Raw genomic sequence first — 531,382 nt, forward strand, 5'->3', positions numbered from 1 at the left:
CTCATAGCGTAGTGGTTGGTAAAGAAACTTTATATGATTTCAATTTTCTTAAATTTATCGAGGCTAGATTTGTGACTCAACGTATGCTCTATCCTGGAGAATGGTCCATGAGCACTTGAGATGAAAATGTTTTCTGTTGTTTTTGGATGGAATGTCCTATAAATATCAATTAAGTCCATCTTGTTTAATGTGTCATTTAAAGCTTGTGTTTCCTTATTTATTTTCATTTTGGATGAGCTGTCCATTGGTGAAAGCAGGGAGTTAAAGTCCCCCTACTATGATTGTGTTACTGTTGATTTCCCCTTTTATGGCTGTTAGCATTTGCCTTATGTATTGAGGTACTCCCATGTGGGGTGCATAAATATTTACAATTGTTATATCTTCTTCTTGGGCTGATCCCTTGATCATAATGTAGTGTCCTTCTTTGTCTCTTGTAATAGTCTTTATTTTAAAGTCTATTTTGTCTGATATGAGAATTGCTACTCCAGCTTTCTTTTGATTTCCATTTGCATGGAATATCTTTTTCCATCCCTCTCACTTTCAGTTTGTATGTGTCCCTAGGTCTGAAGTGGGTCTCTTGTAGACAGCATATATACAGTCTTGTTTTTGTATCCATTCAGTCAGTCTATGTCTTTTGGTTGGAGTATTTAATCCATTTACATTTAAGGTAATTATCAATATGTAGGTTCCTATTACCATTTTCTTAATTTGTTTGGGTTTGTTATTGTAGGTCTTTTCCTTCTCTTGTGTTTCTTGCCTAGAGAAGTTCCTTTAGCATTTGTTGTAAAGCTGGTTTGGTGGTGCTGAATTGTCTTAGTTGTTGCTTGTCTGTAAAGCTTTTAATTTCTCCGCCAAATCTGAATGAGATCCTTGCTGGGTATAGTAATCTTGGTTGTAGGTTTTTCCCCTTCATCACTGTAACTATGTCCTGCCTCTCCATTCTGCCTTGCAGAATTTCTGCCGAAAGATCAGCTGTTAACCTCATGGGGATTCCCTTGTATGTTATTTGTTGTTTTTCCCTTGCTGTTTGTAATATTTTTTCTCTCTACTTAATTTTTGATAGTTTGATTAATCTGTGTCTTGGTGTGTTTCCCCTTGGGTTTATCCTGTATGGGACTCTCTGTGCTTCCTGGACTTGATTGACTATTTTATTTCCCATATTAGGGAAGTTTTCAACTATAATCTCTTCAAATATTTTCTCAGTCACTTTTTCTTTCTCTTCTTCTTCTGGGACCCCTATAATTCAAATGTTGGTGCATTTAATGTTGTCCCAGAAGTCTCTGAGACTGTCCTCAATTCTTTCATTCTTTTTTCTTTATTCTGCTCTGCAATAGTTATTTCCACTATTTTATCTTCCAGGTCACTTATCCATTCTCCTGCCTCAGTTATTCTGATATTGATTCCTTCTAGAGATTTTTAAATTTCATTTATTGTTGTTCATCACTGTTTGTTTGCTCTTTACTTCTTCTAGGTCCTTGTTAAATGCTTCTTGTATTTTCTCCATTGTTTTTCCAAAATTTTGGATCATCTTTACTACCATTACTCTGAATTCTTTTTCAGATAGACTGACTATTTCTTCTTCATTTGTTTGGTCTGGTGGGTTTTAACCTTGTTCCTTCATCTGATGTGTTTCTCTGTCTTCTCATTTTGCTTAACTTACTCTGTTTGGTGTCTCCTTTTTACAGCATGCAGGTTCGTAGTTCCCATTGTTTTTGGTGTCTGCCTCCAGTGGGTAAGGTTGGTTCACTGGGTTCTGTAGGCTTCCTGGTGGAGTTGACTTGTTCCTGTGTTCTGGTGGATGAGGCTCGATCTTTTATTTCTGGTGTGCAGGACCATGTCTGGTGGTGTGTTTTGGGTTGTCTGTGACCTTGTTTTTATTTTAGACAGCCTCTTTGCTAATGAGTGGCATTGTGTTCCTGTCTTCCTAGTTGTTTGGCATAGGGTGTCCAGTAGTGTAGTTTGCTGGTCTTTCAGTGGAGCTGGGTCTAATCGTTGAGATTGAGATCTCTGGGAGAGCTTTAGCTGTTTGATATTACATGGAGCCAGGAGATCTCTCATGGACCAATGTCCTGAACTCAGCTCTCCTACTTCAGAGGCACAGGCCTAACACCTGGCTGGAGCACCAAGATCCTGTCAGCCACATGGCTCAGTAGAAAAGGGAGAAGGAAGGAAGGAAGGAAGGAAGGAAGGAAGGAAGGAAAGAAGGAAGGAAGGAAGGAAGGAAGGAAGGAAGGAAGGAGGGAGGGAGGGAGGGAGGGAGGGAGGGAGGGAAGGAAGGAAGGAAGGAAGGAAGGAAGGAAGGAAGGAAGGAAGGAAGGAAGGAAGGAAGGGAATAAAATTTTTTTAAAGTTATTAAAATAAAAAAATTATTAAAAATAAAAAAGTAAAAAGTCATAGAAAAAAGAAAGAGAGCAACTGAACCAATAAACAAATCCACCAATGACAACATGTGCTAAAAACTATACAAAAAAAAAAACGCAAAAAATAATGTACAGAACTCTAGGACAGATGGTAAAAGCAAAGCTATACAGACAAAATCACACAAAGAAGCATTCACATACACAGTCATAAAAAGAGAAAAAGGAAATAAATATATATATCTATATATAAAAGAAAAAAAGGAAGAGAGCAACCAAATCATTAAACAAATCTAACAATGATAATAAACTGTAAATACTAAGCTAAGATAATCATAAAACCAGCAACAAATTTGATGCAGAAAGCAAACCCCAGTCTGCAGTTGCTCCCAAAGTCCACTGCCTCATTTTGGGATGATTCATTATCTATTCAGGTATTCCACTGATATAGGGTACATCAAGTTGATTGTGGAGATTTAATCCGTTGCTCCTGAGTCTTCTGGGAGAAATTTCCCTTTATCTTCTTTGTTTGTACAGCTCCCGGGGTTCAGGTTTGGGTTTGGTCCCGCCTCTGTGTGTACGTTGCCTGAAGGTGTCTGTTCTTCACTCAGACAGGACGGGGTTAAAATAGCAGCTGATTCGGGGGCTCTGGCTCACTCAGGCCGGGGGGAGGGAGGGGTACAGATGCTGGGTGAGCCTGCAGCAGCAGAGGCCAGCATGACATTGCAATAGCCTGAGGCACATTGCTTGTTCTCCCAGGGAAGTTGTCCCTGGATCACAGGACCCTGGCAGTGGCGGGCTGCACAGGCTCCTGGGAGGGGAGGTGTGGAGAGTGACCTGTGCTTGCACACAGGCTTCTTGATGGCTTCAGCAGCAGCCTTAGCATCTCATGCCAGTCTCTGGGGTCCGTGCTGATAGCTGCGGCTCACGCCTGTCTCTGGAGCTCGTTAGGCGGTGCTCTGAATCCCCTCTCCTCTCCTCGCACAGCCCAAAACAATGGTCTCTTGCCTCTTAGGCAGTTCCAGACTTTTTCCTGGACTTCCTCCCAGCTAGCTGTGGCGCAGTAGCCCCCTTCCGGCTGCGCAGCCAACCCCAGTGCTCTCCTTGGGATCTGACCTCCGAGGCTCGAGCCTCAGCTCCCAACCCCGACCCGTCCTGGAGGGTGAGCAGACAAGCCTCTCGGGCTGGTGAGTGCTGTTCGGCACCGATCCTCTGTGCGGGAATCTCTCTGCTTTGTCTTCTGCACCCCTGTTACTGTGCTCTCCTCCATGGCTCCAAAGCTTCCCCCCGTTCCACCCCCGTCTCCACCAGTGAAGGGGCTTCCTAGTGTGTGGAAGCTTTTCCTCCTTCACAGCTCCCTCCCAGAGGTGCAGGTCCTGTCCCTATTCTTTTGACTCTGTTTTTTCTTTTTTCTTTTGCCCTACCGAGGTACGTGGGGAGTTTCTTGCCTTTTGGGAAGTCTGAGGTCTTCTGCCAGCATTCAGTAGGTGTTCTGAAGGAGGTGTTCCACATGTAGATGTATTTCTGATGTATTTGTGGGGAGGAAGGTGATCTCCACTTCTTACTCCTCTGTCATCTTGAAGGTCTCTTTGGATGTAGTTTTTTGATGATGGCCTTTTTGACCTGTGTGAGGTGATACCTCATTGTGGTTTTGATTTTCATTTCTCTAATGATTAGTGATGTTGAGTATCATTTCATGTGTTTGTTGGCAATCTGTATGTCTCTTTAGAGAAATGTCTATTTAGGTCTTCCACCCATTTTTGGATTGGGTTGTTTGCTTTTTTGATATTGAGCTGCATGAGCTGCTTGTAAATTTTGGAGATTAATCCTTTGTCAGTTGCTTCATTTGCAAATATTTTCTCCCATTCTGAGGGTTTTCCTTTCATCTTGTTTATGGTTTCCTTTGCTGTGCAATAGCTTTTAAGTTTCATTAGGTTTGAGGGGGAAGGGTAAGTTGGGATGAAGTGAGAGAGTAGCATTGACATATATGCACCACCAAATGTAAAATAGATAGCTAGTGGGAAGCAGCCACATAGCACAGGGAGATCATCTCGGTGCTTTGTGACCACCTAGAGGGGTGGGATAGGGAGGGTGGGAGGGAGGTGCAAGAGGGAAGGGATATGTGGATATATATACACATATAGTTGATTCACTTATTTATACAGCAGAAACTAACACAACATTGTAAAGCAATTATGCTCCAATAAAGATGTTAAAAAAAAGAATTTAGGAGCCACAGGTTGTTTAAGTAGTGTGAGAAATCAGCAATTCTGGAATCACAATAGCTGTGTGACATTAGATAAGCACTCATTTAAATATCCTAATTTCTTAAAAACAGACAAAATTGTACCAATATTCCCTACATATTACTTCACTGTTCAAGTTGGCAATGACTTACCACTCCACTGAATATCAGAGTCCTTGAGTTATCCTTGGTTAATGCATATCTTAATACTGTCCCTGTGGCTTAAGCAGGTTCCACTTCATTCTCTGCTTTTCTTATTACACATTTCATGTCCTCCAATAAAGTCAAAGCTCTCTGAGGCCCAATTCACTTTTTTCTAACAGCACTGCTATTCCTAAAATGTTCATCCTATTATCACAGATGCTTTCCTTATACAAGTACCATTAGATTTTCCTAAGGCAAGCTATACGTATTACATAGTGACACCCCTAACTTTCCTTTCATGGGCCCATTTAGAAAATTGGTGCATTAGTTAAGGTATGGATGTTTCATACTGTCACCTAGTGGTGATTACTTGCTCACCAATAGCTTAGTTTTGGCAGAACTGCCATTGTTATACACCTGCTTGTATAATTATTTGAACAATCTAGTCAACCAATTTTTGTTGAATGGCTAGTAGATGTCAAATTATTTTCCAGGCATTAGAACTACAGTAGAAAAAGAATATTTAAAAAACCCCAAAATAAAATCATTGCCTTTGTGGAGCTTATATGCTATTCAAATTTGTTCTGTTTTCTAAATAAAAATGAGAAAAAATAGAAAAATTTAAAAATCTTTAATAATATGAGACATGTATGATACATATTTTATATAATTGAAACTCATTAGGTGCTAAAAGTGGAAATTTTTATTTTACTTATTTATTGAATTACAGTTCATTTACAATGTTGTGTTAATTTCTGCTCTACAGCAAAGTAACTCAGTTATACACATATATACATTCTCTTTTATATTCTTTTCCATTACGGTTTATCCCAGGATATTGAATATAGTTCCCTGTGCTATATGGTAGGAACTTGTTGTTTATAAAAAGTCAAAAATTTTAGACCTGGTTTGATCCTTACTGGGCTGAAGATGTTCAACTATGTTAAATAGCAGTACAAAATTTTGGAAGTATAAAACTGCCTAGGTGTGAAACATTAAGCTCTTTACAATATGTTTTTCTAAAATGTACTGAACACAAATACTCTAGACTATAAATTATTTTCCACAGAGGTATGTGTTAGCAATACTGAAATTATTTTATGTGTATTCTGGGACTAAGAAAATAATTATATTTTGAATAATGAAAGCCAAATTTCTTTTTTTTTTTCATGGAAAGTAGTTATAAATTAGGAAGGCAGTATAGTTAGAATGAAGCATGTGGTATTAGATTTGGAAGTGTGGGGATCAGTATTAAATATGATTTGATATGTAGATAGAGAAATAGACATAGATGCATTTAAGTGTATATACTCCCTCCATTGAAAGTACCTAGAAGCAAAGATAACTTAGTAGGAATGAGCACAACTTATATTCAGGTCTTAGTTTCTAAATGTCATCCTTTAATGAACTAGTGCTTTCAGAGAAATACTGAATCCAGGGCTGGGCTGGGGAAAGTACAAAATGAGCCTGAAATAATGTGTGATGTCAGAGAGTATTCAAGTGCTCAAAAGATAATGACAGCATGTTGAAAGGATACTGCAGCCAACTTGTAGTTCCCAGTGGCTGCATCTGGGTCAACTTGAGCAACAAATGAAATAGAGATAGCAATGGAGAATAATCCACAGAATAAAGTAAATTTGTATGAGCTATACAGATATAAATATATAATTGAATACAAAAAGGAAAGGATGTAAGGGACAGCGCTTCATTACAGTAGAACTCCAATTAACAAATAAAGAAGAAATGATGGAGTTTTTTTTTTTTTTTTAAATCGCCATTTGGTGAATAACACAGTAATAATTATTGTAGGCAAGAATCGTGAGTCCTAAAATTAATGGGAAAAGTATGAGAAACAGAATATTTTCATAATTTCAAAGTATTTCCCCCACTACAATACTTATTATTTATTTATTTTTGGCTGCGTTGGGTCTTCATTGCTGTGCACGGGCTTTCTCTAGTTGCGGTGAGCAGGGACTACTCTTCGTTGTGGTGCATGGGCTCCTCATTGAGATGGCTTCTCTTTTTTTTTTTTTTTTTTTTTTTTTTTTGCGGTATGCGGGCCTCTCACTGTTGTGGCCTCTCCCGTTGCGGAGCACAGGCTCCGGACGCACAGGCTCAGCGGCCATAGCTCACGGGCTTAGTTGCTCCGCGGCACGTGGGATCTTCCCGGACCAGGGCACGAACCCGTGTCTCCTGCATCGGCAGGCGGATTCTTAACCACTGCGCCACCAGGGAAGCCCGAGATGGCTTCTCTTGTTGCAGAGCACAGGCTCTAGGCATGTGGGCTTCAGTAGTCGTGGCATGCGGACTCAGTAGTTGTGGCTTGAGGGCTTTAGAGCACAGGCTTAGTAGTTGTGGCACACGGGCTTAGTTGCTCTGTGGCATCTTCCTGGACCAGGGCTCAAACCCGTGTCCCCTGCATTAACAGGCGGATTTGTAACCACTGAACGGCCAAGGAAGTCCTCCCCATACAACACTTATTAATTATAAAGGGAAAAAGTAGTAACTACATGAATAAACCTGGTAGACATCACCTTAACCAAATGATCAAAGATAAGGTACCAGTAACAACATCTTGTTACAAAGCACTAAGAAGGGCATAGTATCATTTTAATGGTATTCTTGTCAGAAATGAATACCTTGAATTTAGTTACAATAAAATATCAGACAAGCCTAAATTGAAGTATATAGACAAAATAACTGGCTGACCTACATGCTTCAAAAGTTTCAAGGTCCTGAAAAACAAAGAAACAAAGAACTGTCCAAGATTAGAGGAGATTAAGGAGACATGGCAACTAAATGCAATGTACAATCCTAGTTAGAGCTTGGATTTGTAAAAGGATATTAATGGGACAACTGGTGAAATCTGACTAAGGTTTGCAGATTATTTAATAATATTTTCAATTTCCCAGATATGAATCTTTGCACTATGGTTATGTAAGTGTTAACTGTTGGAGTAGTTGGATGAAGGGTATATTGAAATTCTTTGTATTATTTTTACAAGTATAAAATTATTTTGCAATGAAAAGCTTAAAATTAAAATACTTTAATCAAAAATATATTTTCTTATAAAATGGAATCTTCCCTTCCAATCACAAGAAGACATAAAATTTGTAAATTTGACAGTCTATTTTCATACATCCAAACCTTGTATGATTCTAGGAACTCATTTTGCAACTGCTTGAGATAATCTCCAGAGTAATAGAATCATTAATAGTGACTAATTGAGTTTTTTACAACAGGTACAAAGCTAACAGACAATACAATTAGAATATTATAACTATATTCCACTTACAAGTGCAAATATAACTTAGTGTTGATCAGTGATTTTCAAACCTGAGATAGCATGAGAAACATCTGGAGGGCTTGTTAAAATGAAGAGTCTGGCTCCAGCCTCTTGAGTTTCTGATTCAGTAGGTCTGGGGTGGGGTTTAAGGATCTGCATTTCTAACAAGTTTCCAGGTGAGGCTGAGCCTGCTCTCCCTGGGATCACAACAAACACTGGTCTAGAAAATAATTTGAAATTGTAGGATTAGTGTATCACTACGTTTCCATTGTTTCTAGTGTATATAAATATGAAGACCAATTAAAAGGCTTGTTTTAACTACATTTTAACCCAGTCATTAATCTAGAATATAAATATTGCAAAACTACAAACTAGTTCATGGCAACCTTGAAATCCTAATGGCCAATGTAATGAGATTAGTAGCTGGGACCTTTGGGAAATGTTTGTCTTGTGAGTGAAACCTTTGTGAGTGAAATGACTGTTTTATCAAAGTTGCCTCAGAGAGATCCCCAGCCTCTTCCATCATGTGAGGACACAATGAGAAGGTGCTAGCTCTGGACCCGAAGGAGTGTGTGACCTTGCTGGCATCTTGATCTCAGACTTCTCAGCCTACAGAACTGTGAGAAATAGAGACTTGTTGCTTATAAGTTACCCAGTGTGTAGTATTCTGTTACAGCTGCAGAGAGACGGAAACTCTAAGAAAGATACACAGGAAATGATAGAAATCAAAAATACTGTACCAAAAATGAAGAAAGTCTTTTTTGGGTCAACAGTAGATTAGACGTGTCAAGGAAAGAATCTCTGAGCTGAAGGTATGTCAATAGAATAAACAAACCACAGATCCGGGAAGAAGGAAGCTCAGAGAACAAATACAACAAGCTAACGAAAACACTCATACACAGCTAAGCATATCATATTCAAACTGCAGAAAACCAAAGACAAAGAAAACATCTTGAAAGAAGACAGATATATGCCTGTTACTCTATAGATAAGCCACACCTTATCTATAGAGTAACAGGCATAAGAATTATAGTAAACATCTTGTCAAAAATAAAACAAGCAAGAAATAGAGGAATAAAACTTTTAAAGTGTTAAAAGAAGAAATAAATCTACCAACCTAGAATTCTATATCCAGCAAAATTGTCAATCAAAAGTAAAGGAGAGGGCTTCCCTGGTGGCGCAGTGGTTGAGAGTCTGCCTGCCGATGCAGGAGACACGGGTTCGTGCCCTGGTCCGGGAAGATCCCACATGCCGCGGAGCAACTAAGCCTGTGAACCATGGCCGCTAGGCCTGCACGTCCGGAGCCTGTGCTCCGCAGCGGGAGAGGCCACAACAGTGAGAGGCCCGCATACCGCAAAAAAAAAAAAAAAAAAAAAAGTAAAGGAGAAAGGCTTTCTCAAATCAACAAAAACTGAGGGAATTCGTCACTAATAGACATTCCTTTCAAGGAATGTCAGAAACTCAGCTCGCCATAAAGAGTGTTGGAGAAGGAATAAATGAAGGTAAAATGAAATATTTTCTTTGTTTTCTTTTTAATTGATCTAAAAGATAACCATTGTTTAAAGCAACATGGAATCATAAAATATTAAAATTAAAGAGGACAGAAAAAGAAATGGGGGAAGAAACAAAAAACAATGCAATGAGTAGAAAACAAAAACATCGTAGGTATTCATCTGACTATATCATTAATCACTTTAAATGTGAATGTCTAAATTCACAATAAAAAGACAGAAATTGTCACAATGGATAGGAAAACAAGACCCAACTTATGTTGTCTACAAGAAACCCACTTTAAATATAAAGGCTCAGATAGATTAAAAGTAAAGGAATTAAGAAAGATACACCATTCTAACACCAATCAAAAGAAAGCTGGAGTACTAATATTGATTTTAGACAAAGCACACAACAATGTAAGGAAAATTATAAGGGATAAAGAGGGGAGTTACATAATGATAATGGAGTGAGTTCCCCAAGAACACATAACAAACACTAATGCTATGCAGCTGACAGCAGAGTCTCCAAATACATGAGACTAAACCTGAGAGAACTGAAGAAAAAATAGACAAAAGTACTATTACTGTTTCATACTTCAACATCCCTCTCTAAGTAATGGACAGACCAGGCATAAATCACTAAAGATATAGATGCCCTGCACAGCACCATCAATCATCTGGATCTAAGTGACATTTTTCAAACACTCTATCCAATAGCAGCAGAATTCACATTCTTCACAAGCTCATATGGAACATTTACCAACATGGATCATAAAACACACCTCACAAAGTTAAAAACTATAGAAATCATACAAAGTATGTCCTGAGACCACATGAAATTAAATTAGAAATCAATAACAGGAAGCTAGCTGGAATGGAAAGATTCATGTTAAGTTAATTGTGTAAAGTGTAAGGTCTGTGTCTAGGTTCATGTTTATGTATATGGATATCCAATTGTTCCAGCACTGTCTTGAAAAGACCACCTTTCTCCATTGAATTGTCTTTGCAACTTTGCAAAAATCAGTTGATTATATTTTGTTTGGATCTATTTCTGGGCTCTTTGTTTTGTTTCATTGATCTATGTGTATATTCTTTCACCAATGGCATGCATGCTGACTTGATTATTGTAGTTTTACAATAAGTCTTGAAATCAGAAAATGTAAGTCCTCCAACTTTGTTCTTCTTCAACATTATATGATTTATTGTAGTCTGTTTGACTTTCCACATAAATTTTAGAATCAGTTTGTTCATATCTATAAAACAACTTGTGGAGATCTTGATTGAAATTGTATAGACTCTATAGATCAAGTTGAAAGGAATTGACATTTTAATATTAAGTCTTCCAATCCATGAACATGGGATATCATTCCATTTTTTAATATCTACTTTGATTGATTTCATCAGAGTTGTGTAGTTTTCCATGTATAGATCTTGTATATATTTTGTTAGAGTTATACACAAGTACTTTTATTTTGGTGCTATCTTTCTGCTTTTCTAATTTCTAATTTAATACTTCTGCAGTTTGTTCAGAAACAGCTCTAAATATCTCATGGATTGTGAACCACGAAACTGTTTCAAAGGCAGGGGATTCCCCCAAATCCAAACTGATGATTCTGTGTATCAAGATCCAGACTATGTTCAATGGAGTGATAGTGCAGGACAAGGATGAAAGGAACAGGGACTGACTGATGTACTACTTTTGGATGTGATTGTTATATGTATCTCTTAGACTGAAAATAACTTTTTTTACCCACCTATTCAGATGGGAAAATTATGCATTAACAATCTCAGGGTACAGACACTGTGGCATACATTTGAAAGTGCCTCTTATTGTCATTGCTTTAATAAACATAAAAGCTTTTAGAGAAGTTTTTCTTTTCCTTTGGGGACTCACTATACCTCATCAATAATCTCTGCATTAAGTGATTGAGATACAGGCTTTGCTTTTCATTCTGCAAAGGCTTGAAGCAGACCTCAATTAAAAATACCACAAAGCAGCAAGGAGATGGGTATTTTCCAGTGAGAGGCTTAAAAAAGGCAAGTTTGATTCTGACTCAGGCACTGACCTTGCATCATGGTGCCTTGGAATGACCTTTCTTTACCCAGAAGAGAGCTGTTTTAGAATAGATCATAGACACAATATTGATTTTCATGTTTACTGATTGCTCAGATTTTCCATCTTGAGCCATTGGCAGCTCTGGCAATTAGATCCTGTATCCCTTTGACATACCCCATCTTTTGTTGTTGATGTTTGTTTGTTTTGTACTTTCTGACACTACAAGATGCTCAAGGATCATCTTTTTTTATTTCCTGCCCCAGTCCAATAATCAGTCATTTCCCTAAGGAGCCCTAGTAGCTTCTATTTTAAAAGGGTATTAAAAACCAAGATGTTTTAGGTATGTTCACTGATACTGGGGTGTTGTTATTCTAGGCCCTCTCAGATAATGGAGCAAAGAAATATATATTTGTATATTATATATAAATATATATACTAATTTATATATCTACATATACATAAATGTTTCCATGTGTAAACATCTGTATCTGTATTAAGTCAAACTGGAGTTCATACTGATGTCTCCAACTCTAATCCAACTAATCTTAACTATAGGTCATTTTAGCCTTCTCCCTTTGTTATCTGTAAACTCCCACTCCCCAACAGTGGGAGACGTGGCTTCAACCACCTGACATACATTTGCTTAACTTTTCAACTATACATGTACAGAAGTATCAGAATTGTAAACTTGCACTTTCAATACATTTATCACCTGAACAAATTGCTTTTTGCCTTTAGTTTTCATAAGTTTCACTCATTTCCAAGTTTACTCAGGTCAGTATCTCTTTCCCCTTAATGAGACTGTATTCATACGTTTGTAACAGATTGTTTTGTCATCTTCTGAATTCCATTCTGGGACCTCATGACCTCCAAAATGATTTAAAATTTGCATACATTAAGGTTCGTTCTTTGTGTGGTAAAGTTCTATGGGTTTTGACAAATGTATAGTGTCTTGTATCCACTATTGTACCATCACAGTGAATAGTTTCACTGACATAAAAGTTTCCCTGTCCTTCATTTATTCAAACCATCCCCAACCCAAACATCAAGAAATCCCCAAACACTCTATAGTTTTGCCTGTTCTAGAATATCATATAATTAGGAAGAGACAGTGCACAATCTTTCCAGACTGACTTTCGCTTAGCAGTATGCTAAGTTTGAGACTAATCTGTCTTTTTATTTATTTCTCTTTTTATTTCTGAACAATATTCCATTGTATGGATGTTCATTTATAAAATGAAATGCTAGTTCATCTATTTTATTTCTGAACAGTTTTCCATTGTATAGATGTACTATGGTTTGTTTACCCAACCACCTATTGAAGGACTCTTGGTTGCTTCCAGTTTTGGGGTGATAAAGCTGGTTTAAACATTCACAAGTAGTTTTTTGTGCGGACATAGATTTTTAAATCAGTTGGGTAGAAACTTAAGATTGCAACTGCTGGATTACATGGCAAACCTATGTTTTGCTTTATAAGAAACTGTCAAACTGTCTTTCAAATTGTTGTACCATTTTGAAACCCTACCAGCAATGAATGAGTGTTCCTCTTGCTCCTCATCTTTGCTAGCATTTGGTGTTGTCAGATTTTTTTTTAATTTAGTCATTCTAATAGGTGTATAGTGAAGTCTTAATGAAAAATTATGTTGAGCATCTTTTCATATGTGTATTTGTCATGTTTACCTTCTTGGGTAAGATATACATGTAGAGTTTTGGTCCATTTTAAAAATTGGATTATCTTCTTATTGTTGAGTTTTAAGAATTCTTTGTATACTTTGAATACAAGAACTTCATCAGATGTATGTTTTGCAAATATTTTCTCTCAGTTTGTGGCTTGTTTCCTCATTCTCTTAACAGTGTTTTTCACAGAGCAGAAGTTTTTATTTTTAATAAAATCCAAATTACATTTTTCTTTCATGGATTGTATCTTTGGTGTTTTATCTAAAAACTCATTGCCAAACTGAAGGTCAAATTGATATTTTCCTATGTTTTTTTTCTAGAAGCTTCATAGTTTTAGATATTACATAAATTTCTGTGATATTTTTGAGTTAATTTTTATGTGAGGTGTAAAATCTGTGTCTAGGTTATTTTTTTCCCTCACATATGAATGTCTAATTGTTTCAGCACCATGTGTGGAAAAGAATATATTTTCTCAACTAAATGGCCTTTCCTCTTTTGTCAGTATATTTGCTTGGGTGCATTTCTGGGGGTGGGTCTATTCTGCTCAATTGATCTACGTGTTCTATTCTTTAAGCCAATATGCAATGTCTTGATTACTGTGGCTTTATGCTAAGTATTGACATTGGGTCTTGTGTTTCCTACATCTTTGTTCTCCTTCTTCATTATACTGCTGGCTATTTTAGGTCTTTTGCCTTCTTGAACGTACTTTAAAAATCAATTTGTTAATTTCTACAAAATGACTCAGAATTTTCTCTTTTTCTGCATATAGATCTTGTATATATATTTTAGAGGTATACCTAAGTATTTCATAAGTTTTTGACATTATTATAAATGGCATTTAAAAAATTTCATATTAGAAGTGTTCAGTGATACCTTGTAGGCACAGTTGACTTTTGAGTATTGATGTTGTATCTTGCAGTCTTGCTATAATTTCTTATTTGTTCTAGGAGTTTTGGTTTGCAGATTATTTATAGTTTTCTACATAGACAATCATGCCATCCATTGAAAAGTTAGTTTTATTTCTTCCTTCCCAATTTGTGTACCTTATGTTTTCTTTTCCTTTTTCAAAATATCTTAATTGCACTAGCTAGGACTTATAATACAATGTTGAATAGGAGTGGTGAGATGGGACACTCTTGCCTGGTCTTAAAACTTAGAGAAATTTTTCACCATTAAGTGTGATGTCAGCTTTAGGAGGCTTGTAGATGTTCTTTATCAAGATGAGAAATTTCCATTTATTCCAAGTTTTTATAGTGAATGTGTGTTGGATTTTTGTCAATTGTTCTATCTGTGTCAATTGATATGGACATATGATTTTTCTTCTTCAGCCTCTTGATGTGGTGGATAACTACGACTGACTTGCAAATGTTGAGTCAACCTTCTATATCTGGAATAAATCCCACTTGGTCAGGGTGTATTTTTATTATATATTGTTGTATGTGATTTGCTAACATTGTGTTGAGAATATTTACATCCATGTTTATGAGAGATACTAGTTTACAGTTTTTCTTTCCTGAAATGTCTTTATCTAGTTTTGGTATTAAGGTAGTGATGGTCTCATAGAATAAGTTTGGAACTGTTCCCTCTGCTTCTAGTTTCTTAGAAGAGATTGTAGATTTGGATTACTTCTTCTTTAAATGGTAGATTTACCAGTGAAACCGTCTGGGCCTGATGCTTTCTCTTTTGGAAGGTTGTTAATTATTGATTCAATTTCTTTAATAGATATAGGTCTATTTAGATTATCCATTTTTCCTTGTGTGAGTGTTGGTGGTTTTTGTCTTTCAAGGAATTGGTCCATTTTAACTAAGCTATCAAATGTGTGGACATAGGGTTGTTCATAGTAATTCCTTATTATCTTTTTAATGTCCATGTGATAAGTAGTAAGCACCTCTCTTTTCTGAATTAGGTAATTTGTGTCTTCTCTCTATTTTTCTTGGTTAGTCTGCTAGAGGTGTATTGCTTTTATTGCATTTTCTAAAGAAACAGCTTTTGATTTTGTTGATTTTCTCTGTTCTCCTATTTTTAATTTCATTTCAACTGTAACTATTTTATTATGTCCTTTCTTCTTGTTGTTTTGGCTTAATTGGCTCTTCTTTCTTTGTTTTCTAAGGTGAAAGGTAGGCTACTCCCTTTAGATTTTTCTTCTTTTCTAAAATATGTATTTAATGTTATAATTTTACTCTATACACTACTTTTGCTGCATCCCATAAATTTTGATAAAGTGTATTTTCATGTTCATTAAATTAAAATAAACATTTTTTTCTCCCAAGCATTTTTTCTTTAACTCATGTGTTATTTATAAGTACTTCATTAAATCTCCAAAATTTGGGGATTTTTCCAGCTATCTTTCTGTTATTGATTTCTAATTTAACTCCCTATGGTCTGCGGACATACTTTGTATAACTTCTATCCTTATAAACTTATAAGATTTTTTTTGTTTGGCCCAGAATGTGGTATACTTTGATAACTGTTCCATGTAAACTTGAGAAGAAAGTGCATTCCACTGCTGTTAGATGGAGTGTTCTATAAATGTCACTTAGGTCAAGGTGATTGATAATTCTGTTCAGGTCATCTATATCTTCACTGACTTTATGCCTGCATTATCTATCAATACTGGCAGTGAGATGTTGAAGTCTTACCTGTTGTAGTGGATTTATTTCTCCTTGCAATTCTATCAGTTTTTGCCTGACATATTTTGATGTTAGGTGCATGTGCATTAAGAATTGTTATATGTAATCAGAAAACTGATCACTTTATCATACTATATGCATCTCTTTATACCTGATGATTTTTATTATTCCAAAGTCTGTTTCTTTGAATTTAGTATAGATCAGCTTTTTTCCCCCATTATGTTAACATGGTATATATTTCTCCATTCCTTTGCTTTTAATCTATATGAATTCTTATATTTAAACTTAGTTTCTTTTTTTATAACCATTTAAAAAATTGAAGCATATTTAATTTACAATGTTGTGGTATTTTCAGGTGTATAGCAGAGTGATTCAGTTACATATATGTATATTTACATATATATATAGTTCTTTTTCAGATTCTTTTCCATTATAGGTTATTACAAGATATTGAATATATTTCCCTGTGTTATACAGTAGGTCCTTGTTGTTTATCTATTTTATATATAGTAGTGTGTATATGTTCAACCCAGACTCCTAATTTTCCTCCCCCTGCATCCTGCTATCCTCTTTGGTAACCAGAAATTTATTTTCTATGTCTGTGTAAACTCAGTTTCTTCTAAGCCAATGCAGTTGGGTCTTATTTTGTTACCCACTGTGACAATCTTTGTCTTTTTATTGGCATATTTAGACCATTCACATTTAAAGTGATTATATAATATGACTGAATTAATATCTATAATGTATCTTTTAAAATTTGTATTTGTTTATTTTTCTCCCCTATTTCTTTGTCTCCTCTGGTTTCAGTTAAGCATTTTCTATGATTCCATTTTACTTCCTCTCTTGGCATATCAATTATACATTAAAAATATTGTAGTGGAGCTTCAAGATGGTGGAAGAGTAAGATGTGGAGATCATCTTCCTCCCCACAAATACATCAGAAATACATCTACATGTGGAACAACCCGTACAGAACACCTACTGAACGCTGGCAGAAGACCTCAGACATCCCAAAGGGCAAGAAACTCCTCACGTACCTGGGTAGGACAAAAGAAAAAAAAAAAAAAAAGACAAAGGAATAGGGACAGGACTTGTGCCAGTGGGAGGGAACTGTGAAGGAGGAAAGGTTTCCACATACTAGAAGTCCCTTTGCAGACGGAGACTGCGGGTGGCAGAGGTGGGAAGCTTCGGAGCCACAGAGGAGAGCGCAGTAACAGGGTGCAGAGGGCAAAGCGGAGAGATTTCCACACAGAGGACCAGTGCCGACCAACACTCACCAGCCCGAGAGGCTTGTCTGCTCACCGGCAGGATGGACGGGGGCTGGGAGCTGAGGCTTGGGCTTCGGAGGAGGTCGGATCCCAGGGGGAGGACTGGGGTTGATGGCATGAACATAGCCTGAAGGGATTAGTGCACCATGGCTAGCTGGGAGGGAGTCCGGGAAAAAGTCTGGAGCTGCTGAGAGACAAGAGACTTTTTCTTTCCTCTTTGTTTCCTTGTGCTCGAGGAGAGGGTATTAAGAGCACCACTTAAAGGAGCTCCAGAGACAGGTGCAAGCTGCAGCTATCAGCTCGGACCCCAGACACAGGCATGGGACACTAAGGCTGCTGCTGCAGCCACCAAGAAGCCTGTGTGCAGTCACAGGTCACTATCCACACCTCCCCTCCCAGGAGCCTGTGCAGCCTACCACTGCCAGGGTCCCGGGATCCAGGGACAACTTCCCGGGGAGAACGCATGGCATGCCTCAGGCTGGTGCAACGTCATGCTGGCCTCTGCCGCCACAGGCTCGCCCTGCACCGGTACCCCTTGCTCCTGCGTCCTGAATGAGCCAGAGCCCCCGAATCAGCTGCTCCTTTAAGCCCGTCCTGTCTGAGCGAAGAGCAGATGCTCTCAAGACACCTAAACGCAGAGGCAGGTCCAAATCCGAAGCTGAATCCAGGGAGCTGTGCGAACAAAGAGAAAGGAAAATTTCTCCCAGCAGCCTCAGGAGCAGCGGATTAAATCTACACAGTCAACTTGATGTACCCTGCATCTGTGGAATACCTGAATAGACAACGAAACATCCCAAATTGAGGAGGTGGACTTTGGGATCAATGATATATATATATATATATATATTTTTCCTTTTTCTCTTTTTGTGAGTGTGTATTTGTATGCTTCTTTGTGTGATTTTGTCTGTATAGCTTTGCTTTTACTATTTGTCCTAGGGTTCTATCTGTCTTTTTTTTTTTTTTACTTAAAATTTTTTTTCTTAATAAGTATTTTTTATTTTTTGTTCTAATAACATTATTTTATTTTATTTTATTTTATCTCCTTCTTTCTTTCTTTTTTTCTCCCTTTTATTCTGAGCCGTGTGGAGGACAGGCTCTTGGTGCCCCAGCCGGGCATCACGGCTGTACCACTGAGGTGGGAGAGCCAAGTTCAGGACACTGGTCCACAAGAGAGCTCCCAGCTCCACATAATATCAAATGGCAAAAATCCCCCAGAGATCTCCATGTCAACGCCAAGACCCAGCTCCACTCAACGACCAGCAAGCTACAGTGCACAACAAACTATGCCAAACAACTAGCAAGACAGGAACACAACCCCATCCATTAGCACAGAGGCTGCCTAAAATCATAAAAAGGCCATAGACACCCCAAAACATACCACCAGACGTGGACCTGCCCACCAGAAAGACAAGATCCAGCCTCATCCACAAGAACACAGGCACTAGTCCCCTCCACCAGGAAGCCTACAACCCACTGAACCAACCTTAGCCACTGGGGACAGACACCAAAAACAATGGAAAATACAAACCTGCAACCTATGAAAAGGAAACCCCAAACACAGTAAGTTAAGCAAAATGAGAAGAGAGAGAAACACACAGCAGATGAAGTAGCAAGGCAAAAAGCCACCAGACCTAACAAAGGAAGAGGAAATAGGCAGTCTACCTGAAAAAGAATTCAGAATAATGATAGTAAAGATAATCCAAAATCTTGGAAATAGAATGGAGAAAATACAAGAAACATTTAAAAAGGACCTAGAAGAAAAAAAGAGTAAACAAACAGAGACGAACAACACAAAAAATGAAATAAAAATTCTCTAGAAGGAATCAAGAGCAGAATAACTGAGGCAGAAGAATAGATAAGTGACCTAGAAGATAAAATAGTGGAAATAACTACTGCAGAGCAGAATAAAGAAAAAAGAATGAAAAGAATTGAGGACAGTCTCAGAGACCTCTGGGACAACATTCAAAACATCAACATTCAAATTACAGAGGTCCCAGAAGAAGAAGAGAAAAAGAAAGGGACTGAGAAAATATTGGAAGAGACTATAGTTGAAAACTTCCCTAATATGGGAAAGGAAATAGTTAATCAAGTCCAGGAAGCACAGAGAGTCCCATACAGGATAAATCCAAGGAGAAACACACCAAGACACATATGAATCAAACTATCAAAAATTAAATACAAAGAACAAATATTAAAAGCATCAAGGGAAAAACAACAAGTAACACATAAGGGAACCCCCAAAAGGTTAACAGCTGAACTTTCAGCAGAAACTCTGCAAGCCAGAAGGGAGTGGCAGGACATATTTAAAGTGATGAAGGAAAAAAACCTACAACCAAGATTACTCTAACCAGCAAGGATCTCATTCGGATTTGGTGAAGAAATTAAAAGCTTTACAGACAAACAAAAGCTAAGAGAATTCAGCACCACCAAACAAGGTTTACAACAAATGCTAAAGGAATGTCTCTAGGCAGGAAACACAAGAGAAGGAAAAGACCTACAATAACAAATCCAAAACAATTAAGAAAATGGTAATAGAAACCTACATATCGATAACTACCTTAAATGTAAATGGATTAAGTGCTCCAACCAAAAGACATAGACTGGCTGAATGGATACAAAAACAAGACCGTATATATGCTGTCTACAAGAGGCACACTTCAGACCTAGGGATATATACAGACTGAAAGTGAGGGGATGGAAAAAGATATTCCATGAAAATGGAAATCAAAAGAAAGTTGGGAGTAGCAATTCTCATATCAGACAAAATAGACCTTAAAACAAAGACTGTTACAAGAGACAAAGAAGGACACTACCTAATGATCAAGAAAGAGATGAATCCAAGAAGAAGACATAACAGTTGTAAATATTTATGTACCCAACATAAGAGCATCTCAATACATAAGGCAAATACTAACAGCCATAAAAGGGGAAATCAACAGTAACACATTCATAGTAGGGGACTTTAACACCCCACTTTCACCAATGGACAGATCATCCAAAATGAACGTAAGTAAGGAAACACAAGCTTTAAATGATACATTAAACAAGATGGACTTAATTGATAGTTATAGGACATTCCATCCAAAAACAACAGAATACACATTCTTCTCAAGTGCTCATGGAACATTCTCCAGGATAGATCATATCTTGGGTCACAAATCAAGCCTTGATAAATTTAAGAAAAGTGAAATCATATCAAGTATCTTTTCCAACACAATGCTATGAGACTAGGTATCAATTACAGGAAAAAATCTGTAAGAAATACAAACACATGGAGGCTAAACAGCACACTACTTAATAATCAAGAGATCACTGAAGAAATCAAAGAGGAAATCAAAAAATACTACCTAGAAACAAATGACAATCAAACCACAATGACCAAAAACCTATGGGATGCAGCAAAAACAGTTCTAAGAGGGAAGTTTATAGCTATACAAGCCTACCTTAAGAAACAAGAAACATCTCAAATAAACAACCTAACCTTACACCTAAAGCAATTAGAGAAAGAAAAACAAACAAACAAAAAAACCCAAAATTAGCAGAAGGAAAGCAATCATAAAGATCAGATCAGAAATAAATGAAAATGAAATGAAGGAAACGATAGCAAAGATAAATAAAACTAAAAGCTGGTTCTTTGAGAAGATAAACAAAATTGATAAACCATTAGCCAGACCTGTCAAGAAAAAAACGGAAGAAGACTCAAATCAATAGAATTAGAAATGAAAAAGGAGAAGTAACAACTGACACTGCAGAAATACAAAGCATCGTGAGAGATTAATACAAGCAACTCTATGCCAATAAAATGGACAATGTGGAAGAAATGGACAAATTCTTAGAAATGCACAACCTTCCAAGACTGAACCAGGAAGAAATAGAAAATATGAAGAGACAAATCACAAGCACTGAAACTGAAACTGTGATTAAAAATCTTCCAACAAACAAAAGCCCAGGACCAGAGGGCTTCACAGGCAAATTCTATCAAACATTTAGAGAAGAGCTAAAACCTATCCTTCTCAAACTCTTCCAAAATATAGCAGAGGGAGAAACACTCCCAAACTCACTTTACGAGGCCACCATAACTCTGATACCAAAACCAGACAAAGATGTCACAAAGAAAGAAAACTACAGGCCAATATCACTGATCAACATAGATGCAAAAATCCTCAACAAAATACTAGCAAACAGAATTCAACAGCACATTAAAATGATCATACATTACGATCAAGTGGGGTTTATCCCAGGAATGCAAGGATTCTTCAGTATACTCAAATCAATCAATGTGATACACCATATTAACAAACTGAAGGAGAAAAACTGTATGATCATCTCAATAGATGCAGAGAAAGCTTTTGACAAAATTCAACAGCCATATATGATAAAAACCCTCCAGAAAGTAGGCGTAGAGGGAACTTTCCTCAACATAACAAAGGCCATATATGACAAACCCACAGGCAGCATCATTCTCAATGGTGAAAAACTGAAACCATTTCCACTAAGATCAGGAACAAGACAAGCTTGTCCACTGTCACCACTATTATTCAACATAGTTTTGGAAGTCCCAGCCATGGCAATCAGAGAAGAAAAAGAAATAAAAGGAATCCAAATTGGAAAAGAAGAAGTAAAACTGTCACTGTTTGTACTTGACATGATACTATACATAGAGAATCCTAAAAATGCCACCAGAAAACTACTAGAGCCAATCAATGAAATTGGTAAAGTTGCAGGATACAAAAGTAATGCACAGAAATCTCTTGCATTCCTATACACTAATGATGAAAAATCTGAAAGAGAAATTAAGGAAACACTCCCTTTTACCATTGCAACAAGAAGAATAAAATACCTAGGAATAAACCTACCTAGGGAGACAAAAGACCTATATGCAGAAAAGCATAAGACACTGATGAAAGAAATTAAAGATGATATCAACAGATGGAGAGATATACCATGTTCTTGGATTGGGAGAATCAATATTGTGAAAATGACTATACTACCCAAAGCAATCTACTGATTCAATGCAATCACTATCAAATTACCAATAACATTTTTTAGGGAACTAGAACAAAAAATCTTAAAATTTGTATGGAGACACAAAAGACCCTGAATAGCCAATGTGGTCTTGAGGGGAAAAAATGGAGCTGGAGAAATCAGACACCCTGACTTCAGACTATACTACAAAGCTATAGTGATGAAGACAATATGGTACTGGCACAAAAACAGAAACATAGATCAATGGAACAAGATAGAAAGCCCAGAGATAAACCCATGCACCTATGGTCAACTAATCTATGACAAAGGAGGCAAGGATATACAATGGAGAAGACAGTCTCTTCAATAAATGGTGCTGGGTAAACTGGACAGCTACATGTAAAAGAATGAAATTAGAACATTCCCTAACACCATGCACAAAAATAAACTCAAAATGGATTCAAGACCTAAATGTAAGACAGGACACTATAAAACTCTTATAGGAAAACATAGGAAGAACACTCTTTGACATAAATCACAGCAAGATCTTTTTTTGATCCACCTCCTAGAGTAATGGAAATAAAACAAAAAATAAACAAATGGAACCTAATGAAAGTTCAAAGCTTTTGCACAGCAAAGCAAACCATAAACAGGACAAAAAGTCTACCCTCAGAACTGGAGAAAATATTTGCAAACAAATCAATGGACAAAGGATTAATCTCCAAAATATATAAACAGCTCAATATTAAAGAAACAAACAACCCAATCCAAAAATGGGCAGAAGACCTAAATAGGACATTTCTCCAAAGAAGACATACAGATGGCCAAGAAGCACATGAAAAGCTGCTCAACATCACTAATTATTAGAGAAATGCAAATCAAAACTACAATGAGGTATCACTTCACACCAGTCAGAATGGGCATCATCAGAAAATCTACAAACAACAAATGCTGGAGAGGGTGTGGAGAAAAGGGAACCCTCTTGCACTGTTGGTGGGAATGTAAATGGATACAGCCACTATGGAGAACAGTATGGAGGTTCCTTATAAAACTAAAAACAGAGCTACCATATGACCCAACAATCCCACTACTGGGCATATACCCTGAGAAAACCATAATTCAAAAAGAGTCATGTACCAAAATGTTCATTGCAGCTCTATTTACAATAGCCAGGACTTTGAAACAACCGAAGTGTCCATCAACAGATGAATGGATAAAGAAGATGTGGCACATATATACAATGGAATATTACTCAGCCATAAAAAGGAACAAACTGAGTTATTTTTAGTGAGGTGGATGGACCTAGAGACTGTCGTACAGAGTGAAGTAAGTCAGAAAGAGAAAAACAATACCATACACTAACACATATATGGAATCTAAAAAAAGAAAATGGTCAGAAGAACCTAGAGGCAAGACAGGAATAAAGATGCAGTCCTACTAGATAATGGACTTGAAGATACGGGTAGGGGGAAGGGTAAGCTGGGACAAAGTGAGAGAGTGGCATGTACATATATAAACTACCAAACATAAAATAGATAGCTAGTCGGAAGCAGCTGCATAGCACAGGGAGATAAGCTCCGTGCTTTGTGACCACCTAGAGGGTGGGAGGGAGGGAGATGCAAGAGGGAAGAGATATGGGGACATATGTATATGTATAACTGATTCACTTTGTTATAAATCAGAAACTGACACACCATTATAAAGCAATTATACTCTAATAAAGATGTTAAAAAATATTGTTAGTGATTGGCCTACAGAGTTTGCATGTTTATTGCTTTTTAAAAGTAAACTTCTTAATTAAAGATTAACATACATGGGGAAAAGTGTACTAATAACAAGTATATAACGCAATGTATTTTCTCAAAGTGAACCACCAGTATAATTAGCACATAGTTCAGGAAACAGTATGTTACTACCATTTTAAAAACCCTCTTAGTGTCCCCCACCAGTTACTACAATCAAAGTAAACAGTTTGTCTGTTTTTGAATAAAATCTTTGGGAATTTATTTTTTGTTCTTGTTGCTTATGCTGGCTTTTATAGATGATGGTTGGTTTTCTTATTTTTGGACATTTCAAGTTGTATGCTCGTATTTGGTTGTTCTTAATCTTAGACAAACCTGATTACTCAAATTGTGGATGTTTTCCTCTACAGAGAATTTGTATTTACTTTTACTCTGAGCCAGGTGACAAGGCCAACTTCATAACTATTGTACTATCCTTCGAGTGTCTCTGGCTTTATATAGGATTTTCAGGAACAGCTCCAGCACTATGCTGCTGATCTAATGTTCAGTCTTTTTATCATAATGTTGATATTAACGTTGCTCATAAGATCATCTAGCCTCTTGGGTGTGTTGACTGCTCACTGATCAGTTTTCAATGGACATTTTTGTGGGAGGGGAGAGCGAGATACTTTCCTCACATCCTGTGAGCCCAGTCATGCAATCAAAACTACTTATTTTGCATCCTTGAGTTGTTTTCTTGAAAAAGGGCTCTTAGTGTCTCTAGTCAGCCACAGCACTGGAATCAGAAATACACATTAATTTCATTCATAAAATGTATAAATCAATACTATGCCTTTACCTTAATGGGTATTAGTAAAAAGTGAGCCAACATTATCACTGTATGTTTCTTAATTAACTGATTGATACTTTAAAGTTACAGTTTTTTGCTATTTTAGAAAGTACTGGTCATATAAATATTTGGAAACAGTTAAAAAATGTGTAAGGCATGAAATCATATTACTTGGGATTAGTAAATTTAATACTCCAACAAAATGATATGCTCAGATGATTTTATTTGAGTCAAAGAGATCTTGAGATTTCAGGAGTATTGCTGTTTCAAAATTCAGGTATAATTGTTTTTCTACAAGAAGACATGTATGCATAAATATGCTTAGAAACATAGCTGTCTTTGTAAACCATTCTCTACCACTGACCCTCAAGAAGCTGTTTCATCTTCCCCTTGTATGTTGGGGCTTATTTCAATCATCACACCCAATTACAAATTAATGGCTAAAATGACTCTTAAAGGTTTGATTGGCTCACACTTCATTGTACCTAGTGAGGTTGTTCTTGATAAATTATGTTTTATGATATGTTAAGCAACTTGTATCTCATGCACACATGTGTAAAACTCTGCCTTGAAGATTAGTTCAATCTAAAATTTACAATTCATTAAGATAAATGGAAGTGTCTCACCCCCATAGTGGTGTTCTGCTTTTCCAAGCTATCAAGATGACCAAAGCAGACAGTTCAAAATTGAATTGCCTAAGAAGTATTTTTGCATATAAATGAACACTTCATGTTTTAAAAGTTAACTCTCATTTTCAAAACTCAATACAAACTAGAAGAAGAACTTAAATTTTTGGAGCTTCTAAATGGTTACTCTGCTTTTTGATCAAGAATTTTAATTAAAGAGTTTTCTAAAGACTTGGGAGATGTTCATTTTAGAAGAAAAGAGACAAGAGAAATCTAAAACTTATTTTCTGCCTTGCTTTTCAATGCCTGTTGGAATAGTCCCAGGAAAACAAGGGGTAGTTTTCCCTTCAACTTCTTTTTTTCCCCCCCAAAGGACAGTATTTTTGCATTGTTACAGCTATTTTGCAGATTCTGATATTAGAACTCAGATGTCTTCCATGTGAAAATTATTTCTAGAGTCTGTGGTTTTAGCCAAGAAATATCCGTGTCCGTTCTTGTCACTTTTAGCCTGCAAGTTAAACAAATGTCCTACAATTATTAATAATATACTGTAAATAAGATATGAGGGTTAGGTGATGGTGGTAAGATATTAATTGGTTCATTCAATAGAAATAGGAGTGAAAACTGGAAACGCGGAAAAGTATAATATGGGAGTTGGGCAGCGGTGTGTTGTTGCCTCTTCCCTGAAGAGTTGTTACTTTCCATGACAAAATAACTGTTCTAAAAATAATGCAGAAATTCTATAATCGTGCTGTCCACTGAGTTTAAGATGATATGCAGATTACTGTTTTAAGCCATATATTTTGGAAGAAAAGATAAGCCATATGGCTACTGGAAATAAAGCAATATTTGGGGCCAGAAAAAAATGTATTTTCTTCTCTGTTACAAGGGACATGAACACCAGACTTAGTGTTGGACTTCATCATAGTTCTGACAGCTAGATGAAAATGTCAGGTGGATAAATGTTGAATGAATCCATATGTGGCTGTTAAAATGCAGGGATTGGCTGTGCCATGGACTTGTTTATACAGAGATGTTAAAGGTAGGAACTGAAGAGAAATTCAGCAAATCCACTAGACTTGTCAAATCTAGTTTGTTCTTAGTTTGCACACAAGTATATATGGAAATTAACTGCTGACCAATGTATCAAATTTAATGGTGATCACACCAAACAAACATAAATGTCAATCAACTTGGGGCCAAGCAAAAAACATTAAATTTCTAATCTTTTTTCTTTCGGTTAGAAAATGGAATAAAGATACTGATACTATAGCTTATGAATTAAAAAATAAAACAACAGTGTTTTGGTGTGTCTTAGTAATGACAGCCCTAAAGATCAGAGCAATATTTAAACTTTCTAAAAATCATTTTTTTTTCTGAACCAAAAGATAGCTATAGCATACTAAAGATAGCTCTTTTCAAAATTATTTGGAAGAGGAGTCATCAGAATGGAAGTCAACTAATAAAATCAGACTTGTGACACTTTTTATGTAGTCTCAAATTTCCCTATTGGCACAATATGTACCTTTCTGCTTTAACTTTGTTTATTGTTTCATTTTGAAAAGTTGCCATGCTGTACGGTAATCAAGTTGCTGACTGAGTTCGCCATTTGCTTCCTTTACAGATTCCTTTTCCATGGAGGAGTTATTTATAGATGGTTAAACATCTGGATGCATAATGATGTTTAGAACTTCCAGGTTTCAAAGTAGCAAGGACCATCTATCACACTCTCTGGTCTGGCTAAAGGGCTCGAATTCTCTTACTGACTTTACTCTGTAGACAAAAAAGCTTTATTTGATCCCTTCAATGACAGATTTGCTCATAGGCCATCTTCAAAGTGTAGATTCCTATTTTAGCATGCCTCTGTGTCCTGATCTAATGTAGAACAGGTCTAACCAAAGTTTTCAATCTTTAAAAATTTTCTTTCTTTGTTTATTTTGAAGTCAAATTTTATTTATTTTTATTTTTTGACTTTATTTTTTTAATTTAATTTTTATTTAATGAAAGATACTTTAAATTCTATAGTGCTTTACAATTTTCAAAAGTTTCACATACATGATTTCATATAATCCTATAATAACCCTTCCCGCCCAATATTGCCTCTCCCCATTCTGTCTCCCCACTGGTGCCCACCAGTTTGTTCTCTATATGTGTGAATCTGCTTCATTTTTGTTTTATTCATTAGTTTGTTATATTTTTTAGATTTCACATATAAGTGATATCATACAGTATTTGTCTTTCCTTTTTAAAATTTAAATGATTGGGAATCCCCTGGCAGTCCAATGGTTAGGACTCTGCACTTCCACTGCAGGAGGCCTGGGTTTGATCCCTGGTTGGGAACTAAGATCCTGCAAGCCATACAGTGAGGCAAAAAACTAAACTAAAAAAAAAAAAATTTAGATGATTTTAGGGCCATGTAAATTTTGGAACTCACTAACAGTTTAGGTCCAGCCAAGGATTGATTCAAATTGCTTTGCTATTTTTCTCAGGCTTTCCCATCATCAGAGTCACACCAATGGGAAGCTAACTTTTGCTGTTCAGTCAGTACATGACATTCCATTTTAGCCCTAGGGTATCAGTTTATACAAAATCAGTATCAAAAGATAGTCTTTCCCTTTAGGGGGATGGAGGAATGTGAATAGAGGTGATGTCTTTCATTCCCATGGCTTTAAATTTCCTGTATTTATATCTCCAGCCCAGACTTTTCTCTGTCGTTCAAGCTTCTATATTCAAATTCCTACATGAACAACTCTTTCCATATTTCAAATTTAACTTTTCTGAAATTAAATTTTTCTTCCTGCCTCTCCACCCCAACCTACTTCTGCTTCTACCTCAGCCTCCAACTCCCAATCTGTTCCTCTCTCAAACCCCCCTCTCTAAGTCAGTGTCCTCACTAGCCATACTACTAAAGCCAGAAGCCATCTGGTCATCCTTGACTCATTCTTTTCTCTCACCTGCCACATGCAATCCATCAGCAAGCCTTCTGCTATCTTTAAAACATATATTCAATCCTTCACTTCTCTCCCTGTACCTCGACCATCACCTTTTTAATCCATTAGTATAATATTTCACCTAAACTACTACAACTACAGCAAGTTTCCTAATTGGCCATGCTTTCCTCCTCCTAATCCTTTCTTTTCAAAGTGGCCAGTGAAACTTCTAAAAATGCATCTCATGTCACATACTTCTCCTGCTTTAAATACTTGATTGATTTTCCACTGGACCAATAATACAATGCAAATTCCTTATCATGGTGACCAGTGCCCTATAGGATATGGCAGCAAAAGACAACTCAGACCTCATAGCCTACCTCTCCCTCTGAAGCTCAATAAGCTCCAGTTACACTGGTCTTCTTTCTAGTCCTCAAACATGCCAAGAAGTCTTGCCTTTGTGCTGTGCCTGTAGTTCCCCTCCTTGGCTTTTTGACTGGTTGACTTCTTTGCATCCATCAGGTCTCACGATAAGTGTTACCTACCCAGATATATCTTCCCTGAGTCACCAAGTCCCTCTAACTCTGCCACTGTTTTCTATTATAGCACAATTTTTTTCCCTCCTGGCACTTACCCCAAGGGCTAATTATTCATTTCTTTGCTTGTTATGTTTTCCTTAAATAATTTAAGTTCCATTAGATGATGGCCATATATATACATCAGTCTTGTTGACTACTTTAACTCTAGGGCCTATCAGAGAAATTGGTGCTCTGTAAATACTTGTTGAATGAAAGTATAATTATATGGATGGATGAATGAAGGCTTGTTTATTCTTTGAATCTTTATTTTATGATTACGGATTATATGTTGTTTGCACTGTAACATTTTGCTGATGAATATGTAGTGTTGCATGACTATTTGTGATGGATATTAAAATGCAAGATTTTCCAGATTTTTTAAATGTCATATGCAAACTGACCATGAGGTTGGAAGAAATTTTACTTCCATAATAAAATCATGTTGATTGTGTTTCAAAATTTGGATTATCCTTCATTAAAAAATAATATATATTTTAATATATATTACAATTTGATATAATAATTTCTGACTTCCTCTCCCTATAAATGGCATGCAGAACCCTGGGCCAGGGCTTAGTGATTGGTGTTCAGATATAGGGGTGAAGAGTCACTTTTTTGGAGAGAGATGCTCTGTAGAGAATCAATTCTGAATAAAGTGTCTTGGGGGAAATGCCAATTCAATTCCAGACAGCCTGTTCAATGAATAATTTAGCTGAAGGAAAGGCTCAGTATGACCCTCTAGGTAGAGCTGGGAAGAACTTCTAGAGAAATTAAAAGTAAAGGAGAGAAATGAATCCAGAGTGAGTTGCTGAAGCAGATTTTAGATATTTCAAGTGCTTATGCTTTTATGTAGATAAGATATGGTAAAAGATGTTGACCCAGCCCACCAATTAATAATGAGTACAAGTACAGGACAGAGCACACTGGAGACCAGAGAATCCACAGGGCTCTGAGAAACTTGGCTCTCAAAGTCCTAGAACTCTCTTTTCCTTTAGTCCAATGTGAAAACTCTTTCTGTAGTTAAAATTTACCTCTTCCTTCTAAAAGGAATGTGTCTTACATGATCTCTTTCAATTTTGTAGGTTTTTTTTTTTTTTTTTTTTGCTTATATACAAAATCTAGTTAATATGACTAGGGGTTGATGACATATTTGTTTGTATTCTGTGAATCCTTTATGTCTCAAGGGTTCTAATTTCCATACACTGGCGTGTCAAGTATAATCATAAATAGAATGAACACGTGTATGTGGTCAGCCCCTATGATTTCCTTAAGTGGGGCCCAACTTCATCCAAACAACACCCAGCAAAAGGCAACAGGAATGGCCAAGAATTATGCCTGCCTGCTTCTTCCTTCCTTCCCTTCCTCGTTTTTCCTTCCTTCCCTTCCTCGTTTTTTCTTCCTTTAGTAATTAACTAACTCAGTATATATTTATTAAGTACTTACTGTGTGCATTGTTCATTGTGCTGGAGTTACTTGGAAAACAAGAAAATGTAAACTCTCAAGAGTCTTCCAAGCAAGATTCTATTTGAATAATAATACATACTTACATGAAAATATAAATATATAGTACGAGGAGCAGTGCAGTTCTTGTGATCTAAAACCATGTTTTCCAAACTATAGTTGCCAGTCATCCTTTGCTGGATCATAAAATAAATTTATTGAGTTAGGACAGTACTTTACCAAATAAAATAAATAAATAGGAGAAAAATGGCAAATAGTGTGTATTGCATGTAATAAAAAAATACTTATTTCATAAAATTTTTGGAGGACAGATGTATGTCTGCACTCTATGCCAAAGTAAAATATGTGTCTTACTATGAGACAAGGTTAAAAAAATGTTTGAAAGACACTATCCAGAGGAGTTTAGAGAGGCAGATTACTTTAACTTGAGTAAGTCAAGGAAGGAAGTCTTTCTGGTTCTGAAGTTACTTGAATGAGGCTTAGAGGAGGTGGGGTGATTTTTCAAATGAAAGAGCTACCAAAACGAATTCTAAAATTACGAATTCAGCTATAACCATAAGAGAAAGTAAACTCTATAGAACCAGCTTAATCTTGAATGAATGGCCACCCTGTGACCAACTATACTTCCAGAATCTCCTAGGTAACCTATGACCAATATACCAGAAAATCTAGATCTCTTGACTTGAAATCATCCTCCGTCTCTGGTATCACCAGGGAAACTTTCTTTTAAGAGAGTTTTTCCTGTGAGGTACACCACATTTAGAAGGGTGATGGAAAATACTATTCTGTCCAATTGCTTGTTCCAAATATTTATTTAAGATATTGAAAAAATTTTTTTTAATGTGAAAAGCCTAAAGATAAATACCCAATTCAATAAACTGAAAGTGATCCTTCCCTTATATGTGATCCACTTGTGACTTCTATTGGCCGGTGGATTCTCTGAGCTCTACCGGTTTAATATTTCTTGGGCAAAAAGAATTCAAGGACTCAGGACAACTGATTTATTTTAGCATTTTCTTTTTGATACAAAAGAAGGGAATAAAAAGAATAAAAGCAGTCAAGGTAGCCTCTAGAGGAGGAGCTGTCGTTGTAGCAATCTTGCAAGTTAATGAGAATTCACCCGGGACTCTCGAGCCCCCCAGAGAGGGGAGAGAGGAGGAGATGGGGAGGGGGGTGGATAAAAACTCTTCCTTTGCAGCTGGCCCTCTCCCTCATTTGTTGCTCCAATAAGCAGTAATTAGGTCCTGAGCTAATGGTGTCAGCTGATCTGCTGTTTTTAGGCTAGACCCAGAGGAATCTCCATGGAAACCCTGCTGGAGTCGTCCCCCCACCTGGATGCTGAGTGCTCCTTTCCGCCACCTGGCTGCCGCTGGGCCCGCTGCTACCTCCTCCTGACTCTAACCTGCAGCCTGCAGCATGCGCACTGCCCCCGGGATCCCTAAATGGGACAATTCTGTCCGTGACGTCAGCGCCCAGCCGTCTCCACAGAAACTTTTGTCCCATTGGCCAATCAGAGAGCTTGGAAGGGGCCGGGGAAGGGGGGGCGGGAGGAGAGGGGAGTGGGAGGGGTGGGGGTGAGGGGAGAGGCGAGAGGTTTAGTGTGTGGAGCTGCTCGCGCTCCGCCTGGGCTGTCAGTCCCGGCTCCAGCCGCCGCGAGACCTTACCGGAGACGCGCTCACACACGGCGCACCCCCTGCACACCGCACGCCCTCGCTCCTTGGCTCACACACACGCACACACTAAGCCTGGCCGAGCAGGAGCCACTGACCATTTTGCAAGTGCCGGGACCCGCTGCGGCGCACTGGGTACAAACACTCCACGTTCCCAGTCGGGGCTTTCGTCTTGGAGACCACGACGAGGGGCGAAGGTGGGCTAGAACGCGGACCCGGCGCTGAGCACAGGTCGGGCCGCCTTGCTGGCAGAGCCGCCTCTCGGGACGGGCGCGGGCCTCCGCAGAGAGTAGAATAAAGAGGAGCGGCCGCAATCGCAGCGCGAGGAGGATGGGAACTCTCCTATTCCAAGCTCTGTAACAAACGGATGGAAATCCTGAATGGAGGAACCGCTGATTTCATTTGCTTGAGAAATCGTCCGGAGGAACTCATATTTGGCTACTCTGAGCTGTGGAGGGGGTGTCCATGACGTGGCAGGGGGAAAATAGACATCCGAAACCTCCCGTGTGAACTGCAAACTGTAACCAAGCAATGGGAAAATGATACCTCGCTATATTGTAATTTCATGCAAAGGGTTTTAAGCATCTGCATCATAAACTTACTTCTATGCCTTGTACCCTGTTCGCCAGAGACCAGAGGAGTCCTGTCTGGGGACCCCATCATTATCCAGGAGACCCGCCGCCAGCGGCCTGCCTTCGTTTACCCACATCCCCCTGGAACGGATATCTGTTTGGGGTACCACAGGCTATCCTATAGAACTATGGCCAAATCTTCGTGAATGCTTTGCTAATTCTGGGACTTAACTCCTGGAACCTACCTCCGGGACTGGAATTTAGCCTAAATGCATCTGAAGAAATGACATTTTATGCAGCTTTAAAAATACCTTAAAAATTTCCTGTGTAGCAGGATTTGATAGGTTTAACAACATGACAGGTAAGAACTTTCTTTCTAGTCCCTGAACGCCCCACTCAGGGGAGGCCGAAGCGGAACAGGACCCTGGAAGAAGAAGAGCCCGGGGACCCGGCTGCCCTTCGGGCTCTCAGGCGCTCGGCCGGGCAGCTGCTTTTGAGAGAGGCGCAGCCCTAGCTCTTGGACCGTGGGGCCGGAGGCTGGGGAAGCTGCTGGGGCGCGCGCGGGGAGGCGGCTCTGCGCTCCACTTGCCTGCCCCGGACACAGCCCCGGGCGAGGCGTCGAGGGACCACCCCAAGTCAATAGTGGGTTTTTAATAAACCAAGGAATGGGATTTTAATTATTCAAAACCCAGCTCCTCCGGGCCAGATGCTGTTAGGATGGTCCTGCTCCTACGGTATTAAAGAGACCTATCACTAAGAGGACGAGAAAAGCGTCCAAGACATCCGTCGCAATTACGAACGAACCAGAGACTTGGTAGCACAGGGCATTGATCGCTGGTGCCCAACCGACCCTCCTCCCCTCTCCCCTTTCCTCCCCCCACCCCGACCCGAGGCAGGATCTGGCGGCGGCCGGGACCTCGCGTCCCTACATCGTGGCGGGAGCTGCATTTTTCATGAGCCCGGGGTGAACAGGTGCGAAGTGCGCTGGGAGCATCCGGCCGGCGGCCGGGAGCAGGGAACATGGAGAGTGAGCGCGACATGTACCGCCAGTTCCAGGACTGGTGCCTCAGGACTTACGGGGACTCAGGCAAGACCAAGACGGTGACCCGTAAAAAATACGAGCGGATCGTCCAGCTCCTCAACGGCTGCGAGTCGAGCTCCACGGACAACGCCAAATTTAAATTCTGGGTCAAGTCGAAGGGTTTCCAGCTGGGCCAGCCGGACGAGGTCCGCGGGGGCGGCGGCGGCGCAAAGCAAGTGCTCTACGTGCCGGTCAAGACCACGGTGAGTGACTCGCCTTCCTCTGTTATTCGTCTGCCCGAGCAGCCCGGCGCGGGGGGAGGGGGGCGAGAAAGGGGGAGCCGTGAGCCACCGTTTGCTCGTTTCCCCCCACCCTTCTCAGCCCCCTCCCCAAGTCGTCCCCAGTCGCGTGAGCCAGGCGCGCTTCCCCCAACGTGGAGTCTTTGTGGTCCTTTATTTTAAAGCGGCAGCGCACCTTCAGAGCGCGCAGCCCTCCTGGCCTCCGGGCTCTCGGACCCGCTGCTGGAGCTTCCATCCCCTGGTCGGGCGGCGTCCCGCGTCCTCGGGCTGGGCCATTGTCCCACGTCCTTCGCTGGGAGCCTGGCGCGTGTCCCGCCTTCGCCACCGCTCATAAAGGCCACGCTGGAACCCCAGACGCACGCTCTGATAATAGACGATTCTGATCGATAATCTACAGTGTCTCCTTATTGGCACAAAGCCCAAACGTGGCGCTGGTCGTGGATGTGGGGTTTTCCCCCGGACACTATCAGGTTTTATTGTTAGACCTCCGCTATTGGGAGACACCGGGCTGTCCGATCGCCTTGATCACTCCCGGAGATCTTACCACGACTATTTAAATTGTAGATAAGGTCCTGGAGATTCTTCCTCCTATTCCCCCCATTCCCTTCCTCACTTCCCCCTTTCGCAAATAAAGCCGCAGCTACATGATGAACAACAAAGCGAGATGGGTTTGGGCGCAATCAAGTGGTGTACGTATTTGTTCCTTATTCTGGGATGGCTCTAGTCTCATGGCCACAAAGCTCTAAGCCCAGGCGCTGGCATTGAGAGCTCAGTATACCTCAGCCTACTAGGCAGAAGCCTGTGAGGTTGGGGAGCGGCGGCAGCGTCGATTTCCTTTTTAAGGAGATGGGGAACTGTGGGCTACAAGTAGGATTACAGATCAGATCCGTAAGACCTCTTTCTTCATCATGCTAGGTGGGTACTCGTCTGGAGTAGGGGTGGGGGAGGGTATCTGGCATCCTGTACATTTTTGCCTCGCTTTCGGGTTTCTTGAGCATTTGCTCCTTTTCCTCCCTTCCTTACTGGCCACTGTTTCTCGTGCAGTATTCCTGGAGGATGCTAGAAACGAGATGCCTTGAAAGCTATTCTTCTCTATCAAACGGAGGTATTATTCAATTGGAAATATGTGCATGAAAGGTTTTTCAAAGGGTTATTTGGAGGACTCTTTTATGTTTGGAAAGCAGTTTATGGTTTCTTGAGATTAATTAGGGGTAGTTGTTTGAAGGGAGTATATTTCTCTTGAAATTTATATGGAAAATGGGACATGGATATAAAGGTGAATTGGAAATACACATAAAAGTTCTGATGTTTTTTAAAAAAATGTACCATTGTTGGAAGGTCTCTAGAAGGTCGATCTATAAATGCAGCCTTCTCTTTTAACATGTGGCATTGCTAAAGACAATGGTGAGATTGCTTTACTAAGTAATGAGCATGGATGAACTGAGGTTTATTTACATCTGGATGAGCCAGAAGTCTGTCACAGAGAATGAAGTGCTTTGATTCATTTGTATTGGGAGTAACATGAAGAACCTGATTTTAAAAAATAACTTGTTAGACAAAGTAAATTAGAATTCACAGAATGTGAATATATTTTCCTTTGGGCAATACGGGGCTAATTGATAAATAAAATAATCATTTAAGATATACTTAACCTGAATATTATTTAATGATTCTATGTCTTTTCTTTCTAAATTGCTAGCTTGGGAGTTTGTTTTTCTTTTTCTTTTTATGTTACACTTAGGCACCTCTGTTTACGTGTCAGATAGCTTCACTTGTGTATTGCTCCAGTGAGTTTATACTTGCATGGATTTGGTTACATCCACTGTACGTATAAACAGGTGTGCTTTTTAAAAACATTAATTCAAAATTCTAACATAAATTCTGTAATGGTTGTAGAGGCGCTAAGATAAACATGGATGCCAGTAATTCAAACCAGCATTCACATGCTCAGATACCATATTTTCATTGAAAAATTAATACAGAGTTGTTAAAGAATTGCTGCTATGACATCTAATATAGAATAACAACTCCAGGGTTAATAATAAAGTAACACGTGTGTCTCTTTTCAGTAAGGATTCCATGTAGTTAGGGGAGAAAATGTAATCCTTCAGGTGATGTTCTTGGATAATGGTTTCCCGTGTAGTATTTAAGAGCTCTGATCTTCATTCAGACCCGTTTCGAAATGTTGCAGATGTTTTTAATTCATGAACTCTCCTATTGCTGTTTATGAAATTTTTATGCTGCTCCTGACATAGAATTATAGGCTCCTCCTTCTCTGAGAGGCAGCCAATCATCAATTCAATGAGTTAAAAAATAAAGATCCCCTTTTATCATGTGTTTCCCCACATCTCAAAATATTTCTTCCTTAAAAATATGTTGATTTTTCATTATGATAACAGGAGTGCAGTCACCAGAAAGACAAAGAATATCTTTTTCTTTTCACTCCAAGGCATATATCGGTTGAAAGAAAGTACTGTATTTGAATGGTATTTTCAAGTAGACTAAGAATCATGCTAGCTTTTCAAGGCTTGAAGGTTCACGGCTGGCTTTGCTGTTATTGAGAGAGATTTGCGCCTGGTGTTGCATTAACCCACTGTTGCCGGTAATTAGACATCATTACTACTGCAAAAAGGGAACGAGAGAAGTGGAGAGGACAGGCTGGGGCTAATTAACTCCTTGTATTTAATGAAAGCAAGGGAGACTGATAGCAACTGGGAGGTCGGACTAGAAGAGAGCAGACATACCACACAGACTTAACTGAAACAGGACTATCTTTCAGTCTGAAAGAAGCTTGGTTCTACCTCTTGTTTTTCCAAAATAACATATGTAGCTTTGCAAATACTTTCCCCCCGAAGCCTAAATTTAACTGATGATAAAATCAAGCAAATGACAACTGACTTAAAAATGTGGAATATTGGAGAAGATAAACATGCCCTTTAATATTTGTCCTGGCCATGCCTAAAACTGAGGAGACATATCTGTCACTGTTTAGATTACTGTGTGGCTGAGGAGATACTGTTTGGTCACCAAGCAACAACATCCTGCAACTCAGCCATTTTAGATCTGGAGTGGGAATGTGTGTGTGCGCGTGTGCGCGTACACACACACATATGTAAGGTTTGTTGAGCATTGCATCTAAGTTCTTTTCTACGCTACCACTATTATTTTTATGTTCCTTCGTTAAAGGTGTGAGAAATTTAGAAGTATGAAATTATGAATAACTTAAAAACAGTTCTGAAAAAGAGATAGCAAATGCCTGACATTGATTAGGAAAAAAATGTTTAATCAGTGACCATTTAAAATTAGCATTACTATGGTTACTCTATTTTTATGTCTTTGATAGTTCTAGTTTCGTTTGTTTTTAGAAGTTTTGCACCCTCATTGACATTTTGTTTTCTGGCAACATTAGTTGAAACATCACATTTAAAATGTAAATCACCAGAGCACATTCTACCACTTGATATTAGGAAAGGTAAACTTAGAAAAGAACCAGAAATTTCATTGCAACTGTTCATTAGTAATATTATTAATGTGTTAACGTGTATTTTTTAAAAACTTGACTGCATTGTATAAAACATTAGGAAATTCAGTAAACTCACATTTCTATTTTTTTTCAGTCTTATGCAAACAAGGTAATGAATATCCAAACTGTAAAATCAAATAATGTGAGCAATGCTTTTCTTGACCTGTATTTGTAGGAACAGACACTTTGGCTTAATTTTTTTTTTTTTACCATTCATGTGTATTTTTTCCCTTTATTTATTCCACTAGAAAACATAAATGAATCTTTCATGCAGAAAAGAAAATGCATTCTCTCTAGTTATGTCATTTTAAAATGATGATTTATTCAGTTCTGCAATCTGTAGCCTCAGATTTCATATTTTCTTGCTGTGTATACTACTAATTGATTATTGTACAGTGATTAGAATGAATATTCATGGGCTGGTTTGTAACCAGTTTCTGTTTTTTTAGTTCTCTGACTATGGTTTTTGGTTTTTTTTTTTTTTTTTTTATTTTGCCGTATGCGGGCCTCTCACTGTTGTGGCCTCTCCCGTTGCGGAGCACAGGCTCTGGACGCGCAGGCCTAGCGGCCATGGCTCACGGGCTTAGTTGCTCTGGGGCATGTGGGATCTTCCCGGACCAGGGCACGAACCCGTGTCTCCTGCATTGGCAGGCGGATTCTCAACCACTGCGCCACCAGGGAAGCCCCCTGGTTATTTTTTATACCATGTCAGAGTGAAGGAAATAGTACATAAGGAGTCTGTATACATTTCCACTTGGCCTAACCCCATGCCTGAGGCACACATCATATGTATTGGGCCTTGATCTGGAATTTGCTATAGAAATTCTAGAAAACAAAGCTGAGGGACATGCCAGCTATACATGATGATACTTTGTAACTCTGACACAGAGACAAATCATAATAGTAGTCACTGAGATATGAGCAATTTTTTGCTTATCTCTTAATACTTCCATACTAGTGGGAATTGCTATTGATGACCAATGCATTTTTTTCTTCATTTAAGTATTTTGGGACACTCTCTACCATAGGTCTCTGGGAGGGGGAGGGTTAAAGAGATCCCAAGTATGATTCTCAGCATTGTGATTTATAAGCTGACTTCAGTGGTTCCTTGTGAGTTGTTGGGAGGGATCAATCATCCATGGCAAGTCCCTAGCACAGCGCCTCCTTAAGGCTCTCAGGGAATGCGGGTACCTTTACTAGAGGCCAGTTGGCCGTGCGGATTAAGGGGCAAAGGGCTTGTAGAGATAACCCCCCTGAATTTTAGGAGGAAATCAGACCCTCTTATTATATGAGGACTATCCCACTCTTACTTCCTAAGATACCAGACCTTGACTTTTCCATTGGTTCTTCCTTGTCTTGCTAGTAACTATAGTGGAGGTGAGGGGCAAGACTCAGCAGTCATATATATTCCCTCTAGAAACGTCCTGAGTCAGCGGAGATTCTGCTTGACAAGATTTTAACTCTAGACTTTCTGCGTAGGATAAAGGAAAGATGAGGAAGGAAATCCAGGGATGTGGCAACAGAACTTCCAAAGTTTCCATCTCCATGTCAAGATCATAAAGATCTTTCACTAATAACTGTTGTATTTGCCAAGACTTTTTATATCTAACTGGGAAAATTAAAGTGAATCTAATGTGTTTTAGGTTATGTTTATTTTCATAGTCCTGGGATAACAAGATAAACTTCATGGATGGCATGGATGGCAGGAAACCTGGTATAGTGTGCAGGGTATAGATTTTAGAGCAAGATTTAAATCCTGGATTTGACATTTACTGAACCTGTTAATTAGGGGAAGTTTCTTAACTAAAGACACAGTTTCTTCTTTGTAAATGTACATAATATTACTTGCCTAATTAGTTTGGGATAAGAATTAATAATCATAATTCATACTTCCTAAACATATAACATATATAGCATATGCCTGGCATGTAGTAAATACTAAAAAAACAGAAGCTGTTCTAAGTATTACTAAAGCAAGAACACTATGATGTAATTATAATTTGTGTTCTGAAGTAAAAATCACACTGTAACAGAGTTAAAATACAAGACACATATATATGTATGTATTAGTGTATTTTTCACATATTTATTCTGCCTACTCCATTTTTAGAAAATAAAAATGACTTTGTCTTCTTAAAAGTGATACATTCTCATTATTTCAAAAATCTAAGGGAAAAGGAAAAAAATGCTAAAAATTCATGCTAATCTCCTGCCCAGATATAACCACCAATAACTAATTTTGAACATGATTATAGATGTCCCTCTAAACATGTATGCCAAAAGAAGATGAGACGTAATGATTGATAGTGATACTGTATATGGACCAGCAAAAGTAATTTTCTGAAACTAGTATGATAATTATATGCTAATTTAAGTAAGAAGAATAAAATATAATATTACCAAAATACAACAAAAGAAAAAGAAATACATGAAATTCAAAAAATTGCTAATAAAGGCTTCTTCACAGAGGTATTTATTCCTAAAATTAATAGAAAAGATTAAGAAAAACATTGAGAGTGAATTACATTTATTTTTTCAACTACAGACTTCAATTTTATACCACATAATTGACTTTCTCCAATGGTAGGTAAGAGACAAATATATTTTCACTTCTCACCTCCTTATTACTTACCTCCCTGTTTATAATTGATTACATTGATTATAATTGTTATATATCTGATTGTATTATATCAGTTATATTATCTAATTGTTTTTACTCTCAAGGTTTTTTATATTTATGTTATAGTATGTAATTTGCTTCTTACAATTATTGATATTTTTCTTTGCTGTACTTAAATGCTTATCATCCATTCTTTTACCTGGTTTTCTTTACTTCTAAGTTCTTTGATTCATCAGTTGATTTTAACTGTGATTCCTGATCATCTTTTTTTTTTTCCTAAAGAAGGGTTCCTGTGTTCTACTCTTTAAGGTTTTTATGCAATTGAAAATATTTGTCCTTTGTCTTTGTACCTAAAGAGCAACTTAGCTAGGTGTCATTTCTTCATTTCACTCTTTCCATCAGACATTATAGATATTGTGTTAGCTCTGTTAAAATCTAAGGCAAACCTGTTTTCCAGATTTCATGGATTGTTTACATAGGTATCCTTGAGATTAAATAATTTCACTAAGATATGTCTTGAATTCCTTTTCTCACTCTTTCTTTCTCCTGAGTAATGATACTCATGTCCATGGCTTCAGTTGTGTCACTGTTCTGGGGACTTACTGCACATCTTCTGGGGTTCAGATCTGTGTTTTGGGTTTTCTACTAGATGTTTCCATCAAGATATTCCAAAGCACCTAAAATTAAACAAATTCAAAAGTGAATTTTTCTTCTCTCCATTCCCCCATCCTAGGTCCTCCAAGCTGACCTCTTTAAAAAAGAAATCTTAAACAAGTTTTTTTCCATGGATGCCAACACAATTTGCTTACCTATCCAAGCCAAAAATTTGTGTGATATGCTTGATTTCTCCCTTTTCTTCCCTCCTTATAGTCAGTACTTGACAGTGTATTGTTGATTCTACCAACTTAATATCTCTTGAATTGACTGACCATATTCTTACCACACCATACCATGCAGTATGTCTATTGATGGATAATTTGGTAATTTTTCCAAAATCTGTTTTGAAGGAAGGGAATCCACAATGTGTAATACTTCACTGGTGCTCAGTTATTAATGGAATAAATGAAAATCACCTCCCAGCCCAATACCACAGATGGGAACTTCTTATTTACCACCACACAACTAGTTTCATAGCCATACTGGAAACTCTTTTTTTAAAATATTATAATTATTTTTTTAAATTGTGGTAAAAAACATATATATTTTCCATTTGTACATGTATAAGTGTATGGTACAATAGTATATGTACATTGTTGTGCAACAGATCTACAGAACTTTTTCTTCTTGTAAAACTGAAACTCTATACCCAATAAACAACAATTTCCCTTTTCCCCTTCCCTCCAGCCCCTGGTAACCACCATTCTACTTTCTGTTTCTGTGAATCTGACTACTTTTGATACCTCATATAAGTGGACCTACACAATGTTTGTCTTTTTGTGATTGATTATCTCACGTAGCATATTGTCCTCAATATTCATCCGCGTTAAAGTGTGTGACAGGATTTCCTTCCTTTTAAAGGCTGAATAATATGCTATTGTATGTATTTACCACATCTTGTTTATTCATCTGTGAATGGACATTGGGTTGCTTCCACCTTTGGCTGTTGAAAATCGTGCTGCTATGAAAATGGGTGTGTGAAGGGTGTCCCTTTAAGACCCTGCTTTCAATTCTTTTGGATGTATACCCACAAGTGGGATTGCTGGATCAAATAGTAGTTCTATTTTTAATTTTTTCAGGCACTTCCATACTGTTTTCCTTAACAGTTATACCATCTTATAGTCCCACCAACAGGGCACAAGAATGGGCTCTTTTTAAGGCTGAGAAACTAGTGACTTTGCTTGTCATCTAGAGCTCTTTAATGAGCATGTTTTTTCTTTAGGCAATAGCAAGTATTGAATGTAACATGATTAATAATAATGCTTTACATTTATCAAGTTCTTAATATATATTGGTTAAAGATTGGGCTAATACCTTTAAAAAATGTACCCTTTAATGTTCACAATAGTCCTACAGTATGAACACTTTTCATTACATACTTGAGAAAATTGTGGTTTAAGTTAACTTTCTAAAGTCACACAGCTTCTAAGTGTTAGAACTGGGATAAGAAACTGTTTCAGTGGGATTCCTAAGTCCTTGCTTTGGTCTCCAAACTTTTAAAATAATGCATTCCAATGATTTAAAAAATTAAATATTCCCCCAGTATGTGTATTTTTATAAATTACATATAGTTCTGTATCAATACTTAACAGATAACACATGTTCAAAAATATAAATATATAAGGCTGATATTAAATAGATATAAACATACATTTTAATATTTTTTCTTCATCTCAGTAGGTCATCTCTTGTGTTCTCTGGGGTGTGCGTATACCAATTTGGAGACAATTACCCTAATCCCTAGTACAGTGTTGCCTCACAGTAAATCATTTTGGTTAAGACCTACACTTCAGCTAAAATATCACCTCCTCTCTTACAGGGCAGGGTGCCTCTGTACTTAATCAACACAATATTAAAATAATTTCTTAGCCATTCAAATCCATGACATCCATAAAACAGTTATACACTTTTGTTGTTGGTTTGGTTGAGGTGAGAGTTTATTTCATCAAAGGCAAGTTGAGGAGATGGTACACAATCAAGAATAGCTGAAGTGAGGGTACAGTGGAAGATGAAGTTGGAAAAGTAGGCTGGGGCAAAATCATGGGAAACCTCTACTGCCATGTTAAAAAGTTTGACCTTCATTCTATAGGGAATGGCAGCTACCAAAAGTGTTGGAACAGGGATGTTATGATTTAGGTCTTATAGGTAGGTACTTGATGTCTCTCCTTGGTTTATGCTGCAGAATATAAATCAGATGAATAAAGAATAAAAGTTAAATAGTTTCTTTGGTTCAATATATTGTTTGAAATATTATAGTTATAAATAAATGTTATACAGGTATTGAAATCAAATTATCAAGCCATAAATCAATATAATACAATAGCTTGATATTGTATAATTGAATCATGCTGTACAAATTTCAGGCTTTATTAATTACAATAAAATGTTAAAAATAGGATTTGTGAAATATAAGAAAAAATAGATTTAAAGGCATTTAAAAGGAATATGGATCAAATTATCTTATAATAAACTGTTTTTTTTGTTTTTGGAGTTGAGGGGAAGTAATTTTTGACCTCTTAGTTGTTACTACATCCACAACTACAAAGATTTCCCAGAGAAATCCTTCTAAAAACCCAGGGGAGATCTACACAGAATACTTATTTAAGCACAGACCTATTCAAAGTAAAGTTACTGTTTCAAATATTGCTTAGAATATGGAGCTTTATACTTTAAGGCAGTATTCTAAATCTTCAAGTTGTTTCTTGCTCAGACTTCTGTGATTTTAACTCCACATGCCAGTCTCTGCCACTAAGCATCTTCCCTTCCCTACAATTTTTGTATATTGTGGTAGGCAGGATTCTAAGATAATTCCCAAATGACCCTCACACTTGTTTAATTCCCTTCCCTTTGAGTGTGGGTGGAACCTGTGGATATGATGAGCTATTTATTGCTCCCATGATTATGTTATGTTATATGGCACAGTTAGCTTGAAGAAAGGGGGCTCTTTCAGGTGGGTCTAACTTAATCACATTAACCTTTTAAAAGCAGAGTTTTTTCCCTGGCTTGTAGCAGAAGAAGTAGAGAGTTTCAAAGTTTGAGATGGATTCAATGTAAGGGAGGTTCTCTATTGCTGAGATGGAGGGGGCTATGTGGTTAAGAGCTGAGAGCAACCTCTAGGAGCTGAGAGCATGCTTTGCCAACAGCTAGCAAAACAATGGGGACCTAAGTCCTACAACCACAAGGAACGGATTCTGGCAACAATCAAAGGAAGCTTGGAAGTGGGTCTTTCCCTAGTTGGGCTTCCAAGTAAGAATGCAGCTGTCTGACATTTGATTTCAGCTTTAAGAGAACCTGAGCAGAAGACCCAGTTAAAATGTGCTGGATTTTGGACACACAGAAACTGTGAGATAATAAGTTTGTGAAGTTTTAAACCACCCAATGTGTGGTTATATAGCAAAAGAAAACTAATACATAATTTTTTGGTCTAAATTTTCCAAAAAGCATTTGTTCAGTTAAAACAACTTTTTAAAAAGCATATTTGACTAATATTATTTGTGGTTTAAGATACAACTGGGAATAATTTAAACGATATTCTTACCTAATGCCTAATGTGTTGCCATTTTAATAGTTTTTGATGAGATGGTCAATGATTTAGTGAAATATATAATTTCTAACAGATCACTTGAAATATTTAATGATTGATAACATTAGGAATATATATATTCCTAATAATATATATGTGTATGTATATATATACGTATATTATTTTGATTTTTCTCAATGTTTTTACTTAAAAACTTTAAATTTCATTATCTTCCATCATATATTCCATTATATTCCATTCTGTCTCCTAAATAGAATATGAGGTGGCTTACAGTTTTAGGTTTTTCATGAGAGGATAGAGATAGAGGAGTGAACATATCAAAAGACATTATTATGCACATAATTATATTAATGTATGTTTAAGTATTCTTGAATATATAGAGAAAATAACAAAATATAGCATCCATTATCATTGATTAGAAATAACTATTCTATAATTTTATTTTTTAATTATTATTTTGTTATAATATTATACCTTATAAAGAAGACCTGCCTAGTATTTGGGGAATATAATAAAGAAAATAATATTAATAGGTATATCTTCTTCTGTTAAGATATTAGCTGGAACTGGAAATTATTTTCCCCTCTCTATGTTGAGAAGAGAAAAATCTTTATTTTAATTTTTTTTCTTTTTTCTCTATCTGAGGTTTATTCAATAGTCTCTTATGTTCCACACTTCCTAATTTTAATCAAGTATTCATCTGTGCTAGTTATTCTCACAGTTACAGAGCTGTTAGAAACTGCAAGGTTGAGAAGGAGATTCAGAATATAAGTTCAGGAAGTTGGAAACTTCATTTTGGTAATAAGTAAGAATAACTTGTCTTACAGGCAGAGAGTGGGTGTTTTTGTTGTTAGTAGTTATTTTCCTTCCTTTTTAAAAGTTAAAATATGTTTTCAGAAAATATTACTTGAATATTTGGGTCTCATCAGTATATATAAAGATAGTAGTCATTGAGATAAGGTTGGCTAATAATTCTGAAATTATTGTTTTTCTTGGTTGGATGCCAGTGTGAGGGGGTACAGAGAGGATACTTATAGGTGAACATGGCTGCAGTTGCCAGATGGCTAGAGGGCTTTAGGGGTTTAATCTAGGAACATGGGGCAAAGGTAAGTGACATATATGAGGATCTAATGTCTAGCTTGGTCATAATAACACCATGCTCTAGCCAATTGACCTAACTAAATGCGATTTTCAAATCAAGGCTAGATGGCATTTTGCTTGAAAATATAATAAAAGATCTCTTAATAGAGCTTCACTAACTAGTGAATTAACCAAAAGTCTCTCTTCCCAGGGTGTGGACAGATTCATTCACAGTAGTCTACCCTGTAGTTACTTATACCTTGTGCACATAAAATTGAGTTGTGTGCATATTACTGGTTATCTTTTTCCCACATCCTTTTTAGTGAATTTCAATTATTATCATAATTGTGATTTAAATATTTCATAAACTGATGAATTGAGTGCATGAACTTAAATTCAGTGCTTTAGAAAGGCTCAAAATAAATGTTAATTGCTAAAAAAAAATTAGGAAAATTAGAGAAAAAAAGAAGAAAACTTAGGTTTCTGCACAGCCTAGATTACTTTACAAGTAATAACTAACTTCTCATTCTACTTTAAAGTAACTGAAACTAGAAGTCATAGACAATGCATTATTGGGGGGGCTTATACACTTGGAATGTCAATCAGTAGACCCATACTTAAAGAAGAGATCTTTGTCTTATCATAAGTTTAATAAATAATTATATATTAGCATGTATTAAATGAAAATTTGATATTGAAGTGTGTGTATATCATCTTCTCTGCCTTCTAACTTTAACTTATTTTTTTAGTTATCTATTTTATTTTTAAATTTTGCTTCACAATACTGTGTTAGTTTCTGTTGTACAGCAAAGTGAATCAGCCGTATGCATACCTATATCCCCATATCTTCTCCCTCTTGCGTCTCCCTCCCATCCTCTCTCTCCCACCCCCTCTAGGTCATGGCAAAGCACGGAGGTGATCTCCCTGTGCTATGCTGCTGCTTCCCACTAGCTATCTTTTTTTACGTTTGGTAGTGTATATATGTCGATGCTACTATCACTTCGCCCCAGCTTCCCCCTCCCCACCCAAGTCCTTAAGTTCATTCTCTATGTCTGCGTCTTTATTCTTGTCCTTCACTTAACTTTTTCTATGTTAAGTGGACAACTTCACAAAGGATAACAAGAGCTTTATGCACCCATATAGAAAGTTATAATAAGTGGTGTTTGGTCAGCCATGGAAATATGAGTTAAAGATACACATACTAGCTGGGCTGATAAAATAATATACTGTCATGATGACGAAGAACTTAGTGCTTCCTGAAGGTATAGCCCTATTATGGAAGAAACTGTTTCTATCCAGATGAGCCAAATGCCCTAACGTAGTCATGTGAGATTATTATGTCCTCTTTAAACCCATATTTAACAAGCTACCTTTTGATTATTTGGGTTCCCACATGACTTGACTAAAGAGAGAATGCACTGGTCAAACTGTTGCCAATGTTGGGAATATTTAAGTTGTATTTCTCAATATAAGTGAAGTAATTTTAGTTTTTATACTATAATCTCGTCAGTTTTCGTGGAGTTCAGAGCCTCTGTATCTAATCAACTTATATACACTGAGGAGATCTCCAGAAGAACATTGGAGAGCTGTTGAGATGGGAAGGGGAAAATGGGTACTAGAGAGGCAACAAAACGGGGTCCGTTATCGGACTCATTTAGAAATCTTCCTTCTAGGCAATCATTCTGTCTTATTTCCAGTTCCCTTGATATTCTGGTTGCTCTCTTCTGATTAAATTGCTTTCTAAAATATGGTACTTAGCATACTTTATAGGGTTATAGTAATACTTTAACATAACTTTGAATTGTGCTTTTTTCATTTAAAATTATTATTAAAATTTTCCCAATAGTCTTGATAATTATTTTTATGGCTTTACAAATACCTAATCAAGTATCTATACCATAACTATCTTTTGAAAACTTTATTTAATTAATTTGCCCATTTTTATTTGATTTGATTAAAAGAGCAACAGAAATTATAAATAGGCTATTTTTCATCTTCTGTAGTCTTTAAAATATATAGGACTCTTGACAGTAAAAATTATAACATTATCTTGTGGGGTTTTAAAATCTATGTAGATATGATACATATAAATATATATAATATACAAAGGATATTCTCTAACCCAAAGATTTAATTACAAATCAATAAGAGAAAGTTATCTGGTAATTCCCCAAGTATTTAGATTAGACAACATACTTTTAAGTAATCTATAGGCCAAAGAGGAAATCCCAAAGGAAATTAGATAATATTTTGAACAGAATGAAAATGGTAGTGCAGCATATCAAAATTTACAGGATGAATCTAAAGCAAGGCTTTGAGGAAAATTTATGGTGGTAAATGCTTATATTACAAAAGATGAAATGTCTCAAAATAATACTCTAAGCTTCCACCTAAGGAACTAGATAAAGAAGAGCAAATGAAACCCATTGAAAGCAGAAACTTAATTTTAGTTAATTCCTGATAATATCAGTAAGTCTAAAGTACCCCTCTGCCTGGGGTTCTGAGGAATGAGGACGGTTCATGTAGTTTCACAGCCTTAGAGTGAGAGGTAGCTGTGCCTTGTTTATCTTATGATGGTAACCGTATCTGCTGAGATGTACATTTCCTCATTCAATTTACTCCTGTCATGTAGATTGGTAATGTGGTTCACTTTGCTTCTGAATATAGGGAATATGCAAATACAGGACTTTCTTAGGTATTTTGTTGTCTTTTTTTTGAATTTTATTTATTTTTTTATACAACAGGCTCTTATTAGTTATCTATTTTATACATATTAGTGTATATATGTCAATCCCAACCTCCCAATTCATCCCACCACCACCCCCCAAACTGCTTTCCCCCATTTGTGTCCATATGTTTGTTCTCTACATCTGTGTCTCTCTTTCTGCTTGCAAACTGGTTCATCTGTACCATTTTTCTAGATTCCACATACAAGCGTTAATATATGATATTTGTTTTTCTCTTTTTGACTTGCTTCACTCTGTATGACAGTCTCTAGGTCCATGCATGTCTCTACCAATGACCCAATTTCATCCCTTTTTATGGCTGAGTAATATTCCATTGTATATATGTACCACATCTTCTTTATCCATTTGTCTATCGATGGGCATTTAGGTTGCTTCCATGACCTGGCTATTGTAAACAGTGCTGCAATGAACATTGGGGTGCATGTGTCTTTTTGAATTATGGTTTTCTCTGCGTATATGCCTGGTAGTGGGATTGCTGGATCATATGGTAATTCTATTTTTAGTTTTTAAGGAACCTCCATACTGTTCTCCATTGTGGCTGTATCAATTTACATTCCCACCAACAGGCAAGAGGGTTCCTGTTTCTCCATACCCTCTCCAACATTTGTTGTTTTGTAGATTTTCTGATGATGCCCATTCTAACCAGTGTGAGGTGATACCTAATTGTAGTTTTGATTTGCATTTCTCTAATAATTAGTGATGTTGAGAAGCTTTTCACGTGCTTCTTGGCATCTGTATGTCTTCTTTGGAGAAACATCTATTTACATCTTCTGCCCATTATTTTGATTGGGTTGTTTGTTTTTTTAATATTGAGCTGCATGAGTGTCTTTCTTGATATCATGGGATGAGTTCACCTACTCTCGGGAACTTGTGAGACTGTCTCATACTAATATGCATCGCATTTGGCTGTCTCTGTTCTGTTGCTCACAAACTATGTCAGATGCAGAAAAAAATTAAAAAACAAGCCACCCACCTATTATATTTGGCGTTTCAGGAATTCCCAAAGATCTGGGTTTAGCTTCTCAGAACTCTTAAGCTTAGACTTTAGGGAGGCATAGACAGCAGGGAACTTCTCAGGAACTCATGAATATGCAGCTTACATTTTCCTCTGTGTCTGTCTTCACCCACTGAGAGAATTATTATCTCACAGGAAGTGTGAAATTGTTTATTACTTTTTCAGCATTTATTCAGGTCTGTTTCTTATGGCATACATATTATGTGATGGGTCTCCAGGCTTTAGGTTTCTAAAGCTCCAAAGCTCAGGCTCTTGCAAGTCCAAGTAAACTTTTGAAACAGAAAATCTGAGACTTGAACGTTTTTAAACAATGTGTGTCATCATCACAACCTTTCCCCAGGGGAGTCACTATGAATAACCCTAACAACCCAATTTGGGGAAAGGAACAGGATACACATAGAAAGTCAAATGGAAGAAATCAGTTAACACTTCAAAAGTTCTAACATATGTTAAGTAAGGAGAGTAAATGATAGCTATTTCACATGGTTATTGTGATGATTAAATGAGTCAATACATATGATTCATGTGTCAGTTTCAGACAACCAAGAATTTAAATATTAATTTTTCCCTTTTTGTCATCATCATCTCCTCCTTTTCCCAATAAATACAATGCTGAAGTATCACCTATGCCTAGGGAGAATATAAAGGTGTCTTAGAGTTTATTAATTACATGAAACAATTCAGGAAAATAATATGCTTGAGGAGAAGCTCATGGCTCTAGACTAGAACACAAATGGCCAAGGGAAGGGTAGGGACTGATCTTTTCCTTCATCCATTCTTTCTCTTACCTATTCTCCAAGAGAGAGTTTGACCACAATACATTTTAAAAGTCTCCTCATATATACCAAATGATTACTTTGAAATATAGTATATATATTCAAAATTTTAAAAATCCAAGCATTAGGGAACCACAGAAAACTGAAATGAAAAGTAACTATAAAATACAAGTATTATAAAGAATTTTATTATAAAGATTGCTGTATGGACCAGTGGATTAAAAATGCTTATTGCAGACCACAAGAACTAATCACTGGCTGAGATTATTTTCAATAAAGTCTAGAACTCACTCTCAAGTGGTATAGATTCTCCTCTTGTTGCAGAGATCCTGAGAATGAGATCATATATGGGATTGTGGAGCAATAGGGTATTCTATTTGTGTATTATGTATGAACAGATGTAGGTTTTGTTGAGAGCCATTTTAGTTCTCAACAAATAACATTTGTATTGAGTTGGAACTGTACAGAGTGGAGTCAGATGAGGCAGGATGTAATGAGGAGAGGTATATCCTATCTATGCTGCCTTATTAACACTTGTCACACTGTGTTCATTTTTCAAAAAAGCAGAAGGTTTTTTTTTTTCTCTCATTCAAAAAAAGGTCTAAAGGTAGATAATCAAGGGATGATGTGGCAAAGTTCTGATGTCATAAGGATCAAGGCTCCTATTTTCCTATTTGCCATTTGTAATATAGCTTTCATCCTCACTTGTTGGAGTGGCTCTAGTTCTGGTAGACATGCTGCTTTCCAGGCAGAAAACTCTGTGTGTGTGTGTGTGTGTGTGTGTGTGTGTGTGTGTGTGAGAAACAGAGAGAGACACAGAGACAGAGAAAGGATATTGAGACTCCTCCAGCTCCCCAATCCTTCTTTTTTTTTGCCCTGTATTTAAAAAAATTTTTTTGAATTACTTTACTTATATTTTTATACAGCAGGTTCTTATTAGTCATCAATTTTATACACATCAGTGTATACATGTCAGTCTCAATCATCCAATTCATCACACCACCATCACCACACCCCCGCAGCTTTCCCCCCTTGGTGTCCATACGTTTGTTCTCTACAGTTCTGTCTCAACTTCTGCTCTGCAAACCGGTTCATCTGTACCATTTTTCTAGGTTCCACATACAAGTGTTAACATACAATATTTGTTTTTCTCTTTATGACTTACTTCACTCTGTATGACAGTCTCTAGATCCATCCATGTCTCTACAAATGACCCAATTTCATTCCTTTTTATGGCTGAGTAATATTACATTGTATATATGTACCATACCTTTTTTATCCATTCATCTGTTGATGGGCATTTAGGTTGCTCCCATGACCTGGCTATTGTAAATAGTGCTGCAGTGAACATTGGGGTGCATGTGTCTTTTTGAATTATGATTTTCTCTGCGTATATGCCCAGTAGTGGGATTGCTGGATCATATGGTAATTCTATTTTTAGTTTTTTAAGGAACCTCCATACTATTCTCCATAGTGTCTGTATCAATTAACATTCCCACCAACAGGCAAGAGGGTTCCCGTTTCTCCATACCCTCTCCAGCATTTGTTTGTAGATTTTCTGAGGATGCCCATTCTAACTGGTGTGAGGTGATACCTGATTGCAGTTTTGATTTGCATTTCTCTAATAATTAGTGATGTTGAGCAGCTTTTCATGTGCTTCTTGCCCACCTTTATGTCTTCTTTGAAGAAATGTCTATTTAGGTCTTCTGCCCATTTTTGGATTGGGTTGTTTGTTTCTTTAATATTGAGCTGCCTGAACTGTTTATATATTTTGGAGATTAATCCTTTGTCCATTGATTTGTTTGCAAATATTTTCTCCCATTCTGAGGGTAGTCTTTTCATCCTGTTTATGGTTTGCTTCGCTGTGCGAAAAGCTTTGAACTTTCATTAGGTCCCATTTGTTTGTTTTCGGTTTTATTTCCATTACTCTAGGAGGTGGATCAAAAAAGTTCTTGCTGTGGTTTATGTCAAAGGATGTTTTCCTGTAAGAGTTTTATAGTGTCCTCTCTTACATTTTAGGTCTCAAAACCATTTTGAGTTTATTTTTGTGCATGGTGTTAGGGAATGTTCTAATTTCATTCTTTTACATGTAGCTGTCCAGTTTACCCAGCACCATTTATTGAAGAGACTGGCTTTTCTCCACTGTATATCCTTGCCTCCTTTGTCATAGATTAGTTGACCATAGGTGCATGGGTTTATCTCTGGGCTTTCTATCTTGTTCCATTGATCTATGTTTCTGTTTTTGTGCCAGTACCATATTGTCTTCATTACTATAGCTATGTAGTGTAGTCTGAAGTCAGGGTGTCTGATTTCTCCAGCTCCATTTTTTCCCCTCAAGACTGCTTTGGCTATTCGGGGTCTTTTGTGTCTCCATACAAATTTTAAGATTTTTTGTTCTAGTTCCCTAAAAAATGTTATTGGTAATTTTATAGTGATTGCATTGAATCAGTAGATTGCTTTGGGTAGTATAGTCATTTTCACAATATTGATTCTTCCAATCCAAGAACATGGTATATCTCTCCATCTGTTGGTATCATCTTTAATTTCCTTCATCAATGTCTTATGGTTTTCTGCATATAGGTCTTTTGTCTCCCTAGGTAGGTTTATTCCTAGGTATTTTATTCTTCTTGTTGCAATGATAAAAGGGAGTGTTTCCTTAATTTCTCTTTCAGATTTTTCATCATTAGTGTATAGGAATGCAAGAGATTTCTGTGCGTTACTTTTGTATCCTGCAACTTTACCAATTTCATTGATTGGCTCTAGCAGTTTTCTGGTGGCATTTTTAGGATTCTCTATGTATAGTATCATGTCAAGTACAAACAGTGACAGTTTTACTTCTTCTTTTCCAATTTGGATTCCTTTTATTTCTTTTTCTTCTCTGATTGCCGTGGCTGGGACTTCCAAAACTATGTTGAATAATGGTGTTGAGAATGGACATCCTTGTCTTGTTCCTGATCTTAGAGGAAATGCTTTCAGTTTTTCACCATTGAGAAGGATATTTGATGTGGGTTTGTTGTCTATGGCCTTTATTATGTTAAGGTAGGTTCCCTCTATGCCCACTTTCTGGAGAGTTTTTATCATAAATGGGTGTTGAATTTTGTCAAAAGCTTTTTCTACGTCTATTGAGATGATCATATGGTTTTTCTCCTTCAGTTTGTTAATATGGTGTATCACATTGATTGATTTGCATATATTGAAGAATCCTTGCATCCCTGGGATAAATCCCACTTGATCATGGTGTATGATCCTTTTAATGTGCTGTTGGATTCTGTTTGCTAGTATTTTGTTGAGGATATTTGCATATATATTCATCAGTGATATTGGTCTGTAATTTTCTTTTTTTGTAGTATCTTTGTGTGGTTTTGGTATCAGGGTGATGGTGACCTCATAGAATGAGTTTGGGAGTGTTCCTTTCTCCACAGTTTTTTGGCAGAGTTTGAGAAGGATGGGTGTTAACTCTTCTCTAAATGTTTGATAGAATTCACCTGTGAAGCCATCTGTTCCTGGACTTGTGTTTGTTGGAAGATTTTTAATCACAGTTTCAATTTCATTACTTATGATCTGTTCATATTTTGTATTTCTTCCTGGTTCAGTCTTGGAAGTTTATTCCTTTCTAAGAATTTGTCCATTTCTTCCAGGTTGTCCATTTTATTGGCATAGAGTTGCTTGTAGTAGTCTCTTAGCATGCTTTGTATTTCTGCAGTTTCTGTTGTAACTTCTCCTTTTTCATTTCTAATTTTATTCATTTGAGTCCTCCAGCTCTTTTTCTTGATGAGTCTGGCTAATGATTTATCAGTTTTGTTTATCTTCTCAAAGAACCAGCTTTTAGTTTTATTGATCTTTGCTATTGTTTTCTTTGTTTCAATTTCATTTATTTCTGCTCTGATCTTTATGATTTCTTTCCTTCTGCTAACTTTGGGTTTGTTTGTTCTTGTTTCTCTAGTTCCATTAGGTGTAATGTTAGATTGTTTATTTGAGATTTTTCTTTTTCCTTGAGGTAGGCTTGTAGAGCTATACACTTCCCTCTTAGAACTGCTTTTGCTGCATCCCATAGGTTTTGGATCGTCATGTTTTCATTGTCATTTGTCACTAGGTATTTTGTGACTTCCTCTTTGATTTCTTCAGTGACCTTTGGTTATTTAGTAACGTATTGTTTCGCCTCCATGTGTTTGTGTTTTTTACGTTTTTTCCCCCTGTAATTCATTTCTAATCTTATAGTGTTGTGGTCAGAAAAGATGCTTGATATTATTTCAATTTTCTTAAATTTACCGAGACTTGATTTGTGACCCAAGATGTGATCTATCGTGGAGAATATTCTGTGCGCACTTGAGAATGAAGTGTAATCTGCTGTTTTTGGATGGAATGTCCTATAAATATCAATTAAATCTATATGGTCTGTTGTGTCATTTAAAGCTTGTGTTTTCTTATTAATTTTCATTTTGGATGATCTGTCCGTTGGTGTAAGTGAGGTGTTAAAGTTCCCCACTATTATTGTTTTACTGTCAATTTCCTTTTTTATAGCTGTTAGCAGTTGCCTTATCTATTGAGATGCTCCTATGTTGGGTGCATATATATTTATAATTTTTATATCTTTTTCTTGGATTGATCCCTTGATCATTATGTAGTGTCCTTCCTTGTCTCTTGTAAGATTCTTTATTTTAAAGTCTATTTTATGTGATATGAGTATTGCTACTCCAGCTTTCTTTTGATTTCCATCTGCATGGACTGTCTTTTTCCATCCGCTCACTTTCAGTCTGTATGTGTCCCTAGGTCTGAAGTGGGTCTCTTGTAGACAGCATATATATGGATCTTGTTTTTGTATCCATTCAGCAAGCCTGTATCTTTTGGTTGGAACATTTAATCCATTCACGTTTAAGGTAAATATTGATATGTTTGTTCCTATGGACATTTTCTTCATTGTTTTGTGTTTGTTTTTATAGGTCCTTTTCTTCTCTTTTGTTTCCCGCTTAGAGACGTTCCTTTAGCATTTGTTGTAGAGCTGATTTGGTGGTGCTGAATTCTCTTAGCTTTTGGTTGTCTGTAAAGCTTTTGATTTCTCCATTGAATCTGAAGGAGATCCTTGTCGGGTACAGTAATCTTGGTTGTAGGTTCTTCCCTTTCATCACTTTAAGTATATCATGCCACTCCCTTCTGGCTTGTAGCGTTTCTGCTGAGAAATCAGCTGTTAACCTTCTGGGAGTTCCCTTGTTTGTTATTTGTCCGTTTCCCTTGCTGCTTTCAATAATTTTTCTTTGTCTTTAATTTTTGCCATTTTGATTACTATGTGTCTCAGCATGTTTCTCCTTGGGTTTATCTTATATGGGACTCGCTGTGCTTCCTGGACTTGGGTGGCTATTTCCTTTCCCATGTTAGGGAAGTTTTTGACTATAATCTCCTCAGATATTTTCTCGGGTCCTTTCTCTCTCTCTTCTCCTTCTGGGACCCCTATAATGCAAATGTTGTTGGGTTTAATGTTCTCCCAGAGGTCTCTTAGGCTGTCTTCATTTCTTTTCATTCTTTTTTCTTTATTCGGTTTTGCAGCAGTGAATTCCACCATTCTGTCTTCCAGGTCACTTATCCGTTCTTCTGCCTCAGTTATTCTGCTCTTGATTCCTTCTAGTGTAGTTTTCGTTTCAGTTATTGTATTGTTCATCTCTGTTTGTTTGTTCTTTAATTCTTCTAGGTCTTTGTTAAACATTTCTTGCATCTTCTCCATCTTTGCCTCCATTCTTTTTCCGAGGTCCTGGATCATCTTCACTATCATTATTCTGAATTGTTTTTCTGGAAAGTTGTTGATCTCCACTTCATTTAGTTGTTTTTCTGCGGGTTTTATCTTGTTCCTTCATCTGGTACATGGCCCTCTGCCTTTTCATCTTGTCTATCTTTCTGTGAATGTGGTTTTTGTTCCACAGGCTGAAGGATTGTAGTTCTCCTTGCTTCTACTGTCTGCCTTTTAGTGGATGAGGCTATCTAAGCAGCTTGTGCAAGTTTCCTAATGGGAGGCACTGGTGGTGGGTAGATCTGACTATTGCTCTTGTGGGCAGAGCTCAGTAAAACTTTAATCCACTTGATTGCTGATGGGTGGGGCTGGGTACCCTCCTGTTGGTTGTTTGGCCTGAGGCAACCCAACACTGGAGCCTACCTGGGCTCTTTGGTGGGGCTAATGACAGACTCTTGGATGGCTCACGCCAAGGAGTACTTCTCAGAACTTCTGCTGCCAGTGTCCTTGTCCTCAAGGTTAGTCACAACCACCCCCTGTCTCTGCAGGAGACCCTCCAACACTAGCAGGTAGGTCTGGTACAGTCTCCCCTGGGGTCACTGCTCCTTCCCCTCGGTCCTGATGTGCACACTACTTTGTGTGTGTCCTCAGAGAGTGGAGTCTCTGTTTCCCCCAGTGCTGTTGAAGTCCTGCAGTCAAATCCAACTAGGCTTCAAAGTCTGATTCTCTAGGATTTTCTCCTCCCGTTGCTGGACCCCTAGGTTGGGAATCCTGATGTGGGGCTCAGAACCTTCACTCCAGTGGGTGGACTTCTGTGGTATAAGTGTTCTCCAGTCTGTGATTCACCCACCCAGCAGTTATTGGATTTGATTTTACTGTGCTTGTACCCCTCCTACTGTCTCATTGTGGCTTCTCCTTTGTCTTTGGATGTGGGGTATGTTTTTTGGTGAATTCCAGTGTCTTCCTGTCAATGATTGTCCAGCAGCTTGTTGTGATTCTAGTGCTCTCACAAGAGGGAGTGAGAGCATGTCCTTCTACTCAACCATCTTGGTTCCTCCCAATAAAGTCCCCTCTTTTTTTAATTGAAATTTTTATTGAGATCACTGTAGATTCATCTGTACTCACTTTTCACTAAAGGTTAACATTTTGCAAAACTATAGTGTAATATCATGACCAGTATAATTATATTGATATAATCCACTTGTCTTATTTAGATTTCCCCACTTTTACTTGTACTCGTATGTGTGTGTTTTGTTTGTGTGTTAAATTCCACACAATTTCGTTATGTGTCTGGGTTTGTGCATCCATTGCCATGCTCAAGATACTGAATAGTTCCAACAACACAAGGATACCTCCATCTACCCTTTCATAATCATACTTATATCTCTCCTGTCCCCTTTATCCCCCCATGACCCCTAACTGTAACTTTCCAATCATCAATCTATACTAAATTTGTAAAATTTACAGTTTCAAAATGAAACCATACATACAACATACCTTTGGAGATTCGCTTTTTTTTTTTTTTTCACTCAGTATAATTCCCTGGAGATTTATACAAATTCTTGTTTGTATCAATAGTTTGTATCTCTTTGTTGCTGAGTAGTACTCTACCTTATGGATGTTTAATCATTAATCTGTTGAAGGATATCTGCTCTGATTTCAGTTTGGAGCTGTTACACATAAAGCTGCTATGAATATTCATGTATAGGTTTTGTGTGAACGTAAGTTTTCATTTCTCTGGGATAAATGCCCAAGAGTGCAATCGATGTGTTGCAGATTAAGTGCATCTTTGGTTTGCAAAACTGCCAAACTTGGTTTCCAGAACGTCTGTACCATTTTACTTTCCTGCCAGCTGTGTGTGCATGATATAGTTTCCTGTTCTATCCATTTTTTAGTGTAATAGCAAAAATAACTTATACCAATAACAACATAAAGAAAGTCCTACTTTGAGCTGTTATCCAGTTTGTAGTTTATGTTTGAAGGTAACTATCACAAAGGCAGATAAGACCATAGAGAGGTATGATTGTAATATTTTCTCAATTTTTATTTTGTGAAAGTCATGGATGTTTACTGAGTTTATTCATCTCCAGTGTTAATATCTATTGCCTAGAAGGTTGGACTTCACTGCCTTTGAAAAGTTTCCTAGTAGTGCTTGTCTGTATAGTTAAAATTAGAAAAATTGACATGTTACCACCCAGCCAGTAACTATCTCCATAAAATGGGAGCTTTAGAAACAAATATGTTAATATTCATAGGCAATGAAAGGAAGGATTCGATTTTAATTCTAGGACAAAGATACTGAAGTGAATAATCTAGTTTACAGTAAATTTTGTAGACCTGTAATTTGTTAACTAATGATTTCAGTCTGATGGACTAAATGGACATACCAAAATTTATCTCTGAGCAGCAGCAATACTTACATTAATCTCAGTATCCCTAGAACTCTGTGTGGTATCTAATTCACAGTAAGTGCTTGATAAATATTTAATAGAAGAATGTAATTGTAGCAAAAGTGGGATTTTGACATTTTTTTAGGTCAATATAAGTTGAAATCAACTTTGTCAGTCCTAAGTCTGATTGGTTACTATACTCAGGGCAAATAGAGTTCAATAACGTGTTTACTTTAACTTTTTTAATGCTCTAAAAAATAAAATAAGCAAATACATTTATTGATAGGAAAAATATATATTTACAAATCTAGGTAATGAGCAAATTTTCCATATGGATTAAATGTGGATCTAGATAATAGGAGAGGTAGTTTATTTCTTGACTAGAACATCAGTGTAGAATGTTGGTATTTTTGTGGCACCAAATATAAAAATTTGCATTTATGATACAGATATACATATATATGTATATCTGCCTGATTATAATATCTCTATAATATATATATAATAGATTTAAATAGAAAATTTACAAGTATTTTTTAAAATGTAATTCAGACATTAAAAGAATTTTGAAAAATTCCAAGAGACTATTATTGAACTGAGAACCCCAGATAAAAGTTTTTGAACTAAGAAATTTATTCAATATAGATGTTAAAAAAAAAAAAGAAATTTATTGGAAGTGGCCCAATATTCACTTGGCTGGGCTAACAGAACTGTGAAAGAAACTGTGAGAGACATAATATTTTATGTCTAATGGAGAAAGGTTGCTGAGGAAAAGTATCAAACTATTGGGATTTATTTGTTATACTTTATATTACTGACTCTGTACAATCCTTAGATGTGGTTGTTTTGGTTTTCTGATTCTTGAGATATACGGTGCCTACTATTAACTCATGGTGGCAGCAGTGGTAGTGGTTAAGAACATGAACTCTAAAGACAGACAACTGCCTGGGTTTGATTTTCACTTCTATCACAAATTGGCTGTGTGACTTTTGGCAAATTACTTAATATTTCTGTGCCTCACTTTGTTCATCTATAAACCGAAGATAGTACTTACCTCATGGGTTTTTTTAATGAAAATTAAATGAGTTAATATTTGTAAAACACTAGAGCAATGCCTGAGGCATAGTACATGTCACAGAAGTAAAATTGCTAAGTAAAAATTGTGTATTTGGAAATGAAAATGCAGAAAGACAATAGAATATCATTTTCTTCTCTCTCTATTTGTGTGTGTGTGTTATGTGTTTGTCTGTGTGTCTATGTGTCTGTCTGTATTTTTCTTCTGTGTCTCTATTTCTCTTAATCTTTATAACAGAAAGCAACAACCCTATAAATAGGTTGAAAGTTAAAAGAAAAATATGTTATGAAAGTTAATTTTTTCAAGACAAAAATGGATATTTGCTTTTGATCAGAAGCTGATCTTCAGTTTTGAAATGTTCTCTAATCATAAGGCACTGTTCTGTTGGTTAGGACTACAAGACCATTCTGGAAAAAAACAAAAACAAAAAACAAAAAAAACAACCAACTCCTTTCCTTAGGGAATTCCTCTTTCCATATAGAACTATTACATTGAATATTTTCATTGAACTAGCCAATTTACTTATTCTGAAAACATTTTCAATTCCTTTCAACTGATCAGCTCTCCCATTTTAGCAGCTGACTTTTGCTACCACTGTGGCATGGCTTCAGTGTCTGACCTGAATGGATTACGGTCCTTTGTGTGCAATATATCAATATATTGCTTTTTTTTTTTAACTGTTTTTATTTTTTAAAACATATTTATTGGAGTATAACTGTTTTACAATAGTGTGTTAGTTTCTCCTTTACAACAAAGTGAATTAGCTATACATATACATATGTTCCCATATCTCTTCCCTCTTGCGTCACCCTCTCTCCCACCCTGCCTATCCCACCCCTCTAGGGGGTCACAATGCATGGAGGTGATCTCCCTGTGCTATGCGGCAGCTTCCCACCAGCTATCTAATTTACATTTGGTAGTGTATATATGTCCCTGCCACTCTCTCACATCGTCACAGCTTACCCTTCCCCCTCCCCATATCCTCAAGTCCATGCTCTAGTAGGTCTGTGTTTTATTCCCATCCTACCCCTAGTCTCTTCATGTCATTTTTTTCCCCATAGAGTCCATATATATGTGTTAGCATACGGTATTTGTTTTTCTCCTTCTGACTTACTTCACTCTGTATGACAGACTCCAGGTCTATCTACCTCATTACAAATAACTCAGTTTCATTTCTTTTTATGGCTGAGTAATATTCCATTGTATATATGTGCCACATCTTCTTTATCCATTCATCTGTTGATGCACACTTAGGTTGCTCCCATGTCCTCGCTATCATAAATAGAGCTGCAATGAACATTTTGGTACATGACTCTTTTTGAATTATGGTTTTCTCAGGGTATATGCCCAGTAGTGGGATTGCTGGGTCATATGTTACTTCTATTTTTAGTTCTTTAAGGAACCCCCATACTGTTCTCCATAGTGGCTGTATCAATTTACATTCCCACCAGCAGTGCAAGAGGGTTCCCTTTTCTCCACACCCTCTCCAGCATTTATTGTTTGTAGACTTTTTGATGATGGCCATTCTGACTGGTATGAGGTGATACCTCCCTGTAGTTTTGATTTGCATTTCTCTAATGATTAATGATGTTGAGCTTTCTTTCATGTGTTTGTTGGCAATCTGTATATCTTCTTTGGAGAACTGTCTATTTAGTTCTTCTGCCCATTTTTGGATTGGGTTGTTTGTTTTTTTGTTATTGAGCTGCATGAGTTGCTTATAAATTTTGGAGATTAATCCTTTGTCAGTTGCTTCATTTGCAAATATTTTCTCGCATTCTGAGGGTTGTCTTTTGGTCTTGTTTATGGTATCCTTTGCTGTGCAAAAGCTTTTAAGTTTCATTAGGTCCCATGTGTTTATTTGTGTTTTTATTTCCATTTCTCTAGGAGATGGGTCAAAAAGGATCTTGCTGTGATTTATGTCATAGAGTGTTCTGCCTATGTTTTCCTCTAAGAGTTTGATAGTGTCTGGCCTTACATTTAGGTCTTTAACCCATTTTGAGTTTATTTTTGTGTATGGTGTTAGGGAGTGTTCTAATTTCATACTTTTACATGTAGCTGTCCAGTTTTCCCAGCACCACTTATTGAAGAGGCTGTCTTTTCTCCACTGTATATTCTTGCCACCTTTATCAAAGATAAGGTGACCATATGTGTGTGGGTTTATCTCTGGGCTTTCTATCCTGTTCCATTGATCTATATTTCTGTTTTTGTGCCAGTACCATACTGTCTTGATTACTGTAGCCTTGTAGTATAGTCTGAAGTCAGGGAGCCTGATTCCTCCAGCTCCATTTTTCGTTCTCCAGATTGCTTTGGCTATTCAGGGTCTTTTGTGTTTCCATACAAATTGTGAAATTTTTTGTTCTAGTTCTATAAAAAATGCCAGTGGTAATTTGATAGGGATAGCATTGAATCTGTAGATTGCTTTGGGTAGTAGAGTCATTTTCACAATGTTGATTCTTCCAATCCAAGAACATGGTATATTTCTCCATCTATTTGTATCATCTTTAATTTCTTTCATCAGTGTCTTATACTTTTATGCATACAAGTCTTTTGTCTCCTGAGGTAGGTTTATTCCTAGATATTTTATTCTTTTTGTTGCAATGGTAAATGGGAGTGTTTTCTTAATTTCCCTCTCAGATTTTTCATCATTAGTGTATAAGAATGCCAGATATTTCTGTGCATTAATTTTGTATCCTGCAACTTGACCAAATTCATTGATGAGCTCTAGTAGTTTTCTGGTAGCATCCTTAGTATTCTCTATGTATAGTATCATGTCATCTGCAAACAGTGACAGCTTTACTTCTTCTTTTCCTATTTGGATTCCTTTTATTTCTTTTTCTTCTCTGATTGCTGTGGCTAGAACTTCCAAAACTATGTTGAATAAGAGTGGTGGGAGTCGGCAACCTTGTCTTGTTCCTGATCTTAGTGGAAATGGTTTCAGTTTTTCACCATTGAGAATGATGCTGGCTGTGGGTTTGCCATATATGGCCTTTATTATGTTGAAGAAAGTTCCCTCTATGCCTACTTTCTGCAGGGTTTTTATCATAAATGGGTGTTGAATTTTGTCAAAAGCTTTCTCTGCATCTATTGAGATGCTCATATGGTTTTTCTCCTTCAGTTTGTTGATATGGTGTATCATGTTCATTGATTTGCGTATATTGAAGAATCCTTGCATTCCTGGAATAAACCCCACTTGATCATGGTGTATGATCCTTTTAATGTGCTGTTGGATTCTGTTTGCTAGTATTTTGTTGAGGATTTTTGCATCTCTGTTCATCAGTGATATTGGCCTGTAGTTTTCTTTCTTTGTGACGTCTTTATCTGGTTTTGGTATCAGGGTGATGGTGGCCTCATAGAATGAGTTTGGGAGTGTTCCTCCCTCTGCTATCTTTTGGAAGAGTGTTAGCTCTTCTCTAAATGTTTGATACAATTCGCCTGTGAAGCCATCTGGTCCTGGGCTTTTGTTTGTTGGAAGATTTTTAATCACAGTTTCAATTTCAGTGCTTGTGATTGGTCTGTTCATATTTTCTATTTCTTCCTTGTTCAGTCTCGGCAGGTTGTGCATTTCTAAGAATTTGTCCATTTCTTCCAGGTTGTCCATTTATTGGCATACAGTTGCTTGTTGTAATCTCTAATAATCTTTTGTATTTCTGCAGTGTCAGTTGTTACATCTCCTTTTTCATTTCTAATTCTATTGATTTGAGTCTTCTCCCTTTATTCTTGATGAGTCTGGCTAATGGTTTATCAATTTTATTTATCTTCTCAAAGAACCAGCTTTTAGTTTTATTGATCTTTGCTATTGTTTCCTTCATTTCCTTTTCATTTATTTCTGATCTGATCTTTATGACTTCTTTCCTTCTGCTAAATTTTGGGTTTTTTCGTTCTTCTTTCTCTAATTGCTTTAGATGCAAAGTTAGGTTGTTTATTCGAGATGTTTCCTGTTTCTTAAGGTATGATTGTATTGCTATAAACTTCCCTCTTAGAACTGCTTTTGCTGTATCCCATAGGTTTTGGGTCGTTGTGTCTCCATTGTCATTTGTTTCTAAGTATTTTTTGATTTCCTCTTTGATTTCTTCAGTGATCACTTCATTATTAAGTGGTGTATTGTTTAGCCTCCATGTGTTTATATTTTGTACAGATCTTTTCCTGTAATTTATATCTAGTCTCATAGCGTTTTGGTCGGAAAAGATACTTGATATGATTTCAATTTTCTTAAATTTGCCAAAGCTAGATTTGCAACCCAATATATGATCTATCCTGGACAATGTTCCATGAGCACTTGAGAAAAATGTGTATTTTGTTGTTTTTGGATGGAATGTCCTATAAATATCAATTAAGTCCATCTTGTGTAATGTATCATTTAAAGCTTGTGTTTCCTTATTTATTTTCATTTTGGATGATCTGTCCATTGGTGAAAGTGGGGTGTTAAAGTCCCCTACCATGATTGTGTTACTGTCGATTTCCCCTTTTATGGCTGTTAGTATTTGCCTTATGTATTGAGGTGCTCCTATGTTGGGTGCATAAATATTTACAATTGTTATATCTTCTTCATGGATCAATCCCTTTATCATGATGTAGTGTCCTTCTTTGTCTCTTGTAATAGTTTTTATTTTAAAGTCTATTTTGTCTGATATGAGAATTGCTACTCCAGCTTTCTTCTGATTTCCATTTGCATGGAATATGTTTTTCCATCCCCTCACTTTCAGTCTGTAAGTGTCCCTATGTCTGAAGTGGGTCTCTTGTAGACAGCATATATATGGGTCTTGTTTTTGTATCCATTCAGCCAGTCTGTGTCTTTTGGTGGGAACATTTAATCCATTTACATTTAAGGTAATTATCAATATGTAGGTTCCTATTACCATTTACTTAATTGTTTCAGGTGGTTCCTGTAGGTCTATTCCTTCTCTTGTGTTTCTTGCCTAGAGAAGTTCCTTTAGCATTTGTTGTATAGCTGGTTTGGTGGTGCTGAACTCTCTCAGCTTTTGCTTGTTTGTAAAGGTTTTAATTTCTCCATCAAAACTGAATGAGATCCTTGCTGGTTAGAGTAATCTTGGTTGTAGGTTTTTTTCCTTCATCACTTTAAATATGTCCTGCCACTCCCTCCTGGCTTGTAGAGTTTCTGCTGAAAGATCAGATGTTAACCTTATGGGGATTTCCTTGTGTGTTATTTGTTGTTTTTCCCTTGCTGCTTTTAATATGTTTTCTTTCTTTGTATTTAATTTTTGACAATTTGATTATTATGTGTCTTGGCGTGTTTATCCTGTATGGGAGTCTGTGCTTCCTGGACTTGATTGACAGTTTCCTTTCCTATATTAGGGAAGTTTTCAACTATAATCTCTTCAAATATTTTCTCAGTCCCTTTCTTTTTCTCTTCTTCTTCTGGGACCCCTATAATTCGAATGTTGGTGCATTTAATGTTGTCCCAGAGGTCTCTGAGACTGTCCTCAGTTCTTTTCATTCTTTTTTCTTTCTTCTGCTCTGCAGTAGTTATTTCCACTATTTTATCTTCCAGGTCACTTATCCGTCCTTCTGCCTCAGTTATTCTGCTATTGATCCCATCTAGAGTATTTTTCATTTCATTTATTGTGTTGCTCATCATTGTTTGCTTCCTCTTTATTTCTTCTAGGTCTTTGTTAACTGTTTCTTACAATTTGTCTATTCTATTTCCAAGATTTTGAATCGTCTTTACTATCATTATTCTGAATTCTTTTTCAGGTAGACTGGCTATTACCTCTTTATTTGTTAGGTCTGGTGTGTTTTTATCTTGCTCCTTCATCTGCTGTGTGTTTTTCTGTCTTCTCATTTTGCTTATCTTACTGTGTTTGGGGTCTCCTTTTTGCAGGCTGCGGGTTTGTAGTTCCCGTTGTTTTTGGTGGCTGTCCCCAGTGGCTAAGGTTGGTTGAGTAGGTTTCCTCATTGAGGGGACTAGTGTCTGTGTTCTGGTGGATGAGGCTGGATCTTGTCTTTCTGGTGGGCAGGTCCACGTCTGGTGGTGTTTTTGGAGATGTTGGTAGCCTTATTATGATTTTAGGCAGCCTCTCTGCTAATGGATGGGGCTGTAGACCTGTCTTGCTCTTTGTTGGGGATGGGGTGTCTAGCACTGTTCGTTGCTGGTCCTTGAGTGAAGCTGGGTCTTGGTGTTGAGATGGAGATCTCTGGGAGATTTTCGCCATTTGATATTGTGTGGAGCTGGGAGGTCTCTTGTAGACCAGTGTCCTGAGGTTGGTTCTTCCACCTTAGAGACACAGCCCTAATGCCTGGCTGGAGTGCCAAGAGCCTTTAATCCACATGGCTCAAAATAAAAGGGAGAAAAAATAGAAAGGAAAGGAAAGGAAAGGAAGGAAGGAAGGAAGGAGGGAGGGAAGGAAGAAAGGAAAGGAGGAAGGAAGAAAGGAAGGGAGGAAGGAAGAAAGGAAGGAAGGAAGAAATGAAGGAAGGAAGCAAGAAAGGAAGGAAGGAAGGAGGAGAGGAAGAAAGGGAGGGAGGAAGAGAGGAAGGAAGGGAGGAAAGAAGGGAGGAAGGAAGAAAGGAGGGAAGGAGGGAAGGAAGGAAGGAAGAAAGGGAGAAAACAAAATAAAGTAGGATAAAGCATAGTTATTAAAATAAAAAAATAATTATTAAGAAGAAAAATTTCTTTTAAAAAAAAAACAAAAAAAAACGGGTCGGTCTAACCCTAGGAAAAATGGTGCAAGCAGAGTTATACAGACAAAATCTCACACAGCAGCACACACATACACACTCACAAAAAGAAAAATGGGGAAAATAATAGTATATCTTGCTCCCAAAGTCCACCTCCTCAACTTGGGATGATTCGTTGTCTATTCAGGTTTTCCACAGATGCAGGGCACTTCAAATTGATTGTGAAGCTTTAATCCTCTGCTTCTGAGGCTGCTGGGAGAGAACTCCCCCTCTCCTCTTTGTTCGCACAGCTCCTGGGGTTCAGCTTTGGACTTGGCCCCGCCTCTGCGTGTAGGTCGTCCGAGGTCCGTCTGTCCTACGCTCAGACAGGACGGGGTTAAAGGAGCAGCTGATTCGGGGGTTCTGGCACAGGCCAGGGGAGTGGGAGGGGCACGGATGTGAGGCGAACCTGTGGCGGCAGAGTCTGACGTGACGCTGCACCGGCCCGAGATGCACCGCACGTTCTCCCGGGGAAGCTCTCCCTGGATCCCGGGACCCCGGCAGTGGCGGGCTGCACGAGCTCCCGGGAGGGGCGGTGTGGAGAGTGACCTGTGCTCGCACACAGGCCTCTTGGTGGTGGCAACAGCAACCCTAGCGTCCCACACCCGTCTCTGCTGCCCGTGCCGACAGCCGTGGCTCGCACCCGTTTCTGTAGCTCCTTTACGCGGTTCCCTTAATCCCCTCTCCTCGCGCCCCCAATATATTGCTTTTGTAGAGAGGTTCCTGGAGATTTTTTAATTCCTGGATTAGTATATTAAAACTATTTTAAACATGAGACCAAAACAAATTTGCTAAATTTTTGTTTTGCCATATAAGGATATAAGAACATTAAGACAAAACAAAAACTCACCTATTATAACAACATTATGTGAAATAAAAACACTTTAACCTAACAACAAACCACAACAACAGAAACTAGGAAGGACAATTTGAGAATGAAGAACCGCTCTTTAAATGGAATAAGTTTAACCTAAGGAAAAACTCACTTAATTTTTACTTTATTATTTACCACGACGTGGTAAGAACCACATCATGGATTGATGCTAGAACTGGGACAACCACGTCTCTTTATGGGCACATATTTTGTGGGTTTGTTTCTAAAGATCTATTGGTTATGAAAGGAAAGCCAGTGATGTGCTGTTAAATCAATGTGACTGGTGGTCCAGTTTATAAAATGGTGAAAGCCATGACTCAGAATGAAATTTCTAAAGGGCTCTTTAGAAAGTAACCACAGTAACTTTTCAACTCTTATCTTTTCAACTCTTTTCAACCCCATCAACTCTTATTTATTTGCTTACTACTGCTATGGTAGTCAGTCGATGGTGCCAGGGGCTGAAAAACACCTTAACAGTTACTAGGATGAAAAGTGAAGAAAAAAAGTAGAAATTATAAAAGGAATGGTAAATGTAAACCCTTTCTTCTCTCAGTTTCAGAGGCTGCTGCTGTTATTGTTGGTATCCAGTTATGTGAGTAGGCCAGAAAGTGTCAGTGGACACCAGCCACCATTTTTACTGTATATTTACAGGAATCCTCCCCCTCCCTCTCCAAACTGCACCTGCTTCATGTGAAACAATATTTTAATATGAACAGTTAAATAAAAGTTTGGTATTTTTTGATTGTAGGAAGACTTTTTCTCTTCTCCTAGAATTAACTGACATTACTGATTTTTTTCTCTACCATATGCTATAATAAAGAACCTTCCAGAATATTCAGACCCATAATTAACCCATACCACTTATTTCTACCCTTGTGCATGATAACTAGAACTATAAATTTACAGGACTTTGGAGAATTCATCTTCTGGTGTTATATAAAATGTTTATATGGTGTTTATGGTTTGGTCTGGTTGAGAATGTAGTAAAAACTACATTTAATGCTGTGGATACAGAGATAAATAAGTCTAGAATTTTTTTCCCTTAAGGAGCTCATTTTTTGTGTGCATGCAGAGGTAAAGTTGAATAGGTTTCAAGTCCTTTTAAGGTCACTCTTGCTCTTCTTTTCATTTGAAGCTACCATCCTATTTTAACCAGATTCATCTACTTAAAGTACTAATTATGTTAAAGTTGGCACTTTAACGGCTGTCTGTGTGCCAGGAGATATGGTCCTGGGACCTTATATGTTAGAAAATTGGAATTAAGACTCCTAGTAAAGCAGAAACCATCAAAGAATTCCATTCTTAGTGAATCATAGACTAGGATATAACAAGGAAACATCTTTACTCAGATTTGGCTCTGGAAGGAAAGAAAACTTCTTAGGAGAATTTATAACCATAGACCTCCCCATGTATGTTGATCTGGGGTTCAAATATAACAGCAGTGTGGTCTTAGAAATCCCAAGGTAAGAAATTAACATAAGTGAATCAGAGTTGGCAGCACCTGAGGGTTACTGGCAGAAGCTGATGCATACTCTCTTTAGAATGATCTACTTTAATCACACACCTCTCAGGATTCCAAAAGATACAGCTCAACTGTACTTGAATTTGCCAAAATTACAAATTGCAAGCACTCATCACCAAGAGTCAGCAGAAATTGCAAAGAGAAGAATCATACCTCCTAGAATTGATATTAGAATTATTATGTATGACATATATGGGGAATATGTTTTATATGCCTTTCAAAATATAGACTCAAAATGTAAGAAAGAAATTAGATATTCATCCAAAATAGACAGGAAGATTTTCAAAAGAACCAGATACTTCTAAAAATGAAAAAATACCAAAATTTGTACTAGTTTTCTAGGGCTACCATAAAAAAGTAACAAAAACTGGGTGGCTTAAAACAACAGAAATATATTTTCTCACAGCTCTAGAGGGTAGAAGTCCAAAATAAAGGTGTTAGCAGGCTGGATTCCTTCTGAGGGCTGGGAGGGAGAATCACTCTTTTAGTTTCTGCTGGTTTACTGACAGTCTTTGGTGTTCATTGGCTGTGACCGTCTTCAGGTGGCGTTCTCTCAGTGTCAGTAGAGAAGTTAAACAGCAGATTAGACACAATTTAATATTGAATTTGTGAACTGAAAGATAAGCTTGGGTAATTTCTTTAGGTGTAATAGATGGACATGGTGATAGCAAATGAGGAAGAGGGATTAGGACACATGGAGAATAAAATGAGAAGGTCAGAAATTTAATTAGAGTTCCATAGGTAGAAGATAGAAGATAAAGGAGATGAGCTTTTTGAGTATATATTTTCTTAGAATTAGGATCTTTGAAAGAGATGAATCCACAAATTCAGGAAATATAGCAAATATTGAGCAGGACCAAAAAAGGAAATTCATAACTAGACACATAGTAGTGAAATATCAGAAAGCCATGGAAAAGGAGAAAAACGTTAAAAGCAGAAAGAAAGAAAAAAAACACTATTTAAGAACAATTAAGTAGGGCTTCCCTGGTGGCGCAGTGGTTGAGTCTGCCTGCCAATGCAGGGGACGTGGGTTCGTGCCCCGGTCCGGGAAGATCCCACATGCCGTGGAGAGGCTGGGCCCGTGAGCCATGGCCGCTGAGCCTGCGCGTCCGGAGCCTGTGCTCCGCAACGGGAGAGGCCACAACAGTGAGAGGCCCATGTACCAGAAAAAAAAAAAAAAAAAAAAAAAAGAACAATTAAGTAAACAGCTTATTTCTCAAGATCAGTAATGGAAACCAAATGACTTCAAAATGCTGAGAAGAAATAAGAAGATGTAATGAGACATTTTCCTATGAGAGACTACCATTAATACACTCTCACCAAAGAAATTTTAGAAGATACGTTTTGGGAAGAAGGAATACGGATATCTCAAAAGGAATGATCAGGATGTCAGAATAAATGGTGAACATAAAAATTAGAATACATGAGGGCATACTAAATATTATCATAAAATAATTGTTAATATGTGATACTGGGAAATAAAAAAGTGGTAGCAAAGTTCTGAACAAAAATAACATCTTAAATGGAAGATGACTTACGGAATTTAAAGCAATTTAAGCTTGTATTGAATAAAAGGAGAGCTGAAATATTGTTTAGGTTTGGACTTTATTAAATATGCATTTAAAACTTATAAATTTAATCATCTAAGAATAGAAAAAAATAATGTTCAACTTGTTAGAGAAAAAAAGTGAAATAAAAAGTAACTTCAGGGCTTCCCTGGTGGCATGGTGGTTGAGAATCCGCCTGCGGATGCAGGGGATGTGGGTTCGTGCCCTGGTCCGGGAAGATCCCACATGCCGCGGAGCGGCTGGGCCCGTGAGCCATGGCCTCTGAGCCTGTGCGTCCGGAGCCTGTGCTCCGCAACGGGAGAGGCCACAACAGTGAGAGGCCCGTGTACCACCAAAAAAAAAAAAAAAAAAGTATATTCTAAAAGTTGTATAAATGGAGGAAAAAAGAAATGTACGTAAAGGAGAAAGAAGAGCACAAAATAAACTCATACAATTCAATCTAAATATACCATTAAATACATTAAAATAAACTTTTTGATTAAAAAGGAAAAATGAGCACATTAGATAAAAATATAAATCCAGCTAATCTGGTCTTTAGAAGTGATGTATCAAATTATAAAGTTACAAATTAAAATTAAAAGATTTCAGTGGATATTAACACAGCAGGTGAATATATATTTATGGCAAACTAAATACAATTTCATTATTAGTAACAATATTATTATGGATAAGAAGAGTCATTCATAAACATAAAAAGAAAACATAATTATTAACTTTTATGCTACTAATAGTGTAACCTTTATTATATATAAAGAAAAATTTGACAGAATTACATGGAACAATAGACAAAGCCACCATGATAGTTAGAAGTATATCACATATCTCCCTTTTAATTTTTGTCTGATTTGATTATCCTTTTCTAAAGAAATACAAGATTTAATCCAACTGTAAATAAGCTTGGTCTAATAAGCATATATATTTAGCTTGTACCTAGCAGTTACAGCCTTCACATTGTTATCAAGAATATATAAATCATTTGTAAAAATTGGATATGCATTATACTATAAGAACAGGTGTTGATGAATTTCTAAGCCTCTGATTCATAATTCCATTTTGACTCAGGTTCAAAATTAAAAGTGAATTATTCAAAAATAGAATTAGCAATTTTAAGAACACACTTTTTTTTTTTTTTTTTTTCTTGCGGTACGCGGGCCTCTCACTGTTGTGGCCTCTCCCATTGCGGAGCACAGGCTCCGGACGCGCAGGCTCAGCAGCCATGGCTCATGGGCCCAGCCGCTCCGCGGCATGTGGGATCCTCCCAGACCGGGGCACGAACACGGGGCCCCTGCATCGGCAGGCAGACTCTCAACTACTGCGCCACCAGGGAAGCCCTAAAAGCACACTTTCAAATAACTCATGCATTGCAGAAAAATCAAAATGGAAATTAGAAAATATTTTAAACTAGGTGATAAAAATTATATCAGAAATTTAGTGATGCAGTCACGTTGGTATTTATCACTTTTAGTGCTCGTATTTATACAGAATGAGGAGGACTGAAAATCAATGAGATACCCTGTTAAATTTGAGAAGTTAAAAAAAATAAGTAATCCAGAGAAAGTAAATAATACAAGATTAGAAACTAATAAATCCCTTCAGAACGTTCAGATATTTTCCCACTGACTTCTGACTTGCCTGCTTTCTAATGAGAAATCCACAGTAGTCTAAGTTGTTATTATTCTGTATGGAATAATGTTTTTTTACTTAGTTGTTTCGAAGATGATCTTTTTATCTTTGGTTTACAGCAGTTTTACTATGATATGATTACCTGGGGTTTTCTTTGCAGTTTCTTTGGAGTCTAATGAGCTTATTGAGTCTTGTAAGTTTACATCTTCATCAAATTTGAGAAGGTTTTGCCCACTGTTTCTTCAAATGGATAGAACATTTGATATTTTCCCATAAAGCTTTGAAGCTGTGTTCATTTTTTGAATCCATTTCCTCTCTCTCTTCAGCTTAGGTGATTTCTGTAAATCTATATGTATTCACATTCTTAAACTGATGATGCTCTCACCCCACAAAGGCCTTTGCATACATTGTTTCCTGTGCCAGGAAATCGAACCACTCTCCCATAATCCCTTTCTGCCAGTTAACTCCTATACATTCTTCAGGTATCATCTCAGGCAATGCCTTTTTCAAACCTAAGATAGGTTTCTGTCTCATTAATGTTACTTCTTAGCACTTATCTCACTTTATGGTAATACATATGCTAGTATTGATTTTGGACGCACACAGCAGTAAGCAGCAACTTGCAGCAAATAGCAGCCAGCAGTAGCTGGAAGCAAGACTTCAGTTCCCACACCAGGAGTCCTAAATGCTAGACAGAGGCCAGCTGCTAGGACCTAAACCCCCAGTTCTTGCCTGCCTTGTCAAGAAAGAATTCAGGCATGGAGGCAGAAGGTAAAGAGAAAAGTAAAAAGTATATTGGAAAAGCGGAGTACATGGCAAAAGATGCATGGGCAAACTCAGAGAGAGAGTCGCACCTTTGGGAAGTTTAAATCCTTTATAAGGGGGCAATTTTCCAGGTCTTTGTCTCCCTTCTGGCCAATCATCTTGCTTTGTAACCCCTGGCTAATTTGTCTCAGGACCCTCCCCTTAGGTGCGCACACACCTCTCAGCCAAAATGGACCCCGATAGGAAGGCATCTGACAGAAGCAAGAGTCCCCTGGCCTGGCGTTGTTCCCTGACTTTTGAACCCCAAGGGGCCTTTCTGCACAGGTGTCCTGTCTCCCTTGCCCCAAGGAGAGGGGAAGTGGAAATCCCTTGATCCTTTACTCAGACAAGGTTTTGCCTCTCTTTGTTCCTGCCATGACTGTTATCTTAAATCATCCACAAGAGACAAAGCTTGGCTATTTACCCTGTCTCTGTCATTGCTTCCATTTTGGAGAGCAAACAGGAGGCTGATTTTAAATGTCTAACCTGAAGCCCGCCTATCTCCTGTCTCAGGAAATGCAAACAGGATGCTAGTTGCAAGTGTCCAGCTCAAAGCCCACTTTTTCCTGACCCATGAAATGTAAACATAAGGCCAGTTGTAAATGTCTAATCTGGAGCCCATCCATCTCCGGCCTCAGTATGATTAATTAATTAAAGCTTGTCATTTCCATGAGATAAGTTTCATGGAACAGGCAGAATCTAACTTTCTCCCCACTATTGTGTAGCCCCTGGCACAAAGCAAGCATACAGTAAATGTTGAATAAAAACATATGGCTTTGTTCTTTTAGAGTATTATCAGCCGTCATGCATGTGTTTAATGTAGACAAGTCAAATATTAATTTGTCCCTTTTTATAACCTCACCTTGCTGAACTATGAAATGAAGGTGTTAGATTAGATTTTACCTGTGGATCTGTTCAACTCTGAAATGCCATTTGTCATCTACCCTTGGTTTAAAAGGACGAACTTAGGAGAAACGGATAAAGATGATACTATTCAGGTTTCTTTACATTTTCTTAATTGTAAAGACTAAATTAAATGAAATAATATATTGACTATTACTGAAGCTTGCTTAATTCTTATATATGAGTTAGTGCTATTTTATATTGTTTTCTCTATCTGAGTAGTGGATCTGTACAAATTCATCATTACATCCTCCTCCCCACCTCCCGCCAAAACCCCCCAACCCAGGAAGTTATATATCTACTTAGCTATATCTACTTAATTATATTCTTAGCTATATCTACACTTTAAGTACATTTGAGAGACTGTGAGGGTAGCAGAAATCCGTCTCCAAAAGCTCTAGAAATATCTGCCTTGCAGTTTAACAAAACCATCTCAAAAAGTGCTATTGAAAATATCTAAAAAGTTATAAAAATGTGATTTTTTTACTATGTATAATTAAACAATAATTATTCAATTTAGAGGAAATACCCATTGTTGAATATTATTTAGTTTCTTGAACTTTTCAGTGTGACTTTTGTGCTTGGAGAAAGGCAAAAGTTCATGGAAAATAAGTTAAACTGTTGCAAGGAATGAGTCCCCTCCTGGTGGATTCTGTAAATGCCAAATAATCTTTCCATTGTATGGAAATTTGCAGCAGATTCGTCTGTTTTGCAGTTAACAGAGTGTGAAGAAATCGCCTCAGAAAGGTTTGCTTGAGTCCCCATCACTCCCGTTACCACCTGAATCACCTCCCCTCCACCCCTTGCCTGTGGAAAAATTGTCTTCCATGAAATCGGTCCCTGGTGCCAAAAAGTTTGGGGACTGCTGCTGTCTACAGTTTAAAATGCTGTGAATGTGTGTGGTTTCCAGTCTCAAATGGCTCTGATCAGCAATTTCCATAAGGTGTGAGATTTTCGTACTTTGATTAAAATGAAGAGATAGAGTCTTTTTAATATAGTTGACTAAGGATTTCTATGAGGGAAAATATGTGCACACATTTAAGCAACCATTTCCATGTAGCTTTAATATTTCATGAACCAGATACAATAGTACAAATAAGTTGCTCCGTGTCCTCAAGGAATATTGAAGGAAACAGTGTCTTCAGCATAGACATTTCAGAAGGGAATCTGTTATTTTAAAATTAATGCATTTTTCAAACATAAGAAAAAAGAAAAGGTTCATTCACATAATGATCCTTTTCATTTTGTCAGAAAATGAGATTTTACTACCTTTTGGGGGTCTTTATGAATATATCTATTCCCTGCAGTTATCTAACTATTTTTAGGTGAGAAACTTGCATAGAGATTAGCTTGCAGAGTAGAAAAATAAATTCTTTATATGCTGGAAGGGATTTTTAAAAAATAGGTTATTGATCCACTTTTGTACCTTATGCCAATATTATGTTACTTCACCTTACTTAAGCAATGCTGGTAAAGAATTCCAGACAAGGTGACTCTTATTAAGGTCTCAGATATCTTGACCATTGCTAATGGAAAATAAAATGCATACAACCACTTGTAAAACAGGCATAATTGGCCTCATTGCAATGGCAACATAAAAGCTAGTTTGGCACAGACAGGTACATATGAAGTTAAATAGCATTCTTTTTGGAAAAAACTCCCCCCCAAAAAACTAACATTTCTTTTACAAACACTGAGACTTCAAATAAAGGAAAACATGACTTTTATGATTTTAAAAGGTCACCATGTGTCAATACACATAAAATTTATACAAATTAAGTTTGGCCTTTTCATTATTTTGCATTAATAGAAACACCAAGATTTGCAACTTATGATTTTACTTAACTGCTTGGGTTTCTGTGTTAAGAGATATTAATTTTGCTATTTGTGACCCATCCTTGGGTTTTTCTTTTTATTAATTTCAACTTTGAGTGAGTGTAATTAGAAAGAGCATATATAGGATACCAATTGTCAGTAATAAAATCATAAAATGTAGATTTGATAAAAATGATACAGTCATGCTTTAGTGTTTCATGAAAACCATCTCAATAATTTCTGATGTGCCATTTTCAATTTTATTTATAAATGATTTAACACAAGGCTGTAATTATAAGATTCTGGTAAGTCATTTGAAAATCCTTCTCACTGTACACTTTCCATTAATTTGAATCAATTGCATTGGAGTCAGTTAAATATCTGTATGTTAAATATTAGCTCTTTAAAAGATACTTGCATTTAGGTGAGTTGTTTCTATATTAATTACATGCAAAAATGAACTATAACCCTATCATCCAAAAACTGCTGAAGATGAGAGAGCTGACATAGTAGCTCTTGAAAAATGAATAAGGGGAAACAAAATGTGTAACATCTTTTAATATTTGAATTTTGAATAAAGGCATTTAGCAATGCTGGGAATGGGTATTTTTCCACAAGTAACTTATAAGAGAAATACATGAGTCCAACACACATTTTTGTTGCTTTTATCTTCTCTTCTTCCTTTTTATTTTATTTATTTATTTTTTTAAGAGCTACAAACCTGTGACAGCTCTTTGTTTTTACAGATGCCAAGGAAGGCTTCTGTAATCCATGCAGGTAAAAATCCAGCCAAGATTTAAGAGTTTTAATTACAATCTGGATATAGTAGAGAGGTGGTGTCTTAGAACATCATAATAAACAACATCTCCCTTACACAGCTATTAATTGCAGGAGAAAAGTACACACACGGGTGCACGTATGTGTGTATGTGTGTCTCTGTTGTGGGGGAGAGGGAGAGAGAAAAAAAGTGGGATAGGTAGGTACATAGACGAATTTTGAACAACGTTGGGTAAATTAGACAAATCTAGAGATGTGGTAGACTTGCAGATAATTCTCCCAACCCCTGTCCCTCTCCTGGTCCTTCTCTGTTGGCAGAGCTGGCTTCCCCTTGTAGGCTTATATACTTGCTTTCCCAGCTTCCCCTGCAGCTAGGACATTGGAATATAAACTTGACCGTGCCAATGGAAATGGAAAGGGAAAGTCTTTTGTAAGGTGTCAGGAAAGGTAATTCTCCGCAAATAAAAAGAGATGAAAATCAGAAAACGCTCTTCTTTGGTGGTTGTGGCAGTGAGTGAACATGAAGTCTGGGATTTCTGAAGCCTTCTTGCAGTCATGAGAGAGATAGAGCTGATATGGGGAGGATAACAGAGGAGACCAATAAAAAGAATTTACTTGGGTGATGATAATACCTTCTTGACTTAGAACCAAATCTGAAACAACACTGCCTCTGGAAATTTTTGTGTACAAAATATTAGATGTATAAGTAATTTTAAGATGGTTAATCTGTTAATTACAGCACAATCAACTGACACAAGTGATCAATTCTTATCATATATATACACATATACATACATATAGATGTGCATAGGTATAAAAGTGTGCATAGATGTGTGTGTGTGTGTATATATATATATATATACCTACACACACATTTATGTCAGTATGTATATGTATATATATGTGTGTGGGTGTGCTTTTTCCTTCAGTATTATGTAACTCACTTTTCCAAACGTTTAGACAAATCAGAATGAAGAGAGTGCAACTTAATTACTGTTTTTCAATTGATAATATGTTCTAAAATGAGTAAGTAATTACAGTTGAGTGGAGATACACTCAAGTATTTATGGAATTTTTCTACTTTATCACATATGTCCAGGACTTCCTGAAACTGTGTGCCATCATTACATAGCCATCTTTAGCAAAACACAGCTAAAGCTGAGTTCTTGTTTCTGTGCTGTGATTTCAAGCTAAAGTATATTAGCTTATTTGAGGATTTTAAAAAACATGGGATGTTTATGACTCTCGGGCCCCAATGGACTTCTTTGGCTCTGTTAGCATATTTGTGTGATTGTGTGTGAAACAGTTTTGCATTGTGTACCAGACCTATGTATAATATACCATTTACACTTGTTTTAAAATACAAAATAGTTCCTATAATGTCCTGATCTGAATATATCATAGTACTTCTTTAGAGTATAAAATAAACATACAACTGTAATAAAATGCAAAATAACTTTAAAATCATTGTCAGAACATAGTTATATGTGTATTCAAATGAAAATATTATTTAAACTTTAAACTATCAAGACCTAAAATTCCATTACATATTTTTGTATATTAACACTATCTATGAACTCTTTCCTTGACCCATTCCAGCCAGTTTATGAGTATACACCATAAAGAGGATTAAAAGATTGTGACTCACTATAGACTGATAAATCCAATGAACAATTCAAAGCACACATTTAACTCATGGTGACTGGATAATTTTAACTTCATATATAAAGGACAGCACATTCATTCATACAAATATTAAGTATATACACTTAATAGAATATTACTGAATTTATAATTATTTGACAATTATTTATAGAAGAGCATTGGATGTATATCATATATATCACTTTCCAGTTGCATTGTATTTTAAGAGATTAATTTACATTCCAAACTTTTATTTGAATGTGATCTGTTACAGATGGCCTCCAGCCATCCTTATCAAGAGATAAGCATTCTCAGCTCTTGTAAACTATGGTGAATGACTATCAATCTGTTTTCCCTCTTTATATAGACTATAATTCCAGACGGAAGCCTGCTGTTTATAAATCTGAATTTCTGCCAAAACAGAGATGTTGAAATTCATTTGGATACTATCTGTATGCAGAGGAATATATATATATATATATATATATATATATATATATATATATATATATATATATAATTTTTTTTAACTTAAAAAAAATTCCAGTATATAGTTTGGATGGGAAACCTGATGAAGTCATAGCAAAAAGCAAAAAGATGGTTAAAAATGCATCTTCAAGTCCAAATGTCAAAATGAGTCTTCTAGATTCAACTGTCTCACAGCCATAAGGAAATTAAAATATACATATTTATTTTGCAAATGAAGAATAGAAATAAAGTAAATATTTTGAACTTGGTTTAAAGGGTCTTAACCTTATTCTTTTCAGATTTATTTATTCCTAAACTAAAATAACATTGATTTAAAATATACTGAATGGCATATGATCTTGAAATATTTTATTAGATATAGAGGAAAAAGCTGAAATGTATATCTTTACATTTGCTTTATCATTAACTTTACTGTAATCAACTTTATCATTAATAGAAACTGTTTGGTTTTGCTCACGGTGTGTTAACTTGTTCTAGAATAGTGCCCAGTATATAGTAAATAATAGATCTTTGCTGTATGAATTAACTTTGAATGTTAGGTTGCCATTACTAAAGGTTTTGGGAGGTCCTGGATAGGAGTTAACATATCGGAAGTATAGTTCATTTTGCCTTTAATCTCTCTCAGTCTATGCAAACAAGCAAAGCACCAAGAGTAGTACATTAAGGTCATGTACCTTGGACCTACAAATCTCTTTCATTACAAGAAAGAATATCATCTGTGAACAAATAATATACACATAAATAGTTGCAAATATAGAAAATTACTACAATTCTAGCAATGTCTAACTCTGGCCTTATATCTTAGACATCTGGGAGACTGCATTCATCCTTCTAATTAACTGAGACAATCCTTTTTAATTATTTTTATTCTTAACTAAAATCCTAGCATTTATTCATTAATTATTTTAAGGCATTATGTTACATTCAGTGGATGACAAAAAGATAAATAACTTTGGCTACCCTTAAGAAGTCCATAATTAAAATGGAGATATAATGTGTACAAAAATAGTTACAATACTCAACATCATCTGTTATTGAGGAATTGCAAATGAGAACAATAATGAGATACTACTACACACTCCTAGAATGGAATAAATCCAAAAACACTGACAGCACCAAATACCGACAAGTATATGGAACAACAGAAACTCTCATTCATTGTTGGTGGGAATGCAAAACAGCACAGCCACATTGGAAGACAGTTGGGCAGTTTCTTACAAAACTAAACATTCTCTTACCCTTCAACCCATCAATTGTAAACTTTGCTATTTACCCAAATTAGTTGAAAATTTATGTCCACACAAAAATCTGCACATGGATGTTTATAGCAGTTTATACATAATTTCCAGACTTGGAAGCCATCAAGCTATACTTCAGCAGGTGAATGGTAAATAAACTGTTGTACACCCTGACAATGGAATATTATTCATCTCTATAGAGAAATGAGCTGTCAAGCTATGAAATGACCTGGATGAACCTTAAATGCACAATCCTCAGTGAAAGAAGCCAAACTGAAAAAGCTACGTAATGTATGACTCCAGCAACATTCTGGAAAATGCAAAATTATGGAGACAATAAATGATGAGTGGTTTCTACAGGTTATAGAGGAGGGAGGGATGAATAGGTGGAGCACAGAAGATTCTTAGGGCATTGAAACTATTTTGTATTACACTCTAATGATAAGTATATGTCACTATACATTTGTCTAAACCCATGGCGTATACGACATCAAGAGTGAACCCTGATGTAAACTATGAAATCTGGGTGACAAAGTAGTTTCATCGACTGTACCAAATGTCCCACTCTGGTGGGCGATGTTGATAGTGGGTGAAGCTGTGCACGTGTGGGGTCAGGGAGTATATGGGAAATCTCTGTATCTTCCATGCAATTTTGCTGTGAACCTAAAACTGTTTTAAACTATAAAGTACTTAAAAAAATCTATATTACAAAAGCATGCAGTTTAGAAGCAAAATCCACGTGCTTTATAGAAGATAATTTTTTCCTGGTTAAGGAAAATTTTTCTGAAAAATGTTACCATGATGTATAGATAATATTTTATTAAGGGTAAGAGTTCAATATTGCTCACAGAGAGGAATGGCAAGGACAAACACTCTGGCAGTTGTAGTACTGGCAAGTGGCACATATAATTGACCCTTAACAATACGGGGATTTGGGGCACTTGACCCCATGCAACTGAAACTCTTTGACTCCCCCAGAACTTAACTATAGTAGCTTACTGTTGACTGGAGGTCTTACTGATAAAATAAGCAGTTGGTTAAGGCGTATTTTGTGTGTTATATGTATTGTATACTGTATTCTTACAATAAAGTAAGCTAGAGAAAAGAAAATGTTAAGAAAATCATAAGGAAGAGAAAACACACAGTACTGTATCATATTTATCCATAACCTAGGTTTATTTCCTCTGTTTATAAGATGAATCATCTATCAGTACCTATATCAGTATTATCCACAAGATACAAAACACTAGATGTTATACATATTACTAACAGTAGGCATCAAAAATGAAAAGATAATGTGAAAAAGAAATTGATATTTATTTACAGGTATACGATTCATGCATTGGTAATGAAGGGGCAGAACTATGATTTTTTTTTTTTTTTTTGTGGTACGCGTGCCTCTCACTGCTGTGGCCTCTCCCGCTGCGGAGCGCAGGCTCCGGACGCACAGACTCAGCGGCCATGGCTCACGGGCCCAGCTGCTGCGCGGCATGTGGGATCCTCCCGGACCGGGGCACAAACCCGCATCCCCTTGCACTGGCAGGCGGACTCCCAACCACTGCGCCACCAGGGAAGCCCACTATGATTGTTTTATGGTAGCCTAGTGTAATACATATGATTGTTTCACAGTAGCCTATCCTGTACACTAATGAATGAATCATTATCAATTTTTATGGCATACAATGTTTCAGTCATATTCATAATACAGTATTGGAAACATCATTACATTTTTAAAAATCCCTTACCTTTGGTGATCGGCTGTTATGAAGTTTCTCCAATTACAAGAGAGAAGCATACCATACGGTAATGTAATTCTTTGAAAGCAAAGTTATGAAACAGAAAACTAACACATTATTAACTTTATATTAAATGTCACTCACCTTATGTTTTTGTAAGGATAGGCTATCTGCTTCAATAAAAGTTTTGCACACTATGTTGTACATGTACATTTTTGCATATTTATTGAAAAATTCCACCTGTAAGTGGACCCACACAGTTCAAACCCGTGTTCAAGGGTCAACTGTAGTTTCATTGGACTGAAAAGTAGAGAACACAGTGGAATAATGAAAGCTAAGATTTGAAACATAGACTTGTATAATTTTAAAGTTAGCTAGAATGTTTGTTTGATATACTCATTTTTCATTCTATAGAGAAAGAAGGAGGCTTAGAATAGAATGTGTAATCCTACACATTACTACTTGTGTTATCCTAGGATAACACAGTTAGTAATGGATAAGTTCGTTCACTTAATTCCTAATCCAAATTTTTGTTATTTTATGCCTTGGCAACTATAGAAGATCCTTGAATGTTAAAATAGGAGTTTAGACTTTATTCAACTGGCTGTGTTTTTTGTTGTTGTTTTTGCTTTGTTATATTAGAGAGTGGCAAAATAGAACATGATCTTAAGATCTATATGGTGGAAGTGAGCAGAATGGATTATGGATGAAGTGGAAAGACTTAAACATGAAAAATGGTCATTTTGATAGAACAGACCTGAGTTACGGTAGTTGCAGTAGAACTGGAAAGAGGCTTGGTATGAATTTGGGTATCAATTAGGTATCAATAGTCATTGTGCCATAACAATCTTGAAGCCCTGATTGTGTAGAAGGGGCAGGACATGGATGCTGGGGTTGAACCATCAACTATTTTATTATGCAGCTTTGGATTGTATTAGCTCTTCAAATAAGTCTGTATTACAGTTGTAATTGAAACATAACTATAAATAAAATAAGCATGTTTTAAAAGGACAATAAGGCTTTAATATTGACAGTAGATATGGGAGAAAGAGGAAATAAAAAGCTGAGAAGGTGAGCCTGGATTACTAATGGAATAATGTGACAAGTGGCAGGGGGAAATGTGAGGCGCTTTTTATGTTATGTAGTACATAGCGATGAGTTTGTTTTGGAAATATTAAACTTGATGATTTTTACCACATAAGTGGAAATTTTCCAGCAGGGAAGTAGCAATAAGGGTTAGAAATTCAGAGAGGCCAAACTGGATTGAAAAGTCATGCTTACAGAAGTTGTCTCCTTGGAGTCGAAAGGATATTAAGACAAAGGAAGGGAAAGGACAAAATTTGAAATATACACATTTAAGGACCGTGACCTTTTATTAGGCATATATTAGTTCTCTGCTGGTCTAGGTGTGTGGTAGTCAAAGGAACGGGTGAAACTCTTTGCCTTCAGGTAGCTAACAGATAAGTGTTTCTCAAAGCAAAATCTTTGACCTACTTTATGACCTGGCTGAGTATCAAATGGTCCACAGGAAGTTTAGCTGTGCCAGAGGGGAAAAAGGATGAAATATTGCTTGAAATAGCTTTAATAAATATGAAATGCAGGATTAATTATGATATCATCATCAGATTACTTTCTCAATACATTCTCAATTACATTCTCCTTAATGGTTCATGACTATTATATCCTTGGTTGATCAGGTACCATGAGGGAAATATTGCTCACTTGGTCTTCGTTAACATTCGGTTAGCAAGGAGAAGGTCAGGTGCTTTCATGCTATCGTTTATATTTGTGAAATTTGCATATTATTTTATTGAGTTATATCCTGAATTCACAAAAGTGGACCAGGGAAATAAGATGATTTGTCAAAGTATGAGACTAATGTAACTCACAGTAAAGTAAACAGAAGAGAGAATAAGTGGATTTACAAGTGTATTATTTCCACCTAGCAGCCCAAAAAGAAGAGTTACATAGAAAATATGATGACGAACATCTGAAAATTGGATTTTGACTGTGTATCTACTTACCCTCTTTCCCTGGCACATTGGCAATAATGAAACTATCAAACAATGCTTGACATCATGAAAGTTTTCGCTTAAATTTCCAAAAAAGAAAGCATAGAGATCTCTTTGTAAAGCAGTCAAAACTGTCTTTCAGGGAAAGAGTAAAACAACACTTTTCATAATAAAATGGATCGTTTTTTGTCATGAAAGGCCAAAAATATTCTAAAAGTAAAGTGACATTTTTCAGAGCTGAAGATATCTTTGCCAAAACAAACATGCTTATTTCTGATAATGTTGTAAAGCTAGTTATAAGCCTATTTAACACAAAGGGGAAAATACTTTCTTTGATCAAAGGACTGCTGGTTGTCACATCATATTAGGCATACAGTGTAAAGTAAAAATTGCTATCATGTATATGTTCTAGATAGATAGATGATATTATAGGTCTTTTGAGGTAGAATAAGAGGAGGTCATGACAATTACCTTTATCTCCTTAGAGGAAGGAGATTGAGCCATGATTTGAGTGGCTTGATGATCTTAGGAAGGTAAATTGTATTTAAGGGTTATTCAAGAATTGATAGGTACAGACTATAAACCTACACTAAAAAGTTAAAGAAAATGTAAAACTACTTGGGCGTATTATAGGGAACTTCACTGAAAACAAGAAATTATCATGGAGCACAATTGAAGATAGTAGAGCTGGGCCTCATTGGAGCAAGAAAGCTTGTTTTTCTTCCCCTTTGTGGGATTGCCTGGTGGCTTGGAAATGCTTCCCACTGCATGACTGTTCCATTCTGCTCTCTAAAGATTACCTTTTTTAGAAAGTAAGACTTTGCTAGTTATCTTCTGTGTCTTCAGTTTGCACATGGCACCATGTTGGCTGCTCAGTCTTTTGTTTCAAGTTCGATTTGTTAGGAAGAAGGACTTTGGTCCAGTTAGGGGCAGTTATGTGGTAAGGGTTTAGAGGACATCCTTTGCAGATTATCAGTGGTTCTCTGTGAATTGGAGGTAAGCAATCAGACATATCTAATATAGACAAAAGATGAAAATGATAAAGGTGAGTGTCTGTGAGGACCACCTGAAATTCTTTTTCATAAAGGATGCTGTAAGGTGTGATTTAGTAACTTTCTAGAGTAAATGTAAAACACCAAAACCAAGAGAGAAAATTTGGGGACTGTTGGAAGGCTGCTAGCATTTCCACATGTCTTGTGAGTAGAGGCACTGACTGCCTTTGTTTGGAACTGTCTTCAAAGGATATTTGTAGAGTGAACAGGCTTGGACAAAATAGATAATGTCTCCCCTTGGGGAAAAGCGTGGGTTTGCTGACTGTTCAGTATAATAAACATGGTATCTTCCTCCAGGGTGAGGTCTAGGCTGACTTACTACCCATTATAAAAGATTCGGGTTCCCTGAGCTCAGGATTTCTTTTCTGTATGTATCCCACTATGTGTGCAGGTGACAACTGGCCTTTTTTCTTGTTTCTCTGTGAGTATTGTAACTTGGGGAACTGATGCAAGTGTTGATACTCTGGCTACTACTCTTCCTATAATGGCCAGTGGCCCTTTGTCACTAATGCAGGAGTCTTGTGTCTTCTGCCACCATCCATGAAACTGTGGCAGGCTGAATTAGCTTGTAAGTAGGGGAAAATCTCAGATCCTTCACAGTTCTTGACAGAATTATCCAGATTTTAAGATAGACATTGTGTTTTAATGGTTGCTTATGGGGGCCTAGGGTAAGGAGGCAAGTCAAACTGAAACGTGGACTGATAATTGGAAAGATAGGAGAGTGTGAGGTAACTGAAAGTCTTAACTAGGGACAAAATAGAGAGTGAGTGTAGTGAAAGAGTGGGTGACAGGAGAGTAAGAAAATTTTGAACCCCTAATTTGGGGTACTGTATAGGCTTCACAGAAGTTTCTACTTACTACCTTTGAATACTAACTTCTGGTTTCTCCAATTTCAAGTTCACCAATTTATTGCTTATATATCTTCTTCACTTCTTGATTTATACAAACACTTGATTTCTAGTGGTTTATTTTTGTAAGTTATTTGACAGTGAACAGTTTGATTGCTTCCAGGTATCCCATATGTAACCCATATGCCAACTAGAGATTCCCTTCTCCTAAGAGATTGGTTTGAGCCTCCCTCCATTATGAAATTTGAAAAGTCAAATGCTCTCCCACAAATATCTGTGAATTAATGAGGGGATTTTTATTTCCATGTCACCTTTGGATCTGAATCCTTGTCTCCTCAGATTTCTTGCTGTTTATTCTGTCCCTAGTGGCTCTTCCTTTATCATCAGACTGATGTCACTCAAACGTGGAACTCAGTCCCTTCCTTGAGTGGCACCTGCCCCACTCCATGTTCTCCGTCTTTGTTGTAGAGTTTACTATTATTTGGGGGAAGTATCATAGTAATTCAAGCAATTCTTATGTGTCAGTTATCCTCTTATAAGTGCTCTTCTATTCCTCTTTTGGTTACTTGCCCATCTTCTATCTTTTTTATTGACACATCTTTCTTAGAAACATAATTATAATGTGCTATTATATATAATATGTATGTACTGTGTATACTTAATATATAATTTGTATATTATAAGATTGTCATGGTAACAATAATAGTAACAGTGTAAATTATTTTCTTATTCATAACAATTCAGCACTTACTCAAATTAGCTCTGAATTTCTCTTTGCAGTTTGAAGAGCTCAGTTGAAACTTTAAATTCCTTGGCAGGGCTAATATGTTCAACGTTTAGAGAAAAATTACTTTTCTCTCCAGGCCTAGTATGTATATATAAGCTTATGTGCTTGTATATGAATTGAGATAGAGTTCCTTTGTGTGATTACAATTATTTCATACTTTTCATCTTTTACCAATTGCTTATTTTGTTTTTCTTCTAAGATATTATTTATTCATTTTTATTTGTATATTTTACTCACACAGAGTAACATTCTCTTTATGACATGCAGTTCTTTGGGTTTTGAAAAAGGCATAGAGTTATGCAACTGCCACCACAACCATAAAATAGAATGGTTCCATTACACCTGAAACGCCCTCATTCTTTCCCTTTTTAAACAACTCCTGTCCCCACCCCCCTACACCTGGCTACCGCTGGTCCATTCCCTGTCTCTGTAGTTTTGCCTTTTACATGATATCATATGAGTGGCATCACACGCCATGTGGACTTTTGGTTCTGGTGCTTTCATTTAGCAAAATGAAACTGAGACTTATCCATGGTGTGTGAATCAATACTTTGTTCCTTGAAATCTCTCAGTACTATTCCTTTGAGTGAATATACCATAATTTATCCATTTACTTTATTGAAGGACATCTGAGTGGTTTCCACTTTGGGTGATTATGAATAGAGTTTCTGTAAACATTTGCATACAGGTTTTGGTGTGAATATGTTTTTATCTCTTGGATAAGTATCTAGGAATGGGAATGCAATGTTATATGATAGATGTATGTTTACTTTTATAAGACATTGACAAACTGTTTTCCAAAGTGACAGTACCATTTGCATTCCTGCTAGCAAAGTACAGAGTGCTAGTTGCTCCACTCCTAACTAATACTTGATGTTGTCAGGATTTTTTTTGTTTTGTTATTCTAATAGCTATGTAGTAGTATCTCATTGTAGTTTTACTTTCCTTTGTCCTAATGAGTAGTGGTATTGAGCATCTTTTCCTATGTTTCCTTGCATCCACATATATTTTTTGATGAAGTGTTTGTTTAGATCATTACTCATTTATTTATTTTTTAATTTTTTAACATCTTTATTGGAGTATAATTGCTTTACACTGGTGTGTTAGTCGCTGCTTTATAACAAAGTGAATCAGCTATACATATACATATATTCCCATATCCTCTCCCTCTTGCATCTCCCTCCCACCCTCCCTATCTCACCCCTCTAGGTGGTCACAAAGCACCGAGCTGATCTCCCTGTGCTATGCGGCTGCTTCCCACTAGATATCTATTTTACATTTGGTAGTGTGTCCATGCCAGTCTCTCACTTTGTCCCAGCCTACCCTTCCCCTCCCCGTGTCCTCAAGTCCATTCTCTATGTCTGCGTCTTTATTCCTGTCCTGCCCCTAGGTTCTTCAGACCTTTTTTTTAGATTTCATATATATGCGTTAGCATATGGTATTTGTTTTTCTCTTTCTGACTTATTTCACTCTGTATGACAGTCTCTAGGTCCATCCACCTCGCTACAAATAACTCAAGTTCGTTTCTTTCTATGACTGAATAATATTCCATTGTATATATGTGTCACATCTTCTTTATCCATTCATCTGTCGATGGACACTTAGGTTGCTCATTACTCATTTATTAATTTGGGATATTTGTTTGCTTATTATTGAGTTTTTGAGAGTTGATTGTATATCCTAGATCCAAGTATTTTGTCAAAAATGTGATTTGCAAATATTTTCTCCCAGTCTGTGTCTTGTCTTTACACATTTTAAACCATATCTTTTACACAACAGGTGTTTTCTATTTTGGTATATCTAATTTATCAGTTTTCCTTCCATGGATCATATTTTGGTATCATGCTGAAGGACTCTGCTTAAACTAAGGTTGAACAGATATGCTCTTTTTTAAGACTTACTCTCTACCTCCATACATGCATAGCCTCCCACATAATCAGTATCACTCCCCAGTTTGTTCCTTAAAAAGATGTTTACCAGGGATGAACCTACATTGACATGTCATAATCGCCCAAGATCCATAATTTAACTTAAGAGTTGTACATTCTGTGGGTTTGGACAAACGTATAATGACAAATATCCATCATTATAATATCATGCAGAATATTTCCACTGCTCTATTCATCTCTCTCCCCCAACCCCTGACATTCACTGATCTTTTTATTGTGTACATAATTTTGCCTTTTCCAGAAAGTCATATGATTGGAATCATACAGTATGTAGCCTTTTCAGAATGGCTTCTTTCACTTAGTAATATGCATTTAAACTCCCTAACCCCTGCTGATGTCTTTTCATGGCTTGATAACTCATTCCTTTTTAGTGCTGAATGTATTTCATTGTCTGGTGTACCACAGTTTATTTATTCATTCACCTACTGAAGCACAGCTTGCTTGGTTCCAAGTTTTGGCAATTATGGACAAATCTACTATTAACATCCATGCACAGTGTTTTTGTGGGGGCATAATTTTTCACTCCTATGGGTACACATCAAGGAGTACTACTGCTGGATCATAGGTAAGAGTACGTTTAGTTTTGTAAGAAAAAGCCAAACTGTCTTCCAAGATGGCTGTACCATTTTGCATTCCTATAAGCAATGAATGAGGGTTTCTGTTGTTCCATATCCTTGCCAGCATTTGATGTTGTCATTGTTCTGATCTTGGCCACTCTAATAGGTGTAGAGTTGTATCTCATTGTTTCAGTTTGCATTTCCCTGATGACATACGATGCAGAGCATCTTTTCATACGCTTGTTTGCCATCAGTATATCTTCTTAGGTGAGGTGTCATGTTAAGGTATTGGCTCATGATTTACTCGAGTTGTTGGTTTTCTTATTGTTGAGTTTTAAGAGTTCTTTGTATATTTTGGATAATAGTCCTGTATCAGATGTGTCTTTTGCAAATCTTTTCTCTCAGTCTGTGGCTTATCTTATAATTCTCTTGATATTTTCTTTTGCAGAGCAGAAGTTTTAAATTTTAATCTAGCCCAGTTTATAAATTATTTACTTCATGGATTGTGCCAATGGTGGTGTATCTAAAAAGGCATCATCATACCAGAAGCCATCTAGGTTTTCTCCTATGTTTTTCTTCTAGGAATTTGATAGCTTTGCATTTTACATTTAGGTCTGTGATCAATTTTGAATTAATTTTTGTGAAGAGTGTATGATCTGTGTCTAGATTCATCATGTGAAAGTCTAATTGTTCCAGCACCATCTGTTAAAAAGACTGTCTGTTCTCCATTGTAGTACTTCTGCCCTTTTGCCAAAGATCAGGTAGGTATATTTATTGGGATGTATTTCTGGGCTCTATATTATGTTCCATTGTTCTGTTTGTTTGTTCTTTTACCAATAGCACAATGTTTTGATTACTTCAGCTTTATAGTAAGTCTTGAAATCAGGTGGTTTCATTCCTCCAACTTTGTTTTTCTCCTTCAATGTTGTGTTGGCTCTTCTCGGTCATTTGCCTCTTCCCACAAACTTTAAAAGTTTGTCACTATCCATAAAATAATTTGCTGGGATTTTGACTGGATGTGCCTTGAATCCATAGATTAAGTTGGGAAGAACTGACATCTTGACAATACTGAGTCTTCCTATCCAGGAACATAGAATATCTCTCCATTTACATAGTTCTTCTTTGATTTTATTCACCAGAGTTTTGTAGTTTTCCTTGGATAGATCATGTACATATTTTGTTAGGTTTACATCTAAGTATTTTATTTTTGGGTGCTAATGTAAATGATATTGTTTTTATTTCAAATCCACTTGTTCATTGCTAGTATATGGAAAATCAGTTGACTTTTGCATATTTAGCCTTTTATCCTGCACCCTTGTTATAACTGCTTATAAATCCCAGGAGTTTTTGTTGTTGTTGATTCTTTTAGATTTTCTACACAGATGATCATGTCATCTGTGAACAAAGACAGTTTTATGTCTTCCTTCCCAATCTGTATATCTTTCATTGCCTTTTATAGCATTAGCAAGGACTTCTGGTATAATGTTTAAAGGAGTGGTGAGGGGGGAAAATCCTTACCTTGTACTTGTTCTCAGTGGGAAAGCTTTGAGTTTCTCACCATTAAATATGACGTTAGCTGTAGTTTTTTTGTAAATAGTCTTTGTCACGTTGAGAAAGCTCCTCTCTATTAGTAGTTTACTGAAAGTTTTTACCATTAATGTGTACTGGTTTTTGTCAAAAGCTTTTTCTGCATCTATTGATATAATCGTGATTTTTTTTCTTTTTAAAAAATTTGTTGACATGATGGATTACATTAGTTGATTAACCAACCTTGCATACCTGGATCAAATTCTACCTAGTCATGGGATTCTCCTATGTTTTCTAGTAAAATATTTTATAGTTTTACATTTACATTTATTATATGATCCATTTTGAGTTAATAAAGTATGAGGGGTGGGTTAAATTTTGTGTGCTTTTCAGCTAATGGATGTCTATTGTTTTCTATCAAATTCATTTTATTAGGATTATAAGGTTAATTGAATTATTTAAAAATATGAGAAAGAGGAAGTTAAATATAAAAAATAACCCTTAATCCCACCACCCCAAAATTGTCACTGTTAAACATTTTGCTGTGTTGCTTTCCACACTTTATTCTTTCTGCACTCAGTTTACAATAAATTGGGGCAGATATGAAACCATTCACAAATGTATTTTTATATTGCTATTTTACTGATATAATTTATGTACCATAAAATTCAACCCTTTAACATGAACAATTTAGTGGTTTTAAGTATATTCACCAGGCTATGCAACCGTCACCACTACATAATTGCAGAATATATTCATCATCCTGAAAATAATTGCTCACATCCATTAGCATTCACTCATCATTTCTCCCTCCTCCTAGACCCTGAAAACTAATCAACTTAATTATCTCAATGGATTTGCCTACCTGGAAATTTTACATAAATGGAATGATACAATATGTGGCCTTTATGTCAGCCTTCTTCCACTTAGTGTAATGTTTTCAAAGTTCAACCATGTCATAGCATGAATTAGTACATCATTTCTTTTTATGTATGAGTAATATTCCATTGTATGGATATGCCAAATTTTGTTTATACATTCTTTAGTTGATTGATACTTTGAGTAGTTTCTACTTTTGGCTATCATGAATAATACTGCTATGAACATTTGTGTACAAATTTTTGTGTGGACATATTATTCAGTTCTCTTTGTTTTACACCCAGGAGGGGAATTCCTGGGTCATATGGTAACTCTAACTATTTTAGGAACTGCCAAGCTGTTTTCAAAATAGCTTTACCATTTAAATTCACACAGCAACGTTTGAGGTTTCCAAATTCTCCACATGTTAACCAACACTTGTTATTTTCCATTTTGAAGAATTATAGTCATCCTAGTGGATATGGAATAGTATCATCTTGTGGTTTGCATTTATCTAAATGACTAATCATGTTGAGCATCATTTCATGTGCTTATTGACCATTTATACAATATATCTTCTCTAGGGAAATGTCTATTCAAGTTCTTTGACCATTTAAAAAATTGTGTTGCCTGTTTATTGTAGAACTCTTAAGACTTCTTTATATATTCTGGAACTATATCCTTATCCAATATATTGTGAGCAAATATTTTCTTACACTCTGTGGTTTGGATTTTCACTTCTTTGATAGTGTTCTTTAACATGTAACATTTTTAGTTTTGATACAGTCCAAATTATCTCTCTTTTCTTTGGTTGATTATGCTGTAGGTGTCATATTAATAAACTGTCACCTAAAGCAGGGTGATAAAGATGTTTTCTTCTAAGAATATTATAATTTTAGCTCTAACATTTAGGTTATTGATTCATTTTGAGTTACATTTTGGATATGGTATGAGAGAGGCATCCAATTCAGTCTTTTGCACGTGCATATACAGTTGTCCTAGCACCATCTATCAAAAACTATTCTTTGCTTTATTGAATTGTCTTGGCACCCTTGTCAAAAACCATGTGACTATGGATGTATGATTTACTTATGAGTGCTCAATTCTACTCCATTGATCTATTTGTCTATCTTGATTATTGCACTTTTGTAGTATGTTTTGACATCAAGAAGAGTGACTTCTCTAACTTTCTTTTCTGTAGATGGGTTTAGTTTTTCTGAGTCTTGCATCTCCAATGAATTTTAGGATCAATTTGCCAATTTCTTTTTCTTTAACCTTTTATTTTTTTTGTTGAAGTATACTTGATGTACAATATTATATAAATTACAGGTGTACATTATAGTGATTAACACTTTTTCAAGGTTATAATCCATTTATAGTTATTATAAAATATTAGCTATATTCCCCATGTTGTACAAATATATCCTTGTAGCTTATTTTATACATAATAGTTTGTACCTCTTAAGAAAAGGAGTTGGAATTTTGATATAGATTGTGTTGAATCTGTAGATTAATTTGGGGAATATTGTTATCTTACCAATATTAAGTTTTCTAATCTTGGAACTTGGGATGTCTATTTATTTGTATGTTTTAAAATCAGGTTTATGAGGTAAATTGACATATAAAATTGTAAGATATTTAGAATGTACACTGTGGTGATTGGATATACATGGTGAGAGGATTCCTCCCATCTACATAATTAACACATTCGTCAGCTTTTTCTCTTTTTTTGGTGAAAAAATGTAAGTCCTATTCTCTTAGCAAATTTCAATGATATGGTACAGTGTCATCAACTGTAGTCACCATGTTTTGCATTAGATCTGCATATCTTATTCATATTATAGCTAAAAGTTTGTACCCTTTATGCAGCCTCCCTGGCAACCACTTTTCTACTCTCTGTTTCTATGATTTTTGACTTTCTTTTTAAATTCCAAATATGATACCATGAGGTTTTTGTCTTTTTCTGTATGGCTTATTTCACTTAGCATAATGCCCTCAAGGTCCATCAGTGTTGTTGCAAATTGTACTATTTCCTCCTTTCTCAGGGCTGAATAGTATTCCATTACATGTATTTATATGTGTGTATGTATATATATGTATGTGTGTGTATATATATATATATATATATATGCATATATATATATATAATCTCACCTTTATGTGTTCATCCATTGATGGACAAAGGTTGTTTGCATATCTTGGCTATTGTGAATAATACAGTGAACATAGGTGTTGAGTAAAAGGAGAAAAGGTTAGCAGTCCCCTCGACAAGGATGGAAGAGGGCTTGCACAGCAACAGGGATGCAGAGGGCAAAGCGGAGACATTCCTGGACAGAGGGTTGGTGCCAACCAGCACTCACAGCCTGAGAAGCTTGTCTGCTCACCCGCTGGGACGGGTGGGAGATGGGGGCTGAAGTTCTGGCTTCGGAAGTCAGATCCCAGGGAGAGGACTGGGGTTGGCTGCATGAACAGAGCCTGAAGGGGGCTAATGTGCCACAGCTAGCCAGGAGGGAGTCCAGAAAAAAGTCTGGAACTGCCAAAGAGGCAAGAGACCATTGTTTCAGGGTGCACAAGGAGAGGGGATTCAGAGTACCGCCTAGATGAGCTCCAGAGACTGGTGCGAGCTGCGGCTATCAGTGCAGCTGCCAGAGACAGGCATGAAATGCTAACACTGCTGCTACAGTCACCAAGTAGCCTGTGTGTGTAAGCACAGGTTACTATCCACAGCCCCCCTTCCAGGACCCTGTGCAGCCTGCCACTGCCAGGGTCCCATGATCCGGGGAAAACTTCCCCTGGAGAACACACGGCACACCTCAGGCTGTTGCAGTGTCATGCTGGCCTCTGCCACCTCAGGCTTGCTCCACATCCATATCCCTCCCTACCCCCAGTCTGAGTGAGCCAGAGCCCCCTGATCAGCTGCTGCTTTAACCCCATACTGTCTGAGCAAATAACACATGCCTTCAGGTGACCTACATGCAGAGGCAGGGCCAAATCCAAAGCTGAACCCCAGGACCTGTGCAAACAAAGAAGAGAAAGTGAAATTTCTCCCAGCAGCCTTAGGATCATTGGAAAAAATCTCCATCATCAACTAGATGTACCCTATATCAGTGGAATACCTGAATAGACATTGAATCGTCCCAAAATTGAGGTGGTGGACATTGGGAGCAACAGTAGACTTGGGGTTTGCTTTCTGCATCTAATTTCTTTCTGGTTTTATGTTTATCTTAGTTTAGTATTTAGAGTTGATTATCATTGGTAGATTTGTTTATTGATTTGGTGGCTCTCTTCCTTTTTCTCTTTTTGTGAGTATGTATGTGTATGCTTCTTTGTGTGATTTTGTCTGAATAGCTTTGCTTTTACCATTTGTCCTAGGGTTCTGTTTTTCTGTGTTTTTTTTAGTTTTGTTTTGGTTTGGAGTTTTTTTGGATAGTCTTTAGAACTTGTTATCATTGGTGGATTTGTTTTTTGGTTTGGTTGCTTTCTTACTTTTTTCTTTTCTTTTTATTACTTTTTAATTTTTTATTTTCAATAATTTTTTAATTTTTATTTTAATAACTTTATTTTATTTTATTTTTTTCTTTCTTTCTTTTTAACTCCCTTTTCTTCTGAGCCGTGGGGCTTACAAGGTCTTCGTGCTCCGGCTGGTGTCATGCCTGAGCCTCTGAGGTGAGAGAGCCAGGACATTGATCCACTGGAGACCTCCCAGCTCCACGAAATATCAAACAGTGAAAGCTCTCCCAGTGATCTCCATCTCAAAGTAAAACACAGCTCCACCTAATGACCAGCAAGGTACAGTGCTAGACACCCTCTTCCAAACAACTAACAAGAGAGGAACACAACCTCACCCATTAGCAGAGAGGCTGCCTAAAATAATAATGAAGTCACAGACACCCCAAAACACACCACTGAACGTAGTCCTGCCCATCAGAAAGACAAGATCCAGTCTCATCCACCAGAACACAGGCACAAGTCCCCTCCACCAGGAAGACTTCACAACTCACTGAACCAACCTTACCCACTGGGGACAGACACCAAAACAATGGAAACTACGAACCTGCAGCCTGTGAAAAGGAGACCCCAAACACAGTAAGGTAAGCAAAATGAGAAGACAGAGAAATACACAGCAGATGAAGGAGCAAGGTAAAAACCCGCCAGACCAAATAAATGAAGAGGAAATAGGCAGTCTACCTGAAAAAGAATTCAGAGGAATGATAGTAAAGGTAATCCAAAATCATGGAAATAGAATGGAGAAAATAAAAGAAACGTTTAACAAGGACCTAGAAGAACTAAAGAGCAAACTAACAATAATGAACAACACAATAAATGAAATTTAAAATTCTCTAGAGGGAATCAGTAGTAGAATAAGAGGAACAGATAAATGACCTGGAAGATAAAATAGTGGAAATAACTACTGCAAAGCAGAATAAAGAAAAGAGAATGAAATGATTTGAGGACAGTCTCAGAGACCTCTGGGACAACATTAAATGCACCAACATTCAAATTGTAGGGGTCCCAGAAGAAGAAGAGAAAAAGAAAGGGACTGAGAAAATATTTGAAGAGATTATAGTTGAAAAGTTCCCTAATACGGGAAAGGAAATACTCAATCAAGTCCAGGAAGTGTAGAGAGTCCCATACAGGATAAATCCAAGGAGAAACATGCCAGGACATATACTAATCAAACTATCAAAAATTAAATACAAAGAAAAAATATTAAAAGCAACAAGGAAAAACCAACAAATAACATAAAAGGGAATCCCCATAAGGTTAACAGCTGATCTTTCAGTAGAAACTCTGCAAGCCAAAAGGGAGTGGCACAATATATTTAAAGTGATGAAAGGGGAAAACCTACAGCCAAGATTACTTTACCCAGCAAGGATCTCATTCAGATTTGATGGGGAAATTAAAACCTTTACAGACAAGCAAAAGCTAAAAGAATTCAGCACCACCAAACCAACACTACAATAAATGCTAAGGGAACTTCTCTAGGCAGGAAATACAACAGAAGGAAAGACCTACAAGAGCAAACCCAAAACAATTAAGAAATGGTAATAGGAACATATATATCAAAAATTACCTTAAATATAAATAGATTAAATGCTCCAATCAAAAGATGCAGACTGGCTGAATGGATACAAAAACAAGACCCATATATATGCTGTCTACAAGAGACCCACTTCAGACCTAGTGACACATACAGATTGAAAATTGAGGGGATGGCAAAAGATATTCCATGCAAATGGAATTCAAAAAAATATGGAGAAGCAATTCTCGTATCAGACAAAATGAGCTTTAAAATAAACACTGTTACAAGAGACAATGAAGGACACTACATAATGATCAAGGGCTCAATCCAAGAAGAAGATATAATAAGTGTAAATATTTATGCACCCAACATAGGAGCACCTCAATACATAAGGCAAATGCTAAAAGCCATAAAAGGGGAAATCAACAGTAACACAGTCATAGTAGGGGACTTTAACACCCCATTTTTACCAATGGACAGATCATCCAAAATGAAACTAAATAAGAAACACAAACTTTAAATGATACATTAAACAAGATGGACTTAATTGATATTTATAGGACATTCCATCCAAAAACAACAGAATACACTTTCTTCTCAAGTGCTCATGGAATATTCTCCAGGAGAGATCATATCATGGGTCACAAATCAAGCCTTGGTAAAGTTAAGAAAATTGAAATCGTTTCAAGTATCTTTTCTGAGAACAACACTATGAGACCAGACATCAATTAGAGGAAAAAATCTGTAAAAAATACAAGCACATGGAGGCTAAACAATACACTACTAAATTACCAAGAGAGCACTGAAGAAATCAAAGGGGAAATAAAAAAAATACCTAGAAACAAATGACAATGAAAATACGATGACCCAAAACCTGTGGGATGCAGCAAAAGCAGGTCTAAGAGGGAAATTTATAGCAATACAGTCCTACCTCAAGAAACAAGAAACATCTCAAATAAACAACCTAATCTCACAGCTAAAGCAATTAGAGAAAGAAGAACAAAATAACCCCAGAATTAGAAGGAAAGAAATCATAAAGACCAGATTAGAAATAAATGAAAAAGAAATGAAAGAAACAATAGCAAAGATCAGTAAAACTAAAAGCTGGTTCTTTGAGAAGATAAACAAAATTAATAAACCATTAGCCAGACTCATCAAGAAAAAAAGGGAGACTACTCAAATCAATAGACTTTGAAATGAAACAGGAGAAGAAATACTCCCATTGCAGAAATACATAGTATTATGAGAGATTACTACAAGCAACTCTAGGCCAATAAAATGGAAAACCTAGAAGAAATGGACAAATTCTTAGAAAAGCACAACCTTCTGAGATTAACCAGGAAGAAATAGAAAATGTAAACTGAACAATCACAAGCACTGAAATTGAAACTGTGATTAAAAAGATTCCAACAAACAAAAGCCCAGGACCAGATGGCTTCAGAGGAGAATTTTGTCAAACATTTAGAGAACAGCTAACACCTATCCTTCTCAAACTCTTCCAAAATATAGCAGAGAAGGGAAGACTCCCAAACTCATTCTACAAGGCCACCATCACCCTGATACCAAAACCAAAGATGTCCCCAAAACGAAAACTACAGGCCAATATCACTGATGAACATAGATGCAAAAATCCTCAACAAAATACTAGCAAACAGAACCCAACAGCACATTAAAAGGATCATACACCATGAACAAGTGGGCTTTATCCCAGTAATGCAAGACTTCTTCAATATACGCAAATCAATCAATGTGATACACCATATTAACAAATTGAAGGAGAAGAACCATATGATCATATCAATAGATGCAGAAAAAGTTTTCGACAAAGTTCAACACCCATTTATGATGAACACCCTCACAAAAGTAGGCATAGAGGGAACTTACCTCAACATAATAAAGGCCATATATGACAAACCCACAGGCAACATCATTCTAAGTGGTGAAAAACTGAAACCATTTCCTGTAAGATCAGGAATAAGACTAGGTTGGCCACTCTCGGCAGTATTATTCAACATAGTTTTGGAAGTTTTAGCCACAGCAATCAGAGAAGAAAAACAATTAAAAGGAATCCAAATAGGAAAAGAAGAAGTAAAGCTGTCACTGTTTGCAGATGACATGATACTATACATAGAGAATCCTAAGGATTCTACCAGAAAACTACTAGAGCTCATCAATGAATTTGTTAAAGTAGCAGGATACAAAATTAATGCACAGAAATCTCTTGCATTCCTATACACTAATGGTGAAAAATCTGAAACTAGATATTAAGGGAACACTCCCATTTACCACTGAAACAAAAAGAATAAAATACCTAGGAATAAACCTACCTAAGGAGACAAAATACCTGCATGCAGAAAACAATAAGACACTGATGAAAGAAATTAAAGATGATACAAACTGATTGAGCGATATACCATGTTCTTGGATTGGAAGAATCAACATTGTGAAAATGAGTCTACTACCCAAATCAATCTACAGATTCAATGCAATCCCTATCAAACTACCACTGTCATTCTTCACAGAACTAGAATAAAAAATTTCACAATATTTATGGAAACAGAAAAGACCCCAAATAGCCAAAGCAATCTTGAGAAAGAAAAACAGAGCTGGAGGAATTAGGCTCCTGGACTTCAGACTATACTACAAAGCTACAGTAATCAAGACAGTGTGGTTCTGGCACTCTAACAGAAATATATATCAATGGCACAAGATAGAAAGCCAAAGATAAACCCACACACATATGGTCACCTTATCTTTGATAAAGGAGTCGAGAATATACAATGGCGAAAAGACAGCCTTTTCAATAAGTGGTGCTGGGAAATCTGGAAAGCTACATGTAAAAGAATTGAATTAGAACACTCCCTAACACCATACACAAAAATAAACTCCAAATGGACTAAAGACCTAAATGTAAGCCCAGACATGATAAAACTCTTAGAGGAAAACATAGGCAGAACACTCTATGACATAAATCACAGCAAGATCCTTTTTGACCCACATCCTAGAATAATGGAAATAAAAACAAAAATAAACCAATGCGACCTAATGAAACTTAAAAGCTCTTGCACAGTAAAGGAAACCATAAACAAGACAAGAAGATAACCCTCAGAATGTGAGAAAATATTTGCAAATGAAGCACTGACAAAGGATTAATCTGCAAAATATATAAGCAGCCCATGCAGCTCAATATTGAAAAAACAAACAATGCAATCCAAAAATGGGCAGAAGACCTAAATAGACATTTCTCCAAAGAAAATATACAGAGCACCAACAAACACATGTAAGGACACTCAACATCACTAATCATTAGAGAAATGCAAATCAATACTACATTGAGGTATCACCTCACACCTGTCAGAATGGCCATCATCAAAAAAATCTACAGACAGTAAATGCTGGAGAGGGTGTGGAGAAAAGGGAACACTCATGTACTATTGGTGGGAATATAAATTGATACAGCCACTATGGAGAACAGTATGGAGGTTCCTTAAAAAGCTAAAAATAGAACTACCATATGACCCAGCAATCCCCCTACTGGGCATATACCATGAGAAAACCGTAATTCAAAAAGAGTCATGTACCACAATGTTCATTGCAGCTCTGTTTACAATAGCCAGGACATGGAAGCAACCTAAGTGTCCATCAACAGATAAATGGATAAAGAAGATGTGGCACATATATACAATGGAATATTACTCAGCCATAAAAAGAAATGAAATTGAGCTATCTGTAGTGAGGTGGATGGACCTACAGTCTGTCATAGAGTGAAGTAAGTCAGAGAGAGAAAAACAAATACCGTATGCTAACACATATATATGGGGTCTAAAAGAAATGGTTCTGAAAAACCTAGGGGCGGGACAGGAATAAAGTGGCAGATGTAGAGAATGGACTTGAGGACACGGGGAGGGGAAGGGTAAGCTGGGATGAAGTGAGAAAGTGGTATGGACATATATACACTACCAAATGTAAAATAGATAGCTAGTGGGAAGCAGCCGCATAGCACAGGGAGATCAGCTTGGTTGTTTGTACCACCTAGAGGGGTGGGATAGGGAGCATGGGAGGGAGATGCATGAGGGAGGAGATATGGGGACATATGTATATGTACAGGTGATTCACTTTGTTATAAAGCAGAAACTAACACACCATTGTAAAGCAATTATACTCCAATAAAGATGTTTAAAAAAAAAATACAGTGAACATGGGAGTACAGATATCCCTTCAATATTTTGTTTTCATTTCCTTTGGATATATACCTAGGAAAAGTATTGCTAGATCATATGGTAGTTTGATTTTTAATTTTTTTGGAAATACCATATTGTTTTCCATAGTGCCCGCAGCCATTTACAGTTCCTTTTCTTTGTGTCCTTGTAAACACTTGTTATGGCTTTTCTTTTTGATGATAACCATTCTAACAGGTGTGAGGAGATTATCTCATTGTGGTTTTGACTTGCATTTCCCTGATGATTAGTGATGTTGAGCACCTTTGCATGTATTTGTTGGCCATTTGGATGTTTTCTTTGGAAAACTGTCTATTCAGTTCCTCTGCTCACTTTTTAATTGAACTTTTTTCCTTTTAAGTTTATAAGTTATTTTTCTGTTTTGGATATTAACCCCTTATCAGATATATGGTTTGCAGATATTTTCAACTAGTCCAGTAGGTTGCCCTTTCATTTTCTTGGTGGTTTTCTTTACCGTGCAGAAGGTTTTTAATTTGATATAGGCCTACCTGTTTACTTTTTCTTTTGTTGCCTTTGTTTTTGGTGTCAAATCCAAAAACTCATTACGAAGAGCACTGTCAAGGAGCTTACCACCTATGTTTCTTTTAGGTGTTTTATGGTTTCAGGTCTTACATTCAAGTGTTTAATCCATTTAGAGTTGATTTTTGGGTATCGTGTAAAATAGGGGTGTAAGTCTCCTTTATTTCAACAGTATTTTGAAATGTTCAGTGTTCAAGTAATTTCTTCTCAAAAATTTGTAAGTATTTTCCATGGTGTTGCAAAGGGAATTGTTTTAGTAATTTCATTTTCATATTTTTTATTGCTAGTGTATAAAACACAACTTTTATATATTGTTATTGTATCCTGCAACCTTGCTAAACTCACTTACTAATCCTATCAGTTTTTCAGTTGGTTTGTAAGGATATTCTCTATACATTAATTTTTATAGATCGAGTCAGCTTTACATTCCTGTGACTAACCCATGTGGTCATTGTGTATATAATTTTTTATATGCTGCTAAAATTAGCTTGCTATTATTTTGTTGGAGATTTTTGTATCTGTATTCATAAGGGATACTGATCTGTAATTTTGTTTTCCTGTGATGTCATTGCATGGTTTTGGTATCAGGGATACTGATCTTAGAGAATCAGTTGGGAAGTATTTCCTCTTTTTTTTTGGAGGAGTATATATAAAATGATGGTATTAATTCTTCTTTAAACATTTGGTAGAATTCATTAGTGAGGCTGTATGGTCCTGGGCCCATACCTGTTGTAACTTAAAAAAAAAATTGATATGCAATCTCTTTTTCTGTTCTGTATCTATTCAGATTTTCTACTTTTTCTTGAGTCGGTTTTGGTAGTTTGTGTTTTTCTAGTAATTTGTTCACATTCATCTATATTATCTATTTTTTTGTAAGCAGTTGTTCATAGTATCCCCTTGTAATCCTTTTTATGTAGGTTGGTAGCAGTGTTCCCTTTTTAATTCCTTATTTTAGTAATTTGAGTCTTCTTTCTTTTTGTAATTGGTTAGTCTAGCTAAAGATTTATCAGTGTTTTTGATATTTTCCATGAATGAATTTTTGGTTTGGTTTCATTGATTTTCTCTCTTGTTTTTCTACACTATTTCTGCATGTCTTGCATTTAGCTTGCTTTTGTTTTTCTAATTTCTTATGACAGAAAATTAGGTTGAGATCTTTTTAAAACTGTAGTAAATGCCTTTACCACTATAAATGGTATAAATTTAAATGGTATAAATTGTATAAATTTACTCCCTCAAAGCACTTCTTTTGCTGTATCCCCTAAATTTTGATATGGTTCTGTTTTCCTTCATCTCAAAGTATTTACTCAGTGGTTATTGAAGAGTGTGTTGTTTTATTTCTAACATTTTTTGAGTTTTCCAAATTTGTTATTGATTTCTAATTTCTTTATATCATGGTTGTAGAAACATATCTTGTATGATTTCAATCCTTTTGAATTTATTGAGACTTATTTTGGGGGCTAGTATATGGCCTATAGTGGAGAGTGTTGCATGTGTACTTGAGAAGAATATGTATTTCTGCTGTTGTTGGGCAGAGGGCTCTAAAGATGCCTGTTCGATTTAGTTCAGTGGTCCCCAACCTTTTTGGCACCAGGGACCAGTTTCATGGAAGACAATTTTTCCACAGACTGGCTGAGGGGGAACGGTTTGGGGATGATTAAAGGGCATTACATTTATTGTGCACTTTATTTCCATTATTATTACATTGTAATATATAATGAAATAATTATACAACTCACCATAATGCAGAATCAGTGGGAGCCCTGAGCTTGTTTTCCTGCAACTAGATGGTCCTCTCTGGGGGTGATGGGACACAGTGACACCCAAAGTGTGTTGCTTATGTCCAGTCTACTCTGTAAGATGCAGCTTGTCACTTGGCACTCACTGACAAAGTTTTGATATGAGTTTGCAAGCAATTGATTTACTATGGTCTCTGTGCAGAGACCATACATTAACTCTATGCTAATAATAATCTGTATTTGCAGCTGCTCCCCAGCCTAGCATCACCACCTCAGCTCCATCTCAGATCATCAGGCATTAGATTCTCATAAGGAGCATGCAAACTAGATCCCCAGCATGTGCAGTTCATAGTAAGGTTTGTGCTCCTATGAGAATCTAATGCCGCCACTGATCTTACAGGAGGTGGAGCTCAGGTGGTAATGAGAACGATGGGGAGCAGCTGTAAATACAGATGAAGCTTCGCTTGCTCACCTGCTGCTCACCTTCTGCTGTATGGCCTGGTTCCAGTACCAGTCCGTGGCCCCGGGGTTGGGGATTCCTGGTTTAGTTGGTTTATAATGTTGTTCAAGTTGTCTGTTTCTTTGCTGATCTTCTGTCTAGTTGTTTGATGCATTATTGAAAGATGAGTATTGAAATCTCCAACTATTATTTTTGAACCGTTACACCCTTTAATTCTGTCAGTTTTTTCTTCTTGTATTTTGTGGCTCTGTTCAGCATGTATATGTTAATGACTGTTATGTATTCTTAAAGGATTGTCAATTTTATCATTATAAAGTGTCATTCTTTGCCTCTAGTAATAATTTTTATCTTAAAGTCTGTTTGGTCTAACATTGATATAGCCTCTTCACCTCTCTTTTGGTTTCTGTTTGCATGGTATATCTTTTTCCATCCTTTCACCTTCTACATGTTTGTGCCTGAATATGAAGTATGTCTATTGCAGATGTCTTTTTGAATGATTCTGTTAATCCATTTTGCCAGTATCTGTCTATTAATTGTTGTATTTAATCCATTTACATTTAATGTAATTACTGATAAGGAGATAAGGAAGTACTTATTTCTGCTACATTGCTACTTGTTTTCTATATGTCATTTTTTTGTTTCTTAATTCCTTCTTTATTATTTTCATTTGTATTCAATACTTATTTGTACCATTTTAATTTTCTTTTTGTTTCCTTTACTATACATTTTTGAATTATTTTCTTAGTGGTTGCTGTGAGGATTACCATCAATTTCTTTCTTTTTAAAAAATTTCTTAATATATAGCAGTCTAGTTAGGATTTTTATCAGCATAATTTCAATAGCATACAAAAATTTGCTCAGAAATTCCTGAAACCAGTAAATTTCCCAGTACTTGCTAAGAGGCTATCTGTGTGTGTTAGGGTAAACCTTTGGCACTCAGCTGGGTAGCTGACAACTCTTTCCCAACCTTTACTTCCTGTGTGTGCAGAGCCTCAAGGTTAGCTAGAGGTGAGAATCTAGGTCCTTCTTAGACCCTCTCTGAGCATGCACACATTTCTATACATGTGTGTGTTCTTCTGGATTCCTTGGGAATATGTTGGAGTCTTTCAAAACCGTATGGACATCTCATTCCATAGTTTTTATTTTTAAGCTTTTGTTTAGTCTATTGCTTGACTCAGATGTTATTCACTGTCTTAGGCAGCTATGAAAGTAAAATATTTTCCTGTAATTGTTTTCCATAAATGCTCCTGAGGGGAGGGCTTTTCACATTAGGTAAGTTCCGAGTCATTCAACTTCAGACAGCCTGTTAAGTTGGGTCTCCCAGGGAACTACTAGACAGATAAAATAATGTGAACATTCTTTGGGACTAATGCTTCAAAAAAGTTGCAGTTCCATTCTCTTTCTTCTGGTGGCTACAAGGTTGCACTAATAATGTGGGCTGTTACTTATCAAAGCTACTGCAGAGCAACATATTAGGAGATGGAACTAGAGGAAGTTAAAACACTTGTTCAAGGGTCAGATATAAAATGCATTTCTTGTAAATAGCATACAGTGGGTCTTGCTTTTTTACTACAATGCCTGCCTTTCAGTTGAATGTTCATAAGAATATTTATATTTAATGTGGTTTGGGTTAAGTCTGTCATCTTGCTGTTTGCTTTCTATATATCCAGTCTGTTCTTTGTTCTTTCCCCCCTCTTCTCTGCATTTTTTGAATTAAATATTAGTAGTTTCTGTACAGTTTATAGTGTACATCTTTAAATAATGAAAGTCTGCCTTCAAGAATTATACAACATGTATAGTTCAGGAAGCCTATAATAGTACACTTTCAGTACACTCCCGACATTTATGCTATTAATATATATTAACAGTGTTTTTCCTATAGATATGTGATAAATCCTATAATACATTATTTTGTTCCAATATCAACGATCTTTAAAGATGTTTACATAATAAGAATAATATTCAAATATATTTACCCATGTGGTTACCATTCTAGTGCCTTTTATTCCTTTTATAGATCCATATTTCCATCTGGTGTCATTTCTTTCTGCCTGAAAGATATTTCTCCATGAAGGATATTAACATTTGTTATAGTATAGGTCTGTTAGCCAAATTCTTTTGGCTTTGTATGTCTGACAATATATCTTTTCCTCATTTGTAAAAGATACTGTGATTATTTATACATGTCTGTATATTTTAAATCTCATTCTTTGTTTTCTATTTACCTTGCTTTTCTTAATGTCCCTTTTCCATTACATTGACAGTTTAAATTAGTTTTTAATTCACATTTCCCATTTATAATTTGGAATTTATACACTAGATTTGTCTTAGTGCTTGCCATTTACATTCGAGATCATGCATAATTATTAAATTCTACATTTTGACCTTCCTGCTAGTCATTTTACTCTTACCGTATTTTCATGGATTACAATTGTTTTGTTTAGTCTTTTGAACTCCAGAATGTAGATAATATTATTGTTCTTCTTTTAGATAATTATTTCTTCTAAATATATATTATATATAACATATAAAGATTATCTTTATTTCATAAATCCAGTTGTTTTTAAGCTTATATCCAAATTCACTAGTTTCTTTCCATATTTCTTTTTCTAGTCAGTTGGTATTTTCCTCTGCAGGTGTTTTTTTCCCCCTAAAATTAGTGCTTTAGAAGTTCCTTTAGTTAGTCAGTGGTTGGTTATTTCTTAATTATCTAGCTGAAAATATTTTTATTTAAACATATTATTTTAACCCTTAAACTCTTTTTAAAAAGGTTATTTTATTTTCTATATTCCATTATACCTCCTGTTGAGAAATGTGCTGTCAGTCCTATTGTCCTCTCTGTAGATGATCTGTCTCTTTTTCTTGAAGGTCTCCACATTTTTTTCTTTATCATTCTGTGGTGTTCTACAGATTCACTACAATGTGTCTAGGAGGAGATTTCAAAATAGTTATGCTTTTTGTTATATATTTCTTAAAATTCTGAATTCATGACTTTTATCAGTGTGGAGAATTATTATCTTAAACTTAAAGAGGGAAAGAAGTTATGTAAAAATGAGTAGGAAGATTTAGAAAATAGTAAAAGAGGAAAAAAAAACAAATTTAGAAAGTAGGAACTCTAAGGTTTCAATAGAAATTTAGATAACATTGAAAAGAGAATTGATGAAGTGAAATCTGGATGTGCAGATATTTCCCCCAATGCAGTCATTGTTCATTCATTCCTTTCCCTCTAATTCCTTGCACTTAGAAATGTGCTTCATTTTCCTTACTTTGCCAGAATCCAAGGTTTCTTCTCTTCTTCCCCCCACTCTATCCAGTCCCAGAAGCTGTAGGTTCCTGGTATAGGCAATTGCTCCCAGAGAAAATTAAGCTTTAGTTTTCTGTTATAGCTTACTCCTCTGGTTTCATTTTGCCATTTCTTTTAAATTTTAATTTTTGGGTCCTTGAGGATTACCTGTACTTATGAATGAGCTCAATAATACATTTAAGATGCTTGTGTTCTCTCTCTCTTTCCTTATCTATCTATATATAATACTTAAATAAGCAGTCTCAGATTTTCATTTTAGAAAGATACTTTTGGCTACTCTGAGAAGAATGAATTGTAAGAATCAGAAATAAAACAAGTAGAACAAAGTAGTAAATTGAATAACTAATCCAAGCAAGAGATACAGGCAAGTATCAGCAGATTAGAGAACAGTTTAATATGGATTATGTGGGAGGTGCAAAAAGTCAAAGATGACTATTTTAAAGCTTAACAGAACTTTGTATATCAATTATTACATACCTTTTGGAGTAACAGCTTGATCATTATAAATTTATAAACTCTAGTTAATATTGTTCTATTTCTTTAGTGGACATTATTGCATTGATAGATGTTTATTATTAGCTCAAGTTCAAATGATATAACTGTGATAATGGGACTTTGGGGAAATGGATATAGACAAATTTTTGTGTAATCTATTTTCTGTAAAAGACAAACATCTTTCTATTCCTCCCTGCTTACCTATGACAGAATCTGTTTATTTACTTCAAATTCAGGTGGCACACCCTGTTGAAGTGAGAATTATAAGGTGGCTATTTTTATGTTGTGTCCTTTTATTGTTTTATTAATGCCTTTCTATCAAACATTTTATTTCCAACTTATAAATTTGTTGGTATCTACTGACCCAGATAAACTGTGATGTGATTATATTCTGATAGAGCTGTGGATAAAAACTGTCAGCTTTCCATTATGTGATACTTTGGGGGTTTGACAGTCTTGTAGTAAGGTTAATGGACATTTAAAATATAACAATTTCTTGTAATATAACATTGTTTACTGAGTAAGATGGACATTTACATACAAGTTTCTCTCTTTCTGTATTTGATTTTAAGAACCTGTGAAATGTTCCCAACTCTTAGAAAGACATATTTTATAAATTTTCATTCACTTGACTTTTTTTCTAGTACATAGTACAACCTAAAGATTTTAAACATTGAAAAAAAATACAACACTGTTAGTCACAACTAATAAATTAAAATAAACATATGATGTGCTTTTAAAAGTGTAGAGATTTATTAATATTAAATATATATTATGTTTATTATTATTAAATATTAAATTACTATCTGCTTATTATAGATTTCTTGAAAAGTAAAGAAAAATGAAAGAAAAAAACTACCGTTCTACTATCTAGAGACATCTGTTAACACAGATTACATATTGAATATATGATATATGTTTCTTTAAAATCATTTCTTAATATACTTTGCTTTTCCCAGCTTCCTCAGTTCTAGTATACACTAATATTAAATTGATCAGATAATTACTCATTTTGAAATCTTTAGTTAGCAGCTCTGTTTCAAGTTTTATATTGTAATGCCCCAGTACATATTGTACCCTGAGGAAGTGGAACAGTACTTGAATATGCAAACATTGACACCTAACTGAAGGCATGCCAGACCTGCTGAGAGCTTCTAATACCATGTGAAATAATAGTGGTGAGAGGTGAGGCTAACCTTTCCAAATGGCAAAAGAAGCAGTCCAGAAAGCTAAAACCTTTTCTTCTCATTTCCCATTCACTTAAACTTCACATTGTAACATGGGGTGCTCTGATCATGAGCCTCCTTCGGGATCCTGATAACATAAACCGAGGTATTAAACATCAGTCAGTATACATTCTATGACTTATAGAGAGATCTTTCTCCAATTGAAACATACATTTACTTTTAATCAATGTGGGCAAAAAAATTTTTTTTTTAAGGAACAAATCTGGCATTAAGAGCATGGATAATATCCTTAGGGAGATAGTAGAAACATTTCTGCCAGTAATATTTGAAATAGTTTGGCAGTTTGGAAGGCGATTAAAGGAAGATTGTCTTTATTAATTAACTTTATTAATTATTAATTACTAAATCGTCTTTTGAAATAACTGCCTTGTAAAGTTGAATATTTCAGTGCAAAGACAACAGGACATATCTGAGTTAACAATCAGATAACACTTCAATTTGCATTTTAAAGCTTATATCTAATCTCAGAACTTTAATTCAAAGATCCTTTACGTTTTGGTAGCCAAATTTATTTAGTATTCAATTATATATATATTTATAGCAAATTATGTATATATATAAAACAAATCACTTTCAAATTTCTTAAGCAAACTGTTAAACTTAATTCTATTTGATAAATACTTTTTGTTTTCTTACATATTTTCTCCAGTTAAATATAATCTTTTCTGTAAGTGCTAGGTAACAAACAATTATTTATCAATAAGCTGATTCATCAAGCATCTCCATAAATATTTGGAAAAATCAATGATAGTGTATTTTCAGCAACATAGGTATTGCTTATGATTTTATTAATTTCCAAATTTTGTGCATCTTATTAAAAAGATAATAAAAGCTTTATGAAAACTCCTGGTTATAGCAATAAAATATTAACTACTGCTCAAGAAGAGGACAGGTCTCTATTGTAAACTATAGAAAAACTGTCCTCAAAATGTCAACTAGAGAATGCAATGTAGTTTCTTTGGCTTTTTCTTTGTCTACATCCAAACAATAATTTCTTTGAAAATCGTGGTGCTTTCTGATGCATTTGAAAGAAAAGCAACAATGTCCGTTGACTTAGCTGCCAGAAGAGACACGCTTCTCCACCTGTGCTTGTTTTGATCCAGTAAATAAATACACAACTTATTTCTTTTAGGTTCTGAGCAAAATCAGTTTCTCTATGCAATACTGAATCATCCCTCAGGGGTGCCTCTCCTGGACACGATTTACCTGGCTGCGGGTGGTAGGACACTGCCTACAGAAACCCCCCCCCCCGCGTCCCTCTCCTATGGGAGATCTAGGCAGAGCGGAGCCACTGACCTTAGGGAAGCCTGGGGTCCTGCTGCCTTCTGCAGGGCTCCGAGGACCTCTACCCTTCGTTCCCCAAAGGCCAGGCAAGAGGAGAGAATAGGGAGAGGACTCGGTGTCCTAGTCCTTGGAGATAATCTTAAGTGGATGGAAAGGGCCGGCAGAGGGTATGGCTGAGCTTGCTGGGACCGGAGGGAATCCCGCTAAGAGAGCAGATGGCCAGCAGGGACTCCTCTATTTCCCTGGGAAGGCGGCCTCCTCCCTGCTTCCGTGTGGGAACGTGGCGATGGACTGGGTTGAGGAAAGCTTTTTTCTGGTCCTTGGACCTTTGGAAGATGACATCACAACCCCAGCATGACTGCGCCTCTGTCTCTGAGGAGTGAGGAGAGAGATGCCTTTCCAGGGCCAGGAGGTTGAGCTGCTACCCTGGCGGCTGCTGAGTCGGGGCCGGGGTCTCCAGCCTGCGTCGCCTTGTCCTCTGAGTGCTGAGTGCCCTGCGTGGCCCAGCCCTGCTAGGGAAGGACTCAGATCTCCTGTGAGCCCTCACACTCTGGGCGTGGGGGCGAAGAACGCAGAGCAGAAAGGGCCTTGGCCTTTCTCCCCCTATCGTTGCCAAGGCAACCGTGCAGTTGGCGGTGGACGCTAGGGAGGCTGGAGCGCGGATCCTCTTTGCTGAGCGTGCGCGTGGTTGGAGGACTAGCCGAAAGGCAGCTCGAGGTCGCGGACAGGGGGCGGGGCTGGCGAGGCGGAGGTTTGCCGGATGGAGGGCGCCTTTCTCACCTCCACCCCTCCAGTGTTGCCATGGAGACCGTCAGGGCACCCTCACCTGTACCCGCTGCTACAGCTGCTGCTGCCTAAGTAAAAGAAACAGACACCAGAGTCCTCTTTTGCCCCAACGGTCTCTACCAGGAACTCTAACCCAGCAGCTGCCAACTGCTAGCCTCCCACAAACAGGAAACAAGGGCAGACGTCCAAAATTCGCCCTGGGTTCCTTCCTCCATCATGTCTTTCTTTATTCAGCTTTCCACCCAGAATTTTATATCTCAGTGTCTTCCACAATAACCGGTCTGGAAGGATGAAAAAGCGGTTCCCTTGATACTTAACTGTGTCTGCCCTACACCTCTTCTTAACAGCTTATTTAGTTCCACAGAACACGTCCTGGGCCAAATCTAATTATCAACAGAAAGGGATTTAAAATTGTTTTTATTTTAAATTACCGCAGATATGTGAAATTTCTAGTTTTCATTTATAGGATATGGATAATATTTATAGGAATGCCTTTTTACTGAAATTAACCACTTTTTGACAAATGAGTGGAATAATTATGTGTCGGAATATGTATCATAAGAGAGAATGGACTGTTCAAAAGCCCCTTCCCTGTTTTTTTTTCCAGTTCTTTATGCCAGTCCAGTGCTAAAATCTCTCTTTTCTGGGCTCTATTCCATCCACATTTGAGATCAATTTTTGGCTTTGCAAGGGGGGTTATTTTAGCATGGGTCTGCCTTTGAAGTAGGGGGCGGGGGGTAAATTAAATTCTCTACAATACTTATACTCTGCTCAGGTTCAAAATTTAGTGCATGGTTGCATCTCTACTGACTACCAGCATGAATGCACTTAGCAAGAAGGACTCTCCCTGATTAGAGCAAGTTGACACATCTGTGATCTTGAATTGCCAGCCATACCCTGGCAGGCTCTATGAACTGCTGTTGGTCACAACCTCTTACCTCTCAAATTTCTTTCCTGTCTAATGTGTATATCATACAGCTTTCATTCTCTGAAAGCACCCTGGTAGCTTTTGCCACTGTTAATCATGAGTTTCCTTACATAGTTCTGCAGTTTTGAATAGACCAGCCTTTTCAACTGACTTTAATGGTATCTCTTTAGAAAATCCCAACAATGTAGGGTAACTATTTTTTTCCTAAAGCTGATAGGTGAGGTACTTAATAATTTCTTTTTGTCACACTTCCTGTGTCCCAGGGTTTACAAAGCCACTGAAAAGGATTTTTATAGAGTCCACGCCCTAGCTAAAGCTATGAATTGGAGACACTTTTGTCTTTGGTGTCCAAATCTGTTTGGTTGCAACCTCTTCCAAAGGGCACTAGAGTTTCCTAAACAATAAATCTGATTCCCCCCTTTCGTTTGTCATCCTACTTGACTTCTCCCAAGAATTTGACCCTCTTGATTTAACCTCTCATTTTCCTTGAAAATCTGTCCTGTCTTCTCCTGACACTTCTCTGACCTCTTTGAAGGCTCCTTCCTAGTCTTTTCCTTTCTCCTTTTCTTTTACTTGTAGGGCTTCTGCTTTAGCCATCCTGCATATTTTCCCAGGCCTTGCTATTGACATCCATAGCTGCATCTGCCCTATTATTCTCGTCTTCTAAATCTGTGTTATCTTGTGCAGACTTTTCTCTGAACCCTAGACCCCTATTTCTAACTACTTCATGGGCATTTCTACTTGTCTTCCCTATGGGCATCTCAAATTCAACCTGTCTCTCACTGAACTACGTTCCTCTCCACAACTTGCTTTTCCAGCTGTATTTTATATCTCCATGAGTGACCCTCCTATTCCCCCAGTCACCCAAGATAAGAACCATGAGAGCCATTTATTGATTCTTACATTTATCTGATCAGATTTCTTATTGGTATCTAGCAAGTGCCAGGCCAACACTGTCATGAAGCTTACTTAGTGGGAAAGACAGAGGGCTACACTTACAACTGAGTAATCAAATGACAGCTTTTGACAAAGTCTACTACATAAGTAAGTTGGGGTGCTGTATGACAAAGAATAAGGTGGGAGGAGCATGGGATGATCAAAGCAAAGTTCTGTGTGTTAAGTTGCAATGAAGGATGAGGAGAAGGTGAACATTTAAGTTGCTGGAGGAAGCACAGTCTAGGCAGAGAGCAGAGTGCATCACAGCGATCCGAGGTGGAGAAGCGCTTCTTGTGTTCAAGGAATTGGCATAAAAGCCAATGTTCATGTTGGGAAGGGAAGAGTGGGGCACAGTGAGAGTGAAAAGGGAGGCTGGGGACAGATTTCACAGGACTTTGTGGGCCCTGCTGAGGAGTTTGGATTTTATCTTATGTGCAGTGGGAAGGTGCTGAATGTTTTAAAGAAGAGTGGCATGAACTGTTTAATCATTTTAAAAGATGATTCTGGCTGTGGGGTGGAGAATGAATTGGAGGAGGTGACAGTTTGGAGGTGGAGAGGAAATTAAAGACTATGGAAGTGATCCAGATTAGTGACAGTGCGGGTGTGGGCATGGAAAGGGAGATAAGGGAACAAATACGAGGTATTTTCAGTGGTCTTTTGTATCACTCAGATTGGGTCTCAATCTCATTTCTGTCATTAGAGTGTACTGTGCCATTTGGGGCTTCCCACACCCAGGTCCTGACTACTGCCTCCTAAAAGAATAAGGCCTTATTCTTTGAAATCCTTAACTGTCAATGATCCTTACATGACAGCTGACAGGGAGAATTTAGGTAGATAAGAAAGAAAGATAATATATAGGAAAGCAGGTTCTAGAGTTAAGCTGCCTTGGCTCCTATCCAAGCTCCATGACTTACTAGCTGTGTCACTTTGGACAAATTGCTTAACCTTTCTGTTTCATCTTTTCCAGCTATACGACAGGAATCATAGTAATAATACTTATTTACAGGACTTCAGAGGGCTTAACTAATACATATAATACACAGTACATGGTAAATGCTCAGTAAGTGTTAGATGATGATGCTGGTGCTGATGATAGTGATAGATGACTTGAGATCTCACTCTGATGAGCATTTGAATGTAACCATTAGAGGGAAGTTCTATGGCCTTTACTTTTAACTTACTAGTAAGTCTAAGAATCGGAAGAGGAAGGGCATTATGGCTACACTTTAGGGTAAAAGGAAATGGGAAATGTTTTGACAGACAGGCATCCTAGGGTCGCTGTCCCTCAAATATCTCTTCTTGGAAAAATTGACCATGAGAAAAGAGTTTTCTCTTCCATTCTGATATTTTAAGCCTGTGTTTTGCTATTTTATTTTTTCTTATTTGAGTGACCTGCAAGAAAAAGGACTATGGAATTTTAATTGTGGCGAGGATGATAGAATGTCTTTAAGTTGGGAAAAATTGGGGCTTGCTGCTACTTGGTGATCTTTTTTTTTTTTGTCTTGCTGATTCCATATTAAAGGCTCCTCAGTAATTCCAAACTTTCATTTTCCTAAGTTCTCATCTGCCAATATTGATTGCCTTGCTTTATGAAGTAATCACTGTCCTTCCTGAATGACCTATATTCCATAATTTTCCAAATCAGTTATCAAGGCTTCTCAGTCCTGAATAAGTGGATGAATGAATCAATTATAGAGTATCATTTTCATCATTTTCCTTTTTTCTATTATTGTTGCCCTCTGTCTAAATTAGACCCTCATTCACTTTCTCCAGGAATATATGTGTTATCTTTTTAAAATCTCTCTGCTTGACTTTTACATATTCATGGCAGATTAATTTTCTCAAAGTATGCAGCTATTCATGTCACTCTTTCATTCAAAAAATTCAAAAGCTGTTCACTGAGATGAAAGTTACAAACTGGCAAAGGATTCATATTCAGACTATATATAGAACTATAAATTAAAAAGACAGACCACCCAATAAAAAATTGAGCAAGAGACTATGAGAGATACCCAACAAAAGTGGCTCTCCAATTGACGAATAAACGAAAGCAAGGATCTTCAGTCTCATTAGTCATGAGAGAATGAAAAAAAACCACAAGAAAGTCGTCATAGAAATGAAAATCATACCCACCAGAATGACTGCAATGAAAAAGAATGACATTGCCAAGTGTTGGTGAGATTGTAGCACAAGAAGCATGCTTAGATACTCTGGTGGGACAATAAATTAACACTGATGCTTGACATAATCTATAGAAGTTGAATATATGAATCTCCATGAAGAAATTCTACTCCTTGGGTATATACTAAAAAGAAATGAGTAATGGGTGAACCAAAAAAAAAAAAGAAGGAAACTATTATAGCAGTATTATTTTTAATAGCTGAAAACAGGAAACAACACAAATGTTTATCTTGAGGACAATGGTTAAGTAAATTATGGCATATTCTATAATGGAATAAATGCTATGTAGCAGTAATAGATAAAAAATACTGCTATACACTACAACATGTCTGAATCCCACAAACATAATGGCATAACAAGATAGGCAACCTTAATCTGTGATAAGGTAGTGGTTATCTTTGGGGAGGTGAGCAAAGTTAGTGATTGGGAAGAGGCATGCGGAAGCTTGTGGTTAGGCTGCTACTCTTATATTTCTTAATCTGAGTAATCTGTACATGGGTGTGTTTAATTTGTGTAAATTCAGCAGGACGTATACGTTTTGTGCAGATTTTACTCTGTGTTATATTTCAATTAAAATATTTATTTTAAAAAAAGGCTTCTCATTAACTGTTGTATTAGGTTACTCCAGATTGGCCTTCAAGCCTCCCCTAATTGGATTGTAATTTAGTTTTCCAGTCCATCCCTCTTCTATCTTTGCACAAGTCCCATGTTTCCATCAGAATTGACTAGTAAATCAGGCAGAAGCTTCCATTTGTTCTTCATATATATCATTTTCTTCATTTTAGAAGCAGAACCCTCTGAATTTCAGCTGGACACCTGACTGCTTTTGACCAGTCTACTGACTACATTTTGTAGCTTTCCTTGCCTCTAGATGTGGTCCTGTGATTAATTTTGGACTGACGTTATGTAACCAGCCGTGCTGAATGCAACTTACTCACTATACTTTCTCTTTTTTACTTTTATTTCTGGGTGGGAACTAGCGATGTCTGGAGAATCCTCAGAAGTCACATGCTTTTAATGGCAAAGCTACCAGGCTGGCTTTGACCCACTAGACTTTATATGAGAGAGGAATATGTTTCTATCGCACTTAAGCTACAACATTTTGAGGTCTGTTTATTACAAGATAGTCTCTGCATTTAGCACACTGAGTATTTCGTGAACATTGTGATTCAGTATGTGCCTCTGTCCATTAAGTGAGGCAAATCACTCGTTCCAGAGGTTTCCTAGGTTCCTACTGAAATGACCTCCAGGCTGTGCCATATTCATTGTTTATCTCCTGTAGTGCTTTCCATTTCCTGTATATGTGACCATGAGCCTCAGCTTCCTTATCTGTAAAATAGGAATAACATGATTATTATCAAGATTAAAAGATATAATACATGTAAATGATAAGCACAGCCTGGGGTAATAGTTTGAATTTACATTCATGACATTATAGAATTAAGCAAAGGCACAGCACAACTAGCTATCTATTTTACATTTCGTAATGTATATGTGTCAGTGCTACTCTCTCACTTTGGCCCAGCTTACCCTTCCCCCTCCCCGTGTCTTCAAGTCCATTCTCTATGTCTGTGTCTTTATTCCTGTCCTGCCCCTGGGTTCATCAGAACCATTTTTTCTTTTTTTAGATTCCATATATATGGGTTAGCATATGGTATTTGTTTTTCTCTCTCTGACTTACTTCACTCTGTATGACAGACTCTAGGTCCATCCACCTCACCACAGATAGCTCAATTTCATTTCTTTTTATGGCTGTGTAATATTCTATTGTATATATGTGCCACATCTTTATCCATTCATCTGTCAATGGACACTTACATTGGTTCCATGCCCACTATTGTAAATAGTGCTGCAGTGAACATTGTGGTACATGTCTCTTTTTGAATTATGGTTTTCTCAGGGTATATGCCCAGTAGTGGGATTGCTGGGTCATATGGTAGTTCTATTTTTAGTTTTTTAAGGAACCTCCATGCTATTCTCCATAGCGGCTGTATCAGTTTACATTCCCACCAACAGTGCAAGAGGGTTCCCTTTTCTCCACACCCTCTCCAGCATTTATTGTTTGTAGATTTTTTTGATGATAGCCATCTGACAGGTGTGAGGTGATACCTCATTATTTTTTTGATGTGATAAAGTTTTGACAGAGATCTTACTTATGCACCTCACTAACTAAATCTTCACGTTTACTTCCCAGTGAAACTCTGTTGCAGCTCTTCTGATCAATTTAGAAGCGAAGAATTTTTCTTTCTAGGCTTTAATTCCTTGCCTTGTAATTAGATAAAAATTCTTGCTTTGTGACCATATGTAACTAACTCACTTACTGCCCTCAGAGTTTTCCTAAAATCAAGTCTTTCTCCACCCCCCACCCCAGGATTGTGACTCAAAAGATAGCCTTCTTATCTCCAAAGGCTTTAAATGATTTGTTTCTTGTTATCATTTTCTTCTGAATATACTCGTGCATTATAGGTTATTGGCCATGAACACTATGCATCTTTTGACCTATTAATTTTTTATCATTAAGTTTGCTATGAGTACCAGTATCTCTAAAAGTCATTTTTTATTTGCCTTGCTCTAGGTTCCTGGTACCAAAGTATAGAAGGGACTTTACCACTCTTTTAGGTAATGATTGTGACTGTTAATTAATTAATGGAAAATGCAAGAAGATGCTTTTGAACTTCTCAAATCAGAGCCAAATACGGAATGATCCACAGTGATGACTAAAAGAATTAGCTCAAATGATTGAATCTCCAGATGAATGCTCAGTTTATATTAAACAAATCAGTTAAGGAGACATATTTAGTTTTTACCTTTTTGTTGGTTATTACATAGACTGTTTAATAGATGCTAATGTGGTGAAATAATGAAAAAAGCAGGAAACATGCAGCCTAAATGTTAATTTGTTAATCACAAACTCAAAATTGAAAGTTATTTGTACTTCAAAGGCAGCAACAACATCTGTGAGGGATATGGTGAAAAGTCCCTCCTATAAGACAGTATCTGACAAGGAGAAATCCTTTTGCCAGTATCTGAACATATGGCAAAGCAATGTTTTTCCAGACTTCTTTGTGCTGGCGGGGATTGGCCTCCTAGTAAATTGGACTTTTGTTTGTGCTGCAGAGAAGATGAATATTCCACATAAATAATTATAATTTATCTTCTCATTGAAGAAACATAAGCTTGGAATTCAATGCTGTTTTCTTGGGTAAATCATCAATTTTAGAAAGAAGTAGAATTAAGTTTTCTCTATTTCTTTGCAAATAAATTGCTGGTACAAAATTAATACATTTTGTAGAGCTTTGCCTTTCACATGAACATGTATTTTTTTAGGTTGAAATACTTCATTTTTCTCTTTATGCTATCTTTACTTTGTACTGTTTTTCCCCTGAAATATTGTTTGTTTAAAATTCTACATGTTATTTTCCTTTTTAAAACACAGTCAGTAACTCAGACCCTTTAGAAGTTGTTAGCTAAAAATGCCACTGATTCAAAGTTTTTAATTTCATGTTTAAACATACTATATTTCACACATAAGTAGGGTGAATTTCTTCAATAATCAATACATAAAATCAAATTGTTTTATTAGATGAAGGCTTCTTGTAAATTATCAGATTTTTTTTTTTTTTTTTAATATACAAGTGAACTGAAGCCCTGAGGGCCAAGGGGCAGGATCTTCCCTATGGTTAAAAAGAAAGAGTTTAGGGCTGCAGATGGCCTTTTTGAAAATTAGCACATTCTGCTTGAATAAGAGTGGAGATGGGTATTGTTGTGTCACTTTTCCCCTTCATAAGGGTAACTGTGCTCCAGAGCCCTGCCTTGTATCCTAGCACAGTCTAGTGATTTGAGAAAGTTACTTATATTCTCTGTGCCCAGTGTCCTGTATGCAAACTGGGAATAGCAGCATTGTCAGACCACAAGAGTAGCCACAAGGGTAAAGTGCCATGTGGGCACCGCACTAGCAGGGACCAGGGCAAAGCAGCTCTTTTCCTGCTTGTTTCCTCTAACCTCAGCTCCTTGGCTTCTACTTCATCTACCAATTTCTCCCTTTCATTCTACTCTTTACTCCACCCCGCCCCCCCCCACACACCCCTTTTATGGTCTCATTCACTTCTCTGCCTCATTTGAAATCCATTCATTCTTCAACTCACCTTTACATGTAAGCCGTCACCAGCAATGGGTGAATTTTACCTTCTCAAATTTTCTCTGAACTTTGCCTTTCTTTCCCCTCTTGTCACTACCTCCCTTTTTAAATCTGGTTATACTTTACATTTTACTGTTACAGGAGTTGTTTTAGGGCACTGATCTATTTTGGAATTCTTATTGTAAAAAATCCTTGAATGGTTTCCCACTGCATGTAAAGTAATAAATCACTACCGGGTCTGACATCCGTGAGCCCAGCATTCTCTTCCATCCTTATCTCTAATTCACCCCTCTCCTGATTTCTCAACTTTGGCTGTACGTCAGAATCACCGAGGGAGGTATTTTAAAAACCCATGCCCAGGTGCACCCCTGACCTATTCAATCGCATTCTCAGTGGGAGGAATCTAGGTATCAGGCTGTTCTTTAAAGTTCACCAAGAGATCCCAGTGTATAGCCAAGTTTGGGAACCTGTCTTGGAGCACATTGGCTTTATCATATTCTACTAATTATAGTCTCTTTCAGCATACTTCATCAAAACTTCTAGTGGTAGGCCGCAAGCTCTTTCAGGAAGGGAAATACATCTTACAAGTTGGTTTAAAAAAAAAATCAGCTAAAGATCTATCGTAGTATCTTGCACATAGTAGAGGTAATTTCCTAAGCCTTGCCTATACCTGTGTTTCATACTGCCCCACTCCTGGGCTTCCTGATTGCATCTCTCCTGCAGAGCTATATTCCACAGCATCTGGGTGTCCTTATGTAGTTGTGGTAAGCTGTGTTTTGCATACCTTTGAGTCTTTGCAGACTGAACCCTCTTCTTTCATCTTTCATCGTTGTATCTCAGCCTGGGACAGCTAATCTGCCAATGGAGAGTGAGCGGAAGAAGTCAACAGAACAGGATAGGAGCAAGGCTACCTCTCAGTTTAGGTGGAGCCTCAAAGTTATTGGTAAACATTAGGTTAGATGATGATGATGATGATGATGATGATTTATTTATTTATTGTTTGAGATATGCGGTCCTCTCACTGTTGTGGCCTCTCCCATTGTGGAGCACAGGCTCCGGACGCGCAGGCCCAGCGGCCATGGCTCACGGGCCCAGCCGCTCCGCGGCATGTGGGATCTTCCCCGACCGGGACACGAACCCGTGTCCCCTGCATCGGCAGGTGGACTCTCAACCACTGCGCCACCAGGGAAGCCCCAGGTTAGATTATTAATAGATGTTCTCTGTGAATTCTTGAGTTTAGGACTCTTGAAAATTGAATTTGGGGGATTTAGATTTATTTCACTATCTCTTCTTTTTTCTTTATTATGTTGTTTTATTTGTTGCTTATGAATTGGCAGCCCTTCATATGGCTATCAGTTCTAGATATTTCACTAAAGTTGTTATCTATCACATCAGTTAGTTTATGATAATGATTTTGCCAGTTAGGATATCTGTTTGATAAGAGTTGGACTGAGGGAGAGAAGGTGATAATCATTTTCGTTCATTGATTTCTAGGCAGTATATGTGCTTCATTGACCTTAGTTTGAATTCTCTATTATAATTTAGAAGAAAATTATTTCAGGAGATGTTATATTTGATGTATGAAAATTGGACTTTTAATTACAATTTTTTAAAAATAAATTTATTTTGTTTTATTTATTTTTGGCTGCATCGGGTCTTCGTTGCTGCTCATGGGCTTTCTCTAGTTGCGGCGAGTGGGGGCTACTCTTTGTTGCGGTGCGTGGGCTTCTCATTGCAGTGGCTTCTCTTGTTGTGCAGCACAAGGCAGTTGGGCTTCAGTAGCTGTGGCACACGGGGCTCAGTAGTTGTGACTTAAAGACTCTAGAGTGCAGGCTCAGTAGTTGTGGCACATGGGCTTAGTTGCTCTGTGGCACGTGGCATCTTTCGGCCCAGGGATTGAACTCGTGTCCCCTACATTGGTAGGCAGATTCTTAACCACTGCTCCAGCAGGGAAGTCCCAAATTACAATTTTTAATTGAGTAGAAGACTCTCATAAATGTTTCTGTTTTGATCTGAATAGTATGCTTGAGTGACATACTAGTGTCAATGTGTATCCATGTCTTGCCATATTACCTCCCAAGCAGATACAGTCTCTTGAGGAGAATGGTAGTCAGGAAGGATTGCAAGAGAGAGATCTATCCCACAATGGTTCTTTTTTCATCAGTTATTCTTCTCTGGCTTTGTAATACAGTTGGAAATGAGGAATTTCAATAGAAGTTGAATTTGTAGATACTATTCAGGAATAGTATCTTCACAAAAGATCCTGTAGGGCCAAGAAGATACATGTAGAACTACATGGTAGTCTTTTAACATGAATGACATTTTGATTTCATCATAATAATGTTAGCATCTCTAGGCTTGGTGTCTCTCATTTATCAATTTCATATCATTGCCTTAAATTTTTATGTGTATGTGTATCATCTTAACAATTGGCAATCAGTAAGCTAGCAGAAAGTAAGTGAGGGTGACTCATTTTTGAGCTTAACCATTGTTTTCCTTCAGTATAATTTTAGTATGTTAATATAATACAATAAGGGCATTAAAAAAATCTTTTTTTTGAGCACAGATGTGCCATTACAGACTCAATTTACAAACTTCATTAGTTTTGCTGTTACATTAGCTTTAATATAAAGTTTATCCAAAAGAAGCTGTATTTCTTTTATGGAACCCTGAATTGTCACATTAGATCAGTTAATTTTTTGGTTTTGTTATCAGAGGCTTTTGTGGTCAGTGGTTAACCACAGGAACTATACTATAAATTATTCATTTAATTCGTTAAATATGTTATTCACTCATCTTGAATGACATAAAAACAGTAGAATCCTGGAGCTAGGTTGTATTAGCTCATGGGAGCTAATAGTCTATATGGAATTTACAATAACAAGTATTGTATATTTTATTATTATTTATAAGTTACATGCTACACATTTTTATATCATTAAAATTTACAGTAACCTTATGTATTTATTTTTTATGAGGCAGCTGTTAAACACTTACCAATATACAACTATAAGCCTTGGTGATTAAACCACTTCTGGATGCAAAGCATTTGCACTGGATGCTCATGTGTTTGCAGACTGTTTAAATTTGTATTGTATGAGCTCCTCTTCCTGTTTTTTTGCATCTTTAAACTCAAAATCCAAAACTGTTGGACACCACATACTTAACAGCTTTATTGAGATATAAATCACACACCACACAATCCATTCATTTAAAGTGTACAATTCAATGTTGTTAGCATATTCACAGGGTATAAAAATATTACCACCACCTAATTTTAGAACATTTTTGTCCCTTCTAAAAGACACTTGTACCCATTAGCAGTTGATGCTCAAGCAACCAAGAATGGACTTGAGGACATGGGGAGGAGGAAGGGTAAGCTGGGACCAAGTGAGAGAGTGGCATGGACATATACACACTACCAAGTGTAAAATATATCTATGTAAATTTGCCTCTTCTGGATATTTTGTATGAAAGGAGTCATATAATATGTGTTTTTTGTGTGTGTCTGGCACTTTTACTTATCTTGATATCTTCCAGGTTCTTCCATGGCATAGCATGAATCAATATTTCATCTCTTTTAATTTTTTTGTATAGTTTTTTTTTTTGTATAAACACACTTTATATATATTCATCAGTTCAGGGACATTTGAATTGTTTCCACTTTTTTGGCTATTATGAGTATGCTGCTTTGTTATGTAGAATATATTTTATGTGAATGTATGTTTTCAGTTCTCTTGAATATATACAAATGTGTGGGCTTACTGAGTCATTTGGTAAGTCTGCGTTTGATTTTCCAGGTTACTGCCAAACTTCCCAAAGCAATGGCATTATTTTGCATTCCCATCAGCAATGCATGAGGGTTCTAATTTCTCTATATTCTCACCAATATTTATTATTTTTGATTATAACAATCTCAGTGAATGTGAGGTAGTATCTTATTGAGATTTTGATTTACATTTCCCTAATTACTTATGATGTTGAGCATGTTTTGTTGTGCTTTTTTGCCATTTGAACATCTTCTCTAGAGAAATGTCTGTAAGTCTTTTACCAATTTTTAATTGGGTCATTTTTCTTTCTATTATTGAGTTGCAAGTGTTTTCATGTATTACAGATGAAAGTCTCTTATTAGACATATGATTTTCAAATATTTTCTCTCATTTTATGTGCTCTCATTTCACTTTTTTGATTGTATCATTTGCAGCATGAATTAAAAAAACATTTTGGTGTAGTCCAATTTATTAATTTTTCTATTGTTGCTTTTGCTTTTGGTGTTATAACTGAGAAGACCTTGCCTTACTAAATATTAAAAATATTTACTTCTGTTTTCTTGTAAGTTTTAGCTCTTATGTTTAGATATATGATCCATTGTGATTTAATTTTTGTGGTGTGACGTAGGGATTCTACTTCATTCTTTTGCATTGGGTATCCAGTTGTCTCAGCACCACTTGTTGAAAAGACTATTCTTTCCCAGTTGCATTATCTTGACACTCCTATTGGAAATGAATTGAAAATAAGTGTAAGGATTTATCTCTGGAAGCTCAGTTCTAACCCATCGATCTATATATCTGTTCTCATGCCAGTACCATGCTGTGTTTATTAGTTTAGATTTATAGTAGGTTTTGAAATTAAGAAGTGTAAGACCTCCAAATTTCTTCTTTTAAAAGACTATTTTGGTTTTTCTTAATACTTTGCAGTTACATATGAATTGTAACGTCAATTTCTGCAAAAAAGCTAGTTAGCTTTTTAATAGCAATTGCATTGAATCTGTAAATTATTTTTTGGAGTATTGCCATCTTAACAATCTTAAGCCTTCTGATCCATGAACATAGGATGTCTTTACATTTATTTAGATGATTTTAAATTTCTTGTAAACAATGTTTTGCAGCTGTCAATGTTCAAGTTTTGCATTTTTTTGTTAACTATAACTTAGTTGAATCTAAATTAATACCTAGTATTCTGTTCTTTTATATGCCATTAGAAATAGAATTATTTTCCCTAATTTATTTTTGGGTTGTTCATTGCTAATGAACAGAAATACAACTGATTTTTGTATATTGATTTTGAATGTTAACTTTGCAAAATTCATTTATGAATTCTAAGTTTTTTTAGTGGATTCCTTAGGTTTTTTATGTATAAGGTTATGTCATCTGCAAAAAGAGATAGTTTTATTCCTCTTTTCCAATCTAGGGGTCTTTTCTTGCCTAATTGCCCTGACTAGAAGCTCAAAATACAGTGTTAAATAGAGTGGCTTGAGCAGACATTCTTGTCTTGACCCTGTTCTTAAGGGAAAACATTCAGTGTTTCACCATTAAGTAAGATACTTGTTGTGGGGTTTTTAAAGATGTCCTTTATCAAATTGAGTATTCTTTCTATTCCTAGTTTACTAAGTTTTTGCCAGAAAAGTATATTCCTTTTGTCAAGTATTTTTCTGCATCTGTTGAGGTGATCATATGCTTTTTTCCCTTTACTCTATTAAAATGGTTTATTACATTAATTCATTTTCTTGAGTTAAACCAACTGGGATTATCCTACTTGGTTGTGGTATATAATAATAATTACTATATATATATGATTGGAATTTAGTGTTTTGTTGAAGATTTTTACATCTATATTCATAAAATATATTTGTCTGTAGTTTTTTTCCTTGTGATGTATTTAGTTTTGATATAAAAGTAATCCTGGCCTCAAAGAGTGATTTCAGAAGTGTTTCCTCATCTGTTTTTCTGATGAATTGGCCATTATTCCTTGAATGTTTAGTCCAGTAAAACCCTCTGAACCTGGGCTTTTCTTTGTGAAAGGGTTTTTTCATTACCAATTTTGTATCTTTACTTGTCACAGACCTATTCAGATTTTCTATTTTTTTAATCAATTTTAGTAATTTACATCTTTCTAGGAATTGTTCATTTTCTGTGGTTATTTGATTTGTTAGCATACAGTTGTTTATAATATTTTTAAACCCTTTTTTATTTTTGTCAGGTCAGTAGGGATATTTCTTTTATCCCTGATTTTAGTAATTTGAGTCTTCTCCCTCTTTATTTGGGGCAGTAAAGCTAAAGTTTTGTCATTTAAAAAACTCTTTCAAAGACTACTCTTTGGTTTTGCTGATCTTGTTCATTGTTTTCTATTCTCTTTTATTTGTTTCTCCTCTTTTTAAATATTTCCCCTTCTGCTTCATTTTACTTTACTCTTTTTCTACTTACTTAAGGTGGAAAGATAGGAATCTGATTTGAGATTTTTCTTATTTTTTTGACCATCCAGTTTTAATGAGATATAATTGAAGTACAACACTATAAAGTTTAAGGTGTACAGCAGAATAATTTGACTTACATACATCATGAGATGATTACCACAATAAGTTTAGTAAACATCAATCATCTCATATAAATACAAAGTAAAAAAATAATTTTTTCCTTGTGATGAAAACTCTTAACAACTTTCATATATAACATACAGCAGTGTTAATTATATTAATCATGTTGTATATTATATCCCTAGGATTTATAACTGGAAGTTTGTACCTTTTGACCACTTTAATCCAATCTCCCCTACTCTTACCCCTCTCTTCAAGTAACCACAAATCTGATTTCTTTTTCTAGGACTGTTTGCTTTTTGAAGTATAATTGATCTATAATATTCTGTTAGCTCCCAGTGCATATCTAGTGATTCAGTGTTTCTATACATTACAAAATGATCACCACAATAAGACTAGTTAATATACACAGATATTACATTGTTATTGACTATATTTCCCATGCCATACATTTCATACCTGTGACTCATTTATTTTGTAACTGGAAGTTTATACCTGTTAATTTCTGTCACCTATTTCACTCATCCCCTACTCCCTGTTCCTCTGGCAACCATCTCTTTGTTCTCTGTGTCTGTGACTCTTTTTCTGTTTTGTTATGTTTGTTCACTTGTTTTGTTTTTTAGATTCTACATGTAAGTGAAATCATACAGTATTTGTCTTTCTCTGAACGGTTTCACTTAGCATAATACTCTCTAGGTCATCCGTGTTGTCACAAATGGCAACATCTAATTCTTTTTTATGGCTGGGTAATATTCCATTATACATATATTTCTGTTTTTCTGCCAGTACCATGCTGTTTTAATCTTTGTAGCTTTGTAGTATAGTGTGAAGTCAGGGAGCCTGATACCTCCAGCTCCATTTTTCTTTCCCAATATTGCTTTGGCTATTTGGGGTCTTTAGTGTTTCCATACACATTTTAAAATTAATTCTAGTTCTGTGAAAAATGCCATTGGTATTTTATTTATTTATTTATTTATTTATTTATTTTTTTTGTGGTACGCGGGCCTCTCACTGTTGTGGCCTCTCCCGTTGCGGAGCACAGGCTCCGGACGCACAGGCTCAGCGGCCGTGGCTCACGGGCCCAGCCGCTCCACAGCATGTGGGATCTTCCCGGACCGGGGCACGAACCCGTGTCTCCTGCATTGGCAGGCGGATTCTCAACCACTGCGCCACCAGGGAAGCCCTGCCATTGGTATTTTAATAGAGATTGCATTGAATCTGTAGATTGCCTTGGTAGTATGGTCATTTTAACAATATTAATTCTTCTAGTCCAAGAACATGGTATCTCTTTCCATCTGTTTTTGTTGCCTTTAATTCTTTCATTGGCGTCCTATAGTTTTTGGAGTACAGGTCTTTTGTCTCCTTAGGTAAGTTTATTCCTCGGTATTTTATTCTTTTTGATGCAACAGTAAATGAGATTTTATATGGTGTTAAAGAACATTCTTGTTTCATTCTTTTACATGTAGCCATCCAGTTTCCCAGCACCACTTATTAAAGAGACTGTCTTTTCTCCACTGTGTATTCTTGCCTCCTTTGAGGTAGATTAATTGACCATAAGTGCATGGGTTTATTTCTGGGCTGTCTGTCCTGTTCCACTGATCTATGCTTCTGTTTTTATGCCAGTGCCATACTGTTTTGACTACTGTAGATTTTTAGTGTAGTCTGAAATCAGGGAGTGTTTACTGTTGACCAATAATTGTAAGCCATTTCCAATATATGCTCCCATAACACAACTTGTACCTTCTGTACTCTGATACATATTACCTGTAGTCAGTTGAATAATGCCTGCCCAAAGATTTCAAATCCCAATTCTGGGAATTTGTAAAAGTTACTTTGTTTGGGAAGAGAGTCTTTGTAGATGCAATTAAGTTAAGGATCTTAATAGGAGGAGATTATCCTGGGTTATCTGGTCAGGCCCTACATTCCCTCATATAAGATGGGTCCTTGTAAATGAGAGGCACAGAGGAGAAAGACATCAAAGAGAAGTCAGTGTGATATGGCCTCAAGCCATGAATGCAACCTCCAGAGCCTGGAAAAGACAAAGAATGGATTCTTCCCTAGAGCTTTTAAAGGGAAAGCAGCTCTGTCAACATCTTGATTTTGAACTTCTAGCTTCCAGGACTATGGGAGAATAAATTTGCTTTTTTGTAAGCCACCCATTTTGTGGTAATTTGTTACAGAAGCTACAGGAAATTAATATATAGCCGTAGCAATGAGTTGTTTAATATTTTCTCTACTAGACTGAAAACCACAAAAACCTGGGTTATCTGTCTCATACACTTTGATAACTTCAGCACCTAGCAGAAGAGGGCTTGGCAGTAGTTGGTACTTTTAGGATACGTGCTGAAGGAATGAATTCATAGGCTATGATCCCTACATCACTCATAGTTTACTAACTGTACAAAATTACTGTATTTTTGGTTATCTGGCAAGGGAACTGAGAAGAAACTCTAAGTTTTATTTCTGAGAAAAAAGATGAAGTTTTGAAGGTAGTTTTGTTAGTCAGTGGACTTAGAATTTGTATTTCCAGCCTAGGAAGAGTGGATGTTCTCTGAGGAGGAGGGTGTAGGCCAGGAGAGCTGGTGGGTGGACATCTGAAATGGTGCTTCCCTGACACTATCCTCTAAGTTTCAACTAATTTCCAGGCTGGTCACTGCTGTGATTCATGCAGCTTCCCTGTCCTCTCACTGCAGATTGGTCTTGCATCATAAGGCAATGAAGGATTATCCATGGAGCCCAGTGTAGAAGAAGAGATGGCTCAAGATGTTAAAGGAGAGAAGTCAGAAAGGTCTGAAACCTAGTGAGGAACCACATGCATCACAGATAATTTGTGAGGGAGCACTTCAAAGTTAACAAAGGTGGAACACCTGTCTGTTTGGCCTTATACAAAACTTCACGTATATAGTTATTTGAATATCCTGTTTTAGGCACTGCTGCTACTGAGACCTATTGTAAACCAGAAGAAATAAATAAATAAAATAAAAACCAAACTAACAAAAAGCATCAGGTGATTTGCTTTCAGTTTTGCAGTAAGCTCAGTCTGCTGGCACTACTGTTCAAAGAGGCTTTTGCCATTTGACTCATTGACTGCGTAATGATTTTGCTCAGATTAATCATCTTGTGTTGTATGCCAGCATTTATGGAGCTGTCATGTTACTTCAGGTTATGCCTCAAGGTCTGACTAAGAACATTGTGTGAGAGTGTATATGTGTATGTGTGTGTGTGTGTGTGTGTGTGTTTGTGTTTGCAAGTACGAAACCCTTTCATTTCAGAAATGAAAATGCATCTACTGTGTTGTCAGCATTAGACTAAGGGACAGATGGGTTAAAGGTTAAAAATGGGAGCTCTAGAGAATATCTAGGTGTTAACTTTGGATCCTCCACTCAGAAGTAGTGAATTCATTCATGTGGCAGCTATGTAAGATTAAATTTATTTCTTATCTCATTCAAAACTTACTATTTATTCTTCTCCGTCATGTACGGAAACTTTTGGCTCTTTGCTGTCTTTCCCACTGCCATGACTTATCCCCTGCTTCAGCTCCCACCCATGTCAAATTCTGTTTCTTGGATGAAGTTGCTTCAGTAAAAGGTGACATCTTTATTCTCTGAACTCCCCTACTACTTGACTTATATTTTTATCATGATCATCAAAATGGCAAAAGCCACCATTTATTGACTGTTCACTATATGCCAAACATTGGGTTATATCCTTTACATACATTATTTCATTTAATAATTACAGGTCTGCGAAGTAGGCTCTATTATCCCTATTTTACAGGTGAGAAAAAAAACTTCGAGAGGTTTAAAAGATTTGCACAAAATACACAACTTCTGAGTGGATGATCCAAAGTTCACACCTAGATCATCTCCAGAGCTCACATTTTTAACCTTTAACCCATACTCTCCCTTAGTCTATATGGATAGCAGAGTAGATGAATTTTCTTTCCTAGATTGTATGATATTAAGGGTAGAGGTTTCATATGATTTCTTACATTTCTTACATTAATTACAATGCCCAGTACCCAGGGACACAATAGATGTTGATTAGATAAGAAATCAATATCTAGAAGAAATTATTACAGTAAAAAAATTACTGGACCTTAATAATGTATTTCAGAGTAATTTAAGAAAGTTACACTGGTGGTTACAACTAATTCATTTTAAAATTTAAAAGGTGGCATTAATGGGTAAGCGTGACTAACTATGCCAAATATCTTTTTTCATGTTTCTTAAAGTTTTGTATGTAAATAATATATAAAATGATGAGATATTCAATCATAATTTTTTGAACTTTACTATCTAGATGATTTGGATCAGTTTATTAAAATGTTTCTGTCTAATGAACTTTCTGTGTCAACCTTATATATTAAACACATATTTCCATATTTCTTTATTAATCTTGTGCCTTTTTTTTTTTTTGGCTTTGTTTCCAGGATGGCGTAGGGGTAGATGAGAAGCTGTCTTTGCGGCGGGTAGCTGTGGTTGAAGATTTCTTTGACATTATCTATTCAATGCATGTGGAAACAGGGCCAAATGGAGAACAAATTCGGAAACATGCTGGACAAAAGAGAACTTACAAAGCAGTAAGTTAAAAAAACAAAAAGAGAAAAGGAAAAGGCATGCATTTTGAAATTTGATATTATATGCTTATTAAAGATGAGTTAAATAGTTATGAGTATTCTATCTTCAACATAAATTAGACTATATCATGGTCACACCCAACATTTAAACTATTATTATTGAATTCTATTTTGGTTGTATGTTCACTAAGTGTATTGCATATATTGCTAGAAACCTGTTTCTAGCATTACCATTTTCTTTTCTTTAAATATGCATAAAATGTGGTAGTCCCAGTCCAATGCCCACAAATGGGAAGATTATTTGTGTTATATATTCAATATATAATGTGTTCAAATCATAATATATAAATTATCTACTGGAACATATGAACTTTTGTACTACCACTATTGTCTTACCAGTCCTTCCCCTTCAAAACATATTAATATGTTCAGGTATTTCTTATTTAATACTTATAGTCACATGAATAAGAAAATTTTATGTGCTTTTCTTATGTTACCTTATATTAAATACATATGCCCTGAAGGGTATGCCTTTCTTAATTTTCCAGTATAAATTATTTTAAAATATGTGTTATTTTCATAGGCCTAGTGCCCTTGAACATTAAAAAATGAAAATATATAATGCTTTTATTGTAAATTATCTAGAAAACAGATATAACTAACTGTTAAATATTGAAATATATATTGTCAAAATGGAGTTATATATTATTTCTAAAGTTTTTAATTATACTTACTGTTCGATCTAGACACTTTAATCTAGTTTTTTATTTAATTAAACATTTTATGAAATCATCTTACTATAGATAATTCATCCTTTCTAGGAAAATTGAACAGTAAATTATTCTTTTCCAATATGAGCAAAGTGTACATCAGAAATACTTTATCAGCAATCAGAATAATATCCTTTTTAAAAATTCTTATTGAACTTTGCTTTTGGCTACCTTTATATTAACTGTTTTCAGCTATATTTATACACAATATCAGTCTGGATCCATTTTTTTTTCAGATACAGAAAAATGTGTGAAATGCTCAAAGTTTCAAATACAGGTACATATGTTTGAAAATTAGCTACTGAGCATAAGAAATAGCTTCTTTTCCATAACTATTTTTTGCTATATCTCCAGGGTCATATTGAATCTTTATAGTTGCATAATAACCCCTAATACATGTTGTATTTATCTCTCCTTCTCTATGGTTTTGTTTCTTGGCTGTTTCCAAATTGCATGGTTTGTGGGCAGGCACTATTGTAAGTTTCCTTACATAACTCTGCCACATAAACTTTCTTTTGACTTACATATCTGAGGAGACATCTTTATCCTGACTAATGATAATGACCTAGTTTCTTAAGATACTTTTGTGTAGACTAATGTTACTGAACATACTCATTTTGCCTGCCTCCTAAGCCAGGGTTGTATCTCTGGACACTAATAGGGAAAAAAAAACCCTGTATATTGATCTACTAATATCACTAACTGTGTACTCTTATGATAATTCATTTTCACAAAATAGCTACCTAAACTTGATAGGACTTTGTAAGGTAGGAATACATAAGTTCAGTTGTATTCAATGAAAACAAACCAACAAAAAACAAGTGGCTTCACTGTCAGGAATAGTGTGGCAGCCAAATCTGTTTAGGTGCCAAAAGCAATTTAAAGTGATTTAATCTTTGAAATCCACTTATTAGAGACCTTTAATTAAAAGAGAAATATGACATAAACCCAAGTCTCTCACCTGGTGTTTTCCTAAATGCAATGTAGAGAATCTGATCCACTGCCATAATGCATGCTAAACACTTCCAATAAATTGGTAAACACATTTCCAACATATATCATTTTGCATTAACATTTTGAAGATGTTTTCTGCATTTTGGGGTAGGGCTGGATACCAACTTTGAATGTATAAATAGTATCTGAAACATCATCCATTCCCTCTGGAGAATGTCCTATTTGAAGATTCTTTTCTTTCCCAAGTTTATTTTTTGTTTCCACATCTAAAGTAGTCTCACCGTTTCCTAATATCATGAAGGTTTCTTCTGGCCTCACCTTCTGCCTTCTGGTATTTCTCAACTGAATCCTAACTAGAAAACATTTCCATTTTAAGGAGTAATAATAGATCGTAGAAAAAAAAAGAAAAAACACTGCTGCATTGCCAGCAAAACTGTGCACATGACGCCACAATGAATTTAAATCTAATGTTAAAATTAATATAAATGTTCAACTAATGGGGCATAAAACTAAATGCAATTTGAAATGAAATGGTGTAGTGCTATTAGGGCCCTAGACTGTTGGGTCAGAATTTAGTTCTCAATACTAATGCTGGAATTGGCTAGTCACTGGTAGAATTAGCTAGATACCTATTGCAGTTATAATGGTTCCCATTAAGATTAATATTTTTTTCCTACTTCTAACACATTAGCTCATAGAGCATGCATGATTATTGACTTCCTTTTTCTCCCTTATCCTACATGGCCAAGAAACCATACTTATACAACTAATCATTACAACGTGTCATTTTGTCTTAATAATATTACCAATAGATTTAGCGGTCATTTTATTTACTTTGCCTTTTTTGCAAATCTTTCTATGTTTTCACTCTGCAGGAAATGGTGGTCCTTTAATATTGGATTAACTTTTGAATGCTATTTGTTTTTACCTATCTGCAGTATATCATTCCTTGAAATATCTAGTCGTTACACAACTTAAATTTTATTGCAATCTGATTTGACTAGAGAAAAAATTGGAGGGTGTATATTCTGTTACTCATGAGCTCTTTTTAAAAATCCACATAAAATGACACATTTTAGGAATATGTAAAGGCTATCATAAGTAATTTTTTTAGTCAGTGTTGAATTCTAGTGTCTTTTAGGTCTTTTCTTACCCCCTTCATTTGTCCCTGTGTATATATTAACCTTTACTGGTGCACTGAATGTGTTTCCTTCAATATTTTTGGTTGATTATCTACATTAACAGAGTGGAGAAGAAGTGTAAATCATTCAGATATCACTTATATTTGAACTTAATTATATCTTTCTACTGCAAATTGAATGCAAGTGTGCTTAGCAATTTGGAAAGTGACTTCAAAATTAATGTGGTAACATTGTTAAAAAAAATCATGAATGCAGGAAGTTGTCTTTCAGTCCTTAACTTTTCTCAGCTATTGTCTGAATTCTACCTTCAGGGAATATATGAGTCTTCTCTAGTTGTCTTTTATGTCTTGCATTTCATCATAGGCTAAAGCACAGCTGCCTTTCCAGAAAGGTTTCTTCAGTTATGGTCCGATTAAAGATAAAGTTTCAAAACTCTTTCTTGCTACATGTAAAATAAAAGTAACTGGTGGAAATCCAGGAACTAGCAGGGAAAGTCAGTGTTTTCAGTGGAGAGAACAGTCTGCATATATATGTGTATATGTACACACACACACACGCAACTTGTGGTGTGATACAGTAAGTTTACATGTATTACTCACATACATAGCTGCCAATAATTACGTTCATTTAATTCCGAGTGGAGAGCATATGCTATAGCTAAAAGAAAATAGGCTAGAAGCCAGACAAACTCAGTTTCAAATTTCAAATCTAGTACTTCCTATCTGTGTCACTTTTGGCCAATTATTTACTTTTTTTCTCCTCCTGTTTAGAGGGAGATAATGATATGCATGGTGTGGCAAAATAAATGAGTTAATATGCATGAAGTGCTTTCCTTATGGTCAACTTTTGAATAATGTTTTTTTCTCCTTTATCCAATCAGTAGTCATGTTCCAGGTAGAAGGACAGACGGGGCAATCAACATAGTTCCATCGTTGCCCTAATTATAATTATGGATGTAATTTCCTCTGCTTGCCCCAATGCCTCCGTGTTGGGAGAGAGAGGAATAGTAATAACTTAGGCATTCTCTTATGTACATTTTATAAATGTCACTATATCTGGCAGTCCACAGTGTAACTGTTCTCCAAGCTTTGACGGGGCTGAATGGAAGCATGGAAGAAGCCAGGGTACCTGTGTTTAGAAGCTCTCCTGCTAGATGAAGTTTATGAGAATTTCAGTTATTTCATTTGCTTTTACTCAAGTTTCAGTCTTATGTTAATTTTAAATTGCTTTTCTGAAAAATTTTAAAACTGAATCTCTTTAAAGAATTTGCTTTCAGTATGAATAGAATATTCCTTTCCAGGGACATGCTGTAGAAAAATAATATATTAGGCAGAATGTCTGTATCCCTACTCTGAATGTTAAAAAGGAAAAGTCTTTATTCTAGCAGCTCTACAACTCTTAACCTTAAAACTTCAGTTAGTGTCATTTTATCCTGTTCTGTTTTATTCATATCTATTGGTTCGGTGTCTCTACTGCTAAATGGATATTTTAACTTGCACCCTTTGGGCTAGTTTGCTATGTCAAAATTCCCAGAATTCTTGTCAACTTAGAATGAGGCAAATGACCAAAATTTGCAGCCATTGTGGTGTGAAAAAAATAACACTAAATTAAAATTTGAGAGTTCCTAGCAATTAATTTACCCTCTTTTTGACTTAGGCCACAGTTTTCGCACATATAAAATGAGGGGGCTATATTTCTATTTTTTTTCCAGCTCTGAAGGAATTACAGTAGTTTTCATGGTGTGTGTGGAGCCATTACTGTGGAAGGGGCACAAGGAAAATAGTAACCAAAGTGAGCAAATAGGTTGGCACAAGAAATGTTCAAAAATAGGGAAATGCCTCCTGCTCTTGAAAAAGCAGATTGGCTGATGAGCATAGCGGAGAGATAGAAGATTTTGGCTTCATTATCATCCAGAGAGCTCTCTTATAAATAATAATAATGATGATGGTAATCATCACAAAAAGGATCTGTAGTCATTAGACTTCCTATATCTAGGATTTTAAAATAGCGATATAAGAAGAAAGGCCATAAAAATGACTCTCATGTGTCAGCAGATTTTCACTGCTCTCCATTTTTATTAAAAATTTTACAGTAATCTGAACCATGTTGTCAATGGATGGCTACTTAAGTTATAATGTGATTTTAAGCTGCAGTGCAACAGATGTGACCACACCTAAAATTTCGTTGTAAACATAAATGATCCTGTGAACATCAGTGTTGCTTGTCTTATAGTCCTATAGTCTGAGACACTGTTGAAATAGGGGGTTATAGCTATTTCTGTGATTAGCACCAGGAACGCCGTGCTCTCTGAATACATTTCCCTTCCCTATCACAATGACTCAAGGTTTACAATTAGAATTTAATTTCTTTGGATTAAAGCATTGACCTATATATTTTGTATGATCATTTTGTAAATGTCTTTGTCTCTCGTGTCTAGCTGGGTTTAACTCAAGAATGGATAGGAAAGAAATGTGTGACATGCCATACATAGACCTATTGATGTTCCAAGTAACAAAGCATCGTCCTGACTTTTGTGTGAATCCCGGTGTGGCATCATGAGTAATAGCCTTTGGCATGTATCTTATAGAAGTTGAGAACTCATGTTATCAAGATGAATTGATATTGGCTCATCAATATCTTGAGCTTTGGCTCAAGATGAGCCAAAATATTGGCTATATTCCCCATATTGTACATCCTTGAGCCTGTCTTAAACCCAGTAGTATGTACCTCCCACTCCTCCACTCCTATATTGCTCCTCCCCCCGCAACTGGTAACCACTAGTTTGTTCTCTGTATCTGTGAGTCTGCTTCTTTTTTGTTATATTCACTAGTTAGTTGTATTTTTTAGATTCCACACATAAGTGATATCATACAATATTTGTCTTTCTCTGTCTGACTTATTTCCCTTAGCATAATGCCCTCCAAGTCCATCCATGTTGCTGCAAATGGAAAAATTTTGTTCTCTTTTTTCTTTATTTATAGCTAGGGTCAAAGTTAAAAAAATTTTATAGTCCCTAATGGTGGGGGACCATGTCTGTTTCTCATATTACTGTATAATCACAGTATGAGAACACCATGAGAACCGTCTCACGGTAGAGTATTCCATAGATACTCGTTGAAGAAAAAAATTTATATCTCTGTGAAGTCCTCGCCTTTTTGATACCAACTAAGTAGTATAAAGATGTTACTATAAATAGAGATAATGAAATAAGATCAGAGCTGTAGCCCGTGGCTGTAAAGACCCTGCACTACACAACTCATATTTACCTTGAACAGCACCCTGGATTTCTGCAATTTTGCAGGCTATGAATAAGGTAACAAAATTATTTAACAAGTGCTTCCCCCTTGCTGTTCAGGGAAAACTTTGGTGCTGCATTAAATCATGCTATCATCTTAGAGGCAGGACATAAACACATCACTTACATTTCCACACATTGGTTTATTTCTTATCAGATGCACACCCATATCTACATATCCCCCCCATACATAATAGGTTTTATAAAGGTTATTGCTAAATATTGAACAGCTATTAAACATGGTACACATAATATTAAACCTACATTTATGTAGGAACAGTCTCATTGTTTTAGATAACTAAAAATATTATTCAGACTAAGAAGTCAGATGTGTAAAATCATCTCAGAAGGAAAAAATAAATCAGTGGCATGAGAATTAGAGTTATTAAATAACAATCTTAAAATAGAAGAATAGTGTTCTGCCATTCATCAAAATTGATTTATTTCTTATATAGGTGTAGTGAGAATTATCACAGGTGAGCAGAGTAACAGTGCAAATCCTGTATACTCAGAACCTTTCTTTTTGGTAATAGAGACCGTCAAGACATAACTCACCCAGACCAGTTTATCATCAACTAATGTCACAAACCCTGTCATTAATAATTTTCATATTATTGTGAATAGATATATTCCTTGAAAGGGAATTAACCTTTTGGAGAAACAGCATTAACTCTTCATGTCCAGCCTGCTAAATTGCTACTTCAGTGCACCCTTGTGGTGAAAATGTGCCAATGCAGCTTTTTTAACTACGGAAGATTAGTACCGACTAGTGGGTGATCTTCTTCAGATCCAGAGGTTCCTGGGTACTGTGATGATGTAATAAATAAAATCTCCTGAATTTCTTACAGTATATGCACCTGTATGAATACCTACATATGTATTTAATTGGGATAAAATATAATAGGAAATAGGACTAGGACATGAGCTATTGGTGTGAAGTAATAGAAAGAAAATGGTGCCAGCTTTGATGTCAGCTAGACTTGGGTCAAATCCTGATTAGGTAAGTTCTATATGTGTGATTTGGGTATGTGTTATTTTTAGGGTTGCTTTGAGGCTCAAAAATAATGTATGCAAAGTTTTTAATTTAATAATTGCTTCAAACATGATATTATGATAGTGAGGTAATGTGATTTTTTAAAAACATATGGCATTGTGGGGTAACAGATGATGTAAACAGATTTTTTTCTATTAACTAGATATCAAGAGGTCTATTTCTTTCTTTGTATCATCTGTGATCCCCAGTGGCCCAAGGATAACATGCACCCATGTCTTCATTCCTGACTTTTCCAGAATTGAAAGTGTTATTCACTAACTTCATCTGCTGCAATTTTAGTCAGTTCATCATAAGTAACAAGTGACAAGCCTTTACCTGTTTTATATGTTTATCTGCTCTACTCCTCATCCTCTCCTCTACCTTCATTTTCCTGGGAATGTCCTCTCCCACATCACAGCCGTATTTGAGCATTTCTCTGCTCCTTAACCCTAACAATTGGAAAGGAGGTGAATCATGAAAGAAACAGATTTTGAGAATTTGGAATTTGGACCAAGAAATGTCTGTCTTGGTGTGCTTTAATTCTTCAGTGGAGAACATATGAACGTGATATCGTTCGTTATATGTATCCATTATTTTGCATAGTTATTTGTGTAGTCTACAGCAATATTTCTCAATAGGGCATTACAGACTTTGGGTTCAGACAGCTGGCATTGCCCCAAGTACTCAGAGCTTTATCCTTAATCCCTGGGGTCTAAGTTCCAGAAACACAAGTCGCAGTTATTCCGTTTTCAAAAGTCACCTTGTTACTGAACACAAGTTCATGTGCCCAACACATGGTGAGGCCAAAAAAACCAAAACGTTGGAGTTTGGAGCAGAGAAAGGTTTATTGGAAGCCCATGCAAGGAGACAGGTGGCTCGTGCCCCCAAAGCCCCAAACCCCTGGAAGGGTTTCCGTAAAGCACTTTTAAAGGCAAGGTGAGGGAGGGGTGTGGTTAGTTGTCGCAAACTTCTTGGTGTCGGATTCCTTTGTTCTTGTAGCGGTCCACTTAGGTCAGGTTATGATGTTTCTGCAAACCTCCAACAAGACAAATGCTATGCTTTGTTCTGCAGCTTTTTATCTCTATATGAATGGACTCTTAAAAGGTCAGAACCTTGAGAATAGGCTATCCTGTATATTTCAGGCTATAGGCAACATTCTTTTACTAAAGGCACAAGGCCAGGATGACCGACCACCTGCAACAGAGCACAAAGGTTAATGTAAAAGGAGTAGATCTAATGTGGAGCCAAGTTTGTTCTTCCCTATTGCAACCTGTAGAGCACAGTAAACAGTCAAGTTGAGAGACGTTTTGTAAAGGAAACCATGTGGCTAGTTCTTCACTTGGCATCTCAGAAAAATGTTTTCCTTATTTGCCAGTTGTGGAGCAGTTGAAGAATCCAGACAACGAATTCTGCATCTATTATCTCACTATTACCATCTCACAGATTCTGCAGTTTTCACAAACATATGAGGGTTGTGTGACTCCCTGCACTCCCTAGAGAAGTGAAGCCTAACCTTCTCCATTTTTCTTCCATTTCTCCTAAGATGGCTAAGTCTTGCCTGCTTTAAGTGACTGTGGCAGCAGTATTCTTGGCCACCTGTTTTAAAAGAAGTGCTGTCTTTCACTGCCTAGCAGGGCTTAGTGAGGGTAACGTTTAACCAAGGAAGCTGCAACAGGAGCCCAGGAGAGCTTGAACATGCCGTTGAATTCTAGACCAGAAAGGTTGGATTCAACTTGTTCTCCCCTAAGCCCCAGCAAGAACACTAATATATCACAGAATATACATTCTTCAGGAAACATCAAGAGAAGGAGTCATTTCCCCACTCTTCCATGTGTGTAATTGTATATTTTAATGTAGCTATTCATGCTGCAAGTAATTGTATAAATATTTGCTTTGCAGAGCCATTTTATTTACGTGCAACGTTTAAAAATTCTCTTTATTTTACTATTAGAAAACACGTATGAAGAAAAACTTTTTCAGTGCCCATCTGCTCATTTTTTCATCTAACGTAAGAATTCTCTGTTATGACAGTCTGTTCCTTAACAGCCAGATATTCTAACATAAAAAGAGACACAACATTACCCACAACTTTGGAGACATCCCTCCAGATTATTGGACTCTCTCTCTTTTTGATATTGTCACATTTGCTCAGTTGATGACCATTTTAATAATTGTAAAATACAACTCCAAGTTAAAGATCTTCATCATTATAATGAAGATAAAACGATAGAAAAAAAAGTTATTTCCTGCAAAGCAATATAGCTAAATTTGAAGTGTTATCAGTGGAGCAAAAACTATTGCTAATAAAAAGGATTTAGCTGCAATTAACTTAAATTACTTGTTTGCCTACACCTCGATGTACTAATGCATGGTAATGTGGTGCCCAGTTCATACGATGTTGCCCTGGAATGCTGTTACCTCTCTCTGTGTTCCTCCTCTAGTTTCTTTTCATCATGTAGCAGATTTCTGTGCCTTGGCCCAGGTTCATTGTCTTTGCCTCTTGCCTCACACTTGTACCATTACCCTATCCCTGGAGGATACAGACTCACCTCCTTCACTTTTTATTCCTCTTGCTCTTCATTTGATGCATTTGCCTCAGATTTCCACCTTGCTTTTAGCTGTCTAAAATTTGACCCGAACTGTTTAAAAATAGTCCTGCCTGCTTTAGACCTCCTTTGAACTTGCAGCCATCATTTTAAACTTGACCACATAACTACCATCTTCTCTCAACACCACAGCAAATATCTTTGGACTGACAGGCTGCATACCTCTGCTTTAGACCAGTGTTTTTCACATTACGTATCACAACCCATTAGTGAGTTTTCAAGCCAATTTAGTGGGTTGTGATAACTTTAAAAAATGAAATAGAAGAAAATAGAAATGGTCTGTTTTATTGTTGAAATGTGTATATGTGCTGGCTTATGATATGAAATATATTTCTACCTGTGCTGTTGGTCTAAAAAGTTGGAAAATATTGCTTTCAATGGGCACTGTGATTTCAGATTGACTGCAGATGCCCGATAATCACTTCCACCTACCCTGCTTCTCACTTCTGCTCTTGGTATATTCTTAGATCTTCCTGACATAACAATTTGTTCCAAATTTAAGATTATCTTTGGGCTCTAACCCATATTTTCATTCATCTTAGATAAATGTACCATATAAGGTTGTCAGATTTAACAAATACAGGATGCCCGGTTATATTTGAATTTCAGATAAATGATAATTTTTAATATAAGTTATTCCCAATATCACATGTTTATCTGGAATTCACATTGAATTGTGTGTGCTGTATTTTATCTAGGAACCTTAATACTCTTTAAAAAGCAACCCAAGATATTTCAGACTGGGCTAGACCACCCCCTCCCCCCTTAACTAAATGAAAAAGACAAGAGGAGATGATGAATGGGTGTGATGATTGAATATACAGAAAGTACTCAGAGAAGAATGAAGGGAGATAGTAGACAGTGATAGGAACTGAAAATAGCATGTTGGAGTAGGTGATAACAGTACCAGAGTGCAACAAAACAAGCAATACTTCGGGATTGTTAGGAACCCAACCAAAATGTGAGAATCTGCCACCAGGGGGGCAGTGGCACATTTGGAGCTGAAGTGCAAATCTGGTAGCATCCTAGTTTCATTATTGGAGATATTGTTAAGGTACAGGAATTCATTTGGTTATTTATCAGATGTTTAGATGTCAAACAGATACAATTAAACAGGAAGTCTTTCTGAAATAGTAGTTAGGGTTTGGAAGCAAAGATTGTTGAGGGCCAGAGTAAATGCAAATTTGATTAGGCAGGCCAAATGTCTGGCTTTTTGTTTAATTGATTATTGCTATGAATACACTTTTTAACCTAAGAGTATTTATGCTGAGTCCTGATCAAAGCATTTTTCGGAATCTCTTCAAAATTAACCAAACAATTACCAACAGGTGATTCCAATAATTTGCTATAGCTGAGCACATTAGTGGTGTAGAACCATATCTCGCAGTATTCAGAGATAATTATAGTGCCTATGCACTTAATAGATATTTGTTCAGTAAATAAATGTTTAGATGAAAAATGTCTTCATCTGTGTAAGACTGTTTCCATGTGCAACTCCCCAGATTAATAAATTCCTCTGTGGAAGTATAATGATTTTCGCTGCTTACCTTTTCTCATGCATGAAATGGGTAAAAGAGAATCCATATAAATATAAGAGAAAACCATTGGTTGGACTTTTCAGTTTTGTAACACATCTATAAAAATATCTGGGCCAAATGTTATAGTGTTTGTAAAGCTTTATATGTATTATGATATATGTGTGTGTGTGTATATATATATATATATATATATATATATGTATTTTTTTTCCTAATTCCCTCTCTTCAGATGTATTCAAAAATATACAACGTAGAAACCAGCTAAAGACAGAGTGGCCCTTGTTGAACTGGAGATAGTGCCCATAAACAAGACTTCCCTTCCTTAGATAGGGGTCTCTCTGGACTATGGTGTCTTTGTGAATCAGGACATTTGAGGTCTTTAATAGCATTTGGATTTATGGGTTCTGTTCAATTACATTTTAATTTTATTAGTTTTAAAAATAAATTTTCTACAGCTTCATTATCCAGTTAGGTACATTGCAGGTGGTTTGTGATAGAATATCACAGTATTAAATATTAAATATCACAATAGCGATAAACAAATTTCATTAGGAGACTATTTCTTTATTCATAATTTCAAGCGTTTCACAAGAGAAAATGTTAAAAATTTGGCCCTGAAGTCAAATTCTTCCATGAGTGTACTGCATGATATTTGGCAAAAAAAAAAAAAAAAAAGTTTTAATGTTATTATTCCAGTGAACTAAAGGTGTTATTTCTATTTTCTAAATTCATTTTATAGAGCAAAGGTGGAAAAGGTAATTTTAAAAATAGTGTGATTAGACCAACTTTATTTTGCTCTAAAGCTTGGTGTCTGAAACGGAGCACACTATAGACAAAGGCATCAAGCTGTGGAGGAATGTTACTTATAATGAAATTCAGCACTTGACTGCTACTTTTCCAAATTACTAATATTTAGTAACATTAATTATGATTTTTCCTTTTGCTAAGACCTTAGGGAACTTAGGACAAAATGGTGTGATTTTGGTTGATAAATCTTTTTTTTTTTTTTTGTGGTACGCGGGCCTCTCACTGTTGCGGCCTCTCCCATTGCGGAGCACAGGCTCCGGACGCACAGGCTCAGCGGCCATGGCTCACGGGCCCAGCCGCTCCGCGGCATGTGGGATCTTCCCGGACCGGGGCACGAACCCGTGTCCCCTGCATCGGCAGACGGATTCTCAACCACTGCGCCACCAGGGAAGCCCGATAAATCTTTTGATTTTAGCTTTTTCTGTTTTGCTAATGCTCATGATTTACCCATGTCATGTGATGTCTCTATTTCAGCTCATGTGTTAGGTTCAAATCTTAAAGCAACAATAACTTCTCTACTGGTGAATTTCTTTGAACAATTAGAAGTCTTATTCCTTTAGAAATAGTCTACTTACACTCCTTATATATTCTATTAAAAATGGAAGTCCTCTGCATTTAGTTCCTCGTTGTTACAGTATTATTGTAAAGCCATTACTTTATTCAGTTTTTAAAATTAATTTTTATTGGAGTATAGTTGCTTTACAATGTTGTGTTAATTTCTACTGTATAGCAAAGTGAATCAGCCATACAAATACATACATCCCCTCCCTTTTGGATTTTCTTCCCATTCAGGTCACTATACAGTAGGTGTACAGTAGGTACAGTAGGTGGTTCTCATTAGTTATCTATTTTATACATAGCAGTGTATGTATGTCAATCCCAATCTCCCAATTCATCCCACTCCCCCTTCCCCCTTGGTATCCATACATTTGTTCTCTACATCTGTGTCTCTATTTCTGCTTTGCAAATGGGATCATCTATACCATTTTTCTAGATTCCACATATATGTGTTAATATACGATATTGGTTTTTCTCTTTCTGACATACTTTACTCTGTATGACAGTCTCTAGGTCCATCCACGTCTCTACAAATGACTCAGTTTCATTCCTTTTTATGGCTGAGTAATAGTCCATTGTATATATGTACCACATCTTCTTTATCCATTCCTCTGTTGATGGACATTTAGGTTGTTTCCATGTCCTGCCTATTGTTAATAGAGCTGCTATGAACATTGGGGTGCATGTATCTTTTTGAATTATGGTTTTCTCAGGGTATATGCCCAGTAGAGGGATTGCTGGGTCATATGGTAGTTCTATTTTTAGTTTTTTAGGAACCCCCCTACTCTTTTCCATAGTGGCTGTATCAATTTACAGTCCCACCAATGTTGCACGAGGGTTCCCTTTTCTCCACACCTTCTCCAGCATTAGACAACCGTCAGATTGGGAGAAAATATTTGCAAGTGAAGCAACTGCCAAAGGATTAATTTCCAAAATATACAAGGAGCTCATGCAGCTCAATATCAAAAAAACGAACAACCCAGTCAAAAAATGGGAGGAAGACCTAAATAGACATTTCTCCAAAGAAGACATACAGATGACCAACAAACACATGAAAAGATGTTCAACGTCACTAATCATCAGAGAAATGCAAATCAAAACTACAATGAGGTATCACTTCACACCAGTCAGAATGGCCATCATCAAAGCCATTACTTTAGCAGTCAGTTCTGCTGGAACAGGACAGATAGTCATTTAATTTCCTCCAGGTGGAGCTCTGTATTGTAACTGCACAGTCTGATGTACTTCTTGTGGAACTCTGTAACCTGAGACAAGGTACAGGGCCCTTGACTGGCCTTGTACTCAAAAGGGTCACCTCAAACCAGTCAGAGCATTTTATACTTACAAAGAATCTCATACCAGGGAACATTATAAACATTTTAGTGTAATTAACCTATGCTGTAAGGTTAATATTCCCGCTTTTTATGGATGAGACAGTCTCTTTCATTTTTAATACAGATGAACAGGAGAGGCTATAAAATATGGTGATTAAAAGTGAATAAAAGATAGGCTCTGAAAACAGATTATCACATGAGTCCTGTCTCTTCTCCTTGTTTGACAAATTATACAACCTCTCTGAAGCTTAGTTTCCTCATCTGTTAAACAGAGATTATAATGGTGATGATAGTAATCTATTCTGGGACTGATGTGAGGATTAAATGATAAAATCCATATAAAATTCTTACTTGGCATAATTATTATTAAGCACTCAATCAATGGGAGACAAACACATGTGTACTCTTTTAGGAAGCATTTCCTTTTATGTAAAACAGCCAAAGCAAGTAATAGTTGTCATACAGTTAATAAGAATCCTAATCTAGAGAATTGTCAATTTTCTACCATTTCAGGAGCCAGAGAACTGCAGGTTGATGGACAAGCTGAGTCAATTTTGAGGGCCTTTCTATTGAAAATGTTCAGAAATTAAACACTGTTAAAATTAGAGGGGAAGAATGCTTGGGACTGAGGAAGTGGGACAGGACAAACAGTCCTGTTTCAAAATTTTTGTTATCAATTTTGCTCTTAATTTATAAAACCTAATGACTCAAGTTAGTAAGATACACTTGCATCATGTAATTGTGACACACAGTCTGGAAATGTACAGCAAAGGAACAATTTGTTATTAAATTATTTTGGTTAATTAATTTTAAAACATTTTTCTAATTTTATGTTGCTTCATATGTTCAGATCCAAGTAAGAAAGGAGACATTTCTGGAGATAAAACTGTGCTATTCAAAAGTAAATGTAAGAAAATTTTAGGAATTATATATATTATCAAATTTATAAGATGAGATTTGCAAACTAACTTGACTGCGATTGATTTTTTTAATATCAGTTCTTTTGAATAAGTTACAGTTTTACCTTAACCAAGCTGTTGAGGGGAAGGTGAGAGGCACTTGAGAACTGCCAGAATTTGGTTTTATAACTGTAGTGTTTAAAAAGGTACCGTTTCTTCTTCCTTCAGAAGACAGGGACATGGCAAGGTAAAAATGCTCATCCTCCTTTCAACTATAATATTTGTCAGCAAACTTTTCAGAAATATATTCCCATTATTTAAAAAAATTTTTTTTTTAACCTACAAGTGCAAGATCAATAGCAGTGCTCCTTATGGGATTTAATCATGATACCCTCTTCAGGTGAATAGGTTTATCATTAGATCACTAATATCATACTATCTTTGCTCTAGATGCTGATTTTGCTTAGTCAATCAAAAGATGCTGCAGTTCAATTATTTTTATGTAGAAATATTACCATATTAGTTAATTGGAGAGGTGATTTCTACTTCTAATTTAGGATGGTAATGCAATCTATTATTTCTGCATTACTGATGAATTCCAGTCTTAACAGACTTAGAATGTAATATTTTCATTGAAAACAGTATCAATGTTATCTAATACACAGTTGAATTAAGGTCTTTAGAAATGATAAGCAATGAAAAAATTGTCTTGTGCTACAGCATTTCCACCCCTCAATAAGAGCTAATTCAAAGTTGAAAAATAGCAACAACAACAAATCTTCAGCCACAACTCAAGTTTAAGGAATATTTAAAATAGATAACCAACAAGGACCCACTGTATAACACAGGGAACTCTGCTCAATATTCTGAAATAACCTAAATGGGAAAAGAATAGAAAAAATAATTTTAAAAACTTAATATGTGTATCATATAGAGCTTTGTAGCTATAATACTTACTATAATAAAAAATAACAGTGATAGCAGAAAAAGAAGTTCCCAAGTCCTGACTTTGGTAACACTTTGATACTTTGGGGTTTTTTTTTTTGAAATACCAAATTAAAAAAAAAATCTATTTTGATATTCCTGCTTTCCTTGGACCCTACGCATTTGTCTAATCTGTCTGTTGGACGAACCCACCATGGTCCCTTCAATGTATAGAAACAGACCAGGATTTGAGAGATCCAGGTTCAAGTTCCAGTTCTTTGCTTTGCCCTCTATTGTGTAACAATGGCAATTCATTTAACCTTTTTATACCAGTGGATCCCATTGTCAAAAAATTACTGTAAAATCTATTTTAGCTCCTGTCTAAAATAATGGATGCAAACCCCGATGAAAACTATTATATAAATCTAAGAAAACAAGTCTGGATTCATAGAAAATAACATTTCTAAGAAAGAGATGCCTCACAGTTATTTACACGATAAATAGTGTGAGATCATTGGTTTATAAGATTCAATACGGCTATGTTCTAGGCCTTCCTTTGGATGTTTATTTCTGTGACAGGCCATATATGTGGCTTGTCCCATGGCAGTTGTTTTTTGTTTGTTTGTTTTAGTGTTTAATTCAGAAGGAGCAAGACTAATATCCATTCATGTGATGTTTTGTTTTGTATTACTCACAAGATGCAGCATTTCTGTGTTGATAAACCAATTCTAAGGAAATACTCTCTATCTTTCCCAAATATAAAGATATTTCTAAGAATGCATTTTTCAAGTGCATATTATCCTCACTAGTGTTCTAGAAATGTTCTGTACTGTATATTCAAAGTCCGATTTCTGTCTTAGAAACAGAGAAGTGTTTAGATTTGAAAAGTGGGTCAAGGAAATAGACATTTATGAATGATGATAGCATTTTATATCATTAATTATAGTGTTAGTCAAAGGGTGTTTCAAATATCTGAATCAAAATGTTTTGCAGTTTCTGTCCCTTCTATATTTTATTTGCACCTGCTTTTACATGTTGTATGAAGAATGTTAGGACTTTGATGAATAGACAGCCTAGAAGAACGCATCCCTGATTTTATCACCATTTATGAACATCTATTTAAAGTTGATTTAGCATTTCAAACACTTACAGAAACAGACCCTTTCATTAGAGCAAGAACCATAGGAGCATTTAGCTCAGGCCTCAAGTTCAAGAGTCTTCGTGTAGGCTTTCCGTATAATCTTTGAATGGGGTCATGGAAGGATATTGACAGGACCAACCACAGTATTTCATTATGGGCTTTAATTGTGAAATGAAATTATTCAAATGTACCATAATTTTAGATCTTTTAAAGGACATCTCCTCATTGTTTAAAAATGTTCTGAGAACTTCAGCAGTGAAGGTTGCCCAGGACCCTTAATTTCAAAGAGGCTAGAGAGGAAAGAGCCTAGATAAAGAAAACGGAATCATTTTCCCTCTTCACCTCCGTGGCAGGAGAAATATTGTTTCAGAAATGAGTGTGAGACTTGAAGAGCCTGTTCTAAGGGTCTCTTCTCCCTGTGCCTAAGAAGACTCTGAGATCCTTGGGCCCCAATGAACATGAGGTGGGGTAGAAAAGATCTGATGAAAGTGGGGTGTCTCAGCAGGTCTCCCTATAAGTGGGTTCTGAACACCAAGAAAGTACCCCCAAATAAGGGATTTTGTCCACTTATATAACATATAGTGACATGCCCAGAATAACACCACAGAGAACAATGTGATATAATACTTACTAAAAAATCTTTTCGAAGATACAAGGTGGGACTTTATATTATTTCATTCACACATGTACACATAGCATATTTATCCACTTATATAACATATTCATGGTCAATACAGGTACCTGTTTTTCAGAGTAAAAGTATAAGAAAATATAATGTGATTAATGATTCCAAGAAAAAATTGATTTGGAGCTAAGTAGTGCTAGGACAAATAATACAGTTGAGTCAGGTCGATGATAAAGTTCTGTAGAAGGGATTTCTACATAAGTGCTTTATTAGCACTGAGAAAATGGCAGATTGTGGAGAGCATCAGGACCGTCGAAGCACATGCAGCATCTCTTTAACTCCACCAGTTGGTTATTTTTTTCAATTGAAGGTTTCTCTTTTATATAAGGAGAGAAAAGCCTTCATAGAAATCCTCTATGAAAATCAATGGAGCATTCTTCTCAAATCCTGTTTGTTAATGAATTTACTAGTCAGCTCTATTAGTTCCCATGGATTATATATAATTCCATGTAAGTTAAAATATGAAGTATCAGACTGGGCATGAATCAGAGACTTAACTTCTGAATTATTGTAAAAAAAAGTTTTCAGAGAGTCAGTAAAAATAATCTCTAATCAGATAAATAAATCAGACTAAAGTGTTAGTTCCCTCTGTAAAAATAGATGAATAGGAATCAAATTTGTGTGTGTGTGTATGTGCGTGTGTGAAGAGACAAAGAGAGTGAGCGAGAATGAATGAACATTTATATTGCATTTAGGTATTTATTCAAGAGCTAATATAAAATATTTTGATGAAATACGTTCAAATTGCTCTGCTTCTTCTCTCCCACAATTCCTTGTATAGTACAGGGAAGTTTTTTTTTTTAAACTGGATAACACCTTAATTTACAAATGATAGTTATATTAAAAATCAGTTTCATATTCCAATCCCAGTAGAGTTGACTGTGGATTACCTGTGTATGGATCATCCATGGCAGATTTTTAACTGTAGACTTGTTCCTTCTCTTTGACATTCTTACGGCTTCTTTTCCCTGAAAGTCAACGAGATAGGCAAAGTGATGTGAATTGATTTTCACATGAAAGTCAGGGAAAAATATGCTTTACAATTTTGGATTGTAATATGTGAGGTTTCCTCGATGCTGTGCTCCAGCAAAAGTTAACCCCATCACCATTAATGGGATTGGTGCAGATTTGTACTCAATTATATGCAAGGCGCATATTTTCCTTCCCTCTACAAGCTTAAAATACATCAACATTCATAACAGCTCTGCATGCACCTGAGGAATCATCTATGGCAATTATGTCTAATTTACAACTCATTTATTCCTTTTGCTTACCTCATATTTCATGGACCAGTGTCAGTGCCAGTATGGTGGAAAACTAATGCCCTGCCTCAGACTTCTTAGCAGCACCATCAGCTTTTATTTAGAGATGTTTAACAATCTGTCAGTTTCACTTTAGAAATCTTTGCTTTCTTGAGAGAAATACCTTGGTTTTTGAAAAGTTAATATTTAAAGAATCAATGACAAGAACATTGATTTCTAACTTGATTCTGGATCATGGTTCTGAAAAGAGAAGCTCTGTATAGGGCACTGGACAAGCTGGCTCTGACAATCAATGTGAACTACTGTGGACATAAATTATGAAAAACTGACATAAAATAACAACTGAAATAGGTGGCCAGAATGCATTCCAAGTGTGTCATTTTCTGTGGAAGGGATGATTCACTGCAGTAAATAGATACATGAGTTCTGTTCAGATTATTTTTTATTTTTCCTTAAAGTACTTTGAAAAGCAATAATGAAGAAATGCTTATTACTGCAAAATCCAAAGTTTATTGTTTCATCTTGGGGCTAAATTTTTAAAAATATATGTAAAATTGGATAAAATTTTAATGGTGCTAGCAATAAGTTTAATTGCCAAAACAATCGTGGGCAAATTGTAATAAGGAAAATTCACTAGATTATCTGTATACTGTAATTATTTTTCCTAAAAGAAATGCAGAAATATAAACAGATCTCCATCCAGATGTGGTTGATTTTTTTCCTCCACATTGCATTATTAGAGATTATTAAGAGACATGCAATCAAGTTGGATAGATATTTCTTGAAATGATGCATGGTATGCAGTGCATGCTTTCATTGTGCTTCCTGCCATTATGGAATAATGCGTCTTATTTGGAAATACAATAATCACTTCTGTTGAATCATGCCCAGTCAGCTTATATAATAACACCTCTATTTTGTGAATCATTTCAGATTTCAGAGAGCTATGCCTTCCTACCAAGAGAAGCGGTGACACGGTTTCTAATGAGCTGCTCAGAGTGCCAGAAAAGAATGCATTTAAACCCAGATGGATCAGATCATAAAGGTAGCCGCAGTGTCAAATAGTGAGATTTCAAGTAATTTTATTCATAATGGCAATTTATATCCCACATTTTTATAAGAATGTGGTAGACAGAAACAGTTTAACAAGTCAGATCGTCTCATGTATTCAAGCAGGAGACAGTGAATGTTGAAGGTTCACTACAAGGCACCTCAGTGTCCTTTCTCAGAAGAAAAGCAGTTTTGAATGTAGCAAATAACTTTTTTCCTATAATAATCTTTAATTTTCATTTATTGTGTGTATTTCATGGTATTTTAGATATTTTCAGCAAGGAAATTGATGTTCCATCTGTGTTCTTTTAAATCTACTGATTTCTTATTTCTAAAAGTAATGAATAGTATGGAGTTCTTTCACTGAAAATTTTTACAGAAAAGTTATAATTTGGCTTTGGCTTTCATTAAAAATTATTTGGATTATTTTCCTAATGTATGAGTTTCTCTCAGAGATTAATCTCGAAGATACATTTAGGCTAGCCTATTCCCTTGTATTGGAGGATGGGTGGAACAGCAAAAAATAAAAAGTGAATTTCCTCTTGCGCTCAAGTAGTCCATGTAGAAAGCAAATGTGGGGACTTCCCTGGTGGTCCATTGTTTAAGAGTGACTGCAGGGGGCACGGCTTTGATCCCTGGTCAGGGAACTAAGATCCCTCATGCCACATGGCACGACCAAAGAAAATAAATAGTAAGTGTGCAGCAAAGGAGAAAAACACAAAAATACCAATAATTTTGTTTAATCACTCTATTAGTTTCACTCATTGTTATCCAGGATATCAAAAATCTCCCCTTGTAGTTAGAAATAACAGATTTTTCCATAGCGCTAATTCGTCCCAAAACACCTTTGTTGAATCTTACCAGTTATTTATTTTTGCTACAATCCATCTCTAATGCTACCAATCTCCTAAACACTTGGTATCTAGAATCTTATTTCAATTTGAACAAATTGGATCATTCTGAAATTACAGGTAGAATGCAGTATCACTTTCATTACCCATTAAAAATGTTTTATTACAGATAATGGAAAACCTCCCACTTTGGTGACCAGCATGATTGACTACAACATGCCAATTACCATGGCCTATATGAAGCACATGAAACTGCAGCTGCTAAACTCACAGCAAGATGAGGTAAAATGGAAACATCTACACTTATATCACAAGTCAGAATGAAGTTTGATAACCATGACTATCGTGTTAAGCATGACGGCATTTTGAAGATGGTAATTTATTTATTTTAATGAAAGGAGGGTCACTAGGGCTGCACAGATAGAGAAATATGCAGAAATTTCTAGTGCTCAACAGAGATACCCTATCTTACCACTTCTGCCTTAGTTCTGTGTGAGAATTTGCTCATTCCCCAGAAAGATTCATTTTCGTTAGTAGCCCACCATCGAGCTAATAACCTAGGTAAAGTGCTAGAAAGTTCAGGAGAAAGAATTACAAATAAGTCTGTATCTAGGGAAGTTTTAGTACTAAGGCTATTTTACCTGGAAATCAGAAAGTTCAATTTCATAGGTATTTCAAATATAACCATTTCCCCACCATCCAAATCTTGTGTATATCTTAAAGTTGTTTTTCAGTTAATCATTATCCTAAGTATTTGTTTGTCTACTTCTCTGCATTTTCTACAATTTGTGGTGATTCTTCTTAACTGGAGATTTTTTGATGTTTCAGATTATTGAATTTAAATAGTAAGAGTCTAGCGATGTGCTTGTTGGCGTATATTAGGTACTAAATGCATATTTGTTAAATATTCTTCTCTAAGATATTAATTAACTCACCAGTTTGGTTGAAGTATCTCAAAGGCAGGGACTAAGTTATATCATATGTGTGTGTGTATATATATATATATATATATATATATATATACCCTGTGTATATTCCCCAAAACACTTATAACAATATGGGCTTAGTAAATCCTTGTTAATTAGTTAGTAGCCATTAATTAATATACACATTCAGAGTAACTATATTAGGAATAGTTTCTCAGGCTAATACATTCTCTCCTTTTTGAAGTTTCTCTAGAACAGGAAATGTGGTTAAATATTTATTTTTAAATATAGCATTATTTGGTGAGATATTATTAAATTCTTTTACAATTACTTTGTTAACTTTGTTCATAAAACACAAATCAAATTTTTGATTTTTGGGCTTCCCTGGTGGCGCAGTGGTTGAGAGTCCGCCTGCCGATGCAGGAGACACGGGTTCGTGCCCCGGTCCGGGAGGATCCCACATGTCGCGGAGCGGCTGGGCCCGTGGGCCATGGCCGCTGGGCCTGCGCGTCGGGAGCCTGTGCTCCGCAGCGGGAGAGGCCACAGTAGCGAGAGGCCCGCATACCGAAAAAAAAAAAAAAAAAAAAAAAAATTTTGATTTTCCTCTTTATGTGAGCAGGTTTAATCTCAAAACTATGTTTATAAAATTGTTTTATCTCAAGATTTTATGAAAAGTACACTCTGTAAGAATATCTGTATTAGTGCAGTGACAGTATCAGATTCCATATTATTAGATAGCTGTATATAAATGATTGAATGACTAGTAATAAAATCATTCAAAGACAGGAAAGACAATTAAGAAAATATTACTGTTTATCCATCCCTGAGAATAAAAATATTATTCCCATGAGTCATCACATAATTGAAAATCTTTTAAAAAAACTCATAAGCTAGTAGAGCTGTCAAATTATTTGTAGGAAACTCATTTAGGTATTGATCTGTTTATTTCTTGGCCAAAATGTAAGATCAACTTTGTGCCTATAGTAGAGTCCACATATGCTAAATCCTTCTGGCTTCTAAAAAATCTTAAGTGTTTCACATAAGACAGACAGATCCTTTTAAATTATAACTGGGTTAGGAAAATAACTCTTATCCTTACATTTCAAAAATGCTAACTTGGGTGTACACTGTCTTAAAACTATTCAGATAAATGATGAGTTAGATTATTTATGAAATTTTGGAAATTGTGATGATTGAAAGAAAGGAAGGTGGTTAAGTAAGATAAGTCATGTTAAAATGGAAATCAAGTAAGATATTCCTTTGTGATAAGTTAAATTTCAATAAATGTTTATTCAATTACTTCAGTCAATATTTAGTGAGTACCTTCTCTGTAACTGTCACTCTTATAGGTAATGGAGATAAACAGTGAACAAATTGACAAAATTCTTGCCTTTATTAAGCTTATCTTCTAGTGGTGGGGGGGGAACAGACAATAAAGGAAGTAAATAATGAAAGTATGTATATAGGACAATACTAAATGCTATTCAGAGAGATAAAGAAGACCAGGAATGGGAATCCCTTTAAAATGACAAAATACTGTATCCAAAGTAAAGTCAATTAACCTTCTTACAAACTGTTGATGAGAGTTTAAACCATAACAAACTTTCTGGGGGAGAGTTTGGCAATAATTATTTTAAAGCTTTAAAAAGTTATTTATATGCTTTGACTAAAAATTTATACTAAGGAATTTGATTCACAAAACAATTTAAGTGTTAGGATGTTTATTGTATTGCTAATAGTGATGGTTGGAAATATCCAACAGTGAGGAATGTTGAATCTGCACTGTCCAACATGGTAGCCACTAGACATACAGGGATATTTAAATTTAATAAAAATTAATTCAAATTAACTAAAATTAAATTGTCAGTTCTTTGGTCATGCTAGCTACATTGATTAGTCATAGTGTGAAATTTGTATTAACCATTCTGTAGAACAGAGACTGCAGCCTCAATCTTTGTGTCTAGCTCTTCTTAAACATACACACACATAGCCTCACACACATACCTTTTATACATAGACACACATATATATATACATATATCTCAAATGGTTGTGTGTGTACGTACACACACATACACATACCATGGAAACAGTATTTTACTAGATTACATCTAGTTAGCTCTTTGTAGGGTATATAATAAATGCTTTTTGTTGTTGTTGTTGTTGTTGTTGTTTTTGGTGGTACGCAGGCCTCTCACTGTTGTGGCCTCTCCCGTTGCGGAGCACAGGCTCCGGATGCGCAGGCTCAGCGGCCATGGCTCACGGGCCCAGCCGCTCCGTGGCATGCGGGATCCTCCCGAGCCGGGGCACGAACCCGTGTCCCCTGCATCGGCAGGTGGATTCTCAACCACTGCACCACCAGGGAAGCCCAATAAATGCTTTTATAAAAACTATGTTCATATAGTATTCACAGTTACTTTATAAACACATATTGATCATCTTTACCATTACATTTATTTTTGTATGTGTTCATATAATAAATATGAATCTTATATACTGTAGAATTTGTTACATGTTCTATACAACAATATCAAACAGTTTTGTGCTTATTATGGACCTGACGTTGTTTTAACTACTTTAAATATATTATAGCCCCTCAATCATTATATAGCCCTATGAGATTGATACTATTATTACTCCTGTTTTATAGGTGAGGAAACTGAGGCACAGAAATGTTAGGTAATTTGCTTAAGGAGACACATCTAATAGGTGGCAGAGTATAAATCTGAATCCAGGCAGTCTGGTTCCAGAGAATGTGCTCTAAAATACTGTGATATTACAGACACTATATAGAGTGTATATAATAGATATCTATATCATCTAGCTATGTGTGTGTATATATACATGTACATATATGCATATGGTACACATTGATAACATGGATGTGTGCACTGAATTCTGTTATTTTTCTTCTATTTTGAACATATATATTTAATATTTCAGATGCTTTGGATTTTCTTAGAATTTAGAATTGGAGATAACATAATGTACCAAGAGGGCACGTGGCTGGGAGAAGTCTGTGTGGCTGATTGCCCAGAGGCCTCCCAGGGTGGCATTTCCTCGCTGAATTAATGAAGAGCTAGTGCTACTCAGTAGACCCAGACACAATCAGACCTTAGGTAAGGGAAGAACGCCCAAATCACCTGGGCCTGACCTAGGGATCAGAATGCTCATTGTTAGTCTGCTAGTACCTTAACCATAGCAACTTCTTTGCTGATACCAAGATGTCATTTATGAAGCCAGGGGGAACTCTTCCTATTCAAAGAAGCTCTTTTCTTAAGTTTGGGGGACATCATAATGAATCCCAGTTCTGTTTTATAATAGTATAATAAATTACTTAACAGCTCTGTGCCTCAATTTCTCAATCTGTAAAATTGGGTAAATGCTGGCACCTAACTCACAGGCTGTGATGAAGATGAAGTATGTAAGCAAATATAAATAACAGTGTCTGCAATATACATAGCAACACTACTGCTACTGGTAATCATTACATTAATGTTAAGCTTTCAGATCAAATGTTTACAAATTGAAGTTAAACCTGGTGGTTTCAATTAAACATTTATGATATTTTACACAGGTTTCTAAGGCCTTCCTGCCTACATAAGCACAACATTTGTCCCCAAATCAGTTCTCCAAAGCAAAAAAGGAGTTTGCTTCAAGGAAATGACTATAGCAACATAGCACAGATTTGATTTAAGTTAATATTTAAGTTAATATTTGACAGATTTTGATGAACTGACCATTTGACAAACTTGCCTTTTGGTAATTTAGCCATTTGCTGATTTGGCTTTTGGTAAATGGATCTTGCACACTTTTACCTTGAACTTTTTGTGGTTGCAATGCCATTTATATTCCCTTGTAAAGAAAGAAAGGTTGTGCTAAGATTAACTTGTTTTCCAGCAAATGTGGACTTTGAAATCTAGCCATGTAAGTTTGTCTGTTTTTAGATTCCATTTTGTTTACCAATGAAAAATTTTTAGTGAAAATTTTTTATTGCAGTGTCAGATTTTTGCTTGTCATATTTTATTATCATTTATTTTAAAAATCAAAACATGTATTTCTTTTTATGCTATGTTTTGTGATTGACTCTTTTAGGAAGTTTTTTACTAATTAAAAAAAATCCATTCTTTCACTATTCAGATAATTCCTCAACTACATCCTTCCTAAATACATTATTTTATGTTTTACATCTTTTACATAGAACATTGAATCTTCACACGTTTTCAGATTGCTTGTTATTTCAAGAATCTATTCATATGTAACATTTTACTGAGTTCCGTAAAAGCTTACTAACTGGCTAAACTTTATCTGAATGTATTATATTTTATGATATTTTAAAACAATTTTCAGGATGAAAGTTCAATAGAAAGTGACGAATTTGATATGAGTGATTCAACGCGGATGTCAGCTGTGAACTCTGACCTTAGCTCCAATCTTGAGGAAAGGATGCAAAGCCCCCAGGCTCTTCATGGCCAGCAGGATGGTAAGGCTTTCAAACTGAGCAAACAAACAAATAAACAAAACAAAACATTAACAAAAACCTGGATCAGATTTTGTAAAAACAACTTCTTCTTATTCTTGTGTTAATTTTTTATCTGTTTCTATGGAGACTTTTTTTCTGTGCACTCAGGTTATATTATCCACTTTCATTATCTTTAGATTCAAGTATCAATACTTGGTTTAAAACTGCAAATACTGGTTATAAAATCCAGGCTTGCCCATGTTTTGCTTTCTGATCTTAAAATGAGTTCTATCAATGTAGTTTGGGTTTCTGTGATGTTTTCTGGCTTTGGTTTCTTGGGCCATTATTCTCCGGACTGAATTAAGAGTTTAAAAATGGTCAAAAGATTAATTTGGATGTTTTAATTTTACTAAAAGACAAAGTTTTTGCCAAAAACAATTGCTATAAAAGGACAGTTTTACCATAGGGATTTTGCTGGGTAAGAAGATTTTTGCTGCGATTTTGAGCTATTTTAGTCAGCTGTAAAGGAAGGACAGATCATGATCTTTTATTCCTGGGTCCATTGAAGATTCCTGAGTCATCCCAATCTTCTTGATAGAACAGTTAAGGTAGAGAAAACTGGACATGTAGAGAAAGTAGACTTAGCAGTTAACACTTTAGGTCAAATATATTCAGAGATCTTTTAAAACTATATTTGTAGATTTTTGTCTTTGTAAATATAAAATTATGTATGCAAGTAAATGTACCTTACTTGGGTAATTGTGGATGAAAATTCAGGGTTACAAATAGAAGGAAATTGTCCAGTTTTATTCAAAATTAGTTTATTATTCCTGTAATTAGCAAGTTTAAATGAGCTTTCTGGCTGTGTATTTTTGTGCCTACATCTGTTGAGAACAAAAAAAGATCTTTTCTTGCTTTCTCTGACACTTGCTGTTAAAAACTGGTTACAAAAGATTGCTGCATTTCTAGCTGCTGTTTGTGTTCTTATGTTGTCAAATTAGAAATCCTGAATTTTAAGCAAACAGAAAGTCTTTAAAAAGGTGAGGGGGCTTTTGTTCCCACTTCAGATGCATCTAAAAGATGTTGGTGTCCTTGTTGGCATGAGTTACGAGGAAGGAGCAGTACATTGATTATCGGTGGTTTTAAAATCATATATTACTCACTACATAGTAAAATAGCTATTGCAATAGAAATGACATTTATCTGGGAAATTTCTAAGAATGTAGTTCTTCTGGTGTGGGTATAAATTACTTGTTTTCTTCTAAAATATTAGTAGATCTTCAGGTTTTAAGTTTTAGTGGAAAATGTGTAGCACCAGGATGATGGAATAAGTCTCTCTCTCTCTCTCTCTCTCTCTCTCTCTCTCTCTCTCTCTATATATATATATATATATATATATATATATATATATAACTATGTAACTATATAAAACTAATAATTATATAATTGTATATAACTAATAACTATATATATATCACTCTATTAATATTTATCCATGTATTTTGCCTGTTTATACCATCATCTGTTTTAGTCCTTAATTTTGGGGACCATAAATAATAAGAGGATATCTCTCATGACGGAAATTCTTTATTTTCCTTTTTTTTTTTTTTTTTTTTTTTTTTTTCCGGTACGCGGGCCTCTCACTGCTGTGGTCTCTCCCGTTGCGGAGCACAGGCTCTGGATGCACAGGCCCAGCGGCCATGGCTCACGGGCCCAGCCGCTCCGTGGCATGCGGGATCCTCCCGGACTGGGGCACAAACCCATGTCCCCTGCATCGGCAGGCAGACTCTCAACCAGTGAGCCACCAGGGAAGCCCTGTTTTCTTGATTGATTTGTCTATGGTGGATCTTTGGCTAGGGGACAGCTGATGTGATATAAATCTATATCAATAAAATGCAATGGAATAATGTCAAATATTACTTCCTCTTAGGAGAAAGCACTTTCTCATTGTACATTGATGTATGCCTCAAGGATAAGGACTTACCTAATTGTTCCTTCTCCAACCTAAGCCTAAGCCTTCCCTTACATATTTAATGACTTCTCTTCACACTTCTCCCTGAGAAGGAAAGTCTAGGAAACACTGCTCAATCGGCTTTCTGAGATTGTGGAAATGTTCTGTATTTGCACTGTCCAGTACCGATAGTCACTAACCATTGTGGCTATTGAGTACTTGACATCTGACTAGTGCATGGAGAGACTAATTTTGATTTTATTTGACCTAATGTTAATTAATGTTAATTTATATTTCAATAGCCACGTGTGGCGGGAGGCTACTTTATTGGACAATGTAGTCTAGAGTATTATTTTATTTTGACTTAGCAGTTAAATTCCTTTCTCTGCAACCTTGGATTAGATGTGTCTGAAGTCTTTGGAGAAATTGTAAGAGAAATTCATATTGTAAGAGAAATTCATATTTTAATAGCTGAAACTCCAGTTTAATATTCGTAAAATATGAACAATATAAATTTTTGAAGGTTAAATTTAAATGTTCTATTTTCATTAACATTTCATTAACAATCACTTAGTGATTACTGTTAAGATATTATTGTAAAGAAATTGAAATAGCATATTGTGATTTTTTAGGAATCCTTCCCACTAATTATAACACAAGTAAGTATAACAATGTGTTATTGGACACATATTTCTATAAAATAGAAAAAAAAACTTTTTCAGTGTTCATCTCACTATGGTTATAAAAGATCTGAAATCTATTCAATACCAAGGGAAAGAAAGAATACAAAATATAGATCATTTTGGAAATATAATTATCTTATGCATATTGGGGAAAGGGAGGAAAAGAATGGAAATATCTTGCCACCAGGCTAGATAATTAGGTAAAGGTAAAGAAGACACAAACCAGAATGATGAATTTGGTAAACAGAAGAATGTGTCAATTGATGTATAATATTCAGCTTCTTTTGCTTATTTTAACTTTATAATGCTCCCCTAACTCAATGAAAATATGAAGATAGAAAATGCACAGAAACTTTGAATCTTTGCATAGGAAGCATTTTACCTTCATTTAAAAAAATTGAAATCTAATTTACATATAACATCATATTATTTTCAGATACACAACATAACAATTTGAAATTATCACCACAATAATTCTAGTTAACATCCATCACCACATATAGTTACAATTGTTTTTTCTTGTAATGAGAACTTTTAAGATGTACTCTCTAAGTAACTTTCAAATATGCAATACAGTCTTATTAACTCTATGCTGTACAATATAGCCCTAGGACTTATTTCTTTTATAACTGAAAGTTTATACCTTTTGACCACCTCACCCATTTTTTTAATTTTTGTAAAAATTTTAAAATTTTTTTTAACATCTTTATTGGAGTATAATTGCTTTACAATGGTGTGTTAGTTTCTGCTTTATAACAAAGTGAATCAGTTATACATATACATATATTCCCATATCTCTTCCTTCTTGCGTCTCCCTCCCTCCCACCCTCCCTATCCCACCCCTCTAGGTGGTCACAAACCACCTAGCTGATCCCCCTGTGCTATGCGGCTGCTTCCCACTAGCTATCTATTTTACGTTTGGTAGCGTATATATGTCCATGCCACTCTCTCACTTTGTCACAGCTTACCCTTCCCCCTCCCCATATCCTCAAGTCCATGTTCTAGTAGGTCTGTGTCTTTATTCCCATTGGTGCAAATTGATACAGCCACTATGAAGAACAGTATGGAGGTCCCTTAAAAAACTAAAAATAGAACTACCGTACGACCCAGCAATCCCACTATTGGGCATATACCCTGAGAAAACCATAATTCAAAAAGAGTCATGTTCCAAAATGTTCATTGCAGCTCTATTTACAATAGCCAGGACATGGAAGCAACCTAAGTGTCCATCAACAGATGAATGGATAAAGTAGATGTGGCACATATACACAATGGAATATTACTCAGCCATATAAAGAAACAAAACTGAGTTATTTGTAGTGAGGTGTATGGACCTAGAGACTGTCATACAGAGTGAAGTAAGTCAGAAAGAGAAAAACAAATACCATATGCTAACTCACCCATTTTTGGAGTAAAATATATTATGCTATTTAAAACTTTTTTGCAGTCTTAAAATAATGCCTTTAGTTTAAAATCATTTAAAGATTGTATAATCATTTGAATTACTCATGAAAGCGTGCTGTCCTTTAAGTTGCATTGGAATATAAGGAGCTTACTGTGAAAGAGGCTGTGCTCTGTAGTGGCTGAGGTTGATGGAATTCCAAAAACCGTTCCTGGATCAAAAAGCTTAAAGATGCTCTGTACTCGAATGTTCATCAATTTGTAAGTGTTCTTGTTCTGCCATCCATTTCGATGGATTATAAGTAGAAATATTGTCACTTAAGGCTTCTGTCTTCCAATCTCAGATCCTAGAAATTTGTGGAAACATGGATTAGCTCAAAATAGTATTGTTTTTTCTTAATTCATTATTTATTCTGAATTTGTACAATCTAAAAGCAGCTGATTTATTTTTTGTTGTTGTCTTAGGTTGTTTATTAAAAGATGTCTGGCAAAAGTGTCAGATTTAGAAACAAAGATTCAGTGCAAAATAAATATTCAACTTCTGATAGAGAAATACTTTTCTAAGAACCATTTTAATTGCTTTTCTGAGTTAATAGCATACTATATACTATTGATATTTTTTATAAGGGAATATATGTGCATTTTTAAATATATATATTTTAAAAATTTTATTTATTTATTTATTTTTGACTGTGTTGGGTCTTTGTTTCTGTGTGCAGGCTTTCTCTAGTTGCAGCGAGAGAGGGCTACTCTTCATTGCGGTGCGTGGGCTTCTCATTGTGGTGGCTTCTCTTGTTGCGGAGCACGGGCTCTAGGCACGCGGGCTTCCGTAATTGTGGCACGTGGGCTCAGTAGTTGTGGCTTGCGGGCTCTAGAGCACAGGCTCAGTAGTTGTGGCCCACAGGCTTAGTTGCTCCGCGGCATGTGGGCTCTTCCTGGACCAGGGCTCGAACCCGTGTCCCCTACATTGGCAGGCAGATTCTTAACCACTGCGCCACGAAGGAAGCCCTTATGTGTGCTTTTTGAAACTCAAGAAATATTATTAGGTTATTACCAGCAAAGGATTTCTGTATTTTTAAGTCACAAGAAATTGTATTTTCCCTTTTGCCATTTTTTTTAAGGTTATAGGAATACAAAAGGAAGTCGAAACCTTCAACTCTTTGCACATCAGCTTAATCAGCTTTAAAAGTAAGGGACTGCAATAGGAAAATAAGTATACATTTCTCTTTGGCCCTCATTTTGTTTTGATTTGGTTGTGACATTACAGGATATATATCCCTTAGGAGAATGTGTTGAATTTGCCTTGTCTCTCAACTCAATGAAGTTATGTAGAGATATTTTTTAACATATTTTTTTTGCAGTATTTGGTATTTTATTAATGTATCAAACAATGACTTGTTTATACATTGAAAATTAACAATGTTCCATGTGCCAAGCAAAGCATTGTAATGTGTAGAAACAACAAAAGAGGGAGAAAGACTTGAGAAATTAAGAATTCTCTTAAAGCATTCATCAACATTTACTTGAATTTCTACCCGTGATGGATTTGTAAATAATGTATTTAAGGCAACTTTTTCATTCAAAGATGTATTTGATAATTCTAATATCATTTAGAAATGCATAGTTCATTTGCCAGAATTTGAAAATCTCCCTCTTTTGGTATAATGTTTATATTCTAGAAATGTTTTGATATGCTTCAATTGGTTAGGCCATTTTTGATAAACAGGAAAAAATGAATTGGAATTTAGTGGCTAATGTGCGTACAAATATTAGAATACTGTGTGTGTGTATATATATAATCATATATATATATGTCTTACAATAATGCTTAATTATAATAGAGTTAGAAGAACTTTAGGTCTTACTGCACTGCTAAGAGCAGGTAAATTTTTTACATAAATATCAGTTTAGTGAAAAGTAAGTAATAATTCATATAAGCTATTAATATATTATAGGTAATTAAATACAGCCATGCCTCCTTTTATTGCTCTTCAGTTTATTGTGCTTTGCAGATATTTTGTTTTTGTACAGATTGAAGGTTTGTGGCAACCATGTGTTGAGCAAGTCTATCAGTGCCAATTTTCCAAGAGCATTTGCTCACGTTGTGTCTCTGTGTCACATTTTGGTAATTCTTGTAATATTTCACACCTTTTTGTTATTATTATATTTGTTATAGTTATATGCAATCAGTGATCTTTGATGCAAAAGCTCAGTGATCGATGATATTACTATTGCAAAAAGATTGACTAACCATACACTCAGATGAGAGTTAACATTTTTTAGCAATGAAGTGTTTTTAAGTTAAGGTATGTACGTTGTTTTTTGAGATGTAATGCTATTGCACACTTGACTGCAGTATCATGTAAACATAACTTTTATATGTACTGGGAAACCAAAGAGTTTATATGACTTGCTTTATTACAGTATTCATTTTTACTGTGGTGGTCTGGAACCGAACCTGCATTATCTCCAAGTAATAGGTAAATATTTTGAATTCTAATGTCCAAACATGAACATGATGTATTAGGTTGAACCATATGAACTTGCCATATTGACTCAACCTAATAGTTTAAGCTCTAGAATAACTTAAAATAAAATAGAACATGAAAATTATGAAAGCAAAGTGTTTCTAAAATTGGGATATATTTCAAAATATATTGTTTCAGAGCAGTGATGCATACACATGTACAGCAAACATTGTGTATCTTGACTAGTACACTTTTAAGATGACCATAGTCTTGTTTTGAGTGTAAACATGGAAGGGAGTACATTTAAAAATAGCAGTTTAGTTGGGAGGTAAATAGCTGGGTAAAGTGATATTGTAGTGGCCATTGCACTTTTTCTTCTTTCCTTGTTTAGATTATATGCTGAGCTGACAGCATAGACTCCTACCTGGGGAACTTATTTTAAAAATACAGATCTAGGGGACCCACCTCAGATGGGATGACTAAGGTGTGGGGAAAAGTGTGGTGCCTATGTTCCAGACTATACTTTTGAAGATACTCCTCACATTTCTACCTGGCAGTTCTGGAATGTGAAGATGACAACAGAATTGAGTCAGGTGTGTGTAGTTCAGATGCTCAAATGCTGGTTTTGGTCAGGGGTACCTTCTGAGTCACTTTCTGAGTGAGGATTGTGCAAGTTTCTATGGGTTTCAGTTAACATTGTTTTCTTCATTATAAAAGTTGCTGCATACTGCTTTTTGTTATTACTTTTGAAAACATCTTTCTACTAGTCTATTATGTTTTATAGTCTGTTTGCAGTCTGATCTATCTGAATATTGTACACCTTGGAATTAAGAACACACACACACGCAATACTGTTTTACTTCTCTGTGTACATGTTAATACAATTTTAGTAAAATATGTGACTAAAGCTGCATCTAATTTAGCTGAATAGAATAGTTTCTGGTAATTATTAAAGCATACAGACCAGCAATAAAACAACTACTATTTGCCATTTAATTTAGTTGGAAAATCTAATAAAACATGTTTTTAATAAAAGTGATGTAAAACAGTATACATAATAGAAAATTAAATTTAGTAATTAATTTTTAATGATGGTGAGTTTTAAGTAGAAAAGCTATTAAAATTTGTTCAGACTGAACACCAAATTCCCTACTGAGGTTGTGTTGTCTTGTGTAAGTCATTTTCTTTGTTCTACAACTTTATTTTCTTTTAACTGTTTCTAATTGTTTAGGAAATTTTGCATAAAGCAAAAATGGTCAAAAGAATGTTGATTTATTTTCTTTTTACGTAAGTGTAATAAAGTTTTTGACTTCCAAATTTGAGTCTATTCTTAACACTGTTACTGTTCTCAATTTTCAAGCTGAATACACTTATGGACTTAAAATACATGAAAATGTTACAGTGCTGCTGTTTTTTCTTAGAACAAGTTGTTCTAATGCCTGATTAAAAAGTAATTCTCATGGTAAATTTATTGAATTAATTATTCTGGGTTGAGGTAGTTAAGCTGATGAAGCTTTTAGAGAGCTTTCTCTTCATTGCAGTTGCTCTGTAAGTAATTATATTATAATTTGCAGAAATATAAGTTATTATTATAAGTGAAATAAAGAAAATTGATAATTAATTATAAAGAATGTTACTATGAATTAGAGGAAATTTTGATTGCTAGATTTTTTTGTAATATTATGTATGCCTCTGTTTGTGTGTGTATGTGTGCGTGTGTGTGTGTCTTGGTGTTTGTATATTTAATCATTTGAAATTGCCTTTAAGTAGTAATTCTCTATTTCCAAAAGCAGAAGAATAAATAGCAACTTGACTTACATATAAAGCATAAGTATGGAAAAAAGATGCTGAAATATACATTTATTTAGTATACTTTTGTGGGGAATGTTATTTTCTTCTTGCATTTAGCATCATATTATTTGAAAGTTTATTTTTCTCTTAGGTTAAAATTCTGCTTTTTGATTCTTGTATTACATAGTGATTTTTCATATAAGTGAGTACTTGATAGAAATTTAGCTTATTGATTTCAGTCTGAAGTTTGCACACCCCAGAGACCAATCCAATCTTAGCTAGGTCTTGGGTCTCTGGAAAATCAGGGGAAACTGGCTTGGTTCCAGACTTGCCTTGGAGAGTCTAATCTGATCATTAAAGGATGTCAAATTAATTTGGAATTTTACTTCTGGGTTAGTTCTTTGTTTTCAAGTATTGCTCTTGTGGTTTGTCATTTTCTTCATGGTAGGGATTGCTGACTCATGAATGTGTTGACCTAAAACAAATAGATTGCCAGACAAATAGATTGCCAGATATTTCTCCAGGAAAGATGGATTTATTCCTGATTAGCAGAGAATTGCAATTTGGTGTCTGCAATCATGGTGAGACATACAAAGTAGCAATAAGTCCCCTAGTGGCAAGGGAGGGAGAATGTTTTTATAGAGGGGAAAACAAAGTTGGGAGGGTTATAATAAACAAAGGGTCCATGGCTTTTCATTGGCTGAGTCCTTCCAAGGAAAGAAGTGAGGTATTTCTTCTTCCATTTGTCATTGGAGGGCATGAGAGTTCCCCCTCTGTTCTCCCAACTCTATTTAATTGAGGTTTCTATTTTTTTTTTTCATGTCCCCCTTTTGAACAAGTTCTTTCTCTGAATGCATTGCTGATCAAGCGTAAGGTTTTCTAGTTTTAGTGGCTTTTGTCCCTCAGTTCCAAGGACCTTTCCTAGGAGTAATGTTTCATGTCAGAGGGAAAGTGCACAGATTAGAAAACTATTGAGGTCACATTTGAATAATGAGGAGTGGTAGTAGGGGGAACTCTCAGGCACATTTTATCTAAGGTCCATATGTTATCAAGATCATAGACATCAGATATCATCCGAAGTGTTATGTCACCATCAAAGATTTGGTCCAGATATCTTCCAACAGGCCTGGTCCTGATGTCTTAGGAAAGTTATTCTATCAAATGTCACCTGCTTCAATTCCAGGAAATCTTTACTTTCATGTCACCAGATGATGTGTAGGTACATTCAGGGTTCAGTGCTTTCTGTAGGTGTGTCATTTGAATCTAAGAATCTATTTCTTGGAGTTTGGTTGGCGCCAGGAGTTAGTTAGAAGTACCTGATAGGGACATGTCTATTGAATTTGAGGAATTCTTCAGGAGGTGTTTTTTTTCCAGTAGATGAAATCTCCAGGTTACAAGGTGCAATGCGTAAGGTCTTCATCTCCTGATAGCACACTATGAAAAGGTTGCTCCAGAGGAGTTTCCTGTAGATCATCACAAGGAGTCAGGAGTTGATTCATCAGTGCTAAGCAGTTGTGAGGGACTTCATCAGTGACAGAGGGGAGGCAAGTAGTAGGGTTAAGGTTGCTACAATGTAAAAGAGTTATGTGAAGAGCAGTTAATAAAAGGACTTCATAGGAGGCAAGGTGGCTGAATGAGAAATGATGAGTGTGATGAGAATTCAGGAAGGGTACAAAAGTAGTACAAAAATGCATGAAGTACAGAAATGGTGAAAAGAAATCCCACACCAATTTTCTTGATGGTCTTAACCAAATAAACAGTGGTGGTAATGGCTCTAAGACAAGGGGAGTAGCCCTATGTGGCAGGGTCCAGTTGCTGATTGTAATACCCTATTGGGTGGATGGTGGTCTCTGTTTTGGGGCAAGTGCCCCAAGGGCATTTCCTTCCTTTTCATATACAAAATGAAAAAAGATCATCTGATAATTGGATAATCTGCCCAAGGGCAGATGGGTTCATCAAACTCTCCTTTAACGGCTGTCCCATTCAGTTACTCCCATAGAATTGAATCAGGGTTGTTGTTCTTTAGTAAAACATATGGAGGTTTGGCCATAAGAGAGAAATTTGGAATCCAATTTCAGCAATAACTCACTGGCCAGAGAAAGCCTTGCAGCTGGCACTGAGTTTTGGATTCAGGGAAGTTTAGGACAACTTGAAGCCTGTCTGCATCTAGGTGTAGCCCTTGTTCTGATATCAGATGCTATATTGAACCTGGGTTTGGAAAAAATGCAATTTTTTTGGCAACTTATGTCCCTTTAAGGCTTAAAGCTTTAGCACATGGATGTGGTCTTCCTATGAGGAGGCTTGAGAATTAGAGCAAAAGAAGTGAATCGTACACATTTTGCAATAAAATAGAACCTCTAGAGAACTTTATATCATCCAGATCAGCCTTCAGGATTTGCAAGAAATAAGAAGGACTCTCAGTAAAAACCCTGAGGCATTACTGTCCAGGTGAATTGTTTTTCTTCCCAAGTGAAGGCAAAAAGGTATTGACCAGCTTCATCAATACTGGAATACTAAAGAATGCACTGTATAAATCAATTACAGTAAAGAATTTACTTCCGGTAGGAATGAATATGTATTAGTAACCTATGAGGATTAGGAACAACAGAGTGTAGCGGGTGGGTTAACAGTATCGTTTATTGCTTAGAGGTCCTAGATACACCTTCACCCTCAGCCCTTAGGTTTTCGCACCAGTAAAATAGTAGCACCCGGGGCTACTACAAGAGATAATGAGGCCTTCAGCCTTGAAATCTTCTATTATGGGTTTTATGCCTTGAAGGGCTGCTTTACTTATAGGGTATGGATTGATTCTGGGAAGAGGTTTTGAGGGGTCTATTTGAATTTTGATGGGAGGTGTGCTGTGAATTTTGCCAGTATCAGTTGGAGGTTTTTCCCATAAGGAGTATGGTAGCTAATTCAGTAGGAACAAATAGTGTTTCCAGAATCAGCTCTAGTACCATCAGAAACGGAACAAAGGAAATATGCCAAAGGTTTATTTAATTCACCTGGTTGGTTAATTGATGACTACTGTGAAATTCTAGAATGATTTACCCCTTTTGGGAGAAAAAAAATCCCAGCATGATACTTCCCTAAGATTCCCAGCCTAATAAATGTGTAGGGACTGAGGAACTAAAGGTGGGGGGGGAAAGGATGTATATTCCTCAAAGGGCCTAAACAAAAGGGAGTAGGTTCAGAGACAGCTTCATTAGAGACCCCCACTAGAACTGTTCCAGTATTCTGAGACAGGGGCTGCTTTATAGCAGTGTGTGTTTGAGTACGAAGAATGTGGCTCCAGTGTCAGTTAGGATTGGAAGAAATTCATCCTGAATCTGGAAAAATCTTTCTCCGAGCCAATTAAGAGGGAGGATTGGGAAGAGCCCTATAGTTCTTTGGAGGCTTGTCATTGAGAGTTGGCAGGACATTAGAAAAACTGGTTAGAAAGCACCTAAAGTGCCTAAATTTATAACAGTCTCTTTTCTAATGTCCTGGCTCTTTGAAATGATAGCAGAAACTAAGAGGATTTTGGTTTCGTTTAGGAGTCTTCATTTGCTGGATGTGAAGATTAAGAATTTTGGTGGTCTTCCTTTTAGGTGACTTATCTAGGGTGTGAGAGAGCTGGTTTTCTAGATTAACTGAATCTGCAGTGGACATAGCTTCCCATTCCATCCTGTCCATTTTACTAGAAAGGAAAGGTCCTAGTTCAGCCCTTTAATAAGCATAGACTTAAAAGCTACCTGGAAGGAACCAACACCTGAAAGAAGACCAGAATTTTCTTTAAAAACAATCTGAAGTCAATTGTGAAGTCATGAACAGGTTCATCAGATTTTTGTTTGCAGGCCTGAATCTTGTTCCAATCAACAAGCTTTGGAAAAGCCCTGCGAATTGCCTGATGAAGTTGCCTAGCAATTGTTCAAGCCTGATCCTATATAAGTCAGCAGGCTGGTCCCCCTATTTTAATTCCAGAGACCTTTCAGAATTTTCCCAGTTAGTGGTTTTCATCCAGTGCTGGGCCTGGCCTTTACCAACAGGCTTATGATCTACTGATACAAATCTGAGAAACCAGGTTGGTAAGTTTAAATGACTATATTAAATTCCTCAGCAAGTCCGTGAAGATCTTTGGTTACTTTAGGAAAATCTTTGGCTATGGCTTGCAGTTAAGCTTTAGTCCAGGGAATATAAGAAATTAAGTGTTTAGCCTCTGGATCCTCAGAGGGTTTAATTCTAAAGGGGCAAATCCTGGTAAGTGTAGAGAAAAAGGGAGAGGGAAGAGCTTCAGGAAGAGGGGGAAATTAGGAGAGAGAATTGGTGCGGGGAATTGAGGGCATAGAGGAGGCATAGTTGTAGTAGGAGGGAAGGAGGAAGATGGTGGTAGAGGTGGTGTCTGACCATGAGCAGCTGAGGGAGAGAGGCAAGATGGCGCCAGAGGCCGAACCTGAGACCAACAATTGAAGGAAGAAGAGCCTGAGGCTTTGGGAGCCATTTTTCTTTCTTTAATCATTTGTTTGCCTCAGTTAATCTTAAAACCTTAATTTTCAGAGAGGCAATTTTAGACTCATAATGTTAGAAAGCCTGAAAATAGCAATCAAAATAAGCATTCCACTCAGTTCTGGAAATTTTTGAGTTATGTAGTCCAATTCCATTTTCAGGAAATTAAGTTTGGTAATTTCCAAATTTCTCCGTAATGGTCTTTAATACTCTAAATTGTCTTTGGTCAAGTTAGTCCATTTAATTATAGATGTACATGAGGAAAGACTGTGGTTTTTAAGCATAAATTTGTCCAGAGTCTGGTGGGGGCACCCTCAAAATATTTAGATAACTGAGATCCCATTTCTTAGAGGTTTTTTTCCAGAGTAAAAGAACACTTTTCAAACAGCTTAAGTAACCTACAGCTTAAACACCTCAATTCAGACAGCTTCCAACTTAAACAGTTTCCCAGTTGAATAGCCTTTAAGGCCTAACGCCAGCTAATCTAAGGAAACAGCACTGTCCTGGAGGAACCAAAGGCTTTCCAGCCAGTTGCCAGAGAATAGCCTCTCTTACAAAAGAATGGGCCAGCAGGATGGCTGAACTTTCACAGTTTTAGTGAAGCAGCCCCTGTTCCCAAAGGAATGGGCAGATGGCTTCTCAGCCAGCTTTGGTTGAAACAGTCTGATCTCAAAATCAGACCATAGCACTTAGTGAGTACTCACATACAAAACAAGGCCTTAACCAGATAGACAAAAACCGTAAAATAGATCCCAGATGAAGCCTGGAGAGCCTCAAACACAAAGAAGGTGTGAACGCAGATCTAGGAGAAAGATATACCTTCACACTTCAAGGTTGGCAAGAAAGCAGTGAGCAAGAATGAGCTCAATGATGGATACCACACTCATTTGCCCACCAGCCCAGGAGCCTTCAGGGGTCTTCTCTGGGCTCTGTACGGCCACCAAACTGTTGACGTAAAACAAATAGACTGCCAGATATTTCTCCAGGAAAGATGGGTTTATTCAGGAACTGCAGAGAATTATAAAATTATAATTTAGGGTCTTTAGCCATGAAGAGCCTCACCCAAGTCCCCATGTGCGAGGGAAGGAACACTCTTTTACAGAAGGGAAAAGGGAATTTGGAGGACTATAGTAAACAAAGAGTCAAGGGTTTTTGTTGGCTGAGTTCGTGCCAGTAAAGAAGAGGTATCTCTCTTCTTCCCATTGAGTGCTGCTATCATTGCAGGGTATTAGAGCTCCTCTTTCTCGTCTCCCAACTCTATTTAATTGAGGTTTCTGCTTATTAATTTTTTTACACATGGATCCAGTGGTCAATGTTTCAGTGTCCCTGGGAGAGGCCAAAATTCTACTGGAATCAAGTAGAAGATGCTAGACCCATTAGTCCTTGAATATTGATTTTTATCTGTCTGATAATGCATAAATAAGGTCAAGAATTCACATGACAGTGGAAGGATGTTAGAAAGTACATATACTTTGTGAGTTTATTCAAATAAAATCTGAACCTATAAATCCACGAATCTTTACCATATTATAGAATCAGAACCACTTGAATTTTCCCAATTTGAAAGTCTTGAGCAATGAACTTTTTTTCTAATTTTTTGGGTTTCCTTTTACTATCACTTGGCTAGCCTTGATGAGCTCTCACTGTAAAGCCAACACCATGCTGTGTTTCTTTACATATTGCTTGTTGCTAGTGTGGGTCAGCTAGCTATTTTTTTTTTTTATAAAACAGTTTTAGCCTTTAGGCAAAAATAATCTCAGTGTTGAGTAGGGCTCTGAAACAGCTGTTGCAAGAGAGCTGTATAGAGAGATAAAGCAGTTACAAAATGGGCTAAAGTGACCATAAAAAATCTTTATTTACTAGGTTTACAAAGATCATAATTAGATGGTGGGTTGATAGAAGGAAATAACAGTTGGAGGGTATTAAAGAAAGCAGTTGAAAGGATATTTCATTTTATTCATTATAAATTTATGGTATAATTGTTTTCTTATCAGTCTCATTTTATTTGATGGGGAGCACCTTGGGGGCAGGAAACAGAATGTATCTTGTGCATCCTAGCTTACTGCCTTGGAGCCCAGCACAGTGTTTGACATATAGTAGAATGTAGTTTTTGAATTGAAATGATGGTGTTTTGAGATTTTTTCTTCGTTTGCTTACTTTTGTAGTGAAAATGTACTCAACTCTTAGACTCCATCTTTCTTGCCAAATATTGGACAGGAAGTTAGTTGATTTCCTTGCACATGAATGAGTGGTCAGCTGTCTTTTTTTACACCTTTCTTTGGAGTTCCTGATGCCTGTGCTGTCTGCCTTGTCTACCTCCTAAATCCTATCAGGAGCAATGGAACAATAAAGTAACCTTGAGATCTGGAAGTGAATTCATTCACAAGGCAACTCTTAATTTTAGATCTTGAGACCTGATTTCTAGGCCCAGCTCTGCCAGCAACTAATTTTGCAGGCTTATTTAAGAACTGTTAACATATTTGGGCAACCATTTCTACATCTGAACATGAGAAGCTTAGATAAACCCTCCGTAAGATTCATTCTAGCCCCAGAACCCTCTGAGTGTTCACCCTTTTAGGATTGTCTTTTTTGTCTATAACATTTTCTGTTGTCTTCATCCTGACAGAACATTTTCCTTTAAAAAATAAACAGGGCTCCATTGTTTTCTATGTGTCTCTAAACTGGTTTAAGTGTTTTCTCATGCTAGGGAAAAGGGATTAAAGAATGATGGAGACACCCCCATCCTCCCAGCAGCCTTTCCCATCTTTAAAGAGACGTTTTAATTCCAAGATACACATATGATGAGTACTTAGAAAACCAGGGTGATTGCTGAAGGAGCAGACTTCCCACTCTCCCAGTTTTTCCTTCTTTCCTTGATTGCAGGAGTCACCCAGAATCATTCTCTGTCTTCTTTTTACTGCCAGTCTTCCGTACCTTTGGTAAGAAACTGTGTTCAACACAAAGACTCATGGGTATTGCTAAAATGTGAAGTTAGCATTCCCTTCTTTTCCTCTTCTTTATGAACATCATTTATAAGAACCCTTATTCCTGTTCCTTCCCAAATGTATGTGTGGACATAAGCATGTGCATATATATGTATGTGTGTATATAGAGATGGAGAAAAGGAGGGAGGGAGGGGGAGAGAGAAAGAATGAGAGTTTTAGTGCTTTCAGCAATAATGATCGTTTTCCTTCAAGTGTTTTTCATAAAATTTGTCCTGAGGTCCTGAGGTACTGGAGGGTCTTGGATTTCCTTCAACAGCAACATCATTAAAGCTTTGACAACTTCAAATGTCTATATACATTTCAGAAATTTTGAGTGTTTTGACAATCAAATATCATCAATCAGCCTATCTTTCAGTATGCAGATTTATTTCACTAACATCTCATTATTGCTACGGTATAACAGTGTCTTGGAGAATAGATTCTAGCATGATAAAAATAAAAAATACAGCTGATAACTACTTAACTCTGTCTTTATTTAAATCTGTGATAAGACAATCAGGAAAATCAGATTAGCATTATAGGTACGGGGGAGTTTAGTGCACTGAACCCTGAGGTCAATGTTCTAAATTGGTGTCAGTGAGGACATGCTTACTCTCTTTATGCATGTCCACAGCATCAGTGGTTTATCTATCTAAAATGTCATGGGCATAGCTCTATTTTAGAGTTGATGAAAAAGATCTAAATTCTCATCTGGATACAACCATCTAAAATCAGATTATTGTTTTACGTATTTCCAAATGAAAGTGAAGATAGATGATGAGGAGAAATAAATGTCTTGACTGCTTAGTGTATGCCAGGCACTGTCCCAAGAATTAACTTTGTGGGTTTTCACAACAATCTTATGAAGTAGGGGCTTGTTATTTTGATGGCATAGATGAAGAAACTGAGGCTAAGTAACTGTCATTACCCAACTGTTAAGTGGTAGAATCAGGATTGGAACACAGGCATTCTCGATCTGGAGCCTACATTTTTAAAGATGAGTTTCCAAGTTGCCCCAAGCCCAGGTCTGTATTCATTGTATTTATTATATTCTGTAACTATGCTTATTTACACGCATTATTTTATGCCATGCATGCTCAGCCATCCCATCAAGTTCTTATTTCCTGGACAGAGCATTAATATTCTGACTAATATTTCACTATTATCTGTGCTTTTTAATCTGTCTGTAATAGCTACTTGTAGATGTGTACCCATACTTTCCTATTTTCATGCAGGTATCTTTGTTTCTGCATTGTTATGAAGAAATTAAGATATTATTTCTAGCCATTGAAATATGTTGGTTTCACTTAGCTTTCTAAAATAGAAGTAGCAAACTTAAATTCTGTTTATTTCAATAATATCTCTTGCCAATAATTGCCCTGTGTTTAAAATTCATATTTCCTTTTATCTGTTAAATATGTAATTGACTTTTGAAAATTTCTTTCATTTCCCCTGTTCTTTCCTTGTATGTAAAGGACAATGAGAATTTGTGATTTACCTCCTCTACTGCATTCCTTATTTAGAATCTTCTCATTTTATTTTACTGTGCTTTATTCTAAATAAGACAACCAAGGTTTGGCAGAAGGGGAAAAACAATATACCATTTGTCACTCATGACCATCCACTCATGCCCATAATGACTTATTTTATCTTATAAGCTTTTTTGGGTAACATTTCAGTTTTGCTTTGTGTGAAATAACAATAAAGTGTACTCCTTTTTGGATAAAGAGTACCATTTTCCTGCATAAAGCATCCAGATGAATAGACTATTTTGAAATATAATTCAAACAAGTCACATGTCTTAAAATAGCATACTTTATATAACAATAATAGTCATGTTAATGTAATGAAAACATTAAAAATGAATGTTAAAGGTTACAGAAAGTGGAAATTATCCAGATTAAGTGAAGTAGACTTGTATGACAATGGGATATTCGGCCCTACCCACATGTGAGCAAACTTTCAAAATAAAACAAACCATCAAACTTCAAAAGAAACTTTTAATATTATAAATTAAAATTACTTGCATTTGCAAAAAGAATAAAAGTAGCCCAGTACAGTTTATTAGATGATTGGGAGAGCTTTTGGTTTTGAGAACCTATATTTGGTAAGTTGAGTGGTTAATAATAGAACCATTTACCACTTGGACATATTTTTTTGTCTAACAATTGTCAATATCCCTACATGTGTTCTAGGACTTGTCAGCCAGCCAATCTGTAAATAGGCTAGCTTCTGCTTTTACATTTATAGATAAGGGTCTATTCCTGCTTTTGTAAAAAGAAGACTACAAAATGTTATTCTGGGTATGAACAATTTATAAATAAGCTCCAGATACACTAGGTATTTTCACTTTCTTTTGAAAAACGTTTCTTACTCTGTTGTGGTGATATTATTATAATACTATCATGCTGTTTAATAGTCAAAATAGTTTCTTGGGTTAAATATTATTCTCATTGCAAAATTAAACCATGTCTTGTCTTCTTTTCATTAAACCATACTGCTGTTTGCTACTAAAAATAATATTTTACCTGTACAGCAAGCATTTACTAAGAATTCTTTATATACCGGATTCCAAACTATTATTAAAGATGACAGTGACAATGGACAAGGATTTGATATGACGGACAGCAGTGGACCAGGGTTCACAGGACCAAAGGTTAGATCCTAGTTGTATGACATGACCTGTGTGTCCTGATACGTGCCATTTCACATACAATTAGCCTAAGAGCCCTCCATTTTCAAGTAGGGGTAATGCTTGCTTTACAAATCAGAGTCTGTGATAGGAAGCAATAAGCTAATATAGTCATTTACAACAAAAATTTATTGACCATCTACTATGTGTGAGAACTGCTATATGAAGTGTTAGAAGTTCAGCAGTGCACAAAACATACAAGGGGTTTACACTGTTAACATTGATATAGAGTCTAATGGGGTGGTGATATATGACTAAATTTATCATTACAAATTATAACAACCACTATGAGGGAAAGGAGAATACTCCCTCATGAATATAGCAGTGGCACGGATTTAACCTGACCACGGAGGAGCTGGAAATACCACTCAGAAGTGATCTAGATCCAGAAGATGAAAAACAATTCACAGGTGAAAAAAGACACAAGAGCACTTCAGACAGAAGCAACAGCATGTGCAAAGGCCATGTGTTTTGTAAATGTTAAGGTGTGATGGGGCAATATTTTGATGTTAAACTGTGTGTCCTTGATGTTTCAAATCCTGCTTCTGCTATAGCCACATCTCCTCTCAAGCAGAATCCAGGGCTTTCCAAATGAACTGTCCTCAGGCTAAGCATGGGATAGAAAGAATAATGAATCAGTTGCTTGGCTTTTGAGTACTTCAGTAGATGTTTTAAAATTAATAGCATAGAATCAGTTGCTTGGCTTTTGAGTACTTCAGTAGATGTTTTAAAATTAATAGCATAGATATAGCTTTAAAACCATGGCTTTCACTGGCAAGATCCAAACATAGAATACCATTCTAAGAAATTGGCTTAAGATAGGAGCAAAAGCCTAGAGGTCTGAATGAATAAATTATAGAATGGATAAGAATGCATAATTACATAAGAACTGTTTTTTTCCTCCCCAAAGAAGTTAATGGTCCAACTATATATGGAAAAGAGCAATTTAGAGAGATGAGCTACAAGGTTCTCTGGGAAAAGTCTAGTGGCTGTGGACAGGGTGGCAGGGTAATTGGAATATGCTTGAAGGATCAAAGAACAGAGTGAGTTGTGGGTCTCATTACCCAGGGTTTATTCAGAAAGACTGCAGACCTCATAGATGCCATGTGTCTAACATCACATCCGAAGAGTGCATTAACAGTAGCATGAGGTACTAAGTTAATAGATTAAAGGAAAGTCTCACAGACACATGCCAGCGTGAGATGGGGTGACAGGAAGAAGCAGGTGAAAGGTCTAGTGAGCTGGAAGAATCTCGTGGTTTGGATTAAAAGTCCTGAATGTATCACTGGAAGCCCTGGCAGGGTCATGGTCATCATCAGCAAATCCAATAAGAATAAACGTCTCATGAGATAGCTACTCTCCCATGGGAAACAGTCAAGGCAGAATAAACTGGTCTCTCTTTCCTTCTCACCTACCCTTTCCAAGCTTCATACAACACAAGTTCACCAAGGCTCCGAGGGAGAAGGGGCAGGGGTGCCGGTGGAGGTTAGAATCCTGACTAGTTTACGAGAGAGATTGAGTAGTTATACAAAAAAGACTGAGTTTTCACTGGAAATGAATGAACTACTTTCACTTGGCATAAATTTCCCTCCCCGACCAGAAGTGGGGCAAATAACTGAAATCAGTTAAAAAGGAAAATGTTCTCTTTTTTGTACACTTGAGTTGGTGACCATGTGAGTAGTAACCATCATTAAATCTGGGACAAAAAGCCCAAAGTTAACATTTCTAAGGGACCTTCACAGTTACCTTAAATTGATCATCTTGATCAGTTTCCCTCCTTTTGAAATACTTTGTAGGAAATTGGATACCAGGTTCATTTTATACCTATGTTCTTTTATAAGTGATCGCTAGGCATTTTATTACTAGAAATCCTCCTCCAGATCAAAACAGATGTTTTAAAACTATATATTTTGATCCCAAGAGTAATCACCGAATTACTGCTTTTCATATTGGCTTGTCATTATGTACACATAATTATCTTGAACCATGACTTACTAAATGTTTTGTCTTCTCCTTCACTTACCTTTTTAAAAAAAAAATTTATTTTTTTATTATACAGCAGGTTCTTGTTAGTTATCTGTTTTATACATATCAGTGTATACATGTCAGTCCCGATCTCCCAGTTTATCCCACCACCACCACCACCCCATCCACTTACCTTTTTAGAATGAATTATTCGATAATATGTAGCAAAGGAACACATTCTTGTGGGAGGTGATTGGTTTGTTAAAGTGTGGTATCGAGGCTGTGTGGCATTGTCTCCTGGGACTTGTTCTGTCTCTACAACATCTAGTGTCACCCGAAGAGTGCTGCTGCTTCAAGATAGCTTTTGCATTTTGCCAACTGTCTTTATCAGTAAAGGGCAGAAGCCATCATTAATAACAATGACTTAAATTTAGAGGAAGAAAATTAACTTCACCTGAGGTATTTTAGCTTCAATTAGAATCCGATTTATGTTCACCTAATGCGAATTTCTGTGATCCGACAAATGCTGAGAGGTTTATAACCATCATCCTCCAAAATTGACATTTATTTCATTCTAGTATAAAGAGAAAACATGTATTTATTGTCCCCCTTGTAAGTAAAACCATGTATTCATTGTTCACATATTTAAACTTAGACTAAAGTGTCTTGGCTTCAAGACAATGCTAGCGTATTTCAACTATCTGAGATGAAAAGAAATAAAACACAAATATGCATTGGATTCCTCTTTTCATGGAAGTTATTTTGTAATGGGAAAGGCAAATATCTGGATTTTAAAACTTACAAAGGCATTTTTCAAAGGTAGCAAGATTAGGATGTTTTTATTTGGTAGTTTGTAGCCAACCTACTTTGGAAGTTAGTTTTATTTTTTATATTGTTTTTCCAAAGACATGAATAGATATTTGCTACTGTTTGCACTATTACCATGGAAGGTAATATCCTGGAACACTTGAACACTTTTTGTTTTATGCTGAGAGAGGAAATAATGGAAAATAGTAAAATTATCAGTTACTCTAATAACCACTAGAGGTCTACTGATATCAAATTTCTACCAACCTTCTTCATTTCTATAAATATTTAAAATTAAGCATGTCATGAATTAAAGTGATTTTCCTCTTCTTTGTTACATATCTTTTATTCTGTGGACTTTGATTCCACTCAACATTGAGGGTACTTGGCAGTATTTTTGTTTTTGTTTGAATTGTGTTTTGTTTTGTTTTTCTCTTGTGTTTAAATGTTATATAGTGACTATTAACTTTTAGGAAAACAACTTTTAAGTGATTGGTGGACATTGGATACTTTAAGTATATACACACATATATGCATGTGTGTGTATATATATATATATTATAACCGTTAAAAAGAAATATGTCTTGCTTTTTATTCAGTAGACTGTATGAATTCCATTTGATTCAAGCAAGAACTTACTGTCTGGTATAACACATTTTCACGTTGACTTGTGAATACACTTCCAGGGAATTCGCAGTGTACATTCCAATCAAGCATAAGTAGAGTTCACCATTCAAAGACTTATGTCGTAGTCAGTCACATTGCTAAAAATAGATGCTTTCTATTTTGTTAGGAATAATAAATTGATTAGCCACCATTTTGTAGAATATTTATGTCTGAGAACACTGGAAGTTTTAAATGTTACTGTACTATTCAGTGGGATTTGCTATTTACATTATTTTATATCAAAGAAGGTAACAATTCAAATCTACATGAAAGAATTAAGGAGCTCCTCTTTGAACTTTCGTGCTTAGGAGAAGCTCCGTTAATGCTACTCAGGTGACTTTTCTGTCTGCCTGTAGTTGAGCACAGGTGAACATTTGAACTAAGGAACAGCCTATAGACCAAGAGTCCCCTGCACCTACAGCACTTTGAAGAGTCCCAGCTAGCAAAATTTATTGCAATCTTCAATAAGAGAAAACCGTCTGAATTTAAGGAAACATCACATCTACATTTTGGGGGGCCATTTAGTGAACTGAATTTATTTTCAGACATCACTCGACCTAAGAGGCAGGGGCAACATTATAAATGCAACAGAAGGGTGAATTTCATTCAGTCCAGTTAGCAAGCACTAATTGTTTTTTGCCACATGTTTCTGGATAATCATATTTTACAGTATCCAGGATGATATTTTGAGTAAGCAGAATATGCTACTGTTGATGTTAGGGATATGGAGGATGCCAGAAATGGCTCCTCTGGGCTGCTGTGTTTGGGTATGAAGTGATGACCTTTGTGCACTTTACAAAGGCTGCTGGCCATGGGGTGAGTGAAGGCTGATTCCAGGTTGTGTTTGGCTCTGCCAAGCCAAATGTGCTGGTGCAAGGCTTCATCTGCCCAGACGAATGGGCATCTTTTTTATAATTCACCTGTCAAGGGGAAGCACCTTTTGCAAGTAGCCAGCCTTTCTGTATTTTGCTCAAGGAAACCCATGTGCATGCTACTGCCTGCCCCTACTAAAGTATCATCCTCATTCACCTATCATGGTGTATAAGATTTTGCCATTGTACTTTTGGTTTCTGGAGGTTCTTATATTTTCTCCTTTATCAAAATTAAAATATACAGCACTCAAAGTGAAACCTTTGCAAATATGAATGACTGTCCAAATTTAAATTACCAACTTCTAACTAGGAAGTCTCTACGGGAACTTAAAAGGCTTTTTATTTTTCATTTATGGAAAAACTATATATGTCTGTTTATATGTATATAATATATATATATATACACACAGAGGATAAAATATAGGCAAAAATTTCAGACACATACACCAATAGAGAAAATAGTACCATACGCATGTATTCATAGCAGAATGTACTCATCCCCCGGCTTCAAAAATTATTCACTTGTAAACTGTTTAAATTGGGGGAAGAAGAGCACTGAAAGAAAACATGCTTTTGACTTTTCAGAATTTTTCCTCACTTTGGCCATGCCTCTTGTGCCACGATCATGGTGGAAATTACATGGAGGTTAGTCCCTTCTCTCATTTTGTTCAGTTCTGAGCAACATAATATAATGAATGAAAAAAATTATTTCACTTACTACTGCTGGAAGCATTTAGTAAATATGATTGAAAGAACTTATAGTTCTTAATATAATGGCCTTAAAATAATTTACCTATTCCTTAGTTATTAAGCCCTTACTATGAGCCAGGTACTTCTTACTACGAGGAACATAGCAATGAACAAGGAAGACAGCATAACTGTTATCTTGGAGTTTATATTCTAACAAAAGAAAACCTAACTATAAGATATAAAACACTAAGTCCTGTATATAAGAGGAAGTATGGACCATTAAAACTACTTTTTTAAAGAAAATCAGAAATACAGGTTTCTCTTTCAAGAAAGGAAAATGTTTTATTAAAATTGTTTAATAACTAAGAGGAAAAGTCTGAAAAAGTATCTATATGTTTGTTGTACTGTGCTCCACTCTTTTTTAAAATTCTTGATACCTGAGAAAAATCAATCTTTCCTGAGCTATGAAACTTGTACTCCTCCATACTCTGTTATAAAATATACTTTAGGGCTTCCCTGGTGGCGCAGTGGTTGAGAATCTGCCTGCTAATGCAGGGGATACGGGTTCGAGCCCTGGTCTGGGAAGATCCCACATGCCGCGGAGCAACTAGGCCCGTGAGCCACAACTACTGAGCCTGCGCGTCTGGAGCCTGTGCTCCGCCACAAGAGTGGCCGCGATAGTGAGAGGCCTGCGCACCACGATGAAGAGTGGCCCCTGCTTTCCACAACTAGCACAGAAACCCAACACAGCAAAAATAAATAAATTAATTAGTAAACTCCTACCCCCAACATCTAAAAAAAATTAAAATTAAAAAAAAATAAAAATAAAATACACTTTAATGACTTTCATAATTTATAAAATATTGCTTATAAAATTAGATATGCCATAAAAGAATAACTACTGTAAAAACTTGTAATTAAAAGTTTTATCAGTTGAGGTAAGTAAAACTGTATAAGAACTTGGGTTTCTTACGTTTCATAGAGTACATTCTTTTCAAAACTATAAAAAAACCACCATACACTTCCTATAGGTAATGAAAACCAGATACAAAACTTTATCTTTTGTTTCTTATTTTAAAAATATTTTTAGAGTGGTTTTAGGTTTACAGCAAACTTAATAGGGAGGTACAGTGATTTGCTGCACACCTTCTGCCTCCACGCATACATAGCCTCCACGTTAGCAAAATCATTCACTAGAATGGTACTTCTTTTTTTAACCAAAGATGAGCCTACGTTGACTCATCATAATTACCCAAAGTTTATAATTTACCTTAGGGTTCACTCTTGATGTTATACATTTTATGGGTTGGGATAAATGTATGATGATATATATCCATCATTATAATATGATACAGAGTATTTTCACTTCTGTAAAAATCCTCTATGCTCTGCTTATTCTTCTATCTCACTCCTCACCCCTGGAAGCCACTGATCTTTTTATTGTCTACCTAGATTTGTCTTTTCCAGAATGCCATGTAGATGGAATCACGCTGTATGTAGCCTGTTCAGATTGGCTTCTTTCACTTAGTAATATACACTTAAGGTTTCTCCATGTCTTGTCATGGCTTGATAGCTCATTTATTATTAGCACTGAATAATATTCCATTGTCTGAATGTACCACAGTCTATTTATCCATCCACCTATTGAAGGGCATCTAGTTACTTCCAAGTTTTGGCAAGTATGAACAAAACTGCTATATAAACCTATGTGTAGGTTCCTGTGTGGACAAAATTTTCAACTTCTTTGGGTAAGTACTAAGTAGCAAGATTTCTGAATTGTGTGGTAAGATATGTTCAGTTTTTAAGAAACAATCAAACTCTCTTCCAAAATGTCTGTACCATTTTGGATTCCCACCAGCAGAGAAGAGGAGTTCTTGTTGCTCCATATCACTAGCATTTAATGAAGTCAGTGTTCTGGATTTTGGCCATTCTACTAAATATGTAGTGGTATCTCATTGTTGTTTTAATTTGTATTGCACTAATGACATAGATTTGCATCTTTTCATATGCTCATTTTCCATTTGTGTGTCTTCTTTGCTTAGGCATCAGTTAATGTCTTTGGCCCATTTTTTAATTAAGTTGCTTTCTTAATTTTGAGTTTTGAGAGTTCTTTGAAGATTTTGGATAACAATTTTTTATCAGATGTGTCTTTTGCAAAGGTTTTCTCTCAATCTGTAGCTTGTCTTCTAATTCTCTTGATACTGTATTTTGCAGAAAAGGAAAATTTCATTTCATGAAGTTCAGCTGTTAATTATTTCTTCTATGGATCATGCCTTTGATGTTATATCTAAAAAGTCATTACCACACTCAAGGACATGCAGGTTTTTTCCTAGGTTATCATCTAGGAATTTTCTAGTTTTTGATTCACATTTAGGTCTGTGAACCATCTTGAGTTAATTTTTGTGAAGGGTTTAAGCACTGTCTAGATTCATTTTTTACACGTGGACATACATTTGTTTGAGCCACCATTTGTGGAAGAGACTGTCTTTGCTTCATTGTATTGCCTTTACTCCTTTATCAAAGATCAAATGACTACTTTTTTGTTTTAGTGGGAGAAGGTGGAGGACACAAAATTTATTTATGAGAGGAAGTTTTTAAACCACATAGAGTTAAGGTAACGTGTGTACATCATGGTAGTATTTTGTTCTTGTTCAAGCCAGTGTTTTGTGGTTTGAGTCAATGAAACAAGTAGGTTTATAAAAGACTACTTTCTTAGAGGAAGCTGCGTGTTGTTATAGAAGAGTTTTGTGAAAATACTTGCTCCATCTTTTCCTTTTTTAAAAAAATTTAATTTAATTTTTATTTTTTTATACAGCAAGTTCTTGTAAGTTATCTATTTTATACATATTAGTGTACATATGTCAATTGCAATCTCCCAGTTCATCCCACCACCCCCACCCCACTTTTCCCCCTTGGTATCTATACATTTGTTCTCTATAACTGTGTCTTTATTTCTGCCTTGCAAACCAGTTCATCTGTACCATTTTTCTAGATTCCAGATATATGCATTAATATACGATATTTGTTTTACTCTTTCTGACTTCACTCTGTATGACAGTCTCTAGGTCCATCCACATCTCCTCTACAAATGACCCAAGTTCATTCCTTTTTATGACTGAGTAATATTCCATTGTATATATGTACCTCATTTTCTTTGTCCATTCATCTGTTGATGGGCATTTAGGTTGCTTCCATGACCTGGCTATTGTAAATAATGCTGCAATGAACATTGGGGTGCATGTGTCTTTTTGAATTATGGTTTTCTCTGGGTATATGCTCTAGGATTGCTGAGTCATATGGTAATTCTATTTTTAGTTTTTTAAGGAACATCCATACTGTTCTCCGTAGTGGCTGCATCAATTTACATTCCCACCAACAGTGCAAGAGGGTTCCCTTTTCTCCACACCCTCTCCAGCATTTGTTTTTTGTAGGTTTTCTGATGATGCCCATTCTGACTGATGTGAGGTCATTGTAGTTTTGATTTGCATTTCTCTAAATAATTAGTGACGTTGAGCAGCTTTCATGTGCCTCTTGGCCATTGGTATGTCTTCATTGGAGAAATGTCTATTTAGGTCTTCTGCCCATTTTCTGATTAAGTTGTTTTTTTTTTTTTAAGCAGCTGTTTATATATTTTGGAGATTAATCCTTTGTCCATTGATTCGTTTGCAAATATTTTCTCCCATTCTGAGTGTCATCTTTTTGTCTTGTTTATAGTTTCCATTGCTGTGCAAAAGCTTTTAAGTTTCATTAGGTCCCATTTGTTTATTTTTGGTTTTATTTCCATTACTCTAGGAGGTGGATCAAAAAAAGATCTTGCTGTGATTTATGTCAAAGAGTGTTCTTCCTATGTTTTCCTCTAAGAGTTTTATACTGTCCAGTCTTATATTTAGGCCTTTAATCAATATTGAGTTTATTTTTGTGTGTGGTGTTAGGAAGTGTTCTAATTTCATTCTTTTACATGTAGCTGTCCAGTTTTCCCAGCAACACTTATTGAAGAGACTGTCTTTTCTCCATTGTATATCCTTGCCTCCTTTGTCATAGATTAGTTGGCCATAGGTGCATGGGTTTATATCTGGGCTTTCTATTTTGTTCCATGATCTATATTTCTGTTTTTGTGCTGCTACTGTATTCTCTTGATTACTGTAGCTTTGTACTATAGTCTGAAATCAGGAAGTCTGATTCCTCCAGCTCTGCTTTTTTCCCTCAAGATTGCTTTTGCTATTTGGTGTCTTTTGTGTCCCCATACAAATTTTAAGAATTTTTGTTCTAGTTCTTTAAAAAAATGCCATTGGTAATTTGATAGGGATTGCATTGAATCTGTAGATTGCTTTGGGTAGTATAGTCATTTTCACAATATTGATTCTTCCAATCCAAGAACATGGTATATCTCTTAATCTGTTTATGTCATATTTGATTCCTTTCATCAGTGTCATATAGTTTTCTGAGTACAGGTCTTTTACCTCCTTATGTAGGTTTATTTCTAGGTGTTTTATTCTTTTTGTTGCAATGGTGAGTGGGATTGTTTCCTTAACTTCTATTCCTGATCTTTCCTTGTTAGTGTATAGGTATGCAAAAGATTTCTGTGCATTAATTTTGTATCCTGCAACTTTACCAAATTCATTGATTAGCTCTAGTAGTATTCTGGTGGCATTTTTAGGTTTCTCTATGTATAGTATCATGTCATATGCAAACAGTGACAGTTTTACTTCTTCTTTTCCAATTTGTATTCCTTTTACTTCTTTTACTTCTCTGATTGCTGTGGCTAGGACTTCCAAAATATGTTGAATAATAGTGGAGAGAGTGGACATCCTTGTCTTCTTCCTGATCTTAGAGGAAATGTTTTCTGTTTTTCACCATTGAGAATGATGCCTTGTTGTGGATTTGTTGTATATGGCCTTTATTATGTTGAGGTAGTTTCCCTCTATGCCCACTTTCTGGAGAGTTTTTAATCATAAATCAGTGTTGAATTTTGTTAAAAGCTTTTTCTGCATCTACTGAGATGATCATATGGTTTTTATTCTTCAGCTTGTTAATATGGTGTATCACATTCATTGATTTGCATATACTGAGGAATCCTTGCATCCCTGGGATAAATCCACCTTGATCATGGTGTATGATACTTTTAATGTGTTGTTCGATTCTGTTTGCTAGTATTTTGTTGAGGAGTTTTGCATCTATATTCATCAGTGATGTTGGTCTGTAATTTTCATTTTTATAGTATCTCTGTCTGGCTTTGGTATCAGGGTGATGGTGGCCTCGTAGAATGAATTTGGGAGTGTTCCTTCCTCTGCAATTTTTTGGAAGAGTTTGAGAAGGCTGGGTGTTAGCTCTTCTCTAAATGTTTGATAGATTTCACCTGTGAAGCCATCTGGTCCTGGACTTCTGTTTGTTGAAAGATTTTTTTTTTTTTTTTTTTTTTTTTTTTTTTTGCGGTACTCAGGCCTCTCACTGTTGTGGCTTCTCCTGTTGTGGAGCACAGGCTCCAGATGCGCAAGCTCAGAGGCCATGGTTCATGGGCCTAGCTGCTCCGTGGCATGTCGGATCTTCCCAGACTCGGGCATGAACCCGTGTCCCCTGCAACGGCAGGTGGACTCTCAACCACTGTGCCACCAGGGAAGCCCTGTTGGAAGATTTTTAATCAGAGTTTCAATTTCATTACTTGTGATTGGTCTCTTCATATTTTCTATTTCTTCCTAGTTCAGGTTTGGAAGTTTATACCGTTCTAAGAATTTGTGCATTTCTTCCAGGTTGTCCATTTTATTAGTAGAGAGCTGCTTATAGTAGTCTCTTATGATGCTTTGTATTTCTGTGGTGTCCTATGTAACTTCTCCTTTTTCATTTCTAATTGTATTGATTTGAGTCCTTTCCCTCATTTTCTTGATGAGTCTGGCTAAAGGTTTACCAGTTTTGCTTATCTTCTCAAAGAACCAACTTCTGGTTTTGTTGATCTTTGCTATTGTTTTCTTTGTTTCTATTTCATTTATTCCTGCTCTGATGTTTATGATTTCTTTCCTTCTACTAACTTTCGGTTTGGTTTGTTCTTCTTTCTCTAGCTCCTTTGTGTAAGGTTAGATTTTTTTCTTTTTTTTCTTTTTTTTTTTTTTTTTTTTTTGCGGTACATGGGCCTCTCACTGTTGTGGCCTCTCCCGTTGCAGAGCACAGGTTCCGGACGCAAAGGCCCAGCAGCCATGGCTCATGGGCCCAGCCGCTCCGCGGCATGTGGGATCTTCCTGGACCGGGGCACGAACCCGTGTCCCCTGCATCAGCAGGCGGACTCTCAACCACTGTGCCACCAGGGAAGCCCAGGTTAGATTGTTTATTTGAGATTTTTCGTGTTTCTTGAGGTAGGCTTGTATTGCAGTACACTTCCCTCTTAGAACTCTTTTGCTGCATCCCATAGGTTTTGGATCGTCATATTTTCATTGTCATTTGTCTGTAAGTATTTTTTTATTTTCTCTTTGATTTCTTCAGTGGTGTCTTGGTTATTTAGTAGCATATTGTTTAGCTTCCATGTCTTTGTGTTTTTTACGGTTTTTCCCCCATAATTGATTTCTAGTCTCATAGCGTCGTGGTCCAAAAAGATACTTGATATGATTTCAATTTTCTTAAATTTACCAAGGCTTGATTTGTGACCAAAGATGTGATCTATCCTGGAGAATGTTCTTTGTGCCCTTGAGAAGAAAGTGTAATCTGCTGTTTTCAAATGGAATGCCCTACCAATATCAATTAAATCTATATGGTCTGTTGTGTCATTCAAAGGCTGTGTTTCCTTATTAATTTTCTGTCTGAATGATCAGTCCATTGGGGTAGGTGAGGTGTTAAAGTCCTCCACTATTATAGTGTTACTGTTGGTTTCCTCTTTTATAACTGTTAGCAGTTGCCTTATGTATTGAGGTGCTCCTATGTTGGGTGCATATATATTTATAATTGTTATATCTTCTTTTTGGATTGATGCCTTGATCATTGTGTAGTGTCCTTCCTTGTCTCTTGTAACATTCTTTATTTTAAAATCTATTTTAAAGTCTGTTTTATCTGAGAATTGCTACTGCAGCTTTCTTTTGATTTCCATTTGCATGGAATATCTTTTTCCATCCCCTCACTTTCAGTCTGTATGTGTCCCTAGGTCTGAAATGGGTCTCTTGTAGACAACATATATATGGGTCTTGTTTTTGTATCCATTCAGCGAACCTGTGTCTCTTAGTTGGAGCATTTAATCCATTCACGTTTAAGGTAATTATCAATATGCATATTCCTATGACCATTTTCTTAATTGTTTTGTGTTTGTTTTTGTAGGTCCTTTTCTTCTCTTGTGTTTCCCACTTAGAGAAGTTCTTTTAGCATTTATTGTACAGCTGGTTTGGTGGTGCTGAATTCTCTTAACTTTTGCTTGTCTGTAAACTTTTGATTTGTCTGTTGACTCTGAATGAGATCCTTGCCATGTAGAGTAATCTTAGTTGTAGCTTCTTCCCTTTCATCAGTTTAAATATATTGTGCTGCTCCCTTCTGCCTTACAGAGTTTCCTCTGAGAAATCAGCTGTTAACGTTATGGGAGTTCCCTTGTATGTTATTTATCATTTTTCCCTTGTTGCTTTTAATAATTTTTCTTTAATCTTTGTCAGTTTGATTACTATGTGTTTTGGAATGTTTCTCCTTGGGTTTATCCTGTCTGGGACTCTCTGTGCTGCCTTGACTTGGGTGGCTATTTCCTTTCCCATGTTAGGGAAATTTTCGACTATAATCTCTTCAAATATTGTCTCAGGTCCTTTCTCTCTTCTCCTTCTGCAACCCCTGTAATGTGAGTGTTGGTGTATTTAATGTTGTCTCAGAGGTCACTTAGACTGTCTTCATTTCTTTTCATTCTTTTTTTTAAAAATTATTTTCCTCAGCAGTGAATTCCACCATTCTGTCTTCCGGGTCACTTGTCCGTTCTTCTGCCTCAGTTTTTCTGCTATTGATTCCTTCTAGTGTATTTTTCATTTCAGTTATTGTAATGTTCATCTCTGTTTGTTTGTTCTTTATTTCTTCTAGGTCTTTGTAAACATTTCTTGCATCTTCTTGATCTTTTTCTCCATTCTTTTTCCAAGGTCCTGTATCATCTTCAGTATCATTCTGACTTCTTTTTCTGGAAGGTTGCCTATCTCCACTTCATTTAATTGTTTTTCTGGTGTTTTATCTTGTTCCTTCATCTGCTACATAGCCCTCTGCCTTTTAATTTTGTCTATCTTTCTGTGAATGTGGTTTTCATTCCACAGGCTGCAGGATTGTAGTTCTTCTTGCTTCTGCTGTCTGCCCTCTGGTGGATGAGTCTATCTAAGAGGTTTGTGCAAGCTTTCTGTTGGGAGGGACTGGTGGTGGGTAGAGCTGGGTGTTGCTCTGGTGGGCAGAGGTCAGTAAAACTTTAATCCACTTGTCTGCTGATTGGTGGGTCTGAGTTCCCTCCCTGTTGTTTGTTTGGCCTGAGGCAACCCAGCACTGGAAGCTACAAGCTCTTTGGTGGGAATAAAGGGGGACTCCAGGAGGGCTCATGCCAAGGAGTACTCCCAGAACTTCTGCTGCCATTGTCCTTGTCCCCATGGTGAGCCACAGCCATCCCCCACCTCTGCAGGAGACTCTCCAACACTAGCAGGTAAGTCTGGTTCAGTCTCCTATCGGGTCACTGCTCATTCCCCCTGGGTCCTGATGTGCACACTACTTTGTGTGTGCCCTCCAAGAGTGGAATCTCTTTACCCCAGTCCTGTCAGAGTCCTGCAGTCAAATCCCACTAGCCTTCATAGTCTGATTCTCTGGGAATTCCTTCTCCTGTTGCCAGACCCCAGGTTGGGAAGCCTGATGTGGAGCTCAGAATCATCACTCCAGTGGGTGGACTTCTGTGATATAGTTGTTCTCCTGTTTGTGAGTCACCCACCCAGCGGTTATGGGATTTGATTCTACTGTGACTGCGCCCCTCCTACCATCTTATTATGGCTTCTCCTTTGTCTTTGGATATGGGGTATCCTTTTTGGTAAGTTCCAGTATCTTCCTGTCACTGATTTTTTAGCAGTTAGTTGTGATTCCAGTGCTCTTGCAAGATGGAGTGCCACTTGACTCTGTTTATGTGGATCTATTTTGGTGCTCTCTGTTTTCTTTCGTTCATCTATTCATCTAATCTTTGGCCAGTACCACATGGTCTTGACAACTGTAGACTTACAGTAAACCTTTCACTTGGGTAGTGTTAGTTCTTCAACTGTTTTATTCTTCTTCAAGATTGTATTGATTATTCTGAGTCTTTTGCCTTTCTGTGTAAATGTTATAACAGGTTGTCTATTTTTATAAAATAACTTGCTGGAATTTTGAATGGGATTAAATAGAATATGTAGATTAATTTTGGAAAACTGACAACAATATTGAGCCTTCCTATCCATGAACATGGAGTATTTCTCCATTTATTTAGTTCTTCTTTGATTTTGTTCATCAGAGTTTTGCAGTTTTTCTTAAAAGGAAATTGTACATATATTGTTAAACATATACCTTAGTATTTCATTTTGAGGGCTGGACATTGTGTTTTAAGTTTCAAATTCCATTTATTCATTGTTGGTATATGGGAAAACAATTGACTTGTGTGTATTAATCTTCTATCCTACAACCTTGCATAGTCATTCAGTTCTAGGAGGTTTTTTTTGTGAATTCTTCAGAATTTCTACATACACAGACATGTCATCTGTAAGCAAATAGAGTTTATGTCTTCCTTCCCAATATGTATATATTTTACCTCCTTTTCTTTCCTTATTGCATTAACTAGTACTTAAGTATGATCTTGGAAAGGAGAGGTAAGAGGGGACATTCTTGCCTTGACTGTGCTCTTGTGGGAAATATATGAATTTCGCACCATTAAGTATGATGTTAGCTGTGTGGTTTTTGTAGGTAGACTTTATCAAGTTGAGAAAGTAACTCTCTATTCCTAGTTTACTGAGTTTTTATCATGAAGAGGTTTAGATTTTGTCAACTTTCTCTGCTTTTGTTGATATGATCATGTAATTTTTTAAATCTGTTGATGTGATAGGCTACATTAATTGACTTTAATTGACTTTGGAATGTAGAACTAACTTTGCATAACAGGGATAAATTTTACTTGACCATGATGTACAATTCTTTTTATACTCTTTTTTGGATTTGATTTGCTGATAGTTTATTGCATCTGTGTTCATAAGAGAGATTGATCAGTAGTGTTTTCTTTTCATTTAATGCCTTTTTGTGGTTTGGGTATAAGGATTATGCTGACCTCATAGAATGAATTAAGAAGTATTATCACTGTTTCTCTCATCTGAACAAGATTATACAGAATTGGTTTCTTTTTTTCCAAAGACTCATATGTTTTCTTTTCTTTTCTACAGTTTTATTGAGATATGATTGACATACAACACTATATAAGTTTAAGGTGTACAACATAATGATTTGACTTACATACATCATAAAATGATTATCACAGTAAGTTTAGTGAATGTCCATCATCTCATATAGATACAAAATTAAAGAAATAGAAAAAGAATTTCCTTGTGATTAGAGCTCTTAGGACTTACTCTCTTTACCACTTTCATATATATCATATGGCAGTGTTAATTATATTTACGATGTTGTACATTACTTCGCTAGTACTTATTTATCTTATAACTGGAAGTTTGTACCCTTTGACTGCCTTCATCCAATTCCCCCTTCCCCCATGCCCTACCTCTGGGAACCACAAATCTGATGTTTTCTATGAGTTTGTATCTTTTTTTGTTTTGAAGTAAAATTGACCTACAACACCATGTTAGTTACTTTTATACAACATAGTGATTTGGTATATCTTTACATTTCAGAATGATCACCATAATAAATCTAGCTATGATATGTCACTGTACAAAGATATTACATGGTTATTGACTATATTCCCCATGATATACATTTCATACCTGTGACTCGTTTCTTTTGCAACTGGAAGTTTGTGTCTCTTAGTTTCCTTCACCTATTTCTTTCCTCCTACCACCTGTCTCCCCTCTGGCAACCACCCACTTGCTCTTTGTATCTTTAACTCTGTTTCTGTTTTAATTTGTTCATTTATTTTTAAGATTTCACATGTAAGTGAAATCATACAGTATTTGTCTTTCTGTGTCTGACTTATTTCACTTAGCATATTACCCTGTAGGTCCATTCATGTTGTCACAAATGGCAAGATTTTATTCATACACACACACACACACACACACACATACCCCACATCTTCTTTATACATTCATCTATCAGCAGGCACTTAGGTTACTTCTATATCTTTCTTGGTTCTTGGAAATAATGCTGCAAAGAATATAGGGGTGACTTCATCTTTTTGAATTAGTGTTTTCATTTTCTTTGGATAAATATGCAGGAGTCGAATTGCTGGATCATATGGTAGTTCTACTTTTAATTTTTTGAGGAATCACCATACTGTTTTCCATAATGTCTGCACCAATTTACATTCCCACCAACAGTGCACAAGTGTTGCCTTTTCTCCTCATCCTCACCAACACTTGTTACTTGTTGTGTTTTTTATAATAATGATTCTGATTGATAGTAAGGTGACATCTCATTGTGTTGCAAACCACCACCACCTGGTGATTAGTGATATTGAGCATCTTTTCATGTGCCTGTTGCCCATCTGTATGTCTTCTCTGGAAAAAATGTCTATTCAGATCTGCTGCCCATTTTTAATCTGGTTGTTTCTTTTTTTCATGTTCAGTTGTTTGACTTATTTGTGTATTTTGGATATTAATCCCTAATCAGAGTATTGTTTGCAAGTATCTTCTCCCATTCAGTAGGTGGCCTTTTTGTTTTGTTGATAGTTTTCTTTTCTGTGCAAAAGATTTTTAGTTTGATTTAGCCCATTTGTTTATTTTTGGTTTTGTTTCCCTTGCCTGAAGCATCGTATCCAAAAAATATTGTTAAGACCGATGCCAAAAAGCTTACTGCCTATGTTTTCTTCTGTAAGTTTTATGGTTTCAGGTCTTACATTTAAGTCTTTAATCCATTTTGAATTTACTTTTGTCCATGGCGTGAAAGAGTAGTCCAATTTGATTCTTTTGCATCATGTAGTTGTCCAGTTTTCCCAACACCATTTAGGTATAATTTCTTCATTAAATATTTGGTAGAATTCACCATTAAATCCATATGGTCCTAGAGCTTTCTGTTTTAAAATGTTATTAATTATTGGTTAAATTTCATTAATCAATGTAAGCCTATTTAGTCTTCTCCTTGTTTGAGTTTGGCAGCTTGTGTCTATCAAGGAATCACTCCATTTCATCTATGTTATTAAATTTGTGGGCATAAAGCTGTTCATTATATTCTTTTGTTATCCTTTTAATGTCCATGGGACCTGTAGTAATGTCCCATCTTCATTACTGATATTAGTAGAATATGCCTTTTTGTTTTTTTTTTCCTTAGCCTAGTTAGAGGCTTATTATTTTATTAATCTTTATGATGAATCATCTTTTGGTTTCATTTTTTACTGATTTCTTATTTCCAAATTCATTGATTTCTCTCATAGTTCTTTTTTTTCTTCTTCCTTTGGATTTAATTTTCTCTTCTTTTTCTAGTTTCCTAAGGTGGAAACTTAGATTATTGATTTTAGATTGTTCTTTCCCAATATATTCATTTAATGCTATAAATTTTACTCTAAGCACTGTTTTTGTTGCATCCTCCAAAGTTGGATAAACTGTGTTTTCACTTTCGTTTAGTTCAGATTATTTTAAAATTTCTCTTGAGGTATCTTCTTTGACCCACATGTTATTTAGAAGTATGTTGTTTAATATCCACATGTTTAGGTATCTTCCTGTTATCTTTCTGCTATTGATTTCTAGTTTAATTCCATCGTGGTCTGGGAGCATCCACTGTATAATTTCTCTTCTTTGAAAAGTCTCAAGGTGTGCTTTATGGTCCAGAGTGTGATCTATCTTAGTGTGTATTCCATGTGAGCTTGAGAAGAATGTATGTCCCACTACTGTTGGATGAAATAATCTCTAGATGTCAGTTATATATAATTAATTGAGCAGTGTTGAGTTCAACAATGTCCTTACCAATTTTCTGGCTACTGGATCTGTCCATTTCTGAGAGAGGGATGTTGAAATCTTCAACTATGATAGGGTATTCATCTACTTCTCCTTGCATTTCTACCACTTTTTGCCTCACATAATTGAACACTCTTTTGTTAAGAACATACACTTTAAGACTCGTTATGTCTTCTAGGAGAAGTGACCTCTTTATCATTATGTAATGCCCTTCTTTATCCCTGATAACCTTCCTTGCCTTGAAGTCTGTACTTCTTGAAATTAATATAGCTACTCTGCTTAATTTTGATTCTTATTAGCATGGTAATTTTCTCCACCCATTTACTTTTAATCTATATGTGTCTTTGTATTTAAGGTAAATTTCTTACAGAAAATATACTGTTGGGTCCTGTGTTTTTCTTGATTGAAATATAGTTGACCTACAGTATTATGTTAGTTTCCGGTGTACTACATAGTGCTTTGACATTTGTGTAAATAACAAAGTGATTGCGGGGACAAGTCTAATAATTATCTGTTTCAAACACAATTACTACAATACTATGGACCATATTTCTTATTCTGTATATTATGTCCCATGGCTTGTTTATTTTATAACTGGAGTTTTGCAGCTCTTATTTCCCTTCATCTGTTTCACCCAACACCCTACCTCCCCCCCAGCTGATAAACACACATTTGTTCTCTGTATCTATGAAACCTTTGTTTTATTTGTTTATTTCCTTTGTTTTTTAGATTCCACATACAACTAGGATCTTACAGTATTTGCCTTTCCCCGCGTGACTTATTTCACTTAGCAAGATCCACCCTCTAGATACAACCATGTTGTTGTACTTCTCATTTCTGATATTGGTAATTCATATATTTTTATTATTTTCATTAACAGTTATTCCAAAGGATTATGAATTTTATTACTATTGTCAAAGAACCAACATCAACTGTGTTGCTTATTCTCTGTATTTTGTATGCTTTCCATTTAAATTATTACCCCTTTTAAGTTTTAATGATTTACTTCATTCTGCTTAGTTTACATTCGTTTTTCTTTTTCTAGCTTGTTAATTTTAAACTCTTCATTGTTAACATGAACATTGAAAACTATATATTTCTATTTAAGTGCAGCTTTAGCTTCTTCATGTGTGTTTTGGTACATTTTGTTACATATTAATTAAGGTTAAAATATTTTTAAAATTTCCTTGCGATTTCTTGTTTGACTCGTGTTTTAATTAGAAGCGAGTATTCAGTTTCCAAATCTTGGAGGGTTTGTTTGGTTTTTTTCTTTTAGATTTTTAAAAGTGTTTTTGTATGATGATCATACTTTTGAATTTATTGAGACTTATTCCACAGTTCAGAATATGATTTGACTTGATGAAAGGTTCACATGCACCTGAAAATAAGAATATTCTGTGGTTGTTTTTGTGATATTCTATATATGTCAATTAAGTCATCTTAGTTAATAGTGTCATTCAAATCTAAATACTCACTGATTTTTATCTACTTGTTTTTCTGTCATTTTACTTTTTACCTTTCTTTTTCTTTATATTTAAAATAGCTCTGTATAACATGATACTGTTGAATGTCCCCTACTGCCTTTCTCGATAGATAGATAGAGAGATCAATCGATCTAAGTATATATCTCCAGCCTGACAATATCTTTTAATTGGAGGATTTTTAGTTCTATTTTTAACTGTTTTTTGTGTGTGGTTATCTAGAAATTTCTAATATGTATCTATCTTACTATAGCACAACTCGAATTCATACTTTACTGTTTAATGTAAGAATTTTAAAATTATATATTTCCAGTTGTTCCCTTTCTTTGTGCTATTGTTTTCATGTTTCACTTCATAATTTATAAACTCCATGTTCATAATACTATTTTTGCTTTTAATAGCCTTTTATAGAAAGTAAGAAATGTTGAAAATAGTCATTTGTATTTCCTATATATTTATAACTTCTTTGAGTTTTATTTTAGGCTGAGTTTCCATCTGGAATTATTTACCTTCATACTGAAGTATTAACTGTATTATTTTTGTTGTGTAGATGCTGCTAGTGACACATTCTCTATCCTGTTATTTGTTATATATATATATGTATTTTGCATTCATTTTTCGAGGTCAGTTTTGCTGATGGTAGAATTCTAGATTCTGAGTATTTTTCCCTCCAGTACTTTAAAGATTGTTGTTCTGGGTTGAATTGTTTATTATGTGTTGTCAGCAATCATTCCTGTTCCATACATTAGGTGGAAATAAATGAAGACCAACTAAATAAGAATAGGCAGTGGCTATTTATTCAGAACTTGTTATAATAAGAGTCAGCTACCATCACTCATGTTTGACAGAGACTCAGAGGCAGAGAGAAGAGAGGGAAAGCTTTATAATGAAAAAAAAGAAAGGCTTCAGATATGCCCTGATCGGAAGCTATTGGCATGGAGAAGCTGGAGGTGGGCTAACTAAAAGTGGTACGTCCTATGAAAGTAATTAGGGGTGTATAGGGCTTTCTCTTGTTGGTCCTAAGTTGGACATGGGGACAAAAATTAGGGAAGCTGTCAGTAATTAATCAAGTCCTGGTCATTTTAAAGTAATTGTTACAAGGGTTATTGTTTGACATCTTAAGCTGGTTGCTAGAGATAGTTGTCTGACTTCCTACAAGTCTGACTTATTGAAAGTGGGCTGACTTCCTGGTCTAGTTACCATAGAAAATAGGTTGGTTTCGTGGGATGGTTGCTACAGAATGTGGGTCAGAGTTCTGTTTTTGTATTTGGCCTGGCCATTGCCCATTTAAATGTTCATTCTCTCTTGGGCTTCCCTGGTGGCGCAGTGGTTGAGAATCCGCCTGCCGATGCAGGAGACACGGGTTCGTGCCCTGGTCCGGGAAGATCCCACATGCCGCGGAGCAACTAAGCCCGTGAGCCATGGCCACTAGGCCTGCGCGTCCGGAGCCTGTGCTCTGCAACGGGAGAGGCCACAACAGTGAGAGGCCCACATACCGCAAAAAAAAAAAAAAATGTTCATTCTCTCAGTTATGCGTATTTTGTCTCTGTCTTCTTTTAAGATTTTCTTTTATATTTGGTTTTCAGCAGTTTGCCTGTGATATGCCCAGGTGTGTGTGTGTGTGTGTGTGTGTGTGTGTGTAAGTTCTCATTAGGATTTGTTGAGCTTCTTAGATCTGTGGGTTGAGATTTTTCATCAGTTTCTTCAATTTATATACTTTATTTTCCAAAAAAAATTTAGTCCCATTCCCTCTCTTCTCTCTTTTTGATATTCCAGTTGTAAAATTGCATGTTAAACTCATCCAAAGACACTGTATTCTCCAATTCCATAATTTACATTTGATGTTTTTTTAGTGTCCAATTTTCTACTGAAATACACTATCACTTTACCCATAATATCAATCATTTGCTGTAAATTTTTTAACATATTAGTAATGATTATTTTAAAGTCCAGGCATGCTAATTTCAATAACTGATTTATCTGTGGATCTTCTATTTATTTTGCTTTCCCTTTATTATGGATAAAAATTTCCTTCATATATCTTTTGAAGTTTTATTGTATTCTGGACATTGTTATAAAGGAATGGTTGAAGTATACCATTTTATTGTTTTATTTCCCAGGTAATAAAGTCTCTTCCATTGTCTGGTGGTTAGGGTAAGGGGCTAGCCGTTCCAAATTCCTCTTATGGCTGAGCCATAGTTTTAAATATACTGAGTTCATCTTTGAGTTGTCAAACCCCTAACCTCCCAGGAGTTTTTCATCTTGTCATTACTTGGACTGAGAGGAGAGTGTATTGTAGTCACAAGTATGTTTGTTTACTATTGGGTTCCAATTGCAAAGGGTTTTGTAATACAATTACTGCAAGAATGCATAGGAATAAGCAATTTATCTTTTCATTGTTCCCCCTTGACTGCTGCTCTTGGTAAAACTTGGGGAGAGGAGGAAGGAGAATTGACATACTAAGGTATTTTTTATATTTGGGGCTATTTTCAGTTTATAAAACCATTCTGCCAGACCAAATTGTCATCTTGTCTTGGCTGATTTCTCCTCATCCCTTCAAAGCCTCTCCACTGTAGCAGGTCTGCTACTCTACTGTCCGTCCACATTCATGTCCACTACCACGAATGGAAGCTGTAGTAGCTCTTTTCTCATCTCCTGTTTTTCCTTCTGTCTCACTGGCATTATTCTCAGTTCATTCCTAAATTTTTTGTTAGTTCTCCTATTTCATAAATTTGCAGTGCCTTGTAGCTCAGTTTTAAAATATTTTGTTTTCTGTGTGCAACAACTCCTATGGTGATGTCGTCTAGAATGTCTTTCCATATCATCAATGCACTGATGACTCATAGTTAAATCTCCAAATCAGACTTCTACCCTGAACCCCAGATTTATATTCCCAATAGCCTATTTGACATTTCTAATTGAGTTTAAAATAAACATCTTAATACATCCAAATGGAACTTTTCTCCACAAAATAATAAACAAATAAAACCTACTCAACCTGCAGTCTTTTCCACCTCAATGGTAATTCCATCTTTCAAGTTGCTCAGACCAAAATTCTTAGAGTCATCTATTGCTTCCTTCTTTCTATAATACTCAGCATGCTGTCAATTAGAAAATTTGCTGGTTCTTCCTTTCATCTTTAGATCATATCCAAAATCTGAACAGTTATCTCCACTTCTAAGTCTACCATCCTAGTCCAAACCATCGACATCATTTGCCTGGCTTATTAAAGTAGACTCACACCTAGTCTCTCTGCTTCCATTCTTTTCTCCTTTCCTATCCTACATTATATTCTCAACCTGGGTGATCTTTTTGAAACTTGAGTCAGATCATGTCAGTCTTGCTCAAAACCCTTCAGAGGCTTCCCCATCTCTCAGTGTAAATTTTTAGTTCCTTTGTACGTCCTAACGATAATGACCTCTGTGCTGTACCTCAAACATGCCAGGTATACAAGGGCCTCGGGGTTCTCTGTGATTGTTGTTAACTTTATCTGAGAGTCTCTTATCTGCTTTGCTTGCCCCATTGCCTCTTTTGGGGATTTGCTCAAATATCTTCCCAGTGAGGTCTTAAAAACCAATTTATTTAAATTGAAAATCCTATACAACTCATCCACTATATTTTGCCATGTAACACTATTTTCTTCAACTATCTATGTAACTTACTTCAGTATTTTGTTTTATTTTCTTTTCTCCCCCATTGGAATATAAGTGGGGTAAAATAGGTTTTTTTCCCTGTTTTGTTACTGCTGTATACATAGAATAATGCTCGATGCATAGAGGTATTTTTAAATGAGTCTATGTTTTACTAGCTGTTTTCTTCTAACTTGGCTGTTGATTCATATTGCCAACCTGAGTCTTTGTACTGTGACAATCTAAAGATGAAGAGGTTTCATTGCTTTACAGTGACCCCCTTGTCCCCTTCATATTATTATTATTATTATTATTATTTTTTTTTTTTTGTGGTACGCGGGCCTCTCACCATTGTGGGCTCTGGTTGTGGAGCACAGGCTCCGGACGCACAGGCTCAGCGGCCATGGCTCACGGGCCCAGCCGCTCCGTGGCACGTGGGATCTTCCCGGACCGGGGCACGAACCGGCGTCCCCTGCATCGGCAGGCGGATTCTCAACCACTGCGCCACCAGGGAAGCCCTCCCCTTCATATTATTATCTTATACTAATTGTGCTAGAGTTTGGGGATTATTGTTACAATTAGAATAGAAAAAGCAAACACAATTTTCTTGAATGAAGGTTAAGTGTTACCCTCAGAAAAGGAACATATATTTGTATTCCATCCTCCAAAAAACTGCTTCGTAAATGTTAAAGCACTTTTCAAATATAAGGAATTAAAATATTTTGCATAGTAGACAGCTTTGGAATATTTTAGTACTGATTTGATACATCAGCTCTTCACTGGCAAATACATGCTGCTTTTAAATGTTGTGGGGCCTACAATGTAAGTTAGAACATTCAAATTCCATGTAAATAATTTAATACTTTTATAACAATGTTCCAAAATTTTTCCCTTTATAGCAAATTCAAGGATATTTGAATTCATAGTGATACCTATAACCATATTTTAATCAGGTGCAAAGACTCTTAAATAATTGGGGGAAAAGCAGAAATTGAAAAAAAAAAGAGTAACTGCTCATGTTTAAGAATAGCAATAAAGAATTTCGCATTTTAAAGTAATGAAAAGATAAAAATCTCTTGAGCAATATTTTGATAATTCTAGAGACAGATTCATCTAGAAATTTTTTTTAAATTTTGAAGTAAATAAAAAGGTTTGTCACAAATTTATCTTCTTTTTTAGATGAATTATTCACAACCATTATTTTAAAAATGTACACAGGCATTCCTATGAATCTCCATGTAAATATCTCAAAGCAGATTTCAAATATGTTATTTTTATTGTTAAAATATACAGTTGAAATCAATTCATCCTGAGTCTGCCTATATATTTTTCCCAAAAAATAGTATGTTTCTTTTAAATTTATTTTTTTTAATTGAGATATAATTGACATATAACATCATATTAGTTTCAGGAGTTCATCATAATAATTTGCTATTTGTATATATTATGAAATGATCACCATAGGAAGTCTAGTTAGCATCCATCACCAGACATAATTACAAATTTTTTTTGTTGTGATGAGAACTTTTAAGGTCTACTTTTTTTCTTCAGATATTCGATATAGTGTTAACTGTAATAACCATGCTGTACATTACAACCCCATGACTTTGATTCAATATTAAGAAAAAAAATCATAACACAAAACTGTATAGTGCTTATGATTTCAGTCATCTGTTTAAATACATTTTGATATCTTTCTAGATTTTTTAAAAACATCTTTATTAGAGTATAATTGATTTACATTGTTGTGTTAGTTGCTGCTGTATAACAGTGAATCAGCTATACGTATACGTATATACCCATATCCCCTCCCTCTTGCACCTCCCTTCTACCCTCCCTATCCCACTCCTCTAGGTGGTCACAAAGCACCGAGCTGATCGCCCTGTGCTATGTGGCTGCTTCCGACTAGCTATCTATTTTATATTTGACAGTGTATGTATCTCAATGCCACTCTCTCACTTTGTCCCAGCTTACACTTCCCCCTCCCTGTATCCTCAAGTCCATTCTCTACGTCTGTGTCTTTATTCCTGTCCTGCCCCTAAGTACTTCAGAAACTTTTTTTTTTATTCTATATATATATATATATATATATATATATATATATATATATATGTGTGTGTGTGTATTAGCATACGGTATTTGTTTTTCTCTTTCTGACTTGCTTCACTTTGTATGACAGGCTCTAGGTCCATCCACCTCATTAAAAATAACTCAATTTCACTTCTTTTTATAGCTGAGTAGTATCCCATTGTATATATGTGCCACATCTTTATCCATTCATCTGTTGATGGACACATAGGTTGCTTCCATGTTCTAGCTACTGTAAATAGTGATGCAATGAACATTTTGGTACATGACTCTTTTTGAGTTATGGATTTTTCAGGGTATATGCCCAGTAGTGGGATTGCTGGGTCATATGGTAGTTCTCTTTTTAGTTTTCTAAGGAACCTCCATACCATTCTCCATAGTGGCTGTATGAATTTTCATTCCCACCAACAGAGCAAGAGGGTACCCTTTTCTCCACACCCCATCCAGCATTTATTGTTTGTAGATTTTTTTTGCGGTATGCGGGCCTCTCACTGTTGTGGCCTCTCCCATTGCAGAGCACAGGCTGCAGATGCGCAGGCTCAGCGGCCATGGCTCACGGGCCCAGCCGCTCTGCGGCATGTGGAATCTTCCTGGACCAGGGCACGAACCCGTGTCTCCTGCATTGGCAGGCGGATTCTCAACCACTGCGCCACCAGGGAAGCCCTGTTTGTAGATTTTTTGATGATGACCATTTTGACTGGTGTGAGGTGATACCTCATTGAAGTTTTGATTTGCATTTCTCTAATGATTAGTGATGTTGAGCATCCTTTCATGTGTTTGTTGGCAATCTGTATATCTCCTTTGGAGAAATGTCTATTTAGGTTTTCTGCCCATATTTGGATTGGGTTGTTTGCTTTTTAAGTATTGAACTGCATGAGCTGCTTGTATATTTTGGAGGTTAATCCTTTGTCAGTTACTTCATTTGCAAATATTTTCTCCCATTGTCGGAGTTGTCTTTTCATCTTGTTTATGGTTTCCTTTGCAGTGCAAAGCTTTTAAGTTTCATGAGGTCTCATCTGTTTCTTTTTGTTTTTATTTCCATTTCTCTAGGAGGTGGGTCAAAAAGGATCTTGCTGTGATTTGTCATAGAGTGTTCTACCTATGTTTTTGTCTAAGAGTTTTATAGTGTCTGGCCTTACATTTAGGTCTTTAATCCATTTTGAGTTTATTTTTGTGTATGGTGTTAGGATGTGTTCTAATTTCATTCTTTTACATGTAGCTGTCCAGTTTTCCCAGTGCCACTATGTCTTTTCTCCATTGTATATTCTTGCCTCCTTTATCAAAGATGAGGTGACCATATGTGCATGGGTTTATCTCTGGGCTTTCGATCCTGTGCCATTCATCTATATTTCTGTTTTTGTGCTAGTACCATACAGTCTTGATTACTGTAGCTTTGTAGTATAGTCTGAAGTCAGAGAGCTTGATTCCTCCAGCTCCATTTTTCTTTCTCAAGATTGCTTTGGCTATTCGGGATCTTTTGTGTTATCATAGAAATTGTGAAATTTTTGTTCTGGTTCTGTGAAAAATGCCATTTGTAGTTTGATAGGCATTGCATTGAATCTGTAGATTGCTTTGGGCAGTATACTCATTTTCACAATATTGATTCTTCCAATCCAAGAACACAGTATATCTCTCCATCTGTTTCTATCATCTTTAATTTCCTTCATCAGTGTCTTATAGTTTTCCACATACAGGTCTTTTCTCTACTTAGGTGGATTATTTCCTAGGTATTTTATTCTATTTTTGCAGTGGTAAATGGGAGTGTCTCCTTAATTTCTTTTTCAGATTTTTCATCATTAGTGTATAGGAATGCCAGAGATTTCTGTGCATTAATTTTGTGTCCTGCTACTTTACCAAATTCATTGATTAGCTCTAGTAGTTTTCTGGTAGCATCTTTAGGATTCTTTGTATATAGTATCATGTCATGTGCAAACAGTGACAGCTCTACTTCTTTTCCAATTTGGATTCCCTTTATTTCTCTTTCTTCTCTGATTGCTGTGGTAAAAATCCAAAACTATGTTGAATGATAGTGTGAGAGTGGGCAACCTTGTCTTGTTCCTGATCTTAGTGGAAATGGTTTCAGTTTTTCACCATTGAGAACAATATTTGCTGTGGGTTTGTCATATATGGCCTTTATTATGTTCAGGTAAGTTCACTCTTTGCCTACTTTCTGGAGAGTTTTTATCATAAATTGGTGTAGAATTTTGTCGAAAGCTTTTTCTGCCTGCATCTATTCAAATTATCATATGTTTTTTCTTCTTCAATTTGTTAATATGGTCTATCACATTGATTGATTTGCATATATTGAAGAATCCTTGAATTCCTGGGATAAACCCCACTTGATCATGGTGTATGATCCTCTTAATGTGTTGTTAGATTCTGTTTGCTAGTGTTTTGTTGAGGATTTTTGCATCTATGTTCATCGGTGATATTGGCCTATAGTTTTCTTTTTTGTTGACATCTTTGTCTGGTTTTGGTATCAGGGTGATGGTGGCCTTATAGAATGAGTTTGGGAGTGTTCCTCCCTCTGCTAAATTGTGGAAGAATTTGAGAAGGAAAGGTGTTAGGTCTTCTGTAAATGTTTGGTAGAATTCACCTGTGAATCCATCTGGTCCTGGGCTTTTGTTTGTTGGAAGATTTTTAATTAGTTTCAATTTCGTTGCTTGTGATTGGTCTTTTTATTTATTCTATTTCTTCCTGGTTCAGTCTCAGATGGTTGTGCCTTTCTAAGAATTTGTCCATTTCTTCCAGGTTGTCCATTTTAGTGGCATATAGTTGCTTGTAGTAATCTCTCATGATCCTTTGTATTTCTACAGTGTCAGTTTTTACTTGTCCTTTTTCATTTCTAATTTTGTTGATTTGAGTCTTCTCCCTTTTTTTCTTGATGAGTCTGGCTAATGGTTTATCAATTTTTTTTTTATCTTCTCAAAGAACCAGCTTTTAATTTTATTGATCTTTGCTATCATTTCCTTCATTTCCTTTTCATTTATTTTGGATCGGATCTTCATGATTTCTTTCCTTCTGCTAAATTTGGGTTTTTACTGTTCTTCTTTTTCTAATTGCATTAGGTTTAAGTTTAGGTTGTTGATTTGAGATTTTTCTTGTTTCTTGAGGTAGGATTGTATCGCTGTACACTTCCCTCTTAGAGCTGCTTTTGCTGCATCCCATAGGTTTTGGGACATCAAGTTTTCACTGTCATTTCTTTCTAGGTATTTTTTGATTTCCTCTTTGATTTCTTCAGCGATCTCTTAGTTATTTAGAAGCGTATTGTTTAGCCTCCATGTGTCTGTATTTTTTACATTTCTTTTGCTGTAATTCATATCTAGTCTCATAGCCTTGTAGTCAGAAAAGATACTTGATATGATTTCAGTTTTCTTAAATTTACCAAGACTTGATTTGTGACCCAAGATATGATCTATCCTGGAGAATGTTCCATGAGCAGTTGAGAAGAAAGTGTATTCTGTAGTTTTTGCATGGAATGTCCTATAAATATCAATTAAGTCCATCTTTTTAAATCATCTTTTAAAATCATTTAAAGCTTGTGTTTCCTTATTTATTTTCATTTTGGATGATCTGTCCATTCGTGAAAGTGGGGTGTTAAAGTCCCCTACTATTACTGTGTTACTGTCAGTTTCCCATTTTCTGGCTGTTAGCATTTGCCTTATATACTGAAGTGTTCCTATGTTGGGTGCATACATATTTACAATTGTTATATCTTCTTCTTGGATTGATCCCTTGATCATTATGTAGTGTCGTTCTTTGTCTCTTGTAATAGTCCTTATTTTAAGTCTACTTTATCTGATAGGAGAATTACTATTCCAGCTTTCTTTTGATTTCCATGTGTATGAAATATCTTTTTCCATCCCCTCACTTTCAGTTTGTATGTGTCCCTAGATCTGAAGTAGGTCTCTTGTAGACAGCATGTATACAGGTCATGTTTGTGTGTCCATTTGACCAGTCTATGTCTTTTGGTTGGAGCATTTAATCTATTTACATTTAAGGTAGTTTTGGATATGTATGTTCCTATTAGTTTCTCAGTTGTTTCGGGTTTGTTATTGTAGGTCTTTTCTTTCTCTTGTGTTTCCTGCCTAGAGGAGTTCCTTTTGCATTCGTTGTAAAGCTGGTTTGTTCCTGCTGAATTCTCTTAGCTTTTGCTTGTCTGTAAAGGTTTTAATTTCTCCATCGAATGTGAATGAGACCCTTGCTGGGTAGAGCAATCTTGGTTGTAGGTTTTTCCCTTTCATTACTTTAAATATGTCCTGCCACTCCCTTCTGGCTTGCAGTTTCTGCTGAAAGATCAGCTGTTCACCTTATGGGGATTCCCTTGTATGTTAATTGTTACATTTCCCTTGCTGCTTTTCATATTTTTTCTTTGTATTTATTTTTTGATAATTTGATTAATATGTTTCTTGGCATGTTTCTCCTTAGATTTATCCTATATGGACTCTCTGCACTTCCTGAATTTGATTGACTATTTCCCTTCCCATATTAGGGAAGTTTTCAACTATAATCTCTTCAAATATTTTCTCTGTCCCTTTGTTTTTCTCTTTTTCTTCTGAGACCCCTATAATTTGAATGTTGGCACATTTAACATTGTCCCAGAGTCTCTGAGACTGTCCTCAATTCTTTTCATTCTTTTTTCTCGATTTTGCTCTGTGATAGGTATTTCTACTATTTTATTTTCCACGTCAGTTATCTGTTCTTCTGCCTCAGTTATTCTGCTACTGATTCCTTCTAGAGAATTTTTTATTTCACTTATTGTGTTGTTCACCTTTTTTTTTTTTTTTTTTTTTTTGCTGTTTTGTTCTTCTAGGTCCATGTTAAACATTTCTTGTATTTTCTCCATTCAGTTTTCAAGATTTTGGATCATCTTTACTATCATTACCCTGAATGCTTTTTCAGGTAGACTTCCTATTTCCTCTTCATTCATTTGGCCTGGTGGGTTTTTACCTTACTCCTTCATCTGCTGTATATTTCTCTGTCTTCTCATTTTCCTTAACTTACTGTGTTTGGGGTCTCCTTTTTGCAGGCTGCATGTTTGTAGTTACCATTGTTTTTGGTGTCTGCCCCCAGTGGGTAAGGTTGGTTCACCGGGTTGTGTAGGATTCCTCGTGGAGCGGACTGGTTCCTGTGTTCTGGTAGATGAGGCTGGATCTTGTCTTTCTGGTGGGGAGGACCACGTCCGGTGATGTGTTTTGTTGTGTTTGTGTACTTACTATGATTTTAGGCAGCCTCTCTGCTAATGGATGGAGTTGTGTTCCTCTCTTGCTAGTTGTTTTGCATAGGTTGTCCAGCACTGGAGCTTGCTGTTCATTGATTAGAGGTGGATCTTAGCGTTGAGATGGAGATATCTGGGAGAACTTTTGCCAGTTGATAACACGTGGGCTGGAAGGTCTCTGGTGGTCCAATGTCCTGAAGTTGGCTCTCCCACCTCAGAGGCTAGGCCTGACACCCGGCCGGAGCACCAAGACCCTGTCAGCCACATGGCTCAGAAGAAAAGGGTGGAAAAGAAAGAAAGAAAGAAAATAAATAAAGTTATTGAAATAAAATAAATTTTAAAAAGAATGAAGAGAGCAACCAAACCAATAAACAAATCTACCGATGATAATAAGCTCTAAAATCTAAACTAAGATAAACATACAAATCAGAAACTAGTCAGTCACATACAGCAATCCCCAAGTCTACAGTTGCTCCTATAGTCCACTGCCTCAATTTTGGTATGATTCATTGTCTATTCAGGTATTCCACAGATGCAGGGTACATCAAGTTAATTGTGGAGATTTAATCCACTCTACCTGAGGCTGCATGGAGAAATTTCCCTTTCTCTTCTTTGTTCTCACAGCTCCTGGGGTTCAGCTTTGGATTTGGCTCTGCCTCTGCATGTAGGTAGCCCTCTGGCATCTGTTCTTCACCCAGACTGGATGGGGTTAAAGGAGTGGCTGATTAGGGGGCTCTGGCTCACTCAGGCCTGGGAGAGGTAGGGGTACAGAATGCAGGGAGAGCCTGCGGAGGCAGAGGCTGGTGTTACGTTGCACCTGCCTGAGGCCTGCCATGTGTTCTCCCAGGGAAGTTGTCCCTGGATCACGGGATCCTGGCAGTGGCAGCCTGCACAGTCTCACAGGAGGGTAGGTGTGGATAGTGACCTGTGCTTGCACACAGGATTCTTCGTGGCTGCAGTAGCAGCCTTAGCATCTCATGCCCGTCTCTGATGTCTGCACTAATAGCCGTGGCTTGCACCCATTCCTGGAGCTCGTTTAGGTGGTGCTCTGAATCTCCTCTCCTTGAGCACCCTGAAACAATGATCTCTTGCCTCTTACGCAGTTCCAGACTTTTTCCCAGACTCCCTCCCAGCTAGCTGTGTTGCAGTAGCCCCTTTCAGTCTGTGTTCATGCAGCCATCCCCAGTTCTCTCCCTGAGATCTGACCTCTGAAGCCCAAGACTCAGCTCCCAGCTCCCACACACCCCAGTGGGTGAGCAGACAGTCCTCTCAGGTGGGTGAGTGCTGGTCAGCAGCCATCCTCTGTGTGGGAATCTCTCCACTTTGTCCTCTGCGCGCCTGTTGCTGTGCTCTCCTCCGTGTCTCCGAAGCTTCACCCCACTCCCCCATCTCCACCAATGAAGGGGCTTCCTAGTGTATGGAAACTTTTCCTCCTTCACAGCTCCCTCCCAGAGGTGCAGGTTCCATCCGTATTCTTTTGTCTCTGTTTTTTTCTCTTTTCTTTTGCCCTAACCAGGTACATTGGGAGTTTCTTGCCTTTCGGGAAGTCTGAGATCTTCTGCCAGCATTCAGTAGGTGTTCTGTAGGAGTTGTTCCCCATGTAGATGTATTTTTGATGTATTTGTGGGGAGGAAGGTGATCTCAACATCTTAGTCCTCCACCATCTTGAATGTTCTCCCTGTCTATATTTTTTTAGAGATTAAAAATTCCCATGTCAAACTTCTAAGAGTTGTGCTTGGAAAATCTATATGGATATTTAAAACCTCTGAAAGTGTTATAACTATATGTCATTTAGTGGCAAAAAAAATGGAAATTTCTGCATGGAAATTTCCTCAAGTATTCAAGCAATGTCCTCCATTAAATCAAGTAAACAATTGTTCTTAAAAATTACTAAAAATTAATTACTTAGTGTTTCTTATAATTTCCTATCAGAAGTCCTTAGCCTCTTTTGCCTATCATCAGATTATGTAGCTAACAGATTATTCAAAATTTTGAAATAGTTATAGCAGTATATTAGAGAGGAGATATAGATGTGTATGAGCCTTCAAATTAAAAAATAAAACAAAGAATCATTATAATTTCAGTGTATTTCTTTATATAATTTTGTAGCAATACATTGTAGAATACCTTTTTGAGGGAGAACTCATTTACATGCTGAAAGCTTTGTTAGTATTACAGATGGTAAAAGTCGTGCATTTTAGCATTTTTTTTTAAAGAAAAACTAATTTCTTTTGATGAAACTTGTAGCATGTCTAATATTCAAGTTTTTTGATCTCTGGGTTTTAGAACACATTTTTATATCATTTTAACTTCATTGGGCATGTAGGGAGAATGCACTTAACTGAAAGCATGGCAGAAGGCAGTTTATATTACGATTAATAAACTGTTATTGGCTCTTAGTTACTTTAATGTTTTAACTTCCAAATAAAATTAGTAAATACCAAGTGTCAAAGATATACAATCAAATGAAATTGTGAGATGATAGGTGATATTTGAGACAATAAACTAAATTTTATGTGTATTCACTTTTTGATTTCCCTTCTAACACATCTTAAAACTGCCTTAAGCTAGATTTCTGTGCTAACTTCTGTACAATAAGATTGTACTCCTTTCTCTTCTAAAGAATGCAGTGATATCCCTATTTGAAGAACTCTTGTTCTTTAAGTTAATTGCCTATTTTGTTGAGTTGGTTTAATAAAATCAAAGAACTATCTACATAGATGGCGTTATCTAGTACATAAGTAAATATTGTATATTCAAAACATTTTTGTCATAAAAATAAGACATTTATAAATTACATATATGCTAAAAACACCATGGGGAATAAAAGTCATGATTTTGGAAATTTTATTTGTTAGAATGACCATAGTAAGATGCTTTGGGTAGACAATCTGAAATATGCTTGGAACATTTGTAAGACTTGAATCAATTTTTTCAATTTTGGAGAAATCAATGATGCATAAAGACAAACTACAGAAATTTATATAACAATCGATTTATATCATAATTAATAATACTCTTGAATAGTATGTCACAATTCACAAGTAAAGAATATGTATTACATCTACTACTATTAATAATATTTGTTTCACATTTTAAAATTTCAAAGTGCAATTTTCATAACAGTAATTATCTAGGAGCATGAATTGGGCATTTCATAATTTGGAATGCATGCAAATCTTCCAGGATAAAATATACTTTAGTGTGCGACCCTCAAAAAATTTCTCTTTGTGAATGATTAGATGTCAGACTCTGTATTTCCTGACACCATGTCAGATGAACTTCTCAATGGTGATTATAGGTTACAAGGCTTTTATGATATAATATATGTGGAGGGAGAAAAAGGACATGTGCCTTGAGGCTATATATAGTCTGTACAATACTACCCATTGAGTATAAGCACAATAATATTATTTGTACAAGGTGTTGATGGTAATTCTGTGTTGTAGCCTTTATTTTTCTTTATTCTTTGACCTGCTTCATTAAATTTCAGCAAGTAAGATAATCTGGCTACGGATAGACTCTTTAGTCCAATGGTCTCTGCTTCACTTTCCTTGGACTCATTTGATCCTTCAATAAGGCTCATCTTGTACCAGTAAAAGAGTAAATATATTTTGTGTTTCATAAATCAGTGTGCTGATTGTATTCTATAGGTTGTACTTGAATTTATAATTGCTAATTCTTTCTAAACATAAGAACCATTCAATTATACCTCTCAATATATGGCAAGAAAGAAAAAAAATGTCAGTTTCCAACTACATATGTAGAATTAATTGTTTCCTGTACATTAGTTTAACCCTAATAAAAGCTCTTTTGTACAATTGCTAGAATGTATTGCTTTTAAGCAGCAAGACAATCTCAACTTGAGGGAAAATACTTGAGCTTTAGTGTAAGATTCAGTGATATATTATTGATATGACTAGTTTATATATTTATTAACCATCATCATATAATAATAAATAAAGTAGTACATAATATCTGGAAGCAATGATGTTTGTTTATATTTTGTCACACATAATGGTTTATGAAGGTTTTTCTGTCTTTTCAGCTTTATTTCCCACAGTCTGGTCACTTCCCTTGGGTCAAATTAAGATATGACTGTGGTTTACTTTCTCTGTTCATTTCATTTGGGTTCAATTGTTCATCTTTTCTCTATGCTTCATCCAGGAATACAAGTGATTGAGGAATGAGTGAGAAGGTAAAAGTTATCTTCCCCACGTATTGAGAAGCAGGGATTTAGTACTGATAGAAAAGGCAATAAAGTGCCAGTAAGTAACTTCTCTTCATAATTAGAGGATGTATAGGTGATTGAATGATGAATGGCATTTTACATGACAAACTTAATGATGACTAGCTGGTTCTATAAACTGACAATCTCTTTGGTTTGTGGTTTGCATTTACTTCAAATATTCCAAACATTTTATTCTGGATAAAGTTAATTTATTTTGTAACTATGCACTATTGCTTTCTACTTGCTCATATCAACGTCCAATGAGTTATTTCTGTAATATAATATTGACATATTTCCATCCATTTGCCTATTTTAATTTTGATATGTAAATATATATGTGTATATGTAAAATGGATATTTGAGGAAAATTGAATATATTATTACTATTTTTTTAAAAATCAGATAATTAGATGATCTTTTCTTTGACACATTCTACCTATAAACTAGATCAAAATTGTCTCAGAAATTTTGAACACTTCAAATGAGAAATGGGATAGAATTAGCAGGTATTACTATTCCAGCATATTACATATTTATGAAGGGAGGATCGTGCTTTATATCTTTAGCTAATTTATAATATTCTAGCAGGGGCTTTCTTAGGATGGATTCATGCTTGTTGAGGTTCTGCCACTTCCTCGCCTTGTCCCTCAAGTGACACTCATGTATTTAATTGGGATTTAAGGTCCATCACCCAGTGCCATATTTCTGTACTTCTCTGAAGTATTTATTATTTTTCATTCTCTCTTTCTTTGAGACTTCTACAGAACTTTTTCTTCCTTCAAATGAATCACTGTGTTATTAATATTCCAGGTTTTGATATTTGCCATTTCTTAGTTTAATTCCTCACTTTCTTCTTTTGCCCATTTCTCTTACCTCACCCAGTCTTGTTCTTATTTCACTTTTTTTCTGTGTCCCTGCTCTACTTTTTTCTTATCATGATAGACTTAATGTCTTTTCTGGCATATATCATTCTAAATAATACACAGTTATTTCCTTTAGTAATTGAAGCAAGAGTTAGTTCCTAATAACATATCTAGAGGATATGTTAAATGATGATAAAGAATGGTAACTATTTACTAACTGTTCACTCTTTTTAAATGATGTAGGATACAACAGGTATTTAAGATGTTGTCTCTTTACCTCAATGAATTTATAATATTGTTAGTTAAGAAGTATTACATAATACACAAATAAAATAAACTGTAGATGTTGCAGTGAACTGACTATAGTTTCTTTTCCTTAATTTATGTATGATTCTTATGAGTTATTACTCCACTAATATTGAGCTGATGAAAACAGAAAATGTATCTTCCCTAAGCCAACTTTATAATCCATCCAAAAGTATAACTCTAGTGATGCTGGATATGTGCCTTGAAAGAATGTGTTTAGCCAGACTACTGGTCAACCTTCTTGTGGTGACATTTTAATTACTCCACTAATATTGAGCTGATGAAAACAGAAAATGTATCTTCCCTAAGCCAACTTTATAATCCACCCAAAAGTATAACTCTAGTGATGCTGGATATGTGCCTTGAAAGAATGTGTTTAGCCAGACTACTGGTCAACCTTCTTGTGGTGACATTTTAATGCCCTGGTCACCATCCCATAAGTTCATCTTATGCTCATGGTATTTTTCCAAAGAGCTCTTGAGCTGTCTCCACTTAGAACTACTGTAATGAATAGTATAAGAGACTAACAGTGTTCTTCTTTCACCATAAAGCTAGGGCTCTAGGGTTAGAATGTTGATAATAACACCTCATTGAAATTTTCTTATTCACCATATCTTGGAGAACACTGGTAAGATATTGTTTATTATCTTAAAAATAAATGCTATTATTAAAATTATTGTATGTAAGATTAATGTTTATTCATCCAACACTAATTCAGAAAACATCTTCCAAATATCTGTTATGAAGCAGTGCTTAAGCTAAATACATGTATATACTCCTAGTCCTTAATTAGATTCTCTCTGATATTTTTATATCATATTATATAATTAAGTGGTTGCTACATGATAACATAAAGCTGTTTTTGTTTTATAAGATATCTTAGAGTTTCTTTCTATGTGAAACTTGGGTCACTTAGAGCACATCAGCCTTGTATATTCCTCTAAGTTAATTTGAAGTTCAGTTTTTTGAAGAAAGATAAATACTGAATATCTAGAAATAACTTTGCAACTTGAAATAAGTCACACAACAGGACAGAATGTAATATCTTTCTGCATCTCCATAGCACCTTTATTCTGAAGAGGTCAGAGTATTCTATGTACATTTATCTCATTTCCACCCAGATTTTCTTTCTGTAGTAATTGCCAAAACACAGAGAAGTAAAATTTGTTGCCTCAGATCATGAAGTCCTCCTCCTTAGACACCAACTATATACCTTCTCTAAGCCCTGGTTTTCTCTGCAATGTGGCTCACAAATATGTCCATTTCATCCTAAAATGATGAATTAACTCAACCAACAAATATTGTGCATCTGCTGATTGGCATTGTTCTCAGTACTTGGAATAAATCAATAAGCCACACAGGAAAAAAACCCTCCCCTTGTCTTCCTGACACTTATATTTTAATGAGAGAAAGTGAGTGGTATGGGGAATTCTGACAATAAACACCATAAATTAGTAACATATAATCTTTTTTAAAAAATTATTTATTTAATTTATTTATTTCAGTCTGCATTGGGTCTTCATTGCTGCGTGCGGGCTTTCTCTAGTTACGGCCAGCGGGGGATACTCTTCATCAGTGTGCGCAGGCTTATCATTGTGGTGGTTTCTCTTGTTGCAGAGCAGGGACTCTAGGTGCGCAGGCTCAGTAGTTGTGGCTTGCGGGCTCTAGAGCGCAGGCTTAGTAGTTGTGGTGCATGGACTTAGTTGCTCCGCGGCATGTGGGATCTTCCCGGATCAGGGCTCAAACCCGTGTCCCCTGCGTTGGCAGGCAGATTCTTAACCACTGTGCCACCAGGGAAGCCGAGTAACATGTAATCTTTTGATGTGAGATAAATGCAAAGGAAAAACAAAGTAGTGAGTGGTAAGTCAGGCCATTGGGTGGGGATGTAAATAGGTTAATCCATTTGGTACAGAAACCAACTATATAAAGCAATATATTGGTTCAAAATGAATATTTAAAAACAGAGTTGTGTGGAGTATTTTCATATTCAAATTGAGGATAATTGAATTTATTAATTCATCTTAGCAAGCATGTATTGAAAAGGATTCTGTCTAAAGTACCGTTCCAGTGATTGTGAGTACACGGATAAATATAGTGCAGATTCTACTCTCAAGCTGCTCAGAGACTGGAGGACAAAATATTCTGGTTATCTATCTCTGCATAAAAATACCACCTCAAAACATAATTGTTTAAACAATACCATTTTATGATCTCATGATTCTGTGGGTTGACAGCTTAGCTGGTAGTGTTTCTGCTCTTCGTGCTGTCAGCTAGTACTGTCTGAGAGCTTGATTGGCCTGGACCGTCAGAAGTGGCTCACTCACATACTTGATGCCTTGGAGGGGAAAGGCACGATACTCATTTCAGCTGGAACACTGGGTCACTGGGACAGCTGGGCCTCTTTTACTCCATGTGTCGGGACCTCTTCTTCTCTTTATGGCCTCCATATAGTTTTCTCCCCGGTATTTCCACATGGTTCTTCTGACAGAGAGTAAGACTTCTTACTTGATGGTCTAGGGGTTCAAAAAGTACAAAAATAGAAACAGACAGACCTTAAGAGGTATGCCTGAACTTCCACAGAGTCACTTCCTCTACATTCTACTGGTCAAAGTGAGTCCCAGGCCAGTCCAGATTCAGGGAGAGTATTTCACAGGGGGAAATTATAGGATGCACAAATCATTTGGTGCCATTTTTGGAGACTAACAATTCCAGGAGGCAGTGCTTACAATATGCACAGGGTACTGTGGAAACACTGAAGAAGGGCATCTGGAAACCTGGAGGTACTTGGGCAAGGCTTCCAAGAACAAGAAGATGCTGAACTTAGACCTTAAAGGAAAAATCAGAATTAGCCAGTGAAGGAGGAACAGAGGATATGCCAAGCAGAAAGAGAGAGAGCCTGAATGGTGTCAGAGGAGAGTGTGATGTGTTCTGAGAACTTTCAATTACTTAATATGAGATTAGAGTCCAGCCTGTTGCTAAATGATGGGAAAGAAAGCTGAAGAGGAAGATGGGTCTTTGATCCAGGGGTATTTTACAAAATGAGAATAGCTCTATCTCAGCTGCTGTGAGGGTTAAATTATATCAAGTCTCTGGCATATATATCTATATATACACACTAGGTGTCTGTACATGTATGTTGTAAATGTACTAGGTGATTTCTAACATGTGTTTTGCCATGATGAGGGGTTTGAATTTCATTGTGATATTCATGAGAAGCCAAGTATTCTGACAGAGTCACTTCGCAAATGGAATTTACAATAGAAAATAATGTATATATTATTATTTACAAATTGTGTTACACATTTTTATATCAGTGAAATGTGTAACACAAAGGATGCCTTACTTTTCTGGAGAACTTGTTAAACATTTACCAGTACATCAAAGATACTGCCATTTTCCTGTCTCTTATATGTCCCTAACTCTCTTTTCTCTACTTGTCATGTCCTCAACTCAATGTTTCAACCTAGATATTCTCTACTGATCAGTCTTCCAATTCACTAATCCTCTCTACTTTTCTCTCCAACTATTATCAATGGTAAAGCCTATCATCATCATAATAATAAGCTTCCTTCTGCATCTGTTTTTCTTCCTCAGGTTAGACTCATAGGGTCTAACCTTCCAGAGGTGCCAAGAGATAGCCTGGATTATTTACAAAAGCCCTTCCTCCATTATAGTTCCTTGTCTTTTCAATCCAGAACTAGGATGACAGTAAACATTGCTCTGTTTTTAGGAATTTTCTGCTTATCTTCTTTACCTTTTGCTCTGTGAAACTTAAGAATAGGCAAAAGTCTTAAAGGCAAAACCATGAGCTGTGGTCTCACTTCCATGCTACCACCCTCTCTCTGGGATCTTGACTCCTCGAATCCTGGCTACCTTTTTCAATATGAAATACTTTTTTTTCTTTACAGTATTATGGTATTTCTAAAAGTTGTACTCTTTTCTCTGCCTCTTACCAATGTATACTCAGATTTCAGTCTCTCTTCACAAGAAAATCAGCGTTTGCCCTGAGGGGAAAAGTTGTTTAGAGAATGTTGGTTCACAGTTCTCTGATTTCCTTCTCTCACGGATCTTGGGTTCTCAAATCCTGGTTTTCAATAAGCCATCTGATGCTGTCAAACATATTTCAAGTATACATTTTTAAAAATTAGCTTTCCTGGTTATTCTCAGTGGTAGCATTGGCCTGTTCCAATCTATTCCATTATGGATGTATCTACTGCCCCTTTGATGATTTCATAGCTCTACCTCCTTGTACCAGGACAAAATTCTCTCCTAGATCCTCTGATAGCATTCTGAGTATAATTTCATCATAAAAATGATCACTCTGAATGGTAAAGGCTTATGTACCTGTCTGCCTCTACCGCTAGACCAAAACCTTGTAGAAGGCAGACTGTCTTATTTTTCTTTGTATTCCCAATACCTGGCACATGATTGCTGCTGAATAAATGATTGTTTAATAAATCCTCATGGGTGTGGGTATGTACCTGTAGGTTTCTGGATCAAACAAGATGTCATTTATCTGACAGATATTTCAGAGTTTGTTTTCCTCTATGTTTTTAACATCAGTTCCTTCCCATACTTCAATAACTTTATTCTTTTTAAAAATTTAAATCTTTGACCCATCTGGAAATTAGTTTGTTGTGCAAAGCAAAATAGAGTTACAATTCTGTTTCTTTTTCTTTTAAATAAATTTATTTATTTTATTTTTTGCTGCGTTGGGTCTTCGTCACTGCGCTGAGGCTTTCTCTAGTTACGGTGAGTGGGGGTCACTCTTCGTTGCGGTAGGCGGGCTTCTCATTTCAGTGGCTTCTCTTGTTGCAGAGCACAGGCACTATGTGCACAGGCTTCAGTAGTTGTGGCTCATGGGTTCTAGAGTGCAGTCTCAGTAGTTGTGGCGCACGGGCTTAGTTGCTCCACGACGTGTGGGATCTTCCCGGACCAAGGCTCGAACCCGTGTCCCTTGCATTGGCAGGCGGATTCTTAACCACTGCGCCACCAGGGAAGCCCTTTAATTCTGTTTCTTTAGTTATTTTTTTAGCTTAGGAAAATAAGACAATAGTTTCCAAAATAGGGGAAATTACTTTTATGGATCAAATGTATATTATTTCAGTTGGTAGAATAATGTATATTTTAATTGACAGAAATATTTTTGAACATTGTAAACCCATAATAATTAGTTCATAGAAATATTTACATTTAGCTTCTGACCTATTTTAGTATTTTTAGATGGTATTTATTCTCTTTGTTGTATTGGGTATTAAAATCATATAGATGGTGGGAAAAATATTATTCGATACACAAACAAGAACTTTCCTCTATTTATTTTTAAATTTCCTAGTTGGAATTCAACCACTTCCTTTACAAAGCCTTTCCATATTCCTCAGGAGAGAGTTAGCTAATCTTTTTCATAACTGCCCATAGTACTTTGCTTGTGGTTTTTTTATGGCCCTTATCAACTTGCATGATGCACATATGATTAAAATTAAAATCTTGTCCCTCTTAACACTGTACTTACTATTTCCCAATCTGGCTTTATTTTTCTCTCCAGTAGTAGTACTATACTTACATACTCACATTCCCTGCCCCCAACACACACACACACACAAACATACAGCAAGGGCCGACTTCTTGAGAGTAAGCATTTCTCTCTCTTTGGCTTATTGTTGTATCCCTAGCACCTAGAACTGTGCCTGACACACAGAGTATGTGTTGAATAAATGTCTGCTTCCTACATCAGATGGTGAACTCAGTGAGACAGGGCCAGTGATCCAAGTCTTAGTATCCAAGGCTCTAGCAGGTGCTGAATATTTTTGTTAATAAGTGAAAACTCATTCTCTTGTAAAACCAAGAGGGATTATGTTGTTCATATTCAAAGGTGAATCATACTCATTGTAATCTGTAGCCTTAACAAATAGTTCTTAAAATAGAATTAGTACACAAAAGTACTATGTATTTAAAATTTCATTCCTGGAATACATATTTATTTATTAACTTTAGAAACCTATAATAATTAGTTATGTAGACAGATTTATATTTCTCTTCTGATCTATTTTATTTTTTAACATCTTTATTGGAGTATAATTGCTTTACAATGGTGTGTTAGTTTCTGCTGTATAACAAAGTAAATCAACTATATATATATATATATATATATATATATATATATATATATATATCCCATATCTCCTCCCTGTTGCATCTCTCTCCCACCTCGCTAGATGGTCACAAAGCACCAAGGTGATCTCCCTGTGCTATGCAGCTGCTTCCCATTAGCTATCTGTTATACATTTGGTAGTGTATATGTGTCCATGCCACTCTCTCACATCGACCCAGCTTACTCTTCCTCCTCCCTGTGACCTCAAGTCCATTCTCTACATCTGCATCTTTATTCCTGTCCTGCCCTGAGGGTCTTCAGAACCTTTTTTTTTTTAGATTTCATATATATTTGTTAGTATACAGTATTTGTTTTTCTCTTTCTGACCTACTTCACTCAGTATGACAGGCTCTAGGTCTCCATCCACCTCACTACAAATAACTCAATTTCATTTCTTTTTATGGCTGAGTAATATTCCATTGTATATATGTGCCACATCTTCGTTATCTATTCATCTGTTGATGGACATTTAGGTTGCTTCCATGTTCTGGCTATTGTAAATAGAGCTGCAGTGAACATTGCGGTACATGACTCTTTTTGAATTATGGTTTTCTCAGGGTATGTGCCTAGTAGTGGGATTGCTGGGTCATATGGTAATTCTATGTTTAGTTTTTTAAGGAACCTTCATACTGTCCTCCATAGTGGCTGTATCAATTTACATTCCCACCAACAGTGCAAGAGGGTTCCCTTTTCTCCACACCCTCTCCAGCATTTGTTGTTTCTAGATTTTTTGCTGACGGCCATTCTGACTGGTGTGAGGTGATACCTCATTGTAGTTTTTTTTTTTTTTTTTTTTTGTGGTACACGGACCTCTCACTGTTGTGGCCTCTCCCGCTGCAGAGCACAGGCTCAGCACCCATGGCTCGCGGGCCCAGCCGCCCCGCGGCATGTGGGATCCTCCCGGACCGGGGCATGAACCCACGCCCCCTGCATCGGCAGGTGGACCCTCAACCACTGCGCCACCAGGGAAGCCCCTCATTGTAGTTTTGATTTGCATTTCTCTGATGATTAGTGACATTGAGCATCCTTTCATGTGTTTGTTGGCAATCTATATATCTTCTTTGGAGAAATGTCTTTTTAGTTCTTCTGCCCATTTTTGGATTGGGTTGTTTGTTTTTTCAATATTGAGCTGCATGATCTGCTTGTAACTTTTGGAGATTAATCCTTTGTCAGTTGCTTCATTTGCAGATATTTCCCCCCATTTTGACAGTTGTCTTTTCATCTTGTTTATGGTTTCCTTTGCTGTGCAAAAGGTTTTAAGTTTCATTAGGTCTCATTTGTTTCTTTTTGTTTTTATTTCCATTTCTCTAGGAGGTGGGTCAAAAAGGATCTTGCTGTGATTTACATCATAGTGTATTCTACCTATGTTTTCCTCGAAGAGTTTTATAGTGTCTGGCCTTACATTTAGGTCTTTAACCCATTTTGAGTTTATTTTTGTGTATGGTGTTAGAGAGTGTTCTCATTTCATTCTTTTACATGCAACTGTCCAGTTTTCCCTGCACCACTTACTGAAGAGGGTGTCTTTTCTTCATTGTATATCTTGCCTCTTTATCAAAAATAAGGTGACCATATGTGCATGGGTTTATCTCTGGGCTTTCTATACATTGAGCTATATTTCTGTTTTTGTGCCACTACCATACTGTCTTGATTACTGTAGCTTTGTAGTATAGTCTGAGGTCCAGGAGCCTGATTCCTCCAGCACCGTTTTTCTTTCTCAAGATTGCTTTGGCTATGTGGGGTCTTCTGTGTCTCCATACAAATGTGAATTTTTTTGTTCTAGTTCTGTGAAAAATGCCAGTGGTAGTTTGATAGGGATTGCATTGAATCTGTAGATTGCTTTGGGTAGTAGACTAATTTTCACAATGTTGATTCTTCCAATCCAAGAACACAGTATATCTCTCCATCTGTTTGTATTATCTTTCATTTCTTTCATCAGTGTCTTATAATTTTCTGCATACAACTCTTTTGTCTCCTTAGGTAAGTTTATTCCTAGGTATTTTATTCTTTTTGTTGCAATGGTAAATGGGAGTGTTTCTTTAATTTCTAGTTTCAGGTTTTTCATCATTAGTGTATAGGAATGCAATAGATTTCTGTGCATTAATTTTGTGTCCTGCTACTTTACCAAATTAATTGATTAGCTCTAGTAGTTTTCTGGTAGCATCTTTAGGATTGTCTATGTATAGTATCATGTCATCTGCAAACAGTGACATCTCTACTTCTTCTTTTCTAATTTGAATTCCTTTTTTTTTTTTTTTCTTCTCTGATTGCTGTGACTAAAACTTCCAAATCTATGTTGAATAATAGTGGTGAGAGTGGGCAAACTTGTCTTGTTCCTGATCTTAGAGGAAATGGTTTCAGTGTTTCACCATTGAGAACAAAGTTGGCTGTGGGTTTGTCATATATGGCTTTTATTATGTTGAGGTAAGTTCCCTCTTTGCCTACTTTCTGCAGGGTTTTTATCATAAATTGGTGTTGAATTTTGGTGAAATATTTTTCTGCATCTATTGAGATGATCATGTGGTTTTTCTCCTTCAATTTTTTAATATGGTTTATCACATGGATTGATTTGCATATATTGAAGAATCCTTGCATTTCTGGGATAAACCCCACTTGATCATGATGTACCATCCTCTTAGTGTGCTGTTGGATTCTGTTTGCTAGTATTTTGTTGAGGAATTTTGAATCTGTGTTCATCAGTGACATTGGCCTGTATCTGATCTATTTTAGAATCCCTAGTTATTATATAGTCACTTTGCATTATTATTAACTATTACTATTAACACCATAAAAATGATATGAAAAATATTTTTGTACATTGACTGAGTACATATCCTATCACAGATATTACTTTAGGAATGGGGGGACAAAGATGAGTAATATTTAGTCTCTGGCTTCCAAATCCTAAATATTACCTATCATTTAAGTAAAATTTTCTCTTGCTGGGCATTCTTATGAGAAATTTATGTATACTTACTCCTTGAATTTTTATAAGAATTCCATGAGATAAGTACTATTATGCTATTGTTTTCCACATTTTGAAAGGAGGAAACTGAGGCACAGAGAGATTAGTCATATAGTTTGTCATTGGAGTCTGTGCTCACTGTCCAGTTAAAGTCTAGAGGCTGTATCTAACCTTTCTACAAAAGGGGGCTACTTAGAAAAAATGGATTTTGACCCACTCTTTGCCCCCCTTGCCATGGGCTCCAGTGTCTTAGCCTCTTTCCTCAGAACTGCCTTGGTGTCCATCTTCAAGATTAGTTTTCAGAAAAATGCTCTCTCCCGTACTCTTCCTACCAGCTTTCCCTAAGACAAACATTGTTATAGTTGAACAGGTATACTGATATTATGTTGAAAAACAGGGGCTCAAAAAATAATACAGTGGAGAAAATGATATACTTCTAACACTGTGGTTGCTGGCATTCATATAAGCTTGGTTGGTTATAACTCGCAGAATTCAAAGCTAAGTTGTGACACTTTCAGCCTGACCTACTTTAAAAAACTTTTTAAAAATAAATAATATTGTCTTTTGGGGGCAGGGGAGCTAGAAAATACATAGCATGATTGATTTCCAGGTAGTTAGTCTTAAAGGAATAGCAGATGGTAAACATTAGCTATTAGAGCAGGAAATTATTTCTTCACCATAATTTTTTGAGCTAAGACATTCTGTAGGAATAAGTAATTCTGGTTGGTTGATTTTAAAAGTAAACCATATGTTGTTTACATGTTTTGGCATTTATCCCGTTTCCCTGAAGATGAGAGTGAAAATGAAAAAAAAAAAAACCAGCCTCTTACTAATTAGATAATAATGAACATAATGAAAACAGGTGCCAAAAGTTTTTGAATTATGAGAATGTATTTTCAGAACAAGCTCTGGGAGTAGGATCCTGGGGGGGGGGAAAGTTCTGCATATACCTATGAGGTGAGTACATATGTGTCCTGGAGATATATCCCAAGGTACACATTAAACAAATTTGACTGTTATTTCTTACTATGTTAGAAATCAAAAACACAAATCAAAATGACTTTTCAAATGTCCTGTTCATTTGATATGAATTACTAAATGTAAATATCTGTGTTATTTGCAATATTGATATTCTTGTTAATATCTTAAAGCATTTCATACATATTTGGGTGATAAGCAAGAAATAACTAAAGGCAGCCTGATGATTTTCCTAGAAAACCGATAGGACATTGAATTTTTTGAACCTGTAGATTCCCTCACCTCTGAGTGACAGCAACATCCGTACGTAGGTCCTGTTTCCCCTCTTTACTGGAAAGAGTAGATGTAGATGATGCAGATTCTATTGCTTCAGCCACAAAGGGGAGTAATCACAGCTTCCTGTGGGGGAAGGGTGGGGCTTAGTTAAGAGCTGCTAGGACATAAAGGACTGAGAAATGGAAAGGATAATGGGGAAATCAAGGAGTAAAAAAGACAGTGTGGATGACTTCCTGGGTGAAATCCTCATTCACGGTGGTAGTAAACTGAACCTTGGCTGCAGAGGGGAAAACTGGCCCTGTGTCCTTTCCCTTCCAGTGAAGGAAATGGACATGTTTGAAAGCACAGGAATGTTTCTGAAGGAAAAACGAATATTCAAAATAGGACACAATTAGGACAATTCAAATGCATTAATGACTATTTAAAATATTTAATAATGTATATGTTAATTATTTTCCAAAAATATAACTGCTGTGTTTGAAAATAATATGTAAATCTGCCCTCATACAGTATGACCTGATACTAGATCTCTTCTGCTGTTGCAAAGACACTTAAATTCCACTGATGATTATTTTTCTAAATGATTAATGCTTATTGTGATTTTTCTCTGGCTAATATATGTATGCAAAATGTGGCTGCAAGGATTTGCTTATGTTAGCATATACCCTCCCCCACCCTGAAACCTCAAGGCTCCAGACGTTTATGCTGGAGAGAGAAAATGGATGTGTGTGTGTGTGTGTGTGTGTGTGTGTATCTAACCTTCAAGTTGATACAATGGTGATGATATACAAACAACAAAAAAAGATAAAGCCTTCCCCTTGATAATGCCGTTCGCAACATACTAATATTTTAGAAAAACTTAGAGTAAGGAAGATGATTTAAATTTAAGAGAGGGTAGTGTTTTAAAAGAGATATACAGAGCATTTAAAATTGGAAATTTAATATAACCGAGAATGGCACTTTTATTAAAGAATGCTGTGATCTTCTAGCCATGTTCTTAACCAGTGATCACCCTGTAGCAAAATGCATAGATAATCAGCAACCCAGCCTGTCAGTAAACTTGTTGGGGGATTAAATCCTAAAGGAAGGAGCCCATAGCCCTGGAGGAAAACTGAGTGAATGTTTCCCTGAGTCTTTGAAGGCTCATCTCCGTAGTCCCACTGCTAGAATGTGCTCTGTTGTCATAGCAACACCATCTCCTGCTTCATACAGGAAAGATTAGCTCTTACTGTGCAGAGGAGAGAATTTAGGGGAAGTCAGACTAATCCCTGGGTGCACTTGGAGAGAAAGGTTGGACCTCGCCTGAGGGATGCTGTCTCTGCCATGATAGAATTGGCCTGCCACAGACACTGGTATTTAAGTTGAAGAGCAGAATTCACAGTAAGTGTCAGCTCCTCCAGAGTAGAATATTGATGAATGAGGTTTATCTAAGTCTTGTTGAAGACTGTCCCATGCAGCGGTAGAAGGACAACAGGAGACTCTGATGAGACTGCCAATGTTTTCCTAGTTTAGATGGTATTTAAAGGGTTGACCACATCAGGAACTTGAGGAAAAATTTTAAATACTTTTGAAACATCCATCTAAAATCCTGGGAGCAAGTAAAAATTAGATAGGCAAAAAAAAAAAAAAAAAAATATATATATATATATATATATATATATGTATGATGTGCTTTGGGCACTTAATTTATTTACCCTAGGTTTCTGTGAATTTAAATTTAAAATTTCATTGAGAGAAAGAAAAAGAAGCTCATGAAAAAACCTATATGTCTAAGCAGGTGTGTTTCTTCAACACTCAAAGTGATGAGATTTCATTTTAGGATTGTAAATGTTCTTTTTCTGTTATGCATACATTTTTTTGAAAATATTTTTAGAAGCACACAAGTGGTAGAGTTCCTTTAAGGTAGTTATAAAATTATAAAAAGGTATTCTTTGGGTGAGATTAATTTATTTAAGATTAATTTTTTTAGCTCTTCTATTTGAGCTGCTACTTCAACTTCTCAGCATAAAGCATGTGCGATGTGTAAATCTTTCAGGATTTTCTGTTGCTTGCCTCAAATGGATTTTGTTCTGGGGGGCTGTCTGTATGGATTTATTTAGATTTTTTCCCCCTTGGTTGAATTTGTACATTTTTTATGCAATTAGTAAGGATTGCATGTATTCTAGTTAAAGTGCTGGGAAACCTTGTTATGGATTTGACATGTTTGATTTTGATAGCTATTGTGGAGATGTCCAGTCTTTCAAAAACTTAATTACTTCAAAGTACACTTTAATCCACATCCGAAAATTAAAAAATTCTTTCCCCAAAATATATAGATTTTACATATGATATTACTAATATGTAAACTGAGTGGTTTTGACTATCAGTGTGTATTACCCTGAAAGTATATATGCTTTTTATTTAAAGCATTCATGGTAAAAACTGTATCAGGCTGTGTTCATCATGTTTTTCAGATGTTTTGATTGTGACCATATATGTATAGTGTGTATTTAGAAAGTGAGTTTTGTTTCCCATGGACCAAATCCTAGGCAACTAATGTACTGGCACACTACAACTACCATCACAGTCTATGCTAAATATAGCCATTATCATAAAAAATATTTAATTGCCATTTGATATGTGCTGCTTTATCAGAATGAACGAGATTTAGGTGTTGCTGGAAAGCAGAGCACAGATCACACATATACTGCTTTTCTCTTAAACTTAATGCTAGAATAGACTACATGTCTTAGATTTAAAGGAACAATTATATTAAAAGGCTATGTAAAATTATTCTCTTCATATGTCAGGAAAAACACACAAAACCATAAGTGTGGTACTTGGCTTAAAAGCATTCAACTTGTAACCATGCAGAAGCCTGGTACTCTCAAGAAAATGGAGACAAAGCAGGAAGTCAAGAACCCCTTTCATTGAAAGATTGCAAATTATTCTAACAACCTCTTTTCTATTATTTCTATCACTAGTTCAGGGTAGGACCCTTAAAAATCACAGAGAGGAAAAGCAAATCTGCTGTTTTCTCCCCAACCCCCATCCTAAATGCCCAGCCCCGCAGAAAGCGAACTAGAGTTACTTATCTCTCTTCATAGACTTTGGGCAAAAGTGAGCAAACCAATGAATGACCTTATGCTAAAAAGGGAGAAACTTTGGGTCTACTCTATGATGCTAAGCTCAGAATGAATAGAACAGTACTGGGAAAGAAGGATGGCTAATAAAAAATGGGCACCATTTACTGAGATAAGAGAATGAAATGTACAAATATATAATTGAATAATAATTGAAAAGTAAGTCAAGGAGTTAGTCCATTCACTACCTTAACCAATGTTTTTTGAGAGGTATTCTTAACCAGTGTAAAGAAAAAACCCTCAAAACTCATTATATCACTTAGAATTTTCCATTTCCTGTGTTCTGTGGTTATTATTATCATCATCATCATCATCATTATTTTAGAAATACAGTAGTGATTGAACTGGACCCAGATGCTGTAGGTTGAAGACTAGTGGGAATTTGTCACATCCCTGAGGCAGGGTTTGCTTTGGGCTCGTAGTCTGTCAAGGTCTTGCTTGGAGAGAGAACAGGTCGTCCTCCAAAGCCTAATTATTCCTTGAAAGGCACTGCTTCAGGAGTTTTTGAAAGAGTGAGTTGCACCATTCTTGAACAGGTGTCAGAGGTTTGAAATGTCATTTGGAAAGTCCAAAAGTCAGTTTTAAGGATAAAAATCCTCAGGATGTAAAGGTCTTCTGAAAGCTCTGGGATTAGTAGATGATCTAGAAATGGTCTGAGCTTTTGCGTGGGGAACCAGAATACAGAAAAGAGAAAGAGGAAACAATGGCACAGGAAAAATTACAACATAAACTTCTGCTGGAGAACTCAACAAGCAAACCCACATGGGAGGCATTAATGCATGATTTCCTAATGGTCAGTTACTATGTAAACTGAGGATAGGTTCCAAAACTACCCAGTATGGTTGATGATTGGCATGTGTATAATAGTAAATATTAAAAATAAAAATCGTCAGCACAAAAGGTAATACTGTGATATGAACATTTTTTGTATTTGCTTTTAAAAATCAAACTAAGGTTCAATTTGACTATTTATGTAAGATTTGATTCTATGACACGTTGTTGGTTGGAAGGCCACTTGAGAACTATGATTTAGCGATGATGCCTCTTCTCTTTTTAAAATTTTGGGACTTATGTTGATGTAAAAATCTTCTCTTCAAATTTTACTTTAATTCTTTAAGTTTTACTTTGTATGTCTCAGGACAAATATGTAAGATGCTAAATTTATGTTTTCTTAGGGTTGCATGTAAGCAAATGGGTGGCATGGTGCATAGTGTATGGGGAAGGTGGCTGAGGCAGTTGTTGAAATCCAGTTGTAGAAAGACCAGAACATCAGTCAGGGCTTTGTGCTTTTGATGATACATTCTTCTGAGGGCAGTTGGGAACCAATGAGTGTTTGTGAACCAAGAGTGAAAAATAGGAGCAGTTCTCTGTGAGGATGTATCCTACACATGTGGGGTAGGATGAATAGATGGTCTGAGTGATAGTTAGAGAAATGAATAGGATGGAGAGCCTAAACTAGCAGAGAAACACTGACAATTAAACATAGGGAAGAGATGAAAAAGAAATTATAGACATGTAGTCTACGGAATTTCATGTGTGAATTTATACAATCAAGGTTTATCTGACCTCTGCCGAGTGACAGGCGACCAGACAGATGGTAAGAATTACAGAGCAAAATGCTAAAGTTCAGGCATTCATCAAAACAGTCTGGTGAGAATGACTGTAAGATAGAAAATCAAAATATCTGTGGTAAGCAGTGTAATAAAACAAGCAGAAGATAGACTTGGCCAATGATTGGATAGCATTAAAGAACCTTCAAACCCGAAACCCATGGGTGCTATTACTAGACAGAGGGCAAGTCAGTAGGAGGAGGGGGTTTGGGAGGAGAGTGGCGATGGTAATTGAGGCAGCTGTGAATTTGATTTTGGACATCTTGTTTGATAGATAAGCCTTAAAAACAAATAATGCATTTAATTATAGTAGTTATCTTGGGTTTTTGGTTTTTTATAAATTTATTTATTGTATTTATTTGTTTTTTTGGCTGCGTTGGGTCTTCATTGCTGCGTGCAGGCTTTCTCTAGTTGTGGCGAGCAGGTGCTACTCTTTGTTGCAGTGCGCAGGCTTCTCATTATGGTGGCTTCTCTTGTTGCAGATCATGGGCTCTAGGTGGGCGGGCTGCAGTAGTTGTGAGGCACGGGCTTAGTTGCTCCGCGGCATGTGGGATCTTCCCGGACCAGGACTCGAACGTATGTTCCCTACATTGGCAGGCGGATTCTTAACCACTGTGCCACCAGGGAAGTCTGTATAGTAGTTATCTTACTCATAATGTAGTTTATTTTAGAAGGTCACGTTACTACAGGAAATTTCCTAGCATCTTAGCGTTTATTTTACTACTCTCTGTATTTTGTTTCCTCTGTAATATTTGTATATAGCAATTAGAATATGTGAGAACTTGACATGTAATTTCCTTTTGAAGTACAACTTTTTTAATGTGATCAAAAAGAAGTTTAACTTTCATTACTGGAGTCTGATAATTCTAAAATTTAATAGTTTTTAACTAGGGAACTTTTGTACTCTGCTCTTGGCATTAATATAGGATAAAAATAAATTCAGTACAAAGGAAAAAAGTATATATTTAGCTGAATTTTTGAGCAAACCACTTTTGTAGCTTACCCGATTAGCTAGGGACAGAAGTATTTTGTATTGCCTTTTTCATCTGGATAACTGGCAGAATTTTCTATTACTGTCATCCTGAAATGATAATAATTGTAATGATTACGATAGCAGCGTCAACAATGGACATTTTTGGTACTTTATGTTTATAATTGTTGGGGAAATAAAAACAATCCTGCCCCCTAAAAGACTCCTCTATACCTATATAGAAGCAAGAGAGAAAACACAATTTATTACAGAGTAAGGATGTAAGGTGACATGAAAGCGACTACAGAGTCTGGACAATTTCACACATATTTATACAGTAACGTAGAATAAAAAACAATTCCAACTTCTTTATCTCTTAGAGAGATAAACGGATTCATCTGTGATGTCTCCTGTTTGTCTTGTGAAAGAAAGCCCTGAGCTAATTCTGGAGGCGTGCATTTACGGTTTGAAGGGTCAGAAGTCCCAGTCTTACATGGAAAAATCAACAGGTTTGTCCTCTTATCACACCTATATATTTTCAAGAAGATGCCCTAAGGAGGGGATGGTGGGGAGGCAGCCACCTCTCTCCTCAAAGAAAATTCATTCTTTTATCCTTATAGAGTATACCTTTTTGCACACATTATCGCATTTAATTATCAAATACTGCCAGACACATATAATTTCTGTTATGTCTCAGTTTTCTGAATGAGGAATGTTAAGCTTAGAGAGGTCAAGGAATATCTTTAAAGTTGTATAACTAATAGCATAGGATTATTCCAGTTCACTCGTTATCTCACATTCTTATTTCTAAGATGAATCATTGTAGAAACTTGTTTTTGGTTGCTCCATGGAGAGGTAATGAAGAGGAAAGAATTATTTTTATTGTCTTGTCTTGGGTTTCTATGTACGAATAAGCCTTGTGTTATAAGTAAGCAGGCTATTGGACACAGTCTGGTCCAATTTTTATGTATAGTAACTACATCATGGAATTATTTGGGGAATTAAAGGAGATAACTAATGTAAAGACACTTGCACCACACTTGGTGTTTGATAAATGATAGTAGTCACTTAAGATTACAGAAACTTATTGTATTCCAGGAAAAGGAAAATGATGAAGACAGTTGGAGGGTTTTTTTGGGGGGTGTGTGTGTGTGAAAATCATTTATTAACAATTACAATTACATGAAGTAAGTTATTAATTAAATTAAATTGTCTAATATTTTGACAATTGGGGGTTTTAATGGAAAGAATGCTGTCATGAGATTCAGAAGATTATTCATCCATCCATTCATTGATTCATTCATTCAATGAGCATTTAAAACCATTACTCTGGACGTCTTTCTGCCTGGGCACACTGCAGGAAAATGAAGATAACCAGAGGCTGCGTCTCCCCTCAAATATGATACCAAACTATTTCTTGATATAGATCAGACTGGGGCTAGATGCTCTGCAAACATTAACTTCTTTAATCATATCAGTTGTCATGTAATGTAAATACTATACCTGTCCCTGTTGTCCCTATGAGAAGACTAAGGCTCGGGGAGATTATGTCCAAACCACCCAACTTGTAAGTGACACACCTGCATTTGAATTTATGTTTTCCTGGCTGCAAAACCCATTCTCTTAACCACAGTACTATTCCACCTGTTGCCCAACGGTGAAAAGTACTATGATGAAGGTTAGTGCTATACAAGTGCTAATAGAAAGGAGTATGTGGCAACAAGGTAGGGGTGGTCATCTAGGAAGGCCTTAGCAGATACACTTTTTCTTTAGCAGATAGAATTTTTCTCTATAATAACTATTTCGAGGAATGGTTTGGGGAATTAAAGGAGATTAACTAATACACAGAAACTTGCACTGTATTAGGTGCTTAATATATATGACAGCAATCACTCACAATCCCTCATCCACCAATTTAAGTCTCAATACTGCTCTGGATTTTCTTTCCTTTTCTTTCTTATTCTTACTTCTTTGATTGTTTCATAAACAGTCTGTGAATATACATGCTACCTCTCCTTTCACTTTACCTACAACTTTGGGAGATTTCTAATCAAAGATCCATAGACAGTTTTTCCAACATCTGATCTTCAATGTGAATACACTGGGGTTCATAACAATTGGGATAGGAAATGGTGGAGATATTCCTTTAAACTTTAGAAAACATGATCATGTTTTCTGGCACAATTTTCTTTTTCAAACTTACAGAGAGAAAGGGGCTTGGTGGGAGGGAGGTCTTGAGAGCTTTTCATTTTTAAAAGTGAGGCTACCATTTGTAGCTAGGGAACTTGCTTCTTTCTCTACGCAGACTTCATTCATAGGTTTCACTGAATGTGTTGTAGAGGAGAATAAGTAAATTAGAGCCAGAGAAAAGAAAGGATAGAGTTTATAATCAGGTCTACAAAGGAGTCTGTGGGTCAATATCTGAGTCAAAACATCAAAATATACTAAAGATATTCAAACTTTGTGACCTGTAGAAAAAGGTTTTCACTTTTTGGTCCTGAATGCATGTCTATGTATAATTTTATCCTGCAGCCTGATTCTGTACTTTTAAATTGCATGCAAAACTTACTGCAACAACGCCTCTTTGTTTCAAAGCCTCTTTGAAAACTTTTGCTTTATCTATGACAGAATCACTGATATCCATACCTCTTAGTAAGAGCTAACTATAGGATGGTAAAGTTTAGCCTTGTATAATAAATATTAAGGACAGCAATCCACATTTTACTATAGCTAATATAATGATTTGTGGAACAAACCTAAGGTAGATTTTTGAAAGGAGAATAAGAAATTAACTTTGATTGATGCTATCAATGTCTTCCAACCTTGTCTAATAACAGTCACTCCTATTAGTTAAAAAAATAAGAAAAAGAATGAAAAATTACATATAATGCTTTTCTAATAGCTGGAAAGAAGTTTTCAAAATTTAGAAAATCCCAGAAGCCATGACGTTATTAGAGAATGCTACACATGTGTATCCTCTCTCTAGAAATTGCTTTAAGCAAGTAGGAAATTTAAAGGTGCTGACTAATTTTTTTTTTTTTTTTTTTTTTTTTTTTACTGTAGCTAATAAGGTCCCAAGGGATGAGTATTACCCATACCAGGAAAGAGACATGTGCTTCTCTTACCACCTGCAAAATAAAGAATATCAGGAATCTTCTTTGCCTTTAGTTCTTTCCTCTGTTTGTCATTCTTCACAGTGGAGAGTGGGGGGAAAAAAAGGCTCAAAAATGCGATTTTTTTCTCCTGTTTATTTTTTATTACAAATGCTCATGATATCTTTCCCAAGTTCTTCTCTTAAGGTTTCCTTAAAGCTTAGAATTTTAACGTGTTAATTTAGCATTGTTTCTTCTTGACCCCAAGACTTAGTTTTCTTAGTGAACCATCCTCTCTTAAAATTTATATGATAGTTTTCAACTATGATATAGTTGAAACTATTTCAAGAGAAATAGCAGTGATGGGACTCACATGATATTATTAGTAACTCTTTTATTTTAAATATATATTAGGTATTTGAGTTATGCGGAATTATCAGTGAGAAGCAAATTATGCATTACTGGATGTGTGATAGAAAGTTAGAGTTGTAATCTGGCAAATATTTTCATTATGCTGTCTCCATCCTAGAATACTTTTGGTTATCCGATGAAATTATCCACAGTGCATTACATGATCCTTGCAAACTCAACATGGTCTCTGCACCCACATCTAACCTTTTAGAAACTAAATGGATCTCTTACTGATTTAAGACTAACAGAGGGGAAATTCAGTAGATAGTTAAAATATAAAATATATTCTGACCAAACTTACATGAACAATTTTGATAGAGAATTCTGGGTTGTGTCACTGTTACTGGTGCATGTCAGATATATTTTTTGTTGTTGTTTATCCTCTCCATGTTACCTAAGTTAGAAAGAAAAGGGGATTCCATTAAATGATACAATATACTCTTTTTTTTTAACAATATACTCATTTTTTATTGCCTGGCAGCATAGAGAAGTGGGAGCCATACAGACTTTGTCATTGCATAGATTTCCCTTGGGAATCTCAGCCCTGTACCTCCACTGTAGTTTCCTCATATGTCTACTGAAGGGCTGAGAACCTGACTTGCATGTTATTTTATTTCAAAGTTCAATGGATAGAGTAACAGAAGATGTTAATAAAATATTACACATTTGTTTTAAAATACATATTCATGAATAAAACATTTAGACTTTCTAGAATCACTTGTATTACCAATGTATTATTAATAAATTATGTACTCATTTAAATATACATTCATGAGATAAATTTCCAAAAATACAAAAATTATGAAGGAAAAGGAAGAGTCCTGTTATTTTCTACTCTCAACCTACTGTACTCCTAATGGATAATTTTTGTTAACAGTTTGTTATGTACTTTTCCATCAAGATAGATCGATGAATGCTAGACTATAGATATATCCCTTTTTAAAAAAATGGTAACTAAGATTTTGAATGTAGATGATTTTCATTTTTATCATTATTTTGTTTTTGCGGTACGCGGGCCTCTCACTGCTGTGGCCTCTCCCGTTGCAGAGCACAGGCTCCGGACGCACAGGCTCAGCAGCCATGGCTCACGGGCCCAGCCGCTCCGCGGCATGTGGGATCTTCCCAGACCGGGGCACGAACCCGTGTCCCCTGCATCGGCAGGCAGACTCTCAGCCACTGCGCCACCAGGGAAGCCCTATCATTATTTTGAATTAGTGGTTGTAAAGAACATTTTGCCAGTGATTTGCTGAAGTTGTCATTGTTTTCATATTGCTTTTATACGAGTTGTTGTATGCCAGCTTTTACTACCAAAGACCTAACAACTTACAGACCAGAGCAAAGTGGGATAGCATTGACCACACATGTCTTTTGAATACCGTTGATTAGTTGTGGCAGGGTCTCTGCTGGAATGACAATGAAATACTCATTTTAACGTTATAGATACTGAAAGGCAGGCTAAGCCAAATTAAAGACTAGCTCTTAAAATATTGCTCTGCAAATGTCTACAGAGCTGAAATGTGTAAATTAGAGATTCACTGGAGTCTGCTAGCCAAAAGTGAAAACCAAAGTGCTTATAGCTCACTAATTAATGCCACATGTCCAATTTGATGGCAGAAAAAAGGAGCCACCCAGGCCTATCAGAGAAAGCAGTGGCCTGGGGGTCAAGAGAACTGAGTCCCCTTCTGTTCTACTGAGTCCCCAACAGTAAACAAGCCTGTCCTTTGTCATCAATGTAACCATTTAAAATAGGGGTCATAGTTACCACCCTGTTTTCTTCCCAGAATTGTGGTGGCAATAAAATGAGGAAAATAAATTGATCAAATTCCACAAAAACCATGATATATATACCTATATAATTTATTGCTAAGCTGCTAATGTTCAGATATCTATAATGTTTATATATTTTACTAAATTTTAATGAGTTTCTATCAGGTCAAGCTCTTCAAGGAGCCGTTAGTGGACCAGTGTTGGTCTGCAAACTGTTACTGGTCCATGGCGAGTAATGGATTTGGAACAGAGCAATTGTATGTCTGTGGAATTTAATCACAAATAAATGGGTTTGTATTTCTACGTTTCTAGTTTTTTAATTTTACAAATTATTTGTCCATGAGAGACTGGAAATAAAAGGATCCAATTCTTTATCACAGAGAAGCACAGTACTCGGGCACAGGAGCTGTGGTAGATAACAACAGAGAGTGAAAATGACCTAGTCCCTGCTCTCTCAGAGCTTGGGGTCCTGGGGGAGACCCACATATTAAGCAGATAACTCTACGTGATTGTTATTCGTACTGAAATAAGTGTTCCTTCTCAACCACTCTCCTCCTTTCTTCTCCCCTCCTCTTTATCTCCCCGCCCTCCCCTCTCCTGTCTTCCCCTCCCTGCCCCTTCTACACCCATTCATCTCTCCTCTCCTCCATCCCCTCCCCTGCCATGACTTGCTCTCCCTACTGTTCCCCTTCATCTTTCGTTAGTTTTTCACCTTCTCTGATTCTTATATCTGAGAAACTTTATTCAGTAGAATCAATTAGTATCTTATTATCAATCATAGTCAGCAAAACCAGAACTATTTCAATATCCTGAGTTTTGAAGAGTATTATATTCTCTTTCTGATTACCAAGGAGCATGTGCCTACCTTCCTTTATTTCTTCCTCCTTTCCTTCCTTCCTTTCATCCATCTACTGGGTGATTTATTTAGAACTTGTTGAGCCACTGCTATGCGGCAAGCTTTGTGCATTGCATCCCACTATAGTCTTACCTCCTAGTCCCTTTTCCCACCCCTAAAAGGAAAAATAAGCAAAAGTAATATGAGAATTGAAATTCAGGATTCTGTAGATATTTAACCTGGGCATGAACTGTCTTAATAACAGTTGTAAAATAATAGCTGAAGTGATATGCATGTTGAGTAAATGTAAAATGTTGTCCTGGTTTAATTCATTAATTTATTTTACGTTGTTACGTCACTATATTTACTATTACAAATTGGTTATTATACCTTGATGCCTGTAAGAAAAAGGTATATTTTTTGGAAAACATGTTTAAATAGAGTAAAATAAAAAATCGATGTCTTGTTTTCTTTGGTCCAAAAAATAAAGTTCAATTCATATCTACAAAGCACTCAAGCATGTTGTCAGAAAAATTAAGAGATAGAGGATAGTATCCTTTAAACAGAAGGTGTTTCTCTGCCTTCAGAGACAATCATGCCTAGCATGGTTTCTTTTTTTTTTTTTTAATATTTATTTATTTATTTAGGCTATGAAGGGTCTTAGTTGTGGCATGTGAGATCTTTAGTTGCGGCATGTGGGCTTCTTAGTTGTGGCATGCGTGTGGAATCTAGTTCCCTGACTAGGGATCGAACCCAGGCCCCCTACATTGGGAGCACGGAGTCTTAGCCACTGGACCACCAGGGAAATCCCGGCATAGTTTCTTTTCATGGCTGGGGTTTGCAGCATCACCAGAAGAATTAGGTGACATGAGATCATCTCCTGGAGAGGTATGGGGTGGAGAGGAAAAGACAAGGGCTGTGGAGTCAGCTGCCCCGAGTGTGATTCAGGCCTTGGCACCTATGGGACCTTGAGGAAGTCATTTAATCAAGAGCCCAGACTATGCCCCTGTGACATTAGATTACCTGGGCCTGCTTTGAGGAATAGATATAACAGAGTAAGTACCCAGCACATAATTTTTAATTATTTTTCATGGTACATAGTAGGCACTTAAACAGTAAATATATTTGCATCAGTTGCTTCAAATAATGAGGGCAGAAGGGAGACGTCAGTGTTTTTTAGAATGATGTGTCACAATAAAGGAGACAGTGATTTAAGGAATCCAAGAACAGAAAGTATGGAACAGCCAGGCAGTGAATTAACTTTGATCTTACTGAGTTACATATAGAGTTATCATATACTCAGTTGCCCAAACTGGAACACATTTGAAAGTCGAATGGGGCACAGTAATTATGACGACACCATGTGAGACCAACCTGCCACATAGTCCCTCTATTATGTACCTTTTCTCTGTATCCCTCTGTCCTCATTCTCTGGCTTCCTCTGCTGAATTCGGCTTGAACATGGACCCTGGTAACCTCTTCAGCCTGGTGTTTCCTTGTGACTTTGCTTCAGCTGTGACTGCTAACACAGTTAGGAGTTTTGGCTTCTGAGATTTTATTATGCACATGGATAGACTGGGCGTCTTGTTAAAATGCAGATTCTGATCCAGTAGGTTTGGTGTAAGACCTGACATTCAGTGTTTCTAACAGGTTCACAGATTATTTTGATGCTACATATCACTAGCCCACACACTGAGGAGAGAGGATTTAGCTCAAATTCTGAGATGGAACCTTTTTGACCTAAATCACCTTTCTGTTTTGACCACATTGGTTGTGGTTTTGACCTTTTATGGTTTGATGGTTCTTTGGTCAGTTGCCTGCCTTGGCAGTATTGACCTTGGAGATCATGTGGCTACCAAGACAGTAGGCTGTTGGCAGGTTTATTTGATCCAGAAGGGAGTATGGAGAGGATGTGCATACACTAAAATGACGTATTCAGTGAAATTAATTGTCCTGTTTAGTTTCTTTGAATGGAGAGCCACTGAGAAAAGATCATGAAAATGTGCCATCAGCAATGAACCACCCCACTAAACTGGCCATTCAAAGCTCAGTAAATGTTTCTTCTCTGGCTTATATCAAGAAACTGGGGCTTTCGGGGTTTCCTTGGTGGCACAGTGGTTGAGGGTCCGCCTGCCGATGCAGGGGACACAGGTTCGTGACCCGGTCTGGGAGGATCCCACATGCCGCGGAGCAGCTGGGCCCATGAGCCATGGCCACTGAGCCTGCGCGTCCGGAGACTGTGCTCCGCAACGGGAGAGGCCACAGCAGTGAGAGGCCCGCGTACTGAAAAAAAAAAAAAAAAAAAAAGAGAGAGAGAAAGAAACTAGGGCTTTCAAACCAGAATCCATTGCACATTGCACTTTAGCTAAAGGACAATTTTATAGATGGCCATGGGTAAGTAATTTTGGTATAGTAGCATGGGATTGGGGGGAGGGGAGTATATTTTGAGCAGCTCTTGGCTAATTAGAAATAATCACTTTGTAAACAGCTCTCATTTGGGTATAATTCAGAGAGTTTAAGTGGATACAATCAGTACAGAGACTTAAAGTTATTATTTTTTAATGGTCAACCAAGACAGATGTTTTATTTTTGATTTGAGGAGAGTTCAGCGATTTATCATGATAGAAACAGTATTAATCAAAATGAACATATATAACTTCTATAAAAATAATATTTATTACCTGAGAATCCTTTTAATTCTTAGTCATTTTTATTTTTCTCAAACTCACTCGGACATTACTTTTTTTTTTCTAGAATCACTTGTATTACCAATGTATTATTGATAAATTATGTATTCATTTAAATATACATTCATGAGGGCTTCCCTGGTGGCACAGTGGTTGAGAGTCCGGCTGCCGATGCAGGGGACACGGGTTCGTGCCCTGGAAGATCCCACATGCCGCGGAGCGTCTGGGCCCGTGAGCCATGGCCGCTGAGCCTGCGCGTCCGGAGCCTGTGCTCCGCAACGGGAGAGGCCACAACAGTGAGAGGCCCGCCTAGCAAGCACGCACATACACACACACACAATATATATATATATATATATATATATATATATATATATATATATATATATAAATGAGACAAATTTCCAAAAATACAAAAATTGTAAAGGAAAAGGAAGAGTCCTGCTATTTTCTACTCTCAACCCACTGTACTCCTAATGGATAATTTTTGTTAACAGTTTGTTATGTACTTTTCCAGCAAGATAGATAGATGAATGCTAGATTGTAGATATATCCTTTTTTAAAGAAAATGGTAACTAAGATTTTAAATGTAGGTGTTTTTCATTTTTATCATTATTTTGTTTGTTTTTGTGGTACGCGGGCCTCTCACTGCTGTGGCCTCTCCCATTGTGGAGCACAGGCTCTGGACGCGCGCAGGCTCAGCGGCCATGGCTCACGGGCCCAGCCGCTCCGCGGCACGTGGGATCTTCCTGGACCGGGGCACGAACCCGTGTCCCCTGCATCGGCAGGCGGACTCTCAACCACTGTGCCACCAGGGAAGCCCAAGGACATTAGATTTTGACAGTCCTTTTAGTGTAATAAATAAAACATCAGCAAAACACCAAATGTTTTCTCTTCTTCCATTGACTTTTAAAAATATCATATTTCTATACTTGGTGACTTGTTATATATACTACTTTATGCAAAGGAATGTTAAAGCAAGGTCCATAAACGTTTGGGGGAAAATGACTTATATGTGTGAAAAGTTAGTGTATGATATAATGTACAATTTTTGAGCTAGGAAAAGCAAGAATTGAGAAAATGGAATCAATGTGGTTTGGATCAATGTAATTCTTGAGGCATTTACTGAATATACACTCCACAGAAGTCATAATGCTAGCTTCAGGGCACACAGCAAAGAAAAAAGCTTAGCCTTTCATTGTTTGTGATTTAGTAGATTTGGGCATCAGAGCAAGAGGAAGAGGCCATGTTCTCAGAGGGTATTTCTCCAACTTCAGTACCCCCTACACGAACACTAATGACGATCACTTGATCACTTTATTTCTCCAGGTTCCTGACACCTCCCAGAGTATTTCTTCCTAATCCCATGATTCCTGGCCTCAGTGCCCTTCACCAAGTACCTCTTCTGCCTACTGGCTGTCTCCCTGTTGTAGAGCTTGTTCCAAGTTGCCTTTATCTTGTCTTCCTCCTCCTCGCCATCCTTCTCCTCTTCCTCCTTAGTTTGCTTTCTTTATATTCTACTCTCCCCATACTCAAGCCATCTCTAAAGATTACCTTCCTTGAGAGCTAATAGAGCATAGTGGTTTCCAAGGGCTGGTTGTGACATCTGCCATTAAGTGCCAGCTTTGTCATTCATTAACTATGCTACCTTTAGAGAATCACAGGATCTTTTCAAGACTCAACTATTTTCACTTTGGTAAAATGGGGCAAACAATGCCTATGAATTTTGCTTTACTGGGTCCCTATAAAGTATAAATTAGGTCAGTTATGAAAATTACCTTTTTTTTTTTTTTTTTCTGATCTGGACATCATCTTCCAAAATAAAGCAACTGACCTCAGCAGAGAAAAAGAACAGAGCCTGGCTAGTTGTTGGTTCCCTGGGAAGTTGGTCTGGAGTTCTGGTTCCAGCTTTTGGTTTGAGAGATGAACCTATTAGGCTCCACCCCAGACAGAGAGCAGGACCTCTGTGACCCTCCAACCATTTTTTTAAACCAGTTGACCTTGTTTCAAACATTGTTACATGGTCATTTGTAGGGATGGGCCTGGGAGAACCTTTCTCTAGAGGAGGACTTAGGGCAGGATGGCTGCCCTGATTTTACCCAGGCTGCTAAATTAGAGTCAGCTCCTCAGCCACCCACAACTTGGAAGAGTTTGCTTGGTTTCAAAGTCGATGCTTTGAGGTCTTTCATGGTTTCCTTGAACTATGATCCTCCTTTTCCCCAAAATCAGTGCTAAGACTAACCTTTGGTTATTTAATTCAGGATTAACAAAATTAAAGCTGTAAACTGACTCAGGTATACTGAGCGTACTCAGTACTTTGAGTGTAAAGTAGAAATGTAAAATGTGGAAACAACTTTTCTGTCTTTACTGTTTGTTAAGTTCCTGCAGTTAATACAACCAAAGCAAGTACTATGTCTGTTGTTGAAAATGTCTCACCATTTTATCCCTGCGTGGTGACAAATGTCTGAAGGCTTTATGGACTGATGATGAACACTCTAGGATCCTGCTGTTATTAAAGTTGAACATTTTATTATTTATAAATATCTCTGACTTATAGTTTACTCTCTACATTGCAACCACAGCGTTTGCTATTTTTGCAGAGAAGTTTATTTCAGAGTTGGACGGGTGGGTCTTTCTCCCCTTCTCCCCATTTCTTTTGTATTTACTCACAGTACTATTCAACCTTGCACCTGATGGCATATGCACATGCTGTACACTTACTGAATACTCATTCATAGCAATGAAGCCATTCATGGTCATCCGGGTTTCATACTCTTTCCGATGAGTGTGACCATTGGCCCTCATCTATCCTTTGCCCAGACTCTGGTGATCTGGGGTGATGGGTGTGATGGTAGGCATATAAGTGGTATCAGAGCTTTACCCTGATGAGGTGGCTGCAGGGCCCCTGGCTTCATGGTGCTTTGCATAGATCTTAACTGTGGTCTGAGTGCAACTCCTTTATTTTTTTAGATTGAGATATAATTGACATACAACCTTATATTAGTTTTAGGTGCACAGCATAATGATTTGATAGATGTATAGGTTGTGAAATGCTAACCACAGTAAGTCTAGTTAATATCCATTACCGCACATAGTTACAAATTTCAGTTTTCTTGTGATGATGAGATGAAAATCACTTTTTAAATAGAAAAGTAACAAACATGTTACTGTTCTCCTTCAACAAGAGGACTTTAATTTTCTGTATCCTTTAAATACTGATGTTAATGTCGGTTTTCTTTGATCTCATATAATTGTAAGTTCTTTGATTTTTTTCTACTTACTCAAAAGTTTAGCAAGTTTTCTAAAATAATATCATTTGACATCATTCAGCCCTGAATGTCTAATAGAATTGTCTTTGGTTATAAATATCATGTCATTGGTCAGCCAGTACTCTGCTAATCATGGTGATATTGAAAGGTCATCTGGGTTTATAAAAACCTCATGGCTGTTAAGTTTATGCTAATTACAAGAAGGGTAGGCAGAATGCCTTTGTTAAGTGAGGAGAAGGTGGTAGCAGGCTATTCACTGTGATTCCTGATTTTATGAAGTACTGCAAAATGGGTAACCTTAGATGACACCTTTCAATTTGGTAGTGTCTCTAAGAGCCTCCTAAATCAAAAGTTAAGTCTTTTCTTTCCCCACGTAGCACTACTTTTTCAGGCACTTCTCCTCACAATACCCAGACTTGTTTCCTGCTGAGGCGTAGCAGTACAATTTAGATAGAAATTTGGTCTGAAATTAGGAAATCAGTTTCTAATCCTATGTTTGTCACCATGGAGGTGACTTGAGCAAATAAGTTCTTTATTTGTATCAAGATCGTTAAAATAGGAAAACTGATAATCTTATTTTATGCCCAGATCTGTTTTGAATATTGTAAAGGAAATGACTACCAAAAGGATTTGTGTAATTAAGATGTTTAATGATTCAAAACAATTGGCATTACTCAGATGAATCTTTTTGTTTAAATCAGAATAATTTAGTGTTTATTAGAAAGACACCAATACTTTGACCAACATCTAAATAATAATGCTTTATAATTACCACCAAAACTCTTAGTGACCTTGAATCCTTCAAGATGGCCAATGAGTTCATTAATACCACTGTTATGGACGATGATGGATTTCTACCCCAGAGGTAGAAATAGTAAAGAAAGCTCGGAGAAAACTTCTTGGATATCAGATAATGAATTGGCATTATGAAGGAAAAAAAGTCACAAAATATTGACTCTAAGAACATCACAGGTGCTAGAAAACAGAAGTCTTGAGGCCAAAGTGAAGCGAATTATATCAGTTGTGATCCAATCTGGAAAATGTTGTTCATTCCATGTCATTCATTAGAAAAATTTAATACAAGGCACTCTGCAATGTGTGAAGCAATGCAGGAATTAATAACAGAAGGAAGCCTCTGCTAGAGCTGGAGGTGGAAAAGCTGGGGAGGAGTTGGCATTACTAGAGGCCAAGAGCCAGAGCTACTTGCTGGGAAACAGACACGCAGAAGATGCTCCCTGGCAGGAAGACGCTTCCTGGCAGGAGATGAGACATGGAGACTATGCCTCCTGAGCTGGAGACAGAGAGGTCTCCTGAATCAGAGAGGGTGTATGTGTGGGATGGGGATTTTCTCTTTCTCTTTCTCTTTCCAGGCATTTTCTATTTCTCCCCTCCTGTCTCTGCCAGTATCTCCCATTGTTTAAACCAAGTCATAAGAAAATAATCAAGGAAACCTGGGAAATGGTTTGCAAAGAAAGGGAGAAGAATGGATCTGAGAGCAAACCAGCAAATGACACGGTGCAGAAGAGGAAGGAGTGTGTGGAGAAACTTTCATAATTCTTAGTGTAGGATTTGCTTATTAAGTCTGAGAAGTGCTTGGTGGCTCAAGTTTCTTGACGTTTCAGGATTTGGCATGAGAGTTTCAGCTTCCTTGTTGAGTGGTCCTGGCTCACCCCCTGCAGGAGGGAGAGGGACTTTTTTGAGAGTTGGAGGGTTAGAAGAGAACATCACAGATCATGTACTCTAATCATTCACCTCTAAGTTACTCTGAAAACCTGGAAATGAATTAGGTCTAGATGACTGCAGGATTTCTTTTCTTCATCTGCTTGCTAATGGCTGAAAATAGGAGAAAAGCCTTTCATTCCACAATTAGAGATAAAAGGTTTAAATTACAAGTGCCTAACTGAAGTAGCATTTTCCTGTGGGGGAATTTCAGTCAAGGGATAATCAATCAGTCAATCTGTCAATCTGTTTCTCAGTAAAGTGATTTACAGAGAGCCAGTGTGCACACAGATTGCTTGTGGATTTGCCATGAAGATGGGAAATAGAACATGAGGGACACTGAGAACAAATTTGGAAGATTTTGACAATTTTTCCTAGAATGATACTCTTTACCTACTATGCAAGCAAAAACTGACAACGATTTCAGCACATGTGAACACAGTGCTGCTCTATGGGTAAAGATTCTTTTTTTTTTTTTTTTTTTTTTGCGGTACGCGGACCTCTCACTGTTGTGGCCTCTCCCATTGCGGAGCACAGGCTCCGGATGCGCAGGCTCGGTGGCCATGGCTCACGGGCCCAGCCGCTCCGCGGCATGTGGGAGCTTCCCGGACCGGGGCACGAACCTGTATCCCCTGCATCGGCAGGCGAACTCTCAACCACTGCGCCACCAGGGAAGCCCTGTGTAAAGATTCTTGATTTTGCAAACATACACTTGACCTTTGGTAAAGGCCTTCTTGCCTAGGAGTTTGTTAATCAAGGTAATCAAAGTGATCCTTTTTCCCAAAAATAATATCTTTAGTTCTTCAATAAGTATTGAAATAAGCTCTTTGGGCAAAATCACATCTTTTTAGGAGTCTTTTAAAAAGTGGGCCCAGAATGGCTCTTATTTATTAGTTTTGATCAAGGGAGAGAATATCTGGCTGGCCTCTTTTTCTGACAATTTCCTAGAGATTTGTTAAATGGCATTAAAATATACTTAGATTCTGTCTTACTGAGCTCAGATTTGAGAGCTGTCAGTCATATTCCGTTCTCTCAGTATCAACACTTACCTCCCACAATTGCATATTCAACCAGTTAGGTGTCAGAGATGATCTACATTAATTTCGCACATGTGGCCCCAAAACTCTTGTAAGAGAATTGCTTCTAGATTCTAGAATTGCTTCCTGCCCCTGACCAAGATAAATGAAACCAAGACTTCAGATTTTTATTGGGTTAGAAGTTTTTAGTGCCCAAGGGGTATTGTTAACAATCTACCTAGGAAATTCTGAAGCAATTAAAGTTTGAGAAACACTGATACACACCAATCATTGAAATATACTTGAATAATTTTGAGTGGTATTACCTATCTTAATACACCATAGACATTCTTTGATGTTTTTCACTGTATTCATTTTATATTGCTGTGTAATAAATTACCACAAGCTTAACAGCTCTATATAGGTCAAGAGTTGAGGCAAGTTCAACTAGGTTCTAAGCTCTGGGTATCACAAAGGCTAAAATCAAGGTATCAGCTTGTCTAACCTCTTATCAGGAGACTCTGGTAAAGAATTCAGAGCTTATTCAAGTTGTAGGCAGAGGTTACTTCCTTGTGGTTGTAGGACTGAGGTCCCTGTTTCCTCGTCAGCTGTCAGCCCTACCCCTTAACACTGCTTGCATTCTCTTATGTGACCTCCTCCATCTTCAAGCCATCAGTGGCACAGTGAGAAACCTTTTGTGCTTTGGATTTCTCTAACTTCCTTTTCTGCCACTAACTGGAGAGAGCTCTGTGCTTTTAACTGTTCATGTAATTGATCAAGCCCAGTCAGGTAATCTCCCTATTAAACATCCTTTGTACCATATGACATACCATAATCACAGGAGTAATATCTCATCATATTTATAGGTTCTAGGAATTAGAGTGTGGAATCTTGTGGGGAGGGGCACTTTTAGATTCTTCCTACCAGTGTCTAATGCAGTAACACAATATTTATTAATAAATAAATAGTTCACGAACATATAAAGAGAAGTAAAAAGACTCACAGTTTACTTAAACAGTCACTAAATATATATGTGATTGTGATCTCCTGTGATTGTCCAATTCAACAAAGTTATTGTATAATTACCATGTGCTAATGACAGATTGATAAAGGAATAAGAACTAGAACTTGCCCTCCAATAGCTTACATTTCATAATTAAACACCTCTAGAGAGAAACTTATTTGATGTTTTGATAATTTTGTCAGAGTGTCTTCTCATATACTTCACAAAAAACTGATCTGTATAACTTCTAATGTTTAATCTTCTGACAGGTAATAAAAACACATTAAAACGTTCAAATATTGAATTAAATTATATCTCTCCCTACACCCCCTGAAAGTGTTCTCATTTCAAATTTAGCATCCTCTAGTTCTATGACTATATTTTATCACATGACTTCAAGTCCTTTTAACATGTACTTTGTATTTTTAACTGAACCCAGTCAAGTCACTTAACATTTCTGTCCCTCAGATTTTTCAGAAGTAAAACAAATATTATGCATTAGTTAAGCTTTCTTTTTTCAAGTTAAAAATTGTCTTTGGCTAAATTAAGCAAAAACAGTACAAAAAATGGGAATCTATGGAAGGGGCACTGGAATTTCTCACAAAATTTCATAAAGGAGTTATTAGGCAAACTTCATTAGGCAACCATGCCTAATAATCTGGAAAGACAAGAACGAAAGGCAGCTCTAATTTTTTTTAAATGATGGGAACTCCATCGACCATAATTGTTATAGTTTCTTTCTAAAGATTAACATAAAAAGACCTAGTTCCAATGACTCCCTTTTTCTCTGTCTCAAAGCTCCAAATTTTTCCAGGGTGGCAAGTGATCATGCTTCCTTGACCCTACACTTGTGTATTAGGAGGGGATTGTATGAACTAGGTTTCTGTCCCTATGAGTGCCTAATACATATCATCATTTTGCTGCTAACACACAGACACACAAACGCACACACACACACACACACACACATCACACCATCACACATCATGCAACTTTCTTATACATCCAAAGATAATTCTACTGAAAACTTACCACCTATTTCACTTAAACCACAAACAACCTCATTTTCCCCAAATATAACTAAATCTAAGTCCTGTCTAGCTATTGCACAGAGAAAGAGAGGTGATGTTAAGAAGCCCCACTTTCTGAGGCCAGATCACCAAATAATATTCTTACCTCTTTTAGTTCTGTAATAATTGAAATTATACAGTTAATGGACTAATTAGTATATTTAAGTACCGCTACTACCCCCTGTATACAACAGTGGAAATAAAACTTAAGAAAATGAGACATCTGTTTTTAATCCTCAGACACTTGACAGCTGACAGCAAACAAAGAAATCTAGATAAATATTGCATTAGTTGCAATGTTTCTGTGCCTTATTCCAAAACCATAGCTAGTTATGATGAGCCAGCTCCACTATTCCTTCCATATTTTCTTTTCTTTTACTAGCAATTAAATGACTCAGGGTATTTGCCAGGGGGGGTGTCATGTCAGGAAATGAGATTTGTCTCTGCCTTCAAGGATTGCTTTGACAATATTTTTCTTTCTGCAGAGCAGAATGAGAAATGCTTCAGGTGTTCTTGTGGACCCTCATTCCAACCCATTTTGGTTTTCGGACATCTTTTATTCCCCAGGTACTCAGGATCAATGACGGCAGGCAATACATAGCTCTTCTGTTTCTCTTTTCCCATAGTGGCCTGCGTGGTGTGAAATGGTCAGTTGTGTAGCTCATTTCTTGGACGTATCCTTCCCACAGGCCAACAGAACCTACAGCTGTAGAGAAGAATTGTGAGAAGTGTCACTTCCACCTCTGGAAAGCCTGTTTTCCAGACTGATATTGTGGCTAAGAGAGGTAACCCCAAGTATCAGTAGCTGGTTTAGAACATGACCACATCCTGAAAGACAACCCCTCAGGCTAAAGTAATATCTCTCAGGGCATCACAGCTATTTTTTAAAATGTTTTTCTTTTTTATTGTCTTCTTTTTTTTTTTCTTTTAAAAAAGTTATTTATTTACTTACTTATTTTGGCCATGATGCACAGCATGCAGGGTCTGAGTTCCCTGACCAGGGATTGAACCCATGCCCCCTTCAGTGGAAATACAGTCTTACCCACTGTACCACCAGGGAAGTCCCGTACCACAGCTATTTTTTTTAAGTTTTTAATAGTTCATTCCATTATTTTTTAAGGTCTGTAATTTGTTAGGAATGGAGTAGGTAAAAAGAGCAATGACTCCAAGGGAAATCTTCCAGTTGCTTCATTTCTTTTATGCGATGTGATTTCATTGATTAAATTTAATGTGTCGGGGGGGGAAAAAAAAGGTAGCATATAAAACATTCTGGGGTTCATATATAGTTGTGTTAGAGAAAGAATGGGCAAGAAATACAAGACCAAGTCAAAAGTAAGTGTCCATCTACTGAGGACAAGTAACTATCCCCTCTAATTAAAGGCATCAAATACAAGTGCTCTGCCACAGAGAAGTTAGCAAGCTTCTCGGATTTTTGTACTTTATCAAGATCTTAAGATTGGGTACTTTGTTGGCAAACTGGGTACTCAGATCAACATGGTGACGGAAGCCCCTAGTGCTTGCCCATGTGTATCCTCTACCCCCATTTTAATTGCCATGCAATTCATGATCCCACTGAGCAAACCTAGGTTTGGCAGGTGGGATGATTGATGTCCACAGGAAAAGTCGCTCTGTATACTTGATTATGAAGTTCAACTCCTATGCTAGTGGGGTTTTGTTGGAAATTAACATGGATATGAACATTTTAAGCCCTTAGCCTATTGTGAAAGATCTATCAAATATCATCCTTCCTCCAACTTCTCTTTAAAAATACTCCAAACTGTTCTTTTTCACATCTCTATACCATTTGGCTGCTGCCAGAGAAATGGTGTAAAAAATAACTGTAGATTATCTTTGTTCTAAGGAGAATATACAACTAGACTTACTGCTCAAAGTCTTGCCCATTTAGTGGATTTTCTTCTATATTTGGGTTTCTCCATGAAAGGATTGTACCTTTGCAGTGTTTCACAGAGTTATGGAAACCAGGCTGACATTTTTCGTTCTCAGTTTTTATAAAGAACTTCTTTTAAGACACTTAGGCGGAAATGAAAGAAACAACTGTTGTGTGACAGTTTTCAGCAACCTGCTCACACACTGCTGGGGCTGAACAGACTCATTTCTATAGATTGCATTTCCACTTGATGAGGAAGGACTACTGAGCATGCCTAAACACAATGTTTAGTGGACCAAGTGTGCTCAGTTCATGATGTCCAACTGGAAAAGAGTTAGGATCTCTTATCAAAAGGCAAAGTCACTCAAGGAAGAATACATTGCCTTACACTAAAACCTTGGTTGTCCTAACAGAAATTCTCCTGTTAGGGATTACCCTCGGCTCCATATGCAATCCTGGTCTGCTAGATACCTGATTCATTTTGTCTTCATGAAGGTCAAGTGGAAAATCCCCTTTCACTGTAATCTACATCAGACGAAACCTGCAAGGTGATGTGCCTTCTTCTTATTGGTAAAGAAGTCAAGTGGTTTTTTTTTTTTTTTTTTTTGCGGTACGCGGGCCTTTCACTGTTGTGGCCTCTCCCGTTGCGGAGCACAGGCTCCGGAGGCGCAGGCCCAGCAGCCATGGCTCACGGGCCCAGCTGCTCCGCGGCTTGTGGGATCTTCCCAGACCGGGTCACGAACCCGTGTCCCCTGCATCAGCAGGCGGATTCTCAACCACTGCGCCACCAGGGAAGCCCCAGAGATAGACTTTTCATAGACTAGACTCACATAGTCAGTAGGCTTCTCCAAGTACCTACCCTGGGAGAACGGTTAATGATTTTATGTGATCCAGAAAAAGGAATATACAGTAAAAGATCCACAACTTTACTGAAATATGCAGTTTCCTGTCTTAGTATGTAGAATTATAGAATATACTCAATTTCCTGTCCTGTTCCGGCTCTTTCCTGCTTGTGGTTGTTTTTCTTTTATACTCTCTGAAGTAGAATAACCTCCACCATCACCATCATATATCTCACTTCTTTCAAATTGCACCTCTTGTAACCTGCCTTCTCTGATATCTTCCTCATCCCCGGTGATGTATAGGCAACTTTTCTTTCTCCTAGTTTATAGCTAGGAGAAACTAGTTTATAAACCTAGTTTATTCATTGTGCCTTATATGAAACTCATGTAGGACAGACACTGTTTTCTGCCTTTCATTGTAATTCTTCTGTTATAGTCTAAGAACAAATTCCACGTGGAGTCTCTATGAACTCACAATCTCAAGAAGAGTGCCTAGCACACAGTAGGTATTTCGTTAAAATTTGTAAAGAAAGTAATATAAAGAATATACATTATTTCCTCATTGGTAGCTCAGAATTAGTCTTACTTAATTATTGTGCTGAGCTTAAGTTGTATGCTTTGGAACACGTAGTTTATCTCAGTGCCATCACTATCCTGCTCCTTTAATTAGAGCCCATTCTTCCAATGGCAAGGGCCAAATTAAGAGCTCCCAAACAAGGATAACACCCTTCCGTAGAACTGATTTACTGGAAAACTGAATCTCCTTGTTACTTTCTTACTCTCAATATTGGTTTGATCATCTTAAAATCAATGCCCTTTAACCTTTCAGCAGTAGTCATGTATGCATATGTAACGCACGTATGACTTTATCTGCATCAGTAAACTTCTCCTTAGTCTGAGTGTTTTGACTTCAAAATGTAGTCAAAGGACTAGAGATGGGACACTGTGTTGCATTTTGGGGCAAACAAATAGTTTTTTGGACCTTATAGGCATCTGACCTGAATTTTAGGATTAAATTTCCAAGTATTAATCTTAAAACGAAGATAATATATATATATTTTTCCTATTCATTTTGCCCAAGGCACTTGACCTAAAGGCCATAATGGAGAGCTCCTGAAAGTGAGTGCAAAAGTATGCCAGGTGCTTTGGGAGATTTCAAATATATATCACATATATTTATACACAGAAAGAGAGATATACATATACATGTATACATATATAAAGTAGATATATGTATGTATATATAGAGAGATAAAGATAGATATACATATTATGTATATTAATAGACATACTTAAATATACATACACACATATACCACACACTGTTATAGGTTAATTCTTTTTATATAGGGAGAACTAACCATTGACTCCGGTGCTGATGAAACTACTTCACACAAAATGCTGGTGGGGATGTTAGAAATAATTTAAACAAATGGTATTTCTAGGGTCTGTACTATATGGAGGAGGGAATGGGGAGTAGGGAAGGAGAAAGAAGTTAACAAATAGGCTGCCACTCATGGTTAGTGTGATAGACAAGAGCCAAGGTCACTTGGACAGCCCCCTTGGCAACACTAAATTCATACCATCAAAACTAACCTCAGCACAAACGCAACCCAAATATCCATCTGCCCTCCTGATGTCACTAGATTCCACACTACCTGTCATCATATTCCACATTCTCCTCTGTTGCTAGGTACCCTGGGCACCTTAATTTCCAAAGCTCCAGGTGCTGTTTTTCCTTGGGGCTCAAATACAGAGTTTTTGGTTCCAGTGCTATGGTACCCAGGCTGAAATTTGAGAGAAACACCATCCATCAGGGCCTGTGAACCTAAAGATCTTATCTACAGATCTAAACACTACACTCTCTGCGTAGCAGCCCGGTACCCACATGCCAGCAGCCACTCAGGATGGAGCAAACTCTGTTGGGTAAGGAAGCAGATTTCCTATGTAAAGCAGTAAACTGATGTGAATTGTTATGATAAACAGGAGTCTTAGATTTGTCATCTATAATTCTGAAAAAGTATCTTTAAGGAAGAGAGAATTAAAGCCATTAACGTGGTTTTAGGAAACTAGACAATAAAAAAATCATTACGGTAACCTTAATGTCTGCTCACCTCTTTATATTAAATTTTTCTAATACAGACATCAAAAACTTTGTTTTAAATTTTGATTTATGAAACAGTGACATGTGAGATTATCAGTTCTTTTACCATTTACAAGATAAAATATGTGGATATGTACCTGTTACAAATGAGTGAATAATTAATTTGTTCTTCATGAAACATACTGATTTACTCAGGAATGAAATATGTAAAGCTGTTGAATTTAGTTACCTTGGTAACATCTGGAGTGAACTACTCTGTCTAAAAATATTTTCTCCTTTATTATTTATTCTTTATACAAAAATTATAAATACATGACTTTTATTAAAGACTCTCCTGATAAATGATGTTTCTCTTGCCTGAAAAATGAATAAATGGTATACTATTTATTAATATGTATGATGATATCAGATTAAAGAAACAGATATAGCGTGTTTAATTTTTAACTATAATTAACATTGAATTTGCTTCATGCAAAGGTAGATTTAGGGTTTTTTGGGGTTTTTTTGCTCTATGCGGGCCTCTCACTGTTGCGGCCTCTCCCGTTGTGGAGCACAGGCTCCGGATGCGCAGGCCCAGCGACCATGGCCCACGGGCCCAACCGCTCCACGGCACGTGGGATCTTCCCGGACCGGGGCACGAACCCGCGTCCCCTGCATTGGCAGGCGGACTCTCAACCACTGCGCCACCAGGGAAGCCCTAGATTTAGTTTTTAAATGTATCTTTAGCGTTATATATTTTTAACATATTGATAAAAATTTCTTACATAAAACTTTTATTATTTTTTAAAGGATTCTAGTACACAAATGTTAAATCACAGTTTTCTTCATGAATTAAATAATTAGACTTAAATGTGTCCATTATACTCTTTTTTGGATTTTCTTGGAAAGAAATAATCAGAAATGACCTTTCATACTTTAGCATAACCATATGACTTAGCATAAAAGAACGTCCATAAAATTCCAAATTACTCATACGTTATTCCCCTAATTTTGTTTTTCAAACCTTGATATTTCCTTGTTAAAAGAATGTTATCAGTTTCTCAAATTAATAGCCGTGGAAACTGCTACGTCATATTTCTTATGGCCAGTTTTCTAAATTATCTTGTCTTCTCTCCAAATGAGGTCTTTTCTTGAACAGGTACATAAACAGAGTAATTTAAAAGTAGAATCTTGTGCGGTGAACACATTTTAATCTTCTCACAAAATAGGTTCAGAAAATTGTTTAAAAATACTATTTTGCTGAAAATTACACTGAATGCCCTTTGTTTTCATTTTTTACTAGAGCAAGGAACCTGGGCTTTGTTCTGGACCCTTGTCTATCTATTACCAATCTTAACTGTTCTTTTCTTTTTTTCATTTTTATTGTAGTATAGTTGATTTACAAGGTTGTGTTAGTTTCAGGTGTACAGCAAAGTGTTTCAGTTATACATATATTCATTTTTTTCAGATTCTTTTCCCATTTAGGTTATTACAGAATATTGAGTAGAGTTCCCTTGTGCTATACAGTAGGTCTTTGTTGGTTACCTATTTTATATATAGTAGCGTGTGTATCTTAATCCCAATTTCCTGATTTATCCTTGACCCCTATGTTTCCCCTTTGGTAACCATAAGTTTGTTTTTGATATCTTTTCTATTCTTAAGATATTTTTTAGTCATTCACTCTTATTCTGCACTGATGCTGTTTTAGTTTGAGCTTTCAGCAATGATGACTTAGATGGCTTCTACATCTCCTAACTGGTCTCCCCATCTTCCATTTTGTCACCTTCATACTATTCTCATCCAAGACAGAGTAATCTCTTTAAAGCATATTTTTTCACATCATTTCCCACAGTAAATTAAAATTACTTCTGTTGACTCTCAAGGTAAAAATCCACGCTCTTTGATACACAAAACACTTATCTTCCTCCCTTTTTAGGTTTTCCTTTCTTCTGTCTCTCTTCTGCACTCAGCTCTCTACTCTTATTCCTCATGTGCCCTACATATTCTTGCCTATGTGACTTTGCACCTGCCAATGTCTAGGTGTGGAATGCTCTTCCCCAACTCTTCACCTGGTTAAAGCTTTGGAATTCAGCCACCTTCTTTAGAAACGTTCTCTGATGCCTTTATGCCTTGTTCTGGATTCCTTGTTCCTTTTTTACTCTGTAGTTTAGTTGCATGTTTATTTTTCTGTGTCTTTAAATTATCTGTGAACTCATTGACTCATTGAAGCTGCAGGGGTCTCTATTGGCCAAATATTTAACCCCCTTTTGGCCAAAAATAAGCACTCAGTAAATGTTTGTTGAATAAATGAATGAAGAAGTGAGCTGTACTACTCCTTCCGAATGTAAACATTATTTCCGTGAATTTAATTGATTAGAAGGCATCAAATATTTCATTGCACTTTACAAAAGGAAAGCATATTTGAGAATAGCATAAATCAAACAAAAAATCACAAAAAAATCACTGAATATTATTATTCTTGCTCACTGATATTTACATGGTTTCATCAATAGCCCTGCCCTAAAGGAAACAGTTTAATACTTTTGTCCATCATAATCCTTTATAATTAACAGTAAATTCTTACCATAAATGTAAAGAGGAAATTAAGAGAAACAGAATTTTATTTTTTAGGTAAATTTTATTTCTCACTCTGAGTACATTGTTATTGATATATTTTCTTCTAAACAAGCTAATTAGGTATTTTAAAGCCAGAAAAGTTTTCCTAATTTTGCTTCTTCTCCTTTTTCCCTTTTTTCTACAGTTTTTCCATTTTTGTTATAGAAAAATTATATATACATTTAATTATATATTATAAATGATACATTTTATAATACATTATAAATTATACATAGAGTAGATAATAGAGAATATTAGAAAATCCAGTGCCACACTGTTAAGAGGACATCATTATTAATGTTTTGGACTACAACTTTTCAGTCTTTTTGTTCTTGTGTTTATGTGTTTTCTTTTTACAAAATCAGGATCATATTGACCACACCTTTCTGTAGTTAGTTTTCTCCATTCAGTGCCTCATGACTCACATTTTCTTGTATATTTAAAATGGAATATTGATTAACTCCATAATCTAAACGTTCCAATATAAGTTAAGCCAAATTTTAATTTTTGATAATTTATATCATTTCTAAATCTTGTATTATAAGCAACACTGATTTAACTGTCTTTTTACATGCACAGAGATGCATGCAGTGATTAAACTCAGGCTTAATAGTCTTCATAATGACTGGAGCAAAGTTTCTGAGCACTTTTAATGTTTCAGATGCATATTAAACACCCATAGCTTGTACCAATATATACCCCACTAGCAAGGTGGAAGATGCTTTCATCAGAGAATTTTCACCAAAGCTGGTTGTTCTCCCTGGAAAAACAAAAACTACTTGCAACATAATTGGCAAATATCTTGTTCTCTCTCTTTTTTTTAAAATTTACTTTTCTCTGAGATTGCATTTGAGATTGAACTGTTTTCTTTGTTTCATCTTATTATTTTATTTTCTAATTATTTTACTTCACTTCTTGTGCTTAAATTTGCCTACTAGATTAAAAATAACAATGGCTACTTCACAAGTTTATTGCTAAGGATAAACTACACATTATATGTAAAATTAGGTAGCACAATGCCAAGCACACAATTGGAGCTCAATAAATGCTAGTTGAGTCTATTCTCTGGAGAATGGACTTGAGGATATGGGGAGGAGGAAGGGTAAGCTGGGACAAAGTGAGAGAGTGGCATGGACATATATACACTACCAAATGTAAAATAGATAGCTAGTGGGAAGCAGCCGCATAGCATAGGGAGATCAACTCAGTGCTTTGTGACCACCTAGAGGAGTGGGATAGGGAGGGTGGGAGGGAGGGAGATGCAAGAGGGAGGGGTTATGGGGACATATGTATATGTATAGCTGATTCATTTTGTTATAAAGCAGAAACTAACACACCATTGTAAAGCAATTATACTCCAATAAAGACGTTTAAAACAAAAAACCCCACAGTATCATCTACATTAGCATGCCAAAATGAAATATTTAGGTATAAATTTAACAAAATATGTATGAGATATATATGAGGAAAACTACAAAACTCTGATGAACAAAATCAAAGAAGAACTAAGTAAATAGAGACATCTTCCATGTTTATGACGAGGAAGATTCAATATTGTCAAGTTGTAAGTTCTCAATCCCAATCAAAATCATAGCAAAGTTTTATGGGTATTGTTTATGAATATTGTTATACCTCTTGATAAATTTATCCTGTTATCATTATAAATTTTCCTTTAGGAAAATTTAGTTGAAGTAGAAGCTGATTAGCATATCAATAAAATCAAAATATAAATGTTTCTTTCCAACAGATGATTCTGCTGCAGAGAGCTTTAATGGCAATGAGACTCTGGGGCATAGTTCAATTGCTTCAGGGGGAACACACTGCAGGGAGATGGGCGACTCTAATGGTGATGGCAAAACTGGGCTGGAGCAGGACGAGCAGCCACTGAACCTGAGTGACAGTCCCCTCTCAGCACAGCTGACTTCAGAATACAGAATAGATGACCACAGCAGTAATGGAAAAAACAAATATAAGAATCTGCTAATTTCTGACCTCAAGATGGAACAAGAAGCGAGAGAAAATGGAAGCAAGGTAAGGTCATGTTACGATTTTCAAAGAACTTTTAAGTTGGTCATGAAGGTCACAAAGAAATACTTATTTATACAAGAGATAAAGATGATCATCACTAAAAATATTTTAAACAAATCCCAACAATGGATTAGCAAGAAATTTATAATCATAGATACTGTGTGTTCATGTTATATAAACAGAATAAATTTCAGGAATAACAGTGAACGAAATGCATCCTTCCTTAGGCAAAGTGGTGGGTTTTTATGTGTGGAATCACTTGATTTAATGTGTCTCACTTATATAATCTTATGGATCTGTCTTTGGGAGTTTGTTGAACTCAGATGTGAAAGTTTAGCTCTCAGAACACAATTCTGAACTATAAAAAATCACTAGTTTCTCCTTGATTGGATAGGTGTTTGTAGCAATAAAATTTCAATTAAATTCTTAAGTTTGCTTTAGAGACCTGTGGACTTCAGTCAGTAACTTACTTCATGTACATAGGAGAAACGTGTCAGTTTTCCGGATGAAACATATAGATTAAATAACTCCTGGAACAAATGATTTATCATAAACTGTATTATACAAAAGACAGAAATGTGTTTCAGATGTATTATCTAAATTTCTAGATTCTTTATATCAGAATAAATTACAATCTTCCCCATTCCCAATGGATTTATTCTTTAAAAAATTAAGCTATGTATCTATCATTCTGAAATAATTCATGCCGATGACTTTGCTGTATAATTTTTGAAGGTATACTTTTGAATGCATGAGGATTTTTTTTTTTTTTTTTTTTTTTTTTGCATGAGGATTTTTATAGCGTATACATTTTCACTCCCTCCCCAACTCCCACTTCTAAGTTAGAGCTGTAGAATGGTCTTTTGAAATAGATCCTGAAAGCAAAATGTGTTAATCTGGATTAATTTCTGAATTTGCTAAAGCACTATGCTTTCTAAATTGGCTCTATTTAAATCCGCTTGCTTGCCTGAGAGTGTGTTGTTTTATCGTCTTTTAAGTAAGTTACTAGACATTATCAGACTCTTAAGCACTTCTGCCTGAGGAAGGCTGTTACAACGTTTGCAGCGTAACTGCACAGTACTCTCTTTGGTGGTTTAAAGCCAGATCATACAAACACAGGTGATTTTATATTCACTAACATGATTTGAATCACCATGTTACATTTTACAGAACAAAATAACCCTTAAGTTTCCGTGCCCTCCACATAATCCTGTCTTTATAAAACTTAACCACAAAATGTCCTTTTAATGCTATATATCTGCAGAAATTTTTTTCTAAAATCATCCAATGGTTTGCTCTTCTCTTCTTTCCCCCCTTGTTCAATATTACCATAGAAACTATGCTCATTAAAACACATTCTTCCATACATTAGACAGAATGAAGTTACTTTCCTACCTCTTTCAAAATGGGGCTATTAAAAGCACAGATTGATTGAGCTGTGAAGAGTAAGATAGGAAGTGGACCCGGGGGAGAAGGAGACACCTCTGAGGAAGAAGGTTTAATGGTTCCGTTAAAGAACAGCTTCCACACCTGACTGAGAAGTAGCCAGAGAGACAAAAGACAAATCAGAAGGGCATAGTGTAGGAAAGCTAAGCAAAGTCCATCTTTCAAGAAAGAGAGCGGTCAGCTTTGATAGACACTTCTAAGAAATCAAATCAGATGAAATAGAAAATAATTGAATTTGTAAGAATAGCTGTGGCAGCATGTTGGGACCAGAATCCAGAGGGAATTTTTTCAGAAAGGATATATTAAATACCTGTCACACTTACAGCAATGGGTAGATAATAGAGACAACTCAAAGACAGAAGAGTCTTTATTCATATGGCTCTTAATACATTCATGGTGAGAGTACATACATTACCAAGTGCAATCTCATACCGCTCACCACAGGACAGTCCAATAAGTTGAGGTGCTGGGGTAAGGAGTAGCGACTTTGTTCAGAAAGCCAGCAGACCAAGAAGATGGTGGATTAGTGTCCCAAAGAACCATCTTATCCAAGTTAGAATTCAGGCTTCTTTTATACTAAAAGGGGAGGGTGTGTGGTTGGTCGGTGCAGAGTTCTTGGTGTGGGAATCCTTTGTTCTTGTAGCTGTCCAGGCAGGTCGTGTCATAAATGTTATTCTCTGTTGTGCAACTTTTTATCTCTGTATGAATGGAAAAGTGTTATACCTTTAAACATCAGAGCCTTGAGAATGGGCCATCCTGTATATTTCAGGCTGTAGGCAACATTTTTAACTTGTAGCAAAAACAAGAGAACAGGAAGGTTAAAGTAAAATAAACAGATCCAGTATGGAGTCAGATTTGTTCTTCCCTATTACACATATACATAGAAAAGTTTCTTAGCACAAAAGTAGGCAAATATCTATTCCTGTGTTAAAACATGGAGAGTTGTGAATAAGAATATACTATTTCTATTGAAGTAATGAAGAGGGCTTCCTTCAGGAAGTGAGTCTTATACTTTGAAGGAATTGTAAGACTGCCATTTTTTGGAAGGATTCTCTTATTAGACACTGTGAAGGACCTGGAATGGAGACAGGAAGGGTGAGTTGGCCTCCTACACTAGGAAACTACTGTCCAGTCCGAGATAGGTATGACTTCATAACATGGTATACGAGGAAAAACCCAAAATCATTATGCAAGGTAGACTATTTGCCACCAATTAATTTATTCACCAAGTATTTATCGAGGAACTCCTGCATGCAAGGCACTGTTAGAGGAAGCAAAAATATGAAAATGAGCAAAGCAGGGTCCCTGACTCTCAAAAACTTATAGTCTACCAGGAAAGAGAAGCAAACTTGTAATTATAATCTGATTCCATAAGTAATATGTTGGGCATATGGCAGGGTGACATGAGAGAGCAGAGGTGGGCCACCCATAGGACCATGATGAATCTTAAGGAAGACTTTATAGAGATTGATGCCAGGGATAAGTGTGAAGGGCAAGAAGTGATTCAGATGGGGAGGATTATTTATGGTAGAGCATGTTTCAAGGCCTAGAACAGTGAGAGAGTACTCTGAGCATGGAGATTGGCAAGGAGCTTAGCATGGCCGCAGTGGAGAACGTGTGGAGGAATGGAGGATAAAGAGGCTCTATCATGAAGGCTTTGTAGGCCAGTTTAAGGACTTTGGATTGTATCCTATAGGTAGTGTTAAGCATGATAAGGTTGTGGTCAGCTTGGAATTTTAGAAAGATTATTCAGGCAACGTTGTAGTGGATGAATACGATAGGGACTAGGAGAAAAAGACAGAAAATGGTTAGAGAGTTATTGTGGAAGTCCAGGAAAATTATAATGCAGAGGCATAGTAAAAAAAAAAGTAATAATGAACATGATACTTTCGTTCTTTTGACACTGTGTCTGCAGGACTACCATATACAGCTCCACAGGTTGTATACTGCCAAACTCTTGAGACTGTTTTTCACATAGATTACCATATGAATGGCCTCTTTACCTCTATACGTTCCATTAGGATGTAAATTCTATGAGTATAAGAATGATGTCTACCTGGCTCACTGCGGTATGTCTAGCACATGGCTTAATATCTGGTACATAGTAGTTTCTCAAACATTTTGGAGAAATAAAGTTTTACTGAATGTGGAAAGTGAAGCAGAGAACATTTTAGTATGACTCCAGGATATAGGGTCTGGCTTCCTGAGTGGATGGTGATTACATTTACTAAGATTCAAAATGAGAAACATTTGAAGGAAGCTGGTTTGACATATAAAGTTTATGGTATTTATACAGTATCCATTAGAGATGTTTAATAGGTATTGGGGACATATGTTTCAGCTTAGAAGAAACATCCAGGTTGGAGAGAGAGACATTTGAGAGATTTCAGAGAAGTGCTGCTTGAAGCTGTTATGGTTGATAAGATCACCTCAGAATTACATAGACTAAGGAGAGAGGAGCTCAAAACATATCATCCTGTGGAATGTAAACCCATCAGGAACAAGTGGAATAGAAGGAGTTTGTAGGGGGAAAAAGAACCCCAAAAGAGAATGAAGGCAGCCAGATAAGAAGAGGGGATATTTTAGAAGCCAAAATACAGGGCATTTCAAAATTGATGTAAGTGGTTAAATGGAGTAATCCTTAGGTGAAGTGACATAGGTCTAAACTTGGAGGATGTTTAGGAGCGTTAAGGCTTAGAGTAGGGTTCAAAACCCATGACAGAGGAAGAATTAGCAGAGTTAGTGGGACATTGGATTGATGTTAGTTGTAGAGGCTGGGTAGGAAAGCTGAATCATTTTTATTGTGAAGGAGACTGTATCTGGAATTTTGCTTCAGGAATTCTTCATGCAATCCAACTCTAAACGCAGAGTGCCGCAAGGCTGTCCAGGTGACCTTCATGTAAAGGTTTAGCAAACTCATCTGTTCAGTGCTACCTTTTCAAGTCCTTAGGAATGTTTCATCAATTCTGTGCAAATTTATAAAGTGACACTATTACCAATTCTTTCTTCCAATATTTTTGAGGCTAGCCTCTGTTTTACCTTGGAGGAATATAAAAGCCTAAATTATGTAGTATCTCTGAGAAACTTAGATTCCAGTGAGTTTAATATTGACCTATTTCACAATTTTATTATGAAGAATATCAAGCAAAAATGATTATAAAGCATTTTTAAAACTTAACAGTGAATAGAAATGCTTAAAAAGAATAGCTGAACTGGACCAGGCCATTTACAAATTGCTTATTATTATGCAAAGTCACTTACTGGACTAGCTGGGAATCATATTAACCAATCTAAAGAAGAAATCTATTGCATGAAAAGAGTTTAGGAGTTATTTATTTGCTACTTGCAGATGGCCACATTTTTTAAAGGACAACTGGTAACATTAGAGCCCAGAAGAAAGTGGAAATGTTAAGAGCTTGGAAAATAAGACTCAGGAGGAAGCATTAAGGGACTAGTTATATGAAAAAAGAAAGACCAAGAAAACCCAAATCTGGGTATAGATATGTTCAAAATTATTAATAGATGAGAACAGAAACAAACCTAGAACTCTAATGGAGGGAAATACATAACTTAAAAACATGTATCATATTTTTTTTTTCTTTTTGGTTTTCTCTTTTTCTCTTAGTATCTGTTACCCAGCTGTATTTTACTTAATATGATAAAATATTCTGAATCAATCCCTGAAAGAATAATCTTTCAAGTAATAACTGCAGTAGGAAGGTAATTATTGTTTGAGGGTTAATGTTTCACTGTAGTTGCTACATATTTAGTTTTTGGCTTAGTTCCCAGGACCCTTCAATCTTCACTTCACTTAAAAATATGTTTTTCCTCAATGTGGCCCATGTGACATTATTTTCAATCTTTCCTTTAAATTTTTATCAAAATGGATATTACCATTCAAATTAAAGTTTATAAAATATTTCTCACAATTACCATTAATAATTGCTATGTGATTTTATTTAGATATGATGAATGGAAGCAGTTGATTTTTTCAAAATATCTCTGAAATATTTAGGTGTAATGAGATTGCCTTTGAAACATAGGAATGGTGGATTAACTTTTGGAATAATATTATTTTGGTCTTTGTCATGTGGCTATTCCAGCTTATTGTTTTAATTTGATGATTTTCAATTTCTGGCTTCTTGGTGTTATGTAGAGATTTTTGGCCCATATGTGGTTCAGGTTGAAACAACAATATATATTCAACAAATGTGCCTAATATGTGCTAGGCATTAGCCTGGGTGCTAGAAGGACAAAGAAAAAAAAAAAGGTCTCCGTCATTAAGAACTCACATTTTAGCCAGAAAGATAGACACATAAATAAACAGGTGTATTATAACATGGAAATTAGTTTGCACGTGAGAATGCCTTCTAGGCCTATTAGCCATGCCTTGGAAAGTTCTCAAGTTAATTCGTAACAGTTAAGTAGGAGATAGTCACCTGGTGAAGGGGAGAAGGGAATTCTTAATGAGCAGAGCATTAAGTTTGTGTCTAGAAATGTTGAGGGTGGAAGTGGTGGGAGATGAGTCTGGAGAAGTAGTTCAGGTGTAAGATTAGGGTAGGCTATGAATGCCCTTTTATTGCTTGAACTTCACTTTGTAGTTAACAGGGAATCACTTTAGGATGTTGGATAGGAATATAGCATGGTCTGATTGTGTTTTGGGATTCATCATTGTGGCATCTTTGTTACAAAATGGCTTTAAGTAGCATTAAAAAGGGAGGAGGCTGTAAACAGAGCATGAGGTCCTGCCTTAGTGAGGTGGTAGTAGGGATGAAGATGAAAGCAGAGATTTAAGAAATATTTAGAATGTTAAATGGACAGAATTGCATGTGAAAGAAACTAACAGCCACAGGATAAAGGGATGATGACACTGAGATGCCATATCAACTCTAATAATGATGAACACTTGTGTAATGCTTTCATATTTTTAACTTAAACCAATTCATTGTATCTGATGAGAGAATGTGTAATCACCAGTCTCATTGAAACATAAGGGCATAGAATCTAGTGGATATTATACTATTTAACTGAAATTAACTATATATCAATAGTTACTTAAGCAGTAGAGCTTAGTATTGAACCCAGATCATCTGAAACCCATGTGCTTTTCACTACACCCACATTGGCTGATGCTGTGTAAGACCAGTTATGTTTATGGACCCATATGGAGGCTATGATGGGCAAACAATTCAGAGAGGCAGAGATCTAGTACAATTAGCAGATAGTTACTTGATAAATGGCAAATACTTGCAGTGACATTTCTTTTACGAATATATATTTTTTTGCTCTTCTTTATGAATTATTTTACAAAATGAAAATAATATACCAGATGCCTCTGTTGAAAACCTAAGCAAGTCTACAAAATATCCATTTATTGTTTTAGTGCATGAATGTAAAAACAAATGGGTAGGAGCTGAGTTAGAGTGGGGCTTTAAAAAGCCCCAGGGTAAATTTTAAGCTTGTTTTATTAGCTACTAATTTAAAATAGTATGCATGTAATATATATATGTATATATGCACATACATATATACCTGTATATTTATATATGTGTTATATAGCTAGTGTATATAAAACACACACATATAGTGTATTTTAGTCTTACAAGTTGCCTGGACTTCAGTTCTGCAACTGAGAGTTGAGAGTCCGTCTGCCGAGGCAGGGGACATGGGTTCGTACCCCGGTCCGGGAAGATCCCACATGCCATGGAGCGGCTGGGCCCGTGATCCATGGCCATTGAGCCTGTGTGTCCGGAGCCTGTGCTCCTCAATGGGAGAGGCCACAGCAGTGAGAGGCCTGCGTAATGCACACACACACACACACACACACACACACACACACACACACACACACAAAAGACAGAAGATAACAAGTGTTGGCAAGGATGTGGAGAAAAGGGAATCCTTATATACTGTTGGTAGAATGTAAATTGGTTCAGCCACTGTGGAAAACAATATGAAAAATTTTTTAAATCAAAGAATTAAAAAATAGATCTACAATGTAATCCAGCAGTTCTACCTCTGGGTATATACCTGAAGGAAATGAAAACAGAATATCAAACAGATATATGAATGCCTGTGTTTATTACAGCATTATTCACAATAGCCAAGATATGGAAGCAACCTAAGTGCCCATTAATGGATGAATGGATAAATAGGATGTTGGGATACACACACACACACACACACACACACACACACACACACACACACATATGCATAATGAAATATTATTCAGCAATGAGAAAGGATACGTTGCCATTTGCAACAGCATACATAGAGAGGACTTTATGCTGAGTGAAATAAGTCAGATAGAGAAAGACAAACACTGCATGATATCACTTACCTGGAATCTAAAAAAGACAAACTTGTAAAAACAGAGAGTAAAATGTTGGTTACCAGGGGATGGAATTGAGGAGGTAGGACAGATGTTTAAGGATACAAACTTGCAATAAGTAGTAAATAACTCCTAGAGATATAATGCACAGTATACTGAATATAAACAACAATATTGTACTATAATCATCAAACATTTTAAGAGACTAGATCTTGATTATTACGACCACTAAAAAATGATAATTATGTGATATGATAGAGGTGCTAATTATCACTACAATGTTCATCAGTTTACAAATATATAAATGTGTCAAATTAACATGCTTTGCACCTTAACTTTACACAATGTTATATGTCAAATATATTTCAATTAAAAAAAACAGTGAATCAAATGAAGTAAATTTTCAATATGGTGATTGAGGAGAATAGCATCATAGCAGGTTGGTAAAGGAGATATTTAAGCGGTTATGAGGTCTTGTGTTGTGATTCTCAAATGTGCAAACAATATAAAGAAAATTAAGTGTTTTTAATTGGTTTCACTTTGGTGCTTATGACAATTATTTTTGAGACAAGTTTTATAGACGTTTTCAGTTCACAGCAAAACTAAAAGGAAAGTACAGAGATTTCCCATATACCCCTTGTTCCACACATGCATAACCTCCCCCATGATTAACATCCCCCACCAGAGTAGTACATGTGTTACAATTGATGAGCCTATGCTGATACATCATAATCACCCAAGTCCACAGTTTACCTCAGGGTTCACTCTTGGTATTGTATATTCTTTGGATTTGGACAAATGGATAATGACAGGCATCCATCATTATATCATACAGAGTGTTTTCACTGCCCTTAAAAATGCTCTGTGCTCTCCCTATTCATCTCTCCACCACTTAAGACAGGCTTTTAAAAACCAAAATTAACCTGTGATATTTATTTCTACACTTTAATTAAAATATTATTCCTGGTGTTAGCTTTCTCATCAGAGATGCTGCTATAATGCTGAAGTAATTGTCTTTAGGTAAGAATTGTCTGAGTTATCAAATACTCCTCAGTTCCTGTATGGGCAGAGTACTATAGACTGCGGAAGCTATAGAATTGCTTCTGAAGGAGCCATTACATAAACCAATTAAAAGATGAAAATAGATGAATGTCCATCCTTATGTGCAAAACTGTTCTGTGAAAATGCAAAGGAATTGAAGGTTTCATGGAGGAAAGCATTTGTATGAACCCGAAGAATAAGGATAGTTATGATGAGAGAAGGTTAAGGAGCTGAGTGGAAAGCAGAGAATAAAGTCACAAAAACAAGAATATGCCAAAGTGATCTGAGAGCAAATAACCTTGAGTTTGGATGGACTAAGGAGTGCATAAAAGCGAGTCAGGGCAGACATTTCCCAGTCCTAATGTGCGCTCCTTCGTTGGTGTCCCTGAGCTTGGGGAACCATGGAAGAATACAAGCAGCCAAGCAGCAGAGTGATGCACTAAGAGCCTTGGGCAGGAGCATGGATGTGTCAGCGCTACATGGAATGGTTTGAGGATGCTGGGGACAGGAGGTGGAGGGAAGCTTTCCTGGGGAGAGGTGCAAGGGCCTTTGCCGGGGCAGGAGCCATGCCAGCCTGTTTTGTGCTTAAGGAGTTTCAGATTCTAAAGGGTCAGTTAGGCATGAGTGGCTGCCGGGTGGAAACGTGAGGCCAACCTTGAGAAGAAAGACTAGAGAGGAAAGAAGTAGGAGTCATCCACACAGTGTCAGCAGGAGATCAGATAGGAAATTGGCAACCAACAGACCTGAGCCTTTCTCTATCGGATGAAAGAAGAGAGAACAGGGAGGAGGGGTATAGATGAAGCTGACAGAGAGCCAGAAAACACAGAGAACCTGGCCTGTCCAGCCCCATATACAAGAGGGAGGCAATGGATCATTTTCAAGGTGGTTCATTTGGAGAGTTGGAGAAGGGAAGGAGCCATTGACTTGGGTGTCCCTAGAGGCCTTCCAGAGGGCAGTTTCAGCTGAGTGGTGAGAACAAAGGCAGATCTTGGAGAACTGAGGTGTGAGTCAATATATGGTTTCCTTATAAAAAGGGTTCATCAGATTTGTATGATTTTTTAAATTATATTTGGTTAAATTAATAGTATGATTATAAAAATGAAATATAAGTTAAGTTAATATTTCAACATACTGCCTTAACATTGGCTTTTCAACTAAATTCAACAAATTCAGATTTGAGCACCAATTACATACTAAGCACTAAGATTGCTGAAGTGAAAAAGACATAGGTCTTCTCTCCAGGGGCATCAAGAAAAGAGGAGAGACAAACACATTACTATATGATAGTCTGCTAAGTTCAATCATTTAAGATTGAAAATAAGTCACATGTCTAAGTGGATGATTCATTTTCTTGAGAAGGAGAGGTAGGAGTGGAAGATTGGGGTGGTCAGGAAAGATTTTCCTGGGAACATCCTATTTCACCTGAGTGTTAAAAGGAAAATAGTTTTCATCCAGAAAAGGGAAGAAAAGTGATTCAGACTTTTGCAGTTGACTAAACTGTGAGGGCTTGGACAGATTACTTAATCTTGCTTTAATTCAATTTTACCCATAAAATGAGAGAATAATCCTTATTGCTTAGAATTCTTCATTTAGACATATATATTTACTGTTTTTTATGGGCAAAACTTTGAGTTAAATGCTAGAGATATGGGAAATGTGATGAACACCAAATGAAAGAAAGAAACTGGAAAATATGATGAACACCAAATAAAAAAAAGAAACTGGAAATGTTTCTTTTGTCCTAAGACAAAAGAAAAAGGAACTATCGTTATTTGTATTATGATTGTAAATGAATGAAACCATGCAGTAGTTTAAGCAGGTAAAGTAACAAGAAAGGATCTTTCAGCAAGGAGGCAAATGTGATTCCATTTGCATTTTAGAAAGCCAAATAGATAGTACGCTCTTCTAATTCACTAAGGTATTTTAAATGGTCAAAGTGCTAGATTTGCAAAAGGGATGAAGTAAATAAACTTTATTTCATCCATCAAACAAACATGTCTTGAGGGTCTACTATGAGTATCATGCTGGACTCTGAGGATGCAGAGATGAATAAAATGTGGTCTCTTTTCTAAAAAGCCTAGACAGGGGGCTTCCCTGGTGGCGCAGTGGTTGAGAGACTGCCTGCCGATGCAGGGGACACGGGTTCGTGCCCCGGTCCTGGAAGATCCCACATGCCGCGGAGGGGCTGGACCCGTGAGCCATGGCTGCTGAGCCTGTGCGTCTGGAGCCTGTGCTCCGCAACGGGAGAGGCCACAACAGTGAGAGGCCCGCGTACTGCCAAAAATAAAAATAAAAAATAAAAATAAAAAGCCTAGACCATGAATGAGACAGTTACATCAATAGATAATTATCTAGAATAAAACACATGGAATAATAAAAATATTCACTGGGCAGCATACTCACATGAAAGAGTTTTAGAGCGCTGGAAAACATCAATGAAAGTCAAAAGAGAATCATACACTTTAACACTTGTCCTCAAGAAGTTCCTCAAAAGTGTGGATTCAGAACTAAATTGTTAAGTGCCAAAACCAAAATGTAAAATAGGGCTTCCCTGGTGGTGCAGTGGTTGAGGGTCTGCTTGCCGATGCAGGGGACACGGGTTCGTGCCCCGGTCTGGGAAGATCCCACATGTCGTGGAGCGGCTAGGCCCGTGAGCCATGGCCACTGAGCCTACGTTCCACAACCGGAAAGGCCACACCATTGAGAGGCCCACATACCGAAAAAGAAATAAATGTAAAATAAAATTGTGTCTGTACCTCTTGCAAAAATATTATTATGCAAGGATACAAAGAATGAGCATGAATGAGTTTTCCTGGGGATATTATTTACTTTCAAAATATTTCCTACAAGTAAGATAAACACAGTTAAAGATGTCTACGTTAGGAAGGAACGATCCCAGCCCAGGTTTTTACCTTAAGTATGACGCATGATTACTTTAGACATTAACTTTTAGACAGTAAATTTTAGACAGTAACTTTAGTCACTTCTTCATGGAAGTTTCATTAAACCACAGTGATCCAAAGTCATGTTTTGACTGCCTTTAATGAGTAAGAAGGTAAATGGGGACTTAATTTTTATGTGTTAGAAATTTTTATTTAACACTTCTATTGGATGCTTATATTTATTTTAAATTCTTTTTTATTTTAGAATTTTACGTTTTTATACAGCACATTCTTATTACTTATCCATTTTATACATATTAGTGTATATATGTCAATCCCAATCTCCCAATTCATCACACCCCCACCCCCACCACCACTTTCCCCCCGTGGTGTCCATACGTTTGTTCTCTACAACTGTGTCTCTATTTCTGCCCTGCAAACCAGTTCATCTGTTCCATTTTTCTAGGTTCCACATATCTGCATTAATATACGATATTTGCTTTTCTCTTTCTGAATTCCTTCACTCTGTATGACAGTCTCTAGATCCATCCACACCTCTACAGATGACCCAATTTCGTTCCTTATTATGGCTGAGTAATATTCCATTGTGTGTGTGTGTGTGTATATATATATATATATATATATATATATATATATATATATATATATATATATATATATATATATATATACCACACCTTCTTTATCCATTCATCTGTTGATGGGCATTTAGGTGCATGTGTCTTTTTGGATTATGGTTTTGTCTGTATATGCCCAGAGGTGGGATTGCTGGGTCATATGGTAATTCTATGTTTAGTTTTTTAAGGAACCTCCATACTGTTCTCCATAGTGGCTGTATCAATTTACATTCCCACCATCAGTGCAAGACGGTTCCCTTTTCTCCACACCCTCTCCAGCATTTGTTGTTTGTAGATTTTCTGATGATGCCCATTCTAACTGGTGTGAGGTGATACCTGATTGTAGTTTTGATTTGCATTTCTCTAATAATTAGTGATGTTGAGCAGCTTTTCATGTGCTTCTTGGCCATCTGTATGTCTTCTTTGGAGAAATGTCTATTTAGGTCTTCTGCCCATTTTGGATTGGGTTGTTTGTTTCTTTAATATTGAGTGGCATGAGCTGTTTATATATTTTGGAGATTAGTCCTTTGTCAGTTGCTTCATTTGCAAATATTTTCTGCCATTCTGAGGGTTGTCTTTTTGTCTTGTTTGTAGTTTGCTTTGCAAAAGCTTTTAAGTTTCATTAGGTCCCACTTGTTTATTTTTGTTTTTATTTCCATTATTCTAGGAGGTGGATCAAAAAAGACGTTGCTTTGATTTATGTCAGAGTGTTCTGCCTATGTTTTCCTCTAAGAGTGTTATAGTGTACAGTCTCACATTTAGGTCTCTAATCCATTTTGAATTTATTTTTGTCTATGGTGTTAGGGAGTTTTCTAATTTCATTCTTTTACATGTAGCTGTCCAGTTTTCCCAGCACCACTTATTGAAGAGACTGTCTTTTCTCCATTATATATCCTTGCCTCCTTTGTCATAGATTAGTTGACCATGGGTATGTGGGTTTATCTCTGGGCTTTCTATCCTGTTCCATTGATCTATATTTCTGTTTTTGTGCCAGTACCATATTGTATTGATTACTGTAGCTTTGTAGTATAGTCTGAAGTCAGGGAGTATGATTTCTCCAGCCCCATTTTTTCCCCTCATGACTGCTTTGGCTATTCGGAGTCTTTTGTGTCACCATACAAATTTTAAGACTTTTTGTTCTAGTTCTGTAAAAAATGCCATTGGTAATTTGATAGGGATTGCATTGAATCTGTAGATTGCTTTGGGTAGTATAGTCATTTTTACAATATTGATTCTTCCAATCCAAGAGCATGGTATATCTCTCCATCTGTTGGTATCATCTTTAATTTCTTTCATTAGTGTCTTATAGTTTTTTGCATACAGGTCGTTTGTCTCTCTAGGTAGGTTTATTCCTAGGTATTTTATTCTTTTTGTTGCAATGGTAATAGGAGTGTTTCCTTAATTTCTCTTTCAAAGTATTCATCATTAGTGTATAGGAATGCAAGAGATTTCTGTGCATTAATTTTGTACATGCAACTTTACCAGGTTCATTGATTAGCTCTAGTAGTTTTCTAGTGGCATCTTTAGGATTCTCTCTATATAGTATAATGTCATCTATAAACAGTGACAGTTTTACTTCTTCTTTTCCAATTTATATTCCTTTTATTTCTTTTTCTTCTCTGATTGCCATGGCTAGGACTTCCAAAGCTTTGTTGTATAATAGTGGGTAGAGTAGACATCCTTGTCTTGTTCCTGATCTTAGAGGAAATGCTTTCAGTTTTTCACCATTGAAAATGATGTTTGCTGTGGTTTTGTCATATATTGCCTTTATTATGTTGAGATAGGTTCCCTCTATGTCCACTTCCTGGAGAGTTTTTTATCATAAATGGTATTGAACTTTGTCAAAAGCTTTTTCTGCATCTATCGAGATGATCATATGATTTTTATTCTTCAGTTTCTTAATATGGTATATCACATTGATTTATTTGCATATATTGAAGAATCCTTGCATCCCTTGGATAAAGCCCACTTGATCATGGAGTATGATCCTTTTAATGTGTTGTTGGATTCTCTTTGCTAGTATTTTGGGGGTTTTTGCATCTATATTCACCAGTGATATTGGTCTGTAATTTTCATTTTTTTGTAGTAGCTTTGTCTGCTTTTGGTATCAGGGTGATGGTGGCCTCATAGAATGCGTTTTGGAGTGTTCCTTCCTCTGCAATTTTTTGGAAGAGTTTGAGAAGGATGGGTGTTAGCTCTTCTGTAACTGTTTGATAGAATTCACCTATGAAGCCATTTGGTCTTGGACTTTTGTTTGTTGGAAGATTTTTAATCACCGTTACAATTTCATTACTTTTGATTGGTCTGTTCATATTATCTATTTCTTCCTGGTTCAGTCTTGGAAGGTTATACCTTTGTAAGAATTTGTCCATTTCTTCCAGGTTTTCCATTTTATTGGCATAGAGTTGCTTGTAGTACTCTCTTAGGATGCTTTGTATTTCTGCATTGTCTGTTTTAACTTCTCCTTTTCATTTTTCATTTCTTTTTTTTTTTTTTTTTTTTTTTTTTTTTTTTTTTTTTTTTTTTCGATACACAGGCCTCTCACTGCTGTGGTCTCTCCCGTTGCGTCCGGACACACAGGCTCAGGCTCAGCAGCCATGGCTCATGGGCCCAGCTGCTCCGCGGCATGTGGGATCTTCCCAGACCGGGGCACGAACCCGTATCCCCTGCATCAGCAGGTGGACTCTCAACCACTGTGCCACCAGGGAAGCCCTCCTTTTCATTTCTAATTTTACTGATTTGAGTCCTCTCCCTCTTTTTCTTGATGAGTCTGGCTAATGGTTTATCAATTTTGTTTATCTTCTCAAAGAATGAGCTTTTAGTTTTTTTGATCTTTGCTATTGTTTTCTTTGCTTCGATTTCATTTATTTCTTCTCTGATCTTTAGGATTTCTTTCCTTCTGCAAACTTTGGGTTTTGTTTGTTCTTTCTCTAGTTCCTTTAGGTGTAAGGTTAGACTGTTTATTTGCGACTTTTCTTCTTTCTTGAGGTAGGCTTGTATTGCTATAAACTTCTGTCTTAGCACTGCTTTTGCTCCATGCCATAGATTTTGGATTGTCGTGTTTTTATTGTAATTTGTGTCTAGGTATTTTTTGATTTCCTCTGATTTCTTCAGTGATATCTTGGTTATTTAGTAACGTACTGTTTAGCCTCCTTGTGTTTGTGTTTTTTATGTTTTTCCCTGTAATTCATTTCTAATCTCATAGAGTTGTGGTAAGAAAAGATGCTTGATATGATTTCAATTTTCTTAAATTTACTGAGGATTGATTTGTGACCCCAGATGTGATCTGTCCTGGAGAATGTTCCATGTGCACTTGAGAATAAAGTGTAATCTGCTGTTTTTGGATGGAATGTCCTATAAATATCAGTTAAATCCATCTGGTCTGTTGTATCATGTAAATTTTCTGTTTCCTTATTAATTTTCTGTTTGGATGATGTGTCCATTGGTGTAAGTGAGGTGTTAAAGTCCCCCACTATTACTGTGTTACTGTTGAGTCCCTCTTTTATAGCTGTTAACAGTTGCCTTATGCATTGAGGTGCTCCTATGTTGGGTGCATATATATTTATAATTGTTATATCTTCTTGGAAGATCCCTTTATCATTATGTAGTATCCTTCCTTGTCTCTTGTAACATTCTTTATTTTAAAGTATTTTAAAGTCTATTTTATCTGATATGAGTATTGCTACTCCAGCTTTCTTTTTTTTTTTTTTTGGTAATTTGGCCTCTCACTGTTGTGGCCTCTCCCATTGCGGAGCACAGGCTCCAGATGCGCAGGCTCAGCGGCCATGGCTCACGGGCCCAGCCGCTCCGCGGCATGTGGGATCTTCCGGACCGGGGCACGAACCCGTGTCCCCTGCATCGGCAGGCGGATTCTCAACCACTGCGCCACCAGGGAAGCCTTCCAGCTTTCTTTTGATTTCCATTTGCATGGAATATCTTTTTCCATCCCCTCACTTTCAGTCTGTGTACCTAGGTCTGAAGTGGGCCGCTTGTAGACAGCACATATATGGGTCTTGTTTTTGTATCCATTCAGCAAACCTGTGTCTTTTGGTTGGAGCATTTAATCCATTCACGTTTAAGGTAATTATCAATATGTATGTTCCTATTACCATTTTCTTAATTGTTTTCGGTTTGTTTTTGTAGGTCCTTTTCTTCTCTTGTGTTTCTTACTTAGAGAAGTTCCTTTATCATTTGTTGTAGAGCTGGTTTGGTGGTGCTGAATTCTCTTAGCTTTTGCTTTTCTGTAAAGCTTTTGATTTCACCACTGAATCAGAATGAGATCCCTGCTGGGTAGAGTAATCTTGGTTGTAGGTTCTTCCCTTTCATCCCTTTAAATATATCATGCAACTCCCTTCTGGCTTGTAGAGTTTCAACTGAGAAATCAGCTGTTAACCTTATGGGAGTTCCCTTGTATGTTATTTGTCATTTTTCCCTTGCTGCTTTCAATAATTTTTCTTTGTCTTTAATTTTTGCCAGTTTGATTACTATGTCTCAGCGTGTTTCTCCTTGGGTTTATCCTGTCTGGGACTCTCTGTGCTTCCTTGACTTCGGTGGCTATTTCCTTTCCCATGTTAGGGAAGTTTTTGACTATAATCTCTTCAAATATTTTCTTAGATCCTTTCTCTCTCTCTTCCTTCTGGGACCCCTATAATGCAAATGTTGTTGGGTTTAATGTTGTCCCAGAGGTTTCTTAGGTTGTCTTCATTTCTTTTCATTCTTTTCTTTCTTCTGTTCCGCAGCAGTGAATTCCACCATTCTGTCTTCCAGGTCACTTATCTGTTCTTCTGCCTCAGTTATTCTGCTCTTGATTCCTTCTAGTGTATTTTTCATTTCAGTTATTGTATTGTTCATCTCTATTTGTTCTTTAATTCTTCTAGGTGTTTGTTCTTTTATTCTTCTAGGTCTTTGTTAAACATTTCTTGCATCTTCTCGATCTTTGCCTTGATTCTTTTTCCGAGGTCCTGGATCATCTTCAGTATCATTATTCTGAATTCTTTTTCTGGAAGGTTTCCTATCTCCACTTCGCTTAGTTGTTTTTCTGGGGTTTGATCTTGTTCCTTCATCTGGTACATAGCCCTCTGCCTTTTCATCTTGTCTATCTTTCTGTGAATGTGGTTTTTGTTCCACAGGCTGCAGGATTGTAGTTTTTCTTGTTTCTGCAGTCTTCCCTTTGGTGGATGAGGCTATCTAAGAGGCTTGTCCAAGTTTCCTTTGGGGAGGGACTGGTGGTGGGTAGAGCTGGGTGTTGCTTTGGTGGGCATAACCCAGTAAAACTTTAATCTGCTTGCCTCCTTATGGGTGGGGCTGGGTTCACTCCCTGTTGGTTGTATGGTCTGAGGCAACCAACACTGGAGCCTATGCGGCTCTTTGGTTGGGCTAATGACAGACTCTGGGGGGGCTCACGCCAAGGAGTACTTCCCAAAACTTCTGCTGCCAGTGTCCTTGTCCTCACAGTGAGAAACAGTCACCCCCGCCTCTGCTGGAGACCCTCCAACACTAGCAGATAGGTGTGGTTTAGTCTCCTTTGGGGTCACTGCTCCTTCGCCTTGGTCCCGATGCACACACTACTTTGTGTGTGCCCTCCAATAGTGGAGTCTCTGTTTTCCCCAGTCCTGTTGAAGTCCTGCAATCAAATCCCGCTAGGCTTCAAAGTCTGATTCTCTAGGAATTCCTTCTCCCGTTGCCGGACCCCCAGGTTGGAAAGCCTGAGGTGGGGCTTAGAACCTTCACTCCAGTGGGTGGACTTCTGTGGTATAAGTGTTCTCCAGTTTGTGAGTCACCCACCCAGCAGTTATGGGATTTGATTTTATTGTGATTGTGCCCCTCCTACCATCTCATTGTGGCTTCTCCTTTGTCTTTCGATGTGGCGTGTCTTTTCTGGTGAGTTCCAGTGTCTTCCTGTCCATGATTGTTCAGCAGTTAGTTGTGATTCTGATGCTCTTACAAGAGGGAGTGAGCACACATCCTTCTACTCTGCCATCTTGAACTAATCTGAATGCTTATATTTAATAATACATTTTTGGTGCTGTCTTACATTTTATCCATTATTTAACAAATATTTATCGAGCCCCTCATGTGAGCCATGTGTTGTATTGGCAATTAGAAATATAAGGGTGAAGAGGACAGAGGCGGTGCCTGTTTCTCAAAGGCTGGTTGTTCATTAGTGAGAAGTTAGAGGTAGAATAGGAGGACATGGCATAGGAGAGAACTATGAGATGCACCAATTTGAATTTGAGGAGTAATTTGGATTTGAAGAGTCAGGACTTTCTTTGCAGAAGAAATACATCTAAGTAGGGAACTGAAAAATAAGTAGGAGCTAAACAAGACAGAAGTCTTGCATTCTATACTAAAGAAGTGGCTCCAAGCAGAGGCAAGATTTGGAGCTGAGACAGAGCATCTTTGAGGAAATAAAAGAACTTCAATGTGGTGGGAGGTTGGGGCATGGGGGACATACTGGAAAAGATGAGTCTATGAAAGTAAACAGGCCACATTCCAAAAGTCCTTGTTTATGAATTTGGACATTGTCACCACAAGGGTCATTAATCAGAGTAGTGACATAATATGATTTTCATTTTTAGACTATTTTAAACTATTGGGTCTGGAACTGGATGAACCAAGGTGGGATCAAGATCATCTCAAAAACCTGTGAAATAACCCAAGCAAGTTATTTTGGTGACCTGGTTTCTGGCATGGGGACCTGGGTAGATGGTAGAACAAATCACTGAAGCAGGCCTCTGTGTAGATGTCACTGTCCCCACAAAGCTGTTCTGACACCCAGTTTGGGGAAATTTGCCTCTTCTAATTCATGCCCCCATAGCCCTCTGCTCCTCTTCCTCCATTACTTAAATATTTTGTTTAATTTCAACCTTAGTGCTTAGCATTCTCTATGATAAAACCTGAGTTCCATCCTTTTAGAAATACCATCTTTGAATATCCTCTTCCTGGCATATTTGCTATGTCTACTTTCTTCATCCTACCCCCGTCCCCCCACCCCAAGCACACACACATGTGGACACACACACACACCCCTTTGACCTGATATGCTTCTACTCATTTCATACAACTTGGTTTAGGGCTGTGAAATCTTGCCTGATGCAATGAATGTTACCAACTTCTCTTGTCTCTAAGAACTGGTATATAGTTCTAAATGTTATTATATTTCATTTGCAATGTTAGGTTCTGAATGGTCCTTTGTATGTTTTTCTCCTGTATTGGAACAGAGAAGAAACATACATTATTCATCTCAGAAGCATAAGCGTTTAGCACAGTTTCTAACAAGTGTTTATTGAATCAGTTAGACTAGCTGGAAGTTGGTGAAGGGAATGTTGTTCTTAGCTAATGTTGTGGGTATGAAAAGAAAAAATGATGAGGGCAATTAGGAACTTTGGGATTATCTTGTAGAAAGAACCTACAGTCAGTGTTTAGAGAATTTAGTTAGTATCATTTGTAGTGTTAAAGAGGTGGTACTTGGAGATGCTACTCTTCTCAGGTTTATTCGGGAAGAATTCAATTAAAGAAAAGTTGTATTGAATTGTACCCTGCTATATAAAAATGATTAAGCTTTCTGAACCATTTGGCTTATAGTCATTAGGAATAACTGAATTAAAATAATTCTTATTTGTGCTGAGATTCTTGATGTATGCAAGATATATTGTCCTGATTTATAAAATGTAGGAATATGTTTTTCCTTATGATTTAGATTATAATTTTTCTGTGAGGAACTCACATTTTACAATTTAAACTTTTTACATAGTATTTTAGCTGTACTTTCTACATTCAGGTTTCTAGTTCCTTACTTTTAGGAAATAAATTCAGTATCAAATCACCACTTCTCTCAAAGTCATTGTTGAATTTTAAGAACGTCTTTGTTATGACAGCATTGTCACTATTCCTGAGTAGAAAAAATAGAAATTAGCATTTGATGATATCTGCAGAGGAGTTTCCAGGCACTGAGAACGGATACAGACATTATCCTTCCCCCGAGAAGGAGCACACGTTGTCACGTGCTCACATTGTCTTGAGTTTTACCACCTTGGGATTCTTTGGTTTAATTTGGTACCATTATCAGATCTCAAGAGTGTGCTGGGGACTTTGACCTCTTGAACTAATTATGGTGACACATCTCTCCCTATGAATTTTGCAAAGTTTAATGGAAAATAAAGAAATTATTATTATGGTAAAAAAGGACTAGTAAAAAACCTACATAGACTTCAATCTTTTTAGTCCATGATAATTATAATGTAAATATCTAGAGAGCAAGAACACTATTTTGTTCATATTTAAATTCTAAGTTCCCAACAGTGTTAAGATCATGGTAAAATATTTTATATGATTTAAACAAATTCTGAATTAAACCAGGCTGCAGTAATACCAAAGAGCAAGTTGTGTTCTGTAGGCACTTTTGCCTGGCTTTTTGCGCTTTGAGCAGTTAACCAGGTCTTGAACAGGTTGACTATAAGGTCCGCATTCTATTTTTGAAATTGCATTATTCCTGGACAGTCAGAATAAATACTAAATGCATGGTCATGTCCCAAAACTATTTATCTATCTAATCCTCATTTCTTGGCTGAGAGATGTTCCAAGTTGATATGACAATTGAATAATCGTTATCCTAGGCCTGGCAAATAGCTTTCATCTTTTGTTTCAGTTTCAAATACTTGGTACTGGCTGCCTGGTCTGCAGATATATCTTGCCCAGCCTTGATAAGAAAAATGATCAATTAACAGGTGTATCCTGAGCACGGGTTATGAGAATAGTCATACCTTTGCCAAACCTGAGATAACCCTCTCCAGCTCAAAATTATCATCATCAGCCTCTGAAACAGTTGGTCTCAGTTCACACAGGTATATCACTCTCCCCCCACCCCACTCAAGGTAATTATCATAATCATTTACCTGTAATAATAGGTCCATAATAACACTAGTTAGTAAATGTGTAAATTCAGAATTTTCTTTAGACAATTCTTAGATATTATGTTGTTTTACAATATATTTCTTAGTGTGTCATATTCAAATTAAGGTATAAACTTGTGATTTTATGGATATACTAAAATTAGAAAAAAATTAGCATTTTCTGAATATATTTCTAAAAAGTGATGAGGAAGTGTGTCCCTATTTAAATTCTCTGTCTTTAAATAGAATAAAAATGATGGAGTTGCATTACGTGTTCTCTTTAACTTAAAAATCCACTGCACAGAATCCACTTTATGGTTTCTGAAGGAATTTTAACAAACATTTCAAGAAAGCTGTAATTGTCTTCTCCATATTCTTTTACATTCCACTCAGGAACTGTAAGTCTACTGTGATGAAAAATGTAAGTGAAGCAAGAAGAAGGGGAAGAAAGGGTGAGGAGGAAAACAAATACTTGGCAAGGGCCAACTATGTGCTAGATACAGGACTGTGCGTTCTAGTAAACTTTGGAAGTTTTCTCTCTCAGACCCTCTGCAGTGCATCTCCCATTCATTCATTCATTCAACTTACAAGCAAAGAGACATTTCTTCAACACTTCTCATATGGAGATACTGAACCTCTATGCAATTTTAGATGAGTCTCATCAGTAAAACCTGAGTTCTTTAATTTTGGTGTATTTGAAAAGTGATGTACAAAATTATAACATCCATATGTTTGTCTCTGTTTTGTATAGTATTTTTTATCTCTTACACTTCCATTTATTTGGGATTTTGCAATATAAAACTAGCTTTTTCCTCACAAATTATAAAATGGATGCCATAAATATAAAAAAGCATGGAATTTTGTCTTTTCCTACCTAACTCCGTGATTCCTCTGACTGTTAAGCCACATTTCATCTTTCTTTTGTTACTCCTGACCTCAAAATATATATAATGCTGAGAAGCATTCATGGGGGAAAAAATGCTTTCATACAGATTGGAAAAGGGTCAGCTAACCTATCCTATTATTTATTTTGTGAGGAGGATCAGCTCACCTATCCCATCAATGCTTTCATTTCTAACCATTTTATTGCCAAATAGTTTACATAGCATACAATTCACCAATTTAATGTGTACAATTCAAGTTTTTTTTATTTTTAAAATATAATTGACATTATATTAGTTTCAGATGTATACCATAACGATTTGATATTTGTATATATAGCAAAATGAGCATCACAATAATTCTAGTTAACATCCCTCACAACATATAGTTACACATTTTTGTGTGTGATGAGAACTTTTAAGATCTAGGCCCTTAGCTTTCAAATATACAAGATAGTATTATCAACTATAGTCACCATGCTCTATATTACATCCCCAAAGTGTATTTATTTTATAACTGGAAGCTCATACTTTTTGGGCACCTTCACCTCCATTCCACCTACCTCCTATCCCCCACCTCTGGAAATCACCAACCTATCCTTTGTATCTATGAGTTCAATGTTTATTATTATTCCAATGTAAGTGAAATCATATGGTATTTTTCTTGCCTGTTTGTCTGTCTGACTTATTTTATTTAACATAATGCCCTCAGGTCCACCCATATTGTCGAGATAACAATATTTCCTTCTTTTTCATAGCTGAATAATAATCCATTTAAAATATATACCACATTTTAAAATTTTATTTATCCATTGATGGACACCTGGGTTGCTTCCCTGGCTTGGCTATTGTAAATAATGCTGCAATGAACATGAGGACACATATATCTTTTTGAGTTAGTGTTTTAGCTTCCTTCAGATAAATACCCAGAAGTGGAATTGGTGGATCATATGGTAGTTCTATTTTTTAATTTTTTGAGAGACCTACATACTGTTTTCCATAGTGAAGACATCAGTTTACATTCCCACCCAAAGAGTACGTGTTCTCTTTTCTCCACATCACCACCAGCATTTATCATTTGTCTTTTTAATAATAGACACTCTAACAGGTGTGAGGTTCATTGTGGTTTTGATTTGCATTTCCCTGATAATTAATGATGTTGAGCACCTATAATGTACCTGGTGGCTATCTGTATTTCTTCTTTGGAAAAATGTCTATTCAGATCCTCTGCCCATTCGTTAATTGGATATTTTTGTGTTTTTGTTTTCTTTTGTGCTGTTGTACAAGTTCTTTAAATACTTGGCATACTAGCCCCTTATCAGATACATGGTTTGCAAAGTTTGCAGGTGAGATGATATGACATTAAATATAGAAAATCCTAAGCACTCCACCATAAAGCAAACAAAGAAAACCGTGTTAAAACTAATCAATGAATCCAGTAAAGATGCAGGTACAAAATCAACATACCAAAGTCAGTTGTGCTTTTATATACTAACAATAAAATATTAAAAAAAGAAATAAAGAAAACAATCTTATTTACAATGGCATCAAAAACAATAAAATACTTAGGAATAAATTTAATCATGGAGGTGAAAGATCTTTATATTGAAAACTTGAAGACTTTTTTTTTGTGGTATGCAGGCCTCCCACTGTTGTGGCCTCTCCCATTGCGGAGCACAGGCTCCGGACGTGCAGGCCCAATGGCCATGGCTCACAGGCCTAGCCGCTCCGCAGCAAATGAGATCCTCCTAGACCGGGGCACGAATGCATGTTCCCTGCATCAGCAGGCAGACTCTCAACCACTGTGCCACCAGGGAAGCCCAAAAACTTGAAGATTTTGATGAAAGAAGCTGAAGAAGACACAAATAAATGGAAAGATATCCCATGTTCATAGATTAGAAGCATTAGTATAGTTAAAATGACCATACTAACTAAAGCTATCTATAGTTCAATTCAATGTAATCCCTATCAAACTTCCAATGACTTTTTTTTTTTTTTTAGGAAAAACAATTCTAAAATTTTATGGAACTATGAAAGACCCTGGTATGGTACTGGCACAAAAACAGAAATATAGATAAATGGAACAGGATAGAAAGCCCAGAGATAAACCCACACACATATGGTCACCTAATTTATGACAATGGAGGCAAGAACATATAATGGAGAAAAGACAGCCTCTTCAATAAGTGGTGCTGGGAAAACTGGACAGCTACATGTAAAAGAATGAAATTAGAACACTCCCTACCCTAACACCATACACAAAAATAAACTCAAAATGGGTTAAATACCTAAATGTAAGGCCAGACACTATCAAACTCTTAGAGGAAAACATAGGCAGAACACTCTATGACATAAATCACAGCAAGATCCTTTTTGACCCATCTCCTAGAGAAATGGAAATAAAAGCAAAAATAAACACATGGGACCTAATGAAACTTAAAAGCTTTTGCACAGCAAAGGATACCATAAACAAGATGAAAAGACAACCCTCAGAATGGGAGAAAATATTTTCAAATGAAGCAACTGACAAAGGATTAATCTCCAAAATTTATAAGCAACTCATGTAGCTCAATAACAAAAAAACAAACAATCCAATCCAAAAATGGGCAGAAGAACTAAATAGACATTTCTTCAAAGAAGATATACAGATTGCCAACAAACACATGAAAGAATGCTCAACCTCATTAATCATTAGAGAAATGCAAATCAAAACTACAATGAGATATCATCTCTCACCAGTCAGATTGGCCATCATCAAAAACTCTAGAAACAATAAATGCTGGAGAGGGTGTGGAGAAAAGGGAATCCTCTTGCACTGCTGGTGGGAATGTAAATTGATACAGCTGCTATGGAGAACAGTATGGGGGTTCCTTAAAGAACTAAAAATAGAAGTAACATATGACCCAGCAATCCCACTACTGGGCATATACCCTGAGAAAACCATAATTCAAAAAGAGTCATGTACCAAAATGTTCATTGCAGCTCTATTTACGATAGCCAGGACATGGAAGCAACCTAAGTGTCCATCAACAGATGAATGGATAAAGAAGATGTGGCACATATATACAATGGAATATTACTCAGCCATAAAAAGAAATGAAACAGTTCTTTGTAATGAGGTGGATAGACCTGGAGTCCGTCATACAGAGTGAAGTAAGTCAGAAGGAGAAAAACAAATACCGTATGCTAACACATATATATGGAATCTAAGAAAAAAAATGTCATGAAGAGATTAGTGGTAGGACAGGAATAAAACACAGACCTACTAGAGCATGGACTTGAGGATATGGGGAGGGGGAAGGGTAAGCTGTGACAAAGTGAGAGAGTGGCATGGATATATATACACTACCAAACGTAGGGTGTATAGCTAGTGGGAAGCAGCTGTATGGCACAGGGAGATCAGCTAGGTGGTTTGTGACCACCTAGAGGGGTGGGATAGGGAGGGTGGGAGGGAGGGATATGCAAGAGGGAAGAGATATGGGAACATATGTATATGTATAACTGATTCACTTTGTTGTAAAGCAGAAAGTAACACACCATTGTAAAGCACTTATACTCCAATAAAGATGTCAAAAAAAAAGAAAAAGAAAGACCCTGAATAGCCAAGCAATCCTGAGAAAGAAGAACAAAGCTCAGGCATCACACTTTCTGATTTCAAACTATACTGCAAAGCTATAGTAATGAAACAGTATGGTACTGACATAAAAATGGACACATAGACCAATGGAACAGAATCAAGAGCCTGGTAATAAATCCCCACACACATTGTCAGATAATATTTGAGAAGGGAGCCAAGAATACTCAAGGGGGAAAGGATAGTTTCATTAATAAATGGTGCTAGGAAACCTGGATAATCACATTCAGAAGAATCAAATTGGACCCCTATCTTACATCACTTAAAAAAATTGACTCCGAACGATGAAAGGCTTAAACATAAGTCCTCAGAACCATAAAACTCCTAGAAGAAAAAATAGGGAAAAATCTCCTTGATATTGGTCTTGGCAACAATTTTTTGGCTATGACACAAAAGTACTAGTAATAAAAGCAAAAATCAATAAATCAGATTACACCAAACTAAAATGTTTCTTCACAGCAAAAGAAACAGCCAACAAAATGAAAAGGCAAACTATGTAATGGGAGAAAATAGTTGCCAACCATATATCTGTTAGGGAATTAAGATCCAAAATATATAAGGAAAACAGGCAATTCACTAACCAAAAAATAGTGAAACAATATTATTACTACATGGGCAAAGGAACTGAGTAGATTTTTTTCCAAATATGACATACCAGTGGTCAATGGGTACATGAAATAATGTTCAACTAATTGGGGAAATGCAAATCAAAACCACAGTGAAATTCCACCTTGCACCTATTAGAATGCTTATTATTATTTGATAATAATCAAAAAGACAAGAGATGAATGCTGGGCAGGATGTGGAGAAAAGGGAACCCTTGTGCACTATTGGTGGGAATGTAAATTGGTGCAGCCACTATGGAAAACAGTATGTAGATTCCACAAAAATTTCAAAATATAGCTACCGTATGATCCAACAATCCTACTTCTGGGTATATATGCAAAGGAATTGAAATCAGATCTTGAAGAGATATCTGCACTCATGTTCATTGCAGCATTATTCATAATAGCAAAGATATGGAAACTAAGAATAACCTAAGTGTCCATCTATAGATGAATGGATAAAGATATTTCTTTATAGGTGTATAATTATAATACTATATGTAGTTATATAATATATTATGATTATATATTAGATTATGAAATTCTGTATATAATATAAATAATACATACATATGAATATTACTCATCCATGAGAAAGAAGGGAATCCTGCAACTTGCAGTAATATGGATGGATTTGAATGCAGACAGAGAAAGACATACACTGTATGATATCACTTATATGTGGAATTTAAAAAACTGAACTCCCAGAAACAGAAAATAGAATATAGAATAGAGGCTGGAGGTTAAGAGAAAGGGGGAGGTTAAGAGAAATGGGGAGTTGCTGGTCAAAGGGTGCAAACTTTCAGATATGAGTAAGTTCTGGGGATCTAATGTGTAGAATGGTGATTATAGTTAACAATCTTGTATTACATACTTGAAAGCTGTTAAGAGAGTAAAACTTAAATGTTCTCATCCACAAAATAACTGGTAATTAATTAAGTTAATGGAGGTGTTAACTAACCCTTCTGCATCATGTTGCAATATATATGTATCAAATCATCATATTAGACACTATAAACTTGCACAATGTTATATTTCAGTGATATCTTAAAGCTGGGAGGAAAGAAACCCCATACTCCTCAGCCCTCAACAACCACTACTTTCTGGCTCCTTAGAATTTTCTGTTCTGGGCATTTCATATAAATGGAATCATGTAATATGTGGTCTTTTGTGTTTGGCTTCTTTCACTTTTTATAGTATTTTTTAAGGTTCATCTGTGTTCTAGCATGTATTAGTACTTCATTCTTTCTTATGGCCAAATAATCTTCCATTGTATGCATATACATTACCATATTTTCTTATCCATTAATCAACGGATGGACATTTGGGTTTTCTTTTGTCTGTTATTCATAATAGACGAATATTTGTGTACAGGTTTTTTTGTGTGTGTGCACATATGCTTTCATTTCTCTTGGGTAAATACTTGGCAGTGGAACTGCCAGTTCATATGGTAACTCTATGATTAACTATTTGAGGTACTGCCAGATTTTTCTTCTAAAGTACCCATTTCCAACATCAGTGTATGTTGGTTCTGGTTTCCCCACATGCTCACAAACACTTATTATCTGACTTTTTTTATTCTACCCATCTTGTTAGGTGTAAAGTGGTATGTCATTATGGTTTTGGTTTGCATTTCCCTGATGACTAATAATGTCAAGCTTCTTTTCATTAGTTATTTTTATCTTTTATGGAGAAATGGCTATTCAGATCCTTTGCTCTATTTTTAATTGGATTGTCTTTTTATTAAGTTGTATAAATTCTTTGAATATTCCAGATACAAGTCCTTTACCATATATATAACTTACAAATATTTTCTCCTATTCTGCAGGTGGTCTCTCTACTTTCTTGATAGTGTCCTTTGAATCACAAAAGATTTAATTTTGTTGAAACCTGATTTATCTACTTTTGTTGTTCATACTTCTCATGTCACATCTATGAATCCATTGCCAAATCCAGGTCACAAAAATTTAGCCTTATGTTTTCTTCTGAGTTTTATAGTTTTAGCACTTACCTTCAGTTGTCTCAGCAACCATTTGTTGCAAAGCTGTCTCTTTCTCACTGAATGGTTTTGGCATCCTTGTTGAAAATCAGTTGACAATAGACAGATGGATTTATTTCTGGACTCTCAATTTTACTCCATTTGTCTCTATGTCTGTCCTCTGCCATTACTACTTTGTATTGATTACCATAGCTTTGTAGTAAGTTTTGAAACTGGGAAGTGTGTATCCTCCTATTTTGTTCTTTTTATTCAAAGTTGATTTGACAATTCTGGGTTCCTTGCAATTCTGTATAAATTTTAGAATTAACTTGTTAATTTCTTTTTTTTTTTTTTTTTTTTTTTTTTTTTAATTTTTGTGGTACGTGGGCCTCTCACTGTTGTGGCCTCTCCCATTGCAGAGCACAGGCTCCGGACGCGCAGGCTCAGCGGCCATGGCTCACGGGCCCAGCCGCTCCGTGGCACGTGGGATCTTCCTGGACCGGGGCACGAACCCGTGTCTCCTGCATCAGCAGGCAGACTCTCAACCACTGAGCCACCAGGGAAGCCCAAACTTGTTAATTTCTAAAAAGAAAAAAGAAAGAAAGAGAAGGAAGGAATGAAGTAAGAAAAATCAGCAGGGATTCTGATAATAATTTCCCTGAATCTGGAGATCAGTATGAGTATTACCATATTAAGTCTTCTGATCCATGAATAGGGTATCTTTTTCCACTTACTTAGATCTTCAAAAATATCTTACAGATTTCAGAGTTTAAGTTTTTGCACTCTTTTGTTAAATGTATTCCCCAGTACTTTTTCATGCTATCATGAATGAAAAAGCTAAATTTCATATTTGAATTTTGCATTGCAACTGTACAATCAAAAAAATCAAATAGTACTGATTTCTTTTATGGGTTTTGTATTCTGCAAATTTGGTGAACTCATTAGTTCTAATAGAGTTTCAGAGGATTCCGTAGGGATTTCTATGTATAAGATCATTTCAACTGTGATTAGAGATACTTCTTCCTTTCTAATCTGGATGCCATTATTTCTTTTTCTTATAAAATTGCTGTGGGTAGAGCCTCCAGTACAATTTTGAATAGAAGTGGCAAGAGTGTACATCCTTCCTTGGGTCCTGATCTTTGGTGAAATCATCCAGTCTTTCACCATTAAGTAAGGAGAGGGAATCCTGTGATTTTGGTTGCATCAATCTGGAATGGGATTTCTGTCTCACTGAGCTCAAAAAGGGCAGTGTGGGGCTGGTTGGTTTAAATCCACAGATGCTAATTGTTTATACAAAATTTTAATTGATTTTTTTTGAATAGATTTTTCCTCATTTACTGTGTTCTCTTAAGACCATTTCCAGAGATTTTAATTTAATTTTATTTTTTTGCTTTTGTTGTTGCTGTTGTTTTGGTTTGTTTTCTCATTGTCACCAATTTTGCAATCTATTTTGCAGTGGGGGGGGTTCACAGAGCTCTCAAAGTTGTCATCCCAGATGTTCCTCTGGCCTGCCAACTCTTGAGAAGTGAATTCAATTAATTTTGAAAGACTTTCTAGTGTTATAGAAGTAAGGCTAATATGAGAAATATAAATTATCCCTCTTCTATCTTCATAGAAGTCACCCCACCTTTGAAAGTTTGATCAGAAATAATAAAAAAAGAGTCTGAAATTTAGAAATAAGAGATTGAAATGTTAAAGGAAAAGGGACATGAGTTTAGTTTTCGTGTTACTATTTTGTTGAATAAAATACTTCATAGCAGAGGTTGCATTTTTTTTTAACTTCAACACCTCCATCTTTTCCTGAAGAAATGCACATGCCTATTGAGCATATCTTTCCATTCCTCTCATTTTTCTTTATAATTTTGTTTTTCTATTCATTTTGAAATTAATTATTTTTTATTCTTGTGATCTCTCATCATGTCTCTCAGGTTAAGTCTGTGTATGACAGAGGTGCAGTACAGATGGGATGAAAGAACTAAGTCAAAACTGAACTTCAAAGAAAGGCAACATTTTCCTCATCACCTACGTGGATCTCGTTATGTAGAGAAAGAACATTGCTTTCTATTAGAAATATTTTGTTTGGCTAATCATATTCATTTGTAAGGAACAAAAACCAGAAAACCGACTAAATAAATGTCTAAGTGGAATTAACAGTTTAAGTTGAATATATTTTTTAGGGGACTATCTCAATTATCCTATCCCACCCCAAATTTTGGACTACAAAATAAATTCATTTTGGGGATAAGACATTAAAAAGGGGGTTTTATTTAATTATAAATCAGAATTTAGAATCATGCAAATGCTAAGCACAATTTCCAGTAGATTCGCATGCAGAGAAAATAGATTTCCATAATACAGAACCTATTCTCATGTTGATCTTGGAGTATTTGTCATTAACATTCTCCTGTTAACATTTATGGAAGATTTATGCATGCACTGATGGGAGAATTAACCTCTGAATCTGTAATGTCAAGTGGTTTTCATTAAAGCTTACAGATACCTGCTTGACACATTTGGCTGTTTACAGTTGGAGAGGACATGACTAATTTTACAGAAATGATTTTATTAATTTTACTTGCAGATGTATCAAATGTGCAAAAACCAATGACTTAATTTTGCCTCAATTTTTATCTCTATAGATACCCATCCATGTACAGTACAGAATTCAGTAGCTAGAGCAACACTGTTCAGTAGAAATTTCTGCAGTGACAAAAATGTTCTGTTCTACAATGTCCACTATGGGAACCACTGTCCACATGTGGCTATTGAGCATAGGAAATATGGATAGTATGACTAAAGAGTTAATCTTTTTTACTGAGAACTAAATTTTTAATTTGACAAGTTAAAATAGATACTGCTGGGCTTCCCTGGTGGCTCAGTGGTTGAGAGTCCGCCTGCCGATGCAGGGGACACGGGTTCGTGTCCCAGTCCGGGAAGATCCCACATGCTGTGGAGTGGCTGGGCCCGTGAGCCATGGCCACTGAGACTGCATGTAATTTGTTAATGGAAATACTGCTCCATTCTTTCATTTATCCTGTCTCTACCCTCTCCCCTTCCTGCTTCCATGAACACACAGACTAACACCCACCACCACCTGTCAACGTAAAAAACAAACAAAAAATGCTGTGCTATTATTTCAACTTAAAAATAAGATAGGATTAACAGCTGTATCCCAGAGAAATCAAGTGTACTAGATAATTTAGTGGCTGGCAAAAGAGTGGCTGTTAAAGAATAGAGATAAAACCATTTAGTGAATACTTGTTACTTTCACTATCTTTTGAAGCAAACTACAATTTGAAATGGAAATATGCATTAATTTGTAAATAAGATTTTATTTACTCAGATGGGTTTTTATTTTATTTATTTTTATTTTTATTTTTTTTTAAACATCTTTATTGGAGTATAACTGTTTTACAATAGTGTGTTAGTTTTTCCTTTACAACAAAGTGAATCAGTTATACATATACATATGTTCCCATATCTCTTCCCTCTTGAGTCACCCTCCTTCCCACCCTCCCTATCCCACCCCTCTAGGTGGTCACAAAGCACAGAGGTGATCTCCCTGTGCTATGCGGATGCTTCCCACTAGCTATCTAATTTACATTTGGTAGTGTATATATGTCCCTGCCACTCTCTCACTTTGTCACAGCTTACCCTTTCCCCTCCCCATATCCTCAAGTCCATGCTCTAGTAGGTCTGTGTTTTAGTCCTGTCCTACCACTAATCTCTTCATGACATTTTTTTTTTCTTAGATTCCATATATATGTGTTAGCATACGGTATTTGTTTTTCTCCTTCTGACTTACTTCACTCTGTAGGACAGACTCCAGGTCTATCCACCTCATTACAAAGAACTCAGTTTCATTTCTTTTTATGGCTGAGTAATATTCCATTGTATATATGTGCCACATCTTCTTTATCCATTCATCTGTTGATGGACACTTAGGTTGCTTCCATGTCCTGGCTATCGTAAATAGAGCTGCAATGAACATTTTGGTACATGACTCTTTTTGAATTATGGTTTTCTCAGGGTATATGCCCAGTAGTGGGATTGCTGGGTCGTATGGTAGTTCTATTTGTAGTTTTTTAAGGAACCCCCATACTGTTCTCCATAGTGGCTGTATCAATTTACATTCCCACCAGCAGTGCAAGAGGGTTCCCTTTTCTCCACACCCTCTCCAGCATTTATTGTTTCTAGAGTTTTTGATGATGGACAATCTGACTGGTGAGAGATGATATCTCATTGTAGTTTTGATTTGCATTTCTCTAATGATTAATGATGTTGAGCATTCTTTCATGTGTTTGTTGGCAATCTGTATATCTTCTTTGGAGAAACGTCTATTTAGTTCTGCCCATTTTTGGATTGGATTGTTTGTTTTTTTGTTATTGAGCTGCATGAGTTGCTTATAAATTTTGGAGATTAATCCTTTGTCAGTTGCTTCATTTGAAAATATTTTCTCCCATTCTGAGGGTTGTCTTTTCGTCTTGTTTATGGTATCCTTTGCTGTGCAAAAGCTTTTAAGTTTCATTAGGTCCCATGTGTTTATTTTTGCTTTTATTTCCATTTCTCTAGGAGATGGGTCAAAAAGGATCTTGCTGTGATTTATGTCGTAGAGTGTTCTGCCTATGTTTTCCTCTAAGAGTTTGATAGTGTCTGGCCTTACATTTAGGTCTTTAATCCATTTTGAGTTTATTTCTGTGTATGGTGTTAGGGAGTGTTCTAATTTCATACTTTTACATGTAGCTGTCCAGTTTTCCCAGCACCACTTATTGAAGAGGCTATCTTTTCTCCACTGTATATTCTTGCCACCTTTTTCAGAGATAAGGTTACCATATGTGTGTGGGTTTATCTCTGGGCTTTCTATCCTGTTCCATTGATCTATATTTCTGTTTTTGTGCCAGTACCATACTGTCTTGATTACTGTAGCCTTGTAGTATAGTCTGAAGTTAGGGAGCCTGATTCCTCCAGCTCCATTTTTTGTTCTCCAGATTGCTTTGGCTATTCAGGGTCTTTTGTGTTTCCATACAAATTGTGAAATTTTTTGTTCTAGCTCTATAAAAAATGCCAGTGGTAATTTGATAGGGATAGCATTGAATCTGTACATTGCTTTGGGTAGTAGAGTCATTTTCACAATGTTGATTCTTCCAATCCAAGAACATGGTATATTTCTCCACCTATTTCTATCATCTTTAATTTCTTTCATCAGTGTCTTATAGTTTTCTGCATACAAGTCTTTTGTCTCCTTAGGTAAGTTTATTCCTAGATATTTTATTCTTTTTGTTGCAATGGTAAATGGGAGTGTTTTCTTAATTTCACTCTCAGATTTTTCATCATTAGTGTATAAGAATGCCAGAGATTTCTGTGCATTAATTTTGTATCCTGCAACTTTACCAAATTAATTGATTAGCTCTAGTAGTTTTCTGGTAGCATCCTTAGGATTCTCGGTGTATAGTATCATGTCATCTGCAAACAGTGACAGCTTTACTTCTTCTTTTCCTATTTGGATTCCTTTTATTTCTTTTTCTTCTCTGATTGCTGTAGCTAGAACTTCCAAAACTATGTTGAATAAGAGTGGGGGGAGTGGGCAACCTTGTCTTGTTCCTGATCTTAGTGGAAATGGTTTCAGTTTTTCACCATTGAGAATGATGCTGGCTGTGGGTTTGTCATATATGGCCTTTATTATGTTGAGGAAAGTTCCTGTATGCCTACTTTCTGCAGGGTTTTTATCATAAATGGGTGTTGAATTTTGTCAAAAGCTTTCTCTGCATCTATTGAGATGATCATATGGTTTTTCTCCTTCAGTTTGTTGATATGGTGTATCACGTTGATTGATTTGCATATATTGAAGAATCCTTGCATTCCTGGAATAAACCCCACTTTATCATGGTGTATGATCCTTTTAATGTGCTGTTGGTTTCTGTTTGCTAGTATTTTGTTGAGGATTTTTGCACCTCTGTTCATCAGTGATATTGGCCTGTAGTTTTCTTTCTTTGTGACGTCTTTATCTGGTTTTGGTATCAGGGTGATGGTGGCCTCATAGAATGCGTTTGGGAGTGTTCCTCCCTCTGCTATCTTTTGGAAGAGTTTGAGAAGGATAGGTGTTAGCTCTTCTCTAAATGTTTGATACAATTCGCCTGTGAATCTATCTGGTCCTGGGCTTTTGTTTGTTGGAAGATTTTTCATCACAGTTTCAATTTTAGTGCTTGTGATTGGTCTGTTCATATTTTCTATTTCTTCCTGGTTCAGCCTCGGCACGTTGTGCATTTCTAAGAATTTGTCCATTTCTTCCAGGTTGTCCATTTTATTGGCATACAGTTGGTTGTAGTAATCTCTCATCATCTTTTGTATTTCTGCAGTGTCAGTTGTTACATCTCCTTTTTCATTTCTAATTCTATTGATTTGAGTCTTCTCCCTTTTATTCTTGATGAGTCTGGCTAATGGTTTATCAATTTTATTTATCTTCTCAAAGAACCAGCTTTTAGTTTTATTGATCTTTGCTATTGTTTCCTTCATTTCTTTTTCATTTATTTCGGATCTGATCTTTATGACTTCTTTCCTTCTGCTAAATTTGGGTTCTTTTGTTCTTCTTTCTCTAATTGCTTTAGGTGCAAAGTTAGGTTGTTTATTCGAGATGTTTCCTGTTTCTTAAGGTAAGATTGTATTGCTATAAACTTCCCTCTTAGAACTGCTTTTGCTGTATCTCATAGGTTTGGGGTCGTCATGTCTCCATTGTCATTTGTTTGTAAGTATTTTTTGATTTCCTCTTTGATTTCTTCAGTGATCACTTCATTATTAAGTAGTGTATTGTTTAGCCTCCATGTGTGTGTATTTTGTACAGATCTTTTCCTGTAATTGATATCTAGTCTCATAGCGTTGTGGTCGGAAAAGATACTTGATATGATTTCAATTTTCTTAAATTTGCCAAAGCTAGATTTGCGACCCAATATATGATCTATCCTGGAGAATGTTCCATGAGCACTTGAGAAAAATGTGTATTCTGTTGTTTTTGGATGGAATGTCCTATAAATATCAATTAAGTCCATCTTGGGTAATGTATCATTTAAAGCTTGTGTTTCCTTATTTATTTTCATTTTGGATGATCTGTCCATTGGTGAAAGTGGGGTGTTAAAGTCCCCTACTATGATTGTGTTACTGTCGATTTCCCCCTTTAAGGCTGTTAGTATTTGCCTTATGTATTGGGGTGCTCCTATGTTGGGTGCATACATATTTACAATTATTATATCTTCATGGATCAATCCCTTTATCATGATGTAGTGTCCTTCTTTGTCTCTTGTAATAGTTTTTATTTTAAAGTCTATTTTGTCTGATATGAGAATTGCTACTCAAGCTTTCTTGTGATTTCCATTTGCATGGAATATGTTTTTCCATCCCCTCACTTTCAGTCTGTATGTGTCCCTAGGTTTGAAGTGGGTCTCTTGTAGACAGCATATATATGGGTCTTGTTTTTGTATCCGTTCAGCCAGTCTGTGTCTTTAGGTGGGAGCATTTATTCCATTTACATTTAAGGTAATTATCGATATGTATGCTCCTATTACCATTTACTTAATTGTTTCAGGTTGTTCTTGTAGGTCTTTTCCTTCTCTTGTGTTTCTTGCCTAGAGAAGTTCCTTTAGCATTTGTTGTAGAGCTGGTTTGGTGGTGCTGAACTCTCTCAACTTTTGCTTGTCTGCAAAGGTTTTAATTTCTCCATCAAATCTGAATGAGATCCTTGCTGGGTAGAGTAATCTTGGTTGTAGGTTTTTTTCCTTCATCACTTTAAATATGTCCTGCCACTCTCTTCTGGCTTGTAGAGTTTCTGCTGAAAGATCAGATGTTAACCTTATGGGGATTCCCTTGTGTGTTATTTGTTGTTTTTCCCTTGCTGCTTTTAATATGTTTTCTTTGTATTTAATTTTTGACAGTTTGATTATTATGTGTCTTGGTGTGTTTATCCTTGGGTTTATCCTGTATGGGACTCTCTGTGCTTCCTGGACTTGATTGACTATTTCCTTTCCTATAATAGGGAAGTTTTCAACTATAATCTCTTCAAATATTTTCTCAGTCCCTTTCTTTTTCTCTTCTTCTTCTGGGACCCCTATAATTCGAATGTTGGTGCGTTTAATGTTGTCCCAGAGGTCTCTGAGACTGTCCTCAGTTCTTTTCATTCTTTTTTCTTTCTTCTGCTCTGCAGTAGTTATTTCCACTATTTTATCTTCCAGGTCACTTATCCGTCCTTCTGCCTCAGTTATTCTGCTATTGATCCCATCTAGAGTAATTTTCATTTCATTTATTGTGTTGGTCATCGTTGCTTGCTTCCTCTTTATTTCTTCTAGGTCCTTGTTAACTGTTTCTTACAATTTGTCTATTCTATTTCCAAGATTTTGAATCATCTTTACTATCATTATTCTGAATTCTTTTTCAGGTAGACTGCATATTTCCTTTTCATTTGTTTGGTCTGGTGTGTTTTTATCTTGCTCCTTCATCTGCTGTGTGTTTTTCTGTCTTCTCATTTCACTTATCTTACTGTGTTTGTGGTCTCCTTTTTACAGGCTACAGGTTCGTAGTTCCTGTTGTTTTTGGTGGCTGTCCCCAGTGGCTGAGGTTGGTTCAGTGGGTTGAGTAGGTTTCCTGGTTGGGGGGACTTGTGCCTCTGTTCTGGTGGATAAGGCTGGATCTTGTCTTTCTGGTGGGCAGGTCCATGTCTTTTGGTGTGTTTGGGGATGTTGGTAGCCTTATTATGATTTTAGGCAGCCTCTCTGCTAATGGATGGGGCTGTAGACCTGTCTTGCTCTTTGTTGGGGATAGGGTGTCCAGCACTGTTCATTGCTGGTCCTTGAATGAAGCTGGGTCTTGGTGTTGAGATGGAGATCTCTGGGAGATTTTCACCGTTTGATATTGCATGGAGCTGGGAGGTCTCTTGTGGACCAGTGTCCTGAGGTTGGTTCTCCCACCTCAGAGACACAGCCCTGGTGCCTGGCTGGAGCGCTAAGAGCCTTTAATCCACATGGCTCAAAATAAAAGGGAGAAAAAAATAGAAAGGAAAGAAAAGGAAGGACGGAAAGAAGGAAGGAAGGAGGGAGGGAGGGAAGGAAGGAAGGAAGAAAGGAAGGGAGGGAGGAAGGAAGAAAGGAAGGAAGGAAGAAATGAAAGAAGGAAGAAATGAAGGAAGGAAGAAAGCAAGAAAGGAAAGAAGGAAGGAGAAGAGGAAGAAAGGGAGGAAGGAAAAGGAAGGAAGGGAGGAAGGAAGGAAGAAAGGAGGGAAGTAGGGAAGAAAGGAAGGAAGAAAGGAAGAAAGAAAGGGAGAAGACAAAATAAAGTAGGATAAACTATAGTTATTAAAATAAAAAATAATTATTAAGAAGGAAAATTTCTATTAAAAAAAGACAGAAAAACGGGTCGGTCTAACCCTAGGACAAATGGTGAATGCAAAGCTATACAGACAAAATCTCACACAGCAGCACACACATACACACTCACAAAAAGATAAAAGGGGAAAATAACAGTATATCTTGCTCCCAAATTCCACCTCCTCAACTTGGGATATTTTGCTGTCTATTCAGATTTTCCACAGACGTAGGGCACTTCAAGTTGATTGTGGATCTTTAATCCGCTGCTTCTGAGGCTGCTGGGAGAGACCTCCCCCTCTCCTCTTTGTTCGCACAGCTCCTGGGGTTCAGCTTTGGACTTGGCCCCGCCTCTGCGTGTAGGTAGTCCGAGGGCGTCTGCCCTTCGCTCAAACAGGACGGGGTTAAAGGAGCAGCTGATTTGGGGGCTCTGGCACAGGCCGGGGGGAGGGAGGGGCACGGACGCGGGGCGAGTCCGCGGCAGCAGAGGCCGACGTGACGCTGCACCGGCCCGAGGCGCGCCGTGAGTTCTCCCGGGGAAGCTGTCCCTGGATCCCAGGACCCCGGCAGTGGCGGGCTGCACGGGATCCCGGGAGGGGCGGTGTGGAGAGTGACCTGTGCTCGCACACAGGCCTCTTGGTGGTGGCAGCAACCTTAGCATCCCACACCCGTCTCTACTGTCCGTGCTGACAGCCGCGGCTTGCGCCTGTTTCTGGAGCTCCTTTACGCGGTGCTCTTAATCCCCTCTCCTTGTGCCCGAGGAAGCAAAGAGGCAAGAAAAATTCTCTTGTCTCTTCGGCAGCTCCGTGCCCGTTTCTGGGGCTCCTTTAAGCAGCGTGCTTAAACCCCTCTCCTCGCGCCCCAGGAAGCAAAGAGGGAAGAAAAGGTCTCTTGTCTCTTCGGCAGCTCCAGATTTCAACCCGACTCCCTCCCGGCCAGCCGTGGTGCACTAACCCCTTCAGGCTGTTTTCACTCTGCCAACTGCAGACCTTTCCCTGGGATCCGACTGAAGCCTGAGCCTCAGCTCCTGGCCCCCGCCCGCCCCGGCGGGTGAGCAGACAAGCCTCTTGGGCTGGTGAGTGCTGATCGGCACCGATCCTCTGCAGAATCTCTCCGCTTTGGCCTCCGCACCCTGTTGCTGCACTCTCCTCCGCGGCTCCGAAGCTTCCCCCCTCTGCCACCCGCAGTCTCTGCCCGCGAAGGGGCTTCTAGTGTGTGGGAACCTTTCCTCCTTCATGGCTCCCTCCCACTGGGCAGGTCCCGTCCCTATTCTTTGTCTCTGTTTATTCTTTTTTCTTTTGCTCTACCCAGGTCCGTGGGGAGTTTCTTGCCTTTTGGGAGGTCTGAGGTCTTCTGCCAGCGTTCGGTGGGTGTTCTATAGGAGAAGTTCCACGTGTAGATGTATTTCTGATGTCTCTGTGAGGAGGAAGGAGATCTGTGCGTCTTACTCTTCCACCATCTTGAAGCTCCTCCGTGATTTTATTTTTTTATGAAAAGAACCAGTGTCAATCCACAGACCCTCTAAGAAATCAGGCTCGCCAGGCCAGGCCAGCAGCCCCTCTGCCCAACTCAGAGGCTCAGTGGCAAGGGGCGGCTTTATTCCAAGTGACCTGGGTTTTATTTCAGCATCACTATTTACTTGTGACCTCAAACAAATATTAAATTTCTCTAGGTCTTAGTTCCCTCATATATAAAAATGACCCTAAGAATGTATGAGTCAGAATAAGCTAGGTTATGCTGCTGTAATAAACAAACCATCAAATCTTAGTCACTTAGAGCAGTAAAGGTTTGATTCATGCTCTCAGTGCATATCCAATGTGGGTCAGCTGGAAGCTCTGCTCAACTCAGATGGGTTTTTACATGAAAAGTCCAATAAATGTGGACCAATGTAAGATAGTAGGTCATCACACAGTCTACATAAATAAACAGATGAAGGTTTTGCTCATATAAAAATTATCATCATTAGTTGTTAAATAAGCATTGTGTTTCAAACTGCAGTAGGTTGTGGGGATGAAAAGATGAAATTGACTTTGTTCATAAGGCACTCCAGTGTAGAGGGGAGCAGAGAATAGAGACCATTAAGAGAAAATGCGTTAATGTTTGTGATATAGGAATATACAGGAGAGATGCCTAATGCACTTGGCATCTCTCCTGTAGGACAGATGGGGATCAGTAAAGACTCCCTTGTGAAGAATTTTGAAAGGTGAGTAGGAGTTCACCAGTTGACAAAGCTGAAGGAGTTGTTAGAGTGGATAAGGAAGAGAAAAGCAAGAGGACATGGTAAGAACAGAATAATGCAAACATGTCAGTACAGCAGGACCACAAGCTTCTTAGACTTGGGCAGGGGAGGTGAGCATGAAGGTAAAACATGAAACTTGACTGGAGACAGTTTCATTGTTGTAGGAATATTGGACCTGATCCTGAAGGTAGTCGCTAATTTAAGGGGTCAAAACAGGGGTATCAGGTTTTGTTTTTGTTTTTGTTTTTTTTCTTAATGTGGTCATAGTCTTGTAGTTGTTTGGAAACTGGTTTCAAACTGGGCATTTCTGGGGTGATTAAATCACTAAAGGGAGTTAAAGGTCTACAGGAAATCCGAGACTGGAATAAGAGGAGGGTGGATACAGAGGAAATAAGTTTTCTATGTAGATAGGGAATATAATGTTCAGGGATTTTAACTGTGAAGGATGGGGAAATGAAAGTGGGTCGTAGGACTGGGGATTTGAAGAGTCTGGGAAAGTTTTGACCCTGATGACAAGGAATTGGAACCAGTAGATGAGTAGGGACACATACAGGCATGACTGGGCAACATGAGGCTTAGCTGACGTTGACAACCACAACTTTGAGGGGATACCTTATCTTACAATCGTGTAAACTTTCTCAGATTGTGTGGCAGGTTCCTTGAGTGATGTAGGGTTTTTTATATTGAATTCAGCTGAAGATCAAGGGATAAGTTAGTTGTGGATATTGGTGAGGGAATGCCTAAAGTTATGATTAACTTTGTAGGTTGCTAAGGTAATGAAAATGTGCAAAGACTGGTAAATTGGGAGGCATTTTGGTTAAAGGATTGCAATACTTCATGAAGACAGATAACAGACATAGTGGATGTAAGAAAATGAAAAAGTTGTTATCAGAGAAGTGAAAATTGAGGTTTTATATTTCCAAAGAGGAATGATTTCTTTTGATATCAAGATCTAGGATATGGTGTTATATGTATGTGGCTGAAATGACATAAAAACAAATGTCATTTGAATCCAGGAGTACATGGAATTATGAGGCTGGGATGATGAACACATCATCTTTAAGGACATTGAAGCCACTCAGAGGAATGGGGCCATTTGGGGTGAAAAGGCAGACAGGGGACCAGGTGATAAATACATCTTTAAATATAGGGAGATGAACAATAGGTAAAAGATAACAAATGAGGAGAGATCAGGGGCTGTATAAATGGATAAGATAGTCTTCAAAGTAAGAGTTGTTTCCACAAAACAGTGGAAAAATAAATGATTGGAAGAGGCAGTGCAGATCTAGGAGTATAGCAGGCTGTTCTGTGGTTTTTAGGTGGTGGTCAGTCATATGCAGCCACCAGAGGAGATGCAGAAGAGGCTCAGGGAAAGAAAGTTTATTATACGCACAGATCCTAGAAACCGGAGGTGTGGCAAACCAGGCAGGGCTACATGAGGAAGTACCAGCATCACTCACGACAAAGAAAGGACAGGAGCAACGGGAGAACCTAGGCAGCCATGTCCTTTATTGGAGTTTCTGTGTGAAAGGCAAGGCAGGGAAGAGTAAACAGTTTAGGATTGGCTAATTTGAATAATTTCAGCAGACAGTAAACTATAGTAATAGTCCTTAGTTTCCTGGTACTTGGCTCTGGGATGATTAAGGCAGATGAAAATTGCCTTCTGGAGTGTGAGCCATAGAGGGTGTATAACTCTGGGTTGGTTAGTCTGCATGTCAAAGACATGATCCAGGCTAAGCCAGATCTAAGAATTGCCTAGGCCTGGGAGGGACAGTGTCTCCCCAGGCAGAAAGATTTTTAAGATGTCAAAACATAATGTGTAGAAAATAAAATATATAAACAATGTATAGGCCAATGTCTAGAACTAAGTCAAATGTAGGGGGTGGACAAATGTGCGATATAAATTGATAACTCCACAAAGAAGGCAGAGATCTCAAGGAGGGCTGTATTTAACATATGGCAAGGAGACGGGGGAGGTGTGTTCTCTTCTGCAAAGCGCCAAGTGACACAGGGTGTGCTTGCCCTGGAGAAATGGGGCAGTGTAAGCTATGTGAAAGATGCATAGCATAGTAGATGGTTGAGAGAATGGATGTTTACCTCTTGGGTAGGGACCAAGAGTGATTAGAAGTGAGATATGAAAAATTAACTGACTTCTATTTTGCAAAAGGGATTATCTTAAAGTTGTTTTGTTATTATTGAACTGCTGACTTCAACTTTCATCAGTATTACAATACCTTATTGGATTTTTTTCATGATCCACATCGCTATCTGAAGTGATCCTGGTTAATTGTCTTATGATTAGATTCCTCCCCTAGTAGAAAATAGTCTCCCATGAGAGTAGGGTCTTGTGTTTTACTTGGTTACTACATCTCCAGTCTTCAGAACAGTGACTGGTACATAATAAGTGCTCAATAAATATTTGGTAAACAAAATAATTAACTCATTACATTCTTCTATGTTATCCTAAGTGGAAGAAAAAAGAGGCTAAAAGGTTTATACCTAACTTATTGGACATTAGACATGACGTATTGTACATCACATTCATGCCACAGCTACAGTGAGGTGTCAGTAAAGAAGTACCCCCCGGGGCTTCCCTGGTGGCGCAGTGGTTGAGAATCTGCCTGCCGATGCAGGAGACACGGGTTCGTGCCCTGGTCCGGGAAGATCCCACATGCCGCGGAGCGGCTGGGCCCGTGAGCCATGGCCGCTGAGCCTGCGCCTCCGCAGGCTGTGCTCCGCAATGGGAGAGGCCACAACAGTGAGAGGCCCGCATACCGCAAAAAAAAAAAAAAAAAAAAAAAAAAAATTAAAAAAAAAAAAAGAAGTACCCCTAACATAGCTATGGTACGTATTTGTATTTTATCAAACATTTACATAGGGCTTCTGTATGCCAGCAATTGTTCTAATAGCTTTACTAATATTAGCTCATTAATTATTGATGATGAACTGTTATATTGCCTTAGTAGTTCCCTATGGAATTTGCTTTGGATTTTACAAAGTCTGGCTTCAACCATTGAAACATGCTGAGGATAAGAATTTCATTTACCATCTGTGTCTCTGCAGAAAATAAGTAGTATTTAGGTTAAGTGAATATCCATAGTATTCTTTGCCGGGCCATTGTGGAAACACATCCTTTTTGTCTGATGCCATACAATAATTATTTAAAACCCTATTAATAGATGCTGTATTAAAAGTTATTTATTGCTTTGGCTGCTGGCAAACTATCTTCACTATATTGTTTAAAGATATTACGTGTTATAAATTTCTAGTATTTTTCTGAGCCATCTGGTTCATAATTATTACCAGATGCTACCATTCATCTCACTAAGATGCAATGGTGAATTGATGCAAATCCCTTTAATATCACTAATCAGTCTATATTTTAGACTTTGATTCAGGCTGACTTTTGCCACTGATTTTAAACATCTAAAATAATTCTGTTGGACTTTTCCAAATTGTAATTGGTGTCATTGTCCACAGAAAGATGTTATATGTAGTATGGGGGTTTTCAAAGTAGTTTTTCTTCTTTCTTTAGCCTTTGACAGAATTCCAGTATATAAAATGTATGTACCATGTGGTGTAGGTGTCTTCTTTTCCTTTCCCATGGGATACATTTGTAGCTACCTTGGTTTGAGATAGTGTGAAAATCTGAGTAATCACTTACCCACTCTTCAGCTAGGTCATAATCTGCATCATCCATACTGGTGGTTCCTCATGGTCTCAAAGCCTGTAGTTATCCATGGGTGGATGCCTCTTCTATTTCAGTAGTTCACAACAACTCTGATGTCAATGATCACAATGTCTATGAAAGAGGAATGCCCCCTATCAGTTCCCAATACCACCTATCTTGCCTTTTATTAAGTGAGCAGGGCTTCACTTTCTGAGCCATTTCATGGGATGAGTTATCTTTCTCTAAAGAAATGATCAAGACTCAAGTACATTCTTATCATTAAATATTTCATAACTTCTGTCATCCTCTGAATCCCTGAGATTTTCCACTTCTATCTGGTTTCTTGTGTACTCCAAAGGAGGAGAGTGGTAGCCAGTCTGGGATAGGGAAGGTTGGAACAACAATTCTGACAGTATCCATTTTACTTACCTGGATAAGGTTTTACTTTCCTCAAAAATCAGTCAGACCTTGCTCCATGACAGTTCTTTTTTTTTTTTTTTTTTTTTTTTTCAAAAACCATGTTAAGATCTGCATGAGAATTTTATATTGTATTAGCAACATTTGAACCTTATTTTCTGAGCTGGAAACCCATCTTTATATGTTAGGTGAGCATTTCCACCACCCTGTGTTGCATGACCTACTCAAGGAAGGGGCAAGAAATTAAGAGTTTCTTCTTGTTTCTTGGGGAGAGCACTTTAACTGCATTCTGCTTCACTGATAAAAGCAGACATCTTCTGGTTTTAATATGCCTTGGGACAGTGGGGTCGCTCCAGTGATGCCCACTCACATTAATACCTTTCCTTCTAGGTGGCCCCTTGGTGGCTGGATGGAGATCACTAATATACTGAGTAAAGCACACTATTTGGATTCAGAAAACCTGGGAATGAGTCTTGTCTTTGCTAGATGTGTCACTTAGGGTTAATTATCAAAAGTCTCTTAGCCTAATATGACTCATTTTACAAATGGGAATGATTCTTTCTTCCAGTTATTTTTTTGGTTTTGGTGTTTTTGGGTTTTTGGTTTCTTTGGTTTGTTTTCATAGGAGGAACATGGAAGACAATGTTAAACCCAAACGTACTTTATGTTTGTGATCATAGCTGCAAAGGATCATAATATGTAATAAATATGTTCCTTTCCAGCTTAAGATACCACAATCAGGTTATGCTGCTTTATTGCTCAAACCATAACAGCTCTGAGGCCCTACTTGCCCAGATTTACAAAGAGTGAAATTTTTTCTTTTGCTGTTCTCCTTTCCAGGGAATTTCTAGAAACTCTGAGGAATATTTTCCAATCATCCTGGTTACCATTTGTCATTTTCCTATGACATGTTTCTCTGAAACTTTCATGGTCACTTCCAGCTATGGAATGGCTTGCTTCTCCATGCTGAAATCATGGTCATGGTCATTTCAACTCTCCCAAAGATAAAATGAGGCCGTAGTATTATTTTTCAGTCTTGTTTTATAGTACATTTTACATAAAGTAAAATTCACCCTTCTTAGTGTTGTTCTATGAGTTTTGACATATATACCTGTATGTATATATGTACCCAAAAGGTTCATTGACCAAAAAAAAATTCCCTCAAAGTTCCCTTTTTCTTCTTTGTAGTAAATGCCTACCCCCCTAGCAATCACTAATCTGATTTTTGTCTCTACGGTTCTGCCATTTTCAGAATGTCATATCAACTGAGTCACATAGTGGATAACCTTGAATCTGGCTTCTTTCACTCATTCAGCAAAATGCATTTGAGGTTTATAATTTAGTTCATGTCTTAATAGTTTCTTTTTATTGCTGATTAATGTTGCATTATATAGATAAGCTGTAATTTTTTTGTTCACCAGTTGAAGGGCATTTGTGTTTTCTCCAGTTTTTGGCAATATGAATAGTTACTATAAACATTACTGAACAGGTGTTTACGTAAATATGTTTTCAGTGTTTGTGTGTGGTGGGATAAATGACTAGTATAATAAGCACATTTACATTTAAAAGAAACTGGCAAACTGATTATTAAAGTCCTGCAATAAAGTATCCGAGTTCCTGTGGCTCTCTGTCCTCACTAATCCTCGGTATTGTCAATTTTGTTTTTGTCATTCTAATAGATGTGATTGTATCTCATTGTAGTTTATCCATAAAATAACTTTTTGGGATTTTAATTGGGATTGCATTAAATCTACAGCTCAAATTGGGAGAACTGATATTATAACAATATTGAGTCTTCCTATCTATGAACATGGAATATCTCTCCATTTATTTAGTTCCTCTTTGATTTAATGCCTCAGAGATTTCTAGTTTCACTCACCTAGGTCTTGTACATACTTTGTTGGATTTTACCTATTTCATTTATTTAGGTGCTAATATAAACGGTATTGTGTTTTTAATTTGAAATTCCACATGTTCATTGTTGATATATAGGAAAGCAATCAACTTTTGTATATAAATCTTGTAACCTGCAACTTTGCTATAATTGCTTATTAGTTTCAGGACTTTCTTTTTTTTTTTGGTCAATTCTTTCTGATTTTTTACATAGATGATCATGTCATTTGCAAACAATGACAGTTTTATATCTTCCTTCCCAATGTGTATACATTTCGTTTGCTTTTCTTGCCTTATTGGATTAGCAAGGACTTCCAGTATAATGTTGAAAAAGGAGTAGTGAGAGGGGCCATCTTTGTTTGCCTTGCACCTGATCGTCCTGAGGAAGTTTCAAGTTTCTCACCATTTAGTAAGATGTCACCTGTAGGTTTTTTGTAGATTATTTTTTCAAGTTGAGAAAGTTTCCTTCTATTCCTAGTTTACTGATAATTTTTATTATGCATAGGTGTTGGATTTTCTCAAATGCTTTTTCTGCATCTATTGATATGATCATGTGACTTTCTTTTTTGTCTGCTAATGTGATGGATTATGTTAATTGATTTCTGAATATTGAGCCTGACTTGCAACCTGGGATAACTTTCACTTTGTTATGGTGGATAATTCTGTTTACAGTTTTTTTGGATTCTATTTGTTAATATTTTATTGAGGGTTTTTGTTCTCTTCATGAGAGATATTGGTTTATAGTTTCATTTTCTTGTAACACCTTTGTCTGGTTTTCATATTAGGGTAATGTGGATCTCATAGAATGAGTTAGGAAGTGTTCACTCTGCTTCTGTTCTCTAAAAGTTAGTATAAATAATTGGTATAATTTCTTCCTTAAATATTTGGCAGAATTCACCATTGAACCTATCTGGGTATCATGCTTTATGTTTTCGCAGGTTATTAATTACTGATTAAATTTATTTAACAGATATGGGGCTATTCAGATCATCTATTTATTCTTGTGTGAGTTTGGCAAATTATGTCTTTCAAGGAATTGGTCCATTTCATCTAGGTTATCAAATTAATAGGCATAGAGTTATTAGTATTCCTTTATTATCCTTTTAACATCCATGAGATCTGTAATGATGTCCTCTCTTTCATTTTTAGTAACTTGTGCCCTCTCTTTTTTTTCCTCATTATCCCAAAGAGAGGTTTATCAATTTTATTGATCTTTTCAAAGAACCATCTTCCGGCTTTGTTGATTTTCTCTTTTGTTTTCCTGTATTCAATTTAATGGATTTCTGCTCTAAAAATTTTATTATTTGTCTTCTGATTACCTTGGATTTAATATTTACTTCTTTTTCTAGTTTCCTGAGGTGGAAAATTATATTATTGATTTTAGATTTTTCTCCCTTTCTAATATATACATTCAATGGGAGAAATTTCCCTCTGAGCACTGCTTTTGCTGCATCTCACAAATTTTGACAAGTTGTGTTTTCATTTTAAAAATATTTTCAAGTTTTCTTGAGATATCTTCTTTGACCCTATGTTATTTGGAAGTGCGTGATTTAATATCCATGTATTTTGGAATTTTCTAGTTATCTTTCTGTTAGATTTCCAGTTTAGTTTCATTGTGGTCTGAGAGCAGATGTTGTATGATTTCTGTTCTTTTAAGTGTGTTAAGGTGTGTTTTGTGGCCCAGAATGTGCTGTATATTGGTGAATATTCCACGTGAGCTGGAGAAAAATGTGTATTCTGCTTTTGTTGCATGAGGTAGTCTATAGATGTCAATTATATCCAATTGATTGAGAATGTTGTTGAGTTCAGTTATGTAGTTACTGATTTCCTGACTGCTGGATCTGTGTTTTTCTGAGGGAGCAGTGTTGAAATCTTGAACTATGATAATGGATTGATCTGTTTCTCCTGCATTTCTATCAGTTGTTGCCTCGTGTAGTTTGATAGTCTGTTGTTAGGTGCCTACACATTAAGAATTGTTACGTCTTGGAGAACTGACCTCTTATCATTAGAAATGTCGTTCTTTATTCCTGATTAGTTTCCTTACTTTGAACTCTGCTTTGTCCGAAATTAATATATCTACTCCTGCTTTCTTTTGATAATTGCTAGCATGTTATATTTTTCACCATCCATTTACTTTTTAGTTCTATTTGTCTTTATATTTAAAATGAATTTCTTGTAAATAAGACATTGTTGGATTATGTTTTTCAATCCACTCTAACAATCTCCATCTTTCAATTGGTATATTTAGACCACTGACCTTCAACATGATTACGGAGAGAGTTGGATTAACGTCTGCCATATTTGTTGCCCTTGTTCTTTGTCCGTTTCTGCCTTCCATTCTTTCTTTTTTTTTTTTTGGCTTCACTGGGTCTTTGTTGCTGCCTGTGGACTTTCTCTAGTTGCGGCAAGCAGTGTGTGCTACTCTTCCATGCAGTGCGCGGGCTTCTCATTGTGGTGGCTTCTCTTGTTGTGGAGCACGGGCTCTAGGCACATGGGCTTCAGTAGTTGTGACATGCGGGCTCAGTAGTTGTGGCTCACAGGCTCTAGAGTGCAGGCTCAGTAGTTGTGGTGTACAGGCTTAGTTGCTCCACAGCGTGTGGGATCTTCCCAGACCAGGGATCAAGCCCAGGTACCCTGTATTGACAGGTGGATTCTTAACCACTGTGCCACCAGCAAAGTCCTCCTTCTATTCGTTTATGCCTTTTATGGCTTATTTTTCTTTTTTTGGCCGCATGAGCAACATGTGGGATCTTATTTCCCTGACCAGGGATCAAACCCGCACCTCCTGCATTGGAAGTACAGAGCCTTAACCACTGGGCTGCCAAAGAAGTCCCCTTGCCTTTAATGTTTTTTTAAAATATTTATTTATTTATTTTTGGCTGCACTGGGTCTTCGCTGCTGCCACGGGCTTTCTCTAGTTGCGGCGAGCAGGGGCTACTCTTGGTTGTGGTGCGCAGGCTTCTCTTGTTGAGCATGGCATCTAGGTGCATGGGCTTCAGTAGTTGTGGCTCATGGGCTCTAGAGCACAGGCTCAGTAGTTGTGGTGCACTGGCCCATTTGCTCTGCGGCATGTGGGATCTTCCCAGACCATGGCTTGAACCCATGTCCCCTGCATTGGCAGGCAAATCCCTAACCACTGTGTCACCAGAGAAGCCCAGCCTTTAATGGTTTTAATTGAGTACTTTATGATTCATTTTTCTCTCCTTTCTTAGTATGTCAATTATATTTTTTAAAAACTTTTTTTAGTGCTTACCCTAGAGTTTGCAAAAAAACATTTACAGCTAATCCAAATCCATTTTTAAATAACACTGTATCACTTCACAAGTAGTATGAGTACCTTATAATAACAATATATCCTAACTTCTTCTTCCTGTCCCTTATATTATTGCTGTCATTCATTTCACCTACATATAAGCATACATAAACATACGTATATATATATGATATATATAAGCATACATAATTGAATACATTGTTGCTATTATTATTTTGAACAAACTGGTATAAGATCATTAGAATAAAAAAAAAAAAGAAAATATTTTATTTTGCCTTTACTTATTCCTTCCTTGGTGTTCTTCCTTTCTTTATGCAGAGCCAAGTTTCTGACCTATATCGTTTTCCTTTTCTCTAAAGAACTTCTTTTAACATTTCTTGTGAAGCAGTTCTACTGACAAGAAATTCCCTCCATTTTTGTTTGTCTGAGAAAATCTTTATTTCCTCTTCACTTTTAAGGGGTAATTTTGCAAGGTGCAGAATTTAGATTGGTGGGTTTTTTCTCTCAACACTTTTAATATTTCACTCTATTCTCTTCTTACTTGCATGGTTTCTGAGAAGTTGGATGTAATTCTTATCTTTTTTCCTGGATAGGTATGGTGTTTTTCTCCTTTGACTTCTTTCAGAATTCTTTTCTTTATCTTTGATCTTCTGTAATTTGAAAATAATATCCCTGGGTGTAGTTTTGGTGGGGGGAGGGCTTTTATCCTGCTTGCTGTTCTATGAGTTTCCTGAATCTGTGGTTCAGTGTCTGATATTTATTTGGGGAAATTCTCAGTAATTGCTGTTTCAAGTATTTTTTCTGTTCCTTTCCCTCTTTGTTATTCTTATTATGTGTATGTTGTACATTTTAGTATTTTTCTCATGGTGTTTGGATATTCTGTTTATTTTAAGTTGTTGTTCCTTTTGCTTTTCTGTTTTGGAGGATTCTATTGATATATTCTCTAGCTCAGAGATTTTTTTCCTCAGCTATGTCCAGTCTACTAATAAGCCTATCAAGGACATTCTTTATTTCTGTTACAAATTTTTTATCTCTAGCGTTTTTTTCCTTTAGGATTTCTATCTCTGCTTCATTGCCCATCTCTTCTTGTATGCTGTTGTCAAAAGTTCAGAAATAGAAGAAGCAAAACTAATTAATCACCAAAGTACATAATTAGCGAGTATTGTGCACATACCAAAAGACAGTTCATGAACTGGGAGCATTCAAACCAAACATGAAATGAGATTCAGGGACATATCATTATAAAGCAGATTATACATTGAGAAGGCAGATACTGTCTATTCTTCAGAGTGTTTGATTATAATATTAGAATTTTCTTAAATGATAATGATAATAAATTGGTTAGTGGTTACTTCATTTCAATGTGGGAAACAGTTTTAAGTTTTTCTTATGATTTCCAGAGGCATAAGCAAGAAATGATCCAGGTCAAGTTAGCCTTGAAAAATAAGCTAAATTAAGCTTTATTTGTATGACTAAACTGGTTTTGTATGCTCAGGGAATTTTCAAAGCTGATCTCTTTATTTTTTATTCTAACACTGTCTATTTTATCCCTTAGAGGGATTAATACACCCTTAGCATATTAATCATATATGTTTTAAAATTTTCAGTCTATATCCAACATATCTGCCATGTCTGATTCTGATGCTGCTCTGTCTCTTCAGACTATGTTTTTGGCTTTTTAGTATGCCTTATAATTTTTTCTTAATAGCTGGACTCAGTGTACTATGTATAAGGAACTGTTGTAAATAGGCCTTTGGTGGTATGGTTTTTAAGTATGGAGGGATGGGAAGCATTCCATAGTCCTATGATTTGGTCTCAGTCTTTTAGTGAGCCTGTGCCTCTGGATTGGGAACTTCACAGTGTTTCTAAGTTACACCCCCCCTTAGGTGGGACAAGGGGACGGGTTAGCTTGTGTGGACTGGAGTTGGGTATTTCCTTTCCCAAGTCAGTTAGGCTGTGATAAAACCCTAGGAGGTTAAGCTGTGATTAATTAGTTTCTCCTGATGGCAGGCTATTTAAGAAGAACAGAGTGCTCTGGTTTATTTCAAAATGATTCCTTTCCCCCTTCCTTTGCCAGAAGCAAGAGGGAATTTTTCTCCAGTATTTAGTGTAGGAATCTTGATTGAGCTCCAGAAGGTAATTTTTATAATATGAGGGGTGGAGGGATGGGGGAAAGTGGGCTATAACTGAGTCCCCATAGAATTTTTAACTTTTAGAGTTACCAACACTGAGATTCCAGTAATTCATCAGTTACAGTTCAGGTTTTTCTGGCACTGATTCCCTCAGAGGTTTTTGCTTGTGAGAGTGTGCTCTCTTAAGCTATGAATCCATGTATTCAGCTATCTGTCTCTCCAGTCTTAGGGGCAACATCTGTTCTGTGTCCTACCCTCTCTTATGGAATCAAGAAGAATTGTTGATATATAAATAAAATATATGGTCTTATAGCTAATGAGTCCATCATCATGATTTCCTAAAATATAAAACATATTTCCTTCCTCCAAAAAAATCACCTAATCCCACATTATGCTTTGTTGTTTGGTTTCCCTAGTCAAAAAATGAAAGTATTAGGTTGGCCAAAAAGTTCGTTTGGTTTTTTAGTAAAAATAAAAGACACATTTTTAAATTTTTACCAAGAACTTTATTGAACAACGTATTCAACCTTTTGTTTCACTGCCTTCTGCCATTTTTCAGGCAAGTTCATAATTCTGTCTTCCCAAAACTTTTTGTGAACAATGAATTGTTCCAGGTGCCTTTTACAGTCTTCCAGGGAATTGAAATTTTTCCCATTAAGAGAATTGTGTGAAGACCAAAATAAATGGAAATCCAAAGGTGCAATGTCTGGTGAATACAGCAGATGAATCAGAACATCCCAGCCAAACTAACAGTTTTTGCTGGTCATCAAAATAACGTGAGGTTTTGCATTATCCTAATGGAAGATTATGAGTTTTCTGTTCACTAATTCCGGATGCTTTTCACCTAGTGCTACTTTCAGTTGGTCTAACTGGGAGCAGTACTTGTTGGAATTAATCATTTGGTTTTCCGGAAAGAGCTCATAATAGAGGACTCCCTTCCAATACCACCATATACACATCACCACCTCCTTTGGATAAAGACCGGCCTTTGGTGTGGTTGGTGGTGGTTCATTGCCTCATGATCTCTTCAGTTCCACGTTATTGTACAGTATCCATTTTTCATCACCCATCACAATTTGTTTTAAAAATGGAACATTTTCGTTATGTCTAAGTAGAGAATCGCATGTGGAAATATGGGCAAGAAGGTTTTTTTCGCTTAACTTATGTGGCACCCAAACATCAAAATGATTAATATAACCAAGCTGGTGCAAACGATTTTCAACACTTGATTTGGATATTTTTAGTATGTTGGCTATCTCCCGAGTGGTATAATGTTGACTGTTCTCAGTTAATGTCTCGATTTGATTGCTGTCAACTTCAACTGGTCTACCTGACCATGGAGCATCATCCAGCGAGAAATCTCCAGCACGAAACTTCTCAAACCACTTTTGACATGTTCAGTCAGTCATAGCAGCTTCTCCACACACTGCACAAATCATTTTTTTGCTTTTCAGTTGCATTTTTGCCTTTCTTGAAATAATAAAGCATAATATGCCAAAAATGTATTTTTCTTCCATCTTCAATATTAAAATGGCTACACAAAAATTCACTGAGTTGATAAGTTATTTTTTAATGCATGCTGATATGAGAGCTGTCGCAATACAATCTAAGAAAATTGTTTGGAATGAAGTTAAAGACAATTGAGTGCTCCTAGAGCCATCTTACGGAAAAAAAACCAAACGAACTTTTTGGCCAACCCCAATAAAATTGTGTGACTATTCCTCACCTCTTTAAGACATTTAGTAGATTGAATGTGAAATCTGGTCTAAAATCCTTTAAGTGGGCCAGAATATTTTTCATCAATTTATCTGTAATACAGCCAAGGAATGATTTGAAGAGTTATACTAGGTTTTTATGACTTAAGGATTGACTATTCTGTAGAATGTTAAGTAACAGGCAACAAGTTATAGATACTGTAATCCTTATTAAACTCATTATAAAGATCAATACCCTTTTGCTGTACAGCAGAATATTCCACGTCAGCCTAAAAAACCAGCTTAGCTTTTACTTTCTAAATAAAAATGGTCAGTATCTTTATCATGAAACATATTATCTGTAGACTTGAAACTTTGGAGGAAAAACAATAACTATTTCAGACTAATAAGGTGTATTTTAATCACTAACTGCCACAAGACAACAATTATACCAATACTTTCCTTTTAAACTTTTCTTATAATAGGAAAAGTCCAGGAGAAATTGGGTCCAGTGTTAATTCTGTTGCAGGAATATTCTATCTTTATTTAAATCTATAAAGACCCTATGCAATGGAAATAATACATAAACTTGGTGGTCAATTCTGAGTTTCCAACTCAATTGTTCTCTAACTATTTTAGTTCTAATAAAAAATTAAGTATGTGATTTAGTTCTTTATTTAGCACAATGCTGTTTGGACTAAGCTGTTTCATGTAAATTGACACCATTATATTATACATTGGTTTACAGCTCCTGCCAGTTGTAAAATGAAATAATATTGTTTAGTCTTGTCCCGAAGTTATTAAAAGTATTGATAGAGTTTAAAGCAATATGTCAAATAGCTAAAATTACTATTTTTAACACTTATACCTTTCAAACTGATAAATATAAAGGAATATAGCCTAGTTTGTGCTATAAAGTACTTGCAGCCCAACATTAAGTAGAAAGATATTTCATATCAAACACACTTGTTTTTCTTTAGTATTTTATTTTATTTTGCCTTAAGAATAAAGAAGTGAAATGTGGTTGACTTGTTCAAAGACTTGTAACCAATTCCAGTTATTATTTATTCATCTATATATCTATATTCCAATTTCTTTATCTATAAAATAAATATGGGTAGTAACTGTTGGCTGATTGATCAAATCCATGATGATGTGGCAATCAGTTTAGAGAGATTAAGGAAGTCAGAACTTTGTCTTCATTTAAAATATCTTTCTGGGGCTTCCCTGGTGGCACAGTGGTTGAGAGTCTGCCTGCCGATGCAGGGGACACGGGTTCGTGTCCCGGTCCGGGAAGATCCCACATGCCACTGAGAGGCTGGGCCCGTGAGCCATGGCTGCTGAACCTGCACATCCGGAGCCTGTGCTCTGCAACGGGAGAGGCCACAACAGTGAGAGGCCCGCATACTGCAAAAAAATAAAATAAAATAAAATATCTTTCTGTATATTTCATACCTTTCCAACATGCATCAAAGACAAATAATGGTTAGAATTTGACCTAGAATTTGTTGAACCTACAGTCTATACTGCAAAGCTAAAATAGTTGATGGCATTTTATTCCCTCCAATATTGTTTCATTTAGTGTGTTTCTCTATAATAAAAAGAGTAAGGAATACTGAGACATGAAGGTTTTTAAATATCTGTCTAGAGAAAAACAAATTAGAGTGTCTAAAATATTTTTGAGGATCAGGAATAGCTGTGAGTAATAAACCATTGGTAAACTGTAGTGGTGGCCATAAAACCTTTTTTTTCTCAATAAGAGACATAAAATAAATTTTATAGCATTTTAAAATACACAAAATAATAAAACTCAAGTAATCAAAATATTGAACATTACAGTATTTAGGCACTCACAATTAAGTGCCTTGAGGGTTTTATTTTCCCCATCCATCAGAGGGTATATATTGCTACAGTAAACACTTTCAGATGCATGAATTCCCCAACTGTTAAAAACATCACTCTCAAAAATTCTCATGTGGGGCTTCCCTGGTGGCGCAGTGGTTGGGAGTCCGCCTGCCGATGCGGGGGACGCGGGTTCATGCCCCGGTCTGGGAGGATCCCACGTGCCGCGGAGCAGCTGGGCTCGTGAGCCATGGCCGCTGGACCTGTGTGTCCGGAGCCTGCGCTCCGCAGTGGGAGAGGCCACAACAGTGAGAGGCCCGCATACCACCAAAAAAAAAAAAAAAAAATTCTCATGTGAAGTTTTATAACAGGTGTAACCAGTTAGGGTTGACTCTTTTTAAAATAATTTTAAACTAGTCTTTAAATATTTAATCATATTGTAGCCTATACTTTAGTTCACTAGTTTGATGCACTATAGTGTTTCAAATTATTGAAATAATTTTCAATCCATTTTTGTTTTTAAACATCATCTCATGTATTCCTCACTGCAGTCCTGTGAGGTAGGTATTAGTATTATCCTCAGTATTTAATGAGGAGCCTGAGACTTAGAGTAAGGTTACACAGATAGCAAAATTGGGAGGGAGAATTAAATTGCTTGTGTTCAAGATAGCCCTTGAACAAATGCCGACGATTTATGAAAACTTGAGGCCACATTACATTTCTGCAGAGTTGATAAAGAAACAGAAATCATTAGGTTTTGTGTTGTTTTATTGTTTTTGCTTTTTAATGACAAAATTAAGTAACACTGGGAACCTTGCAAATTCACACAATGTCAACCCAGAAGAATATTTCTATGTAAGTCTGAGGTGTCTATCTGAAGGTATGTTTCCCTGTATATTTGAGCCTAGGGTAGGATAAGAGTGAAAATTGGATTAAAATTGAGCTTTACATTACATTTCTTCATAATTTCTTGTTTATTATGAATTTACTGTGATTTAATTTGTTGGTTAAAAGATAATATATCCTTTGTTTCCTGTTGTTGAACAGATAAGGCCCTATGGCAAGAAAAAACAATTTTAATCCATTTCATATGTAAGGTATGAGGACCCAGTTTCCTACGACCCTGGAACATGTTTTTTCATAGGCTGTATCTTGGTTAATGCCAGATAATTTCTTTATTCTAACTCAAATAATGTACAGGCAATAAAGAAATAATCTTTAAAAAACTTATTTTTTACAAGTTAGGCACTAGCTTTTTAGTGTACTTTATTTCCTTCTATTGTTACCTATTAATTTGAGCTAATTTAAATTGCCGATATTTGACATTTTTTGACGGTAAGAAATGGCAAGTTCATATGATTCACTCTAATATAAATAGAATGGGTAATGAACAGATTAGCTGAGTGCTAAAGGGCATTTAAAGAAAGGAAGTAAAAAATAAAGCCAAGGATCTGGTGAGTAGTTTGAAAGCAACAATGGTTTTATATTTTTTAAGAAAAAAGGTCTTTTAGGGGTTTTGTGTGTGTTTTTAATATACTTTATTTTTAGAGCAGCTTTAGGTTCACAGCAGAATTGAGTGGAAAGTACAGAAAATTTCCATATACCCCCCACCACTTCCTGTCTCCACAAGCTCACAACCTCTCCCACTATCAGTATCACTCAGCAGAAGGGTGCATTTGTTAGACAGTTGATGAACCTACATTGACACATCTTTATCACCGCAAAATCCATAGTTCACATTAGGGTTAAATCTTAGTGTTGTACATTCTATGGGTTTGGACAAATGTATGACAGGTATCCACCATTATAGTATCATAGAGAATAGTTTTATTTCATAAAAATCCTCTGTGCTCTATTTGTCCCTCCCTCCCCTTGACCCCTGACGACCACTATTCTTTTCACTGTCTTTGTAGTTTTGCTTTTTCCAGAATGTTCTACATTTGGAATCATACAGTATAACTTTTTCATACTGTCTTCTTTCACTTGGTAATATGTATTAAAGTTTCCTCCATATCTTTTTGTGGCTTGATAGCTCATTTATTTTAGCAATAAATAATATTCCATTGTTTGGTTGTACCATAGTTTATCTGTTCACCTACTGAAGGACATGATGGTTGCTTCCAAGTTTTGACAGTTATAAATAATTCTGCTATAATAATTGGTGTTCAGTTTTTTTGTGGGCATAAGTTTTTAACTCATTTGGGTAAATACCAAGGAGTGTGATTGCTGAATCATATAATAAGAGTATGTTTAGTTTTGTAAGAAACTGCAAACTGTTTTCCAAAGTGGCTGTACCATTTTTAAAAATTTATTTTATTCAAGTATAGTTGATTTACAATGTTGTGTTAATTTCTGCTGTGAAACATAGTGATTCAGTTATATGTATATATACATTCTTTTTTATATTCTTTTCCATTATGGTTTATCACAGTATATTGAATATAGTTCCCTGTGCTATACAGTAGGACCTCAAGAAATAGATAATTTGAACAGACCAACCACTAGAAGTGAAATAGAATCTGTAATTAAAAAAAAAAAAAAAAAAAGCTCCCTACAAACAAAAGTCCAAGACTAGATGGCTTCACAGGCAAATTCTACCAAAGATACAAAGAAGAACTTATACTGGCTGTACCATTTTTCATTCCCACCAACAATGAATAAGAGTTCCTCTTGCTCCATATCCTTGCCAGCATTTGGTGTTATTAATGTTTTGGATTTTCACCATCCTAATAGGTGTGTAATGGTGTCTAATTTTTGTTTTAATTTGTAATTCTCTAATGACATATGATGTTGAATATGCTTATTTGACATATGATGTTGAATATGCTTATTTGCTCTCCATATATCGTCTTAGGTGAGGTGCCTGTTCAGACCTTTTGCCCATTTTTTAGTTGGGTTGTTAGGTTGAGTTTTAAGAGCTCTTTGTTTGCTTTGGATAACAGTCTTTATCAGGTGTGTCTTCGCAAATATTTCTTTCCAGTTTATGGTTTGTCTTCTCACTTTCTTGGCAATGTCTTTCACAGAGCACACATTTTAAATTTTAGTGAAGTCCTACTTTAAAAACTTTTTAAAATAGATTGTATCTTTGTTCTTGTATCTAAAAAGTCATGGCCATGCACAAGGCCATCTAGATTTCTTCTTATTTTATATTCTAGGAGTTTCATGGTTTTGCATTTTATCGTTAGGTCTGTGATCTACTTTGAGTCAAAATTTGTTAAGCGTGTAAGGCCTGTGTCTAAATTTTTTTACATGTGAATGTCTAGTTGCTTCAGCACCATTTGTTGAAAAGAAAATCTTTTCTTCATTGTATTGTCTTTACTTCTTTGTCAAAAATCAGTTTACTATATTTACATGAGTCTATTGCTGGACCCTCTATCTGTTCATTGATCTATTAATTCTTTTACCAGTACCACACTGTCTTGACTACTGTAGCTTTAGAGTAACTATTAAAGTCAGGAAGTGTCAGTCCTCTGAGTTTATTCTTCTTCATCAATACTGAATCGTCTTCACCGAGTCATTTGTCTTTCAATGTAAACTTTAGAAGCGATTAGTTGATAATCAAAAAATAACTTGTTAGGATTTTGATTGGGATTGCATTGAATCTCTAGATCAAGTTGGAAAGAATTGACTCTGACCATATTGAATCTTATCAATGAAGGTGTAATATCTCTCAATTTTATTTAGTTTTTCTTTCATTTCTTTCATCAATAGTTTTCCTCATATAGGTCTTATACATAATGTTACACTTAAAACTATTTCATTTATTTGGGTGCTAATGTAGATGGTATTGTGTTTTTCATTTTGAATTCCTTTTGTTCAATGCTAGTATGTAAGAAATAATTGACTTTTGTTTGTTAATTTTGAAACGGAGTGGTAGGAGGGAGTATCTTTGCCTTATTCGTGATCTTATCAGGAAAGCTTCTGGTTTCTCACTGTTAAGTGTGATGATGTTAACTGTAGGGTTTCTGTAGATTGTTTTTTTTATCAAGTTGAGGAAGTTTTCCTCTACTCCTTGCTTGCTGAAAGTTTATATCATGAATCGATGTTAGATCTTGTCCAGTGCTTTTTCTACATCTATTTATATGATCATTTAATTTTTCTTTTCATGTAATTGATCTGTTCATGCAACGGACTACCTTAACCGATTTGCAAATGTTGAACCTACCTTGCATATCTGAGATAAATACAACTTAATAAGGTGTATAAATCTTTTTATACATTGTTAGATTCAATTCGCTAATATGTTGTAGAGGATTTTGTATATAAGTTCATAAGAGAAATTGGTTTGTAGTTTCCTTGTCATTTGTTTACCTAGTCTTGGTTTTAGGGGAATGTTGGTCTCATTGAGTGAGTTAGAAAATATTCCCTCTGCTTCTATCTTCTCGAAGTGATTGTAGAAAATTGGTATGATTTCTTCCTTAAATGTTTGGTAGAATTCACCAGTGAACCCATCTGGGCATCATGCTTACTGTTTTAGAAAGTTAATTGTTGATTCAATTTTTTATAGATGTAAGCTGATTCAGATTGTCTGTTTCTTCTCATTTGAGTTTTTGCAGACTGTGCCTTTCAACAAATTAGTTCATTTCATAGACGTTACCAAAAATAGACTATAGGTCCATCCACCTCACAACAGATAGCTCAATTTCATTTCTTTTTATGGCCGAGTAATATTCCATTGTGTATATATGCCATATCTTCTTTATCCATTCATCTGTTGATGGACACTTAGGTTGCTTCCATGTCCTTGCTATTGTAAATATTCCTGTAATGAACATTGTGGAACATGACTCTTTTTGAATTATGGTTTTCTCAGGGTATATGCCCAGTAGTGGGATTGTTGGATCATATGGTAGTTCTACTTTTAGTTCTTTAAGGAACCTCCATACTGTTCTCCATAGTGGCTGTATCAATTTACATTCCCACCAACAGTGCAAGAGGGTTCTCTTTTCTCCACACCCTCTTCAGTATTTCTTGTTTATAGATTTTTTGATGATGGCCAGTCTGACCAGTGTGAGGTGATACCTCATTGTAGTTTTGATTTGCATTTCTCTAATGATTAGTGATGTTGAGCATCCTTTCATGTGTTTGTTGTCAATCTGTAAATCTTTGGAGAAATGTCTATTTAGGTCTTCTGCCCATTTTTGGATTGGGTTGTTTGTTTTTTTGATATTGAGGGGCATGAGCTGCTTGTAAGTTTTGGAGATTAATCCTTTGTCAGTTGTTTCATTTGAAAATATTTTCTCCCATTCTGAGGGTTGTCTTTTGGTCTTGTTTATAGTTTCCCTTGCTGTGCAAAAGCTTTTAAGTTTCATTAGGTCCCATTTGTTTATTTTTCTTTTTATTTCCATTTCTCTAGGAGGTGGGTCAAAAAGGATCTTGCTGTGATTTATGTCATAGAGGGTTTTGCCTATGTTTTCCTCTAAAAGTTTTATAGTGTTTGGCCTTACATTTAGGTCTTTAATCCATTTTTAGTTTATTTTTGTCTATGGTGTTAGGGAGTGTTCTAATCACATTTTTCTACATGTAGCTGTCTCGTTTTCCCAGCACTATGTATGGAAGAGGCTGTCGTTTTTCCATTGTATATTCTTGCCACCTTTATCAAAGATAAGGTGACCATACGTGTGTGGGTTTATCTCTGGGCTTTCCATCCTGTTCCATTGATCTATATTTCTGTCTTTGTGCCAGTACCATACTGTCCTGATTACTGTAGCTTTGTAGTGTAGTCTGAACTCAGGGAGCCTGATACCTTCAGCTCCGTTTTTCTTTCTCAAAATTGCTTTGACTATTTGGGGTCTTTTGTGTTTCCATAAAACTTGTGAAAATTTTTGTTCTCATTCTGTGAAAAGTGCCATTGATAGTGTGATAGGGATTGCATTGAATCTGTAGCTTGCTTTGGGTAGTATAGTCATTTTCACCATGTTGATTCTTCCAATCCAAGAACATGGTATATCTCTCCATCTGTTTGTATCATCTTTTATTTTTTTCATCAGTGTCTTATAGGTTTCCACGTACAGGTCTTTTGTCTCTCTAGGTAGGTTTATTCCTAGGCATTTTATTCTTTTTGCTTCAGTGGTAAGTGGAAGTGTTTCCTTAATTTCTCTTTAGATTTTTCATCATTAGTATATAGGAATGCAAGATATTTCTGTGCCTTAATTTTGTATCCTGATACTTTACCAAATTCGTTGATTAGCTCTAGTAGTTTTCTGGTAGCATCTTTAGGATTCTCTGTGTATAGTATCATGTCATCTGCAAACAGTGACAGTTTTACTTCTTCTTTTCCAATTTGAATTCCTTTTATTTCTTTTTCTTCTCTGATTGCCGTGGGTAAAACTTCCAAAACTATGTTGAATAATAGTGGTGAGAGTGGGCAGCCTTGTCTTGTTTCTGTACTTGGTGGAAAAGGTTTCAATTTTTCACCATTGAGAATGATGTTTGCTGTGGGTTTGTCATATATGGCCTCTCTTATATTGAGGTAAGTTCCCTCTGTGCCTACTTTCTGGAGAGTTTTTATCGTAAGTGGGTGTTGAAGTTTGTCAAAAACTTTTTCTGCATCTATTCACATTATCATATGGTTTTTATTCTCAATTTGTTAATATGGTTTATCACACTGATAGATTTGAGTATATTGAAGAATCCTCGCATTCCTGGGATAAACCCAACTTGATCATGGTGTATGATCCTTTTAATGTGCTGCTGTTTGGTTCCGTTTGCTAGTATTTTGTTGAGATGTTTTTGCATCTATGTTCCTCAGTGATATTGACCTGTAGTTTTCTTGTTTTGTGACACCTTTGTCTGATTTTTGTATCACGGTGGTGGTGGCCTCATAGAATGAGTTTGGGAGTGTTCCTTCTCTGCTATATATTGGAAGAGTTTGAGAAGGATAGGTTTTAGCTCTTCTCTAAATGATTGATTGCATTTGACTGTATATCCATATGGTCCTATGCTTTTGTTTCTCAGAAGATTTTTAATCACAGTTTCAATTTTAGTGCTTGTGATTGGTCTGTTTATATTTTCTATTTCTTCCTGGTTTGGTCTCAGAACATTTTGCTTTAAAAAGAATGCGTCCATTTCTTCCAGTTGTCCATTTTAGTGGCATATAGTTGTTTGTAGTAATCTCTCACGATCCTTTGTGTTTCCGCAGTTACTTCTTTTTCATTTCTAATTCTGTTGATTTGAATCTTCTCCCTTTCTTTCTTGATGACTCTGGCTAATGGTTTATCAATTTTGTTTATCTTCTCAAAGAACCAGCTTGTAGTTTTATTGATCTTTGCTATCATTTCCTTCATTTCTTTTTCATTTATTTCTGATCTGATCTTTATGATATCTTTCCTTCTGCTAACTTTGGGGATTTTTTGTTCTTTGTTCTCTAATTGCTTTAGGTGTAAGGTTAGGTTGTTGATTTGAGATTTTTCTTGTTTCTTGAGGTAGGCTTGTACTGCTATAAACTTCCCTCTTAGAACTGCTTTTGCTGTATCCCATAGATTTGAGGCCATTGTGTTTTCAATGTCATTTGTTACTAGGTATTTTTTTTTATTTCCTCTTTCATTTATTCAGTGATGTCTTGGCTATTTTGCACTGTATTTTTTATCCTCCATGTGTTTGTATTTTTTACAGTTTTTTTTTCTGTATTTGATATCTAGTCTCATAGCACTGTGGTTAGAAAGGTTACTTTATACAATTTCAGTTTTCTTAACTTTACCAAGACTTGATTTGTGACCCAAGATATGACCTATTTTGGAGAATGTTCCATGAGCCCTTGAGAAGAAAATGTATTCTGTTGTTTTTGCGTGGAATGTCCTATAAGTATCAAGTCCATGTTGTTTAATGTATCATTTAAAGCTTGTGTTTCCTTATTTATTTTCATTTTGAATGAGCTGTCCATTGGTGAAAGTGGGGTGTTAAAGTCCCCTACTGTGATTGTGTTACTGTTGATTTCCCCTTTTATGGCTGTTGGCATTTGCCTTATGTGTTGAGGTGCTCCTATGTTGGGTGCATAAATATTACATTTCTTATATCTTCTTCTTGGATTGATCATTATGTATTGTTCTTCTTTGTCTCTTGTAATAGTCTTTATTTTTAAGTCTGTTTTGTCTGATATGAGAATTGTGACTCCAGCTTTCTTTTGATTTCCATTTGCATGGAATATCTTTTTCCATCCCCTCACTTTCAGTCTGTATGTGTCCCTAGGTCTGAAGTGGGTCTCTTGTATACAGCATATATACGGGTCTTGTTTTTGTATCCATTCATCCAGTCTGTGTCTTTTGGTGGGAGCATTTAATCCATTTACATTTAAGGTAATTATCGATATGTATGTTCCTATTAGCATTCTCTTAATTGTTTTTGGTTTGTTTTCATAAGTTTTTTCCTTCTGTTGTGTTTCTTGCCTAGAGAAGTTCCTTTAGCATTTGTTGTAAAGCTGGTTTGGTGCTGCTGAATCCTCTTAGCCTTTGCTTGTCTGTAATGGTTTTAATTTCTCTGTCGAATCTGAATGAGATTATGACTGGTTAGAGTAATCGTGGTTGTAGGTTTTTCCCTTTCATCACTTTAAATATGTCCTGCCACTCCCTTCTGGCATGCAGAGTTTCTGCTGAAAGATCAGCTGTTGACCTTATGGGGATTCCCTTGTATGTTACTTGTTGCTTTTCCCTTGCTGCTTTTAATATTTTTTCTTTGTATTTAGTTTTTGATCATTTGATTTATGTGTCTTGGCATGTTTCTCCTCGGATTTATCCTGTATGGGACTCTCTGTGCTTTGTGGAGTTCATTGACTATTTCCTTCCCCATATTAGGGAAGTTTTCTTTTCTTTTTTTTTTTACACACACACACACACACACACACACACACACACACACACACTGTATTTTATTTTTATAAGAGATAAATAGAAGTGTTCAACTATAATCTCTTCAAATATTTTCTCAGTCCCTTTCTTTTCCTCTTCTTCTTCTGAGACCCCTATGATTCGAATATTGGCATGTTTAATGTTGTTCAAGAAGTCTCTGAGACTGTCCTCAATTCTTTTCATTATTTTCTCTTTATTCTGCACTGCGGTAGTTATTTCCACTATTTTATCTTCCAGGTCAGTTATCCGTTTTTCTGCCTCAGTTATTCTGCTATTGATTCCTTCTAGAGAATTTTAATATTATTTATTGTGTTGTTCATCATTGTTTGTTTGCTCTTTAGTTCTTCTAGGTCCTTGTTAAATGTTTCTTGTATTTTCTCCATTCTGTCTCCAAGATTTTGGATCATCTTTACTATCATTATTCTGAATTCTTTTTCAGGTAGACTGCCTATTTCCTCTTCATATGTTTGGCCTGGTGGTTTTTTCCTTGCTCCTTCATCTGCTGTGCATTTCTCTGTCTTCTCATTTTCTTAACTTACTGTGTTTGGGGTCTCCTTTTCACAGGCTGCAGGTTCGTAAGTCCCATTGTTTTCGGTGGCTGTCCCCAGTGGTAAGGTTCGTTTAGTGGGTTTTGTAGGCTTCCTTTTGGAAGGAACTGATGCCTGTGTTCTGGTGGATGAGGCTGGATCTGGTCTTTCTGCTGGGCAGGACCGTGTCCAGTGGTGTGTTTTGGAGTGTCTGTGAACTTAGTTTGATTTTAGTCAGCCTCTCTGCTAATGGATGGTTTTGTGTTCCTGTCTTGCTAGTTGTTTGGTATAGGGTGTACAGTACTGGAGCTTGCTGGTTGTTGAGTGGATCTGGGTCTTAGCATTGAGTTAGAGGTCTCTGGGGGACTTCTAGCTGATTGATATTACATGAAGCCAGGACGTCTCTGGTGATCCAATGTCCTGAGCTCAACTCCCCCACCTCAGAGGCTCCGGCCTGACACTGAGCCAGAGTACCAAAACCCTGTCAGCCACACAGCTCAGAAGAAAATGGAGGGAAAAAAAGGAAAGAAAGAAGGAAAAGAAAGGAAAGTTATTAAAATAAAATTTTTTAAAAATATTAAAATAAAAAAGTAAAAAAGAAGAGAGCAACCAAACCAATAAACAAATCCACCAGTGATAACAAGCGCTAAAATCTAAACTAAGGTAAACATATAAATCAGAAACTAGTCAGTTGCATACAGCAAACCCAAAGTCTACAGTTGCTCCTAAAGTCCACCGCCTCAATTTTGGGATGATACGTTGTCTATTCAGGTATTCCACAGATGCAGCATACATCAAGTTGATTGTGGAGATTTAAGCTGCTGCTCCTGAGGCTACTGGGAGAAATTTCCCTTTCTCTTCTTTGTTTGCACAGTTCCTGGGGTTCAGCTTTGGATTTGGCCCTGCCTCTGTGTGTAGGTCGCCCTCTGGCATCTGTTCTTCACTCAGACAGGAGGTGGTTAAAGGAGCGGCTGATTCAGAGGCTCTGGCTCACTCAGGCCAGGGGGAGGGAGGGTAACGGATGCAGGGCGTGCCTGCGGTGGCAGAGGCTTGAGTGATGTTGCAACAGCCTGAGGCACACCATGTGTTCTCCCGGGGAAGTTGCCCCTGGATCACGGGATCCTGGCAGTGGTGTGCTGTACAGGCTCCCAGGAGCGGAGGTGTGGATAGTGACCTGTGCTTATGCACAGGACTTTTGATGGCTGCAGCAGCAGCGTTATCATTTCATGACAGTCTCTGGTGTCCGCGCTGATAGCTGCGGCTCACACCCATCTCTGAAGCTCATTTTGGCAGTGCTCTGAATCTCCTCTCCTCGCACACCCTGAAACAATGGTCTCTTGATCTTAGGCAGTTCCAGACTTTTTCCTGGATTCCTTCCCAGCTAGCTGTGGAGCACTAGCCCCTTCAGGCTATGTTCACGCAGCCAACCCCAGTCCTCTCCCTGGGATCTGACCTTCGAAGCCCAGAGCCTCAGCTCCCAGCACCGCCCCCCCCACCAGCTGGTGAGCAGACAAGTCTCTCAGGGTGGTGAGTGATGGTCGACAGGGATCCTCTGTATGGGATCTCTCCACTTTGCCCTCTGCACCCCTGTTGCTGTGCTCTCCTCTGTGGCTCTGATGCTTCCCCCCACCACCCCCCATCTCGTCCAGTGAAGAGGCTTCCTAGTGTGTGGAAACTTTTCCTCCTTCACAGCTCCCTCCCAGAGGTGCAGGTCCCATCCCTATTCATTTGTCTCTGTTTTTTCTTTTTTCTTTTGCCATACCCAGGTACATGGGGAGTTTCTTGCCTTTTGGGAAGTCTGATGTTTTCTGCCAGAATTCAGGAGGTGTTCTCTAGGAGCTATTCCACACATAGGTGTAGTTTTGATATATTTGTGCAGAGGCAGGTGGTCTCCATGTCTTACTCCTCCACCGTCTTGAAGGTCCTCTGGTCTATCACTTCTGTTTTTTATTCTTTCTTGGAAATCACCTCTCTGCTTATGTTATTGATCTCTTCTTGCATGTTATCTACTTTTTCCACTGGAGTCCTTTGCATATTAATCATAGTTGTTTTAAATTAATAGTCTGATAATGCTGACATCCCTGCCATGTTTGGGTCTGGTTTTTGAGGTATTTAAGTAATTATAATTTATTAAAGCTGTTTCATGAACAGGCAGTTTGGAAATAGTATCTAGTTTAAACATTTAAGATTTCATTGTATCATGAACCCACAGTTCCTTTTCCACAATTCAAAAACCAAAGGGCTCTCAGAAGTAAAGTTTTTAACATAAATTTGTGGCAAACTCATTTTTGGCAAAATCTGATGTGAACTGACATGAAGCTATTTATGGTCTTTGTTTATCTATTTTAGTATACATATTCATATGATTTTGTGGAGAAACATTAATATATGTTATAGTGTGCTTCTGAGATATTTCAAACTATATAGTTTATGCTCTTCATTCTCTATCTAAATCCAAACAAATTCTAAGTTCCAAACATATCTAGGACCAAGGCTTTTAAATAAAAGGTTACAAACATGTAAATAATAATTTTTAATCTCATAATTCAAGAATTTTTTAATAGGTAGTATATTATTGTATAATTAAGTAGACATGGAGTCAGATAATATGGTTAAGGCATTTAATGGATGGGTTAAATAGGTGTACAGATAATTTCATTTACAACTTTAAAGGATAAGATTGTGTCTGATATGTTGTTTAAGCATGAATAAACCTGAAATGTTGATAAGATAACTGATAAATAATACTCCGATTTACTAGTTATCATGGTCTTCTTGCCCTCTTCTTCTAATGATTTTACATGCAAGAGGGAATGCAGGGTTGATTTTGTTTTTAATTTTGTCCCAGAGACCTAAGAACAAACATGCTATGATGTCTATTTGAGTTTCACTTTTCAGATTTTACATTTGTAACCTAAAAGTTCATGTGCATTACATATTGTTGTTCTATAGTTGGCCATTTCCCAGACACCTCCCTTCAGAAGTAAATATCAAAGGAAAACAGTCTCATATTCCTGTAAGATCTGAAAATTATATATATAATTGAAATATATAGATATAATTGAAATATATATGTTTATATATGTTATATATATGTACATATATATATATGGATTTGGATAACATTCAGTGAAGTCTACTGCTATGAACAGATCTAAAGCTGACATATTATTCCAAGAATTCAAATGAATTTTGTCCTCAGTGCTAAGATTTCTGGGATGCTCTGACAGAATTATATCTTATTTAGCGTTTCTCCCCTAGACAAAGACTCATGTTTCTCTTAAAGTCAAGATCATCAGTAAAGTTCTGTGCTGTCTAATATAACAGCCACTAACCACATGTGGTTATTATTATCATTGCTATTATTGATGATGATATTGCTGTCATTTACTACTAATACTTATTTTAAAAGTAAGGCAAATGAAACAAGATTAAATATTTAATATGCAAGTTAAAAGGATTCTAAAATAGATATCAGGCTTGGCAATTTTGTCATATCAATTGTTTTTTTATTGTCTAAAGCCTAGGATGGTGAAATTATTACCAAATACTGTGAAAATATTTATATAACCCCACTCCCTTGTAAATAAAAACAGTAATAGTGCCTTAAAACCACTAAGGTATTGTAATCATTTGAATTGTCAGTGATAGAATTAATGATTGGGAGTTCAGTTCACTTCAAAGGCTCACTTTCACCTAAATTTGAACTCTGAGAAGAAAAATATGTTCTTCTAAAGACATATGAGATAGTACTACAGTAAATTTAGGGTTTCGGGGAAAATACATTAAAAGTATATATAACGTTCTTCATTTTTTTTTAAGTACCTAACAAAATCTAATTATTATTTACATTAGATGTTCTGAGATATGATACCTATATTTACCTTTTGTTATTTTAATTGTAAGACTGAAGTGGGATATTGGAAGATGAATTTTGCCCTTTGGGGATTTCTCCTTTAGGGTGATATGTTAATAATTTAAGTAGTTGTGTTTGAACCTTTAAAAGAAGAGTTAATCCAGGGATTCACATCTTTACTTATCAGGTCAAAAGACTTCTGTAATATGATTATATTCTCACCTTGTAATGAAAGATAAAAGCAGTATCCCTGACATCTATCTCTAGAAGCTTCAAGAGCATACAGTTTGTTGGTTTCTTCCTCTTAAAAGTGGTATAATCATTTAAGCTCAGGTTGAAAGAAACCTGAAATGTCATTCCTAGCACATATTTCTGTCATCATTTGTAAATAAAAATAAAAGCCTTGACAAATTGGTTAAAATACATATCAAATTCTCTCAGAAGCAATTCCTTCACATTGAAGTATATAGTAACTTCAAGTAAAATGTGCTACTTTTGACTTACAGCTTCTCTTTCTAAGTGGAATAAGCAGAATGGTGGTGCAATTATTTTTTCAGTTAGAGAAACTTCAGTAACCATTGGCACCCTAGGCACATGTTCCAGGAAAAAATTATGAAAATCAGTTGTTCCAAACCCGTTTTAGAATGATGGCTTATACTCTCTTACCTACCCCCACTCCATCAGATTTTGTGTAGTCTGACCAATATTTCTCTTCTTTTTTTGCTTGGAAATGTGCATTAAAACCTAAGATAATTTGTTATCTGTTTAGTGTTGAATCTCTCAGTATGATTTCAATGCATGTTTCTAAGACCCTCCATCCTCAGAAAAATTGCTTCTTATAGATGACTTCCTATCATGAATAAATTAAATTATATTCATCAGAATAAAAGGTTTTATGTTTAGAATAGCAAGAGAGATAGCTGCCTTTTCTACTTCTGACTCACCATTTAAGTGGTACTAGTAATTAAAATTTATAATCAATATGTAAAATAAAACTAATAGTAATAATAAGGATAAAAGAAAACAACTGTATATGAAAAAGAAGATAGAATGTGTTTTTTGGATAAGGAAAGGTAAGAAGGCCATTTTTTTGCTTGGTTTTGGGTTTTTGGTGGGTTTTTTGTTGTTGTTTATTGGGTTTTGGGGGGGTTTTTTGTTTGTTTTGGTAAGGGAGAAAAAGTAATTTTTTCCTAACTAAAATGATTGTTCCAGAATAAGAACCCCCCCAAAAAAAATGATAGGACAAAAGCTGAATGGATATAGAAAGGTACAGAGATTTGTGGAAAAGAAGTTTTATGTGTGAGTTCAAAGCTGGCTAAAATTGAATAGATTTATTTATAAGTGTTTTTAAAAAGAGTTTCAAAACTAGGATTTAATTTTCTGTCCGTTAAAAAGCACAAAAATTCTTAGATTATTGGTCTGCTTTTAATAAAAGTTTATAAAAGGTTTATCTTTACCTTTAATGTAATCTGCCTAGGAAACAAAGATTCTGTGTCTCATGAAAATAGTTCCTATGTAGTTGGTAGTGTTTGGTGATCATTTTACAGTATATACAAATGGAGAATATGTGACTATTGAACACTTGAAATATGACTAGTCTGAGGTGGGCTGTAAGTGTAAAACGTGCTAGATTTCAAAGATAAATTATAAAAAAAGAATGCACACTATCTCATTAATATAAAAAAAATAAAACCAAATGGAACCAACCTTGAAAATTTCCTGAGCAGACAAGACCAGTTTAGTCATACAAGCAAAACTTAATTTAGCTCATTTTTTGAGACTGACTTGACCTGGGTCATTTCTTGCTCGTGTCTCTGAAAAACCATAAGCAAAACTTAAGCTGTTACCCAAAATTGAAATGAGGTAACAATTAACTGATTCCCTACCATTATCATTTAAGAAAATTCTAGGGACTTCCCTGGCAGCCCAGTGGTTAGAACTCCGTGCTTCCACCACAGGGGGCATGTGTTTGACCCCTGGTCAGGCAACTAAGATCCCACATGTCATGTGGTGTGGCCAAAAAAAATTTTTTTAAAGAAGAAAATTCTAATATTATAACCACTGTGAAGAATAAATAATCACTGCCTCCCCACGATATAAGATGCTTTGTAACATATCCCCCTGAGCCTCATTCCATGCTTTAGTTTGAGTGTTCCCAGTTCAAGAACTGTCTTTTTGGTGTGTGCACAATAAACTTTTTACTATTAGTAATCTTTATTTTCCAGTGAAAGCTAGGTAGTAGGCAATTGTGAACTATTATATATTAACATTACATTGTGGGTTAGCAAATTTATTAATACATAATTATAAAAACTTACAGTTTTTAGAGATGTTTTTATAGTACAGTTTTTAATGTGACAGGCCATTTTGTTAATAAACCCAATTATTTTTTGTCTCTCTGTAAAAATTTGAAAACCAAAATTAGATAAACTTATGTTTAGCATTTAATGTTTCATTATATTATCTTAATTAGAAATGATTTAGATATTTAATGAATATCCATTATTTAGTTTAATAGTATAATATTTGATCTTATTTATTTAAAAATTTTTAAACAATTATGCTTTGATTAGACATTAAACAGTTAACCATTATCTTATTTTTCTTGTTGACAAATTTTGTAACCTGTGAACCAGGAAGTAGGTTCTCATCAGTCATCAAATCTGATGGCTGCTTGATCTTGGACTTCCCAGCCTCCAAAATTGTGAGAAATAAGTGTTTTTGTTTAAGCCACCCAAATCTGTAGCATTTTTGTTATAGCAGCTCAAATGGATGAAGACTAGCAGCATCTGCATCACCTGGGCAGTTGTTAGAAATCAAAATTCTTGGGCCCCACTCCAGACCTACTGAATGGGGTCCAGTGCTCTATATTTGAAAAGATCCTTTGGATGATTCTGGTGCATGCCAAATGAGAGAACCACCTGCTAGCCAACTAATACCTTGAAGAACAAGCTTGAAAAAAATGTTTAATATCATTTTGAAGTGCCAAAAAGGTAGCTATAGTTTTTTAAATTATTAAGTGAGAGAGATTTCCTTTCAGATGTTATGAAATGGAGTGACTTTCATATAACTAAAATTTCATGAGAATCTCCAAAGTAATTATTAATTTTTGGATAAACACTTGGCAAATGTCAAAATGAAGTATCAAATGTAACTTCTTTATCCAAAACTGCTTACGAAGAATTAATCTCAATCTTGGGAAAGCATATACATAATGGTAAACCAGTAAACAAAATAACAAATACCAATCCTTGGTTATACAAATGTGTAATTGCAAATTCACATGCATAAGTAATAATAGAGATATGTTGTGTACACTTCACACAGTGGAATTATGACATTTCAATTGCCATGTGGAAAGGTCTTTTGGACCTTTCAAATAAAATATGTGAGAAATTACAGACCCTTAATTTGAAATATATAAAGGCTTTGTTGTCTTTATATTGATTCACTTTGTTATAAAGCAGAAACTAACACACTATTGTAAAGCAATTATACTCCAATAAAGACGTTTAAAAAAATAGTAATGGAATGTAAAAAAATCAACAAAAATAAGAACTGAAATCGATTGACATTTTGACACTGAGAAGTAAGTCAGTTGTAATGAAAATGTCCAGGTCTTACTAAAGACAGTATTTCCTTGGGAGGAAGAAAAATACAGTTAATGAAGAGAAATGAATTATATTAACAAGTTGGAAGAAGATTTAAATTTCACATTGGATTTGACAAAAGATACTGATATCAATGAAGAAAACATAAAACTCATGAATGTCACTTTAATGAAGACATCAGTCACTTCCCAAGAAAACTTTAGATGCCCTAAATATTAAAGGAACTTGATTAAGGTTTCTCCAACTGAAAACAATGTAACAATTTGCATGATATTAGCAATATTTAATTTGAAGAGCAAAGGAAAGTTTTGAAACTATCAATAATAAAAGACACATTTCCATCAGATATGCTGAATAAAGACTGAATTATTTTTCTATTCTCTCTATAGAATATGGTAATATAAAATCATTGTCATATGAAGAAGCAATCAAAGAGCATGCAGCCAAGAATTGTGGAAAGGAAACAGTATTATAGAGATGGGCCAGGGCGTTATTTAATTTTTAAAATATTATTTTTCTACATTTTGTGATGGTTGTAGCATTTATAACCTTTTTAGAATCTTGTAATTTATTGTGGTTTTTGTCATTTTAATTAAATATTCACTTTTCTAACTAATTTTTCAAATGCACCGCCTCTCCAAACTTTATAACTTTCAGACCTCAAAAAATTTGGATCCATTCAATCCTATGAGCCTAGAACAATGCTCTAAGTGTTAAGTAGTGCTTCTTTAAATGTTTCTGAATAAATGACTGTCATGTAAAAATATTCAAAATGGAGGAGATATAAAACTAATTACAAAATTTATACATCTTAAAATTCATTTTGAAAGTTTAAAGTCATTTAAAAATAGAGAATATAATACATAGAACCACTAATACCCGTCACCCAAATTCAACAGTGGTTAAGACTTTCTACATTTCTTTATTTTCCACATTTTTTTCCACTTTTTTCCTTTTCTTTCCTGCAGTATTTAAAAGTAAATCCCAGATATCCACATCATTTCATCCCTTCATTCCTCAATTTCTGCCTCTAACAAATGTGGACATTTTCTTACATAAACATTTACTTAACCAAATGTTAGGTTATTATATCTAATCTAATATGTTAAAAAATATTCAGTGTTATTACCTAATAACCTCATCGATAGTCAAATATTCCCAGTTCTCTCAAAATTATCTTTTTGCATTGGGTTTATTTGGATCATGATACAAAACCAACACATTTCATTTTATTAAACCTTTTAAATCTCTTCTAATATATCATGTTTTTTTTCTGTGTCACTAACATATTGCTGAACCAAAGTCAATTGTCCTGCATGATGTCTCCTAGTTTGGATTTGTCTGTCTGCTTTCTCTTGTGTCTTTTAACTTTTTATTTTATCTGCCTTATTTCCTATAAATGGAAGTTAGCTTCAGAATAGTGGTTCTCAAACTTGAGCTGCATCAGAATCCCCCTGGAAGGTAAGTTAAAACAGGGGTCCCCAACCCCCGGGCTGCAGACCAGTACCAGTCCACAGCCTGTTAGGAACTGGCCACACAGCAGGAGGTGAGTGGCGGGCAAGCAAGTGAAGCTTCATCTGCCTCTCCCCATCACTCAAATTACCACCTGAACCATCCCCTCCCCAACCCCAGTTTCCATGGAAAAATTGTCTTCCACGAAACCGGTCCCTGATGCCAAAAAGGTTGGGGACCACTGTGTTAAAACACAGATTATGGGTCCACCCCAAAGTGTCTGATTCAGGTGATCTGGGATGGAGGCCAATAATTTGCATTTCTAATAAGTTCCCAGGAGATGCAGATCTAACAGGCACACTTTGAGAACCACTGTTTCTAGACTTAGGTTTGATTCAATTCAAATTCATTTTTCTTTTTTTTCACGAGCTTGCTTCTTAAGTTATGCTGTATGCTTCATTTTGCATCATTTTGTATCACATCAGATGGCACACAGTGTCTGGTAATCACACTTTTAATGATGCTAAGAATGCCCAGTAGATTCAGTAATGAATAACTGATATTTAAAAAAATAACTTGCTGAATTCAGTGAAGTTGCAGGATGCAAAATCAATGTACAGAAATCTTTTGCATTTCTATGCATTAGTAATGAACTATCAGAAAGAGAAATTAAGAAAACAGTCCCATTTACAATTGCATCAAAAAGAATAAAATAATTATGAATAAATTTAACCAAAGAGGTGAAATTCTCTGACCACAGAGTAAGCAAACTTTCTTTAAAAGTAAAGGTAAGCTTCCTATCTGTGGGAATTTTTCTAGGTCTGGAGTTGGCAGTTCTGTTCAGGTGGGAAATGTAAGAAAAGGAAAGTGCAAATATATTTCCAAGAAGGTCTTTGCTAAGGACGGTCACATGTTATCTCAAGAGGAATGAGTGGAATATATAACTAGGGCAAAAATCTAATCTTGTCCCCATAAACCGACACCTGTGTTTTGAGGATAAGCAGGTATATATTTTCCATAGGGCATAAGTTGTGATTCTTTATCTTTGTATTTTTTAAGATCTAATTCGGATATTTTGGATTTACACATGGAATATGAAAATAATTGTTCCTGAATGGGAGGCTTGTTTAGGGTATGATCATCCAAAGATTTTATTGAGGTGGCACAGGTTTATGAGGCAATGACTGCCATATTTTATGTGGGTTATTAGGACACCTCTAGTAATTATTATTGGCTGATTCTGTATTATCACCCCAATACCCATATTCCCCCATTTGTTAAAAAGGACTTTTTTTAGAGCAGTTATAGATTCACAGCAAAATTGAGAGGAAGGTACAGAGATTTCCCATATTCCCACTTCCATTTACACATGCATAGTTTCTCTGTTATCAGCATCACTGACCAGAGTGGTACACATGTTACAATTGATGAACCTAAACTGATGAATTATAATTACCCAAAGCCCATAGTTTATATTAAGTTTCACTCATGGTATTGTACATTTATGGATTTGTACAAATGCATAATGACATGTATACACCACTAGAGTATCATACATAGTATTTTCATCACCCTAAAAATCTTCCGTGCTCCATATCTTCATCCCTCCCCACCCCCTAAATTCTGGCAACCTCTGATCTTTTTACTGTGCCTAGTTTTGCCTTTTCTAGAATGTCATATAGTTGGAAACATACAATAAATAGTCTTTTCCATTGGCTTCTTTCACTTAGTAACTTGTATTTAAGGTTCTTCTGTGTCTTTTCATGGTTTGATAGCTCATTTCTTTTAGTATTAAATATTATTTCATTATCTGGTCAACCACAGTTTATTTACCCATTCACCTACTGAAGCACGTCTTGGTTGTTTCCAGGTTTTGGCAATTATGAATAAAGCTGCTAGAAACATTAATGTGCAGGTTTTGTGTAGAGATAAAATTGTAATTCCTTGGGTAAATACCAAGGAGCCCAATTGCTGGATCATACAATGAATATGTTTAGTTTCGGAAGAAAAAGCAAAACTATCTTCCAAAGTGGCAGTACTGTTTTGCATCCTACCAGCAATGCAGGAGAATTTCTGTTGCTTCACATCCTCTCCAGCATTTAGTGTTGTCAGTGTTCCAGATTTTGACCATTTTAATAGGTGTGTAGTGATATTGTTGCTTTAATTGGCATTTCCCCAATGATGTACGATGTGGAGCATCTTTTCATATGCCTATTTGCCATCTGTATATCTCCTTAGGTGAGGTGTCTCTTAAGGTCTCTGGCCCATATTTTAATCAGGGTGGTGTTTTTCTTATTGTTGAGCTTTAGTGTTCTTTGTAGATTTTGGACAACTGTCCTTTTACAGATGTGTCTTTTGCAAAGATTTTCTTTTTGTGCCTTATCTTCACTCCCCAATATTTTAAGACCAAAGACTTTGTAGTAAAAGGAAAACTACAGTCTGAAGTGCCAACTCTGTAGAGAACCTTTCTTAGATGCTGTGAAAGAAAAGGTGGAAGGCTATATGTCGATTCCTATTTCAATCTAGCTTGAAAGAAAATGCATATTAACATGAAAAGAAAAGTAGAGAGCAATTGTGGTGTTTAATTTTGTGTCCAGTGCAATTGGCTATTAAGAGTTCACGGAGGGAAAGATTGAAGTTGACTGTGGTAGAAGTGGGAATCTTTGTGGAAATTGAACTTAATCTGATTGACCTTGAAAGCTAGTTAGTTCTTCAACAGTAAGATAGGTGAGAAATGACATTTCATCTGAGAAACATAATTCAGTGTTACAAAACTTTCAGTTTATATTATAGAAGAAACAAACTTTGATTATGCTCTAGATTTAGATCCTGAATATTCTCAGATCTGTGATGGGTTTTCTTTACCTTGAGTGACTAGGACTATAAATCCTTCGTAGTTCCAAGTGGTACTGTTAGTAGCAGATGGCTGGCTTCTGTGTCTCACATCATATCTAAAAAGAATAGATTAGCCCAGCATATTTGCATCCAGATAAGTGTATTATAACACTTTTACAATATTGCACATTGCCATTTAAAAAGCATATATATAGTATATTTTTCAAACTTATGGAATATTTGCCTTATGTTTGATTAGGTAATTCCACCTTGTTAATGATCTGAACTATAAAAATATGCCTTTTTTTCACTTTTAATGTCAGTGACCTATTCTAGTTTTGTTACCCCTCCTCTGATTATACAGTAATAATATATTAGTGCAATCCTCAAAGCATGCAACACATATGTTATCATTGTATGGAGGCATTTTTGAACGCTGATGATTTAAAATTTCCCATTGTAAATGCTTTCAAAAGCATTTGACTATGTTGATAGATTTGAAGATAGCTGCTGTTGTTTACAGAATTATTTTCTATTTAGCTGGAGCCACCTAGGTATCTAAGTCATCATAAGTGAAATTTGGGGCATTATTGGCCTTGTAATGATTGATTTCTGTACTAGTCCAGGCTCCATTGCAAATGATCTAAATTCAGATTTAAGCAAAAATATAAGTCGGGGGGACGGAGAGGATATAGTATCACACAGCTGAAAGGTCCATGGGTTAATTTAATTTCAGGCACAGTTGAATCTAGATGCTCAACTGTTGTTATCAGGTATATTTCTATTCTGCTTAGCTCTGCTGGATTCAACTTCATTTTAGTTACAGGCACACTTTCTTCACTTGGAGGTGAAGTCAAGGCACTCATGCCTAGGGGAGAGGAGGTTGTTGCCCATAGGATTGGCACTTTGACCCAGCAAAGCAGGGACTGATTCTGAAGGGAACAAGTGCTGGGCTAACAAACAAGTAAAAGCTACCACAGCAGGACCAATGGTTGGTCTTGGACACAATTACCAACATTTGTGAAAATTGTCTTGGCTGGCATTCATCCTCTTCTGTACATTACAAAGCACTAAGCTTAACAAATGGCTAGGAGGAAACCTAGTTGCTTTTTTCTAAACCAAAATCAGATGCCATCTTTTGACTCATAGACAAATTATAAACTGATTTTAAAGCATGTTTTCCTAGCAGTCCTAGTATCAGTATTTTCTATAGTCCTTGTTGGGCAAATCAATTAAATATACCTACCCCTCAGTTTCCTTATCTGTTTCAAGAATACTAATGTAGTTAGACTGACTAAGCTCTGAGGTCATTTCTATTTCAAAGAATATGTGATTCAGTGATTCTTTTACAAAACTGATTACAGGTTGGGGGTTTTTTTTGGAATATGTATATTGAATGGAAACAGTAATTGCTCTCAAAAAGCTAAATTCAATAAATCTTTCTGCAGTTATGGAAATGTACTATGTGGCTATTAAGCACTTGAAATGTGACTGATGTGACTAGAAGATGAATTTTTAATTTGATTTCATTTAAGCTAATTTTGATTTAAATTAAAATAGCCACAGCTCTAGAATTATCAACTTATTTAAAACAGATTTTTGAGAAATGATTGACATTAAAAATAAAACAAAATTTATAAGCTTGTGCAAGGAATTTCAAAGCAGCAATTTCCCATTTTCTTTTCAGTCCCCTGCACATAGCTATTCAAGCTACGACTCGGGCAAAAATGAGAGTGTAGACCGAGGTGCTGAGGACCTGTCCCTAAACAGGGGAGATGAGGATGAAGATGACCACGATGACCACGAGGATTCTGAGAAAGTTAACGAGACAGATGGCGTTGAGGCCGAGCGGCTGAAAGCTTTTAATGTGAGTCCTGCCACCCGACCATTATGGCTGAATTTTTACCACTTCACTTTCATGTTGTTACTTGTTGGTAACTGTGGCTATTTTAGAGACATGTTTGTTTAATTTACAGAAGGATTTAAAAAGTACATGAAACACTCTTAGCCAACCAGACACCAGAATTGCTGTGTTTTGTTTAGAATTTTAAAGCCAAATGTGAGCTGAAAACTGCACTTGTGCTGTGTGAGTATGCATGTTTACCTAGCGGATGAAGGGAGCCTCAGCTTATCCCTCGGAAGCGTCTGTCCGTCATCCGTTATTTTGTTTGCTTTCCCAGCTTATCTAATTATGCATGAAAAAAGAGTCAATTGTTTGTTTTCTGAGATTAGTATACTGTGCAGTGTAGCAATGTAAACAGTCATATTATTAACAGAGAATTTTATGGGGTGCTTAATCGTCACAGTCTACTGTTATTTCTTGATTTTTTTCTACGCAGTAGTCTATACTTTTCTGTCTGTCTGTCTGTCTGCCTTTCTCTCTCTCTTTCTCTCTCTGTTTTTTAACCCAACCATTTAGAAAGTCTGTAAAGGGTGTTTGCTTAAAATTTCTGGCTTTCCATTACAAAGTTCTCCAGTGCATAAACCAGACAAGAGTATTTTCCTATCAGTTATCAAGACAGGAAGCTAGGAACAGCAGAGAGCAGCCCTCCAAACCCTTCTCCTCTGTCTCCCTCTTGCCAACAGATGTTTGTCAGGCTGTTTGTAGATGAAAACTTGGACCGAATGGTCCCAATCTCTAAGCAGCCCAAAGAAAAGATCCAGGCTATCATTGACTCATGCAGGCGACAATTCCCTGAGTATCAAGAGCGTGCCCGAAAACGCATACGTACTTACCTCAAGTCCTGCAGGCGGATGAAAAGAAGTGGTTTTGAGATGGTGAGTTTTGAATTAAAACACAGCCCTAGATTCCATCCAAATCCCACATGTAACCATGACACAATTTTTTTTTTCATCTTAGTGTCTTTTTAATTTTTTCCATAACGTCAGGTCCAAGGGGTTTTTGTTTGCTTGTTTGTTTTTTCTCCTTTTCATCTTCCTGAAGTATTTATCCCCTTTGTTGATTCAATAAGACATACCTTGTGAGACCAGTGCTCACAAGCCTAGGTACCATGTCCTAGGAAATGAGGGTCATGTGAGTGAACAGCAGTGAGAGCCAGTGTCTCATTCTTGTGTGTTTCCTTTCTGTTACTGCTAAAGCAGATCTAAGGTTATTCAAGTCTTGAACTGAAGCACCAGTGGTTGCTTTAGACGGCCTGTGAGAATGGCTTTCTCTGGAACAAAAGGAAATGGATGGATCCATCTAAGTAATACTATTTTCATACCAACAGTTAACAAATAGCAGGCCTGGAAGATAAAGGTCAGGGAATGAAAATCCTTATGTGAAAAAGAAGGCTTTTGTGTACTCGGTATATTTGTGTGCTTGTCTTGTGGATGGTTAACATGAGCGTTTAGATTCAGCCGGGCTTTTTATAGATGGATGATATTATGCTAGTGTTAGATATTTACAGGTGGAAATTAGATATCAGTGTTATTTGACCTTTATTCTATCTCACCTTGATGGAATTGTTATACCTAGAAGTAGTTTTTACAGTGTATTTTTAAAATTTATTTATATTTTTATGTATTTGAGTGGACATGTATTAGAAATTTTCTGAAACTATTTTCATTGTACTTTTGAGAAGGCTCCATAAAAGCCAAGACTCTTGGTGCTTGTGATCAGTGACTCCAGTTTATGAGGTGTGATGGAACAGGAGTTGGTATAGATATAGGAGAGGTTTCAGAGTATGCCAATAGGGGAAATAGTTTTCCAGATATAAATGAAATAAATAACAAGTAATACCTCCTATATTATCTATTTTTCTACAATGGCTTCTAAAAATATCTTTGATATTTTTAAAAGAAAAACGACTGTTTCTTATAGAGAGGTAGTCTGCCAAGATGGTCACTAATACAAGGCTCGGTCCCTGGAGAGCTTGGTCTGGAGTTCTGGATCCACCAGTTTGTAGCTCTGTGACCCAGGCAAGGTACTTCAACTTTCTGAGCTCAGGTCCCTCCTCTGGAAATGAGAATAATTCCTAACTTATAGTGCTGACAGGATTATATAAATTGTCATGTAAAGCTGGGCCATTTTTGACACATAGTAACCACTCAATAAATCTGAACTCTGAAAATATAATCAACCAAATATTATTTAATCCATCATCTGAAAAAAGCTACCCAAAATATATGTATTATAAAATCACAGAATACTACGTTTAAGAATTTGCTTACTTCTTAGAATAACTATATTGAAGTTGGAGTTTGCAGTGCCTTAATTATTTTAAAATAAATTAGCAGAGCTGTGCCTGATGAAATTAAATTATGAAGTCGAGGTGGTATGGTATAAGAGAGGAGAGATTGCTTGAAGAAAATACAGCTACTTCCCCCATTATTGAATTCTTTAAAAGTTATTGTCACCCAGTAGGAGAAAGATGACAGACAAAAAGGATATCTAACCAGGAATAAAAGCCCAGAATCTTGGCTTTGACATCGGTTCATCATCAAATTGGCAGTTGATATAAAATTCCAATAGAAACTAAGTATGTCTCATTCAGTGCACAATGCACAATATATACTTTCCTCTTTCAGTAACAATAAAGATAATAATGTTATATACCAAGATTTTATTTTACCAGCATCTGGCACTACTATTTCTTCTAACTCTTTTAATGTTATTTAGAGATTCTTTTCTTTGGTAAAATTTATCTTATTTTCCATTTATTAATAATTCTTTAAAAGAAAAAAATCATTGTCATGTAGAATTCTTAATTTTTCAAAGGTGTATTTGAGATAATCACAGTTTTTTTATTAGTTGTATTTATTTACCAAATATTAACATCTATTTGATGTAAACTTTGTGCTATGCATAAAGAAAGACAAAAAGTTAATATAAAATCAAGTAGGTTTACAAACTAATCTTGAAGGAAATAATGCTGTAAAGAAATGCTATTGTATTTCATATTTAATAATTTTAATTTGTTCATTTTTTGTTCATTTATTCAATATATGTATAATGTGCATAACATCATGCAAAGTAATGAGAAATACAAAAGATGCCTGACTTGTTAATTAAGAAATTTTAACATGTTCCCTGATCATCATGATTCTTTGAGATTACAAGTTGTGGGAAGTGAAGTGCTTAAGTAATAATATAAGGCATAATATAAATAAATGTTAAATGAACAACACAAATGAAAATTGATATTGTAGTTTAGCCCATTTTTTAAAAATACATTGCTCAGTAATGCACTATGGGAATAAAAATTAAATTTGCCATCTAGTTAACACTTGGAATTTTGATTGGCTTTATGTCACTTCATTGTCATGGAGCATGTCATCATTTTGAACACTCATCCTTACCTGGAACAAATAGGAAAAGGCATGACTAGGGAAGATAGTAATTACAACTAAATATTGTACATTAATTTTTTTTGCCTTCATAATTTTAAATTTTAATATAAGATAATATCCACGGTTTTTAAAAATTGAAACATTAAAAATATTTTCTTAAATTGTTTTTGCTGTAGGTAGACATGAAGAAAATGTATCATTTTTAATATATGATTATCTTTACATGCCAATTATTTTGTAGTACTTAGTAAGTCAACAAAGCAACCTAAAGAAGTTTTTAATATATTTGTAAAGTAGAATTGTAGGAGTATTTGATAGGGGACTCGGTATTATAAAATGAAAGTGGCATTCAGCAAGCTGAGCTCATCCAGTTACTTAGGATCTCTAAGCCAGCAGACTCTTTAAGTAAAGCAAAACACAAAATATTGAATTATATGTTCCCTACTAACTTTGATTGAGAAATTCAAAGAGATATTCCCATAGAAGTGGTTTATCACAACTTATATTAGTATTATATTTGAGAATCTTGACATTCACTCTAATTTTCTGCTGCTAATACAAAATCTATTCATGTTTAATTAGTCTACACTATCCCTTAAGAATTTACAACACAAAGTAATTTTCATTGACTTCACTGAATGCATACAAATATTAGAGTATATATTTATGCATTCTTATTTCACTGAAATTATTAAGCCCCAAAAGTCTTAATGCTGAAGTAGCCGAAATGTCTATGTCATTGCTCCAAACAGTCTCTATAATGCATGAAGTTAAATAACCATATTATGATATTTTTCTACATACTTTCACTAATTCAGCGTTCGCAGTCATCTCAAATCATAAATTCTTCAGTGTTGAATATAAAAGGATATGTTTTATGAGAAATAAATCCAATAAGTTTGATACAGAGTACTGTCTTAGTTTTCATTAGATTTTAAGAACCAATGAGTTAAGCAGCCCTTATATTAATCCTTAGACAAATATATCAAATCATTATTGATTCTATTATGCAGCTTTGACTCTCAAATTACTTCAGCTAATTTTCTGAAGAATATTTGTTGATTGTTTCAGAAAAGAAATGTATTTCTCCAAGGTGTCCTGATCTTAAATTCAAGAAGACCTATAATAGATAAAGCCATAAAAGGAAAGCCTTATAAACAATGTGATGTTACCCCATACCTAAGTATTATTTGTGTTATGTGATATGATTTCTCTTTTAATTTTCTGAGTTTTCATTGTTTAGAGACTCTTTCACCATGCTGCATATATGTAGATGTATTTTTAATAGAAGTCAAATGAAAATATTTGGGGGAGGTAGTCTAAGAGACTTTCAGTTCATCCTTCCTCCTGTATCTCATATCTTGACACTATATCAAGTTAGATCAAGTGGCCTAGATTTTTGAATTCAATAAACTCAGCCACTTGAAAAATTACCTATTAATTTGCTTTTTAATATTATTTATTTGAAGAATTAAATCTCATGCTATTTTTTGTAAAATTTTGCCAGGAACATTGTCCACTAGGCTTCTTAATGTCCACTATAAATGATCTCATTTTGGAACCCTCTTTTAGCATGTAATGAAAAAAAATGTGTTTCTTCTGCAGAAATAGAGTGCTTTTATATTTTCTCATCATTAACTTACTACGTTCACTTTTGTGCCTGTCAGGAAGTTCAGAGCCAAAAAACTTTCTAAGGTCCCAATTATCTGTTTTTTAAATTTGTTTTAGCTTACATATTTCCTTGGTAGCTCTGATATCTATTTTGGGGAAAAAGAGATATAAATTTAAAAACAAATATGTAAATAATCTAATTAATTATGGAAACACCATACTTTCAGACAACCTTCTAAGTTCTTTATTCATAGTATTTCTTTTTAATTACAGCCTATAATACCCTCCTCAGTAATTTCGATATCTGACCTCCTTATTTCACAGTTCTTTCATTAGAAAATAAATATTTAATGTTTAGGAAATGGTACATTTTTGAGGATATTTGACTACTTAACATCCTTTGCCTCTACTTGTCTGAGGTAGGCTAAAGTAGAGAGATCAGAATTCGTCTTCAATTCACAGCTTTCATAGATATAATAGGCATTGCAAAAGCTACAGTGACACTATTCATTCTTTAGCAAATAGAGCTATTAGAAAAAATGAATTAAAGTGCTTCTTTAAACTAAAAATTTGATCAGAAATATACTGAGCCCTTCATACAAGATCTTGGTTTAAAACTTTATACCTGCGTGACCATTATTATTCACAATATTCTTCATGCATCGTGAGCACAACTGTACAGGCTTCTCTCTTTGTGACCAGTTAACTTAATTGATGCTAATTAGTTTGAATTCCCCACCTGCTATTTGTACCAATTTTTGCCCTTTTATAAATGTCATCTACCATCCCCCAGGATACTTTCATACCATCCTCTAAGTTCTTTATTCATAGTATTTCTTTTAAATTACATCCTATAATACCTTTCTTAATAATTTTGATAGCTAATCTGCACTCACAGTTCTTTAGCTTTCTCAGTTTCAGTGATCTGTATCACTCTAGCCATTATTATCATGGATATTCCTTAGTCTTTGCTTTCACTCAAAGAGCCTGCACAGCTATATTAAAAATTTTCACAATCTTCTACAATTTTTCAAGTATCCCCTGCTGCCTTTACAGAGGAAGTGTCCTGGTCTTATTGCTCTGGATAACACTTCACTTCTGCTCCCCTGTCATTTCACCTCCTTCAGAACATGGCTTCTTTGACCATCCCAATGGTCATATTTTCAGTTTTCCCTTTTCACTGACTTTTCCCTTTTCTTCTCTTCTGCCTTATAAAAAGTGTCCAAATTCAAAAAAAATTAATCTTATAACTTCTGTAATCTTTCTTTGAGGACTCAATACATCCATCTTTCTTTGCCTTGTTTAGTGAAATATTTTATACTCACAGATTACACCTGTTACCACCAAATCCCACCAAATCCCTTAAATTCAGGCTCTGGTTCTTACCACTATATTGAATTAGTTCTTAAGAAGATCACATGACTACCTTTGCACCAAATCCAAAAATTGCATCCTCAACTATAAATCACCCGATTTCTTAAGACTCTATTTTCTATTTCTATTCATGTACCTTTTTCTTGATTTGGGGCTTTTCTTAAGATTCTGTGCTTGGCCATGTACCACATATTACCCTCTCCACAGCTGCAGATATCTACCCCTGTACACAGTACTCTACTCTCAAAGTAGATCCCAGTCATATACAAAACCTTGGTATTTCATTCCACATTCTAGTCAGATGCTAGGCAAGTGTGTTGTTATATCCTCACTGAATTCTCTGTATTCTCTATCACCCATTCTCTCCACTGATCTTCCACCTCATCTACCAAATCAACAGTAAATTCCTCTTGACTTATCTATTTCCAGCAATCTCACCACTGTTGTCATGTACACCAGTGTTCATAAACTTGGAATGAGATTTGACTCTCTTTATACTTCTGACTTGCATTCTACCACTGGCTAAATTCTGTTTATTTTTCCTTTGCTGTCTTTCCCAAATCAGTCCCATAATTTTGAATTTTATCAGGTATCATTTTAGTTCTAACCTTTCAAATCTCATACCTATACTCTTGCATAATCCTTCTAACTGAACTACCTACTTCCATCTTATACTACCCTCTAACTCATAAGCAGAGACAGAACTAGGATTTGCACCTGAAAATTATGAAATTTGGGACCTTTTTTTCAAAAGGAAAGTAATATAAAATTATGAGCACAAAGTTAGGTAGAAGGATGAATATTTATCTGCAGTTAGAAAAAAGCCACACATAATAATTTTTTTTTAAAAAAGAGAAATCTTAAAGATTCAAATCTTTCTCTTCAGAAAAAGAAGAAATACTAGAATACTTAAAACATCCAGAAACTTCAGTAGTCCCATCCAGTTGAAGAACCCTGGTACCTGGACTTCATTGGCTTTTTGATAAAATCTACCTTTGCTCCTGGAGTAGTCTACCTCAATTCTGGATTTGATACTGTCAAACTTTTGTCATCTCAGGACAAATTCTAAATTTCTTACTATAGTGTGTTACAGTATGCCCTTTTGAAACTGAGACACCTAGGTTCAATTCCTGTACAATTTTATGTGATGTTTCTGAGTCTCTATTTTTCTAAAGGAGAGGGCTCTTGAGGTATTACATGTGATAATGTAAATAAAATGTTTAGCATATAATCTGGCCCCTTTCTACCCTTTCTTCTAATATGCTCAATTATTTCCTTTAATGTTTCAGTTATCACAGGGAACTGCTACTCTTTCTCTCAGTGTGTGCTCTCTTGGTTCACTGATTTTTCCTGACTCAGGGTTCATGGGTACTATTCTCTCTTTATCTACTAAATTATTTTATTTACTAAAATTGAAGAGTAACTAAAGTGTAAAGAATATAACCATCATTGTTTTCAGAGTTACTCATCAATGGATCTTTTAGTTTAAGCAAAATGTTGACCTGAGTCTCATGGAATACCCCCTCACACACCCCACTCACCTTCCCTCTACAAATACATGAAAACCCTGAGTAAAATATAACAATTTAAAAATACTATTTAAGCTCAAAAGAAAGAAAAGGAAATTCCAAAGCCTTGAAATGAATAGAAAACTCATAGCCAGAGTTGTAAACCCTTAATTTGACAGTGTACCAGAGTAGGAAGATAGAAAAAGTGAATTTAAGCCCAAACAGATCAGGGCTGGGATTTGAATGCCAATTCAAGTTCAGGAGATGTGGATTTGGGTTTGTGACTAGGCAGGAACATGAACTGAGAACTGTATAAAAAGCTGCGACCCTGGAAAGGACTATTCTTCCATTAAAGGGGAAATAGAAGCATCAAATTACAACTTCAAAAAGTGAAATGACAGGCATTATAAACATTGAAACTAAAACATTACTATATGGGTTAAATAGCAGATAAGATGATTCAACCAAAGAGAAGATTGATATACTGGAACTGTGGAAATTACTCCCAGACAGGAAAAAGAGAAGTAGAATTTGATAAAGAAGTTAACTTGAGGACTAAGGTGATATAGATCTAATAGACATCCCAAAGGAGAAATTAGAGAGGATGAGGGCAACATTCAAGCCAAAAAGGAGGAAGAATTTTTCAGAATGGATTAGACCGTGAATACTAAGAACAGAGAAACAGACCATATCCCTGAGCAGCACAAAGTCACACCGACGTATATCAAGGCAAAACTGCAGCAGACCCACGAAATTCTTAAATGTCACCAGGAAGAAACACGAAATTATCTAAAACAGGAAAGTAGACTGAACATAATACTTGTCCTCAAAATAGATGTCGGAAGACAATCTTCAAAATACTGAGAAAAAATGTCTTCAAAATTTTTTAGAGAAGCTACTTTTAATCTACAAATCAATGCCTAGCTCAACTCTACCTCCAGAGTGAGGAAGAAAAATACTTCAGACAACTACTGAAATTACCACTGACAAGCTGTTTCTGGGAGGAACTAAAATGTACTCTAAGAAAAAGGAAACAACCCAGAAGGAGACACTGGAAAATTAGCAGCATTGGTGAGCAAATCTGAAGGAAAGCTCCCTGAATTTAGTCAGTGGATCTTGGTTCTTAGCCATGTTTTATCAGCTGTTACTTGTGGACCTTGTATCTTGTAGTTCAGATTCCTCATGGGAAAAATGGAAACAAATAGCACTTCTACATGAAAACCAACAACACTTGAAATAACAAATATAAAAACTTCTGCATAGCATGGTACCTGGTCTCTGAGGAACAGGATAAAATGAAGTCGAATTTGAAATTGCATTCCACTGCTCCCTTTACTGGGAAACCCTTGCTGTCTCAATCTGTTGAACTCCTTGGAGGACTAAATCCAATACGCCTTTATCTATTTAATCATCACCTCTAGCTAACAGCAGCCTTAAATCTCTCTTTTCTTCCATGTGCAAATTGTACTTTGTGGTACTTTTGTAGTTTTATTTTATCCTGTCTTATATTCCTGTTATTTATATATGGGCCTTAGCTCCCTAATAAGAAGTTACGTTCCTTGACTACTCTGCTTCTTCACTTGTTCATTTCTGTATCATCCACTATGTCTTATACAGTACAATTAGTTGCTCGTGAAAGCTGCTCAGTCCATGTTCGATTCAGTGGAATTAAAATTGTTGAATGAAGGATGAGTGAATGAGTGGACATTCATACTAATGAGTTACTTTGTAGTAAAATTAGTGGGGAGATAAGCTAGTGTTTATTGTGTGCTCTGTCTTTCACAGTATCCTGCAATTGGCATTTCAATTTTAAAAGCTACTGATAACTGAAAATCTAGCCTAATGTATTTTAAATCTTAGGGAGTTTTTTTTTCCTAAAGAAGACAGTCATATAATGTTTAATTTTAACTCTCTTGAAACACTATTTTTAAAAGATGTTTATCTATTTGGTAATTAGTGTGAATATGAATTGTATGAATAGAATTTGTGTATAGTTTTAGGCTTCATAAGTAAACTATTAAAAGAAAAGATGTCATGATCCAAAATAATCATAAGTAAGTGTAATCATTTATTTTCAGAATTAAAAGATGTTTCCTAGTGGAGACTTGAATAAGTTATCAGTTAAAATGAAAACATGTCATTTTAGTTGAAAATTTAGTTGATCTCGTCTTGATAAGATGTATATGTCAGATGACATTAGCTAAATTGGGCTTTAGTATCAACTATAAAACTTAACAATTCCCCATGTGTTTGTGAAAGATCATTACTAAAGGCCAATAATGTTCTAAAATTAAGGCCAAAGCATAGACTATTAATTCATAATGAAATATTTATAATCAAAGCCTAGATAGGGGTTAATTATCATCTTTGTTTTTAAACTCCTTTTAAATTAGTCAAGATATTTTTCTCAAGAAAACTGAAAAGTCCAAGGATTCTCACATAGCTGGGCTCAAGTGCCAGGGATTTGCCACTCTCCTAATGCTTCTCTGTGTATTGCTTTAACTCTCGGTCTTGCTACCTGTTGGGAAATGTTGCCATCAGCAGCTCTAAGCTTCTTTTCTTAAAACTCCCAATCCAAGAGCAATCTTCCAGCTCCAGGTCCCCATTTCCATGAAAGGACTTGGATTGGCCCTATTTGGATCATATGTCCATGTCTTGGATCAGTCACTGGGAACAAAGGGATGGGCTCCCGTGATTGTCCAGGACTAAGTCATGTGGCCAGTCAGGTCAGTAAGGGACTTTGCTTATCACATCCACCAAAACCTTTTAGGATGGGGTGAAGGCAGTTGATTTGCTATTTTAGTCTGCATCCACTACACTTATCTAAGGTCTTGGATCATCAGTGGTCCAGAATTCAGAACTTTTCTGATTTGGGGGACATGATAAAGTGCATATTCTGTTTATTGCATAACACTCACATTGGGGCCTGAACAAACATCCCATGCACAAATATATTAGTCTTTCTGCCACAAAACCTAGGAATATTCACAGAAAGAAGAAAAAAAGTTTCTAAATATTCTCATATCAGTTTCTTCTGCCAACTGGGTTTGCCCTAAGTTTTTGAAATATTTCAGCTTATACAATATTAGGATCTTAGAATTGCTGATATAAGGCTGTGAGTCTATAATAAACACTCTTTGTTCTGTGTATATTATACCCTATGTACTAGGCTTTGTACTAACTTGCAAAGTAAACTCTATGATAACAGAGACAGTATTGATTTTGTTTATCTCCATATCTTTGGACTTGGCACAGTTCCTGTCATATAGAAAGTGCTCATTAAGTATATTTGTTGAATAAACTAGTACAGATATCAGTTATTTTATGTACCTTACTTCATGGAATTCTAACAACTGCCCCCTGATACAGAGATTATTTTTCCTATTCATAGCTTATTGACTGAACCTCAGTTTTGTCATTTATAAAAATATAAATAATGATACTTGGCAGAATGAGTGAGGCTCAGAGAGATTATATAGCAAAAGCAGTCAGGCAGATTGCAAGGAACTGATTGCATAATAATATCCAGGTCTGTCTGACTTAGTTGCTAAACTGTTACTTTAGTCCACTGATGCTGGCAAATGAAGCTACCTGGTCAGAAGAAGGGATCTCTGAGGAGCTGCATCTTTTTACACTGTAACAGTTATGTGTTCAGGCATGGGTATACCACTTTGGGGTGACAAGATGTCATCCAAGCTGCAGAATTTTCAAATTATGTATCTTATAAAGTAACAAGGTTAGCAGAAATCATCTTAATTTAAAACTCTACCTAAATTCTGACTACCGAATTATTTGCTTTAATTATTTTAAAAGAGCTCATTCTACTTAAAATCTCAGGTTGATGTCACCGTTGCTCCCAATCTGGCTTGTCTAATACTTGATTAAGCTGTGCTTGAACAATGGAGTCAAAAGCATCGCCACAGTAACCCAAGAACAGCGCTTGTATTCTTGATTTCTTTTTACTTTTTATAATTGCAAAAACCCCCAAAACTCTACAGCATCCTAAGTGTACAGCAGAAGTTCAGAGGACTCTAACATTGTTTAGTTTTAAGACCAAAAAATGGAAGAGTTTGTTGGTGTGGTAGTAGGTTTTTACATGCATATATAAGGAAAGACACATTTACACTGTGCCAACAGCAATCATATCTTAAGTCCCCAATTAAAATGTGACTTTTTAAACTCCAAAACCCCGTGTGACTGTTTAGCCATCTGTTTAATGAAACAACCACCATTAATTTGGGCATAGATAATTATTACAATAAGAACAGTGCTGGGGAAAGATCAACTCGTCCCAGTTGAGTATGACAGTTAATTATGAAGAGATAATTAGTGAAGGCTAGTTAGATTTATCTCATATCCAGGAAAGAAATAGATAACAAATCTCAATCTAGGTATAGATCATGTAAAATATATGATTATATACATCTTTGAATAATTATTTTTAAATATCTAAGATGTGTACTAAATAGTAGATTTATTGAGCTATATTCAACTGGAAGGAGCAGTGTTGTTTTCCATAAGTTATCTATTGAACTCTTTGCATTTGACATTTTGGTGAAATATTATTTCAAAATATTACAGTGGAAGCTTTTGTGTTTTATGGCCACTCTTACTGGTGTAACAAGGAATCTTCAGCATTTATCCCTGGTAGATCCCATGACTACAGCCCTTAACACACTGACAGGAAAACACTAAAGAGATGATTTTAGAATAAGCTCTCCACTAGTAAATGTCACGAAGGAAAAGGGAGTCCCCATGAATATGGTTCTGAGAATTCATAAATAATAGTTTTAAATTTCTCTATAATAACTGCTTTTATAAGGAGCACAACTGATTAATTTCCTTCTCACTCTCTTGGTCTAAGTACTTTGGAGTTGTGAGATAGATAATAGCCACACCATGGAGGAAAAATAAGTAGAAGATTTTCATATTTAGTATCATATAACGGGGCATAGCGTAATTGAGCTCTTTGTGTATTGACGAGCATTGGCATTTATTACTGGCTCATCAATATTAGAACCAAGGGGATTTTTACCAGGATTGTCTCACAGGAGAGAAAGAACTTCTCTGCCTGGCTCCTGATTCTCATTCTGGGCATGAAACTGAGCTTTATTATGTTTCATGTACAGTAATTTCTTGGCACTTCTGGTTGCTCCAACGTGAAAATCTTGTGAATTTAGATTGCATCAGTTTAGAACATGTGATGGAATTTAGATAAGTTCCATTTTATCATGCCATTAATGAAGAAGAGTTTTAAAGAATTAATAGGAAGCTTTTAGGAGGATTTTGATGACTTTAAGAGAAGAATTTTAGGAAGACCCTAATATATTCTTCATTTCAATGCATAATGGAGTTAGCTGTACATGAACTCCTCTGGAGGAATGTGTAGTGTTTAAGAGCTCTAGCTTTCTTTAAACTCACTGAGGCCTTCATTGTAAAATGATAATAAACTTTACTAGGGATTATTATTCCCAGTTTATCATCAGATTTAAAGATGAATTCACGTGTTTCCACATCATAACTATGTGATCTTGGACAAGTTATATAGGACTTTAATTTGGGTTTCTTTAAAACAGGTGATATAAGTACTTTCTCTCAAGGGTTGTTTGGAAGAAATTAGATAATGAATCAAAGATTTTTGTATTAATGCTTCCACATCTAAGCACTCAATATGAGTTAGGTATTATTAATATTTATCTTAAGATTAATTTAGAATGAATAGTACTGGTTTTCTCCTTGGAGGTACGTATTTTATCATGTATTTAGGATATTATAAATTCCTTGAAAAACACATATGTCTCTATTAAACTGTAATATAGATTTTATTCATTCATTCTGCCCTTCTGTCCAATGAGCTTGAGTCAGTTATAATGGTAATACAGACATGTAAAGGACTAACTTTGGTCTGCTTATTTTTAGTTGAGCCAACATTTTACATATAAGGAGTTTTCCTAAAATATTTTATGTTATTAATAATAAATTTTGTAAAAGTACTAAGTATATAACAGAATTTAGGAGAGTGGAAGAGTTGAGAATTGGGAGACATGAAACCTGACTTCTATTTCTAGCTCAATTTGTCCTTAGGCAAAAAAGTTTCTTCAAACTTTAAGGAAGAAACTTGTACTGAATGATTTCTGTGGCCATTTACAGTTATCAGATTATGTTTCTACAGTAAACTCAGAACAACTCTATTTTCAAAATTATATTGTTTAACTTCTGGCCATGTCTAATCACGTATCTTTGCGTCTACTGATTTTTTTCACTTAATAGGAAAGAGTACATGATTGCTTTATCTTGAAGTTGACTTTTTTCCCAAAACCTTGAAATAATGAGGTTATCCAGTGACCTTAAAAAATACCTAGTTCCACTCAGCTGGGACATTATTCTAGTTTCTGAGAAGATCAATTATATATATTTGGGAAAAACCCAACTCTATCATTTTCTCCAAAAAGGAAAGTATATAAATTATTAGACACAGTAACTTATACTGTTCTTGTAAAAGTCATTTCCCATTTTGTTTTTAAATATTAAAAAAGAATTTGAAAGGAAATGCTACCAAATAATTTTAATTAAAGAGATATTTTACCTTGTATTCTCTCTGTTCAGCAAACTATTAGTTGTTTAAGGAATGCGTGTGTTTATTACTACAATTTAGTCAGCTTAATGAAGCTCCATAGCCTTACATATTCCTAATTTTGAATAGAGGTACCAGGTAAAGAGAAAAAGTAAAAGGAATGAAGGACAGAAATAGGTCTCTGAATTTCATGTGCCTATCAATAATTGGATCAGGAAAATAGAGACTGCTGATATTTTATTTAGCTTCTGTTAATTCAGTACCTTGAACTAAATGAAGTGTCTAAAGATGTAGTTTATAAAGGTGTGAACTCTCACTTTTATTTGAATAATGCTAGCTGCAATGAAATAAATGATATTTTTATAATGGAATGTTCTTATTCCCATTTTTCCTATAACACTGTTGCCCCAAAACGTAATTCAGTTGAGAAGAACAACATTGTGTAGCCAATTCCCATGAGGTTTAGAGTATAATTTTAAGGCATGTTATGGCCATCTTTTAACGAAACACTGATTTTTGTAGCTTAGTATATTTTCAGTTCTGAGCTAGACTATCTTATCCATATTCAATGAAGTACAGAATGAAATGAAGCAATATGCTTTGGGAAATTATATATACACCTTTATGATAATTTAAATATTTTTTAATCTTTACCTCATTTGACCCTCTCTGTTTCCAACACACAGTCCTGGCTTTGTAATTTCCTTCTCAAAACTATTCTTCCTGCTACCTCAGGGGGCGTCTTTCTTTTCTTCCTTTTGCAAAAATGACATTCCAAATATCCTAATGCTTTATTGTCAAAGTTGTCTAGCTATCATTTCCATCATCTCACAGGGTTAGCAGGTGGAGACTGCACCCCATATCCTTCCTACCTTTTGCCTACAGAGGCTACTTTGGAGGTGGAAACATGGGGGAGTCAGGTGAGGCGGCAGCAGAAATTGCTTCCTAGTTCAAATAAAGTCAAAGCTTGGTCTCTTTCTACACTGAACAAATTCTACTGAAGAGTAGCTATTAAAACACTGTGGTCTGAATTTAGCTCTTCTAGAATATTGTTTGAGATAGAAATGCTATGGTTCATTGTGCTAATGCACATCATACATGCCAGAGTCAGCACAATGAATCAAGTACAATAAAGGCATGCTCACATTCACTTACAAAAATTAATTAAAAGATCTTTATTAGTTGGGAGGCCTCGAAGAAATATGTATGGCATCCATACATATTTTGGACTCAGGCTTTGAAAACCCTAAGATGGCATACCATTATATATGCTAGATTGCTAAAAGATGCTTATTTTGTCATTTCATATTTTGCTATCTCATCTCATTTAATTTTTACATTACTGATCTATCATTTTCTTATCATATATTTTTTAAAAAACTGGTATAATTAAGTACTTCATCTTTCAGTTAGATGATTTTTCATGTAATTATGGGAAAAAATGGAAAACTTTTCTGATTATCACAAATGATATGGAGAATCACAATCAATTTGTAGTTAATTAGGCGCTTAGTCAGGGGGTTAATGAATTTCTACATGGGCTACACAGAAGATGTATATCCAACAGGTACCTGTTAGACTAACAATATTGACACATATTTTATAAATAAAACAAAGCATGTAAGCACACATGCACATCTCACATCTAGAACACTGAATTTTTGTTATAGCATAATTGTTCTAGGACTGAATTTTTAGTTTGTTTTTAAGCTAAAGTAAGGTGTTTTAAATAAGAATTTTAATCACATCAATTGTGTCGCAACTCAGACTGTAAATAGTCATAATATTTCATATTAAGATTGTTTGACACGGTCTGAGTGTCTGTCAGTTTTTCCAACTGTTTCAGCCCTGTCACTTGTTTTTGTTTTGTTTTGTTGTGCATTGTCATGTTATAAGAGAATTAAAGGACTTGTTTTACTTGCAAACCCCAGTCAGCAGTTTTACCACTGCCTGTTCAAACTCCAGCTTAATGGCCCAGACTAAACACTTGTGACAAAGGAGCTGTGGGAATGGACGATGGATCTGTAGCAACTCTAGCTTTAACCTCTAACTAGCTTTCATTATTCATGTTTGCAATTTCCATTTCCTCTTTCTATTGAAATCAGTTGAGTTGAAATACATGGATATTCCTGCACATCCTATGAGATCTTCTGATCATAGCATTGGACTGTTAATGATACTGTTAATAATTTTTTCATGTTTTTTTCTCTCTTTTTTTTTAGTCTCGACCTATTCCTTCCCACCTTACTTCAGCAGTTGCAGAGAGTATCTTGGCTTCAGCCTGTGAGAGTGAGAGTAGAAATGCCGCCAAGAGGATGCGTCTGGATAGACAACAGGTACTGAGGAGTCTTGGGGTCTGGTGACCACCAGCTATAGCAAATATGGTTAAGTTAATCTGATTTATGGAGAAGGGAAGAATCTCTGGAATGGATTTAAAGTCCACAGAGATATCGTTTTTCTGTCTTTGTGATATGAATTTAAACTTGGAAAAGGCATGTCCATGAGATCAGTGGAGATGCAATGACAAAAATTTTCTGCAATGAAAAATGGACAATTGTAAAACTAATGAGTTAAAATTCTGTTTAGTATCCAATTTGAAGGCTAATGACTTATTTAAATAAGAGGCTCTAACTGATCATTTACAATAATTTTGTAAATTTACCTGATCGTTTATGATAGTGACCTGATTATGGTCTTTTCGAATGAAAATGAACCTCTCTTTAATTTCCTCTGGTCCATTGCCAAATATCAATAGATTATGCTAGATATGGGGAAAACACGACATAACCATGAAGACCAGAAAGCCATAAAATGGGGGTATAAAATAAGGAAAATCTATGTCCTTGGCTTACTTTCACATTAACAAATCATTTACTATATAACCATTAAGTATCATCTTTCTACATCTCTTTTCTAAGGCTGTATATCCATGTGATGTAGATGTACTCTTGTGGTGTGCGGACTTCTCATCGCGGTGGCTTCTCTTGTTGCGGAGCATGGGCTCTAGGCGCCCGGGCTTCAGAGTTGTGGCACGGGCTTAGTTGCTCCGCGGTATGTGGGATCTTCCTGGACCAGGGATCGAACCCGTGTCCCCTGCATTGGCAGGCGGGTTCTTAACCACTGTGCCACCAGGGAAGCCCGAGACTTTTGTCATTATTATATCTCTAAAATTTATCTTGCTTAAAATAAGTTACAGGCCAATATATAGTACCGTATTTAGCATAGTGATTAAGACTGCATATTCTGGAGTTAAATACAACTGATTTTGATTCTCAGCTCTACCCTTACTAACTGTGTGACCTTCAGGAAATTATTCCAATTCTCTGTGCCTAGTTTCCTCATATGTAAAACAACAATAATAACAGTACTAATCTTATAGGGGTGTGTGAGAACCCTGAATAATAGATTTATGTTAGGTATTTAGCAATTTGCCTGGCACATGGTAAGCATCAAGAAAATTCAGCCTAGAAAAAGTTATTTTAATTGATGTTCTAGCTTTTCTGTCATTGCATTGGTATCAGTAAGACTATAAAGAAGCATTTATAGTACTATCTCAGATATAGGAGTTTTGAATTCAGACTAAGTCCATCTGAGAAAAGATCATTATTCTAGAAATTAGAATGGTAGAATTCTGGGATTGAAAGGAATCTCCTGGTTGTCAGTTTGCTACATACCTCTTCCAATCTACACTCTAGAATATCCCTGAATCATAGACTCAATCATATGTGCAGTTGTTATGAAAATTAAATGACTGATTCATGTTATGTACTGCCTACAGTCTCCTTCTACAAGATCCCCAAAGCTGGTCGTCCACAATATTTTGTCCAATCACTTAACCACTGGTGACCTAATCTGCAAAATGGAGGATACAAATATATAGTTATTTCTTCTTTCTGTGAATTATATAGATTTCACTTGGCATGAAGCACAAAGGCTTCTACCAAGTGGATTTTACACTTTCATCAAAGCATGGAGATGTGGGAGCGGGAGCTCCCCTAATTGGGTCTAAACACTCTTTGCCTAAGTAGAGACAAGCAGAGTTCTTTTTGGTGTTGGCAATGGTATCATCCTTTCCTAGGCACATTCTTAACCCAACTCACAACTCTTAGAATTTTCCAGTGACTCAAAGATTCTTCACTGTGCCCCTGCCTTTCTGTGGGTGCATGAAAAGTTCAGAAATGAGACAGTTAAAATCTAAATTCTGTTCAGCTGCACACATGACTGCGTGCTGCCCCTGGTTACCCATATGTAGGGCTGTAATTATACGTGTCCTTCAGAGTTTATGAAACTTGATAAATTAATTGGGCTTAATAAAGCTATGAACATGAAAGGTACTATAGATGTGTTAAATACTTTATTTCATATGTCCACCTTGCCCTGGAGTCTAGAGGAGGCAGCCTCAGCCCTGAAGCAAGTAGGCAAGGGCAGGAGCCTACTGCCTCATTGGGAATCAGATGACTCAGGGCTGAGGTCAATCCCCAATGCATTATAGAATATACTCAGCATTTCTTTTCTTTTCTTAAATAAATTTATTTATTTATTTATTTTTGGCTGCTCTGGGTCTTTGTTGCTGCTCGTGGACTTTCTCTAGTTGCAGAGAACGGGGGCTACTCTTAGTTGTGGTGCACGGGCTTCTCATTATTGGGGAGCATGGGCTCTAGGTATGCGGGCTTCCGTAGTTGTGGCTCGCGGGCTCTAGAGCGGCAGGCTTATTAGTTGCGGCGCATGGGCTCAGTTGCTCCACGGCATGTGGGATCTTCCGGGACCAGGGCTCGAATCCGTGTCCTCTGCATTGGAAGGTAGATTCTCAACCACTGTGCCACCAGGGAAGTCCCAGCATTTCTTTTCTTTTAACATGAAAATCTGTTTTTTTTTTTTTTTTTTTTTTTTTTTTTGCGATATGTGGGCCTCTCACTGTTGTGGCCTCTCCCGTTGCGGAGCAAAGACTCCGGACGCACAGGCTCAGCGGCCATGGCTCACAGGCCCAGCCACTCCATGGCACGTGGGATCCTCCTGGACCAGGGCACGAACCCGTATCCCCTGCATCGGCAGGCGGACTCTCAACCACTGCGCCACCAGGGAAGCCCTGGAATTTTTATGTTACCTGGGAAATCCTTTTTTACTTTGGCAATTCAAAAAGATGGGCAGAGTCAGACTTCACATTTGTATTTCTATGACATAGCTCAAATTGTCTTTATCTTTGTTATTTAGATATTATTTCACTACTATTTACTTAAAAACAAATCTATCTCAATGTTTTTGGCTACAGTTCATCTCTCCAGAGAGACAGAGGCAGAAAGTGAGAAAGATTAGAACCAGCCACTTGCTGGTCATTTATCCCCCATCGTTTTGTACTTGCTCTTTTTGAGGAATGACATACATTCCATTCCTAGGCTTGTTGAAATTGCTGAGTAATGTGAGGGTTCCTTTGGCTTCTTTTCTCTATTTAAGTTCTTTCAGTTAAATTAGCTTTTAGTTTTATAGAAGGGATCACGTAAAACCAATGGTCAAGGGCTTCCTCGGCAGATCCAGCCCTCACGAAGAACAATGCAGCACGAATGTGCTGGGTGACAGTTTTTGTGGTGAGTGGGACAGATGGAAAATCAATGGTAGGCTGTGATGTGACACCTTTGACTCTACTGAAAAGAACACCATAGGGGAAAAGGGGAACTGGCATGTTAGTTGCTTGTGACATAATGAAAGGTGAGAAAACAGGGGGAAAAATGCTGAAAACTGATGTATCGCTGAGTTAAAGAAGAAAATTGCTATTAGTAAACCAACAGAAAACCATCGGCCCAAGACCAAAAAATATTTAGTAAGCCCACAGTTCCTGCTACTCTGTTTTCTATAGTACTGGTGAATTCTCTGTGACCTGTACCTCTTCCTGATTTTTCCTTTGTTCTGCTAGGGTGCTAATGAGTGGGCATGTTATTAAAAGAAACATAATGGTAGGTATCAAGGTTGAAAATATAGCCACATAAGCACAATGGCAATTTTAATACAGACATTTCATTTTGTCATGGATGTATTTGAAGCCTATCAAAAACATCATGGTCAAGCTGTTTTTGAGTCAGGCAGATCTCCTTTCATGTTTCCTTCTGTATTTGCACGTACTTTTGGTAACGTTTATAAAATTTCACAAATGCATAATTGAAAGAAATATTTTTCAGTAGGATTTTATGCTTAAATGTAACATTGTGATAGTAACTGAGATAGGGTTTGAAACCTATTTCTGTGGCCTTCCAGCCCACACTCCCATACCCCTACTCTCAGTCATCCTCGGCTTTCATTCTACTTCTAGCATTTGTCTTTCTTATATACAGTATTTTGGAGAAAGAAAACTCTATCTTTGAGTGTTCCAACATGTGTTTCAGTATGGCCCTCCCATCCAAAGGAGAAAAAATATAAGAGAAACAAAGTACCACCTAGAGTAGTTCCTTGAATATATTGTATATCCTCTGTAACACATGTAATTTTAAACAATTGAAATAGAATATACTTCACAAGTCATCTAACTGTAATAGGCCTTATTTTCTTCATTAGTAATAATATTAATAACAACAGAACAGCGGGAACACGTATGGATGAAGCACTGTTTGAGGTGGGTTGCAAGCCTATTTTATGTAACTGTCATTGCTTTTCATGAAGTGGAGACATTGAGGCTTAGAGCTCTTAGCGCAGAGCGGCTCAGGATGAATCCCTGCTTGGATCCAATCCTTGTGCTTTTTTAAATCATGCTGATAGTAACATTAAAAAAAAATACTTTCAGACATGCAGGCTTATTTTTGATAATTTAGGAAATAGAGTAATGTATAGAGAAGAAATATAATTGACTAGTAAATTCCACTATTCAGTTTTATAACATAATTCTTTCTACTACTCTATGCAAAACTTCCTGTTTTAAAAAGCAAAATAGTATCACATTGTGTCCTTCCATTTAGCTTAATATTGTGAATATTTATGGTATCACTATGTAAGTTTATCAATTATTTTTAGAAGGCCCTTAATACTCCATCATGTAGTATTTTCTAAATTATCAAACGCTGATTTTGTTTTTCCTACCATAATTTGCCTGTGAAAAGGATACCTTGCCAGTTATTTTTTTAGGATAAATTATGAGACCTGGGTCAAAAACCAGCAAGGCTTTTTAAGCTCTTGATATATATAAGGTCCATGCTCTTAATTTCTACCTTATTCCTATAAAAATAAGCCTTTTTGCTTGTTTTATAAACATATGCCTATTAAAGGCTTTTTATAACTTCTAAGAATCTTTGATTCTTAACCAGTGGTTCCTAAACCTTTCAAACATAGCATGTCTTTTTTACAGTAAACACCTCGAAATGCCCCACTTTTATAGCCTGAAATGCAATTTATAGTTAATATAAATTATGCTCACAATTTAAATATGTATGGATAATGTCTTGATTTTAATATAAATAATATATTATTTATTTTAAAAGTAATATATAATCAAATAACACGTATTTGGTGTGGAAATATTGGGATTCCACATCACTAGAAGATACAATAAAGTCATCAGCTGCTTCTGCCTGTCCCTCAAATCAATGAAGAAGCTGCAGCTACAACTGTCCTCTGATACAGGTGTACTGTGGCAGCTCACAGAATTCAGTGACATGAACTTTACAAACGGTGAAAAACTAGTGGTACAGTTCCAAACAAAATAGCACAATAGTCCCTCGATTTACAAGGTAGTGTATTCCTGAGACAATTCAACATATATTTTAAAACATGCACAACAACTTTGTTTTTATACCTAAAATGAAATTAAACTTTTGGCTCAGGAAACCATATTCAGGCTTTCACCTACAAAAATATCCAGCATGACTTTTTAAAATTCACCTGGGACCAGGGACAGTTCTTAGTTGATTGGTACTGCCTGGAGAATGTCTGAGCTTTCCGTAAGCTGGTCCTCCCACTTCATGCCTATTTCACCTGCTATATATTTTCCAGATGTCCCCTAGAAGTGGTAGCGATGTTTCTGAGAAGCACTGCTATGGACAACTAGTCTGGAATTTGAATACAGGAATGAGAATAATACATTCTCAGATCTATTCCTTGATAATGAATTCATAGCTCAGTTCCTCCCATTTTGAAGACTGGCCTTGAGGTTCAAAACCCACAATTTTCCATAGATTTGCACTCATTATGTCAAATGAATTCTCCCTCCATCCTTTTTTCTACCTTCTGTTTACTTTTTTGTTTCGCCAGAGCCTAAAAGTAAAAATTGGATGCTATAAGATAAAAATAACTTAACCAGGCCCTTCGGTTTAATTTTATTTCTTTGCAAGAAGGAAGCAATTAAGTGTCAATGGCTATAACAGTTATGCCCCCAGTCGAAAAACTAAGCCACATATGATTACTAATTCCAGTTGTATTTCTAAAGTATAATTCTATTTTGTATTCATCGTTTAGCTATTGTCAATATCTCCTGAGTTAACAGTTACATCCTTTTCTAATTTGGAAGTCACCATCAATTAAATTACCATGTTTAACATTTACAATAGAGACACCACAACATCCAACAGTTTGCTACAAATATAATACCACAAAAAGACAAGGCTCAATAATCTTCAAAAATGCATGTTTTCGGGCTTCCCTGGTGGCGCAGTGGTTGAGAATCCGCCTGCCGATGCAGGGGACACGGGTTCGTGCCCTGGTCCGGGAAGATCCCACATGCCGCAGAGCAACTAAGCCCGTGAGCCATGGCCGCTAGGCCTGTGCATCCGGAGCCTGTGCTCCGCAACGGGAGAGGCCACAACAGTGAGAGGCCTGTATACCGCAAAAAAAAAAAAAAATGCATGTTTTCATCAGTTTCAATCATTCATAAATATGCTGTTTGCACACTCACCATTGGAGGGTGTGACTAGGTGTACACTGAACCATCTATTCACTCACTTGGTCTCTAAAATGCCTGGCAGTGTTTAGTAAGTAATCATAGTCCACAGGAAGAGAGGTTTTTTCCATCTGGGAAATAGCTAACAAGTGGATATTGAACCATGACCTTAAATTCATGAGCACCAAGGGGTGGACAAATTAGTAAAGCAATCCAGAGAGACTTGAATACATTCTCACTACTGCCAACCAACCATCATACCTATATAATACCAGAACAGACTCTCAGAATGGTTATAATCACATTTTTAAATAATAAAAATAGGGAAATATTATGTATTTCCATTATATTCTTGTGAACATAGAAACTTTATAAACATAAAAACTAAGGAAAAGTAACTATATATACCAAATTAAAATGTTTTACAGATACATAAAATATCACTTATGGATAACTACAATAAATATTTACTATTCTAATTTAAAATTTTTAGTTCATTGTGCACATTATATAATATTTGAGAAATACGGTTAATAGTTTTACTGGAATATTTATTTGCTCTGTAGGAAAGCATATTTGACCTGTATTCTGTTAGTATTTTGTGAGCAAGATAATTGCTTTACGAATCTGTATTCTTTCAGCATTAACTTAATAATGTGGCTGGACTTCAAATATGTATTATTTCCAACTTGAGGTCTTGCAAGATAACTTTTTAATGGCAGAAGTTTAAAATTCTTATTTTTCCAAGGTGTTTGAACTGCTCTAGGGAGTTCCTTAAATATTTCATGTATCTGAATCAGCAAGGGATATGATTAATAGGAGAAAATTAGCTCTAAGTAGTCTTAAAGTAGTTTATTTGGCAAATAATCATTATATGGAAGATATTTTGCTCGATACAGAGGCTACAAAACAAGGATAGAGAACCTTTACTGAGGATTTACCAGGTACTAGATTTACTTAAAATCTCTTGCTACTGTGCAGGTATTTTTATTCTTGCTTTGCAGAGGGATGAAACATAACATCTTTCCTCTAGAAACTCATGTTCTGTTAAAGACAAGTGAAATTAGTATGGTAAATGAAATTATAAGGGTGTGATCAGATTGTTGCAAAAGCCAGAGGAGAGTTCTTCTAATTCTGCCTGGGAAACCCAGGAGGGCTTCCCAGAGGAGGCACTATTTGAGCCGGACCATGAGAAATGAAGGAGATTATGAGAGCTAGCAGATCATAGTCCAGACACATGGAGCCTTTTGAAACATGAAAGTTTCCTGATTATCAAAAACAGTCATCTCTTTGAGTGAAACTTGAGATTCTTGGGAAGAAATAAAAGGAGAGGGGATTGGACATGAGGGTTTAAATTAGATTGTGGGCATTTTATATGCTCTGTTAAGTTATTTGGACTTTAAGTACATGCCAGAGATGAGTGGGAAGGAGAGTGACATCTCCAATTTTTAGGAAGCTTCAGAACCCTAGGGTCAACAAAACGTAGATGTACAGGGGCAAAGGTGAGGTCCCAATTCAGCAAGAATTCCTTTCTCTACCACCTACATTTCAGATTTTCTATTTAATTGTAACAGTAGTTAAATTTGAGCTAATGCCGGAAAGTAATTATGAAGATTAATCTGCTATAAGGTATTTTGAAGTTATAAATGAGTGATTTTGGAATACCTACTCTTCCATGCTGCAGTGTTAGCTCAGCTAATGAGGAATCAAAGTTTAATTTTCTCCTATAGTTTCAACTTATATAACTGTATATATAGATTATTATCCTTTCTATCATAAATATTTTTCATCTTTTTCTCTTTTTATGATCTCTCAAAAAACTGACATTATGGTTTTCCTCAAACAGTGACTTTTAATCTTTTTTTTCTTAAATTGAGAGTAAGGTTACTTCTGTATAAAATTTTTCCTTAGTGTATGTATTTTCCTTATGTAATGCTATGTCAATGTATATCTGAGTAGTGATATACAGTGCATGATTCTCTTGGTCTCTCAGTAGTACTATGAAGCATGTAGATCAAATGGTTTCCCTTTTCTATGGATGGGGAATCTGAATCTAAGAAACTTTCTTTTGGATACATCTATGGGGTTTTGAAGGGGGTGGGAAACTGGGAACAGCCTCAATTTCTGATTTCATTTTTTGTCTTTCTGTTACTCATTTTGCTTTACTATTTGGTTTTCTGGCTTCATTGAGAATTCTCCCACATTTGTATAGAAATGATTCTTTTTAAAATTTTAGGTGAATCTTTGGCTTAGGACATTATTAATTTCAAGTGGATCAACGTCAGGATATGAGTAGGTGGTTTGAATTCAGAGAGAGAAATTCATCATAATATGTTAATACACTTTTTGGTGCCAATGTCAGGGGAACATATGGTTTACTGAGTTCTCCATGAAGACTGCATTTTTGTTAATTTCTTTTAAAACCAGTTATTTTAGGCTTAGCAGATGAAGAGTCTGACTTATTTGTTTTATACCAAATATATTCATTTTTATAATTTATTTCTCATAATCTGTCCATTCCTTGTCCTGTCTTTTCTCTTTAATCTAGCCAGTTTAAAACCCACTAGTTACTCTGAAACAATAATTTTATGTGTATTGGGGAAATGTAGCCACAGTCACAAGTTTATTATGAAATTAGATAATATAATAGCTTGACAAATTGGGCTATGCTTCCTAAAGAGATTTATGATGTTTAACATGACTCAGGTGGTAAATACCACAAGCCCAGTGGCCTCAAGTTATACACATTGTTCTCTCAGTTACTCAGCACTTTGGGAAAGCATGGTTTCTTCAGAGCTAGGTTTTCTAGATAGCTGTGGGTTAGCCTTACAAATGATTATACTTTCATTTGTAGTGGAAATATTCCTAAAATCTCAATGCATCTTCATTTCATGCCATAACTCTTTGGATCACAACATTTAAAGATGGATTTAGTTATTAATATTAATCTTTACTAAGAATTGTGTGGTGCTGACATCATCAGCTTTAGCTACAGACACAGATACCACAGAGCAGGTGATGGAACAGGTGACCTTGTAAAGTCTGTCCTAGAGAAAACTCCTTGAGTCAGGCCAACTCACTTTATTGGTAACTTACCTCTTTCTCATAATGGTGAAGGGAGCCTGACTTTCTGACAGGCTTGACAGCAAAATTGATCTTTACCTATTAACTTTGCTGAAATGGATCAATCTCTCATGTTATCTCTCATCCTCAGGAAGAAGCCCCATCTTTCCCATGCTATCAGTGTTCTTTGCCTGCTCAACAATGTTACTTCTTTCTTGCTTCAACAATCCAATGGCTTCTCAAGGTCTACTGGACAGTGTGTATTTGTCCTTATTTACACCCTGTTAAAAGAATATAAGGAAAACTACCTCTCACTGTTCTAGGAGTTTATGCAAAGCTATTTTTGAAGAGCTCTTACCTGCACTCATTCATCAAGAGCAAAGTGATACGTACATAGGTCAAAAACCAAGTCACATTTATTTTTAAGCTCCCTTTAATGTTTTGCCTTGAACACAAGCAAGATCAAAATAGCCTTTTCAATGAAACAATTACGTTGAAAGTCCAGTGACATTCCTACATTAAGATCAAACTTCTCATTAAATCACTTCTATGGTAACATTCTGTGTTCTTATTTTTCTTGGTTTTGGTGCTAGTTCTGTTATTTAAGAAAACATAATAATGCATTCTGGGTCTGATATTCAAGGACCCTCAGGGAACTCCCAGTGCCCGGTAGTAACCTTCGCTTTTTTTCATCTCTGAGGTTTGAGACTAGCCTCCTATTCCCAAATCCTCTATGAAAATATAAGTGAGATTTCACAGAAGTCAAGGTTCTGAGTTCTTGAAAGAGGGCAAAGAGAAAAAGTACAAAGAGAGGCCATACTTGCTACTGTGAACTTAAGTTATAAAATAGGTAGATATAAGTGAAAGTTTATCTGAATCTCATAGGCATTATGATTTCCATCAATAAATGGCAACTAAAGTAAAGCCTTCTACTATATGTCAATCTCTCCTATTCATTTTTTTTTTTTTTTTTTTTTTTTTTTTTTTGCTACATGATTTTTTTCTGGTGGGGGGACCTGAGAAGTTTAGAGAAAGAACATAGCCTTTGATTTGGGCGTTTGGAAAATAGAGTCTGAAAACTCAGAAGCAGTGGCATGTCTGAACTACATATGTGGGCATATATACAGAGTTGCTATACTTGGGGATTGCTAATACATACATAACTTTACAAAAAAGCCTCTTTTTCAGATTTTTAAATGATCATTTTTACTATAGGACATACTGGACTCAAAAACCGTTAGAGCTTCCAAGAACCTCACAGACCACTTAGTTCAATAGGTTTATTTTATAAAAGAAACAGGCCTGGAAAATTTCATTTTTAGTTTAGATTTCCTTTCCTTCCTTCCCTCCTTCCCTCCTTCCTTCCTTCCTTCCTTCCCTCCTTCCTTTCTTCCTCCCTCCCTCCCTCCCTCTCTCTCTCTTTCTTTCTTTCTTCAGTGATTTTTTTTTCATATTTCACTAGAAACAGAATTTCTCTTTAAAAAGAAGGAAAACAGACCAGTACATACAAAGAGTTTAGCTCCCTTTAGATTTCAGAGTAATGTTCTGAGTAATGAAAATCAGAATGCTTCATAAATTTCAAATCTTAAGGCCATAATACATTCATAGCATGCAAGAATTTGAATACTATTTTAGATGCAGAACTCAGAAGGTCACATTATTTTATTCAATTGCATTTTTCTATCATTTATTATTGCCTGTGAAGCAAGTTTGAGAAGTCCAATGAAGCTGTTCAAGCTTCAAATGTCTCCATAAGTGTGAGGAAAATTTCCTTTCCAGGGAACTGCTCAGCTATCCATGTATCTTCTTTAATTCTTTATTTAAGATCCTTCATTTGAGGTCATTCTAAAAATACAGAATCCTTTCTGTAGTTTTTTACATTAAGTGAACTTCTTGAACTACCATGTATTTGATCATTCATATTCTAAGAACAAAATTTGTTGAAATCATTTCAAATACCCAGATTCAGGTTTAAATGCCAAGTTCTTCACCGTTCATAGTATCTCAGCTAGACTGGAGAAATGAATCAGGACATGTAGGGGAAACACATACATAATTATACTACTGTTTGTGTGTCCTCTTACACCTTAATTTGAATGCACATACATTTTCTCATTTAATTTGTTTCCCAAAACTCGGTGAGGTCTACATCATTACTGCTCTTGTTCATGACTAAAAATTACACAAAGAGGAAATGCAGTGCCTCATTGTTGCTCCTATTTTCTTTCTATAGAAAGGATATTTGGGGGATTTAGAGATATGTGAATGTGGAGCAGAATCTTTAATGCTCCAAGCACACCCTCCTTCCAGCAGTACACCTTTGCTCAGGCAGTCTGGCAGCTCCAGTCCCACTCCTGTGTTTATTTGTATGCCCATCTCAAAGCACACCTGCTTTAAGAAGCACCCCTTGGATCAACTCGCAGCCCACAAAGCTAAGTCCCTTTCCTCCTTCTCTGTGTAGCAATGACTATCAGCACAGCATATCTGAGGACTTGATTATATTCCCAGGTAACATTGTAATGGCCTCCAGGTGTCTCTTGGAATATTGACTCTATAAATTTTTATCATTCTGTGGGATTAAAACAGCTTTGGCCTGCATCACTTTGAGCTCCAAAGATACCTAGTTATGTACTGGGAAAAGGGTAAGCATTAAATAAACATCCATTCATGGCTTGATGTAACACGGCAAAAAGTTTTAAAGAAGGAAAGAACCTTTTAATGAGATGCCTGCCAACACAATAGGAAATGTTCAAGCCCAAGAATGGTGTTATGTGGCCAAATAGAGCAGGAATCATTGGAATTAATACTGCAATTTAAAATATTGTCTGACAACTTGGTAAACACAGTTTTAACACCAAATGGGGAAAGTCACAAATACAATATGATAGGGAGGAAGGATGTAGGCTGGGGAAAGGAAGTCACAACATTTAGTTCTTTGAGCACTATTGCTTTCCACTTTTCAGTGAGAAAAAGAAGGAAGCTTTTAGGTTCCTGACAAAGCAATTATGGCGAGACCCAGGAGCTGGGAGCTGACCTGACATTTGCCCTTGGGTGGTTGTCATAGCAGCAGGCTGAAGAGTACAGCTTGATACAATTACTACTTCAGGCTCTGGACAGAAGTTGCGCCCTAAATGCAGCACATTTGAACATTAATATACAAGTATGGATATTAATTCTTCCTTAGTGGTGGCCATCTCTCTCCTTTACTCAGCACTCATCTAATTTTAAGTACTCATTTCATAAGAAGTCCATGTTTAAAGGCAACAACAGCTACATGCGTTTGGAGGATTTGCAGTGATGTATCTGGGGTATTGTTCCTTGGGGAAAAGTTATTTTAAACAGTGTTGCTAACAAAAGAAAGGTTTAGATGCTGTAAACTGGATTTAGCACTTTTTTTAAAAGCTATGTATGCTGTCTATTCTCATCGAATAAATAATTTTTGTCCTTATTTACTCTTTGCTTATTCCCAACTATATGCATGCACCTCTAGATCTGTGTCTTATAATCAAAAGATAGCTATTTAAAGTTATCTATAAAAAGATGTGTATCTAGGTAAACACAGTATGTCCACAAAAAGGAGAGAGTATCTGTCAATATGTTTAAAAAAAGGCTTTGGGATCATTACTGGGGTACTCATTTGAGTTTTTAAAATATTGCTTTAGTTTACTAGGCTAAATTTGGTGTTAATGTGGACATTTTCTCCCAAAACTGAAGCCTTAATAGCAATGTTAAATTATATATCATTATATAGTCATATTTTATAAAGTTATAATTATTAATGCATGTATAATCTCTAAACACTCAGATAAACTGTTAACTGCATAACTTTTTAACTAAAATATTATTTCTATTCCAATGATAAAATATATGAAAATCTTCTGCCTAAAACAAAAAAAAAGAAAAAAAATCCTAATATTCCATATAATCAGCAGAGAACCTGTATATTCTAAATCATGACCTTAAAGAATTTCTAATGGATACATGTATATGTATGGCTGAATTGCTTTGCTGTGCACCTGAAACTATCACAATGTTGTTAATCGGCTATACCCCAATATAAAATAAAAAGTTTAAAAAGAAAATTTCTAAATATTAAGTATAATCTGAATAGCAATAATTTACTTTTGCTTAACGCTTGAGGAAAATTAATATTACATATTGATGCTATAGTAATTTCAAACCAGCATTTCACAAATTACAAAAGGATGCATATAGAATAATCTGAATACATGATAACCTAAATTTAAGATATCAAATTAAAATTGAATTTTGTCTCTGTTATGACTCAGGTTAAAAATTAGGGGAGTTTTCCAAAAAGCCTGGAAGCACAATTTGTTTGGTCATGAGAATATGTAAATATCAAAATTTAGTGTATTATAATGAACTTACTTTTAAGAATGCATTTAAAAACATAAAATATATTCACCTCAATGGCACAAAAATTGAGAGTATATCCAATCGAATCTAAATCCATATATTATATATGAAAAGAGATACTCTCCTGTATTATTCCACTGGGAAAAGGTTAAGCAACATTTGTCTGCTCTCTCAGGCCATTGAAATAGAGCTGACTAACTGTCTCTATATTGCAATCTGCAGCCCGCAAGAATGAGGGCTAGATAGGAAAGTATCCAATGAGTTCACATTTATAGATGAGGAAACCTGGCTTACTTTTCTTCTCAGAGATAACTTGACTTAGGAATTTTCAAATCATTTCATTCATTAAGTAATCAGTGAAACACCACACCAAAATCTTAACCTTGTTTTTATTTTAAACTTAGAAGTGACCCAGGAGAGCATGATCTGGCATTCAGTGACTATTGAAAGCAACGTCAGGAGAGCAGTGCCAAGAATTAGGAGATCTAACTCATGGAAATCTCTTACTTGAAAGTGTTAGAAAAGTTAGTCAAAAATGGTTTAAGCAAAAGGGAAATTATAAGCTCAGGTAACTAAAAATTCTAGCAGTAGTCCAGCTTTATATGCATGTGGTTGATTGTCTTATAGATAAATAGGATCTCTCTCAGAGGTCTCTTGGCTCTATACCATCTTTGTTGTTTCTATTCTCTGACAGGTTCTCCCTCATGGTAGCAATATGGCTGCAGAAGCTCCAGTTTTCCATCTTCCCTATTGACTGACTATGATTGGGTTACACATTCAACCCTGAAGCAACTGCTGGGGCCAGGAGAACAGAATAGGTTGCATGCTCAGTTTTGAATTTATGTATGTAGTCAGCTATACACAGTACATGGAATAAGAGTGGGAAAGGAAAATCAGGTACAGTTATTAAAAGAGGGATGGGAGGAGATGAATGCTGAAAGATCAAAGGAAAACAGTGTTTGCTCTAGTAGGCTCTATTAGTTTCCTAGCGATCCCATGACAAAGTACCACTAACTCAGTGGCTTAAAACAACAGAAATTTATTATTTCCCAATTCTAGAGTCTAAAAGTCCAAAATCGAGGCATTGGAAGGGCCATGCTGCCTCCAAAGCATCTCGGGAAGGATACTTCCTTACCTCTTCCAGCTTCTGGTACCCTTAGTCATCCCTTGGCTTGTAGCAGCCATCACTGCCTCCATTTTCACATGACCATCTGTGTCTACATCTCTTCTATTCTTATAAGGATACCAGTCATATTGGATCAGGGCCCACCCTAATTCACTATGGTCTCCTCTTAACTAGATTACATCTGCAAAGACCCTATTTCTAAACAAGGTCACATTTGTAGGTATTAGGGGTTAGGACTTCAACATATGTTTTTGATGACACAATTCAACTTGTAATGTCTACCCTCTCCCATCCTTGCCAAATTCATGTATTTCCCACTTGCAAAATACATTCACCCATCCCAACTTCATCAGAAGTCTTTACCCATTCCAGCATCAACTCTAAATCTAAAATCTCACCTAAATATAATCAACCCTAAAAGTCTCAAATCCTATCTTCTAAATCATCTAAATCCATTATGGGTGAGACTCTGAGTATGGGCCATCCTGGGGCAAAATTCCTATCTATGGACCCTGAAACCTAGAAAACAAGTTATATCTTCTGAAATACAATGATGGGAGAGGCATAGGATAGACATTCCCGTTCCAAAAGGGAGAAGTGGGAAGGAAAAAAGGGGTCACAGATCCCAAACAAATCTAAAACTCAACAGAGTAAATTCTATTAGATTTCAAGGCGTGAGAATAATTGTTTATGTCTCCATGCTCTGTCCTCCTACCACACCTGGGCAGCAGCCCCATCCTCCTGGCCGATATGGACGGTGGCCCTGCCCTCTCAGCCTGAGACATCTAGTTGGCTGGCCTCAGTCAGCTGTGCCTTCTCTGATCTCTGCATCTTTGGCTTTGCCCTAGGAGTCATTCTTCTTTCATTCCATCCTACTTCTGTCCCTTTCAGTTCAGGCTTGCAGTTTTTCTGCTGGTATAAAATTCTCAAAACCTTTATCAGTCTTCCATGGATGTCAAGGTGATCCACACTAGTTGACATATCCTTCCTGGATAACTTTGTCTCTATCCCTAGCTTTTGCTGAGATTGTTGCCTGGACCCATAAGTCACACACCTAATCTCTTTGGCATAGAGCTGTCCAGCCACACCCTGTTTCTAAAGCACGCTATCTGGAAAATATTCCAAATCATCAAGTGCCGGGTCCTTTGTGTTAGTAATTCAACCCATAACATAGGCTAATTCCAATTTTTGCATTCCATTTTTTAAAGGATGTGTGTATGTCTTTATGCCCATGTGTTACACCTAATGAGAGTTTACCAACAGAACTAGTGAAGGCATAGAATTTAAAGTGTGTCTATAAATGCAAAATATATAACTACTTCCAATGCTGTTTAAATGGAAAAAAATTATAAACTGAGTTTTATTTACTTAAGTATTTGAGGTAGAGCTAATATCTGTATTCATTTATTTGTTTTTTAAAATTACATGAGTTTTATCATAGGAGACAGTTATATATAATCTTTCTCTTTCTCTCATGCATAGTGTAGATAAACTCTTATACAAAATGAAATTTCACAGGAAAATGTGAAGGAATGCTAGTTATCTGAAATCAATGATAGAAATGGAGAGTACAAATATTGGAAGTACAATTTTTAAAAAAGAAGGTAAATATTAGCCCTATTGCCTATTGACAAATGTAACAAATATTTATGTTGTTACTGTCAAACATAGTAAATACTTTACACACCTCCACACCCTCACATCCACAAAATCTGTTCTTTTTTTAAAACATCTTAATATTTTATTTTTCCTTAATAAATGTTACATATAAGTGGCATGGACATATATACCCTACCAAATGTAAAATAACTAGCTAGTGGGAAGCAGCCGCATAGCACAGGGAGATCAGCTCAGTGCTTTGTGACCACCTAGAGGGGCGGGTGGGAGGGAGACGCAAGACGGAGGGGATATGGGGACATATGTATATGTATAACTGATTCACTTTGTTATAAAGCAGAAACTAACACACCATTGTAAAGCAATTTTACTCCAATATAGATGTGAAAAAAATTTTTTAATAAATATTATGTATAAAATAGGAATATTACAAAGATTTTAAATGGTTTGTTTTCTGCCTTAGAGACAAAGCTCTTACAGAACCCAGTGATTCATGCATGCAAACCCTGTATATATATATATATATCCCTGATCAAGGCCATTTGTAATTAGACTAATAATAAGTGCTTCTTAATGATGAGGAGGAAACAAATTATTAATGAGCTGCTTCTTGAAAAATACTGGCCATTTATTAGCTTTACAGTGCTGACCAAGGTTTAAATGTGTATATTCTGTTGTAAAATCCAACTAAAATTAACCTCTCTGTATATATTGCTGTCTTTTGTTTGTTTACCTTTTGCTTTTCCGTGAATATGAAAGCACTATAGAAAATTTGACAGTGATTTATTAATTATGGAGGTGCCACTCAAGGCAGGTCTGAAAAACTGTGTGTATCTTAGCACGAAGGCAAGTACATTAACAGCCCAGATGCATCCCTGTGCAAGGCTGAGGGGATAAACATCAGGGCTGCTTGGCTGCAAATTCCTTCCCTTAATCCCTTCCCGAACAACCCAGTCAGGAGAAAGAAAGGGCCTGCATCTCTGCTTTTGTAACATGTCAGGGCCCTGTGTTCTTCGAACCTCAGATGTGAAGTCAATATAATGGATGCTTTTGTATTAAGTAACTCAGGAGCCCCTGTTCATGAGACACAGATGAGGAACCTGGGGCTGGGCTATAGCTGTGGCCACAGGGTCCAATGCAAAGATGGATCACACTCATTAGGTCTTATGAGTATTTCCAGGAATAATTCAGTTCCCCTGCCTTGTAACATGTGACTTCCTTCAACAAGTCAGAAAAGCACTGCTGCAGTATTTTGAAGATAAATAAATAAATAAAAATAAAACGGAATTGAATCATTCGTTTCCCAGTACATTAAACCTATACATTTCAAAAGTATATAGGAGGGATGGCAGAAGGCAGACGTTTTTTATTTGGCCTGAACATCGCTGTAAAATGTTTGCATTTGAAGGATTTTCAATGAGGCATGTGCTCTTGAATTTTCCACTGTCCCCACATCTTCCCATTGTCCCATAGCCAGACCTCTTCACCAGATATATACCTTGCCCGGTCCCTAGAGACAGTTGAATTTGACGCTTTGTAATAGATCAAGACTTTTGAAATACCTAGTATTAGCTGCATCTTTTATCATTGAAACATATGTGCCAATATTTTTGCTTTAAAAAAATAAAGCTTTACTAATCCTTTGAAAAAAATAATTAGGTTGAGAAATAAGATAGTCTTGAGATGCTTATCCACTCCAACTTATATGAATGCAAAGATACTACCTCCTCCACACATTTCTATGGCAGTATAGAAATTTATGATTAAAGAATAAGAAATAGGAATAAGAAAGCTATTTAAATTTGACTCTTCTCTATATTTTAGCATGGATGAATATATGGTTTTGCCCTTGAGAGAATACTTGCTATGTTAGAAGTAATACATATATCAGTCAGATTTTATGAGTATATGAATATACATCAGTCAGAATATACGAATATAAATCAAACTCAAGCTGACTTACAAATTTTGTCCTTAACCAACCACTGAATTAAGGTTTACTTCCTTAAAATCCTAACTTTTTTTGCTTGATTTCCATTAGCTACTTGAAACGAGCAGCCTTGCTTGGCACAAAATATGAAAGGGAAATAACTGGGCAGATATTTCTTACCACCTTGACATGAGTCTATCAATTTTGGTTTTAAACAGAGTTGTCTGTTATTCCTGGCAAGTTCCGAGGGAAGATAAGCCTCTGAGTCCCCAAATAAGTAAATATATTATTTATGTTTGGTCATAGCAAAGATATGTTTAGTTTAAAAATGGGACCAGAGTCTCTAAGCTAGGATTATAACACATTTATAAAGAAAAAAAAAAAAAAAAATTAAAAAGTCATTTAAAATGAAGGATGCCTGGCATTAAGCATCCTGAAAGCCCACAGCTCATAAAATACTTTAAAGTAGCGGAAGGGGAGGAGACCTTCAGGATGGCAGAGAAGTAAGACACGGAGATCACCTTCCTCCCCACAAATACATCAAAAATACATCTACATATGGAACAACTCCTACAGAACACCTACTGAACGCTGGCAGAAGACCTCAGACTTCCCAAAAGGCAAGAAACTGCCCACATACTTGGGTAGGACAAAAGAAAAAAGAAAAACACAGAGACAAAAGAATAGGGACGGGACCTGCACCTCTGAGAGGGAACTGTGAAGGAGGAAAAGTTTCCACACACTAGGAAGCCCCTTCACTAGTGGAAACGGGGGTGGTGGTGGGGAAGCTTTGGAGCCATGGAGGAGAGAGCAGCAACGGGGTGCGGAGGGCAAAGCGGAGAGATTCCTGCAAAGAGGATCGGTGCCGACCAGCACTCAGCAGCCCTAGAGGCTTGTCTGCTCACCCGCCGGGATGGGTGGGGGCTGGGAGCTGAGGCTCGGGCTCTGGAGGTCAGATCCCAGGGAGAAGACTGGGGTTGGCTGCGTGAAGACAGCCTGAAAGGAGCTAGTGCTCCACGGCTAGCCTGGAGGGAGTCCGGGAAAAAGTCTGGAGCTGCCTAAGAGGCAAGAGACCATTATTTCGGCGTGTGGGAGGAGAGAGGATTCAGAGCACCACCTAAAAGGGCTCCAGAGATGGGAGCGAGCTGTGGCTATCAACATGGACCCCAGAGATGGGCCCGAAATGCTAAGGCTGCTGCTGCAGCCACTAACAAGCCTGTGTGCAAGCACAGGTCACTATCCACACCTCCCCTCCCAGGAGCCTGTACAGCCCACCACTGCCAGGGTCCTGTGATCCAGGGACAACTTCCCCTGGAGAACACACGGTGCAACTTAGGCTGTGGCAACGTCATGCCAGCCTCTGCTGCCACAGGCTCGCCCTGCATTCTGTGCCCCTCCCTCCCCACCGGCCTGAGTGAGCCAGAGCCCCCTTTAACCCCCTCCTGTCTGAGCAAAAAACAGATGCCCTCAGGCGACCTACACACAGAGGCGGGTCCAAACCTGAACCTGAACCCCAGGAGCTGTGCGAACAAAGAAAAGAAAGGGAAATCTCTCCCAGGAGCCTCAGGAGCAGTGGATTAAATCTCCACAATAAACCTGATGTACCCTGCATCTCTGGAATACCTGAATAGACAACAAATCATACCAAAATTGAGGCAGTGGACTTTGGGAGCAACTGTAGAATTGGTGTTTGCTTTCTGCATTTAATTTGTTTCTAGTTTTATGTTTATCTTACTTTAGTATTTAGAGTTTATTATCATTGGTAGATTTCTTTATTGATTTGGTTGCTCTCTTCCTTTTTTTTATATATAGATATACATATATTTTTCCTTTTGCTGTTTTTGTGAGTGGTATGTGCATGCTTCTTGTGAGATTTTGTCTGTATAGCTTTCCTTTTACCATTTGTCCAACGGTTCTGTCTGTCCTTTTTTTTTATACAGTTTTTAGCACTTGTTATCATGGGTGGATTTGTTTTTTGATTTGGTTACTCTCTTCTTTCTTTTATTTTCTTTTTTTTCCTTTTATCATAACTATTTAATTTTTTAATTTTTAATAATTTTTTGAAATTTTTTATTTAAATAACTTTATTTTTCTTCCTTTCTTTCTTTCTTTCTTCCTTCCTTCCTTCCTTCCTTTCTTTCTATCTTTCTTTTTCTTTCTTTCTCTTTCTTTCTTTTTTTTCTTCTCCATTTTCTTATGAGCCGTGTGGCTGACAGGGTCTTGGTGCTCTGGCCAAGTAGCAGGCCTGTGCCTCTGAGGTAGGAGAGCCTAGTTCAGGACATTGGTCTACCAGGTACATCCAATCTACAGATCATCCAAAATGAAAATCAATAAGGAAAAACAAACTTTAAATGATACATTAAATAAGATGGACTTAATTGATATTTATAGGACATTCCATCCCAGAACAGCAGAATACACTTTCTTATCAAGTGCTCATGGAACATTCTCCAGGAAAGAGCATATCTTTGGTCACAAATCAAGCCTCGGTAAATTCAAGAAAATTGAAATCATATCAAGTATCTTTTCTGACCACAATGCTATGAGACTAGTTATCAATTACAGGAAAAAATCTGTAAAAAATACAAACACATGGAGGCTAAACAATACATTACTAAATAACCAAGAGATCACTGAAGAAATCAAAGAGGAAATCAAAAAATACCTAGAAACAAATGACAATGAAAACACGATAGCCCAAAACCTATGGGATGCAGCAAAAGCAGTTCCAGGAGGGAAGTTTATAGCAATACAGTCCTACCTCAAGAAACAAGAAACATCTCAAATAAACCACCTAACCTGACACCTAAAGCAATTAGAGAAAGAAGAACAAAAAAACCCCAAAGTTAGCAGAAGGAAAGAAATCATAAAGATCAGATTAGAAATAAATGAAAAAGAAATGAAGGAAACAATAGCAAAGATCAATAAAACTACAAGCTGGTTCTTTAAGAAGACAAAAAAAATTGATAAACCATTAGCCAGACTCATCAAGAAAAAAAGGGAGAAGACTCAACATCAAGAAAAAAAGGGAGAAGACTCAAATCAATTAGAAATGAAGAAAGAGAAATAACAACTGACACTGCAGAAATACAAAGGGTCATGAGAGATTACTACGAGCAACTAATCCAATAAAATGGACAACCTGGAAGAAATGGACAAATTCTTAGAAAAGCACAAACTTCTGAGAATGAACCAGAAAGAAATAGAAAACATAAATAAACCAATCACAAGCACTGAAATTGAGACTGTGATTTAAGGTCTTCTAACAAGAAAAGCACAGGACCAGATGGCTTCACAGGTGAATTCTATCAAACATTTAGAGAAGAGTTAACACTTATCCTTCTCAAACTCTTCCAAAATATAGCAGAGTGAAGAACACTCCCGAACTCATTCTGTGAGGTCATCATCACTCTGATACCAAAACTAGAAAAAGTTGTCACAAAGAAAGAAAACTATAGGCCAATGTCACTGATGAACATAGATTCAAAAATCCTCAACAAAATACTAGCAAACAGAATCCAATAGCACATTAAAGGATCATACACCGTGATCAAGAGAGATTTATCCCAGAATGCAAATATTCTTCAATATACTCAATCCATGTGATACACCATATTAACAAATTGAAGGAGAAAAACCATTTGATCATCTCAATAGACGTAGAAAAAGCTTTCAACAAAATTCAACACCGATTTATGATAAAAACCCTCCAGAAAGTAGGCATAGAGGGAACTTACCTCAACATAATAAAGGCCATATATGACAAACCCATAGCCAACATCATTCTCAATGGTGAAAACCTGAAACCATTCCTCTAAGATCAGGAACAAGACAAGGTTGCCCACTCCCACCACTCTTATTCAACACAGTTTTGGAAGTTTTAGCCACAGCAATCAGAGAAGAAAAAGAAATAAAAGGAATCCAAATTGGAAAAGAAGAAGTAAAGCTGTCACTGTTTGCAGATGACATGATAATATACATAGAGAATCCTAAAGACTCTACCAGAAAACCACTACAGCTAATCAATGAATTTGGTAAGGTAGCAGGATACAAAATTAATGTACAGAAATCTCTTGCATTCCTATACAATAATGATGAAAGACTTGAAAGAGAAATTAAGGAAACACTCCCATTCACCATTGCAACAAAAAGAATAAAATACCTAGGAATAAACCTACCTAAGGATACAAAAGACCTGTATGCAGAAAACTATAAGACTGTGATGAAAGTACTTAAAGATGATTTAATCAAATGGAGAGATATACCATGTTCATGGATTGGAAGAATCAACATTGTCAAAATGACTATACTCCCCAAAGCAATCTACAGATTCAGTGCAATTCCTATCAAACTACCAATGGCATTTTTCACAGAACTAGAACAAAAAATTTCACAATTTGTATGGAAACACCAAAGACGCTGAATAGCCAAAGCAATCTTGAGAAAGAAAAACAGAGCTGGAAGCATCAGGCTCCCTGACTTCAGACTATACTACAAAGCTACAGTAATCAAGACAGTATGGTACAGGCACAAAAGCAGAAATATAGATCAATGGAACATGATAGAAAAGCCAGAAATATACCCACACTCATATGACTACCTTACTTTTTATAAAGGAGGCAAGAATATACAATGGAGAAAAGACAGCCTCTTCAATAAGTGGTGCTGGGAAAACGGGACAGCTTGTAAAAGAATGAAATTAGAACACTCCCTAACACCATACACAAAAATAAACTCAAAATGGATTAAAGACCTAAATGTAACACCAGACACTATCAAACTCTTAGAGGAAAACATAGGCAGAACACTCTATGACATACATCACAGCAAGATCCTTTTTGACCCATCTTCTAGAGAAATGGAAATAAAAACAAAAATAAACAAATGGGACCTAACGAAACGTAAAAGATTTTGCACAGCATAGGAAAAACATAAACAAGACAAAAAGATAACCCTCAGAATGGGAGAAAATATTTGCAAATGAAGCAACTGAGAGAAGATTAATCTCCGAATTTTACAAGCAGTTCGTTAGCTCAATTCCCAGAAAACAAACAACCCAATCCAAAAATGGGCAGAAGAATTAAATACACATTTCTCCAAAGAAGATATACAGATTGCCAACAAACACATGAAAGGATGCTCAACATCACTAATCATTAGAGAATTGCAAATCGAAACTTCAATGAGGTATCACTTCACACCTGTCAGAATGGTCATCATCAAAAAATCTACAAACAATAAATGTTGGAGAGGGTGTGGAGAAAAGGGAACCTTCTTGCACTGTTGGTGGGAATGTAAAATGATCCAGCCACTATGGAGAACAGTATGGAGGTTTCTAAAAAAACTAAAAATAGAACTACCATATGACCCAGCAGTCCCACTACTGGGCATATACCTTGAGAAAACCATAATTCAGAAAGAGTCTTGTGCCACAGTGTTCATTGCAGCTCTATTTACAACAGCCAGCACATGGAAGCAACCTAAGTGTCCATCAACAGATGAATGGATAAGGAAGATGTGGCACATATATACAATGGAATATTACTCAGCCATAAAAAGAAACAAAATTGAGTTATTTGTAGTGAGATGGATGGACTTAGAGTCTTTCATACAGAGTTAAGTAAGTCAGAAAGAGAAAAACAAATACCATATGCTAACACATGTATATGGAATCTTAAAAAAATTGTGAAGAATAAAGACGCAGACATAGAGAATGGACTTGAGGACAAGGGGAGGGGGAAGGGTAAGCTGGGACGAAGTGAGAGAGTGGCATGGACATATATACACTACCAAATGTAAAATAGATAGCTCTTGGTATCAGCTGCATAGCACAGAGAGATCAGCTCGGTGCTTTGTTACCATCTGTGGGGTGGGATAGGGAGAGTGGGAGGGAGATACAAGAGGCAGGGGATATGGGGATATATGTATATATATATATAGCTGATTCACTTTATTATAAAGCAGAAACTAACACACCATTGTAAAACAATTATACTCCAATAAACATGTTTAAAAAAATGTAGTGGAAGGAATGAGTGAGCCCAATTAGTAAAAGGCAGCCTTCAGTGAGCAACCCCGAAAAGACATATATCTTAGAATGAGGTCCTCATTTTTAAATTAGCCTTCTATGCAATTGAAGATGATTATATTGGTTTTTCTGGTGGATATTGCTAAATACACAACTAATATAGCATTTTACTCTGTAGTACTCTAAGAGCTTTACAAAGATTAATATAACCTTACTTATATGTTCTCTGCAGTGCAGATAGAACTCTACATCTTTGTCCACCCAAAGACACCAGGACCAAAAGGGTGGAGGGCAGGGCCCAGCATTTTACTGAAACTCTGGATGAGCCTCTGATGAGCACTAGAATGTTCTTACATGCTGTTCACTGGTTTATACACAGAACTATATCCCATCGTTCCCTTTGCAAGGGCACATGAAAGGTAAAGGAGGAGGAAAGAAAGTTGTAGTTCATTTGCATAATTTAGGCTCCTGGAAATTAAAAACTATTCATTACCTTGGTGATTTCATACTGAAATTAAAAAAAAAAAAAAAAAAAAAGCTTCTCAGCAAATCCAGCCTCCTGCACAGTGCCTGTGTTAAACAAACGGAGTAAATCCCAACAAAGAGAAGTTTTGAAGTGAAGATAAGGCTGAATTCATGGAGAAATATCCTGTGCAGTTCCATTATTTTTCACTTTGTGTAATTTTATTTTTAAAGGCTATTTTAGAATAAAAACAATCCTTAATAATTGAATGATGTTTTTATTTGAAGCTATAGTTTAGGGCAGTTGGGAAATTTTAAAAGATTAAAAAACAAGCTTTTAAATTTAGGTGAAGATACACCTAAAAATAGATATATTTAGTACTAAGCACGCCAAAAAACTTAATGTTTAGCATCCATTATAGTATTATTTATTAGGTAAACAGAAAATAGAATATTTTTATTCGAAAAATTTCTCAATTCTATTGTCACATTCGTTCCCATTAAAATACATAAGCATTGGATATTAAAATGATATAGCTAGCCATCTTTCTTTTCTGCCTTTTGTGTCTTAAGTGCCTAATAAAATTAACTTATACTGTGGAACACTGAGTGGGTAAGATCTGCTTTGGCTACCAGTTTCGCTCTACCTGTTCTAGACACCTGTAAAAGAGTTCCCAGCAGTGTTTGACAGAGTAAGCCTGATAATGATAATTCCCTGATGAAAAAACAAATACTACTTTTTGTCTTCTTTAGTTAAATACCTTCAGTTCCTTTAACTTCATTATAAAGTGTTGAGATCTTCCAGCAACCTGGTTTTTCCCACCTGGATGATGTTCGGCCTATGATGGCTTATAGTGCGGCTCCCCGGAATCCTTGACTTGCTCAGCCAAGCACATCAGTTAAGTCTGCACACTACACAGAGTTCCCACATTTAGATCTCAGTTACTATACTTAGCACTATGTGAACTTGGATAAGTCCCTTGGCAACCTTTGTGCCTCATATTGTTAAAATGAGAGTTTAACAATATCCAATTCATTGGGATGGGTGGATCAAGATAATATGACAGTCAATTAGCACAGTTCCTGGCATATAGTAGATGCCCAATAAATATTACCTGATAATATAATATTTCTCTCTTTTTTTGAGTTAGCATCATTCTTTATTCAAGGAATAATTAATTGCCAGTAGGTCCACATTCTAGGCATTATATACTTTTATTAATGCAGCCTAAGATGACATTAGATATTTTTGTCTAATTCATCTGTATGTTAAGTCTACTATTATGCATTCCTAATATTAAACGTTCTCTATTGCTAGACTTAAATCAATTATAATTAAATCTGAAGTGTTACCTGTTTCCCATGCTAACCTGTAAGTTCACTGGAAGCAAACTTCCTGTCTGTATCTTTCACTATAACTGCAGTGTCTTGCACATTGTATGTGCTCAATAAATATTTAAATAAATGTTTTAGTTAATTATAACTGTACATTTTTGCAGAGGTGCTAATGTTATATTTCTTCCTCATTTTGTGTGTATTGGTCATGTTTTAGATTTACGTGTAAGGCTATACTTTTAGCCCCGTTAAATTTGTCTTATAAAGTATTAGCCTATAATGAAGTTGTTCATATCCTGTTGCTGTTGACTCCCCATTGTTTAGTGTTTTCCCTCCTTCTTCACATCTTGTTTCTGAATGTTCAGTATTTTGTCATTGTACTTATGTGTCTCAATTTAAATATTGAATAGCATAGGGCTTAGGTCAAAACCCTGTGGCATGCTTTCTAAAGATCTTTCTTCTTGTTGCACCAATTTGTTCATTAGTCTTTGGATGTGGTCATTCTATTAGATGTGAATCATCCTCATGGTACTGACTTTCAGCAACTCTGCCTTATTTTGCCACATGCCTTGTTTTATGTATAGAAAGTCACAATGATCTGCCTTTCTATTAATAGTTCTTTCACAAAGAAAATGAGATAAATTTACTAGGTGTTGTCTCTTACCACTATTAACAGAGTTTTAAAATGTTTCATTTATAAACATTAATGACTTACACTGCCATTATAATAGAAACTGTGATTTTTCTGCTTACATATCTTAAATTTTCTTTTTCTATCAAAGAGAACTTCAGATAGAGTTTGCCATCTCATATATTAAAACCATTTCAAAAGGCAAGAATCTGAAATAAAAAGATACACTTAATGTAACTCTCCAAATGCTAAATATATTGCATTGCTTCACAAACTTTTCCTACCAGTAATCTAATACATTAAAGTTTTAAAGTGTACATGTCTTCTGACATGGAAAATTGAATCCTTGCCTTTATCTCTACCCCACTAAAACCCTACTAAAGTGATTGAAAGTGAAAATAAAGAGTTTAGATCTACACGGAGGTAGAGAATGAGGGAGGACTCAAGAAAGGATGAGAGATTCACCTCATTTTTGTAAAATGGAAATCTGACCTCCAAGTGACTATAGGAAGATACTGATAAGGAGCCATTCAATCCCTGTAGCTCCTGGAACGTCTAAGAACTGAGGGCACCAGGTATTTCAGAAAGTGGAGTTACATGAATATGAAAATAAGATAATCGATTCAGTGTATCCGAGAAGTTATTAGACCCCCTAGATGCCCTCCTCAATTCTGTATTACCAGGAGACCTCCTTTTCTTCCCACCCAAGGAGGAGATAAGAGGTTTATTCTGTAGAGAAATAGAGGCAAAAAGCTCAAAACCCAGGGATACCAGTTATAGCAGCAAGAGAAATATTCTGAAAATGTGCAAAATAAATTCTTCAACCTAAAGATGACATATCTCTGCTACAGGTCTTTTTCACTTTTTAGCTCCAAAAATAGACAGCCTAGTTATTCCCTTCACTAAGGAGACTAGAATTCTTCTCTTGAAAATTGAGGAGCCAGAGAGGGAAAGAACTGTAGATCCTGGCACTCAAATATCAGAAGCAAAGCAAAGAACAGAAGAAAATTGTTAAGCAAAACAGTTCATATCCTCAGAAAGATTAAAAAAAATAAAACATATTTTCTCAAAATGTGAAATTAATGCATGAAAAGGAACAATAAACAAAATCAAAGTCTTGGAATATAAAAAATACACATGATAGTCAAAAAGCATTTTAAGAATTGGAAGGCCATTTGGGAAATTACCCAGGAATTTTAAAAAATAGACAAATAATGGAAAATGAAATACAAAGGGTTTTTTTTTGAAGGATCAATTTAAGACAACCAACATCTGGATAATTCGAGTTATAGAGAAAATAGAGAGGAAGGAATTATCAAAAATAATTTTTTTTTCCTAAAACTGAAGAATCTGCATTAGCAGGATGAAAGAGCCCATAAAGTTATCAGGAGAGTAAATGCAAAAAAAACCTACATCAATCACATCATCATGAAAGTTCCAGAGCACATGAGATAGAGAGACAAATTTGAACTCCAAGCTCCAAGGAGGGAAGAAAAAAGTCACGTATAAAGAATCATAAAGCCAGAGGATGTTAACCAGCAAAAACATTCTCAACACTAAAAAATATGGGAGCAAAACCTGCAAAATTATGAAGAAAATTTTATATCCAGCCAAATTATCAATCATACATGAAGGTAAAAATAATTTAAAATAATTTTCTGGAGTCTATCTTATGTATAGCCTTTCTCAGAAGGTTACTGGAGAATATTGTCCACTGGAATAATAACATAACCCAAGGAAGAAGTTAATGAGTCCAAGAAGAGAAAAGACAAAATGGGAAAGAGGGAAAAAGATATGGAGAATGACACTATGTCATAGACCTAGAGAATCCTCTTTCTAGATTGGAATGAAAGGATAAAGAGTTCCAGGAGAGGGGGAATATGGAACTGATGGAACCCCTGATGGATTTGATGATATGGAAAATATTCCAAGAGGTTTTATATTTGTGATAGAAAACTTGGGGGAAATTAGTAATAGTGTCTTGGAATATTAGCCAATTAAAAATAGTGTTTTGGAATACATACACCACACAAAAAATTTTTAATACTGAGGGAATAAAGAAAGTGTACTCGTCGTTCACTGATTGGCTCAATAGTGAACAGAACTGTGTCATTCTGAGTCCCAGCAGGTAACCTGTTCAAAAGAGTAATTGGAGACTGTTTAATAAAGGGAGTATTTACATAGGTGTGAGATGGGCCAAGGGAATCAAGAAGAGATGGTGAAGTACTCTAGGACTAGCAAGCCTGGAGGAGCAATGGAAAGAAACTATTAGCAGAACCTGATGGGAACCAAAGCCATGGAAGAGGGGCTGTCTTATAGGATGCAGGAGCACAGCAGCTCCCAGACCATGGCACGGCAGGAAAGGGTACTGTGGGTTAAATACCCTCTACTCTCCTCTCTAAACTCCTGTCAGGGCTTCCTGTTGATGAAACCCTAGCAGCCAGAGAGCAGGTGAGCCCAGCTGTTAAGTTCACGGTGGTTATACACCCAGGAAGCAGTGTTAGAGAGTGCATCTAGAGGGGAAAATTGAGAATATTCAGTGTACCAGCAAAAGCATGTGTTGTTACAATTTCTTGTTGTAAGGCAAATTCTAGTCTAAGCTATATGATGTTTACATTACCTAATTTAACCAAACCCCAGGGATCATAGAGATCTTTGGATATGAGGAATGTTTCATATCAAGTGTAGAGTGGATTTCAGTGCAATGTTCACACACACAGACACACTCACACAGAGACACACCCTCTTCCCCTGTATCTTCACATGACTGCCTCTTCTTTATCGTTCCATTTCTTGGCTGATTGGCATACGTATTTTTCTCAGAAAGACACCCTCTGGAACACCCATCACCAATCATTCTTTTACATAACTCTATTTTATTTCATTTTTAATGGTTACCACTATTGAACTTAGTATTATAACTTATATTTTTTATTTCTTCTTCTTGTCTAGTCTCTCCCCTGCCTCATACCTCTATAGGTCCCTTGAGGGCAGGGATCTGAGAATCTATCTCCACTACTTTGCTGAATGTGTAGCCCAGTAAATAGAAGGGATTCAATAGAACATTGTTTAAGTAATTCACTAAGAAATAAAATGGCTGTATAAGATTTTGTCCTGGATGGTACATATGAGATAATAAAAAAGGGGCCTGTTGAATATGGCACAAATCTCTATCTCAGGAGACTACAGAGATAGATGAAGGTGTCGTTCATCGAAATCAAGAATTCAGAAGGCAGAGCAAATTATGGCTGGAAAATTAAGAGTGGGAGAAGATAAAGTGTATAATTTTGACATACGTACTCAGTGGGATGCACTTGTGGGGCATGCAGTTAGTTATGTGCAGTAGGTATTTGAAAATGCGGACCTGGGAAAAAGTCTTAATTACAGACTTAGATTTAGAGGTCTTTGGTGTAAAGAGGTAGATGAAGTCATAAACCAGATGAAATCTTGCAGGGAAATTAACAGACTCCGAGAGAATAAAAATGGAAGGGTAAAAGAAGCTGAGTTACATTGTTTCTACCAAAATTTATTATGGAGTAGGGTAAAGTAGTCCAATATCTTAAGGAAGATATTACCACTACTCTTCAAACACAAGTATGTTCAAGAACACTAATGGATTTACTTGTGTGTATGTTTGAGAAGTTAGAGTACAGAACTCCTAAAAATTACTGACTTCTTTAATAATTAGTTTTTCATTGTAGCTGGAAATAAAATTATAAACTTTATATCTGATATTTGAAGAAATATGTCAACAATGATATTTCTCTTCTTACTAGATACTCTCCACCCACAGTCAACATGGTAAATCAGAACATTATATACGTATAACACTATCCATGGTAAATCAGAAGCAGTATTATTAAGGAGAGGAAAGTTAACAAAAAAACATATTTTACTTATGTGTACATATAACACCAACATGTAGTCAGACTTAAGTGATGCGTTTTAAATTCATCACTAGATTATTTTTAGATCATTTCATGTTGTTTCATACACGTTCCCTTTAAAACTTATTTTCACATTAATGTAAAAGCATTATCACTCAGTGATTGAGGCATCACCATTTTGATGGCTTTTCTAATTACCTTAGTTTGACTATTTCATAATGAATATACTTGAAGTATCAAAATGGATGGGTAATTTTTGCACCCAGTTTAAATTAAATTATAATAACCTGTAAGCTTTTATTTCAATGTGTGTAGGAATTAAGATCTCAATTACATGGCTCCTTCAAGATACATAATTCAGATGGAATTATGTTTATTATCTGACTGCACATAATGTTCATTAAAAGTAGCTGTGAAGGAATCTATTATGCAGAGTGACATTCGGAAGGGAGTGTTCTTTTTTCTGCTCATGCAACCATGCTGGCACACCTGTTTCTAATTTTGCAACCACATATGATTACCTCCCAACATCCTGTTGCAATAGCATCATTAGTCAAGTTTTTCTACTTACTCAAAAAGAAATAGGAAAAGATGAAAATTGTCTGCCATGGCCAAGTTTAAAAAAAAAAAAAAAAAACTTTCATTGTATTTTTCAAAGTTCTTTTTCCCAGTTGAGCCTAATTTTCTTAAGCCGGTAGTAAAGACTTCCAGAATCATACCTAGAAGATTTGGGGTAACTGACATTGGGGATAAATAAATCGTATCTGAGAGGTCACTTTTAAAGTGCTTGGCCTGAGTTTTGTCATTTTATGTAGCCATTTGTGACAACGTATTCAACCATACTTTTAACATAAATTGTAGCCTGATCTTGTACTTTGGGAAAACTGATATTCACAGAAATGAAAAGAAAGTCAGTTTGTTTCTCTTAATGTATCTTCTGAAGTGACATGTGTTATTTTTATTTGATCTGAGCAAAAATGTTACAGTCAAAAACAGCGCTAAAACTTATGAGATAATTTTAGCATTAAACAATACTATATATACATGTTATTATATGTGGACAAAATAAAATAAAAATATAATCTTATTATCAGACTAAAATTAACTAGCAGAAACGTATTAAATCCCTTTAAAACTCTGCTTTATGTATCAAATTTGACCACATTGTTGATAAAATAATGCACCTTTCCAGGCTGCCCAACATCATACGCTAGTTAGCAATTATGCAGGTTTTAGCCTTAATCTTCTGACATCACCATGTTAATAGGATTCTTATGTAATTACTAACGGTTAACTGCTCTAAAAAAAAAAAAAAATCTTATTGATCTCTGTTGTGCTTCTCAAAGTTTAACTGCTAAAAATATTTGTTCTGAATTTTTATTACAACTGTAATACTTATTTGTTCTGGATTTGATTTCAGCTGTAATATTTTTATAACTAAAGATTCTAACATAGCTATAGTGTTTAGAATCTTGCTTTAGAGAAATTTTTAATTGTTAGAATAATTGTGTTGGTGTTTTTTTTAGACCTCATCTTCAGTAGGATGTTTGGTTCAAGGTCTTTGATCTCTAGCAATCTGAGAACTAAAGAACTAATTTATATGTACAATTGAAGTCTTTGTTCTCTTTCTATGACATCTTTTACTTTCTCTTTTCTTTCCTTGCATTTTTTTCATAAAGATAATTGTATACAGTAGAAGAGATACAATAATTTCAAATAAATAGGTCCTACTTCTTTTGTTTGAGGGTGTCTGAGGGATAGATTAGAGATTCAGGGAGAATAGTTGTTAATCTGGAATTTAGATTATAAGGAAAATACCATCCTTCTGCCTCCTTACTTTTGATGAAGGGCATACGTAAGTCTGCTGTACCTACATAACACTTTTTGATTTCACACAAAAGGTTTTTAAAAAGTACTAAAAAATTTTAAGCACATTTTAGTTTGTTATTCATTGTTAGATACATATGTGAAAATTTTGGGAAAAAGATTAAAATTTAGATGACAAACCATCATCAGAGGCTATGACACATAAAATAATTCTAGGTGAGAAACTTTCTGTATGTCAGTGCACATATGTGGCAATTTAGGTAACTCAGAATATTACACTGGTAAGATTTCTTTTTTCAGTTTAAGGTATGACCAGAGTATAGAGTGCAAGAGAGGAAGTGACAGAAGATGTGGCTGGAAAGACTGTTGTCAAACTCTGAAGGAGTTTGGATGCCAGGAGTTTTGGGTTTTGTTCTCTAGGAAACAAGAAATCTCAGGAACTTTTAAAGAGAAATCAACATAAGTGATTTTTAAAAGATACATTTGAGAAGATGTGGACAAGATGTGTAGGGGCAAACACTGGTCAGGGGGTTATCATGATAGCCCAAATGAGGGATTATGGTGCTCTGGATTATGTATTAGCAATGAGTGTTTCTCAGATGCATGCCAATGAAGGTCATTTCCAAGATGGAGCTGAGAGGGCTTGGTTATTGTTTGACTGAGGGAAGCCTGTATAAGAGAAGAAAAAAATCTTGGCATTATGCAGTAACTAGAACAAGAAACATTGGTGATAGAACAGGTGTTGTTTTGATTTTTAATTTAAAAATTTTGCAAGGGGTGTCTGGAGGAAAGAGAAATTTAATTTCAAAGTGTTAAATGGACATAACTGAATAATAGGAAATGCAGGCGTGAACCTCAGAGGGAAGGCAGAAACTGGAAATGAGAAATTGAGAGTAACAGTTATATAGGTAATATCAGAAACCATGTCTGCCATAGAATCACCAGATAGAGTATTGCAACTATCCTACCAAAAGGGAATATTGTATTAAAGGGGATTAAGAAAAAAATGATTTAAGGAAGTTGTTTTGTTTTTTTTTTTTAATCAAAAGAGCCCAACTGCAAATAAAGGGATTTTTGTCAAAGATGTTTTGAGTTGTTTTAAATGTAGATTTAAAAAAATAACTAAAAGATGAGAACTCAGGAGAAACAAAGATACTATGATTAGAAGAAAATCTTTTTTATTAATAAAATTTATTACAATTTAATGTGAAAAATACCGATTTGGTATCTCTTTGTTAAAACTGAGTTTTCTGAGGTGAAAAATATTATGCTACACATATGAAACCGATGACCAAAAAATTATATCTGCAATCAGATTTTAGGACCTCAAAGGAACATTATATTTAAATTTTCATTTTGGTCATATTAGCAACGGAACTCAAAATTAAGTGTTAGAAACCTATAGAAAAAAAGACATCTGTTTTTTAAATTTGATTTTTTTTGGTCAATAACTAAATAGGGTAGTGTTACATTTAAGGTTGTAATTTAAGAGTGCTAAGTCTCTACTTTTGTTTTTACTAACAAAACTTTATGGCCATCAGGAAGAATTTTAGAGTAGATGGCTTTGCAAGCTACTGGGTTACTTCTTGCCAGCCATGTATCCTTACATATCAGGTTGAAGACTGTATTTATTTTGTATTTTTCTTTAAGTCAATAGTTCTGAAGCATTTATTGTTTATAAAATCATGTCAGTGTGTGTGTGTGTGTGTGTGTGTGTGTGTGTGTGTAAATATTGCTATAAACAGAGTTTGTTAACATAACCTACTCTAGGAACACTTTGATAAAACTCTAGGTGAAAGCTATCCTGCTATGATTTTGGTTTCTTAAGTCGGAAACCAAATCTGTTTTCTATGTTATTTCAGACCTTATTATCAGGCTACTCAGATTTAGTCAAAACATGTCTTCCTTTATTATCTTTCTCAGTGAGTTTGGGAGCCTCTTTGCAAAGAACAGTCTTCTGTGTTGGCATCTTAATCATTTGTGTGGCCAACAAGTGGAGACTGTATGCATGCTCTTAACCATATGAAAGAAGTTACTCCCTGAGTGTTATATGTGTGAGTGTTTGTGTGTGTGTGTTGATGGCATCGTAAATCACTTCTCCTCATCCCAAGTAATAATCACATTTACTTCTAGTGCAGACTGGTTTTTTTTTCTTAGCAGGAAAGCAGTTTAAATTAGAGCTCTGGTTCTCTCAGATCTTTTATGAATTTCCCTGGAAACTCTTAGCCACATGTGCTTAGTTCTGTAATACTTGCTATCAAGTGGAAGAAGAAGGTAGAGATGTTTTCCAGCAGTTTATATGTGAAATAAATTGCACTCCCTCCCTTCATCCATACTTAAAGAGCAAAGAGGACATTTAGAGCAGTAATTTAAAGTAAAAATGCTTCTATAGACAGACTACAAAGAACATGTAAAGATAGGAGAAGTCCAGTAACAATAGAAAGTTCAGGCAAATTGATGCCTGAATTAGCCACATGTTTAATATTTTGCAGTGATAAGCTTGTTTGAGGTCTATGCAAGTTTTTCTTTTTACCTTAAAAAGGTGCATCACTGGTACCCTGACCGTCTCAGTGATGAACTAAAAATGTAATTCCATAATAATGCAAAAATGCCTTGCAAACTCCAATTGCTATAACAATGTAAGGTAAAAGGCAAACAGAAGAAAGGTATCTGGATTATTGAATCAAGCAGAAAATTTTACTGGAATTTTCTGATAATCTTTATAGGCAGAGAAAAGTTAATGAAAATATACAGCATATTTAACAGATAGGAGAGAATATAAAAGCTAAGAAAAAGTGGAATTCTTGGGAGATAGAAAAGCAATGTTTGTTTTGAAACCTATTATCAAAAAGTTGAGTGGAACCAGTCTGATTTAATTTTGAAAAACATGTCTATGTAAGGTACCAGAGTAAATGATTCCTTAGGCAGCTGAAGTAAGTTAGGAATTCAATCTGTATGGTCCAAGTACCAGATCAGGTTCAGCAAACTCAAATTTGTCCTTTCCAGTTTCTACAGATAGAGTACAAAGGAGTACAAACCAATCTTCCCAAATAGTGTGTGGATGAGAGGGTAATGAGTAGACAATGCCTACTCTTCTAAATCATTCCAATCTTGCTTGCCATCCATCTGTAAGTAATCCCCCTTCCTATTATAAGCCCAATTTTTTCCTAAATTTGAGATGCGTACTTATATACATAAAGGAAATATCTATTGATAAGGCCACAGCCTAATTATAAGTCACCATAACTGTTTCTTTCATCTGTTGTATATATATATACACATATATATATTTATATATATATATATATACACATATATATATATATTTTTTTTTTTTTTTGCGGTACGTGGGCCTCTCACTGCTGTGGCCTCACCCATTGCGGAGCACAGGCTCCAGACGCACGGGCTCAGTGGCCATGGCTCACAGGCCCAGCTGCTCCGCGGCCTGTGGGATCTTCCTGGACCGGGGCAAGAACCCGTGTCGCCTGCATCGGCAGGTGGACTCTCAACCACTGCGCCACCAGGGAAGCACTGTTGTATATTTTTAATCAAAGAAATCTGGATCAAAACAACTCTGTGTTATCTAGTGCAATGCTGATGGTCATTCCATCATATCGATGCTACCTTTTTCAATGGAATTTTTAAAAGAAACTTAGAAATATGTCTAATAAAATATGGGATAGGATTTTTTTCTAGTTTTTGATGAATAAAATATATTTCATTGCCTAGATATGCAGTCTTGTAGCATATTAATATTATTCTCTTTTGAAAATAATCTTCATAGCAACCTTGGGGGCAAACTGTCAAATCTGAGAACTTTAGGAACTAATGTTTATTAAACGTTGCTTACAGAGATAAAGTGTGACTCCAGGGGATATTTATTTTTTATGTCATTTACTTATTTTTTATGCTTTCTTTGAAACCAATAATAGTAATCATTCACAAGAAAAACATGAATTAACTTTATATTAAACTTCTCCCAAAAATACACTGCAGCACAGATATTACTGGGATTTTCATACATTGTATTTCTCAACATATAGTGGACTGCCAAAACATTAATAGTGCAAATCTGTGTTTGACTACAAATGACTCCCTACAAGGCCTGTTTTGATTATTAATAGGATTAATTATCTGCCTGCTCAGTGCAGTTACTGTGGTTTGGAATAACAGTTAATAATGAAAAGAATGAGGCACATTTAAAAAATAGCACGTTTAATAATACAAATTAATTCTATCATACAAAGAATCAGAGAGAAAACATTGTGGAGACAATGCCTTCTCCCTTTTTCTTCATCATTAAGAAACTCTTCTCATGTGGGTATATTCTGTTGTCATTTTCCAAACACAGGAAAATAAACTGGGTATGTATCATAATAGCCATGAATTTTCTCAAACAAGAGACTCAAATTTTATCATGCTGCCCAAGTTGTTTTCTATCAGGAAACTGGGAAGTTACACTAGTGGTAGAATTGTTTGAGGGTTTGAGGCTAGCCCCTTCTCAAGAACCTCAAAATTGCTTTGAAGTATTGAATAATTTGCCTTCTTTCAGAGTTGCAATGGCTACATGCCTCTACAGAAAGAATACTGCACAGCCCAGTGGTTTTTCATAATGCTTTAGATGCAGTGATTTTATGAGTGTAGAAGACAGCAGACAGAGCTGCTTGTCTGGGTAAAGAGGAAATAATATGAAAGCATATCTCTATGCCCTTGTCCCATAGTATCGGGAAGACTCTGAGGCATTTCCCCAGAAGCCATGGAGAGTAGTTTGAGATGTACTACTTTATAGGAAATAGAAGTTATATGTGTGAAAAAAAATTCACCCATGTAAATATCACAGATTCATCTATCAATCTGCTGATGAACTTTGCTAATTTCACAAGCAATAAATATATAAAATATGTCTGTATTCTAGTATGGAAGAATATATATATATATAAATACACATATTATTCTGTCCCCAGGTAGGGGGGAGATGAGCACTCATAGATGGGAGACCATTTCACTGAACCTTTATGAAAGACTTTTGGATACTGCATGAGGGGTAATCATCATTGGTTAGACCATTTTCCACTCACCTGGTCATTGTAACATGCCATTTAAAAGACAGCTGGTTACAGATTCTAAAATTCGAATCGTTGCTATGTTTCTGTACCACTAATGTTGCTTTATTAATAGTTATTTTTTACAGTAGCACTGTAATTATTACAATTATTTACGTTAGACCTACTTATTATGGCACATGCTTCCAGCAACCAAAGATTCCTGGAAATATCATCTTCAATATCTTAGAGTATTTAAGCTCCCTTACTATTTGTAATATAAAATTTCATCATAGTACAAACCCCCCCAAAACATATATATTGTTATATCTTTAGAAAAAGTCCATATTACAAATGGTAAATTTGGTGAAGGCCCCCTATCTTCTTTGGTAGAGAACCACAGTCTAAAACCCACCACCGTTGGGTATTTAGCAAAGACCAACTTTCAGTATTAAGAAAAAAATAAAATCTGGAACTTGCTCTCTTCCCAGTCTAAATAGGAAAGCCAGTGATACCAATAAAATCTGATTGTATATGGGTCCCTTCTTTAATGCAGTTTCTCCCAGGAAAGAGTGTTATTCTAAAGTAATTTACCTTCACAGGGATTTCTAAGGTTTAAATGCAAGGAATTACAATTAGACTTTCTAGTTCATATACCAATTTACGTCCGTTCATGTTTTTTTTTTAAAGGCAGTGCCAGGAAAATTCTTATTTTCAGTTTAATTTACATTGAGGAACTTTGCTGTTTATTTCATAATCTTACTTACCTAGAAATGAAAAGATGAAAAGCTTATAAATCACATGTCTAAGATCTACAGCTGAGTGTAATAGAGTTGAATAGGTCAGTTATAGTTGAAAAGATTGGAAGAACAAGAGCAAACTGATAACTGCATAGTTCTGATAGTCATGGCAAAGCTTTCACTACATGAAAGATTAGAATATCTCTGGCTATAGCAATACTACTGGGTCCACATATCAAACTTATTCCACTTTTCCTCTGTTTCAAGTACTTGATGCCACAGAAAAAAAATATATTTGAAAGTTTGTTTCCCTAAACATGCACTCTAAATTTATAAGCTGAAAAATACTTCTGATTATGAAAAACACTCTTAAGAATTTATTAGAAATCTGTTTCTAATTCCTTCTTATTAAAAAATGGAGAAATGATGAAGAATGCAGTAGACAAGTCATATATGTTGTATATATTTTAGACTTTATGAACTCACAGCTGAAGGGAAATTCATTCAATCTGTTTTGCTATGAACATATATACAATTTATTGCCAATTATAATTTGCGTCCATACAACTTTCATTGATTAGAAGTTTCGAAGCATGGTTTGTAGACACTAGCACGACTTAAGCAAAGAAAAACAAGCTGAAAACCCTGGGTTTACTCAAGTCTTTGTCAGTCTGTTGTGATGCATGTAATGGGCCTAGTGTGGAATCAGCACACAATAAATTTTCCTATAGCCATAAAATAAAAGAGAGAGAGAGAGCACATGAGAGAGCAGACTACAAAAAAAAAAAAAAAAAAGGAATTTCAAGAAAGCCAATTTTTGCAAATTTTTTTGCAAATTGTTATTTCTCTTCATGTAATTTTTTAAAACCTAACTAGTTATTTTTTAAATTTTTTAAAAAGTTTTTAATGTAAAGTCCACCCTCCCAACAATTTCCAATATTGTCAACCACATGCACATTTTTGTGCAACGGATCGCTCTCCCCCAGAAACACTCCCCCGATTCTGCATGACTGAATCACACAGTGAACAATTCCCCACCACCCCTCCCCCAGACCGTTGCAACCACCATTCTACTTTCTGATTCTATGTGCTTGACTAATTTATCGAAAATAAGTGGAATTATGCAATATTTATCTTTTTGTGATGGCTAATTTCACTTAGCATTGTCCTTGAGGTTCATCCATGTTGTAGGAGATGACAGGATTTTCTTCTTTTCTTGAGGCTAAATAATATTGCATTGTATTTATATACCATATTTTCTTTATCTATTCATTTGTCAATGGACATTTAGGTTACTCCCTTCTCTTGGCTATTGTGAACAACTCTCCTCACGTAATTTTAAATTCAGTTGGAAATTGCAAATTGCTCCATCTCCAATCTGTCTCACATTGTTACTTTGCTTTCCTTTTTTTAGTTCTCAGCAAAGTTGTTGAAAATGTGCATATGTACTGACTTAACGTTGACTATATTTTTCTGCTTGTTCAATGCAGACATGTAGATAACAATAAGATAGTCCTGTTCAAGGTGAAATAGCACAGTGATTTGATAAATAATGAAATGCTATTGTCATTGCAGGATGAATCTGCTCCAGCTGACAAACAGTGTAAACCAGAGGCGGCCCAGGGCACTTACTCAACCTCAGCTGTTTCAGGCTCCCAGGAGGTGTTGTACATCAACGGAAATGGGACCTACAGTTACCATAGTTACAGAGGGCTCGGAGGGGGACTGCTAAATCTGAATGATGCTTCTAGTAGTGGTGAGTTTTTATTACATATTATGTTTTTGTGTCCATTTGAGGTTATTAAATTCCCTAGACCTGAGAAAAAAAAATTGAATGAAGTGTTATAAGCAGTAGTCAGTGCCAATCTGTGAAAAACAAGACCATTTAACACATAATGTCCATCTCCCTACAAGGACATCTCCCTATTCAGTTGCTGTTTCTAAAAGTAGCAGCACTATTATGCAACTGAATGATTGCTGTTTTATATTCAAAAAATCTCAACTAGAGAATAGAACATTTTTTAACAAATAGTTATACATTCATTCCTTGAAGCTGTAAGGTACTGTTCATCAAAAATAATGACACCTTTTCTCAATGTTCGAAGAGGTTTTTAATTTGGAAAATTTGAGGCACCAGGAACTTTATTGACTTGATGAAACATACACAGTCATTATACCTAAGAAGATACAAACTGAAACAACACACAGAAACAATCCATGGATCTTCAGCCAACAGCTTGTCAGTGACAATGGCATGCCCAACCAGCAGTGAGTGGTGTACTGGAACCAGCTTGTACGGGCTCATGCTTGGTAAATTTTGGGGAATTTCTTGAGCTTATATACCAGAATAAATTCCAAATGTGTAATTTAAAGCCATACGTATATTAGGAATACAGTACATGGGTGAACTTTTAATAACTGGGTTGTAGGAAAAGCTTTCCTAAACTATACTTAAAATCCAGGGAAAAATAAGTTTAATTAGACACATGCACATACACACACACAACTTTTGCATGACAAAAAAAAAAAAAAGTAAAAATTAAGTGATAAACTAAAAAGTTATTAGCTTCCCGTACTACAAAGAGTTAGTGGGCCAATACATGAAGGTCTTCTAAAAAGAAAGAAATACTCAAAACTGTATATTTAAAAAATAAGCCTAGAAATATGAACACACAATTCTCATAGAAAGCAATGCAAATGTCCCCTAAATACAGCTACTCAAACCCACTCCTAATAAGAGAAATGCAGCTTCTGTCAGATTAACAAAAGTCTGAATATTTATAGAATTTTCCTTTGACAATGCTATGGAGGAAGTGAGTACTCTCATGCATTGCTTGTAGAAATACAGAAATTTAAAGTAAATTTGACAATATCTAGGAAAATTAAATATGCATTTACCATTTGACCTAGCAATCTCTTTAGGAATCTCTTGTTAGCAGTTTATCTCAAAGATACACTGGCAAAAATACAAGAAGGCATATGCAGAAGGCTATTTGTTACAGTGTTATGTATAAATGCACAAAAAAAGGGTTACCAATAAAAATGTCCATCAAGAGATGGCTAGTTGATTCAATTATAGTGCATCCAAATAAGAGAATAACCTGAAGCTGTAAAAAGTAAGGTATCTTTATATACTCCAGATAGTGAAAAGTACTTATAGTATGCTAACATTCATTAAAGAAGGATATATATAATTTTTTTAAATTTACGTAGAGACAGGAACGGGGGAGGAACAGTATGAAGAAAGGAATACAAGCCAGAATTCTCTGAGTATACTTGGTTTTCATACTTTGTTTTGTAAATTTAACTTTGAAACAATTTGCATATTTACATAATTATTAAACAACCTGATTTTAAGAATCCCTAATATTGAAAGAAAAATTATTAAAATGAACTTTATCTGTTTAATGAGTGGTTGGCACAACCCCATAGATAGGAACTTTTCTAAGTGATCTCGAAAGTCATAATTTGACACCACAGCATGAAAGCTTATGATAAAAGCTTAAACTATTTTTCAGTAATGATATTATTCTTTTGGAACTGTTGTCTGTGTATTATAGTTTAAAGCAAATTTGTAGTTATGTTGGTATCAGCGAAAGCTGGGATTTTCAGCAGAGGACAAAGTAAATACAGATGTGAAATCAATAAGTTTAAGCAAAAACTCCATAATCTTGTATTTGAATAGGTAGTATCATTGAGAGCTCAGTGTAGTTCTGTTTTAAAAGAAAAACATACTTCCTATCTTTTTCCACTGAAAATGCCTGGAAAAAAAGACCAATTTGAAAATTTGAATTAGGCTTGATGAGCTTCTAATATATTGGGGAGGGAATTGCATTATTAGTATCAAATGAGTATACACTCTAGAAAATTACTTACCTTTACAATACTAGAAACATGCTCCGAGTGTATTCAGGAGTGATTCTGCTGGAAGGCTGGGGCTCTTTGGTCTGCCTTAAAATTAAAGGTCCTGTAAGGACAGGATCACTGAGATTTAGTCTATATCAATTGCCCTGCAGCTCAAAAGACTGGTGCCTGAAGTGGAAGAGAAAAACAAAGCAGCTTATTTCAGAAAAAAAAATTAAGTTTCAAGTGTATATTCAGTTTTTCAAAAGCCAGCTAGTGAGCCTTCTCAGCTGTTTTCAACTCTTATTTTTATTTGAATAGCAAATCAGCAGGAAAGAGCAAGTCCAAGACCAGAAAAGGAAAACATAAACAAAAGCTAAGCCTTCTTTTAACCCGTAAAGCTGGAAATGCTAACACTTCTTTTTAAATATTTTATATAAGTAAGAACTGGTAGGTAATTCAGAACTTAATCATCAAATCAAAAAATTGGGGGAAAAAAACTTTCGTCACTAAAGATTTTATTGACACAAATTTTTTAGATTTGAAAAATTACTCATTTAGGAAGTTAATTTATTGAACATTAATAACAATAACTACCACTTCTTGTGTCATTATGGTGTTTCAGTGTAGTCTTCATTCAATCCTATACAGTCCTATGAGATATATTCTGCAATTTGGTGGAAATTTTTTATAAAACTAAACTTGCCTCCACTTGAAAAAATCATGCCTAGCTACCACTTTCTTTTTTTCTAACATGATTGAAACCTATTTTGTGAGGCTCAGAGGGTTGAGTGACTTGCCAGAAATCCCTCCTTAATAATAAAAGGAGGGGCCAGGATTTGGACACAAGCATTCTTACATGAGAGGCTGCATTGTCAACCAATGAGCTGACCATCTGTGTAATAGAATATAATGGAAGCGAGTACTGAAGTAAGTGATAGCCCCTGGTAAGCACTAATCTACTGTCTCCAGAAATTCTTCTATTCTGGACATTTCATATAAATGAATGAATAATTCAATATGTGGTCTTTTGTGTCTGGCTTCTTTCACTTAGATGATGTTTTCAAGGTTCATCTATCTTATAGCGTGTATCAATGCTTCATTTTTTTTTATTGCCAAATGATATTCCATTCTATGGATATGTCATACTTCATTTAGCAATTCATCAATTGTTTAGCTCAACTAACTGATGGGCACTTGGTTTTTTCCACTTTGGGGTTACTATGAATAATGCTGCTATAAATGTTTATGTAAAAGTTCCTGTATATGTGTTATCAATTCTTTGGGGTATATACCTGGGAGTGGAATTGCTGGTTCATGTATGTCATAACTCTATGTTTAACATTTTGAGGAAATAACAGACTGAACATGGGCTGTCTTTCAACCTTTAAAAATTTCTCTCAACAAGTCTTACAGTATTTACAGTATGAGTTTTTCACTTCTTTTGTTAATTTTATTGCTAAATATTTCCCTTTGTGATGCTATTGTAGATGGAATGTTTTCCTTAAAACATTATTCTATATTTTTTCTAGTTTTTGGAATAGTTTGTGAATTAGTGGTATTCTTTATGTGTTTGGTAGAATTCAGGACTGATATTATCTGTGCCTGGGCTTTTCTGGGAGGTTTTTGATTCCTATATCAACCTCTATTTACTTGTTAGAGGTCTACTTATATTTTGTCTCTTTCTTCTTGAGTCAGGTAGGCAGTTTGTGTATTTCCAGGCATTTTTCCATTCAGCTGGGTTATTTAATTTATTGATACAAGTGTTCATAATGCTCCTTCATAATCTTTTTTTTTATTTTTGTAAGGTCAATAGTGATGCTCCTATTGTCATTTTTGATTCTAGTTATTTGAGTGTTCTCCCCTTTCTTTGGTGATTCTAGGTACAGGTTTGTCAGTTTTCTTGATCTCTTCAAAGAGCAAGCATTTGGTTTCATTGATTTTCTGTATGGCTTTTCTATTCTCTATTTCATTGATTTCTACTCCCATATTTATTATATCCTTCATTTTGCTTACATTAATTTTAGTTTTCTCTTATTTTCCAGTGTCTTAACCTAAAAAGTTAAGACATTTATTCCAAGTCTTTTTTTCTCTTTGTATACAGGCATTTACAGCTATAAATTTCCTTCTAAGCACTGCCTTATCTGCATTACATTTTTGGTATGTTATATTTTTGCTTTCATTCACCTCAAAGTATTTTCTAATTTCCTGTATCATTTCTTCTTTGGTCCATTGATTATTTAGTAGTATGTTGTTTAATTGCCATGTATTTGTGAATTTCCCAAATTTCTTCTGTCAGTGGCTTTGTATAATTTCAATCCTTTCACATTTATTGAAGCTGGTTTAATGACCCGGATTATGGTCTATCCTGGAGAATGTCCCACGTGTACCTGAGAAGTATGTATATTCTGCCATTGGTAGTAGGGTATTTTGTAAATGGTATTAGGCCTAGTTGGTTTACAGTGTTGTTCAAGTCTTCTATATTCTTGTTGATCATCTGCCTAGTTTTTTATATCCATTGTTGTAAGAAGGGTAATGGGATCTCCAACTACTGTTGTTGAATTATTTATTTTTGCCTTTAATTCTGACAGCTCTGTTTCATTCCTTTTGGCACTCTGTCATTAGGTACACATATTGTTTATATTGTTATATCCTCTTGACAGACGACTGATGCTTTTATCATTATAAAATATCCCTATTTATATCTAGAGACTGTTTTAAAGTCTATCTTGCCTAATATTAATTATTTATGTAATATCATGATCAGGAAAAGACAATGGTAACTTAGGTTATCATGTTGATACTAAAAGTGAAGAGAACTGGGCAAAGCTTTGGACATGGAAATGACAGGTAAAAGAGTATAGAACAAATTTTTACTCAAACACAACCAAAATAATTTATCTCTACGCCATAAATGGCTAAGTAATTGTGTGAGCCCAATGCCAAATGAAAACTGTGGGGCCTCTTATTTAAGAGTTAAGAATTTCAGGATGGTGACAACAGAGCATTAAACAAATCATGAGACATTTCTGAGCAGAATCCTGTGGGACTGCACATTTCATGGCCCACTTTGCTCCTTTGAATTATTCAGCAAGTTGGAGGAAGCGTTGTGTTTTCATGAAAAAGGCAGGAAGCTACTGGTGAGGAGAAAGATAATATATACAATGAGGGAAAAGCTTGAACACAGAAGTGAGAATATTTTTAGAGAGTTTTTTTGAGAAGAGAGGAGAGAACTTTGGAGCAACTTCCGATCAAGAGTAAAAATTGAGAGGGAAATTAAAGAGAAAATGTTGCTATGATTAATGAGCAGGGCTCCAAAAGTTTGCTTGCCCTTCTATCCATTCTCCACAGAGAAACCAAGGTAATCTTTAAGAAAAGGAAAACCTGATCATATTACTTCATTATCTAAAACCCGTCTATGGGCTCTCATTGTTCTTAGAAAAATGACATTACCCAGATCTTCATGCCTCAGGGTCGTCCCTCCTGAAGTTTTCTTTGATCCTTTTTTAACCCTACATCCCTCATTGATTGCTCATTTTTAAATCTTGAACTCCACGTCTAGATCAGGTATAGCCATAACTCTAATAGCATCCCGAATTTGTCCCTTGAAGCATGTACCACAGTGCACATACACATACCCACACACATGTAATCACAATACACTGGTATTCAGTCCCCAGTTGTATTGTTCAGTGATGGTCAAAAGCCACATAGGAAATCTGGCATAGGTTCCAGGTACGCAGCCATATAAATGAGCAGTTTTTATAGAAAGTTTTATTAGAAAACAGTTTTTATAAATTTCTCGTTTGAATGTAGGTACTATGGTGCTGTGATGAGGTCTGCCTTGTATATAATTCTCCCCACCAAAAATCCTCAGCACCATAGAATGATAGAATCTAAATGGACTTGAAAAATAATTTGATAGCAACGTCTTTATTTTTTAAAGGCTATTAAGAAAGAAACAGGCCAGGAAAACTCGATGACTTGCTCACACAGGTTGACTTTTTGGGTGTTTAGTTAATGCGTCTTCTGACTTTTTGTATGGTGAGATAAAGATCTCTTAAAGACACAACAAAGAACAACTTTGAGCAATTCAGATTGTGTATTGCTGAGAAGAAACCGGAGTAAGAGAATAACCAGAATGGCATGCAGCAAATTTAAAATGAGATGGCTTTCTTTGAGCAATGGCCTTGGACTGAGTGTAATTGAGTGAAAAAATAAAAAAGAAAGAAAGAAAAAGAAAGGCAAAGACTAGTCTAAGCAAATAGCAACTTTAGGCTTAAACCCAAGAGCGTTTCTCTAGCCCACATTTGAGAAAGGACTCTAGCTATAGTAATGGTAGCAAGGCAAATGGTTAATTTCATGTTGGGAAGGAGCTTTAAGTAACATTTCTTCTCAAAAACACATTCTACCTGTAACACTGCTATTGGCTCCTGCTGTTTTGATTTTGTTTAGTTTTTGCTTTTTTAACCACAGGATGGCACCTAGATTGAGCAGACCTGCAAATCCCTTTATTTGGAGACTTTCTTCATAAATTCTGGGAACCCCAAACATTCTTTTAAACATGATATTATCTTTAGCTTAGTTTTTCATTTTTAAAACATCAGAATAGTCATTCCCTATAGCAGATTTGGAGCTGTGGGAAAAAAAAAACTATATACATATACATAAATCTTGAGAGCTAAAAAGGCATAACAGAAGATTAGCATGATATGAGATGCCAACATCGTATCTGATGGCTGACAACTACAGTTAATCTAAGTTTGAAAATACTTAATTTTAGAATTTGTAGAGATCTTCTGAAAAGTGTGGAAAGGAGCAGCAACTCTCAAGAGACCAAGTTGAATCAGTTATACATCTGACGTAATTTATAAAGCAGATGAAGACAATCAGAATTCAGACCATTAATGGAGAAACTGGGAGGTAATTTGAGGTGGTAGCATAAACAGGAGGGCAAAGATTGAAGGAGATATAATATTTGCAGAACCTTTTAAACTAATGTAATAAGAACATGAACTTTGCAGGTTATACTACGTTCAAGAAGAATGTGAAGGCAGAAGAATGGAAAAGGATACCTTAAAAACATTTGGATTTAATTTAACAAATATTTGGGGCTTCTCATGTTCAATTCACTGTAATAAGTACTTTCTTAGTCTGTTCGGGCTGCTATAACAAAAATAGCATAGACTGGGTGGCTTAAACAACAGACTTTTAATTTTTCACAGTTCTGGAGTCTGGGAAGTCCAAGATTAAGGTGCTGGCAGATTTGCTGTCTGGTGAGAGTCTGCTTCCTGTTCCATAGAGGACCATCTTTTCACTGTGCCCCTTTCACATAGTGGAGGAATGAGGGAGCTCTCTGAAGTCTCTTTCTTATAATGGCACTAATCTCATTCATGAGGGCTCTACCCTCATGACCTAATCACCTCCCAAAGGCCCTACCGCCTAATACCATCACACTGAAGATTAGATTTCAGCAAATGAATTTGGTGAGGGGAGGGGGATGCAAACATTCCGTCTATAGCTGGTGCATTAAGAGAAAACAAGTTGAATAAGGCAGAATCACTGACATTAAGAAACTAACAGATCAAAAAGATAAAACATTCCTCCTCCTCTTGTCTAAACATCAAAATCCTTTAAGACTGATTTAAATCATACTTCCTCCGTGAAACCTTACTGTACGTTGCCAGTCACTCTTCCACACTTTGGAAGATTAATCACTCTCCTGCATGTACCTTTATTCTAGCACTTATCTCACTGAATTATGACGTGTTTTCAAATATTTTTCCCTAAATAGATGTGCACTCCTTGAAAGCAGGAACTCTGTCTTATTCATCCCTTGAATAAGGCCAGAAATACAGTAAGTGCTCAATCATATTGGCTTAATGAGTGAATAAATTTTTAAAAATAGAATACCTAGTGCCAAAGTCCACAAAAAAAAATACAAAGAGAATTATTGATATATATTGGATGGCAGGGTGAAGGGTTTATCTTAGATAAAGCAAAGGGCTCAGTGGTTGAAGTTGACAATTCTGTGGGTGAAAGAGGAAGGCTCCAAAGAGTTCTATAAACTCCTGCTTAAGTTGGAATATGGTAGCAATAGTAAAAGCTTGCCCATGTTGGAGACTTCATTGCATGGAAAGGGTGCGCTTCAAATCCTTTGTTAGCCAATCTCCATTTGTTTAGAGCTGGCAAGGGTCTGCACCCAACAATCCAAATTTTCAAGTTGGAGTGTTATCAAAATGACAGCAGTTACAGTTTTTATAAAGAACTTATTCAAATCATCCCACTGAAATGAGAAGCAAGCAAGCAGCCAATCCTGCCATTATTATCACATCCAATTACATAGGACTTTGGAATGCTTTCTTTCTATCAGGAAGTTCACATTGAGCTGTCTAAAGAGGGCAATTGTTCGCTGCAGTCATCCACTGGATCTGTTGAGTCTACATTATATGCATAATGCATAAGTTAACTACTGATGTTTCCTCTCCACAAACCCCATCGGGCAGACTTTTCAATTTGTTTTTCAACCCTCATGTAAACTGGGCTGATATACAGACCACAATCTAACAAGACCAAATTGTAGTAATGACCATAATAACTAACATTTGTATAGCAATTTCTAGTTTGCCCAAATCTTTATATCTGTGATCTTCTTTGCTCCTAACTAATATTGAGGATTGTCAGCTGTAAAGATGCTTTGGACCACAGCCTATAATTATGAGCCTAAAGGAGCTTGGCCATAAGATTCACTACCACACTAGAGCTGGTTCACAATAGTGTGACTGGCTTGGTATGTGGCTATTGCTGTCCCTCAGCATCAACATTCTGAAACATCACTTCTCATCTGAAATTTTCAAAGGAGTGCTTCTGTTCCTTTACTGTCTTCACTCCTCATCTACCATTTACTCTTCAATCCACTGTAACTTGCTTATGCCAACATTTGGCTGAAACTGGTCAGGTTAAGTCTATCAGTGATTCCATTTATTGCCAAACTAAAAATGCTTTTTGCCCTTGATCTTACCAGATGTCTTGGGTATATTTGAATCTGTCGATAACTAGAGCCTTGAAACATCCGCTCTCTTGGCTTCCATGTCACCTGATCACCAGATAATTCTTCTCCTGCTGCCTTGAGACCTTTCCCTCGACCCATGCCCTTCCCTGCTGGGTTTCTCCTAGCATCCTTCCCTCGTCAGTTTAATACTCTTGTTCTGCACACTGCTCAAAGGAGAGCCCACTAGCTCTCATGGTTTCAACTTCAGAATGTGCCAAAAGCTGCATAATCTCCCCCATGCTTTGCCTTGAGCTTCAGATTTTATATCCAGTTGTCTGCCACAGAGCTTAATCCAGGTATCCCAAGAAACCTCATATTTAATTATTTAAGAGTGAATTCTTCACCCCCAGAGATATTATTGTCTGTTTCTGAGATTATCTCACACAGAAATGCCCTCCCCTGCACCTGATCTGTATCAGCTATTACCTTCTCTATGATTATTTTCTGGTTGCTTCACCCATTAACTTTACTTCCTTTATGTCCCCATGATACTGTAGGCATACCTCTTTTTTTCTTAAGCTATTATGTGCTCTTTTTTATACTAGATCGTACATTCTGAGGGCAAGCAAGGTAACTTTTTCTGACTATCATATCCGTGTCAGTACGTAACCATCTTATATTATGGCTCAATGAATAGTAAATGGATAAGTGAATGACTCAGTGAAAGAAATCATTTCAATAAAATATTCTGCCTCTTTAGAGAACTTAATTAAATCTAATTGAGCATGAGGAAAATCAGTTGAAGTTGAGGATATCTTCTTAGTGTTTGTTGTTTTTTCCTCTTAATACTCCAAAGAGCACAATAATGGAAGAAAAGTATTTCATATCAAATATTTGCAACAAATATTTTGAAATACCCACGTATGTTCTGTTTTAAAATGTATTCATTTTAAGTCCTCTGATTCAGGAAAGAAATGTTTAACATACTTATGTAGGGAACTGGGAAGGTATACTTTTTACTTTGACCTTACCTTCTTAATAACGTGTTCTGGCTCACTAGCCATGTGGAAACAAGGAGTGCAAATGCATGGAGAGAAAACCATCTTGCTCCAGGAGACCAGCTGGGTGTTTCGAGTAGGAAAAATACATAAGATCTATTATGTAAAACTGTGTAGATGATGATTTTATAGAGTAGAGCCTAAAGTAGTTCACGGAAGTTAAGCAATGCCCTCTGGGTAATTCATATGTCCTTTATACAATGGGGAAGATCCACATGATGATAACATAGTATGTGAAGAAAGGCAATTGTGTGATCTAATTGAAGTCAACATGATTGGGGTTATGCAGTTATTATATATCAGTAGAGTTCCAGTAAACCTCACTGAGTTGTCAAAGCATATTCTACAGCACATAGTGGGAACTTCATTTGTATCTAGAGATTTTTCCATCACTGTGCCCAAATTATTGTAACTATTCTTAGTAAGTCCATTTCTCCCATGTGTGTGTCTTTGATGACCTGACTTTGAATCAGAGTATTTTCATACTTTAAATCCTCCTGATTGTCCTCATTTTGATTATTCTGCATTTCTTTCAAATGCAAGTTTATCAACATCTGTGCTATCCAGTACGATAGCCACTAGCCACATGTGGCTATTGACGTTCAAATTAATTAAAATTAAATAAAATTTAAAATTCAGTTCCTCAGTCACACTGGGACACATTTCAAGTGTTCAACTGCCAAAGTGGTGATTAGCTACTGTATTGAACAGCACAGAACATTTCAATCAGCACAGAAATTTCTATTGAATAGCACTGACTCTAGGCTCTAATTGTCTCACCTACACCATTGTATTGACCCTTGGTTGGCTTTATTATTGCAGAAAACCTTTCCTACATTTATTTCATTGGCTCCTTGCATTTAATTATGTATCATTCACTCCTCAATGAAATAAATGAGGTCAATGAATAACCTTATGAAAACTTAATTGGTGATTCTTAAATAGTAATGCTTTTAATTCAAACTACTCAGCTTTTAAATAACTTTCAGTTATTTTAGCAGTCTGAGAAGAGCTAATAATAACTTGTAACATAGGTGTTGAAAACCTTTTGGCATAGGCTGGGATTACTTTAAAACCAGAAACAAATTTTAAGAAAATTTCATTGTAACAGAATTTGTAATTATGCATTTAGAGAAAGCAAGCCTAAACTCCACATATTTGAAATGTGACCACAGTTTTGACACTGAGCTCATTCTGTTTTTCAACTCTTCTACATACTATAATAATAATCTAGAATTCGACTGAGACTGAATATCTTGCACACATATATATTGAGATACATAGAGTTTCAGGGAGATGATGCTTATTTGTAAACTTTAATGATTGGAAATTATGTTAACCATTTGCTGGAAAATGATATGAATTATCTGCAAAATAAAATGAAGCATCTTTCAGTTTATCTGACTGAGCCCTCATATCTTCCAGCAGGTTTCTGTAGATCAGGGAGCCTCAGAGAAAGGGCTCTGAAAAGAGAGGTGAGTGACCCTGTGTTTTCCCTGGACTGCCCAGCACATGTAATTGGTTTTATAGCTCAATATTGATCAAGCCTTTCTGGCAGAAGCTTTCTAAAAGCCTGTTCTCTACAGTAAAATGGATCTTATGTACTCTTAAGATCCTCTTGAGAATTTTGTGTTTGTGCCTACTCACTGAAGAGATGGAAAGAAAAGACTTTGTTAGTATTCTCAAACCTTTCTTCTTGAGCCTGCTGGTATACCATTCAGGGGCTTTCCAGGTGGCATGAGTTCATTATGGTTGGCTTGGGTTGCTTTTCTTAACAACCTCCTTTGAACTTTGACATGTCCTCTGGTAATCTCTCTAAACAAACCAGTAAAAATTTCCTGGACTTGCCAGCCCTCAGCTCCAGGAAGGAGGTCTCTTGGGGAATTCAGAATGTTCTACTTTTCTAGGAAGTCAGAAATACCACTCTCTATATGGAAATTGAATTAGCTACTTTCTATATTCCTCCTTCCTGGGTTCAGGTATTGATGCACCTTTCTGAAACAGGAACTGGGCTCCTCCCTTAGCCTCCTTAGAGATCTTGAGTCTGCCTAAGAGCATAGGAAGGCCAGAGTTGCCTTATTTTTTTCTCTTGCATGTTAAAAAATTCAAATTCCAAGTATGATTACAATTAAAATGCTAATACTTCCTTTTGTGATTTCAAGACACACAGTCATTTAAAATGACATTTCGCTCTTGACTAATATACAAAGGCTTTTTCTGAAACCCTTTCTCCCATCCAGGTACAAGTGCTAGAACTTGTGGAAGTAGATGTGCTTGAATGTGCATCCACACAGTGCAGCTTTGCCTCCTGAGCTGCTATTTGGTCCACTCACTCAGATCCAGAATTAACAAAAGATTACAAAATTAAATGTGTCATGACTAACATTCTGACCAATATCGCTATGGTCACAGGGAGAAACAAATTATTTCTGGTAATTTAAGCCCATTAGGGAATATAATCCTCTTCAGTACTCTGAATATATCTATAGGTAGCTTGTACACTACTCTATATTTAGGGATTTTTTTTCTAGTTCCTGTTTCTGGCAATATAAATTTCTCTTCATTGTTCTTTGAAGAAGTATGGTTAGGAATAAACATGTTTTCTTAACACAGTTCCTGAAAACATATTTATAAATGCAGTGTGTCTATAATTAGGAGAAAAGTCATACTATGTTTATTTTTGGTGTGATCTTTCCAAGCAGACATGTTCTTCTGTGTTTATAATAATCACCTCATTCATATCCTCATCTTCCATGGGCTATTCTCCCACCACTCTGTCCAACAATGGTCTGTTCCCATGATTTCTTCTGTTTCCTGTAAAATATTAATTTGCATTCATTCCAACTTAAAAACAAAGATGAGAAATTGGAGGACATTGACCTCCATGGATTGATTTCATCAATCCCATCTCCCTTCACAGGCACACAAAAATATTTTGTCTAGATTCATAAGAATGTTCCTGTTTAACATTTATATCTCTTAACTGTTGACAAAGCAAATATTTGATAAGAAATTACTGAGGGAATGCAGGCATGTGCACTCTGTCTCCAAACACTGCTTCTTAAAATTCTACATTCCTTGAATCTATATTTTTACCTCCAAGTTTTATTGACTAAAAGATAATATGGATAATCTTTCAGTACAAATCTTTGTATTTCACATGAGTTATTGTTTTCTTCATAATTTTGGATAATTGTAAATTAACTGTGGACATTTATTTTTATTGAGATATAACTGACATTTAACATTGGGTAAGTGTAAGATGTACAATTTGTTGATTTAATACATTTATATATTGCAATATGATTTCCACCATAGTGTTAGCTAACACCTCTAGCATGTCAAATAATTATCATCTCTTTTTGGTGGTGGAAACAATTAAGCTCTAGTCTCTTAGCATCTTTGAAGTTTAAAATACAGTATTGTTGTCTACCATCCTGTGCTGTGCATTAGATCTCTAGACCTTATTTACTACTTGTTGCAAGTTTGTAACCATAAACAGCATATCCCCAGTTCCACCACCCTCCAGACCCTGGTAGCCACCATTCTGCAATATGTTTTTATGAATTTGGATTTTTTTAGGTTTTACATATAAGTGATATCATACAGTATTTGTCTTTCTCTGTCTGACATCTCACTTAGTATAATGCCCTCAAGGTCCATCAGTGTTGTTGCAAATGGCAGGATTTCCTTCTTTCTCATGGCTGAATAATTTTCTATTGTATGTGTGTATATATACGGGTGTGTGTGTGTGTGTGTGTGTGTGTGTGTGTGTGTGTGTATGGATACACAAGTAATGGTATATAAACAAGTAATTTATATGTATATGCCACTACTTGTTTATCCATTCATCCATTAACAGACACCACTTAGGTTGTTTCCACATCTGGCTAGTGTGAATATCGCTGCAATAAACATGGAAGTGCTTATCTCTCTTCAATATCCTGTTTTGATTTCCTTTGGATATATACCCAGAAGTAGAATTGCTGGATGATATGATAGTTCTAATTTTTTGAGGAACCTCCATGCTGTTTTCCACAGTGACTGAACCAATTTACATTACCACCAGCAATGTACAAGGATTCCCTTATTTCTACATCCTTACCAATTCTTGTTTTCTCGTTTTCTTGACAGCCATTCTGACACATGTGAGGTGGTTTTGATTTGCCTTTCCCTGTTGATAAGTGACGTTCAGCATCTGAATGTACCTGTTAGCCATTTTGATGTCTTCTTTGGAAAAATGTCTATTTTGTTCCTCTGCCCTTTTTTAAAACTTTTTATTTTATAGGAGTATAGGTGATTAACAATGTTGTGTTGGTTTCAAGTGTACAGCAAAGTGATTTAGTTTTACATATATATGTATCTATTCTTTTTCAAATTCGTTTTCCATTTAGGTGGTTACATAATACTGAGCAGTGTTCCCTGTGCTATACAGTAGATCCTTGTTGGTTATTTTAAATATAGCAGTGTGTACATATTAATCCCAAACTCCCAATCTATCCCCCCACTGCCATCTTTCCCCACTGGTAACCTTAAGTTCATTCTCTAAATATGTGAGTCTGTTTCTGTTTTGTAAATAAGTTCATTGGTATCACTTTTTTGGATTCTGCATATAAGTGATATCATATGATATTTGTCTCTGTCTGACTTACTTCACTTAATATGATAATCTCCAGGTCCATCCATGTTGCTGCAAATGACACTATTTCATTGTTTTTAATGGCTTAGTACCATTGTATATAGGTACCACATCTTCTTTATCTATTCACCTGTCAATGGACATTTAGGTTGCTACCATGTCTTGGCTATTGTAAACATCACTGCAATGAACATTAGGGTGCATGTTTCCTTTCGAACCATGTTTTTCTCTGCATATATGCCCAGGAGTGGGATTGCTGGATAATATGGTAGCTATATTTTTACTTTCTTGAGGAACCTCCATCCTGTCCTCCATAGTGGCTATACCAATTTATATGCCCACCAACAGTGTAGGAGGGTTCCCTTTTCTCCACACACTCTCCAGCATTTATTGTTTGTAGACTTTTTGATAATGGCCATTATTACTGGTGTGAGATATCTCAGTGTAGTCTTGATTTACATTTCTCTAATAATTGGCAACTTTTAGCATCTTTTCATGTGGCTCTTGGCCATCTGTATGTCTTCTTTGGAGAAATGTCTCTTTAGGTCTTCTGCCTATTTTTTGATTGGTTTGTTTGTTTTTATGGTATTAAGCCACATTAGCTGTTTGTAAATTCTGGAGACTTATCCCTTGTCAGTCTCATTGTTTGTAAATATTTTCTCCCACTCTGTGGGTTGTCTTCTTATTTTGTTTATGGTTTCCTTTGCTATGCAAAAGCTTTATAATTTAATTAGGTCTCATTTTTTAATTTTTGTTTTTACTTGCATTACTATGGGAGATGGATTGCAAAGATATTGCTGCGATTTATGTCAGAGAGTGTTCTGCCTATGTTTTCCATTAAGAGTTTTGTAGTGTCTAGTCTTACATTTAGGTCTTTAATCCATTTGGAGTTTACTTTTGTGTATGGTGTTAGAGAATGTTCTAATTTCATTCTTTTACATGTAGCTGTCCAGTTTTCCCAGCACCATTTATTGAAGAGACTGTCTTTCCTCTATTCTAAAGTCTTGCCTCCTTTGTCATAGATTGACCATGGGTGTGTGGGTTTATTCTGGGCTTTCCATCCTGTTGCATTGATCTACATTTCTGTTTTTGTGCCAGTACCATACCGTCTTGATGGCTATATCTTTGTAGTATAGTCTCAAATCAGGGAGCCGTTTTTTAATTGGATTGTATTACATACAAATTGTAAAATTTTTTGTTCTAATTCTGTGAAGAATGTCATTGGTAGTTTGATAGGGATTGCATTGAATCTGTAGATTGCTTTCAGTAATATAGTCATTATCACAATATTCCTTCTTTGAATCCAAGAACGTGGTATATTTCTCCATCTGATTGTGTCATCTTTGATTTCTGTCATCAGTGTTTTATAGTTTTCTGAGTACAAGTCTTTTGCCTCCTTAGGCATGTTTATTCCTAGGTATTTTATTCTTTTTGTTGCAATAGTAAAGGGGAGTGTTCCCTTAATTTCTCTTTCTGATTTTTCATTGTTGGTGTATAGGAATGCCAGAGATTTCTGTGAATTAATTTTGTATCCTGCAACCTTACAAAATTCATTGATTAGTTCTAGTAGTTTTCTGGTGGCATCTTTAAGATTTTCTATGTATAGTATCATGTCATCTGCAAACAGTTACAGTTTTACTTCTTCTTTTCCAATTTGTATTCCTTTTATTTCTTTCTCTTCTCTGATTGCTATGGCTAGGAGTTCCAGATCTATGTTGAATAAAAGGTTTGAGAGTGAACATCCTTGTCTTTTTCCTGATCTTAGTGGAAATGCTTTCAGTTTTTCACCATTGAGTATGATACTAGCTGTGGGTTTGTCATACATGGCCTTTATTATGTTGAGGTAGGTTCCCTCTATGCCCATTTTCTGGAGAGCTTTTGTCATAAATTGATGTTTAATTTTGTCAAAAGCTTTCTCTGCATCTATTGAGATTATCATATGGTTTTTATTCCTTAATTTGTTCATGTGGTGTACCACATTGATTGATTTGTGTATATTGAAGAATCCTTGCATCTCTGGGGTAAATCCCATTTGATCATGCTGTATGATCCTTTTAATGTGTTGTTGGATTCTGTTTGCTAGTATTTTGTTCAGGATTTTTGCATCTATGTTCATCAGTGATATTGGTCTACAATTGTTTTTTTGTGATGTCTTTTTTTCGTTTTGGTATCAGGGTGATGATGGCTTCGTAGAATGAATTTGGGAGTGTTTCTCCCTCTGCAAATTTTTGGAAGAGCTTGAGAAGTATCAGTATTTGCTCTTCTCTAAATGTTTGATAGAATTCACCTGTGAAGCCATCTGGTCCTGGACTTTTGTTTGTTGGAAGATTTTAAATTATGGTTTCAATTTCATTACTTGGGGTAGGTCTGTTTATATTTTCTAATTCTCCCTGGTTCAGTCTTGGAAAATTGTACCTTTCCAAGAATTTGTCCATTTCATTGTGGTTGTCCATTTTATTGGCCTATAGTGGTTTGTAGTAGTCTCTTATATTCCTTTGTATTTCTTCAGTGTCAGTTGTGATTTCTCCTTTTCATTTCTCATTTTATTGATTTGAGTCTTCTCCCTTTTTTTCTTGATGAGGCTGGCTAAGGGTTTATCAATTTTGTTTACCTTCTCAAAGAAACAGCTTTTAGTTTTATTAATCTTTACTATTGTTTTCTTCATTTCTATTTCATTTTTTTAGCTCTGACCTTTATGATTTCTTTCCTTCTACTGACTTTGGGTTTTCTTTGTTCTTCTTTCTTTAGTTGTTTTAAGTGTATGGTTAGATTGTTTATTTGAGACTGTTTCTTGAAGTGAGATTGAATTGCTATAAACTTCCCTCTTAGAACTGCTTTTGCTGCATGCCATAGGTTTTGGGTCATTGTGTTTTCATTGTCATTTGTTTCTATGTAGTTTTTAAAATTTCTTCTTTGATTTCTTCAGTGATCTCTTGGTTATTTAGTAGTGCACTGTTTAGCCTCCATGTATTTGTGTTTTTTACAGGTTTTTTTTTCCTTCATTTGATTTCCAATCTCATAGCATCATGTTCAGAAAAGATGCTTGATATGATTTCAGTTTTCTTAAATTTTCTGAGGCTTGATTCATGACCCAAGATGTGATCTATCCTGGAGAATGTTCTGTGTGCACTTGAGAAGAAAGTGTATTCTGCCACTTTAGGGTATAATGTTCTATAAATATCAATTAAATCTATCTGGTCTCTATTGTGTCAGTAAAGCTTGTGTTTCCTTATTTATTTTCTCTTTGGATGATCTGTCCATTGGTGAAAGTGGGGTGTTAAAATCCCCTACTATGATTGTGTTAGTGTTTGCCTTGTATATTGAGGTGCTCCTATGTTGGGTGCATAAATAGTTACAAGTGTTATATCTTCTTGGATTGATCCCTTGATCATTATGTAGTGTCCATCTTTGTCTCTTGTAATAGTCTTTATTTTAAAGTCTATTTTGTCTGACATGAGAATTGCTACTCCAGCTTTCTTTTGATTTCCATTTGCATGGAGTATCTTTTTCCATCCCCTCACTTTTAGTCTGTATGTGTCCTTGGGTCTGAAGTGGGTCTCTTGTAGACAGCATATATACGGGCCTTGATTTTGTATCCATTCAACCAATCTATGTCTTTTAGTTGGAGCATTTAATCAATTTACATTTAAGGTAATTATCGGTATGTATGTCCCTATTACCATTTCTTAATTGTTTTTGGTTTGTTATTGTAGGTGCTTTTCTTCTGTTGTGCTACCTGCCTAGAGAAGTTCTTTAGCATTTGTTGTAAAGCTGGTTTGGTGGTACTGAATTCTCTTAGCTTTTGTTTGTCTGTAAAGGTTTTAATTTCTCCGTTGAATCTGAATGAGATCCTTGCTGGGTAATCTTGATTGTAGGTTTTTCCCTTTCATCATTTTAAATATGTCCTGCCAGTCCCTTCTGACTTGCAGAATTTCTGCTGAAAGATCAGCTGTTAACCTTATGGGGATTCCCTTGTATGTTATTTGTTGTTTTCCCTTGCTGCTTTTAATATTTTTTCTTTATATTTAATTTTTGATAGTTTGATTAATATGTGTCTTGGAATGTTTCTCCTTGGATTTATCCTGTATGGGGCTCTCTGCACTTCCTGGACTTGATTGACAAATTCCTTTCCCATATTAGGGAGGTTTTCAACTATAATCTCTTTGAAGATTTTCTCAGTCCCTTTCTTTTTCTTTTCTTCTTCTGGGACCCCCTATAATTCTAATGTTGGTGTGTTTAATGTTATCCCAGAGGTCTCTAAGACTGTCCTCAGTTCTTTTCATTCCTTTTTGTTTATTCTGCTCTGCAGTAATTATTTCCACTATTTTATCTTCAAGGTCATTTATCCATTCTTCTGCCTCAGTTATTCTGCTATTGATTCTTTCTAGAGAATTTTCAATTTCATTTATTGTGTTGTTCATCATTGTTTGTTTGCTCTTTAGTTCTTCTAGGTCCTTGTTAAAGGTTTCTTGTATTTTCTTCATTCAGTTTCCAAGATTTTGGATCATCTTTATTATCATTAATCTGAATTCTTTTTCAGGTAGACTGCCTATTTCCTCTTCATTTGTTTGGTCTGGTGGATTTTTACCTTGCTCCTTCATCTGCTGTGTGTTTCTCTGTCTTCATTGCTCCCAAAGTCTACTGCCTCAATTTTGTTGTCTATTCAGGTATTCCACAGCTGCAGGGTACATCAAGTTGATTGTGGAGATTTAATCCACTGTTCCTGAGGCTGCCGGGAGAAATTTCCCTTTCTCTTCTTTGTTTGCACAGCTCCTGGGGTTCAGCTTTGGATTTGGCCCCGCCTTTGAGTGTAGGTTGCCTGAGGGCGTCTGTTCTTCACTCAAACAGGAGAGGGTTAAAGTAGCAGCTGATTAGGGGGCTCTGCCTCACTCAGGCCATGGGGAGGGAGGGGTACAGAATGTGGGTTGAGCCTGCAGCAGCAGAGACCAATGTGACATTGCACCAGCCTGAGGTGTACCGTGTGTTCTCCTGGAGAAGTTGTCCCTGGATCATGGGACCATGACAGTGGCAGGCTGCATAGACTCTCAGGAGAGGAGGTGTGGGTAGTGACCTGTGTTTGCACACAGGGTTCTTGGTGGCTGCAGCAGTGCCTTAGCATTTCATGCCCATCTCTGGTGTCCGTGCTTACAGCTGTGGCTCGTGCCTGTCTCTCGAGGTCGTTTAGGCAGTGTTCTGTATCCCCTCTCCTAGTGCACCAAAAACAATGGTCTCTTGCCTCTTAGGCAGGTCCAGATTTTTCCTGGATGCTGTCCTGGGTAGCTGTGGTGCACTAGCCCCCTTTTGGCTGCCTTCACACAGCCAACCCCAGTCCTCTCCCTGGGATCTGACCTCAGAAGCCTGAGCCTCAGCTCCCCGCCCCTGCCCACCCCGGTGTGTGAGTAGACAAACCTCTTGGGCTGGTCAGTGCTGGTCAGCAGTGATCCTCTGTGTGGGAATCTCTCCGCTTTGCTGTCTGCACCCCTGTTGCTGTGCTCTCCTCCATGGCTCCAAAGCTTCCCCCCCACCACCTCCTGTATCCATTAGTGAAGGGGCTTCCTAGTGTGTGGAAACTTTTCCTCCTTCACAGCTCCCTCCCAGAGGTGCAGGTTCCGTCCCTATTCTTTTCTCTGTTTTTTCTTTTTCCTTTTGCCCTACCCAGGTACATGGGGAGTTTCTTGACTTGGGAAGTCTGAGGTCTTCTGCAGTGTTCAGTAGGTGTTCTGTAAGAGTTGTTCCACATGTAGATGTATTTCTGATGTATTTGTGGGGAGGAAGGTGATCTCCACATCTTACTCTTCTGCCATCTTGAAGGTCCCTCTTGTAGAAGTATTTAAAGGAAATTTTTATAATACATATGAGTTTGTGTATGTGTATGCACTAATATGTCAAAATATGTCTTTAAGACAAAGGTTTTAGAACATAAACAATTTACAACCTAATGATGAAGGGAACATTTCATCAGAAAGTCACAACTGTCTAGAAACTATGACCCCCAATATCATAACCTAAAATTAATAAATAAAAGAATAGCAAAATTACAACAAGAAACTGACATATGTGCAATCATAGCCTTAGACCTTTAACGTGCTTCTCTCAGAAACTGATGGATAGAAAAGAAAAATCCTTTGGATTTGAAAAAGTAATTAAAATTTAATCTGGCTATATCTAAAGCCTGCCCCAGCTATCTGATAATACACATTCTCTCAGACATATTGACCAACTAAACAAGTGGTGACAACCAAAGAATTGTTAATATACTGGTAGCATTTTGTTCAGGAATATTTATAATAAATGAGGGTGAAAACACTACACATTAAGTTTGAATGATGGAATTAGGTGGTATTTTGATACGCACATTACAAAAAAATAGAAAATTAATGAGGCACTCATTTAACTCAAGAAGTTGGAAACATCAGAGAAAATGTGGCATATAGAACAAAATAAATGGAGAAATTAAATAGAAAATAAAGACACAATAGAGAAGATCAATAAAATCAAAAGCAGAATCTTTGAAAGGACTTTAAAAATATCTGGCAAGATGAACTAAGAGAAAGAAGCATAAAAAATAATGAAAAAAGATTTTAAAATTATAATAAAATATTTATAACTTTATGCAAGTATATTTGAAAATTTAGAGATATAAGACTCTTTTACAAAAATATAATTGACCAATATTGACTCAAAAAGGAATAGATATTCCAATTGATTAAATTGAATCAGTATTATAAAAATCTACCCATTATTAAAAATCATATCCACATGGTTTTACAAATGAGTTTTACCAGAACTTCAAGGACTAGAAAATCTTCATTTAGACAAACAGATCTAAAAGAGAGGGAAAAAAAGAAATGGAAAACACCCAAGAACAGGATGCTACTGTAATCCTATCACCAAGAATAGTATTAGAAAAGCAAATTATATTGCAATCACTTGTGAATATAAATGTAACTCATTAGCACATTGAGTCTAGTTGTGTATATCTGCTATAACCCAGGCCCTATGCTTGATTTTTGATATACATTAGCTAATTTAGCTGAGATGCTGAAGAATAATGCCTATTTTTTTCACCACTTGGCAGAAAAGTACAAAAATACTATCAATAAAATACCTCTTAAACACCTGATCAAAATATAAAATGAAACTGAACCTGCAACCAAAGTAAGTTTCCAAGTGGCTCATATATTAGGCAAGCCAGGAAAATCACTTCACTTACTGATGGTGAATTTATTAAGTTGTGTTGGACTGTAGCAGCTGAAGAAATATGTCCAGAGAAAATAAACTTCTTAGACTATTAGTAGTATAACAAAAACAGTGCTTCTGGGGCTGAAGAAATTGAGATATTGGCAATATCAATAGTCAATTAAAAACAAGGCAACTGATTTTAAGTTGTTTCCCCTGTCTTTTAATAAATTTAGATGTTTCTGCTACTGTTCTGTTGTTGTTTATTTGAGGAATCAATGATGAGTTTGAAGTGACGGAAGAATTAGCATCTATGAATAGTATGAGTAGAGCAACTTTAGCTAAGTGTGTTTTCACAATTAAGGAAAAAACTAATTCAATACAACTGAAGTGGCATCTTCTAAGATGTATGAAGCAAAAAGAGGTTTATTTGTATAAAATTACAAAATTTCCTTTTACATAAGGCATATGGTTATTCCTTGAACTATTCATCAGCAGATGCTATGTGGAAAACGTTTGAATCAAGTGTTATTGAAGCAGTAATATCAGCTTTAAACTTCATTGGTTCTCATCTATTTAAGTGTTATCAGTTCTGTGAAATTTTGTCAGAAACAGAATCTGAATATCCCAATTTCTCCACCACACAACAGTTTGATAAGTTAGTGGTAAAGTTTTATTGCATTTTTTTTTTCAGCTCAGGACTAAGATTGAAATTTTTCTGAGCAAGAACTGTCCTCAAGCTTTATTATTAAATATCTTTAGAAATTAGCATTTGCCACAGAATTGACAATGTTTCTTGATGAATTCAATCTAAATACAAGGCAAAACAGTGCTTATATGTGAAGCTTATGCTGTGGTAAAGCCATTTTGCTGATTACCAATATTATTTGAATCACAATTAATGGTTAGCTGCTTGATAAACATGCCATACTGTCAGAATTTTAAAAAAGAAATTAAATTCTATTCCCACACAATTTTGTATTGGATATATTTACTGAACACATACTACAGTCTCAGCAATGTTTTTATGGACCTTGATGCAAGTACAAAGTAACTTGCCATATTTCAAAATCCTTTTCCTTGTTCAATTCAAGAGCTTCCAGCTTCACCTTCAATTGGAAGTAATTAATCTGCATGCATTGACATGCTAAAAGGCACGTATAGAGAGAAGAATCTAAGAGAATACTATAAATTATTTCCAAGTGATGAATATGCTCACTTAAAATTGTATTCTTATGGACTGATATCAGTATTTGGAAAAATCTATCTTCCACTAAGCCATTTTCATAGGTGAAACAGAGAAAACCTCTGTATGGATCCAATTTAACCAAAGAAAACTTACAATTGATTTTGATGACAAGGAACACTTATACTCAATAGTAGACCTGTACTACAAAATATATTTTATTCTCTTCGCTACAATTGTAAATGTGGTTGTTTTCTTAATTTCTGTTTCTAATAGTTCATTATTAGTATATAAAAACAATAGATTTTTTTCACAATAGATTTTTGTATATTCATTTTTTATCCTGCAACTTTACTGAATTTGTTTTGTAATTCTAACAGGTTTTGGTGAGTCTTTAGAATTTTCTATACATAATATGTCATCTTCATATAGTGACAGTTAATTTTTCCTTTCCAATTTGAATGATTTTATTTCTTTTTCTTGCCTAATTGTTCTGATTAGGAACTCCAATACCATGTTGAATAAAAGTGGTGAGAGTATGCATCCTTGTCTTATTCCTGAAAAGAGGAAAAGTTTTCAGCTTTTCACCACTGATGTTAGTTGGGGCTTGTCATATATGGCCTTTATTATGTTGAGGCACATTCCTTCCATACCCATGAGAGTTTTTTTCATAAATCAATGTTGAATTTTGTCAAATGCTTTTTCTTCATCTATTAATATGACCATATGGTTTTTTATCCTTTATTTTATTAATATGGCATATCACATTGATTTGAAGATGTTGAAACATTCTTGCATTGCTAGAATAACTCATACTTGATCATAATGTGTTATCCTCTTAATATATCATTGACTTCAGCTTGCTAATATTTTGTTGAGGATATTTTCATCTAAGTTCATCAGGAATATTGGCCTGTAATTTTCTTTGCTTGTGGTGTCTTTGTCTGGTTTTGGTATCTAAGCATACTATTACAGAAAATCATCAAATCACAAATGAAGAGAGAGAGAAGAAAGGACAGAGGAATTACAAAACATCCAAAAAACAATGAACAAAATGGCCATAAGTACATACCCATCAATAATTCCTTCAAATACAAATGGACTAGATTCTCTCATCAAATGACACAGAGTGGCTGAATGGATTAAAAAAAACAAGACCCATCTAGATACTGCCTACAAGAGACTCACTTCAGATGTAAGGACACACACAGACTGAAAGTGAAGGCACTGGAAAAGATACTCCATGCAAATGGAAACCAGATAAAGCTGGGGTATTTATAATTACATCAGATAAAATAGACTTTAAGACAAAGAAGTTCTTTACATAATGATAAAAGAGTCAGTACAACAAGATGATATAACACTTGTAAATATGTATGCACCCAACATAAGAACACCTTAATATATAAAGCAAGCATTAACATGCCTAAAGGGAGAAATAGACAGCAGTACAATAATAGGAGACTTTAATATCCCACTTACATCAATGGATAAATCATCTAGACAAAATCAGTAAGGAAACATCAGCCTTAAATGACATGTTAGATCATTGACTTAATGGATATATATGGAATATTCCATCTCAAGTGCACATGGAACATTCTTTAGAATAAATCATATATTAGGCCACAAAACAGGTCTTAATAAATTTAAGATTGAAATCATATCAAGGGTCTTTTTTGACCACAATGTTATGAAACTAGAAATCAATTACAAGAAAAACACTAGAAAATTGACAAATATGTGGAGATTAATTCACATGCTACTTAACAATCAAGGGGTCAAAGAGTAAATCAAAAGGGATATCAGAAAATACCCTCAAGACTGTGAAAATGAAAATACAACATACCAAAGCTTATGGGATACAGCAAAAGCAATTCTAATAGGGAAGACCATAGTGATATATGCCTACATCAAGAAGCAAGAAAGATCTCAAATAAACAACTCTACTTTACACCTCAAGGAACTAGAAAAAGAACAAACTAAGATCAAAGTTAGCAGAAGGAGGGAAATAACAAAGATCAGAGTGGAAATAAGTGAAAAAGAGATGAAAAAGACAATAGAAAGTTGAAAATAAGAGCTATTCTTTTGGAAAGATAAAACTGGCAAACTTTTAGCTAGACTAAGAATAAAGAGTGGACTCAAATGAAGTCAGAAATGAAAGAGGATATCATAGAACTACAAAGGATGATAACATACTATGAACAATTACATGCCAACAAATAGGACAACTGAGAACAAATGGATAAACTTCTTATAAACACAACATACTGAGCGAGAAGATGGCGGAAGAGTAAGACGCGGGGATCACTCTTCCTCCTCACAGATACATCAGAAATACATCTACACGTGGAACTTCTCCTATAGAACACCCACCGAACGCTGGCAAAAGACCTCAGACCTCAGGCAAGAAACCCCCCCACGTACCTGGGTAGGGCAAAAGAAAAAAGAATAAACAGAGACAAAAGAATAGGGACGGGACCTGCACCAGTGGGAGGGAGCCGAGAGGGAGGAAAGGTTCCCACACACTAGAAGCCCCTTCGCGGGCGGAGACTGCGGGTGGCGGAGGGGGAAGCTTCAGAGCCGCGGAGGAGACCACAGCCAACAGGGTGCGGAGGGCAAAGCGGAGAGATTCCCGCACGGAGGATCGGTGCCGATCAGCACTCACCAGCCCGAGAGGCTTGTCTGCTCACCCGCCGCGGCGGGCGGGGCTGGGAACTGAGCCTCCGGCGGATCCCAGGGAAAGGTCTGGAGTTGGCAGAGCAAAAACAGCCTGAAGGGGTTAGCGCACCACGGCTGGCCAGGAGGGAGTTCGGGAGAAGTCTGGAGCTGCCAAAGAGGCAAGAGACCTTTTCTTCCCTCTTTACCTCCTGCTGCGCGAGGAGAGGGGTTTAAGCGTGCCGTTTAAAGGAGCTCCAGAAACGGGCGCGGAGCTGCCCAAGAGACAAGAGACTTTTTCTTGCCTCTTCGCTTCCTGGGGTGTGAGGAAAGGGAATTAAGGGCACCACATAAAGGAGCTCCAGAAACGGGCGCGAGCTGCGGCTGTCGGCGCGGACAACAGAGACGGGTGTGGGGCGCTACGGTTGCTGCTGCCGCCACCAAGAGGCCTGTGTGCGAGTGCAGGTCACTCTCCACACTGCCCCTCCCGGGAGCCTGTGCAGCCCGCCAGTGCCGGGGTCCCGGGATCCTGGGACTGCTTCCCCGGGAAAACGCGCGGCGCGCCTCGGGCCGGTGCAGCATCACGCCGGCCTCTGCCGCCGCGGACTCGCCCCACATCCGTGCCCCCCCACCCACTGCCTGAGTGAGCCAGAGACCACGAATCAGCTGCTCCGTTAACGCTGCTCCTTTGACCCCGCCCTGTCTGAGCGAAGGGCAGACGCCCTTGGACGACCTGCGCGCAGAGGCGGGGCCACGTCCAGGGCTGAGCCCCAGGAGCTGTGCGAATAAAGAGAGTGGAAGGCCCCTCCCAGCAGCCTCAGAAACAGCGGGTTAAACTCCACAGTCAGCTTGAAGTGCCCTGCATCTGTGGAAAACCTGAATAGACAGCGAAATATCCCAGGTTGAGGAAGTGGACTTTGGGAGCAAGATATACTATTATTTTCCCCTTTTTTCTTTTTGTGAGTGTGTATGTGGGTGCTGCTGTGTGAGATTTTGTCTGTGTAGCTTTGTTTTCACCATTTGTCCTGGGGTTAGACCGACCATTTTTTTTTTTTTTTGGTCTTTTTTTTTTTTTTTCTTTAATAGAAATTTTTCTCCTTAATAATTATTTTGTTATTTTAATAACTGTATGTTACCCTACTTTATTTTGTCTTCTCCCCTTTTTTCTTCCTTTCTTCCCTCCTTTCTTTCCTATTTCCCTCCTTCCTTCCTTCCTCCCTTCCTTCCTTTATTCCCTCCTTCCTTCCTCCCTTCCTTTCTTCCTCCCTCCCTTCCTTCCTTTATTCCCTCCTTCCTTCCTCCCTTCCTTTCTTCCTCCCTCCCTTCCTCCCTCTCTTCCTTTCTACCTCCCTCCCTTCCTTTCTTTATTCCCTCCTTCCTTCCTCCCTTCCTTTCTTCCTCCCTCCCTTTCTTCCTTTATTCCCTCCTTCCTTCCTCCCTCCCTTCCTTTCTTCATCCCTCCCTTCCTTTCTTTATTTCCTCCTTCCTTCCTCCCTTCCTTTCTTCCTCTCTCCCTTCCTTTCTTCCTCCCTCTCTTCCTTTCTTCCTCCCTCCCTTCCTTTCTTCCTCCCTCTCTTCCTTTCTTCCTCCCTCCCTTCCTTTCTTCCTCCCTCCCTTCCTTTCTTCCTCCCTCCCTTCCTTTCTTCCTCCCTCTCTTCCTTTCTTCCTCCCTCCCTTCCTTTCTTCCTCCCTCTCTTCCTTTCTTCCTCCCTCCCTTCCTTTCTTCCTCCCTTCCTTCCTCCCTTCCTTTCTTCCTCCCTCCCTTCCTTTTATTCCCTCCTTCCTTCCTCCCTTCCTTTCTTCCTCCCTCCATTCCTTTCTTTATTCCCTCCTTCCTTCCTCCCTTCCTTTCTTCCTCCCTCCCTTCCTTTCTTCCTTCCTTCCCTCCCTTCCTCCTTTCTTCCTTCCTTTCTTGACTTTCTACTTTTTTCTCCCTTTTGTTTTGAGCCGTGTGGATTAAAGGCTCTTGGCACTCCAGCCAGGTGTCAAGGCTGTGTCTCTGAGGTGGGAGAACTAACCTCAGGACACTGGTCCACAAGAGACCTCTCAGCTCCACGTAATATCAAACGGCGAAAATCTCCCAGAGATCTCCATCTCAACACCAAGACCCAGATTCACTCAAGGACCAGCAACGAACAGTGCTGGACACCCTATACCCAACAAAGAGCGAGACAGGTCTACAGCCCCATCCATTAGCAGAGAGGCTGCCTAGAATCACAGTAAGGCTACTGACATCCCCATACACACCTCCAGACGTGGACCTACCCACCAGGGAGACGGGATCCAGCCTCATCCACCAGAACAGGGGAACTGGTCCCCCCAACCAGGAAACCTGCTCAACCCACTGAACCAACCTCAGCCACTGGGGACAGCCACCAAAAATAGATAGAAATACAAACCTGCAGCCTGCATAAGGGAGAACCCAAACACAGTAAGATAAGTAAAATGAGAAGACAGAAAAACACACAGCAGATGAAGGAACAAGATAAAAACACACCAGACCTAACAGATGAAGAGGTAATAGCCAATCTACCTGAAAGAGAATTTAGAATAATGATGGTGAAGATGATGCAAAATCTTGGAAATAGAATAGACAAATTGCAAGAAACAGTTAACAAGGACCTAGAAGAAATAAAGAGGAAGCAAGTAACGATGAGCAACACAATAAATGAAATGAAAAATACTCTAGATGGGATCAGTAGCAGAATAACTGAGGCAGAAGGACGGATAAGTGACCTGGAAGATAAAATAGTGGAAATAACTACTGCAGAGCAGAAGAAAGAAAAAAGAATGAAAAGAACTGAGGACAGTCTCAGAGATCTCTGGGACAACATTAAACGCACCAACATTCGAATCATAGGGGTCCCAGAAGAAGAAGAGTAAAAGAAAGGGACTGAGAAAATATTTGAAGAGATTATAGTTGAAAACTTCCCTAATATAGGAAAGGAAATAGTCAACCAAGTCCAGGAAGCACAGAGAGTCCCATACAGGATAAACCCAAGGATAAACACGCCGAGACACATAATAATCAAACTGTCAAAAATTAAATACAAAGAAAACATATTAAAAGCAGCAAGGGAAAAACAACAAATAACACACAAGGGAATCCCCATAACGCTAACATCTGATCTTTCAGCAGAAACTCTACAAGCCAGAAGGGAGTGGCAGGACATATTTAAAGTGATGAAGGAAAAAAACCTACAACCAAGATTACTCTACCCAGCAAGGATCTCATTCAGATTTCATGGAGAAATTAAAACCTTTACAGACAAGCAAAAGCTGAGAGAGTACAGCACCACCAAACCAGCTTTACAACAAATGCTAAAGGAACTTCTATAAGCAAGAAACATAAGAGAAGGAAAAGACCTACAAGAATAACCTGAAACAATTAAGTAAATGGTAATAGGAATGCACATATCAATAATTACCTTAAATGTAAATGGATTAAATGCTCCCACCAAAAGACACAGACTGGCTGAATGGATACAAAAACAGGACCCATATATATGCTGTCTACAAGAGACCCACTTCAGACCTAGGGACACTTACAGGCTGAAAGTGAGGGGATGGAAAAAGATATTCCATGCAAATGGAAATCAGAAGAAAGCTGGAGTAGCAATTCTCATATCAGACAAAATAGACTTTAAAATAAAAACTATTACAAGAGACAAAAAAGGACACTATATAATGATCAAGGGATCGATCCATGAAGAAGATATAACAATTGTAAATATTTATGCACCCAACATAGGCGCACCTCAATACATAAGGCAAATACTAACAGCCATAAAAGGGGAAATCGACAGTAACACAATCATAGTAGGGGACTTTAACACCCCCCTGTCACCAATGGACAGATCATCCAAAATGAAAATAAATAAGGAAACACAAGCTTTAAATGATACATTATACAAGATGGATTTACTTGATATTTATAGGACATTCCATCCAAAAACAACAGAATACACATTTTTCACAAGTGCTTATGGAAGATTCTCCAGGATATATCATATATTGGGTCACAAATCTAGCCTTGGCAAATTTAAGAAAATTGAAATCGTATCAAGTATCTTTTCTGACCACAACACTATGAGACTAGATATCAATTACAGGAAAAGATCTGTAAAAAATACAAACACATGGAGGCTAAACAATACACTACTTAATAACGAAGTGATCACTGAAGAAATCAAAGAGGAAATCAAAAAGTACTTAGAAACAAATGACAATGGAGACACGATGACCCAAAACCTATGGGATACAGCAAAAGCAGTTCTAAGAGGGAAGTTTATAGCAATACAATCATACCTTAAGAAACAGGAAGCATCTCGAATAAACAACTTAACTTTGCACCTAAAGCAATTAGAGAAGGAAGAACAAAAACCCCCAAATTTAGCAGAAGGAAAGAAATCATAAAGATCAGATCAGAAATTAATGAAAAAGAAATGAAGGAAACAATAGCAAAGATCAATAAAAGTAAAAGCTGGTTCTTTGAGAAGATAAATAAAATTGATAAACCATTAGCCAGACTCATCAAGAAAAAAAGGGAGAAGACTCAAATCAATAGAATTAGAAATGAAAAAGGAGATGTAACAACTGACTCTGCAGAAATACAAAAGATTATTAGAGATTACTACAAGCAACTCTATGGCAATAAAATGGACAACCTGGAAGAAATGGACAAATTCTTAGAAATGCACAACCTGCCAAGACTGAACCAGAAAGAAATAGAAAACATGAACAGACCAATCACAAGCACTGAAATTGAAACTGTGATTAAAAATCTTCCAACAAACAAAAGCCCAGGACCAGATGGCTTCACAGGCGAATTCTATCAAACATTTAGAGAAGAGCTAACACCTATCCTTCTCAAACTCTTCCAAAAGATAGCAGAGGTAGGAACACTCCCAAACTCATTCTACGAGGCCACCATCACCCTGATACCAAAACCAGACAAAGACGTCACAAAGAAAGAAAACTATAGGCCAATATCACTGATGAACATAGATGCAAAAATCCTCAACAAAATACTAGCAAACAGAATCCAACAGCACATTAAACGGATCATACACATTGATCAAGTGGGGTTTATTCCAGGAATGCAAGGATTCTTCAATATACGCAAATCAATCAACGTGATACACCATATCAACAAACTGAAGGAGAAAAACCATATGATCATCTCAATAGATGCAGAGAAAGCTTTTGACAAAATTCAACACCCATTTATGATAAAAACCCTGCAGAAAGTAGGCATAGAGGGAACTTTCCTCAATATAATAAAGGCAATATATGACAAACCCACAGCCAGCATTGTTCTCAATGGTGAAAAACTGAAACCATTTCCACTAAGATCAGGAACAAGACAAGGTTGCCCACTCTCACCACTCTTATTCAACCTAGTTTTGGAGGTTCTAGCCACAGCAATTAGAGAAAATAAAGAAATAAAAGGAATCCAAATAGGAAAAGAAGAAGTAAAGCTGTCACTGTTTGCAGATGACATGATACTATACATAGAGAATACTAAGGATGCTACCAGAAAACTACTAGAACTAATCAATGAATTTGGTAAAGTAGCAGGATACAAAGTTAATGCACAGAAATCTCTGGCATTCTTATACACTAATGATGAAAAATCTGAGAATGAAATTAAGAAAACACTCCCATTTACCATTGCAACAAAAAGAATAAAATATCTAGGAATAAACCTACCTAAGGAGACAAAAGACTTGTATGCAGAAAACTATAAGACACTGATGAAAGAAATTAAAGATGATACAAATAGGTGGAGAAATATACCATGTTCTTGGATTGGAAGAATCAACATAGTGAAAATGACTGTATTACCCAAAGCAATATACAGATTCAATGCAATCCCTATCAAATTACCACTGGCATTTTTTACAGAACTAGAAAAAAGAATTTCACAATTTGTATGGAAACACAAAAGACCCCGAATAGCCAAAGCAATCTTGAGAACGAAAAATGGAGCTGGAGGAATCAGGCTCCCTGACTTCAGACTATACTACAAGGCCACAGTAATCAAGACAGTATGGTACTGGCACAAAAACAGAAATATAGATCAATGGAACAGGATAGAAAGCCCAGAGATAAACCCACACACATATGGTCACCTTATCTTTGATAAAGGAGGCAAAAATATACATTGGAGAAAAGACAGCCTCTTCAATAAGTGGTGCTGGGAAAACTGGACAGCTACCTGTAGAAGTATGAAATTAGAACACTCCCTAACACCATACACAAAAATAAACTCAAAATGGGTTAAAGACCTAAATGTAAGGCCAGACACTATCAAACTCTTAGAGGAAAACATAGGCAGAGCACTCTATGACAAACATCACAGCAAGATCCTTTTTGACCCATCTCCTAGAGAAATGGAAATAAAAACAAAAATAAACAAATGGGATCTAATGAAACTTAAAAGCTTTTGCACAGCAAAGGATACCATAAACAAGACCAAAAGACAACCCTCAGAATGGGAGAAAATATTTGCAAATGAAGCAACTGACAAAGGATTAATCTCCAAAATTTATAAGCAACTCATGCAGCTCAATAACAAGAAAACAAACAGCCCAATCCAAAAATGGGCAGAAGAACTAAATAGACATTTCTCCAAAGAAGATATACGGATTGCCAACAAACACATGAAAGAATGCTCAACATCATTAATCATTAGAGAAATGCAAATCAAAACTACAATGAGATATCATCTCACACCGGCCAGATTGGCCATCATCAAAAACTCTAGAAACAATAAATGCTGGAGAGGGTGTGGAGAAAAGGGAACACTCTTGCACTGCTGGTGGGAATGTAAAATGATACAGCCACTATGGAGAACAGTATGGAGGTTCCTTAAAAAACCACAAATAGAACTCCCATATGACCCAGCAATCCCACTACTGAGCATATACCCTGAGAAAACCATAATTCAAAAAGAGTCATGTACCAAAATGTTTATTGCAGCTCTATTTACGATAGCCAGGACATGGAAGCAACCTAAGTGTCCATCAACAGATGAATGGATAAGGAAGATGTGGCACATATATACAATGGAATATTACTCAGCCATAAAAAGAAATGAAACTGAGTTATTTGTAATGAGATGGATAGACCTGGAATCTGTCATACAGAGTGAAGTAAGTCAGAAGGATAAAAACAAATACCATATGCTAACACATATATATGGAATCTAAAAAAAAAAAAAAAAAGTCATGAAGAGATTAGTGGTAGGATGGGAATAAAACACAGACCTACTAGAGCATGGACTTGAGGATATGGGGAGGGGGAAGGGTAAGCTGTGACGATGTGAGAGAGTGGCAGGGACATATACACACTACCAAATGCAAATTAGATAGCTAGTGGGAAGCTACAGCATAGCACAGGGAGTTCACCTCTGTACTTAGTGACCACCTAGAGGGGTGGGATAGGGAGGGTGGGAGGGAGGGTGACAAAAGAGGGAAGAGTTATGGGAACATATGTATATGTATAACTGATTCACTTTGTTGTAAAAGAGAAACTAACACACTATTGTAAAACAGTTATACTCAAATAAAGATGTTAAAAAAAAAAAAAAAAACACAACCTACTAAGACTGAATCATCAAGACCTAGAAAATCTGAGTAGACCAATTACTGGTAAGGCAATCACATCAGTAATCAAAAATCTTCCAATGAAACAAAAGTCTAAAAGCAGACATTTTCATTGATGAATTCTATCAAACGGTCAATGAAGAACTAATACCAATCCTTCTGAAACTCTTCCAAAAAACAGAAGAGATGGGAACACTTCCAAACTCATTTTTATGAGGCCAGCATTACCCAAATACCACATAAGACTCATCATGATCTCAGCTGCCCAAGCTGATAATTAGAGGACCTGGTTTCAAAGAATAAGGCAAGAAGTATGTTAAGTAGAAACTGCAAGCATTTCACCAGTGTTTCTGGTGTTGTTTTTGTTTGGTTCATAGACTGATGGCCACTTGTGAAAGATGCCAGGAGTCTGAGGAAATCACCACTACCCAACTAGAAGAATTATCAGTGCATGCGATTAACCAGGATCAAATGGAAGCTTTAGCAACAGAGGAACCAAGAGACGCTACTTCAGTGTAATCTTGTATTAAACCCAGACATCTTTGGGACATTGGGCCTTTTTCAAGTCTCTTGGATAGTTTTAAATAGAAATAAATAGTGGCTTTAAAGAAAAGTACCCCTGAACTGTATTCCCACTTGGCTCCAGCCAGCACTCTATGCAGCTCACTCCTGCTTGTCTCCACATATTTGTTTGCTATTCCTAAAGGGCGCATTTGTCTTCCCCTATCCAACTACTAATATTTCTCCTGAGCTAGGCCACAGTGGTACAGGAAGAAAAACCAGTAACCCTGTGTAGCTTTGGGCAAGCCAGTGAACCTATCTGTAATTCAGTTTTTCCAATTATAAAATGGGGCAAGTTATCCTGCTCTGCTGTCCCACCAGACTGCAGAGAGGCTCCAAGAAGGGACAGTGTGACTTTCTAGCAAGGAGACAGGTGCTGGGAGGCAGTGTCCTGCTCACCCTCCCACCATTGAAGTCCTCTCTGCCCACCTTCTTCTGAGCCCCCACAGCTCTCACCTGTACTACCAACTTTGTTCTTCATTAAACAAGGTCCCAATTAAACATTATATGTATATATATAATTATTTTTTTAAATCGAGGTATAGTTGCTTTACAATGTTGTGTTAGATTCTGTTGTACAACGAAGTGAATCAGCTATATGTATACATATATCCCATCCCTCTTGGACCTCCCTCGCACCCCGCCACCATCCCACCCATCTAGGTCATCATAGAGCACCGAGATGACCTCCCTGCACTATGCAGCAGGTTCCCACCCACTATCCATTTTACAAAAATTTACAATTTCCTTACACTAACAATGAAATATCAGAAAGGGAATGTAATCAAACAATCCCTTTTAAAGTCACATTAAAAAAAAGAAAATACTTAGGAATAAACCTCATCAAGGAGGTGAAAGACATATGCTGAGAACTATAAAACAATAAAGGAAATTAAAGATGATTCAAAGAAATGGAAAGATATTCCACGCTCCTGGATTGGAAGAATTAATATTGTTAAAAGGGCAGTACTACCCAAAGCATCTACAGATTTAATGCGATCCTAATCAAATTACCCATGACATTTTTCACAGAACTAGAACAAATAATCCTAAAATTTGTATGGAACCATAAAAGACCTAGAATTGCCAAAGCAATCCTGAGGAAAAAGAAAAAAGCAGGAGGCATAACCCTCCCAGACTTCAGACAATACTACAAAGCTACAGTAATCAAAACACTGTGGTATTGGCACAGAAACAGACATACAGATCAATGGAACAGAATAAAGAGACCAGAAAAAACCCTCACACCTATGGTCAATTAATCCATGACAAAGGAGGCAAGAATATAAAATGGGAAAAAAGACAATCTCTTCAGCATGTGGTGCTGGGAAAGTTGGACAGCTGCATGTAAATCAGTGAAGTTAGAACACACTGTCACACCATGCACAAAAGTAAACTCAAAATGGCTTAAAGACTTAAACATAAGATATGACACTTTAAAACTCCTGGAAGAGATCATAGGCAAAACATTCTCTTCCATAAATTGTACCAATGTTTTCTTAGGTCAGTCTCCCCAGGCAATGGAAATAAGAACAAAAATAAACAAATGGGACCTAATCAAACTTACAAGCTTTTTCACAGAAAGGAAACCATAAACAAAATGAAGAGGCAAACTATGGAATGGGAGAAAATATTTGCAAATGATATGACTGATAAGGGCTTAATTTCCAAAATATACAAACAGCTCATACAACTCAACAAAAAAAATAAACAACCCAATCGAAAAATGGGCAGAAGACCTAAGTAGACATTTCTCCAAGGAAGATATACAGATGGCCAATAGGCACGTGAAAAGATGCTCAACATTGCTAATTATTAGAGAAATTCAAATCAAAACTACAGTGAGATACCACCTCATATTAGTCAGAATGGCCATCATTAAAAAGTCTACAAATAACCAAATGCTGGAGAGGGTGTGGAGAAAAGGGAACCCCCCTACACTATTGGTGGGAATGTAAATGGTACAGCCACTATGGAGAACAGTATGGAGTTTCCTTTAAAAATCTAAATATAGGGCTTCCCTGGTGGCGCAGTGGTTGAGAGTCCGCCTGCCGATGCAGGGGACGCGGGTTCGTGCCCCGCTCCGGGAAGATCCCACATGCCGCGGAGCGGCTGGGCCCGTGAGCCATGGCCGCTGAGCCTGCGCGTCCGGAGCCCGTGCTCTGCAACGGGAGAGGCCACAACAGTGAGAGGCCCGCGTACCACCAAAAAAAAAAAAAAAAAAAAAAAAAAAAATCTAAATATAGAGTTACCATACGACCTAGCAGTCCCACTCCTGGGCATATATCTGGAGAAAACTCTAACTCAAAAAGATACATGCACCCCCCCCTCCCAGTGTTCATAGAAGCACTATTTACAATGGCCAAATAACCTAAATGTCCATCTACAAATGAATGGATAAAGAAGATGTGGTATATATAGGTATACAATGGAATATTAGCCAGAAAGAACGAAATAATGCCATTTGCAGTGACATGGATGGACCTAGAGATTATCATACTAAGTGAAGTCAGAAAAAGAAAGACAAATACCATATATCACTTGTATGTGGAATCTAAAATACGATACAAATCAACATATCTATGAAACAAAAACAGACTAGTGTTTGCCAAGGGGAATTGTGGAATAAGGGAGGGAAGAAATGGGAGCTTGGGATTAGCAGAGGCAAACTATTATCTATAAATGGATAAACAAGGTCCTACTGTATAGCACAGGGAACCATATTCAATATTCTGTGACAAACTATGATGGAAAAGAATATGGAAAAGAATATATATATATAAACTGAGTCACTTTGCTTTACAGAAGAGATTAACACAACATTGTCAATCAACTATACTTCAACAAAATTAAAAAATTGTATATACCTGTATACATATATGTGTGTACATTATATATATATAAAGCCTCCCTCACCATCTTCTCAGAGCAATGAGCAGGAGCTCTGGGAAGGGCCACATTGGGATCCAAGGGACTTTGGCTTTTTCTCTCTCACCTCCCTAAATTGTAAGGCCTCTCTACTGCAACCCTAAACCAAACAAGTCATTTACATATGGCATAAGACCAGATTTTTTTTTTCGGTCTTTAACAAAAGACTTTATTTGAAGGCATAACAGTAAAATATAAAAGAAATTTCTAATAGGATGTGTTTATATTTTATCCTGAATCAGACACGTTTGAATACCCCCCTACCATATTATCCAACAATTCCACTTCTGGATATTTATCCAAAGGAAATGAAAACACTAACCTGACAAGATAGCTGCAGCCCCATGTTCATCACAGCATTATTTATAATAGCTAAGACATGGAAGCAATTGTCCATTGATAGATGGGTGGATCAAGAAAATGTAATTTTATATATATATAAAATTATATATATAATTATGGATACATATAATTATATATTATATAACCATAATTACATATGTAATTTTATAATATATAAAATTATAAATACACACACATACACAATGGAATTTGATTTAGCCATAAAAAGAAAAGGAAATCTTGCCATTTGTGACAACATGAATGGACCTTGAGGGCATTATGCTAAGTGAAATAACTCAGAGAGACAAATACTGTTTGATCTCAATTCATGCAGAATTTGAAAAAAAAAACCATGAAAACAAACTCATAGATATAGAGAACATATTGGTGGCTGGGCTGGTGAGTGAAATGGGTGAAGATCACCAAAAGGGACAAACTTCCAGTTATAAATTAGTCATGAGGATGTCATGTACAGCATGGTGACAACAGTTACTAACACTGTGTTGTATTGATATATTTGAAAGTTGCTAAGAGAGTAGATCTTAAAAGTTCTCATTAGAAGAAAAAAAGTTTGTAACAATGTGTGATGATAGATGTTAACTAGACTTATTGTGGTGATCATTTAGCATTGTATACAAATATTGAATCATTATATTTTACACCTGAAATAATATAATGTTATATGTCGATTATATCTCAATAAAAAGTAAATTCTCACAAAACTTTTTAACTATGAGTACCTAAATTCCTCTTGACCTGTAATGATTAAAATATTTACTATCTGGCCCATCATGCTTAAAAGCATGAATCTGAAAGTATCACTCACTTATTTAAAATTGTTAAATGAATTGCCAGTTATCCAAACATTTTCAGAGTGCATGACTTGGGAGTAGAGGTTGTAGGTAAAGGAGGGGAAGTAGGAGAAGTTTGCATGCAGTTAGGACATTTTTATGTCCAACTCAATACTCATTGTAACATTTAGTGGGAAAATATTATTTAGGCAATGGACAATAACTATTCTCTTTTTCAGCAATGATTCACATGGAAAGTACTGTTATAAGCAATTCTACTTATTTTTCCACAATTTCAGATGATAACTTTCATAGCAATACTAATATTCCCATATATTAGAGGTAACTTTACTTGAATAAGATACACTAAATCTACTATTTTCTATGTCTAACCAGTTTTCATTTAACCATAATTGGGTATTATCAATGACATCACTCATTCTCCATTTCTTGAGTGTTAGCTGTAGAAAGTACCTGGCATTTCTCATTCATTTGTTACCCAAATATTTATTGAGCCTTATTTTATGCCATGCAGCACCACAGCTACCTAGAGCAATGTGGTAAGACACAAACGGTGCCTGCGTCCATGGGTCTTGCATTCTTCCTCAGTATATATAATAAAAATGGTTATCAAAGTTTTTAAAAAACACAACAAAACTTTGTCCAGGGGTTTCTATTATCTGTGGATAATTGACGCCAAAATAGGACCACAAAGGTAAATCTAATTAAAACAGGGGCCAAAAATGCACAATAAATAGGGGGAAAGTATTCCATTGATATTTAATTTAAAAAATAAAGAATTATGGATCTGCATTTTCATTTAATTAGAATTTGCTTATAATTTAAATGTCCCCAAAAAACCTTAAAAAATAAATCAAGGGTTGATTTTAGTGGGTCTTAATTTTTCTAACATTGTTTGTTGGTACGAAATATCTTTTATTTCTTATTCAGCTTTTCAGAATGAACATTAAGAAGGTCTGAATCATTTGGGTTAAATGTAAGTACAGTTGACCCTTGAACAATGTGGGTTTGAACTACGTGGATCCTCTTAACACAGATTTCTTTTTTCAATAGCAAATACTACAGTCCTACACTATTTGCAGTTGACTGAATCCACACAGGTGGAGGAACCAGAGATACAGAGGGCAAACTCAAAGTTACACAGAGATTTTCAACCCTGGCAGAGGGTGGACGCCTCTAACCCTCACCTGTCCAAGGGTCAGCTGTACTTATATAAAATTGGCCTTGTCAATTTTCCTGAATATGTGCCTTAATACTAGATATTCAAATCATTTTCTCTTGAAGCATCTAGTGGGTCATTTTCCTTGCTCGTTTTCTTATTAACTGGTCCTGCTCTTCCAGAACCATACTTTTCAGTGGCCTTGTCTGTGATTTGATCAGGTCTGCAAGAGTACTTTTCTCAACTTCTTTACGTTCAGCATCTTCATAAAATTTGAAATTTTGCTTTAGAGTTGACATGCATTTTAATTACATTATATTGTTTGAGTTAAGCCAAACCCCAGTCAAGTATGACATTGACTCAATGAGTCAGAAATGAAAACTAGTGACAAACAGGGAAGGACTGTTTGAGCAGTCACTAGTTAAATAATTTATTCATTTGTGAATATTTTAATTTTTTTTTGCTTCACTATCCAACCTCATAACTTTGATGATCTGAATAATCAACATTCAGCAAAAAGAATTTCTTGTACTTTTGATTTATGTTCTCAATCCTGATCCTGTAGATCTAAAAGAAACGAAGATAATGAAGTTAACTTTCTTCCAGAACAAAAAGTAGCAGAGCTGTGAATGGCTTCTCAATTACTGAGCTATCTAGAGTTTGCCTATGTTAATAAAAATCTGAAAGAAAGTGAAAGCCATGTCTCAGTTTGGAGGTATAGACCTTTGAGCCAGAGGTGGAGAATAATCCATAAACTGCAATATTAGAATAAAATCACAACCTCTCTCACCCCAAAAAGAACCGGAGCCCTCGCCCCACCCTTTCTCAATTCCAGTTCAAGATGCCAGTCAGCAATTTGGCAGGACAGCAAAACTATCACAAAATGTTACACCTTCTAATGAAATAATGACAATCAGCCAACCAGACACCAGGTATCTACATAACCGAGAGGAAAATTCTTTCAATTTTCTTTCATAAAGATTTGCACTAGGTAGAGAACAGACTTGCGGTTGCCAGTGGAGGAGGGATGGATTGGAAGTTGGGGATTAGCAGATGCAAACTTTTATATACAGAATAGATAAATGACAAGGTCCTACTGTATAGCACAGAGAACTGTATTCAATATCCTGTGATAAACCATAATGGAAAAGAATATGAAAAAGAATATATATATGTATATATATATATATATATATATATACATATATATATAAATGAATCACTTTTCTGTACAGCAGAAGTTAATACAACATTGTAGATCACCTATACTTCAAATAAATAAATATATAGATAAATAAGATTTGTACTAGGATTCTTGAATGTAAAGGAAAGCAGTAAAATTTAAAGTTGGTTCATTCAGAGACCCAAACTCCTATTATGTCATGATGGTTTCTTAATCCACTCAGAATTTCTCAAACAGTTGCTGTTAATGATTTGCTTGTTCAGTATTCCTATTTGCAAGTGTAACATCCCTGCATCTCTCCCTTTTGGCTTGTTATATCTGTGTCATGATTTTGTGAACAGGAGAACAAATGGCAGCCAACTCCTGCTAGAAAATCAAAGCTTTGAAAAGGTCATGGCAGAAGTGGAGATAAGTTTCTCTCAGATGTCAGAGTTCTTGAGTGCTACTCCTGTCTCTGTCCTAATTAAATTCCAAGTGAAACTACTTCCCTCTTATGGGACATCTGCCTCCTCGCTGACAGAAGTCCTTCTCTCCCTTTGGGAGAGAGGGTGTAAGGGGATGGATCTTGACCTGTCTCCATTATGCCTCAAGAAGAACTAGAAGGATAAAATAACAACCTTCATTTTAGTTCATGAAATGAATACTACTATCTGAAAACTTATAACATGTTTAGGAAAAAATCTGTTAAAATACTTTCAAGTTATAGAATCACTACAGTTTTGGAGCATGCCTTTAGTTATGTGCTTAGTAATATTTTTTTCAAGGATTTTAAATTTATAACTGCAAATTTAATAATTATAGCAATTACTTAATGAAAGGTAAGAACTATAAAAATGAATGCTTAGGTATATAATAAATACCTAATATAATAATCTAAGAGTAATCATACAAAGAATCTTAACACAAATGCTTGAAGAGTTTTAAATCACTTAAATTATTTTTCAGTAAAAATGTACAAAAATGTCATCAAAAAGCAGACCTATATGATTTAGTTAAATATATGTGAGGAAAAAGTGTTGACACATGAATGTTTTGTGCAAATAAATATTGTTAAGTAGGTATTTAACAATACCTAAAGCAGTATTCCAAGTCTAGTTTCTTTGTGGTATGGTTTGTACTAATCATATACTCACAATACACTTCGAAAACAAACTTCAGTCTAATATACTCACATTTTTAAATACTAATCAACCTGGTGGAAAAAGCAGTGGCCTGAAATGAAAAAAATATGCAATTCACGTCCCTATTGTGCCACGTAAAAGTTATTGACCTCTAAACATGTCATTGAACTCCCGCAGTCCTCAGTTTCCTCTGTTCTAAGTTGAAAAGTTTGTAATCTAGGGTCATTAGCCTCACCATGTAGGCTGTTTTCATTTCTGAATTGGTGGGGTCCAAATTATTTGTTATCAAATGTAGCAAATAAAAAATGTGATTCCCATCATTTCCTACTACTCCAGAGAAGCTTCTACTTGTGGAAGGTGGACTTAACATCGAATTTTCCAAAAAGCACATGTTAAGAGAATTTCTTCACTGTCTTTCTACGGTCAGAAGTGGCCGCCAGAGGCTGGACCAGGAGTCTAAGAAAATCCAGCCACTCTTTTCTCATTGTGTTGCTCTTCCATCTTTCTGAGAGCAGATGTATTTGATTAAGGGTATCAGTAACTTCTCACGAAAGAATAGGTGAATTAAATCAACACTATTTAGTGCTCGTGTTCAAGATACTAGAAGAAAAATGGTCCATGTCTAATTTGTGCTGATTTTTTCTAGGACCCACTGACCTCAGCATGAAGAGGCAGTTGGCGACCAGCTCAGGATCCTCCAGCAGTTCAAGCTCCAGACCCCAGCTGAGTCCAACTGAAATCAATGCAGTGAGACAGCTGGTTGCAGGATATCGGGAATCCGCTGCATTTTTATTGCGTTCCGCAGATGAACTGGAAAATCTTATTTTACAACAGAACTGAGTCCAGCGACGATCCTCTTCACTGAGGTTTAAATTTGCAGTTTCCACTAATGACGTTTTGATTTCCCAGCAGAGGTGCGTTTGGTCTTACTGCACAGTCTTAAGAGAAATATTTCCACTATGCCACATTGTCCTTGATCCATAAAGTGATGTGTTTAGGTGCTTCAAAGGAACTCTGGCCTCTGAAGTATTTGAGATACTTTAATGTGTCCAGCCTACTGTTTTTTGTTTCAGTGTGCCAGCATAAATATCTGGGGCAAAAAAAAAAAAAAAAAAAAAAAAGGCTGTATATTCCTAATTCAAGGATAAAACAGAAGAAGCTTGTGGTATAAAATGTAGTTCAAGATCCAACTGAAATATTAGTGGAATTTGCTACTGACTTACTGGACTGAAAGCTGCAGTATCTGGCAAAAAAAAAAAAAAAAAAAAAAAAAAAAAAGCCAAAATTTCTCATTGCTACAGGAAATAACAATGAAAAGGATCTTGTATTTTAAAAAAATATGTAATTTTTATAAAAAGAAAACTTGTTTTTCATTCAGAATTGTCATTTTTACTTTGGTAACTTTTTCATAGGTCCTAAAAGAAAACTGTTTTGAGAAACTACTGTAAGTACCTTTTCCACCTCCCTTTGCCTTCTCCTCTTTCCAAATTATTTCTACAGAAATAACATTTGATGCTGGGGGAAAAAAATACCCTTGCCTACGTTCTTTAAATCGTCGCATCAGGAACTACTTCCAAGAGAAGCCTGCGTTTCTGCACTCATGCTGGTCTCAAGCATCCCACTCACCATTGCAGCTTTACCATAGCGGTTTTCACCACAGAATTTTTTAATATTGAAAAAGACATATCATTGAAAAAATAAATGACATCTTGGTTTCTTACAGCTGCTCTCCCCAGATTGCCGCTGCTGTCTTATGGGCATCCTTCTAGCAGCCATTGGATGTCGATGACTGAATGTTAAAGAGGTTGCAAGTGACAATCTGAAAATTTGCACTCTTGTGTGTAGTTTTCTTTTCTCTCTTTCAGAAATAGTTCCCAAAAAGACCATTACCTCTCCTGATATGATTTGTATAATTTACAGTTGTAGGTAAAAATGATGTAAAGAACTCTCAGTGGATGCAGCTGCAATCTACAAGGAACTTTCCCCTCCTCTTCCCCATATTTTGCCCTTCTTATTTTATAGTGTTGAATACACATGGATGGTGTTTTCTTTGTGCACTGAGGCAAGCCTATTTTTTAAATATTTAGGGAGGAGTACATCAGTTTACGCTTCTTGTACAATTTTCTTCTGTTGTTTGGCTTCGGTTGGATTAGAGGTTCTTTGTGCATTCCTGAATTTGCCTTATTTCATGTAAAATTTATGTCATTTGGTTTTTGATAATAAGTTGAAGACATCAGTGATATTTCTTAACTACTTGTTACATATAGTTTTTCAAGTAATGACTGTGATTGTGACCAAGTAATGTGCACTTTTTCTTGTAACTGTGGACATTGCTATGCTCTTTTCTTCTAGTGTTTCTAGAATTACTGTTCCTTACAGTTATGTAAACAAAAAACAAAAAAAACAAAAAAGAACTTTTGTGATACTGTTGGTGAATATAATGTGAAAATCTTATTGAAATATGAGTATTTTGGAAATACATAGATGCACAAACATCTTTTAAGGTGTGGATTTAGAGTTTGCTTATTTAAATGAAAATTCAAAAACTGAGGGCTGGTATAATTTTATCTGTTTTGTTGGGTTTAATAAACAGATTTCTGTGTTAAAACACTGATTGTGAAACCTTATAAACTTTCTGAATGATATGAAATGTTATTTTATACCTACATTTAGCACAAAATTGACAGTTCAAACATATTTCAAGAACATCCCAAGGTCCCCCAGAGCTTCCACATTCAGTCTAATAAATAATTTATTCCAAGAAGAGGTAAAGCAGATAGGCAAACCATGGGTATTTCATCTGATTGTTTAAATCTGATTTAAGAATTTATCTTTTATTCCCCATTTTTCATGAGTAATCTGGCTCTTTTAGTCACTCCTAATTGAACATTTTGGGAGAAACATACCTGTTTTAAGTGCCTGTTTATGCTTTGGGTTTTGTCGTAAGAGTATTTGAGACTTTGTCATGGTTACTATTTAACAAAGTAACACCCTGGTTTGAGTTCAGCCTATACATAAAAAATCCTTAATAGAGAGAATAAAGCAAATGAATTAGAGGAAGGGAGTTCCAGCAAGGTGCTCTTGTTTTCATCTCATTTCCATCTTCACTTATACTCCCACATCCAACCACCAAGGACTAAATTCCTCCCACATCTTCTGCTTTTTGCACATTTATCTAAAAGAATGAGGGTACCAGGATTCCCATCGTTTCCCTGGCAGAGCTCAAAGGCCAAAACGAAGTACCATGTTGTTTTCCTTTTCCTTTGTAACTTGTACCTGAAAACACTCTGGTCTTTTTTAACCCTCTGTCACAAGAGAACAGAGATCACATCCCCTTTATAAAGCATTCTGGAGAAATTGGGTGCAGGTTCATATTCTCAGAGGTGATAGAAAACTCTCATAAACACGGAGATCAAATAGAATTTTCTGTCACTTCTGACAGCTTTTCATACAGCAGCAAGTTTCTTGTCACATATGTATTACTTTATCACACTTAATAAGAAAACATTCCCAAGCAGTTACTGAATTTTCTTAAATTGTGTAAAGTAACAGCACTTGGTAAAAAGGGCATTCCAGGAACGATAGCCACCGTTTACTGATTATTTACACATGGAAAAGGCATTTTATTTCCTTTACTTCTCACAATAACACTAGGAGATCGGGAGAGTCACTTTACATTTTACAGGAAGGCTCAAGAAAATGAAGTAGCTTGCAGAAAGAAGCACTGAGCTACTGAGAACTTGAAGCCATTATTTGACCCAGGTAGGCCTAGCGCTGGAGCACCCCCTATTGGTCACTATAGTCTGTTGCCTCCCAGGTACTAAATCCTTAACATTCTGCCCTGACTTGGAACCAGGCCTGTTTATGCTAAAGTTTAGCAGTTTTATTTGTGTAGTTAAATAATAGTTATCACATCAAATAAAGGATCAGACTAAACACTGAGAATTTTATCCCATTTATAGAAGTTTAATTTCCTTTAAGTTATATTCTCTACAAATATAAAGAGCTACAATAAAACCCACCACTAATGAAAATCAAATACATAAAGTAGGAAGAAAAGGCAGTTACTTTTTTTAAAAAAAAAGACAATGATGGGTGCCAGTAGTGAATCCGGTAAGGAAAGAGAAAAGGGATTATCCACTTGAACCCGTAAAGGTAAGTTTGTTCACCTGAGATTTCAGTCTTAGGCAGGTGCTATTTGGTTATTTTGATTAATCCTGTTACCATTAATACAAATACCATTCAAAGACTTATCTTTCTATGTCAAAAATATTTTCTAATTTCGTACAGCCCAGGTTTCAACTTTAGTTTGTAAAGAAAAAGTTCCAAAAATAAAGCAGGTAGACAATACATTAACACACTGTTTATCTTTTAAATTGTGTTTGAGATGCAGAAACTTGGTAAAGATTGAGCACAAGCTAACCTACAGGAGTTTGCCATTTAAATATAATTAAAATCTCCTTTCTTAAAAATATTTTGAAAGGAGATAAAAATGCGACTAGTAGATTAACCTATCTCCAGTTTTAAGGTCAATCATTTTCAACATTTAATTGTTTTCAGATTGCAAAAGAAACTTGAGAAATACAGGAAAAGAAGGAAAAATAATCCCAGCAGCCGTAGAGAACCATGAATAACATTTTATAGTATATCTTTCAGAGCTTATCTAAACAGGTATATAAACATTCTTCTGTTCGACTTTACTGTATATGGTGTTTCCTTATCTGCTTTTCTGTCCTAACAATATACCATGAATACTTCCCACATCATTAGGTGTTCTTCTGAAGTAATATTTCTGATGACTATAGTATTATATTGTATGAATATACTTGTATTAATTTTCTATTGCAGCTGTAACAAATTACCACAAACACTACAAATTTATTTCAGTCTGCTAATTTGGAAGTCTCACTGGGCTAGAATCTAGGTGTCAGCAGGAATATGTTCCTCTCTGGTGGCTCAAGGGGAGAATCCATTTCCTGGCCTGCTCTAGCTTGAAAGCTGCCTGCCTTCCTTGACTTGGGGTCCCTTCCTCCATCATCTAAGCCAGAGCTTAGCATCTTCAAATCTCTCTGTAACTCTGACCTCCTTTCCTGCCCCCTCTTCCACCTTTAAGGACCCTTGTGAGTACACTGGGCCCATATGGATAAAATGGGAAACCTCTTTTAAAGTCAGATGATTAGCAAACTTAATTTCATCTATAAAGTTAATTCCTTAATTTGACATATAACAAAACATATTGACAGGTTCTGATGACTAAGATGTGGACATCTCTCTGTGGGGGGGAATTGGTCTGCCTACTCTAGTTATCTTAATTTCCTTTTTTTTTTTTTTTTTCTTTTAAATGCCTCTGTACCCAACTGTATTTCATCAATTCAACTGTAGTAAAGATCCTAAGTCAGCAGCACAAATATTTTACAAGTAATTGTCAGCTGCCGTATCTGTACGTTTTCTTCTTATAAAGGGTATAGTTTTTTGGAAATTATTTTAATGACATTTTTCTCTAATTTCTCACACTCAAATCAAATGTAATAAACAAATACATATGGTAAATGTGCAGCTAAATCTTTCAAGGGAAATGAAACAAAAATACCTCTGAACTCTTTCCTTACTTTGATTTCTTAGAAAGTGCTTCTGCCTAAGAAATTCTCTGAGATATGTTTAAGGCCATCTCATTAGACGAGAATAGGTACACAAGGATCCAAAGCTTAATCAAATTCTGTAAGCAATGCAACCACATTCATACAACTTCTAGTGGTAATTACCGGTGGTGTTATATTTACTCTGAACAAATAAAAGATATATTAATATTAGATGTTATTAGATGGCATGTCGTTTAAAAGGACGGCTTTGGCAATAACATACCTATTGAATTTAGGATAATCAAATGAGTGTAAAAATTAAACCTCTTTACCTCCATTTCTTTGTGAGAAAACTATTTTAGTGACATATTATACATTTTATTTCCCCTCATCTACTGTGCTTTTTTTTCCTTTTCAATTGCTATCCACTGAAAGAAGATCAAAGATAATTCAAGACCATTTTTAATGCTGTGAGAGAAAAAAAAAAACAACAACAGCAACAGAAAAGCATAGACCACAGAGAGCAAATACTATTACTCAAAGTGTGGAACTGGCACCAGTGTTTTTCCCTCTAAAGTGTTGACTTCTCATATTCTTTGTTTATTGGGGAATGGATTAGCCCAGGCCCATGAGAAATGCCTCTACTCATGTAAAGCACTCCATTGCAGTGACGGAACAAGTGGCCAGAGATTCCACAACAGATTATTTAATCTTAGTTCCTTTGCTGGTGGAAGGATTCCGAGGTCTGCCTTGAACTACACCCATAGAGTAGGAAGCCTCTTCGCTCGTTTTATTTTTCATTCATTTGAATAGCGTATTCTTTGACCTACTATGTGCGGGGCATCAGCCTCTGATACAGAAAAACTATTCCTGCTTCAAGGGGTCACATCTTCAAGGGGAGAGAGACAGAGGTACAGATGGTTATAATACAAAAGGATAAAGAGAAACAGTGTAACATGTAATGATAGAAACATGCCAAACAGGTCAAAGGAGGGCACAGACCTCTATAGGATTGGGGGAGGGTAGGTGCAGGGAGCTAGTTGGTCACAGAGATGGAGCTGTGGGGAATACTTGGCAAAAATGTTGAGTTTGTTTAGGGAGGATGGAAGAATGAAAGATGCGTGAGTTAAAGATGTTTATCAACTACAGAGGACGCCACAAGTTGAGGCTGGAGGAGGCACGGAATAGCATGGTGGGCAGTCACTTGAGCAGTTTAGTGGTGCCGGAAGGCAGAGTTTGAGATGAAAAGAGATTGACTCCTGGAGAGGAATAAAGGAGCCAGATCATGCAGGGCCAGACCTGCCATGCAAAGGAGCCTGGCTGTGTCCTGCCGAGGATGGAGAGACCCTGGCAGGTTGGCACAGTGGTAAGTGTGCATTGGCACCTCTGTTGACTATTTGTTGGAACTTCAGCCGAAGAATATGACATAATGCTAGATCACAGAACCTCCCTCCATCCCCAAAAGTAAATTAAATAAAACTAATAGTGAAAAACAAAAAGTATGACCTACGTAGCATATGAGCAATAAAGGAATGGGCTTTGTCCTGTAGCCACTGAAAGGTGGGAGCCATGAAGATTCAGTAAATGTCACAAATTAATGTGACTTCGTCCTTAGGAAACAGATCTGAGGAAAGAGACTGAGTGGAAAGAAATGTTGAAAACCCCACTATTAAAATTCTAGTTGGAAGAAAGGAGAATGAGGGGTGAGTGGACCAGCTTGTGGAAAAGTATGTACACAACCCTTTAGGAACACAAGACCCTTGCTGACCTCCCGACGAGTTTCCAGAAGTAGAAACACCATCAGGACTTGCCATTTCATGTGTTCTCTGGTGGAAAAGACAAGCTGAAGAGTAAAGAGGAATACAGCAATACAAGGGTATGCTTTCTACAAAAAGAAATAGAGATTCAATCGGCATTTCCCTTGCCCCCTTCCTGTCCTGTGCATTTTCTCCTCTCATTTACCTCCTCCTCACCCGTGACTGATATAAGTCAGTGGCAAAAACTTATGAGGTCCACTTGTCTTATTTGATTTTCTCTTCTGAGAGGGAAACAGGCAAAGGTGCTGGAGGAAAGGGAAGGCATTAGGAGAAATGAGTTATTGGGTCTCATTGCCTCTGTCAAAAGTGAAGTTCCAGAGTGTCCACTGCAAAACTGGGGAATTTAGGAATCTTAAATTTCCTATGCCCCAATATGGATAGCACACAGTCCTGCCTAAGTGGAGTGAATTATGAAACTGGACTACAAATGACACTGCAGAAGACAATGATCACAGACTTGTCGCCCCAATCTCAACAGCTAGCATCACTTCCTAGAACTCTGCTCTCCAAACTTTCAGCAAAACAAAAGCAGATAGAACTTAAAATACCCCACCCTCAGGCTGCAGGTCAAAGAGAAGTGTGAGTTTAGATAGAAAAAGAAAAAGGGGGAAAGAGGTGTCAGGGAGAATCTAATCACACTGTATTTGGAGAAACAGTAAGTGTAACAATGAACATAGCCCATAAATATGAATAAAATGTAAACAAACAGTATGGCACCTGTATATCCAACCAATAGCAAAGAATGGAAGTCAGACAGGCAGTCATGGAAGAATAGTTTCTACAATTTTTTTGAAAAAATACATTTGAGAGAGACCTTCAAGATGGTGGAGGAGTAAGACGTGGAGATCACCTTCCTCCCCACAAACCGTGAAAAATACATCTAACATGTGGAATAACTCCTACAGAACACCTACTGAATGCTGGCAGAAGACCTCAGACTTCCCAAAAGGCAAGAAACTCCCCACGTACCTGGGTAGGGCAAAAGACAAAAGAATAGGGATGGGACCTGCACCTTTGGGAGGGAGCTGGAAAGGAGGAAAAGTTTCCACATGCTAGGAAGCCCCTTCACTGACAGAGACAGGCGTAGGCGGGGCAGGGGGGAGAGGAAGCTTCAGAGGCATGGAGGAGAGCACAGCAACAGGGGTGAAGAGGGCAAAGTAGAGAGATTCATGCACAAAGGATCGGTGCCAACCAGCACTCACCAGCCTGAGAGGCTTGTCTGCTGGGAGCTGAGGACCGGGCTTCTGAGATCAGATCCCAGGAAGAGGACTGGGGTTGGCTGCATGAACACAGCCTGAAGGGGGCTAGTGTGCCACAGCTAGTCAGGAGGGAGTCCGGGAAAAAGTCTGGAACTGCCTAAGAGGCAAGAAAGCATTGTTTCGCAGTGCACGAAGAGAGGTGACTCAGAGCACCGCCTAAAAGAATTCCAGAGACAGGCACAAGCTGCAGCTATCAGCACGTACCCCAGAGACGGGCATGAGACGCTAAGGCTGTTCCTGAAGCCACCAAGAACCCTGTGTGCAAGCACAGGTCACTATCCACACCACCCCCTTCAGGGACCTGTACAGCCCACCACTCCAGAGTCCCGTGATCCAGGGACAACTTCCCTCGGAGAACACACAGCATGCATCAGGCTATTGCAACATCACACCGGCCTCTACTGCTGCAGGCTCCTTGCCCTGCATTCTGTACCCCTCCCTCCCCAGGCCTGAGTGAGCCAGAACCCCCGAATCAGCTTCTCCTTTAACCCCGTCCTGTCTGGGCAGGGAACAGACACCCTCAGGCAACCTATATGCAGAGGCGGGGCCAAATCCAAAGCTGAACCCCAGGAGCTGTGCAAACAAAGAGAAAGGGAAATCTCTCCCAGAAGCCTCAGGAGCAGCAGATTAAATCTCCACAATCAACTTGATGTACCCTGCATCTGTGGAATACCTGAATAAAAAATGAACGATCCCAAAATTGAGGCAGTGGACTTTGGGATCAACTGTAGACTTGGGGTTTGCTTTCCACATCTAATTTGTTTCTGGTTTTATGTTTATTTTAGTTTAGTATTTAGAGTTTATTTTCATTGGTAGATTTGTTTATTGATTTGGTTGCTCTCTTCCTTTTTCTTTTATTTATATATAGATACATTTTTTTTTCCTTTTTCTCTTTTGGTGAGCATGTATGTGTATGCTTCTCTGTGTGATTTTGTCTGTATAGCTTTGCTTTACCATTTGCCCTAGGGTTCTGTCTGTCTGGGTTTTTTTGTTTGTTTGTTTGTTTTTAGTATAGTTTTTAGCATGGATTTATTTTTTGGTTTGGTCGCTCTTTTCTTTCATTCTTTCTTTTTTTTCATTACTTTTAAATTTTTCTATTTTTAATAACTTTTAAAATTTTTATTTTAATAACTTTATTTTATTGTTAATTTTTCTTTCCTTCTTTCTTTTTTCTCCCTTTTCTTTGAAGCCATGTGGCTGACAGGGTCTTTGTGCTCCAGCCAAGTTTAACTCCTGTGCCTCTGAGGTGCAAGAGCCAAGTTCAAGACAAAGGTCAACCAGAGACCTCCTGGCTCCATGTAATACCAAATGGCAAAAGCTCCCTCAGAGATCTCCTTCTCAACTCTAAGACGCAGCTCCACCGAACAGCCAGCAAGCTACAGTGCTGGAAACCGCATGCCAAACAACTAACAAGACAAGAATAAAACCCCATCCATTAGCAGACAGGCTGCCTAAAACCATAATAAGGTCACAGACACCCCAAAACACACCACCAGACGTGGACCTGCCAACCAGAAAGACAAGATCTAGCCTCATTCACCACAGCACAGGTACTAGTCCCATCCACCAGGAAGCCTACACAACCCACTGAACTAACCTTAAACCCTGGGGACAGACACCAAAAACAATAGAAACTACGAACCTGCACCCTATGAAAAGGAGACCCCAAACACAGTAAGTTAAGCAAAATGAGAAGACAGAGAAACACACAGCAGATGAAGGAGCAAGGTAAAAACCCACCAGACCAAACAAATGAAGAGGAAATAGGCAGTCTTCCTGAAAAAGAATTCAGAGTAATGAAAGTAAAGAAAAGATGATCCAAAACCTTGGAAACCGAATGGAGAAAATAAAAGAAACGTTTAACAAGGACCTAGAAGAACTAAAGAACAAACAAACAATGATGAACAACACAATAAATGAAATTAAAAATTCTCTAGAACGGATCAATAGCAGAATAACTGAGGCAGAAAAACGGATAAGTGACCTGGAAGATAAAATAGTGGAAATAACCACCACAGAGCAGAATAATGCAAAAAAAATGAATAGAAATGAGGACACTATCAGAGACCTCTGGGACAACATCAAACACATCAACATTCGAATTACAGGGGTCCCAGAAGAAGAAGAGAAAAAAAAGGCACCAAGAAAATATGTGAAGAGATTATAGTTGAAAACTTCCCTAATATGGGAAAGGAAATAGTTAATCAAGTCAAGGAAGTGCAGAGTTTCCCATACACAATAAATCCAAGGAGAAACACACCAAGACACATATTATTCAAACTATCTAAAATTAAATACAAAGAAAAATTATTAAAAGCAGCAAGGGAAAAACAACAAATAACATACAAGGGAATCCCCATAAGGTTAACAGCTGATCTTACAGCAGAAATGCTGCAAGCTGGAAGAGAGTGGCAGGACATATTTAAAGTGTTGAAAGGGAAAAACCTACAACAAAGATTACTCTAACCAGCAAGGATCTCATTCCGATTCAATGGAGAAATTAAAATCTTTACAGACGACCAAAAGCTAAGAGAATTCAGCACCTCCAAACCAGCTTAACAACAAATGCTAAAGGAACTTCTCTAGGCAGAAAAAAGAAGAGAAGGAAAAGACTTACAATAACAAAACCAAAACAATGAAGAAAATGGTAATTGTAACATATATATCTATAACTACCTTAAATGTAAATGGATTAAATCCTCTAAACAAAAAACATAGATTGGATGAATGGAAACAAAAACAAGACCAGTACATATGCTGTCTACAACAGACCCATTTCAGACCTAGGGACACATATACACTGAAAGTGAAGGGATGGAAAAAGATATTCCATGCAAATGGAAGTCAAAAGAAAGCTGGAGTAGCAATTCTCGTATCAGACAAAATATACTTTAAAATAAAGACTATTACAAGAGACAGAGAAGGACACTGCATATCGATCAAGGGATCAATCCAAGAAGATATAACAACTGTAAATATTTATACACCCCACATAGGAGCACCTCAATACATAAGGCAAATGCTAACAGTCATAAAAGGGAAAATCAACAGTAACACAATCATAGTAGGGTTCTTTAAGACCCCACTTTCACCAATTGTCAAATCATCCAGAATGAAAATAAATAAGGAAACACAACCTTTAAATGATACATTAAACAAGATGGACTTAACTGATATTTATAGGACATTTCCTCTAAAAACAGCAGAATACACTTTCTTCTAAAGTGCTCATGGAATATTCTCCAGGATAGATCATATCTTGGGGAACAAATCAAACCATGGTAAATTCAAGAAAATTGAAATCATATCAACTATCTTTTCTGACAACAGTGCTATGAGACTACATATCAATTACAGGAAAAATATCTGTAAAAAAAATACAAACACATGGAGGCTAAACAATACATTACTAAATAACCAAGAGATCACTGAAGAAATCAAAGGTGAAATCGAAAAATACCTAGAAACAAATGACAATGAAAACATGATGACCCAAAAGCTACAGGATGAAGCAAAAGCAGTTCTAAGAGGGAAGTTTATAGCAATACAATCCTACCTCAAAAAACAAGAAACATCTCAAATAAACAACCTAAGCTCACAACTGAAGCAATTAGAGAAGGAAGAACACAAACCCCAAAGTTAGCATAAGGAAAGAACTCATAAAGATCAGATCATAAATAAATGAAAAAGAAATGAAGGAAACAATAGCAAAGATCAATAAAAGTAAAAGCTGATTCTTAGAGAAGGTAAACAAAATTAATAAACCATTAGCCAGATTCATCAAGAAAAAAAGGGAGAAGACTCAATCAATAGAAATTAGAAATGAAAAAGGAGAAGCAAGAACTGACACAGCAGAAATACAAAGGATCATAAGAGATTACTACAAGCAACTATATTCCACTAAAATGGACAACCTGGAAGAAATGGACAAATTCTTAGAAAAGCATAACCTTCCAAGACTGAACCAGGAAGAAATAGAAAATATAAACAGACCAATCACAAGCTCTGAAATTGAAACTGTGATTAAAAACCTTCCAACAAACAAAAGCCCAGGACCAGATAGATTCACAGGCGAATTGTATCAAACATTTAGAGAAGAGGTAACACCTATCCTTCTCAAACTCTTGTAAAATATAGCAGAGGGAGGAACACCCCCAAACTCATTCTACAAGGCCACCATCACACTGATACCAAAACCAAAGATGTCACAAAGAATGAAAACTACATGCCAATATCACTGATGAACATAGATGCAAAAATCCTCAACAAAATACGAGCAAACAGAATCCAACAGCACATTAAAAGGATCATACACCATGATCAAGTGGGGTTTATCCCAGGAAAGCAAGATTTCTTTAATATACACAAATCAATCAATGTGATACACCATATTAACAAACGGAAGGAAAAAAACCACATGATCATCTCAATAGATGCAGAAAAAGCTTTCGACAAAATTCAACACCCATTTATGATAAAAACCCTCCAGAAAGTAGGCATAGAGGGAACTTTCCTCAACATAATAAAGGCCATATATGACAAACCCAGAGACAACATTGTTCTCAATGGTGAAAAACTGAAACCATTTCATATAAGACCAGGAACAAGGCAAGGTTGTCCACTCTCACCACTATTATTCAACATAGTTTTGGAAGTTTTAGCCACAGCAATCAGGGAAGAAAAACAAACAAACAAAAAAAAAGGAATCTAAACAGGAAAAGAAGTAAAGCTGTCACTGTTTGCAGATGACCTGATCCTATACATAGAGAATCCTAAAGATGCTACCAGAAAACGACTAGAGCTAATCAATGAATTTGGTAAAGTACCAGGACACAAAATTAATGCACAGAAATCTCTTGCATTCCTATACACTAATGATGAAAAATCTAAAAGAGAAATTAAGGAAACACTGCCATTTACCATTGCAACGAAAAGAATAAAATACCTAGGAATAAACCTGCCTAAGGAGACAAAAGACCTGTATGAGGAAAACTATAAGACACTGATGAAAGAAATTAAAGATGATACTGACAGATAGAGAGATATTCTTGGATTGGAAGAATCAACATTGTGAAAATGGCTATACTACTGAAAGCAATCTACAGATTCAATGTAATTCCTATCAAACTATCAATGGCTTTTTTCACAGAACCAGAACAAAAAATTTCACAATTTGTATGGAAACATAAAAGACCCCAAACAGCCAAAGCAATCTTGAGAAAAACAGAGCTGGATGAATCAGGCTCCCAACTTCAGACTATACTACAAAGCTACAGTAGTCAGAACAGTATGGTACTGGCAGAAAAACAGAAATATAGATCAATGGAACAGGATAGAAAGCCAGAGATAAACCCACACACATATGGTCACCTTGTCTTTGATAAGGAGGCATGAATATATGCTGGGGACACGACAGCCTCTTCAATAAGTGGTGCTGGGAAAACTGGACAGCTACATGTAAAAGAATGAAATTAGAACATTCACTAACACCATACACAAAAATAAACTCAAAATGGGTTAAAGACCTAAATGTAAGCCCGACACTATCAAACTCTTAGAGGAAAACATAGGCAGAACAGTCTGACATAAATCAAAGCAAGTTCCTTTTTGACCCACCTCCTAGAGTAATGGAAATAAAAACAAAAATAAACAAATGGGACCTAATGAAACTTAAAAGCTTTTGCACAGCAAAGGAAACCATAAACAAGACGAAAAGACAACCCTCAGAATGGGAGAAAATAGTTGCAAATGAAGCGACTGACAAAGGATTAATCTCAAAAATTTACAAGCAGCTCATGCAGCTCAATATAAAAAATAAAACAACCCAATCCAAAAATGGGCTGAAGACCTTATAGACATTTCTCCAAATAAGATATACAGATTGCCAACAAACACATGAAAGGATGCTCAACTTCACTAATCATTAGAGAAATGCAAATCAAAACTACAATGAGGTATCACCTCACAATGGTCAGAATGGCCATCATCAAAAAACTCTACAAACAATAAATGCTGGAGAGGGTGTGGAGAAAAGGGAACCCTCTTGCACTGTTGGTGGGAATGTAAATTGATACAGCCACTATGCAGAACAGTATGGAGGTTCCTTAAAAAACTAAAAATGGAACTACCATACGACCCAGCAATCCCAGTACTGGGCATATACCCTGAGAAAACCATAATTCAAAAAGAGTCATGTACCAAAATGTTCATTGCAGCACTATTTACAATAGCCAGAACATGGAAGCAACCTAAGTGTCCATCGACAGGTGAATGGATAAAGATGTGGCACATATATACAATGGAATATTACTCAGCTATAAAAAGAAATGAAATTGAGTTATTTGTAGTGAGGTGGATGGACCTAGAGTCTGTCATACAGAGTGAAGTAAGTCAGAAAGAGAAAAACAAATACTGTATGCTAACACATATATATGGAATCTTAAAAAAAATAGAAAAAAAAGGTTCTGAAGAACCTAGGGGCAGGACAGGAATAAAGATGCAGACGTAGAGCATGGACTTGAGGACACAGAGAGAGGGAAGGGTAAGCTAAGACAAAGTGAGAGATTGGCATAGATATATATACACTCTCAAACGTAAAATGCTAGTGGAAGCAGCCACATAGCACAGGGAGATCACCCTGGTGCTTTGTGACTACCTAGAGGGGTGGAATAAGGATGGTGGGAGGGAGATGCAAGAGGGAGGGAATATGGGCATATATGTGTACCTATAGCTGATTCACTTTGTTATATAGCAGAAAATAACACACCATTGTAAAGCTATTATACTCCAATAAAGATGTTCAAAAGATAAAAATAAAGTATTTTTAAGTTAAAAAAATACATTTGAAACAAAGTATCTCCCAATAAAACATTTTTATCTACAATGAATGCTTGGCTTGCAACAATAAACTATAAACCAGAGAAACAATCTCTCACTTTATTTGACAACCCTAAATTATAACCATGTCACCTATGACAAACCTTTATAAGCAATCTTTCTTCAAGAGCGCTCAAAAAATAAAAACAGAAAAATATATTATTGCATATATTTTCTATCCACTATTGAAACAGATAGGAGGGATGCCTTATACATCATGCCCCAGCAAGGAGAGCATGGAACACCTCTGAAGACTGGAGACAAGAACATCAGAGGTTCCCTAATGGGCCTGGCACCGGATGGGGACTTGGTTGGCACAAAAACCACAACCTCACAACATGGTATACATGTTGGGGTTTTTTTGTTTTGTTTCAAAAATTCCTCATGAATTGTGTGTCTCTTTTGGAAGATGTGACGAACTGACATGTGATATGTCATTTGTGCTCTATACATGCCATGCAGAGCAGAGAGTAGTGCTAATCTTAGACCAGCAGGGATGCGATGACACGCCTGCTCCATCTCTAAATCAATTATTCCTCTTCTCTTCATTATTATGCAACTTGGCTTCGGACACTGCCGAAGCCAAAGGTCAACTTCAGATTTCTACGTAAGATCTTAGAATTAAATAGGAAGCCCTACTCCTCACTGGTGGCTTCGATGTCGTGTTTGGAGAGGACTTCTTTCTCACTGAATTCTTCCCCCCGCAGGACTCAGTTGGTGTGTCCTTCTCCCCAGAGCCGCTTATCATCTGGGCATCTTCCCTCTCATTCTACGCTTATGGGCAGGGTGGGTTGGGTGCGCTTTTGCTGAGTCCTCGGGGTGAGGGCTCTCAGCAGCCCAACCCTCCCCTGCTCTTGGGCCCCAGGGAAGTGGCAGCAGAGGTTTCAGCCCCAGAGACTCCATGTCCAGACTGGGTGAGGCTAAAGAGTAAGGAGAAATAGCTGGAAAATGAAAAAAACCTTTTTGAATTGGGGATCTGCCTGCATATAAAGCAAAACTTGTGTACAGGGGACATCGATCCTTCGGGACAACATCTCCTCATTAATCGAAACACTGCTGATGTTGTGACAAGAAAGGCCACCTCTGCTGACACTGGAAATGAATCCTAAATATACAGACAGTTATGGAATGCTCAGAAAGGAAAGCCCAGCTGAACTTGGCAAACTCACGTTACACAATCTTTTACTTCCCTCTTCACACCTCGTCAAAGTCCTTCTGATAACTCACTGAATATTGAGCAGAATATAAGAAACTGTGCAGGTATTCTTAATACATAACAAAAGTACTAGCACATGATATTTATCTTTAAAAATATAATTATTAGTGGACCATTTTGAGAGCTTTATAGCTTAGAAAGCACTGTCATAATGCATTGCTTCCTTTGATCCATATCCCAGGGAAGACAGAAGGTTTTATAATCATTTTCTGAAACTGAAGCTCAGAGTTACAGTCCAATTGTTACTGCCAAGACAAGAAGCCAGGTCTTCTCATTCTGAATCCTGTGTTTTTCTTGTCCCCAACCCCTCCCCATTATATCACATTGCATTTCAAAGAGTTGTTTCTTTGATGTGTTACAAACATACCTTATATCTGTGTTTTTCCAATCAATTACCCATCCTTTGACACATTTATAACCTCGCAGACATTCAAACCAGAATATCTTTTGATTTTCTCTCCTCCTTTGCCTGTAGGTTTGGTTTTTTCCTAATAAAAATTCATTAGGAAAGTCGTTCAACCAGAATGTATGAAATGCCTCTAACCTGCAGAAGCCCATGCTGCTCTGGCATCAGAGGTAGGGGATTTAGACAGAAAAGAAATACATGTCCGCAGAGGGCATGCAGGTCACCAGCGAGGATTTTGGCACGAGGCCCTGTGCTGACAACCACTGGACTGTGATCCGTCTGTCCACGCATAAAATGAGAAGAAGCTCTTTCACAAATATAAGCATGGGAGTACATACGAAAATAGAACAGGTTTTAAGGTACACACCAAATAAAATTTGCAATTAAAAAGCGCTACTGTCTTTTGCATTTCTATTCAAAGCCTCGGCAGTGTTGTTTAATTTTAGAAAATAAGGACAATTCTTGCCAGACCAACATAACCAAATGAAAGCTAAAAACATAAGACCTTGTCTCAGTATTTGACAGGAAACATGCTTCCCAGCCCTGCTCTGCACACCTAGGCAGCAAAGTAATAGCCACAGACACGCTGCTTCCACCAGGCCAGTGTTGGGCGTCCATGTACAGGGAAAGCACATGGACTTAGAAAATAAGGTACACTTGGGCCACAACGAATTTTCTGTTTGCTCACTCTGTTTTGGACACAGTTTTTTGGCAGTTGGACACTTGAAAAAAACAGCATCATACATCAAGTTTCAATTCACATTGAAACGCCATGTGGACTATTTTTTCTAATTCTTTAAAACTATGATCCAGACCCAAACCCACATCACTTATCCACAAAAGGCACCAAAATTGTTTGGAGGAACCCCCTCCCTCTCCCTGCGGGGCCGTACCATTCTCTCCATGTCCCGCCTCCACGCTTATGTTGGAATAATGGCAATGACTAATACTTTCTGAGTTCTTAATAGGAGCCAGGAACTTTCCATATATTACTTATCAGTCTTACTATGAACTGAACGATGCATGCATTATTTTTAATGCCCACGATTTTGGTCACTCTGCTGAAATACCTAAGCCATGCACTCCATATTTCCCTAAGAAGCTCCCACTAAAGACAATAAAAACTTTGCTCTTGCTAATTTTTTAACTGAAAAAGTAGAGTCAGTGCAGGATGGATTGCATTTTCTGCAGGACCAGGTCAAGACTATGATTCCCTGGTCCATAACAGCCAGCATGCTTTGAACAGCAGTATGTGACATGCTGTTCTAGCAGGTATGACTTCTTACCCCTTTAGCATATATAGGAGGGAGGTATTATTATCTCATTTTACAGATGAGATGCCGAAAGCATAGAAAAGTAAAATTAGCTTTTCCAATGCCATTTAGCTAAAAAGGGGCTGAATCTTAACTACCACATTCCCCTGTCTCTCTAGCCATTTATTTCATATCAGTGAAAAATCCTAAGATTCACATAAAGCCTTGACTTATGATGAGAAAATAAAATGAGCTCACTATGAACATACATGCACATGCCAAAATCCTAGTCCCCTGAAACTTCTAATTCCAAAAATTTTTCCATTTTTTGTGCCCTACATGCTATCTTTATGCCATCCTAGATCTCTGACCCCAAACACTTCTTTACCTAAGAGAGGATGCAGTTCTCAGAAAACGACAGCTGAATTAATTTTGACTAGTCTTTAAATTGCCTTTTTGTGGGGAGAAGACAGAGGGAACATGTGCAAGATATGTGTTTTAATTGTGAAAATGTTTGCGCTTTCTCTCAAAATTGGTATTTGACAGCCTCTGCTTCTTCAGCCGTAAAGAATAGGTAGCACCTACTGCTGGCCTGTCTCAGTGGATTGGGCCAAGCCTCAAGGCCAAGTTAAGGGAAGGCAGCCCACCAGACCTCATATGTTTTATGCATGCTTGCTCTTTCCTCTCAACTCCCTCTCATTGCCCTCAGCTCCCCAGCTTGCTCCCATGGACACCAAATGTACTAGGTAGGGCAAATAGAGGTGCCTCTATGGTAGCAGATGAGGAGAGAAAAAGAAGACAAAAGGAAGAGCCCTTTTTTTCTCCTTCAGGAACAAGAGCCCATTTTTATGCCAGTCCATCTCTCTCAGACGCCAAGCAAGTCCTTCCCCTAGGGCAGTCTTTCTCAGAAAGTGCCAGCTGAATGAGCTAGGCGGTGTCACATTAACACACAAGGAGACCAGTAGACAGAGGAGGATCTAAAGCCATGACTGCCTACTTCTTAAGCAAACCCAAATCTAAGCCTGTAAATGCCTTGCTACTGCAAAAGCCAAACTCCAAGGACAACCAATCACAAACAGCCAACTAGGCTTTAAGCTATAGCCAACCAATAATTTCCTTTCTTTGCTTCCGCAGTTTCTCTGTAACAGTCTTTTCCCTGGCTCCTGTTGGCAGTGTGATTTTAATCATTTCTGGTTTGGTGCTGCCCTACGAGATCAATTTTTGCTCAGATAAACTCTTAAAATTTGTAATATGCCTCAGTTTATCTTTTTACCAGTTTGCATGTGTTCAAAATCGAGATGCCAGAGCATCACCATAGCTGTATCTGAATCACAATGGGGGCCTGGAGGGTGGGGTTACAGAGTAGCTGGGGTACAGCAATCTGCCATTGTTGTAAGCTCTCCTAGATCATTTGGATGCAACTTGAAAATTTCAGAACTTCTGGCCTAGAGCAGAGAAAGAGATGGGCCAGTAAGTGGCCATGTTTGAAGGAAAATAAGGTTGTGAAATGTTCCTAGAAAATTACACTATTGAGAAGCTCTGAACCCCATGGCTTCTACTTTCCCACCAAATAAGATGCCAAAATGCTTTCTCATTCAAGAGACTCCACTCTATCTATTAGCAGCTCTGCTCTAGAAGGATGGCCAGAGGCCATGGACTTCTGATTTATAACAGTTAGGTACACTGCTAACCGCGCAGTCTTTTCCATCTCTCCAGCAGGGAGACAAGTTTCTGGCGCACTGAAAAAGATCGCTGAATGCTTTTTATCACAGAATTAGTGCTACATCTGGCAACTGAGTTCAATTATAATATATGCCAATTACTGATACTTTTATGAATACAGTTGAAGCCATACACGTTTTCCAGGACAGGGGTCATAAAATCACGGCCAATGGGCCAAATCCAGCCGACTCATTGCTTTTGTAAATAAAGTTTTATTGGACCACGACCACGTTCATTCATTTTCATGTTGTGTATGGATGTTTTCACACTATAATAGCAAAGTAGTTGCAATGGAGACTCTATGGTCCACAAAGCCAAAAATATTTACTATCTAGCCCTTTATAGAAAATGCCAGCTCCTGGTCTAGAAGAATATATTATAGATTATTGCTATCTACTACTCCTACTGTATGCCAGGCACTCTATTAGGCCCCTTTTATAAATGATCTTTAATGCTCTTAATAACCTTGCTAGTTATATTATGATCATGACATTGCAGCTGAGGAAAAGAGTCTTAAAGAGGTCAGATGTGTCTAAAGCAGATGGCTGGTATCACAGCCAGAACTCAAACACTGTTTTGTTGTGTTTTTTTTCTGACTCCAAGTTTTTTATGAGCTGTTTTAAGGATACAATCACTATGTTTTATATTTAGTGGGAAATGCAGTTCTCAGTGGCAAACCACGGACCTAAAAATGCACTATTAGAAAGCAGCCCATATAGAATTTGAGGACTGCTTCTCAGTTCCCAGAGAGGTCTTCCTGACCACCAGGCTACCCTCCTACTCTCTAACCTGTTTCATTTTCTTTCCAACAATTATGAGTGCCTACAGTCATTTTATTTAGTTGGTAACTTCTGTTAGATCTTCTGTCTCCTTTCAGTAGAAGGTAAGCTCCTTGCAGGTGGAGTTTTGTTCCATTTATTTCTGCAATGCATGCCTGGAAGAGGGCCAGGCACAAGTATTGCTGCAAAATATTTGATATGTGGCTCCCTCTTAGTTAATAACAAATGTCTACACTGTCTTCTTGTCCTAAAATACAACATCTGGGTAGAGACTGGAGTATATAGTGGATTTCCATTTGCTTTGTTTACCAAACAACGGAAAATACTTTCTTGAAATCTGTGAAAGCATATAGGTAACTCTGGAGCAGAACTGGGACAGCTATTGATTTGTTACAATATTTTTCAAATGATCACAATCTCTCTTTGGGGGACTTAACAGATTGTATATATCAGGAAAAAAATAAGAGCTGTTTTATTAGGTAAACAGTAACTCCAAATGAATGTGATACTCCTCTTCATTTAACCCCTTAAAACTTTGTGAGTTCACAAATTGCGACATCCTGCCCCCTACTGGAAGAGAGAGTAACAGCAAACAGTAACAGCGAGAAAGCACTTCAAGCTTTTCTACTTGGAAACAAAAATTTTCTTTTTGCTAGAGTAAATTATGTGCTCAATTGCTTTCCCATTCCCCTATATTACTTTCTACTTCCAAAATAAACAGTGAATCAAGGGGAATATGAGGTGGCTCCCAGTGAAATAGAAAAAGAAAGCCTATACATAGGACATGTTTTGAAAACAAATTATTTTTTTCCCTGTAGAACTATTCTTAAAATGTGAGATGTTTAATAATTATCTCTATATAAACTCTCACCAGCTGGCATTCTCTTGAGGAATGTAATTGTAAGGGCTATCTAAGTTAAACTTCTAAAAAATTTTTAATATTAGAGGCAGCACATATACATATTTACTTATATTAACACATATTTATTTCAGTTTCTCGTTAACTCTTAATGGAGTAAATTTCATGTATAATATTATAAATATAATGTTATGATAACATATAGGCCCTGGATTTTAAAAATGTATCTTATAAAATATTAAGTTTATTTTATAGACAAGACTAATTAATTACACCTGACTTTTTTTTCTTCATCAGATTTGTGCCTTCCAGTTCCATAGGTCACACTACCAAACCCCTCATCCATGTGGAGATAAAGCAACCATCCCCAAACCACAATCCTGTGCTCATCCAGATGATAACACCATCCTACAAACCAGCATTCGGAGCCCTACAGAAGACTTTTATCAATAATCTGCATTACATATTTTTAAGCATTAGCTAAATAAGCCAACTCTGCATTGATTTCAAGCAGATACTTCCAAAATCTTACTTAAAACATCTACTATGTGAGCAAGACAGTCTAAGAGACAAGTTCACTCAGGTATCTCCGAGTACATTTAAAACCTAATCTGTGGGGCTTCCCTGGTGGCGCAGTGGTTAAGAATATGCCTATCAATGCAGAGGACATGGCTTTGAGCCCTTGCCCGGGAAGATCCCACATGCCACAGAGCGACTAAGCTCATGTGCCACAACTACAGAGCCTGCGCTCTAGAGCTTGCGAGCCACAACTACTGAGCCTGCGTGCCACAACTACTGAAGCCTGCGCGCCTAGAGCCCATGCCCTGCAACAAGAGAAGCCACCACAATGAGAAGCCCATGCACCACAACAAAGAGTAGCCTTCCCTCGCCGCACCTAGAGAAAGCCCGCACGCAGCAACAAAGACCCAACACAGCTAAAAATAAATTAATAAAATAAATTTTTTTAAAAAAAGCAATGTACTTAAATAAAAAATAAAAAAGACCTAATCTGTGCTTGGTTGCGACATTATAAAGCTAAGTGCCTATGCCTCTAAGTTCTAGGTGGATGCTGTTCCCCTAACTTTAAGACAGTGACACAAGAAGTTGCCGCATGGAGAATATGTTCTTTCTTTTGCAAAAATGGAACCAAGTTTTTAATTTTCATTTTTTGATTACATTACCCAGATTAAGGCTACACTAAATGCATTTTTCTTAAAATCTGGGCAAGAAGAAGATTTTACCTCTCGGTAGACTCTTATTGGAGTATAAGAAGAACCACTGTGGTTAACAGCATAAACTCTGGAGTCATATTGCCTGAGTTCAGATTTCAACTCTCATATACTAGCTATTGGATTGGCCAAAAAGTGCATTTGGTTTTTAAGTAAAAATAAAAGACACATTTTTCATTTTCACCAAGAACTTTATTGAACAACATATTCACCGTTTTGTTCCACTACCTTCTACCATTTTTCAAGCAACTTCATAATTCCATCTTACCAAAACTTTTTACCCTGTTGAGCAAAGAATTGTTCCAGGTGCCTTTTACAGTCTTCCAGGGAATTGAAATTTTTTTCCATTAAGAGAATTTTGTGAAGACCAAAATAAATGGAAATCTAAAGGTGCAATGTCTGGTGAATATGGCGGATGAATCAGAACTTCCCAGCCAAGCTGTAACAGCTTTTCCTGCTCATCAGAGAAACACGTGGTCTTGTGTTATCCTGATGGAAGATTATACGTTTTCTGTTGACTAATTCTGGACACTTTTCGTTGAGTGCTGCTTTTAGTTGGTCTAACTGAGAGCAGTACCTGTTGGAATCAATCATTTGGTTTTCTGGAAGGAGCTCATAACAGAGGACTCCTTTCTAATCCCACCATATACACAACATCACCTTCTTTGGATGAAGACCAGAATTTTTTTTTGAATTTTATTTTATTTATTTTTTATACAGTACGTTCTTATTAGTTAACTATATTATACATATTAGTGTATATATGTCAATCCCAATCTCCCAATTCACCCCATCACCACCACCCTCCCTGCCACTTTCCCCACTTTGTGTCCATACGTTTGCTCTCTACATCTGTGTCTCTATTTCTGCCCTGCAAACCGGTTCATCTGTACCATTTTTCTAGAATACACATATATGCGTTAATATACGATATTTGTTTTTCTCTTTCTGACTTACTTCACTCTGTATGACAGTCTCTAGAACCATCCACATCTCTACAAATGACCCAATTTTGTTCCTTTTTATGGCTGAATAATATTCCATTGTATATATGTACCACATCTTCTTTATCCATTCATCTGTTGATGGGCATTTAGGTTCCTTCCATGACCTTGCTATTGTAAATAGTGCTGCAATGCACATTGGGGTGCATGTGTATTTTTGAATTATGGTTTTCTCTGGGTATATCCCCAGTAGTGGGATTGCTGGGTCATATGGTAACTCTATTTTTAGTTTTTTAAGGAACCTCCATATTGTTCTCCATAGTGGCTGTATCAATTTACATTCCTACCAACAGTGCAAGAGGGTTCCCTTTTCTCCACACCCTCTCCAGCATTTGTTGTTTGTAGATTTTCTGATGATGTCCATTCTAATTGCTGTGAGGTGACACCTCATTGTAGTTTTGATTTGCATTTCTCTAATAATTAGTTATGTTGAGCAGCTTTTCATGTGCTTCTTGGCCATTTGTATGTATTCTTTGGAGAAATGTCTATTTAGGTCTTCTGCCCATTTTTTGATTGGGTTGGTTTTTTTTTTATATTGAGCTGTATGATCTGTTTATATATTTTGGAGATTAGTCCTTTGTCTGTTGATTCATTTGCAAATATTTTCTCCCATTGTTTGTCATTGTGATTTCATCTTGTTTGTAGTTTCCTTTGTGAAGACCAGACTTTGGTGTGATTGGTGGTGGTTCATTTCACTTGCCCCACAATCTCTGCTGTTCCACATTATTGTATGGTGTCCATTTCTCATTGCCTGTCACAATTTGTTTTATACAGAACGTTTTCATTACGTTTAAGTAGAGAATCGCATACAGAAATACGGTCAAGAAGGTTTTTTTGCTTAACTTATGTGGAACCCAAACATCAAAGCGATTCACATAACCAAGCTGGTGCAAATGATTTTCAATACCTGATTTGCATATTTTTTAGTATGTCAGCTATTTCCCTGTGTATAACATTGATCGTTCTCAATTAATGTCTTGATTTGATCACTATCAACTTCACCTGGTCTACCCAACCATGGAGCATCATCCAGTGAGAAATCTCCAGCACGAGACTTCTCAAACCACTTCTGACATGTTCAATTAGTCACAGCACCATCTCCATACACTGCACAAATCATTTTTTGCATTTCAGTTGTGCTTTTACCTTTCTGGAAATAATAAATCATAATATGCCAAAAATGTTGTTTTCTTCCATCTTCAATATTAAAATGGCTACAGAAATATTCATCAATTTTAAATTTATTTTTTTATTATTTTTTAAAATAAATTTATTTATTTTTTTGGTTGTGTTGGGTCTTCATTTCTGTGCGGGGGCTTTCTCTAGTTGCGGTGAGCGGGGGCCACTCTTCGTTGCGGTGCACGGGCCTCTCACTGTTGTGGCCTCTCTTGTTGCGGAGTACAGTCTCCAGACGTGCAGGCTCAGTAGTTGTCGCTCACGGGCCCAGTTGCTCCGCGGCATGTGGGATCTTCCCAGACTAGGGCTCGAACCCGTGTCCCTTGCATTGGCAGGGAGATTCTCAACCACTGCACCACCAGGGAAGCCTCAAAAATTCACCAATTTTGATACGTCTTTTTTTAAATGCACACTGATATGACAGCTGTCACATGCAATCTAACAAAATTGTTTTGAATGAAATTAAAGACAACTAAGTGCTACTAGAGCCATCTTATGGAAAAAACTGAATGAACCTGTTGGCCAATCCAATATGTTAACGTGGGCAAGTTATTTTAATCTTCCTTTGCTTCAGTTTACTCATCTGTAAAATGTGGGTGTTGATAATACCTGCCTCATAGGGTAGCTGTGGAAGTAAAAGAAACTCACACATAAAAAGACCCTTAGAACTGGGCCTGACACATAGTAAGCATTCAAGAGATGACAGTGACAACAAATTTGTTTCTGCATCTGACCCTGTTGACAGGAGGCTCAGAGCTAAGTGTATCCACTCTTTTGCTATAACTGACCCATCCCAGACACCTGCTTCTTCTGTCTCTCCCTTTTCTTAGATTTATTATAATCTCTCTGTTTTATGTCACTTTTATTAACATAAACTGACTTTAAACATTTTAAGGAAATGAACAAAATTCAAATTATAAATAAGGTAGACTAAATTGAACTTGGTTTCTTTGGCCAATTATTTCAGACCAGGTTACTTAATCTGCCTTGTAAAATACTCTTAAATTAGGTCACATCAATTTCAGAGAGCACATTTTAGAATATGATTATCTTCCATTTGTAGGAAAGTCCAGAATTTAAAAATCTTATTTTCATATGAGGATACTTTGATGGTTCACAGTCCTGTTAATGGTTTAATAAGTCCATATAAAGAGATACGTTTTGAAATGTCAAATGTGCTGATGGGTTTCCATGCCCATTGACACTCACATGGATAAGGAATGGAGTGCAGAGCAGCTATAGTCCACCAGCCCAGAGCTGGGAATAAAATGAAACCAAGCTTCCAGCAGAGTCCAAGTCCAGTAAAGAGTGTGAGAGGGGACCCAGTATAGAGTGCAAGTTTATCAGAACAGACTGATATGGTTTGCATGAGACTCTTAGAGTCCTCCTGGGAGAAATGTGGATAAAACTTGTCAAAATGAATAGGTGTCCTTGGGACTTAAGCTCTCAAACACAAATGAGGAACAAAGCTGTCTTAACATCCTTGAGAGTGTCACTCCAGATAAATGGGGGTCATTCCTCAAGGGCTCTACTCTGGGTATGTAATTGCTGGGGATGGAATTTTGGGGCAGCATAACAAGAAGCATCAGTTTTATTGTTCTCTAACCAGCCCTAAGGAAGTATTTTAAGTTTCAGAAGGAAAGTGCCTGAAAATGAAAAAGTTGAAAAAGAGTTGAAACACAAGAGGTATTATCAGAAACTGATGGAACAAGGCTATCCTACTGGAAGACACTGGGAGTTGTAATGTCAAAGGGTTACTACTAATAAAAGAAGAAAACAGCAAGAAACACGTGTTATCATTGTTGACTATCAGCCAACTGAGTGTGGCTAAGGGAACCATTTAGGAGTACCCACATGTGACGATGGAGAAATATTTTTAGGAGTGGAAAGAAAGAGAAAGTGTAGGGATTCCAGTAGTTTTACTTTGGGGAGTTCATAAACAAATACTAATATCCTCGCTGTATTAGTATTAGAAAAATACTAATATTTTTCTCTCTTAGGCAGTGAAAGCTGGAGAGTAAATGTTGTTTACAGTATAAGAAATGGGTACTGATCTCCAGGATTCATTGTTAAAAGACACAGACTTGCAATCTGAAGTCAGCTTTCCCCACACAAAATGGTAATTGTGCCCCATGCTACACTGAAACAGATCTGGGTTGTGAGAAGAGGAACTGAGAAGGAATCTTGCAGCACCAAAAGTGTTATTTGTAAAGTACATTTCATGATCTCATATGGAAGATGGGGACAGGGGAAGGTTACATCACAGAAAAAAAATATTTAAAATTTTAACCAGATGGGTCTGTTTTCTAAAATTCATTCTTCCTATGGTACCAACAATGTGTCCCTTCTCTGCCCAGCCTCAGTAACCTTTGTCTTTTCCCTACTGAATTCTCCCCACTCCTCCACTCACCAAACTCAAATGTCAACACCATTAGATAATGCAATTCAGTACCCTCAACTCTGCATCTCATCATCTTCACCATCATGATCCTCATGGTCATGAACAGAGAAGACATTATATGCACTTTTGTGTCCAACACTCTTCTAAGGATTGACTTATTTAATTCTCACAAGAACCCAATGTGTTAGGTTTTATTTTTATCATTTACATTTTTATAATTGAGGAAACTAAGGCATAGAGGTGAGGTAACTTGACAAAAATTACATAGATGGTATAGTTTGAGATGGAGCAGGGCTTTCAGATGTAGGCAACTGAAACTCTAGCCTGTGCTCTTTGCCATGGACACTGCTTCTCACACCACATCATCCATAGTACTCAGCAAACAAAGGGTCTTAACAGGATACAGCTGCCCACAGGAAGCAATAAAAATCTATAAATTCCTTTTTCCACTACAAAATGTTAAACAATAAAATAGTTCAAAGAGCAATTGAACCTACCAAAGGGAAGGACTCTTCAGTAATGTCTTGACACAGTAAGTGAGTTGAGTTTTAAGAGATGCATAGAAGTTCAACAAGCAAAATATGGTGTTGTAGCTACAGGAAATGTTGGTGGTTGATGTTGGAATTAATGAGATTTTTGACTGGAGGACACATTTGAGGCATTAGAGGTGAAGCTAGGGGAAAAAAAGATTTAAGGCAAGATAATAACTTGGCTTTGAACACCAAAATTAAGTTATTAATTTTAGGTGGTAGGAATTCAGAGATTTTTAGCAGGTGAATTATATAATGAAATCTATATTCTGGAAAACTCTGAGTGCACAATGAAGGACAAATTGGAAGGGAGTCAAAAAGTGTGGGGAGTGGGGGGTAGGACTGAGAGCAAAGGACCAAGTTAGGCTACTCTGCTCATTAAAGCAACAGCCTTATTACATTCTCAGTTCCAAATGCCCCAAAATATCTCCAATCCTTTATTTTCCTTCTTTCTTTCTTTCTTTTTTTTTGGTAAAGGCAAGTGATTGCTACAATTCTGCATCTCATCATCATCGCCTTCCTTTCCTGAGACTTTTTTCTTTTAATCCACGTTTCCCTCTTGTGTTCTGGAAGAGCAAGATCATCAGAAAGCATTCAAAACCAATTTATTACCTTACTTCAAATCTATTTTCTTCTACTTCAAATTCCTAGACTTAGTTTCATTCATTCATTGATTGAATAAACACTTGCTGTCAGTATCCCAAGGCAATACAAGTCAAAGCAAAGATAAACAAATGGGACATAATCAAACTTATAAGCTTTTGCACGGCAAAGGAAGCCATAAGCAAAACGAAAAGAAACCTACAGACTGGGAGAAAATATTTGCAAATGATGTGACTGAAAAGGGCTTAATTCCCAAATTATACAAATGGCTCATACAACTCAATAACAAAAAAAACCCAAACAACCCAACCAAAAAATGGGCAGAAGACCTAAATAGGCATTTCTCCAAAGAAGACATACAGATGGCCAATAGGCACATGAAAAGATGCTCATCATTGCCAATTATTAGAGAAAGGCAAATCAGAACTATAATGAGGTATCACTTCACACCAGTCAGAATGACCATCATCAAAAAATCTACAAACAATAAATTCTGGAGAGGGTGTGGAGAAAAGGGAACCCTCTTGCACTGTTGGTGGGAATGTAAATTGATACAGCCACTATGGAGAACAGTATGGAAGTTCCTTAAAAAAGTAAAAATACAGTTGCCATATGATCCAACAATCCCACTCCTGGGCATATATCTGGAGAAAACCATAATTCGAAAAGATACATGCACCCCAATGTTCACAGCAACACTATTTACAATAGCCAAGATATGGAAACAACCTAAATGTCCATCAACAGATGAATGGATAAAGAAGATGAGGTGTATATGTGTGTGTGTATATATATGTATATATACACATGCACAATGGAATAGTATATAGTCATAAAAAAGAATGAATTAATGCCATTTGCAGCAACATGGATTATCATATTAAGTTAAATAAGTCAGGAAGAGAATGACAAATACCATATGATATCACTTATATGTGGAATCTAAAATATGACATAAATTAACTTATCTATGAAACAGACACAGACTCACAGACATAGAGAACAGACTTGTGTTTGCCAAGGGGGAGGGAGGGGAAGGGAGGGATGTATTGGGAATTTGGGATTAGCAGGTGCAAACTAGTATATATAGGATGGATAAACAACAAAGTCTTGTTGTATAGCACAGGGAACTATATTCAATATCCTGTAATAAACAGTGATGGAAAAGAATACACACACACATATGCATAACTGAATCACTTTGCTGTACAGCAGAAATTAACCCAACACTGTGAATCAACTATACTTCAATAAAATAAATTAAAAAAAAATAAACACTTTCTGGGTATCTGCTATCCAGTAGGCATATAAATCTATTCCTTCCTGATTTTCCTCTGGTTTAAGATAGATTGTTACCTTTTGGGGAGGGTTGACCTGTTGAGACCTTGAGACAAGTTTATAATACAAGGTAGGACTGCAAATTGCCCACTGAAGGGAGCTCTCATGTGAAAAGGTCAGATCTTCAGCTAGAACATGCTTGGCAAGATTTCTCTCCTCTCTCTTTCTCTTTTCTCAATGTCTTTGATCTTTGATGAATTAAGAAATATTTGAGAAGGCTCTGGGAGGTTAGAGATAATATGACCTTTGTCACAGACAAGCAGACTGGAAACTTTGCAAAGAGGTCACCTGTGGGTACCCTAAACTTAAATGAAGTAATCTGTAGCCTGTAAACTAGATAATGTTTAGGTGATGATTTCTCTGTGTGAGCCTCAAGTCTTTTGAAAATCTCGTTTCAAAGTTCCAGCAGTCTCTATTATGGAAAGATACAAATAGTCTTATTTCCACACGTAAGCCCCACCAGTGAAGAGGAAGAGTGCCCCCTTCAGGGAAGTGCCATGAAGACACAATTGCTTTAGAAAATGAATCTTACAGAACCAAAAAAATCAAGAACAGGGACTTCCAGTTTTACTTCTGACATGTAAAAAGCTTGGAAATTGTCTCTCCTATACTAATAACAAGAAAATATTAAACATCAATGACTTTTCCTGGACCCATCAGAGAACTGAAGACTCAAGAGCAAAGAACTACCTAGTAATGTGGAAAGACAGCCAAAAATCGAGAGCTACAGCTGAGATCTGCTTTTCTGGAACAGCCACTGGCATAAAGTAGCAGAATTACTTAAATGATCACTTTGACAAATTTCTGAAGGCGGAGCATGGACTAGCATGACAATGAGGATTGCATTCTTAGGAGAGCGGCCACAATCAGGGATCTATCTCGAGGAAACCCATCTGGATGTCATGGTAAAAGGTCCAAGCAAGAGTCCTTTGTGGCTTAGGAAGAGGAAAAGAGTCATCACTGTGAAGCAAGGAGCATTCTCCACAGCAATTGTCTCCTCTTCATGGGAAAAGACTTTACCAGAGCCATACCCAAACTGGGTGACAAGCATTCCTCTTACTCTGTGCCCCCATTTCATCCTGTCTCAACTAAGGGTGGTGGGAAGCTCTACTATGGAGAAATAAATCCTTGTGAAGGCTCAGATCCAGAGACAAAGGCCCACTGAAAGACTGAGATTTAATCATAACTTGATAGAATGCTCCCCCTCCCACATACCTTACCACACCACTAACAGGGTTTCAGTATAACAACAGTGGACTACAGCTAAGCAAACTACAGGATGCATATTCTCCCTGAGAAGAACAACTTAAAGCCAAAATCAAGAGGAAAACAAAACAACAAAAACAAAAGCACTAGAGGAATTTGAAGCCTCTGACACCCACAGCTACAGCAAATGTTAAACACAGCCCAATGCCTAGACACGTGAAAACAAATCCTCACACTAAAAGCCTATCTACTTCAGTTCCCATGACCCAATAAAATATGTCTGGCTTTCAACACATAGTTACAAGACATGCAAAACATCAAGAAAAAACACAATTGGAAGAGACAAAGCAAGTATAAGAACCAGACTAATACAGTATAGATGTTAAAACACTCAGCATATAGGAAATTTTAAATAAATAATAATCAATATGTTAAGGTCTCTAATGGATAAAAAAGAAAACAAGAGAGAACAGATAGGTAATGTCGACAGAGAGATGGAAATGTTAATATAGAATAAAAATTAATGCTAGAGGGCTTCCCTGGTGGCGCAGCGGTTGAGAGTCCGCCTGCCGATGCAGAGGACGCGGGTTCGTGCCCTGGTCTGGGAGGATCCCACATGCCGCGGAGCGGCTGGGCCGGTGAGCCATGGCTACTGAGCCTGCGCGTCCAGAGCCTGTGCTCTGCAACGGGAGAGGCCACAGCAGTGAGAGGCCCGCGTACCGCAAAAAAAAAAAAAAAAAAAAAAAAATTAATGCTAGAAATCAAAAAAAAGGTAACAGAAATGGAACAGGTTTCGCTGGGCTCATTTGTAGACTGGATACAGATGAGAAAAAAATACAGTGAGCTCAAAGATAGGACAATAGTACTTTCTCAAACTGAAATGCAAAGAGAAAAACAGAATTTTTGAAACACAAAATGTCTAAGAAATGTGGGACAATTTTAAAAGGTATAACATATGCATAATTAGAATATCAGAAGGAGAAGAAAAGAGAATAAAGTGGAAGAAATATTTGTATTAATAATGACTCAGAACTTTCAAAAACTAATGACAGAAACAATACCACAAATACAGGCAGCTCACATATAGGAATATAGAAACTGCAGGTTATCAAGCAGAAAAACATGGGAAAAAAACCTCCAAGGGACTTCTGGTTCATCACATAAGAAGCTTAGAAGTTGCCATTTCACACTAACAATAAGTAAAAAGCTGAACAAACTAAAAAATCAACAAGTCTTAGTTAGATCCTTAAGAGAAGTGAGGTCATAGGGCAAACCACTGCCTCCAAATTTGCAGACCGACAGTGAATACAGAGAATCACAACCAACTGCAGCAGAACCTCACAAGCAGAAAACCTGGCAGGAACCAGTGCCAGGGTAAGAAAACCTGACCTTCAATTAACAAGTTGCTAGAGGCTCACTGTGGACAAGTCTGAGAGTTGGGAACTCCAAGGAGACACTTCACACTTAGGTGAGTTATATCCCCAGGAGGTTTACCAGGTCCTCACAGTGAATTTCTGAGAAAATTCGCCATGTGCTTCCAGCAGTGGGGAGGGAAAAGGAACCATTTTGAGATATACCAGAGCATTCTTTTCTTCATAATTAGATCTGCCTTCAGGAGGAACTATTTCACCAAATCCTAGCCTGCTGGGGTTTTGTCACAGCCTAAACAACTCCTGCCCACTCCAGCAATCTTGTCCCATCTAAGAGGGGAGAGAATTGAGAAGCAAATGTGAAGTTCCCAATCCAGAGGCACAGGCTCTTTAAAAGACTGAGACTTATTATTTTTTAATATATAAATGTTTTATCTTTTGAATTTTATTTTATTTTTATTAGATAGCAGGTTCTTATTAGTTATCTATTTTATACATATCAGTGTATATATGTCAATCCGAATCTCCCATCATCCCACCACCACCACCACCCCCTGCTTTCCCCCCTTGGTGTCCATACATTTGTTCTCTACATCTGTGTCTCTAAAAAAAAAAAAAAAAGACAAGACTGAGACTTAATCATAGGACTATGGAAGGCTTCCCCTCCCCCCACCTCACACCATATCACCTAGGGTCTACTTAACAACAGTTCCTTTTACCCAGTAAATCAGTTCTAGCTATTAAGAAAAAAATTAACAATACATACTAAAAGGCAAAAAAACACAGTTTGAAAAGGCAGAGCAAGCATCATACCAGACATGGCAGGGACGTTGGAATTATCAGACTGGGAATTTAAAACAACTCTGATTCATATGTGTAGGATTTTTACTGATAAAGTAGACAGAATATACGAACAGATGGGCAATGTAAACAGAGAGAAAAATATCCCAAGAAAACACCAAAAAGAAATGCTAGAAATAAAAAGAAAATACTGTAACAGAAATGAAGAATAATTTTCATAGGTTTATTAGTAGACTGGACATGACTGAGGAAACTCTCTCTGAGCTAGAGGATATATCAATAGAATACTTGAAAACCAAAAAGCAAAGAGAACATAGACTGAATAATAGAATATCCAAGGGTTGTGAGACAAACTAAAGTTGTAACATACTCATACCAGAGAAGAAGAAAGAGGATCAAAAGGAATATTTGAAACAAGAATGATTGAGAATCTCCCCCAGTTGATGTCAGATACCAAACCACAGATCCAGGAAGCTCAGAGATTAAGCAGAATAAATGCCCCCAAAAAGCTATACCTAGGCATATTATCTTTGGACTACAGAAAAAAATCAAAGATTATTTTTAAAATCCTAAGAGAAGCCAGAGGAGCAAATATAAGAATTACATCAGGTACTCCACAGAAATCATGCAAGGAAGAAGAGAATGGATTGAAATATTTAATGTACTTACAGAAAAAAATCTCACCAACTTATAATTCTGTACCCAACAAAATTATTCTTCAAAAGTGAAAGAGAAATAAAGACTTCCTTGCCAAATGAAAATTGAGGGAATTTGTTGCCAATAGACATGCCTTGCAAGAATTGTTAAAAGAAATTGTTGAGAGAGAAGGAAAATGATATAGGTGGAAACTCAGTTCTACATCAAGAAAGGAAGAGCACTGGAGAAGGAGTAAGTGAAAGAAAAATTAAAATCATTCATATTTCTTATTCCTAATTGATCTGACAACAGTTTGCTCTAAATATTATAGCAACAATGTATTTGATTCTGTATTCTTATGTATAAGTGAAATGAATGAAGGCAATGATACAAAGGATGATAGGGAGGAATTAGGGTTATTTTGTTATTATGAGGTTCTCAGGTTAAGTGGTGTAATGTTATATGAAAATGGACTTGGATCAGATATACACATATATTGCAAACTGTAAGACAAACACTTAAAATATTTTTAATAAAAAGAAGTATAAATGGTATGTTAAGAAAGGAGAGAAAATGGAATTATAAAATGCTCAGTTAAAACCACCAAAGCCAGAAGCAGAGTAGAAGATAAAGACAGAAACAGATCATGAGAAACAAATAGAAAACAGTAAAAAATATGGTAGATATTAATTCCACCCTATCAATAATCACACTCCAATGGTCTAAATGCACCAATTCAAAAACAGAGATTGCCAGAGTGGATCAAAAAACACAACCCAACTATTTGTTGTCTACAGAGCCTCCTCTAAATATAAAGGCATATGTTAATAAAAAGTAAAGGAATGGGGAACAATATACCATGCTAACACTAATCAAAGGAAAGAAGGAGTGGCTATGTTAATTTCAGGCAGAGCAGATTTAGAGCAAGGATATTTATCAGGTCTACAGAGGGATGTTACAGAATGACAAAGTGGTCCATTTTCCAAGAAGACAGAACAATCCTTAATGGGTATGTTGCCTAACAACAGAACGTCAAACCATGTGAGGCAAAAACTGATAGAACTACAAGGAGAAATAGATGAATCTACTATTATAGTTGGAGATCTCAATATCTCTCTCTCAGAAATGGACAGATTCAGCAGGCAGAAAATCAGTAGGACAAGTTGAACTCTTATAGTACTATCAATCACCTGCATTGATATAATTGACATCTATAGACTACGTCATCCAACAACAGTAGAATACACATTTTCTCAACCTCACATGAAACATTCAGCACAGTAGACCACATTCTAGGCCATAAAACATACCACAACAAATTTTAAAAAATAGAAATCAGAATATACATGCTGTCAGACCACAGTGGAATTAAACTAGAAACCAAAAACAGAAAGATTGCTAGAAAATCCCCAAATACCTGGAAAGTAAACAACACAGTTCTAAATAATGCATAGGTCAAATAAGAAATCAAGCTATTAAAAATACTTTGAGCTCAATGAAAATTTCAAAAGTTTATCAAATTTATCAAAATTTGTGGGATGCAGTGAAAGCAGTGTTTATAGTGAGATTTATAGCATTAAATGTACATATTAGAAAAGGAGACTGACCCCAAATCAAAAATCTAGGATTACATATGAGGAAACTAGAAAACAACCAAATTAGATCCAAAGCAGGCAGCAGAAATTAAAAATTAGAACAGAACTCAATGAAATTAAAAATAAAAAAATCAAGAGAAAAATCAACAAAACCAAAAGATACTGCTTGGAAAGATCAGTAAAACTGACAAGTCTTTAACCAAGGTAACTAAGAAAAAAAAGGAGCAGATGCAAATTACTAATGTCACAAATAAAACAAGGGACACCACTACAGATCTCATAGACATCAAAAGGATACAAAAGAAATACTATTAAAAACTCTATGCCAACAGATTTTGATAACCAATGAAATAGACCAATTCTCTGAAAGACAATATCTGCCAAGATTCACACAAGAAGAAATAGACGATCTGAATAGGCCTTTATCTATTAAGGAAACTGAAATGATAATTTAAAACCTTCCGTAACAGAAAGCGTAAGGCACATATGGGTACCTTGGTGAATTTTACCACATTTAAGGAAGGAATTATAAGAATTCTTTACAATCTCTTACAGAAGATAGAAGCAAAGGGAATACTTCCTAACTCATTCTGTGAGACCAGCATTTTCCTAATACTAAAGCCAGAAAAAGATATTACAGAAAAGTAAACTGCAAACCAGTATCTCTCATGAGTATAGATGCAAAAATCAACAAAATATTAGCAAATCAAATCCACAACGTATATAAAGAATTACTCACCACCATTAAGAGTGATTTAGTCCAGGTATGCAAGACAGTTTCAGCATTCAAAAGTCAATTAATGTAATTTATCACATCAATAGGCTAGATAAAAATTACACGATCACATAAATAGATGCAGAAAAAGCATTTGACAAAATTCAAAGCGCATTTATAATACTCTGATTAAACTGAGAATAGAGGGAAACTTCCTCAACTTGATAAAGAGTATCCACAAAAAACCTACAGCTAACATCATACTTAGTGGTCAAAAACTTGAAGCCTTCCCATAAGATAAGGTTCAAGGCAAGGATGTCCCCTCTCACTCCTTTTCAACATTATATTAGAATTATTTGCTAATGCAATAAGGCAAAAAAAAAAGGAAATAAAAGGTATACAAATTGGGAAGGAAGAGAAAACTATTTGCAGATGACAGGATCATCTATAGAAAATCTGAAAGAAGCAACAAAAATACTATTGGAACTATTAAATAATTACAGCAAGGTTTCAGAATATAAGGTTAATTAATATACAAAATCAATGAATAAGTAGAGTTTGAAAATAAAAATACCTTCAAAATGATATTCAAAATGAAAAAAATTTCTTCAAAATAAATATTTAGGCATAAATCTAACAAAATATGTTCAAGTTCAATATGAGAAAATCTCTGATGGAAGAAATTAAAGAAGAACTAAATAAATGGAGAGACATTCCATGTTCAAGGAAAAGATGACTCAGTAGTGTCAATAAGTCAGTTCTTCCCAGGTTGACCACCATCTCAATCGAAATCCCATCAAGTTCTTTTGTGGATATCAGCAAACTGATTCTAAAGTTGTTTATGGAAAATCAAAAGACCCAGAATATCCAACACAATATTGAGGAAGAACAATGTTATTAGACTGACACTACTTGACTTTAAGACTTATAAATCTACAGTATTCAAGACAGTGTGGTATTGTCAAAAGAATAAGCAAACAAATGGAACAAAATAGTCCAGAAATAGATGCCTCAGTCAACTGATCTGTGACAAAGAAGTAAAAGCAGTGACAGTGAAAGATTGACGGTGAAAAGATTGTCTTTTCAACATGTGGTGCTGGAGCAACTGGGCATCTGTGTGTAAAAAAAAAAAAAAGAATCTAGACACAGATCTTATAACTTTCACAAACATTAACTTAAAAGGGATCACAAACCTAAATGTAAAATGTGAAAAAACACAGTTCCTAGAAGGTAACATAAGAGAAAATCTAGATGACCTTGGCAAGGCAATGACTCTTTAGATACAGACAAAGACATAATACATGAAAAAAATAATTGATCAATTGGACTTCATTAAAAGTTAAAAACTTCTGCAATGTGAAAGACATTGTCAAGAGACTGAAAAGGCAAGCCATAAACAGGAAGAAAATATTTGCAAATGACATATCTGATAAAGGTTTGTTAGTCAAAGTATACAAAGAACTCAAAACTCAACAATAAGAACACAAGGAACCCAATTTTAATAATGAGTCAGAGACCTTAAGAGACATATCACCAAAGAAGATAATGCAGATGGCATATAAGCACAGGAAAAGATGCTCCATGTCATATGTCATTAGAAAAATGCACATTAAAACAATGATAGGGCTTCCCTGGTGGTGCAGTGGTTGAGAGTCCACCTGCCGATGCAGGGGACGCGGGTTCGTGCCACGGTCCAGGAAGATCCCACATGCCGTGGAGCGGCTAGGCCCATGAGCCATGGCCGCTGAGCCTGCACGTCCAGAGCCTGTGCTCCGCAACGGGAGAGGCCACAACGGTGAGAGGCCCACGTACCGCAAAAAAAAAAAAAAAAAAAAAAAAAAAAAAAAAAAAAAAAAAAAAAAAAAAAAACAATGATATACCACTACACAATTTTAGAATGGCCAGAATCTTGAACATTGACCACACCAAATGATGACCAGGATGAGGAGCAACAGGAACTCTCATTCATTGCTGGTGGGAATGCAAAATAGTACAGCCACTTGGCAAGACAGTGTGGGAGTCTGTTACAAAACTAAATACATCTTACCATACAATTCAGTAATCGAGCTCATTGGTATTTACCCAAACGAGTTGAAAACTTAAGACCATGCAAAACCTGCACACAGATGTATATAGGAACACTATTCATAACTGCCAAAACTTGGAAGCAACCAAGATGTTCTTCAGCAGGCAAATGGATAAATGGTGGTACATCCAGACAAAGGCATATTATTCAGCACGAAAAGGAAATGAGCCTTCAAGCCATGAAAAGACATGAAGAAATGTAAATGCATATTACTAAGTGAAAGAAGCCAATCTGAAAAGGCTCCATACTGTATGATTCCAACTATATGACATTCTGGAAAAGGCAAAACTATCAAGACAGTAAAAAGATCAGTGGTTGCCAGATTATTAGAGGAAAGAGAGGGATTAAAAGGTGGAGCACAGAGGATTTTCAAGGATTTTTAGTAGGGAAATTACTCTGTGTGACACTGTAATGGTGGATACATATCATCATAAATTTATACAAACCCATAGAATGTACAACACCGTGTGTGAACTGGAATGTAAATTATGGACTGTGGGTGATAAGATGTGTCAGTGTAGGCTCATCAGTCATAACAAATGCATCACTATATGGGGGATGTTGATATGACAGAGGCTATGCATGTTTGTGGACTGGGGATAAATGGGAAATCTTGGTATCTTCTGCTCAAAATTGCTATAACCCTAAAACTACTGTAAAATGTAAATTCTAATAAAAACAAACAAAACTACAGGTAGGCATACATTTTAAATATGAAAGAAAACCAAAGACAAAGAGTAATTCTTGAAATGAGCCAGGGAGGTGCAGAAGTACCTTATCTATAAGGAGCAGCAAAAAGAAATAAAGCAGATCTCTCATCAGAAGCTAAGCAAACAAGACAATAATGAGTGAAATCTTCAAAGTTTTTAAAGAAAACAAACCCAACCTATAATTTTATATCCAAGAAATTTTTTATTCAACAATGAAGAAGAAATAAAGACTTTCTCAGGAAAAAGTAAAAAACAAAACCAGAAATGGATGCAAATCATCACCAGCTGACCAGTTTTTAAGAAATGTTAAAAAAAGTTCTTCAAGGAAAGGAAAATTACATAGGTCAGAAATTTTGATCTAGATCAAGAAAGAAAGTGTACTAGAGAAGGAAAATTTGAAAGTAATTTTTTCTTAATTAATTTAAGAGATAATAGTTTAAAATAATAATAATAGTAATGCATCAAGTCATCACAACATATGGATAAGTGAAATGAATGACAAAAATGTTATAAGGTCTGGAGGTTCTACCTATTAGACGGTTCTTTCACTGCACAAAAAATGATAAGAGTGTTATTTGACTGTGGTCTTAGAGTAATTTAAAATGTCACAGTTTGGCATAGTCCTATGAAATTCTTTACTGTTTACTCTAATGATATCATCTAGGACCTTATTCTTTACAATAAGAAGTGCCCTCTCTATGACAACCAAGGGGTGACAGCTCTCAGCACCGGATATAATTTTGCTTCCAATAGGAACTGATTGATATAAATTTTGGATCCTCTAAATCATGCACTTTTTGGTGTTTCTCTGTCTGCATTATCCCCTGAAAGGCCTTCATGGCATGTCTTTTGGCCACTAAACCACACTATGCTGAAATCATCTTACATAAACTCCTTTTGCCTCATTCTTTCTTTGTTTTCTTTTTCCATTTATTTTTACCATGCTATAATCTGTAGATCTTTGTAAGCTACCTTAAAACCTTTTAAAATAAGATAAAGTAAAACAAACAAATGAATCAGTACTGCTCAAAGTATAATCCTGAGGAATACTAGAACAAATTATAGCTGCCACAGAGTAAACCAAATGGCATTTATCCTTTCGATCACTGATGAAGTTATTTAGTTTCATAGTTGCCTCACGGTCTTTGAACCATACTGAGGGAGCAATCATGTCACAATGGTTTCGTCATCTTTTGATATACTTTTTGTATGTCACATAGTCATTATAGTACTTGTCACTTTGAAAAGCATTAATTAACTGCCAGCAAAATAACAAGGATTATTACTGTGATGTGGTTTACACTCTTCATTTCACAGAAACATAATCCTAGAGCTGGAATCTATTTCAAAGGATCATTTGTTCTAGTCTTTGCTGTGAGTTCATGATTATTTGCAAAGCTCCCAATTACAGAAACCCTGCAGGTTCTCCTAGAACTTGTGAAAGATCTTTACACTTTCTTCTGCCAATGAACTCAGACTGAATATCAAACATTTTAATTTTAAAAACTTTCCTTACCTACGGTACATATTTTAGTGTTCCTTGAAAACATGTTTAATAAACATTTCCTATTTCTTGGAAATGGCTATTAGGACTCTTAGTTGAAGGCAAAGAGAAAAAAAGTACTCAAATTTCAAAGAAATATATGAAAATTGAGGTCAGACTACTCTTGGCCCCCTGGGTTTATTAAGAAACAACCTCAGAAGGCTATGGTACCACTGTAGCATCGTCCCAGGTCCCCCTCACCTTCCTCTAGGCTCTATAAGAGGAAATATAGGGCTTGCACAGAAAGAGACAAATCTTTGGTCCTGAATCATTGGCCTGTGGCAAAGTGTCATGCTGTCTGCATGCCTTGCACGCACCCCCTCCCACAAACCATGGGAGAAGCGCTGTTTGAAATAATACTTCATGAAGACTGAGGATGCCTGCAAGAAGGGGAGGATGAAATCTCATTCCCTACTTGGAAATGTGCTTAAGGCATCATCAACTGTGTCATCTCCAATGACAGGGACTCCTGATTTGCCCTGGTGAGCTCATCCTAGCTTGCCTTGAGAACAACGCCAGCTCATTTTTGTATCCTGCTTCCACCATCAAGAAAGTTTAAAACTGCATGAAATCAATATAATATCATTTACTAGTAAATATATGATTTATAGAAGGTTTTTGAGGAGACAGAAGAAGACAAATTGCTAATCTGTGATTAGCAATTAGGAGGGGTGATATAGTGAAGAGTGTTTCCCCAATTATGAAATCCTTGGATTTCATTTTCAGAGGTGATCTTGTGGGACTATTGTTACATGATGAACATATTGGGAAGTGTGGCTTATTAATTTAACTTATTAAAATCAGTCATAAGAGAAGAATGTCCACCCACAGCTCACCGTTACTATTTAATAGGTTTACATTTTAATCAATGAAATAAGACCAATGAAACCAAAATTAAAAAGCATAATTATTGGAAAGGAGATCAAATTATCTGCAGGTGATGTGATCATATAGCTAGAGAATTCATGATGATAAATTACAAAAGTCTTAGAATTAAGAAGAAGTAAAATAAACTAAAGTACAAGAAAAATGCTCAACTATTAATAACTTTTTACATATAAGCAATAAAGAACTAAAGACTACAGAGAAAATATTTAACAACGATAGAAAAATATTAAAAATAACAGAATATCTCAAAGAGAAATGTAAAGATCCCTTATAAAGAAGGCTGTGCAGTCTTGCTAAGAGATTTTTTTTAAGTGTTTGAAACAAAATTTAAAATATTCCACATTACTGCATAGAAAGGTAATATGATAAAATGTTAAATCTTTCCAAATTAATTTATAGTTTTAATGCAATTAAGATAAAAATGTACAGGGAATTTTTTGGTAACTGGATGAAATTGTTTTAAAGTTTCTGTAGCTGATCAAACAAGAAATTAAATTTTTGGAAAAAATAATATACCTTTCACTATCAAATATGAATACAGATCATAATCCTTCCCTAATTACAGCGTGGTATTGACAAAAAAGGAAACAGGTAGATTAATGTGATAAAATGTATGAGGCTCTGAAACAATAATTAATACAACTTCATAAATAACAAAGGAATCATCAGAAGTAAATGGGGAAATATCAGTATTCAGTAGATGATGTTGAAAGAATTGACTAAATATATGGAACAATCAAGTAGAGATTTTTCCTCACATGATGCAACAAAACAAATTCCAGAGTTTAAGGAAAGTATTTTTAAAAGTAAAAAAGAAGTAAACAAATTTTAGAAGAACATGTCTGTTGTGGGGGTGGGTACTTTTCTACTTAAGACTCTCACACAAATGACGAATCCAATCAGCCTATGTAAAAAAAAGCAGCTTTATGGTCTGGTATACTATAGAAATCTGCATATAGATCCATGAACAGGAAATGAGATATAGCTGGTCCTCACAAGGAAAATCACTGAAAACAAAATATCAGGTCCTGTGTCTTGTTTCTCTTTTTCTAAAGGTAACACAAGTTTTTACCCTGGTGCTCTCCACGTGTATATGTTGTTTTTCTCTTGCTAGACCCTTCCTTGTATCTCTAATCCCAGTTCATTTCAGTGGACTTCCTCCAGATGCAACATAACTATCAGCTCAATTTCCTGCTAATGACCTGCAAAAATTCTGAGTTCCTCTTTCATATTTCTAGAAAGGAATAATATGATTTAGCTGATAAAATAGAGGTTCATATCTCCAGATCTTCCTCTCCTCAGCCAGTCTATTGTTTTCCCTGTCCAAAAGTCTTACCTTGTCTGCCATGGAAGTTTTAATTAGCAGAACTACAGTGCTTATATTTACAAACCAGCTTAGACTAAAAAGGGCTGTTTGAAAAAAAACAGAAATTGAAAAAGCTTCAGTTGTTTATTTCATTTTCAACTCCTGATCCTGAAGAGAATTACAATCGGTGCTTCTAACTACAATCATAATTGTAATTTAAAGGCAATCATTTTTAATGGATACATTTGCTCCTTGTTATTTATGAGTTATTTTACATAAACTTATTTAGAAGTAAAAGACGATTTGGTGACATCAAATTTCTAACAGTTCATTTAGAACAGATAGAATTTTAGAGTTAGAATTAAAGAAACAGGCAAACAAACAAACACAAGTTTCCACTCTGATCTTTTGTCCCTCCCTCACCCCTGTTGTGATCATCTACCAGTTTTCTGGTCAGTCTCCTTCATATATTTTAGACTAAGGCGCCTGGTTTTATGTCTTTCTCTACACCCTCACATTCTGTCATCCTTGGTGATATTAACATCAACATGGACCACCCACTCAATGCCCTGGATGTTCAGGTCACTCTGGTTCTTGACCTCCTTGTGCCCAGTGATTCTCTCCCTTCCACCAAAGCCTCCAACGTCGTGGTCACAGGCTGGCTTTTATCATGTGACAGTGTACTACCTCTAAAATAACAAATTCAAGTATCCCACTCCCTCACCCAATCTCCTGTCTTTGCAACAAGTCACCACTCACTCTATCCACCCCACCCAACATTCCTATCCCAAACTGTAGCCATGACGAACTCATTAGGACTTCCAGGTCCTTGACTTCTTTCCTTTTTTCCAAACCTTCATACTTTCCCTTTTACATTATGTAGCTGAGATCTCTGCAGTGATCATTTGAATAAATTTTTGCAACTAGCTTAATAACTTAATTCACTGGTCCATCATCTTTTTCATCATAGCCATTGGGTAAAACCCCAACCCTAGGTTATTATTATATATATATATATAATTTATTTGTGGCTGCGTCAATGAGGCCAGGAGCTGGTGGAGAAAGTCACATTTAATGGAAGAGTAGCTCCACAACAAATTCAGGAATGCCGGCTTCAAATGGCGCTCAAAACTACAAAGAAGAACATTTATATTATGAGCTCACTCTTATTCTCCACAATGACTTTACATAATTAAAAAAATCCAGCTCCCTACATTTATATATTCATTCTCATATTCTCTCTACACTTATCCCCGTCTCTCACTCTTCGGTCTTTCAATTCTCTCTCTAATGCTCTAATGGAACGCACATACATTTTTATTGCATTTGTTATAGTTATAAATTATAGAAACAAATTATATTAACATAAATGAATATTTATTATAAATTATATGAATTATGAGAAGAGATCAAGATAGCAGAGTAGGAGAATGTGGAACGCAACTCCTCCCATGAACATACCAAAAATACATCTAAATGTGGAACAATTCTCACTGAAAACTCTAGACTAGCAGAAAGACTCCTGTACAACCAAGGTTGTAAGCAAGATCCACACAGCACTGGGTAGGAAGAAAAGAGAAGTGATTAGGACAGGACCTGTACCCTGGGAGGGGACTCAGAGGAAAAGGGAAATTACACTGTTGGAGATCTCCTCTGGGGAGTGAGCAGTTCAAGCCACATTTGTGGTGCCCCAGCCCTGGGGTTCGACAGAGGGAAGACAAGCACCTTAGCTGGTTAGAGGGCCAGTGAGACTAACAGGAGAGCTGTTAGAAGCCTAGATTCTCCTTGTGAGGAGTGCATGGATGCTTGCTCGCTTCCAAAGCAGGGCAGAGAAGGCAGATTGAAAACTTCATATGTGACTTCTGGTTTCCCATCACTGTCCCAGCATGTGGCCCAGCCTGAGCCCAGTGAACGCAGCAGCTCTGCTGGCTTCATGATGCAGCTCCACACTGGGGCTAGGGCTGCCAAGGCCAAGGAGAGCCCTCAGCTGTGAGACACAGAGGCAGCTCAAACCCAAAGTGGCATCTGAGCAGGGCAGCGGCAACTGTTATTGGTGCTTACAGAAGTAGAGCATCAGAAGAAGTTCAGGTCTTGGACCCTGGCCACACTGCCATAGGCTGCACCCCAACCCATGCCAAGAGACCACACAGGCCCCACCTGCCCTGTGGAGCAGCTCCACACCAGTGTGAGGGTGCCAGTGCTAGGAGTGGGGGAGAACACAAACTTAAAGGGAAAAGAACCAGCTCAGACCCTACTCTCAGGGCTTCTGCTCCAGCAGCTTGGGACCTGACCCCAACCCAGATAGGGCAGTACAGCCACTGAGCAGAGGGGAATCCTTAGCTCACACCTGGCTTTGGCCCTAACCCCTCTGTCTCCAGCCCCACATCCTACCAAGGTGATAGGTGTCAGCACACCCTGAGGAAAGACGTGACTTGTGTTTATGTCAAATTCAGCACTCTCACCAAAGCCACTGGGCACATGCAGGCTGTATATCATGCTCCCACATAAGGAAACCCCTTCAAGACTGCAATAAGTAACTCTATCACCTATTTTCATAGAGACAGAGAAAGTTAAGCAAAATAAGAAGACTGAAGAATTTGTCTCATTTGAAAGAAGAAGAAAAACGCCTGAAAAAAAAAATTTTAAACTAATGAAACAGAAATCATTTACCAAAAAACAATTAAAAGCATTTTTTCCAACCACAGCAGTATGAAACTAGAAATCAGTTCATTACAGGAAGAAAAGTGGGAAAAGCACAAAATACCTGGAGAATAAACAACATGCTACTAAAAAACCAATGGCCCAAAAATGAAATCAAAGAGGAAATCAGAAAACATCTAAAGATAAATGAAAACGGAAATACAGGACACAGCAAAAGCAGTTCTAAGAGGGAAGTTTATAGCAATATAGGTCTACTGCAAGAAAAAAGAAAAATCTCAAATAAACAACCGAACTTACCATCTAAAGGAATCATAAAAAGAAGAACAAAGCCTAAAGTCAGCAGAAGGAAGGAAAATTATTTCCTCAACAGAGAGGAAATAAATAAAATAGATAAAAAACAATAGAGAGGATCAACAAAACAAATAGCTGTTTTTTAAAAAGTTAAAAAAATATGATAAACCTTTAGCCAGGTTCATCAAGAAGAAAAGAGAGGAACTAAATAAACAAAATAAGAAATGAAAGAGTAGAAATTATCACAGATACCACAAAGATCCAAAAATTCCAAAGAGAATACTACAAACAGCTATGTACTAACAGATTGGACAAACTAGAAGAAATACTTAAATATCTAGAAACATACAACCTGCCACAATTGAATCAGGAAGAAATAGACCATTTGAACAGACCAATCACTAGTACTGAAATTGAATTTGTAATTTAAAAACTCCCAGCCAAAAAAAGTCCAGGACTGGATGGCATCATAGGGGAATTCTACCAAATGTATAAAGAAGAGCTAATACGTAACCTTCTCAAACTGTTTCAGAATATTGAAGAGGATAGAACACTCTCCAAACTCAGGCCATTACCCTGATATCAAAACCAGACAGACACCAGAAAAGAGGAAAATTACAGGCCAATATCCCTGATGTATATAGATGCAAAAATCCCCCACAAAACACTAGCAAACCAAGTTCAATAATTGATAAAAAGGATCATACACCATGATCAAGTGGGATTTATTCTAGGGATGCAAAGTTGATTCAATATTCACAAAATCAATGTGATACACCACATTAACAAAAGGAAGGATAAAAAATTGCATGGTCATATCAATATACACAGAAAAAGCACTTGACAATATTCAACATCCATTCATGATAAAACCTCTCATCAAACTTGGTATAGAGAAACATATCCCAACATAATAAAAGCCATTTATGACAAACCCGCAGCTAACATTATACTCAACTGTGAAAAGCTGAAAGCCTTTCCTCTAAAATCAGGAACAAAACAAGGATCCCCACTCTTGCCATTTCTATTTAATGTAGTTTGTAAGTCCTAGCCACATCAATCAGATAAGAAAAATAAATAAAAGGCATCCAAATTAGAAGGGAAAAGTAAAACTGTCACTATTTGAAAATGACATGATACTATATATAAAAACCATAGTCTCCACCAGAAAACTATTAGAATTAATAAATGAATTCAGTTAAGTTGCAGGATACAAGATTAATATACAGAAATCTGTTACTTTTTATACACTAATAGTGAACTGTTAGAAAGAGAAAGCAAGAAAACAATCCTTTTTTTTAATGCATCAAAAAGAATAAATACCTAGGAATAAATTAACCAAGCAGATGAAAACACCTATACTCTGAAAACTATAAAATCCAGATGAAAGAATTTGAAAATGATACAAGGAAATGTAAAGATATCCCACATTCTCGAATTGAAGAATTTAAATTGTTAAAATGTCCATATTATCCAAAGTAATCTACAGATTTCATGCAATATCTATCAAAATACCCATGACATTTTTCACAGAAAAAAAAATCCTAAAATTTATATGGAGCCACAAAAGACCCTAAATTTCCAAAGCAATCTTGAAAAAAAGAACAAAGCTGGAGGTATCATGTTCCCTGACTGCAGACTGTACCACAAAGCTACAGTAAAAAAAAACAGACACACAGATCAATGCAATAGAATAGAGAGCCCAGAATCCATGCACTTATGGTCAATCAATCTACAACAAAGGAGGCCAGAATATACAATAGACAAATACAGTCTCTTTGTAAGTGATGCTGGGAAAACTGGTCAGCTACATGTAAAAGAATGCATTCAAACATTTCCTCACACCATATACAAAAATAAACTCAAAAAGGATTAGAGATCTAAATGTAAGACCTGAGACCATAAAACTCCTGGAAGAGAATATAGGCAGAACACTCTTTTCATAAATCGTAGCAATATTTTTTTGAATCTGTATCCTAAGGCAAAAGAAATAAAAGTGAACGAAAGCCTAAAACAAATAGGACCTAATTACACTTTGCAAAGCAAAGGAAGCCCTTGACAAAATGAAAAGACAGCCTAAGAAATGGGAGAAAATATTTGGAAATGATATGACCAATAAGGTATAAATACCCCAAATATATAAACAGCTCTAAAACTCAATATCAAAAACAAACCAAAAAATGGGCAGAGTCTCTAAATAGACATTTTTCCTAAGAAGACATACAGATGGTCAAAAGGCACATGAAAAGATGCTCACATTGTTAATCATCAGAGAAATGCAAATCAAAACCACAATGAGAAATCACCTCACACCTGTCAGAATGGCTATCATCAAAAAGACCACCAGTAACAGATGTGGATGATGTGGAGAAAAAGGAACCCTCCTGCACTGTTGGTGGGAATGTAAATGGGTGCAGCCACTATGGAAAACAGTATGGAGGTTCCTCCAAAAACTAAAAATAGGACCAACATATGATCCAACAATTCCACTCCTGTGTATATATCCAAAGAAAATGAAAACACTAATTCTAAAAGAAACATGTGCCCCTATGTTCATAGCAGAATTATTTATAATAGCCAAGATAAGGAAGCAAGATAAGTGTGCATCAACAGATGAATGTATAAAGAGTTGTGATATATATATATATATATATATATATATATATATATATATATATAAAACAGAATACTACTCAGCCATAAAAAAGAATTAAATTCCGCCATTTGCAACAACATGGATTGACCTAGAGAGTATGCTTAGTGAAATAAGTCAGAGAAAGACAAATACACTGTTATTACTTACATACGAATCTAAAAAATAAAACAAATGAATGTATATAACAAAACAGAAAGAGATTCACCAGTATAGAGAACAAACTAGTAGCTACCAGTGGGAAGAGGGAAGGAGGGGAGGGTCAAGATATATACAAACAGCCATGTATCTAGTAAATAAGCAAGAAGGATATATTGTTCAGCACAGGGAAATATTGCCATTATTTTGTAATAACTTTAAAGTTAGTATAATCTAAAAATATTGAATCACTATACTGTACACCTGAAACTAAAATAACACTGTAAATCAACTATACTTCAATAAACATAATTACATGAATTATTATAAATTATATGCTATGAATTATATAATTATAATTATATTATTATATAATTATATAATTTATAATAACTCTGTGAGAATTTTTATAATAAAAATTTACTCATTAGATTGCTCGTGAGGGCAAGGCCACACCTGATTGTTTACCGTTCTATCTCTACTGACTGTTGAAGCACCTGACAATAGTAGATACTCCAAAAATTTATATTGATAGAATAAACAAACACATACACTTCAGTAAACACATTAAGTCACTTTAAAAATAGCTTCGAATACTCGGTATGCCATGACAAGAATTGTGCTCATACTGAACCATCTTCCGTATATGTCTGGTATAATATGTGTGGACTGTGATTCCCCTTCTTTAGCACGTTCTTTAAGTGAATTCTGTTCTGAATAGTCACTGTTTTCATGTACTTCTTAACTGTCAATATTTTTCCATTTCTTGCCTTGTATTGAGAAAATATCAAAAAGTACATTTTTTACCTTGACTAAATTCTACAAACATGATTTTAAAACTTTTGGCAATTGATATACCTTATGCACTTTGCTAATTCCTGGGAAGTGATGAGATGGATACAAAATAACACAGAAAACCTACCACCCAGGTATCACAATCTCATGGGAGAGTTCTACTTTTACAAAGGTCTAATTGTTAGGGTTGGCTTTCCATTCAAAAGACATAAAACCAAAATAACAGAGGCTCAAATAAGACAGAAATGCATTATAGTGCAATATAACTATGGGAGTCACATGATTATTAAGATCAGAGGCTCTTTCCTCCTCATAGCCCAGTGTGGTGGCTACTGTTCCAGCCACTTCATCTACATTCTGAACAGCAACAAGAAAGGGAAGGAAAAGGGCACACTTCCCTCCTTTTATGACATTATATGGATCTTTGACACACCAATTCCACTTTTTTCCTTTGATAAAATTTAGCCACAAAGCTGCTCCTTGCTGTAGTTGTGGTTGGGAAATGGGCCACTAAAAAATTTCACGTTCAAAGACTGAGGAAGAAGGTGGGAATGGATACTGGGAAGCATTCTTTACCAAAGTCAGAAACTCTAAGGAAAAGTATGATCAATAATAAACTAGACGTATAAACAAATGTAATGATCAATAATAAACTAAACGTATAAACAAATGTATAAACAAATGTAATCAATAATAAACTAGACGTATAAACAAGTGAACATAGACAGCAGTTCTTACTGACTTGGAGTGGATTTCACCATCATGAGAAATAGTTCCTGATATATGATAAAGATTTAAACAAACAAATAAAAAAGAGAAGGGTAAGGAGGGGGAAAATCAAGGTGTGAAATCCAAAAATTTATTGAGTAGTGAGGGGAGGGATGAGTAGTCCAGAGTGGCCAGAATCCTGGAGGTGGAGTATGTAGCAGGGGGAATAGAAAGTGACAGAAATATAAGGATGCAAAGGTAGATTGAGTTTAGGATACTGAGAGCTGTGAATGACAGACTGAAGACATGTATGACATTGATTAACATTAAAAACTTTAACCATTGCTGTTATTTTTATTCCTGTTTAGCTGTTAAATTTTTTCCATTTTAAAAAAATCATTCTTCCATTAAATCTGGAAACCTGTAACCAGTACTTTAGATGTTACATCTTGCAGATAGTGGAGATTTTGGCTTTGCTAATGTCCCAGGTCTGGCACTCCAAATCATCATTGTTATTTTAAAACAGAAAGGAAGTCACAGAATAGAAACAGTTATCATTACCCTGGCTCATCCTCTCTGGTTGAAATTACATTCCTCAGATGCACAGGCACCAATGAGAACCTGTGTAACAAATTTGAAATGTGCTCTTATGATGAACCAACTTCTTAAAGTAGAGTCACTGATTTTTCCCATGTCCATTCAGACCCCAGAGCCTTCACCTTCTCCAACCAGAGGAGGAACATGCCCCCTTTTTTTCTGGGTATTACTAGCAGGAGAGAGTAGAATGGGGTGGGGCAGAGGGTAAGAAAATATCAACAGCTTCCTGTCAACCTAGAAGATCAGCTTGTGAAGCAGCCATCCGGGCAAGGGCCCGGGTTAAACTGCAATCACTGACTACTGACATGTGTTATTAGGAAAGCAGAAGGCAAGGGGCTTTTCCTTCTGATGCACTCAAGTTTGGATCCAGGGTTTTTGTTGTAACTCTCTCACTGGGATGAGCTCAAATTGGAAAAGTGAAAACAAAACATTCATGCCTCTGATATTTACGTTGCCAGTCATTTTTTCCACTCCCTGTAATTACACAAAACATGACTAATGCCAGCTTTACTTTCTGACTCATTCTGCAATGAAGACATTTGACCAATTTTTCCCTGATCTATGGGAGTGGTGTGAGGTCACCTGACCTCCAGAATAACCTTACTATGTTATCCTAGAGAGAAAGATGATGCTGTTAAAAGAACAGTAAAAAGCTTTGTTTATAAGGAACAGAGGTACAGAGACATATACATCATGGAAAATGGAAGACCATTGAGATGTACATCATGTAAAAGCTGTCCATCAATGAGGAAGCTGGATTTTTTTCATTTTTCATTTTATTTTTTATATAAGGTGGAAATTTTCAGTTTTCTTCAATGAAGTCCTGAACCTGGCTTTTTTTTTTTTTTTTTTTTTGCAGTACGCGGGCCTCTCACTGTTTTGGCCTCTCCCGGAGCACAGGCTCCGGACGCGCAGGCTCAGCGGCCATGGCTCACGGGCCCAGCTGCTCCGCGGCATGTGGGATCTTCCCGGACCGGGGCACGAACCTGTGTCCCCTGCATCGGCAGGCGGGCTCTCAACCACTGCACCACCAGGGAAGCCCCTGAACCTGGCTTTTAAAATTCATTTAAACACACACACATTTCTAATCAAGCTCCCTGATGAGAAGGTAATTCTCTACCAGTAGAGTGACCCAGGTGAAAACTAGCTTTCACTAGGCTGCATCAGCCTGTGGGTATAAGAGGTCATATAAGGATGACACTGAGCCAATAGCTGCCTCAGAACAGGGCCTCGCTGACAACCCCCAGGCTCCTCATTTGTTTCTGGGAGCCCCAGGACATCTCCCACGTGCTCGTGGAGTGGACAGTTCCCACTGTACATCTCAAGTCACATACTGGCTGGTGCTCATTTTCTGGAGTAATAGCACTTTCATGCTCCATGGCAAGTTCTGGTGACCCAGACATGCAGAACTTGGGGTATGCATTGCTTTGCTTTCACTCTTCATTGTCCTAGATCCACGTTATGTTCCACATACAGTTAGGAGTCTGGGCTTCTCCCAACTCCTGTTCCACTAATGTTTAATAGAATCTGAAGCAACACTATTTACACCAAAATGTCCTTGTTAAAAATAGTCTAAGGGACTTCCCTGGTGGTGCAGTGGTTAAGAATCCGCAGGGGACACGGGTTCGATCCCTGCTCAGGGAAGATCCCACATGTCACGAAGCAACTAAGCCCGTGTGCTACAACTACTGAGCCTGCGCTCTAGAGCCCGCGAGCCAGAACTACTGAAGCCCGCATGCCGTAACTACTGAAGCCCATGCACCCAGAGCCCATGCTCCACAGCAAGGGAAGCCACCGCATGAGAAGTCTGTGTGCCACAACAAAGAGTAGCCCCCCGCTCGCCACAATTAAAGAAAGCCTGCGCACAGCAATGAAGACCCAATGCAGCCAAAATAAATAAATAAACTAATTTTTTAAAAATAGTCTAAGATTTTTGGTATTGGTGGTGGTGGTTGATTGGTTTCTAGATTTTTATAGCCTTTCCCTCTCTAGGGCTCAGGCCTAGTCCCTGTGGGCTCAGTTAGGAGTCAGAAATCATAGAGGTCTCTGGTCCCCCAGCTTTCCCACTTCTGACTCCAGGCACTGAGTATAACTGTCATTAGATCCAGTGTGCCCATACTTACTGGCAGGGGCTGAGGAGCTGCAATTTAGGGTCAGTGCAGATCACACTTCGCAAACTAATTAATCCAGTATTTCCAAAAGCACTCACAGTCTTAGAAAAGAAGTATTTTTAAAATGTAATGCCTTTCTCAGTAGTTAAAAATAAACTTACCTTTTGCAAATCTTCACCCATTCAGTAAGTGGCCTTTTCACTTTGTTGATCGTTTCCTTCACTGTGCAAAATCTTTGTAGTTTGATGTTGTTTCATTGTATATTGTTGTTTCTTTTGTTGTAGCTTAATTGCCTGTATAAGTGTGGGTCCATTTCTAGGCTCTCTATTCTGTTCCATTGATCTACATGTCTGTTTTTGTGCCAGTACTATACTGTTTTGATTACTGTTGCTTTATAGTATAATTTGAAATGAGGGCAATGATATATCCAATATGGGGTTAATATCCAAAGCAAAATAGCTCATAAAACTCAACATCAAAAAAAAAAAAAAACAACCAATTTTTTAAAATGGGCAGAGGATCTGAATAGACATTTTTCTAAAAAGACATACAGATGGTCAACAGGCATGTGAACAGATACACAACATCATTAAAATCATCAGGGAAATGCAAATCAAAACCACAATGAGATATCACCTCACACGTGACAGCATGGTTATTATCGAAAAGACACCAATAACAGATGTTGGCAAGGATGTGAAGAAAAGGGATCCCTTGTTCATTGTTGGTGGGAATATAAATTGGTGCAGCCACTATGAAAAACAATATGGAGGTTCCTCAAAAACTTAAAAATAAAACTACCATATGATCCAGCAATTCTGCTCCTGAGTATTTATCCAAAGAAAATGAAAACAAAAATTTGAAAAGATTTATGCACCCCTATGTTCATTGCCACATTATTTACAATTTCTATCTCCTAACTGAGCCCACAGGCACTAGGCCTGAGCCCTAGAAAAGGAAAGGCTATACAAATCAACAAACAAATCAACCACCACCACCAATACCTATATATATATATATATATATATATATATTATGAAATATTGCTCAGCCATAAAAAAGAATGGAATCTTGCCATTTGTGATAATATGAATGGACCTAGAGTGTATTATGCTAAGTGAAATAAGACAGAGAAAGACAAATACCGTGTGATTTCATTTATATGTGAGATGATGGATGTTCACTAAACTTATAGTGATAAGCATTTCATGATGGAAGTCAAATCATTATACTGTACACCATAAACTTACACAGTCCTGTATGTCAATTATAGCTCAATAAAACTGGAAGAAAATTAACTTAACTTTCCCAATTTAACTCTCAGAAAAAAATAAAGAGCGACAGTCACCCAGGGTTATTCTCCCAGGGCTCCAGCAACCACTGGAGGACTTGTACTGTAACCTCTTATAATGGATCCCTCACAATAGAGTTATTTCTTGTCTTGGGCACAGCTTTCCAATGACCTCAGTATTTCCACCTATTGCATGAGATCAGAATTGTGTCAGGTTCTATGTGGGGATTGGAAAAAAGTCTACCCAGTAATCTGGGCAGCAAACTATCATAGGTTACATCTAGTATTTCACCTCTTGCCATCACACACAAGCAAAAAAACCTCAGCTTCTCCCCTCCATGCCCCAGCTCTTGCCGAGAACTGTCAAACTTTCCCTGCACCTACCAACCAGCTAAAAATGATTTAAGAAAACTTCACACAGCTCAGTATCATTAGTCATTAGGGCAATGCAAATTAAAACCGCAGTGGGATACATGCCAATTCTAACTTCAAAATGGCTAAAAATATAGGGGGGACAAAAGCTAAAATACCAAGTTCCGGTGAGAGTGCAAAGCATCCACAACTCTCATACGCTGCTGGTGGGAAAGGAAAATGGTACAGCTACTCTGGAAACAGTTTGGCGGTTTCAGACAATGTTAAACAGACATTTACCATATGACTCAGCAACTTCATTCCCGGGTATTTGACCGAAGAGAATAAAAACTTATGTTCACTCACAAATCCACGTGTGAATATTTATTACAGCTTTACTCATAATTGCCCAAATCTGGAAATAATCCAGACACCCTTAAATCCAAGAATGGATAAACTACCAGCGGTATGTCATATCAACAGAATACTACTCAGCAATAAAAAGGAGCAAATTATTGGTATCCACAACAGAAAGGGTGACTCCTAAATGCATTTTGCTAAGAGAAAGAAGCCAGATCCAAAAGGCTGCATACTGCATGATTCCCTTTATATGACTTGGAGTACTTTAAGGATGAAGAAAAATCACTGCTTGTAAGAGATGGGGCTTCATGGTGACTCTACAAAGAGGCACATAGAATTTGGGGGTGGGTGATGGAATTGTTCTATATTATATATTTGTGAAACCCACAGAACTGTGCTCCACAAAGAGTGTTTTTAACTGTATATACATTTTTTTCTTTTTTAGAAATCGGACTTTAATTCCTCATGTAAGAAGTTTAGAAATTGCCACTCTGTTCTAACAACAAGTGAAAATCTGAACAGACTGAAAAATTAACAACTCTTCTTGGATTCCTAAGAGAGGGGAGCATACAAAGCAAACTGCTGGACTCAAGATTGGAGAGACTGACAGGGGGATACAGAGAATAACAACTTACCAGGGCAGAGACCAATGAGCAGGATCCGCTGCAGGAACAAGTGCTGGAACTGAAACTGATGAATTGTTGGAGGCTCAGTGTGGACAAGTCTGAGAGCTACAAAATCCAGGGGGACCCAGTCAGAGGGTCCCCCTGAAATCTGTGAGGTTTACCTCCAGGAGCTGAACCACATTCCCACAGTAAATATCAGAGAAAAATCTCCTTGGGCATCAGAGAAGGGGGAGGTAAAGGAGCCATTTTGAAATAAGCCAGAGCATGCAGTTCTTCTTAAATAGCCTCCTCTCAGGAGAAACTAATTAACCAGAGCCTAACCTGCTGGGGTTTTATCACAGCCTAACTGACCTGGGAAACGAAAATACCCAATTCCAGCCCACTCAATACAACCTGTCCCTCATCCCACCTAAGGGGGAGGAAAAAACTGAGAAACACTTGTGAAGCTTCCAGTCCAGAGGCACAGGATCACTAAAAGCCTGAGAATGAATCGTAGGCCTATGGAAGGCTTCCCCTCCCCCACTACACACCTCAAAACCACATCATTAAAGGCCTATTTACAACAGTTCCTTATACATAATACATTGAGTCCGGCCACTAAGAAATATTACAAGGCATACCAAAAGACAAAAAACACAATTTGGAGAGAGAGAGCAACACCAGAATCAGGCATGGCAGGGATGTTGGAATTAGCAGACTGGGAATCTTTTTTTAAACTATGATTAATTTCCTAAGGGCCCTAATGGATAAAATAGCATGCAAAAACAGATGGGCAATGGAAGCAGAGTGATAGAAATCCTAAGGAAAAAAATGAAAACCAAAAGAAAGCCTAGAGATTAAAAAAAAGCTGTAATAGAAATAAAGAATGCCTTTGAGAAGCTTATTAGTAGACCGGACACAGCTGAGGAAAGAATTGCTGAGCTAGAGGATATACAACAGAATTTTCAAAAACAGAAAAGCAAAGAAGAGAACAATGACTGAAAAAAAAAAAAAAGAATTAATATGAAATTAAAAATAGGAAATCAATAGAGAAAATAAGCAATATCAAAAGCTGGTTCTTTGTAAAGATTAGTAAAATTAATGAGCCTCTAGAAAGTTTAAGAAAAAAGAGAGGACACGAAATACTAATACCAGAAAGAGGGGATATCACTTCTGATCCCATGGAAATTCAAAGAATAATGAAGGAATACTATGATCAACTCCACAACCATAAATTTGAAAACCCAGATGAAACAGATCAACTTCTTGGAATACACAAGCTGCCAAAAGTTACCCAAGAAGAAATAACCAATCTGAATAGTTCTATATCTATTAAAGAAATTAAACTAATATTTATTATTAACATGACTGCATGAAGGGGATGGTAAAGAAAAGAACTAACCTACTAATGTAGGAAAACAATAGTTTGACCAGATGCAGAAAGGCTAAAGACAAAAAGATTTGTATACAACTATTGCAGTTAGCAAGTGTGTTTCTCACAGCAATATGGGTTAGAAATTCTGAAGGTACTTTATGTATGTACTAGAATCGGACAAACAAGTAAATACATTGTTAGATAATGAGAGCCAGGCTTCTCACTCTTATAGAAGGAAGTTACAAATAAGAAAAAGGGAAAAAAAGAAAAAGGGAAAGCCTAGAATGAACCTTGTGGTATTAAGACTGGAATCAAAGGTATCAATATATATGCATTTGCAAGCATAGGTTAGTATACATACATATATACATGAAAATATACATGTGTTTGCAAGCATAGGTTAGTATACATACATATATTCCAACCTCTGTTTGATGACAGATTTAGAAGTAGTGACATTTTATCTACTAGCAATGAGCACACCTAGGAGCCCAGGCCTTGGTTTATAAATATTGTTCTCTGAAAAAAAAAAAAAAAAAAAGAACCAGGGCTCTCTGGAGAAGAAGTGGATTCTAGGAAGAATGGGCCAGGGAAAATGAGATGAGGCTGGGGCATTGTGTAGTGCCTGAAAGTAAATAACTTCTCAAACAGGATGTAGACATGATGAACAAACACAGGAGCCACCCCGAAGGAGCTCCCAGTGGCCAAAGCTGGAGTGATTTAAGCAAATAATAAAAAACTATAATATTGGATTATAACACATAGAATAAAATAAATACTCATAAGTCCATACTGACAAATGTAAATTAGTGAATAAATTATCAATGTATGGAGGATTCTTCCTTCCAAACTTTCAATTAATAAGTGTTGAAGAAATAAGAGAAAATCACCATTAGAATGCCCCAGTAATAATTATTACAGGCGAGATCCACCAGTGGGGCAAAAGTTTGAAAAGAAAGAATATTTGGATAGTGTCAAACTGGGAAGTGTGAAACTTGACACAACCTTGGTCTAATGATCAAGGTTAACATCACTACTGATAAGATGTATCAAACTCACATGCCCTGTGATGTGATGAAGTACTAAGAAAGTCACATCACTTGTGTGATATTCTTGCCAAAAACGTATAACCTCAACCTAATCATTAGAAATGATCAGACAAATCCAAATTGAGATACAGTCTATTAAAAACTGACCAATAGAGAATTTCCTGGGAGTCCAGTTGTCATGACTCCGTGCTTCCAATGCAGGGGGCACAGGTTCAATCCCTGGTCAGGGAACTAAGATCCTGCATGCTGCACGGTGAGGCTAAAATAAAATAAAATAAAATAAAAATAAAAACTGACCAATATCCTTCAAATATATCCAGAAAAGACTGATAAACAGTCACTGATTGGAGACAACTAAGTAGTCATAACAACAAAATGCAATGTGGGATTGGATACTGCGAAAGAAAAGGGATGTTACTGAAGAAACTGGTAAATCCAAATTAAGACTTTAGTTAACAGTATTATGCCAATGTTCATTTCTTAGTTTTGATAACTGTACTATAGTTATACAAGATACTAACATTAGGGAAAACTCATTGAAGAGTAAACAGGAACTCTGTATTAGCTTTTCTCTAAGTCTAGAATTATTTCAAAATATAACATTTTAAAATCTTTTTAGAAACATGAGTATTCAGGGAAAATGAGGGCTCAGTTAATAAACTCCAAAAACATTTTATCCCCCAGCTCAAGCTCAAAGACATACTAATATAACATTACCAAAAAAAATGTATTACAACTGTATTAAAGTTGTGCAGGAAATGACATTCTGCCTCACAGCATGTAGATATGTATTTTATATTTGTGTAACTGAAGGCTAATTCCTGGAGTTTCCTTAACATAAAAGGAAAATCTGCCCCAAGTGTGTGTTGAAATCACTATTTCTAGAAAAAAGAGGAACCACTGGCAACTTGTAAATGACAGTTTTTCCCCATGTCTTCTCATCAAGGTTCCAAATCCTCATGTCTGGATTCCTCCAGGGCAACCTGTTAACAGTAATATAATCTGAAACTTCACTGTATGCTATGTATGTTGTGTCAAAAAAAAAGACTGTTTTCTGTGGGTTAATTATAGAGCCTTATAATATCTCTGCAATGGAAATGAGATTTTATAAGTGCCAAAGCCTCCACTTCAAAAATTGAATAGGATGATACTTACCAAAATTCAGCTTGCTAAATTTAGGGCAATAAAATGAGTCCAATCAAGAATATTCTCTGGCTTTGGGCCCACCTCATTTCATTTGATTGTGAATAGAATACATTTCTTCTCTCAATAATCACTTGCCTTCTAGTACTTGGCTGTTCTTAGAGAGGCAACAAGTGTCAATAACCATATTTGGTCCATGATAGCTGTTTTTTCACATGAAGGATCTATTTATGTTTATTATTGCTAGTTCATGTTGGCCACGTGCTTTCCTACAGTTTACTAGAACGATCAGTCAAGATGTGTTTATCTTCCTTGGTTTGCCTGGTGTGCAGTTGTACCTAGGCAGTCCCACCCCTTCTCCTGTTTGAACGAATGTGTCTTCTGGTCCCAATGCAGTACTAGAGACTGAATCATAGATTCTGAGTGCATCATACACTTGGTGCAAGTAGAAGAATATAAGAATGTCAATGTGTTTTATTATTCTCAGTTTTCCACCCTTCTTGAACCAGTTTCCCCCTTTCCGCCTTATTTTGTGCAGACTGGAGGTCCCTATTTTCTGGCTCTCATGTGCGTGTGACTAATGAGGGTCACAGAAAGCAATCGAGAGGTGGGAAGAGATAGGTCACGGTATTTCCCCTTGTCTTTCTAGCTGCTTTGCAACACTTCTGACAGGGATTGCATTCCCAGTATTCTAGACATGGATTTGCCTTCCTTTCCTAATATGCTACTGTGAAACCATCATACTTGGAAGGGCTGAATGTATTATTTACTGCCATAGTATCCCACACGACATCATCCTTGACCTTGGGACATTTTATGGCAAAAGAAGTTTAAAAGTATAATCGCCCTGAATTTTACTTGTCTTACAATGGACCCCATCATCCAGAAGCAGCTAGGGTTTTTGGAGATGTTCTTTATTAAGTTGAGGAAGTTCCTGTCTAGTCCTAGTTTGCTCAGAATTCTCAACATAATGGGTGTTGAATTTTGTCTTTTTTCCCCCTATATCTGTTGATACGATCATATGATTTTTCTCCTTCAGCCTATTGATGCTGTGGATTACATTAATTGATTTTCAACTGTTAAACCAACCTTGTATACCTGGACTAAATCCCACTTGGTAGTGGTGTATAAACCTTTTTATACATTGCTAGTTGATTTGCTAATATTCTGCTGAGGAATTTTGCAACCAAGTACATGAGAGATCCTGGCCTGTAATTTTCCTTTCTAGCAACTTCTTTGTCTGTTTAGGGTATTACAGTAATTCTGTCCTCATAGAATGAGTTAGGATGTTCCATTTGTTTCTATCTTCTGGAAGAGGGTTCAGACAATTGTTATAATTTCTTCCTTAGATGTGGTAAAATTCATGAGGGTACCCATGTGGGCTTGGTGCTGTTTTTGTAGGCTATTAATTACAGATTAAATTTTTAAACTGGCATAGATCTACTCATATTATCTATTTCTCCTTGTGTGAGTTTTGGTAGATTATCTCTTTCAAGGAATTGGTTCATTTCATCTAGGTTATCAAATTTGTGGGCATAGAGTGGTTCATGTTATTTTAATGTCTATGGAATCAGTAATGATGGCCCCTCTTTCATTATCAATATTAAGAATTTATGTCTTCTCTCTTTTCTTTCTTAGTAAACCTGAGTAAAAGTTTATCAACTTTATCAATCTTTTCAAATAACCAGTTCTTGATTTCATTGATTTTCTCTATTGATAGTCTATTTTCAAATCATTGATTTCTGCTTTTATTGTTATTACTTATTTTCTTATGCTTACTTTAGATTTAATTTGCTCTTTTTCTGGTTTCCTATGATGTAAGTTTAGATATTTGATTTTAGATTTTTGTTCTGTTCTAATATATGTATTTAAAGTTATAAATTTCCCTCGATGTACTGTACTTTTGCTACATACAATGAATTTTGATAATTAGTGTTTTCATCTTAATTTAGTTCAAAATATTTAAAAATTTCTCTTAAGACTTCTTTTTGACTCATGCATTATTTAGAAGTATATTGTTTAATCTCCAAATATTTGAGGGTTTCTCAGCTATCTCTCTTTTACCAATCTAGTTTGATTGTAATGTGGTATGAGAGCACACTTTGAATGATTTACCTATTGTAAATTTGGTAAGATGTGTTTTACTGCCCAGAATGTGGTCTGTCTTGGTGGATGCTCTGTGTGAGCTTCAGAAGAATCTGTATTCTGCTGTTGGACGAAGTATTTTATAGAAGTCAAGGACTGCTATATCTTTTTGGAGAACTGGCTGCTTTATCATCATGTGATGCTCTTCTTTATTCCTGATAATTTCACTTGCTCTGAAATCTGCTTTGCCTGAAATTGAGTTATTCCAGCTTTCTTTTGATTAATGTTAGCATGGTATATGTTTTTCTACCTCTTTACTTTTAATCTGTGTCTTTATATTTAAAGTAGGTTTCTTGTAGATAAAGTAGAGTTAGTTCTTGTTTATTTATCCCCTCTGTCTCTGTCTTTTAATTGGTTTATGTAAACCATTGACATTTAAAGTGATTATTGATATAGTTGGATTAATAGCTACCACACTTATTACTGTTCTATATTTATTGCTCTTGTTCTTTGTTTCTTTTTTTCTTTTGTCGTCTTTCATACTAAATATTTTTCTTCTCTGGTGTTAAATTTGTCCTTTTAAATAATTCCATTTTTTCTCCTCTCTTAGCATATCAATTATACTATTTTTTTCCTTTCATCAGTGGTTACCAATGAATTTGCAAATACATTTGCAACTAATACTAGACCACTTCACAGGTAGTGTGAGTACCTTCCTGATAACCCTCTCCCATTCCTTATGGCATTGTTGTCATTTTTTCAATCATTATACAAGCTATTCAGTGTTGCCATTATTATTTTGAACAAACTTTTGTCTGTTAGATAAATTAAGATTAAGAAGAATAAGAGATTTCATTTTCATTTATTTGTCTTCTAATTCTTTCTTTATGTAGATCTGAATTTTTGACATAAGTCATTTTCTTTCTTTCTTAAGAATTTCTTTTAACATTTCTTGCAAGATTGGTCTACCGGCAACAAATTCCCTCAACTTTTGTCTGAGAAAGTCTTTATGTCTTCTTCACTTTTGAAAGATAAATTCTAGGTTGGTGTTTTTTTTTTTTTTCTTTCAACACTTTAAAATATCTTCACACTCTTCTTGCTAGCATGGTTTCTGAAGAGAAGTATGATGTAATTCTTTTCCCTGCTCCTCTATATGTAAGATGTCTCCCCTCCACAGTTTCTTTCAAGATTTTTCTTTGTCTTTGATTTGCTGCAGTTTGAATATGATATTCATGCCTACATGTAGTTTTTGGTATTTATCCTGCTTGTTGTGCTTTGAGCTTCCTGGATCTGTGATTTAGTGTATATCATTAAGCTTTGAACATGTTCACATATTACTGCTTTAAATATTTATCTTCCTTTTACTCTTTCTTCTCCTGATAGTTCCACTGTGTGTAACTTCCAACTTCTGTAATTGTTCCATATTGTTGAATATTCTGTTCTGGTTTTTTATTCTTTTTTTTCTCTGCCTTTCAGTTTTGGAAATTTCTATTGACATTTCTTCAAACACAGAGAACTTTTTCTTGGCCATATCAAGTCTATTAATGGGTCCATCGAAGGCATTCTTCATTTCTGTTACAGTGTGGTTGCTTTAATTTCTAGCATTTCCTTTTGATTCTTTCTTAGAGTCTTCATTTCTCTGCTTCCATCACCCATATATTCTTGCATTTTGTCCACTCCTCTACTAGAGTCCTCATAATGTTAATGACAGTTTTAAATTTCTGGTCTGATAATTCCAACACCTCTACACTATCTGAGTCTGGTTCTGATCCTTGCTCTACCTCTTCAAACTGTGTTTTTTGCCTCTTTTTGCTCAAAGCCAGATATGATGTGCTTAGTTAAAGGATCTGAGTGAAATAGTTTTTTAGTGTGAGGTTTTACATTTATTTGGCCAGGAGTTAGTCTGTGTTTATGGTTTGCTGTAACTGTGAGTGTCAGAGGCTAAAATTTCCTCAGGTGTCCTTGTTTTCATCTCTGCTGCTGTCTTTGGTTTTTCCTAGAGACTTTTTAAACAAGTCTAATTCATGCAGTTCTTTCTGCTGTATTTTCCTGTTATTACACAGGAGTCCTGTTGACGTCATGTAAGATGTGGGGAGAGGATAGCACCGTCTTAGAATTAGGTCTCAGTCTCTTAATGAGCTGTACCCCTGGTCTGTGACCTTTACCAGCATTTCAGTTGTTTCCCCCTTAGGTGAGACAGAAAGGCCAGAGGGGTCTCGAGTTAGATGTTTCCCTTGTCTCAAGTCCATTAGTCTCTGGTAAGACACCAGTTGGTTAGGCTCTGGTAAAATAGTTTCCCTTGATGATGGGCTTTGTTAAGAAGAACAGAAGGCCCTGGACATATTTCAGTATGGCTACTTTCCCCCTCTCCGTGCCAGAAACAAAGGGAATTTTTTTTCTGATGTTTACTGTGAGAACCTGGTAGGGCTTCTGGAGGTAAGACTCACGAAAGCATCAGGCTCCCCTGAGGCTGGGTCCCCTCGATTTGCCTATCCTGACCTCTAGCAATTTGTTAATAGCAATTTAGGTTTTTCTACCCTGGTACTTATTTCTGAGGATGTTTCTGTTCCTGGGCTTCTGCCCTAGTACCTGTGATACTCTGTATCCACCTGTCTGTCTCTTCAGTTTTAGTGTCAGCAGTTTGTCTTGTGACTTCAATTCTCTGATAAATCTAAGAAGAGTTATTGATTTTCAATATGTTCAGCCTCTGTGAGGATGGGAGTAATGACTTCCAAGCTTCTTACATGCTGGACCAGAAACTAGAAGTTCTCAACATGTTATTAGTTCTGAAAAATTGAAAACACATAAATGTCCATTACCTGGAGGGTGAATAAATATATTGTGTTATAGTTATATAATAAATTATCTTACATCAATAAAAATTAACAACTAATGTACTAGGAATTTCTATCTCAACACCGATGAATATCATAAACATTTTGCTGAGGGAAAATATCAAATTTATTTTGATACTATTTATGTAAAGTTTAGAAACATGCAGAAAAATATGATATAGTGTTTAAGCAAACATAAATAATGTAATAAAAAGTAGAGAGTATGAAGAAATGTGAAGGAATAGTAAATTCCAAATTCAAATTTGGAGTTACTGGAGGAGGGGAGGGACAGGGAGGGATTGGGATAGGGTCATGGAGGGTTACATAGAGAGCTTCCATGATATTGGTAACATGTCATTTCTTAAACTGGACAGGGATTTTATCAGAAGTAATCCTTATACCTTTTATCTTAGATATTACAAAATAAATGAACATCCATACTTTGTAATACTATATAGCTATTAAAATGAATGAAGTAGACTTATGTATACAGAATTGGAAAGATCCCCAAAACGTCTTTTTAAGAAAGCAAATCGTAAAACCATATGAATGAAATGAGCAGGATATAACATACATGAAAGTTTACATATCAAACTTTTAGTGATGGTTACCTCGGAGGGGACAACTTCAATTTGGAGGAAAAGAAACAAAGAAAAAAATTCATGTTAGACTTTGCCTATTTATGTATTGTTTGAGTACTTTACTATAAAATGTATATACTACGTACATAATAGAACAAAATGGTATTCTTTATCTCTCCTAAAATGTTTAAACTCTGTATATGTTAATAATATAAGCAAGAGGAAGAAACTAATGAGGAGGAATGATAAGAAGAGAATGTGAGAGTAAACAGGGTAACAAAAAGACTTTAAGTTCCAAGCTGAAACACTGAGGTTTTGAAATGAGGAATCCCCTCTCCTTTAAAATTCATTACAGTAGAGCGGTAATGAATTGTCAAGGTAGAGAGGACTCAAGAATCTGTGGGCAGTAAATAGAGTAATGGATGAAATGATGGTTCAGCAACCCAGGGACCTGAATTCCTTGGACAAGAAATTCCTAGAATAGCATTATAAAACCTTTATGAAAAGCCTAGTGGTTTTGTTTTCTGTTTGTTTATAGGATATAGTCATGAATATGACCCACTGAACACCTCATTCAAGGAGACTCCCAAAGGAGGAGATCTGCCATCTGAAAAATGTTTGCTTCCTTTGTAGTTGGTCAATAAATCTCAAAGAGGCATTTATTCCATATTTTGGATTTGTCTAGGGAAAGGACAGAGATTGTCTAGGATAGCTGGTTATGTTTTTGAACGGTTGCTTAACATTTAAAGTTTTATAACAGTTTAACACTCACATTTTGGAGATAGAAAACATAGCTGTAAACAGTTGATCCAGTGTTGTTAAAATTGAAATAAACTATAGGTCACAAAAATATTTTATAAACTCTGTGGAAGAATATTATTGGTCAAGAACATTTCCAAGTTATAATGATAAGGTTGGAATATTTATATTTGGTGATCATAGACTCAAAGCAAACTAAGTACAGGGCAAGAGACATGTCAGAAGGGGTAAAAGGTTTTAATTACATTTGTGAAGGCTCTGTCTCTTGCTATGTCTTAGTTATAATACTACAAAAGCAGCAATATCTTCAGTAGATACTCAGTGGAAATTGCAAGTTACTTCGGTGTTTGTTCTGCTGGGGCACTAAATAGTTCTTGTGTCACCTCCCCGAAACAGAACTTCCATTCAACATTCATGAGGCATGCGAAACACTGTATTTTTAATTTAGTCCATAGAATACATTTGTTACAGAAAGTGGAGCATTTTCATCAAAATTATAAATGAACTGACCAGGCTTGTATATCAAGAAATAAATTATATGGGATACTTTGTTAGAAAAACACTAAGATCTCTGGGTCTAGTTTTCTCCTGTAGATAACAAATAAAATACAAGAGTGCCTCTAGCAGATCACAATTATATTTCAGTGAAAACGTCTCTGATCATCATACACAAAATCACCCTCTGCGTGTATTGGCATCATTTTAATTATTTCTTTCTTCTGTAAATCAAAACTATTTAAACTAACCTGGGTGGTAATTTCTTTATGATGAGGAAATGTCTATTCTAATTGGCTATTCTTTTCCACCATGCCCACAGGTCCTTAATCATTAATATCATTCTTTTAATGATAATAATCACTTTTCTTAGCATCCGTTTCCTTTTTTATTGACTATCTGACATGGAAAGTCCATAAATATTAAGACATTAACATCCTAATATAAATTCAGATTTCATCTTCATTGATTGTTACATTAGGAAAACCCAATTAGGAGATTTTATATTTGCAATATGAAGTTTTCACTTTTTTACCTAGGAAGGAGATAAAATTTACTTTCGGGAGGTCAGAAGTTAAACAAGAAAGAAAAGGACTGTGTGTTTTGTGGGTTTTGTAGAAATCATTTCTTCAAAAAAAAATTACCTATGAAAAGAAAATGAGTTTAAATCTAATTTTAATAGTTAATAACAAGAGTTAGCAATTATTTACTGAGAGCCAGGCTGTATTTTAAACATTTGCATTGTCTATTGAATCCTTTCAGTAACCTTATGAGATATAAAATTTCATTTCATTTTACTAAAGATGACACTAATCAACAGGGAACCCAACTCGCCCAAAACACACAGCTGGAATTGCAAGAATTCAGAGCCAGTCAGTTTGGCTCAAGGTTGACCTTGCAATCTTATCATCATTGCTTCCAATATCCTACTCACATCAAGGGTGCTGTAGTATAGTATCCAGTCCACACCCAGTATCCTTATTTATCTGTAGTTGCGGCCAGTAAAACAACAATGAAACAAACTAAAATTGTAAATATGTACATCAGAAACAAACACATGCAGGGATTTCTCTGGTGGTCCAGTGGTTAGGACTCTGCACTTCCATTGCAGGGGGCACAGGTTCCATCCCTGTGGAACTAGGATCCCGCATGCCACATGACATGGCCAAAAAATTAAAAAAAACAAAACAAAAACCACAACGAAACAAAACAAAAAAACACACGCCAAACCTACAGTACTGACTCTTTCTAAAGCCTAAAGTGAACAAAGAACAATTTCCCCTTTATTTCTAGTATGTGTAAATATAACCTTAGGCATTTTATAAATATATTTTTATATTTTTTCTGACATATATGTTCTATATTTTCTTTACAATCTTTTTGTTCCCCACATCGTTCATTATTATTGTTCTTCCTATCTCCCTACCAAGAAAATGACTTTTACTCTTTTATGTTGTTTCCTATAAAAACATGGTCCTGCTTTCCCATAAGACCCACTTCCCCATATCTCTATCTGATAAAGTTAACTTCTTATAGTATCCATGATAGGGCATATCTTTGGATTGTTGCAAGAGACAATTTTCTTTCCTGTAGGTGAATTCTATCTGCTTCTACTTCATATCTTTTTAGTCTTCTCTTCCTATGTTTCACAATGGCAAAATGTCACATCTACATTATAGAAAATGTATATTTGCCACCTGGTGTTTTTCCTGATTTAAAAAATTAGTTTCTCCACATAGTTTAAAAGAATTTTTAATGGGGGCATCATAGATTCTTAGCAGAAACTTGGAAATGGAGGCATATTTTTTTCTCAGGTATAATAACCTCTAGATTATTCTGTAACAGTTTTAAAATGTTACCTTAATCACAGTGGTGAACATTAATGAAGGTTCATGCCAGATGAAATGGGAAGTTGAAGGTCATATGAAACTCAATATATTTAATAAAACTAACTTTGCATTTCACAATTAAATCAGATGGTTATGAAATATTTCCTTGAAAGATGGGGAGGAAAGTCTCAAAGATTCACATTTCATCCAAAAGCCTTTCTCACAGGAAAGTAATAAATCATTACTGAGTGGTTCTCTACAATAATAAATGCCAAGATGTGGTCAGTTTCCACCTCGGTGAATATGAACCAGCAAGGGTGCTCTTAGAATGAACTTTATCTCCTGAAGAAATTTAAACTAGATTTGAATTAAAGAAAGAAAAATCACAATTTCTCCAGTGTTTCACTTGCGTCTAGTATTATCCTAGGTGCTTTTATATACTGCCATTTAATTGAAATTCCCTCAATAGTTTTTAGCTGAAGGTGTTGATATTCTCTCCATTTTCACAGATGAAGGAACAGAGCTTTAAAATGCTGGACCTAGTTGGCAGATAGCCAAACTGGTATTCAAATCACTGCTCCAGGCAACCTTCTGCCTCTCTTAAGGAAATACATGTGAGCTTCATTTAGGATTGACATGAAAGAGCCAGTCATGAAGCATGTGCATGCAAACCAGAAATGCCTTTGCTTCACATATACACCCCTCTCTCCTTGCTGATCCTTCACGTTTCAGAATTAGGGTTTTGTTTGTTTGTTTGTTTCCCTTGACCTAATGTTTATTACTTGCTCCTAAAATGCAAATGTTCTAGGAGCAAGTAACAGAATATTCTATATCAGTCATTGATGAATGAATAGTATGAGTAAGTTCTTAAGCTTCTTTTTGGAAAGGCAAATTTTTTTGGCTTATTTTATTTATTGATTGATTGGCTGTGTTGAGTCTTCGTTGCTGCGTGCAGGCTTCCTCTAGTTGTGGCGAGCAGGGGCTACTCTTCATTGTGGTGCGTGAGCTTCTCATTGCGGTGGCTTCTCTTGTTGCAGAGCACACGCTGTAGGCGCGTGGCCTTCAGTAGTTGTGGCACACGGGCTCAGTAGTTGCGGCTTGCGGGCTCTACAGTGCAGGCTCAGTAGCTGTGGCGTATGTGTTTAGTTGCTCTGCGGCGTGTGGGATCTTCCCGGACTAGGGCTCGAACCCATGTCCCCTGCATTGGCAGGCGGATTCTTAACCACTGAGCTAGCAGGGAAGCCCTCTTTTATTTTATTTTTATTTTTTACTTTTTTAAAACAAACAACTTTTTATTGAAGTAAAGTTGATTTGCAATGTTTCAGGTGTACAGCAAAGTGATTCAGTTACACCTAGAGATTATGGTACTAAGTCAGACAGAGAAAGACAACTATCATATGATATCATTTATATGTGGAATCTAAAAAAATGATACAAGTGAACTTATTTACAAAACAGAAATAGACTCATAGACATAGGGAACAAACTTACGGTTTGTTTCCAAGGGAGAAGGGATAAATTAGTTGGGACTAACAGATACACACTACTATATATAATTAGATAAACAACAAGGATTTACTGTATAGCACAGGGAACTATATTCAATATCTTGTAATAACCTAATGGAAAGGCAACTTTTAATAGAAGAAAGGAAATGGAAAAAGGGGGTGCATGAGGAGCAGGTTGAAGACACGCTTCAAATACCACAAACTTTTAGCTCTGTTTAGCTTCCTTGTCTGGGGGCAGAGTATCAGGCACTTTTTCAATGGAAAATTAAAAACACAAAAAATATAGTTCTAAGATAACACAATTAGACTTCTTTATTGAGTTTCCACAGCTCTAAGACTGATGGAAGAATTTTTTCCTGGTAGATGGCTAAGACTTGTCAAGCATGTTTTTCTGTTTTGTTTTGTTTTTGTGGTACGCGGGCCTCTTGCTGTTGTGGCCTCTCCCGTTGCGGAGCACAGGCTCCGGACACACAGGCTCAGCGGCCATGGCTCACGGGCCCAGCCGCTCCGCAGCATGTGGGATCTTCCCGGACCGGGGCACGAAGCCGTGTTCCCTGCATTGGCAGGCGGATTCTCAACCACTGCGCCACCAGGGAAGCCCCTCAAGCATGTTTTAAAAGAAAGTCTAAACGTGCCTCCTGAGTTCATCTGAGGACATTTTAATACCAAAGAGAAAATAGTTGTGATCTAACCTTTGGAATATCTCTAGATTTCTATTTCTTCCACAAGAAGTTTTCCATTGTTTGTGTAATGAAAACTAAAGACCTAAGTCACATTTGTGCTCCAAAAAACAAATCCAAAAGCTGTAGTAATTCTTTTCATTTATTTATTTCCAGGATGAATGTTAGGCACTTTTCTTATGTCAAGTATTCTAAGAAGAAACAAACTGTGACTAAAAACAAAGACAATGAGAAGCTTTTTTGGCACTGGGAGAAAATAGTCTGATAGTATTTATGGTTTCATAAATCAGTTTGGTAATGATAATTAATTATTAACATACAATGTCTCTAGATAACACTGTTTTTTCCTACTTGGGGTGTTTTCTATGCTCTCCAAATACAACCGAAAAATGTAAAGTCATAAAATCTTCATAATATCCAAAATATGCTTGTCTGCAGTGGTGAGCCAGAAAGTGCTTACATATATCTCTTCAGCCCTTGGTGGAGGGCATCGTAGCCGTTTCCTGCTTCGTCAGCTAAACCCATAAAAGATTAAATGTTGTGTACATAGTAGCCAGTTAGCACAGGTCTGTCTTGGAGGCTGGCAGGTGTTTTCATAAAATTTTGCCCCACCTGTCACAGCACATAGGGAGGCCAGCACCTGGCAACCTTATAAACAGCACCCTCTTTAATTGCTTTGAAACAGCACAAGCAGCAGCCCCCACTGCCAACACTTTTAAGTAAACAACAGGTTTTACACCTGCTGGAGCAAAATTCTGCCCTTACTATTGGCCAATCATGGGACATCCAGGTAACTCAGGCAGCCTATCCTAATGCGAGTGGCCTAGGAGATTAGTAGCTGTACATCAGGATTGAGTCTTTCCCTCAGATGTGTAATATTTGCTCCCTGGTTGCCTCTGGAGGGCATTTGATTCAAGTCCCTCCATATGAAAATCTGGATAATTAAATTTGTTCTATAGACAGTTCCTGTTTGCTCTTCCTCCTTCCCTCCTCTGACTTCTCTTGAGGATGATAACAAGAAAAGATGACTTAGCTCTAATTTTCCATTTTATACCTGATCAACAATACCTATTAGAGATCCACAATGGAAGATGTGGGTGGGCAAATTAACATGCTACCAATGGCCGCTCAAAGATCCAAGCTTTCAGCCTCCACGACCAGAAAAACGAGCACCCCCCACCCCCCGCATACACACATACATGATTCTGCGATTTGTGGCAAGATCTATTCCAAGCCTCAGTAAGAAACACAGTTCAGGTTTCAGGGAACAAAGGCCAGAGAAATGGAACACAAAGGGACAATGGAGAAACACAGCCCCTAAGTGTTCGTGAGAATGTCCCCCCTCCTTGTTCACATCTTCTACCAGCTGTAGAAATCTCTCAGCATTGGATTTGACTGAAGCACCTATGCACACCAATATTTCTAGGTGGGAAAAGTCAAACTACACAAGGCTAATTCATAGAGAAAATTATTTGATACTCTCAAAAGTAGCAGATGATCATGATTGGGCTTCAGTATGTATTTATCTGTACACCGTTTAATCCTCAGAACAAGTCTCCTTGAGATTTGACTGTTTCTAAAAATGGTAAAGGAAAGGGCTTTAGTTTATCAGAGCTAGCACATTTTCAACAAGTAGAACACATAGCAATATAAGCTGAGCCTTGATAAGGAGAGAGAAAAAAAAGAGTATTGTGAATCATGGGTGGAAAAATACTAGAACATGCAATGTTTTAGGTTCTTTCATTTTTATCACAAACACAGAAAATTAAACCAAAAGAACAAAGATTGGATAGGCCTGAAGGCAAATGATCAAAAGTCTGTTTCAGATCCTAAAGCCAACAGAGTATTTTGCCTATGACTTGTTTATACTATTTTGATCAAAAAGAATAATGTAATTGTGGACTAGCCCGAGGTTAAAGAATATTTCCAATGAAGTAAGTTAATTATTTATTACCATTGGTTTGGGAGGACATTTCTGCAAAATCAAGGTATATTTCTTTTTCTACTTTAATATTTCTAAGAATTATATAACAATGCCCAAAAGTTGTTATTAAAGCAAATAACAATTTCTGTAACATGAAGCAGTTTGTTAGTGTGCTATATCAAACACATGCATTCATATATATTTTAAATAAAATAACGTATAAGTTACGTGCCTCATACCTAATAAATGAAGCGTATAAGAATGTAAATTTTCACTTTTGGACTTTCTCTTGGGTCATACTAACCACTAAAAGACTAGTAGTGTACAAATGGAGAGAAATACAATCAGAAATTTATGAAGAAATCTCTAGGGTTTGTTGAATCCAGTTTGCTGAAGTTCCAAAGAACTACAGTTAGAGAATTTTAGCCAAGAACTATACATTATATAAGTGGAGTATAAAGAAATAGTGAAAAAAAAATCACTCCAGCTTTTTCTTTTATTCTATCCTTTCTTTTAACATCTGTAGCAACATCAAAAGGAAAACAGATATTTAGATGCAAAGGGGCAAATTTTGTGATTTGGATTATAGTAGAACAGAAGGAACACTATTCCCCCAAATTATAGAGGAGTATTTTGAGATATATAAATGGAATTATACAGTGAAAACAAATTTTTCATAAATATGAAAGTGGGGCATGATGACATCTGAATCCCAGAGTTCTGAAGTCTTGATATGTGAATCTGAGAACACTATCTGGCCTGAGCATCAGAGTCTTCATCTGTACAAAGGCAATAACAAACCGATATTCAATGATTTCTTGTATGAAATAACTGGTAGGGATGACAATGAGAGTTGGACGCTTATCTGTTCATCTCTCTATTGTGCCGATTTTTAAAAACACAGATGTGGCTACGTCTTCTCAAAACTAACAAAACAAGCAAATAAACATCTTAAGATCATTATTCTTACTTTATAATAATATATATTAATATATAATAATATTATTATATATTATATAATAATATATATTAATATATAATATTATTATATATTATTATATATAATAATAATATTGTATATTATATAATATTATGTATTAATATACTAATTATATTATATATTTAATTATATTCTATATTATATAATATAGAATTAATATTATATATTAATATAATTATTATATATAATATAATATAATAATTATTAATTTTTTTGCAGTACATGGGCCTTCAGTGTTGCGGCTTCTCCCATTGCTGAGCACAGGCTCCGGACGCGCAGGCTCAGCGGCCATGGTTCACGGGCCCAGCTGCTCCGCGGCATGTGGGATCTTCCCGGACCAGGGCACGAACCCACGTCCGCTGCATCGGCAGGCGGACTCTCAACCACTGCGCCACCAGGGAAGCCTCATTATTCTTACTTTAATCAAACCAGTCTTAAGAAAAAAAAACCGAGATAACTGCTATTGCATGTGGGTGAGAAAGGTGGAGGGCAGGAAGGAGGGATCAATAAACATAGTTTTAGGGGAGACTAACATCTACATAGAAGAGAAAGACCATCTTTTGTAAGTAATGTGAAATTGTATGCTAAGATTTCATACCCAGAATTTTGCCTTACACACAGTAGAAACTAATTATTCAATTGCATATTTTATCAGTTTTAATGAATTATAATTTATCTACAAAATGCACAAGTTTTAAATATAGTTATGTGAGTTTTAACAAATGTATACACTTCTCTAATCAGCTCCTTATAAACAAGATATAGAATATTTCTATCAATCACCCAAAAAAGTTCTCTCATGTCAGTAATTCCTGTTTCCCCTCTCACTGTCAAGATGCAACCACACCTAAATTCTGCAACTACACTTAATTTCACCTGTTGTAGAAGTTCCTGCAAATGGAAGCATACAGTGTATATTCTTTTAACAGGGCTGCTTTGCCCGACAAGGTTGTGATATTCATCCATGCGACTGTGTGTATCACAAGTTCATTCACTGTCATTGCTGCCTAGCATCCCATTGTATTAATATGCCGTAAATTGTTTATTTATTCACCTGTTAACAGATATTTGGATTGCTCCCAACTTTTGGCTACAATGAATAGCATGCTATAAATATTTAAATACAGATATCTGTGGACAGCATTTTCATTTAAGGTATTAAGTTTATTAGTATAAACTTATTTATAATATTCATAATATTCCCTATTTTCTGTTTTTCTTCTTTGTTTTAATGAAGTACTATTATGATTTCATTCTCTCTCTCTCTCTCTCTCTCTCTCGCGCGCGCGCGGCTCATTAGCTATACTTTGGTTGGTTTGTGTGCCTGTTTGTTTTTTTGTGGATGAACTAGGGTTTACATTTCCAAGGTATGTAGTCCAGTGAAATAAGTCAAAAGAGTTCTTTTTACTTCTCCCTGGTCCATCCCTCATTACTCCAATCCCCTGTTAAAGGTGATAAATCTGTACATTAAACTTTCCCTGTTCAAATTTCTCTGTGGTTTCTGTCTTCTGCTTGAACCTTGATTGATAGATAATTGTCTTCAGAAAGATACTTTAGGTAAGGTAGGCAGAAATCTGACTTGATTTACTGTTCTGCTGAGTTCAGTTTCTAGACCTGACTTCAGCTTGATTTGATCGAAGGTTGAGCTGGTTTGGAGTGAGGTCGGGTCGTGGCTTTAATTCCTCTAACAGATCACTGGAATTAGAACACCAAGAGTTTACTAAATCCCTCTTTGCCCTTCAACTCCACTTCTTATATGAATGCAGCACTGATATACATGATTCATCACGAGTTGAATTGAGTGGGAGTTTAGTTATGACTTTGATTAGACTCAGTTCCTCTCGGCTTCAACTGCTTTGACTTTGAGTTAAATGTCTCCCTACTGTAGGGCCCTGGGACCAAATCACAAAACAGGAGAACCTCAAGACGGCACATCTGTGAAACCATGACATTGTGAGACCATAAGACTTCAGGACTTAGGATTGCAGAAGAGAAACCTGCAGAGATCTCTTTCTGGTCTCCAGTCCCACCCCCAGCTTCTCCTTACTTATTAAGGTTCCTATGTAAGACAATTTACTAATAGAAAAAAAATTGTTTTCTGCTTTTAAGGCTCCTACAGTTTCAAATCCAGCATCCAGCATGCCAGTGCATGGGCTTGTTCAAAGGTAGCTGGTTTCTCCTTGTCTAAACAAAATACTGCAGGCTTGGACCACTACGAGCCCTGCCACCACCTCCAGCAATTGGTCTCAGAGGGCTCATCCCTCTGGAGTTTACTATTTTTTGTTTGTTTGCTTGTTTTGTAGATATTTTTGTATCCATAGATCTTCATTAACTTTAAAGAAATGTATGAGTTTTGTTGTTGTCTGGTGATTTCTTTTAGTTTCAGTGGGAGTAAAGATTCCATCTGAAGATTATACATGGCCTATAGATATATAGACTGCCCATGCCGAAGCACAGAAAAATACCTTTATAAGGTAAAGGTCAGATACTAACATTAATAAAAACTAATTTTTAAAGACCAAAAGCTACAAAAGTCACCCTTAAAATCACCCACTTCTTTCTTTTTTTTTTATGGAAAAAAATTTAACTTTTTATTTATCAACACATTTTCAAGGTGAGTAGAACTTGTGAAAACAGTGATTGTAAAACCTGGTCTTGACATCCCAGAGTATTAGGGAATCCTTAAAAATGAATTTTAATTTACTTCAATGGAAAAATATTTGCTGGAAAGGTGAAACAACAGGTGTTTAAAATAACAAAAAGGCTGGGAATCACTGTTTTAGATTATACATTCCATACATTACTATTAACTGGAATTGCACTTGATAAAATTGATAAGACTATGCTATGTATTTAATGTTTGATATGAATGTAAATAGAAAACTATTAAGAAAATAGCTTCATATTTATACTGAATGTATAAATGGAGAAAACTAAGTTATTTGGCCTTTAAAATGAAGTAGTCTGATTTAAAAACCGAATTGTCCTTCCACCCCTGCCTGGTTATAATAAATATTGTGTTTTATGAAGGAGAAATGATGGTTCAGTGTGAACAGGCTTCAGCACCGACATGCACACAAATGGGGGCATGTGTGCACGTTAGGGTACACCAGGTAAGCTGCTGGGCGCTGGGGAGGGACAGGACAATGATCGCCCCACAAAAAGGTGGCAGAGTTGGACAGGGAATTTTTCTTTTTTTTTTTTTTGCCGCCCTTATACAGACATTGCCACATGTACATATAACTACATATGACCACACCTATATTTTATACAAATTGATTATACAATACGTATTACCCTATAACTTGCTTCTGTCACCCTTCCAGATCAAAATATATAGGGTTTTGTTTTATTTAACTGCTACAGGGAACAACATTGCACAAACCACAACTTATATTAACCACCCTCTATTGATAGCCATTTATGTCCTTTCCATTTTCATTACATTTACTATTCTTAAAATTATACCTTTTAAACATTCCTGAAAAAAGGATTTCTAGAACCTAAAATGTAAGTTTGTGGGGCAGGGAGGGTAGGGAAGAATGTTCAAAAGAGGAAAGAAAAGCTTTTTGTCTCATAGGTAGAAAAAGCTGATGACTGTCAAAATAGTAGGCCATTTTAAAATAAATGATGATATCCTTACATACAGGGATAATTTTGTTCTCTAAATGCCAAAAAAAAAAGTAAGATCTCAGTTTCATATTCTACTGGTCAATTAAGCCACAGAAAACAAAACCAAGCAAACAAATTGCATTTTCCCCTTTTGATGACGTAGTATGAATCCATCTTTAAATCCATTCCAAGAAATTTTCTGCCAAAATCATTACTACTCACTGATTGCACTGCAACTATTTTCCTGAACAGAGCAGAGTTGTAATGACTAGAGACATACAATTTCCTAAAATAAGGCCCTGTGGTAACACTCCCTTGGATACCATATGACAAGGACAGACAGACAGGAGGAAGCCTAAATAACCCATTGCAGGTAAAACATCTCCTCAGGCTTTCAGCTCTCCACTCCTGCCCCTTGGAGCCTGTGTTCCTCAAATGTCCCTGCCTAGCCTTGAGGGACAGAAATCCATTGAGTCCTGACCAAAGACTGACAGGCCTCTTCCACTATCCTCTGTATTGCACACAAAGTGTCAGCTATGATTGCATTTCATGAACAGGCTAATTAATTGCACACTGAGCCAAAAAACTGAGCTGTGGAGAAAAAAAAGATATGGGTGGCAATTCCACTCAGCTGCCTTTAGTGGGAGGAGAAGATGGGTATCAGAATCGAGAGTTGGAGTTTCAGATTTCCCCTTGCATGTCCAGATAGAGAGAAACAGAGAACAGCGAATGAAAGGATCCACTAACGAGCAAATGTCATGATGCCTCCCACTCAGCCTTGTTCTGTGGCTGGAAAACTCAGGAAACACCGCTCAGTGACTGATGATGTCATTACCAAATTTCTCTGTACGTTAAGAATAAGTAAATCAGCTGTGATGATGGAAATATGGGCCAATACTTTTTTAAAAATTTGCTTTTCTGCAAGATTTAGTGTTCATATTCCCTCTTTATTTTGTACCCTTTTCCCCCAGGTTTTTTTGTTTGTTTGTTTGTTTTTAACATCCTTATTAGAGTATAATTGCTTTCCAATGGTGTGTTAGTTTCCGCTTTACAACAAAGTAAATCAGTTATACCTATACATATGTTCCCATATCTCTTCCCTCTTGCATCTGGAACAGGAACTTTTAACCAAGCTAGACTTTACAGAGATTTCTTTGGGATCCCTGTCTTACAGCATCTGGGAAACTTTTAAAACAAAGCAGAGAACTGCTCATTACCTTTATATATGTTAAGTTTTTATGTCTAACAAGTAGGCGGGGGAGGAAACCCCATAATGAGAACAATTACACAGAAAAAAGAGAGACACATGCACAGTCAATAAGTCTTTGTTATTGTGGGATACACTGGCCCACTTGTCTATACCAAAATTTAAAAAAGAATGAAAGGGGAAGAGTTATTCTTCCTTAGGTGTCAAAGGCAACCTTAGCAAAAAGTTATCATATTAAAAAAAAAGAAAAAAACTACTATATATCATTGTGCTAGGCACGGGGGGGAGGTCAGGATCCTGCAAAGCCTCTGCTTAAAGACATTCAAACAAATCAGTGTATATTGTTCTCAAAAGTTTTTCTTTTTAATTATAAAATATTAACAGCTGTAGAACTTCCTTAGTTGATTTATTTGTTCATTCAACCAATATTTTCTAAGATTGTGTATGTGTGTGTGTGTGTGTGTGTGCACATGTGTGTATCCAGTACTGTGCTAAGAACTGGGAATCCAGGACTAAGACACTCCCTGCCCTTTAGGGGTTCACAGCCTAGGAAAGAAACTGAGACTGGTAGCCCTAGTGAGTCCCAAGCACTGGGCAACATTCAAAGTTTGTGTCTTGTACCAAATCCACACAGTAGGCTTATGAGATGTATGTATTTAATAAATGAGGACACTGAGGCTCAGAGACGTGAAGTAATTTACCCCAGGACATTCAGCTTCTAAACAGAAAGAGTAAGATGCAATCCAGTCTCTATGGCTCCAAACCTCGGGTTCTTCCCTCTCTACCACACTACCGCTAGTGGGAAAGACATGAAAGCAAACACGGCACAACACAACCCAGAGGGTGGTGGACAAAAAGAACTCTTCAGCATCATGTGATTTTTTTCTTCCTCTCTCTAAAATGGTATGGGCAGGTTAATCAGAAGGAAAGTCAATATTATGACTGCTTGTTTTTATATTTCTTCCTGACAGTCCAGATAAAAGGCTTTAATTCTGAGTATCTTTGAGAACACAAAGCCTCGGAGCTCTGAAGCATTGCGTCAATAAGCACTTCTAATTAGATGGTTTAATGGTCAATCCTTACTTAGTTAGATTCATGAAAAATTAACATATGCATTCCATACCCAGCCCCCATTATGCTCAGCATATCACGTTTCCTCCAAGAGTAATTGGACCGGACTTTTCCCCAGCCCAGAATTCTGTCTACATTTGCAGCCATCCTAACTTTCTCTCTGATCTTGTCCCTTCAAAGTCCAATATCTTCATCTCACTTCCACACCACTTTCTCTGGTTCTTTGTATTCCAGCGCTTTCTCCCTCCCATACGTTCAAAGTCTCTCTCCCCTGACTGAAGGAAATTCAACCCATAAACATGCTAAAGTCTATTCTACTTAAAAGTAAGAAATAAAGCAAACAGAGACAAAACAAAACCCTCTTAACTTTGCATCACTCTTTCTACTGGTCCTGTCTCCCATTTTCCTCAGTTTTCTGGCAAGTTTTTGTCTGTATTCAGTTTCTCTATTTATTTTATTTATTTATTTTTTAAACATCTCTATTAGAGTATAATTGCTTTACAATGGTGTGTTAGTTTCTGCTGTATAACAGAGTGAATCAGCTCTACATATACACATATCCCCATATCCCCTGCCTCTTGCGTCTCCCTCCCACCCTCCCTATCCCACCCCTCTAGGTGGACACAAAGCACTGAGCTGATCTCCCTGTGCCATGTAGCTGCTTCCCACTAGCTATCTATTTTACATTTGGTAGTATATATATGTCCATGCCACTCTCTCACTTAGTCCCAGCTTACCCTTCCCCTCCCCATGTCCTCAGGTCCATTCTCTATGTCTGTGCCTTTATTCCTGTCCTCCTGCCCCTAGGTTCTTCAGAATCTTTTTTTTTTTTTTTTTTAGATTCCATATATGTGTGTTAGTTTCTCACTTTTTATTCATTCCTCATCTGCTATGTTGTGACCTCTGGCTCTTCAAAAAAATACCTTGAATTATTGGAGGATTTTATTTTGTACTCATTCAGTCATTTAATATATATGTATCCCAAAATGCTTTGGAAAAATCTTAAATCCATGATTCCAAATTCACAGGATATCTTTACATCCTGACTTTTGCTGGTATTTTCAGCTGCATGTGATATCGCTGACACTTGCCTTCTATGACATTTCTTCTTGTTCTTTTTTTACTCAAACCATTACTTCTTGGTCACCTTTGGGAGTGCTTGCGCATCCTGCCCCATTTATACAGAGGTTTCCCAGAGTTACGTCCTCAAGCCAATGGTTTCTTCTCTCTACACACTATCCTGGAACATTCTCATTAATTCGAATGATATGAATAATTATTTATAAGCTGAGGACATGCTAATACTAAGCTTTGGCCCACATCTTTTTCCAAAGTTTCAGAATCATTTAGTCAGTTGCCTACTACAATTTTGATGCCTCACAAACACATCCAAGTCAATATTGTATCAAATTGAATTTTACACCATTCCCCTAAATGGACTCTCCTCCTTTGTGGGATAACACAGATATCAGTGTGTTTTGTACTCAACCCTGAAAACTAAAGGTTATCCCAGACTCATCCCATCCCTCATCCACTTATTCATTCCCTCCCCACTAAACACAGGTTAAGGGGGTTCCAGAATCCTGTTTGTTCTAGACTCTACACATCTTCCAAATCTACACTGCGTTATCTCTGCTGGTAGAGACCAGATTCTCATTATCTCTGTCCTGAGTGACTGTAACAGTTCGCGAGTGCCTCTGTCCATTGTCTCACTGTTTTTCTCCACGGTGACATCGGAGTTGTTCATCCAAAACAAAACCAACTGTGAATCAGCCCTGCTGAAAGTCCCTCACTGGCTGGCTCTCACCCATGGGATAAAGCCTTAACTCCTTAGTGTGGCACAGGGGCCCACCACGACCTGACTCCTGTATCCCTCTCCAGCCTCTATCCCCCACTACTCCCTACTTACACTTTAGGCTCCGGGAACAATAAATTGCCTGTCTATGCCAAACTCTCATATGTCTTCCTAGTCTTCCTTTGCTTGAAATATTTATCTCCATTTTCTTTGCCTGGATAAGCCCTACTCAATAGTCAGGATTCAGATTTAGTGTTGTTTCATCCAAAAGTCACTTTCCAATCCCAGCTCTGACTTAAGTGATGATTCTCTGTACGGCCATAGCTACCTATATCATAGTATCTGTCACATTATTTTGAAATTTCTGTTAGATGTCATCTTCCCATCTAGATCTTGAGTATACTGACCATTCTCATCCAAGTGTTTCTCTCCATTGCCTACCTCCAGAACTTGCTTATGATAGGAACAGTGTGAAATTTTGCTGAAATGTCTATTACTGCTTCGGTACTGAGGAATTTTTTCTTTTGTGTGCTTGTTGGTTAAAACGAAGTCTAATTCTACAGTCCAGCTGAACTAGAGGGAAGAGTCACAACATTCCCAAAACAGCTTACCGTTCATTTGATTACTTTTAGAGTCATCAAACACATCATGGGTAGTTTGCTATGAGTTTCCAGTTGGGAATCTCTATTCTCTCTCTTCCTTAGGTTTATTTTGAGATCCTCACAAAGATGCCTAAGGCATACTTCTCCAAAAAGAACAACCACAGAACTTATCTATTATTAATGCTTTAAGGGAAAACAAAGAACTTTATGGTGAGTAATAGGCCAAAATATTAAACAACCCTCTAATATTTGCTACACTCCTTTTCCTTCATAGTTAAACGAGCCAGTTTAGGAATCTCTAAAAATCCACAGGGTGGCTGCTTCTTTGCTGAAAGTTTCCCATTCAATGCCTCAAATACACATATACCCCTGAATTATAGTATTTGTATTATTTTATATGACAGTGATTAGCGATTATCTTTAGAGTATCAAATAATAAAAACTCACATTTGTATAATGACTAGAATTTTCCAAATAGTTTGCAAATACATTATCCAAATCTTTAAGAGAGACTTTAAATAGATTATCAACATACCTATTTTATAGCTGAAAAGATGTGAATCCATTGAGAATATTAACCAAATGTGTGTGTGTGTTTTTATAACATCTTTATCAGAGTATAATTGCTTTACAATGGTGTGTCAGTTTCTGCTTATAGCAAAGTGAATCAGTTATACATATACATATGTTCCTATATGAACAGACCTATCAGAAAGTGGGCATTGAGGGAACCTACCTCAAAATAATAAAGGCCATATATGACAAAACCACAGCCAACATCATTCTCAATGGTGAAAAACTGAAATCATTTCCTCTAAGGTCAGGAACAAGACAAGGTTGCCCACTCTCACCACTATTATTCAACATAGTTTTGGAAGTTTTAGCCACAGCAATCAGAGAAGAAAAAGAAATAAAAGGAATCCAAATCAGAAAAGAAGAAGTAAAGCTGTCACTGTTTCCAGATGACATGAAACTATACATAGAAAATCCTAAAGATGCTAACAGAAAACTACTAGAGCTAATCAATGAATTGGGTAAAGTAGCAGGATAGAAAAGTAACGTACAGAAATCTCTTGCATTCATATACACTAATGATGAAAAATCTGGAAGTGAAATTCAGGAAACAACCCACTTGACACTACAACAAAAAGAACAAAATACCTAGGAATAAACCTACTGATGGAGACAAAAGACCTGTATGCAGAAAAGTATAAGACTCTGATGAAAGAAATTAAAGACGATACAAACATATGGAGAGGTATACCATGTTTTTGGATTGGAAGAATGAACATTGTGAAAATGACTTCACTACCCAAAGCAATCTACAGATTCAATGCAATCCATATCAAACTACCACTGGCATTTTTCACAGAACTAGAAAAAAATTTCACAATTTGGAAACACAAAAGAACTCGAATAGCCAAAGCAATCTTGAGAAAGAGAAACGGAGCTGGAGGAATCAGACTCCCTGACTTCAGACTATAAAACAAAGCTATAATAATCAAGACAGTATGTTACTGGCACAAAAACAGAAATACAGATCAACAGAACAGAATAGAAAGCCCAGAATAAACCCATGTACATATGGTCACCTTATTTTTGATAAAGGAGGCAAGAGTATACTATGGAGAAAAGACAACCTCTTCAATAAGTAGTGCTGGGAAAACTGGACAGCTACATGTAAAAGAATGAAATAAGAACACTCCCTAACACCATACACAGAAATAAACTCAAAATGGATTAAAGACATAAATGTAAGGGGCCAGACACTTTCAAACTCTCAGAGAAAAACATAGGCAGAACACTCTATGACATAAATCACAGCAAGATCCTTTTTGACCCACCTCCTAGAGAAATGGAAATAAAAACAAAAATAAACAAATGGGACCTAAGGAAACTTAAAAGCTTTTGCACAGCAAAGGAAACCATAAAGAAAACAAAAAGACAACCTTCAGAATAGGAGAAAATATTTGCAAATGAAGCAACTGACAAAGGATTAATCTCCAAAATATACAGTCAGCTCATGCAGCTCAATATCAGAAAAACAAACCACCCAATCCAAAAATGGGCAGACGACCTAAGTAGACATTTCTCCAAAGAAGATATACAGATTGTCAACAAACACATGAAAGGATGCTCAACGTCACTAATCACTAGAGGAATGCAAATGAAAACTGTAATAAGATATTGCCTCACACCAGTCAGCATGGCCGTCATCAAAATATCTACAAACAAATGCTGGAGAGGGTGTGGAGAAAAGAGAACCCTCTTGCACTGTTGGTGGGAATGTAAATTGATACAGCCACTATGGAGAACAGTAATGGAGTTCCTTAAAAAAATAAAGGTAGAACTACCATATGACCCAGCAATACCCCTGCTGGGAATACACCCTGAAAAAACCATAATTCAAAAAGAATCATGTACCACAATGTTCACTGCAGCACTATTTACAATAGTCAAGACATGGAAGCAACCTAAGTGTCCAAAAGCAAATGAATGGATAAAGAAGATATGGCACATATATATAATGGAATATTACTCAGCCATAAAAAGAAATGAAACTGAGTTATTTGTAGTGAGGTGGATGGACCTAGAGTCTGTCATTCAGAGTGAAGTAAGTCAGAAGGAGAAACACAAATACCGTATGCTAACACATATGTATGGAATATTTTAAAAAATGGTTTTTATGAACCTAGGGTCAGGACAGGAATAAAGATGCAGACGTAAAGAGTGGACTTGAGGACCCAGGGAGGGGGAAGGGTAAGCTGGGACGAAGTGAGAGAGTAGCATTGATATATACACACTACCAAATGTAAAATAGATAGCTAGTGGGAGGCAGCTGCAGAGCACAGGGAGATCAGCTCGGTGCTTTGTTCCCACCTAGAGTGGTGGGATAGGGAGGCGGGGAGGGAGACGCAAGTGGGAGGGGATATGGGGATATATGTATGCATATAGCCGATTCACTTTGTTATACATCAGGAACTAATACAACATTGTAGAGCAATTATACTCCAATAAACATGTTAAAAAAAAAGTAAATGAAAAAAAAAACATTTGAATAAATGGAAAGATGTTCCATGTTCATGTACTGGAAGGTTTAATATTATTGCCAATTCTTCTCAACCTGATTTATAGATTCAATGTAAGCTGAATCATGATCCCAAAATGGTATTTTGTCGATATTTATAAACTAATTCTAAGGTTTATACCAAAAGGCAAAAGATCCAGAAGTGCCAACACATCACTGAGGAAGAAGAACATAGTCATAGACCAAAACTAAAACTACAGTAATCAAGTCATCATGGGGTTCATGAAAGAACAGGCACATTGATCAATGCAACAGAATAAAGAGCCCAGAAACAGACCCACACAAATATAGTCAACTGATCTTTGGCAAAGGAGCAAGGGAAAGTAGAGAAAGGACACTCTTTTCAACAAATTATGCTGGAATTGTATGTTCATGTTTAAAAAGTAAAACTAGACATAGACCTTATACCTTTCAGAAAAAAAGAAAGCTCCTCAAAATCAATCAAATACTTAAATGCAAAAAGCAAAACTAAGAAAGATCTAGAGAAACATAGAAGAATATCTATATGACCTTTGGTTTACAGATGAATTTTCATGTATAACACTAAAGCAATGATTAATGAAGGGATAAAAGTTAGGTTTATCAAAATTAAAAATTTCTACTCCACAGAAAACATTGTAAGAGAATTAAAACAGCCATGTTTTCTGAGAAAATATTTTCAGAACAAATTTGATAATGTACCTGTATTAAAAATATACAAACAACTCTTAAACCTCAACAATAAACAAACAACTCAATTAAAAACTGGACAAATGATCTGAACAGATACATAAGAGAAATTACTATGGGGGGATTCTATAAAATACCTTACCAGTACTTCTCAAACTGCAAAAAGCCAGGAAACTGTCACAGCCAATAGGAGCCTATGAAGATATATTGACTAAATGTAATGTGATATACTAGACGGGAACCTGGAACAGAAAAATACATTAGTTAAAACTAAAGAAATATGAATAAACCAGGGACTTTAGTTAGTAATCATGTATCGATATTGTTTTATTAATTATAATAAATATACCATAGCAATGTAAGATGTTAATAATAGGCAAAACTGAACACAGGGTATATGCAAACTCTTTCTACTGTCTCCTCTATTTTTATGTAAATGTAATACTGTTCTAAAAAATAAAATCAAGTACTTTTCTAAAAGAAGGCATTACTTAAATAAATAATTTATAATAATTGGATCAGATAGAGGTTACCAGATTTGACTAAATTTAATTTCTAAATTTCCCTCATGCTGTTTTCAGCTAGAATGTAAAGATGATAAATTTTCTTTGCACTCCTGAATGTAAGGTGTGTGAATTAGGCAAAGAAATTAAGAGTCAGAGAATTAAAAATCACGTAGCTCCTAATGGCAGAGCTGTGACTCAAACCCCTGATTTCAGACTGTAGAGTCCAAGTTCTTTCCACTTTACATGTAAAAAAGTGCTCTGGGAAGTTAACCAAAAATAAAAACACCTTTTCTTTCAAACAAGCTACATCATGCTTATGAAAAACACACTTGAATGTGAGAAATAGTAAAATTCAGACAGTCTGAGAAAGCCAGGAAATATATTTCAGGAAGATGGTACAAAGAGAACCACAGTGTGGACACAGAACATGTAAGATATATATTGGAGATAATAAGTCAAATTCATATCTGTATGGTTCAAAGAACCATACTTAGGAATAAATGAGAACAAAATGAATTCAATCATTCACATCAAAAGAATATTTCTTGCTGTGTTTTTTATGAGCTTTGTCTGGGGTCTTCTGGTCTCTATGGATCAAAAGCTTAAAGGCTTCACCTGTAATCTAATTTGTTATGCTTTGTTACTATTTTGTTATCTAAAGGATGAGAAAAATGCAATTAATTCACTTTACAACGTTCAATTTTTTAACATCACAGCAGTTAATTGTCCAATATCTGAAATATCCTCTTCCTTTCAAATTCTGATTATCAGTACTATTTTTTTAAACATCTTTATTGTAGTATAATTGCTTTACATTGTTGTGTTAGTTGCTGCTGTATAACAAAGTGAATCAGCTCTACATATACATATAACCCCATATCCCCTCCCTCTTGCATCTCCCTCCCACCCTCCCTATCCCACCCTTCTAGGTGGTCAAAAGCAGAGCTGATCTCCCTGTGCTACGCGGCTGCTTCTCACTAGCTATCTATTTTACATTTGGTAGTGTATGTATGTCCATGCCACTCTCTCACTTAGTCCCAGCTTACCCTTCCCCTCCCCGTGTCCTCAAGTCCATTCTCTATGTCTGTGTCTTTATTCCTGTCCTACCCCTAGATTCTTCAGAACCTTTTTTTAATTTTTAGATTCCATATATATGTGTTAGCATACAGTATTTGTGTTTCTCTTTCTGGCTTACTTCACTCTGTATGACAGACTGTAGGTCCATCCACCTCACTACAAATAACTCAATTTCGTTTCTTTTTATAGCCGAGTAATATTCCATTGTGTATATGTTACACATCTTCTTTATCCATTCATCTGTCGATGGACACTTAGGTTGCTTCCTAAGTGGCTATTGTAAATAGAGCTGCCATGAACATTGTGGTACATGACTCTTTTTGAATTATGGTTTTCTCAGGGTATATGCCCAATAGTGGGATTGCTGGGTCATATGGTAGTTCTATTTGTAGTTTTTTAAGGAACCACCATACTGTTCTCCATAATGGCTGTGTCAATTTACATTCCCACCAACAGCGCAAGAGGGTTCCCTTTTCTCCACACCCTCTCCAGCATTTATTGTTTGTAGATTTTTTCATGATGGCCATTCTGACTGGCGTGAGGTGATACCTCATTGTAGTTTTGATTTGCATTTCTCTAATGATTAGTGACATTGAGCATCCTTTCATGTGTTTGTTGACAATCTGTATATCTTCTTTGGAGAAATGTCTATCTGTACTTATTTCCACAGCATGATTTAGAAAAGTAGAGAAGACAAAACTTTAAATTGTTAAAATGTGTATTAGTATTTATGAAGGCAAGTGTTCGCCAAAATCTTGTTTTAGTGATTTTGTGAGCAAATTCAAAAGTTAGCTGCAGGATATTATAAATATAATAATATCAATTCTAGGAATTAAGTGCAGTAAAGTTAACTCCATATTAAATTTGTAATATATGAGTCCATGTATATGTAAACAAAGATGATACAAGATACTTAGAATAACACACTTATTCAATTATATAAATTTCCTTTCAAAAAATGTACTTCTGGTTTCCACACAAGGAGATAAATGACATAACTCTATTTGATTCAGCATAAGGACTGATTACAAGTTGGAAAATAAATTAAAGCTAAGACACTTCACTTTTAACCAGCAGCACACATTTGCTTTTCAAGTGAAATGTTCTTGAATGAAAAGGTTAATAGAAAATAATATTAAGTACATGAAAACTCATAGAGTGGATTTTAATTTGTCAAAAACTTACCTTTATCCCTGTACTCAAATAGCCTATGGGGTGAACAGTCAAATTAAAAAGGTAAGATGGAAGAGACAGAACCCTGGAGCTGAAACTAAATTGAAAAAGCAAAGCAAAGGAAAAAAAAATCATTTGCCAATGCGTAAAACTGTGAAATGACCTCATTTCATATGTTTGGAAAGTCTCATATGTTTTTTTCCCAAAAATCCAACAAACCATCCTCCTCAATGGTAAGCTTACCTGTCAGATGTATTGATATTATGGATTGCATTGTCCACTTTTCTCCAGGAATTACTGACTTCTAAAGGGATTATTAGAGTTACACTACATGTCTGGATATAATAAAAGCAGATGACAATCACATACTCTAAATCTCTAGACTATGTGTGTAATTACCTGAGTTGCCTACTGCATATACAGATTCATGGGTTCTATTGCTGATATACCAATTCTGATGGCTAAGACCCAGAATCTACCTTTTCAAGAGCATCCAAGTTGATTGTTGCCAAACTAATACTTAAGAACTTTGCTTCAAGCTAATATAATTGATTACAGTGTAAGATATATAACTACCAAATAGGAACTAAAAGTGGAAACAAATAAGATATAAAGATTTAATGAGCTAACAATTGGATTTGTTTGTTTACAAAGTTAAATGAGAATATGTCTAAGAATATCACAATATAAATTAAGTAGTAGTAATATGGATCAAATCCCAGATGGATTTCAGTACTGGTTGAAGACAGTTTGTGGTTGAAAAAGAGTCCTTTTTTCCTTCTTCTTTCATTCTTTTCTTGCTTAAGTGAACCAATCTCACACTGAGCTAACTTTGAGATCAGAAAAAGATAAAAGCATCATATCTATGTTATATAACTGATTGCTGAGCTTTTATTCTTATCCCCCATTCTTCAAGCTTTGTCTTTGGTAATGATAAGTATACAGAGGAGAATAGAGCAGGTAAGGGGAAGAGAGAGAGGTGACTGGGGAAGGCTACTGTATACAGGTGGTCAGCAAGTATTCAATTTCATAAAGACACAGGAACTAACACTTTAATTGGTCTTAATGTATTTCCTGTATTGTTTACTCAATATTGGTAGTTTCATCAGTAATATAAATGTATACCAACTGTTACTGTCCTGAAACTAAGAAGATAAATTTTGTATAATTGATTTTTGAACAGTTCAGAAACATAATTTAAACAAAAATGCGGTCATTTTACATATTATTAATTTAATAATAAAAATCACTTATGTGTTTAAATTGGTCAAAAAAGGCAATCAAAATCCTACCTATTTTAGGTTTGTAAGAAGCTAATTCTCCAAGAAGACAGAAATAAACAACAGATCTCCATATGTCTTTGATGTCACAGCCATCCAAAGTCAAAAATCTGTCAGGAACAAGCCAAACCAAAAGAGTGCTTTAAGGACAAGAGTCCTGGGACACACACACACCACACACACACACACACACACATGCATGCGTGCGCACACAATCAAGTAAAAATCATGCCTATCCCTCTGAGCCTAAAATGGCAGCCTGGGCCAAAAAAGATCTATTCATGAATGAAAGACTTTGAGATGCAAATCTTTACAACTGACCAATCCCTGTTCTACCCTTCAAAACCTCCAAAGCCACTTTCCTGATTTAGAATTAATGACACATAGGCATCAGTCATGAGTATGATTTTCACAATTACTGAAGGGTTTTCCAGTCTGCTCTTGTTCAGAGCAACGATTGTTGGACATTGTGGTTCAATTAGAATTTGAAATGTGCCATTATTCCATACTAACACTTTTTAATTCCTTTTCCTTTAGCTCCTAAATTACTTTTGACATTGCCCTTTCATAAGATCGATTTAGTATTAGCTTCAGTTTCGTGAGATACCTTTCAGTCAGATGATATCTCTGTCTTACGTTTGTTGACCTGGTTCTACTTGGGCCCCAAGTTGCCCGGCTTCATGTGGGAGCATCTCTATCTTTCCCCTTCCTTACATTCATGTCTTTTTTGGGGAAAAAATGACCCTTTTACAGCCCTGAAGACAATTTCAGTTTGCTTTTTTCACTTCCTACTCAAAGAAATACAAGAAGGAGTCACTAGACCAATACTTATATTCTCCTTCATTTCACAATAAATATTTCATAGGGTTTTTCAAAAAATTACATTTACTGTTATGTACGTTCACTGTACAATCAAAAAAAGGAGAGAGAGGAGAAAGGTAATTTTCTCCTTTTATTCCACTGACATCATGTAACCAATGATAATATTTTGGTGTTTATCTCTCCATTCTTCTCCCAAGGCTTTTGCAAACCTATGTAAACACTGATTTACATATCTGACCTTTACATTTTTCATTTGGTTCTCTAGATGTGGATTTTTTTCTAAAATTTCTTTGCACTGGAACTGGAACTTGTTCAGGTATTATTTTCTTATTTGTCCTTCATGATTTTTTTACATATTTTCATTTATATCATACTCTGGGGACCTTGCTTCAGCTCTTAGCAGAACTGCCAGTCCCGTTTTGTCTAGCTATGCCCTTATTGAACTGCACGAGGCTGCCCTCTGGAGTTGTCCAAGTGTAATTTGGCCTCATCCTCAGCTTTTCTCTTCTCTGAGAGTTAAAAGTGACTGGATCCAATTCAGTGAGCAGGTGTTAATTGTGACTGTGTGGCAATTGTCCCTTGCATGGGACTCATGGAATACTAGCTTAAGAAGGACTCTGCTATAGCAAGAAAGAGATTCTAGAATTTGTGGAACAAGAAGGGTTGTTGGAATGTTACTTATGTGGATCCAAAACATCTTAGCGCTGATCTATTGAAAAATATTTTTTATTACTTGATAAGGTTTAATTGGTCATTCTCAGAGCTGGAAAATCACGGCTTCTTCCAGGAAGGCTGATTTTACCTACAGATGTAGAGTAACTTTACTGATCAATTAGCTAGGTGAACAAAATATGTAAAACAGATTGGGCAGCCACTGGGTGGCAGCAGAAATTTGATAAATATACTGCATGAATATACTTTCTTATTGTTTTATCTTATCTCTTACAGTTTACCATACTAAAAGACAACACTTTTTCAACAAAATATCTTTTGATAGATTATATTCATCTAACTTTTCTCTCTAACATAAACTAGCATATTCGACTATGACAAAACTTCAAAACATTAAACCTTATGACCCATTAGTCTATGAACATAATATGAAATTTTAACATTACTCAGGATAACTTTGTAGATGGACATACATTGTTTTCCTAATAATTAAAAGTTGCCATTACTTTTAATAGCTTTAAAACTCTACTAACAGAAGTTTCATATATTCAAAGAAAACATGTTGAAGAATTCAGAAAGGAGAAAGAACAAAATTACTCAAAATCTCCAAACCTAAATTAACCATTGATAGTCACTTGTTATTATTTATTTTGTCTTTTTCACCAATAATAATGTCTATTTTTACATAACACTTTAAACTGCTCTTTTTTTCTATTAACATAATGTGAATTATTTCCCCATGTCATTCAATATCCTTTTGCAATATTATATTCAGTTATTCAATAATATTCCCTCATATGGCTAGAACAATTTATAAACAATTCCTTCTTGTTAAGCATTTGTCAATTATTTACCAATTTTTCTAGTATTTACTCTTATAGACAACTGTTGCTAATTTTGAAGGTTAGATAGCTGATGGTTTTCAGCCTTCCAATGTGAGGTGGTAAATTAGTATTTCATATAGTGAGAGATCCTGGTGCAATGTGTTTTTTAGCTTTCTGATCAGAACTTTCGATCAGAATTACTTGGATTGGTTCTAAATCAGAACTCCAGGTTTGAGGCCCAGACTTCTGCAGTTTTTAACAAGCTACCTGAGCTATTTAAGTGCATACTGAAATTTCAGAACCATTCACACTCTAAATAAAACTATATGGTCAGAGGCCTCAGTAATACTGTTAACAGGAAATACACAAACTTGGAAAAACATTTACATTTCACTTGTTTCCCTTTCTTCCTATATGAAATGGAAATGATGATAAATCCTAAGGTTAGGGTAAGGTCACTGGAATACTGATATTTATAAAGAGTTCATTTCCAACTAAAATGCAGGCATTGGAGACACTATGGGGAAGAATATGTCTCTTTGAATACAAGAGGTCATGTACCTTGAGTGCAACATGCAACAAACATTACGCTAAGCTGTTTACAGGTATCGTTATTTCTCATAACCAACTTTCCAGGTTACGTGGATAAGCTCAGAGGTTCAGACTGATTCAGTAAATTAACCTAGATTACATTGTTTGTCAAAATGTGAATTCAGTGAAGTCTTTCTGGTGCTATGACCTATATTCATTCATCTCTAGGACTCTGTAAGGCTATTCGCAGAAAGGTGCACATGTAGGTAGGCAGATGAAGTTTCTTCCTGGTTCAATAAAGGGTTATTGCATGGTTATTGCTTTGTCTCCTCCCCATGCTGTTTATAAATGGCAAGGGAATGCTTCAGAGCTGATGACTGAGGGGCAAAATTGTTCTTTTGATTATTTGTAAGCTTCTGCATTTTAGATGGTGCAATTATCAATAACAGGTCAAAAATGGTGTATATATTGTTCAGAGGGTTTGAATAAAAGATGTAATAAAATGCTCTACGAAACAAAAACATATCCCGGCTGACAGTTTCTTTAAAATTTATAGCTACTCATAACCAGAAGGGGTCTATGACAGAGAAGCTAATTCTGGAGTAGCTCACGCATGTTGACATGTACCCAGGACTGCATGGTTTACAATGGGCATGGCCTTTGGAGACAGAGGGTCCTTTTCAGTTGACTTAATGTGTTTGACTCTTACTTTCCTTATCTGAAAATGAGGATCATACACTTTCTTAGCTCTTAGAGGTGGCTTTAGAACTAGCAAGGCAGTAGATGATATGATATATGATACCCTTTTAATACCTTACTTGGTGAATAAATAAATAATTCAACTTTTTATTAGAAGCTAAAAACATGGGCAAAGGAAAAATAATTGATTTTAATTATTTCCTTGGAAAGTTACACTTTATTCTCAAGTTGGGCCTTTGGAAATAGCTGATCCCATCAGGCACGCAAGAGTCTTGGTAAACGGAAGGCCTAGAAGTTCATTATTTTGCCTTGTGTGAGAGCTTCCCCTTCTTTAAGGGCTATTCTGAGAATTAGGATAATTATATGTAAATTATCTACCACAGCATAGAGACCTAGGATGTTACATTTGCTTTTGCCTATACCCTGAAGGCTCTCCATCAGATAGATGCCCACTTGGCATACCTCTGCACCCTCATACCTTCTTCAGTTCTCTACTCAAATATGGCCTTTATATTAGCTCAGGAAATCACAACAATAGACCATGGACTGGGTGGCTTAAACAACAAAAATTATTTTCTTACAGTTCAGGAGGCTGGGAAGTCCAAAATCAAGGTGTTGGTTGACTTGGTTTCTGGAGAGACCTCCTTCTTGCTTGTCCTTACATGGCAGAGAGAGAGAGAGAGGGAGAGAGAGAGAGAAAGAGAGAGCGAGAGAGAGAGAGAGAAACTCTGTAATCTTTTCTTACAAGAACATTAATCCTATAGTATTGGGTCCTACCTTTAGGGCCTCATTACATCCTAATTACCTCTTTATAGGACCTCCTCCAAATATAGTCACAATCAGGATTAGGGCTTCGACACATGAATTTTGGGGGACACAATTCAGTCCATAGCACTTTCTCATTGAGGCCTTCCCTGGGAACCTATCTACATTTATGACCTCTACACCATAATCTTCCTTATGCCCTTACTAGACTTTATTTTCCTTCATAGCACTTTCCATTTTCAAACATACTGTGTATATTATATGTTCAACTCTTTGCTACCTGTTTCCCCACACGAAAATAAAACTCAGGGATTTGGGGCTGTTTGTTCATTTTGATACTTGCAGCAGCCATGACAGAGTGTGGCATAGAGGAAATCAACAATGTAAACAATGCTTGCTGTGCCCATGGATGGAGTATTCTCTCTGATGCACAATGAAACCTTTTAGAGATACCAAAACAGATGAGATGCTACAACCTGCTCTTCAGTAAGTTTCAGTCCAGTGACATATAAGGGGTTTGCTGTAAATGAATGAAGCTTCCTAACTATAAACTGTAATGCAGGAAATGACCAGAAGGAAAGTAGAAATCTGTGCTGTGCACAGTCCAGGGAGACATCTGCTTCTCACACAGGAGCTATCCTCTTCAGAGTTGCATAGATCTATTTGCTGAACTAGGGGTTAGGAAATCAGATTTCCCGTTATTAAATTTATCATTCATTCTTGGTAATATTTATATCAAATCTATATGCTGAAGTACGTTTTAAATATCTATTCTCACAGGCAAATTATACACAGAAATAGCCCCTGTGACAATATTTTAAGAAATGACCATGCGTAAGAATAGCCAATTGCCCAGCCCAGGTTTTCCTTTCTGATAAATTAGCATGATATTCACTAAAAAAAAAAAAAAAAAAAAAAAAAAAAAAAAAAAAAAAAAAAGGAATGATTTGCTCGACCTCAGCCAGAGGGCTTTTTTAAGTCAAGTCATCCTGAATTTGATTAAGCTTGCAGAGGTATTTTTAAAGCATTGCCTCATTCACTTGAATGTTAACTATAGGAAAAATAATCTCTTATTTCATTTTCCTGCTAAAATCTAAAGAATGTTATTGACATTGCGATCTACTATTACAACAGTGAACCCAAAATGAAATGAGACGCTGATTTACCTTCTCTGGCGAGTCATGCAGGGCATGATACCACAATTCTGAAGCAAACCAGACCATCTGTGCTGTTTTCTCCAGATGAGTCGAATTTGGTGACAAATCATTCTCCACACAAAGGAGTTCTTTCTTTTCATTTTTCTATTTTAAGTGAGAAAGTGTAATTCCTCCAGTAGAAGTTGCAGAAAAGTATTTTGCCTCTCATACTATATTGCCTAAATATTTTGACTCTGAATCTAAAGTAGGCAATCAATTAAATTATGACATCAAAGGAGATTTCTCTCTCTGAAACCTCGATTCTCTCATTATTCCTCCCATCCACACCCACGCTGTTCTGGGAAATAGGATGCTTCCTGGAAAGGTACATTTGAATGACATTTTCTAAGAAAATTCCTTCTATCTTATGATAATGCTTCGTGGCACAATGCTGAAGCACAAAACACTAAAAAAATGTTTGGTAACTTTATATTTCTTGAAGAATCAAGTCATCAATGAGAACTTCTGTCTTATATAATTCAGCACCCAGCATAGCAATAAGGATCAGTAAAATGTTTGCTCATTGAGTGTTGGACGAATCTTGGCACCAGAAGTGCCCCAATTGTTAGAATCCCCTTACAAGCATTATGGGCCAAGGAGTAAGCTCTGCTTACTGTCAGTGAGACGACACTCTCAAGTAGAAAGGGAAGTTAAAGCATCTATTTTTGGCAATAGCTAAATGAAATTTTTCACACAATAACCTTACAAATGAATTGATTGTTACTTTGACATGTCTTCAAATATTTGCTTATTAAATATTTAAAATATTAGCTTGCCAGAGGGCTTTAAGAAACATTTACAAGTAAGAGGTGATAAAAGGTGGCTTTGTCCTGGTGGTAAGATTGTGAGTCAGACACTGAATAGGTGTGAATAATTCCAAGTCATGTTCTTACAGCAGTGGCATAACAGACAGGGGGGCAGAGGCTACTGGGGCTCCCAAATATTTTTCTCTGTATGGTGGCAGCTTATCACTCATTCCCAGTTCCCCAGGAGGGAATAAATGGAGCAGTAGGTCTCACTTAACCAGTCAAGATTTGCTTGGAAAAATATTGATACTGGTGATGTTTATCTCTGGTACTGTATGTCCTGGGGTTACCTGTTGACTGCCTCTTCTGTGCTTTTTCCTTTCTCCCAATGGTCAAAATGTTTCCCTCTTGTGATTACCAGCAAATCAGGAAGCTTTTGTTTCTCAGAAGCACTGGACAACACACTGTGAGTTCCCTGACTTCAGTCAAAACCTGCAAGTTGCAGGTGCAGGACTTGCTCTTTGTTTTCTTATCAGAACCCTATTGAATAACATGAATACTCAGAAGAAATGTCAACTCCTTAAAAAAAAAATAGCCCACTTTGCAATGTATATCAGGACACTGTAATGTGATTTGACTTTTTAATATTGGAACATGTATTACATTGATTTTTAAAAAGTATTTAAGAGTATCATCAACACTGGGTACCAGAAACATAGTTTTAATACGCTGTTAACTTTTACAAAATCAATTGTCAATATTACCAACATCCAAACAAATTCCTAGAGTCATGTAAGAAGGGCTTGGTGACAGGGCTTCTGAAATGTGTAAAGGATTGTACACCCTGCAGAGATCATTAGCAGGAGGACTGATACTGATGAGCACCGTTCAAGGGAAATGATTCGGATGCTGACAGGGAAGAGCGTGCCCTCCCTCCCGGTGGGACCGCCCTGAATCTATGTCAGATGTGGCAACGGATGCCCCTCTGGCGGTTTCATTCTCATCCAGTTGCAATCTTAAATGGCTTCATCCACTCAGTTACTTTTCCCACTGCACTTTGTACCTGTCTTGGTTACACTCTTGTCATAATAAAATTATTGATCATCTCTCCCATTGGCCTATAATTTTTTAAGATTTGGGGACCCTCTGATTTTTCTCAGCATCCCCAGTACTTAGCAGTATGTGTAGCAGCCATTGGGTCTTGTAGCAAATAAGAGGATGGGCTTTGGTCTCTGAAAAACCTTCTTTCATACTCCAGATCTTAGCTGTGTATTCTTTTCTTTAAACTTCCTAAGCCTCAGGTTCTTTGTGTGTTCCATGGATATAATAGCAGTCCCTCCCTTATGGGATTTTTCTCAGGATAAATGTGATAATTAACACCTGTGAAATGCTTTGCAGCACTTGGTACACAGCATTTCACAAGTATTATCTATTATTTTTTTTAATAAAGAAAGTCTGCATTTTGGGAACTCTGGGAAATTGCCATATTCGGGGGAGTACATAGCTAACTCTCTAAAAGTTGATTTATATGAAGAGAATTTATAAAATCTCCTTCATAGTCAGATCATGAAGGCTAAAGACTTGGAAAGGATTTATTTATCACCAAGAGAATCACAGTTAAAAAACTGAGATTGCGGAGTGTGGTGTCTTTGATTACTCCCAGTTTTTGTCAAGGAAAGCATTTTGGACAGAAGAGAGTCCACAGAAGAACGTTTCCAAGCTCACAGATACAGAGACCAGATCGTCAGGTGGTTCGCAGAAGTCGGGGGAGTGAGGTGGGTGAAATGGGTGAAGGGAGACAAAAGGCACAAACTTCCAGTTATAAAATAAATAAGTCTTGGGGATATAATGTATAACATGTGACCATCGTTAATAACACTGAATTGCATAGTTGAAAGTTGCTAAGAGAGTAGACCTTCAAAATCCTCACCACAAGAAAAAAAAAATTTTTGGAACTGTGTATTATGATGGATGTTAACTACACTACTATGATGATCATTTTAAAATATATTCAAATATCATATTACTGTGTTGTATACCTGAAACTAACATAATTTTACTTGCCAATTATACCTCAAAAATAAAAAACAAACAGAGAACCATTTCAATGTCAAAATATGAAAAAAAGAAAAAAAAAAAGAAACTGTCTGCTACCAATCTCACATTGTCCTTCTCTTGGTAAAAAGATGTCTGGTATGCTCTGGATTGGCCTGCTAACAGTAAGGAAATTACATATTTGAAGATTAGAGATAATGAATTAATCATAGATTCCTACTCTAAATGTAGTTTTTAAAATGTTTTTTTGAATTATTGAATTTTTTAAGATGCCATCTCATTTCCTACAGTTTATTCCCCTAAAAATATAAATTATTTTACCAAAAAAAATAAAATAAAACCAAACAAACCTATGTGGTACAAAAAAAGTCTACATTGAGCTCACATGTTAAAGGAAGAAGAGGTATAAAATGTGTCAGTGGCTTCCACTTGGAAGCCATCATGGAGAACTGTTCCCACTCAAGCCTTTCAATTCCACATTATGAAATTTAAACTTATTGAAAATGAATTTTATATTACAGTAAGAAATCATGTTTTTAAAATTTCTATATAAATGGACATGCATAAATGCTGCCACTTATATATAGGAAAAGAACATCCAGGAGAAACTCTTGTGGTTCATACAGTCATTGAGGCCAATCACACTCTCCCATCTCTCTGTGTCTGGAAGATGTTCCAGCATTCCAGAATTGGACACTGAAAGCCAAATGAATCAAGGAAAGTAGAACCATAGTTCTGCACTCCTCTGAAATCCCTCCATGTTCCCTCGTCATTCAAAGAATGAGGATTTGGAACACAGCGTTTTCCTGAAATAAAGCCATAATTTGAAACTATAGATATAAGTTTGGATCAAAGGTGAAACCTATTTTCCATTTACCAGCTTATGATAAACAAAGACGTTGTGATGAGTACCCAGAAAACGAGATGAATCTTACTTGATCTCAAGTGTCCAGGACCTTCTGTTGAAGCAGCTGGATGTTCCCACCCTTTAGCCAAGTTGCTATTTATGGGGCGTGTCCACCGAACAAGGTATTTGGAAACAGCAAAAGGGGGAAATGCCTGGACATTTCGTTGTCTTTGGGTTAAAGCTCACCTTTGAACCACCTCTAAGTGATTTCCTTAAAAAAAGAGAGAGAGATTGTAGATGGAAATTTTAGCTTAAGAAAGGTACCTCAGAAACAAACTTTCCCCTAAGTGCAACGGATATACTAAGTATAAATCCTAACTATTGATAAAAGCAGATTCAGGGAGCTCCTTTGTTCACAAAACTGATTTTCAGCCACTCTTCACTGATTTGTTGTAATAGGGCCATCTCTTTTGATCCTCTGGCATCTGTTTGGATTGGTCTATGCTTTGCAGGATTGCTAAATACATTCAATATCAGCTTTACTGGTAGTCAGGTATCACAATGGGATATTATTACTTAATATAGCTGAAAAATGATAAAAACTATTTTAAATAAAATGGCAAAAAAAATCAGCCTTTGCTTTGTAAATCAGGGGACCTTCCTCCAGTTAGTGAGAATGTATGTAATTTATTGCACTGGCAACTGGAGAAAAGTTTCTGCAGGTAAAAATACTGGGTTCATTGCCCAATTTAGACTTCCAGATTAGCTGTGACATTGGAGGACTCCAACTTCTGATTTCTGCGTATCACTGTGGATAATTGCGTGTGCTCTGAACTTGAAATATTAAGTCTAGGCCAGCTACAACCAAAGTCTTCAAATAATTTTAAGGAGACACACTTTCTAGGATTTACGTTCAACTGTCTTCTACAGAAAGAAGTCCAACTACTGTCCTGGCTAGGCTCTTTCTAAATAACGTACATAAGTTTGTTGAATCACCGGGTAAATCACCCGTTCTCAGATAAAGTCTATGATAGATACAAATACATACTTTCGATCCTAAGAGCAACTGTTACTCAAATTAGGTCACATTAATGTATTAAGAATAATGAAATATTTATATAAAAATTGTTTAATGTTGTACCTATTATGAGACTAAATGAATTAAAACTTATTATAAAGCACTCAGATAAATTTCAAGAAATGTCAACTTAAAGAATGCTTGACTGTACAATTTTCTGTAATGAATTTTGGAATAGATGATGCCTGGGGAGTAATGTAATGAAAACAATAAAAAATTTCCCCAATGCTAAATAAAATTAAGAATGCATTCTGTAAATATTTTAATAGAAAAAATAGGACAAAAAAAGGAATGCCAGTATTATAGTGAAAGTAATTTAATGAAACTTAGAAGTATCTATCTTCCATTCTCTTACCTGAATAAGTTGTACTTTCATTATTATAATAATTTAATTTATGAGGAGGAAGAAGCATGTTTCAATTTTTTTTTTTTTTTTTTCCTGCAAAGTAAACACCCTCTTTTGCCATCTGGTGGCTAAAGATAGCATTTTCCGTGTAGATAGAAACAGCTGAACTCAGATTTAACAGCCAGTTATGTTTAATGCTTTCAGATTCATCTCACTGTAAAGATATGCATATTTTCTTAACCAATGTAAATATAACTGAGGCAATTTTGTTCTAAAGGTTCACAGCATTTTATTCAAATCAACCTAGCTGTAATATTTAATGCAAGATAAGAAAAACTAACCAGAGCAATTCTCTTAACAAAGAATTTTGAGAGGTAATTCATTTTAAAGTTAAAATTAAATATGGTAGTAACAATTTGCTTGACTTACCTGTCTTTTGGTATAAAGAATGAACAACATCTTTACAAAACAAAAAGGTTCAAATATAATTTTAAATAAGCATAGTACAATAGACATGGTTAATTTCAAAGAGGTTTCAACAAACAATAGTTATAATTGTATGTTGACAATTCACCATACCAAGAAGGGTAGAAAGTTTAAGAGCATATGGTTTGTTCTCCTTACAAACTTTCTGTTAAGTAAAATTTTGAATGTATTTATTAGTATCTTTTATGTGTATATAACTACCTCATTTCATAAAAAATTAAAGATGACAATAATTGAAGGTTTAATTTCTTTATTTTCTCCCAGAATATTTTAATATTGAAACCCAAATTGTTACTTTAGAGAAAGGGAAAAACAGAGAAACATGAAGAGACAAACATTTCATTTCATTTAACTTATGGTATCGTGAGCAGTCACTTTTGTAGGCAACACTTTTTTTTCTTTGTAGAAAAGAAATAAAAAACAAACAGCACCATTAAAGAATGCATGATCCCTGAATTCTAAACAAAACACTGTCTAAAAATCGTTTCAATGCTTGTTGCACTCCGTCACATTTAGTCAGGTATCAAAGCAAGCATAACAGTATTAAATTGTAGCAGTCTTACTGATTCAACTGCTCCCCTTCTGAGGATTTTACACACCTTTTCTGAGTTTTTCCTGTGGGAATAATATATTCTTTGGTAGAGGACTGAAGAAGGATTTGACTTTTCTGTATGCTGATATAAAATGTCTTTGTACGTTCAGGGCCTTTGCCCCCCCCCATCTGTGTTTGTCATGCATGTTATGTTTGGGTTGATTCACATTTTGCTGTTACACTGTAAGAGTAATACCGCCTTTTAAAAAAGGCGTTAAATGGCTAATGTTAAACAGATGTAAACAATCAGAATACTGACCAAAGGAAAAAAATACTCACAAACACACATTAAAAAACAACAACAAACAAAAAATTGTACTGAAAAGAGGAATCAGATTAGGTTTCCATGAAGCCAGGGGGAAAAATACAGCAGTACAAGAAAAATTATGGCAAGCAAGTAAAGCACTTTTGTTTTTGAAACATTCATGAACAGTACAAATACAACAAAGTTATTCTACAGTCTAAATTATTCTGCAACTATCAAATAGGGTACAAAGCGAAATAGTATGTGCTATAAAAAAGCAGCTCCTTTAAATTATAGTAAAAACGCTTTTTGTGTGCGTTACAGTGACAAAGCATGAAGACTGAAGACAAAATTTTTATATTCAGTGACATTTTGGCTACATAGGCCCCTGACAGTCTGATGAGTTCCTTTCCTAGGACTCTTCACATTGTTCTCTAGAAACATGGACAGTGACTCTGGGCTTTGCGTGTTCAGCGGGCTCACTCTCTCCAGGCAGCTAGCGCGGTGCTGACTTCCACACCACTGAGAGGATGCAACCCTTAATGGCGCTTCAGCTTCTGTCACCTGGGACTGGACCAGACCCAGGAGGAACTGGGAAACCAAGGCCACAGTAATTTCCCCTTTTGAAATTGTGCAAGTGTTTGTAAAGGACATGGGGCTGTAGCATCATGTATTCTTACTCTTGGCTGCTTTATGAAGCACTGTACAACACCAGCTTGTTTGTATCTGTTTATTTTGGATGAATAAGAATATCCAAGCTCTAGAAGTCAGCTAAACCTTCCATAGCTCATCCCAGAAACACATACCACCGCAAAGTCTTTATAGCAACCAGGCTCAACCTCAAAGGTTTGTTTTCAAGTTTTTTATTCAAACTAGACCTTAGCAGGGGAATAGTCTATATAACTTCGGTGCTCAGGTCACCGACATTTCTACTATTCTCACTTTGGGGAAGGAAAAATATTTTCATTCTGAAAATGAATTTGCATCAGAATGTTTGTATTAACATGCCCATTAACTACTTAAATGCCTTTATACAACCTCAGGCATATGCATACTGTATAGGAGGGGGATCAGGGAATAGCAGTTTTCTTCCTTCCCCTGTTCCAAAAGTGCTACTTAGGGAAATACATCCTTTGTGAAAATAATAATTAAAAATTACATGTTAGATGTGCAAGCTCTATCCTGATAGGGATATCACAGTGTCCAATCATTCAGGATAATGCACACACTAAAATTTGCACATTACACCACAATAACCATGTAGTAAATAACATACTCCATTTGCACATAGGCAGATATCTGTGGATATCAGGAAACTAAGAACCTGCTCACCTAATCCAAATATACTGGATTTTGTATATATATTAAATGGCCACTTGTAACATATCTGATCCACTTTTTACTTCTGAATTTTTCTTTCCATTCTTTGAGCCCAAAGATATTAATTTTTCAGTAATATAAACCATATGCAAAAACTAGGAATTTAAACTGGGGCAAAAAAGAGCAAGGGCAGAGAAATATTACGCTCTTTCGACCAGGGTGGTACAATCCACGTGTGATCAGCAATTGATTTCCCAAACTTATTATGAGAAAAATCAGACCATAGAGGAGGATACTTTTCTTGTATTCCCAGTAAGTAATTTGCACGCAGTATCCCACAATGATGGAACTGATAATGAGCTCGGTATCACATCAACCTCAATTGTGCCTCATATGCAGGGTGCAAAGGTCGTGAAGACCCCAGTTTCAACTCGGTGTCAGTTACTGATGTGGTAGTGTTGAATCTGCTGGTGTAGACAGTATCTGACACTTGTAGAGTGGCAACTGAATTTGGAAGAAGGAGTTGGCATGCAAGTGTCTATATTATAGGGGTGCCCCTCTGTGAAACTAGAGCATATGCCCTTCTGAACCAGGATGACATCAGAGCCAAGCAGACCACAGAGACACCGCTGACGCGGACACCACCCAAACCACCTGGTGCACAGTGAACTAGGGATCTGCTGGAACTAGCGCTGCCCTCCTTGGGAAGCACTGGTTAAGTGCATTGCTAATATTCTCAGTCGTTAATTCTGTTAATTTTAACGTGAAAAACAGAAGTGACAGCAACTGAAGCACCGAATCTCAGCCGCGGAGGTAGGCCTTCTTTGCTTTATTTTCTTTCTAAGATAAAGTATCTTTCATTATCAGCAATTTGTTAGTAAAAATGACATCTCTGTCACCTAATGATATTTGGCAACATCACAATAATAAATATGGAGGAAAAAATATACCATGGTTGATTACTATAAAAAAAAAAAATCACAAGTTTTTTTTTTTTCCCCAGGAATGAAATTTCTGCTCATTCCAGTTAATTTTTAAGACATATTTTTAAGGGAATGTCAAAAGTTAACATTGATTAGGATGATCCCTTTGTGAAAATATCTGTCAAATTCTTACCCTGGATACAGAAGATTTTCCCCTCATATTTTTAAAAATTCTACAGCCACAATCAACCAGTGGGTTAATGGTACTCCACATTTTGTGCTCTGTAATCTGAAGTTAAATGGACATGGTCTTTGTTCTTTCATCTTCCCACAATGTGCATGTGCTTTTGAACTTGCTTTAGGGAGCAGAGCCTGCTGAACTGCAGCTGTTCTCTGGCATGAGGGTGGCCACAGTACATGGAATGGAGCTCATATACTCACCCAGACTACTGGATAAACACTGACAATAGCTGTAAGATGCAGTATCCCTTTTTCAAAAGCAGTTCCACTCCCCCAAATATGAAGAATGCACTGAATTCACCTGAGGG

The 531,382-nt window shown here is 36.4% G+C and overlaps 1 protein-coding gene and 1 pseudogene across 11 annotated transcripts; both read left to right on the forward strand.

Annotated features, from left to right (window-relative positions):
* The first annotated feature begins 31,848 nt into the window (after nt 1–31,848).
* NOL4 (nucleolar protein 4) lies at nt 31,849–430,486 on the forward strand. Of its 11 annotated transcripts, none has more exons than XM_067015506.1 (12): nt 31,876–33,813; nt 128,274–128,423; nt 129,427–129,467; nt 148,302–148,413; nt 149,439–149,551; nt 154,546–154,678; nt 251,095–251,378; nt 329,022–329,201; nt 329,921–330,112; nt 345,916–346,029; nt 386,188–386,368; nt 428,529–430,331. In XM_067015506.1, exons 4-12 carry the CDS (start codon nt 148,353–148,355, stop codon nt 428,720–428,722), a joined length of 1,452 nt encoding a protein of 483 aa, XP_066871607.1. In that variant the 5' UTR covers nt 31,876–33,813; nt 128,274–128,423; nt 129,427–129,467; nt 148,302–148,352; the 3' UTR covers nt 428,723–430,331. The 11 variants fall into 11 exon arrangements, with proteins under 11 accessions (XP_058897345.1, XP_066871607.1, XP_066871613.1 ...); XM_067015507.1 differs by lacking the exon at nt 31,876–33,813 and adding an exon at nt 33,836–34,764 and having other exon boundaries at nt 428,529–430,486; XM_067015508.1 differs by lacking the exon at nt 31,876–33,813 and adding an exon at nt 34,888–34,954.
* On the forward strand, nt 92,483–92,540 carry LOC131742964 (U6atac minor spliceosomal RNA; annotated as a pseudogene).
* Nucleotides 430,487–531,382: the final 100,896 nt, after the last annotated feature.

The sequence above is a fragment of the Kogia breviceps genome, chromosome 15 (genome assembly GCF_026419965.1).
Source record: "Kogia breviceps isolate mKogBre1 chromosome 15, mKogBre1 haplotype 1, whole genome shotgun sequence".
NCBI classification, from domain to species: Eukaryota; Metazoa; Chordata; class Mammalia; order Artiodactyla; family Physeteridae; genus Kogia; species Kogia breviceps.

Excerpts from the sequence above, each read along its gene's own strand:
- NOL4 (XM_059041361.2), top strand. The coding sequence starts at position 33,550 with ATGGAGAGTGAGCGCGACATGTACCGCCAGTTCCAGGACTGGTGCCTC. Across the intron at positions 148,414-149,438 it reads AGATGGATCAGATCATAAAG|ATAATGGAAAACCTCCCACT; the intron begins GTAGCCGCAGTG and ends GTTTTATTACAG. Across the intron at positions 251,379-329,021 it reads CGAGAGAAAATGGAAGCAAG|TCCCCTGCACATAGCTATTC; the intron begins GTAAGGTCATGT and ends TTTTCTTTTCAG.